Here is a 557,084-nt window from a genome sequence, read left to right on the forward strand (position 1 = left end):
TTTTTTTTCTGTTCAAGTGTTAGACAAGTAGCTTTTTAAAAAAATGATGTAAATCTAGAATCCAAGATATTTATTAAAAGAATAAATCCACAGCATTTCACAGTTTAAAACTTAAAAATTTTTGCTCTACAAGTATCAAACAAATCAAATACCAAATATTATCATAGATAACCTCCAAAATGCCAACATCCAGAATCAACATTAGTTAAACATGCCTTAACAAGAACATTGCGATTGATTATAAATTATATATTACAACATAAATGGCAGCTAAAATAGAAAGATCTCATAAATTGGCTTGGCAGTCCACACAGCATATAGGTCATCAGTCTCATTTACAAAGTTGTTCAAAACACAGAAACATAGAAAATAGTGCGGGAGTAGGTCATTCAGCCCGTCGATTACCATCATTCAATATGATTATGGTTGATCATACACTTTCAGTATCGCACTCCCACTTTCTCTCCATACCCCTGATCTCTTTAGTCTCAAGGGTCACATCCACCTCCCTCTTGAATGTATCTAATGAACTGTCTCCAACAGCTTTCTGTGGTAGAGAATTCCTTGCCTTCCTCATGAATAATTTCAACACCTTGAAGGAGCCAGCCTGATCCCCAGCTGACTGCAACATATAACCAATTGGTGTTCTCTGAGCATGGCCTTCACACCTGCAGAACCTTGGTCTGGATGCTGAAGAACAATCAATATTATTTACAAGTCACAGAAATAGTTGCAGCAACTTTTGAATCCGGCTTTCGATCTGGGCTCTGTCTTCTTCAACTTGTCTGTATTGTACCACTGGACTCCCCAACTGCTACGGCAGAACTTGGGTGGCTCTGCTTCCCTTTATATTCCCACAAACATGATTTAGTCTGTCCAGAAGTTTTGGTTTCCAAATCACAATTTCACTTTTTGTTCTCTTAGAAAATGCAGGGTCTGTTTCCTCCTTCAGTTTCTCTTTCCAGCTTGGGTCTGCCTCAAAGAAAATGTACAACATTTGAATGCACAAATTCCATCCCACATGGTATTACTTCAATTGTTCCAATTAAACTTTTCAGAACTAAAACTGATTCTCACAAAGAAAATGTGTCTGTACGGAAGCTAATTGAGAATTAAAAGTCGAGTCGCATAGCTAAACTAAATTGTCCAGCTAATCCTCGCTCTGGGGTTATTTTCAACCTGCATGCTTTCTGACATTTTCATATTAAGAAAGATGGAGCCTGGGCAAAATAAAACGTGATGCAAATTATGTTGGTGGGGGTTTGCAGTTGGCTCAGTGACTAGACAGCTAGCATGTGGATCAGGTTAAAGCTGACAGCACGGGGTTTGATCCCCATTCTGTTGGAGGTGGACTCGGGGCCTGCCTCCTCAACTCTACCTGAAGTAAAAAATCAGGGCACTTTGGTATGGTTCAGCAAGTAATTGCCAAGTACCTGCCTTCAGGCAAAGAACTCAAGACGATATCGGCTGGAGCTTTAAGCGTCCATCCGCTGAAGCAGAATATTCTTATTTAATATCATTCTGAATGTTTACTGCCTGCTGTGAATATTTTGTTTTTATTTGGTATTTAACTTTGCGGTTTTCTTGGAATTATACAAGTGCACTTCTACCAATTAAAAACACTTCAGGTAATCCTATTTTAAATTGTTGATTATCTCTGTTATACAAGTTGTATTTCTTGTAGGAATCACAGAACCCCTCAATGACTCCCTGCTAAAATTATCCACCAGCCATGATAAAATTAAAAAATAATGAAAGCAATTAAACTGTTTTATTTTCATTTATTAACAAGGTGTTTTTAATGGCTTGTACGTGTTATTGTATGATACTCGTTATTTGATGTGAATTAGTGTAAACATCCAAGGGTTAAAATTCTTTAATGTTCAAAAATGCAAGTTGCTTCATCCAAAGAGAAACATAATTTAAATTACTTTACCCTCACTTTTTCAGAGCTTAACTGTTTGCTGTCGTGTGAAGAATATTCCACGTTAATAAACTTGCACCTGAAGCCTAATTGAGATAATACTGAATAACTAATGAGCTGGGGACAGTTTCTGAAATCATTTCATCCATAGAGGTTAGCAAATCCCTAACCAATACATTTTTAATAGGATTAAGCATTACTTAACTGATCTGGACACTTTGTAAAACAAACGCAAGCATTGCTTTGTTCTGACTATTCACTGTCATCTTTGCTGAACACCACCAATATATATCAAATGTTGGATTCTGCACTTCTTCACCTACCTGTGAGGCAGATGGAATATCAATCACCAACATTCTTCAGTGTCAACCCTTTGAAAGTGCTCACTTCACTTTTGCATAATTTCAAAAAGGCCAACCTGAGAATTTTCAGTTTGGAATTTTAGCGAATGTGGCTGAGGAAACATCATTTGCATTTATTATTTTCCAATATTCAGTTGTAAAATGTTTACAGAATTTCTTACCTGTGAGAAATGATGAACAATGTATGGTGTTTGCGGCTAAAGGATATCCAATACTCAAAAGATTAAGTATTCCTTCTTCTTGGCCTACCTAAGGCTGTAATTCAAAACAGACAAAATCAAATATTCATATATCTTATTAAAATTGTGCCTGGGAAAAAGTGTGATGTAGATTGTGTTAAAATTCAATTTGAATGTCGTGTTGTAATTTTGAACAAGCTCAAGTCACAGAAATGGATTCCTGCAGAACCATAAAGAATCTTTTTAAAAATCCTGGCAGGATTACACAAGGTTTTAAAATTCAACCTGGGAAGAACAATCACAGGAATGACAATGTCAATCCTTTAAAGTACATTGTTAGAATGTATCATGTGGAATTGGATATAATAACAATGTATCAAGGTGTTAGAAGATTGACATACAAGATTAAATGTATTTTCTTTCAGCTGATAACAATTTAACATTCCTGATCACAAACCTTTGAATTGTAATGAAATTTTTCACGTGTTTCAGTGCCTTCATCAGCAATGTAGTCTAATTGATATGAGCTAGGATTGTTCTGTGAAAGCTGCAAAGAAAGATGTTATGCATGCAATAGAAGTAACTTTATAAGAATACAATGTTGCTGGAAAGATGATTTTTTGTTTCCATAATCAACTAATCCTGCAGGCTAAAGAGCATATAGGCATTTGTAAGTGTAAATTGCGATAGATAAATGCTCTTCTAAATTTTAACATAATTTTAAAAATTCTTTCACAGGATGTGGATGAAGCTAGTTAGGCCAGCATTTATTGCCCATCTCTAATTGCTCTTGAGAAGGTGATGGTGAGCTGTCTTCTTGAACTATTGAAGCCCATGTTATGTAGGTGCACCCACAGAGCTGTTAGGATGGGAATTCCAGGATTTTGATTCAGTGACAGCAAAGGAACAGTGATATATTTCCAAGTCAGGATGGTGTGTGGCTTGGAGGAAAAACTTGCAAGTGATGGTGTTCACATGCATCTATTGCCCTTGTGCTCCAAGTTGGTTAATGTTGTGTGTTTGGAAGGTGCTGTTGAAGGAGCCTTGGTGAGTTGCTTTGGTGCATCCTGTAAATGGTACACACCACTGCCACTGTGCATCGGTGCTGGAGGGAGTGAATTTGAATAGGTTGCCAATCAAAAGTTGCTTTCTTCTGGATGGCACCGAGCTTCTTGATTGTTGTTGAAGCGGCACTCATCCAGACAACTGGGGAGAGTATTCCATCACTCCTCTGGTTTATGCCTTGTAAGTGGTGGCCAACCTTTGGGGAGTAAGGAGGTGAATTAATGGCTGCAGAATTTCCAGCCTTTGACCTGCTTTTGTAGCCACAGTATTTATATGGCTAATCCAGTTCAGGCTTGGGTCAATGGCAATCTTCAGATGTTGATTGCAGAGGGCTTAGCAATGTGAATACCACTGAATCTCAAGTAGTAACGATTGGATTCCCTCTTGTTGGAATTGATCATTATATGACACTAAGAGTCATGAATGTAACTTGCCACATATCAGCTGTGTGCTTGAATATTGCTCAGATTTTGTTGAAATTGGACATGGACTGCTTCAGCCTGGGGGTTGAGGTGCTGGGGGTTGGGGGGGGGGGGGGGGGGGTGGGTCACAAATAAACTGTCAGTGAATATCCCCACTTCTGACTTTAAAATGAAGGGAAGGTCATTGATAAAGCAGCTGAAGATAGTTCCACCTAAGACACTAAGCTCAGGAACATCTTTAGTTCCAGGGAGTTAAATAATTGACATCCAATATCTGTAACCATGTTCCATTGTGCTAATATGACTCAAATCAGTAGAAGAATTTCCCCCTGAGTCCCACTGACTTCAGGTTTGCCGTGGCTCCTCATTGCTATGTTATGTTATCTTGCTGTCAAGGACCGTCACTCTTACCTCACCTCTTGAACTCAGCTCTTTTGTCTATGTTTTTCCAACACCCAATATTATCAATACACATTACGTCAAACGGAGAAATTAGGCAGAATATTAAGAGGTAAACCTGTATTTACTGCATATTCCACACAACTGTGTGAAGTTCACAATGGACAATTTGGACTAGTGGTAAGGGTATAAGATCAGTGATATTGGATCAGCCACACACTCTACATACCCATTGATTTGAAATGAGAAACTGTAGAGATGTGGTTGATCTAATATTGCTCATTTTACACTGCTACTTGAATTCAAAGTGATCCATATTATGTCTGTAACTCAATTATTGTTATAATATATAGCAAAGGAATCAAACTTGCCTCACTCAACTAATCCTGCTGCCTAAAGAGCACATGGGCATTCTTCTTCATCATCTCAGGTTCCCTGCCCAAATGTAGGTCTGACCCACAGCACCACAAGCTTTGTCATTGGAAGGACAAGGAGGCAGGTCCCGAATCCATCTCAGCTGGAATGGGGATCACACCCCATGTTGGCACCAATGAAACTATGGATAGGACGGTAGGGGATCCAATTTCTTTCTATTACAAACTGACCAGAAATCTCTCCCACTCAACGCTTGCCATTGGAAGGATTTACAAGTTAATACTTAACCTCTCTGGCTGCATTATGAATGCACCTTCTTCGGCCATCAAGTCACAGTAGGGATTGAACTCTGAGCTTCTAGCTCAAAGGAAGAGAAACTACCCACTTTGCCACAAGGCCTCCTATACGGGGATTAATACCAATTCACAATGAAACACAGAAAATTATGGTTAGAGATGGAAAGACCAGGTAACTTTGGATGCAGTAATTACTTTTTCTTTCAGGTGCTGACTAACCAGTTATGTATTGCCACCAATATCATTTCATATTTGGATAAATAAGTAACAGATAGATCAGAGAATCATAGTATCCTACAGTGCAGAATGAGGCTATTTGGCCCAGCAAGTCTGCACTGACCACAATCCCACAGAGGCCCTGTCCCCATAACCCCATGCATTTACCCTAGCTAGTTCCCCTAACACTAAGGGGCAATTTAGCATGGCCGATCCAACTAACCAGCACATCTTTGAACTGTGGGAAGAAACCAGAGCATCTGGAGGAAACCCATGCAGACATGGGGAGAACGTGCAAACGCCACATAGACAGTGACACAAACCGGGAATCAAACCCGGGTCCCTGGCACTGTGAGGCAGCAGTGCTAACCACTGTGCCACCATGCCACCATTCATGTTTATGAAAGTTTTACGGTGGCCTAATTGGGCTCAAATGAGAAAGATATTCATTGACACTTAACTTATTAAGCTGAATAGTACAGGGGAACAGGGCTTGCCCAGCCCCCAGAATCAAAGACGGCAGGGTACCAGCATGCTACATACTGACACAGCCTACTGCCATAAAACATTGTAGGTGGGCTAAATAAGGCTCAAGTAGGACTTCTATCATTCACCAGGAAGGAAGTCCCACCTTCTGAAGCTGCCAACCAATCAGATTAGGACAAAACTAGCAAAGAAAGAAAAATGCGCATGGATCCCTTGAACATGGAGGGGTTGGGCATGGCAGGGGATGGGCGGAGTAGGTTAAAGGGTGTGTGTGGGTGGGAAGAAAAGCTTGGGGGGGATGGTGTTCCACTTTAGGGAGCCCACCCCCTGATTGGCAAAGGGCAGTCCCCAAAACTGAGTCCCCTCTTCCTTCCCGCACGTTGAAGAATAATCAGGCTGCCCACTTCTGCCTGATGCCCACCCAAACATTTTATGGTATGGGCAGCATCTTATCAAGGTCAAAATAAAAGCAAATCACTGTGCATGCTGGAATCTGAAACAAAAACAGAAAGGGCTGGAAAATCCCAGCAGTTCCAATAACTCACGGTAAATCTCATCCTATTTTCTATTGTCTTCAGCTCTGACGGAGCATCAGAAATGTTAGCTCTGTCTTCTCTTCATAGATGCTGACAGACCTGCTGAGATTTTGCAACATTTTGTGTTTTTATTATTAGGGTCAATTACAAAGACCAAAGAAAAGTACAGCACAGGGACAGGCACTTCGGCCAATCATGATGCTATTGGCGTGGTAACAAGCCTAATTGATCCTAGATTACTTATTTAAATTGTGGGCTGTCGATTTCAATGCCCAATCATTGATTGGGGTGAGCTCGAGAATGGGTAGGAAGGTGGCAGGGCAGGTACCTGCTCACTCACCTTAATTTACATGGCCCCCAACCCACAACATGCCTGGGTATACACATAATATAGCTCATTAATTGTATTTGTAACACGTGGAGAATTCACTTTTCGCATGGTACAGAGCATGCAGGTGTTCAAAGCACAAATCAAACTATAATTTTAAATTGAGAATACTCAAAATATGATGAGTAATTAAGCACAATAAAATGTTCTCACTGATCTCATCCTGATCTGCATCCAAAAAATAGACAGATTGCCTTGTGAGAACAATAGTTTCTGAGAGTGATCTTACAAAAAAAGGAAAATTGTATGCACACTACAGTGTTTAATGAAATCTGATTGATAAATATGTGAATATGTTGAAATAAATTCTTGATACAGGCTAGTTAACTTGAAACAAAATTACTTGATATGAATTTTCAACACCTACACTGAGGAATAATTAATGAATGCCCAGAGCTCTGAGCAAAGAAACAACTGACATATTTACAATCCCAGAGGTTTCAAGTGCTGGTTTAGAGATAAGAGAAATCTCTGAAACTCTCTGCAAAGCAAACATCTGAAGGGTAGGAAATGCACTCTTCCACACCATATGATACTTTATTTGCAAAATAAAGTGCCTGATAACACACAAACCATTCACCTTTATTCAATGGTAATATGACATTAACACATTTGTTTCAATATTTCCAATACTCTGAATCGTAAAATTATTCAGTGAATGTGAAGGTGGAAGCACTCACACAGTTCCTACTTCTTGTGAAATATTCTCTACTTCTTCATTCCTTTTCCAATGGGAAAAAAACATCTACGGGTATAGATAAAAATCATTGGGAGGATACCAACACCTATCAAAATTATTCCTTCTGATATATAGATTGCAACATATTTTTGAACTAAAAAACGCAACCATTAAATTTGTTGCATAAGTTTACACTGAAATGCTAAACCGAGAAGACGTGAGACTCCTGGGGTGAGATCATCTCACACACCTTGGATTTGATGCCACCAGGGGTATAACTCCAGAATAATGTCAAGCCAGATTTTAACAGTGCACAGAGGATCCCTTCAAGCTCTTGGACATTTTTCAGTCCACCTACAGTGAATTAAAATGTTTGTAGAGCACCACCTGCACTTTCTAAACATTTAAGTTGTAATTCCTGGAAGACAAATTCTGTTCATGCATACGACCACACTACAAAGAACTCTCTTCTGGACCGGAGATTTGCAGATGTAGCCAGACATGCAAAAGGGTCATTACCTGGCTGGAGCTCACTACAACCATCTAATTTAGGCTGGCAGAGTAAATAAAGCATTATATAAACATTGAGTTACATTCAGAGATGGTTTTTATCATGATAAAGGCTCATATTAAATGTTGTATTTTTTTCCCCCGAAAGACTGGTTAAATTTATTATCAACACAACTTTAAATTCAAGATGACTCAGGGTAATATCACTGCATGCTGACTCATTTCAAGGTATTATTTTTCAGTGTCTAAATTCTTTTGACAATGGCTGATGAATGAGTTATTCCAAAGTATTTAAGAAAACAGGGTAACAACCAAGTAACTGATGTATTAATCCTCAATTCAGCATGAATTGAATTATACATTTGGGGGAGCTGTAGGATTAATTCTACTAAGTCTGGTTGAACTGAGACATAAAGGATATCAGAATATCTTGTTCTTTGTTTAGAAGCATATTTAATCTACACTGTTAATTAACCATTTTTCTGGAAGTTATTATGTGATTGTTGTTCTACCCACAGGATGTCCTCATCAGGGCCCAAACACACTCATTATTTTAAAAGTACCGATATAGAATACAATACAATATGCTGTAAATCTAAAATATTTTCAGTTAGAAATTATTGAACCAAATGAAAAATGTGAAAAATGAAAGAATTTTAAAAACAATATATTTGAAACTCAACCAGAGAACTAGCAGCCACGCTGTGTGGATACATCAATTGCTTCATCAGTTCTTGGATGTTGTGGATTCATAATGATTCTGACTTCATTTTTCCTAAATGGAACCAGATGTTTGTCAAGTGCTTTGCTCATTCCCACATTACATAAAACCAGAAGTGAGAATGTTGTCTTGAGGCCACCTGATTCAAACTCTTGGGTGGGAGTGCAGTACAAAATTTGCATGGGACTTTAAAGATCTTAAATCTTAAAGCAAGTAAGTTAAAATGAGGAAGAGCAAGATGTTTTCCTGAATTTCTTTAGTGATTTATGAAAGGGAGGTACAATTAATAGAGCAGTATTCAACAAAAAATGTAAAACTCCTTTAAACATTACTGGAATAGTAACCTTGGTACCAGCTCTTTCAACTGAATACATAACGAATATTTTCCTTAAATTAGAAAGGAAAAGTAACCAGATGTCCAAACATTCTACTGAATGCTTCTTTTATTTCCATTTGGCAAACTTTCTAAAAATCTGGTGGACACAATTTGCCAGGAGTCTTTTTCCACTAGATTTGCATAATTTCATACATATTTTATACCCCCAGCATTGCATATTTTAAGTAAACCAGTCAGAATCAATGTTGCTATTCTACGAAAAGAAAATTGCATTTGTATTATGAATTATTCTATTACTGCATTGCTAATGAGAAACATTAGAAAATTAAAAGTAAATCTCACAGCTTATAAATATATCAAAGGGTATGAGATATCAGAAGGATATGACTATTATGTGGAGCTGTTAAGTGTTCTAGGCAGACTAATACAATTCTGTCTTTGCCTCATAAGCATTTTACAATACAGGTGGTGAATACATTTTATCACCATTTTAATTTCAAGATAATCATACTTAAATTATGTCTGAACTTAAGAATTTCTATGACTTTTAAGTAACCTTATATACCTTGATATACTTGGAAGTGAAAAAAAAGCTCAAATTGCACTTGCAGCATTTTATTGTTCCTTAAAGAGCTAATGATCATACGGTTCAAAAAGATAATGTAGGACTTCATAAGCAATCGTTTTTGCAATTATCTGACAGTGCAGTTAATCATCACCTAGAGTTCAGAGCCTTTTGGTACTCAGGAATCAACATGCTAGGTTATAATTAAATTCACAGTATTCAGCACATAGCTAACTGTAAATGTGGGACAATGCTGTTAAGCTGGAAACTAAATGCAGACAAGTTTGGGCAAAGTTGTGATTATGTCTGCCCACAGCGCAACCAAATCAAAGCAATGATGACAAGACAGCACAAGTGCCTAACAGCTCAATTCTGCATAATTTGTCAGCAAATCATCCCTAAATTACAATCCTGTGCCTGGAATTGTTAAATAAAACTCAAGTTTTTTTGGGAAAGCTTTTAATCAAAACAAACAGTTTCACTCTTTAATATTTTGGGGTTTTTTTGAGAAATTAATGGATTTATTGACAATGATTGCCAGCTTATTAAATCTCTGACTAAACAAAACTCAGTAATTAAGTTGGTCTTCAATTTTATGCGGCACTGCTAGCCTAGAATTAATTTCATTGCAGTTAGGACCAACAGTGAAAGCTTTAAAGTGCCATGTCATTAACAAAGTAGCATATTATTTTCCATAAAGAACAGATGTAGTGATCTACATTTTCATACTGTCTCGCTGGATGGACTCATGGGATATTATCTTATTCAGAAAGAACCTTTCAAGGTTGAATAAAAGAAATGATGCAAGGTCCCAGAGTGAAGGAAGTGATCATCATTTTCACCTTCAACTCTTCTTTGATGTGGCAGAGTCAATTTTTAATCAGCAGCCATCAGACTGAGCTTCATTTTTACTTACAAAGTCCTATTACTCTGCCACTTTCTGGAAGGAGATGATAAGGACAATACTCTTCTTCTACTTCACACAGCCCTGCATATGATGAGTCCCTTTGGAGAGGCTTGATAAAAATGACTGAGCATACAGGGATAAAGGTCACCTCCCCGCTAGGCTTAAAGTTCAAAATGCTACCAGGTATGGGATGAAAGTCTTAGCAGCGTTCCCTAGTTCATTACAACATTGAAATTACCACTTTCATGAACTACTTACACATTTGTGCAATGAAACAGAAAATTAAAGGTCTTCGAATCAGACAAAGAAGAAAATGAACAAAAAAAAACCTACTGTCCATTTAGGCTATTTTTTTCTTTGACACTGAAACAGTGCAAAATAGTCAGGAAGAAAATTCCTGTGAACTTCAAACCATTTGTTGTATTCGGGATCTTAATTGTCTTGCTGAAATGGATTTAAATTCGGTGAATTACACCATGAAATTATGTTACCAGCTCTTGGTGTTCACATTTCTTGTCAGGGGTTATAATCTCAATTAGAACATCAATCCTTTGGGTAAGAGGATATAAACTGATGCTGAAATGCATTTTGAGCAGCAGAGTCCATGATGACAGCCTAGTTATTACAGGACAAAGCAATGTCATGTGAATTTCAATATAGACCAAAAAAAATCCCGTTTTTCTCATGTGAATCTGAATGGGGACAATAAAAAGCGCTTGCAGCTTGCAGTCTGACAATTAAATAGCAATGGCTATAGGGTTTACAGCTACTTTACTGTAATGTTAACCAATTACTGATCACGAAACCTGTGTTTTCTTGCATAATTGGTCAGTGTTCGTAAAGGTGGTGTTAATGTTACAATTACTCTGAAAATGCCATTGCAAAAAAAATGCTTGGGGTAAACAAAGGCTAACGCTTGAAACAAAAAAGGAAGAAAGTACATTTTAGCATCTTTGTGAACCAAGCCCAAATGTCTAAACTCATCAGAAGAAAATCTTATTTATGTGGTTGGATAAAGACATATTGGATATTGGCTTTGCTTCATAAGAACATAAGAAACAGGAGCAGGAGTAGGCCATCATTTAGTCAAAAACTCTAAAATTATGCAGATCTAATGAAAAGAAACTGTTTGCCTCTGCACCTACTCAGTAATCTAAATGATTGAGTGACAGAATGCAGTGAATATCAAAATGGACAATGTCCAAACATCTTCCCTGAACAGTTTCTTTCTGCTTGGCTGGCATCTATCCATCCATCTAATTAAAGACTTGTGTATTGTTCTGCAGGGACTGGAGAAACTAAGTCGAAGCACTTATATATGTCTGTAATATTATAAAATTATTATAGACTTGCAAAATTGATAGTTGACAGATCACAGAATTGTTACTGTGCAGAAGCAGACCATTTTGCCCATTGTGTTTGCACCAGCTCTCCAAATGAGCAATTTGCTTAATGCCATTCTCCTGCCTTCTCCTGTAACCTTGCAAATTCTTCCTCTTCAGATAATACTCTAATTCCTATTTGAATGCTTGAATCTGTGTCCACACTTTCAGGCTGTGCATTCCAAACTTTAATCACTTGATGCATGAAAAAGTTTTTTCTCATATTGCTTTTGCTTCTTTTGCCAATTATTTTAAATCTGTACCTGTTTGTTCTTAACCTTTTCATGAGTTAGAACAGTTTCTCCTGATATGCTCTATCCAGACTCCTCATGATATTGAATCAAATCTCCTCCCCGCCTTCCTTTCTTCCAAGGAAAACAATGCCAACTTTGCCACTTTTATCTTCATAGTTGAAGTTTCTCATCCCTGGAACCATTCTCATGAATCTCTTTTGCACTCTCTCCAATGCTTTCATTAAAGTGCAGCACACAGAAATGAACACAATACTCCCACTCAGGCCAAGACAATGGTTTCAAAAGGTTCTTATAACTTCCTTGTTTTTGTAGTTTTTGCCTCTATTTAGAAAGCTCAGGATCCCATATGTTTTGCAGCTGCTTTCTCAACCTGCCCTGCTATCTTCCATGATTTGTACCCCAGGATTCTCTGCTCCTGAATCCCCTTTAGAATTGCTTATTTAATCCTTTGTTTAATATTGTTTTTCCTCATTCTTCCTACCAAAGAATCAATTCTGTAAGACTCTGTCTTGCTATGAGTGATCCAGCTTCACTGCCTCCCTCCAGCAGCCTGTACTCCCGATTAAAATGCCTACATAACCAATATTTTTTTGAATTCATTCATGGGCTGTGGATGTTGTTGGCTGGGCCAGCATTTATTGCCCATCCCTGAGGGCATTTAAGAGTCAACCACATTGCTGTAGCTCTGGAGTCACATGTAGGCCACACCAGGTAAGGATGGTAGATTTCCTTCCCTAAACATCGGTCCCATCCCTTTATTCCTGGCCCTTAATCTCCATTCCATTTCCTTACCGTCTGGTCTCAGACCTCGCACCTTATCGCACTTTATTCTTATTCTATTTTCAAACCCAGGAACCTATGTCACTCCTTTTCCTGCTCCAATCTCAAGGCCCAAGGTGGTCCCACTTCCTGCAGCTTTTGATTCAATTCCCTCTTTCAGCAACTGGGCCTTTTTTTTTCTATCCCTTCTGTACATACTGCAACAATTTTCAGGTTTAGGAGAAATGATCAACATTGGTACCCCGAAGCTACTGCAACATCAACCAGATTCACCATTCCTTCCTTGACCACCCTACCATTGTCACTCTTACAGTCCAGGCACCATTTTCCCCTGGACTCATTCAGCCAGGAGGCTGCCTATTGGAAAAATTAGTCTGAAAATCAAACAGAGAAAGAGAGGGGATGAGAAACAAACAGAAGGACAGAGAAAGAGCAAGATAAAAAGAGGGAGGCAATCACAGGAACTGAAATGTTTTATTTATGTCTGAAAGCAGCAAATATACTTCAAGAGAGAAAACATTAGAATCGGAATTTAATTCCCTCTCCTGTGGAAAGTTTGAGGTGGTTTAATCAGATGGGAGTACGCTGGATAGGGACCTTGCCACCTCCCCACCGCTGCCCACTTAAATATGGGGTAGGAATGCTTGTGGACTAATGCCCATCAAAGGGCTTCATCCCACTATTGCTGGTGATTATCCTACGGTGGGGGTGGGGGGGGCACTTGCCATGTGCTGTGTTTGGTTGTGTGCTTTCAGTGAGGGCCTCATTCAAAGGCACTCAGTGCCTGATCAGGAGATGCAGTATTAGGAACGGGGAAAGCCCACTGAGAGCCACCATTATAACCCTGCAGCAACAACCCCCCCCCCCCCCACCCACCTCTTGCCATCACTTACCTGTGGCCTGGAGCCCTCAGTGATCCTGGGCCTCAGATGGGGGCGTTGCCAGTAGCACAACCCAAGCGGTGATGCTTTCCAGCTGCGGCAGTCAGCTCTTGTGGTTTTGGTGTCTCTTTGTTCACCATCCAATTTCGAGCAAGGGCTGCGAAGGTAAGAAGGCCAATCAGGAACCAAAACATGGGATTGGCAGCCTTCACTGTGGCTGCAGTAGGAGCACAATTAGAGTTACTGGAAGAGAAAGCACCACAGAGAGTGAGGGAACAGGAAGTCCTCAGTTCCTTCATCCTGGGGAAGGCCTTTGCTGCCCAATTAAGTATTGGCACTTATTGCGATGAATGTTTTTGAGAGCAGGCAATGTGGATCTATCGCCACTTCTCCAGCAGACAGGCAAGACCTCCTTCACCCACATTAAATAGTCCTCGAGAAATGAGTGATAACAACATGGACATATTTGATTATGTTTTGCACTCTTTGGAATTAGTACACTTCTTATTATTAATTTAATATTTTTCTACTACAATACAGTAATGTCGTTGACTCTCAACTGCGCTCTGAACAAGGGCAACTAGCGATGAGCAATAAATGCTGGCCAGCCAGTGACGCCCATGTCCCACAAATGAATAAAAAGAAACACACAAACTCAAAACGTTAATGATGAGTCTCCACAAATGATGCCAGACCTGCTGAGTGCATTTTCTGTTTTTATTTATTTCAGTTTCTAGCATCTGCAGCATTTGCTTTTATTTCCAAACCAAACTGTGAATAGTATTTATAGTCCACAGTAAACATATGTCTGAGTCTGGTCAAAATTGTACTTACTTACACTTGGGCTGGAGCTTTTTCAGCATCCTGGAGTTTGGAGGTGTATGTTCATGAAAGTGATGTGTTCTCACCTCTTTGTACTTTTCCCAGTTACTCCACTGCAGCGCTGTTGGCTAACCACTCAGTTGTGACAGGTAGTCAGTTTGGAAGGTTGATGAGGTAATTTGCCTGCCCCACAGGGATGACCAGGACATCTGCAATGTGCATGGCTTACCAACTTGCAAGAGGTGAGCGCACAGTAGGAGGAACCAACGGCTTCAACTTGACACAAGATCAGTGAATAATTGGAACAAATCAGGAAGCCTGTGGTTAAAGATAGAAAGATGACTGCCATTACAGTATTCTCTCTTGGAACTGAGTGCTGGGGTTTAAAAAAATCATTCTGCTTTTTCTGTCTTGGGGGGCACGGTGGCACAGTGGCTAGCACTACTGCCTCACAGCACCAGAGACCACGGTTCAATTCTGGCCTGAGGTGTCTGTCTGTGTGGCGTCTGCATGTTTTTCTCGTTTCTGCGTGGGTTTCCTCTCACAGTCCAAAGATATGCAGGTTAGATTGATTGGCTATGCTAAATTGTCCCTTAGTGTCAAGGGATTTAGCAGGGTAAATACGTGGAGTTCCAGGAATTGGGCCTGGTGGGATTGTTGTTGGTGCAGCCTTGATGGGCTGAATGGACTCCTTCTGCACTGTCGGGATTCTATAATTCTCAGTTCACTGTCTTTGTTGTGTCACCTTGCACCCCAGTTGCTGTAGCTCTACTCTCACTGCAATCCCTCTTGTGCTGGCTCCTGTTTGGCCTTGCCACCTCCCCCACCTAGACAGTGACCAGATCTTTCTTTCCACATCCCAAGAAAAGAAATATATCCTATATGTTTTTAGTCACTAATTGTAAAACTTTGTCAGTAACATTTCTCCAGATGAGAACTCATGAAACATGTTAGAAAAGCGTGTTTATTGTTTTCCCATCAGGACATTGAAGAATGCATGGTGCATGAGAATGACAAACTACCGTCTTTTTATCAATGTAAATTCACTTCAGTCAGATTTATTTTTCTGTATGCTTTCAATAAGATTTAAAAAGTAAACTTGCAGTTGTCTCACTGTCCTAACCCTTCTTTTGCCCCCAACAAATGCTTGTGCAGAGGCTGGGGAGGTGGGTAGGTAGTTGGCATGAGTTTCCAGCCCCCTTCCTTCCTGTTCACCTCACTAAGTGCTACTTTCCCAGATGGTCACTATGAAGGTAACTATTGCCAGAATGATTCTTTTAAACCCCAGTTCCAAGAGAGAATACTGTAATGGCAGTCATCTTTCTACCCTTGACCACAGGCTTTCCGATTTGTTCCGATTATTCACTGATCTCATGTCAAGTTGAAACCGCCAGGTCCTCCCACTTGTGCAATAGTGGGGTTCTTCCCCAGGATGAAGGACTCCCAAACTAGCAATAGTGGCCCAAAGATCAGGGCACGGTGGGAGAGGCCTAGTAGTGTCATTCCCTCCTTCCATACAGACCCCTTAAGAAAATTATCTCGGCTTCTCAACTTGCGCTAATATCTGCAAAGCTGTCGCCTTGATCTTAGGGGCTCACTTGTCTCTTTAAATGACCTCTTCTGGTGCAAATGACAAACCTTTTCTGGTTGCAGTACAGTCAGGAATTTGTTTTAATAAGATACTGCATGACTCCCACAGTAGCGACAATTCTGCTGTGTAGATTTAACGAGCCCTAGCTCAGGTCAAGTTGGTAGGATTTTGGGTCAGACAGAGAGAAGTTATGCCCTCTTTTCTCCATGCTCTGTCACTTTTCTTTCAGCTCAGGACCAAACCTTGTCGTCACTTGTGATGCCTTGCCTTTATATTGTGTCTTGTTGGCTTCTTGTCTCCTGGGCCTTTTCCTTTTTTAAATTATTACTCGTGTTAGTTTTTTTCTTGTGCGGGCGGTAGATGGGGGGTATATTTGTGTGTGGGGATAAAAAAGGTGGGGGAAGAAGGTGTTGGTTGGGACTCCTAGAGGAAGAGGATAGTGGGTGAATGTATTTTAGATGATTGAGGGGAGGTAGTTGTTGAGGTGGTGTGTGTGTTAGGGGGAGTTGTTAGGTTGGAGATTTATGTTGTGTTTGCGAGAGTTGAGGTGGACATCAAGGTGGTATGTGTGTCGGAGAGTTTTTTTGGGTTCACTGCTGGTGAGGTTGTGTTTACCAACTGCTGAGTAAGTGTCCGGATTGGGAGGCTTTTTCTGGGAGTAGCAGGTGGGCTACTGGGGGGACGTCAGGTAATAGGGGTATGATTTCTGGGGGTTTCCTGATAGGGATGTTAATGGGTATGTAGTGGGCTGAAGGGTGGTTTGTTGTCTTCCTGTGTCTTGGCTCTTTTGCCTCCCGTGTTTGTGTCTGTTGGGGTGGGAGGGGTGGCGGTAACTGGAGCTCATGGGACGAAGTGACATTTTGCTAGAGGGTGTTTTATGTTGTGTTGGGCAGGACGTTGTGGCGTGGATTGCAGTGGTAGATGTCAGGCTGGAGTGGGTGCATTGGTTGGCTGAGCAAGGGGGTGTAAGAACATCCTTGTTTATCAGGAAGGTTTATAGGTTCAGCATGAGGCAGTATATGAACCTTTGTTGGCAGTGCAAAATTACTTCTTTGACAAATTATTTATTAATTAGTGTCCCAAGTATGCTTACATTAACACTGAAATGAAGTTGCTGTGGAAGGGTACACTGAGGGAGAATTTAGCATGGCCAATCCACCTAACTAGCGCATCTTTCGAGCATGGGAGGAATCTGGAGCACCCGAAGGAAACCCATACAGAACACAAGAACGTGCAAACTCCACACAGGTAGAGATCCAAATCAGGACTCCAACCCAGTGCCGCAGATCTATTTCCATGGGTGGTTCAATGTGGTGGGCTGGTACCATACATGTTGTGTCCCATATATGTTGGTGTTTCATGTTGGTTATTGTCCATTGGTGGATAATTGGAGGATTTGGATTATTTTTGAGAGGGAGGTGTTTGGATTAAAGATTGGGTATTTTGAAGTCCATGTTGGGGGAAAATAAAGAAGAGAAGGGTAAGAGTTAGAGATACGGTTATAATTCCCATTTTGCTTTGACTTCTCAGGTGTTCAGGACTGTAAAGCTTAACGTGGGACTGAGGAGACAGTGCTGCCTACATTATGGTGTAGAGTCACATAGGAGTAGCAGAGGTATTAGCGATTCTGGCAGTCAAGGGCTTGGATATAACTCCTAGTCAGGACTTAATGCTGTATGTGTGTATATAGAAACATAGAAGCAGAAGCAGGACATTTAGCCCTTTGAGCATGCTCTGCCATTCATTTTGATTATGGCTGATCATCAAATTCAATATCCTGATCCCATCTTTCCCCCATATCCTTTGATCCTCAACAGCTATATCTAATATAGTTAAATGTCTTTAATAAACAGTTATTGTTCAATCAGACAGGCCTCTGGATCTCTGCATGAGACAACATACAACCTTACAACAAAAAGGAGCACCCAAACTGACTTCTCACCAGCTATACATGCACAATGCTTCCTGAATGAAAATATCTGTCGAGTAGATTGGAGACTCAGTCTGCGTTGTTTGAGGTTTTCTCCCCCAAGCTACAGATTTAAGTGTGTCAGTTGGTGACATTACTGTCATGGAGACGACAAATGCGACGCTTGGGCGATGCTGCAACGTAGTGACAGAATCCGAGTTGTTTGTCTCTTTGATTGTAATTTTCAAATGATATCTGTGATCTAAATAGCAGATGACCCTGATTTAATTAGCTGGAGACTTCCCTTAACAAAGAATTAGTTTATGCAATATTGAAGGCATTGAACCAATTAATTAACAATTCCATTTGTCTTGCACATGGAAACTGCTTTCGTCTCTCACTAGATAGACATGAATATTCTTCATTATTTTTGACAAGAACTGTAGACGCATATAATCATAAAATCCTTACAGTGCAGAAAGAGGCCATTCAGCCCATCAAGTCCACACCGACAACAATCACACCCAGGCCCTATCCCTCTAACCTCATTTATTTATCCTGCTAGTCCCCTTGACACTAAGGAGCAATTTAGCATGACCAATCCACCTAACCAGCACATCTTTGGAGCATGGGAGGAAACCGGAGAACCTGAAGGAAACCCACACAGACACAGGGAGAATGTGCAAATTCCACATACACAGTTACTCAAGGCCAGAATTGCTCTGACTGTAGCATTGACTATTTTAGTGACTATTTCTGCACATTTGGGGGCAATCTTTCACTTGGGAAAATCAGCATTGATGGGGCAGAAAGGGCGACATTATTGGGTGGAATTTTGCACTCTGAGCACCGGCTGTTGGCTGAGTGAGAAACAATGTGAATGGGAATAACCCTGAGAAGCACCAGACAACTCCCTGCCCTACAAATAAGGGGAACTCCTTGCCCCACAGATAAAGGGACCTCTCCCTCACACCACCACAAGGTACTAAGGCAGCCCCCTACTCCACAGATAAGGGAAAACCCCCCCTCAAGCATTGGGGCAATCCAATCATCACACAAAAGGGAAACAATCCCAACCATACCCACACCCCTTCACCGCCAATAGAGTTCCCCGAAGGGTCTGCCTCTGCACTGCCACCTTGGTACTGCCATCCCGGAACTACCAGGGTGTCAGTCAGGCATGTCCCCCTCCCCCCAAAGGGTTAATGTACCTATGTGCCCCTACAGGGTTCCCGGCGACTTGCTCATGTTTCTAAAAAGCAATTGTAAACTTCACTGGCATGACATCACCCTTTCTGGGTGTGAATCTTGTTACGGCACCGGAGAGGGACAGGGAAAATCAAAAAATAAGATCACACTAGCGAGAAACTCATTTTCTGACTCGTGTGAGATTTTGAGCCCACATCGCCGTTTGTGCTTACAACTAACATGGGCACAAAATCACCCCCATTATTAACAACATTACTTTCCTGTTAATGACTGTCTCACTATGACTTTCACAAGGTCCAAAGTTTGTGTCTGATACAAGCAGTTTATCTCTTATCCATGTGAACCATAGACTTAATAATCTATTTGGGGCTCCGCTTGCAAATTTAAGGAACACATTGGCAAAATTAACTTTCAAAACCAAAATTGGTAGCTATTTGTTATGAAAGAGTATTAAGGGTTCTGGAAGTAATGCAGGAAAATGGTTTTAAGATAATGGATCAGCCATTATCTGATTAACTGGTAGAATAGGCTCAAGGAGATGAAGGCCTGAACATGTTTTATGAGCAGAAATATATATTTTGAGGATCTGGAAGGACCAGGATTTCTATACCTGGCTCCAATAAAATGTTTTGGTCTTCTGTATACCCTACTGTAACTCTCTTGCTCATTCCCAATGTGGAGCTACCTACGGGTGGGTATCTGGTGGCGAACTTGGATGCTGAAGCTGAGGACCAGCAAGCTGCACTGGCATGCACAACGTAGCTGTCAACATTAGATGAGGTTAAGTTTTCCAATTCCTGGCTGCCTCTTCACTGTTCGAATGGCTGACTGGCAGGCAAACCCTGTCAACTGACTGTCTAAAATTGCTCCTGTGGACGATCTTCAGAATGATTAATGGTTAAAATAATGTTTGATTAATTAATTTTATCTTTTGTGAGATGTGGACATCACTGGCTAGGCCAGCCTTTATTGCCCATCCTTAATTGCCCTTGAGAAGGTTGTGGTGAGCCCCCTTCTTAAACCACTACCATCCATCTGGTATCAGTTCACCCATAATCCTGTTCAGAAAGGAGTTTCAGGATTTGCGACAATGAGGCAATATAGTTTGAAATCAGGATGATGTGTGGCTTGAAGGAAAACTTGGAAGTTTCAGTATTCCCATTCATTAATACCTTTGTCCTTCCATGTGGTAGAGGTGGCAGGTTTGAAAGACATTGGCTAAGGAGCTTTGGGTGAGTTGCTGCAATGCATCTTGTGGATGGCACATGTGGCTGGAATTGTGCATCACTGTAGGAGGGAGTGGAGCTGTTGGGTGGGGTTGTAATCAAGTGGGTTGCTCTGTCTTGGATGTTGTCGAGATTCTTGAATGTTGTTGGAGCTGCATTCATCCAAGTGGAGAGTGTCTCATCACACTCATGACTTGTGCCTTGTAGATGGTGGACAGGCTTTGGTAAGTCAAGAGATGAGTTACTTGCTGTAGAATTCCCAGCCTCAGATTGTTTCTTGTAGCCACAGTATTTATGTGGCTAATCCAGTTAATGGTAACACCCTGGATGTCGGTAGAGGGGAAATTCAGTGATAGTAAATCCACTGAATGTCAAGGGAAGGAAACAAGCTGCAGCAATCTTCTATATTGGGTGGGATTTTCCCCAGAAGTGGCTGTTATTGGCCAATGATGGGATCTTTTTGTGCTGTCTTTGTCAAAGGAGTTTCCCCTTGAATACACCCATTGACTTTGGGAAACCCACAGCAGGGGTGTGCAATTGATGGGACTGGAAGATCCTACCAATGTGAACAGTTGGAAAGTTCCAGCCATTAACTCAAGAACTACATGAAACTTTAATTTCTTTGTTCTGATAAAATCTATCTCTTTGGTCAAACTTTTTAAGTGGCATCTCAAAGGAGAAAAGGGCTATAGGCTGACTGGTCACATGACAACATGGCCGCTAAAAGGGTCGGGAGTGTAGGAGCTATCCCTGGAGCATGGACAGAGTGGAAGCACGGATTAGCTAGTCAACTAGTGAATGATGTATTGTTTGTTACAAGTCCTTAGTCGTCAATCTTTGGGAACACAGCACTGCTAGATGATGTCGGGAGTTGGCAGTATGGTACAAGGACTTCCCCATATCCACCGACTCATCTTTGATGAAAACATTGTAGACAGTTGGGAAAAGTTTGTGAAGAAGTGGCATATTTACTGTGATGCTACATTACCTGACAAATCAAAAATTGTTCCAAAAAATACTTTGCATACTTTCCTAAACTTAGTGGCCCCAGGGCCACTGAGAAATTTGGTCATTTGTTTCTGAACTGGAGGAGAAAGAGAATCCCAAAGTAATTCTAAATAAGTTTGAAGACATTTGCCTTCCAATAAAGAATATACCACTCAACAGGTAAACTTAGTGGCCCTGGGGCCACTAAGTTTAACTTAACAACCCAAAGATCAGTTGAATCAATACAATGCTACAGGGTAACGTCAAAAAACTTAGCAAGGAAATGAGTAGTTGGCGCCTTTACTGATAAGTTAGTTAACGGATCAAGTAGTTTGCAGAGTCCACAGTGATCTTGTTCCTAAGCAGCTGCTGCGAGAGAAAGACTTAACGCTACAAACAGGCTTTAGCAACAGCAATGAACAGTAAGCAAAAAGCAGCAAAGATTTTAGTTTTCACAATATGGGACACGTCCATCACCCTCAGAACACGACAGCATGCTTCCTGTATGGTAAACATTGCAAAAAATGTGGCAAGTCATTTTGCTACAAATGCTGCAGATTGAAACCTCATCAGCCTTTCTTTACCACTAGGCACATTGCAGCCAATCAGTCCTCCAGGACACGAGCACCAGCAATGTGAATGAACAGCAGCTCAGCCAAAGCAGTGAAACCATTGAGCCTCCAACAACACTCTACTGTGAAAGTGTCAACACCATCGCAGAAAAGGATTAGATCTTCATCAACCTCAACATGATTTGCAATAATGCAAGTCTGAAGGTAAAGATTGAACTGGAGAAAAGTGTAACATATTGTCCAGCTAAGTGGCACAGGAACTAAAACCATATGCAGCACTGGATTCCACTACCCAGGTGGACCCCGTGACCTGTGGTGGACAAACCATCTGCACTGAGGGTGTAGTCACTCTCCACTGCACACAAGGCAGTTTTGGATAGTGTAAAGCCACTGCTAGGTTTTTGGGACAGCATTATATTGGGTCTCATCTAACTTGGTCCAGAGATGCATGCTTTACAACACAAGGACCCAGAAATGAGAGTACAAAGATCGTTTCAACTCCGATGTAATTGATAAGCTAGCAGTAATATACCACATGAGACTACATGACTCAGTACCAATAACAATTGTGCTCCGAGAATTGTGCTACCTTAAAGCTGATGATCTGATTTCAGACGGCTTTGTTTTAAGGCAAAAATCCAATATTAAATAAAACTCAAATATTAAGATGATTTTTCTTGGCTATGATATTGCCCCTGCTTTGTTACAAATGTAGATTGTACTTCTTTGTATTATGGGGTTTATATTATTGGTGTAAAACATTTCACCACAGCATGGCTGCTGGTGTGTTTTAAAGATTTAAAGTTATTTCTGAAAGAAGAGTACCAATAGCCATGAAGCAGAAAGTAGTCAATCAGTTGCATCAAATGACAACACTGCATGTCCTAACTCCTCTAAAACAGTCCGCAGAATGCATTTCAGCAATGGCGCTGTAGTAAAGAAAGACAGCATGGCCAAGATATGTATTGACCAATGCATTTGAACAAGGTGCTGCTCAGGCCTCATTATCTATGCAGTCTGTGGTACAGGTGGTACAGTCATGCCCTGCAGCCAAACAGTTACATGGTAGCTTCAGATGATGGTCACTATGTATGCAACTGCCATCACCTATTGTAGGTATCGGAATCAGCACCAACAGCTGCCATAGCACCTTAGTCATCAAGCCTACACATAGGCTGTCTACATCTGTGAACAATAAGGCTCCGCCAGAGGTCTATACAATGAAACCTGCATCCATTGAGTATGCTGATAGAATGCATCAGGTCATCCACATTAAGAACCACCAACCTGAGAAAAACTGCAGCACAGAAAACCACCGTAATCATACACTCTGCACATGTGCCCAAACCAAACACAAAGTTCCTGGATTATCATAGAAACATAGAAACTAGAAGCAGGAGTAGGCCATTTGGCCCTTCAAGCCTGCTCCAACTTTCATTTTGATCATGGCTGATCGTCGAATTCAATATCCTGATACTCCCTCCTATCCATATCTCTTATGATCCCAGTAGCCCCAAGAGCTATATCTAATTTCTTCTTGAAATCAGATAACATTTTGGCCTCAACTACATTCGGTGGCAGTGAATTCCACGTATTGACTTCCCTCTGGGTCAATAAATTTCTCTTCACCTCAGTTTTAAAGGGTTTACCCTTTTTCCACAAACTATGACTCCTGGTTCTGAACTCCCCACCAGAGGGAATATTCTTTCTGAATCTACCCAATCTAACCCTGTTAGAATTTTATAATTTTCTATGAGATCCTTTCTCACTCTTCTAAACTCCAGTGAATATAATCCCTAAAGTGCAGAAAGTGGCCATTCGGCCCATTGAGTCTGCACCAACTCTCTGACAGAGCACCTTACCCAGTAGCAGCCCCCCACTTTATCTCTGTAACCTGTGCATTTACCCTACTAATCCACCTAACCTACACATCTTGGGATACTAAAGGGCAATTTTACACAGCTAAAACACCTAACCTGCGCATCTTTGGATTAATGTCACCAATTTGTCTACAATTGGTCTTTGTTTCTTGTCTTCACACAACGATAAAGGGAGGGAGGGGAAAAGTGAAGGAGATGCAATATGCTATGCACCAGCTGAAACAGTTCAATCTGTGCTTCACCATGTGTAAATGATTACATGTTGCTAACCTGTTCAATCGATACATCATAAAATGGTTCCTACACAATTACTGCTTGTGCAACACTGTTACACCTCAATACCATCCATTGTCCCAACTTAAACAGGGAAGATTTAGACTAAGTGGTCACATAATGATGTGATGACGTGACTGTTAAAACAGTCACGTGATGAGAGCATAAGAGTTATCCACAGAACGTGGGAAGAGTACAAAAATGCAGCAGCTAGTAAATAAAGTATTTTTGGTTACAAATCCTTAGTCAGTCTCTGAGAATCCAGAACACCCACACCAGAACATCTACCAGAATGACACAGAGGCAGAGGGGCTTGTTGAGGGAATTCCAAAGCTTAGATATGGACAGTTGACGGCACGGCCGCCAGTTAAAAATACAGAATGCTCATTAGGCCAGGATGGGTGAAGCGCAGAGATCTTGGTAGATTCTCGAATTGGCGGAGATTACAGAGATTTCAAGATGTTATCAGACCGAGAGCCAATATAGGTCAGGGTGCACAAGGGTGATGGGTGAATGGGAACAGGTACAAAGGGTACATATTCTGGATCTACAGAAGATAACCTACTAATGGAACAAATGCTAGATATTTGAAAGAAGATGGTGGGGAAAACATTAAACTGTAACACAAGTAATCAAAGATGAGGTGCCATAAAAAGAAGCTGCTTGCAAAGTGACAATAACTTTATAATGTCAGTTGAAAGTACAGACTTTGACATGTAAAATGAATTGTGAGCGCTTGTTCCAGCACCACAGAACTCAGGCATCAGCCAAGCAGATCGATAATATGTAGGAGGGAGTCAAACAGATCTGATTACACAATATACATGGAGTTAAGTACCTCCAGCTGTTGTTAGACAACTAATGTACTTGAGGAGGAGGTTTTTGAGAGCCAACATTTTAAAAATCGATATGAAGTCTCACAATCCTTAAGTTGTTACCTTTTATAAAACTTCCCCTCCCCCAAGTGTATTGTTCCAACTGGCAGTTTGTTACCAAGGTTACTGTATGCGTGCAGTGCATTTTAAAATGTAAATGCGCATATATACAGAGTACGTATTACAACTGAAGTAAAGGAATCCTATTGTTCCTCCATACCGGGTGAGCTGCAATAATCATTTCACATTGCTACCTTAAAGCTGATGATCTGATTTCAGACGGCTTTGTTTTAAGGCAAAAATCCAATATTAAATAAAACTCAAATATTAAGATGATTTTTCTTGGCTATGATATTGCCCCTGCTTTGTTACAAATGTAGATTGTACTTCTTTGTATTATGGGGTTTATATTATTGGTGTAAAACATTTCACCGCAGCATGGCTGCTGGTGTGTTTTAAAGATTTAAAGTTATTTCTGAAAGCTTTTCTCTGGTTTGTGCCTGGCGAAAAAATTGGACAGAATTTAATGCTGCAATGGAGGCTGCGGTGTGGGTAGCCTGCCATCTTCCTACCTCCGGCCAATTAAGTCAGGGTAGGAAGGTTCATGGATGACTTTCCTACTCAGATTCCAAATGGTGCCCTTTTGTGAGGAACTGATGCCCATTTTCCACTTAAAGACCTCATCCCACCACTGCAGGTATTCAGCCAGTACCAGGTGGCACGGAAAGCCACCTCACTAACCTGGTTCTGACTTTCCCCACATACCAACCACCCCTGCCCCCCTCCCCCCGACTCCCCCATATTACCCATTACCCACATTCTTCTCTCAAGCGCAGTGGAGGGGATGGACGCTGGCACAGTGGTAGGCACAGCTGCCTCACAGCACCAAGGACCCAGGTTTGATTCCAGACTTGGGACACACTGTGTGAAGTTTGTCCATTCTCCCCGTGTCTGCGTAGGCTTCCTCTGGATGCTCCAGTTTCCTCTCACAGTCTGAAAGACGCGCAGGCTAGGCACATTGGCCATACTAAATTCTCCCTCAGTGTACACAAACAGGTGCCAGAGTGTGGCAACTAGGGGATTTTCACAGTCACTTCATTGCAGTGTTAGTATAAGCCTACTTGTGACTAATAAACAAACTTTTTAAACTTTAAGTTTGCAGCTCTATTCCGCAAATTGCTATTGATCCTAATTCATTTGTTAATTTTAAATCTGAGTTTAATATATTTCTGTTAAACAAATTTATAAAGGGATATGGGGCAGAGATGGTTCTGCAGAGTTAGGCCATACCATCTCATTGAATAGCAGAGTAGGCTCAGGGCCTACTCCTGTCCCTATTGTTACATTACCTATAATTAATTTATATTTGCACTACGGCATGTGTGTATCACATCAAATGCTTTTTGAAAATCTAGGTAAGCCCCATTCACTATGTTTCCTTTATTGATCCTTTGTCATTTCTTGACGCACTTTAAGAGGCTGGACTGACATAAAATGAGCAGTTTAATCTAATTTTAATGTAGTGGTTGCATCTTTAAATTCTATTATTAGACTGGAGTTTAAAAAATGATCTAACTTCATATACCAATCTTAATTCAAACAATGTTGCAAGTTCTAACATTTACAAGCTGAATAGGAGAATATTTCAAACTTAATCAATATGATGTGATTAGTTTGTCTTGTATGTCGCTGGAGTTCATTTTTAAATCTTAGTGATGAAATATTCAATGTAATAATCCCTTGCTAACTCTTTCCTGGGTTATGAAAAGAGTTGTTCCCTTCGCATAAAAAAAGTTGAAGATCAAATAAAAAAAAATCCTGAAAAATGAAACAAACATAAGAACATAAGAAATAGGAGCAGGAGTAGGCCATCTAGCTCTTCGAGCCTGCCCCGCCATTCAATAAGATCATGGCTGATCTCAAGTGGATCAGTTCCACTTTCCCGCTTTCTCCCCATAACCCTTAATTCCCTTGTCTATCAAAAACCTATCTACCCATGACTTAAATATATTTAGCGAGGTAGCCTCCACCACTTCAACGGGCAGAGAATTCCAGAGATTTACCATTCTTTGAGTGAAGAAGTTCCTCCTCAACTCCGATCTAAACTGCTCCCCCCTTATCTTGAGGCTATGCCCTTGATTCCTGCTATCCTTTCTAAGCAGGAAGAATCTGTCTACCTCTACCCTATCCATCTCTTTCATTATCTTATACGTCTCTATAAGATTCCCCCTCATCCTTCTAAACTCCAACGAGTACAGGCCCAGTCTATTTAGTCTCTCTTCATAGTCCAACCCCCTCATCTCCGGTATCAGCCTAGTGAACCTCCTCTGCACTCCCTCCAAGGCCAATATATCCTTGCGCAAGTGCAGCGACCAAAACTGCACACAGTACTCCAGCTGTGGCCTCACCAGTACCCTGTACAGTTGCAGCAAGACTTCCCTACTTTTATATTCTATCCCCCTCGCTATAAAGGCTAGCATTCCATTCACCTTCTTGATCACCTGCTGCACTAGCAGACTGGGTTTTTGCGACTCATGCACAAGGACCCCCAGGTCCCTCTGCACCGTAGCACGCTGCAGCTTTTCGCCTTTTAAATAATAATGCCTCCTCCTATTATTTCTGCCAAAGTGGATAACCTCACACTTGCTAACATTATACTCCATCTGCCAGGTTCTCACCCACTCGCTGAGCCTATCCAGATCCCTCTGCAGACTTTCCACACCCTCCATGCAATTTGCTTTTCCACTCATCTTCATGTCATCAGCAAATTTTGTCACCCTACACTCAGCCCCCTCCTCCAGATCATCTATATAAATGGTAAATAGCTGAGGCCCCAGCACTGATCCCTGCGGCACTCCACTAGTCACCAACTGCCAATCAGAATAGCACCCATTGATACCAACTCTCTGCTTCCTATTAGACAACCAATCCTTTATCCACACTAACACCTTACCCCCAACTCCGTGCACCCTAACCTTCTGTAGCAGCCTTTTATGAGGCACCTTATCAAATGCCTTTTGGAAATCTAAAAACACCACATCCACCAGTTCCCCTCTTGTCTACCACACTAATCACATCCTCATAGAAATCCAATAAATTCGTCAAACACGACTTCCCCTTAACGAATCCATGCTGTGTCTGCTCTATCAAACCATTCTTTTCTAGGTGCCTCGCTATTTCTTCTTTGATGACGGATTCAAGCATTTTTCCAACTACAGACGTTAAACTAACTGGCCTATAATTCCCTGCTTTTTGTCTGCTACCTTTTTTGTACAACAGCGTAACATTAGCCGTTTTCCAAAAGTTGATCTGAATATCTGATGAATCATTTGGACTAATTAGGGTATATCTTAGTTTTCTGAAATCCCAGAAATGGAGATGTAGTACCAGGATTTAATGTAACCAGTGGGGGCTAGGAGGCAGGGTCAGAGGTGGGTGGCATTTATGGTCCCTTTACAATCCCTTATCTTATCTAAATCTTGCACTGGCCAGCCAAGTAACACTGGCAAGTGAAAATTAAACTTCCTACAGCCACTTAGAGAGCAGGAGACCAGTTTTCACTCAGTTTTGCATTTCCCACCATCAGTGTCAATAAGCATCTATTTATATTTTTTGAGCAAGTGATAGTCAGATTAACAAATTAATTAATAACCCCTTACAGCGGTATTGTAATTAAAACAAAAACTGCAATGTTCCTGGGGCTGTTACAAGCAATAGATGCTTTTTGTAGAAAAATTAATCCAGTCTTTAGATTGTTCAGATTTAATTTCAAGCCTGCTAAGCAGAGGGGCAAATTTTCCCCAGCGCATTCCCCAAAACACTAGCCCGCCAATGCTGGCTGACTCTTCCTTTGAATATAATTAACAAATCAACATCCAACACTGGTTCACTCCGTTACCTTCAAATACTGGATGCTTAACATTCATTAAATAGAACTTTAGATTCTAACATCAACCAGTAGTGGAAGGCCTCAAGCGGAGGCTCCCTCTCCAAGGGTGCAGGTGTAGCAATGGAACAGGGGCAGCCAGTTAGGTGAATGATGTTCTCCTGCTCTTCCCCACCACCTCCCTCTGACTAGATCCATTGACGGTCACCTTAGCTAGGCCCAAGAGAAGTAAACAAGGAGTACCTCTGATCTGCCTGCCCCGCTTTGCACCAGATGCCAAAGATCAGGAGCGTGGGGTTGAAGCACAAACAAAACTTGAGAAGCCGCACCTCTCCCCCAACATGTGGAAAAGGGATTTCTACCTCATGCATTCTATATACACATAGATCACAGACTCTTCTGGACTACAAAAATTACAGGGCCTGGGAGTCAGTGATCTGGAGAATCCCTATACTGTAGGAGGAGGCCATCAGGCCCATTGGGTCTGCACTGACTCTCTGAAACAGCATCCCACCCAGGCCCACTCTGCACATTTCCCATGGCTAATTCACTTAGTCAAAACATCTTTGGACACTGTGGGGCAATTTATCACAGCCAATCCACCAAAATTGCATATCTTTGGAGTGTGGGAAGAAAGTGGATCACCGGAGGGAACTCACGCAGACAAGGGGAGAACTTGCAAACACCACACAAATAGTTACCCAAGGCTGGAATTGAATGCAGATCCCTGGCACCATGAGGCAGCTGTGCTACTGTGCCACCATGCTGAACCCACTTAATCTGCGGTTACACGGGACTGTGAAGTGTAATAGCCCTGTGCCAGATCATAAGAAGAAAAGAGGAGGACTCGCACAGAAAGAGCACTCTCCACTGTAAGCCACCCCAACCTTTGGATGACATAAGAACATAAGAACATAAGAAATAGGAGCAGGAGTAGGCCATCTAGCCCCTCGAGCCTGCCCCGCCATTCAATAAGATCATGGCTGATCTGTCGTGGCTCAGTTCCACTTTCCCGCCCTCTCCCCATAACCCTTAATCCCCTCTCTTATCAAGAACCCATCAACCCGCTTCTTAAAAATATTTAGTGAGGCAGCCTCCACCACTTCAACGGGCAGAGAATTCCAGAGATTCACCACCCTTTGAGTGAAGAAGTTCCTCCTCAACTCCGTTCTAAACCGCCTCCCCTTTATCTTGAGGCTGTGCCCCCTAGTCCTACTGTCTTTTTTGAGCGGGAAGAGTCTCTCCACCTCTATCCTATCCATCCCATTCATCATCTTATACGTCTCAATGAGATCTCCCCTCATTCTTCTAAACTCTAACGAGTACAAGCCTAGTTTATTCAGCCTCTCCTCATAGCTCAATCCCCTCAACTCCGGTATCAGCCGAGTAAACCTCCTCTGCACTCCCTCCAGGGCCAAAATATCCTTGCGCAGGTGCGGCGCCCAAAACTGCACACAGTACTCCAGCTGCGGCCTCACCAATGCCCTATACAGCTGCAGCAAGACCTCCCTACTTTTATATTCAATCCCCCTCGCTATGAAGGCCAGCATCCCATTCGCCTTCCTGACCACCTGCTGCACCTGCAAGCTGGGTTTTTGCGACTCATGCACAAGGACCCCGAGGTCCCTCTGCACCGTCGCCTGCTGCAGTTTTTCGCCCCGTAAGTAATAATCCTTCCTACCATTCTTCCTACCAAAGTGGACCACCTCACACTTGCCAACATTAAATTCCATTTGCCATTTCCTGGCCCATTCGCCCAGCCTATCTAGATCCTTCTGCAGACTCTCCACACCCTCCGCACAATTTGCCTTTCCCCCAATCTTGGTGTCATCAGCAAATTTCGACACCCTGCACTCGGTTCCCTCCTCCAGATCATCTATATAAATGGTAAATAGCTGACAAGATGGAATGTCTCAGTGTGTAGTGTCTTTTTTACTCTTGGGTGAAACTAAACAAATAAATTAATCAACAGTCCCTTAAAGGGGAACAGTAACAAAATTCAAAAACATTAAAGGACACTCATTATTAAACACAGAAACTAGATTAAAATATCATTATCAGGGCTGATGATGACACTGCAGAGTCCACTGATCACAAAGGGCCTCAAGGTGCAGTATGCTCCCTGTCTAAGAAAACCTGGGTGCAGACATAACCACAAAAGGTAGTGAGGTTGAACTATCCCCTCAACTGTCCACTGCTTGGACCTATCTATGGCTACCTTGGGCAGGCCCAGAAACAGACAAACAAAGAAGTCTTCCAGCCTACTTGCACACACAGCCCCCTCTCTCTGCACCAGTACCTGGCAAAAGATCAGCAGTGTGGGGCTGAATTGTAACTGAAACAAGAGGAATAATCAAAATGGTGCTGTAGCCTTTCACATCCTATATAAAAGGAGCATGGACCGCTCAAGAGCACAGAATTTACAAGTGACGTGGGAATCGGTGAACCAATTCAGGCCAGAATTCTCCAACTTGCCCCAAAGCTTGGATTCTCCAGTCCCACTGCTGTGAATGGAGATTTGGCTGAGCACCAAATTCTCCGTTCTTGCTGGCAGTGGTACTGGGGTGTACGACAGCAGAGAATTACAGTCTTAATCTTCTACTACACAGGATGGCTGTGTGTAACACACTTCATCCCAGATAGAAAAGATGAGGACTCCCACGTAAAAGGCTCTCCAATGGGGGCTCCCGTCTCATCCAAGCAGGAATACCATAATCTGAGTTGCCTCTTTCTGGGCTTTCGAGAAATAACAATTAAAACAAATATACAAATTAAGCGGTTGTTAACAGGGTACTGTAACAGAAAACAAAAACTTTGAAGGAAATATCAAATTAAATTGAAATAAGATTTTGGGCACCAATGCACCTCTGACCAGTTTCAGAAAGCCTTGGACACCTTTTGTTCCCTTCCCAGGTTCATCCGGGTGTGGACAGAGGAGAGACAGGCAGTCAGGATGAATGACCACTTCAACTCCTGCTGCCTGGACTGTTAATGACCAGGCCCCAGGGAGAACACCCACAAGGAGCTCTTGCAATCCATCCAGTCCCTGCCTCCAAACCAAGTGAACAAAGATCAGGAGTGTGGGGTTAGGAGCAGTACGCTACACAAGATGAAAGCAGGGCTGCAACCTCATACCAACTATATATACATAACTCACAGAATCCCTACAGTATTGTAGGAGGCCATTTGGCCCATTGAGTCTGCACCAACCCTTACCCAAGATTGCAGAAATTACAGAGGGCTTGGGAGTCTGTGGACTGAATTTATCCCTTATTGCATTGGCATAGACACCGTGGGCTGAGCCATAACTTTATACCATATCTTTTCTATGGCTCTATGCATGGGACTGAGGCATGGAATATCCTCCACGCCAAATCCCCAGTGGAAAAACGGTGGACTCCCAAGCAGATGGCCTCCCGCCTGAGGCTGCCACGACTTCTCAAAGACAGGATGGAACACCACGGCCAAACGTTTCCTTATATCCTTTTGATTAAATCAATAATCCAGTGAAAATAAGACAATTAACACCCTCCCCCCATTTTAATGGGGCACTTTCACCTATTTTGCAACAAAAGAAGCTCCTAATTTAAAATAGCATTTTCCAGGGTGATGATGCACTCCAGAGTGTTTCTTTACATTATTGTGTGTCACATAAACACATACCTAATTAACTAACTGATAGCCCCCTAAAGGGAAACTATAAGAAAAAAACACATCTTTAAAGGAGGCTAATCAAATTTGGATTTAAATACCATTTTGGCAGTGATGACGCATGAGGTACCATTGGTTATGGAAGGCCTCGTGCACTGTTGGACACCGGAGTAGCATGAGCCCCTCAGCCATCCAGCCTGGACCTGCTTATGGCCAGCTTGGCCAGGTTCAGGAGCAGCTTAATGGGAAGATTTTCAGCTTTGCACACACCCTTCTGCATCAGATGGCCAAAGTTGAGGAGCATGGGGCCGAAGTATAATCAAAACATAGAATCATAGAATTCTATAGTGCAGAAGGAGGCCATCTGGCCCATCGAGGCTGCACCAACAACAATCCCACCCAAGCCCTATTCCCGTAACCCCACATATTTACCCTGCTAATCCCTTGCTATTCTCACAAATGATGAAAGATCCCTGCAAACTCTCGCAACCAACATAACCCATGGAACACAGACTCTCTAAGGCTACAGAAATTACAGGTGACCTGGGATTCTGTGAACTGAGCTGATCCTCTATTGCACCAGACTGCTTTTAATGCCAAACCCCTGAATAAAAAGGGGAGGCCTCCCTCATTGACAACCTCTTACCAGCGGGCCCCCGCCGCCTCTTGATGGCAGGACAGATCGTCACAGTGTGAAGTGTCTCTTTATACTCTTTGGAGTGAAATGAAACCAGATAAACACGTTAACTAATGAACCACCCTTTCAAGCAGCACTGTAACTAAAACAAAACTTAAAAGGAAAGTTCTCAAATTAAAATAACATATTAACAGGTTACTTATGGTGACCTGAGGCCATAGAAAGCCTTAAAGTATTTATTTGCTAACTGTAGGTCACTTTCTGAAATAACTAGGTCTGGAATGTCATGTCTGGCAAAAAAAAATTCTAATAATTTAGTGACTCTATCCTAGGTGCTATATGAAGACATTTGACCTCAATCCATCTAAAGTAACAGTCAACAACTTTGAATTTGTAAAAGTCTATCCCGAGGCATTTCCTTGGAGATGATAACACCATCAGTGGTTGCTTTTGCTCCTGGTGATGGATTGCACACATGATGCAGCTCAAAACCTTTTCCTCAAAGGATTTTGAGATCCATGGTCACCCAAAGGTATTTCATACTCTTGTACAACACTTTGTAATGCCCAGGTGTCCATGGTGTATCCTGAGAGATCTTGGCTGGAATTCTCTGGCCATTCATGCCCTGCTGCTGCTGAGAGGGAGGACAGAGAATTTGACATTCAGCCAAATCTCCATTCATTGCAGTGGGATGCTGGCATGAATGGCATGAAATCCTGCCCCTTGAGCCTGAGAGCTCTGGAGATGACTAATCTCTCATAAGTGAGCAAGTCATCTATGACACTGAGATGCCTTTATTGCTTGAAGTATTGTTTCAGGAACATATTCTGGCCGTCCATTGAAGCAGAATTTCCTGATTTAGCACACTCTTCGTCTGCTTTTTGTGCCTTTCAAATTTTATTTAGCCTCTGTATTGATGCTGGCAGAAATTTTGTAGTCAATGTGACGTCCTCATGTTCAGGCTTCCCAACAGGAACGCATGACAATGAGTCTGCTAATGTATGTTGTTTTCATTGGTCAAGTTTGTCCATTTTTTTGTTGTGTGATGCAGGCTATTCTTCCTGGTATGAACTTTTACTTCCTTCACCTGCAGTTCGTGGGAAATCTACCTAGTTTTTTCAAGGTTTTTAAGTGGTTATATTAGGTTCTGGTGCTTATTTCCATCTTCTTAAGACTTCTGAGTAATTCTGGAAATTCTGTCCCGAATTCTGTCAGTGCTTTTTGTTTGCTTCCCAATTCATCTATTTTATAAATAAGTTGTAGACCTGTCCAAGCTTTTTGACTTAACAGTTCTTGCTCTGGGTACCACCTTCTCTGCATTGGTGTCTGCTCAGGTTCCTTTCTGTGGCCTTCTGCTTCTTACCAATCCAGAGGCTGTCCTTGCACCTCTGGCCATTAACTTACTAATGCCCACATCCCAGTAATTTTACTCTCAATGTAAGATTCTCCTCCTCGCCTACGAATCTGGTTCTTGAGTAGGCAATGTGCATGGCAGTTGGGTGCTGCCAGTCTGAAGGGCTTCTCTCACAGATGCTTCTTCTAACCACCCCATCCATCTCATCAAATCCCCTTTTTAATGCAACCATGTGCCAGGGGCCAAACGGCACCATGGAAGCTCAACCCCAGAGCCTTGGCACCTGAACTCCCCTTTCTTGCGTTAACTTTTTTCTTTCATGGGATGTGGGCATCACTGGCAGGGCCAGCATTTGTTGCCCATCCCTAATTTCCCTTAGAGTTGCTCAGGCAGAGGGCAGTTACAAATTAACCACATTGCTGTGGGTCTGGAGTCACATGTAGGTCAGACCAGGTGAAGATGGCAGATTTCCTTTCCTAAAGGACATTAAATGAATCAGATGCGTTTTTACAACAATCAATGATAATTGTCATAGTCACTGAGACTAACTTTATATTCTAGATCCATTGATTGAATTTAAATTCCACCAACTGCCCAGAATAATAGCTTGGGCTTCTGGGGTACTAGAACAGTGACATTACCACTGTGCCGCTGTCTCTCCCTATACTCAGACTGTGCTGGTACAGTCTTCCAATAAAGGCAAATGTCTCAACCACTGACTGCCAAATAGAGCAATGTCCTGAGCTCTCAACTCAGTGCAGCCCTGATATACCTGCTTAGGTTCTGATGACCACCGGCACCCATGCACTTTCTGGAAATTTGGAACAGGCCCATTAAATATTGGTCAATTACCACTTTAATTATCTGAGCTATCTTCTAAATGCCTTTTTTTGAAACCACATGCTATTCACGCCTGACTTGTCATCAAAATATGGACCTGGCATGATGATGTCAGAACTCCTCATGTGATTCGTTACCACCACCCACCCCTGCCCCCAGAAGTGTGCAAAATGGCCAGAAAATATTACTGCAAAATAATTTACAAAGAATAAGGTGCAAATTATATGACATTGTACCTGAATGTTAATTATCTGCATGTTCTCCTTGGTAAAATTTGTACTTAAATCATAGAATTATAAAAGTAGTAATGCTTTACCTCTTTTGAAAATCTACGTTGCTGGACTATTTAAATAACACTCTAGTTATTAGCAAGACATGGTACCATAGTGATTATGTCACTATGCCAGGAATTTGAAAGTCTAGAATTGAAACACCCCACCTTGATAGTTTCAGAATTAGAATTCAGTTCAAACAAACACCTGGAAATAAAAAGGTGGCACCAATAAGCAATCATGAAAATGCTGGACAGTCCTGGTGAAAAATAAACTTTTCATTCGTTACAATGGCCTTTTAAGTGACCCTAGTCTCACACCAACATGATTAACTCATCACAGCAAATTTTGAGGGAGAACAGAACATTCCTTCAAAGGCTATTTCTCTATAAACATATGACCATGTACTAGAATTCTATAACTGTAACTGGCACGGTGGCACAATGATTAGCACTGATGCCTCACAGCACCAGGGACCTGGGTTTGATTCCCGGTTTGGGTCATTGTGCGGAGTCTGCACATTCTCCCCACTTCTGTGTGGGTTTCGTCCGGGTGTTCCAGTTTCCTCTCACACTCCAAAAGTATGTAGGTTAGGAGGATTAGTGGGGTAAATATGTGGGGTTATGGGGATAGGGCGATGGGTGCATCTGAGTAAGATGCTCTGTCAGAGGGTCAGTGCAGACATGATGGGCTGAATGGCCTCCATCTGTACTGTAGGGAATCCACAATTCTATAAATCTAGAACTAGAATTCTAAGTCCGAAAGGTATGCTGGTTATCTGCATTAGCCATGCTAAATTCTCCCTCACCTGAAGAGGCGCTGGAGTGTGGCGACTAATGTAAGCCTACTTGTGATACTAATAAATAAACTTTAAATATACATTCAAGATGGCAATGCTAAAATTCAATTACGCTAACACTACACCAGGATCTAGATTCATTCTGGCATTGCCACAATACTTCATTTCCTGTTGCTATATTATGTTATAATAAATTATATATTTTATTTAATCTTGTAAAGCTTTAAAAGCTCCCTCTTTGAAGCTGCAATGGCAATTACCAAAGTGATGGTGAGGAAATGCTGTGGTGTACAAAATAAAATTGTTTGTTTTTTGAGAATATCATGAAATCACAACAAAATTTGGTTGACATGATGACATCAATTCCCAGTATTTCATCTGTTTAGGTGGGACACTGTTGCAGTTTTCCATTTCCATTACTGATTTAGAGACATGGCTATACGTCCTCACAGTACATGATAAACATTGATAGGCAAGATCCAATGTGACTCACCTTGTTTTATTGTATGAAGAATCATTTTCTCTGGTGAGAGCTAATTTTCAGTAGTATTGTTTTCGTATGCCCAGAGGTATATATTAAAATATTTTATTTTTCATCAGAAACCAATTCAACCAATTAAGCAATATTAAGATTTACAGGCACTGATCATGAATCGTAATCAATGGGGCTGGGCCATGTGTATTTGCATTACTGATGGAGCACTTTTCTGAATGTTGGGCATGAGTCCTATCTTCTGTTATGCCTCAGTAAACATGCTGGTGATTCTCTGGAGATCTGTTTCTGACAGCACTTACTGAAGCATCATCAGTCTCTTGGAGCTCAGCGACTGAGGTTGTGGTGGTCTTAGTTTTTGATTGGAATCTCCTGAGATTAAATAGCCTATCATCCATTCAATAAATAGGCTGCCCCCCAGCAAGATACTTGTCTGTAGTCAGACTGAGAATGAAGCAAGGAGGATTGAGAAAAGATTCGGAGTGGTGACACAACTTTGTTTGACTCCCACCTTAACCTCAAAATGGTCTGTGATGGATCAGTTTTTGAGGATTTCCATTCCATTCACATTTCATCATGCAGAAGGTAAAGGATGGTAATGAATTTTGGAGGGTATCCATACTTCCATCCATGCTGCCTGCGAAAGAACTTACATATTAAGTGGGAGGACAGATGCATCAACAAATTAGAAGTAGAGTAGGCCATTCGGCCCCTTGGGCCTGTTCTGCCTTTCAATAAAATCATGGTTGATCTGATTGTAACCTCAACTCCACATTCCTGCCTGTCCTCCATTACCTTTTATCCACTTATTAATCAAGAACCTATATGTAATTCCACCTTAAAAATAGTTTAAAATAAAATATCTGCTTCCATTGCCCTTTGAGGAAGAGTGTTCCAAAGACTCACGATCCTCTGAGAGAAAAATATTTGCATGAAATTATTTCAACAAGAGTCAATTTTTAAAAAAATTTCTTCTTAGCAGATAATGGTGTTAGGAATATTAAAGGTGTATTACTAAGATGCAGATTGTTTATACCTTTCATTTTGGTGGTGTGGTGCTGTTTTGAATCATATAACTACAACGTATGTATTAATAACATTTTAAGTTTTGTTCTTTCAGAAAGAAAGGACATCAATAAAAATAAATTATTGCATCTTCCCACATATCATGTTTATTATTTTTCAAATTTTCCAAGTAGACATTTAAAAAATATTTTTATACCAAGAAATATAAGAACAATATACATTTAGAATACAAATTGTTGTGGTAGAAAATTGGTTATTGGCAAGCACTTGCATGTATTCTGCTGAGGTTGTAATCAAGCATCAGGCACTTCCAATCTTCCAAGTTATTGCTCCCCAGTGCCACAGTATCAGAATTCTGAAAATAATACTACTCCTACTATATCAAAGTTTTGTTTTTCCTTAACATAACTTTCATCTTATACAAGAATAAGCAAAATTACCAAGTCGCCCAAAATATACAAAAATCTACGTAACATTATTTGACATGTGTTTTAATAAGACAAAGAGAAATATTATACACAGATCTTGTCCAAATAAGATATTACACAACAAGAGGCAGTTATCAGCAAGTCATGACTCAGGAATTGGGACAGATGATTGGTATAAACTCACTGACATACACTTCATAATTTTAGATTTCAGGGCAATCAAGAAATCAAATGGAAATGGAACATCACCGTAGATTGTGTGGCAATTTTTCATCATATTTCAAGTACCGTGAATACCAGTGAAAGTGTTGCTCACTCGTTTAGTAGGCAAAAAATCTTGCCAGATTTTCAGATTAAATAATAGTCAGAACTAAAGATCTAGTGTATCTCCAATACAAAAAACATACCATTAGATCAAAGTTCCAGCTGGAGCTAATTCTACATAAAAATTCAAGAAGTGGCACGGTGGCACAGTGGTTCACATTGCTGCCTCACAGCACCAGGGACCACAGTTCCATTCCAGCCTTGGGTGACAGTCTGTGTGGAGTTTGCAGATTTTCCCCATGTGTGTGTGCGTTTCCTCCCACAATCCAGAGAAGTGCAAGTTAGGTGGATTGGCCAAGATAAACTGCCCCTTTGTGTCCCAAGGTGTGTAGGTTATGGGGGTTCGGCCAGGGGTTGGCCTAGGTAAAATGCTCTGATGGACAGTCGGTGAAGGTGTAATGGGTTGAATGGCCTCCTTCGGCATTATAGGAATTCTATGGTTCTATGAAGCCTTGGACATTTTTTTAAAGGATCACTCTAACTTATAAACTGAGGTGTAACAATATTTTCTTGTTTAAATAGTTGATTCAAATCGGCTCACAGAACTGAGGATTTCAATTCATTTACCAAGTAATTTATAGATTCATTTTCATGCACAGATAATCTTTCCAGAGTTGAACATATACACAACTGTGTATAGGTACAAATAATAAATCACAGAGCCTTCATCCTGTCATTTTCATCCCACAAAACTAGGCAGACTGATGCATGCATCCAGCGCTTCATTCCTGCGGAATGTGAGACTCGCTGTGCTATTTCTCTCTCGCAGTGAGGGTAGAGCAAAGAAGCCCTGCTGCAGACAACCCCACCTTCCCCAACCCCCGGCCACTCTTCCCAAGAGCCCCTTGTGGAAGTGCACCACTCCCCCACCTCACCCCCAACCCCCCCATCTATTAGTACTAGAGCAGTTCAATTTTGCATCTTTTCACCTAAGTGGGAGAGGCAAAGGGGCTGTCAAGTTGTTGATTGCCTGCCCTCCTCAGGTGTAAGATGAAAATGAGAACCTGATCACATACTTTAGAAGAGCCTGCAGTGTCTGAGGCTATTCCACCTTTGATGAATCCCATGATGAACCCATTCATTGGCATGGCACGTGTAGCTCCCTTTTTGGCACATGGCAGACATATTGCTGAGGATGAGAGAAGCATTACCTTTTCCTCGCAGCAAGACTTCATCATTTTCCTACAGAGTAAGACCAATAGCTTCAGTTCCCTGCCATTGAACACATGCAACCTAATGGTTAGATAATGCTGGCACAACATCATTGGTTTGACCTTACGCCCATTGTGGGAGACTTCACCACTTGCTACTTCTGTTCATCCTCGAAATGAGGTGATCAGGGTATCCCTTGCTCATCTCCCAATCCTGGTCCTGTCCACTGACCAGCGTTCTTCCTCCTCCTCCTTGGCATCGTCAGGCCGACAGCCATCCTCATCCAAGGAGATCCGGTACACACATCTGCATGATGTGCACTGTGTGGTCACAGACAAGTTGGACATTGAATGAGTGGAATCCCTTGCGGTTCCTGAATGGCACTGCCTGCCACTGCGGTGCCTTAAGAGCCATGTGGGTGCATTCTTATCAGACCTTGCATCTGGGGCAGCTCTGCTACGTGGGCAAAGCCTGTGGCCCTGATTTGCCTAGTCCAGGTCAAAGTTGATAAACATACCAGCCCTGGCATAAAGGGTAACTATCACCTTCTGGTGACATTTGTAACTGGCAGCCTGGGAGATGCCACAGATGTCCACTGTAGTGTCTTGTGTGTGTACTAACACCACACAGAGTGCAGTAGTTCAATGCATCAGGTTGCCATCATCTTCTCAAGGAGAATTAGGTTTGAGTAATAAGTGTTGGCCTCATTGACGTTGACTGACACTCACATCCCATGAATGAATTTATAAAAAGATCTTTAAATTTTAATAAATCTTCAAGAATAGTGTTTCCTTATGCTTTTTTTAAACTAATGCTCAAATATTTTAATTGAATTTAAGAACATTTTAGATGAGGTATAAGGATGGCTTTGAAAATTGTTCAGTCTGGATAACGCCTCACATTTTAAGAGATACTGGGCGGCATGGTAGCACAGTGGTTACCACTGCTGCCCCACAATGCCAGGGACCCATGTCCAGTTCCTGGCTTGGGTCACTGTCTGTGCGAAGTCTGCACATTCTCCCCGTGTCTGTGTGAGTTTCCTACGGGTGCTCCGTTTTCCTCCCTCAGTCCAAAAGACGTGCTGGTTAGGTGCTTTGGACATGCTTAATTTTCCCTCAGTGTAACTGAACAGGCACCAGAGTGTGGCGACTTGTGGATTTTCACAGTAACTTCATTGCAGTGTTAACGTAAGCCTACTTGTGGCACTAATACATAAACTTTAAACTGGTGACCATTTAGCTTGGCACAATGCCATTTCTACATATTCCATTTGAGAAAAAGATCATGCCAGCTGCAATCAAGAGACCAAACAAAGGTATGTTAGGTCTATTCTAGTCATCAAAATCTTAGCTATTTCTTGATCATAACTTTTAAGAACAGTTTTCAAGGAAAGGGATTTATATCATCTTACCCAATAAATAAATTGAGAGAGGGGAATGTGCAATGAGACTGGGTGCCCTCAAACACCAGTCACTGAAGGTAAGCATGTTGGTGTAGCAGACAGTAAAGGAGGAAAATGATATGTTGACCTTCATAATGAGAGGATTCGAGTACAGTATTGGTGCTCCAATTATACAGGGCCTTGATGAGGCCACACCTGGAATATTATGTGCAGTTTTGGTCTCCTTATCTGAGGAAAGATGTTCTTGCTATGGAGGGAGTGCAGCAAAGGTTTACCGAACTTCCCTGTAATGGTAGGGCTGACATATGAGAAGAGAGTTAAGCAGTTAGGATTATATTTGTGGGAGTTTAGAAGAATGAGGAGATATTTCATAGAAACCTACAAAATTCTAACAGAGCTAGACAGGGTAGATGCAGACAGGATATTCCCGACGGTGGTGGCCTCCAGAACCAGGGGTCATAGTCTAAGGATAAGGGGTAAACCTTTTAGGACTAAGACGTAGAAAAATTTCTTCGCCCGGTGAGTGGTAAGTCTGTGGAATTTACTACCACAGAAAGCAGTTCAGGTCAAAACTTTGAATCTTTTCAAGGAGTTAGATATAGCCCTTGGGGAGAAAGGGAACAAAGGATATTGGTGAAGCAGGAGCTTGGGACAGACTATTGAGATAGACCATCAGCCATGATCATAGTAAATGGCGGAACAGGCTCACAGGGTCATATGGCCTACTCCTGCTCCTATTTTCTATGTTTCTATATCTTTATTAATAGACTTGCGTAAAACTATCACTATTGTTAAAGAATATGGAGTTTTCTACTTAATAAAGACCTTTTATGCTCTATCTATTGGTTAATATTATTGTTGCTAAGATGATGAATCAATCACAATCAGTACATAATCAGGAACAATATTGACCATCCTATCAAACTCCTTCCTCCTTTCCATTACGTATAGACATTACAAAAATGGACACCTTTCTGAAAAAAGTAAATCAAAGACGTTGTTTATATACCAAGAATAAGCATTTTAATTATTCAGAATACAAAATATTTCTCTGGCTTCCTTTTGTAGTCTGATTTTTCAGTAGTCTGGGTTCATCCATTTTCATTATTTTTTTCCATTGGACTTACATTTCATTGTAACTCTGTAATCAGTACATATTTCATGCAAATCTTACATGACTAATACTTTTTATATGAGGTCACCAATATTATTTCATTCCTATCAACAACTTGTTATGAACATGAGAACCTCTCATTCAAGGAGACCTTTAGTTATCATTCTTAAGTGTCTCTGAACTGGATAATTCAGGAACCATTATTTTTTGGAAGAACATGAAGTAACATGCTCAATTTGTTTGGTTAGCTCATTCATTTTGTCTGTCCAGTATTCAGTGCTCTCTTGCAGCTGAGCAGATAGCTCTCCAACCCGCTGGATCCAGTAAGATTTGTTTGGGATCATAGGATCAGTCGCCTCTGATTTTTCCATATCTCCCCTGGCTAAATCTTCACCTCTCTCCTTTTGAGGCACTCTGTCGGGCTGAGGTTCAGGTCCAGAGGTTGCCTGATCAGAAGCCATTGCCCTTTCAGATAAAGATATTGGTTGATTTGGTGGCACTTCCAGACATGTTTGGTCTTTCAGTTGACACCTAAGGGATCGGATAGTCTCACCAAAGGTTTCTGACTGCAGTTCAAGTTGATGACGGCAGAGCTGTTCTTTTTCCAACTCTCTCTTCTGTTTCAGGTTTTCTATGTGGAGTGTATTTAGCTGTTACAATTCAACAGAGAAAGCATATATAGTAAATTGAGATTTTTTAGTTTGGTTTGTGCACAGCTTTATCCTATTGTATATATTTTCTCTATACAAAAAATGTAATATATTTATATTACATTACACCAAAGAAGAATCATATTGAACCCAAAATGCTAACTCTATTTCTCCACAGATGCCATTTGCCACAATGTTTGGCTTGCCTGCAAGCTCATCCATGATAATGTTCGCTAGTCCTGCGTTCCACAAAGCATTCATTTCAAGATCTTCAGCTTTGCTTAAAATCGCTGTATGGATTTGCTTCATCTCATATCCACTAGTCCTGCGTGCCAGCTCACACTGTACAGTTCTGACTTTATTAGTGATGGAACTTTTGAGTCTGAATATTTCCTAAACTCCTCCAATGTTACATCTCTTTGCAATAACCTTTCACAACCTACCTTTCCCATTCTTTTTTCAGTCAGCTTCAACTTTTCCCCAATTCTTTGTAAAGCACATTGGGATGTTCTGCGGCATTAAAGACAACTTGTTTTGAATGCTAGATTTTACATACAAGTATATTGTGTGTACTAATAGTGCAAATTCTATGACATAATGCCTGGAAAATACCAAAACAGAAAAAGAATTCCTACTTGTTGACAAAACAGTCAAGTGGATGGCTCTATGAAATACAGTGTGTGCGCGCTATGTAATAATTCATTTTGTACGCACAGTTAGCATTTCCGCCATTTTATTACTGAATGTTATGCATAGATTGCACAAATAACTGGAGTTCCTTAATCCACCACGTTTTATTCACCAATATTACATTTTATTTGATTCATTCCCACATGTGGTTAATACCTCAGAGAGCTAACATATAACAATAAGAAAATACTGAGATTGTTTGTTATTTAAATACTGTAATAAATTTTAAAATCCAGTAGATGGTGTCTAGGGACAGATATTTTCTGAGGCTTGGGAAATTTTCTATCATTTGCAAAAACCCAAAGCAACTGAGTACACTTGAACCAGCTATTCTTCTCCATTTCCCAAGGAAATAGTGAAGCCAGGATTATTTGATTTAAAATTAGCATTTTCATATTATTTCCTGGAATGTTATGAAGGTTATTTGTCAAAACTATAGGCATTCTAAAAACTGCAAAATTCATAGATTCAAAGCATACTTTAAACACAAAATCATGAATATAATTTTCATATAGTTAAATGGTTATCAAAGTGAAACCATACATATTCCTTTTGCACTTAGTAATGATTAAACAAATTAAGAGGAGTTGTTAAAATGTCGGCTTGTAGAATGGCTTATGAAATGTAGATATTGTAAATTTAGTTAGAGAATGAATCTGTCAATGCCTTTTTTATTTAATATTTTTAAATCAAGCAAAATGCAAGGCATGCCTGTAACTCTGGGTATGCAAGAAATTAATATCCAGAAAAATGTTATAATTCTTATACTGACACATGTTAATATTTACATTGGGATTGCAGCCTTAGAGATTAAACAAGAAACATTTTTTTGTTGCCTTCAGATCTGCTGTTAGCAAAGAAAATCTTAGATACTCAAATTTGCACCACTGTGCCTTGACAGCATTGTGACTTTTTAAACTTGACACTTCACTTTACTAAACAAGTTATTTGCATTCCATGCACACAGATGCTTTAAATCTTAAAACTATCAAATATGTTGTAAAATACATTGAAGCATTCGTGCATATATGTACTGCATAAGATTAAAGTAGTAAATGCAGTCAAGAAATTATTTTTATTGTGATTTTGAGTTGTGAATTACATACAGATGTAATTCATAATGACTGCTTTATGCAGAATTCATTAAAAATGGATAATTCTACCTGATAACCTTGGTCTAAAATAATGGAAAGACTCCAGTAGGCTTGAAGTGCCTCAAACACTGTTCAGTACATGGCTTTCTTTGAAATATTAAAGAAACTACAGAATAAAAGAATCATTTTTAATACTTACTTCAACCGATGAAGAATCTGAAGATAAATGCCACTTAGACATGTTCACCAATAAATTTGTCACAATTACATATGTAAATTAAACTTGCAATTTTTCAGATAAAACAATTTGTTTTGTCATTAATATGTAGTCATGATATAACAGATTTTAAACACAGCTGTCTTAAAAGGTACATTTCTGTTTTGGAAAACTTTACTATGGGTGGAATTTTGACCCCACATTAGCCGTCAGCACAAACAGCAATGTGGGCACAAAATCCTGCAAGAGTTGTGAAACAGGCATTTTTGCCAGCAAGATCTCGTTTCCCAATTTTCCCATGCCCCTCACCACGACACAACAAGATTCACAGCCTGAAAGGGCAGGAATCTCATCTAAATACATTAACATGTCCCGAGCTATCCTGCCAGGGCTTTCACCCTCACCGAATATTCATTAGGCTGAGCCCCCAAGCATTGAACTCCATGGCATACATACCTCTCCATCAGAGAGAGGTGACAAAGGTGTAGCTCCCAGTGTAAAGGGCAAAGGCCAGTGAACTCATCAGTCAGCCCTGACATGACCAGTTTGGTGGTAGCATTTCTTATCCCTAGGAAAAATGAACTCAAGTCAATGCACTCATGTTCCCTCAGTTCTCACCCTTGGGTGGGGTGGGGGAGTGGGGGGGTTAAACAGGCTAATTTGGCTATCCAGGATAGATGCCCAGGAGTAGCTGGGAGATGGTAGTGTGGGGACATGGTCACTGTATGAGAAGGGAGTGAAACTTAGATAGGGGGACGTGCATAGATGGATGCCCCATGCGTATCGGTCACAACATTGTCAGGACTCATCAAACGTGCGGCTGCACATGGACAGGGTCTGAGGGACTGCTGACCACCTGCACCAGGTGATGCAGGAGTTGGCATCACATGGACTGGGAGGTCACCCATCACCTCTGGCCCTGAAGTTTACAGCTGTGCTGAACATCTATGCCAGTGACTCATTTCAGGGTTGCATGGGTGACCTGTGCAGCATCTTCCAGCCAGCCACACACATGCATAAGGGAGGTGACAGGTGCATTATTTGCAAGGGCTCACCAGTACATCAACTTTGACAGAAACCAGGTGAGCCAGGATGCCAGGACCATAGAATTCGTCTGCAGAGCAAGCTTGCCCCAAGCGCAGGATGTCATTGACTACACACATGTGGCTCTGTGTTCCCCATGGCGACACAGGGTGCCTTTTACCAATTGCAAGAGATTCTACTCTCTCAATGTGCAGATTGTCTGCAATCATGCGAAGTGCATAATGTAGGTTTGTGCCTGTTTCCTGGGGAGTGTCCAGGGCAGGGCAGTCACAGATCCTGGCCATCTTCAAGGGAGACCAGGGGCTGGAGGGATGATTCCTCAGAGATGAAGGTCAGGAGGTGGCTGATGATACCAATGCAGAGGCCCCAAACACCCACTGAGATTCAATATAATGAGGCTCATTCTGTTACACATGCGCTAGTTGAGCAGCTGATTGAGTAGGCCTGTTAGAGACACAGTTCTGGCACTTGGACAGTCCCCAGAGGGTGTCCTGCCTTATTGTAGTTTGCTGTGCTCTGCACAATTTGACACCATAATGAGGCGAGGAACTGGATAAGGAGAACATGGAGGAGCACCACATCTCCTCAAATGAGGGAGGAGTTGAGGAGGGTGGAGAGGGGCAACTGCCTGAGGCGGAGGAAGGATCTCAGGTGATGGCCAGTACCTGAATGGTGTCCAGGGTGAGAAATGCCCTCATAATCTCTTGCTTTAGGGAGGTCCAGCACTAGTGGGGGAGGGGTCAAAATTGTCTTCCAATGAATGGGTTGGGAGAACATCTCACTCCTGCCGGTGGGATGCCATTGTGTTGACTGCTACTTACACCAGCAGGGCACGAAAGTGATTTGACAGGACACTGCAGGAAAGTGATGATGACACTTGCAGCGAGGACAGTGCAATGCTCCTTATCTTGTATCTGACTGTCTGAACCCTGCCTGACAGAGACCTGAGCACAACCTGTCACTGAACAGGGTGGTGGGGGCAATGAGATGCTGAATGACACATCTCAGCTGCTTCTGCCTCCTCTGAGGTTTAGGACCTGGGTGTCTGTCAGCACCTATTCAGTAGGTAGAGAGTCTCTCACCAGCTTTCAGCCAATAGCTCCCTCATACTGTAACAGATGAGAGGCCTGTGTGATGCCCTGGGCAGAGAGCATCACCACAGACACATCAGCATGCCTGTGTTTTCACAGTGGGGAAGGGGGAAGCTAAAATCACCCATACCCATGCTGTGACTAATTTTTCTTTGCCTTCCACCCCCTGCCGCCAAGTGTAGGTATATCCCCAGGATCCATGGCTGCAGCCTTCCATGCCCTGTTACCTGAGATGGCCTTGCGGGTGTCCCTTGGAGGCCAGGACCTTGAGGGTTCAAGCCTACTTTCAGACAGCATGGGTGTTGTAGTGCTGTCTTCCTTATTGTTGGGGACTGGAGGTATATGGTTACAGAGAAGGGGGAGTTGCATGACCTGGCCACCAGGATCTCCTGGAAAACCCCAGGCTATGCACCTACTGGTCCTCTACCGTGTAGGTGTCCGGAGGCTCCTGGGTCCCATAATGGGATGAAGGGGCAATTGGAGTAAGAGCCAGAAGCTCAATCGTCCTCTGCCTCTGATTCTCGTATATTTCCACAATTGCATGCACCATGCAGCTGAAGCCCAGCACTATGGAACTCACATGGATCGCATGAGCTGAACCATGGAGTGAACAGCCCCTGCCACGGAGTCCACATCCTGTGCCAAGATCTCCACTGCAGATGCCACACACTAAGTGCTGGCATCATTGCATCAGAGTGATGGCACCATCTCAGAAGGTGATTGGACTCCCCCAGTTGGCCTTGCAGTCCAAGAAGGGATGTTGACATCCCTTCCTGATATTCACGACTCTGCCTTTATAGCTCCAGCAGCTGTGGGATGGCCAAACCCACAGACAGGTCATCTGATCCAGGCTTGGCAGAGTCCTGAGCTCCAGCATCCCTCTGAGTGCCAGATCCCTGGGACATCCCTGCCTCAGCCTGCTATGGATCATCAGCTGTGAGGTACTGACCAGTGAGTGACCCAGAAGCCTGGCTGTGAGTTATTCTCAATAACGTGCAAGAGGCAGCGCTGGTGGAGGATGTGGACGACAGCTGTGGTACCTCATCAATGCTCGTCTCCGAGATATCTCCTTCGAAGCTGCTCAGGTCTCTGGTCTCCAGAGGCTGCTAAAATGGTCCAAGCTGGTCAACTGATTAACCTGCAGGGGAAGTACGGTGGCATTATTGCTGTTCAGGGGCATAAGGAAAGAAGAAATTGATCTGATGTGAAGCTTGCATTGTGGCTGGATGTGTTGAGGGTTCTCACTTTTGTCTCCTGCTCCAAACTTGCCCTCAGCACAGGTGTGGTCCTGTGCTTCCTCTGCTAACTCAAGGACTCTTTCCTCTAACTGGGTGAGGGACTTCAGCTTGGGCATCACACCAGCTGGCTGTGCATGTTCACCATGATTGTGTGCAACTTTGCCCTGCAGTGAGACCGATGTGGAGAATGTGGGCAGGATCCATGCCAGGTTAGATGGTAGTGAAGTCTGGCATGCATGGTAGGTGACTGGGAAAGTGGATGTGAGGAGAAAAGCCACTGCTGGGATAATAGAGGGTTGTGGGGGTGGGAGGGGTTAGCAATTGACAGGTCAAATATTGAGACCCTGTGAGGTGGCTGGGAATGAGATCACCGTGGATGTGTAATAGGTGTGTGAGTAGGTAGATGCATGAGAAGCGTGACTTACCCTGGTTGCACAAAGGAGGTCATTCATCTTCTCCCTGCACTGGATCCCTGTCTTCTTATGTAGTGAGCTGGTGCTCACAATTGCTGCTACTGCCTCCCAGGCGGGGTTGGTGACCTTGCTAGTTGGCTGTGTGCCCATATGAGGGTAGAGGGTATCACACCTCTGCTCCGTCTCATCTAACATCCTGGTCAGGGCTCCCCCTGAGAAATGTGGTGCTGTCTTCCTGGCTATCAGACCCTTGATTGGACTTGGAACTGGTGCTGGAGAGGCATTTAAAAGGAGTTCCCCCCGAATCCTGAGATGAAGGAATTCCGAGCAAGCAAATCAGGAGCAGGCTGCCACAAGCGCAGAGTGAAACTCATGAACACATTTTATTCCCCACAAAGTGGCTGAATATACAGTGATATTTCTTGTGATGACGCCAGCAAGATTCTCTCCGGTTTTCTTGCCTAAACCGACACTTTGGGTGGGATTTTCTGCACAACTCCACATGCTTCACAACGGTGGCGGCAGCAGGATCATCTGATCTTCCTATTGTCAACAGGGTTTCTTGTTGAATGCACCACTTGCGATGGGGATGCACTGTCAGCTGGACTGGAAAATTAAGTTGGTGTGAAGGACCAGAAAATTACAGTCTTTGAAAAAGAAAATCGGAAAATTTCGCCTATTGAGCCTTTTTTCAAATTCTAAGTATGGACAGGCAACATGGCACTTTTCCACGTTTGTTCAAACTTTGTCAGACTCAGTTATCTCTCATTATTATCTAGTTATTCTCTCTCCACACACTGTCAGATCTGATGAGATTTCCAGCAATTTCTGTTTTTGTTTCAGTTATCTCTAGAGCTGGCCTTGAAGACTGATTAAAATGCAAAGACATCACTAGAAATATCCACTGCATCTTCTAAAAGATGTGAAAACTCCTTGGCTTCTGCTAGAACAGGAAACAGGAAGTGACCTCAATGTAATTAGCTTGTTTGCCTGGTGGAACAATGGTTTATCCAGATTAGCAATCCTATCTGCTTGTGATGAAGATAGGCTGCAGAGGTCATGGGTAACGAATCTCCAGGAAGAACTCAGCCATCAAAGGTTTTCTCACTGCCAGACGTGTCAAAGAGGAAGCTATGAAGAAATCAACTGCTCTTCTAACCAACGTGTCCAGGCAACCTTTAACCACAGAACTAATGAAAAACAAGAAACCTTTCTCTCTAAAAACCTGCTTGACCTCCTGAGTCCACCTTAAAAAGGCAAACACTAACTAGTCAACTGCACATGCCATCACAGCTGTTAAACCAAACCTCAAATTTTAACCTCTTCACTTCAGAAAAAAGGAAGTCAAGCAACAGACCTGCAATGAGATCCCTCAGAGACTGATGTGAAAATCTCTTCCTTAAGCATATTTTTGCCTTTATTCTGCATTTTAATCTTTGTAACTCTAATTTAGACAATAACTTTAACACTTCTACTTATGTAATGTTTAGCAGTGGTTTTATAATAAAGTAACCTTCATTTTGTTTTGGACTGAAGCTTATCTGCTAGATTATTTTTCAATGACCCACTCACAAATTAAAAGGAGGCTACACACACATAGAAAAAAATGTTAGCTCACCAGCCACTTTGCGGAAATGCTTTTGGTGTGGTTGAGACAACTGGGGTTTCATGTCTGAAATTGCAAAATGACCCAAAGCCAAATTTGTGTTGAAAGATGGGATTTAATCCGCGATGAAAATAGCTAAATTTTGAACTGAACTCTCTGCAGTGCAATCACATCCTTCCTATAGTTAGTGACCAGACCTACACATCGTACTCCAGCAGCGGCCTAACAAAGTTTTGTACACCTGCAAACTAATCTCCTAATTGCCCTGCTTTTATATCTATACCATAATTAATGAAGGCCTACATGCTTCTTTAACCACTCTATTAATCTGCCCTGTCACCTTCAAGGATCTGTATTCAAGCACCCCAAGACCCCTATTCCTTTGAGTTTCCTAGTGTGCTGCCATTCATTGAGTAAGCCCTTGTATCGTCACTCCTCAAAGTGCATCACCTCTCACTTTTCAGGGTTAAATTCCATCTGCCACTTCTTGCAACCTAAGGCTTTCTTTCTCATCGTTAACCATCCTGCCAATCTTCATATCATCAGTAATTCTTCAGAAATTTCCTTAAAAAGCCCATGCAAGCATATCTGGAATTTGAAAGAGTCAACAAGATTGTGTTCAAGTGATGAGTGCACACTTTAAAAGCAGAGCCTATATATGATGGGATAAGAGAACTAGTTTCGTTAGAAGAGTTTAAAAATTGCCTCCCCTACAATATTAAAATGTACCTTTTAGAACAAAAAGTTACCTCTGCAATGGCAGTAGCCATGAAGGCTGAGGATCATGAATTGGGAACAAAGGAACAAGGGGCTTAGGAGTAGAAATAGGCCATTCAGCCCTTTGAGCCTGCTCCACGATTCCCCAACATCATAGCTGATCTGATCGTGTCTCAACTCTGCTTTATTATCTGTACCCCATAACACTTGACTCCCTTGTCTATCAAAAATCTATCTAATGCTGCATAAATTTAATGACCTCATCTCCATTGCTTTCTGGGAAGAGAATTCTACATACTAAGGGCCATTTCAGGGAAAACATTTCTCCTCATCTCCATCTTAAATGGTGGACCTCTTACTCTTAAACTATGTCCCCTGGTTCTATTCTGTCTCACAGGTAGAAACAGCTTCCTGGTATCTACCCTAATAAATCACCTCAGGATCTCACATCTTTCAATAAGGTCACCTCTCATTCTTTTAAACTCCATTGGGTATACCTGTCCAAATTTCTGCATAAGATTAGCCCCTCATCCCAGGAATCAGTCAAGATAATTTTCTCTGAACTGCTTATTTTTTTTTCAAATAGGAGCCAAAAACTGCATTCAGTATTCCAGATGAGGTCTCAAGGCTCTGTATAGCTGTAGTAAAGCTACTTTTATATTCCATTACAATAAATGCCAACAAGTTGATAAAGGAAAGGAAAGATAGACTATGAAGCTAAACTAGCACTAAATGTAAAAAAGGACAGTAAGAGTTTTTACAAATATATAAAGAAGAGGAGGCTGGCTAGAGTGAATATTGGACCCTTAGAGGATAAGAGGGGGGATTTAGCGGTGGGAGATGAGGAAATGGCTGAGGCCTTATATAAGTTTTTTGCCTCGGTCTTCATGGAGGAGGACACGAATAGTTTGCTGGATATTAAAGATAGAAGGATGGTAGGAGTTGAGAGCCTGAATGCGATTACTATCACTAGAGAGGTAGTGCTTGACAGACTCATGGGACTGAAGGTGGACAAGTCCCCAGGACCGGATGGAATGCATCCCAGGGTTCTGAAAGAAATGGCAGAGGTGATAGTGGATGCCTAAGTGATTATTTACCAAACTTCGATGGATTCCGGGGAAGTGCCGGAAGATTGGAAAATGGCTAATGTTACGCCGCTGTTTAAAAAAGGTAGCAGACAAAAGGCAGGGAATTATAGGCTAGTTAGTTTAACGTCTGTAGTTGGAAAAATGCTTGAATCCGTCATCAAAGAAGAAATAGCGAGGCACCTAGAAAAGAATGGTTTGATAGAGCAGACGCAGCACGGATTCGTTAAAGGGAAGTCGTGTTTGACAAATTTATTGGATTTCTATGAGGATGTGACTAGTGCGGTAGGCAGAGGGGAACCGGTGGATGTGGTGTTTTTAGATTTTCAAAAGGCATTTGATAAGGTGCCTCATAAAAGGCTGCTACAGAAGGTTAGGGTGCACGGAGTTGAGGGTAAGGTGTTAGTGTGGATAAAGGATTGGTTGTCTAATAGGAAGCAGAGAGTTGGTATCAATGGGTGCTATTCTGATTGGCGGTTGGTGACTAGTGGAGTGCCGCAGGGATTGGGGCTGGGGCCTCAGCTATTTACCATTTATATAGATGATCTGGAGGAGGGGACTGAGTGTAGGGTGACGAAGTTTGCTGATGACAAGAAGATGAGTGGTAAAGCAAACTGCGTGGAGGGTGTGGAAAGTCTGCAGAGGGATCTGGATAGGCTCAGCGAGTGGGCGAGGACCTGGCAGATGGAGTATAATGTTAGCAAGTGTGAGGTTATCCACTTTGGCAGAAATAATAGTAGGACGGATTACTATTTAAAGGGCGAAAAGCTGCAGCATGCTACGGTGCAGAGGGACCTGGGGGTCCTTGTGCATGAGTCACAAAAACCCAGTCTGCAGGTGCAGCAGGTGATCAAGAAGGTGAATGGAATGCTAGCCTTTATAGCGAGGGCGATAGAATATAAAAGTAGGGAGGTCTTGCTGCAACTGTACAGGGTACTGGTGAGGCTGCAGCTGGAGTACTGTGTGCAGTTTTGGTCGCCGCACTTGCACAAGGATATTTTGGCCTTGGAGGGAGTGCAGAGGAGGTTCACTAGGCTGATACCGGAGATGAGGGGGTTGGACTATGAAGAGAGACTAAATAGACTGGGTCTGTACTCGTTGGAGTTTAGAAGGATTGGGAGGGGATTTTATAGAGACGTATAAGATAATGAAAGGGATGGATAGGGTAGAAGTAGAGAGATTCTTCCCGCTTAAAAAGGATAGCAGGACTAGCGGGCACAGCCTCAAGATAAGGGGGGAGCAGTTTAGATCGGAGTTGAGGAGGAACTTCTTCACTCAAAGGGTGGTGAATCTCTGGAATTCTCTGCCCATTGAAGTGGTGGAGGCTACCTCGCTAAAAATATTTAAGTCACGGGTAGATAGGTTTTTGACAGACAAGGGAATTAAGGGTTATGGGGAGAAAGCGGGAAAGTGGCGGAGCAGGATCGAAGGGCTAGATGGCCTACTCCTGCTCCTATTTCTTATGTTCTTATGTTCTTAACATTCTATTTGCCTTCCTAGTCATTTGCTGTAGTGCATGCTAATTTTTTGGGATTCATTTAGCAGGTCATCCAGATCTCTCTGTACCACTGCATTCTGTAACCTCTCTCAATTTAAATAGTATACTGCTTTTTTATTCTGCCTGCCAAAGTGGGCCAGTCACATTTTCCCACATTAAACTCCATCTGCCACACACATTGACTCACAGACCTCAATCACAGCAGACATAGGTCAAATGGCTAGTGTCAGCTGGGAATAGATAACAGGGAGACTGATGGGGGAGGCAATGTCTACTAAAGAAAAAGGAATGAGGAAAAATGGAAACCAATCTTCGACTCTGAAAAGAAGAAATGTAAATGGCACCATGCCCTGTCTGTTTTGAAAGGGGCAAAGAGGGCCACATAAAAGAATACTGCTGGCATGTGAAGAATGTCACAGGCAGTATTCTAATGCAGCTCATACCTGTAGTCACCAAAATTGTAATCCTTTATGCAACAGAAAAGGAAGGCACAGAAACCTATCAGGATGCTATGTGTAAAGGGGAAATGACCAAAGAATCAGGAAAGGAGACGAACATTCTCCAGGATATAGGCTGTTTACAGACAGAGGAGAACTGAAGATTCTCCACCTTGTGGAAGGAGGACAAATAACAAAGTGATAGTCAAAGGATGAACTGGAGAAGGTATCAAGATACCATGACTGAAAATTCACTTGGAGAATTCGGAGAATCGGATCACCCTCATGTTTGTGTGGCGTGTGGTGGTGATGGGGGATGGGTAGGCGGACACCTGTTATTTTAGTGGTAGGGGCAGGATGCCCCTCTTTCCTGAAAGGATGGTGGTGCTCCCTTATCAGTGGGGTGGGTCACCATGTCCGAAGTCGGGGGAGGGGAGCCTCTCTTTCCACGTGGAAATCGAGGTATGCTTTAAAAATGGCACCCCGATCTTGGTGAAGGCAAGCTGGCTAGCGTGCCTCCTGTTATTTTTACATGCTAAAGGTGGGTGGATCCCACCTGTGAGATGCTGCTACTGCCAGCTGAAAGAGTCCAGTTTTTCCACTGGTGGCAGCACTTGGCTCTTTTTCTGGAGAATCGCAGCCATAAGGTTTTAGAGGAAAAAGCAAAAACACAAAGTACAGAAGTTGTCAACCCAGCTCAATAAGATTTAAATAAGAGCAGAATAAGGAAAAACTGAGAGATTTTAAGCTGCTCAAAGAACAAACTAGAGAAGAATATCGAGCATTCTTGCTAGAACATAAAAATATTTTTATGACATTCTTGTATCAGCAATAATAGACTTTGATTAAAGAAGGGGGTGAGTTGCTACATAGAAAGAGTTCATTGCAAACTTGCTCACTCATGGAGAGAATTTAAAAGATTTAAGTCTGGGTACTGAATAGGAAACACATCTAGATGAAGAATCAGCAACCGATTAGGGATTAGATTTGTCTGGCACATTCTTTGAAGACATCAATGATGAAAAGAATACAGATAGCAAATCTAGAGAAGCTCCATAGTTAAATTCATTGCAAATGGTTGTCAAAAACAGGAAAGAGATAAAGAACAGCATCCCCACATAAAACCTAACCAGAAAATATAAGAGAGTGTGGAAAAAAATGTGTATATTTCTTTATCCCTTGGTTCCACAATGTAATTCTGTAAAATACATTTTCCATTTGTTCCTGTAAGGTATGCCATTGACGTGTATTGTGAATAACAGATTTTAAGGATAACTATTTTGAAGGTATATTTCTGTTTTCAGGACTTTATTTTGAGTTTAAAAGCCTTTTTTCAAAACATAAGTATGACCAGACAACATGGCACCTTCCTACGTTTGTAGAAAACCTGCTTCGGCTCGATTATCTCGACAGCTGGTTACGAAGAGTCATTAAAATACAAGGACTCCTCCAGGGATCTCCAATGCATCTTCTGAAGGGTTCGGACAGAACAGGAGACAGGGAAGGATTTCAACATAATTAACTTGTTCGCCCAGCAGAGGAGAATTTAGAGTGAAACACACCATGCCAAGGCAAAGGACTCCACCAGCATGGGGGCCCTTGTCGTGGTTCCCCAAGACGACAACTTATTTAACCCGATTGAAACAGAGAGTCTGAGTTGTAATCTTCCAAGCAGTAGACTTTATTTTCCAGTACAAGAGAATAAAGCCGGGATGTCCGGAACACTCCACAGAGCCCTCGGCTTACAGTCTTTTTATGCACATTTCAGCTCCATATCTCAAGATTCTTATCTCGCTTTTACAATGCGACCTCGTTTAGCCACCATTGTTTCTGTACTGACCCCTTATTTACCTTGCTTGAGATTGGTCACCCATTGTTACATCTCTTTTCCTCTCGAAACCATGGTGGTTACATCCTTTGCCCTTATCTTTACGACTCTGCTTGTACAACAATAGTGGTTTAGCTGACTTAGGCCGAATGTGAAGAAAAACATGCTCACTTTATTCTTTCTTGCTTGTTACGATCATATATTAAGCTGGACAGCTGTATAGTACCCATTGTCTCCCCAAGTGACTGCTGTTTGCATGTGCTAATAAGTAACTGCTATACTACTTCTCTGGGTCTCCTGTTCTGATCACATTTGCTACACTTGATTATATTAGGTTACTTACTTATCAACTATACTTGATTACCCATCCCAATTCTACTTCAAGGAAGACACTCTAATACTATCCGTGATTCCATATTTCATACCCAGTTTAGGTACAATTATTCAGTACAAATTCTCTAAGTACTAACATGCTTACATATTGAGTACAAATTTCCTTACACCCTAAGCTGGCCGGTGGCTGTGGGGGCACTAATTAGAACCTAATAGTTCTGCATTGCCTGCTGATAGGCTCATTTGCTAAGGAAAATTGGACTCTAATTGGTCAAGTCCCCTTAGAATGCACGACTCAATTAGAATCACATTTTATTCAACTCCCAAATAAAATCCTGGGATTTGGATCACGGTGTGCGTTGGCAACAGATGGGAAGGTGTGGATGTTGCAATCTCCCAACGAGATTTCGGAAGGGCAATTCCAGCAACTCAGGCAGCAAAAAAGTGCTGACCATCCATTGCCAGTGCTGTCACTGATTTTCATTCCCCTGTGCAGCCTGCTCCAGGCAGCCGGAATGTGAGAGGGTACATTTGGTGGAGAGAAAGTGGTCATCCAGACAACAAAAACAGCACCTTCAAATTATATAGCACCTTAAGAGAATAAAATGTCCCAAAGCGCTTCACAGGGCCATTATAAAACAAAGTTCAGTCACATAAACAGATGTTAGGACTAATGAGCAAAGGCTTGGTCAAAGAAGTAGATTTTATACCAGAAATTAAATGAAGAAAGTGAGGGATGGAATTCCAGAGCCTGAGGCCAAGGCAGCTAAGGCATGGCCACCAATGTACGAGGCACATGAGAGACTAGAATTAGAGGAGTGCATATATGTTGCAAAATTGTGGAGCAAGAGAAGATTACAGAGAAAGGAAGGGACAAGGCCAAAGAGAGATCTGAAAACAACAGTCAGAATTTTAGAATGAAGATATTGACTGATTGGGTAGCCAATTGAAGTCAGTGAGCATGGGGATGATAGGGGAACGTGATTTGGTATAAGTTAAGACATGGGTAGCAGAGTTTTGAATGTCCTCAGTGTCCTGAAAGATAGGATGTGAGAGACCAGCCAGGAGTCTATTGGAATAGTCAAGGCTGGAGGTAACAAAGAAATAAGTGAGGGTTTCAGCAGCAGATGAGCTGAGGTAGGGATGAAGTCAGGTGATGTTACATAGGTGGAAATAGCCTTAGTGATAACACAGAGATGAGGTGGGAAGCTCATCTCAAATGTGACATCAACGTTAAGAACAGATTGGTTCGATCTCAGACAGGGAGAGAGATGGTGTCAGTAGTAAGGAAACAGAGTTTGGAGTGGGGCTGAAATTAACAACGACCTAAGTCTTTCCACTATTTAATTGGAGGAAATTTCTGGTCATCTTGCAGGAGAAGATAGTTCATAACATAAAGGAATGAACCAAGACTGGCCAAGTAGTTCTATTTTTTCCATCTTGACTCTCAGGTGATATGAGGAGGGCTTAGAGCTTGCAGAGCAGCATGGCAGCCTCTCGAATGCTGATGGGAGGCAAAAGGGTGAGTGGATAAATGCAGGAGCACCAGGATGTATCAATCATGCACAAGGCATAGTACCCATTTGCCTACAATTGGGTTTCAACATTTGGGATAGTTGGAATGACACACTAGAAAACCCACAACCCTTCACTCTTTCGATTTATCCTCTCATGCAGGTCCTGGTCAAAATGAAATAAAGATAGATGGAAAGACTGGGGGTCAGTCAGCTGGATTCTCAGAGGGTGAAAAGGTCACCACCTTGATGGATTGATATGCTGTTGACTGCGAGATCCTGCAGCTATCTCCAGTGGATTCCAGGAAAGATCCTGAGCTGTATAAGTTCAGTGCCACTGTAACCTTCAACTGATACAATGTTCAGATGGGCCAGCAACTGCCTGATTCAGACAAGGACTTGTTTTAATATGTAAATCAAGGTCCTATGTGGCTGTAGGATAAATGCTGCATGTAAAATGGGCAGAGAATATCATGACCTGACTCTCTGAGCCTTAGCAATTGATTTTTGAGATAAAGGGGTATTCTTACTGGGGGCAATTCTCCCATCCCACTTCATTACAAAAACAGCATGGCAGGCCGGGAAACTCTAGCAGAGGCTGTTTTCTGAGCTTCCCCACTGGATACCACAGCATCCGTGTTCCCTGGCAGCCAGATTTTTGGTATGGAGCTCTATAATTTATTTAAATGGCTATTAACATACAATTGTAATGTGGTGTGCAGGCCTGGGACTGAAGTTTCTGGGCCTGCTAGCCTCCTCCTCCATCATGCCAGGAGTAATTCACTCCAGCGGGGTTTAGTAAAACTCCCCATTTGCAGGGACCTGATGATCTCATCCTGCTGGAGTGAATGGGGGGCAATTGAGGCCCCACAGAGGATCAGGTGCTGGGGAGGTGGTGCCCCCTGGGTAATGCCACCTTGGCACTGCCCAAGGGGCAAAGTGCCAATGCCCAAGGGTCATCTTGGCTCTGCACCCTGGGCATAGGGCAGTGCCAAGAGGCAGGGCTGGGGTTCTGCTGCCACCCTGCATTGGACTCAGTTACAGAGGGACGGAGGTCAGTGATCAGGGCTGGCCATCAGGGTGGTGTGAGGTGGTCGTGGAAAACAGGAAATATGGGGCTGCAAGGGGAGGCGGGGAACATTGAGGCATGTTAGGGGCAGGGGGTCAAGGCTGGCCCAGGCATGTTTGAGGGCCAGCGATTGGGCTGTGGGGAGATGGGGGGATGTCGCACGGCCAGTGATGTAGGGGTCATGGGACTAGCCAGTGATTAGGCTGGTGAGCAATCAACAGACCGACAGACAGGGGCCACTGCGCAATGCGCTGATCTCCACAATTATTGGCGCATGTGCAGTGGCCTGATTAGCACTGTGCTGTCAGCCTCTCCAGTGGGGACAGGCCCTGCCCCCGGATTTTTAGAGTGATTCATGCTCATGCACTCTGCAGTGCAGAGTGTGGGAGATTCATTTGGAAACTCCCACTGAAAAAAACATTGGGATTTACTCCAGTTTTTACACAAATTTGACATTTGAATTTTTCTGGGAGAATTGTCCCCACTATGTGGAATTGTGCAACCATCATGTATGTATGCAATGTAAAGAAAACCAGTTGTTGATTTGGGACCTGGTTTGGTAAGTGTGGTTTTCCAGTCGACTAACAGTAAATAAAGGAGAAGTAACATGAGGTTGAGTAATACATGAAATAATTCCTGGGTCATGCTGTTATTTATCTAGAAATGGGGCAGAAAAAGTGTATTTTGAATTATAGGCTATGTCTGAATTGCTTGTGGCAATGACCAGCAACACTGAACCTGCGAAAATGTCTAACATGAACATTAAAAAAATGATAGCGGTCATGATATTACCCGGAATAGTCTTGACTTTGGTTTATAAATCTGTGCATTGGAGCCTAATAGCAGGACCTAAACTGATGTTCCTGTGTAATCCTGAGAAAATCCTGGTTTGTCAGAGATTCCATCATTTGGATAAGACGTTAAATTGGGGTTCTGTCCGCTTGTTCAGATTGATATCAAATCTATCATGGGATACTTGGAAAGATTAGAGCAAATTAACCTATCTTCATTTCAATTAACATCACCTCAGAAGGCTCATATATCTATTCAAGCGCAGAATGATTGGTTATTTTAAGGACTTTGAATCCTTTTCTGATGCGTTTTTTAAGTTGGCTATGATGATTAACTTGCTGAGTGGCAGTCTGGAGACTTATTCAACCAACACACCTCTTCCATACATTGTATTTGAGAACACCCGAAACTCAGTCAATGAACCCTTTATGGAATTGCTACTTGGTAATCTCCATTGGGTTTGCACACACCATGACAGAAAAAAAATTATTAAATGGGCATTTACATGTTGAAGCATGAAACAAGTTTTACAAACAAGTTTTCCTGGGTTAATGCTAATAGATTTGCAAATCATAGACACCACACAAATAAAATGGTAGTCACTAACTTGAAGTTGCCTTGTTAAATCCTACATTATATAGGATTATAAACTCAACAGCGAAAGAAAACCTCTGAGTTCTTTAAGAGTTAAAGGAATTTATCACAGGCGCTCAGAATAATAGCTGAATTCAATCCATTATCATGCTTACTCTGAAAATTTTAATGTATTGTACCTGTTGGTTCAGCAGCTGTATTGATTGAATACTGGACTTCAATCTGTTATGCATGTCTTCAATAGTTGCTAGTTTTTCCGCGATATGGCTCTTCTGTTCATGCCTAAATGCAAAAGGTAAAGAAACAATTCACTGTCCTTTGTGAATACAGCACATTGGGGATTTTGTTTCCTTCAAATTTGTCTGGAAAGAATGTTTTTGAAAATGTGATTTACTGCCAGCTCTACAGACAAGGACTGGCAGCAAAACTGCCTCCTGCAGGCTATCAGGTTTCTTACCGGTTACAGAAATCATCTCTTAGCTTGTTATTTATCATCACTTCATTTTCTACAGGGAGGGTGGAGCACAGAATTTTCTTTTCTCTGCAGATTTGACTAATGTAACTGTTGAGTGATTAAGACAAACAGAGGCTGCTGTTCTCAATTAGTTCTTACAGGAGTAAAACAGTGCCTTTGTATGTTGGGAAATTTGAAAACTGTTGAAAGATTTTTAGTTTCCGACATGGGCAATATTAAACAGAAGGAAAAACAGAATATGCTGAAAATACTCAGCAGGCCTGACAGCATCTGTTGAGAGAAGAGGAGGACAAATGAGCTGGATTTTGTTCCAGTGATGTGTCCCTCCCCCAGCACAAGTTGGAGAAGCAGCAGAAACAACTTGTCACTTCTGAGGGAGAGGCTGGATTCAAATCAATGCCCGCCAGGCACTTCACCGGTCAGTGTCAGGCTTCGATGAGATCAAGCCCCCAGTGGGTCAGCTCCTGAGAGCTTCTGGTCAATCAGAACATGTTCATTTTGTTTATCTCTGCACAAATGCTGCCATACCTGCTGAGCATTTCCAGCATTTGCTATTTTTAAATTAGATTTCCAGCATTTGCAGTATTTCGCTTTAGGAATACTAAACAGATGTCTTACCTAGATCACATAATGTTATCTTCTTGAACTTATGTGTTATGCTTAATTTAACCAAGTTAACAAAATGTTAGCAACAGCAATATAATGTCCCTAATGTATAGTAAGACATTTTCAGCATCAACAAAAGTGGAGAAATGAAAATTGTGACAGTTGGGACACAAGATAACAAGCACTGTTGAACAGGAAGGCTTTGGAAGCATTAAAGCAGGTAGCTACATAGTTTGAGCTATGCAGGAGGTTCCAGATAGGGGGATGGGTGGCTGAGTGTATGAAGTGGAAGGGAATAAGGTGAAAATGATGAAGTAATCTCTCTTCCTCATTACGTACTTGTTTTTGCACTTTTGTTGCCTTTTACTCATAGCGTTAGATAATTTTGTTGGATTGTCCTCCATTTTTACTGTTTCAGCATTTTATCCCTTTGCAAATATGTTGCTTCATTATTCACAGTGTTTTCTGGTTTTGAAATTCCACGACTCAAAGTAGAGAGGATAGGTTTTCCTTTGAGTTTCCAAATATACTTCAAAATTAAGTCAAGGAATAGGCTTATTGAAATTATGGGCAGGAATTATAATTCAAAAATTTGGACTGACCCATGATCTGGCACTGCAGATCACCTTTGCCAAAGATTGGCAGGTGGTGGATATTACTTAACCTGCAAGATCATAGCTTTAAAATGAATCTCTTCAGGGATGGATGAATCACCAGCTAACCTCACAAACTGGCTAAATTATCTTTCACTGAAGCATTACAGATAAACATTTTCATTTGTTCAATATGATATGGCATGATGTTGGGGATGGAATTTAATGTCCACCCCCTTGGTGATTTTGGTGGTGAGGGGTCATTTAAAAAGATGGTGGGTGGGAGCGCACTGCCTTCTTGCCTCTGGCCTGATTAAAATCTATGGGTGAAATTTCTCACAATGGTGTGTGCTGACAGTACAGGCTTGTGTAGTAACACAAGTACAATGTGCATCCATAAGCCAAAATAAGCCTTTGAGCCCCTCAAGGAAAGATTTGCATTTATACACTGCCTTTCACAATCTCAGGCATCGCAAAGCTCTTCACAGCCAATGACATATTTTGGAATTGTAGTCACTGCTCTAATATAGGAAACAGTCAATTTATGCACAGAAATTTGCCTAATTTCAGTCTCTCTAGCACCACTCAATAATCATGGCTGATTTGTATTTCAAATTTATTTAGCCACCTTTATTCCATATCCCTTGATACTAGCACTGAACAAGAATCTATTATAGATTCATAGAATTCCTACAATGCGCAAGGAGGCCATTTGGCTCATCAAGCCTGCACGGACAACAATCTTACCCAGGCCTTATCCCCGTAATCCCACAATTTTAACTTGCTAATCCTCTGACACTAAGGGTTAATTTAGCATGACCAATCAACCTAACCCGCACATCTTTGGATTGTGGAAGGAAATAGGAGCACCTGGAGGAAACCCATGCAGACAAAGGGAGAATGTGCAAACTCCACACAGTCACCCAAGACCGGAATTGAACCCAGGTCCCTGGTGCTGAGAGGCCACCGTGCTGCCCACAGTTCCAGTCATAAGAATATTAGTGGATCTCCTATTAACACTGGTTTGGGCAGTTGATTTCACCAGTCTTTTGTGAGTGTGCGCTTCATGATTTCACTCCTAAAAAGTCTAATTTTAAGGTTATGGCCTCTTCTGGGTTCCCCAGTTGGAGCAAGTAGTTTCTCTGTAGCTGCCTGATCAACTTCTTGTAAACACTGGTTAGATCATTCCTCAGCGTTCTAAATACAAGTGAACACAAGTCAAGTTACCCTTTCTTCACAACTTAAGTGCTTGATATCATTCTGGTGAATCTGTTGTACCCCTCCCAAAGCCAATATATCTTTTCTGGGATGCAGTGCCCAGAAAAATAAGTAGTACTCCAGATGAGATCTGCTCAAAACTCCACACAACTTAAGCGTAACTTCCTCCCATTTGGATTGTAGCCCCCTTGAGAATAAAGGCCCACATTCTATTAGCATTTTTGATTGCTTTTTGTAGCTACCCAAGCCATTGGGTATTGTTACTGACTCTGAGCTGAAAGTATCCAGTCCCCACTGATTAGTTCTGCGATAGGCTCACAGGAATGTGCTGAGGTTCTGAATGGAAAAAATGCATTCACTGAGCTGTTGCATGGTTCGTAGCAGTTTGCTGAATATCGTTATCAGCGGCCTTGGAAAAGACAACAGGCCTCTTCTCTCGGTGACAGATGCATGGATTCTGAAACAATTTACGAAATGGAGTAAAGAGGAGAAAAAATTGATTGCACATGGATTTATTGAAGCATGGCTATCTTAAAAAAGTACCATGATGACTCTTGCAGGCAAGAATTATGTATGATTCATTGGTAAATTTATATTTAGTATATTGTTCAAAATATTGGACATTCTCACAAAATTGACTTTGATGCATAAAACAGAGTTCAGAGGTGACTTGTTGCATGATACACAGGGTTTTATGCAGAATTGACATGTCCCTCTGCAAAAGGTAAATTGAGATTTGGCTTTCTAATGTGAAAGGTTGTACATAATACGATATAGCAGAATGCCTAACTTTAACTTGTCACAGAACTAGTAGAGAAAAGTAGAAAACCAGCAATCTTAAGTTAATTAGAAGTTTGGAGAAATTTTTCCCTTAAAGTGCATCAGAGCTGTTTAGTAACTCATTTCAAATTGGCTATAAGTATTTCTAAGCTTACATCGGGAAGTTATACGGATAAGAGTGGATAGATGAACAAATACAGTTGGTTAAGATGATTCCTGCACTGCCAGGGTCAAAATATATCATTGTGGAAAAGAGGATCAAATAACTAAGGTAATAATATACTATTTACATTCTAGAACTTAAAAAAAGAGTCACATAATGGGCAGGAAGAAGTTTAACAGACTGCTTAGGAATTGAATCTGTGTTTAGTCACTTCTCTCAGTAGATCGGAGGTCAGTCTATATAATTGGACAAATTGGTTTGGACAAGGAATGAACTTGATGGCCCAAGAGAAATTTTCTATTCTGTTTTGTCCTAAATACTTAAGTTTCAAAAAGATTTAATTACTATTAGTACATGCAATGTATAGCTACTGAAAAATGATATAGCTATTTGAAAAGTTACAAAACACATGTATAATTGTAATATATGCATTATAATTTTCAAAGAATCAGTGCTGCTTTATACCATCTAATATTTTAAAGTGAATTGTTTAACCGGCAGACAACATATTGATTGCCACTTACATAAACATTCAGTATTGCGACACTAAAAAGCCCAAAGTGCTGCAGGCAGTTAAAAAAATGTTAATGCAATAAAACACACAGAAACACTTCCTTTTGTAGCATGCTTTAGTTTGGCTGAGATACAGCAGATGGTAATATCTCTGCATTTTGGAAGTTGCTAAGGCCAGTGAACTAGTGTGTAAATAAAAACTGTACAGTGATTGTTAGCATACCAAAAAAACAGAGGCCCAGAACATTTTTTCTGGCTTCCTGCCAAAAATATCAAGACAAATGCTGTTTCACTTAGCCAGATTCAGCCCTGAGCTATCATTTTTAATAAGTACACTTGTATTAGAAACAGCTCCTTGAAAAAAATTCTGGTAATAGAGTATCAATGTCTGTATGGAAAAAATGTGCTTTATCAGTCAGCCATGTTTCCGAACATTGTAGAATTTTGTTTAGAAGTTTTTGTAACCCATACTGAGAAGCTGAGAACTTAATGACATTAAGTAATAACTATTCTAGGATAATAAGCACTGACAGCTCTCTTTCTAGCTCTCTCTCTCCATATATTTTATATATATAACACAGACACAAAGTTTAAAAAAGTGCTTACCAACTTGTATTGGTGGTTCAATTAGACAAAAAATTATTGAGCATGTTATTGTTGCTGTCTCTAAATGAGGTAGGGAAAGTGGCAACAATCTTCTTTCCTGAGCAGTTTATAAGGCATTATAGCTTATGTTGGTAGACCCATTGATTAGCAACTATCGATGCCTCAAATGACTAGAAAAGTCACAGATAACAGATACTTTGCATTTAGAAATATTCTCATGAAGTTTTTATTCATTTGTAGGCATTGTCTGCCCAAGTTACCTATTATGTTGTTCTCAACAAGACAACATAGTGATGATTTCCCTTAAAGCACAAGATGATCAAAACGGTTGGATTAGACAGGCATTCATATTGCTAATATTGGCCCAGATAGTCCTCTCCTAAGTCCTTAAATGTTCCCCAGTTTTCAGTGCAGAGATAAAATGAGAAGCCTGTATGATGGCTTTCTGCCTCCACTCTGCTGTCCCAAAATGTCCTGGTTCTGTTGAGCTACACTAATCCCCAAAGAGACATTGCACTTAAAATGACATCTTTAGTGTTAGTAACTAGCCTTCCTTGATGGGTCACATGTCAACTGTTATCTTTCTCCATTAAAAGTGGGCTCTGAGGTTTGAAAGACAATCTGAGTTGCACATTGTTGTTAAATAACAGATACACGGTCAGTTCAGCTGAAGATCCCTTTGCATTACTTGATTGATGAAGAGAAAGAAGAGGATGATGAATGGGACACTCATCTGAACGTTGGTGCCAGTGATCACAGTAAGTGGCTGGTCCCTACTTGATGTCCCCTATTGTCTAGATTTACTGTTCCTGTACAATGTATATGGATCTTACTGTAGGACATTACCTTTGGAAGCTGGGGTTCAAGCAGATAGATAGCATGGAAGTTATTCATCTTTTTCAAATAGATTTTGAGCTATACTCCAGGTCTCTTATGCTGCTATCAGCATCAGTCAAGTTGATAACAGCATTGAAATGTTTTGCCTTAGGAGGGGGCTTTCCAGGAGCCCAAAAGGCACAGTTAACATTAACTGCTCAATTATGGTCTAATGCTTTGTGATTCACCAATAAATTGTTTGCCAGATTTGGCTAGTACATTAGATTTTTCAAGGCTGAGAACTTGGGCTTTTCCAAATGAAGACCAATTTCAATTTGATCAATTATTCCTGCACTATTTTATAAAGGAGCACCCCATACATGAATCAGAAGGTTATCTGCTTGGTGAGTTCATGTGACCATTGACATGCTAAGGTTGCCTGGCAGCACACATAATGGGCGAGAGTTTTACTCAAAATGCATTCATTCAGGAAGTTACAATAGGGTCTGATTTATTCATTTTGAGGCAGTGTCATTATTAATGTAATGCAGACATGCAGTGAATGAATCATAGAATGATTAGAGCACAGTGGAGGCCATTTGGCCCATCATGTCCACGTTGGCTTTTTGCATTCACCTGCCCTTTCCGTGTAGCCCTCCAGACTTTAATAGATGATTATTCAAATCCCTTTTAAAAGCCCAAATCGTACTTGCCTCTATCACACTTAGGCTCTTAATTCAAAATTCTAACCTCACTGCTTGAAAAAGATTTTCCTCGTGTTGCTATTGGTTCTTTTGCCAATCACTTTAAATCGGTGTCTCTTGTTTCTCAGCTCTTCTGCCAAAGTTTCTCCTTATCTACTCTGTCTGGACCCCTCATGATTTTGAATACTTTTATCCAAACTCCTCTCAACCTTCTCTTTTTTAAGAAGAACAACCCAAGCTGCTCAATCTGCTTATCTGAAGTCTCTCATCCCTACAACCTTTCGCATAAATCTTAACTGCACCTTTCTTTACACGTCTTCACATTTTACCAAAAGTGTGCTTCCCAGAACTGGATGCAATACTCTATAACAGAATTATAGACATTCATCATAACTTTCGTCATTTTGCACTCTCTTGGTATGAAGTTCAGGATATGCTTTTTAAACCACTTTCTCAGCCATCTTGCAATCTTCGAAGATTTGTGTCCCTCCGGACCTGATCTTCTTTAGAATTGAATCCTTTGTTTTCTATGGGTCTTTCTTGGTTCTTCCTACCAAAATATGCTACTTCATACTTCTCATTAAATTTAATTTGCCATGTTCCTGCCCATCTTGTATGATTCAGGCTTATTGCTTGTTGAATTAGAAGGAGCTCTAAGTTGGGTCTTGGTTCTCATTAATATTAATTGAGTGGCATCACTCCAAATAATATTAAGAAATGACTGACGGCATTGAATATTGCAAAGGCTATGCGCCCTGACAGCATTCCAGCAATATTACTGAATATTTGTGCATCACAACTAGCTGCACCCATAGCCAAGCTGCTCCAGTCCAGCTACAACACTGGCATCTACCCAGCAATGTGGAAAATTGTCCAGCTATGTCATGTCCACAAAAGGAAGGACAAATCCAACCCAGCCAATTCCCACCCCATCAGTCTACTCTTAACCATCAGCAAAGTGATGGAAAGTATAATTGACAGTGCAATCAAATGTCACTTACTCAGCAATAATCTGCTCACTGAGGCAAGGTTTAGGTTGTGCCAGACCACTCAGCATCTGTTTTCATTATATTCTTGATCCAAACATGATAAAAGAGCTGAATTCAAGGAATGGGGTGAAAGTGACTGCCTTCCACATCAAGGCAGCATTCAACAGAGTGTTCGACAGGAGCCCGAGCAAAATTGGAGTACCTGGTACAAAGGAAGATGGTTATGGTTGTTGGATATCAATCATCTCAGGCCCAGGACATTGCTGCAGGAGTTAGAGTCATAGAGGTTTACCGGATGGGCCAGCTTGTTCGTGCCGCCCCTTTTTTTAACCTCTAAGCTAGTCCCAATTGCCTAAGTTTGGCCCATGTCCCTCTGTATCCACCTTACGCACGTAATTGTCAAAATGCTTTTTAAAAGACAAAATTGTACCTGCCTCTACTACCTCTGGCAGCTTGTTCCAGACACTCACCACCCTCTGTGTGAAAAAATTGCTCCTCTGGACACTTTTGTATCTCTGCCCTCTCACCTTAAACCTATGCCTTCTAGTTTTAGACTCCCCTGCCTTTGGGAAAAGATATTGACTATCTAGCTGATCTATGCCCCTTATTATTTTGTAGACCTCTGTAAGATCACCCCTAAGCCTCCTACACTCCAGAGAAAAAAGTCCCAGTCTGTTCAGCCTCTCCTTATAACTCAAACCCTCAAGTCCCCAGTAGCATCCTAGTAAATTTTTTCTGCACTCTTTCTAGTTTAATAATATCCTTTCTATAATAGTAATAGTAATAATACATCAGAACTGTATAATGTTTCAAGTGTGGCCTTACCAATGTCTTGTACAACTTCAACAAGATGTCCCAACTCCCGTATTCAATGTTCTGACCAATGAAGCCAAGCATGCTGAATGCCTTCTTCACCACTCTGTCCACTTGTGACTCCACTTTCAAGGAGCTATGACCTGTATACCCTTAGATCTCTTTGTTCTATAACTCTCCCCAACGCCCTACCATTAACTGAGTAAGCCCTGCTCTGATTCAATCTACCAAAATGCATCACTTCGCATTTATCTAAATTAAACGCCATTTGCCATTCGTCAGCCCATTAATTGATCAAGATCTCGTTGCAATCCAAGGCATGGTTTCTCAAGTTGGTGTCCTAGGCTCAACCATCTTCATTATCAATGACCTTCCATCGCTAGATCAGAGGAAGTGAGGTTTTTGCTGATGATTGCACAATGTTCAGTATCATCCGCAATTCTTCAAATACTGAAGAAGTCCACGTCCATACGCAGCCAGACCTGGATAATATTCAAGCTTGGGCTGATAAATGGCAAGCAACATTCATGCCAACCAAGTATCAGGCCATCACCAACAAGACAGAATCAAACCATCTCCTCTTCACATTCAATGTTATTATTATCACTGTATCATCTCCTATCAACACTTTGGGGGCTACCATTGGCTAAAAACGGAACTAAACTAAATATGATGGATCCAAGAGCAGGTCAGGGGCTGGGAGAGAGTATCTCATCTTCTGAGTCCCCAACCCCTATGCATTGTCTACACAGTACAAGTCAGGAGTGTGATGAAATATTTTCCATTTGCCTGGATGACTGCAGCTCCAACAAGTCTCAAGAAGCTCAACATCATCCTGGGCAAAGCAGCCCGCTTGATTGGCACCCCATCCATCATCTTAGACATTTATTCCCCCCAGCACAGATGCACGGTGGCAGCAGTGTGTACAACCTACAAGATGTACTGCAGCAACTCACCAAGGCTCTTTCAACAGCACTTTCCAAAAACCATGACCTCTACCACCTGGAAGGAAATGGGCAGTAGATGTATGGGAACACCACCACCTGCAAATCCGCCTCCAAGTCACACAACATTGATTGGGAAATATACTGCCGTTCCAATTTTCCAGAACTCCCTTCTTAACAGTGCTGTGAGTATACCATCTGCAACAGCTCATGAAGGCAGCTCACTGCACTGTCACAAGGACACTTAGGAATGGGCAACAAATGCTAGCCTAGCCAGTGGCACCCACATCATGTGAATGATTTTTTAAAACCTGTCGTGTCGACTTAACTCCTAAAGGCAGCTTTCCCATTTGAACGATACGATTTTTAAAAAAAATAATTTGACAAGGTGAACACATGTAAAAAGCAGTGAGGTTAAAGTCCAACAGGTTTATTTGGAATCACGAGCTTTTGGAGCACTGCTTCTTCATCAGGAAGACAATCAGGATGAGAGCAGGGACTTAGCTTCTGATTCCAGTCAAGCTAACACAACAGCTGAACCAAACCTTCGCAGTCTTGCTTAAAAATGCAGATCTGGGTCGGATGACGTGACTGTGACCTGACCTGCATTTAAGCTGCACGTCTGAGTGTTGAATGAAGCTCTATCAGGACAAACCTGTTGAAAGCTGAATTGATGACCAGAAGAGGGCTAGGCTTTACATGATGTAACACAATTGAAAGACCGCATATAATCTGATATGATAAAAGCATAGGAAATATCTGTCCTTTGGCTTTGTTGAAATATGCGTATATCCCAATCTAAGACCGCGATTCTCCCGAATTGAGATTAAGTGCCCTACACCAGTAGGAAACCTGGAGGGTTTCCCAGGTTAGCAGATGGTAATTTATGCATAGTGGACAGCCCGCCAATTAGATCTGCTGTTCCAAGACTGGACCCCATCTCCACACTTGGAGACGTCCACCCCAGCCCCCCCAACCAAAAACATAATGGTGGTCCCACATGATCAAAGAGCATCACCAACCTCTCGCCAAAGAGGGGCATTCTTCCTCTCCCCACCCATGAATAACAGATGACCAACCCCGTATTACGCAGGTATGAGGGTGACCTGGCCTGACCCCCATGACTCAATTCCCCTCTCCCCTCAGCCATCTTTCCCCCTCAGATCCCCCACAGAGGCTCCTTCAGGCCATGTAGCATGGCAGTTCCTACAGTGCACTATCCCTGTATCCTGGCACTGGCACACTGGCCTGGCACCTTGGGCCCCATGGGAGATCGAGGAAGTAGGACCAATGGCCATTTGCCCCTCAGCTGCTGCCAGGTTGCAAAAGAACATTCCTTCAAGGATCCTGGGGATTGGGTAGTCTTGGGCTGGGTGTTGACCCCACCACTCTCCTCTGGGATGGGGACGGCCCCTTCTAGCCCTGGCAGACCTGAAGATCACCTTTGGCATAATGATTTCAGGCAGTCCTATGGATCAATTTCTACATTTCTGCCTGTCAGCTGTGAAAATTCTGAATTGGCCAGGTCATATTAACCTCCTCTTTGAAATGGTTTACAAAACAGGGAGTGAAACCATAGACTGCCAATTAGGATTACAGCTCTGTCAACATTGCGGTCAGGGTCAATAGATGGGGTCCTTGAGCTGCAATCAACCAGAAATGGAAATAACAACAAACACAGGTGGCTGGAGAATGATAGAAATCCACTGAGCTGGCAGCTAAATCTTTTACGAGGCACTACACATTGAATTTGTTACTGATCACAGGGTCCACATGCAATGGAAAGGTTTTCAACAATTTCAGCCTTTTGGGAAGCCTCAGCAACTTCAAATCAAAGTTGCGGGCATACATTGAGTCCCCAGCTAGGCAGATTGACATCTCCCTTCTGTCAAAGGACTTCAAGGCGATCTGCTCTCACCTGTAGCTTCTGACAGGGAGAAAGGAAAATCTCTGATGCAGAATGAAGTGCTTAATAATTCAAAATCCTGCCAAATGACCGGGGGACATGGAGATAAGAGTGACCTGCTCATTTCAGAATTTGCACAGCTGACAGACAGGTAGGAATTTAGATATTGATCATAAGGCTGCCTGGGGTGATCTTCAGATCTGTCAGGGCTAGAAGAGGCAGTCCAGCCATGACACCCACATCCCAGTGGAGAGTAATGAGGTCAACACCTTGCCCCCAGCCCGAGCCCACCTAACCCTCTTGACCACTGAGGGACCCTTCTCTGTGTCCTGACAGCAGCAGAGGGACAAATGGCCACTGGATCCAGTGCCAGGCCAACATGTCAGTGCCAGCATGTCGGGGTGGTGCACTATTGGTTTTGCCAAGGCGTGTGTCCTGAAGGGAGGCTGAACTGAGGGTCTGGGGAGGGGGGAACAGGGCCTGCGTGAGGGGTCAGATAAATCTCGTGTCTGTGCGGTGTGGAGGCAAAGATGCCTCTTATTGTTGAGGGGTTGGTGGTGCTTTCTCAACTCTTGGGGTCCAACACATCAGGTCCATGCTTCTGAGGACATAAACAAAAGCCCACTCGGTCTAGATCCCGTTGGGGAGGCAGGTGAATAGTGAGGGCTATTTGAATCGAACTTCAAGCCTATTAATTGTATCAAAAGTACTGAATTTGAATACGTATTGGGCAACGTGGCCTGGGAGTCTCACAACAGGTTGGGAAACTGGCGCAGAACATGCTTTTCTGTTGGCTCCTGATTCTTTGGGCCATAATGACACTTGCCGGGAGCCAGCAAACCGCCCCGGCCCGGCCCCAAGTTTCTTTTGGCACTTAAGTACAGTGGGTACTGAATGTTATGGCAAAAATTAAAACAGGAAACAGTATTTTTTTGACCCAAAAACTAGGAGATTGTGTTTAAAAGGAGTCAAGTCCTTATTTGATTTAACTGGTTGGTTCAGGGCTGTTTGAGAAGGCATGCTCAGTGACCTCTGCAGCTGCATTTCATCTCTTGTAATAACAACCACCAAATAGAATGCAATATCCTTTGTGAAATAATGTTTTACTGAAAAAGTTTTTTTTTATTTAAGAGGGCATGATAAAATGAGATCTAAATGAATAACCTTTTGTTCAGAGATAAGAAAATGAGTAAACACATTTTCTCTTGTGGAGAGTGAAACAAGGATCAGCAAATTTCATTAGCATGGTGAAATCAACATATAAACAGTTGCATGGTCTTTCAAGAATATGCTTACTAAAATTAAATTAAACTTATTCTGGGAGGACTCAAAGACTACATTGCATTAAGACTTTGGGATTGTCTCCAGGAGAGAAGGCTCCCAGGGAATTTATTTGAAGGAGAAATTGTTGACAAGTCCTTGTAACTAACTAATATTTCTTACTATGTTGGAATCTCCCCCCACCAACAAACATCCCTTTCAAGCTAAAATCTTTGTCACATGTGGAAGCAAGTTCAAATAGAGAAGAAATTTACACAGATAATTTAAATCATAGGCTAGTAAGCTAGATTTGACTGTTCAATGCAACAGGAAAGCCCCTTTTCAGAAACAAGAGCCAGCTGGAGCCTAATTCAACTCCACGTAAAATGCAAAAACAGTAGACTGCAAATGATAATTCAGCTGGTCTGTAAGCAGCTGTCACACAGATGTTTGAGGGAAGAATATTTTTGACAAAAAGGAAGAAAATAACTTACATACAAGAAATGGAAACATTTTTATCCAGTACTATATGATGAGGCATTAAGGATGAGAAAATAAATCAAAACCACAGAAAAAGTTGGACAAGCCTACTTCATTTGATTGGCTTTTCAACAACATAGTTATCAGGACCAAGTTCAGAAGCAGCTCTCTATTTAATAAATCAAACTCTGTCCAGAGAACCTTGCTACTGAAAACAGCAGTTTTAAGGCCCATAACTACCAAATAATCTAGTTAACTCATTCCATCCACTCTGATCCAGATATATTCTGAAAGATCAGTAGCAAATGAAGGCCAATCAGTTAACTTCTGTTTAGAGTGTAAGGAGGCTGCTCTTCTGCAGACATCAAGGATTGATTTTTCAATTAAGAATATCTAATTTTCATGTGAAAAGAAAGTGTTTCTGACCATAAAAATGGGTTGATAACCATTGTATTGGGTATCTGTGTATTTTTTTAAATTTTCCGGTTGGATTTTAATTGTGATAAGAAGCACATCTGGTTTGTGTGTACGTGCTTGTAAATGCATAACAATACACTCATGTTATTTATGGAATTTTCTGTCATTTTCACCTACTGAATACTGTTTCCTTTATCTTTCCACACACATTAGATGTTGCACTTTTTTGGTTCATTTCTACTATTACTTATTCTAAATCAGGCTTGGCATGGGCTGGGGGTGGGGGGGGCGGGGGCGGGGATTTCCATTTTCTTCTCACTTAAGGGGCTGATGAGCAAATTTTGGCAAGAAAAGGTTTGGCACAACATTAAACTGAAGTTGAAAGAGAAGTTGTGATATTAAGTAAAAGCCCTGCTGAGCAAAATTAAAGCAGTGTCAAAAAAAAATGGTTAAGTTTAAAAATAACTAATTGATAAAAATGACCAGAGCATGAGGGGATCGGAGTGTGTGTGCCAGGCACACTCGCAGTCTCGGGGTGCGCACTCAATTACCCTCAGCCACCATGCGAGTGCATGAAATTATGTGTTGGTGTGTGGTGGGCCGGGTGAGTGAGAAACCTGCGACTGGGGGTAGAGGACACATGAGCGCATGCACTCTCACTTCTACACCCACACGTGCACAATCTCAGTCCTATACACGCACACACTCACAAGGTGACTCCCACACATGCACTCGCAATCTCTGACTCCCACACACATGCGCACAATCTCTCAGTCCTCCACACACGTGCATGCGCTCATACAATCTCTCAGTCCCACACACACATGCATGAGCGCGTATACAATCTCTCAGTCCCACACACACGCGCATGCGTGCACACAATCTCTCAGTCCCACACACACACACGAGCGCGCACACAATCCCTCAGTCCCACACACACGCGTGGGCGTGCACACAGTCCCTCAGTCCCAAACACACTCACAATTTCTCCCTCCCACACACACACACTTGCAATCTCTCACTCCCACACACATGCACATGCACTCACAATCTCTCACTTCCACACATATGCACGTACACTCGCAATCTCTCATTCCCACACACATGCGCAATCTCTCAGTCCCAGCGTGCACGCGCACACAATCTCTTAGTCCCACACAGTGGGCATGCACACACAATCTCTCACTCCCACACACATGCACACGTACACAATCTCTCATTCCCACACTCAACATGCGCATGCACTCAATTTTTCAATCCCTCATCCACATACGTGCAATTTCTCATTCCCACACGTGCAATCTAATTCCCGCACATGCACGCACACTCGCAATTTCTCACTCCCACACACACGTGCATAATCTCACTCCCACACACACACGTGCACTTGCAATCTCTCAATCCCACACATGTAGATACATTCTCACTCCCATACACACACATGCGCCGCTCAATCTTTCACTTCCACAGTCACACACAATCTCTCGCTCACATGCACACACGCACGCATGCACACAGACACCCTCTCACTCCCACACAAACACGTGCTTGCTCACAATCTCTCACTCCCACATACACACGCACATGCAATCTCTCACTCCCATGCACATGCGTGCAATAAGAACATAATAGCTAGGAGCAGGAATAGGCCATCTGGCCCCTTGAGGCTGCCCCGCCATTCAATAAGATCATAGCTGATCTTTACGTGGACTCAGCTCCACTTACCCACCCGCTCACCATAACCCTTAATTCCTTTATTGTTTAAAAATGTATCTATCCTTGCCTTAAAACCATTCAATGAGGTAGCCTCAACTGCTTCAGTGGGCAGGGAATTACACAAATTCATAACCCTTTGTGTGAAGAAGTTCCTCCTCAACTCAGTCCTAAATCTGCTCCCCCTTATTTTGAGGCCATGCCCCCTAGTTCTAGTTTCACCCACCAGTGGAAAAACTTACCTGCTTCTACCTTATCTATTGCTTTCATAATCTTAAATGTTTCTATAAGACCTTCCCTCATTCTTCTGAATTCCAATGAGTATAACCCCAGTCTACTCAGCTGTCCTCATAAGCCAACCCTCCCAACTCCAGAATCTAACTAGTGAATCTCCTCTCCAACCCTCCAGTGCCAGTATATCCTTTCTCAAGACCAAAACTGTACACAGTACTCCAGGTGTGGCCTCACCAGCACCCTATACAGCTGCAACATAACCTTGCTGTTTTTAAACTCCATCCCTCTAGCAATGAAGGACAAAATTCCACTTGCCTTCTTAGTTACCTGCTGCACCTGCAAACTGATTCCTTGTGACTTTTGCACAAGGACACCCTGGCCCCTTTGCACAGCAGCATGCCACAATTTTTTACCATTTAAATAATAGTCCATTTTGCTGTTACTCCTAACAAAATGGATGACCTCACATTTACCAACATTGTACTCCATCTGCCAGGCCCTTGCCCACTCACTTGGACTATCTATTGCGTTGGAATGAGATAGGATCAGGCAGGCTAGGAAGGTGTTTGTCTGGGGTAAGGGGAGATACGAAGAAGTCAGGAAGTTACTTGGACAAATAAACTGGAAGGAGGCGTTCTTAGGGAAAAGTACCGAAGGAAGGTGGCAGATATTCAAGGAATGTGTGTCTGGAGCTCTGAATGACAACGTTCCGATGAGACGAGGGGGTTTTGGTGGGTCGAGGGAACCGTGGTGCACAAAGGATATGTTGAACCTAGTCAGGAAGAAAAGGAAGGTGTACAAGAGGTTCAGGGAATTAGGAGATGTTAAAGATCTTGAGGAGTATAAGGACTGTAGGAGGGAACTTAAAAGGGAAATTAGGAGAGCCAGAAGGGGTCATGAGAAGACCTTGGCGGGTAAGATTAAGGAGAATCCCAAGGCCTTCTATAAATATGTGAAAGGTAAAAGGATAAGAAGAGAAGGGATAGGACCTATAAAAGGTGAGGGGGGAAAGGTTTGTGTGGAACCAGAAGAAATGGCGGAGGTGCTTAACGAGTACTTCGCCTCAGTATTCACGGTGGAAGCCGATCTGGGAGATTTTGTTATGGATTTGCAGCAGATGGAAAGGATTGAGTACGTGAATATTAAGGAGGAGGATGTGTTGGAACTTTTGAATTCTATCAAGGTAGATAAGTCACCGGGACCAGATGGGATGTACCCCAGGATACTGTGGGAGGCGAGGGAAGAGATTGCAGAGCCCCTGGCGATGATCTTTGCGTCGTCAATGGAGACGGGAGAGGTTCCAGAGGATTGGAGGATTGCGGATGTAGTTCCTATTTTTAAGAAAGGGAACAGAGATAGCCCGGGAAATTACCGACCGGTGAGTCTGACCTCAGTGGTTGGTAAGCTGATGGAGAGGCTTCTGAGGGACAAGATTTACGAACATTTGGAGAGGTTTGACATGATCAGGAATAGTCAGCATGGATTTGTCAAGGGCAGGTCGTGCCTTACAAGCCTAGTTGAGTTCTTCGATAATGTGACTGAACACATTGACGAAGGAAGTGCCGTGGACGTAGTGTACATGGACTTCAGCAAGGCGTTTGATAAGGTCCCCCATGCAAGACTTCTTGAGAAGGTGAGAGGGCATGGGATCCAAGGGCCTTTGGCCTTGTGGATCCAGAACTGGCTTGCCTGCAGAAGGCAGAGAGTGGTTGTGGATGGGGCTTTTTCTGAATGGAGGTCAGTCACCAGCAGAGTGCCTCAAGGATCTGTTCTGGGACCCTTGTTGTTTGTCATTTTCATAAATGACCTGGATGAGGAAGTGGAGGGATGGGTAAGTAAGTTCGCTGATGACACGAAGGTCGGTGGTGTTGTGGATGATCTGGAAGGATGGCAAAAGTTGCAGCAGGACATAGATAGGATGCAGGACTGGGCGGAGAAGTGGCAGATGGACTTCAACGCGGATAAATGTGTAGTCGTCCATTTTGGCAGAACCAACGGGATGAACGAGTACACTATCAAGGGCAGAAGTCTGAGTAGTGTTGAGGAGCAGAAGGATCTTGGGGTCCGGGTCCACAGGACTCTTAAATCGGCCTCGCAGGTGGAGGAGGTGGTCAAGAAGGCGTATGGTGTACTGGCCTTCATTAATCGAGGGATTGAGTTTAGGAGTCGGGAGGTAATGCTGGAACTTTATAAGACCCTTGTCAGGCCTCATTTGGAGTATTGTGCGCAGTTCTGGTCGCCTCACTATAGGAAGGATGTAGAAGCTATTGAAAGGGTGCAGAGGAGATTTACAAGGATGTTGCCTGGACTGGGAGGCATGCCTTATGAAGTTAGGTTGAGGGAGCTGGGACTCTTTTCCCTGGAGAGACGAAGGTTGAGAGGCGACCTGATAGAAGTTTACAAAATGTTGAGAGGAATAGATAGGGTGGACTCTCAGAGGCTATTTCCCCGGTTTGAAATGGTCGCTACGAGAGGACACAGATTTAAGGTGCGGGGAGGGAGGTTCAGAAGTGATGTTAGGGGTAAGTTTTTCACTCAGAGGGTGGTGAGTGAATGGAATCGGCTGCCGTCAGTGGTGGTGGAGGCGAACTCGCTGGGGTCTTTTAAAAGACTTCTGGATGAGTATATGGGGTTTAATGAGATTGAGGGTTATAGATAGGTCTGTAGGTTGGTAGGTGATGATGTGATCGGCGCAACTTGTGGGCCGAAGGGCCTGTTTGTGCTGTAGTGTTCTATGTTCTATGTTCTATCTATATCCCTTTGTAGGCTTTTAGCACACTTTGCTCGGCCACTCATCTTAGTGTCATCTGCAAATTTTGACATACTTGGTCCCCAACTCCAAATCATCTGTGTAAATCCTAAACAATTGCAGTCCTAACACTGATCCTTGAGGCACATCACTAATCACTGATCATTGATTTCTTTGTTTGTTTGTTTCTCACCCCATCATGATGGCATCATTTAGTGGCCTACAGACGATGCCAATCAGTGACTTTTTCTAATTTCCACCCAAGTGGATTCAATCTCTCACTCCCACACACGTGCGCGCACACGCAATCTCTCACTCCCACACAAACGCATGCACATTCACACACACACACGCATACACACACAGGCGTGCGTGCACTGTCACTCCCACACATGCGTGCATGTGCAATCTCTTACTCCCACACCAATCTCTCACTTCCACACATGTGCACACTTGCAATCTTTCACTCCCACACACACACACGCACATACTCAATCTCTCACTCCCACACACACACACGCACATACTCAATCTCTCACTCCCACACACACACACGCACATACTCAATCTCTCACTCCCACACACACACACGCACATACTCAATCTCTCACTCCCACACACACACACGCACATACTCAATCTCTCACTCCCACACACACACACGCACATACTCAATCTCTCACTCCCACACACACACACGCACATACTCAATCTCTCACTCCCACACACACACACGCACATACTCAATCTCTCACTCCCACACACACACACGCACATACTCAATCTCTCACTCCCACACACACACACGCACATACTCAATCTCTCACTCCCACACACACACACGCACATACTCAATCTCTCACTCCCACACACACACACGCACATACTCAATCTCTCACTCCCACACACACATACTCAATCTCTCACTCCCACACACACATACTCAATCTCTCACTCCCACACACACATACTCAATCTCTCACTCCCACACACACATACTCAATCTCTCACTCCCACACACTATACTCAATCTCTCACTCCCACACACACATACTCAATCTCTCACTCCCACACACACATACTCAATCTCTCACTCCCACACACACATACTCAATCTCTCACTCCTACACACACATACTCAATCTCTCACTCCCACACACACACACACACATACTCAATCTCTCACTCCCACACACACATACTCAATCTCTCACTCCCACACACACATACTCAATCTCTCACTCCCACACACACATACTCAATCTCTCACTCCCACACACACATACTCAATCTCTCACTCCCACACACACATACTCAATCTCTCACTCCCACACACACATACTCAATCTCTCACTCCCATGCACATACTCAATCTGTCACTCCCACACACACGCACATACTCAATCTCTCACTCCCACACACACACACGCACATACTCAATCCCTCACTCCCACACACACACACACACGCACATACTCAATCTCTCACTCCCCCACACACACACGCACATACTCAATCCCTCACTCCCACACACACACACACACACACACACACACACACACACACACGCACATACTCAATCTCTCACTCCCACACACACAAGCGCACTACTCAATCTCACTCCCACACGCACTACTCAATCTCAGTCCCACACGCACACACACAATCTCTCACTCCCACACACATTCAACTCTCTCACTCTTTCATGCACACATTCTTCTCTTTCATACACATGCACTTACTCTCACACCCCTATTTTAGGAATGACTTTTGGTGGCTTCAGAGGTAGATTTACATTTAATGATCTATGGTACCTTATGTTAATTTATCTTTCTCACTGCATTTTGGTTCTTCTTTATTTCTGGAATTTTTATTTTGCTGCCTATCACCAAGAAAGGTGGAAAGTATTTCTTTAATGCGTCTGCCATTTCCCATCGATGAATTTAAGGGACCCGTGTTTACTTTTGCTAATTTGTTCCTTTACATATCTATTAAAGCATTAACAATCTTTTACGTCTTTTGTTAGTTTAATATCATATTTTTTATTACTCCCTTTATCAAGTTCTTGGCCAACCTTCATGGTTTCCAAAATCCTTCCATTGCTGTGGTTTAATACTTTTATGGGAATATTATAAACCCCTTCCTCTAATTCATTATTACCCCCATATTTTTCATTTCTCCCATTCGCCACAATTGGACCATTTTTTCCAACGGTGTTATTTCCTTGAGGGAATGTACTTTAGTTGCATTATTTAATGCTTGCTACTGCTTATCTATCATCACATCTCTCAAGTGTAGTTTCCCAAGCTACCTCAGCTAACTTGCTCTTCATGCCATCAGCTTAGCTTTGCTGAGTGCCTTTGGTCTGTGTGCAATCAGGACCCTGACCTTCACGTTGCTTGCCATTCTAACACACGTCTGTCCTTCGCTTGCTGCAATGTTTCACTGAAGCTCAACACAAACTGGAGGAACAGCATCTTATCTTCTGGCTAGGCCTTCCAATCTCAACATTGAATTCAACAACTTTAGATGATTAGCTCTACCACACCTTAACCCCTTTGTTTTCATTTCATTTAATTTTTTAACTGTTGTCTGCCTTTTACTTCTTTATTTTCTTTCTTTATTTTTCTTCCCCCCATTCTTTTCCCCTATTTTGTTCCCCCTTTTCTCCCTCTTTGCTTCCCTTTTCCCTCTTTTTCTCAATTTTACTTCTCCCACCCATTCCCCCCTTCCCTCCACATCTTTATCTGTCACAGCTCACCCTCTGATTTCAGCTTCTCTGCCATTTGGCCATTCACACCTTCTGTTCTCTTTATGGACTCCCATTGACAGTCTTTTCACTTGGCTTTGTGGCAATGAGTCATCATTCATTCCCTCATCCTGCAGTATAAATACGTCCCACTTTCTACGCCTTTTAGCTTTAACAAAGAGTCATCTGGACTCGAAATGCCAGTTCTTTTCTGTTGCCAGACCTGCTGAGATTTTCTCTTTTGGCTACATATCTTCAGTTTGTTCAGAGTTAAGACACTAGTTTCATGCTTAGTAATTCACTCTCAAGATCAGTATGATATTCTATCGTAGTATAATCATTCTTTCCCAGAGGTCCTTTACTACAAGATTATTAATCCTATCTTGTTGCATAACACTATATCTGAAACTGCAGGTTCTCCAGTTGATTTCTTGTCATACTGATCCAGAAAACTGTCTTGAATACCTTCTGTGAACTTTTCCTCCATAGTATTACTGTTAATATGGCTTGCTCAACCTATACGGAAATTAAAATCCTTCATGATAGCTGTATTACCATTGTATATTTTTATTCTTTCATGGGATGCAGGCATTGCTGGCAAGTCCAGCATTTGTTTCCCACCTGCTAACTGCTCTTGAATTGAATGGCTTGCAAGGTCATTTTAGAAGGCAGTTAAGATCTTCTACTTGCAAGGACATTAGTGAACCAGATGTGTTTTAACAACAGTCAATGATATTTATCATTCTTACTGTTACTATCTTTTTATTCCAGATCTATCAATTGAATTCAAAATCCACCATCTACATTGGTGAGATTTGAACACACCTCTCCAGTGTATTACCTGGGTCCCTGAATTACTAGCCCAGTGGCATTACAACATTACACTACCATCTCTCCATTGATACATACACCTCTAATTTCCTGATTAATACACTGTCTGACACTACAACTAGTAGGGAACTTATAAACCACTTCCACTAATGCTTTCTGCTGCTTGTTGCTGCCAGTTTGCAGCATTGCTGACTCTTAGCAAATTGATCCAAGTCTATGAAATGCTGCTAGAAGTGAATTAATTTTCCACTGTGAGTTGACTTCCCACTCCAGGATATAAAGGATCCCATTTGAAGAAGGAGGAGGAATCCTCTGAGTTGCCAACATCTCTTGCTCATCAAAAGAAGCATTATTTGTCTCCATGCTGTTTACATGACCTTGTTATAAAATGGTTTCCACGCTTGTCCATTTACAGTAAATCTATTTCAGAAAATGGTCCCGTGGGTGCAAACTGCTTCGGGAGGTTTTGAGTAATGTGACATATTATTAATGTTAGTACAAATTCTTTTACTTATGGTGATGGACTTCTGCAAACAAAAGAGTAAATTAATTCAACCAGTTGGACTTTGGCTCATCCACTGGGGAGAGGGATGGAATACTCACTTTGAATGGTGGGCATCAGATTGGTAACAATACATACCAGCTACTGATTCACTGAGTACAGACCCTGGGTCATAAATTCCCATTAATGGGAAGTTGAAGGATGATCAATAATTTCTAAATTTTGAGGGGTTGAAGTGACATTAAGTATTCCCATTGTTTCTCAGAAATTTAAAAGTGTGCACAGGTCAATAAAAATCAATTCCAATAAAGTTGGTGAATTGCAGAGGGGAAGGAACTTTGACGCTTACACTGGACCCTGTTAATTTTTTGGTTGCCTTTCCTGACAAGTGCCTCAAGATAATACATCATGGGCTGACCATTATTCCATATTCAATGGGTGAAGGAATCAAATAAGTTTGGAAATCAAAATAAAAGGCCTTCAGAGCAAAATTGGCCCTCAACCTTTGTTGTTCCAGTGAGAATAAACTAAGTTTCTCCATTCTCTCCTCATTATTAATGTCCTCCATACCAGACAATATCCTGATAAATATTTTCAGGACCCTCTCCAAAGCCTCCACATCCTTCTGGTAGTGGGGCGACTAGAATTGAACACTATGGGGGCAATTCTTCCCTCCCGCCGCACTAAAAAAATTAATATGGTGGTCCGGGAGAAACGCACATTGGCCGATTTGCAGGATTCACTAATGTGTTTCTGGCGCGCATGCATCTCCCCATGCTGGAAACCGGCGTGAACACCAGGTATGTACTTTGCATCTTATTTTAATGTTATTTTAATATGATTAGCGGGCCCAGACTGAATTCTTCGGGCCTGCTAATATCTCCCACCCCGTCAGGAGTACTTCACTCCAGCAGTGTTCCGACTAGCTCCCCACTTTCGGGGAACTAGCAGGATGACCCCGCTGGAGTGAAGAAGGGGCAATAAGGGCCCCCAGGGATCGGGCGGCGCAGGTGGTGCCCCCTGGGCATGGATGACCTGGCAGTGCCAGCTTGTGCCCCCAGCCCTGCCCATGGGGCAAAGTGTCTATGCCCATGGGGAACTTTGGCATTGTGCATCGGTCATCGGGTGATGGGCAGTGCCAAGGGGTTCAGCCTGGGGAAGGGGGACAGCCTGGGGATGGGCGTGCCGGCATGCTGGTGGGGAGGTTTGCCTAGCAGGGAATAATGGATCGTCACTGCTGGGGTTTGGAGATTGGGGTGCTCTGGGATGGGGGAAGGGTTGAGGCTGGCCTGGGAATGCTTGTGAGATCTGCGATCGGGCAGTGGGGGTGTTGGGCTGGCCAGCGATTGGGAGGACAATGGATAGGGGCCACAGCGCATGCGCAGAAGCCCAGAATTGTTAGCACCCAGTGTGAATAGGCCACGCCCCAGAGCTTTTAATTATGTTCGTGATTGGGACCTCTGCATTGCACAGAGTGTGGGAGATTTGAGTGTGAAGTTGCACTGAACAAACTGACATGATTTGCACCAGTTTTCCCGCGAATTCAGTACTTCAAACTTTTTTGGGAGAAACACAGCCTATATTCCAAGTATGGCCTAATTAATGTTCTATAAAGCTGCCACATGACTTGCCAATTTTTAAACCTAATGCTACGGCCGATGAAGGCAATGTTGCAGTCACTTCACATTGATTGGTGTCTCTGCAATTGCTGTATTAGCTACAATGACAGCTGCTCCTCTCCAACTGAAGGCATCTCCATTGCGCTGTGCCACTGCTATTGTTAGAGCCTCAGCAGCACTCACACTTTGAAAGTGGCCACATCCACAGGATGCAATAGTTGCTGGAATCAAGTTACTGTCCAGAATTAGACAAAGCTCCCAGAGGCAGTTTCTTAATTTGCCACTTCCAGGAAGATCTACCCAACAGGCGTAACCGTGATACCGGTGAGGTCAGGACCTGGAATGACCCCAATCTGGATTATTTTCACAGTCTTGAAAATTCCAGCCCAAGGATGAGACAATGAAAGGCAGAACTTTAAAAAAATGCTACACTGAAAGATTTTTCCTTTACAAAAGATAACATAATAATTTACATAACATAGATATTGATGTTGCCTAGAATTTTAAAAAGTTTTCATGTCTTCTATGAAGTCAATAAATGCCACATGTAAAAGTTTTAGAATTTTTAAATTTAAATGCATCAATTTTCCATCTTCTAATGTTTCATTTCACAGCCTTGAACACATAAAAGTGTTATTTTCACAAAAGTCTTGGAAATCAAGCTTATTATTCAAAGTGTATGAGGGAAGCAGATTTTGAGTTGCAGTGGTAGCATCCTTGTCTCTAAGCCAGAAGCTCTGTGTTCAAATCCCACCCTAGGACCTGATCACCAAGGAAGGTGTGTTCATAATACTGCCAAAGAGGTTGAATATCAACTTGTAAATCCTTGCAACAAATGATTATGTTAACATCAGGAGAGATTTCTGGTCAGCAATGTTATGGAAAGAAACTGGAACCTCCACCACCACTATTCATAACTTCAGGCAAAAGTGTATGTTGCCACAACAACATGAACACTTCTCGACTGAACAACTTTTGTGGATCTGACTGGGGCTTGATCCCCATTTCTACTGGAGTGGATTTGAGGCCTGCTTCTTTGCCCTACCTATGGCGGAGATTGTGGTGCTGTAGTCTAAGAAAAGGATGTAATCACTTCCAAATATTCTGACTTTGATTGAATCTGTTGTAATAATATTTTAGAAATATTAAATACAATTTTCCTGCTTCATGTCAGCGGTTTCCTCAACACAGAAATTAAGCTAAAACTCATTGAATACAATGAAAAGGATCTCAAATGTAAACTGAAATGCAGTAGGAGATATTCAATTGCAGATATGATAGAGCTACTTACTCTTGATCTTCCAGAAGACCTCGGAGTTGATTGAGCAGTACCTGCTGATTGGCAGAATGACTCTGTAATGCCTATTCAATAGAAGGTAGTATGCATTGAATTTTCAGATGACCATAGTTTATCAAGTGCTATGCATATCAGGGGAAACAAAGACAATAGTTACAGAAGTTCAATTATATTTATTTCTCAAACAGGGGGTAGGTCATGTGCCTTTGTGATTGTTAGAAGTAGACATGATTGTTGGCAAAAATTGTATAAACTCATTGGAACTGTCAAACAACAAGTTTTGTTAAAGGTACTTGGAGAAAAATGGAATGTCCTGAACCATCTATGTCTTGCAACTGCAATAGGTTAAGTGATAGCTCTGTTTAGTCAGGTCAAAAATAACTGGAATTACAAATATCTCACACAGCTTTGGACAATGAATTGAACAGGACTGAACATATTACAAGAAACACATAGGTTAATGAAATACTGCAAAACAGTTGCAAGTATTACTGTATATAAGGAAATGACACAATGAAAATAGGATCTACTGTGCATACCTGTATTTGTTCTCTATCATTTTTCTTCTCTTCTAACTCAGCTCTCACTTTCTTCAATTCTTGACTCAGAATTTCAATAGTTTCTTGTAAATGGCTATGAAACAACATTCTGATTTTGAAACTGTAGTCGTTTTAAATGCATCATAACGATTTAATCAGGAGCATGTCTTCACTGAAGCTATCAATTACATCATCTCCAATCTTTTCCTTTTGATCTAATGAATGAACCTTTAGGCCTAAATGTCATTTCAGTTACCAAAATGTTCTTACTATTATTATTTTATAAGAATAGCATTAAATTACAAAAGTGAAAACAATCAATCTCACCAGTTCTGAGCACATACAGTACAAAAGGACAAATAATTTCAGGGAAATCCTGCAGGTAGCTGCAGCAGAGAACTTAATCACAGATAGGAACATTAATTCAGATGACCATGAACAGAGTGGGTATTTAGGATTTGTGAGAAAAGGAAGTTAGGGCAGAGTGAGGAGAAGTGCATTATTTTGCCTTTAATACGTAGTGTTTTGTGTAAGGTAGCAAGGATTCAACATTATGTTCAGTGTTTAAGCATATAGTTCAAGTTATCGTGTAAAAAAAACCCCACAAACAAATAAGATACTAGAATAGTCGAAAAGGCACTTACCTATAAATAAATACAGACCAAGGCCTGAAACCTGATCTGCATCTATGTAAAAATGCCAGAACAGGCCAGAATCCAGAAGTCCTAACGAGATCATTTTTGGGTGGGGAGGAAGTGGTGATGGGAATGGATAAGGTTTACAAATCACACATCTGTAGGTCATAGAGGCAGCTACCAATATAAATACATAGCGACTTCACTCATGCATTATTTTGGTAGGTGTGGGAAACCAAAATGTGCAGACTGACTAGGAGCAAGTCTGAACATTGTGAATTGTAGAGGTAAGGTACCCCTTTGGATATGATCCCGGGACACATTTCAGAGAGATAGGGTGTCCCTTGAGAGGGGCAAGGCACCCTTTGGGGTAGGTCATGTGCCTTCATGATTGTTAAAAGTAGACATGATTGTTGGCAAAAAGTGTATAAACTCATTGGAACTGTCAAAGCTCACTCGAAATGTCAAAGCTGTCAAGGGATTTAACTCTGCTGGACTTTCAATTAAAAAAAAATGGGAAATTAAAACAAATCAGCACCTGGTCAGTGTACTCTACATATCACCTATTAACAGAAAGGAAGTGGAGGAATAAATATGCCAATAAGCAGCACAGTGGCACAGTGCTTAGCACTGCTGTTTCACTGCACCAAGGACCCGGTTCAATTCCAGCCTTGGATGTCTGTGTGAAGTTTGCATGTTTTCCTTGTGTATGTGTAGGTTTCCTCTGGGTGCTCTGGTTTTTTTTCCCATATGCAAGATAAGTGGATTGGCTATAATAAATTGCCCCTTAGTGGCCCAAGAAATGTAGTTTAGAAGGATTAATAGGATAAATACATGGGGTTAGGGCCTGGGTAAGATGTTGGAGAGTTGGTGCAGACTTAAAGGGCCAAATGGCCTTCCTGTGCACTGGAGGGATTCTATGATTCTATGAACACAATAGGAAAAAGTCAAAATAGAGAATAATAATCATGGGGACTTTCACCGAGCACAAAATTAATTGATAAGAAGAGGTAGGCAAAAAATGGAATGGAGTTCCTATAATGTGTACAGGACTCCCTTCTAACACAACAGGTTTGAATCTAATAATGGAGAATGAACCACACCAGATAAGTAAAAGTTAGGGAACATTTAGGCAATTGCGATCGTAACATTAAATGCTTTTATATAATAATTGAGGAAGTATGAGCTTGACATAAGTCGAGGTAACGATTTGTAGAAAAGTGAATTTTGAGGAGTTAAGAATAGAACTTGGGAAAATAAAATGGATATCAATATCAGCAAACAATGTCAACCACCTGAATGTATGTTCAGAAGCAGGAAGGATCACCCATCAGAGCTAAAGAAAGGGCTCATCAACAACTTGTTGGTTACTTGTTGATTAATATCTGCTTCCTCTGTTTGAGTTTGTAGAATTGCTTGGTGGATCCCAAAGTTGATGAAGTTGATAGGCAGTGGTGCTGCATGTGCAGAAGGCTTGGATTATAATCTGGAGGGTTGTGGTCAGACATGTTGCACTTAGTCATGGGTGCTATAATAATAAAGGGAGTAGGGGGCGTGAGTAAGGTTGGTGGCGTTCCGGCAAATAGGGTACAGGTGAAGGCTGGGATGAAGGCACTTTATCTGAACGCACGAAGCATTTGGAATAAAGTGAATGAGCTGGTGGCGCAGATCAGCACAAATGGATATGATCTGGTGGCCATTACAGAGATGTGGCTGCAAGGTGACAGGGACTGGGAGCTGAATGTACAGGGGTATCAAGTGCTTAGGAAGGATAGGCGGGAGGAAAAAGGGCGGGGGGGGTGCGTAGCTCTACTGATTAAGGATAGCATCAGGGTGGTAGTAAGGGATGATATTTGAGCCAAGGAGCAGAAAGTGGAATCGTTGTGGGTGGAGATTAGGAACAGCAAAGGGAGGAAGACACTGGTGGGTGTCATCTATAGGCCCCCAAATAAAAATCTGGAGGTGGGGCGGGCTGTTAACGCGCAAATAAATGCGGCGTGCAGGAATGGAACGGCGATAATTATGGCGGATTTCAATTTACATATTGATTGGTCAACCCACGTTGGACGCGGTGGGCTTGAGGAGGAGTTCTTGGAATGCTGCCGGGATAGTTTCCTTGAACAGTGTGTGTTGGAGCTGACGAGGGAGCGAGCTATCTTGGATCTGGTGTTATGTAATGAGGCGGGTAGAATTAGGGACCTTGTGGTGAAGGATCCTCTTGGGAAGAGTGATCATTGTATGGTGGAGTTTCTGATGCAGATGGAGGAGGGGAAAGTAGGTTCCCGGACATGTGTCCTTTGTTTGAACAGAGGGAAGTATGATAGGTTGAGAGAGGAATTGGCGAATGTTGACTGGGGGAGCGCATTGGAAGGTAGGTCTGCTGAGGAACAGTGGAGGATCTTTAAGGAGATCTTTCTTGGTGCTCAGCAGAAATTTATTCCGATGGTTAAAAAGGCTCGTAGGAGGAGAGATAATCAGCCGTGAATAACGAAAGAGGTAAAGGAAAGTGTTAAATTAAAAGCGGATGTGTTTAGAGTAGCTAAGAGTAGTGGGCGAGGAGAGGATTGGGAGAGGTTTAAATATCAACAAAGAATGACAAAGAAGTTGATAAAGAAGGGTAGGATAAACTATGAAGCTGAGCTAGCGCTTAATATAAAAAAGGATAGTAAGAGTTTTTATAAATATATAAAAAGGAAGAGGCTGACTAGGGTGAACGTTGGACACTTGGAGGATGAGAGGGGGGACTTAGTGGTAGGGGATGGGGAAATGGCTGAGGCCTTGAATAACTTTTTTGTTTCGGTCTTCATGGAGGAGGACGTGAATAATTTGCCGGGTGTTAGCGAAGGAAAGATGGTAGGAGTGGAGGGCCTGAATGACATTATTGTTACTAGAGAGGTAGTGCTCGACAGACTGGAGGGACTGATTGTGGACAAGTCCCCAGGACCGGACGGAATGCATCCAAGGGTTCTGAAAGAAATGGCGGAGGTGATAGTGGATGCCTTGGTGATTATTTTCCAAATGTCACTGGATTCCGGGGAAGTGCCGGAAGATTGGAAAATGGCTAATGTTACGCCATTGTTTAAGAAGGGTGGCAGGCAAAAGGTAGGGAATTATAGGCCAGTTAGTTTAACGTCTGTTGTAGGTAAAATGTTAGAATCCGTGATCAAGGAGAAAATAGCGAGGCATCTTGAGGAGAATTGTTTGATAGAGCAGGCACAGCATGGTTTCGTTAAGGGGAAGTCGTGTCTGACGAATTTATTGGAGTTCTATGAGGATGTGTCTAGGGTGGTGGATAGAGGAGAGCCAGTGGATGTGGTGTTTCTTGATTTTCAGAAGGCGTTTGATAAGGTGCCGCACAAGAGGTTATTACAGAAGATCAGGGAGCATGGAGTTGCGGGTAGGGTGTTAGAACATAAGAACATAAGAAATAGGAGCAGGAGTAGGCCATCTAGCCCTTCGAGCCTGCCCCGCCATTCAATAAGATCATGGCTGATCTGTCGTGGCTCAGTTCCACTTTCCCGCCCTCTCCCCATAACCCTTAATCCCCTCTCTTATCAAAAACCCATCAACCCGCGTCTTAAAAATATTTAGCGAGGCAGCCTCCACCACTTCAACGGGCAGAGAATTCCAGAGATTCACCACCCTTTGAGTGAAGAAGTTCCTCCTCAACTCCGTTCTAAACCGCACCCCCCCCCCCCTTTATCTTGAGGCTGTGCCCCCTAGTCCTACTGTCTTTTTTGAGCGGGAAGAGTCTCTCCACCTCTATCCTATCCATCCCGTTCATCATCTTATACGTCTCAATGAGATCTCCTCTCATTCTTCTAAACTCTAACGAGTACAAGCCTAGTTTATTCAGCCTCTCCTCATAGCTCAACCCCCTCAACTCCGGTATCAGCCTAGTAAACTTCCTCTGCACTCCCTCCAAGGCCAAAATATCTTTGCGCAGGTGCGGCGCCCAAAACTGCACACAGTACTCCAGCTGCGGCCTCACCAATGCCCTATACAGCTGCAGCAAGACCTCCCTACTTTTATATTCAATCCCCCGCGCTATGAAGGCCAGCATCCCATTCGCCTTCCTGACCACCTGCTGCACCTGCAAGCTGGGTTTTTGCGACTCATGCACAAGGACCCCGAGGTCCCTCTGCACCGTCGCCTGCTGCAGTTTTTTGCCACGTAAGTAATAATCCTTCCTACCATTATTCCTACCAAAGTGGACCACCTCACACTTGCCAACATTAAATTCCATTTGCCATTTCCTGGCCCATTTGCCCAGCCTATCTAGATCCTTCTGCAGACTCTCCACACCCTCCGCACAATTTGCCGTTCCCCCAATCTTGGTGTCATCAGCAAATTTTGACACCCTACACTCGGTTCCCTCCTCCAGATCATCTATATAAATGGTAAAAAGCTGAGGCCCCAGCACCGACCCCTGGGGCACTCCACTAGTCACCATCCGCCAATCCGAATAGCACCCGTTGACCCCCACTCTCTGCCTCCTATTTGACAACCAATCCTCTATCCACGCTAACACCCTACCCCCAACTCCATGTCCCTCGACCTTCTGCAATAACCTCTTGTGAGGTACTTTGTCAAACGCCTTCTGAAAATCGAGAAAGACCACATCCACCGGCTCTCCTCTATCCACCGCCCTAGACACATCCTCATGGAACTCCAGTAAATTTGTCAGACACGATTTCCCTTTAATGAAACCGTGCTGCGTCTGCTCTATCAAGCAATTCCCTTCAAGATGCCTCGCAATTTCCTCCTTAATGACAGATTCTAACATTTTACCTACCACAGACGTTAAACTAACCGGCCTATAATTCCCTGCCTTTTGCCTGTGTGGATAGGGGATTGGCTGTCAAATAGGAGGCAGAGAGTGGGGGTCAAGGGGTGCTATTCGGATTGGCGGTTGGTGACTAGTGGAGTGCCCCAGGGGTCGGTGCTGGGGCCTCAGCTATTTACCATTTATATAGATGATCTGGAGGAGGGAACCAAGTGTATGGTGTCGAAATTTGCTGGTGACACCAAGATTGGTGGAACGGCAAATTGTGCGGAGGGTGTGGAAAGTCTGCAGAAGGATCTAGATAGGCTGGGCGAATGGGCCAGGAACTAGCAAATGGAATTTAATGTTGGCAAGTGTGAAGTTGTCCACTTTGGTAGGAATAATGGTAGGAAGGACTATTACATACATGGTGAAAAACTGCAGCAGGCGACAGTGCAGAGGGACCTCGGGGTCCTTGTGCATGAGTCACAAAAACCCAGCTTGCAGGTGCAGCAGGTGGTCAGGAAGGTGAATGGGATGCTGGCCTTCATAGCGAGGGGGATTGAATATAAAAGTAGGGAGGTCTTGCTGCAACTGTACAGGGCACTGGTGAGGCCGCAGCTGGAGTACTGTGTGCAGTTTTGGGCGCCGCACTTACGCAAGGATATTTTGGCCTTGGAGGGAGTGCAGAGGAGGTTTACTAGGCTGACACTGGAGTTGAGGGGGTTGAGCTATGAGGAGAGGCTGAATAAACTAGGCTTGTACTCGTTAGAGTTTAGAAGAATGAGGGGAGATCTCATTGAAACATATAAGATGATGAATGGGATGGATAGGATAGAGGTGGAGAGGCTCTTCCCACTCAGAACATAGGACTAGAGGGCACAGCCTCAAGATAAAGGGGGGGTGCGGTTTAGAACGGAGTTGAGGAGGAACTTCTTCACTCAAAGGGTGGTGAATGTCTGGAATTCTCTGCCCGTTGAAGTGGTGGAGGCTGCCTCGCTAAATATTTTTAAGACGCGGGTTGATAGGTTTTTGATAAGAGAGGGGATTAAGGGTTATGGGGAGAGGGCGGGAATGTGGAACTGAGCCACAACAGATCAGCCATGATCTTATTGAATGGCAGGGCAGGCTCGAAGGGCCAGATGGCCTACTCCTGCTCCTATTTCTTATGTTCTTATGCTATCATTACCATCTGGTCTGCACATTGGAGTGAGATTAAACAAAAACAAGGCAAAGCTGTTTGCAACGGGAAAAGGGAAAAGGGAAAAGGAGGGGAATGGATCTCTTATAAGGAGAAAGCTAAGATCTTGCAGGAGCATTTCTCTTACCTCAACCTAAGCCAGGAGAAATATGAGCACTATTTGCATTTTATGAAAGATGCAGAGCTTTGCCACATCTTTCAACGAGACTTCTAATCTCAGAAAAGACTAATGGTGCAGCTGCAGAGGCTGTAAACGTGACTATGGCCATGGAGTTCTTTGCATTGGGATCCTTCCAGGCTGAAGTAGGCTATACCTGTAACATCTTGCAATTTGTCATCCACTGCTGCATCAGAGTGGCAAGAAACACTATGCCAGGAAGGGGACTTCATTGTGGTTTTTCTGATCAGAGAGAAGTAGGTAAAGCACATGTTGTGGGCTTCCCATGGCCCGGGGACACTTTGCATGAACTGCACCTAAATGCTAACATGTTCATCTACTGTAAAGGATACCACTCTCTGAATTTGTAGTTGGAGTCGGACCATGCTTAGTTAAGAGCTCAAGGTTTGGGGATAATATATCAGCACATATAGAGGATCGGCTAACTAACAGGAAACACTGGAGACAGTTCAGTCATGTACATTGGGGAGACCATGCAGACCTATGACAACGGATGAATGAACATCACTTGACAGTCACCAGGCAAGACTGTTCCCTTCCTGTTGGCAAAGACTTCAGTGGTCACGGACATTCAGCCTCCGACCTTCGGGTAAGCATTCTCCAAGGCGGCCTTCACGACACACAACAGCGCAGAGTCACTGAGCAGAGACTGATAGCCAAATTCCGCACATATGAGGACGGTCTCAACAGGGATCTTGGGTTCACGTCGCACTATCTGTAATCCCCATGACTTGCCTGCGTTTGCAAAACCTCACTTACCGTACTGTCTGGAGACAATACGCATCTCTTTAACCTGTGCCCAATGTTCCTTCCGCTCACTTTGTTAGCCGCTTTAAGACTTGAACAGCAGGTTAGGTGTAAAGATTCACATTCTAATCAGTAATCTGTAAACTGTCTGTGCTGTTACATGCTCTGTCTGAGGCCAGTACTCTCCATTCACCTGACAAAGAGGCAAACCTCGAAAGCTTGTGAGTTTACTGTCAAATAAGTCGGTTGGACTTAAAACTGGTGTTGTCAGACTTCTTACTGTGTTTCCTGAGCAGAGCAGATACTGAGCCACCTTCCCTCAGTTCTCCAGTTCTAAATGGGGGCTAGGACTTGGCCATTAAGAAAAAACAGATTTAACTTTCTTTTAAGGATTCCTTTGGAGCCAGGGCTCCCACAGCACTCTTACCAGCCACAATTGTCTCCCATGCCACAATTCCCCCAGCCTAGCAATTACTTGAGGATTGCTGACGGCAAGGCAAAAAAAAAGCAAAGTTCAAAAGTTGTAATGGGCGAGCTGCCTGTGGTGGTGTGACAGGTGATGGACAGCTTGCCTAATTTGTTGAAAGAGGCCTTCTTTTTTACCTCGTAATGTCACATGGTACTGCTCATTTTGGGTGAGAAACTGTGGTGATAGAAAATGTCTGGATTGACTCTTAAAACATAGTGACATATCACATTCAGATGAACTTTCATTCTTACATGAATCAGAAATGGAGCCTTTAGATTATGACATTCCTCAGGGGACTGAATTCATACCAAATTTCCTTCTTTCCAGTGGAAATGTAAGTAGTAATTTTCAAGTACTTCAGTTAATCATGGTTAAATAAGTTTCCTAATTCTCCTTGCCAGTTTAATTGAGAAATAAACAACATACTTATCAGCAGAACAGCTGGTTCAGGAATTTAATCACTCCTGGATTAACATATTACAGGTCTTAAATATAACCTTCAATCTAACCAACTCAGTAGCCAGGCTACAAAATATTTTCAGTGCATTTCTTTGTATTTTAAGCATTGGATAATTTAAACATATGTAACAATATTTCTAAAACACCATTAAATAAGTTATTTTAACCACATGTTTGCATTTATCCTTTTTTACCTTCACTTGTAATATTTAACTTGTGCTAATTACTTTCCAACCAGGAAGGAATATATTATACGCTCTACAGGTTTTGTTATTTGCAGAAGTATATGGTTGCTTACATCTTTTCCGCAGTTAAGTGGGAGACAAGTTGGTTTTGTTTTTTGATTTTTGTTCCCAAATTTTCATTTGCAATCCTATAAAGAGTAAAATATATAATATTACTCTATAATTATCAAAGAATAGCAAAAAATCTATACTACTGATGAACGAAACAAACACAAATTTTTACATTTGTTTTGTTTTCAGATAAGAATAACCAGCGTGATTGTACAAAAAGCTAAAAGTATTACGTTATATAACTGACAATTTAAAGATTTTTTTTGTTTCAAATTCAAAAATGTTAATGCTTTTAAGGAGTACTTTTCTTATTGTGATCAGGTTTAGTCTGAACAATGGAAATCTTTCTTACTCTCACATTGGTGGACACTGAAGCATGGTTAATAAAAATGGCATCAATACATGAGCATGGTACAGAAGAGCAGAAACAGGTATCAGAGGCAGTGATAGCTGTGTCCAGTCCCCATTGGAGGATTGAGGACAGGCCCAACTATGCTTAGCTTTTGACTAATGGCTAACCTTGGGAGTCTACTAGAGCAACAGCATGTAAGGTTTGGATTTCTACTGAAGTTCCCAAAAGCAGTTAGCACCTGTGTGTGGATAATGGATTCCATCAGTGCCTTGAGTGGCATCATGTCTCTGACTTATGAGCGCATGACTTCTTTCATTGAGAGAAGGGAGACTCTCATGGAGACTACTGAATGGATGCAGGAATTTGGCACTGGCCTCCAAAGTATGGCCTCAGCCTTGAGCTGTTGAGCGCTGGGTTGGTGATATAGCTCAGATACGAATGCAACTTTTCTCTGGTATCCAAAGTTGTGCAGAGCTCTGCAAAGTGACCACTTAATTCCTACATTTCTTTAGCTAATTTTAAACTGTTCCTTATTTCTTTTTGCTCTTGATTATAATTAGGAGTTTGCATTTAAGAACATAAGAACATAAGAAATAGGAGCAGGAGTAGGCCATCTAGCCCTTCGAGCCTGCCCCGCCATTCAATAAGATCATGGCTGATCTGTCGTGGCTCAGCTCCACCCTCCCGCCCTCTCCCCATAACCCTTAATCCCTTCTCTTATCAAAAACCCATCAACCCGCTTCTTAAAAATATTTAGCGAGGCAGCCTCCACCACTTCAACGGGCAGAGAATTCCAGAGATTCACCACCCTTTGAGTGAAGAAGTTCCTCCTCAACTCCGTTCTAAACCGCCTCCCCTTTATCTTGAGGCTGTGCCCCCTAGTCCTACTGTCTTTTTTGAGCGGGAAGAGTCTCTCCACCTCTATCCTATCCATCCCATTCATCATCTTATACGTCTCAATGAGATCTCCCCTCATTCTTCTAAACTCTAATGAGTACAAGCCTAGTTTATTCAGCCTCTCCTCATAGCTCAATCCCTTCAACTCCGGTATCAGCCTAGTAAACCTCCTCTGCACTCCCTCCAGGGCCAAAATATCCTTGCGCAGGTGCGGCGCCCAAAACTGCACACAGTACTCCAGCTGCGGCCTCACCAATGCCCTATACAGCTGCAGCAAGACCTCCCTACTTTTATATTCAATCCCCCTCGCTATGAAGGCCAGCCTCCCATTCGCCTTCCTGACCACCTGCTGCACCTGCAAGCTGGGTTTTTGCGATTCATGCACAAGGACCCCGAGGTCCCTCTGCACCGTCGCCTGCTGCAGTTTTTCGCTACGTAAGTAATAGTCCTTCCTACCATTCTTCCTACCAAAGTGGACCACCTCACACTTGCCAACATTAAATTCCATTTGCCATTTCCTGGCCCATTCGCCCAGCCTATCTAGATCCTTCTGCAGACTCTCCACACCCTCCGCACAATTTGCCGTTCCCCCAATCTTGGTGTCATCAGCAAATTTCGACACCCTGCACTCGGTTCCCTCCTCCAGATCATCTATATAAATGGTAAATAGCTGAGGCCCCAGCACCGACCCCTGGGGCACCCCACTAGTCACCATCCGCCAATCCGAATAGCACCCATTGACCCCCACTCTCTGCCTCCTATTTGACAACCAATCCTCTATCCACGCTAACACCCTACCCCCAACTCCATGTCCCCTGACCTTCTTTACCTAGTATATTTTACATTAGGACGTCCCAAAATATTCTGCAGCCTGCTAATAACTTTTGAAAGGTGGCCATCTGAACACAAATATGACAGCTGATTTGCATGGAGCAAAACCCTGCAAATACTAATGAGAAGAATAATCTGTTTGAACTACGTTTTTTGGTCAGTTTCCAACTGACCAAAATCTCCCTTCTCTCAATGAAGGAGGTCATGCGTTCATAAATCAGAGACATGATGCCACTCAGTGCACTGATGGACTCCATTATCCACACACAGGGGCTAATTGCTTTTGGGGATGTCAACAGAAATCCAAATATTACATGCTGTTGCTCGAGTAGACTCCCAAGGTTAGCCATTAGTTAATGACATGAAAGATCAATGTTAGCCATTAGTCAATGAAGTGAAAGATCAAGGTTAGCCATTACTCAATGAAGTGAAAGGTCAATGTTGATCAGGAGATTGTGCACCTTTGAATATTGTCATCCTTTGTGACCACCTGAGCTGGCTGATTGGATCTGATGGGCAGATCGGATGGGGAGAGCTCAGTGAGGGGAAAAATATTACTATTTATGAGCCATGCCATAAGTATGCCAAGATATCAATTGATTTGTTAAGAACATAAGAACATAAGAAATAGGAGCAGGAGTAGGCCATCTAGCCCCTCGAGCCTGCCCCGCCATTCAATAAGATCATGGCTGATCTGTCGTGTCTCAGTTCCACATTCCCGCCCTCTCCCCATAACCCTTAATCCCCTTGCCTATCAAAAACCTATCAACCCGCATCTTAAAAATATTTAGCGAGGCAGCCTCCACCACTTCAACGGGCAGAGAATTCCAGAGATTCACCACCCTTTGAGTGAAGAAGTTCCTCCTCAACTCCATTCTAAACCGCACCCCCTTTATCTTGAGGCTGTGCCCTCTAGTCCTACTGTCCTTTCTGAGCGGGAAGAGCCTCTCCACCTCTATCCTATCCATCCCATTCTTCATCTTATATGTCTCAATGAGATCTCCCCTCATTCTTCTAAACTCTAACGAGTACAAGCCTAGTTTATTCAGCCTCTCCTCATAGTTCAACCCCCTCAACTCCGGTATCAGCCTAGTAAACCTCCTCTGCACTCCCTCCAAGGCCAAAATATCCTTGCGTAAGTGCGGCGCCCAAAACTGCACACAGTACTCCAGCTGTGGCCTCACCAGTGTCCTCTACAGCTGCAGCAAGACCTCCCTACTTTTATATTCAATCCCCCTCGCTATGAAGGCCAGCATCCCATTTGCCTTCCTGACCACCTGCTGCACCTACAGGTTGGGTTTTTGCGACTCATGCACAAGGACCCCGAGGTCCCTTTGCACCGTCGCCTGCTGCAGTTTTTCGCCATGTAAGTAATAGTCCTTCCTACCATTATTCCTACCAAAGTGGACAACCTCACATTTGCCAACGTTAAATTCCATTTGCCAGTTCCTGGCCCATTCGCCCAGCCTATCTAGATCCTTCTGCAGACTCTCCACACCCTCCGCACAATTTGCCGTTCCACCAATCTTGGTGTCATCAGCAAATTTCGACACCATACACTCGGTTCCCTCCTCCAGATCATCTATATAAATGGTGAATAGCTGAGGCGCCAGCATCGACCCCTGGGGCACTCCACTAGTCACCAACTGCCAATCCGAATAGCACCCATTGACCCCCACTCTCTGCCTCCTATTTGATAGCCAATCCTTTATCCACGCTAACACCCTACCCCCAACTCCATGCTCCCTGACCTTCTGTAATAACCTCTTGTGAGGCACCTTGTCAAACGCCTTCTGAAAATCAGGAAACACCACATCCACCGGCTCTCCTCTATCCACCACCCTAGACACATCCTCATAGAACTCCAATAAATTCGTCAGACACGACTTCCCCTCAACGAAACCGTGCTGCGCCTGCTCTATCAAACAATTCTCCTCGAGATGCCTCTCTATTTTCTCCTTGATCACGGATTCTAACATTTTACCTACAACAGACGTTAAACTAACTGGCCTATAATTCCCTGCCTTTTGCCTGCCACCCTTCTTAAACAACGGCGTAACATTAGCCGTTTTCCAATCTTCCGGCACTTCCCTGGAATCCAGCGATGTTTGGAAAATAATCACCAAGGCATCCACTATCACCTCCGCCATTTCTTTCAGAACCCTTGGATGCATTCCATCCGGTCCTGGGGACTTGTCCACAATCAGTCCCTCCAGTCTGTCAACAAGCACCGCCTCTCTAGTTCATGATGTGGTTGTGATGGCAAGGATCTTATTCTCAAGAACTGAAAATCATGGCCATTTTTACCAAGTACTCTGGAAAGCATGGTTCAAATCTCTAATGTGCAGGAATTCCGCTACATTTTTGAAGGTGGCAGAACAAGTTAAGACTTTTAAAATAACATGCAGGATCCTTGCGTTTATATATATATATATTTATATACATTATATAATATATTATATATATATATATATATATATATAGAGAGAGAGAGAGAGAGAATACAAAGTAAAGTGACTTATGACAAATCTTTATAAATCACTGACTAGATCTCAGCTAGAGTATTGTTTCCAATTCTGGGCCCCAGAATGTACAATGAAGGTCAAGACCTTGGAGAACGTGCAGAGGAGATTTACCAGAATAGTACCAGGAATAAGAGACTTCATTTATGTCAGGAGATTAATAAAGCTGGTATTGTTTTCCACAGCGCAGAGACAGTCCAAAAGAGACTTGATATAGGTGTTCAACGTTATGAGGAATTTTGATGAGAGGTAGAGTAAAACCATTTCCAGTGTCAGGAAGGTCAGTAAGGAAAGAACATGGATTTCAGATAATTAGCAAAAAAACTAGTGAATCTAGTGAAATGAGCAGAATTTGATTTACTCAGTCAGATATAATGATCTGGAATCCTTTCGATGAAAAGGTGGTGAAAGCAAATTCAGTAGTAACTTTCAGAAAGGTACTGGATATACTTGGTAAAGGAACATTTTGCGGGGTTATGGGGAGAAAAGTTAGAGCTGCACAGACATAATGGGCTGAGTCAGCTCATTCTAAGTTAAGTGCAATTCTATATCAATGATCCAATTAAAAATTTCAGCTAATAATCATAAACCTTTAGTAGATATAATCAGATTCCATTTAATGTGATTTCAAAAATATTTTTCAATGCCAAAATTGCCTTCATTTATTATTTTAACATAAAACAGACACTTTACTGGTTCTGTTACCTTTGTTAGAGAAAATAAACTATAGCTTACTTTGTGAACATTATGGATATGAACGCTCATTGTTCTATTTCTTATAATCCAAGAAATTTGAGGTATGGCCAAACTGAATCTTTAAGAATCAAAAAGCCACTGTGGCAAATAAAAAATAATGTGTCAAATAACACTGAGGGCTAATAATTTGACAAGCTGGGTTATTACACATGGGGTTCGGGATAAATGATTACCCCATTCCCGAAGGAATGGATGTAAATGACAGATAAACTTTGTTTTGTCTGCTGATTGTCCTGATTGCTGTGTACAACGCAGCACCAAATTCAGTGCTGGATGGTTGCAGTCACACTAGGAGCCCAAGTTTGTGAGAGGTTAGCACCAATTAAAATTAGCTTGTAGTTCTCAAAATCAGCTTGTATTTTTTTAAATGGGAGCTGCACTCTGGCTATAGCAGGTGCTGGACGTGGTTGGGAAAGACTTTCTGAGAATGAAGAGGCTGGAACAATGAGACAGCAGATTCACAGAAACAGTACTGGAGATTTTCATGATGGATTTGAAAAGGGGGAGATAAGGTACTGCACAAAAGATAAGAACCCATGGTGTTAGGGGTAGTATATTGGTATAGATAGATGATTGGCTAACTGATAGAGAATTGGAATAAGAGGACATTTTCAGGATGGCAACCTATAACTTGTGGAGTGCCACATGGATCAGTGCTGGTGCCACAAGTATTTACAATTAATAACTTGGACAAGGAAAGTGAATGTACTACTGCCAAGTTTGTGGATGGCACAAAAATAGGTGGAAGGCAAGTGTTGAGGATGACACAGGGGGCCCGACTTTACCATTTTCATTCTAAGTGCTCAATCTGGGTGTGATGCAGATCCAATTTAGAAATCTGCTTTTAGGCGCCCCCATATGCACTCAGCCTGAAAAAAACGTCGCCAGTCCCATTCACGCTATGGGTGGGGCTTAGCGCGGCCGTAACGATTGGAGCTCTGAACTGCGCATGCGCAGTTAGAAAAAAATTTGAAAAAGCACACCTGTGTCAGATTGCTCTCAAGCCACAGAAAGTGGAGAAAGCAGCCCGGGGCTGAAAAGCAAGAGCGATGGCCCCCACTACACATCACTGTCCCACTTATCACCGCCCCCCCCACTACCCACACATATCACTGCCCCACTTATCAACCCCCCCACTACCCACACACATCACTGTCCCCCTTATCCACCCACCCATTACCCAGACTGATCGCGACCCCTGCCCCTTCCCTCTACCAATTGCCCGCAGAGTGGCAGCAGACACCCCTGCCCTCCCACCAGAGATACATCTGCCTCCACTGCCAGGGATCCATCTGATCCCCCCACCAGAGATCCATCTGACGCTCCCCCCACCACAGATCCATATGCCTCCCCCCACCACAGATCCATCTGTCCCACCCCCGCCACAGATCCATTTTACCTGCCACCCTCCTCCCATCCCCAGACAATGATCTGGCCTCACTCACCCCGTCCCCTGCCCCCCCAACACAAAGTGTGGTCTGGCCTCACTCACCCCGCTCTCCCCTCCAGACAACGACCTGGCCTCACTCACTGCCAACCCTGCCCCCCCTCCCAAAAATGAACTGGCCTCCCCCACACCCCCTCCCCCTCCCCGCTCCAGAGGAACATCTGACCCGCCACCTCCCCCCCACCCCCACCAACCAGACAACAATCTGGCCTCACTTCCCTCCCCCCCAACCAGAGAATGATCTGACCCGCATACCTCCTCTCCCCCACCACTGATCTGAGCCACAGAGCCGTTGGAAACACTGAATGTGCTCTTCAGCAGCTGGAGGACCTGATTCAGACTTTTATTTAGCAAGTCCATTACGGTGCGGCTCTGGATTGGCAAACACGGTGGTAAAGGAGGAAATGCTGATAAAGTTGGGCGGGCGGTTCATTAATTCAATTTAAATGCATGAAAATGCATTTAAATCTTCGTTGCGCCCGTTTTGGGCATGAATCAAATTGCCACCATTCCTGGGTTTCGGTAAAATGGCAATCTGTATGGACACGGGTGTGTATCGCGTTAATGGCCTCACACCCAACTTTACCATGTTTTTGCGCCCGAAAATGGACACAAAGCAATGGTAAAATTGGACCCATAGAACCTACAAAGGGATGAAGATAGATAAGTTGAGTGGGGAAAAACTTGGCAGATAGAATATAATGTGGGAAAATGTGAAGTTATGCACTTTGGTAGGAAGAATAAAGGAGCATGATTTTGTGAAGGGGAGGTCATGTCTCATCTGCAATAACAGTGGGCAGCTTCCATCTGCCAGAGAGAATTATGGGGTGTATTTTGTGCCTGGTGGATGAATGACTCATTGTATACTGACAATACTCTGAGGAAAATGGCCAGAAGGGTTCTGCAGGAGGCCACCAAGGTCCACAAGATTGTGTTGGAGTCTCTGGGGATGCAAAGTAGGCCTGACTACCTGCTCAGCCACCAGACTAATACAATCCAGTTGGCAGATTGATCAATTGATGGGAGATTTTAAGGATGAGTGTGACTATAGCCACAGGATTAACGCTATATGGGCGATGTGTTAGATTGTTGTCGACGACAATCACCAGGAACCACAACTATAGTTAAGTTGGAAAATACATCACTAGTCCTACACAAACCAGGAAAGCTGGGAAAGGTAGGGGCTGATCTTTACAGCAGGGCAGTTTAGGATGATTGGTCATCTGAAGGAGTTGAAGAGGTATTTTCAACACCAAATTGGTCCTTTTGGATACAACCAAAGGCTAATAGGGAGGACTGGAAGGGATAAAAATCATTCAATGAAACAAAGATTGGGAAAACTGCTTGAGCTGCAAGGTACAGTGCAAAAACAATGAACAAAAGGGCATTGATAGACAAAAGAGGGCTGCAACTACATGAATCACTGCTTCAAATAACAGACCAAGAATGCTGTGTATTTTGATAAAAGTTACAAATTACTACCAGTCAGAAAGTCAAGGACCTTAAGACATGTGTTTTTTGATAATGTAGCTTTGTGTATGTACAATGTTAATAATTGGATATTGTAATTAGGTAAGTGTGGAGTTGTTGTAATTGGCTAGTCACTACTCTGGGAAACAAATGAAATAACCAGAACTATCAATTGGGATTGGATATTGGTTACTTTTGAATGAACGTATAATTTTGATTGTTGTATATTAATTACTTACAGATGAGCCAGAAGGTATAATTGTCGTTGTATTCCTTTGTTCGGGGAGTCTGTACACCGCATGCATGGTAATAGGTTTCCCTGATATAGCTTGAAATAAAGGCTGATTTAAACTCCAAAGCTTCATTTTGTCTTTCGAGGGGAGTGAAGGATGGAATAGCTTGCCAGTCCTTTTCCTTGTTGCAACAGCCAACATGAATCAAACTGGTGCCATCAGCAGAGCTTTCAATCTCTGTTCTGGCTGGGGAGGCTTTGGAACCTGCCTCTTTGTCCTATGGTGGAGATCGTGAAGTTGTGGGCTGGACCTTCCCTTGGGCTGGGAATTCAAGATAAAGAAGAATATCGTTGACACATCAGTGCAGGCTGAGGAGAGCTGTATTTTGGAGGTGAATCTTCTGGATACGATTTTAAATCATGTCCTTTAAGGTGGATTTAAAAGTTCCATAGCACATAGGAAGAGGAAGATAGTCTCCTGGTATCTTGGCCATCGTACCTTCCTCGACTTACATCATCGAAAGTAGATTAATTAGGTTAGGCGGATTGGCTGTGCTAAATTGGCCCTTGGGGTCAGGGGGACTAGCAGGGGGTTACGGGGATAGGGACTGTTGTCAGTGCAGGCTCGATGGGCCGAGTGGCCTTCTCCTGCACTATAGGTTCTAATTAACTATGATTCTAATTAACTGTTCTTTGTGGGACCTTGTGTGTGCATTTTGGCTTCCGTGTTTTTCTACATATCAGCACTGACTACACTTTATAAATTAATTATTTGGCAATATAATGCTGTGCTACTTGAAAGGTGCTATACATATATGCAAGTTCTTTCTGCATTAGCATTTTAAGACAATCAAAGAAAATGTAATAAATAGAAATTGGACTACCTGTGCTGAATATTTACAAATTGCAGAAGAATTAATCTATTTTCACAATCTTAATTAGTTTCCATGCGAAATAAAGAGAAACAATTCAAATGCATTAAATGATGCACGAAAACATACTGCAAATCCCACAAATAAATATACAATAATATTCTAATTAAATGATCAGTTAAAGAGTTACACCAACACAGCTGCCCATTTAAACAGTCACTTCCAAAGTAGCCTTTAGCACAAGCTTGGATGTTACACATCAAGATTTAAATAAACAACGCCTGCAGAATATAAGCACTGCAATAACTATGATGGTCAGGTAGCCCATGAGAGTGTGAGTACAAGTAGTAGATTTAAGTGTGAAGGTCTTTGAATTGAGTAGTTCAAGAGGAACTGTTTCCACTGGCAAACATATTGATAATCAATAACTCAAGTTTAATACAATTGGCAAAAGAAACAGGCAGAGAAGATGACGTTTATTTTATGCAGACAATCTAACGTGCACTGCCTGAAAAAGGGGTGGTCGAAGCAGATTCAGTTATAACTTTCAAAAGGGAACTGGATATATACTAGAAGAGAAAAATTGTGCAGGGCTATGGAGATGGGCAGGGAAAGTTTGAAGTTTATTTATTAGTGTCACAAGCAGGCTAACATTAACAGTCCAACAAAGTTAGTGTGAAAATTATCCAATTGCCTCTCCAGTGCCTGTTCGAGTATACTGAAAGAGAATTTAGCATGGCTAATATACCTAACTAGCACGTCTACTAGGACTATGGGAGGAAACTGGAGGAAACCCATGCTGACATGGGAAGAATGTACAAACTCTACACAGACAGTGACCCAAGCCAGGAATCGAATCCCGATCCCTGGTGCTGTGAGGCAGCATTGCTAACCATTGTGCCAACCCTTTAGGGCGTGGGACTATGTGAATAGCCCTTCAAAGAATACATGTGATGAGACAATTGCCATTTCATAGAATCCCTACAGTGCAGACGTCTATTGAGCTGACAGCAATCCCATCCAGGCCCTATCCCCAAAACCCCAAGTATTAACCTAGCTAATCTCCCCGACACTAAGAGGCAACTTAGCACGGCTAATCCACTTAACCCGCACATCTCTGGAGTAGAGAAAATCGGAGTACCTGGAGTGAATCCATACAGACGCAGGGAAAATGTGCAAACTACACATGGACGTTGACACGAGGCTGGAATTAAACCCTGGCACTGTGAGGTAACAGTGCTAACCACTGTGCCACTATGTAGCCCATCAATCTCCTCCTTTGAGCTGTAAGATTCCATCATCATATGATTAATCAACAATAAAATGTACTCACCCTTGTTCTGAGATCCACTTATTCACATTTAAGACCATTAACTCATTTTCCTCTTGGAATCGATTGTTATCTCTATGCACAGCTTCCACAGCCTCTTTCTGAGCTTGCAACTGTGGATGTAGACCAAAGACAGAGACAAATCTTAAAATGAAGCAGATCTCAAAGTTAAGCAATTTCTAGTATAGCATTTAAACTTTTCCCATTTATCTCCCCAATGGCAACTGCATTATCCCAATTTCCTAGTTGAGAACTTTACTTCAACTGCTAACAATTCCCTGTATTTCAACGTATTCTGGATCAGGACTATTGACACTAATATTTTTTCTACGTTAAATTAGCTATGCGCATAAAGTAACAGAGCATTCAACCTTTTCGGTATAGTCATTTTTATTCTTCCAACATATGTGGTTCCTACAAACTAAGTAAGAAAAGATTTTAACTACCTATCACTTTTCAAGATTGATCCTAAATGTGCCGATATATTTCACCTTGACGAGTCTTGTTTTGCTCTTGACTAAAGTTCACGATAAATGTAAGCCACAACACTCATTAAAGAATAATCCAGGGTACACTTCTTGTACGTTTTTGAAACTTTGGCAAGTCTAAGAAAACATCAAAACACATAAAATTGCACCAGTAACTAGAAGAAATAGTCCAGCAACAAACTTGTAAGTAGTTACTGGTCCCTTCAAGTGACACTGTTAGAGGATCCTTCATGCTATTTCTGCTATGCAAGACTACAAGAGTATAGCTTTGAGCCTGCTGCTTAAAAATGGCAGCACTGACACAAATTGTCTTCCAAATGAATTGATGTCAGTACTCTGCATGCAGCTGGCAATCACCGGGTGCATCCTTTTACCAGGATTACCTTTTCACTAGATTGATACCCGGAATGAATGGGTTGTCTTACAAGCAGGACTAGGCTTGTTTCCACTGGAGTTCCAAGAATGAAGAGTGAATTGATTGAAGTATGTATGATCCCAAATGGTCTTGACAAGGTGGACGTGGAAAGGATGTTTCCTCTTGTGGGTGAGTTCACAATTAGAGGGCACTGTATTCAAATTCTGTGTCGCCCTTTTAGGGTAGAGGTGAGGAGAAAACTTTTCTCTCAGAGGGTTGTGTGACTTTGCTCAAAAGGCAATGAAGGTGGGGTCATTGTATATTTTTAAAGCAGAGGTAGATAGATGGATTCTTTTTAAGCAAAGGAATCAAAGGTTATAGGGGGTAGATGGGACTGTGGAATTTGAAACAGAAACAGATCAGATATGACCTTATGGATGGCAGAGCAGGCTCAAGGGGACAAATGGCCTACTTCTGCTCCTGTTTTGTATGTTAATAAGATAGTATCTGGTGCACTTCCTAATTTTTGGAAATCTGTGCTGACATCTTAGACACCATTTTCAAGCATTAGGAGGTTGCATCACACCTTAAAAAAAGTGATACAGGTCTAATTTCTCCCTTCTCTGTATTCAATTCACATCTTTGCCACCCAACTTCCACTGTTTTACTACTGTCAAGCTTACTCTGTTAATGCTTGCTAATTTTAAGTCTTATGCCCACATTTATCATTTATAAAGATATATCCCTCTAACTGTGCAAGCTGGCCACTAGGCTTCCATTATTTCCTCAAAATGCTTTCTGAATTTCTTTACATCTACCAGGAATTTCCCACAGTTAGCTGAAATATCAAAGTTCAGAAAAGGATACAAACAAAATAGAAATAATTATTTTACAAAATGATTAAGTTTATCTATTAAATCATTTGATAGCTTTGCTAAAGTTTACTAAATTTGGATTGAGCAGTCCAAATATACAGTGTCCGTATTTCTCGGAATATATGAATTCTGTTCAATTATTTATATTGCAGAGTATTTTTTCATTAGCTTTTAGATGGTTTTCACTAGAAGCTTTTCAAAATAATACGAACAAATGCAAAAGCTTAACTGAGATATTAATGTGTTTTTAAATAAAAATAAAACAGCTTTGGGTGTTTGTGTGCATGAGGGAGAAATAATTCAAAGTGTTCTGATTATACACCAGTTTCAGCCTTAGTTTTCCTTCTATCTATTTTGTAAATGGGCTCAATATGCCAAATGTACATCACCTGTGGCATGAAGTTCTAATAATATTCTGGGCAGCATCAGACAGCTGGTATGAGTGGTTAACTCTTCTATATTCCAATATGATTTTGCTTCAATGTTCTGAAGAAGTGTCATATTGGATTTGAAATTTAATTCTGTTTCTCTCTCTGTAGATACTGCCAGAATTTCTGCATTTTTCCAGCACTTTGTTTTATTTGCTACAGGTGAGTAACCTGGTCCAGGAGAAACGAGCTACAGAAAAGACACAAGCATGTCCTCAGGCCCCTCTAGATGCAGGGAGTCTTCTAAATCTAAGAGGAGAAGGTACAGCTCTTCCTGATCAATTATAAGGTTAATGAAGGCAAAAATGTTGATGACAAAGGACAGGAGTTGTGGTGAAATGTGCCCATGAATTCCTGCATCCTGCCATGTGTTCTACTGGCACAGCATCGCTTGGTTTTTCGTTCCTACATGTCAGCTCAAATACTTTCCTCTTGGGGGAAATGATAGTTGAGTGAGGGCCCTAGGTAAAAGGCAGAGCATGATAGCAGGAGGAATGGAGAGTGGGGGGAGAATGGATCATCTTACCAGCAGTAGATAAGAAGATTGCCTGTGACTTTGGAATTGTGGAATTGTGTAAATAAATGCAGCGTGCAGGAATGGAACGGTGATAATTATGGGGGATTTCAATCTACATATTGATTGGTCGACCCATGTTGGACGCGGTGGGCTTGAGGGAGAGTTCTTGGAATGCTGCCGGGATAGTTTCCTTGAACAGTGTGTATTGGAGCCGACGAGGGTGCTAGCTATCTTGGATCTGGTGTTATGTAATGCTGCGGGTAGAATTAGAGACCTTGTGGTGAAGGATCCTCTTGGGAAGAGTGATCATTGTATGGTGGAGTTTCTGATGCAGATGGAGGAGGGGAAAGTGGGTTCCCGGACATGTGTCCTTTGTTTGAACAGAGGGGAATACGATAGGATGAGAGAGGAATTGGCGAATGTTGAATGGGGGAGTGTGTTGGATGGTAGGTCTGCTGAGGAACAGTGGAGGATCTTTAAGGAGATCTTTCTTGGTGCTCAGCAGAAATTTATTCCGATGGTTAAAAAGGATCGTAGGAGGAGAGATAATCAGCCGTGGATAACGAAGGAGGTAAAGGAAAGTGTTAAATTAAAAGCGGATGCGTTTAGAGTAGCTAAGAGTAGTGGGCGAGAAGAGGATTGGGAGAGGTTTAAATATCAACAAAGAATGACAAAGAAGTTGATAAAGAAGGGTAGGATAAACTATGAAGCTGGGCTAGAGCTTAATATAAAAAAGGATAGTAAGAGTTTTTATAAATATATAAAAAGGAAGAGGCTGACTAGGGTGAACGCTGGACACTTGGAGGATGAGAGGGGGGACTTAGTGGTAGGGGATGGGGAAATGGCTGAGGCCTTGAATAATTTTTTTGTTTCGGTCTTCACGGAGGAGGACGTGAATAATTTGCCGGGTGTTAGCAATGGAAAGATGGTAGGAGTGGAAGGCCTGAATGACATTTTTGTTACTAGAGAGGCAGTGCTCGAAAGACTGGAGGGACTGATTGTGGACAAGTCCCCAGGACCAGATGGAATGCATCCAAGGGTTCTGAAAGAAATGGCGGAGGTGATAGTGGATGCCTTGGTGATTATTTTCCAAACGTCGCTGGATTCCGGGGAAGTGCCGGAAGATTGGAAAACGGCTAATGTTACGCTGTTGTTTAAGAAGGGTGGCAGGCAAAAGGCAGGGAATTATAGGCCGGTTAGTTTAACGTCTGTTGTAGGTAAAATGTTAGAATCCGTGATCAAGGAGAAAATAGCGAGGCATCTTGAGGAGAATTGTTTGATAGAGCAGACGCAGCACGTTAAGGGGAAGTCGTGCCTGACGAATTTATTGGAGTTCTATGAGGATGTGTCTAGGGTGGTGGATAGAGGAGAGCCAGTGGATGTGGTGTTTCTTGATTTTCAGAAGGCGTTTGATAAGGTGCCGCACAAGAGGTTATTACAGAAGGTCAGGGAGCATGGAGTTGGGGGTAGGGTGTTAGTGTGGATAGGGGATTGGCTGTCAAATAGGAGGCAGAGAGTGGGGATTGGCGGTTGGTGACTAGTGGAGTGCCCCAGGGGTCGATGCTGGGGCCTCAGCTATTTACCATTTATATAGATGATCTGGAGGAGGGAACCAAGTGTATGGTGTCGAAATTTGCTGATGACACCAAGATTGGTGGAACGGCAAATTGTGCGGAGGGTGTGGAAAGTCTGCAGAAGGATCTAGATAGGCTGGGCGAATGGGCCAGGAACTAGCAAATGGAATTTAATGTTGGCAAGTGTGAAGTTGTCCACTTTGGTAGGAATAATGGTAGGAAGGACTATTACTTACGTGGTGAAAAACTGCAGCATGCGACAGTGCAGAGGGACCTCGGGGTCCTTGTGCATGAGTCGTAAAAACCCAGCCTGCAGGTGCAGCAGGTGGTCAGGAAGGCAAATGGGATGCTGGCCTTCATAGCGAGGGGGATTGAATATAAAAGTAGGGAGGTCTTGCTGCAACTGTACAGGGCACTGGTGAGGCCGCAGCTGGAGTACTGTGTGTAGTTTAGGTCGCCGCACTTACGCAAGGATATTTTGGCCTTGGAGGGAGTGCAGAGGAGGTTTACTAGGCTGATACCGGAGTTGAGGGGGTTGAACTATGAGGAGAGGCTGAATAAACTAGGCTTGTACTCGTTAGAGTTTAGAAGAATGAGGGGAGATCTCATTGAGACGTATAAGATGAAGAATGGGATGGATAGGATAGAGGTGGAGAGGCTCTTCCTGCTCAGAATCAGAAAGGACAGTAGGACTAGAGGGCACAGCCTCAAGATAAAGGGGGGGTGGTTTAGAACGGAGTTGAGGAGGAACTTCTTCGCTCAAAGGGCGGTGAATCTCTGGAATTCTCTGCCCATTGAAGTGGTGGAGGCTGCCTCGCTAAATATATTTAAGACGCAGGTTGATAGGTTTTTGATAGGCGAGGGGATTAAGGGTTATGGGAAGAGGGTGGGAAGGTGGAACTGAGCCACGACAGATCAGCCATGATCTTATTGAATGGCGGGGCAGGCTCGAAGGGCTAGATGGCCTACTCCTGCTCCTATTTCTTATGTTCTTATGGATGCTAGAAACCATGCGTGATTTCCTCAAGAGAAGGATGTTTGGGGAAGGCTGAGAGATCAGTCTCTGAAGATAAGCAGGAATTGGTTGCTGAATATGTGGCTTTCATTTACAGCCAACATCAAGAAAACGATATCCTTTTTGCACACAGCAATGGACACAGCAACCCATGTATTACCTTCTTGGAATGCAAGCTACCATCTTTCAGGGCTTTAAAGCATGCATTAACTGCCATTAACCAAGCTAAGTTGCAGAATAGTGGGGGTACAGGTTTATGTTTTGCTGGAATGGCAATGGTTGTTTGTTTGTTTGAGACTAACATTTTATAGGACAAGCTTTAACAGTCAGTTGTGCTCTGTTGCCCCTTGGAGCAGTTATGGAAGGGTTAGCTCAGTAAATGCAGCATTTATATACAAACTCAGGTCTTTTAGTGCAGTGAGGTTTTGCAGCCATGAGAGATTCATAAGCTGGAACATATTTGGAACCTCCTCTGACTTGTCATGGGAGAAAAAGCAGTTATTTAAGATCCCAATGGTTTTCTTGATGACTGCACTGGTAGCACTATATGTATTGCTGCAGCAGTTCTTTCCTATTGTGCAGGAAATTCTTTGTGGGGTCATTATCTGTGCAGCACAGTGTAGGCTTATTGTTGGTGTGATTATTTCCTCAGAAGAGGTCAAAGAGCATTGAATTTTAAGAACTAATGCATCATGGCTAATTTCAGCAAATTCTACCGAATACATTACAAATTGTTACATTTATACATTTAGGACTCCAAGCCCTCACTGTTAGGGAATTTTGAATAGGAGCTCATGAAACAACATATGTGTAATAATGCATAGGATTATAAAATTTGATTTTTGTCAAATTCCACTGAGTTTTTTTAAAGATTGTATGAATGAATTAAACTTAGGTTTTGCAACAAGTTTGAGAAAAAAATGGGCAATTTTCCAATGTTTTCTTATCAAAGATCCTTTCCAGAGATTGGTACACATCAAACCTATGATTTCAGCACACAGACTGCTGTTCTGATGATATGGATGTGATGTGAATGTATCTTTGGATCTTAATTTGGGCAGGCAACTAAACAAAGAACTGTGTAATTTGGATGACCTTTAGGCACTTTTATGAAGATAATAGGGGGGCAATTCATTGAAAATTAGCATATTAGTGTTCAAGCACAACTAACAACCAGAGAAACTGAAGATTGCACCCTTGACTTTAAGAAAGTCAGAAACCCCGTACAACTAGATGATCCCTTCTCATTACTGCCTTGCTTTGATACAAATCAACAATGTCACCACGTCTCCTATAAAGTGCATTCGCTACATGACAAATGCATGCCAGTGATGCATCCTAGCTTACATTATTGAAATCTCCTGTGGATGCCTGAAATTATCTGGTGACAGAAAGGCTGAGTAAGATTGTTACTTTCATAGTCATAGACAGAACTGTATCAGTGGCAACAGGACCACATCTCCTCACAAAGGTCCTTACAGGGTCAGTGTTGTCTGCAGGGGACAGTGGTATCTAGTGGGAAGTATCCTCAATAAATGTTGCTTTAACATTATCCATATCTATCCTGAGGAATTCTTTCTGTGGGTAGGGAGGTTAAAATATCACTCTTCTACAAGCAGTTATATTTTAGACAGAACGGCAAAAAAAACTCCTAAATATAGTAGACTGTCATTCTCCAAAGACTTGTCAACCTGAATCTATGTTTCACTAAGGAGCATCTTCAATTGTCTCATCTTACTTAGGGCAGAGACTAATTTGAGAATATTTCATTTCTGGAAGGCTCAAGAGAATTCCAAATCTAGAGGGCAAATCATTATCCTAATAGGGAGGTCCTTTCACCAAGATTTGTTCTCTATATAAAATTCACAAAAGTTATTTGGCTCCTCCTTCAATTGTGCTGTATTTTGACAGCATGCCTTAGGGACATGCACTGATTCTTCCCCACTTGCTTACATGATTCATTAATTATGTATCAGGAAATGAGGTTTCCTTAATGTTAGCTAAATACTTTTTAATTCCAATTCAGAACAAGTGTAATTTACAAACCTGTGCTCCTAATGTGAAGCCTCCCATATTGGAAGCAATTTGTTCCTATCAAGGGCTGAGTACACAACTTCTGTTCCTATTTCTTTTGTTGCTACATAACGAGAATCCTGAGAACTGATATCCAGATAAATGTCAAATTCCTTGTGCAGACTGAGTCTGAGGAAAAACTTGCATCATTTGAAGCACCAATTTCATAAGACACTTCGCAAAAGTCAGTTCCAATAATTATGTTATTGCTTAGGGTGTAGTTTGTAGCTATTATTTGGACAAGTGTTTGGGAAGGTAGAAATTCTCACAGCACTCCTTTATGATTATGTGAAAATGGGCATTTTATGAATCCAATGGTGTCAAAACAGTTCACAAGTACGCTGCCTGATAAAGCTCCCACATAAACGTTTGTCCTCACAATTTCCTCAAATTAAAAGCTCTTACAAAGCTGCAAAACAATAGGCATAGTATAAATTGCTTCTCCTAACACCAGGCCTCAGTGACAGAGGAGTACAATAGTTTGACCTCATATCGTCTCACAGATGACATGAAAATGTTTGTGCAATACTCCCTGAGCATTAAGTGATACTGGTATGCAGTTAACTACCATTTCCAATAGCTTTCCACACATAGACAACTGAGATTTGATTCAAAATTTCAGTGATGATAAAAAAAAGGTAATTTGCATCCTACTCAATTTTCCACTCCACCATTTCTTTATGGATATAAAATTTACTACCACCCATTTTAAATAATCAGTAAAAATTAACTTCAAATAGAAAAGAAAATTAAATAGGTACGTAACAGGCATCAGATTTAATAGTGCCATTTTTTGCTAATGCAAGTTGGTAAAATCATCTCTCACGTGTCTTAGAAAATTCATAGTTAATCAAAATTGCATTATTAGGTTTGGTTATCTCTAGGTTTGATAAAGTTAATGGCCAGCATCACTGTGATGTGTTCTAATAAATAGTGGTGGAGTTAGCAATTTGGAAACACTGATCAAGAAATTGGATTTAATTTTTTACAGGTTAGTTGTTTTAAGAAATTACAGTTGAAAATCAAGATAAGGTGACTCATGCTTGCATGTGCAAATAGTAAAATAAATGGCTTCTGCTTGACTTTGGTGAAAACTTTTTTCACCTGGAGTTAAGTGGCAGACACACAAAATGTGGCAATAATATAGAAACAAAAGTCAGTTACTCTTTGTTAACAAGTCAGTGCATGATTATTGATACCACAAGAAAAGACCAATATATTAGAATTACTGTTAAACATACGTAGCTGTGAGAGCAAAATAAAAACAACATTGCATGTCATGAGATGGCACAGTAGCACAGTGGTTAGCACTGCTGCTTCACAGCGCTAGGGACCTGGGTTTGATTCCCGGCTTGGGTCACTGTCTGTGTGGAGTTTTCACGTTCTCCCCGTGTCTGCTTGTGTTTCCTCTGGGTGCTCCAGTTTTCTCCCACAGTCTGAAAGATGTGGTTAGGTACATTGACCTGAACAGGCGCTGGACTGTGGCAAATTTCACAGCAATTTCATTGCAATGTTAATGTAAGCCTTATTTGTGAATAATAAATAAACTTTAACTTTTAAACAGAGCAGACTTTGTACTCGAGTGCTTATGAAGTAATGGAACAATAAAATGTGCCATTCTGCTAATTTGATCAGTTGCTATTTGCTTTATGATTTTTAAGGAGGGATTAATTTCAACCCCAGTGTTGGACATCCATTCTAAAATTTCCTAATTGCAGTGAACATTTCCCAAGTGGAAACTTTTGTCCAATTGTTATGAGTTTAACCTGCCGACATATCCTGCATTATTAATTTGAACTATATAGGACTAGCTTCAGTTATATATGTAAAAGATAATAGGGATTGATTGCCTGGACACAGGAATGATTAAAGGGCTCAGATTTTGTGGTTAATTGCCTATACAAAGGTTGGTCAATTTTTATCCATCATCTACACCTCTAGATTAAGTATAATTCTATAATATATTGATAATAATGCACAGGATTATAAAATTAGATTTTTGTCAATTTCCACTGATTTTTTTTAAAGATTGTACAGATCAACTAAACAAAGGTTTCTCCACAAGTTTGAGAAAAAAATTGGCAATTTTCCAATGGTTTTCTTATCAAAGATCATTTCCAGAGATTGGTACAAATCAAATCTGTGATTTCAGCACACACAGACTGCTGTTCTGATGATATGGATGTGATGTGAATATACCTTTGGATCTGAATTTGGGCAGGTAACTAAACAAAGAACTGTGTAATTTGGACGACCTTTAGGCACTTTCGTGAAGATAATAAGGGTGCAATTCATTGAAAATTAGCATATTAGTGTTCAAGCACAACTAACAACCAGAGAAACTGAAGATTGAAGTCATCAATCAAAGACACATGCCACACACCAAAACACTATTTAAGATAAAAGATTGATTGCAATTGTCGCCCTGCATACAATCTCCAACAATGTTTATTATTCGACCAGCATATTGGTGGGACCACAGGAACATAGGAGCAGGAATAGGGCATTTGACCCATTGAGCTTGCTCTGTCATTCACTGGATGATCATCTACCTCAACATCACTTTCCTGCACTACCCCCACATTCCTTGATGTCATTAACATCCAGAAATCTGTTGATTTCTGTCTTGATCATGCCTCATGATTGAGCTTCCACAGCCCTCTGGGTAAAGAAGTCCAAAGATTCACCACCCTCTGAGTAAAGAAATTCATTCTCATCTCAGTTTTAAATGGCCTAAACTTTATTCTGAGACTGTGTTTCCTGGTTATAGACTTACCACAGTAAGAAGTCTCACAACACCAGGTTAAAGTCCAACAGGTTTATTTGGTAGTAAAAGCTAGCTAGCTTCAGAGCGCTGCTTCTTTGTCAGGTAAGTGGGAGTTCTGATCACAAACAGGGCATATAAAGACACACACAGTTTACAGAATACTGATTAGAATGCGAGTCTTTACACCTAATCAAGTCTTAAAGGTGCAGACAATATGAGTGGAGATAGCATTGAGCATAGGTTAAAGAGATGTGTATTGTCTCCAGACAGGAGAGTAAGTGAGATGTTGCAAGTTCAGGCAAGTCATGGGGGTTGCAGATAGTGTGACATGAACCCAAGATCCCGGTTGAGGCTGTCCTCATGTGTGTGGGACTTGGCTATCAGTTTCTGCTCAGTGACTCTGCGCTGTTATATGTCATGAAGGCCGCCTTGGAGAACGTTTACCCGAAGACCAAAAGCCGAATGCCCGTGGCCGCTGAAGTGTTCACCAACAGGAAGTGAACAGTCTTGCCTGGTAATTGTTGAGCGGTGTTCATTTATCTGTTGTCGTAGTGTCTGCATGGTCTGCCCAAGTACCATGCCTCGGGACATCCTTTCCTGCAGCATATAGACTTACCAGGCAGGAAAAGCATACCATCTATCTGAACCCTATCATGCCCTGTAAGAATGTTGTAAATTTCAATGAGTTTCATTAAACTGTAGAGAATACAGGCCTAGTTTCCTCAATCTCAGTTTATAAAGTAATCTTACCATCACAGGGATTAGTCTGATGAACATCCATTGCACTTTTTCTGCAGTAAATATATCCTTCCCGAGATAAAGAAATCAAATCTATAAACAATACACCAGATGCAGTCTCACCAAACCTCTATACGATTGCAGCAAGATATCCTGCACTCACATCCCTTTGTGATGAAGACCATAGTACCATTTGCTTTCCTAATTGCTTGCTGCACATGCATCCTAGTTTTTAGTGACTCACAAACAAGGACATCCAGGTCCCATTAGACATCAACACTTCCTAACCTCTCAAGATTTAAGTATATTCTACCTTTCTGTTTTTACCACCGAATGTTCACATTACATTCCATATGCCCTGTTCTTGCCAATTCACTTAGTCTGTCCAAGTCTCCTTCAAACCTCCTTGCAATCCCCTCACAGCTTACATTCTCACCTTGTTTTTATGTCATCAACAAATTTGGAAATATTACATTTGGTTCCCACACCCAAATCCAAAATTTAGATTGTGAATAGCTCTGGCTCCAGCACTGATCCTTACCCCACTAGTCACAGTCTGTAATCCTGAGAATGACCCATTTATTCCAACTCTCTATTTTTTGTCTGTTAACCAGATCTGAATCCATGTCAGTATATTATTCCAAACTTGCGTGCTTTAATCTTGATTACTAAACAGTCTGGAACATTATCAAAAACCTTCTGAAAATTCCAATACACCACATCTACGGATTCTTGTTTATCTATGCTACAAGTGACATCCTCAAAAAACTTCAACAGGTTTGTCAAACATAATTTCCCTTTTATAAATCCCATGAGTCTGCCCAATTAAATTATGTTTCAAGTGTCTAGTTATCACATCCTTTATAATAGATTCCAATATTTTCCTTCAGACTGACAGCAAATTAACATGTCTGTAGCTCTCAGTTCTCTCACTCCCTCCCTTCTTAAATAGCAGGTTTTCATTTGCTGGTTTCCAGTTTGCAGGAACCTTTCCAGAATTTAGGAGATTTCAGTCCCGGGCCTGCTAATTGGATTTAAATTATATTAAAATTAGCTGCTGCATACATTAGGCAGCATAATGCCAATTTCCGGTGTGGAACTGATGGCACCGGAAATCTGGTGCTGGGAAACGCGAGGAGACCAGGATGTTCAGCTTGGATCGGCTACGAGAGTTTCCTAGTCCACTGCATGAAAGAAACAGCGCAGCGGACAGGAGAATCAACCCCCCCATCTTTGATTTAATGCAATCTTTAATTGCTCTTGATAGCTATAGTTAATTCATGTTTCCTGTTGGGCTTTTGTGTTTTAGAAGAACGTATATTTGTTGTAGGCCATGTAATATTTCTTTAAATACTAGCCGTTGCCTGTCAATCATCAATTGTGTTTAGTGTATTTTCCTAATCCAACATAGCAAACTTGCCCCTCATAGTTTCATAGTTTGCTTGTTCAGATTTAAGACCCTAGATTCAGAATGAATTTCATCACTTTTCAACTTAATGTAAAATTCTATCATATTATGATCACTATTTCTTAAAGGCTCCTTTACAGCAAGATTACTAATTAGTTCATTCAAATTGCATAAATATTATATCTAAAATAGCCCGATCTCCAATTAGTTTTTTAACATACTGCTCCAGAAACCCATCTTGTACACACTCCAGGAATTCAATCTTCAGTAAAAGTGCTAATTAGGTTTACCCAATCTATGGGTGAAATCTTGAGCCCGCACTCTTGATGCGCTGGAATGGTGGCAGGGGCTCAAGATCCAGCAAAACTGGGAAACACAAATCTTGCCATCGAGATTCTGATTTCTGATTTTCACTCCCCTTGCCAGCGACATGATAAGTTCATTCCCAAAATGGCTGAGAACCTGATTTACATTAATTTTAATGAATTTAAATATAATTAACTACTCCCTTTGCCAGAACTTCTCCCCTCATTAGATTTTCACATCTCACCAACTTGACATAACGTCAGTGGGATTTGCAACAGTTCAATCCAGATGTGAACCTGACGTGGGGATCCGCCCAGGCGTTCAAAGATCAGATCACCACTTGCACTACCTGCCTGGTTCTATTATACTGTCTGGCGGTCACCCATTCATTATCCGCCTGCACACTCCTAACCTGCAGTGTGACCACCTACCTAAATGTGCTATCCATGTAGTTCTCTGCCATAAAAGCAATTACTGCAGATGTTGTAATCTGAACCCAAAACAGAAAATGCTGGAAAATCTCAGCAGGTCTGGCAGCATCTGTAAGGAGAGAAAAGAGCTGATGTTTCGAGTTCAGCTGACCCTTTGTTAAAGCTGTGAGCTTTGGCAAAGGATCATCTGGACTCGAAATGTCAGCTCTTTTCTCTCCTTACAGATGCTGCTAGACCTGCTGAGATTTTCCAGCATTTTCTCTTTTAGTTCTCTGCCATGTGGAAGCACTATAGTGACTCCAGCTACTGCTCGAATACAAGTTTCTCCAAGTGTAATTTCTTGCAGATGTGTTTGTCTAAGATACAAGGTGCCTCCAAGACTTCCCACATGGGAATTCATGTGGGAATTCCCCACACAGGATTCATATCTCACTCGGCCAAGCTGCCTTGCCATACTTTAACTTTACAAAATTTTTATTATAAGTGGAATAACTTCCTAAGAGAGAGACTCCTCTCTTACACCATGCAGCCCATCCTTCAGCATCCCAGGATTGGATTTCTGTGCTGTTTTTTTCCCATGCAGGAACACTGGGTACTCGTTTCACCATGGCTAATCCACCTAAAGTACACACTTTTGGGCTGTGGGAGGAAACCAGAGTGCCCGGAGAAAACCGACACAGACACAGCGAGGATGTGCAAACTCCACACAGAGTCACCAAGGCCGTGGCGCTTTGAGGCAGAAGTAGTAACTAGTGTGCCACCATGCCACACTCAACATTCAAAATTTCAGGGATTATAACCCTTATTTATATAATCTCTCTTTGCAATTGAACCCTGATCTGATCAGGTCTTTGTGTAGCTGAAGCATGACTTTTACCATCTTGTATTCTAGTCTTCTCGGTGTAAAGGCCAGCATTCCATTAGCCTTTTCATTCCATTCCCTATCCCAATATTTCACTCACTTCTCCAAAGAATTAAATCAAATTCGTCAGGCATGACCTGCCCTTTACGATTCCATACTGACTCAGATCAGTTGAAAATTTAATACATGTTCATCTAACCCATAACAAAACTTCAAATGTTTGATTGATGTTGACCTTGTGATTAGCAGAAATGCAGGTCTGCAGTCTTTGCCTATAACATCACAAAATACATATTCTTAAAATGAGTAAGCAATTTTGGTACTGGATAGAAATGGAAGTTTGAAATTAAGCTCTGGATCAAATAGAACACTGAAGTTTCACATATTCTAATTCAGCTTGAATAAGTGATACAGAATAGAGAGGGAGTCAGCGGTAAGTAGGTGGAGATTTTGGAAGTAGCTGAATAAGGTGACTTTAGTTTTTCTGAGGAATATCAGCTCATCCATTGCTTCATGTTAGGTAGGCTGCCTGACAGCACAAAGGATTGAAAAGTAGTAAATGATGAGAGATAGCGCTGGCAGCATAACTATGAAAGTTGACCCTCTGCTTATTGGTGATGTTACCCAGGGACAGATGAGGAAAAATAGTAAACGATATAGGAGTCATTAACTGTGGGCAACAGTTAAAAGAATAATTCTGCAAGCCTTGGCTCACAGTAGGGAGTTATTCCAGCAGAGAGTGACGATCATGAATTGCATCTACATTTAGCTCTAACCTATGTTTCCCTTGAGAGTACAGAATTATCCCCTACACTTAGATGGAAATAAATAGCGATGCTACGTCGCTTTAACAAGTGATTCTCTGTGCAATCCATAGTAATTATTAGGGTATAGTAAGAGCATGTAGACTATTGAGTTACTCAGAGGAATAATATTGATTTATCAGCTTCAAAGGATACATAGCATTATTCACTGAATTACAAACACTATAATATACTGTTAGATTGGTAAATAGTGTTATCACAACCATACCTCCCTCATGTTATCTTGGAGCTTCTCGTTTAGGACAGCCAGCTCCCTTTCATGCATAATCAATTGCTCATCTTTAGCAGTCAAATCTTTGACATTTTCCTTGTTCTTTTTCAATGCTTGATTCAATTGAGTACTGAGTTCTGTTAGTCTCTCTTCATTTTCTTGTACCTGAAGAGCGAATAATTAACAGACTAATCAAAGTTCTCTTTCTGATTGAATACTATTGTTATGGCAGTATGATATGGTAATGTTATACAATATATATAATATATATATTATGAGTTCAAATAGTAAGCTGTCAAATTGAATTCAATAAATAGAGTCATTTGTAATTTGGCACCTGAAACTTGCTGCATTTTTATGCTAAAAAATAACTAGTTCAGTGATGTCCTGCGGGAAGGGAGCCTGTCAGATTTGACACCTACATGCAACTACTTTTGAAGGCACTTAACAAGCTGTCAGCATTGTGGTTCCTCTTGGTGCTAAAGATCTTTCACTTAGGTCTTTCCAGGCAGGCAAAAGCTTTTTTAGGGCAAATTAAAGGGGCCTTTCCCAAAGGGGCTGCATAGTGGCACAGTAGTTAGCACCGCTGTCTCACAGCTCCAGGGACACAGGTTCAACTCTAGCTTCAGGTAACTGTGTGGAGTTTGCACATTCTCCCCTTGTTCGTGTGGGCTTCCTCCAGGTGTTCCAGTTTCTTCCCACAGTCCAAAGATGTGTGGGTTGAGGGAGGGGGGATTAGGCATGGTAAATGTGTGGGGTTACGGGGATAGGGTGGTGGTGGGCCTATGCAAGATATTCTGTCAAAGACTCGGTGCAGACTCGATGGGCCGAATAGCCTCTTCTGCACTGTAGGCATTTGATGAAATGAATGTTCTTCACACAATTTGCAATGGGATGAGCATTGTTCAGTTGGAAGGCAATGGGATTTGCTCTGCCTCACATGCTATTGTCTGGGCCTGCTGGAGTTTTGACTCTATTGTTATTTTTTTCTTTGGCATTCTAGCCAAAGAATCATTATGAGGCAAAAAGTTTCATTTGCCATATTCTTAAAGAATTGCAAATCACGCTCATGTAACTAATACAAAACTGACATTAATACCTACTTCTAGGCAGACTTGAGAATGAATACGTACATATACAACGTAAGGTCATTTGGGAACATAAGAACTTGCAACTTAAGACTAAAAAGTGAATTTTGCATAAGATTGTCTCATTTGACCTCACATTTGAAACTCATGCAAATTTAAAAAAAGATAATCCAATTAATATCAAAATGTGCAGAGATGAAACTTCCCTATTATTTGTAATGCATGGGGCTAATACTACCCATTGCATTCAGAAATCTTTGCATGAACAAACATGATTGCTATTGCCAACTGTTATTTTATCTTGGATAAAATATCATAGATTGCAGAGTGTGGTTGATTCGGCATGTTAGGCAGTCCCATTTTTTGGGCACCAAAAATCATGTTTTTTCATATATTCAGCACACAAGTCAAACTGCACCTCTCCCTTTCAGTCACAAAATGATAGATTCGCATTAGTAGTCAGCCACAATTTTTTGCACCAGAAATGCACGTTTCTGGAGTGAAAGCCCTGCAAGTTGGCACACAGGATCAAACAGATGAAATGGGCTATGTTGCAAAGGAGATGCATGGGAGTTTAAGACATACCCATGCAGACTGTGCATGATGGATCATGACCAGAAATGGGTCCCACCAAAAGGGATAAAGTACAAAGCTGCTTTCATGCAAAAAGTTATAACATTTGCTAACTTTTCAATTAACTGTGCTGTAGTGAGGAAATTCAGTATTCATGAAAAAACTGGTGAGAATGGAAGAGGAATCTGCCCTGAAAAAGATGCCCAAGCCCAAATCTGCCATCAGAACAGAAACCAGACACCTGCCTGATCTTTGATTTGATTTATTATCACCACATGTATTAGTATGCAGTGAAAGGTATTGTTTCTTGCACACTATACAGACAAAGCACACCATTTATCGAGAAGGAAAGGAGAGGATGCAAAATCTTGTGTTACAGTCATAGCTAAGGTGTAGAGAAAGATTAGCTTGAGATCTTGGGATGCACGTGTTGGAATAGACCCTTGAAAATTGAAGACTGTCACCAGAAATGTAATGCATATATATGCATTAAAGTGGGTTAACTGAATCCACCAAAGATTTTATATCAAAAGCTAGTGTATGGAATGCAACAAGGCCAAGATTTCTTAAGACTATCAAGACACCTTAATGCTACAACAACCATTTGCAGTTCATCATCAGACAATGGAAAAAACAAGAATACCCATTAAGTCACATAGACAACATGAATGAAACATCCAAGAATTTTAATATGACCGGCAGCCGAAAAATGAAGTGGAAAGGTTTGAAAACATATCTAAGTGAAAATCACAGGACATGAGGAGACAAGATTCACAGTGGTACACATAATTGAGGGAACAAAATCAAAGTCTGTGGTGAGTTTCATATATAAAATTTTGTCGATCAATAAGTTTTCTACAGGAGTTTTTGCGCATGTCCATGGCAACAGTTGGATGGATGAGGATGAGATGAAGTTATGGCTTGATAATTTGTGGAATAGATGTCCTAGTGACCTATACAAAAAGTGTAGCTTATTAGTGAGGAACATGTGCAGATGCCATGTAACAATGAGACTAAGAGGTGGCAGTGAAGAAATAACACCCACATTAGGAGTTCAACCTTTCAATGCATGCCTCTATCAGCCATTGAAGGATCATGTTCATGTCAAATGGAGTCAGTAGACAGTTGACTGAAAATGCTTTCTCAAAGACTAGAAGTATGTGCACTGCTCCTCTTGGTGTTTTGTGTCTTTCATTATCAATTTCTGGCAAAGTGTCAGCAGATTGTTCAGAAAAATGTGGAATATTCAATTCAATGCATTGAGGGGAAGATGATTTGTTGTGGAGGGATGATTCAGAAAGCAATAGTGTCTAATTGGATCCAGAGTGGGATCGTCATGATGATGCCATAGCAGGAATGACTCCGAATCAATTTGCTGAACTCTTTGTGTTGGTGCCAAAGACAATAAATTTGATGTTTTAAAGCGCTTTGATTATGGTTAAGAGTAGCTTTATTCATTCAACAATATACATAAATTAAGATGAATATATGAATATGTATTTTCATATTTTTAAATGGCAACCACCCACACACACTGGGCATTTACATTTTATATTTGTGTATAGGTCAACCTCTGTTTTTGGAGACTTCAAAGTTCAATATATATGCTGCAATCCACAGTATTGTCTTTATTCATCTTCTTAAGTGTTAAAATATATATATTATGTTGTATTTTATTATGTCATTTATACATAGCATGTAATTGCAAATAAATCTTTTGAAATAATGTATTTATGCAGTTAATAAGATTATTTGTTGCAGTTACATTTAAAGACTCATGTAGCTGCTTTGTGTACCTTTTCCATTCTTGTTAAAGACATTTCTGGATTTTTAATTTTTTTTGCTTCTAAATGAATATATATACTTGGTTCAGGTTTTTGAAACATTGTATGTTAGTCAGCATCACCATTCAGAGCTCATGCTTTCAACTGTGGCTCTAGCTGCAAGGAAAATAATTTTATCTAGCACATAATGTAGCATGTTAATTCAGCATTAATTATGGAATGTGTCAAGCTAAATTTCAGTCAAAGCTCCATGTTAGTCTCCAGAGCTTTCTTAATGACAGTAATTACAGGTCATAAAATAAATCTTCTAAAATTAACATTTTTTTTCTATGTCTTGATAGGGAACTGTAAATGGCCAAGCAATACTGATATTTTGATTACTTAAATGTAGCTTCTTTTGTTTCAAACAGCTGCCAGAGCTGTGAATAGAATGAAGGTTGACAGAGGTGCCTCATTGTAGATCCCTGAAAGGGTATATTATAAAACCCAATCTAATTGTGACGCACTTTCATAAACTGTCTAAAACTAACAAGGTGCTACATTATGCACATACTTTTGTTGAAGAAAAAGTATTAAACTATAATGCATTGATATTAGGAGTTTTGAAACAAAAATAAATTAGTGTTGTCCAAAATATACCAATGAATGAATAATATTAGTAATAAGAATTTGCTTTTAAAATTTGTAAAATAGATACTGAAGCTATTTTTCCACAACAATATTGTGAATACTGAAGACTGCTGATCACAGACTGCTTGCAGACTGCAACATTTAATAAATATAACATACTGATATACATGCATGGATATACAGCCCCAATCCTAAACTCCACCAAGTGGTAATGAAGTGATAGTAGCCCAAATATTATGGTGACACACAAACTGCCCTGATCCTGCCTGCTGCCATTTTGTTTGGGCTTTCACTCGAGCACTCCTGGTGCCTGCCAAAAGTAGGCTGGAATGTCACAGAAGTATTCAACTCTGAATTCTACAATGTTTTGATGTCATTTTCTATAGAAATCACAGAGGTAGTCCATGTACTGGATCTGCCCAGCAGCATTGATTGGAAATGGCATTTGGAAGAACAATTTAACGGGGTACTCATACGAGCTTAGGAGTTGTTAGATGATAAAAAGACCAAAGTGCATCTGGTTCACCTATTATTCTGGGTATTTGGTTGCATGACAAATTAAAATTATGTTCTTGATTGGTCTTAACAATCAATCTTTACCAAATAGTCTAAAACAAACCCAGATATAAAGTGAGGAAAACCATTGTAAGAGTGTGTTTGGGGAACCATAGATCCAAATTCAGCTATTTTTCCCAAGTTACATTCAGCACAGGTTATATCTCAAATTACTGACACAGTTTATCCCAAAATGTTATTATCTGAAGTAAACCTAATTTGCATTTCAATTGGTCAATATTTATTTCTTCCACATTGTCCCTAGTGAGTTTGTTTCACAGATGAACCATTTGCTCACTGAAACATTGTTTGTGCAGATTAGTTTTGAATTTAACCCTTTTGAATCTCAGCTGGGTCCTCTTGTTCTGAAGTGCTGAACAAGTTGAAATAGATATACATTTTTGTGGCGGCTTTCAAATCCTAATATGGTCATATCCCTTCTGACCATCTCTCAGAAGATGCATTCTCATATTATTTAATTGATTTCAACAATGAAAATCAAGGCACTATTGTCAAGGACATTCAGAACAGTCTATTTTCCTATAGAAAACATCTTATTTGGTCCTATCCATAGCAAAAATACCTAGGCATAATAAAGCTGCTACTGATAATCCTCACTGATCTGCTTTAACCTTCAAGCTATAGTGTTTATTATGCTGCTGACAGATCATAGAAAGACATTACATTTGACAACTTATTGTTACATCAAGACAGTACAAAATAACGATTTCCAAACCCTTTTCTAGTCAATAACAAAATGCAATAATGGTATTCAACTTCTTAAGACAGGAACAGAATAAAGCAAGAGATTTAAAAAATGATTATTTGATTTATTATTGTCACACATATTAGCATACAGTGAAAAGTATTGTTTCTTGCAAGGTATACAGACAGAGCATACCATTCTAGAGAAGGAAACAAGAGAGTGCAGAATGTTGTGTTACAGTTATAGCATAGAGAAAGATCAACTTAATGCAAGGTAAGTCCATTCGAAAGCCTGAGCAACAAGGAAGAAGTTGTTATTGAGTTGGTTGGTTCGTGACCTCAGACTTTTGTAACTTTTTCCTGAAGGAAGAAGTTGGTAGAGTCTGGGGTGTGTGGGGTCCTTAATTATGCTGGCTGCTTTGCTGAGGCAGTGGGAAATGTAGAGTGTCAATGGATGGGAGGCTGGTTTGCAAGATGGATTGGGCTACATTCATGACCTACAGTAGCTTTTTGCAGTCTTGGGCAGAGCAGGAGCCATACCAAACTGTGATATAGCCAGAAAGAATGCTGACTATGGTGCATCTGTAAAGGTTGGTGAGAGTCGTAGCTGACATGCCAAATTCCCTTAGTCTTCTGAGAAAGTAGAGGCACTGGTGGGCGTTCTTAACTTTCGTGTCAGCATGGGGGGCACCAGGACAGGTAGTTGGTGATCTGGACACCTAAAAACCTGAAGCTCTTGACCCTTTCCACTTCATCTCCATTGATGTAGACAGGCCCATGTTCTCCACTACGATTCCTGGAGTCAGTGACAATCTCCTTCATTTTGTTGACATTGAGGGAGAGATTACCGTTGCTACACTAATTCACCAGATTCTCTATCTCATTCCTGTACACTGACTTTGTTTGAGGTCTGACCCATTAGAACATAGAACGTTACAGCGCAGAACAGGCCCTTTGGCCCTCGATGTTGCGCCGACCAATTAAGAAAAAAGCAATGACCCTCTAACCTAAACCATTCCCTTTCCATCCATAAACCTATCCACGGACCTCTTAAACGCCCCCAAACTTGGCACATCTACAACTGCAGCAGGCAGGGCATTCCATACCCTTACCACCCTCTGGCTAAAGAACCTACCTCTGACATCCGTCCTATAACTACCACCCCTTAATTTAAAGCTATGTCCCCTCGTGCTAGCTTTCTCCATCCGAGGAAAAAGGCTATCACTGTCCACCCTATCTAAACCTCTAATCATCTTGTACGTTTCAATAAGGTCTCCTCTTAGCCTCCTTCTTTCTAACGAAAACAACCTCAAATCCCTCAGCCTCTCCTCATAGGACCTTCCCTCCATACCAGGCAACATCCTGGTAAACCTCCTCTGCACCCTCTCCAATGCCTCCACATCTTTCTTATAATGTGGGGACCAGAACTGTACACAATACTCCAAGTGCGGCCGCACCAGAGTTTTGTACAGTTGCAACATGATGTTGCGGCTCCGAAATTCAATCCCCCTACCAATAAACACCAAGACACCGTATGCCTTCCTAACAACCTTATCGACTTGATTTCCAACTTTCAGGGACCTAGATCCCTCTGTTCGTCAACACTATTCAGAGTCCTACCGTTAGCCCTATACTCTACACATTTGTTATTCCTGCCAAAGTGAATTACCTCACACTTTCCCGCATTAAACTCCATTTGCCACCTCTCGGCCCAGCTCTGCAACTTGTCCAAGTCTCTCTGTAAACGATGACACCCCTCTTCACTATCTACCACTCCTCCGACTTTGGTGTCATCAGCAAATTTACTAATCCATCCTTCTATACCCTCATCCAGATCATTTATAAAAATTACAAACAGCAGTGGCCCCAAAACAGATCCCTGAGGCACACCACTTGTAACCGAACTCCATGACGAATACTTTCCATCAACCACCACCTTCTATCTTCTATCAGCTAGCCAATTCCTGATCCAATTAACCATTACGGTGGTGTCGTCAGCAAACTTGAAAATCGAGTTGGAGGGGAATTTGGCCACACAGTCATAGGTATATTATGGAGACATTATTAAAAATTCAGTTTTGTAGATAAGTATAATGTTTCTACTACAATGTCATGGATAGAGCACAAATATTCTATTAATCCCTTCTTGGAAAACTTTGAAGAAAAAGCCACATGTTCATGCACTAGATAGAGGGCTGAACTTATAGACTTGGCTGAAGTCAGGTGGTGGACAGAGCATGAAAATGACAATTTTGGACATTCTGCCTATTTCCTGACCCACTTTCTGGCATCAGTCATATTTGCTGAGGTGGGAGCATGGACAGCAGAGCTACCATGAGGTGGGCAGCCAATCATTAAGAGCCTCGTTAAGCCCACTTAAAGGAACCAATTAGAATTTTCAAGTTGGTGTCCAGTTTCCTAACTTGATGGCTTAGTTGATTGGAGGGTGCCGGGGTGCTGTGTGTGTGTTGGAAAGTGGAGGCTGATATTGTTCATACTGTTTAACTGCCTGGAGATAGGCACACAGCCACAGATTAGGAGGTCAGTACTCCAGGCAGGCTTAGAGACCCCATCTGTCTGCCACTGTGTAGGTGTCACCCTGTTGAAGAACCTTCACAGTTAATTCTTGCATGCTATAGATCCTCTCAAGTTGGAATTTTTAAGGCCTCTGATCTGCCCTCCAACTTGAAGAGTCTGTCTGACGCCCATAACTGGAAAGACAAGCTGTCTCCATGGAAATTCCAATGTATAACCTCCCCACCCTCCCCCCAGGTGGGTGACTTTTGAATTCAGAATCAGTCTCTGACTCCTGTTTCCCACCCTTGAATGAAAATTCAGTCAATATTCTCAGGCAAAAGGACTCAGCATTCCAGCCACTCTTTTTTTGTGTTTGATACACAACTGATTTCTCAAAACATCAACTTTGATAACCCATAATTTAATGCAGTTATCTGTACCAAATATAAATGAGAAGCATTATGACAAACTAAACCCAAAATATGCAATGCCCACCCGAATAGCTGCTATATGAAAACAACATCATGAATAATCTAATATCTTGCTAAAACAAATCAAATCTACCTAAGTAGTTTTTTTACTATATATAAATGTATTGATTTTACACCCACTGGTGCTACTTATGCTGAATGAAAATGGCAGCAGGACCATGGCTGTTTGGCTGTTCAGCCCTGGAAGCCATTGGCCTCAGTGACTCTCAATTAACTGAGTATATTCCTTTGTTGATAGTTTTAAAACTATTTGCACCTTTGCTACCACTCTCTCCACTATGGCTCTCCCTAGTCTCCCCCTCCCTAGCCTACCCCCCTCCCCTTGCTCGCCTGTCCGCCCGCCCCCCCCAACTGCAGCCTCTCCTATTCCCCACCATGGCCTCTTCCACTCATAACCTCTTCTCCCAGCTGCCTCTCTACTGTAGCCTCTCCCACCACTGCCGCTCCAATGCGCAGGCTGATGCACTGCTACTCACATTTCCACTGCTCACAGCTCCTCCAATCACAAGCTGTTTCTCTTTCATGTTTCAGCAGCAAGCACAGGAGTGAAACAGTTTGTGATTGAATGAGCAGCTCCTCAAGTTCTGGCACTTCTACATACAGGGGCTTTCATTGGTCACCCCCATGATTGAAATTTGAGGCTTTTGAGGACCAGAGGAGTTTCACAAGAATCATCCCAGGAAGGAAGGGTTTGTCATTTAAGAAACGGTTGAGGAGTTTGGGCCTATACTCGATGGAGTTTAGAAGGATAAGGGGGGATCAAAAAGTTACAGAATGCTGAGATGTCTAGATAGAATGGACGTGGAGAAGAGGTTCCAATAGTTTTCACTAGAGACTAGAACTTGAGGGCACAACCTCAGAGTGAAGGGACACTCCTTTAAAACAGAGATGAGGAGGAATTTCTTCATAAGAGCATAAGAAATAGGAGCAGGAGTAGGCCATCTAGCCCCTCGAGCCTGCCCTGCCATTCAACAAGATCATGGCTGATCTGTCATGGCTCAGCTCCACATTCCCACCCTCTCCCCATAACCCTCAATCCCCTTGCCTATCAAAAACCTATCAACCCGCGTCTTAAAAATATTGAGTGAGGCAGCCTCCACCACTTCAACGGGCAGAGAATTCCAGAGATTCACCACCCTTTGATTGAAGAAGTTCCTCCTCAACTCCGTTCTAAACCGCCCCCCCTTTATCCTGAGGCTGTGCCCTCTAGTCCTACTGTCCTTTCTGAGCGGGAAGAGCCTCTCCACCTCTATCCTATCCATCCCATTCAACGTCTTATACGTCTCAATGAGATCTCCCCTCATTCTTTTAAACTCTAACGAGTACAAACCTAGTTTATTCAGCCTCTCCTCATAGTTCAACCCCCTCAACTCCGGAATCAGCCTAGTAAACCAAAATATCCTTGCATAAGTGCGGCGACCAAAACTGCACACAGTACTCCAGCTGCAGCCTCACCAGTGCCCTATACAGCTGCAGCAAGACCTCCCTACTTTTATATTCAATCCCCCTCGCTATGAAGGCCAGCATCCCATTTGCCTTCCTGACCACCTGCTGCACCTGCAGGCTGGGTTTTTGCGACTCATGCACAAGGACCCCGAGGTCCCTCTGCACCGTCGCATGCTGCAGTTCTTCGCCACGTAAGTAATAGTCCTTCCTACCATTATTCCTACCAAAGTGGACAACCTCACATTTGCCAACATTAAATTCCATTTGCCAGTTCCTGGCCCATTCGCCCAGCCTACCTAGATCCTTCTGCAGACTCTCCACACCCTCTGCACAATTTGCCGTTCCATCAATCTTGGTGTCATCAGCAAATTTCGACACCATACACTCGGTTCCCTCCTCCAGATCATCTATATAAATGGTGAATAGCTGAGGCCCCAGCACCGACCCCTGGAGCACTCCACTAGTCACCAACCGCCAATCCGAATAGCATCCATTAACCCCCACTCTCTGCCTCCTATTTGACAGCCAATCCTTTATCCACGCTAACACCCTACCCCCAACTCCATGCCCCCTGACCTTCTGCAATAACCTCTTGTGAGGCACCTTGTCAAACGCCTTCTGAAAATCAAGAAAGACCACATCCACCGGCTCTCCTCTATCCACCGCGCTAGACACATCCTCATAGAACTCTAATAAATTCATCAGACACGACTTCCCTTTAACGAAACCGTGCTGCGTCTGCTCTATCAAACAATTCTCCTCAAGATGCCTCGCTATTTTCTCCTTGATCATGGATTCTAACATTTTACCTACAACAGACGTTAAACTAACCGGCCTATAATTCCCCACCTTTTGCCTGCCACCCTTCTTAAACAATGGTGTAACATTAGCCGTTTTCCAATCTTCCGGCACTTCCCCGAAATCCAGCGACGTTTGGAAAATAATCACCAAGGCTTATCCACTATCACCTCCGCCATTTCCTTCAGAACCCTTGGATGCATTCCATCCGGTTCTGGGGACTTGTCCACAATCAGTCCCTCCAGTCTGTCGAGCAGTCCCTCCAGTCAGCCAGAGGGTAGTGAATTTGTGGAACTCGTTGCCACAGAGGGCTGTGGAGGCCAGGTCATTGAGTGTTTTTAAGACAGAGATAGATAGTTTCTTGATCAATAAGGGGATCAAGGGTTATGGGGATAGGGGGGAGAATGGGAGTGATTAGTCATGATTGAATGGCGGAGCAGACTCAATGGCCAAATGGCCTAATTCTGCTTCTATATCTTATAGTCTTGTGGAAAATTTGCCCTCATATATTTTAACACTGCAGCCCATTATCTTTGAGAATTTGAGAGAAGCATTCCTTTTTCTCCTGATCACACAAAATAATTTTAAACTGAACTTCTCTTCAGCTGTACCACCGTTAAAGCTGGCCTGGTGTGCAATGCAAATTCTCCACTTAGTTGGGATCTAAAATTGCACTTGAGGTCCTATGCATATCTTAGATCAAATTGTCATCATCATCACCCTTCTATTTATGTAGATGATGGATATGGCAGCAAATAAAATTCATTGGGGATGGGGTAGCTTCAAATGGTACAATCTTGCTGATGGCTGAAGAGGCTAATCTGTGACAGGGAGATTCTTCCACAAGTTCCACATATGAAGTAGTTCTGATGCAGTTGTTGTGGGCTGTTGTTGCTATTGTCAAGTTGTTGTAGCCATTGATTGGTCCCTACTTCTGTTCAAGAAGCTCTGCATTCAAATCCAATGCCAGCACTTGCTGGCCACAGAAGGAGCATTCATAACATAGTTCAACAGGCTGATAAACAGCCTTCCTCACTATTCTCCAGAAGGAGAAAATTGTGGGTGTGGAGTTATGCTAAAAAAAGATGGCTTATGCTGGCCGGAGGGGAAGTCGTCATTTTCCTCTCTTGCTGGCTAGTGTCTCCCAAGTGCAAGAATCAACATTTAGGGCCTTCATGTTACACTATTAAGTATTCTTGACGCGGAGCTTTGGGCATTCTATTGATGATCTGGCTTCAGTTACCACCCATACAGGAAATCTTTAGGTATGCTACTTTCTTCCACCCTCCAAGACTGGGAAACTGCTCTCCTTAACGAGTGCCAATGTATTTGGGAACTTTGAGAACACAGGAGCATTTGTGATATTGTCCTTCCATGAGATGTCAGAATATGCTGAAACAGTAAAGATGAAAGTTGTTGAGCTTATTTCTTGATAGCTGTAAGTCATTCTTGTTTCATAGCCATATAGTCGGTGCTCAGAATACAGGCCTCATAAATATATATCTTCTCCAAAGAGTCAGCTTGAAGTTATTCCATGCACATTTTGTGAGTCAGCTAAAGCAGCTTTCCCAATGCATGTATCGAGTTCTGCATCAAGAGACAGATCGTCTGTCGTCGTGGACATGATGTAAGATGCCAGCATTGGACTGGAGTAAACACAGTAAGAAGTCTCACAACACCAGGTTAAAGTCCAACAGGTTTATTTGGTAGCAAAAGCCACAAGCTTTCAGAGTGCTCGCTGCTCCTCACCTGACGAAGGGTGATGAAGGAGCAGTGGGCGCTCCAAAAGCTAGTGGCTTTTGCTACCAAATAAATCTGTTGGACTTTAACCTGGTGTTGTGAGACTTCTTACTGTGTCACTGTGGACCCAGGGTAGTAGAATTTGCTAACTACTTCCTGAAAGGTGTTATTTGAGTGCAACCATGTGCAGAGATGTGGCACCCTGTTGCATAACCATGGTTTTCTTGATGTCAGGGAGGATACTTTACAAGAATGGGAGAGGTAGTTCATGAGTCTTTGTAGCTTAGTTTCATTTGGGAGCTATGTAGCAGCATCAGCATAGAGGTGTTCTTTGATTATAGTGTGCTTTTTTTTCTTTGCTTTCAGATTGTACAGAGCCTACCATCTTATACAGGTTAACTCCTTCCATGCCTTTAAGGAAAAGTAAAAATCAGGCCTGTTGAGAACAAAGTACCAAACAATGTGTGGACTAAGACACAGCCCTGTTTTATTTCATTCTTCACCCTGAAACTGTGAAAAGTTGTGCCTTACATTTGCCTAGGACCTAGATATTAAAAGGACTTAAGCATCTGAAAACAGGCAGATGCGTTACTATCATAAATAAAATCAGAAAATGCTGGATAAACTCAGCAGATCTGACAGGATCTGTGGAGACAGAAAGAACTAATGTTTAAAGTCCATATGATCCTTGTGCAGACTGAAGATGGGTAGCATGGCAGTGAATTATACAGTTGGAGAGGCGGATGGGGAGAGGTGGGGCAGAATACAATGTCAGGGATAGGTTGGATGAGGGGTAAAGATAGGACAAACAAAGCCAGAGTTCCATGGATGATAGAAGAGAGAGTAAGATGAAGCAGAAAAAGACTGCATATGACAAATATCAGGTTGATAATACTATTGAGAACTAGACTGGCAGCAGAAGATATGGAGGGAAAGTGAAAGAAGAAATGTGAAACAAAGACAGAGTATTAGAAGAGACTGGTGACTAAGATAAAAGGGAATCCAAAAATCTTCTAAAGGCAGAAACAAAGGACTTAAAGAGAAGAGTAGGAACAATTAGGAACCAAAATGGGGATTTATGCATGGAGGTAACAGATGCAGCTGAGGTACTAAATGGAACCTTTGCATCTATTTTTATCAAGGAAAAAGAAAATATATAAAAAATGAGTTGGTAATTTAGACACACTGAATAGCTAAAAGTTGGTAAAGGGTGGCATTTTCCTCTTTGCCAATAGAACATAGAAACATAGAACATTACAGCACAGTACAGGCCCTTCAGCCCTCAATGTTGTGCCAAGCTATGTCCAATCCCAAGATCAAGCTATCCCCTCCCCATAATTCTGGAATGCTCCATGTGCCTACCCAATAACCGCTTGAAAGTTCCTAAAGTGTCCGACATCACTATCACAGCAGGCAAGCTATTCCACATCCCAACCACTCTCTGAGTAAAGAATCTACCTCGGACATCCCTCCTATGTCTCCCACCATGAACCTTATAGTTGTGCCCCCTAGTAACAGCTACATCCACCCGAGGAAATAGTCTCTGCACATCCACTCTATCAATCCCTCTCATCATCTTATAAACCTCTATTAAGTTGCCTCTCATCCTCCTCCGCTCCAATGAGAAAAGCCCCAGCTCCCTCAACCTTTCCTCATAAGACCTACCCTCCAAACCAGGCAGCATCCTGGTAAATTTCCTCCACACTCTCTCCAATGCTTCCACATCCTTCTTATAATGAGGTGACCAGAACTGAACACAATATTCCAAATGTGGTCTCTGGCACGATTCAATGGGCAGGGACATACAATTTGGAATGATGTCAGAGTTCAGTTTCCCACTGGTTGGTAATCAGTTTGGAATTTTGTTCTCTCAACTTTCATAGGTGAGTCAAGTTTTCCACTGATCCATGATGGGAGCTGCACTTGCATCTCATGAATGCTCATTAAAATTGCAATGTGCCGGTAAAGATGTTCTCACTCCAAATTTAAATGCCGCTTCAGCAGATGATTAGAACGGTCTGTTTCACTATTGTATGAAAATGGTGTGCACCTGGCAACTTTCACTTTATTAGCAATTTTGAGGTGGGTAGATGCTTCTTTCGCTTACCTCTCACAATGCTGCTCAGAGTTCGCAGCAGTTTATGAAGGTGTGCCAGGACTGCTGTGGGGAGGCAATAGCAGTGGGGAGGAGGAAGACAGAGGCATGGCTCAGGGGCAATCAATAAGCAGCACTAATCGATTATCTTATATTGACCCCTTGGTGACAGCTTCAAAATTCTCCACAGCAAGAACGGGGTTAGGAGCTATTGTGAGACTTGACCTGCCTCATATGCTGATTATAATCATTCTGCTCACAGTAAGAAGTAGCAATCCCCGCTCCTACTTCCTCCACTAAAATCTCATATTTTGACAAAACACTTAATGGCCAAGAGTCTAGTGCCTTCATCAAAGAGTAGGAGAAGGATAATGTTGAAAGCACACAGCAGCACAGTGGCACAATGGTTACATAAGAACATAAGAAATAGGAGCAGGAGTAGGCCATCTGGCCCTTCAAGCCTGCCCCGCCATTCAATAAGATCATGGCTGATCTGTCGTGGCTCAGTTCCACTTTCCCGCCCTCTCCCCATAACCCTTAATCCCCTCTCTTATCAAAAACCCATCAACCTGCTTCTTAAAAATATTTAGCGAGGCAGCCTCCACCACTTCAACGGGTAGAGAATTCCAGAGATTCACCACCCTTTGATTGAAGAAGTTCCTCCTCAACTCCGTTCTAAACCGCCCCCCCCTTTATCTTGAGGCTGTGCCCCCTAGTCCTACTGTCTTTTTTGAGCGGGAAGAGTCTCTCCACCTCTATCCATCCCATTCATCATCTTATACGTCTCAATGAGATCTCCCCTCATTCTTCTAAACTCTAACGAGTACAAGCCTAGTTTATTCAGCCTCTCCTCATAGCTCAACCCCCTCAACTCCGGTATCAGCCTAGTAAACCTCCTCTGCACTCCCTCCAAGGCCAAAATATCTTTGCGCAGGTGCGGCGCCCAAAACTGCACACAGTACTCCAGCTGCGGCCTCACCAATGCCCTATACAGCTGCAGCAAGACCTCCCTACTTTTATATTCAATCCCCCTCGCTATGAAGGCCAGCATCCCATTCGCCTTCCTGACCACCTGCTGCACCTGCAAGCTGGGTTTTTGCGACTCATGCACAAGGACCCCGAGGTCCCTCTGCACCGTTGCCTGCTGCAGTTTTTCGCCACGTAAGTAATAGTCCTTCCTACCATTCTTCCTACCAAAGTGGACCATCTCACACTTGCCAACATTAAATTCCATTTGCCATTTCCTGGCCCATTCGCCCAGCCTATCTAGATCCTTCTGCAGACTCTCCACACCCTCCGCACAATTTGCCGTTCCCCCAATCTTGGTGTCATCAGCAAATTTTGACACCCTACACTCGGTTCCCTCCTCCAGATCATCTATATAAATGGTAAAAAGCTGAGGCCCCAGCACCGACCCCTGGGGCACTCCACTAGTCACCATCCGCCAATCCGAATAGCACCCGTTGACCCCCACTCTCTGCCTCCTATTTGACAACCAATCCTCTATCCACGCTAACACCCTACCCCCAACTCCATGTCCCCTTACCTTCTGCAATAATCTCTTATGAGGTACCTTGTCAAACGCCTTCTGAAAATCCAGAAAGACCACATCCACTGGCTCTCCTTTATCCACCGCCCTAGACACATCCTCATAGAACTCCAGTAAATTTGTCAGACACGACTTCCCTTTAATGAAACCGTGCTGCGTCTGCTCTATCAAGCAATTCCCTTCAAGATGCCTCGCAATTTCCTCCTTAATGACGGATTCTAACATTTTACCTACCACAGACGTTAAACTAACCGGCCTATAATTCCCCGCCTTTTGCCTGGCACCCTTCTTAAACAACAGTGTAACATTAGCCGTTTTCCAATCTTCCGGCACTTCCCCGGAATCCAGCGACGTCTGGAAAATAACCACCAAGGCATCCACTATCACCTCTGCCATTTCTTTCATAACCCTTGGATGCATTCCATCCGGTCCTGGGGACTTGTCCACAATCAGCCCCCTCCAGTCTGTCGAGCACCGCCTCTCTAGTAACAGTAATGTCATTAAGACCCTCCAGTCCTACCACCTTTCCATCGCTAACACCCGGCAAATTATTCACATCCTCCTCCGTGAAGACAGAAACAAAAAAGTTATTCAATACCTTAGCCATATCCCCATCCCCTACCACTAGGTCCCCTTTCTCATCCTCTAAAGGACCAACGTTCACCCTAGCCAGCCTCTTCCTTTTTATATATTTATAAAAACTCTTGCTATCCTTTTTTATATTAAGTGCTAGCCCAGCTTCATGGTTTCTCCTACCCTTCTTTATCAACTTCTTTGTCAATCTTTGTTGACATTTAAACCTCTCCCAATCCTCTTCTCGTCCACTACTCTTAGCTACTCTAAATTCCTCCGCTTTTAATTTAACACTTTCCTTCACCTCCTTCGTTATCCACGGCTTATTACCTCTCCTCCTACGGTCCTTTTTGACCATTGGAATAAATTTCTGCTGAGCACCAAGAAAGATCTCCTTAAAGATCCTCCACTGCTCCTCAGCAGACCCTCCCTCCAACGCGCTCCCCCAGTCAACATTCGCCAATTCTTCTCTCATCCTACCGTACTCCCCTCTATTCAAACAAAGGACGCGTGTCCGGGAACCCACTTTCTCCTCCTCCATCTGCACCAGAAACTCCACCATACAATGATCACTCTCTCCAAGAGGATCCTTCACCGCAAGTTCCCTAATTCTACCTGCCTCATTACATAGCACCAGATCCAAGATAGCTCTCTCCCTCGTCGGCTCCAACACACACTGTTCAAGGAAATTATCCCGGCAGCATTCCAAGAACTCCTCCTCCAGCCCACCGCGTCCAACATGGGTCGACCAATCAATATGCAGATTGAAATCCCCCATAACTACGGCCGTCCCATTCCTGCACGCTGCACTTATTTGCGCGTTAACAGCCTGCCCCACCTCCAGATCATTACTGGGGGCCTATAGACGACACCCACCAGCATCTTCCTCCCTTTGCTGTTCCTAATCTCCACCCACAACGATTCCACTTTCTGCTCTTTGGCTCCAATATCATCCCTTGCTACCACCTTAATGCTATCCTTAATCAGCAGAGCTACGCCACCCCCTCTTTCCTCCTGCCTATCCTTCCTAAACACTTGATATCCCTGGACATTCAGCTCCCAGTCCCTGTCACCTTGCAGCCACGTCTCTGTAATGGCCACCAGATCGTATCCATTTAGAACATAGAACATAGAACATGGAACATTACAGCGCAGAACAGGCCCTTTGGCCCACGATGTTGCGCCGACCAGTTAAAAAAAAATGACCCTCTAACCTAAACCAATCCCTTTTCGTCCATAAACCTATCCACGGATCTCTTAAACGCCCCCAAACTAGGCGCATTTACAACCGCAGCAGGCAGGGCATTCCAATCCCTCACCACCCTCTGGGTAAAGAACCTACCCCTGACATCCGTCCTATAACTACCCCCCCTTAATTTAAAGCCATGCCCCCTCGTGCTAGCTTTCTCCATCCGAGGAAAAAGGCTATCACTGTCCACCCTATCTAAACCTCTAATCATCTTATATGTTTCAATAAGATCCCCTCTTAGCCGCCTTCTTTCCAGCGAAAACAACCCCAAATCCCTCAGTCTCTCCTTGTGTTGATCTGCGCCACCAGCTCATCCACTTTATTCCGAATGCTTCGTGCATTCAGATAAAGCAGCACTGCTGCCTCACAGAGCCAGGGACTCGAGTTCAATTCTGGCCTTGGATGACTGTGTGGAGTTTGAGGGCCTTTGTCTGGGTGCTCCAGTTTCCTCCCACAGTCTAAAGATGTGCAGGTTAAGTGGATTGGCCATGTTAAATTGCCCCTTTATGTCAAGGGAATTAGCAGGGTAAGTACGTGGGGATAAGGCTTGGGTAGGATGGTTTTCAGTGCAGGCCTCTTTCTACACTGCAGGGATTCTATGATTCACCCTCTGCATGCAACCTGATTTCAGGATCATTATTTGCATGCACCATTACCAAGCCCTTTACTCACCAATGACCTGATAGTCATCATCGGAAGAAATAGGACCTTGGGAGCCTCATATTGACTCAGGTCTTTCTCTCATTCATCAGATTGTAATGGCTATTATTGCATGCAATCAGGAGAGGAGTGAGGGGAAGATGACAACTACAGCTGCAGGATGGTCAAAGAATGGAGATTCAGCTTTAGAAGCAAGGGGCAGCAGGGTCCATCCACACAGCAAGGTTGTGGCTCCTGGAAATATTGTTCGCAGATGCTTTGCAAGACTCAGGGTACACAGGATACACATCTTTTCTGCAGATGAGTGAGAGACAGTGTCACCAAAGCCTCTGCGTGTCTAGGGATCTAGTGCTTCATATCTGCCAATTCTTCATATGTTAGCACCGTGGGATTGAGTAGATATTCACTGACTGTGGCTGTGAAAGTAACTTGTATGCCAGTTGTTCTTTCCAGAGCTCAACTAAAGACCTCTGTGGTATTTCTCAGGCTTCCACGCATAAGTGCATACAGGAGGCAAAAGACACTCTTTTTGCTAAGGTGCCTTCACAGGGCCGGCATAGTTGCACAGTGGTTATCACTGCTGCTGCACAGCACCAGTGACATGGGTTTGATTCCTGGTTTGGGTCACTGTCTGTGTGGAGTTTGCATGTTCTCCCTGTATCTGCATGGGTTTCCTCCGGGTGCGCCGGTTTCCTCCCACCGTCTGAAAGATGTGCTGAGTTGGTGCACTGACCCGAACAGGCGCCAGACTATGGCAACTGGAGGAATTTCACAGTAACTTAATTGCAGTGTTAATGTAAGGCTTACTTGTGACTAATAAATAAACTTTCTTAAAACCCACAATTATGTGCACTTTGCAAAAGATCAAGTAAGCCAAAACACCAGGCCTCACACCTATTACACACAGGTGCAGAGTGTCATCGACTGTGGCCCTAACATAGCCCTGCATCTCCCTGACAGCAAGCATTTGAATATATCAATAGAAAGAGCTTCCACTTACTAAATGTGCAGCTGGTATGCAACCATAGCAAGAAAATCTTTCAGGCTCTCCTAGAAATGTTCATGATACTTCCACCTTAAGCAGATTATTGTCCCTTGAAGATGTTTGGGATCTCCACAGTATCCAGTGTTGGCTCCTTGGGGACAAGGGTTACCTGCAAGGGACGTGGCTGTTAACGCCCATCCAGAGGCCACCAACCCCATCCGAGGGAAGGTACAATGATGCTATTGCCTCTATCTGAATAATGGTGGAGCACAGCAGAGGCATTTTAAAAATATGAGCCTATTGCCTGGACAGAGCTGGCTGGTTGCTAATGTATACTCTCCAGAGGGTCTCATTGATTCTTGTGGCTTGCTGTGTACTTGCAACTTACTGATGCAAAGCGGGGAGGAGCCGCCAGGTACCAGGATGGAACAGCTGCTGTTCTCCTCCAATGAGGAGAACATTGAAGGGGCTGAGGGTGGTGAGGTTGAGGAAGCTGAGGCTGCAAAGAGGCCTCAGCATGTGCAGACAAGGCAGGCCAACACATGAGACAGGTGACGGGCAATGGTGATTACCCTCTTGGACTAATGCCCTCTAACATGGACTCACATGAACACCACTGTAGTTATCCTCACTTTTCAAACATCCACACTACTCTGATTAATTGTGCATACACATGACATATTGGTCTGATTCTTTGAAGAATGATAAGATCTTGGGAGAAGATGTCTTTCCTGAAATGGTGTGCTGACTGGAGTAGGTTACCGCAAAGACAGAAATCTGAAGGTGTTGCCTTTTCCAGTGTCTCTCAAGCACCCAATCACAATGGCAATGTACAGCTGTTCTAATATCCTTGCTGGGCTCATCACTTTATGCCCAGATATTACCAAACTCCTTCATGAGATCTGACTGAGAGGCACTAACACAGTAAAAAGTCTGACAACACCAGGTTTTAGTCCAACCTATTTATTTGATAATATTCTCACTAGCTTTCGAGGGGACAGCCTCTTCGTCAGGTGTCCCTCGAAAGCTATTGAGAATATTATCAAATAAATAGGTTGGACTAAAACCTGGTGTTGTCAGACTTTTTACTGTGTTTACGCCAGTCCAACGCCGGCATACCCACATCATGAGAGGCACTACTCAGGCCAAGAGTGCCAAAGATGGAGTGCAGGTTTCTTGAGATCCATTTAGACACGTCTATATCTGTGTCTCCTTGTTCTCAATTACACTGACATCTGGTATTCACAGTTAGAGACGTTGGCCTGAATTCATCCTCATCTTTCACACAGATGTGAATCACCTGAGGATGTCATATTTGTAAAGGTTGCCTGCTACACATTACAATACCTCCTCTTGAGCAAAGACAGTCTGCCATCATGGATATCTGCAGATGGTTCAGGCATCAAGAAGCCCTCATGGTTGCCTTCACTTGATAATAAAGAATGCAAATCAGGCTCACTACATCCTCACTTCTATCCAATGGCTTCCCTCCACGTTCGGTCAATCCATCATATGCTTGCTCTAACACTCCACTAAGAACAACATCTCACCATTTGCAGTCACCATCACTGACCTCAGTGAATGTTGATTTCAGGTTACACACGGTGCTGCATTCGTATTGTGAAAAGCACCTTGTGGCCATCGGATGGACAAATGAAAGGAAAGTCACTTTCAAAGAATGTAGGCTTTAGCGGTATGATCATATGAGAAATGCATAGCCTAGGAGGTAGGAAGCCCTCACAATTACTGGTGAGCCTGCCATATTTGCATTCAGAAACTTGAAAATGCAACTGGCACAGACAACCAACATGTTATATAAATTTCAATCCTGGTGCCATGTCAGGTATGCCAGCTGTATGTTCCAATGATTGGCTGATCAAATCAAACAGCCTGTTCCTTTAGTTGTTCATATACACAGAGTACAGACTGTACTCAATCAGCCCATGCTTGCAGAACACAAACTAAACATTAACTATTAGGTGTGATTCGATGAACAGATAGCACTTGCTGAAATATCCTGAGGGTGCCAAAAGTTATACTAATAACGAATGTAATGTAATTAGCCGAGCTCCAAGCATGACTCATTTACACGTGCCAGAAGTGGTATATGTTTGGGACTTTTTCTCTGTAAATAAAAGAAATACGTTCAAGCCCTGCACTTTTTTAAATTACCTGGGAGCTTGGGGAGGCTATAGTGCTCCATTGCTTTCTCATAGCAATGCCTTGGATAATCACGGCCAGCATCCTTTCCTCCTTCAGTATAAATCGTGACTGTTTGAAATTCAACATTCTTGCATTTGTTCTGATGAGTGCAAGACGTTAAGCACTGGCAACATGTCTCCCTTTTCAGCAATATTAACATTCCTATTAATAATGCTAAACAATTGAACTCCTCATGCCACAATCAGGATTATGTTTGAAAGATAACTTGCACATAACGGGAAAGGCTGTGAACAGAATATTTGATTTCTGTCACTGGATGATCTTTGATAAGCCCAGAATTGACAGAAGTGAAGAGTGTGGCATTTGAAATTATTTTTTGCGAATAGAAAAGAAAATGGGGAAAATGCTTGTTTTCACTATAAGGGTAGTAAAATGATAAAGCAGATTGCCTGCCCATTATCCAATATGCTTGATTTATATTTTATTGATCCACTCTGCAGATCACCATTTGTAAAATTATCCCAATGTTCCTTCCCATTGTAAGGGAGAATAATGAATTTGTCCACATTTAATATTTTCAATTATACACTGCCTACAGATATCCCATGCTTGTATTGTTTTATTTTCTCATTAAATTTTCTTCAATCACTGTAGTACAAATGCACTGTCTGCCTAAAGCTTCTAGTATTCAGATGTGAGCTTGACAATGCATTGTGGTAGGCTATTCAAGCACTCGGTACAGCATAGCCAAGCACAATCCTCATGTTCAACATTCTCATGCAACAGCTTCTAGCAGGGCAGCAATCGGGAATGGGTCTTCATTGATTATCATCTGTCAGAGGTGTAGAGGCCATTCACAACATGATGGTGGAAACTTTTTTGCTGTGCTAGATGAGGTCAGCCCATTTCTCAGACTTGGACTGAATCTGGGATCTTCTGCACTTATGGTTTGACTACAGATTGAATGAACTTGCTGAGCTACTGAGCAAGCAGATGATTGGAGATGCTTTATTTTATGAGGAATGTGTAGAAATCTCGGTTGTGTCTTATTAGTTTCCTTCTTTGAATATTGCCCACCAGCATTACCTTCATTAAATGGAATTCAACATTTGGCACTCAGCAAACTGAATACTGATGTTATAACAACAAATTAACCCAATGTCAGTTTATAATGGAACCAGCATTGCAAATAAGATGTAATTTACAGCTGCCAGGCTGATGTCATACACCATAGGCCATTTGTGGTGCCAATTAAATATCATTAGCTTAGCAAAATGAAATGACTGATTATAATATTACAAAAAGCATCTTTAAACACGTTTCAACATATTAATGGCTTCATAATAGATTATATGATAATTCAAATGAGATAAGTTTTTAAAAAATCCTTTCCTAAAGAGCAAGCTTTCTAAAATTAAAATTGCACTTATTTACACCCAGCTAAAATTCTATGGTATTTCATCTGCGTGCATGAGCAATTACAGCTGGTATCATTACCAATTACAGATACAATGACACATAGACAGATAGTGACACCAGGCCATCAAATTCTTCCAGGCCTCGCTAAAAATAATGACTTTTAAATGCAAATACGGCACTTAAAACACATGCCTTAAGGCTATTTAGCATTCCCAAGAGAATAGGGTAACTAAATTTACATATATTACAAGTAAACAAGGAAACAGTTCATGCTCTAGGCCTGTTTGATATGGCAAAGGTTACAGTGGGATAATGTTAAATCACCTATTGCAGGTGTGGTCTCATTATTTGAAAGAATTTCTAACTTTTCAGATCATCATCGGAGATCACTCACAAGGAAACAATGCTGGTTTCAAAAAGAATGAGCTGCAACTTCAGTTGATTATACACATTAACATATTCAAAGCCTCACTCTTAGTTTTCTACTTGGAGGAAGCATGTTTCTGACCTTAAGTAACAACTTCATTCCTTAAACAACAGGAAACAAAAGAAACATCTGAATTTGAAAGAAGAGTTTGGAAGGGAGATATGTAATACCAGCCATCGTGTGGAGAGACTTAGATTTCCCTATTCATCCAGACTTCAGATACCATCAGTGGTTGACTAAAGCATTGAAAAAGGCAACAGCAATCTTCTTCATTCCCACAGATATTGAACAGAAAAATATACATAAATTGACCTGTCCCATGACTGCGTGCACTGCAGCAGGAAATTAGAGGTGGGCCAAGATCTTCCAGTTAGTGGCATGGGTTTCAAATTGTCCCCCTAATCCTCATAGCATTTTTCATGGACCCTTAAGACCTTTGTTTTTTCTATTTTTGTTTTAACTTTATTCTAACTCAATCAAGTCAAATTAAAGCCAATTCAGAGTCCCAACAAGTTGGGACATTCCCGATCGAAGCTGACAAGACAGGGCGCTCACCTCCTGTCTTGGGCTTGACCTACATGATCCAAGCTGTTTGGAGTAGGTGTAGCTCCACCTCCAAGACTTGATCTAATTTGCATCTTAGCCCAAAGGCCCAGATGCCGCTTTAAAAAATTGCTTCAAATGAAACTGAAATGTAACCTAATGACTTCAGCCAAGCGCAGCATGTCATTACTACACTTGATCTTAGCCAAAAGGCGGAGAAGGACCCTTAAGACCTTTGTGTGCCTGCTCCAGCTTGGGTCCAGAAAACAAGCAGAGTGAAGAAGCCGAGTGGCGAAATCTAATTCCACCAAAGGCATACCTTTCTTTTTCATCATGAACAAAAGACACCTATTAAAATCTGTTGTCATTTCATTAACTTGAAGTGTTTTTAAATGGTCTGTCTTTGTTAGATTCCCTCCCTTCGCTCCATCCTCCCGACAATACTTACTGCTCCGTGCTGTTACGAATTACTCCCTGACACTGCCCAACATGGTCCCTGTCAATGCTCAGCCTTTTGTACCACTCCAACATTGCTCAACCCGATGCAACTCAAAGCCTTCCTGACAATGCTTTACACCCCACCTCCCCAGCACTGGTCACCTTTTTGATATAGCTCAAAGCCCTCACCACCAACACAGCTTAACCCAAGACCAGCAATGCCCACCTCAACACAGCTCACTCTTTGACACATACCAACCCCTTACTGACAATGTTCACACTCCGCATACCCCAACACAGCTCACTCTTCTGACACAGCTCAATACCCTCCCAAAACTGCTCACCCTGACACAGCTCACCCTATTAAACAGTTCAACATCCTCCTGACAATGCTCAGCCCCTGCACCCCTAACATTGCCCAATTCCAACCCAATCCACAACACAGCTCACCCTGCACCCAACACAGCTCAACCCCTTTCCAACAAACACTGGCCCAGATTTTCTGATAGTGATGATGGTGAAATTGTCCATGTTCACAATGAAACTGACAGCAGCATGGGGAATCCTTGCATGTGCAGAAAATCCCACATATCTAGTATTTATTGGAAGGTGTTCTGTGCTCCAGAATTTGAACTGTCGTAAGTCCCCAAATTAAAATCCCTACACAAACAGTGATTTGAAGAGTATGGGCATGATTTTATGGCCTTGCTTGAACGAGAACGGAAAATCCCGCCTGAGGTCAATGGACACTTCCATTGTCAGCTCCTTGGCCACTCCGATTCCATGGTGGGCGGGGCAGTAGAACTCGGGCATATTAGTTTTATTGCAAAAACCCTTGAAAAGGTTACAACTTGTTGAATGAGATGAACTAGGTGTACAAACTTCATGATCACTGCTGAAAACTCTCACTGGCCTGAAAAATTAACTTTATTTATGGAGTGCCAAGTTTCTCCATTATGATTGAAAACACATTTAAAAATCTATGGAATATTAAATTATCTTTACGTTAGCCTTTATTTTAATCCAAGCTTGGTAATTTATATCATTATCAGAAAACTTAAATCCAAAGTTTGGTATTGCTTCTAACTGCCTGGTTTGCTGCCTATGAGAATAGATTGCCGTTAGAAGAGAAGGCCATGCCACCAAGATTGCCAGATCTTTGTGGACAGCAATCTTCAATGTCAGCAGTGAAAACTATTGCTGCAAAATCCAGTCTTCAATTTTCCCAAATCAAGTAGTATGAAGTCCTGATCATGTTAAACCTGTCTAGAAGAAGCAATAACTTGCTCTGAAAATGAGTTGAGTGGAATTAAGCACTTTGGGGCCTTTCATGATTGATTACAAATCCCCGATATTTGAGCAATATTTAAAAGTGCTCCACAGCCAATTTTGTCACTTGTGGCCCCACTGCTATGTTGTCCATACATTGATAAAACTGCAGATTTTTTTCTTTATTTATTCGGTCATGGGATTTGGCTGTCGCTGGCCAAGCCAGCATCTTTTCCCCACTCCTAATCGTCCTTGCAAAGATGGCAGTCAGCTGTCTTGTTGAACCACTGCAGTCCACATTGTGGAAATAAACCCATTGCTGTTAGGAATGAAGTTCCAGGACATTGATCCAACTATAGTGAAGGACAGCAATGAGGCAAGGGTCAAGGAGAGTGAGGGCTGGATTGCAAAGACCATGGGGTGAGAGAGGACATCAGGTAAGGGTTGGAATGGGATGGGTGTGTGTGTGTGCAGAGGAAGACCTTGCTGAGGGGGCCATAAGCCAGAAAGAATGAGGGTAGCAGCCTGCACACTCTGCCTGAGGCCTGAGAAGATGAAGCTGCTGGGCTTTCTCCTCATCTCTGATCTCCTCCAACTGGCCTAGAAATTGCAGCCCAGCTGGAAGCAGCCCTTAAGTGACCATTAATCGAACACTTGTGAGGCTCAACAAGGTCGAGGGTGTGATGGTGGTAGGGGCGGCGCTGCTCTAGGCCTTTCCTGTGACCTATAAATTGCTGCCTACTTGAAAATGGGTGGATAGGTGATGGGAAGGATACTGGAAGAATTTAATAAGCTCTTGCCTGCAAACCCACTAGAGGAGGATCATGAAATTCTGTACCATATGTATGAGTAACAGTGCAAGAAAACTCTGCTCTCTTTTGCTCAATGTCACTTCTTCTATGAGTCCAGGGATCAACAGTCTTTGTATATTTATGTTCATAAGGATCCTGTGTCAGCCCATTCTTGCATTTTCTTGAGAAAATAACATCCTCATGTTTACAAATACAGCTACTTCAGGTACACACGATGGGCTCCTCTTCCATCTATACCAAGGATATTATGATAATTTGACCTTCATCAGTGAAGAACAATGAACAACAAATCAGACTCCATTGGAACACTGGTGAAAGGAAATCAGTTCTACTTGTCCATACTTATTTACTTGTTTGTCTTATTTCAGCTTTTTGTGCCTGGAAATTTACTTTTGTCTGCTTTTTGCATGTTACCATATTATGGATAAATGCTATAACATAATACAAAAGCCTTTAGCATCTGAAAGTTTAAATAAATTAAGCTCTCTATGTGTGGTTCTTATGCCTACCATCTAGGATTGAACTGTGGCTGAACACGATGCTGTGAAGCAATCTTGTTATTATACTCATCAAATGGGATGTGTGCAAGCTGACAACTTTGTTGAGGTCTTGATTGAGGCCTTCTATAATATGTGGTCTACACCTTCTCTCTAATTTTACTCCTTTGACAAGGTGGACAATTAAACCAAAAGATAAACAAATTGCTGCTACCTGTCATGTAGAATTACTTAATCAGTTTGGCTAATTGTAACAGATGTTTGCAGAGGGAGTGTAGGTTAAGGCGTGCCTTTTCTTTGGCCATTTAAATCAATATTGAACATAGTTCATTTTTAAGAAAATCATCTTGCAAAACCTTCCACTGTCCATCTAATCTTTGAAGACATTGTTACAGATGTTTAATATTGTGCTTCATATGTTTTCAGGGTATAAATTTTAGTTTTGAAATTGAAATTTTAAAATGCAAGACAAATGAAAATACCTGGTTTGAAAGGTAGTAAACGAATGTAAAGTAATTGCAAATTAAAGGGCAGCCTCTGTTTATTTAATAAGGCCAGGGTTAGAAGTGGGGAAACACCAAACACTAGGCTAGCTCCAAGAGTTTCTTGATGGAAACAGGGTCTTCAGCTTTTTCAATAAGGGGTCTGAATTATTAATATTGTTTCTCGGAACAAAGGGAAGATTTGGGAATTGGGGATAATTAGTTTAAATTTCCATCTGGGACATGCTAGGTGGGCCACATTGCCGTTGGACTGATTGCAGAGAGGTTTGTTTTGCTTTGGGGTTTTTATCTGGTGATTTCTCATAGAAACAGGCAGTTGAACTCACCTTGGGAGCAGCTTTGAGATGGAGAAGGAATCTGCCATCAGCTAAGTCCAGGAGCAAAAGCCCATCAAAAACCAGGGGTATTTCTGATTTGAAGTCAAGTAATATGGACTCAAAAGCTTGAAATGATGTCACGACTGATTAAATTTCTGTTGTGTTATGAGGATGTCTGCACTTGAGTGCTGCTTTGGGCTGCATTGGAGTGCACAAGTTGGAGTTTGGTGACTGACGGAGTTTGGTGAAGAGGGAACAAGATGCTTCTTTCTTTTTCCTCAGAAAGGTGACCCTAGTTAGTAGAACATGGTGAATATTTCTACTGTTCTTAATATTATCTAAGTTAGAGGAAATAAAGAGAAAGGGAATAATTGAAGGATATGCTATGGTAGGGCAGTGCGGCCGTATGGAATGCTCCTCCTGTGCAATATGGGAAGTCGGGGAAACATCCAGTGTTCAGGATGATAACCTGAGGACAATGTGTCTTCAGCTGCAACTACTCAAAATCCATGATTCAGATTTGGAATTATGCCTGGAGTCACTGTGGAGCATCTGAAAGGATGTGATCTGTTCTAGCACGTACATGAGGTGGTCACACAAAGTGTACATGTAAAAAATAGCTAAGCAGGTAATGCAGGAGTCCTCTGGATCCATCTCCTTCCCCAACAGACTTTCAGTTTTGGATACGGTTAGGGGAGATGGTTTCTCGGGAACTCAGTAAGAGTCAGGAGCGTGGCACCACAAGTGACTCAGAGCAAGTTGGTTTAGAGGGGGAAAAGAAGTAAGGGACAGCAATAGTGATAAAGGATTCTATCATAATGCAACAGATACACATTTCTACAGCTGCAGATGTGACACCAGAATGGTATGTTGCCTCCCTGATGCCAGGGTCAAGGAGGCATGGCTGGAGGGTGACTGACATGGGAAATTAATATTCAAGGGTATTTGATATTTAGGAAGGACATGTGAAAAAAGATGGTATAGCTTGATTAGTTGAAGATGAAATCACTGCAACAGTGAAAGAGGATTTTGGTTTAGAAAATCTAGATGTAGAAGATGGTGGAGCTTTAAAATCAACAGGGGGTGGAAAACATTAGTGGGAATTGTCCATAAGCCTCCAAACAGTAGTGGCAAGGAAGGGGATGGCATTAAATAGGAAATTAGAGATGCATGTAACAAGGTTGCTATAGTAATCATGGATGACTTGAATCTACATAAAGACTGGGCAAACTAAATTAACAATAATATTGTGTTGGATAAATTTCTGGAGTGTATACGAGATAAGTGTTTTAGGCCAATATGTTGAGGAACCAACTAGCAAATATGCATGGTATTGTGCGATAAGAAGGAGTTAACTAATAATCTTGTTGTGTGGTGTCCTTTAGGAAACAGTGATCATAATATGATAGAATGCTTCATGAAGAATGAAGACATTCCTGCAGTCTGAAACTAGAAAATTTATAAGAGAACAAGGAAATCACAGGAATTAAGTAACTACTTTAAGTAACTACTACATGGAAGAAGACACAAATGACCTCCCAGAAATGCTAGGGAACCAAGTGGCTCCTGACAAGAAGGAATTAAAGGAAATCAGTACTTTTTTTAAAGAAGTGCTGGAGAAATTAATCGGACTAAAATGCGATAAATCCCAGGTCCTGATAATCTAGATGCCAGGATACTAAAGATACTGGCTGTATAAATAGTGGATTGTTTGGTAGATATTTTCCAAGATTCTGAAACAATCCCAGTAGATTGGAGGATGGCAAATGTAACCTCATTATTTAACAAGGAGGAAGAAATCAGAAAATTACAGAACAGTTAGCCAAACATCTGTAGTATGGAAAATGCAAATGTCTATTATAAGGATGTGATAACATGACACTTAGAAAACATCAACAGGATTAGACAAAGTCAACATGGATTGATGAAAGTGAAATCACGTTTGACAAATCTACCGGAGTTTTTTGAAGACATAACTAGCAGAATAGATAAGGGAGAAGCAGTGAATGTGGTGTGGATTTTCAGAAAGCTTTTGATAAAACCGTGCATAAAAGATTAGTGCGCAAAATTAAAGCGCATGTGACTGACAGTAATATACCAGCATGGACTGGAAACACAGTAGGAATAAATGGGATTTCTTTCCAGAGTGGCAGATGCTGATTAGTGAGGTCCTGCAGGGATTCGGGCTTGAGTCTGAATTATTCACAACGTATATCAATGATTTGAATGAGGGAACCAAAAGTAAGCTTTTCAAATTTGTTAATGACATTAAAATTGGTGGGAATGTGAGTGGTAAGGAGGATGTTAAGAAGCTTCAAGGCAATTTAGACAAATTCAGTAAATGGGCAAATACGTAGCAGTTGCAGCATATTGTGGATAAGTGTAAAGTTATCCACTTCAGTGGGAAAAACCGAATGTCAGAGTATTCTTTAAAAGGTGATGGATTGGAAATTGTTGATGTTCAAAGGGACCTGTATGTCCTTGCACACCAATTAATGGAAACAAGCATGCAGGTGCAGCAAATAGTTAAGAGAGCAAATGGCACTTGGGTTAAGCATTGCAAGAGGACTTGAGTAGAGGAGTAAGGATGTCTAACTGCAGCTGTGCAGGACTTGCTGAGATCATATCTGGAGTATTGTGTGCAGTTTTAGTTTGTTTATCTAAAAGGATATGCTTGCCATAGGGGGAGTGCAGCAGACATTCAATAGACTGATTCCTGGGCAAGCAGGACTGTCATACAAGGAGAGATTGGGTTGACTGGGTCTGTATTCACTGCGGTTTAGACAACTGAAGGGATATCTCACAAACGTTTAAAATTCTGACAGAGCTAGACAGACTGGATGCATGGCTGTTGTTTTCTTTGGCTGGGGTGGGTTAGGACAAGGGATCACAGTCTCAGGATTTGGGTAGGCCATTTCAGACTGTGATGAGAGAAACCTCTTTACTTGGAGGGTGGTGAATCTGTGGAATTCTCTACAATGCAGCACATGGCACTGCTGTTCTCTTTCAAGGTCAAACCAAATAGACAAACTCAAACTAAATTAGGACAAAGTAAAAAGGGCAGCTCCCCAAAAGGAAGGGAAACAGCCTGAACAAAAACAAAAGTAGAAAGGAAACTTAAGACACATCAAATCAAAATGTGATTGTCGGGATGGCACTGCTGTCTCACAACATGAGACCTGGGTTCAGTTCCCGGCTTGGGTCACTGTCTGTGTGGAGTCAGCACGTTCTCCCCATGTCTGCGTAGGTTTCCTCCAGATGATCCAGTTTCCTCCCACAGTAAAATGCTGGTTAGGTGCATTGGCCATGCTAAATTCTCCCTCAGTGTACCCAAACAGGCACCGGCGTGTGGCGACTGGGTGATTTTCATAGTCACTTCATTGTAATGTTAATGTAAGCCTAGTTGTGACACTAATAAATAAACTTTAAGAAAGCTATGGAGGCCAAGTCACTGAATATATTTAAGGAGGAAATAGATTTCTAGACTCTAAAGACATTCAGGGGTATGGGGCGACAGAGGATCAGTCATGATCTTATTGAATGGCGGAGCAGGATGTAAGGGCCAAATGACCTACTCCTGTTCCTTTTTTCTATGTTCCCAAAAGGTATATATTATGTCAAATTGGCCACTTTTCTAGTTAAATCTTTGTGAAACACAAAGATTAAAGGGAACAAAAGTAAAGTAAAAACCTGGTCAATTTACCTCAGTATGAAGTGTCCTAATACAGAATATAGACAATAAATGACTCAAAGCTTGTAATTTCAAGAGGTCAGGTATGGAGTCGCCATTTATTACAGATATTCCAATGGTTTGTTTTCCATTCCTTTGACATCACTTTTGACGACTCAAAGTGTTGGCCATGTAAGGAGTAACTAATCTCTGATCACCACAGGTTTTGAAGACAAGTAGAGAGGGGTTTAAGAAAGGCATACCTTTCCTTTGTTCACTAAGGTTACTTCAGTTCTTTGACCACTTGCCCTTTCTTCTTGCAGATGTTATATTTTTATAGACCTTATAAGCTGGTATATTTAGTTATCAGTCCTGACAATTTTGTAGCCACGTCTCTATAATGGTTACTATGTCTTGTCTTCCAACTTCATGTGCCTGAAATTCATTCTGCTTGTTCTTGATACTTTGTGCTTTTATGTAAAGAATGCTTATTTGGGCCACACACCTTAACTTGTCCTTCTGTCCTTTCTACTCATACATATTTCTATTTCTCACCACTGGTTTATTTACTTATTTTAGTTTTTGTTTCACCTGTGATGCCTAAAGAACAATTTCTGACTGTTACACTCTTCTCTTTTTTCTTAACTATGATTTATTCTACCTTTTCCACCTAAACATCATCCCTTGGCTTACAAGTTTAAAATCCTTGTGACCACCTCATTTCTCCTTGCTGCTTGGACCCTGGGCTCAGCCTGGTTCAGGCTGAGCCTGTCCTAATGGTTTCTTCCTGTTCAAATTCTGGTGCCAGTGCCCCATTTACCACAAAACTATAGTGTACCTCTTCAGCATGAAAACTTGTCTTTTTCTCCACTGTAGTCATCTTTAATTGAAGATCTTTGGCTTGAGACTTCCCTTTCATTAGCTCATCACAGACACCTTGATGTTTATTTTGTAGCTGTTTAATCTCTTCTTCCAATGTGGAAATGTGATGTTCTTGATCCTTAATCTGTGAAAGTACCAAGGCACTCTACTTATTGCAATGAGAATATATTAGGGAATTAACACTTTTGGTAGCCTTTTATGCTTACATGGAGTTGTTTTTTTTAATTACTTGTGGAAGTTTTATAGGTAAAATGACAGTTGCAATTCAAATAAACTGCTGGTTCCATTGGTCCAAATGAATCTAAGCAATCTTGTTCCTAGTAGGCATGGGTCCATAGCACCAAACTCTATCATGACATTTTAATATTTTCTACACCTATGTGCCAAGGTCTAAGATTGCTTCAGTGCTCTAACTTATGAAGGGAAATGTAAAAATGTCACATGGGTACAATAGATACTGTCATTCTATAGCCAAGGCTAACATATATAGTTAAAGATAAGCAGTGGGAAATTTAATCTGAATCTAATCACAGTATACCCGACTTGAAAAAGATCAATTCTAATGCAGGATGCTAGATAGGAAAAAGTGTCATTCTAAAATACATGGTCTGAGCATGGGAAGTCAGCAATTCTGAGACTGTGACTGGCTTGGGTAGGCAGATGAATATGTGTCACCTTTTTAACTGGGCTTTTCATATTATAGCAAGGTGACAATTAGGTTAAATCAATCTCCATATACTTTGCTATGTAGCAATAATACAGAAAGGGTGCTCTGTCCCCAGAGTTTGTAATATGTCACATTGATGTAACTAGGGCATGATGAGGGTTTATTCACATGGAGATTGTGTTTATACCCTGAGCATTACCTTAACACTGTTACGATTTTAAAATACTGCTCACGTGTTACTTATACTGAATAAAAATATAACCATTGCCATGAATAAGGATATCACTTTGAATCTTTTATAAAACTTGAGATTGAAGGGGATAAAGGATTAATTTACCCTTGTCAAGGGTCACTTGTGAGCAATGTCACCACAGAACCACTTATAATGATAGGAAGTTTATTTACCATCTGCATTTCACTTTTCTGTTTCATTTTGAGATTATCCACTTCTGCCTCCAATTCAGATGAATGGAACTTTAATTTAACCAGGTGCTTTTGTTGTTTCTGATATTGGCTCTGTTCCTGATTAAGCTCATTCTGTAAGTACCTTACTAGATCCTCTTGTTGAAACTACAAAACAGTTTATTAGAACATTACAGAAATTGTTGTGCATTGAAAACATAAGGAAATCCATAAATAATTTAAATTTCAGAGATCGATTTTGAGGTGAACTCCTAAATTTTCTTCAATGGGACAAACCCGTTAATCCAGGCTAACAAGTGACCTTGCTAATATGAAATCATAAAACTGCTACTGAAAGCTTTGATGCAATAGAAGAGAATATTGAAGCAATATGGTAAAAAGATTGCCTTTTATCTAGATTATTGTCATGTTGAAAATTCTCAAAGCACTTCACATCAAATGTCTCATTTTAGAATTCCAGTATCGTATTAAGTGAGCAAACACTGGAGGTTAAGAAGTGATCTGGGACAGGCCTGGAAGGCATTGGAGCCATCTGAAAGTTCAGAAATACAAGAGGAGGACCACAAATAATTGTGGTATGCAGAATGTATGTTACATAGGAATCTGCATAGAATGCATATAAAGGATACATATAGAAAATTAATTAACAACTGGAAGTGGTAGGGCAGCAGAGCAAAGATCTGATCCATTGTTGTGGGATTGCTTGGCAAGTAGTTTCTGCTGCTTGGCCCACAGGTTGTAGCTTCACCAGGTTGACAACTCATTTTCAGGTATGTCTGGTGCTGCTCTGGGATCCTTTCCTGCACTTCGCAACACTGGTTTCAATCTGGAAATGTGGAAAGTTGCTCAGGTACGTCCTGTACACAAAAAACAAGACAAATCCAACTCGACCAAAAGTCTACTCTCTGTTTAACAGTGACATAAAGGAAGGAATCATCAACAGTATTAACAAGTGGCACTTGCTCAGTAATAGACAGCTCACTCAGTTTGGGGGTCCACCGAGGTCACTCAGCTCCCGACCTCATTAGTCTTTGTTCAATCATGGATAAAAGAGCTACGTCCAGGGGAGATCTGCAACTGCCCTTGACATCAAGACAGCATTTGACTGAGTGTGGCATCAAGGAGTCTCAACAGAACCGGAGTCAATGGAAATCAGAAGGAAAAACTCTAGTACAAAGGGAAATGGCTGAGCTTGTTGGAGGTCACTCATCTCATTTCCAGGACATTAGTGCACAAGTTCCTCAGGTTTAATATTCAGGCCCAGGCTCACAAATGGCAAGAAACATTCATGCCATACTGGTGCCAGGCAATGACCATCTCCAACAAAAGAAAATCTAGCCATTGCCCCATAACATTCAATGACATTACCAAAGCTGAATCCCCCACTATCAATATCCTGGGTGTTATCATTGATTTGAAATGGAACTGGATTAGTTATATAGATAATTTGGCTACAAGAACAGATCAGAATCTAAGATTCAAGTAATTCTCTTCCCGACTCCCCAAAGCCTGTCCACCAGCTACAAGGCACATCAGGAGCGTGATGGAATACTTTCCACTTGCCTGGATGGGTGCAGCTCCAACAATACTCAAGAAGCTCCACACCACCAGGACAAAGCAACCCCTTTGATTGGCATCCCATTTGCAAACTTTAATTTCTGCACCACCAACACAGAGTGGCAGTTGTGTGTACCATCTACAAGGGTGGTACAACGGTTGGCACTGCTCCCTCACAGCACCAGGGACCCAGGTTCAATTTCAACTTCTGGTGACTGTGTGGAGTTTGCACATTCTCCTCGTGTCTGCATTCCTCCGGTTTCCTCCCACAGTCCAAAAGTGTCCGGGTTAGATTAATTGGCCATGCTAAATTACCCCTTAGTGTCAGGGGATTAATGGGGTGAATACATGGTCTTATGGGTATACAGCCTGGGTGGGATTGTTGTTGGTGCAGGCTCAATGGGCTGAATGGCTCTTTCTATGCTATAGGAATTCTATGAAGAGGCTGCAGGAACTCACCAAGGTTTCTTAGAGAGCAGCTTCCAAAGCCACAACTGTTATCACGTAGAAGGACAAGGGCAGCAAACACACATGGGAATACATTACCTGGAGGTTCTCCTCTAAGCCACTCACTGTTCTGACTTGAAAATATATTGCTGTTTCTTCACTGTCACTGGGTTAAAATCCTGGAATACCCTCCATATCAGCAATATGGGTGTACCTACACCACATGGACTGCAGTGGTTCGACAGGCAGTACACCACCGCCCTCTCAATGACAGTTAAAGATGGGCAACAGAGTTGCCCACATTCCATGGATGAATTTTAAAAATTGTTAATTGAACTAGGGTTGATGCCCTGGCATGATGGTAATGGTAGAATGGGGGATATGTGGGTCATGATTGTGGGTCTATATAACTCTGCTGCTGCATCTCATTAATACCCAGTTTTGAGTAACTAGATTTATTCCAATTAGCATGGTGGTAGTATTACACAACACAACGGAGGTTAACCTTAATGTGAGGACGGGTCTTAATCTCCACAAGGACTGTGTAGTGGTCGGTCCTACTAATACTGTCATACACAGGTACGGCTCTGACAGGTAGATTGGTGAAGATGGGGGTCAAGTAGATTTTTCTTTTTGCTGATTTGCCCACCTGCAGACCCAGTCTAGCAGCTATGCCCTTCACGGTTCGGTCGGAAGTGTTGATTTTGAGCCGCTCTTACTTAAGTGCTCCATCCAAAGAACTCCATGCTGAGCACATTTCTTATCCTTGCACTCAATGTTTTCTGCAAATAATGTTCAACAATAGTTGAGGGAAGTAGAGAGTGTGGGTTGGTGGTAATCAGTAGGAGGTTTCCTTAAATAAAAGGAGGATCTTGAAATGTGATTAAGTCTTGAGCGATGCTCAGATGTTTGACATAAAAACACGTGGAGATGCTGGAGTTCTACAGGGGTGGTCATAGTAAGAGGTCTCACAACATCAAATTAAAGTCCAATGGGTTTATTTGGAAACACGAACTTTCAGAGTGCTGCTCCTTCATCTGAGACATCTTACTGTGGATGGGGTGTCAGGGAGGGGTAGTACATTTGGTGGAGGAACATGTCGCGTCTTTTCAGGGCAGTTTTCCATCTTTTGTCCCTACCTGGCACTCAGTTCTCACCTGTGGCTCCCCGTAGCTGTTTGCATGCGACAGCGGCCACACCCCAGGCAACGGCCTCGACAAGCCGGCTAAACCAGGGAGGGTAGCCAATGGGTCTCAACCCTTGGTGAGATAGGGAGATGTCTATCCCAGCATGAGAAGACAGAGTCTGGCAGATTGAGCGGGCGAGACCAATGGAAGGTCCAACGGTCAAGAAGGCGATTTCTGCAAGCGTCGTGGAATGCGAAGAGCAGGACAAGACAGAAGATGGCCTGGTCATCCCACTGCGCCAAGTCCCGCCTCCAGCCATCTTGACTCTTGTCTTGCCACTGGATCTGGTTGGGAATTGGGAACAGAGAGTGAGGCTGACGCTGCGCAACTCTCTCTCACTTTAATCCAAATCAAGCGCTAGTTTCGACACCATCATCATCATCAATGTCCTGTTCAACCCTTGAAGTCCTGTGGCGATGGGCAAGCGACAAAGCAGCAGGTGTGGATACACTGAGAGCTGTAGTCATGGACCTGCACGCAGGCAGCTCAGGTCTAATGGTTGTTTTTCGCTGACCGAAGCAGCAGTGGAACTCGGCATCTACCTGGGTGACTGAGCAGTCCTCTTCAGGAATGCACTGCTCACGTCCGTAGAATGAGGAAGGGGCTAGAAAAGGTGCCCTGAACATTGCCTGCTTCATTACACCCTGGCCAGTTTACCGCGGCTGGTGGGGATCCCACCTTGCAGTCGAACAAACAAAATAAAACACAAGGTGACACCACTCACCATTGGCACTTGGAACATGCGCACACTTTTGGACAACCCTACAGCAGACAGACCAGAGAGAAGAACAGCATTAGTTGCCAGAGAGCTTGCAAGATACAACATTGACATTGCAGCCCTGAGTGAAACTGTTCTTGCCAACATAGGTCAGTTGACTGAAACTGGAGGTAGACACACTTTTTTTCTCTGGAGCGATCACGGCAGTGATGAGCGTCGTGATGCTGGAGTTGGATTCGCTGTCAGGAGTCACAATGTTCGGAAATTTGATAGTCTACCCAAGGGTGTGAACGACCGGCTCATGACATTACAGCTTCCACTGCAGAACAGAAGTCAAGCCACCCTGATCAGTGCCTATGCCCCCATAATGAACAACCCGGATGAGATGAAAGACAAGTTCTACGAAGAACTAGATGCCCTACTATCAGCAGTGAGCAGTACCGACAAGCTGATCTTGCTTGGCGATTTCAATGCAAGAGTAGGGTGTGACTCTGCAATCTGGCAGGGAGTCATTGGGATGCATGGAGTGGGCAAGTGTAACAGTAACGTCCTACTCTTACTGAAGACCAGAATATCAGAGTTACCAAGGTCATGCATAGTGCTGACTGCTGGACAGATCACAGGTTCGTTGTCTCCTAAATGAGGCTCCGCATCAGACCCAAGAGACGACCACAAGTAAGCAAAGTTATGAAAAGAATCAATGCGGCCAATATAAAGAACTCCAGCACTGGCTGAAGACTTAGAAATCAAGTTTGCTGGCCTACACCTTGCAGGCAGCGCTGAGAATGACTGGGAACACTTCAGGGATGCTATCCATACATCTGCGCTGAAGATGCTCGGGCCCTCTACCCACAAGCAGCATGATTGATTCGATGAGAATGATGAGGAAATACAGGCTATACTTGTTGTTGAAAAGCACCGTCTTCATCGGGCCTGTCAGAACAACCCATCTTTAGCTGCCAAGAAAAATGCTTTTACCAGTACTCGCAGGACAGTCCAGAATAAACTGCGTAAAATGCAGGATGCCTAGCTGAGTGCCAAGGCAGGTGAAATACAGGGATACGCTGACAGAAATGACTTGAAACAGTTCTGTGAAACCCTCAATACTCTCTATGGGCCTCAATCTTGGGAGTTCCCCCTTCCTGAGTACAGATGGTACAACTCTCAATACAGAGAAAGATAAGATCCTGCAGAGATGGGCTGAACACTTTGAAGCTGTCCTCAACTGATCGTCATCTATTAACGATGAGGCAATAGACAGGATTCCCTAGGTTGATATCAACAGCGCCATGGATGATCCACCAGTAGTAGCTGAAGTCACAAAAGCTGTCAGCCAGCTACCAAGTGGCAAAGCCCCAGGGGCAGATGCCATACCCGCAGAGATCTATAAAGCTGCTGGTCCTGCGCTTATTGAGAAGCTCACCGAGTTGTTCCAGTCCTTTTGGAAGCAAGGATCCATTCCTCAGGAACTTAAAGATGCTTCCATCATACACCTCTACAAGAGGAAGGGCAATCGGCAAGTATGCCACAACCATCGAGGAATCTTGCTGCTGTCATTCACAGGAAAAACCCTTGTAAGAGTCCTGCTAAATCATCTGGTCACTCATCTGGAGCTGGGCCTGCTTCCAGAGTCACAGTGTGGCTTCCGCAAAGGTCGTGGGACTACTGACATGATTTTTGCTGTGCGCCAACTTCAGAAGTGTCAGGAGCAGAATCGTGAGCTCTATGCAACCTTTGTTGACCTCGCGAAAGCCTTCGACACTGTAAGCCAACAAGGCCTGTGGAGGATCATGTCAAAATTTGGCTGCCCTCCCAAATTCATTCAGATGGTACGCCAGTTCCATGATGGCTGGAGTACTGGATGGCAGAGAATCCTCCTGAGGCATTCCAATTCACCAATGGCATCAAACAAGGCCGTGTGCTCGCACCCACACTGCTCATGATGTTTACTGCCATGCTGAATGATGCCTTCCAGGACAGTGTTGCTGGAATCAGCCTTAAGTACAGTGTGGATGGGAAGCTCTTCAACCCGAGGAGACTTCAAGCTATTACCAAAGTAAAAGAGACTGTTCTGAGAGATTTCCCCTTTGCCGATGACTGTGCCCTGTATGCTGGCTCAGAGCCAGAGATGCAAGTCAGTATGGACAAATTTTCCACGGCTTGTGACAACTTTGGACTCACCATCAACATTAAGAAGGCCGAAGTCATGCACCAGCCTGCTCCTCATGCACCGTACACAGAACCCATAATCACAGTCACAGGGCAGAAACTACAGGCAGTGGACCAGTTCACTTACCTTGGCAGCACCCTCTCCCAAGCAGTGACTATTGACACAGAAATTAACTGCAGAATAGCAAAGGCGATTTCTGCTTTCGGTAGACTGTGCTCCACTGTATGGGAATGTCAAGGAATCAGCCCAGCAACAAAACTGAAGGTCTACAGTGTTGCGGTACTCACTACCCTCCTGTATGCCTGTGAAACGTGGACTGTGTATCGAAGCCATGTAAGACAGCTCAATCATTTCCACATGACTTGTCATCACAGAATATTACGCGTCTGTTGGCAAGACAAAGAACCAGATACTGAAATTCTCTCTAGAGCAAGCCTACCATCAGTCCACACACTGATGAGAGCGCAGACCCAGTGGGCAGGCCATGTCATCAATATGTCAGATGAGCACATACCCAAGCAGCTGCTTTTTGGGGAACTCTCTGCTGGAAGTCACTTGCATGGAAGGCAGAAGAAACGTTTCAAAGACACACTCAAAGACTCCCTGAAGTCGCTTGACATTGACACGATCACCTGGGAAATGCTGGCACAAAACCGCCCGACCTGGCGCTGCCTCATCCACAAAGGCTGTCAAGCTCACGAAGCAAGGTGTATTGCTGAAGCACAACTTAAGCGCGAGTTGCACAAGTCCAGAGCCACCAGCACAACAACCACAGTGTTAACACAAGTCTGTCCAGTATGTGCCAGGACATTCCGTGCCCGAATTGGACTGATCAGTCATCTTTGGGGACACCGCAACCAACCTCAAAATGACTAATGGTGTCGAGGTCCTCATCGATGACGATGTATGAACAACTGTGACATAAAAACAGTGGAATAAGGGAGGCCTCTTAATTTCATTGAGATCCTGTTGTTAAAGATATACTGTTCTATTTTGGAGCAACTGACAATTTTAATAACTTAATTAGAGAACTTTCTTGTAGCCTCTCATCAGCTAATTAAAACTATATTGTATTTCTTTTCTGTAACATTATTCACAGCTAACACTGCTAATAGATATCTCGATGGGTACACGTATTCCTTTGCAGATTGTGGAGGATGAAGATCAAACAGATATGCCAGATAGATGTATCCACACCTTAAAGGGACCCCATTTTAAATTTAGTCTTCTGTTGGCACTCCTGCGTATATGGGCTACACTCTTGTACCTGCATTCCTGCAGATACCTAAACGTTTCCAAACTTGGCACACACCTGTAGTAATTTGCAAAACACTTCCAGCACAAGGAATGGCAATATTGTTTAAAAAGTGGAATAGATGGGGAAGGGCAAAGGGTCGAGAAAGCTAGGCAGCCTACAACAACTGGAACAAGGTCCCAGGGAACCGAGACAAGTCTTTTAACCACTTCAGCATTAGGCCAACCCAATCTCTTCCAGGGGTGGCAGCCTAACTCTATCCCACATTCACCCATCACCATCCCCAACATTCCTGAGTGAAAATTGGATATCACAGAGCAAAAGTCCCACTGTAGTGCAACAGACCAATTGGTCTATCGAGTTCATGCCAATGTCTATACAGGAATCCGCATAGTCCCTTTTTTCTCTGCTCTATTCCCATATGTCAGCAAGTTTATTACACTCAAGTGCCCATCCAATTACATTTTGAAATCATTTCTTGCCTCCACTTTGACAACCATTGTTGGTAGCGTCCCAGGTCATTACCATTTATTGCATAAAACATCCTCCTTGCATTTTCCTCTTGCATCTCTTGCCCATAACCTCATCAAATATTTCCCCCCAGTTATGGATGTCTCAACCAAAGGAATAGGACTTTCCTCTGCATTCTCTATCTACACCCATTTGATTGTTAGAAAAAGGGAGTGAAAAGAGAGTTGAATTCCTAAAATGTGTAGAGGACTCCTTCCTCAAATAGCACATTAGTAGTCTTGTACAGATGGTATTATTTAATCTGGAGGTTGAGCTAAATATGGGTAAACAACTTGGGAATAATGATCTAAAGCTTATTTATTAGTCACAAGTAAGGCTTACATTGACACAGCAATAATGATCTTAATAAAAGGTTTAACATCCAAACAGAAAAACAGTTAGTACAAAAACGATAAGATCAAATTGGGTCAAGCCAGGTCTTAGAAATAGCTAGCTGAGGGGATATGGAAGGAAGAAGTAGCACTATTCAAATAGTAGAATTTTCTTTTATTTTTAAAAGGAATTACAAATGATACAGAATAAATGCATTCCATTAAGAATTCAGGAGACTACTAGTAGGGTGTCATGGATGAATAAAGAGGTTAGAGGCCAATTAGAATTGGAGAAAAGGGCCTATGAAGACGAGAAGAATAATAATGAAAAACTAAAGAATGTGAGATTACAAGAAAATAGGCTAAGGGCAGGATATGGAAAGCTAACATATGAGGCAAAAAATTCAAAAGACATCAAAAGGAATAGAAAAGTGAATTACAAGTATATCATTAAAACGAGAATTGTTAAAAGTGAAGTGGGGCCACTGAGAGGAAGGGATTGTCAATTTGCGAATGACCAAAGAAATGGTTGAAGTATTTAATGTGTACTTTGCATCAGTCTTTCCTGAAGAGAAGGATGTTTCAAGAGATGCTGAATCTCAAAGTGACTGACAGCAATTCAAATGTCATAATGATGAATAAATGGATAAGTTAGCTAATTTAAAGGAAGAGAAAGGTCTAGGGTATAGATTCTAGGATGTTACAGTACTAGAGCAGAAACCCAAAAGAATCTTATGAGGCCTGACTAGACCCCAACAGTTTTTTTCGATTTTGGCATTAGGGCGATGATAAGGTGTTTCACTCCACATGTGATTCCATTGACAACCTAGGGAGCTTTTATCAAAAGAAATCTTATTTTAACAACACAGTTTAACTATAATGAATGAATTAGCTTAATATCTAACATTTGAACAATACTTAATCATGACAAGATACAATTCTTAACTGCTAATCTATCTCTATTAGTTCTAATTCAAGCATTTTTCTTCTTAGACTTAAAACTACTCTTCCAAATCAGCAAGCAAACTCCCAGGCTGACATGCTTGTATTTTTTAACAGTGCTAGAGTATTCAAACACCTCTGGAGAGAAAGAGTCAGAGAGAGACACCTGTCTTCTGACAGTCCCAAACAGTAGCCTCCAGGGAGAGACTTACAGATAATCTTGCTCATTTCAGAACTAGGCAACAGCTGACTGCTCTAAAATCAAAGAGAACTGTGTTTCCCCTGCAAGCTTAGCTCCATCTATTCACATGACTCTACCTCTGTCAATCAATCTAATTGAAACTCCAGAGGAAAAACAAAAACAAACAAAAATGCATTAACTCACCTTAAAACAAATACATCCCTAGATGAAATCAATTATTAGCTTGCAATTTCACTTTGAGAGTTGTGTGGAGCAGACAAACTGGCACCATGTAAAACAGAGCTGAATATTAAACATGTCCCTTACAAGACATGATAAAAATACATTTCTTAAAAGCACATATCATCACACTTGAAGAAGCTGAGTGAGGAAGTTGCTAAGGCTTCAGATATATTTCAAGCTCTATTGAAAGTGAATAGGTGGAATTTAATTCAGAACCTGGAAATTGGCAGGATTCTGTGTGGGTTGGAACACAGTAAGAAGTCTCACAACACCAGCTTAAAGTCCAACAGGTTTATTTGGTAGCAAACGCCACTAGCTTTTGCTAGTCTGCCCCTTTGTCAGGTGGAACAAACCAGCTGCTATGTGATCATGATTTACTGACCAATTAGGGAAGAGAATTGCAGGGCCCGTCAACTTCGCAGGGGGACGGGATTCAGAGCAGGCATTTCAGCATCAGGAGAAACATAAATAAAGGAACTGGCATCAGAGTTTTACAGTTCAAACCTATGCTCCCTTCACTAAGTGGAACAGTTCCTTCCGATCTACCCAATCTATGTTCCTCCTTTATTTTTAAATGGTAATCAGACCTGCATTCAAACCTCCGATGTTCTAATGGTAATTAATAATTGTCTGTGACTGACCATTGAGAGACAAGTGGTTGTATGGCTCATGGGGCACAACTCCAGATCAAGCATGGTACAAAGTAAGGAGTAGCCTTAAAAGAATGATCATAGCTGTTACAGAGATCGAGCTCATACCATTGCCACATTCTAACAATCTAGCCCACTGAGATAACCACTCTCGCTGTTTCAACAGTGCTTGATCGAAAGCAAGAGACTCAGTGACAGTAGCCTCTCAGAGCAGCAGCCTACAAATCTGAACTGAAGTGAATGCTCAGTGATGGACTGGGCACTCCAGATCCATTCTGCACCAAGAGAGGGGAAAAGAGACATTTCAAAAGAAGCTCCAAAATGGCAAAGTGATGAGATAGCGTAGATGAACAGAGAATAGCTCCACAGTTCACCAATGCCTCCCTGCACAACCTCCTCGAAGCAGTCTGGAGACTTTAGAATGTTTTGTTCCCAGCTGATGGAAGGAAGAGACCCTCCCATTTCACTAAGAAGGCTTGGAGTAGGGTTGTAGCAGAAGTAAGCAACTGAGGAGTATATCAACAAGGTTGAGTTTAGTGCAGGAAGAGGATACATGACCTCTCAAGTGCAAAGGTCAGTCTGTGGGCAAAATTTTCTTAGTTGTTTGCAAAGGTCAATGTGGATGGGAAAAGTGGTGCTGAACAAGCTAACGGCAATGGTGGCTTTCTGTGCAATATAGTGCAGCACTTTGAAAAGAAAATTTCAAGGATCAGGTCCCCCCAGTGTATTGCCAGTGGGGAGGTCTTTAATTCAGCTTTTCTGCCATCATCTTAGAAACACGAGGTATAATTTTAAAGGCTGCCCCAGCACTAAGGGACCAAATTAATTCTGGAACCAGCCACAGCAACCTTGGGCACACTGCCCAGGCACCCTTTGGTACTGCCCAGATGCTGCACTCATCCAAGCTACCCTGGAGGTCTGCTCAATAGGCCCAGCCCCAAACCGCCAGACTGCCGGTGTAGACCACGCCCATTGATTTTCTTTTGTCAGAGTGGCTGAAGATCTGGACTGAAAACTGGAGAGATCCAGGCTGGTTTTCAGTCAGAGCCTGACACTCTGACAAATTATGAGAAAATAAATACGCACTATGTATGTCAACGTAAGTGTGTATCAATGTAATTATGTATATGTACTCACTATGTAAAGGTCAGTGGCAGGCTGAAAGATTGAAAAACTTTTAAGGACTAACAAAAGGTTATAAAAAGTGTAATTAAAACAGCAAGGTAAATTATGACAGAAATCTAGCACAAAATATAAAAATAGATGGCAAAAGATTCTATAAGTAACAGAGTGGCCAAAGTCAATGTTGGTCCCTTAGAGGATGAGACCAGAGAGTTAATAATGGGGAACACAGAAATGGCACAGACACTAAGTCGATATTTCGTCTAGGTTTTCATGGTGAGGACACAAAAACTTGCCTAATAGCAACAGGTAATTCAAATTGTGAAAAAGGAGGAATGTACACAACCGCCATCACTAAGGAAAAAATAACGAGCATGCTATTAGGATTAAAGACAGGCATGTTCCCTGGGCCTGATGGCCTAACCTTCTAGAGTCTTAACAGCAGAGATAGTGCTTTTGGTGATTATACTATTCGAAAATTTCCTGGATTTTGGAAAGGTTCCAGTGAATTACAAAAAGGCTAATGTCACATCCCAAAAAGGAAAAAAGGTAGAAAGTGGGAAATTATAGACCAGGTAAATTTAACATCTTTGTTGGGAAATTGTTGGAATCCATTTTAAGGAAGAAGTAACGGGACATTTGGACAGTCAAAATGCAATCCATCAGAATCAGCATAGTTTTATGAAGGGTAAATAGTGTTAGATTAATTTGCTGGAATTCTTCAAAGGAGTAAGCAAAGTGGAGAATGTAAGTCTGTGGATGTTGTGCATCTGGACTTCCAGAAGATATTTGATAAGGTACTTTAATGCATAAAGTGTAGTCCCATGGGATTAGGCTAATATATTAGTTTGGATAGAGGATTAGTTTACCAACACAAACCAGAGAGTGGGATAAATGGGTCTTTTACTAGTTGGCAACCTGTAATCAGTGGTGTACCACAGAGTTCGGTCCTTGGGCCCCAACAATTTACAATTTCTCCAGAGTCTTCAACATGTCATTGATGAAGATGAACATCCGCCAAGGCCATCCCTACACCCCCACTTCTTGCCTTCAAACAACCGCACAATCTCAAACAGATTTGGATGCACAGAGTGTACTATAGGCAAATTTGAAAACTACTATAAAGTAGGTGGGAAACCATAGAATAGGATTCCTGCAGTGCTTGAGGGGGCTATTCAGCCCATTGAGTCTACACTCAATGGGTTGAAATGGACGCCGCAAGAAGACACAGGTTTTAGGTGCTGGGAATAGCTACAGAGGAGATGTCAGGGGTAAGTTTATCACTCAGAGTGGTGGGTGCTTGGAATGGGCTGCCAGCAACGGTGGTGGAGGCGGATTCGATGGGGTCTTTTAAGAGACTTTTAGATAAGTATATGGAACTTAGTAAGATAGAAGGTTATAGGTAAGTCTAGTAATCTCTAAGGAAGGGACATGTTCAGCACAACTTTGTGGGCTGAAGGGCCTGTATTGTGCTATAGTTTTTCTATGTTTCAATGACTCTCTAAAAGAGCTTCTTATCCAGGTCAACCAAGTAAAGGGTCATGAATCTGTGGAATTCTCTACTCCAGAGTGCAGGAGATACCAGAACACTAAACAAATTTGAGGAGAAGAAAGATAGGTTTTAATTAGTAATTGGATGACAGGTTATTGAGGAGTGGGCAGGAAGGTGGAGATGAGGCTGAGTTGAGATCAGGCATGATTGTACTGAATGGCAAAGTAGGTTCGAGGGGCTGAATTCCATACTTTTTCCTCCTCATTCTTGTGCATAACAATGATGAGGATGTAGCCAAAGGAGGAGTGGTGTTAAAATTTGCAATTATACTAAAATAACTAGTAAATTCTTTAAATGAAACAGATCATTGCAGAAGATAGTAATGGGAGAACAAATTTAATGTCAACAGGTGTGAGGTGATGAGATTTTGGTTGAAAAAGTAACAGCCTGTAATTATACTCTGAATGGATGTAGCCTTGGCACTGTGGAAGAGAAGAGACTGGGGAGTACAGAGTCACAAGGCATTAAATGCTGCATCTGGCTTGCTGAGTAATTGCAGCATTTTCATTTCATTTTGTTTTATTTCATTAAGATAATGTCTAGTATAGGGAAGTACAAGTACAAAGAGAGACTGTGATCATGTAAGAAGTGAAAATATGAAAGGATGGGACAAATATGTAAAGGATGAAAGGATAGAAGCAGACTTCTCGCTATAGTTGTAGGCTCAATACCAAGGATCACTGATAAAAGTACAAAGCTTCAATTTGGATTCTGGTAGGAATTGTGGAGGTGCGTGACAAACACCTCAGCTTTGCTGATGTGACATGCAAGCCATTTTAATTCTTGGGCCTCATTAATGTTTGAAAGATAGTGCCTTTAGCCAACTCACCCACGCATCTTGTTCAACTTCTATAGGTAGCATCCCCTATATTGCATCTTCTGGTGAAGAATTCCCTGGAGAGTTGAAATGGGTGGAAGGAAGGTCCTCTGCTTTCCTTGGAGGTCCCAGTGGAAGAAGTGACGACATGAAACAAGATGAAAATACACCAGAACAACCCAAACTGCTATCTGATTTGCCAGAACAGATATGGCAGATTTGGTCGATGCAAGTAAAATCACCACCAAGACCCAAGTTTAATGTAGAAAGAATATTAATGACTTCACATGAGTGGCAAAACTGAGTATATTTATTCATTTTTCTGATTAACACCTCACAAAACTTATCTCCCACCATCTCAAAGCCATTTCAATTATGACCACTCTTCAATATAGATTCACAAATACTAAAATATACCTCTGGCTTATTCTAAACACATTTGCTTCTTCCCACTGCACATTCATATACTTAAGTCCCATACATTTTAACTAGTAAGCCATAATACTTGCACTCTCTTTCCACAGGGCAAGACCACACTTAATACCAGAGAAAGGAAAAGGACAGCCGGAGAACTTAATATCATCACTCTCACACAGGGAAAACAGAAAGCCCTGGATATTACAAGCCCAGGCACATTCATGAGAATCAGGAAAGAAATTGGTGGATATCCCAAGAAGGTTGCATGCTTTTTCTTTATATTCCTTCATTCAACTCAGCTCGGATAAAACAAACTTAGCAACTACAACTTGCATCGTCAACACAGTTGATCACATACAGTTTCTGTCTCCCCTTCTCACTTTCTGTGTTTCTTGAAAGGCCTATCAACTTCAAGAGGCTCCTGCATCAGAACTGACTTTGGGGGAAGACAGTGTTATATAGTTCACACTGTCACAATTTCCTGTGTCAAGATGATCAATTTGAACACCAAGCCAGCTGCCAAACCTTGGATTCTGAAATTAAAGTGAATTTTTAAAATATTCATTCGTGGGACATGGGTGTCCCTGACTGGCCATTATTTATTGCCCAATAAATGAATCTCCTGTAATTGCCCGAGACAACATTCTTGTACGCATCGTAAGGCCTGCTATTGAGATGATCATGTTTGCAGAAAGGTCTTCAAACAGGGAAAAGGTGAAGTGCTACCATGTCCTAAATCTGGTCATAAAACACAGGGGATAAAAGATTTACGCATGTCTATTCAGTCATTAAAATTTGGTAGACAAACTGCTGTTGGCTATGATGGGTCATCTGGTTATAATTACTACTGGAAAAGTCTGGCATCTGGAGGAGGTGGAACATATACTGGCGACGAAGATGATGAGTATGGCGAATATGATGATATGAAGAAGAGCAGGGTAATAAAACAGAAGAGAAAACTGACAGAGGCTGATGATGCCATTAAGAGTTACAGTGATATATTTGACGTGATTAGGCAAGTGAAGCTGGTTGTTGTTGCGTTAGCATGGAGAAGATGGGTAAATGGCCCCCTTCCATGCTGTAACATTTAGAAGAAATTAAAAAGTCCATGGCAACTATTAAAATTTTTGTGAGATGGCTGGAATTTCCCAACCCGCCTGCTGCACCTGCCTCCCCATCCCCAAGCTACCCAGTGGCGGGGCCAGTGAGCCATTGAAATCTCCATTTACTTCAGCAGCACTGAAAGATCTTGCTGGTGTGAAGGGCTGGAAAATTCCATCCAATATGTGTTTGCAGCAAGCTCTACTTTTATTTTGAAAAGGATAACATTTCTGACTGTATGAATGTGCAAGTAGTTACAGCACTTCTTTTGTTTGAAAGCCTGTCTTTAAAAAGTATATGAGATTGTCTTTGATGTTGGCAGTACTCATTATTCCGTGTACCCAGCGCTAAAAGCCTCTGGAGTCTGTTCTTGGATGCACAAAGTATACAGGCGTATCCTCTTTTAAGTTGGTTAATTGTTTGCTCCATCGATTTATAACATGCAAATTATTTTTCAAGGTGTGAGTCATGTTTTAGGCTTTTGTACTGATTTAAACCATATGAATATTCCTTGAGTTTCTAACTTGGGAATATCACAAATTTTGACACTTTGCATTCAATAACCCATTTCTTGGATCATTTTCTAAATGGTGTCAATTGTGAATGTAATTAAATATGTTCATTCCAATTAAGATTTAGAATGGGAAAAAATAACTTTAAATTACAGTTAAAAATGCTGGTATGGATTTATTTTGACTAAAGCTCATTGAACCAATAAACTGTGTTTCACAATCTGAATTTTTCAAAGCACTTTTTGGATTATGGCAAAAAGTGCTATTTCTTTATGCAGTTTAAATTAAAAATGTATAATCTTGTTTTAAATTTACAAAGCACTGTCTTCTTAATTCATTCCAGCAAATCTAAGACCTGCGATTGCAGTTTACCCATCTCACACATCCTCAGGTTTTTATAAAGAACAAAGAAAATTACAGCACAGGAACAGGCCCTTTGGCCCTCCAAACCTGCACCGACCATGCTATCTGACTGAACTAAAACCCCTTACCCTTCCGGGGACTATATCCTTCTATTCCCATCCTATTCATGTATTTGTCAAGACGCCCCTTGAAAGTCACTATTGTATCTACTTCCACTACCTCCCCTGGCAGAGAGTTCCAGGCACCCACTGCCCTCTGTTTTGAAAGAAAACTTGCCTTGTACATCTCCTTTAAACCTTGCCTCTCACACCTTAAATCTATGGCCCCCCAGCAATTGACTCTTCCACCCTGGGGGAAAAGTTTCTGACTATCCACTCTGTCCATGCCCCTCATAATCTTGTAGACTTCTATCAGGTCGCACCTCAACCTCCATCATTCCAGTGAGAACAAACCTCCTGAGATCTAATGCCCTCCATCTTGGGCAACATCCTGGTAAATCTTTTCTGTACCCTCTCCAAAGCCTCCACGTCATTCTGGGAGTGTGGAGAACAGAATTGAGCACTATGGGCCAGATTTTACCAATTGGAGGCTTAGTGCCAGATCTGGACGTAAAATGGATCCGAGCCTGGATTCCCCGTTCATAAGAACATAAGAACATAAGAAATAGGAGCAGGAGTAGGCCATCTGGCCCCTCGAGCCTGCCCCGCCATTCAATAAGATCATGGCTGATCTGTCGTGGCTCAGTTCCACTTTCCCGCCCTCTCCCCATAACCCTTAATCCCCTCTCTTATCAAAAACCCATCAACCCGCTTCTTAAAAATATTTAGCGAGGTAGCCTCCACCACTTCAACGGGCAGAGAATTCCAGAGATTCACCACCCTTTGAGTGAAGAAGTTCCTCCTCAACTCCGTTCTAAACCGCCCCCCCTTTATCTTGAGGCTGTGCCCCCTAGTCCTACTGTCTTTTTTGAGCGGGAAGAGTCTCTCCACCTCTATCCTATCCATCCCATTCATCATCTTATACGTCTCAATGAGATCTCCCCTCATTCTTCTAAACTCTAACGAGTACAAGCCTAGTTTATTCAGCCTCTCCTCATAGCTCAACCCCCTCAACTCCGGTATCAGCCTAGTAAACCTCCTCTGCACTCCCTCCAAGGCCAAAATATCCTTGCGCAGGTGCGGCGCCCAAAACTGCACACAATACTCCAGCTGCGGCCTCACCAATGCCCTATACAGCTGCAGCAAGACCTCCCTACTTTTATATTCAATCCCCCTCGCTATGAAGGCCAGCATCCCATTCGCCTTCCTGACCACCTGCTGCACCTGCAGGCTGGGTTTTTGCGACTCATGCACAAGGACCCCGAGGTCCCTCTGCACCGTCGCCTGCTGCAGTTTTTCGCCACGTAAGTAAGCGCACCCATATGCTTTTTGCTGGCTCCGGTTCAGTCCGCACTGTGGGGCGGGGCTTAGCACTGCCAGAATGATCGGAGCTCTGAACTGCGCATGCACAGTTCGAAAAAAATCTGAAACAGTGCACCTGGGCGTGAAAAATGAAACCAGAGAGAGCTGGAGTGGTGTAGGGGGTGAAATGAGCTGTGATCGGACCCCCCGGGAGGCAGCCCCCTCTGATCAGACCCCCTCCCCGGAGGCAGCCCCACCCCCCCCACCCCCCAGCCCCCTCCCCCCCGCCAATGGTCAGACTCCCCCCCCCCAGGAGGCAGGCCCCCCCCTCGGCAGAGCACACCCAACCTACCTGGATTGTTCCTGTCCCTCCACCATCCTTCTGACCTGCACTCGTTGATGTGGAGAAGCCAGCGTAGGACTGGGGTAAACACAGTAAGAAGCCTCACAACACCAGGTTAAAGTCCTGTTGGAAAGCCCTGTTGGACTTTAAACTGATGTTGTGAGACTTCTTACTGCGCTTATTGGACAGCCTGCAGCACCTTCCTGGCCTTCCGCTGGCTTCTGCTGGAAGTGGCGGGGCGGGGGGAGGTGGGCTCAGATGGATCTCTGGTTGGGGGGCGCAGAGGGGAGGATGGACTTGGGAGAATTTCCACCAACAACCTGCACCCCCCGCCCCCCCACCCCTGCCACCGCCACCGCCAAACAATCAGAGATCCATCTGAGTCCGCCCCCTCCTCCAGTCCAACGCTGGCATCTCCACATCAATGAACGCAGGTCAGAAGGATGGTGGAGGGACAGCAGCAATCCAGGTAGGTTGGAAGTGTGCTCTGCCGAGGGTGGGGGGGGGGGGGGGGTGGGGGGGGGGGGGGGGGGGTGTCTGACCGGGGGACAGGGGAGCGTGGGGGGAGGGGGTGATCGCATGGTGGGGAGTGGGGGCTGCTTCCCAGGGAGGTGGATTGTGGTGGGGGGGGGGGGGGGGGGGGGGGGCGGGGGGCGATGTGCTCTGCCAAGGGGGTCTGCCTCCCAGGGGCGTTCGGATCGTGGGGTGGGGGGGGGTCTGCTGGGGTCGTTAGCGGGGGGTCTGCAAAGGGTATTTGAGGAGGATGGGCTTCAGAGGTTCCCCTGCACAATAGGAATCCGCTTCGGATTTTTATTCTGCAGGTGGATAGCAGCGTGGATCCGCAATGGATCCGAAGACAGTAAAATGGGATTTGGCGATAGAGTTAGGCGTGCGGTTCATTAAGTCAATTTAAATGCATACTAATGTATTTAAATCATCGGGCCACCTGATTGGAGCACGGACCGGATCCGTGCCCAAACCGGGTGTCGGTAAAGGCGCAATCTGCTCAGTTTCAGGTGCAGATCAAATTACAGGCCCGACACCCAAATTTACCGCTATTTGATGCCTAAAAACGGGCATGGATGTTTGGTAAAATCAGGCCCTATATTAGAAGTGCAGCCTAACTAAGGTTCTACAAAGCTGCAACATGACTTGTCAATTTTTAAACTCAATGCCCCAGCCTATGATGACAAGAATGCCGTATGCCTTTTTGACTACCTTCTCCACCTATGTTGCCATGTTCTTGTACTTGTACTTGTACACACAGATCTTTCTGCCTATTAATACTCTTAAGAGTTCTGCCATTTACCTATGCTCAGCTTATTAGACTTCCCGAAATGCACTACCTCACAATTGTCCGGGTTAAACTCCATTTGCCATCTCTGCCCAAATCTCCAATCAATCTGTATCCTCTGATGATCATTATCGCTATTTGCAATTCCACCAACCTTTGTGTCATCCGCAAACTTATTAATCAATCCAGTTACATTTTCCTCCAAATCATTTATATATATTACAAACAGCAAAGGTCCCAGCACTGAGCCCTAAGGAACGACACTTGTCACAGCCCTCCATTCAGAAACACACCCTTCCACTGCTACCCTCTGTCTTCTATGACTGATGTGGGTATGCCGGCGTTGGACTGGCGTAAACACAGTAAAAAGTCTGACAACACCAGGTTTTAGTCCAACCTATTTATTTGATAATATACTCGCAAGCTTTCGAGGGGTTACCCTCTTCGTCAGGTGAATGGAGAGTTCTGGCCTCAGACAGAGCATATAAAGCACAGAGTAACCCCTCGAAAGCTTGCGAGTATATTATCAAATAAATAGGTTGGACTAAAACCTGGTGTTGTCAGACTTTTTTCTATGACTGAGCCAGTTCTGTATCCATCATGCCAACTCACTTCTGATCCCATGCAACTTTACCTTCTGTACCAGTCTGCCATGAGGGAGCTTGTCAGAGACCTTTTTGAAATTTATGTAGACAACATCCACTGTTCTATTGTCATCAATCATCTTCATCACTTCCTCGAAAAACTCGACCAAGTTAGTGAGACACACCTCCCATTCACAAAACCATATTGCCTCTTGCTAATACACCTACTTATTTCCAAGTCGGAGTAAATCCTACTTGAAATATCCTCGCCAATAATTCCCCTACCACTGACGTAAGGCTCACCGGCCTGTAATTACCTGGATTTTCCTTGCTACCCTTCTTAAACAAAGGAACAATGTTGGCTATTCTCCGATCCTCTGGGATTATAGTAAAAAATAATTTTGCATGCAGTATATACCTCCCTGGAAGGCAAGATGCTGCCTTTGTCAGGCTGATCTTGTCGAATCTGGCAAAGATTGAGAGGAGGCAGCAACAGTTAGGGGTGATCAAAGATTGAGCCCATTCTAAAATCACTCCAGTGCCAGTAAGAATGTTAGGCAGATCAATTAGCTATTTTAAATTGCCTTTTGGTTTAATGTTATAATTTTCATTTGTGATTTGTTTTTCTTTCGGACAGTTCCCCTTTATGACCCATTTTACTTTGTCCCTCAGATTGATAAATTTAGTTTAATTAGTTAACCAAAACTAGGCTTGTACTCGTTAGAGTTTAGAAGAATGAGGGGAGATCTCATTGAGACGTATGAGATGATGAATGGGATGGATAGGATAGAGGTGGAGAGACTCTTCCCGCTCAAAAAAGACAGTAGGACTAAGGGGCACAGCCTCAAGATAAAGGGGGGGCGGTTTAGAACGGAGTTGAGGAGGAACTTCTTCACTCAAAGGGTGGTGAGTATCTGGAATTCTCTGCCCGTTGAAGTGGTGGAGGCTGCCTCGCTAAATATTTTTAAGAAGCGGGTTGATGGGTTTTTGATAAGAGAGGGGATTAAGGGTTATGGGGAGAGGGCGGGAAAGTGGAACTGAGCCACGACAGATCAGCCATGATCTTATTGAATGGCGGGGCAGGCTCGAAGGGCCAGATGGCCTACTCCTGCTCCTATTTCTTATGTTCTTATGTTCTTATGTTCTTAATGCCAATTTGCTGTCATCACGTACACAAATGGGAATAGCTGCACAATAGTAAACTTGAAGCATTTCCCCAGGTCAGTTCTTATTTACGTCTTCCATTGCCGAAAAGCTCAAAGTGAGATGTAGAAGCTGGAAAGGGAAGAGTCGAAGAAATCTTCAGAGGAGGTTTTACGTGCTGAGAAATTATTGTTACACAAAACATTTTCACCGTCTACGAGCTCGGAGCTAGGTGTTTCTGATGAAGAACACTGGAAAGATGGAGGCTGAGGAAAGACCTGATAGAGCTCTACAAAATTTATGAGAGGCATAAACAGAGTGGATACTAAGAGGTTTTTTTTCTAAGGGTGGAAGTGTCAATTACAAGGGGGCACAGATTCAGGGTGAGAGGGGGAAAGTTGAAGGGAGATGTGCAGGGGAAGTCTTTCACGTAGAGCGGTGGGTGCCTGGAACGTGCTGCCAAAGGAAGCAAGCATATTCGCAACATTTAAGAGGCATCTGGATGGGCACACGAATAGGGTGGGAAGAGAAGGATACAGACTAAGGGCAGAAGGATTTTTGTTTAGATTAGTTAGGGCATTATGATCGGCACAGGCTTGGATGGCTGAAGGCTGTTCCTGCGCTGTATTTTTCTTTTTTCTTTCTTCTAAGTCAGCAGGAGTGGATGTCAGAGTAGAGAGAACAGTAGAAGTTCCCATTGAAGGAAGCAGGACACGCCTAGCTCTGGTCAGCTGCACGCAGAAGCTAAGCCTAGGGGCTCTTTCACAGGGGTCTATTCTGGAGCAGCAATAAAAAAAGTGAAGTTTTATCAGCATTTCTAGAGGCATTGCACATTTTAGGAGAGAGATTGGAGGAGTATATCTCAAATGCAAGTGCCATGACAGCTCAGGACTTTATGCTGACCTTTATGCTGAAGGGAAACACATTTTAGTTGCACAAACGAGTTCACTTGGGTGATAATATTGCCAGTGTGTTAACATATTATAAAATGTGAATGAATTATGCACATTTTTTCTCATATTTCCATTCTACAGTCATCTCCAATGTTGTCTCCAGTCTTCCAAAAAGGCATTAGCCTTAAGGGAAGTAGTATGGAAAACAAGGGATTTCTGGGAATGATTTACTTTGGGTGCAGTAGGAAGAGGATTCCACAAACTTGTAGAACATATTCCACACAAATTATCTGACAATGCCTGAATAATTCCACCGCCACTTTTCCAGCTAGCTAGGTGAGTGCCTGCAAGTACCTGGACACATCAAACTCCTTCTAATCTTGCCTCTTCTCCTCTGAGGATACAAAATGGTCCTGACCTTCCTCCACCTGGAGGTACATTCTTCTCCACAACACCGTGTTGCGCAAGGTACCACAAGTCACCATCATTCTGGAGACTCTTGATGGTACATACCAAAAGGCACCTCAGATTTGTCTGGACAGTTAAATTGCATCTTCAGCAAACTCAAGTGCCCTTGGCTATGATGGTATTTTTCCTATGGTAATAGTAAGGGCTGCTCACAGCTGTTACCAGCCATTCCTTTATATGGTAGCCTTTACATTCACTCTATTTCAATGTACAAAGATGTGACTGCATGGTGTCAAATTAAGGCACCATGGCACCTTCCTTAACATCATGCATAGATTTCCAGTGGTCCAGATGAATATTGATAGATTTTTTTTTATTTGTTGGATGTTGGCATCGCTGGTTGGGCCAGTATTTATTGCCCATCCTAACTGCCCTGATAAGCCATTGTTGTGGATCTGGAGTCACTAGTAGGCCAGATCTCCTCCCTGAAGGGCATGAGTAAACCAGATGGATTTATATGATAATTTGAGATGGTTTTATTATCATTAGACTTTTAGACCCCAGAGTTTTATTAATTTCAAATTTCACTATCTGCCGTGGTAGCATTTGAACCCATGTCCCCAAAACATTACCCTGGATCTCTGGATTACTAGTCAAATGACAATAGCACTTAGTTCAGGGTAGTTGATAGCTAAGGGGAAATGACACTTAGCAAAAATTATCCACAGGGTTGTTACCAGTAAATGGACAGCTGGAGAATCTTTTAAATATATATGCTAGTTTTTTGTATAATACATTATTGTTTTCTTTGTGATATGATGGTGTGTTATCTTTGGACTATACTCGAAACACAATTCCCTAGCTACCAACTCTATCCCTTATCTTGGCAACTATTTGAGACTAAACGAGACTGTTTCCAACCTCAATATCATATTTGACCACATATCCACACCACCACTAAGGCCATCTATTTCCACTTCCATAATAATCCATATTTAATCGTCACTATTCCAAAGGGTCATAAATAATTTTAGAACTATAATTTTCATTCCTGCAGTGAATTTTCATTGCATATGTTCTATACAAGTAATATCCTTTCTATAGTAAGTGGTGTTCAGAGCAACACGTGTGGCAACCAAATTTCAACCAATGTTTCGTGAAAATCAAATATCACCTTTGATGATTATGTTCAATGTCACATGCATAAAACCGAGAATTCTATTTGCCTTTTTACTGTCTGTTCAATCTGCACTTTAAAGATTCATGTATCTACAGACACACTTCTCTCTTTTACCTTAAGGACAATTTATGGCAAAATCCCCTTCTCTTCAAATTTTCCAAATGTGATAATACACCTCACGTATCTACCACCTATCTTCCGATATGCTAACCTACCTCAATGTGAAATCTATCTTTCTTCCTCAATTTATTATTCTTCAAATTCAGTATCATCAGCAAACTTTTATATAATTTATTTATACCTAATTTCAAATATTTCCTTACTGGAAAAAAGGAAATGTATTTGCCATAGCACCAATCATGACACTTCACTGCCAAATCCTGGAGAAGCAAAATATTCAGTTAATCTATATTCTTTGCCATTGTGATTCAATTTTCTTTCCACCAATACCAAGAAAAAAAATTGGATAGAAGAAAATGAGCAACTACAATTTAGCATCCCTTTTTTACATAACACCCAATTTTCTTATTATTTAACATAAGAACATAAGAAAAAGGAGCAGGAGTAGGCCACCTAGCCCTTCGAGCCTGCCCCGCCATTCAATAAGATCATGGCTGATCTGTCGTGGCTCAGTTCCACATTCCCGCCCTCTCCCCATAACCCTTAATCCCCTCTCTATCAAAAACCCATCAACCCACGTCTTAAAAATATTTAGCGAGGTAGCCTCCACCACTTCAACGGGCAGAGAATTCCAGAGATTCACCACCCTTTGAGTGAAGAAGTTCCTCCTCAACTCTGTTCTAAACCGCCCCCCCTTTATCTTGAGGCTGTGCCCCCTAGTCCTACTATCCTTTCTGAGCGGGAAGAGTCTCTCCACCTCTATCCTATCCATCCCATTCATCATCTTATACGTCTCAATGAGATCTCCCCTCATTCTTCTAAACTCTAACGAGTACAAGCCTAATTTATTCAGCCTCTCCTCATAGCTCAACCCCCTCAACTCCGGCATCAGCCTAGTAAACCTCTTCTGCACTCCCTCCAAGGCCAAAATATCCTTGCGTAAGTACGGCGCCCAAAACTGCACACAGTACTCCAGCTGCGGCCTCACCAATGCCCTATACAGCCGCAGCAAGACCTCCCTACTTTTATATTCAATCCCCCTCGCTATGAAGGCCAGCATCCCATTTGCCTTCCTGACCACCTGCAAGCTTTTCAGCAAAATACAACCTGTGTGGAATCAAATATGACTGCAATATTAAAAATGTCTTCAAATTTATAACAAATAATTGATAAATTAGTCCTACAGAGAACTTTCAAGTATAATAAAGCAACAGTAAATCATAGTTGAAACCGGTTCAATTTATGCTTAAAGTGCATTCATTTGCCTGGATATTGAATCAATAGATCAAAAAATAGGATGGAGATGAAGATGGTGTTCTGACATGATAACTCCCATTTTGTGCTGCTGCCCAAGACAAAACCATCCTCCATCTGCCTCAAACACTGACATCCTTAAAAGGATGATACAGATCCATTATGTTGCAAGTTCCTGAACTTTAGGGTCTCAAACTGACACAATGCATGCTCAAGCTAGATGTGTCTCCTCAAGAGGATACCACTTAGGAATCTTGGTCAATACCTAGGCCTCTCAAAACTGCATTTTTTTTTAAATTAGAAAGGTTATTGGAGTGCTGGGGCAGTACTCTTATTTCGGGAGATAGGAGTTGGGGTTGCCAGAGGACAGTGTAGATCCTCCTTTTGGACTACTTCGTCATACTTCCCAATGTTTTTACAATGCGAAATGTCACTAAAGTAGCCCTGGAAACCTTGGCAGGTTCCATTTACGGTAATAGTAAAGGAGATCTCCCTTCTGGTGAACCATTGTGGGATGGGTGGTGAAAGTGTCAAATGCATTGATCAGGGTACTTTAGCAACGATCACAACGCTCCTATTAGTTAAGCACAACCTGTCCTTCACAGTACCATGCTGGCTGACTTGCTTAGTTCATGCTGTTCTCAGAGTTTACTAATTTCAGTCCCTATTATGGAATTCAGAAAGTAACCCACAATCAAAGCAAACCTGACTGGCCTATAAATTTTATGACTCATCATTTAGCTTGCATATTATGGGATTGGTACATTTTTAATAACCTCTCCTCTAATTGGCTGAATCAATGTATTGATTTGAATTTTTAGTTTCTAAATAGCAACAGAGAAAAAAATAATGACTTATTTACCAAACCAGCATTACTATAAAAAGTTCAGAAGTCATATTGAACTAAAAATGTTAACTCTGTTACTCTTCTCACAGGTGTGATTGCAGGTTAACTCTGAAGAAATAAACATGTCTTTACTTGTATGGATTTGTTTTCTTTGGAAGGCAAACATTTGAGAATTTTGTACCTGATGTTGCAGAGTTTGGATCTGATTTTTAGCAATGGTCAGTTCTAACTCTGTCTTCTGATTATCATGTTGATGTTTCAGGATTTCCTGGAAATTCTGTTGCTGCTGCTGTTTCTTCAAATTCAGTTCATTTCTCAGCTCCTCTTCAATTTGTCTGCGTAAATAACAAAAATAAACATTTCCTACATAAGCAAAAATACTGAAGTGTAATTAGATTTTATGATGACAACTGCAGGGTTCTAAGAAAGCATAAGCACAATTTGAAGGATAGTACTGATTAACACATAGATGTTTATAGCACATAAGACAACTATTCATCCCAACAAATCCATGCACATAGTTTACTACAGAAATTCAAATCTAATTTCATTAAATCCATCTCCACTCAATTTACTCTATTTGTAATGGCATTGGTACCATTTCTATTCAGATGAAGGCTGCTTTTTGGCATATTTATTTGATTGAGCTACCTTTTGCCTCAATGCTCCATATCTTGAATCCTTTTCTCCCATACAGACCTAGAAAGGAAAATTAAGCAGAATGCAGAACACATGGCTGATCTGATACCACCAAATTGTCCCTTTAGCCTCTGAAGCCAAATGTCCCGTCCAGACAGTCAATACAGTCCAGAAAGATTCTGTAACAATGTTCTCAACCAGAGCTAATAAACCCTAAATTTGTGTAGAACAGATTCTGACAGTGTAACATAATGAATTATAAGGTGCAGAAGTTAAGTTACAACAGAAAAAGCAGTCCGTCTCTCTCCCTTTCCCATTATTTCCACAGGTTAAATCCTACTCACACTATTATTTCTATACTTTTCTCCTCACCACTTCTCTTTTCTTTCACCCATACCCTCATAGTTACAAAGTTTCACTTCCCTATTCTTCTTTTCCCAACTTAATCCAGTGCTCTTTCCTCACCCATTGCTTCTTGTCCACCCTTCCTCTTAGCCACCAAGCTTTCAATGTTAAGACGCTGCTAGAGTTGTTTTATAGTTTTTAAAAAATTTCAAAATTAATAATGTATTGAGTCACTGATATTATATATATGCTCCACCAAGGGCCATCACATTTAAAACATTCCCCTTTGCTATCTGTGATCTGTACCTCCAAATATCTCAGTGATAACATTTTTATTGTATTTGGGCAGAAGGTAGAAAATTACATTTTTGAAAGAGAGGTTAGAGGGGTGGAATAAGATGCTCAAAGGAAGAGAAGGTGCCAGAGGAATAGGGGGCTGTGATCAGATGGCAACAGCTGGGGTGAGTGGTATAAGATGTAACAAAGAAGCAGGGTCTCATTCAAGGAGAAGATGTCAATGCCCCTCAGCCAGGTCTCCCTTAAGGTCAATGTCAATGCAATCATCCACAATAAGTTAATGGATGGTAAGGGCCTTGTTCAAAAGCAAAATATGTAGAGTGGTGATGACAGCTGATTTACTGGTAAAACCAGAATGGCAGCAGTGAGAGGGTTAAGTAGGTTGGGAAGGAAATCAGTGACATTAGCCCTCAGTGGACACGTTGGATGGGAAGCTGAGCAAGAGAATAGGATGAGGCAATTGGAGTTACTGCTTGCAATGAGCCAATACTAAATGCCTTGATATAAATTTTGGAGGATGCTAAAAGGGGCATAGAGGAAAGTTTTGGCTTACCTATGAGGAAGTTAAATCTGGGAGAGTGGCAGGGGTCAAGGAATATTAAGGAGTTGGGGTAGGGAATTGGCGTGGTAGAGTACCTGAGAGGGAAGAAGTAAAAGGAGACAGGACAATTATGTCAGACTTCTTATTTTACAATGTTAAAGCTCTTTTTCTTCCTTTTTAGGGGAAAATAATTTTCTTTACGATATTGTTAATTTATTGCGCCTTATTACAAAAAGTAAGGAAACCTGCTTACAGTATTAACCTTAGATCAAGAAAGGAGGAATCAGGATTGATTAATTCCAGTTCTGAAGAAAAGACATCAATCTGAAATGTTAACTCTTGCTCCACAGGTACTGCCAGGCCTGCTGAATATTTCCAACACATGCTGGACCCTATTTTACTATTTTGATTCTAAGTGCTGGGCAGACTTGAAACTGGGAGTTTTTCAGATCCAACTTTTAGACCCATACGCACTCTGCCTGCAAAAATATCTGCAAGTCTGAATCGTGCTGCAGAAGCCTGTGGGCAGGGCTTAACACACCCAAAACCCTGCAGCTCCAATCAGTGCCTCCAACAGCACATGCGCTAATAAAAATCGTAGAATGCTACTCCTTTGCCACATCCCTCCTGGGCCAGATAATGCCTCCCATAGACCTCCACAGACATTGCCCCACCCCCATAAAATTACTGACCCCCTCATTCCCCCACACCCCTGCCACCCAGTCCAACTGTGGATCCCTCCTTCCAATCTCCAATCTGAACCTTGAACTCCCAACTCAAATGAATTTCAATAAAATGACTGCTTGGTTCTATCTATTTAAACTCTCAGGCAGAGTGGCAAGTGACCCCCTTCCCCCCCACTGATCGCACTCAGAGTGACAGTGGACCCCCCTTCTCCGGCATTGATCACAAGCAGAGTGGAAGCAAGCCGCCTCACCGCACCCCCACCCCCCCAACTTATCTCAGGCAGAGTGGCAGCAGACCCTCTCCTCCCCGCCAATCTCAAGCAGAGAGCCGTCAGATGCTAGGCACTTACCTCCTCACTAATGGAGCACCCGAAATGAACTTTTATGCATCTTATCTGTTCCAATGGGCAAACACGGTTGTAAAGGGGGAAATGCCGGTAACGTTGGGCATGCAGCCCATTCAGTCAATTTAAATGCATGCAAATACATTTAAATTGCCATCACATTCATTTCAGGCGCGATCCTGATTTTTGGGCCTTACTAAAGGGGGAACTGGCCTCATGCCCAATTTTACCAAGTTTTCACGCCTGAAAATGCAACGTGATGGCAAAATCATACCCACTGTCTTTATTTCTGAGTTCCAGCACCTGCAGTATTTTATTCTTACATCAGAAAGGATTAGTCTATTTAAAGCCCAGCCCCGCATACTATAATTTATGGATGGAATTTTGGGCATATAGGAGTTAATTCCTACAATTTAAAAGTTTAAACCTGCCTGTTGTAATAAATTTCATCCAGATCAAAAACAGACACATTGGGGAGGATTGTCTCTCTCAAGGTGAGTGCAGTGAATCAAGAAATTCTCTGGCTCATCAGACTTGGCGCAATTTTCTATCCAATGGGTGGGCATGGGATGGAGTTGGGTCCACTGCCCATGAACACAGATTACAAACAGCCTCTGGGGCTGCTGAGTGTCAAAGTGGGCTTTTCAAAAGATCTGTCTTGTTTCTCTGGGATCTTCTTCAGTGGATTTGTTGAATTTTAAGCTCTCGATCCTTCATCCAATTATCCACTTCCCATGTGATCTCCATGCCAATTAATGCCAACCAATGTCACCAACCCCATGGTCTTCACAGCCTCACTGGCAACTTAATACCAACTCATGCTAATCCCTGATCCCCACACATCTCCATGGTCCCTTAGTTACCAGTCCAACTTAATGCCAACTCATGCCCCTCAACACTTTGCCATTATACCTCCATGCCATTTTATCCAGTATCCACCATAGACCAGCCTCAAGAGCCACACCCAGCTAAAACAAATGTTTAAATATCAATATAAATATCAGTTATATTGAAAAAGCCTCCATTTTATGAAAGCCCATTTAAAATGTTTAAATCCCTTCTGTATTTGATTTGCTGTAATTGTCCAAAATTCCCTAGATTCTGGAAGGGTCCCAACTGGTTGGAAAACTGCAAATGTAGCTCCATTATTCAAGAAAGGAAGGAGACACAAAACAGGAAACAATAGGCCAGTTGGTTAAACATTTGTCATTGTAAAAATGCTAGAATGCTCAATCTATTATTAAGGAGGTAATAGCAGGATGTATAGAAAAATAATAATACCATCAGATAGAATCAACATGAAAGGGCAACTGTATCTGACAAAATTATTAGAATGCAGTGTGGCTAAAGAGATGTCGTGATTTGGATGTCAAAGGCATTCATTAATTGACACATAAAAAGTTGCTTCACAAATAAGAGTTCATGGCATTTAGGGGTGATAACATGGATAGGGGATTGACTAACCAACAGGAAACAAAGTCAAAATAAATGGGGCATTGTCAGGTTGGTAAACTGTAACTAATACAGTGCTGGAGCAAATCATATTTTCCTATCACAACAAATGTAAAAGCTTTAGTAGGACCTTTCCTGTCAAAAACAAAGCATGAACACATTACACATTCTAAGTTTAAATACTGTAAATTTCTAAATTACTATATTTGTAAATGAAATAACTTAAAATAAAATAAACTAAAAAAAGATAGAATAAATATGCTAACTCTCTCTGCTCACTACCTCTCCTGCTTGTTACCTCTTCTGCTCCTTGCTTCCTCCATTCCCTGACTACAACCGCCCCATCACCTCCTCGGCTCGCTGCTGATCATTCTCCCTGACCCTTCCACTGGCTGACCCCAGTCACCTGGTCGGCTTTCTCACTGCTCAGTCTGACTGTGAATATACGTTCCATTAACTGACTGACGTTAAACCGAAGGTGCACTCAATTATAGTATATTCTGGGATTCTCAAAAGGCAAGAATTACACTAATGCAAATATCAGGGATTGGGAGGGGTGTGGCCATGGAGGTATTTGAGAACAAGGGTGAAGATCTTAAATCCAAGGCAAAGTTTAGCAATTTTTGCAGTATTGTTTACCTTTGGGATATACTTCAGTTCTTCCTTTGCTGAAATCTTTTCAATGCTTTGGTCATCAATTGATGAAAAACTATGATCCTTCAGTTTCTTCCTTCCCTCCCTGCTCTCTTGGGTTTTTTTTTATCTCTTCTTTCAGAAAACAATTGAAAAATCTCTTTCTGACCTAGCTTTTGGTCATCTCTTTGGTCTTTTTCTCCGTAACTCTTTTCAACATTCATTATTCATTTATAAAGTGAACTGAAACATTATTTTTATATCGTTTATACCTAATTGCAACCTGTTTTGCTATATTACAGTTTTCCTTTTAAAGGGGTCTTGTCTAACGACTCTAACAAGACACTAAGACATGGGAGCAGAATTAGGCCACTTGGCCCATCAAGTTTGCTCCGCCGTTCAATCATGGCTGATATTTTTCTCATTCCCATTCTTCTGCCCTTTTCCCCATAACTCCTGATCTCCTTATTAATCAAGAACCTATCTTTCTCTGTCTTAAAGACACTCAATGACCTGGCCTCCATAGCCTTCTGCGGCAAAGAGTTCCACAAATTCACCACTCTCTGGCTGAAGAAATTCCTCCTCAGTTCTGTGTTAAAGGATCGTCCCTTTAGTCTGAGATTGTGTCCACTGTTCTAGTTTTTCCTACTAGTGGAAACATCCTCTCCACAACTACTGTATCCAGGCCTCGCAGTATTCTGAAAGATTCAATAAGACTCCCCCCATCCTTCTAAATTCCAGCAAGTACAGATCCAGAGTCCTCAATCATTCCTCGTACGACAAGCTCTTCATTTCCGGGGTCATTCTTGTGAACCTCCTCTGGACCTTTTCCAAAGCCACCACATCCTTCCTTAGATATGGGGCCCAAAATTCCTCAAATATGGTCTGACCAGAGCCTTACACAGCCTCAGAAGTACATTCCTGCTCTTGTATTCTAGCCCTCTCAACATGAATGCTAACATTGCATTTATCTTCCTAACTGCCGACTGAACCTGCACATCAACCTTAGGAGAATCTTGAACAATGACTCCCAAGTCTCTTTGTTCTTCTGATTTCCTAAGCATTTTCCAATTTAGAAAATAGTCTATGCCTCCATTCCTCCTTCTAAAGTGCAAAACCTCACACATTTTCATATTGTATTTCCTCTACGATTTCTTTGCCCACTTTCCTAGCCTGTCCAAGTCCTTCTGCAGCCCCCCACTTCCTCAATACTACCTGTTCCTCTACATACCTTTGTATCATCTGCAAACTTAGCAACAGTGCCTTCAGTTCCTTTTTCCAAATCATTAATCTATGTTGTGACTACCAGTCACTGGCTGCCATTCTGAAAAAGATTCCTTTATCTCCACTCTCCGTCTTCTGCTAGTCAGCCAAACCTTTATCCATGCCAGGATCTTGTCCTTAACACCATGCATTGTTAACTTATTTAGTGGTTACCTATGAGGCACCTTGTCAAAGGCCTTCTGGAAATCTAAATAAATCATGTCCACAGGTTCTCCTTTATCTAACTTCCTTGTCACCTCCTCAAAGAACTCTAATAAACATGACCTCCTCTTGACGAAGCCGCAGAGATTGGGAGGGGTATGGCCATGGAGGTATTTGAGAATAAGGATGAAAATCTTAAATAGAGATCCCCAACTTCGCGGGTAGATATAAACATAGGTTGTAAAATTAGTATTTTAAGACAGCTCCAGAATGGTTTGAAAGGCTTATCCCAATTATCTATAATACTTTTATCCAATAGCTCATCTAATTCTGGCCTCTTAATAAGAATATAAGCATTAGGAGCAGGAGTAGGCCATCTGGCCTCTTCAGCCTGCTGCGCCATTAATAAGGTCATGGTTGACCTTTTTGTGGACTCAGCTCCACTTACTTGCCTGCTCACCATAACCCTTAATTCTTTACTGTTCAAAAATTTATCTATCCTTACCTTAAAAACATTCAATGAGGTAGCCTCAACTGAAGGGAATTCTACAGATTCACAACCTTTTGTGTGAAGAAGTTCTCCTCAACTCAGTTCTAATCCTATTTTGAGGCTATGTCTCCTAGTTCTAGTTTTACCTGCCAGTGGAAACAACTTCCCTGCTTCTATCTTATCTATTCCCTTCATAATCTTATACGTTTCTGTAAGATCTCCCCTTATTCTTCTGAATTCCAATGAGCATAGTCCCAGTCTACTCAGTCTCTCCTCATAAGCCAAACCTCTCAACTCCAGAATCAACCTAGTGAATCTCCTCTGCACCCCCTCCTGTGTCAATATATCCTTTCTCAAGTAAGGAGACTAGAACTGTACACAGTACTCCAGGTATGGCCTCACCAGCACCTTATACAGCTGCAACATAATCTCACTGTTTTTAAACTCCATCCATCTAGCAACAAAGGACAAAATTCCATTTGCCTTCTCAATTACCTGCTGCACCTGCAAACCAACTCCTTGAGATTCTTGCACAAGGACACCCAGGTCCCTCTGCACAGCAGCATGCTACAATTTTTTACCATTTAAATAATAGTCCATTTTGTTATTATTCCTACCAAAATGGATGATCTCACATTAAGCATCCTGGATTTTAACTGCTCCACCATAGATCTCAAGCTCTGGAATTCCTTGTTTAAATCTGTTCACCTCTCTTTCCTTCTTTAAGGTGCTTCTTAAATGTACTTCATTGATTAAACTTTTGGCCATCCACCCCAATGGAGCTCAGCATCAAAGTTTGTTTTATAATGCTCCTGTGAAACACTTTGGAGCATTTTATTGCATTAAAGGTGCTATATAAATATATACTGTTGTTGTTGTATTATCAAACCAAACTTCAAATAGTTTACCCAAAGAAGGCCACAACTTTGAATTAACTTGGGATTGATAGGGCTTATGAAGGCAAGGAGAAAAATAAACAATTTTCACTGGGTGAAAACATTAAAGTCTTGTAGCATTAAAATCTACACACCAGAAATATAGTTGTAAAGGAGCAGGAACTCACTTGTACTTGTGCACCTCTTCCTCTGTAGTTTCAAGGTGCTTTTTCAGTGTCTCTAGTTCTGTCTGTAATTTTTGTTGCTTTTGCTCCTGATGAACTATCTCAGCTATTTGGTTATTTAGCTGCTTCTCAGTAGCTTGTAAGGTTGACTCCATTAAAATGAGTTTCTGCTCTCGACTTGCAAGCTCTTGAACTACAATTAGATATTAATAATTTTTAATATTAAAATCACTTAACTTGTACACATGCCTATTAATTATACAAATAATATTTCAAGATTTTAAGATTGGATGCAAATACAAAAATAGAAGCCAAGTTTGCTTTTAATTTCTTCACTTGTTTTCTCCCTTTTATCCTGAAAGCATTAGGTGCCTGGTTGGCACAGTTCCCACGGGTACTCTTACCAAAGTAATTGTTACTTATGTGCAAGATTTGACCACTGGTAGGTAACTGGTCAGGGGGTGATGGGCTTCTCCAAGATGCCCCCCCAATTTCTCAAATTGTTGTTGTCTGCTGCAGGCTGGACAGGGGTCTCCTGGGAGATGTGGACCCTGATGAAGGGGGAGTGGCACACTATCTTGGAGGACGAGGAAGTAGTAAAACAAGGTGAATCAGCCTTGTAACATCCCCCACATGTCCAGTTGATACCTCAAAGTAGCAGGATGGAAGCGATGTTTGGACAGCAATAATTTAGGTACATTTTTCCTGAGGGCCTCCTCATACTGTAAGCAAAGGAGCTCAGAAAACACTTCTCTCAGAAGATGGGAGCGATTTCAAGATTTACATGAAGTGTCGCGTTTCCTCTCTTCCTCAATTTGTGAACACAAGTCTCTAACTGCCATTCTATTTCAAGTAACACAGTTAGATGCATCTGTTCCATCATCTCATCATTCGCGTGACTTAAAGCCAGTTGTTCAAGTCACACAAGCTTAGCTCCAATCATTTCACACTGCATTGAATCATTTGAACTAATCACACCCATAACAAAGGCATTTCAAGTGAGTCACAAAGCGAAACCACTGACCCGTCTCCCCCTACTCTTGGCCACCTTTATGTGTTGCTCATCTTGTTGCTGAGGATGAGAGCAAGGCAGGCTACTTGTGGGTGTGCGTGTGTGTATGGGTCCAGCTGAGATGCCCCGATGGTCAACCTTGTCACCTTGGTGCCAGCATGACAATAGGCTGCCCCACCTATCTTGATAGAGGGGTAGTCATGACCACAGGACTGGCATGTATTGATGGTGCCTCAGTCAGAGGGCCAAGGAGTCATGGGGTTGCAGCTGATAATGCTGCACTGTGAGGAGGGCATCACCACTTTCCCCCCCCTATTTCATTATAGCCTGCCTCAGCCCTTTCATGCAGCTTGAATGTCAGAGTGAACCACCAGCTGGGACATTCCAGTCATCTCTCCATGCATCTTAGCATGCTTATGCAGGTCATCAGCATTGACCAACTTACATCTTGGATCTCAGGCAAGCTAGGCTGAACAGTTTTTCATCAGTTCTTATAGAGATGTAGACATCTTTTGTAAATAATTTGAAGGCATATGACAGCAGCAAAGAAAGGAATATGCCAGTGAGTTGGTTCCAGAACAAAACCCACTAACTCCACTATAATCTCAAAGGGTTGTGATGTTGCCCACTTATAGCTGACTTACCTATCAAATTGTCATGAAAAGGGGGGAGCAGCTTCAGCGCGCAGCCAATATTGTCTGGCAGTTTAAATGAACCTCCTCTGCTCATATGATCAAATACCTTGGTGCTATTGATAAAGGGAATGTCTGGTGGTTTCCTTTGTTCATAACATTTCTCTTGCAGTTGCTAGACTGTGAAAATCATGTCATTTGTTGATCTTCCAGTTCTGAAGCCACAACAGAATTGGGGTAGATGTGTTCAGTCAGGATTTGCAATCTGACAAGGGTAATACGGGCAAATATTTTTCCAACAATACTGAGTAGGGAGATGTCTCAATAGTAGCTGTAATCACCGTGCTTGCTCTTGTTCTTGTATGGGGTCACAACCTTTGCATGATGCATACTCTTCAGCACAGCCCCTCCCTCCAGCAGAGTCAGAGAAGTTTGTGCATATGATGCAGGAAAGCCAGCTTCCCATGGTTAATGACTTCAGGAGGTACAGCATCAGCATCTGGAGCTTTGCCCAAGGCAAAAGAGTCAATTACTTTGCTAAATTCTTCCACTGTGGATTCGATATCCAGTTGTGCCAAGATAAATAGGTTTTCTATGATGTATAGAGCTTCGTCACTGATAGGGTTCACCCAAGAAGAAAATATTGCATATAACTAGCACCAGAAATAAACCAATAGATGGCGCTATGTTTCTGGATCACGGTAAAACCAACAATATATTACTCACATGCAGAAACATTGAAGTACAACAAAGAAGCTCCATATTACATTTGTTAAATACTGAAAATAAAACAGTCTGCATTAAATGTTTACCCAAATGCAGCATACATATCATCTAAAAGGGTCAGTTTTTAATTTGCTGCAACCTTCATTTCAGCTCTTAGATTCAACCGAAATTTATGTCCCAACAAGACACAAGAACTTTGCAGCTTGGAGTATTGGTTAGTTACCAGAAATTAATACGTAAATCAAGAAATGTGAAATTGAATGAAAACCAAATCAAATACCTTGCACTGTTTTGTTGTGGGAAAAACACAGAACTAATGAGTACCCAGCCATCATGATCTATATGAGACAGCAATAACAGGAATGTTTATATTTCTACCTTATGTTATCACACAGATGACTTGGATTGCCAAATATTTAACTGAGTGTAAATATTTTTGGCTCATCCTTATTAATCACTGTACAACTATAGCAAGAGTATGCAGAGAACAGATTAATAGTTTAAACATGCAGCATATTAAAATTTGCCATAGAACAATTGCATAGAGCACATGCCTGAAACATTAGGCTATTTGCATATGGGCATGGTAGCAAATGATTATTTTACTGGATTAGTAAACCAAAGGCCTGTACTATCACAGCATAGAATCCCTGCAGTGCAGAAAGAGGCCATCTGGTCCATCGAGTGCACCAACTCTCCATAAGAGCATTCCACCCAAGCCCCCCATCCTCGGCCCTATCCTTGTAACCCCACACAGTTATCATGGCTAATCCACCTAACCTATACATTTTTGGACACTGAGGGGCAATTTAACATGGCCAATCTACCTAACCTGCAAATCTTTAGATTGTGGGAGGAAAGCAGAGCACCCATTGGAAATCCACGTAAACACGGGGAGAACGTACAAACTCCACAGTCACCCAAGGCCAAAATCAAGCCCAGGTCCCTGGCGCTGTGGGGCAGCAGTGCTAACCATTGTGCCACGACTACTAATACAAATTGTTCAGTTTTCAATTTACAGTAAAAATACTTAGCTGGAGTATAGCCAATTTCAGCAGGATTATAAAGCAGCTGGCCTACGTAAATTGGGATGCAAGACTAGCAGGCAAAATTGTAACTGAGCAATTGGGGTGCCTTTAAAGAGGAAATGGCTGGGGTACTGGTGAGGTACATTCCTATGATGGGGAAAAGATAGAACAAAACCAGAGACTCCCTGATGCAAAAGATGGAGAGTAAGAGAAGCAGAAAAAGGGTGTGTGTGACAGGTGTTAGCTTGATAATACAAGTCAGAACCAGGCTGAAAAGTTCACCGAGGTAGTGAAAAGGAAATATGAATGGCAAAGAGAGAGATAATGAGATGAGAATGGCAGTTAACATTACAGAGAACCCAAAAGTATTTTATAGGTCCAATGCTAAAGTGGGAATAAGGAGGGTGGGGAGGTGCAATAAGAGTTTAAAAAGAGGGTTTATCTTTGGAGGCAGAAGGCATAACTGAGGTTCTAAATGACCACTTTGCATCTGTTTTTACTAAGAAGCAGCTGCATGTGCCATAGTGGATCAGAAGGGGTTGAGATACCGAGTGGCCTAAATATTGATAAAGAGATGATAAAAAAAATGTTGGCTGTAATTAAGGTTGATAAATCACCAGGGTTGGATAGGATACATTCCAGGATGCTGAGAGAAGTAAGGGTGAAAATTGTCAAGAACAATTGGCCATTATCTTCTGAACCCCCTTAATTACTGGGATGGTGTCAGAGAACTGGAGAATTACGAAGCTTACATACTTGTTCAAAAAACATGCGAGAAAAACCCAGCAGATATAAGCCACTTAAATCTCATTGGCGGGAAAGCTTTTAGAAATGATAATCTGTAACAAAACTGGCAATCAGGCGTACAAGTGTAAGTCAATTAAGGAAAGCTAGTACAGATTGGTAAGACAAATTTGTAGTTAAATAACTAGATTTATTTTTGATGAGGTATCAGAGAGGACTCAGGAGGGTAATGCAGTTGGTGTGGCCTTTACGGACTCTCAATGTCCTGCATAATAGGCTTGCCGGCAAAGTTGAAGCCCATGGAATAAAAAGGGATAGTTAGGGAAGCATAGGTGACTGAGTGACAGGTAACGAAGTGTAGTGGTGAATGGTTGTTTCTCAGAATGTATATAGTGGTGTGTTTCAGGAGTTGGTATTAGGAACCACTACTATACATTAAAGACTTTGAGTTCATAGAATCATAGAACCCTACAGTGCAGAAAGAGGCCCTTCAGCCCAAGGAGTCTGCACTGACCACAATCCCACCCAGGCCCTGGCCCCATATACCTACATATTTTACCCACTAATCCCTCTAACCTAAGCATCCTAGTATACTAAGGGGCAATTTTTTTTTTAGCATGGCCAATCAACCTAACCCGCACAACTTTGGACTGTGGGAGGAAACCGAAGCACCCGGACAAAACATACGCAGACACAGGGAGAATGTGCAACTCCACACAGACAGTGACCCGAGTCAGGAATCGAACCCAGGTCCCTGGAGCTGTGAAGCAGCAGTGCTAACCACTGTGCTACTGCGCCGCCCTATTGGGTGTACCTGGTACATTTTTAAAATTTGCAGATGGCATAGAACTTGGAAGTAAAATAAACTGTGTCGAGGATAGTGATAGATTTGAAGAGAAGATCAAAAGGCTGGTGAAATGGGCAGAAAACTGTTAGATGAAATTTAAATGTGGAGAAGTGTGAGACGATACACTCTCTTAGGTGCAGACATAATGGGGGCGACGGTGCAGAGGGACCTCGGGGTCCTTGTGCATGAGTCGCAAAAACCCAGCTTGCAGGTGCAGCAGGTGGTCAGGAAGGCGAATGGGATGCTGGCCTTCATCGCGAGGGGGATTGAATATAAAAGTAGGGAGGTCTTGCTGCGGCTTTATAGGGCATTGGTGAGGCCGCAGCTGGAGTACTGTGTGCAGTTTTGGGCGCCGTACTTACGCAAGGATATTTTGGCCTTGGAGGGAGTGCAGAGGAGGTTTACTAGGCTGATGCCGGAGTTGAGGGGGTTAAGCTATGAGGAGAGGCTGAATAAATTAGGCTTGTACTCGTTAGAGTTTAGAAGAATGAAGGGAGATCTCATTGAGACGTATAAGATGATGAATGGGATGGATAGGATAGAGGTGGAGAGACTCTTCCCGCTCAGAAAGGATAGTAGGACTAGGGGGCACAGCCTCAAGATAAAGGGGGGGGCGGTTTAGAACAGAGTTGAGGAGGAACTTCTTCACTCAAAGGGTGGTGAATCTCTGGAATTCTCTGCCCGTTGAAGTGGTGGAGGCTACCTCGCTAAATATTTTTAAGACGCGGGTTGATGGGTTTTTGATAAGAGAGGGGATTAAGGGGTATGGGGAGAGGGCGGGAATGTGGAACTGAGCCACAACAGATCAGCCATGATCTTATTGAATGGCGGGGCAGGCTCGAAGGGCTAGTTGGCCTACTCCTGCTCCTATTTCTTATGTTCTTATATTATAACTTCCTTCTGTGCTGTAAAATTCTATGATTCTATGACAAGCCCTGTGACAAGTACTTCACATTAAGCTTCAAACTCTTTCCTGCCATATTGCCTCTAAGTTTGTCCTCACGTTTACTGGCAGTCACCAAAGTTTCACGATCACGAGGATTTCTTCTTACGGTTCTGTTCCGAGATGGCTCTGTGGTCTTTGTTTTTCACTGTTGAACCTATTAAAGCTATGACCTCTTGTTTGCAAAGAAATAAATCTAAATCAAAATCAAAGACACTGTGAAACATTTCTTGAAGCATGGTGGTATTGATGTTAGTGACTGGGATGAGCTTGCTACCAACCATTCAAAATGACGACAACTTGTCCATCAAACTTCATCATGCTTTGAGTCCAAGTGTCTTAATGATGAGGCAAAGTGGTAGCAGAAAAGGAAAGAAAGGAAGCATTCTGGTTCATACCTTGTAGGACATCCTGCCTCAGGTTCTCAAGATATGTAGGTCAAATCACCAAACCCATCTCCCCACCCCCTCAAGGACGTCCCTCTGGCACACAGGAGAGGGTGAGAAAGAAAAAGCTACACACTGCTCAAAAGTGTATACTTCAGATTCACCTGCCACCTTTCACAGCCAGTGCCAGAAGACTCCCTCACTCACCCTGTGAAGCTTGTCGCGGCCATTGTGCAGTCATGAGGTGACCAATTCGCACAAAGGAAGATCCCACCTTTGGAAATGTCAGCTGAGGGGTATATATTGGGCTTGGGATAACTCTTCTGCCTTATTAATGTCTATTAGCTGCTCAAAGTCTGAGATTTTGTAAGTAATTTCAATTTATTCTTGGAATGAACCTTAACAGTTTGATTGCCATGGTCAATAAATGCTGTTTTACCAGTATAACCTATTACCTTACCAAGTCCCTTCCATTCCCTATCACCCTCTCTTTTACAATGCACGAAATCTCCTGAAATAAACTCCATTTCGGGCGATCTGGTGTGGTGCCTCTGTGTTCTTTATCATTTTTCTGATATCCTAGCCTTGATGAAAGTCTGACCCTGTGCATGTAAAGAGCTCAAAATTACAGAAAAAACTTAATTGCTCCAACTTCTAGGACAGACAATTGTGTAGAAGTCAATTGCAACAGAAGTCAATGGACCATAGATTAATTAATAGGGATTATATCCTTCCATCGTATTTTATTTTTATTGTCCTACAATAAAAATGTATTTTTTTTTTAAACGAAGTGCAAAGTTATCATTGAATGACTGCTGTGTTAAGACCTACTGCTATTATAGAGTTGATTGGTTTTATAAATATTCTATGAAGTGTACAGTGGGTGAATGGTCATGGAAATGCCAAAGTTCAATATGGGAAGCATGCAGTGGCATGGGAGTTCATGGGATTGACAGGGTGTGAGCGGTAGAGGGTCTTTCTGTTTTTATTATAACTGCGAGCAAGTCCCACTGCACTGAAATGGGCCTTTTAAGCAGGCCGCCTCCACACCCAGTAGCCCATGTGTTTTTTTTATTCATTCATGGGACATGGGCATCACAGGCTGGCCAGCATTTATTACCCATCCCTAGTTGCCCTTGGAGGATGGTTGAAAGTCAACCAAGTGGCTGTAGTTCTGGAGTCACATGTAGCCCAAACCAGATAAGGACGGTAGATTTTCTTCCCAAAAAGACATTAGTGAATCAGATGGGTTTTTCCAACAATCGACAATGGTTTCATGGTCATTAGTAGATTCGTAATTTCAGATTTTTTTAAATTGAATTCAAATTCCACCACCTGCCATGGTGGCATTTGAACCTGGGTCCCTAGAACATTTTTCCCCTGGACATGTGGTTCAGACTACAGGATCATCAGAGGGGAATCATAACTTGATCATTTACAGTTGCAGTTGCTTTCCACCATTTTCCACAATGTCCACTAGGATTTTAGTTTTCTGTAAAAGAATTCCAGCCTTCACCTGTAAGCAGCCATATTCAGTTGAGTATGAGTTTCTGGATCAATAGTCCAATGACAAAAGTACTAGGCCATCGGCTCCACTATTGCCTCTGAACTTTCTCTCAGGTCAGATGGCCTGACTAAAGCTCACACCCACCTTCCTCCTCTGCTCCCACCCCAATGAAAATCCAATCTGTTTTGGCACTTAGGCGATTGGGTCATGCCTGGGATTTTCCTGACTTCCACGACCAGCATTGCAGATAAAAAGCTAGCCAATACTTTACCCATCTATATACACTACTGTTGAAGAAAAAGAATATGTAATACTGTACAACTGAAGGAGTCCATGACTAATATTTTCATCACAGCACTAAAATTCCTTGTGACCTGTCTAATTAATTCATATTCATCTTTACCTCTATCCTCTGCCTCAGAGTTCTCTTTGAGGAGTGTCATTTCAGGTATGTTGGCTCCACACTTTGGACAGTCCATCACATAATGATACTTAAAGTCACATGTGAAGTACCTAGTAACTGTTCCTTGGGTAGACTTGGGATTTGTTTGCTTATTAGTGCTGTTTTAACTCTTTCCTCTACTGCAGTGGCTAGATCTGTTAAATATGCTTTCATCCCCATTCTGCCTATCTTTAATCGTTCCAGTGGATTGTTGTCTGAGCCCAATATTTGGACTATTTTGCAATCGGGCAATAATTGAGTATGCTATTATTTGTTTCATGCTGAATATTCCATTTGCTCAATGAAGGCTGAAGACAATAACTCTTCCCCAGGAAACTATTTCAAGGCAGAAAACACCTGATCCAATGGGGTATTCCTCTCCAAGAACTGAACACCAACTAGAACCAGTAACCTGTCCATTTGAGACACCTTAGCACAAATCAATAATTGAAATGCTATTACTGATACAGGGATCTCCAAATTGAATTTTGTCAACCTTTTATATAAGTCCATGATATATCCTTCCCTGGGTAGGATCTGTTTTCTGAAATCAACCAAACTCTGACCAAGCCTCATAGATCACCTTTCATGTAAATTTCATCCACAAACTGTTATAAAAGATCCAAATCTTCATCACTATCTGACATATAATCAGCTTGTAAAATAGCTCTGATTTGTATTTTTTGTAGGAGATGACAATAGTAGGGACATAAACCCTGTCCACATACCCATTTCATTTTTCCCCTGGACATGTGGTTCAGACTCCAGGATTATCAGAGGGTAATCATAACTTGATAATTTACAGTTGCAGTTGCTTTCTGCCATTTTCCACAATGTCCACTAGGATTTTAGTTTTCTGTAAAAGAATTCCAGCCTTCACCTGTAAGCCATACTCAGCTACTATGTTCCAACTCAGAAAGCCAGTCGGTGTAGGATAGGACTCAGTCAACACACTTTTATAAGCATCTATTTGCAAGAGTTACAAATTACAAGCAAGCCCCTGCCAACCCAACAATGGCAGTTTTAGTCTGTATTCATTTAAAAGGGCATAAGCAATCCCCAGTTAATGCACACCATCTGCCTGCAAGCAACACTTTTACTGTACGACCAATACAATGCACTCAGTTGTATTGAAGAGGGCAGCTCACCACCATACCACATAATTAGGAATGTTGCCCTCTTTAGTAACGCCCACGTCCCATGAACTCATTCAACCTCTGATCTGCTCAATTTCCAAAATAACTCTTTGGATGCAATAATCCATCTGATCAAAAGAGAAAATTAAAATATTTAAGTAAATCCTGATCATTTAGAACAAAACAAATTACAAAACTAATTCATCAACAGTTCAAGTTCTTCATATTAACTAAGTTTCTTTAAATTTTTTGTTCTTTCTTTATTGGTTGGGGCGCAGGCAACAGCAGCATGCTTTATTTACAATCCCTTTGGCAGACGTACAACTGCCCGGGGCTACAGCACAATGTACCTAATGTTGAAACTGGCAGGTAATCTTATGTCAAACATATTATTTTGATTTAGGATGATCAATAGATTCTTGTTAAGAGGTAATTTCTTAGATGCTTTCACCTTGCCTTTCTCACAGGTAACATTCACAGAGCTGCGTTTATAAATTAGGAGAAAGAAAGAAAAACAAATACCATTCAAACAAAAGTTTCCTGTGCAAAACAATTTTGAGATCAATACCCCATGTAATACCCCATGCTATCTGCAAAGATATGTTAGTGCTGGAAAAATATTTCCACCAACCTTTAGTTCTTTCTAAAAATTTAAGCTACAAAGAGAGAACTGTAGTTTAAGCAGCACACAGTAAAAGCAGTTAAGATCATGAGAAATTTCTTTTTTTTCACTTTTGTGTAAATAGAACATAAATTCAATGTTTCAAGATATGCGTATGCATAAAATTCTGTCATTAAACTAAGAGTTGCACACGTGAGAAATAACACTAGCCCCATCCTGTAGAGCGGTGGGTGGCACAGTGGTTATCACTGCTGCCTCACAGGTCTAGGGACCCAGGTTCAATTCTGGCCTCGGGTCACTGTCTATGTGGAGTTTGCATGTTCTACCATGTCTGCATGGGTTTCCTTCAAGTGCTCTGGATTCCTCCCACAACCAAAGATGTGCAGATTAATTTGATTGGTAACCAACTTGATCCTAGTGTCAGATGGATTAGCAGGATAAATATGTGGGGTTACGGGAATAGGACCTCAGTGGAATTGTAGTTGGTGCAGATTTGATGGGCCAAATGGCCTTCTTCTGTACTGTAGGGATTCTTTGATTCTGAAATGTCATGTTCCATGAGTGCTGAATATAAAACATATTACATGTATGGCATCGGTGATTCTTGTTAAACACAGGGGTTAATCTTTCTCATGCCTCTCCCACCAGGATAAACGGACTAGATAAGACGGCCCTGTGATGGGAACTAGGTCCAAACAAGGCTTTCAAAACATTTGTCTCAACTGTATTTTAGTCTATCTGCAAAAAGAGGCTATAGCTAAATGAACTTTAGTCTTGCAGTGCACTGTTGCTACATTAAAGACAAGAAAAATGTGCTCCAAAAGAAACTGCTGCTTTACAGACTTTCAATCAAGACATCTTGGAATATTTTGCTATGTTAAAGGCATTATGTAAACGCTACTATCGTTGCTTCAACAAACTCCATTCCCTAGCCACTGACTTCAATCTTCTACTGGGCAACGGTTGGAAGCCAAACCAGACTATTCACAACTTTGACATCCTATTGGCATCCTTTCTGACACCATCCTGCATCAAGGCCACCTACTTCTACCTCTGTAACATCACCTCTAGTCTCCTTCAGTTTATCTGCTGAAAACCTCAATTATGGATCGGTTGCCAACTATTCCAATGTATTCCTGGGCAGTCTCCCATCTTGCATGCTCATAAATTTGAGTTCTTCCAAAACTCTGCTGTCCACATCCTATTCACGTCATGTCCAATTCACACATCAATTGTGCTTGTGGCCTACATTGGTTCTTAGTCCAGCAATGCCTCAATTTTAAATCTCTGACTCCTGTCTTCAACGTCCTCCTCATCTCTGTAACCTACTCAGCCTTATAATTGCTCCAAGATCTCCGAGCTCCTCCAATTCTGGCCTCTTGTACATTTTCGCTTTTCATTGCTTCATCATTGGTGACCATGAATTCAGCTGTCTAAATTCTGGAGTTCCCACCCTCAACCTCTCAGCCCCTCTCTCCTCTTTTAAAATGCTCCTTAAAACCCATCTCTTTGACCAAGTGTTTGGTTACCTATTCTAATGTCTCCTTATGTCACTTGGTCTCAAAATTTGTTTGATAAAGCATCTGCAAGTTGCTTTGGAAGGTTTTACTACATTATCAACACTATATAATTTCAAGTTGTTGTTGTTAAAACCTATTGTATTAACGGTCATTATTTTTAATATCTCCTCATGTGGCTTGGTGTAGAATTTTATCTGATAGCACTTATATGGAGCGCCTTGGAAATTTTATTATACTAAAGGCACAATAGATATGAGTGTTGCTATTGTTGTTGATAGGGCAAATGGGAACCACTGCTGTTCAGTTTTCATGGACGACCTGTATTCCAGGGCATCTGAGAATGGCATGGGGGAAGTAACTGTTTGATAAGAACATCCTGGGGGCAAGCAGTTAAGGATGGGTAACATTGGGCCAACTTTGACTCGTTAGAGTCTGGCTGGCGTCTTGCTAGATTTGCCTTCCCTAGTTTTTTTTTGCAAGCTCATCATTGGCCAGAGAGAGTTCCATTGTGCAGCCGGGTTGTCAAGCTTGCTGCTCCATATGTTATGTTTATCACACTTTTGTTACCAAAACAATTGCAGTGATTGCAATGTGACATTAAAGTGTTCCCATCTGGCAACAGTAATCCACCGGACAAAAGTTCCAGGGCATCTTTGGGAATGTTGATGTGGCTTTGGAAATACAGCATTGTCACTCTGCGCAAAACGGCACCCAGGTGCCCAGTGCTGTTGAAAGTCAAATTTCTCTGTCCTTGTGTGTCTCCCTCTCCCTCTGTGCCTTTTAGGTTTCAGTGATTAAAATGTTTACATTTGTTATTGCTGTAAACGGGTGGAAAATAAAAGTTTTGTTTTAAGTCAAAATTCAACTAATTTATGCTTTTTAAAAACAGTTTGACAAGGTACCTCACAAGAGGTTATTGCAGAAGGTCAGGGGACATGGAGTTGGGGGTAGGGTGTTAGCGTGGATAGAGGATTGGTTGTCAAATAGGAGGCAGAGAGTGGGGGTCAATGGGTGCTATTCGGATTGGCGGTTGGTGACTAGTGGAGTGCCCCGGGGTTGGTGCTGGGGCCTCAGCTATTTACCATTTATATAGATGATCTGGAGGAGGGAACCGAGTGTATGGTGTCGAAATTTGCTGATGACACCAAGACTGGTGGAACGGCAAATTGTGCGGAGGGTGTGGAGAGTCTACAGAAGGATCTAGATAGGCTGGGCGAATGGGCCAGAAAATGGCAAATGGAATTTAATGTTGGCAAGTGCGAGGTGGTCCACTTTGGTAGGAATAATGGTAGGAAGGACTATTACTTACAGGGCAAAAAACTGCAGCAGGCGACGGTGCAGAGGGACCTCAGGGTCCTTGCGCATGAGTCGCAAAAACCCAGCTTGCAGGTGCAGCAGATGGTCAGGAAGGCGAATGGGATGCTGGCCTTCATCGCGAGGGGGATTGAATATAAAAGTAGGGAGGTCTTGCTGCGGCTTTATAGGGCATTGGTGAGGCTGCAGCTGGAGTACTGTGTGCAGTTTTGGGCGCCGTACTTACGCAAGGATATTTTGGCCTTGGAGGGAGTGCAGAGGAGGTTTACTAGGCTGATGCCGGAGTTGAGGGGGTTGAGCTATGAGGAGAGGCTGAATAAACTAGGCTTGTACTCGTTAGAGTTTAGAAGAATGAGGGGAGGTCTCATTGAGACATATAAGATGATGAATGGGATGGATAGGATAGAGGTGGAGAGACTCTTCCCGCTCAGAAAGGATAGTAGGACTAGGGGGCACAGCCTCAAGATAAAGGGGGGGCGGTTTAGAACGGAGTTGAGGAGGAACTTCTTCACTCAAAGGGTGGTGAATCTCTGGAATTCTCTGCCCGTTGAAGTGGTGGAGGCTACCTCGCTAAATATTTTTAAGAAGTGGGTTGATGGGTTTTTGATAAGAGAGGGGATTAAGGGTTATGGGGAGAGGGCGGGAATGTGGAACTGTGCCACGACAGATCTGCCATGATCTTATTGAATGGCGGGGCAGGCTCGAACGGCTAGATGGCCTACTCCTGCTCCTAATTCTTATGTTCTTATGTTCTAAAAGTTGTTTTACCTCACATTTACAGTGTGTCAATAATAGTTTAAATATTGCTAACCATCAACAGAACATAAGTGATCGTTTGAGGCTGTGTTTGCCAACTAAATTCACTTTCATTTACTTAAAAAAATAAAATTGTGGCAACTGCATGCATTAATCTTGTACCTTTAATATAGACAAATGTCTCAAAGCAATTCACAGAAGAGTAATAAATATAATGGATGTTGTTCCCAAGGTAGAAGTATGATCATAAGAAAAAGCAATAGGAAAGGCCATTCAGCCCATTGAACCTGCTCTGCCATTCAATAAGATAATGGTTGATCTAACTGTGATCTTAACTCCACTTTTTTGCCTGTCCCCCATTACTCTTGATTGCCTTGTAGATCCAAAATCTGTCTAACTCAGTATTGAATACATTCAATGACTTAGCATTCATTATTCTCCATGAAAGAGAATTCCAAAGATTAGTAACTCTCCGAAAAATGAAATTTCTCTTCATCTCCATCATAATTGGAGCCCCCTTATTTTTAAACTGTGCCACCCATTTCTGGATTTCCCCATGAGAGAAAACATCTGCTCAGCATCAACCATGTCAAGCCCCCTCAGGATCTTTTATTTTTCAATAAGGTCACCTCTCATTCTTCTAAAGTTTAATGAGTATAGGCCCAATATACTCAACCTGTCCTCATAAGACAACTCCTTTATCCTAGGAATCAGTCTATTGGTCCCTCTGTGAACTGCTTCTAATGCAAGTTTATCCCTTTTTAAGTAAGGAGATCAAAGCACACAGTACTCCAGATGTGGTCTCACCAGTGCCCTGTACAATTTTAGCAAAACTTCCTTACTTTTATATGCCACCCCCTCGCCATGAAGGCAAATATACCATTTGGCTTTCTAGTCATAGTCATACAGCACAGAAAAAGCCCTTCAGCCCATCGAATTACTTGCTATACTGCATGTTAACATTTTGAAATTCAAGTGCAAGGACACCAAAATCCCTTTGTACCACAGCATTTTGTAACTTTTCTCCATTTAAAGAATGTTCAGTTTCTCTATTCTTCCTACTGAAGTGGACAACTAAACATTTTCTTAGATTATACTCTACCTGTTGAATTTTGCCTGCTCACTTAATCTACATGTAATTTTTATTATAATCTTTGCAGCTTCTTTGTATCCTCTTCACAACTTTCTTTCCTACCTAGCTTTGCATCACTAGCAAATTTGGCTGCAATGCAGCTGGTCCTTTCACCTAAATCATTAAAGTAGGTTGTAAACAATTGAGGCTCCAGAATTAATCCCTATGGCAGCCCCATGGTGTTTGCCAATCTGAAGACGACCCATTTATTCTGAATCACTGCTTCCTGTTAGCCAATCCTATCCATGCTAGTATCTAAGCCCCATCATGAACTATCTTGTGTAGAAATCTTTTATCCGGCACCTTATTAAATGACATATTTACTAGTTCTCCTTTATCCATCCTGCTTGTTACATCCTTGAAGAAATCTTATAAATTTGTCAAACACAATTTTCCTATTTCAAATCATGTTTCCTCCAATATATTCTAGCATTTTCCCAATAACAGATGTTATACTAACTGGCCTACTCCTGTTTCCTGTATCCATTTTTTCTTGCATGATGGTGATTTGTGCCGTTTAATTCACTGGGATCTTTCCAGAATCTAGGGAATTTTAGAAGATTACAACCACTACCTCTACCATAGAAAAGGGGAAAAAGAGCAGGAGAAACTTAGAGCAATAACCATCACTGGAGAAAAATATATTACAAAAATCAATGGAGTCCACAGGACCTGATAATCCACATCCGAGACATGGAGTAACCAGATCTTAAAAGCACCATCAGCTTACTCATGATCATCAATACAGCAATAATCTGCACAATGATACTTGGTTTATGTTCCACCTGGGTCACTCAACTCCTGATCTTATTACATCCTTAATTCAAAAATAGACAAGAGAGCTGAATTCAAGAGGTGAGCTGAGACTGACTGCCCTTGACATCAACACAGCATTTGACCAAGTGATAGCATCAACAAGCCCTAGCAAAATTGAAATTAATGGGCACTGGGATGAAAACACTCTAGTTGGACTCATACCTAGCATAAAGGAAAATGGTTATGGTCACCAGATGCCGAAGATCTAAGTGCCAAGACATGCAGGAGTTTCTTAGAACAGCATTCTAGGCCCTACCATCTTCAATAGTTTCATCAATAACCTCCCCGCCATCATAAGGTCAAAGGGTTGGATATTTGCTGATGATTGCACATTGTTCAGTACCACTTGCAATTCCTCAGAAACTGAAGTAGTCTTCGTCCAAATCTAAGACATGGACAATATTCAGGTTTGGGCTGGAAAGTAGCAAGTAACATTCATGCCACACAAATGCCAGACAATGACCATCTCCAACAAGAGAAAGCCTAACCATCACCGCTTGATATTGGATGGTGTTTCCATTGCTAGTTCCCCCACCACCAACATCCACAGGGTAACCATTGACCAGAAATTTAACTGGACCAGCCCGTATAAATACTGAAGCTACAAGAGCATGTCAGATGTTAGAAACTCATCCTCTGAATCCTGTCCACCATCTACAAGGCACAAATCAGGAGTATGATAGCACACTCTCCACTTCTCTGGATGGGGGCATCTCCAATAGCACTCAAGTTATTCGACACTTACCATGGCAAAACAATTTGCTCGATTGGCACTTCACCCACCATATTGAACATTGACTCTTTCAACAATGACGCACAATGACACTATCATTTGAACCTGCAACTTCTACCATCTAAAAAGACAAGGGAAGCAAACACATGGGAACACTACCACCAGAAAGTTCCCCAATCATTAGGCTGACTTGGAATTAAATTGCTGTTCCTTCATGTTACAGGATCGAAAACCTGGGACACTCTTCCTAGCAGAATTGTGAATAGATCTAAACACTGTAGAGCACAGTGGTCCAAGAAAGGGACATACCACCTTCTCAAAGGCCACCATTGATGGACAACAAATGCTGGCCTTGCAAGAAACCCTCATTTCTGATGCAAGATTTTTTTAAAAAGTAGTTTCCGTCAAAGGTCTGGCTGCTACAGTGGAAGCTCAGATTGATGCCATGAGAGGTGAACTTTCTGTGTAATAATTGTTGATACCACTGTGTAAAGAGCCTTACAGGTGTTAAACTTTACTAGGAGCACTGAGGCATGCTCCACAGAGTGAAGTGATTAAGGGGAACATAAACCTCTTTTAGAATTACAGGATTCATAACTAGGAAAGTGGGGAGGGGGGGTATTTTTGTTTATAAATAATGAAGAAAGGACTCACCTGGTGGCTCGCAGGAACAGCCCCCTCCCTTCCAACAAAAAAAAGTCCAAATGGATTTTTAAAAATAAAACTTGTTAAAGAGAGGAAAATAAGTTTGAACTGTCCATTCACTCCCAAGTTCTGAGGTTCTACTCTGAAGAAAGTTGTTTCTTTCTCTTTCTATTGGGAATTTTTTTTTTGTTGACAATTCTCCTGCCTCTTCTTTGCTACTGGTCCAGATCTCCAATCACAGGCTCCTTCCCTCCTGCCCTCGCTGCTTCTCTAATTGTCGATTCTGCATCTGGAGGAACAACAGGGGTGTCAGAGAGGAAACCTGTGATTGGAGGAACAGGAGCAGCCAACACTTGAGACACAAAATCTGTAACTGGAAGAGCAGTTACTCAGATGTTGGCCAGAATTTTCCAATCTCACACCTAGCTGCTAAAGAGAACGGAGAATTTGGCGCTCAGCCAAATCTCGGAGAATTCTGGCCTCATCACTGCTCCTGCAATCATAGTTCTACATTCAGTTCCTGCTCTCATTGACTGACAGCAAAGTTGTAACTATTTTTGAATCCTCATAACTTGGACTAGCTGTGAAGTTCATCATCAGATTGACAAGACCCAGAAGACCACTCCAGAGAGATGACCTGAGAACCAGAACCAGCCCTAGACAAGAAGGGAAGTCTCCATCTCTATACATCTGTTGAAACCATGGATGAAATAAATAGGATGCTATTTGTATAAAAGGGGAGTTTACAGGATATTAGTCATGAGCCAAAGGTCAGGATGATGTGTTTAGAAATGGCAGGCAACAGAGAATAAGCAAGGTAAGAGTCAGATTGCGAAGCTAATACGTACAGAATTGTTCATTCCCAAATAGTATTATTATTATATATACATTCTGATAAATAGACACTCTTCACTCTTGAAGAAGTTAACTTATTTGAAATAAACTGGAGTATACCGTCAAAAACAGAATACTTCAGTTAATAGATTATCACCACTCTTTGAGAGTGCATGCAGCCGGCTTGTTGGGCAGCAAAACTACTTTGCTCCTGGCTCTGGCAGTGAGTTTCACTCTTGATTCCTGACAGTTTAAAACCTTAAACCAACGTTCAAAAGTTTACACGTTTGTTTTATTAATATTGCTACATTTTGTAGCGAATATGGTGATCTGATCATCACAAGTTTGGTGAGAATAGAAATCCTACTGGAAAACACAGCTGCAAATTCTATATGTTGCTGCTTATGATTCACTTGAGATACATCAGTCTAGAATTTGCTACACAAATAACAGTGATTCTATCAGCACTTGCCATTATTATTGTGTTAAAACTAACAACAATTTCTGTCGTTCATAGATGAGTAGTTAAGTGCAGAAATACAGAAGCTGCTGTCAGTCATACCTCACCTTTCCATAGGCTTCCTATTGCTGTCTCTGCCATTGGGATTTACTATGATGGTGTGAACACAAGCTATTTATCCATTATTCTTGCTCTAAAGTGAGCTGGTAAGAAAAATAATGTTATTTGTGCTTAAGGAGTAAATAGAAAAACATCCAGAAACAAAAATAATGAATAGTCAGCATGAATTTGAAAGTTAAAATCTTGATTGACGAATCTCATGAAAAAGTTTAATTAGGTTAACAGACAGAGTTGCGTTGGCAAGGACAATGCAGTAGATGTCCTTTATCTAGATTTGCAAAAGGCACCACACAATAGACAAATGAATAAGGTTACAGCCTGTTCAGTCGGGGACAGATAGACAAATGGATAGCCAGCTGGTTGTAAGGCAGTAAGCAAAGACTATGGGCCACTATTGTTTAAAAATTATACTAACAATTTAGACTTTGGAATTTAAAAGGCAATTTCTAACTTTACGAATAACACCAAATTCGAGGCTGGGTAGTTGACACTGAGGAAGATTATAAGAAATTACAAGAAGACATTAACAAAATTGCAGAACGAGCAAACAATTGAGAGTTTTCACCTATGCCTCTATTTTTTCAAAAGACTAAGGAAATTTGGCATATCAGCTACGACTCTCACCAACTTTTACAGGTGTACCATAGAAAGCATTCTTTCTGGTTGTATCACAGCTTGGTATGGCTCCTGCTCTGCCCAAGACCGCAAGAAACTACAAAAGGTCATGAATGTAGCCCAATCAACTTGGCCCAATCCATCATACAAACCAATTTTTCATCCATTGACTCTGTCTACATTTCCCACCACCTCAGCAAGGCAGCCAGAATAATTTAGGACTCCACACAGCCTAGACATTCTCTCTTGCACCTTCTTCTGTCAGGAAAAAGATACAAAAGTCTGAGGTCACGTATCAACTGACACAAGAACAGTTTCTTTCCTGCTGCCATCAGGCTTTTGAATGGACCTACTTTGCATTAAGTTGATCTTTCTCTACACCCTAGCTATAATTGTAACACTACATTCTGCACTGTCTCCTTTCCTTCTCTATGAACAGTATGCCATTTCTGTATAGCGTGCAAGAAACTATACTTTTCACAGTATGCTAATGCATGTGACAGTAATAAATCAAATCAAATCAGATGAATTTCAACACAGATAAGTTAGTTATTTCATCTTGCTAAGAAAAACAAAAAGTCACATATTGCTTGGAAAATAGAAATGTATATGGGTTAAAGGAGAAAGGAAACAGAGTACAAATACATAAATCATTAAAAGTAATGAGTCAGGTTAGTAAGGCTATAAAAACTCAACTAGGTCTTCTTTCTAAAGGATAGAACAGAAAAAGAGGGTTTAGCTAAACTTGTATTGAATATTGGTTCGATCACAATAGGGGTACTATGTTCAGTTCTGGTTGTCAAATTATATAAAGGATGTAGAAATACTGGAGAGTGTCCAAAAAGGATGATACCAAAAATGCATCCATTAGAAGATAAACAGGCTTGGTTCCTTTCTTCTTGAATTTAAGTGACTGAAGGATGATAGAACTGAGTCTTGAAAATCATGAGAAATTTTGAAAGAGTAGATATGTGTAAAGTATTTTCATGTATGGCACAAGCAGAAATGAAGACCATCAGTATAAGGTCGACATTATAAGTTCCAATAGGGAATTTGAAATAACTCTTTCACTCAGAGAATGGTTAAGAATGGGGAATCACTACCAAGGGGAGAGGTTGAGGCTGATAGAATTAAACAAAGAAGGAAGGTAGAAGGCTTGAGCGGAGAATGAGAACACCAGCATGCAGTAGTTGGGCCAAAATTTCTGTGCTACATATATTTTGTATAATTCTACGTAAAGACAGGAGAAATAGCTGGGTTTGTACAATCAGAATTAATTGAACTTTTCGTTCTGTGGTAAGTAATCATTGCTGAAAAAGTTTTCTGGCCCCAAGAAAAAAATTAACAAAAAGAGAGTCTCATTTGCTTAGAAGTAAATTGATGTTAACATATTGTTATGTTTTGTAAATAGTTTTGCTGTTGTTCTCTTTGATATTTTTCCCCAAATCCATGTGTATGTCCCAATCCTTTGCTACTCCCTGTATAATGATTTAAAAGCAATATGCACTTTTTGTTATTTTCTGCCTTGCAGCTCCGACAAGCAGAATTTTACAGGTCCACCCAGGCGAGTTTACAGGTGGGGGTTGGGTTTGGGAGTATAAAATTGCTCGGATTGCTTTCCCCGTGGGCTCCCACCCACCCCAACTTCTCTGCAATTTCACATTGTGACAGGTGAGACCTAGGACACCTTGCTCCAATTGAGGCCCTTAAGTAGCCACTTACAAGCTGTTGCCCATCCAGCCTACCGGCAAAAATGGGATTTGTTGGAAATAGGGATGGGAATTTCAGATCTGGATCCTGCCCTCTATTTTTATAGGCCCATGGAGTCACCACATCTCCATGAAAATCCAAGCCTACACCTTACATTTCATTAATTCAGAGAGAGTGGTAATAAAATTAAACATCTCAATGAAAAAGACCAGAAGGTGCATATTTGTAGATTCAAAGCATCTTTACAATAGCAACCTATCAATTCAATTTTAAAGTAACCTGTTAATTGGTAGGGGACGGTCAACGAGCAGACAGGTTGACCCTGGCCTTTTGGCTAAGTAAAAAGTCTGACAACACCAGGCTTCAGTCCAACCCATTTATTTGATAGTAAACTCACTAGCTTTCGGGTTAGCCCCTTCGTTAGGTGAATGACTAAGATCAAGGGTTGAATAAAGCCCAAGATGGGGTGCAATGCCTTATCTTGTTTGCTTGGATCTTGTTTGTCTATCTTGAGGGGATCATGAATTGGTTTCAATTTGAATTTGGTTTTTGAAGCAAGTAGATGATTCAGGTTTGCCTGGTTCATTCTATGCATTGACTTTGTAACTTTAAGAAACGGAGAATTTTTTTAAATTTAGAAAAGAACTTTAATAGTGTCAGACAAATAAATCATTAAAATTTGTGTTACAATTATTTTTTTCTCTGAATCTGTCAGCACATTTTAAGAGGGAATGGAAGACACAAATTAATACAATTGTCCCTCAGCAACAGTATAAAATACAACTATGTGAGTGCAGACAGCAACTGTTTTTACCTGTAAAATGCCTGTTTGCAATATCACCCCACCATCTACCTGATAAATTCCCTACCCAGTTTAATGAATTTTTCAGTACTTACATTCCAGAAATGGCTGTTTGATACTACTGACAGTTTTTCATAGTCCTGTAACTCATGAATTTTTGTCACATTCCTATCATTTTCCCAGTCTATACAAAACAAATGAGTATCATTAAACAGATGAAACAACAACAGCAAATGAATTGAGTCTGGAATTAAGGGGCAAAATTTAACTTTTGCAATTGGGTGGAAAACTAGCAGTAATGGTTGGGTGGCACATTCTACAATTTGCCAATTTTCCTTTCCACTAAAGATAGTCAGTAGCTACCATCAGTTGGCATTGATTATTTTCAGATAATAATTCAATTCTCTTTTGAATACCTAAATCTAACCTGCCTTCACTACCCTCTCAGGAAGTTTGCTCCAGATTCCAACCACCTTTTCGATGAAACATTTTTTCTCACATCACTAGAAAGAGTGCAGAAAGATTTACTAGATCTCATTGAGACGTATAAGATGATGAATGGGATGGATAGGATAGAGGTGGAGAGACTCTTCCCGCTCAGAAAGGATAGTAGTACTAGGGGGCACAGCCTCAAGATAAAGGGGGAGCGGTTTAGAAAGGAGTTGAGGAGGAACTTCTTCACTCAAAGGGTGGTGAATCTCTGGAATTCTCTGCCCGTTGAAGTGGTGGAGGCTACCTCGCTAAATATTTTTAAGACACGGGTTGATGGGTTTTTGATAAGAGAGGGGATTAAGGGTTATGGGGAGAGGGCGGGAATGTGGAACTGAGCCACGACAGATCAGCCATGATCTTATTGAATGGCGGGGCAGGCTCGAAGGGCTAGATGGCCTACTCCTGCTCCTATTTCTTATGTTCTTACGTTCTTATGTTCTAGTGGGATTTGACGGTTTGAGTTACAAGGAGAGGCTGGAGAGACTGGGACTTTTTTTTCTGGAGCATAGGAGGCTTTGAGTTGATCTTATAGAAGTCTATAAAATAATGAGGGGCACAGATCAGCCAGATAGTCAATATCTTTTCCAAAAGGGAGGTCTAAAACTAGAGGGCAGAGGTTTAATGTGACAGTGGAGATATACAAAAAGGGTCCAGAGGTGCAATGTTTTCACACAAAGGGTGGTGAGTGTCTGGAACAAGCTGCCAGGGGCAGGAGTAGAAGTGGGTACAACTTTGGCTTTTATGAAGTTTTTAGAGTTACATGGGTAAGATGAGTATAGAGGGATATGGGCCAAACGCAGGCAATTGGGACTAGGTTAGAGGTTAAAAAAAGGACTGCATGGACAAGTTGGGCTGAATGGCCTGTTTCCATCCTGTAAACCTCTATGACTTTTACTTCTTTTGACCATTATTTTGAATCTGTGCGCTCCAGTTCTTGACGTACTCTTAAGTGGGAACAGTTTCTCAATATTTACCCAGCCCATTCCCTCAGGATCTTGAACAGCTCTATCAAGCTTCCTCTCAGCCTTTTTTTGTCCAAGAAAAACAGCCCCAATCTCTCATAACTGTAGTTCTTTATCCCTGAAATCATTCTTGTGAATCTCCTTTGTACTCATTCATATCCTATGTTTCTATTAAAGAGGTTAATGGATATGGGAGGAAGGGGGGAAATCAGGATATTGAATTCGATGATCAGCTATGATCAAGATGAATAGTGGAAGGGCCGAATGAGTATCATTAAATAGATGAAACAGCAACAGCATGCTTGAAGAGCTGAATGGCTACTACTGCTTCTCGTATCTATGTTTCTATCCTTCCTTAAGTATGGCACCCAGAACTGGATGCAGTACCCTAGATGAGATCTTTGTGCTCTGATTTTGTTTACTAACCTGTTGTGTGGGATCTTATTGAAAATCTTTTGAAAAGCCAACTCACCACATCCATTGGTTCACCCTATCTATTTTGCTATTAGCATCCTCAAAAATCTCCAAGATGTTTATCAAACATGAGTTCCTTTTATACATCCATGTTGACTCTGCCCAATCCTTCCATTATTTTCTAAGTGCCCAGTTTATAACAAACTCTAGCATTTTCTCCAAGACTGATGTCCGACTAACAGGCCAGTAGTTCCCTGTTTCCTCTCTCTCTACTTTCTTAAATAGTAGGGTTACAATTGCTACCTTCCAATACACAGGCACCATTCCAGATTCTATAGAATTTTGATAGATAATCACCAATGTATCCTCTATCTGTATAACTACCTCGTTCAACATTGGGATGTAGATCATAAGGTCCATGGGATTTATCAATTTAACAATCCCATTAATTTCTCCGTCACTAATTTATAAATACTAATTTATTTCAGTTCCACAATCTAATTGGTACATTGGCTCCCCAACACTTGAGGAAGTTTTTTTTTGTTTCTCTGTGAAGAACAGACACATTGGAGGCGATCCTCCCATCGTGATGCACTAATTGTTAGCGTGGGATTTGTGCGTGCATTCCAACCGCGCGCGCATCTCCGAGTGCCGGATGTCCGGTGTGGTCAAAACCAAGCTGGAAATCGACGGGAACAGCAGGTAAGTGATTTAAATCTTATGTTAATGTTAGTTAAATGTGATTAGCAGACCCTCTACTTCCCAGAGTGCCCCAATCTCCAGTCCCCCACCCTCTAGCAGTGACCATTTCCACACCCCCAATCCTGGAACACCCCCCACCCCTTACAAGTACACCTTAAGTCTGGCGGGGTTCAGATGAGCTCTTCACTTTCAGGGAAGTAGCAGGAGACCCCACTGGAGTGAAGAGGGAGCAATTGGGGCTCCCCAATGGGTTAGGTGGCAGGGAAGTACTGCGTACTGGGCATGGCCACCCTGGCACTGCCTAAGGGGCAGTGTGCCCACTTAGCACTGCTCACTGGGCATAGGGCCTGGGCAATTGGTGGGGCCGGAGGGAGGTAAGCGATGGGCGGGCTGGGGTGGGGAGGGGGGTAGGTGGTTGGCCAGAGGAGTCTACCTCTTGTAAGGGGTGGGGGGTGTTCCAGGATTGGGGGTGTGGAAATGGTCACTGCTAGAGGGTGGGGGACTGGAGATTGGGGCACTCTGGGAAGTAGAGGGTGGGGGATGGTGAGGTTTGGGCCAGTCCATGAATGCCGGGGGGGGGGGGGGGGGGGGGGGGGGTGGAGGGAGGGGCCATGATCGGACAATGGGGGGTGTTGGGGTGGAGGAGCAACACTGGGGGTGAAGGTTGGGGGGTGTCCCCGGGCTGGACCACAATGGAGCTGGCCAGCAAACCGCAGGCTGACAGATAGGGGAATTTCCTTGAGGAATTTAATGGTAACTTCATTGCAATGATCATGTAAGCTTTACTTGTGACTAATAAATAAACCTCAACTTAAACACTGCGCATGGGCAGAAGGCCCGAACTGTCAGATTCTGGCATGAATAGCACCCCCCCTCCACTGAGCTTTTAATGAGATTCACAATTATGACCTCTGCATTGCATAGAGTGTGGGAGATTCGAGTCTGAACTTCCATTGAAAAATAATAATTATTTCTACCAGTTTTCCCAGGAATTCAGCACTTCGAACTTTTTTAGAAGAATCCCCCCACTGTGTTTGTTTATGAAGACAGACACAATGAATGGAACTTTCCCACAATTTGTTAGAGTGTCAGGGTCAGACTGAAAAAAAGCATGTATCTCAATAGATGCACAGCTGAGCTTTTGCTCCAGATTATCTGGCACTTAGTGCAGAGAATCTGAAAGCATAATTTGCACAATCACTTTAGCCTCTACAGAGTTCAGGGTACCATCTTTAAAGAGAGCTGTAATCTGAAATCCTCCCTACCCCAAAGCACCATGACATTTCTGAACACCAATAGTGATTCACGCTGGCATGATGTCACGCCAGTTGGGTGGAACATTGTGTTGTGGGTGGAAGTAGTAGTGTTAAACACTATGATGATATTCATTTTATTACAAAATATGTTAATCACGTCCTTCCTGGGTGTGAACCTGATCACATCATTGGAGAGATGCTGCTAGCACAAATTCGGTTTTTGGTTTCTAAATCTCATGTGGGCCCATGAAGGATGTGTGTCCGTGGCTAATGCAGCTGCTAAATTGTAGCCAATGTATTTGTTTAGTTTCTTTGCCATTTCTGCATCGCCCATTATAAATTGTCCATTCTCATATTTGTCTTTACTTATTTTTTACTTCATTTATAGAAGATTTGACAATCTGTTTTCTATTCCTTGCCAGTTTACTTTCATATTCTTTTTCATTTTTAATCAATTTCTTGGTTCTCCTTTGCTGAATTTTAAAATGCTCCCAGTCCTCAGGGTTAATACTTTTGTTTCACAACTTTATATGCCTCTTGAATTGAATTTCTCCCATATCAATCATTGAACATAGAACATAGAAAAACTACAGCACGTGCAGGCCCTTTAGCCTACAAGTTGTGCCGAACAAATCCCTACCTACTAGGCTTACCTATAACCCTCAATCCTACTAAGTCGCATGTTAGGATGCAGAGGAGATTTACAAGGATGTTGCCTGGATTGGGAGGCATGCCTTATGAGGATAGGTTGAGGGAGCTAGGTCTCTTCTCCCTGGAGAGATGAAGATTGAGAGGTGACCTGATAGAGGTTTATAAATTGTTGAGAGGTATAGATAGGGTGGATTCTCGGAGGCTATTTCCCAGGGCTGAAATGGTCACTACGAGAGGACACAGGTTTAAGGTGCTGGAGAGCAGGTACAGAGGAGATGTCAGGGGTAAGTTTTTCACTCAGAGGGTGGTGAATGAGTGGAATTGGCTGCCGTCGGTGGTGGTAGAGGCGAACTCGCTGGGATCTTTTAAGAGACTTTTGGATGAGTACATGGGATTTAATGGGATTGAGAGTTATAGATAGGCCTGGTAGGTATGGATATGATCGGCGCAACTTGTGGGCCGAAGAGCCTGTTTGTGCTGTAGTGTTCTATGTTCTGTGTACTCATCCAGAAGTCTCTTAAAAGACCCTATCGTATCTGCCTCCACCACCAACGCCGGCAGCCAATTTCACGCACCCGCCACCCTCTGAGTGAAAAACTTACCCCTGACATCTCCTCTACCTATTCCCCAGCACCCTAAACCTGTGTCCTCTTGTGGCAGCCATTTCAGCCCTGGGAAAAAGCCTCTGAGAATCCACCCGATTAATACCTCTCGACATCTTATTCACCTCTATCAAGTCACCTCTCATCCTTTGTCTCTGCAAGGAGAAAAGACTGAGCTCTCTCAACCTATCCTCATAAGGCATGCCACCCAATCTAAGCAACATCATTGTAACCTCGAACCACGCACTTAACTCTATGCTCTTATTTATCCAACATCAATTTGCCCATGGCTCAGGTTCTGCTTTTTAAATTAGTTCCTAGCTTTCATACTCTCAGAGCAGAACCTTCTTCCTGGTCCTATCTATACCGATGGAATGTATGTGGACTATGACCACTGGATCCTGCCACAACCCCCAGTTTTCTCCCCAGCCCCGAGCAGATGTCCCAAACCCTGGCACTGAGCAGGCAACACAGCCTTGTGGACATTTGCTCTTGGCTGCAGAGAACTGTGCCTATATCCCAGACAAAGTTCTCTCATGTTATTTGGGCTTCACTAGCAAGGCCAACATTTGTTGCCCATCCCCAATTGCCCTTAAATTGAATGGATTGGCAGGCCATTTCAAATGACAGTTAAAAATCAACACCATATACTACAGTCACATGCAGACCAGTAAGGATGGCAGATCACTTTCCTAAAGGACATTAGTGAACCAGGCGGATTTCACAACCATCAAAGATAGTTGTCATGGTTACCATTACTGAGATTAGTTTCATTTTTCAGATTTTATCAATTGCCATGGTGTCATGATTTGAATCCACATCCCCACAGCATTAGTCTGGGTCCCTGTATTGCTAGTCCAGTTCAATTACCACTGCACCGCCATTGCCCCAGTATTTTGTTTAAAAGAAAATGCTTACCCTTCTCCCTGTATTGATGATGGATATCCTGTAGTTCCTGGTTTAGTTGCTGAATCTCTGTTTTCAATGCTGAATTTTCTTTATCTATCTGTTTCATACGATTCTGTAATTCCTGCATTCCCACTCTCAGGCCCTTGGCTATGGTGTCTAAATCTTCCACCTTTGCTATTTTCTCCTTGAGATTTTCTCGGGACTGCAGGAGATCAGCCTCTGTCTTCTGAAAGAGAGCATCTCTTTTCCATATTTCCTATAACAACAACAGCAAGTTTAAACTATTTTTCCACCTAAATCTTCTTAAAACATTAAGTTATGGCTTTTCAAGCTATGGAAGGCTGAAGCCTTTCAACAACAAATAACCAATTACGAAATGGTGCACAGGAACAGAAACAGGTCATTTAACCCCTTCTTCCTGTTCCATCATTCATATAGAAAATAGAACATAGAACAGTACAGCACAGTCCAGGCCCTTCGGCCCTCAACATTGTGCCGAGCTCTGTCCAAACCCAAGATCAAGCTATCCCACTCCCTATAATTCTGGTGCGCTCCATGTGCCTATCCAATAACTGCTTGTAAGTTCCTAAAGTGTCTGACTCCACTGTCATAGCTGGCAGCGTATTCCACACCCCAGTGTATTTCAGCGTATAATCTAAATTATATTTGATCTGCACCTGAACTCCACATATCTATCTTTGTTACATATCCCTTGACTCATTATCCAACCAAAATCTGAGTCTTGAAAATTTCAATTTACCATCATCTATAGCTTTGGGGAGCCAGTTACAGATCTCCACTAACTTCTGCGTGAGAAAAGCCTCCATCTCAATCTTAAATAGTCCATTCCTAGGCTTGAGGGGCAGATCTCGGCATAGACAACACAAGGAGATCCAGAGGTGGGTGGGAAAGCATAAGGGGTGGATGCCTGGTATAAGGTGGGCTGAGGGGATTGGTGCAAGGCATGAGATCGCATCAATGGGGCATGGGGAGTGTTCAGAGAGTGAAGGGGGTGCAAGGGATGAGGGCTGGAGAGCTTATGTGGTTTTTTTTGGACAGAATCCCACAGCACCAAGGTGGGCCTTTTAAATAGCCCACCTTGGCACCTGGCAGCCCCTGTGGCTGCCTCCATGCATCTTGCTGGGTTGGTTGGTGTAGCTCCAGCTTGCACCCTCCCACCAGCAATGAAGATCTCCTGAGGCAGGCGAGTCAAGCCCAGAATTTTCCCAACTCCCCCACCACCCCTCCCCTTTCTTCACAATTTGTCTCTTCTCAGGTGATTAAACAGGTCAATCATGGAGCCACAGGTCTTGAACAAAGAGGACGAGAGTTGCTTGACACAGGAGTTCTCGAGCCAGGCTTCTAGTCTCTGCTTTTGTCCATAGCACAGTAATCATTGACATTAGGAAAGGAAGACAGAAACTGGAAAATAAATATCCATGGTAATAAAACATTCAAACAATCTTGAATTCTGTTACGTGCAACCAAATTCCAACAGAACCAAATCAAAAGGTTGCAACCTTTTCCAGTGTAAGCACATATTAATTCCTAAGCTATATTTTCACCGGAATTTCAAATTGGTCACAACTTTCATGTGATATAAGCAAAGGTTTATGTTTCTAAAAACTTGTAACTTAAAAAATATGATTAAGGAGCACGAGTTTGAGCAGCTAATAAAATGATGTCTTGAAGAACAGGTGAAAAATTAAATTCCAGAACACTTTGACCAAGTACACTCAACTAAATTTACTTGATTATCCATGTGCAAATCAACTTAATTAGCCATAACTTTTAAAAGCAGGTAAGTTATATTGTTACCAATTATAATGCTCTACTTCATTTGTGAGAGTCTTGAATCATAGCAACTGGGGATTTCTTTGGAGACTCTCCAGAACAGCCACTGTAACTTCAGTAGATCAGTGGAAGGAAGACATAGTTTCACCATGCACTGAACATTTACTTTTAATACGTTGAAGATCCATTAGGAAATCTGCACCAAGCATCTTAACGATGGTCATTATCAAATGTGCAACAAACCTGATCCTTTTGGTTACTAGCTCTCTGGGAATCAGTAAAATCATTTTCAAGTTGGGTAATCTGCTGTTGCAGTTGTACAACTTCTAGATTGTGTTTATGTTCGGAAGCCGCTGCATTCAACTGAAGGGTTTGCAAAGTTTTTTCAAGTTTTTCCACTTCAAGTACATAATTCTTCCGTTGATCAGAAGATTTTGCTATCTCTGCTCTGAGATCAAATATGGTTTGCTCATATTCTCCAACTTTACTGATGTTTTCATTGCAAACATTTTTAACTGCCTCAAGTTCCTGGTATGCAAAAAAAAGAAAAAAAAATCCTCTGATCAAAATCTATTTGATGTATTTAATTTCTGGATAAAGTACTGTAAGTTGTGAATATAGTACATGCTAGTTCAATATAAAATTATAGCTGACTTCACATTTTGTAGCAAGTATTTCAAATGTTTAATGAGTAGAAACATGGAACAATTGGACAGAACTTTCCACTCAGTGCATAGAGTGCTGAATGATGCAAGAAAACCAGAGTGTAGTTCTCCAGCAACATAGCCAGGTTTTCTCTCTAGCTAATCTGACACTGTGCACAAAAAAATCTGGAGATGTGATTCATGCTGTCATGGTGGCAGGGTGAGGCCTGACAGAGTGGCAACGTCAATTCCACAGAGATTAGGACAGCCTTTTTAGGTGGTTCCCGATCTACACTGAATAAAATAATAAGATACATACCACATATGCACCAAGGCATTCCCCCCACCCCCTCACCGCTTCCACAAGCACCAGGGCAGAGGGCCTCAAGGGACAGCTTTAAGAATGGCACGGTGCAGTGCCAAGGGCAGTCCATGCATGTCCCTGACCCTCCAAATGCCTTACGTACCTGTGCATCTCTGGCAGGTTCCCTTTAACTGCTTCATGTTTTAGAAAACCAACTGTAAACCTTGCTGGCATGGGTACTCTAAATATGGGAGGAACCATATAGTGGAGAAGCCTGCCAATCATTAAAATGTACGTTTACGTCACTGGTGAGGGGTGGGGGAAAATCAGAAATTTATATCTCACTGGAGAGAATCTCGTTTTCCACGCCTTGCTAGATTTTGTGCTAAGGTTGCCATTTCCACTCATGGTGAACACAGATGCAAAATTACACCTATTGAAAATGATTGTTTAAAACCTGTTACAGATACAAGCCTATATTACTCATGTCATCAATGCCTGATCTTCTTGAAACTTAAAAAGATAAACTAAACTTATTTAAAGATAAACTAGACTCAAGTAAGATCCAAATTATTGTCACAAGTGTTCTAGAAAGCATTATTAAATACAAGAGGTTATAATTAGTCTTGGGTGATAATGCAAACAGGCAATAATTAACTGATAGTTGGTTTTATGTTCTGTCAGATTTTAAGAGATTGAACTCTGAGAAAGGAAATGAGGTGACATGTAAAATGGCTGACAATTTGCTCTCTTTAGTATTTTGCTACTGCCCAATATGAATTTCACACCTATAAACATCTAATATGCCATCAACTTTCAAAATTAATTACTTTGCAAAGGTCAGACTTTCGGAGCAAGAATAACCTGTGCATTGAGTCATTCTGCTTAAGCTGATATCACCGCAGTATGAGGCCAGGTAATTTAAATATACTTCTGCTGTGCCTAAGGTACAGAATATCAGGACTGCCAGTGACTAGAAATGTGGGCATCAAGCAGTTCAGAATAGTTGGGTGCTCTTCAAGTGCCAGCCCTTTTTAATGATGCTGAGATTATAACAGACGTAGGTGAGTCGAGAAGAGTGCAAGGACCAGCTAGATATAAAAAAAAAGTTTGTGCTAAATTATTACTAAATTGCACAACATTACAAATATACTTGTATTACGAGTCCATTCCCATTTAGGACCAGGTATACACTACTAAAATCTATTTCATTTAGGGCTTTCCCAGAGACAAGGAAGAAACACTTCCATCACAACGTTGCACTGGATTCAGATTCAGATGTTAGCAGTGAAATTCAATATGCCAACAACCAGGTTCTTCAAGAGATAAATCAAATAAGTAGAGAAAAGTTCCAAAGTGAAATATGCTTTTATGCTTGGCTGAAAATTGGCCATACATTTCGATGGAAGTAGCAACTTCCTGGAGGGCAAGTAACATCAGTTAAAAGGATGTACACATCATTTTAAATGTAACATCCTTTATTCTTCTTTAAATAATTTTATATTATACAAAAATGGGGAAGTTAGAAAAGCAAGAAATTCAAATATATATATGTGGTTTAAAAAGTACTTTTTAGTTGGAAGCCAAAAATGTTTCTTATTCATTACATTTGGAGTGCCAGTTATATGAAATTGTCAGCAGTTCAAAAAAAGCATAGTAGGAAAAGAGCATATACAAACAATCACTTTGTTTACTGTGTTCTTTAAAGAGATCTGATTATTATCCAGCTGGTTAGTCCAAACCTGACCTTCTGTAAGTATTCAGAGTGTGTAGTCTGCGCACCATACTCTTCATTGGAATGATGATGGTTGATTTGATATTGTGTCAAGTCTGACTGGAGTTGTAGTATTTCCTCCTCTTGTTCTGCAATCTAAATAATAACATGTTAAAAGATAGCATAATATGTCATTCAGTTAGCACAAGGGAAATGTGGGGGGCAGGGAAGAGAAATCCTAAGTTCCATTTTGTGTATGGTTACCTGCGAGTGCCACACGTATTTCCTGTCAAACTTTTTTACCATGCTTAAACTTACAACCATTCATCTTTCTATTCCAGAGAATTACTGAAAAGAAATTCTAACTGCATCATGGTGCCAAGTGTGGTTAATGCTTTCTTTAACAGCACACTACAATTCTCCTGCTCTATTACTGTTCCAAGATCCTCAGCCCAGAACTGATTGCATGACTCCTGTTGATATTTTATCAATTCAATTTAGGAACACTATGTTACATTTGTCCCATCTATTTCATTAATACATTTTAACTCAATCTTGTTTGGTTCAAGTTGCATGCCTTTTAAATTATTTACATTATACACCAGTCATTTTAAAACATCCTTCCGTTGCAGGGATACAACTGAATTAAATGGCTACTATTTTATTTAATTAATTCAGCAACAAAGCTTGGATAAAAATGTCTTGCTATGTTATCATAAAATGATCACTGATTTTACTTCTCTGAGCCATTCCATTAAATAAGTGACATAAGAGCCACCTCCAGCGAGGCCCAGTTAATTTGGCTGGGAGCACCCTTTCCTGCCACATTTTGGGAACAAGTAAACTGCCTCTAACGTCACCTCAGAAGCTGCATTAATCAACCAATGTGTGCCAATCCTCTTCATCTCTCGCTAAATTTTCCCCTCCATGCAAGGAAAATGCAAGAAAGGCTGTCACTAAAATGGCTGTTCTCATGCTTTTAACTCAGGCCTACACTTTTGGGATACAGGCTCCATCTGATACCTTCTGCTGCATTGGCTGAGAAGTCCACCCTCCCACCAATTATCTGCTGATTCTCGGTAATGTCATAGGCTGTGACTGCTTCACCCGAGAAGTGGGGTTAGGATAGAAAAATTGTTCCAATGTTACAGTCAAGAACCCTCAGCAGATAATCTTGCTCATGTCTCTATTGAAAAGCTAAGGATCCCTTGTGCATTTTTAACAGGCTTCTCAACCCCTCCTGTGCATTCAGGGGGGTGTAGAGGGGGCATTGGTGTACTGATATTGTCTCTAGCGATCCAGAGACCCAGCATCATGCTCTGGGGACCCAAGTTCAAATCTCACCGTGGTAGAAGATGAAATTTAAATTCAATACAAATCTAGAATTAAGTCTAATGAGCCCATGAAACCACTGTAGACGGTCAATAAAAAAATCTGATTCACTCATGTCCTTTAGGGAAGGAAATCTGTCGTTCTTACCTGATCTCTTCTACATGTGACTCCAGACCCACAGTAATGTGGTTGACTCTAAAATGCCATCATGAACAAATAAAAAGATCAAAGTTTTTTTTGTTTATTTGTTCATGGAATTATAAGCATTGCAGGCTAGACCAACAGTTATTGCATATCTGTAATTGCTCTCAAGAAGGTGATGTTGCGTTGCCTTCTTGAACTGCTATAGTCCATGTCACGTAGGTACACCCACAGCATTGTTAAGGAGAGAGTTCCAAGATTTTGACCCAGTGACAGCGGAGGAATGGTGATACAGGCAGGATGATGAGTGAGTTGGAGGAAAGCCTGTCAGTGATGGTGTTCCCACGCAGCTGCTATCCTTGTCCTTCCATGTGGTAGAAGTCACAGGTTTGGAAGCTGCTGTTGAGAGACATTTGGCGAGTTCCTGCAGTGCATCATTGCAGATGGTATACACTGCTGCCACTATGCAACAGTAATATAAGTAATGGATGCTAAGTTGGTGGATCAGTACCAAACACTGTCAAGCTTCTTGAGTGCTATACTCATCCAGGTAAGGGGAAGTGTTCCATCACACCATGTGATGATTTGTGTCTTGTAAATGGCTGACAAGCTGTGGGGAGTCAGGAGTTGAGTTACTCTCCACAGAATTCCCAGTTTCTTACCTGCTCTTGTAGCCACAGTATGTTTATAGCTAGTCCAGTTCAGTTGCTTGTCACTGGTAATCTCTAGGATGTTGATGGTGGAGATTCAATGAAAATACCATTGAATGTCAAAGGGTGTTGGATGGATTCTTCTTATTGAAGGTGATCATTGCCTGGCATTTGTGTAACTTAAAATGCTATTTGCCACGTCTGCTCAAGCCTAAATGTTCTTCAGCTGTTGATGTCTTAGTGATAACCCTCACGAGCTACATGAGGAATCTTTGATTGATCTCCCTGTGGGGTTCACCAAGTTCCCCAGTAACAGGCAATGGCCTGCCCAGCTGAAACTCATTATCTTGTCTTTCATAAGGAAGGCCCAGAACAGGGACTGTTAAACTGGTGTGTGCACGTGTGTATACATCATGGTAGTGGTTTTACTTTGCATTCTGTAATAAACTATGTTCCTTTTCAGTCAGGCTTCCCAAGTCATTACATTAGCGACGAGGAACAAGAAAAGTTTCGGACAGCCTTGCTTTTCAACCAACCCGATAAGTTAGTGACAGGGAGATATTGAAAATTCTGCTGTTTGGGATACTGGAAAATTATGATGCAGGTGTGGAGGATTGGCCCCATTACTCCAAAAGATTTCTTCCAGGCAAACAAGATAGAAAGAGATGACCAATAAAAAGTCATCCTCCTGACCGCTTGTGGGGCTGTGATTTTCAGCATCATAAAAAGTTTGGTAGATATAGTATCAGACTATTATGCTGCTTAATCCCTATTAAATTGCAATGCCACAAGTTTAACATAGCAACTAGACGCCCTGGGGAACCAGTCACTGAAATCTTGATGAGAATGCAGAAATTGATGGAATTCTAAGTATTGGCCAGCATTTCCAGAAATGTTAAGGGATCGATCATTTAGCATGTGGAATTAATACTACTGCGACCCAAAGGAATCTACTGGCCGAAGCAACTCTGGACCTCAAGAAAGCCATAGAACTAGTTATTGCCTGTGAAAACACAGGAAAAGGGGCTCAGGAGCTTCAGGGGTCCATAGACGGTACTATCCTCAGCCTTAGGTGACCCCCATGCCACAGAATCAAAACTTCCATTTGTTGCCAAGAGAGGGCGATTGGAATCGGAGGCTGTGAAGTTCCAGGCCTGGGGGGGTGCACATATTTTTCAAATTAGACATGGACCACATCTATCTCCAACTGGAACTTGGTGTGATCCATAAGAACATAAGAACATAAGAAATAGGAGCAGGAGTAGGCCATCTAGCCCTTCGAGCCTGCCCCGCCATTCAATAAGATCATGGCTGATCTGTTGTGGCTCAGTTCCACTTTCCCGCCCTCTCCCCATAACCCTTAATCCCCTCTCTTATCAAGAACCCATCAACCCGCTTCTTAAAAATATTTAGCGAGGCAGCCTCCACCACTTCAACGGGCAGAGAATTCCAGAGATTCACCACCCTTTGAGTGAAGAAGTTCCTCCTCAACTCCGTTCTAAACCGCCTCCCCTTTATCTTGAGGCTGTGCCCCCTAGTCCTACTGTCTTTTTTGAGCGGGAAGAGTCTCTCCACCTCTATCCTATCCATCCCATTCATCATCTTATACGTCTCAATGAGATCTCCCCTCATTCTTCCAGGAAGTATGTCAGCATAAGTACTCACAAAAGATTTTATGAGTATACTTGTTTGACGTTTGGGGTGTCTTTGGCTTGCTAACTTTTCAAATGGTGATCATCCTTCAAGGGGTGCCAGAGTGGTAGTCTATCTGAATTACATTTTAACTTCAAGAGTTACTGCAAAGGAACACTGAAAGTTTGGAGGAGGTCTTGCAGTTTTTTTTTAAAGCTGGTATCTGATTAAAAAGGGAAAAATGTATTTCAGGTTAACAAGATAACATAGAACATAGAACATAGAACATTACAGCGCAGAACAGGCCCTTCGGCCCACGATGTTGCGCCGACCAGTTAAAAAAAAACAATGACCCACTAACCTAAACCAATCCCTTTTCGTCCATAAACCTGTCCACAGACCTCTTAAACGCCCCCAAACTAGGCGCATTTACAATTGCAGCAGGCAGGGCATTCCAATCCCTCACCACCCTCTGGGTAAAGAACCTACCCCTGACATCTGTCCTATAACTACCCCCCCTTAGTTTAAAGCCATGCCCCCTCGTGCTAGATTTTTCCATCAGAGGAAAAAGGCTATCACTATCCACCCTATCTAAACCTCTAATCATCTTATATGTTTCAATAAGATCCCCTCTTAGCTGCCTTCTTTCCAGCGAAAACAACCCCAAATCCCTCAGCCTCTCCTCATAGGATCTCCCCTCCATACCAGGCAACATCCTGGTAAACCTCCTCTGCACCCTCTCCAAAGCCTCCACATCCTTCCTGTAATGTGGGGACCAGAACTGCACACAATACTCCAAGTGCGGCCGCACCAGAGTTGTGTACAGTTGCAACATAACGCTACGACTCTTAAAGATAATGAATACCAAGTACAGAGTTGGCAAGGATAGATTACAACCTGTTGAAGAGGAGGTGAAGGCTATAAAAGGGACTCCAAAGAACACAACAGAGTTGAAGCCTTTCCACGCTCTCAAATTATCATGGAAAATTCATACTGAACTTGGCAACCCTCTGGCACCCCTCCATATGCTGTTGAAAATCAGAAGTGGTTAAACATTTGCATTTAAGCGTGTATCTGCCTCTTCCTTGAATTTGCGGTAATGTTTACACATGAATAATAGAATGCCATGAGCTTCACATGATTTTGGCAGCATAATCTGACAGCACACACTCGGGTATCAGGGAAGTGATGCAAATCTGATATGTGCTGTATGAACGACAATGACCTGGATGCACCTATATGTCCCGGTTCAAGACAACTTCATGGGCAGGTTCTACCCCATTGTAGACACACCTCAAAACAAAATCAGCTGTGACCAGACTCAAAAGTTAATGAATAAGGTTGTCTCATTCTGTTTCCCTGAAAACAAATCACCTATCTCAAAATGGACAGACAATGAATTCAGTTGGTTGGAAACACACCTTTCCACTACATTTGGGTGGAATGTTCCATTCTTGGTGGGTGTCTCACAAGCTACCTGAAAAAGCAATGAGACCCCTGTGCTAACTCTGAGGAGGAAAGCCCACTGTATCTTCTGCCAATCAGGCAGGTACGTTGGCAGCAGGAGCTTTCCTTTCAAGGGCCCCAGAAGACAATATACTGCCTGCCAACAACTAGTGGCCAGAGGTCAGCAGATCTCACGCTTGGCTATACCATGGAGGATACTGGTGCTAATACCAGACCAACACCCTTCCAGAGTACCAGGTTAATTGTATGGATGTGGGAAAAAGGTAAGTTTTGTTGGTGGTGGAGTCATGTGGAGTGGAGAGTTATGGAAAGAGGTAATGCAGAACGGTCAGCAGCATGGGTAGGGCCTTACTCTTATCCATGCCCTTCATTATACACAAATTAGTGCACCCTCCCCACCCTGTCCAGCCCACAGTTTTACTACTTATGCATATTCCTGCCTGAAGATTACACCAGAGTCAGGAAGAGGCCCTTAAGTAGTTGTTAATTGGCAACGTAAAGGATTCATGTGAAGACGGGAAGACATCAGGTAATGGTCCTAATGTCAACTCACCACATTTTCAGGCACCTCCCCTTGACCTTCCTGGCCCCCTGCAGGGACAGAAGATTCTTTACTTTGGCTTTTAGCCTGCACCAATTACAGTTGTAGGTACCCTGACCCCTTTAAAGAAATCCTGGAGCAAACACATGAACATGCAACCCAAAATCACATTTCCCTTGTGCTTCTCCTCCAGAGAATAAACATTCCTCAGAAACAAAGAGAGGGAAACAGTAGCTGAGCTTTTCCATGCCCTTCATATGTCCTTGTTTTCTCCATTTGTCTTCATGCAAGAAAAGTTGGCTTACGACAACAGGGTGGATCTCAGACAAGTGCAGGGATGCCAGAGCTGAAGGTTCTCATGGACCTATCTCCTGTTTCATAGACTCTTGCTATGCACTAATGATGTCTTCCTTATTTCACAGGCACATCTGGGAAGCAGCCGCGAGTCCACCAGCCAAATCTTTTGACTCCAGCCCCGAGAGGAGTACAGAAGAGGAATTCACACTGCATGAAGTGGAGGAACTATCCTAGCACTCACCCACACCCTCTACTAGCGCAGAGAGAGACACACCTCAGTTGCATCTAATTCTACAGTTATTCGGGGTCACAATCTGGTGAACATATCACTGCCTTAGCTGCAGATAACTGAGATGTTTTAAAATTAATATTCTCCTTGTCAACATCCTCCTGAAGCCCTCTACTCCAGCCCCTCTCTCCTAACCCTACGTAGAACGGAATCATCAGTTTGTGCTGTCTGTCGCCCCCACATTTTACTGCCCCAGGCTCCCTATCACTGAGAAAGACCCTTCTAAGAAACCTGTGCCCCAGGCTTCACTTCCATCTGCAGGGTCTGGTGTGCCTTGAGTCAACCTGCATACACCCCTCTCCTGAAGATGCAGAGCCATTTCACAGATGCTGCATTTACCTCTGAACTTCTCTCGGTGATTCGCTCACCAGGTGTACACCTTTTGAAGTCAATTATGCTTTGCACCATTCTGATATCATGACACTGCCGTAGATGGAGTTTTTTTTTTACAGAGGAGTAAGATTCAGGCATATGAGCCTGATAATGATATGTGAATGTATTCCAATGTGGTTTTCCAGATTTTGATAGCGGGAAATACAACTCACCTCTGATCTGGGGAGGATACAATTGTACCATGCATTTACATCAACATTGACATACTATTTTCTACTCCTGTTCACCTTAGGCAAATTTAGGTACATTATTCTCAGTCTCTTCATCTGAGTTGTTAACATTAGATTATAGATAGCCAAGACCCCATCACTGACTTTTGTGACATTTCACTAGTTACAGTCTGTCAACTTAAAAATGCGTTGATTATCCCTACTTTTTGTTTCCTGTCCATTAATCAATCCTCTACGCTAATATATTACCCCAACTCCATGAATCCTTTATCTTGTGCATTCACCTCATGCATGGTACATTATTATTGCCGTTTGACAATCCAAGTGTACTACATCTTCCATTTTATCTACTCTGTTAATGTCCTCAGAAAACTCTCATAAATATGCCAAACAATTTCCCTTTCAAAAAACCATGTTGATTTTGTCTAATCTTACCATGAACTTCTAAATGCATCACTTTGACTTCTTCAATAATAGATTCCAGCATTTTCCCAACAACTGAGCTCTGGCTAACTGGATTGTATTTCCTGATACCTCTCTCCCTCCTTCCCTGAATGGCACAGTTGCATTTGTTGACTTTCAATTTGTAGAAATTCGAGAATTTTGGAAAATCATAACCAGCTTTCTGCTATTTTTCAGATTATTAGGACCTAGACCTGGTGATCTGACAGATTAAGTTTCTCCAATGCTTCTCCTCTGCAGTTATTGAATAACAAAGTTTCTTACTGTTATAGCCCTTGGATACCCTCAATTTCTGAAATATTATTTGTGTCCTCTACTGTGAAGACATACATAAAACGTTTGTTTAATGAAAATGGAAAATATGATAAGGACTAAAATAAAAATGATATAGAAAAAGCGAAATGAGACTAACAGGACCCAAGCCAGTAAAATACTGAAAGGTGTGGATGTAAGTAGACGATATCCAATTTAGCCCGTCAATAATGTGTAAAACTTCAAGAAACGATCGGGCACTAGATGTAAAACTCACGTTGCAGATTGGCCGACCACCACCTGATTTTCTTTTCATCAATATCAACTGAAATGAAAATCAGGTACTTTCTATTAAAAAGTAAAACAGTGTGACAAATGGACCATGCACAGCGAAGGGGCATTAAAGGGAATGTTTCATTGGACTGGACAGTTCTATGCACAGGGCCTGCTTCTAACTTGATGTTTTTTTAAAACTAATGCAAAAGACTCCAGAAACCTGAGACGCACTGAGTGTAATTTGCATTTACAATTTTGTGATCCTTTGCACTAGTTATGCCAAATTCTGGGGAACTGTGTCACACTAACAAGTGCAATTGACTGGCATATCCAGGCCTCTTTGTCATCCTCAGTATTCCTGCAAATCTCAAAACTTTAATCTACATCTTCTCTCCCGTCACCCTCTAGTTCCTGGGTTTAAATAAAGGCAAGAAAGAAAATTCATTACATAGTTATGCAGATGTGTAAGAACAACCATGGATGCCACTGATGTACAAATTCTAAAAAAATGTGGATGTAATCACATAATGTGGCTGGAAAACATGAACAGTCTATCATACTTTTTGTAATAAGCACAATTTCAATCAATCATCAAAGGGGCAGGATTAATGCTGCCTGGCTGGTGGAAATTGGATGTTGGGTATTAAAAGTCACAAAGTAATCTTGCCCACTCTGATGCTCCCATCCCACAGTCTTTCATTTTAAATTGATTTTCTGCTCTGTGGCAAAGATCCTTGTAGGAAACTGATGGGATCTTTCTTTAAATATGAAAATTGAGATCCCAAGTGGTCAGAGAGCCTTACTCCTAAACTAACCACTGTCAGTTGTGTCTTCCCCCTCATAGTCAAGTTACAGATAAAAGAAGGGCAGAGGGCAGAGGACGTTATTCTGAAAACAGTTCTCTATAACCTCTGCATGTAATTTTCTGTCACCCAACTTTAGTTCTGAATGAATGGCTGGCTGCATTGGTTTCATGGAGCTAACTGTCTGGGGGATTGCTGATCAGGACCTGGGTTTTTTAAATTGTCCAAGATGTATACTGCCAAGCTCAGAATAGTTCCGCTACATTCTCATGTGCCAATTCAAAATATGCACTCATAAATCAGTGGTGTGACTAATATTTTGTACATTACACAGCAAATAGTTCTCCATGGGCCATATCACCAGAAACCCATTTACATACATATTGATAAAGCATTTCACCCTCAACTACATCTTGTTCAATAGTTATGGCAAGTTTCACCTCAAGTCACAGCACAAATACAGTAATTTAAATATATTAACCTCTCTTTGCATCTTCAGTGCCTCGTCTTTTAATATCTGGATTAATTGTTCACACTGAGTCGTGTGATCTTTGTTATTCTGTAAGTCCTCTTGTCTTGCATTCAACTCTTCTGACAGTTGATCAATCATTTCTTCACAGGCTTCCATTTGGTTACACTTTTCTTCATATCGATGTTGCAAGGTAACTATTTCATCTTTTAAATTATGGACTGTCTCATTCAGCTCAAATATCTGTCAAAATCAAAGTATGAGAATAAACAATGTAATTTCAAAAACATTTATTATTTATGAAGTTAAATTTAAAAATCTAGTTATATTATCTTCATTTTATAATTATTTTTGGATAAAAGCAGCAACATATTGTAAATATCTTTCATCTCCAAGATCCCCTCCAAATCACATACTATCCCAAGTTGAAGAGAAAATGGCATAGAAATTTATTCAAGAGGGTTCAAAATGGTAGTTATAACTCAGAGCTATCACTTAACAGCTTGCCAGATTGGTATAGGAATTAAATTAGGTATCCAAGCCCAGACCAGATACAGGCAATAGCCTATTTGATTCACAAATGAAGGCTTACCTCCAGCTGAATGCTTCTTTTGTCAAATACATTCAGTGAAACTAAATTTACATATGGCCTAATCAGCAATTCTTTAAGGGTCTGTTGCAGGATGTTATCAAAAAGGTGAATTTTTCAATAATACCTGAAGATGGAGGTTGGAGGTTCAGGAGAGTTCCTTCTAAGAACACATTAATCTCATTGGGAGCAGCTGGTCACATCATCCCCATCACCCATCCCACCCCATTGCCAACTCTTCCAACTTCTTCGCCAATTACAGTCTTCTTTTCTTTCCAATACATCTTCTGTTCTCCCAAGACTGATTTAATGAACAGGCAATGCAACAATGAGAAAATGCTGCTAAATAATCTGTTGTAAAAGAGCTTTTAGAGCAGAATGTACATAATATTTGGAGTATTGTGTGCAGTTCTGGTCAGCACACTACCAGAAGGACTTGGAAGCTTTGGAGTGAGTGCAAAGAAGGTTCACCAAGATGTTGCCTGGTCTCAAGGTGTTGACTATGAGGAGAGGTTGAATAAACTTGAATTGTTTTCACTGGAAAAATGGAGGTCTACAAACATATGAGACGCTTAGACAGGGTGGATGGTCAGAGGCTTTATCCAAGGGTGGAAGTGTCAATTACACGGGGAGAAAGGTTCAAGGTGAGAGGAGGAAAATTTAAGGGAAATGTGCGAGGGAACCTTTTTATGCAGAGAGTGGTGGGTGCTTGGAATGTGCTGCCGGGGGAGGTGATAGAAGCAGGCACATTAGCAACATTTAAGAGGCATCTGGATGGGTATATGAAAAGGGAGGGAACATACTGAGTAAGGGCATCATGATTGGCATAGTCTTAGAGGGCCGAAAGGCCTGTTCCTGTGCTGTACTTTTATTTGTTCTTTGTTCATCTTTTGTTCTGATATGATAAAATTTTATATTAAGTTTGAAAATGAAATCCAAAACTAGAGTCTTAAATCTAAACTAAGCATATTATGAAGGAATGAGGAGCAAATTAGACATGGTAATATTGAGAAACTATCATAAAAACATGACGTTGAACAAGCAATTGAAAGATTAACATGTGGTTTATAGTCCTTTAAGACACAAAAACCCAGCAGGAAGAATGATCCAACCATGGCTAACAAGTTAGACTTTATTGGATCAAAGGAAGAAGCTTATAGATTTGCCAAAAAAGTCATAAGCCTGTGGATTGAGAGCATTTTAGAAAACAACAAAGGAGGACCAAGAAACCAATAGAGAAAGAGAAAATAGAATATGGAAGTAAATTAGCGAGTAACATAAAAACTTCTATTTCAATTCCCTTCCCATACTTCGTGCTGCACTTTCATCTATTTCCACTGCTAGTAATCCCTGGAACAGATTGCTGGTCTGTCACCAGGGGTTTATAGCTTGAGGGGCCCCACTCTGTATCAAGCATGGCTGACCAGGAATCTCTCCCCTCTCGCCAACTATTGGTACTTTGGAAGAATTTTGCAGGTTGACACACTCAAAGTTTTTGGCCACACTATGAACACATTTTCCTTGGCCTTCAGGTCTCAGTTTCTGGTTCAGAGGCAGGGACACTACCTGGTGGGCCTTTAAAGGTATGTATACCTTCTAAAGGCTTGTAAAAAACAAAGATTAGCCAAGACAAATGCGGGCTTCCAAAGGCAAAGGCAGGAGAATTTAGAATGGGGAATAAGGAAATGGAAACTAAACAATTACTTTGAATTTTCATCATCAGGGCAGGCAGTGTGAGATAGGATAATTCTCAATTTGGCCCATCCTGCTTCAAGTGAAAGTGTTCGCAATGGCAGGAACTTCATTGCTGGGGACTGCTATGGGCTGGAATTGGATGAGTTAACACTGGAAAGAATTTGAAGAGAGCTACTTGGGCTGCAGGATGTCGTGGCAGGTCATTTAAAAGGCCTACCTTAGTGCAGTGAAATCTCCTCCTAGTTAAAATAAAAACACACAGGCTCTCCAGCCCTCTGACCCTCCAAACATGTGCAAATCCCCATCCATGCCTCCCATCAAACTCTATGACACCCTCATGTCCCAAATGCCAATCTGTCCTTCTACCCATCCCCCATTTTCCTCATTGATCCATGCCAGGTTATGCCCTTTCACCAATCCCAAAACTCATGCCCCTATGTCAATCTCTGCCCTTACATGCTCCTCCTATGACCCAGCATACTCCCAATGCCAAACTTTACACTTCCAACCATCATCCCATCAGCCACCACCCCCCCCCGCCCTTCACCACTTTGGCCCCTCGAGCATCCATGACAAGCTATAGCACTTCAACGTCTGTTGGCCTACTATACACTATAATCAAAACAATAGATCTGAGAGTTACAGCTGGATGTTTAAAAAGACACTTTTAAAAAGTGATTGATTCATAACCTTCTACAATGTTAAAAAGGTAATTTTACTTAAAGCTCTTTAAATTATCAATACAAAAACCACAAACACTCAATCACTTAACCTTGTGTAAAGAAACACAGTGACATTGACAGCAGAGATCAGAGAGCCTGATCTGTCAAACAAACAAGGTTTTCTCAAGTTTGCTCATGACATAGAACCTGGTAGAAATATAAATTTTGAGGAGGATGCAAAGAGGTTTTAAGGAGATTTAAACAGACTGACAGGGCAGGGAACTGGCAGATGGAACATGATGTGGAAACATTTGGTAGGAAAAGCTGATATGCAGCTTATTTTTTGAATGGTGAGAAAGTGGCAAGTTTTGATATCCAGAGGAGCTTGGATGTCAACAAAGAATAAAGAAAATTACAGCATAGGAACAGGTCCTTCAGCCTTCCAAGCCTACACCAATCATACTACCCGACTGAACTAAAACCCCACTACCCTTCCAGGGATCGTATCCCTCTATTCCCATCTTATTCATGTATTTGTCAAGACATCCCTTAAAAGTCAATACCGTATCCACTTCCACTATCTCCCCCAGCAACGAGTTCCGGGCACCCATTTCTATTTGTGTAAACAATCTGCCTCATACAGCTCTTATAAACCTTGCCCCTCGCACTTTAAACCTGTGACCCTAGTAATTGACTCTTTCACCGTGGGAATAAACTCCAGAGTCACTGAATGCACGTGTAGGAAGTAATTACGAAGATAAATGGTATGTGCACCTTTATTTCAAGAAGATTTGAGTACAGGGGTAAGGAAATATTGCTGCAATTGCATGCAGCTTTGGTGAGACTACACCTGGAGTATTGTTTCCCATTTCGGTCTCCTTTTCAAAGGAAGGATATATTTGCCATAGGAGGACTGCAACAAAGGTTCACCAGACTACTCCCTAGGATGCCAGTTTTATCCTATGTAAGGAAAACAAATGTAATTTTAAGGGATTTATATTTGTATTGGTAAACATTAGAAATAAGTCAAGTCGGCTTAATTTCATGTTACTGTGGAAGGAAGGATAAAACCTATAGTTAGATTCATACTGGACAAAAGTGTCTGTGTGAGGATTGGTTCAATTTAAATTGAGCTTCTATTGTGCTTAGAGGGGGTTACAGCGTGAAGAGTAAATAAAGGCAGAAACATATGATTGTTGCTTAGCAACTGGAGGTTATTTAAGATAGAGAGACTTTTGAGCTTAGTTTTTAGTTGTACTTACTGGCAGTTGAAGGACACCAGGGAGTGAACATCTCTCAACTCTGCCAAGAGAGACTGGAAGAGGGTATTAAAGCATGTTTTCTGGGAGTGTAGTTTGGAAACTCTCTGTGATAATCATCTGGGGGGATTCTGAGGAGCAATCCTGACATGAACTTGGGTCCAGGGTGGAGTGTGTGTTTTGACGCAGCCAGTCTGTGTGTTTAAAGGGATAGTGTGTTACTGAGACCATTGTAGTTTAAGATATGCTTTGTAATCTGTGTTAAACTTAAAATCTGTGTACATTTGTGAAACTAAGGGGGGAGTAAAGGAGTACTGTAGCATAATCCAATATTTTCATGCTTAATAAGTATTTTTTCTTGTTTTTAAAACTAATTAGCACTTCTGAAACTGTTTCTCTACATTTGATTTAAGAAAGTAAAAAATCCAGTCTTTTGAGCCAGGGTTCCATTCTGAGATCTTCCCGTCCATTTATAAGATCAACTGGGATTATACCAAAAGTAGGGGTTCTAGCGGGATTTCAAAATGTGGAGAAAGGGTTAGTAGATGCTCACTAGTATTAATACTTTGGATATTTTGAAGCATGGAGAGTCAGTTATTAGATGCTGAATACTCAAACTTGGTCTGGTGTTCATGGTTAAATGGTGGGATCTGTGAATCCATAAAAAAGAATAAGTGCAGTACTGTAAAACTGGACAAAAGAATTGGAGTTACTGTGAGGTATATGTTATATAGAAACATAGAACAGTATAGCACAGTACAGGCCCTTTGATTAGAATCCAAAATGACACTGGAAATTGCTAAGACTTCCCCAAGATGGACGATATAATTCTGACTGGTTTACAGAAAGTAACGAAGAGTCAGTTAACTGAATTGGCAGTTAAATTGGAATTTGAATTACGTGGATAGGTGAGGAAAGCTGAGATTACTGAAAGTATAGTGAAACATTTCAAATTGCAAGGGTTGGCCTTAGACCAAGTAGGATTCAATTCCTTTGGTTATTAGATCAAGGAGGCAATTGAATTGACAAAATTTCAGTTACAAAGACGTCCTGGTACAAAGAAAAGCCAGGTAGCGTGCCTCAATAACTATCATTGGTAGATCTGACATCCATCATTAAGTGCTTCAAAAGGTTAGTCATGGCATGAGTCAATTCCAGCCTCTCAGGTTGTATGGATCCACTACAGTTCGCCTATTGTCCAAATAGGTCCACAACAGATGTCATCTCCCTGGCCCTGCGCTCAACTCTGGAACACCCAGAAAACAAAGACACCTATATCAGACTCCTATTAATTGACTACAGCTCAACCTTCAACACCATTATTCCTATAAAACTCATCTCCAAGCTCCAAGGCCTGGACCTCAGCTCCTTTCTCTGTGACTAGAACCCAGACTTCCTAATCCACACACCGTAATCAATAAGGATATGCAACAATACCTTCTTCATGATCATTCTCAACACTGCTGCCCCACAAGGTTGTGTCCTCAGCCCTTTAGTATAATCCTTATACACCTATGACTGTGTGACCAAACTCTCCTCCAACTCGATTTTCAAGCTGATGACACCACTATGATGGGTCGGATCTCAAATAATGAAGAGATGGAGTGTAGGAAAGAGGTAGAGAATCTGGTGAATCGGTGCGGCAACAATAACCTCTCCCTCAATTGACTTCAGGAAGTGTGTTGGAAGACATGCCCCTGTCTACATCAACAGGGGCGAAGTGGAAATGGTCGAGAGCTTCAAGTTTTTAGGTGTCCAGATCACCAACAACCTATCCTGGACTCCCATGCCAACACTATAGTTAAGAAAGCCCACCAACTCCTCTAGTTTCTCAGGTGGCTAAGGAAATTTGGCATGTCCACTCGGCTCTCACCAACTTTTACAGATCACCATAGAAAGAGTTTGGTCTGGTTGTATCACAGCTTGATATGACTACTGCTCTGTCCAAGACTTCAAAAAAATTACAGAGGAACATAAACAAAGGTCAGGGGCGACACGGTAGCATAGTGGTTAACACTGCTGCTTCACAGCTCCAGGGACCTGGGTTCGATTCTCAGCATGGATCATTGTCTGCGTAGAGTTTGCACATTCTCCTTGTGTCTGCGTGGATTTCCTCCCACAGTCCAAAGATGCACAGGTTAGGTTGATTGGCCATGCTAAAATCGTCCCTTAGATGTGTCCTGACATGTGCAGGTTAGAGGGATGAGTGGGTAAATGTGTATGGGGTTAGGACCTGGGTGGGCCACCAAGGCTCAATGGGCCAAAAGGCCTCTTTCTGCATTGTAGAGTATGTATGATCTATGGAATGAGCCTCCTATCCATTGACTTTCTATATTTCCCTCTGCCTCAGAAAAGCAGACAGCATAATCAAGGACTCCACACACTGGATATACCCTCTTCCACCTTTTTCCATTGGGAAAAAAATACAAAAGTCTGAGAACAAATAGCAACCGATTCAAGAAAAGCTTCTTCCCTGCTGCCATCAAACGTTTGAATGAATCTCCCTCATATTAAGTTGATTTTTCTCTACATCCTAGCTATGACTGCAACAATACATTCTGCACTCTCTCTTTCCCCTCTTGTCTGTGTAGCTTTGTCTGTGTAGCATGCAAGAAACAATAGTTTTCATTGTATACTAATATATGTGACAATTATAAATCAAATCAAGATAGAAATGAAGTAGTTTAAAATTCAGGGAAAGGGAAAGAAAGGAAAGAGACAAAGAGAGAACTTTTAAAAGGGAATGGAGATGTTAGCAATGGCAGGAAGAGAAAAGGTGAAAGATAGAGACTTGACATTCAGTTGGAATGGAAACGGAGAATTTGGTGTCAGGGTCAGGCCCTCATCTGTATCCCATTAACAGGGTGAAAATGAGGTTCATGCTCTAAACTCTGAATACTTGTTTCTGACTTTTGACCCACCATGGTGAGCACCAGCACAAAGTCCCGCTGTCAATTCACGCAGACGTGAAACTGCTTTCTAGGCTTCCAGCCATATTCTCCCCAATGCTCAAACTTGGCGGCGGAGGGGTTGGGAGAATTCCACATTGATTTGATTCTCTGCACATCACAAAATGTATGTTCCACAAACTGAACGATTAGAATGTAAAATAACTAAAATGGCTGCAATATGTACTACAGCAGGATAAGAATTCAAGCATTATCGAAGAAAATATCTGATACTACAAAGTAAAGACACTTCATAAAGTCAAAGCTCCTATTGATGTCTATTCTTACGATAGATGAACACCATTTCGCATTGCATAGTGTGTTAATGAAAGATTTATCAGAAGGCACACATCCTTAGCTACCAATTATTTCTTTGTGACAGCCAGCCTGCCACAGAAAAACTGCTAACCTAGATGAAAGACTTGATTCTGAAAATGAGACAGCATTTGCTGAATATTGGAAAGCAATAATAGATTGCTTAGAATCATAGTCTTGTTCGGTGTAGTGGTGGGCTACTCCAGCAGTTTCTGCTCTCCTCATCAGAATAGCAGGAATCTGCCAGAATCAGAGATTGGAAACTCATTAATTGTGCACAATTAATTACCCACCATTGAAGAAAGAAGGGCCGCCTGAAAATGAAGATCAATCTCTGATAGATATTTTCTCTCCAAATTTTGGCGGGCCTTCAGCTAATGGCTTCGAAGATCCCAGTGTCTGTCCAGCACAATCCTAGCACTCTCTCCAGCCCACCTAACTACACTAGCCCTTGCACGATGTCTGGAACCCAGAGGCAAAAGGCTAGCAGAGTCGAGAAGATGACAGTATCAGCTTTCAGCGCAAGAGTCACCAACATGCCCTCTGCTCCAGGGACAGCTCAAAGTAGTACATGATATCATCACACTTGAGCAAATTCACTAGGGTGGAAATGGTGACATGACTGACACGACTGACACGTTGGTTGGCAGTGCCCACCTGCTTCTCCATTTGTTCCTATCACAGCCTAAAACTCCTACCCACAAACTTTTGGACACAATTCAACTCCTCGTTCACTAGGTTCACAGCTTTATTTGAGAGAATAACAGTTATAAAACATTTACAAATCAAATACGTTATGAAACGCTGCCAAGGAATAGTTAGTGGGGTGGGTGGACTACATTGTTTACTTCTTTGATAAAAACATCGTCACATGATAATGACACCTTCTTCTGATGATTTTGAATGCTTTGGAACGTAGACAGGATTTGACTGCATTGGAAGGTACTTCTTAATCTTTGTGATTGCTTTAAGTATACCTTGGATGTGCATCACAGATGGTTGTGGTGAATGCAAGCGTCACATTTTATCCGTATTCTGTTGCCTGTCCACAGCGCTCTACATGGATGTCCCACACTGTTCATAAACCAAGGTTATGGTGGGTATTTCTTGTTGGTAGCAAACAATGGGGGTATAAGCAGACATTTGCAAAATCAAGGCAGCCAATATATTCAGAATTGAGCACACTGATTCGGTAGAAGCCCTTGCTTACAAAACAGGGGCATACCAAAACGTAGAGCTATGCATCTGCCATCAATTCCACACAACATTTTGAGAAATTCTAGTATTTGAAAAGATCCAATAGCTCATCCCTGTTGTTCCCCTTCACACAGATAAGCTATTTGACTGTTTTTGCACTCAAACATGTTATCAATCACTTATTTTATTAGTGAACTATGATATAATTGCTTTCTACCTGAGAACAATCCAAAGCAGAAAGTTAAAGACTAATGTATAATAACTGCAGCTTGGAGTCCAATGCCTGCCCGAGAGTTTCCCTCGAGGCCTTCTTGGATCACATTGTCAGAATTTTATGTTGCTCGGGTGGGACATGTTCAACCCTGAAGCGTGAGAAAAAATTTCAGGCTGCGACCTGATGCTATTGCACAATCGCACAATATTTTGTGTACAAGAGTCGGAAGCCTGCCTGAAGACAATCAAGCAGATAATTTAGCCCATTATGGGACTAATTGAATGCAATTTTAAATGGCTGTCTGACTTTATAGCAGGTGGGCCAACTGGCCAGACTGTCTTTACATTTTAGCTACAACTTGAACCAGGGTGGGATGAAATCCCAAGGCTGGAATAAAATTTTAAGAGGTGTATGGAGACTGAAATTTGTGTTTGAATGTGCTGCCTGGACACTTAAATAGGTTTTTCATTACAATTTATTTATTTTTCATAGGTCTGCTGCTCCCTTCTGCAGCAGCTGTCCCCCTGAAGTTGCATATTGTAAGTGCCAGCCTGCACCATCCCTTTTCCCAGCAACCATCCTCTTCCTGCCCTTCTGGCAGTGCTGAGCCTTTTCCAGCACTTGTTTCACACTGGCTGCCCATTGACTATCCAGAATGAAATCATGTTCCGGTGTCGACTGCAACCAGGGGTGCGTTTTGTACTGCTTCCATGGCCACATGTGCACATGCCTGATTCACGAAAAATTTGAGCCATTGTCATTTGAGCTTCTGCATGCATTATTTTACAGTTAGGTCAAGGTAATTATTCAATGGCTAATTATAGGAGTCCACCTCCTTTAGCACTGTCTCTTTTTAGCTATCCAAATGTTCCTCTTTAATCTAATTGATTCCAAATAGCACAGGGTAGTCTTTTCACTTTGGGTTCAAACAATGATCCAAGCACATATTGCAATCAAAACTGCGCTAATTTTCAAAGTTGAATTTTTTGCTTACGTTTCTGCTCAAACTCATTTGCCTCTAACTTCCTATAAACCAGCAAAATCAGGCAATGTTTTAGAAACCAATTTCAAAAAAAACTGTCATTAACACTTATTCCTTGATATGTTTCTGAGTGGTTGCCTAGTACAGTGATATTATTTCAAGTGAATATAGGTTTATTAAAAAAATAAACATTTTTGACCAGATGCTGAGTCCACCATCAATGAGTACCTCGATTTAAAAAAATTCAAAATGACTTCAAAATTTATATAGAACAACTTATTAGTTTCACTGGTGCACACTAATGAGTTTGAGTGAATTAGATATATTTTAATATTTAAATGCTTTTAAATGTTATTTATTATTGCCGTGGGCCTCCTTGAAGGGCCACATATAGGAGCAATTAGCGGAAGCTCGGCAAGCTGATTACTTCAATCTGTAGGCATAGCCAGATTTATTGGCGGCAGCAGGAGTGTGGGGGCAGTGAGGCTGATGGCTAATGGTCAACTTCTTGTGTAATATTTTTAAACCAGTACAAACAAGTGCAGAAACTCAATTTGTACTTGAAATTTCTCATTGTTTTTCACCATTTGGCAATTTTGGTGAAAAGAAACTAGAAATGAGGAAAGGTTCTAGGCCCACAATGAGAATGGTAATCGGAAAGGAGCACCAATAGTGGCATCGTGCCTAGCGCTGCTGCCTCACAGCTCCAGGGACCTGGATTCGATTACCGGCTTAGGTCATTGTCTGTGTGGAGTTTGCACGTTCTCCTGTGTCTGCCTGGGTTTCCTCTGGGTGCCCCTGTTTCCTCCAACACGCCAAAGATGTGTGGGTTAGGTTGATTGCCCCTTAGTGTTCCAGGATGTGTAGGTTAGAGGAATTAGCAGGATAACTGTTTATGGTTGTAGGGATAAGGCCTGGAGTGGGATTGTTGTCAGTGCAGATTCAATGGGCTGAATGGCCTCCTTCTGCATTGTAGGGTTTCTATGATACAAAGAATGTAAGATGAGAAATAGGATAGGGTCAAGGATAGAAGCTTGTAGAATGCCAGATGGAGCGTTGCAGGATTAGGAATAGAAGCAATTGCGGGTAATTCTCCTGGGTACAATCAGTTAAGAAAGGAACCAAGCTGATCAATCCTGCTCAGTTGGACAACAATGGACAGGTATTGCAGGAGGATGCTGTGGTTTTCATTAGCCTTTTAACTAGCCTTTTCTTGTCAGCTTGGATCTTGTTTGTCTCTTTTGGAGATTAGGAATTGGATTTTGAATTTGGTCTTTGAAGCAAGCAAGGAATAGATTTGGGTTTGCCCAGTCCATTCTGAGCGTTGGCTCTGTAACTTTAAGAACGGAGTCAAAAGTTAGAATTAAACAAACGGCTTCAGATAGGGTTAGAAGGATGAGGGGGGAAGTTTAGCTTGGTCACATACACTTAGAATAACGGGCCCGACTCTCCCATCCCGACACACATGTATTTTGGGACGTCGGGATGGGAGGATCATGTGTCCCATGCGTGTCTCTCACAGCCAGAAAACAGGCACAGTCAGGGCTGCACTGGAAACTGGAAGGGAGATGGGTAAGTAATTTAAAATGTATTTTAAACGTAATTATCAGGCCTTGCATAGAATTCTCTGGGCCCGACAGCATCTCCCACTCTGCCAGGCGTATTTCACTCCAGCGTTTAGAGTAGCTGCCCTATTGTGAGGAACTAGTGGGAGACCCTAGGGGGTCAGGCGGGAGAACTGGTGCCCTCTGGGCTTTGGCACCCTGGCAATGCCAGCCTGTGTCCCCTGACGCTTTCCAAGGGACAAAGTGCCCATGCCTGGAGGCACCTTGGTACTGCCAACCATGGTGGGGGTGGAGGGGGGATTACCGCTGCTGTGGGGGTGGGGGCACGGAGATCTGGGCACTCGGGGGAGTGCGGAGGGGGGGGGGGGGGTTGGCATCAGGACAGGCCCAAGTCATTTGAGATTCCAATTTTACTGTCTGTGATCACTTAAAAAAATCACAAATATGAAATTGTTCCAGAAGAATGTTGCTACAGTAGCGAAACAAATGTCAAAATAGTAACACCTTAATGAGAGTTTGTGTCCAAATTCTTTGCAACTTGTGTGTTACATTATGTACGTTGGAGATGTGTGTGTTTGGGGGTGGGGGGGGGGGGGGGGGGGCGCAGGTGGTGTGAGGGCAGCACTGCTGGGGTCCCGGGTTAGCCAGTGATTGAGCTGGCCAGCAAACAGGGAGACTGACGGATCGGGGCCCCGGTGCATGCACAGAGGCCCAGAACTGTCAGACTCTGGTGTGAATAGGCCCCGCCCCCAAGGGCGTTTAATGATATTCACGAATGTAACCTCTACAGCGCAGAGTGTGGGAGATTCAGGTCTAAAGTTGAACTGGAAACAAAGTCGTAATTTACACCAGTTTTCTTACCAATTCAGCACTTTTGGGAGAATTGCCCCCAATATTTGACTTGAATAGGAGCTGCTTCAGTACAGTGGCAGGGAAGGAAACCCAACTGGAGGGATTCAAAAAATGGGCACAAATTTGGGAGGTGACAACATTTTCAAGAACTTTGGACAGGATTGGGAAGTTATGGGGTGATAAGGTGCAAGACAGAGGGACCAAGGAGATGTCTTTTTGAGGAGGGGTGCAGCAGGTTTGAGATAGCCATTAATAATGTCAGATGAAAGTCGAGAAGTAGGGTTGGCAGGTGTAAGGGGAGTGCAACTGGAGCATGATACAAGGAAATGATCAGAAATGTGACTGATAATGGTGTGAATAGCGAGGAGGTCCAAGAGTTCACATGCAGGAAGAGATTAAGGGAGAATAAGAGGGCAGTGAGTTCAGAAGAGTGAGAACATGATGAATTTAAATTGAGGCAGAAACCATTGAGAATAACTTGGTGCTCCGTGTGGAGGCCAAAGAGGGAAAACACAGTAAAGATGCTTCAGTGCGAAAATATGAACAAATACTTCATACTGGGACAGTTTTACACCCCATAAATTAGAAAATCTATCTGATCCACTCTTGAGAATGGAAATGAGAAAGGGTTCTATAACTGACAGGTAATTTGGTGTGTAGGCTACTGTTCAGAAAAAAGGTCCCTCATTTTGCAATGGTGTTGGTTGTAAAGTAATACAAGTGCATGGATTTTAGTCTGAGATATTGTACATCTAAACATATAATTAATTTGATTATTATTGCAATCAAGCAACAAAAAAAAAACTACTGATAAAAGATAACATACCTGATTACTCAAATATGTTGATTCTTCTTCAGAACTCTGCACAAGTTTCTCTAGTTCTTGAATTCTATCTGTGTTTGTTTGATATTTCTGCTTGTAAAGATCTGCAGTAGATTCAGAAGCTTTTGCCTGAATGAGGCTTTCTGTAATTTCATCCTTTAGAAGATCAATCTGCTCTCTTAAATGCAAATTCTCACTGTTCTGTTTTTTGATGGTACTTTCATGTTGTTCAACCTATGGAAACAATTTTCTCCATTAGAAGGCAATCGCATTTCTCATTGGCTTTTGATGGAGTTGCTTAGCTTTCTAGAAAAAAAAATCAGATTAATGGATATATTTGAAAAGTTTAATTTTATCTAGAAATCATTTGTATAAAGCTCTCTGTTGAATAAAACATTCAGACTGGTCCAGGCAAATGTCAGAGGTAAAACATTGATAGATTTCCCACCAAGATTTGTTGCTGGATTTAGAAACTGACATTACTGTTGCTTAACAAGAACAATCACAGCCAATTTTACAGATATCATTTTGGAGGCAATTTACTTGAACAAACATATAGTTATGCAACATATTTCTACTATATAGTTATTGTCTGTTGTGCAGAAATTGTGTGGGGGTTGGGGGGGGGGGGGGGGGGGGAGTTACTCCAGGCCTGCTAGTTCCCAGTAGGAATCATGTTGGCACCAGGTTTTATACATTCTCTCCATGTCTGTGCGGGTTTTCTCCGGGTGCTCCGATTTACTTCCATAAACGTGCAGATTTAGGTGGATTGACCATGGTAAACGAGTAAGGTCATGAGGATGGGACAGGGTTGGGCCTAGATATTCTTTCGGAGTGTTGGTGGAGTCTCAAAGGGGCAAATGGCCTCCTTCTGCATAGGGATTCTAGAGATTCTATGGAACTTACAACCTCTCCCATTTTGAGATCTGAGGTGATGCATGACAGCCCATTCATCCTAAACAATGGATTCACATTTCCATCACACAAGGTCCTGACAGATCTCATAAGGGTGGTACCAGAGACCTTCCATAATGCCCCCATGGATGTGAACGTAATTGATGTCTGAGGAGTCAAGCTCAAGGAGTGGCTGCCAGATCACCATGAGGGGACAGGGTGTCAAGTGAATTGGAAGTTCTGGAAGGACACAAGTTTGGTGGGAAGGGGTGCACCTATGGGTCAGGTATGAGTGGGAAAGCTGTCTTGTGTGGCCACATTGCAGTTTGGAATGTGATAATGAGCCATTAAAAAGGTGGCCTTGTCCTCATAAAGCCTGTTCATAACAGCCATAAATCAATGCCTATCTGTCTTAACAGCAGTCAATACCATAAAGGTTAGCTGGCCTGGCTGCAGGCCAAAATCCATTTTCTCTCTGTGGGGATGAAGAGGGGAGATAGGGACAGAGAGAGAGAGAATCAGCATGGTCAGTGATTCCATTGTCTTCAAGTCCTCCCTTATTCCTTAGACATGTTGCATTTGAAGAACGACCAATCCTCTCCATTGTAGTTGACTCACAGTCCATGCAGGAGCTACTTCTTCCAAGAATGAGATGGCAGGGTCACAGACATTGGCCCCTGATCCTTCACATCTGCCCAAGGCCCCCGGGTCAGGTAATCCTGAACCTCACTGCATAATGTTTGTTGTGCTTCCTATTGCGCTAAGAGTGTCCATCCTTCTGTGGCCTCATGTCTGACTGGCTCACTGACTATAATCACTTCATCCCCCGGGCCTTAGTTGGATGTTAAGCCTGGAGTTTTTTGAGTTTTCTTTCTTTTACAAGACTGTGGGCTAACAGGTATGTGAAAGGAGTCTGTGACTCAGTCAATGAGGGTGGGGCCGTTGGAAAGATTAGAGGTCCATCAGTCGACATAGCCCCTGTTTCCAATCCTCCTAAAGGGAAAGAAGTAACATTGATAGAACATTTGGCATTGAAGTAACATATGTTTATCTATGACAAAGTACTATTGGTGTCCACCTTGCCCCCAACTAACACTGAAACTTTACCTGTGTCCATTATTTTCCTCTTCTTTCATTTCCTCCTACTCCTTGTTAAGTGTGTCCTTAGATTGCAAATCAGAGGTGGAGGAAGACTGCTGATGACTGCACCCTTTGGCCTATGATACTCTAGGCAGATATCTTCTGGAGGTCCTGGACCTGGAGGGGCCCGTTGGACTTTCGGATGTCACAAGTGAAATGTGTCATCCTGTTCTGCCTGTTGCTCAGGAGAAATGCCAGTGTCAGGAAGGGGAGATTCAGAAGGGCTCACACAATAGAGAGAAAATGAGGTGATGCATGACAGCCCACTCCTCCTAAACAATGGATTCACATTTCCAATCTATGTAAAGTTAAAATGCATGGGATTGCAGGTAATGTCTTAAGATGGTTAGAAAGCTGGTTAGCAGATGGGAGTCAAACTGTTGGCATAAATGAGTCTTTTTCCAATTGGTAGTCAGTGACTAGTGGGGTTCCACAGGGATCTGTGTTAGTATCTCAACTTTTAACATTACATATTAAAGGTTTGAAAGAGGGAACGGAATGTATTATCTGCAAATCTGCAGATGATACAACATTGGGTGAGCTGTAAGGAGAATGCAGAGATGCTTCAGCGTGACTTAGACAGCCGAGAGTGTGGGCATCTGCATGGCAGATGCAATATAACGCAGATAAATGTGAGGTTATCTACTTTGGTAGCAATAACAGGAAGTCAGATTATTATTTGAATAGGTGTAGATTGAGAGAGGCAGATACTCAACAACAGCTGGTAATGACCTGAATCTCCATGGTTGATATCCTGGCTAGGCTCCAGCACATCCTGCTCCCTTGGGATACTTGCTGGCCACCGTGTCACTCCTTGGGATGGAGGGCAGCTAGAATGAGTTTCAGAAGCTTCACCGTTATCTGATGCTGCCAATCCACATTGTCTGCACCATGTCCTCATCCATGGCCCTCTACAATTGGACTGTGCTATCAATGCCCTCAGCCAATACACATCAGCAAAGTCCATCAACCAGCGACATTTCCATGTGTGACTGGGCCCTGGTGCCTAGGACAATAGCCTTGGACATCACTGAGTCGGCCACACCTTGGAAGTCATCAGTCATGGTATGGACATTTTGGCCCAGGCTTTCCACTGCAGATGCCACCTTTGCAGTTTTTGCCTGGATATCACGTAATGCTGGCACCACCTTCCGTGAGATGAGGCTCCCAGACACCTTTACTGGAAAGTCGCTGATACCCTTTCCCATAAAGCTTGGCTCTGCTTTTGCATCCCTACAATTGCTGGGATGATCATTTGCAAAGGCATGACATCTGACAATTTTCTGGGATAAACACAGTAAGAAGTCTCACAACACCAGGTTAAAGTCCAACAGGTTTATTTGGTAGTAAACGCCGCCAGCATTCGGAACACTGTTCCTTCGTCAGGTGAGTGGAGAGTTCTGATCACAAACAGGGCATATAAAGGCACACACAGTTTATAGAACACTAATTAGAATGCGAGTCTTTACAGCTAATCAAGTCTTAAAGGTGCAGACAATGTGAGTGGAGATAGCATTACGCATAGGTTAAAGAGATGTGTATTGTCTCCAGACAGGACAGTGAGTGAGATGTTGCAAGTTCAGGCAAGTCATGGGGGTTACAGGTAATGTGACATGAACCCAAGATCCCAGTTGAGGCCATCCTCATGTGTGCATAACTTGGCTATCAGTTTCTGCTCAGCGACTTTGCGCTGTCATATGTCATGAACGCCGATAACTGCCAGTTTCCAGATACAATTTTACAACTCATTCACTTCATCCTGGACCACAATGTCTTCAACTGCAACAACCAGTTCATCATCCAGACACACGGAACAGCCATGGGGACCAAATTCGCACCTCAATATGCCAACATCTTTATGCACAGGCTCGAACAAGACTTCTTCCCGCACAGGACCTTCAACCGATGCTATACACTAGATACATTGATAACGTTTTCTTTCTTTGGACTCATGGTAAACAATCATTGAAACAAGTATATGATGACATTAATAAGTTCCATCCCACCATCAGACTCACCATGGACTATTCTCTGGAATCGGTTGCATTCTTGAACACACATCTCCATTAAGAATGGTCACCTCAGCACCTCACTGTACTGCAAGCCCACAGATAACCTCACGATGCTCCACTCCTCTAGCTTCCATCCTAACCATGTTAAAGAAGCCATCCGCTACAGACAAGCCCTCTGTATACACAGGATCTGCTCAGATGACGAGGATCACAACAGACACCTCCAGACGCTGAAAGATGCCCTCTTAAGAACAGGATATGGCGCTTGACTCATCGATCGACAGTTCCAACACGCCACAGCGAAAAACCGCACCGACCCCTCAGAAGACAAACACTGGACACGATGGACAGAGTACCCTTCGTCGTCCAGTACTTCCCCGGAGCGGAGGAGCTACGACTTCTTCTCCGGAGTCTTCAATGTGTCATTGATGAAGACAAACATCTCGCCAAGGCCATCCCCACAACCCCACTTCTTGCCTTCAAACAACCGCACAACCTCAAACAGACCATTGTCCGCAGCAAACTACCCAGCCTTCAGGAGAACAATGACCACAACATCACACAACCCTGCCACAGCAACCTCTGCAAGATGTGCCGGATCATCGACACGGATGCCATCATCTCATGTGAGAACACCATCCACCTATATTCTTGCAACTCGGCCAATGTTGTCTACCTGATATGCTGCAGGAAAGGATGTCCCGAGGCATGGCTACGACAACGGATGAATGAACATCGGTCGACAATCACCAGACAAGACTGTTCCCTTCCTGTTGGCCAATACTTCAGCGGTCATGGGCATTCGGCCTCTGATCTTCAGTTCTCCAAAGGTAGCCTTCATGGCATACGACAGTGCAGAGTCGCTGAGCAGAAACTGATAGCCACGTTCCGCACACGAGGACGGCCTCAACCAGGATCTTGGGTTCATGTCACACTATCTATAACCCCCATGACTTGCCTGAATTGCAACATCTCACTTACTGTCCTGTCTGGAGACAATATACATCTCTTTAGCCTATGCTTACATTGTCACTCACATTGTCTGCATCTTTAAGACTTGATTAGCTGATCAGCTGTAAAGACTCATATTCTAATCAGTATTCTATAAACTGTATGTGCCTTTATATGCTGTGATCAGAACTCTCCACTCACCTAACGAAGGAACAGCATTCCGAAAGTTAGTGGCGTTTACTACCAAATAAACCTTTCGTAGTTTAACCTGGTGTTGAGACTTTTTACTGTGTTTACCCCAGTCCAACACCTCCACAGCCGGCATCTCCACATCATAATTTTCTGAGAGCCATCAACACTCTGACTGGCTGCTCCCTTCGATGTTCCAGACTCCACCTGATGCACAATTGCAGCAGAGAATGGTAGTTCTCACCTGAGAATGCCCCAGAAGCTTGTCGACTAATGTTTCCCACTGAGGTGAGCATCTCTGCAATGGTGCTTGCAAATGCAGTGACAAAATTTCAGTGTCTCCCCTGGAGCTGAGGCCCAGGGTACTCTGAGACTTGGACAGCAGGATACAACCCCAGATGGCCCAGCCTCATCTGATGAAATTCTGTTCAACAAAGTACAAGGGTACGTTGGTGGGAATATCAAGGGAGTGTGGGGTGATAAGACTAATGAGATAGGTCATCTGGATCACGGAGCTTTAGACTCTTACTTGCCTCACTCGCTATTTCCAGGGACCTCTGCTAAGCCCTCACCCATCTTCACCTACTCTCTTGTGCTGAAGGCAATCTTATCCTGTAGGAACACAAAGATGACAGAGTGAGAGGATGGCCTGACTAGGATTGGGGGTTGAAACCAGGTGGCAAGTGTGGGTCTGGCCAAACAAGGGGTGTGATGTTGACTGACTGTGGGAGAGTCCTCATGGGGATGCAGTGTCACAATGTTAGAAGGTATTGCGGTGAGATAGAAGGGATTGAAGGTGAGATGCAAGGGTTGCGGCACAAGTGACGCCAGGATCAGGGATGTGGGCAGACAGCCATGCAGATTGGAGGAGGTCCTTCATCTTCTTGCGGCATTAGATGCCCACCCTGGTGATGTTCCTGAAATTTACTGAATCTGCCATCACTTTGCATGCTTCAGAGACTTTGGATGATAGCAGCTTCCTGCCAACTGGGTAGAGAGTGGCCCTCTTCTCCTCCACAGCTTCCCGCATTCTCTCCACCTTGGCATCCAGCAACTCGTGCCCGACCTTCATTCTGCCCTGTTGCTATCTGAACTGAGAGCGGCTGCTGCAGACAGCATTGAAATATTGCTCCTAATTGGAAAGAGCTAACTGGTGATTCCCCACTGCAGCCAAGAGGTGTTGGGCAAGTCCAGAAGTTAGCCTGAAATATGTGACAGGAACAGTTGGCCCGTGAAGCATGTGCTGAATGGGCGTTCAGATCGCTGCTAGCGTCTGTGGGAAACACTCTGATTTTCCTGCTGACCTGGACATGAGGAGCTCGATCGGGAGAATGATGGCCTGTGTAGCAATAAGTGGAAAAATATCAACAAGCTATTCTTTCATTTGGAGTAATTTCAATGAAGTTCTAACTTTCTCTGAAATAGCCACAAAACACCAAAGATGTCTTTTTTAGTTTCCAGTTATAGGATGTTCCAAAAGATGATGTTAAGATCATAGAATAGGATAAAGATTAAAGAGGTTTTGTATAAAATTAAGTAAAAAAAATGGATAAAAGGATAACTGATAGACATGTAGTTGCCCGGAGGGTTTTGATATGCAAATTAGCTCCATAGCAAGGAAGTGTTTCCTTAATTGATGTGGGGAACAATGAAGTACAGGATTTTAGGTGTTAAAACTGTAGATCAGTAAGTTTAAAGTGGAGATATAAGAATGCAATTCCCACTAATATGCAAAAAGCCTGGTCCAGGGCAAGTCATTTAGAAAGAAGGTAGTGAAAAGGGAAAAGTAGCCAGTTAGTTTCTCAGAGGTCCGGAAAGGGCAATATATAGATCAGTGAGTCTCATGTCGGTACTGGAGAAGTTGCTAGAGTCTACTATCAAGGATTTCATAACTCAGCATTTGGAAAGTATAATCAAACAAGTCAGCATGGATTTACAAAAAGGAAATCCTGCTTGGAGAATCAATTGGAATTTTTTGAGAACGTAAATAATTGAGTTGATAGAGGAGAACCAGTGGATGTGATCTATTGAGATTTTCAGAAGGCTGTAAACAAAGTCTCACATAACAGACTACTCTGTAAAGCTAAAACACATGGGATTGCAGGTAATGTCTTGAGATGGTTAGAAAGCTAGTTAGCAGATAGAAAGCAAAGAGTTGGCATAAACGGGTCTTTTTCTGATTAGCAGTCAGAGACTAGTGGGATTTGTGCTAGGACCCCAACTGTTCACATTGTATATTAATGGTTTGTAAGAGGGAACTGAATGTATTATCTTCAAATTTGCACATGATACAAAGTTGTGTGGGAGGGTGAGCTGTCAGGAGGATGCAGAGATACTTCAGTGTGATTTGAACAGACTGAGTGTGTGGGCATCTATGTGGCAGATGCAGTGTAATGTGGATATATGTGAGGTTATCCACTTTGGTAGCAATAATAGGAAGACAAATAATTACTTAAATGGGTATAAATTGAGAGAGGTGGATACTCAACGAGACTTTGGGGTCCTCATGCATCAGTCACGGAAAGTAAGTGCGCAGATACAGCAGGGAGTAAGAAGGCAAATGGTATGTTGGCCTTCATAGTGAGAGTATTTGAGTATAGGGATGGGGATGCTTTGCTGCAATTGTATAGGGTGTTGGTGAGGCCACACCCAGGGTATTGTTTGCAGTTTGGATGTCCTTATCTGAGGAAGGATGTCCTTGCTACAGAGGGAGTGCAGCAAAGGTTTACCAGGCTCATTCCTGGGAGAGCAGGTCTGTCAACTTTAAGGGCGTTCAAATGGTCAGTGGATAGGCATATGGATAACATGGGAATAGTTTAGGTTAGAGGGTCATTAGATTGGTCCCACTGGTCGGCGCAACATCGAGGGCCGAAGGGCCTGTACTGCGCTGTTATGTTCTATGTCATATGAGGACAGACTAAGTCAATTAGGATTATATTCACTTAAGTCTAGAAAAGTGAGAGGGGATCTCATAGAAACTTAAAATTCTAACAGAGTTAGACAGGGTCAATTCAGAAAGAATGTTCCAAATGGTGGGAAGTCCAGAACTCAGGTTCATAGGTTGAGGCGAGGAGAAATTTCTTCAACCAGAGCACGATGAATGTGTAGAATTCACTACCACATAATGTAGTTGAGGCCAAAACATTGTCTGATTTCAAGAAGAAATTAGATATAGGTCTTGGGGCAAAAGGGATGAAGGGATATGGGAAGGACGAGGATAAGGATATTGAATTCGATGATCAGCCATGATCAAGATGAATAGTGGAGCAGGAGCAAAAGGCCTACTCCTGCTCTTTGTTTCTGAGAACAGCTGGGAAGTAAAACTCTGATGTGGGTATGCCGGCGTTGGACTGGCGTAAACACAGTAAAAAGTCTGACAACACCAGGTTTTAGTCCAACCGATTTATTTGATAATAGACCCGAAAGCTTGTGAGTCTATTATCAAATAAGTAAAACTCTCCCAGGGCATAGAATTCTAGGCTCCAAGTGGCTGTCTGAAAACATCAGAAATACAATGCTGAACTGAAGGAAGACTTAAAGGTAACTTGTGGGTGGTAACTATTTTACTTATTTGTCACAAGTATGCTTAAACTAAGACTGCAATGAAGTTTACTGTGAAAATCCCCTAGTCGCCACATTCCAGTGCCTTTTCGGGTATATTGAGGGAGAATTTAGCACAGCCAATGCACTTAACCAGCATGTCTTTCGGACCGTGGGAAGAAACTGGAGGAAACCCACGCAGACACGTGGAGAATGTGCAGACTCCACACACTCCGAATATTTACTAGATTTAGCTCAAAGGGTTATATTGTGTGAGATGTTGATACGGCTGAAGTGACTTTTCAGAGTTCAGGAATGCAGATAGGTGGAAACGAGGTTAATTTGTGTGTGTGTGTGTGTCCATTATTTTAGTTAAATTTGTTCTGCATTGAGGTTTTTTTGTTGTCTATGTTAAATCAGTAAACATTCTTTCATTTGAATGCTTACAGTGTTCAAATGATTTTGCCTTTCCTCACTCGTTTGCGTATCTTTCCTCACATTATATCAAATTGTGAAATAAACATTTAAGGGACAGTGTTTCACATTATCGTTTTGGGTTTTGGGATACCCTCACACCTAGCATCAACAGGATTCATCACAATACCAACTTTAAAATCCTCCAACTCTTACTCCCCTTTGTAAATCTGAAATTTTAAAAAATGGCATAAAATTTTAAAAATGCTTTTCAACATAATGACAATAATATAAACAATAAATATAAGTGAATGTTTAGCAGGTTGAGCTCAATCATTGTAGTTTTAAAAAAGAGAAAGATTTAATCAAAAGTTAATGGTTGAAGTTTAGTGTAATATATTCAGGGTTTTCTTAACACTTACTAGGCTTGCGGTCTTGCGATGAAGATGCTTTGTTTTTTCCAAGTCTTCTTTGAGTTGTTTTGCTATTGTCTTGTATTCTTGCACTCTACCAAGGGTATCCTGCAATTCAGTTGTGCTTGAATCCAACTCCTTTTGCAACAAAATATTCTTCTGTGACCATCGTTCCAAATCGACATCGTAAGATTGCTTGGCAATATCCAAATCATTGTGCAATTGTGCTGTATTTTTTCCACTGGCTTGTAGCTATAATTTACAAAGAATGTATTTTATCAAATAGCTACGCCTCTGCGACATGAAATTCTATAATCTAAAATTTAAAAAAAGACATATTTCAAAGTTTTTTATCTCATACTTATCAGGACATTCGCAAGAATCTCAAATGCAAAAGGAACAACTGTTCAAACTCAAATGAAGAGTGTGCTGAATGATTGGCAAGCAGATACTGATCATTGGAGGTGTTTCCATGGAGAATGTGCCAGTTAATTGATGACTGACAGTAAAGTGCCAAGCTTTGTTTAAATTCAAATCAGGCATGTAGTCTCTGATCAGTCAAGACATTGCCCTGGGGAATGAACTGGAGGATGGTCGTTACCTATTTTGCTCGGTTGCAACAAGTGCAAGGTGTGTACTTGCTCTGTCTGCAAAGAACAGCTTGTATTATAGCTTCTAGCATGTGTAATGGACTAGAATCTCACACTTACTTTTCTTTAATATAAACAACATATATATGTATCCATTACTATTTCTAAATTTTCAAAAATTCAACCATACTATGATCACTCGTCCCAAGAGGATCCCTCACAAGAAGATCCCTAATTCTACCTGCCTCATTACACAACACCAGATCTAAGATAGCTCGCTCCCCTGTAGGTTCCGTCACATACTGTTCAAGGAAACTATCCTGACAGCATTCCAAGAACTCTTCCTCAAGCCCATCGCGTCCGACTTGGGTCATCCAATCAATATGAAGATTAAAATCCCCCATAATTATCGTTGTTCCGTTTCTGCATACGTCAATTATTAGCTGGTTTATAGCCCGCCCCACCTCAAAGTTATTATTTGGGGACCTATACACCACACCCACCAGTGTCTTCCTCCCCTTACTATTCCTTATCTCCATCCACAACGATTCCACATTTTGCTCTTTGGAGCCTATATCTTCCCTTACTACCGCTCTGATATTATCCTTAATTAATAGAGCTACCCCACGTCCTTTTTCCTCCCGTCTATCCTTCCTAAACACTTGAAACCCCTGGACATTCAGCTCCCAGTCCCTGTCACCTTGCAACCACGTTTCCATAATGGCCACTAGATCATATCCATTTGTGCTGATCTGTGCCATTAGCTCATTCACTTTACCTGAATGCACAAAGCATTCAGAACAAAGTGTCTTTATACCAGCCTTTATCTGGACCTTATTTGTAGAAACGCAACTAACCTCTCTCATGCCCCCTACTCCTTTTATTATTGGGACATCCTCAACATTTTCCTGCACCTGTACCCTCTCCTTTACTTTAGATTTTGTAATTTCTCCCACCCCTGCACCCTCCCCCCCCAATTAGTTTAAAGCTCTATCTACAGTCCTAGTTATACAATTCGCCAGGACTCTGGTCCCGGCATGATTCAGACTAAGACCATCCCATCTGAACAGGTCCCATCTGCCCCAATACTTGTGCCAATGCCCCATAAATTCAAACCCATTCCTCCCACACCAATCCCTGTGGGATGAATGGGTTTGAACTTATGGAGCATTGGTACCAGTATGCCAATGGCTGGACTATGAAGAGAGACTAAATAGACTAGGTCTGTACTCATTGGAGTTTAGAAGGATGAGGGGGGGATCTTGTAGAGACATACAAGATAATGAAGGGGATGGATAGGGTAGAGGTAAAGAGATTCTTCCCGCTTAGAAAGGATAGCAGTACTAGACGACACAGCCTCAAGATAAGGGGGGGCGGGGGGGGAACAGTTTAGATCGGAGTTGAGGAGGAACTTCTTCACTCAAAGGGTGGCGAATCTCTAGAATTTTCTGCCCGTTGAAGTGGTGGAGGCTACGTCGCTGAATATATTTAAGTCACGGGTAGTTAGGTTTTTGATAGACAGGGAAATTAAGGGTTATGCGGAGAAAGTGGGAAAGTGGAACTGATCCACTTCAGATCGGCCATGGTCTTATTGAATGGTGGGGCAGGCTCGAAGGGCTAGATGGCCTACTCCTGCTCTTATTTCTTAAGTTCTTATGTTCTTAAATTTTAAAATTGGACCTTGGTTCAATGCAATCTTTAAAATGAACTTATGTCTGTCTGTGGTCCTCAAACAAAAGAAGCCACTTGGCAATTTTGGGAAAACTCACATCTTGTTATCATGAGGAGCCATAAATGCTCACCTGGGGAAGGCAAATTCCAACTTCTAAGGGAGCTATACAAAGGCCATTTGCATTTGGTAACCCATGCTTGTCAACAGAAGACAGAGGATCTACTAAGGCAAAAGGCCCTTTGAGTATTCCTTTAATCTCATAATAACTGGGACAGTTAGCAGTCTTTGAATTGCAGATATTGGATACACACCCTTTGTTGAAGACCTGGTGGAGAGATAGGGCCAAGTGGCCTAACATTTTGACTTGTGGAACAAGTATTATTGCCTTTCTGAAATGTATGGCTCAGAGTGCTGCATTAGCATCTGTTTGGCAGCCCACACAGAAGGAGTTCTGCCTAGGCTGGACACCTGGGTCCATCTACCCTGCTTCTGCTGGAAGTGCTGTATCATTGTGTATAAAACCAGCGGCACGGTAGCACAGTGGTTAGCACTGCTGCTTCACAGCTCCAGGGATCTGGGTTTGAATCCTGGCTCAGGTCACTGTCTGTGTGGAGTTTGCACATTCTCCCTGTGTCTGCATGGGTTTCCTTCAGGTGCTCTGGTTTCCTTCCACAGTCCAAAGATGCGCAGGCTAGGTTGATTGGCCATTCTAAATTGCCCCTTAGTGTCCCAGGATGCATAGGTTAGAAGGATTAGTGGGTAAATATGTAGGGATATAGGGATAGGGCCGGGGCCTGGATGGGGTTGAGTGGTGCAGACTCGATGGGCTGAATGGCCCTTTCTGCGCTGTAGGATTCTATGATCTGTGTGTGCCTGTTGCAGTGAATGGAACACCTACGGAAAAATTAGTTTTACAGCACTGGTTTTTAGTTCACCCTGACTTCTGTGAAAGAATTTCTCATTGGACTTTGATTCTAGACGCTGGAACTCACATGAACCAATATTTATTTTCTCTGTGGTCTCCGTACTGTAAACACATCCTTACTCTATGCCTCTCTTTATTGTCTGAGTGTGGAGCACACATTATAAATCTTCCTCTTATTTTGAGTAGGTGCAAATAAGCTAACCTTTTGAGTTCCCCTCATCTCAAGTTTGCTGTGGGGTTATTAACAGAAACTTGGATCGCACAAAAACCAAGGGGTTGGGGAATGTGCAACCACTTATAAAAGGAGGAAACAAATCAAAACACTTATGTTCACAGGTGTGTGGTGAGGAGAAGAAATTAGTGCTGTTTAAATGAAACCCCTCCCCTCCTATCTGTGACACATGTGCAACTGCGCAACACTAAACCACTGACAATCCAAGCTTGGTAATTTTTTTTAACCACTCAGGATTGTTAAGCAAATGTTGTCCAATCACAGAATTCTTACCTGTCAGGCTACTCGCAATTGACAAGGTGCTGACTGCACTCAACCTACTCATACTTGCAAAACTCAAAACATTTTCCAACATTAAATGTGATTCTGTGATTGGACAAGGTTCGATCAGCAATCCTGAGTCTACTAAGAATTATGCTGACAACCAGTTTAGGATTATCATCAGGGCTCAGTGTGGCACACCTCCATATGCTAGAAGCTGCATATATTAATACACAAAGCCTTGTTCTTTACAGACAGAAAGAACGTTGCACCCGTTTCAACTGAACAAAATAGGTGACAGCCATTCTCCGATTCATTCCCCAGGCAATGCTTTGACCAGAGTCAACCTGCCTGGTTTGAATTTAAACAATATTTGGCAGTTAACTGTTAGTCATTAGCTAACTGATGCATTCTCCATTGCAACAACTCTACCAGAGTCCACTTGTCAACCAATCAGCACTCTTTTCTCTTGAAGTACAAATTATTGATCCCTTTATATTTGGTATTCTTGTGAATGTCCTGTTGAGTGCAAGACAAAAGCTTTGTCATGTGTCTTCTTCAATGATACTCAAGTCCCACATTAACAAATAACAATTTAGATTTTGTTTCACTCAAAATGATTTCAAAGTTTATTTTTGCATCTTGGTTAGAAAGGGAAATATCACCACTCCACACCAGCCCACCGCCCCCCAAGATACCAGGGTCACTGCTAATGATGCATGTGCATAGATACCAATTGAAGACAGAATCAAATTTGGCTACATGAGCTGAATTTTCCATGAAGGTTCGGACCTTGTCGAGATCATATGCAAGCTTCAAGGCTACACCGCAGCAACTTTACATGAGCCTCCTAAAGGGTTATCTTCACGTTTACCATTCAATTAAGGATGGTCAGCATATAGGGAAGTGGGAGATCCAATTAAAAGGAATGCAGGAAGATCAGGAAGGCAGCCTGACTGGGAGAGGTTCAAATAAAGGTGCTCATGAAGGCAATGGTGAAAACAAAAATGACAAGTACTGGCAGAGGCCCCAGGGTGAAGGTTTGGATACCCATGTGGCTGTGTTTAATCTCTGGGAACACTGCAATCTCCTGATATGGACAAGTAATTGATTTGCCATGGTCTACTCACCTTCCAGTGAAAAGTCAGCTACGCAGTACTGGCAGGCTTCTGGCAGAGCATGAAGCCAGTACAATGCCACTAAGTTATCAGGACTGGGAGAAAATTATCTTTCATTTGGACATTTATTAGCTTAATTGTCTGCTTGACTCCATGGATCATCATTAATTACAATGGCAGCCTGCTCTGGGAAAATCGCCAGGAGCTGGAACAGGGTTGGGAAATTGTTTGACAGGGTTTCCAGATATTTTACGAGCATATAGTAGTTCTAAAACAGTCAGCAGGAAGCCTTGAAAGACAAGTCCCATGTCCCTGTGTTTGAGGGGCACAGCGGTTAACATTGCTGTCTCACAGTGCCAGGGGAGCTGGATTTGATTCTGACCTTTGTGGAGTTTATATGTTTTCTCTGTGTCTGCATGGTTTACTCCAGGTGCTCCAGTTTCCTCCCAAGATGTGCAGATTAGGTAGATTGGCCATGCTAACTTGTCCCAAGGTTGTAGCTTAGGTGGATTAGCCATGGTAAACATGTGGGGTTACATGGATAGGGTAACATACTAGGTACTGACCACACTCAACCTGCTCATGCAGAGGGTAACATACTCGATCAGAGAGTCGGTGCAGGCTCAAAGGGCTGGATGGCTTCATTCTGCATTGTAGGGGTTCTGAGGAATAGCCAGCCAATATCAATTATCGAGGATCGCAACTGCATAATGGTCATCTAACAGGACGTTACTGCAGGGTGAATAGTTCTCCATGGAACATGACAGCAGCAATCAGTAGTCCAGTCAAGGGGACTAAGTAGTAGTTACGTTAGTAGAGAAAGTAGAAAGACAGAACCTTTTTATGTCATTTTCAAATTATTTTTCAAGCAGTTTTCAATATTATGGAATATTTTTTGAACTACTATCTAAAGTCCTGCTCACACTTAGTAATTTGAAATGTGCAGCATCTAGTTTGCCTTTTACGAACCTCTTCCATGAGCATTTCACGTTCATGTGCTAATTCTTGAACGGACTTTTCAGCTTCACTCAGCCGATCTTCTTGTGCACTGCCAATTATCCTTTGTTTGCAAAGTTCATTCTGCAGATCTTTCAATTTTGCATCAAGTCTGTTGATCTCAGCTTCCTTAACACCAAGCTGTTTATTAAAAATAAATCACTTAAGTAATGCACATTGCACATTATTGTTTTTTGTCAGCTAGGTGTTAGGCACATATAAAAACCTATCGATATACTTAAATCTCCAAATAAGACTAATGATAAATCCACAAAAATGTAAAATTATCCATCTGACTTCTATTAAGCACACATGGGAAACATCCACTTTCCTAGGGTCAGCGAATTTAGGTCTTCACAACATGCTCAGAAAGGTACTGGTGGAACTTAACTTAAAACCTTAACACAATCCAGTACAAGCCATAGTTAGCAGCTGGTGGTTAGCCAACCAGGACTATTCCAGCAAGCTGCAGAGCTATTTAAAATTGAGTGGGAAGAGTTGCAACCCCAGAACATGTCTGTTTCGCCACTCCTGATCAATGAGTCAATCACTTTCAGAGGCCCTGCTGAGTTCCATCTCATGAGATCTGTTATTGGCCTGAGCCATTATCATTTACCACATTCCCATAAAAATTGGGAATACCACCCCACATCCGCCCTTTCAACAATAAGCCTAGCAATTATCAATGTACAGATACAATTGGTAGGATTTTCTGGCTGTGCTTGCCACAACACTGTAAAATCCCACCCGAGGTCAATGACCTTTGAATGGTCCTGTCCTGCCTGCTATGATTCCTGTGGTGGGCGGGATGGGAAGATTCTAACTACTGAAATTAAAATAAAATATCATTCTCAAATTGTGACTGCCCTTCCTTATTTATAATGTTACTATTTTACTGGAAATTGAAATACTACTTAAGCCTCAACTGAACCTTGCTACATATTTCTTAAATAGGTATTTCATTTGAAAGAGTTTTCCAACGGAAATGCAAACAAAAGCCAGGCAATTTCCGAAATGGGCAGCCAATTCACAAATCATCTTACACCTGGATAGCAGATTGAACCTCTCCTCATTTTCTGTATACAAAGTATTCTGCCAGTCTATCCTTTCTAATCTAAAAATATGTTATTCACTAACTTCACACTTAAGTATGTTTTCAGTTGCTTGACATTTCCACTGAATTGTTTATTAACTATACCTTGCTTTATACAGAACCTCTGCTTTCTGGTGTTTCTTTCTGTATCAAATATTATCAAATATATTGATTATTTGAAGAATAGAACTTATATAGTGAATAGTGGTATTGTTTTATACCCACAGAGTTGTTTATATTTTCTTTATTTGTATCTTTGTTGGACTGCACTGGTTCAGAAAAATATGTTTGATAATACTTATTAAAAATTTACTGCAGGGAGAATTTTCACCATCTTCTGGGGTGTAAAACATACAGCTTAACTGCATTTCCAAATAATGAAATGTTAACAAATGCAACTGCATGATATAGCTCAACTACAGTTATGTAGATTTTACATCTGATCAAAATTTCAGCAAAGAATGCTAGATATTGTATTATGCTGGCAAACACTCATTCTTCCCTGAAATATTAAATACTACTGTGAGAAAATGCTGGTTTATTTAAATTACCTGGTGTTATATTTGTATTAACGTTTCTCATGAAACTCATGGTTGTCACATTAGCTCAGGTCTGTTAGGTTTGGAAGATAAGTGTCACTGGTACGAAATTGTACAAGTCACTGGCAGTGACATTTTACTGTAGTACAATATTCTTCCACTTGACTGCAGCAAAATATATACATAACCTGAATAATACTATTCATTATCCTCCATTTGTTATGTAAGTCAGTGTTATAACCAGATGACCACAACAAGCTTCAAATGGAGTTGTATTTTAAAATGTCTCCTCTAACATGAGGAGAAATTAGAAATTCCGGAAGCATCCCAGTTCAGAGACATGATTATGAGGTGTGATTGCCAGGATTTGAAACTCAAACGGAAATATATTAAAATCAAATGAGCGTTAGCACACCTGTACAAACTAACTCACAATAATGGGGCAGCTGCTTTATGAGACAGAGAGAGAGAGAATAAATCACTGTGCGGAAAAAGAAGCTACTGTTGTCGAGGAGGAGGATGCTTGTGATAGTTGATCTCCTGTTCAAAAGAGAGAGAACAAAACTGAAGGGACTTTTGGAGATTTAAGGAACAAGGAGTCACCGAGGTGGGACCAACTGCTGAAAATTGGATCTGAAAGACACAGGCTGAGCAGAATTACTTTCAAAGGACATGGAGCAGTATTTTGAACTAATGAGGCAGGGAAAAGTGAGCCTGCTCAAAATTGGGAGGAACTTTGGAGTTGACACATCTGCCAGATGTGTGGTGCACTGACAAGGGTGTAGCAACATGTATCTCAATTGTATTGGTTACCTAATACAAAAAAATTCTTTAATGCTTTTGTTGCCTATTGATGTTTGATCTATGTTGATTTTAGTTTCTTTGTTGCAGTAAAAGTCTTAAATCATGAAATAGGGCGGCACAGTGGCACAGCAGTTAGCACTGCTGCCTCACAACGCCAGGGATTCTGGTTTGATTCCCACCTTAGGTCACAGTCTGTGCAGAGTTTGCATGTTCCCCCTGTGTCTGCATGGGTTTCTTCCAGGTGCTCTGGTTTCCTCCCACAGTCTGAAAGATGTGCTGGTTAGGAGCACTGGCCATGCTAAGTTGTCCCTCAGTGTACCCAAACAGGCATCAGAGTGTGGCGACTGGGAGATTTTCACAGTAACTTCATTGCAGTGTTAATGTAAGCTTACTTGCAAGTAAAAAAAATCTTGTCCTTCATCTATTTCTGTTGGTCAATTGGAAAATTAATTTCTTTCTAGAAGTCAGTCTCTATTGGGATCATAACACTTCTATCAAGAAACGAAATATTTTTGTGGTACTTTTTTACCACAGTTCTGTAATTCCCACTGTCACAGTCATTAAATCAGGTGGCAGGTCGAAATAACAGCACTGTGGCCCTCAAAAGATTTTAGAGTCCCAAATTTAGCAATAATTAGAAGTACCATCCAGTTAGTGTTGTATGACACTCCAAAATGATGATCGTAAAAACACTTCGAGGAGCCAACAGCCAGAGCTTTTTAATTAAGACAATTATACATAATTTTCTTATGTGCTGACAACAGTGGAAATTCAGCTGACAAAAGATTTGCAGTATACTTCTAGGATGATGGCGTATACAGATACACAGTCGAGACTAAGGAGTGTCACAGAATATTTTGTTAATAGGGCAGGACTCTAGTCAAGGTGATATGGAACCTTCCTTCTGACTAGGTAACAGCCTAATGAGAGTAAGTTAAATGATTGAAGAATAATTAATGTTTGTAAAAATAAATTAAAGCATAAAGATGATACTTTGTTTCAACAAGGATAACTTGAAATATGTTAAAACTATGTCATTTAGCTGAAATCTTACCCTGATAGCCAAAGACAAAAGGATACATACCTCTTCCTGTGAGCCTATGTATTTCTCCTGTGCCATCTTCAAGTCAGTCTTCAATTTTAAAATAATCTGATCTCTGTTTATGACCTAAGTATCCAAACAAAACAATGTGAATATGAATAACACAAACAGCATAAATTGAATTATTCCATCTAATATTATAAAATGTAGATTAATGTATCAATTACTATATTGCCAGGTAGGAGAATTCAGTGTAGAGGTTCAGTCATGTTGAAAAGAAAAATGTATGCATTTACCATTGTTAAGTTAATAAAAATATGCAAATACAAATGTAAATTCATAAAATGTGCCATATTTTAGCACCAATATTTAGAAAAAATTAGAAAAGGATTCTATCAGGAATATGGATTATACAATGTGAAATTAATTCCAATTCTTGACTATCTTTCAAGCTTGCAGTGGCCCGGACCATATTATCCTATATTGTGTAGCTTTCCAAAGTACGAATGTTACTGATTCTTAATAATTATTTGAAGAAATATTAATACAGTATAAAACAGAGTACAATACTTAGTGGTACAACTACTATAATATTAAGTTTGAAAAATGATAAATTAAAATGCAAGAAAAAAGGTAGAAAGTGTTTGTAACACTGATCAGCATATTTGGTTTGTAGTACTCACGCACTGAGTTGTATGGAGGACAGCATAAATTCAATGGCCCAGCTCTCCCGGTCAGAAGCAATGCTAGGAGCATTGCAGCTGCCCACAAAGTTTTCTGCACCATGACTATATTGTGCATTTTCAGCCGGGCTTCCACCCCAGCTGCAGTAGAAATGGGCAAGCACCTCTCCAGGCAAGTCCAGCAAATGCAGATGGAAAAAGATAGCAGACATGCCCCCTTTTTTACAACAGTAGCTGCCATATTCAGGAAGGCTTTAAAAGGTGCAAAGTCTTTCAATAAATGAGTGAATTTATGGGTAGGAAAGTGGGTAGGTGAATATGAGTGGATGAAAAATGCGAATGCAGGATTGGATGAGTGCATGAGAAGGTGGGCAAGATGGTGGATGGGTGAGACAGTAAGTGCAGGGATGGGTGAGTGAGTGGATAAATGGGTAGATGAGAGTGCGAGTTAAGAAATGGGTGGGTGAGCAGATGTGTGGGTGGTGGTGGGGGAGACTGAGAGAGAATGAGAATGGGTGAGCAGGTGCAAGAGGGTGAGCGGGCGAGTGGTGAATTGACTGATTCAGTGTGTAGTTGGATCAGAGGGTTAATTGAGTCTTGGGATGTTGTTTGGTCGTGGGTAGTCAGGTTAGGGGCGCAGTTGGGTAATCGGGGTGGGGGGGATTAGTCTGATAGGGTTGAGAGGGGTAGTCAAGACAGATAAGTAGGCCTGACAACTTGGCTCGGGGCGGGTAGTTGGGTCAGCTCCACAGAGATAGTCAGCTCAGGGAAGTTGTCAGGTAGGCTTCGGAAGGAGGTTGTTGGGTCAGGTCTGGGGGATGTAGCTAGTTGTGGCGCTTATGTTGGTTAATCTCAGTTACGCCAGAGATTAAACTGCAACATTTCAAATGTGAGTTTGCAAGTAAGTTTTTGTATCTGGCATAAGTCTCCGACACTGAGCTCAGGGTCAAAATTTTTGCGGAGGGTCCTAGGCAACAGAAATTGGACCATCGGAAGTTTAAACTTCCCAACAATTACACTGTATAGGTTTAAGCATGGATTTGAGCAGGGTTCTGACACAGACTTCAGTCCAGGTTTCACTGCTCTGCGCACTGGAAGATTTGGGCCAATACTTACAATGCATATGAACTGAATATTTGTTGAGTTTGATAAATTACTCTGGATATTAAGTGTCAAGTAAAATTTAATACAAGTCAACAGATTTTTCCTAGATATCAAACTGCATGCAACAGTAAAAGCTTAATATTTATTTTAACTTTTCTGACTGTAATCGTGAGGCTCTGACCTTGTACCTCTCCCTGTCCCTAACACTAGTGATACTCTGTGAGCATGTAAAATTCTGACAGGGCTAGGCAAACTGGATGTAGAGGTGATGTTCCACCTGGCTGGAGGGTGTCTACAACAAGAAGCCATTGTCACAGGATACAGGGAAGGCCATTTAGGACTGAGATGAGAAGAAATCTCTTCACACATAGGATGCGGAATTCTCTACTACAGAAGGCTGTGGAGATCAAGTTACTGAATATAGTTAAGGAGGAAATAGATCTCTAGACTTCAAAGGTGTGAGAGGGTATTGGGGGAGAGCAGGAATATGGCATTGAGATAGAGGATCAGCCATGATCACATTGAATGGCAGAGCAGGTCCAATGAGCCAAATGGCCTACTCGTGCTCTTGTTGTGTATTTTTAGGAACAAGTCAATGAGAGATACAGCAGTATCTTATGGGGATAGAATGACCTGCCAGTTAAGGAAACAATAGACACACTATAATACTGGCAATACAAATTACAATCGATACAAATCATCTTAACTTTATTTGGTTATCAGTGTTTTAAAATCCTTTACATTTTACTAATAGTAAGCCAATTTTAACTTTGCATTAATTTTAAGATAGGTAAATCACTATCCAAATAGTAGCAAAAATATGCAACGGATGACTGCAACAATTTATGCTTGTATTGACATCTCCAAAATACCTCTTGTTGAGCAGTTCTATGTTTCTCAGTAATTACTGCCATCTCTAGCTCTATTTCCTGCTTCTCCGTGCTGAGTTTGCTGACATCCTGGGAATGCTGTGTTATTTGGTCTGTCAACTTCATAGCTTCTTCTTTTAGCTTCTGTATGAGCTTTTCTCTGTGGAGCAACTGAGATCAGATCTGAAAGCTGCAGCCATTATTTCAAATCATATTTATCATGTCGTCAAATTCTAACACCTAATAAAATTTCCTCTGTGAATATATTTGTGTGAATGACTCAGAGTTACAGTCATTTATAATACATTATTCACAGATGTAGTTGTTGTCTTTCAAATAAAGTTTTCCACATTTCAATATTCCTAGTTCACAGTCAGGATATAAAGCTTTAGTAGCTCTCTGCAAGATTCTGATGACACGTTAAAACTACATAGAATCGCCCCGTCATGTGAACATTCATTCTGATGGTTCAATATATAGCAACATTGCATCATCTCTTTTCAATTATTCTTAACATTTAATACACAATAGGGCCAATTTGCGTCTCCAAGTCTAAGTCAGTTCTGAATGGCTTAGAAATTCTTTCAGAAAGGTCAACCTCAAAGACCATTCAATTCTCCAGTGGCATATTAACAGCACCAGGTACAGTTTCAGATGGTTGCAGGGAGTACACTAATTCTGTGAAGGTAAAACTAAATGGGAATCAAACTTACATTAATTGAAGATTTTTAAAAGGAAGATTTCACAAAAGGATGAAAAAGAATTCTGAAAGCTTTAGTAGGCCATCAAAACCTAACAACAACTTATATTTATATGGCACTTCTAACATAAATGAAACATCCAGAGGTATATCACAGAGCCATTATAAAACAAAGCATGACATAAAGAAATATTGGGGGGGACCTTTCTGGCTGCACTTGCCCCAAAACTGGAAAATCCCAACAAGGTCAACTTCATGGTCTGCCACTTGCCCATTCCAATTATTGTAGCTGGCAGGGTGATAAAACTTGCTCCGTTAAGTCAGAAGACCAAACGCTTGGTCAAGGTATTAGCTTTTAAGAAGTGTCTTAAATGGCAGAAAGTCAGGTAATGAAATGGAGAGGGATCAGAAAGCAACTTCAGAGCTTGGACCAACAGTGCAGCAATTATGATTGGGAATGCAAGAGGCCAGAATTAGAGGGGTGCAGATATCTCAGGGATTATAGGAGATTACAGAGATAGGGGAGGATGAGATCATGAAGGAATTTGAAAAATAAGGATGAGGATTTTAAAAATCAAGGCATTGCTTGACTGGATGCCAATATATGCCAGTGAACACAGGGGTGATTGGGAATGGGACTTGCTGTGAATTAAGACACAGGCAGCAGAAATTTGAATGATTTCAAGTTTATGAAGGTAGAATATGGGAGAGCAGCCAAGTGTGTATTGGAATAGTTGAGTACTAAAGACATGGAAGAGGGTTTCAGAGCAGATGACCTAAGAGAGGGCTAAGTCAAGTGATGATACAGATGTAGAGGTAGGTGGCCTTAGAGGTGGCTCAAAAATCAGGTCAGAAGCTCAACTCAGGATCAAATGTGATATTAAACCAGCCTCCCATCCAGTGACTCTGTCTACACTTCCTGCTATCTCACAAAGCAGCAGCTAGCATAATCAAGGACCCCATGCACCCCTGACGTACTCTCTTCCACCTTCTTCCTTCGGGAAAAAGATATACAAGTCTGAGATCACGTACCAAACGACTCAAGAACAGCTTCTTCCCTGCTGCTGTCAGACTTTTGAATGGACTTCCCTTCACTAAGTTGATCCTTCTCTATATCTTAGCTATTACTGCAATACTACATACTACTCTCTCGTTTCCTTCTCTATGAATGATATGTTTTGTCCGTATAGTGCGCAAGAAACAATACTTTTCACTATGTTAATACATGTGACAATATCAAATCAAATCAAAACAAAATATTGCAGACAGACTGGCTTAATTTCAAATTGTTTCCAGTGACAGTGATGCAGTCATTAGTTCAAAATGGACTTCAGACCAGGGGCTGAAAATCATGGTTTTAGACTTCCCAATATTTGACTGGAGGCAATTTCTGCTCATTCAGGATTTCGGATAAGCAGTCTGACAATTTAGCGACAGTGGAGGAATTGAGAGGGGTGCAGGTAAGATAGAGCCCATAGAATCATGGGCTCCCCACAGTGCAAAAAAGGCCATTAGGCCTTCGAGTCTGGACTGATTCTATTATCCAGGCCATCTCCTCCACCCTATCACTGTAAACCCGCACATTTACCATAGCAAATCCACCTAATCTGTACATCTTTGGACTGTGGAAGGAAACCAGAGTACCAAGAGGAAACCCATACAAACATGGAGAGAACATGAAAACTCCACAGAGGCAGTTACCTAAGATTAGAAGTGAATCTGGCGCTGTGAGGCAGTAGTGCTAACCACTGTACCACCATGCCACTCACTAGTCGTTAGCGTATACTAATGGCATGCTCTCAGATGATGTCATGCAAATAAGAAATAGGATGGGATCAACGATAAATCCTTGAGAGAGACCAAAAGGATGGTGTGGGAACATAAAGAGAAACCATTGCAAGTGATTCTTGAGCTACCATTAGATGGATGAGAATTGAACCATATGAGAGCAGTTCCCCTCAGGAGGATAAAGAGGGCAAGTTTCACTTTAACTGAGTCACACAAATTTTTTTGTCTTTAATAAGAGCTGTGTCACTACTGTGGCAGAGGCACAAATCTGATTGGGGAGATTCAAATGTGGAGTTCCAGGAAAGATGGGAATGGATTCGAGACACAACAATGCATTCAAGGACTTTGGAGAGAAAAAAAGAAGTTGGAGATAGGATGGCAGCTTGCAAGGACAGTGTCAAGGGTTTTTTTTGAGAAGAGGAATGAAGACAGCAGGTTTAAAGGTGAGGGACAACACCTATAGTTTACAATATTGGCTAACACTGGGGGCAAGAGAGAAAGTTCAATAATCAGCAATTAGTGAGACTAGGAAGTGGGTCTCCTGGGTAAGATGAGAATGTTATTTATTTCCTCAGCAAAAGTCTGAAAGAAGCCTGTCCCACAATTTACGAGCCAAAAACATTCATGGGGAATATGGTCTGCTTTGCTGCTTTGTTGTTGCAGTTCCAGCTACAGCGGTGGGCTGATTTCAGTCACTACCTCCATTGTGCTCAGCAAACACTCATCCATGATCCTTGCTAATGTTTAGGTAAGATAATGGCCAGGGTCTTGTGGATGATGCTGTTTCCCATCCTACCAAACATCCTCTCACTTGGAAGTCCCATTCCAGCACAGAGTTGTCAGCCAATCAGATTGACTGGCATCTCTCTAATCCCTGTAGTAACAGAAGCTACAGTGGACTGAACGGGATCAATAATTGCCATTTCAGAGAGCCTCAACCAGGACAAGGTACAACAAGATTTTGTCTGCCCGAGCATAAAATCACTCAGAAGTCGGGACTGGTGGCTACCCTGCAGGAAGTCCATTCATCCTATTTCACATTCAGAGGGTAGAGATGGAAATGTAGAAAATGTTCACATATGGCTTTGGATTGTGTAAAATGGAGACTGGATATAGATGAGGAAGAGGAAGTGGCCTGTACAGATCTCTGGTGCAAGAGTATGAAAATAAATCATTGTGGAGATGTAATGGATATAGCAAGTGTGAAAAAAATCCTGATTGGAGAGATTCAATTACTGAATTTTGGGAAAATTGGGCACTGATTTGAGAAGAAAGGAAGGTTTGAAATGGAACAATAGGGGATGTAAGTTTGTCTGAGGTGAAGGTGGTGATGATAACCGATTTCAAAGTGAGACCACAGTGCTTGAGGAGAGGGAACCATTTACAATGTCAGAGAGAATGCGGACCAGAAGTTGGGTGGCAAGATCAAGGAACAAGGTTCTTATAGGCAGACTAATGATTTATTTGCCACAAAATGCTGTTTAAGCAGAGTTTACAATTTGTTCCAAGAGTGAACTGATGCTTGCTTGCTAGTATATAGAACAAAAAAAGAGTGGGATTAGGCTCAGCTCACATGCAGCATTATATCAGCATATACTTGATGAACTAAGGCTCTGTTCAATACTTCTACAAATACACAGCTTGATATCCCCACATTATTCTAACTTTGTTTAGTTTCATAAATTTTAAATTCTCATTTATTGAATCATTGCAAAGAACAAGTGGAAAATCACAAAAAAGAAGAATTTGTTTCTTTATACAATGAGCTTTCTAGACTCTTACAATGCTGCAATCTTTGACAGTCAGCTATGACTTCAGGAGCAGAATCATGTTATGTAATGAATCAAGTAGAGTTGTCAAAGTTCAGACTCTATGATGAAGTGTGTATACCTTGTCAACTGTTTTACATCTCAATTAATAAGCAATCATATTTGTTTGACAAGGTAGAGGGACCTTCCATGGCTTCAGATAGTAATATGCCAGTATGTGAAAATAAAACCTTGTAATGTGTCAGTGGAAGTGTTCCTGTTTCTGTGACATTGGCATGAATATTAAAATGAGCTGAACTCCCGCTCAAGGCATGTCTATTTATGATTAGACATTTTCAGACAAGCTGCTGTTCTTGTGAAGCCACAAGGGATAAAAGCTACAGCTACCAGTAAAGGTAGATTATGCACCATTACATATGGTGTTCTTCAAACTTCAAATCGAGTTATCATCTAAATACCACTGTAAAGTCAGAATACAATTGGAGCATCTCTTTAAGGTGGCTATCTTCTGTGCGCACACTTTTGCCTAAAATCATACGAGGAGCGGGCAGAATACTTTATTGTTTAATGCAAAAATAGAGGACTACAAGCGAGAGAAAAAAAAAATCTTCATTCATGACATTCCTGACAATATGGGTAATTCTTGTAAAACAGCAGAATTGAAATTATTTGCTTGTATATTAACCCGAAAACATTCCTTCTGTCTATTAAAAATCACCAGGGCAAATTACTTCAGTACTTGAACTACAAACAACAAAGCAGGCATCAAAGAGATGCAAGTATTAAAAAATGTAACGGACCGAATGCTGATCTTAAGATATTCAGAAGGAAGAATGAACAAAAGACCCCTCCCTAAAAGACATCAGCAAAACCTGATTCAAGACTTTGATAAGTTGAAAGTTCCAACAAGCTGAAATGTCTCAAAATAAATAAATCCCTTAGGTAAATAAAAACTAATATGCAAGATGAAGGTGCATAGAGTTGAAGGTAATATACAGCATGGATAGAGGTTAGAAGCAAATGGATGGGATACATGGAACATTTTAAGTTGGCAGCTTTGAACTACTGATGTTCAGCCAGGATCAGTGCTGGGACTTTAGCTACTTAATCACTATTAATGACTGCAACAAAGAGAACAAGGATAATGCAGTTAAGTTTGCTGATGATACAAAGATGGGTGGAAATGTAAACTATAAGGAGGCCTCAAAAAAGCAGGAAGAGATATGGACAGATTAAGTTTTTATTTTATTATTTCATGGGATGAGAGCATTGTTGGCAAGGCTTGCATTTGTTGCTCAGCCCTAATAAGCCTTATAAAGGTGGTGGAATTGCTGCTGCTCATCTGGTGATGAGGTATAGCTACAGTGCTGTTAAGAATTGAGTTTCAGGAATTTGATCCAGTGATAGAGAAGAAACAACAATATAGTTCCAAGTTAGAATGGTGTGTGACTTGTAGGGGAACCAGCAGTTGGTGTTGTCGTGTGTGTGCTTCCCTTGTCCATCTACATGGTAGACAAAATGGGCTTGGAAGATGATGAAGGAGTTTTGGTGAGTTGCTGCAGTGCATCTTGCAATGTGAAGGTCTAAGGTTGTGGATGGGGTATTGTCAAGCAGACTGGTGGTGTAAAATCTCTTGGTGTAAAATCTCTTGAGTATTCTTGGAGCTGCAGTCATCCAGGCCAACATCATAATCCTGACTTGCACCTTGTTGATGGTGGAAAGGCTTTGAGAAGTCAGTAATTGAGTTATTTGTTACAGAATTCCAATCTCTGATCTGCTCTTGTAGGCACAGTATTTAGATGGCTAATTCAGTTAAGATTTTGTTCACTGGTAACACCCAGTGACAGGGTTTCAGTAACAGTAATGCCGTTGGATGTCAAGGGATGATCGTTATCTTTTGGAGATGGTTATTGCCTGATGTGTGTGTGGGGTGAGAATGTTATTTGTCATTATCAGTCCAAGTCTGAATGTTGTCCAGGTCTTGCTGCATATGGACGTGGACTGCTGAAGTGTGTGAGCAGTTGCAAATTTTGTGCTGTGCCTTGCAGACAGGACATACCTGGACAGTTTTTCATGTTGTTGGGTGAAAACCAATATTGTTACTCTAGTGCAAGAGCATAACTCATAGTTAGTATATATTATTATATATTCATTAGTACATAGAAATCTATCAATCCTTGCTTCTACAGACCTCTATGATAGACAATTCCAGTGATACACTATCCCCTTAGTGAAGAAATTCCTCCTCATCAGATAATACTTGTTTAGCCTGTGTCCCCGGTTCTGGATCCCAGCTAAAGGAAACATCCTTTCTGCATTTATCCAGTTTATCCCCTTAAGAATTTTGCATATTTCAGTAAGATCATCTATTCTTCTAAACTCTAGGGAACACAAGCACAATCTCCTCAATCTCTTCTCATGGGACAGTCCAACCAACACAGGAGGGGATGAACATCCACTGCACTCCATCTATGGCAAATATATCCATTCTTACATAAACAGGCCAAAACTGTCCACAATACTCCAGATGGGGTCTAAGCAAGGCTCTGTACAATTGCAGCAAAACATCTTTATTCTTGTACTCAAATCGTCTTGCGATAAAGGCTAACACAGATGCATTTTGGAAGGAATAATGCAGAGAGGAGCTATGTGATAAAAGGTAGACAGATTAGGAGTATAGAAATACAGAGGGACCTGGGAGTGCAGGTTCACAAATCCATGAAGGTTGCATCACAAGTGGAGAAGGTTGTTAGGAAGGCTTATGGAATGTTAGCCTTTATAGGAAGGGGTATAGAGTATAAAAGCTGCCGTCTAATGCTTCAGTTGTACAGAACGTTGGTTAGACCGCATTTGGAGTACTGCATCCAGTTCTGGTCACCTTACTACCGGAAGGACGTGGAGTCTCTGGAAAGGGTGCAGAGGAGGTTTACCAGGATGTTGCCTGGCATGGAGGGGCTGGAAAGGTTGGAGAAACTGGGACTATTCTCCTTGGAAAGACGGAGATTGAGGGGGGACATGATAGAGGTATTGGTTTTGGTAGGTCGCGGGAACCATGGTGCACAAAGGCTGTGTTGAACCTAGTCAGGAGGAAGAGGAAGGTGTACAAGAGGTTCAGGGAATTAGGAGAGGTTAAAGATCTTGAGGAGTATAAGGACTGTAGGAAGGAACTTAAAAGGGAAATTAGGAGAGCCAGAAGGGGTCATGAGAAGACCTTGGTGGGTAAGATTAAGGAGAATCCCAAGGCCTTCTATAAATATGTGAAAGGTAAAAGGATAAGAAGAGAAGGGATAGGACCTATAAAAGGTGAGGGGGGAAAGGATTGTGTGGAACCAGAAGAAATGGCAGAGGTGCTTAACGAGTACTTCGCCTCAGTATTCACAGTGGAAGCTGATCTGGGAGATTTTGTTATGGATTTGCAGCAGATGGAAAAGATTGAGTACGTGAATATTAAGGAGGAGTGTGTTGGAACTTTTGAATTCTATCAAGGTAGATAAGTCGCCTGGACCAGATGGGATGTACCCCAGGATACTGTGGGAGGCGAGGGAAGAGATTGCAGAGCCCCTGGCGATGATCTTTGCGTCGTCAATGGAGACGGGAGAGGTTCCGGAGGATTGGAGGATTGCGGATGTAGTTCCTATTTTCAAGAAAGGGAACAGAGATAGCCCAGGAAATTACCGACCGGTGAGTCTGACCTCTGTGGTTGGTAAGCTGATGGAGAGGCTTCTGAGGGACAAGATTTACGAACATTTGGAGAGGTTTGACATGATCAGGAATAGTCAGCATGGATTTGTCAAGGGCAGGTCGTGCCTTACAAGCCTAGTTGAATTCTTCGATAATGTGACTGAACACATTGACGAAGGAAGTGCCGTGGACGTAGTGTACATGGACTTCAGCAAGGCGTTTGATAAGGTCCCCCATGCAAGACTTCTTGACAAGGTGAGAGGGCATGGGATCCAAGGGCCTTTGGCCTTGTGGATTCAGAACTGGCTTGCCTGCAGAAGGCAGAGAGTGGTTGTGGATGGGGCTTTTTCTGAATGGAGGTCAGTCACCAGCGGAGTGCCTCAAGGATCTGTTCTGGGACCCTTGTTGTTTGTCATTTTCATAAATGACCTGGATGAGGAAGTGGAGGGATGGGTAAGTAAGTTCGCTGATGACACTAAGGTCGGTGGTGTTGTGGATGGTCTGGAAGGATGGCAAAAGTTGCAGCAGGACATAGATAGGATGCAGGACTGGGCGGAGAAGTGGCAGATGGACTTCAACGCGGATAAATGTGTAGTCGTCCATTTTGGCAGAACCAACGGGATGAACGAGTACACTATCAAGGGCAGAAGTCTGAGTAGTGTTGAAGAGCAGAAGGATCTTGGGGTCTGGGTCCACAGGACTCTTAAATCGGCCTCGCAGGTGGAGGAGGTGGTCAAGAAGGCGTATGGTGTACTGGCCTTCATTAATCGAGGGATTGAGTTTAGGAGTCGGCAGGTAATGCTGCAACTTTATAAGACCCTTGTCAGGCCTCATTTAGAGTATTGTGCGCAGTTCTGGTCGCCTCACTATAGGAAAGATGTAGAAGCTATTGAGAGGGTACAGAGGAGATTTACAAGGATGTTGCCTGGACTGGAAGGCATGCCTTATGAAGTTAGGTTGAGGGAGCTGGGACTCTTTTCCCTGGAGAGACGAAGGATGAGAGGCGACCTGATAGAAGTTTACAAAATGTTGAGAGGAATAGATAGGGTGGACTCTCAGAGGCTATTTCCCCGGGTTGAAATGGTTGCTACGAGAGGACACAGATTTAAGGTGCAGGGAGGGAAGTTCAGAAGTGATGTTAGGGGTAAGTTTTTCACTCAGAGGGTGGTGAGTGAATGGAATCGGCTGCCGTCAGTGGTGGTGGAGGCGAACTCGCTGGGGTCTTTTAAAAGACTTCTGGATGAGTATATGGGGTTTAATGAGATTGAGGGTTATAGATAGGTCTGTAGGTTGGTAGGTGTTGATGTGATCGGCGCAACTCGTGGGCCGAAGGGCCTGTTTGTGCTGTAGTGTTCTATGTTCTATAAGATACTGAAGGGAATAGATAGAGCTAATAGTGAGAGACTGCTCCCTAGACTGGGTACAAACACGAGAGGTCATGATTTAAGGGTGAGGGGGGAGAGGTATAATTTGGAAGTAAGGGGAAGGTTCTTTACGCAGAGAGTTGTGGGGGTATGGAACGCGCTACCGAGTAGGGTGGTGGAGGCAGGAACGTTGGACTCGTTTAAGATTCAGTTAGATAGACACGAGTGAAACGAGGATGGAGGGTTATGGTAGGGGCTATTAAATAAGGTTAGAACCTCGGGAGACACCGGAAAAGCAGGCTTGTAAGATTAACGTTTTTGTCTTTTTATTCCGCAGGTGGAGGTCCACCTCGTGTCAAACGAGGGGCATGCACACGGTGGGTCGTGCATGGGCTGCTCTTGGAAGTTCCGGGAGTGGCCTAGTACTTCGTGTCGGTGTGTGTGCTTGATCCTGGACCGGTAGACGGGCGCCGCAACAGCTCGGTGACTAGCACTGCTAGCTGTGCAGATACATGGATTTGGGCCTGTGTCTGTGGGAGTTTGTGCATTCTCCCTGTGGTTGCGTGGGTTTCCTCCGGGCGCTCCGGTTTCCTCCCACACCCCAAAGTTGTGCTCTTAGGCTGATTGGTTTTACCAAATTGACACTATTCTCCCCTGAATCTGGCTAAGTTAGGGGTTCCATTCGTAGACATGCAGGGTAGAATAGATGTAGGGTGATGCGGCGGCGCAGGCTCATTGGGCCGAAGGGCCTGTTTCCCGTGCTGGGTTGTTCTTTGTTCTTTGTAACATACCATTGTCTCTCCAATTGCTTGTTGCATCTTCATGTCAGCTTACGGTGACTCACAAACAAGGGCATCCAGGTCCATTTAAGAAAGACTCTGCACTTTTATTCCCCCTTTGAGTGTGGATAACCTCACATTTATCCATACTTTATTGCATCAGCCACGTTTTGTCCATTCAGTAAGCCTTTTTAAATCCCCTTGAAGCCTCTTTGCATCATTGCCACAACACACATTTCCACATAGTTTTGTGTCATCTGCAAACTTCAAAGTATTACATTTTTGTTCCACATCCAAATCATTGATATAGATTGTAAAGTACTGATCCATGTGGTACTCCACTAGTCACAGCCTGCCAATCTGAAAATGACCCATTTATTATCACTCTCTGGTTTCTGTCCATTAACCAATCCTTAATCCATGCCAGTATCCATGGCTGGAACACCTGGATAACAAAAACCCTAATGTCAGACTCCTATTTATTGCCTTTAACACCATTATTCCCACAAAACTCATTTCCAAACATCATGGCCTGGGACTTGGCTCCTCCCTCTGACTGGATCCTATATTTCCTAACCCACAGACCACAAATCAGTAAGGATAGGCAACGACACCTCCTCCACGATTATCCACAATACCTGGTATTGTGTCCTCAGCTCCTTACGATAATCCTTATACATTATGACTGTGTGGCCAAATTACAGCTCAATTTTCAAGTTTGCTGATGACACTACCATAGTGGGTCAGATCTCAAAAGGAGATGAGATGGAATACAGGCAAGAGATAGAGAATCTAGTGAAATTGTGCAATGACAATAATCACTCCCTCAAAAGTTTGTAAAATGAAGAAGATAGTGGAAGACATTCCGCATAAGGGATGAAGTGGTTGAGAGTTTCCAGTTTCTAGGTGTCTAAATCATCAAGAACTTGTGTTGGTCCCTTCACCCCGATGCTATAGTTAAGAAAACCCACCAACACCTCTACTTTCTCAGGACGCTAAAGAAATTTGGCATGTCAGCTATGACTCTCAACAATTTATACAGATGCACCATAGAAAGCATCCTTTCTGGATGTATCAGAGCTTGGCATGGCTCCTGCTCTGACCAAGGCAACGAGAAACTACAAAGGGTTGTGAACGTTGTTCGCGCAAACCAGCCTCCCAACCGTTGACTCTGTCTATACTTCCCACTAGCTCGGAAAACCAGCCAGTATAATCAAGGACCCCACACATCTCGGACATTCTCTCTTCCCACACTTCCGTCGGCAAAAAGATACAAAAGTCTGAGATCACATACCAACCGACTCAAGAACAGCTTCTTCATTGTTGCCATCAGACTTTTGAATGGACCAACCATATATTAAAGCTGATCTTTCTCTACATGCTAGTTATGTCTGTAACACTGCATTCTGCAGCCTCTCCTTTCCTTCTCCCCTATGTACACTATAAACAATATGCTTTGCGTGGCTGCAAAAATAATACTTTTCAGTGTACACTAACGTGTGACAATATTAAATCAAATCAAAGTATAGTATTTCCATTATCATGTGTTTTAATTCTGGTTGCTAACCTTCTGAGTGGGACCTTTTTGAAAGCCTTCTGAAAATCCAAATACTAGTACATTCACTAGTTCCCTCTCATCTCATTCCACATTCACAGAAAACTCCAACAAGTTGCTCAAACATAATTTACCTTTCATATATCCATGTTGATACCACGTGATCAGATCATTACTTTCTCAGTGTCCAGTTATCACTTTGATAATAGATTCTAGCATTTTCCCGACTACTGACTTCAGGCTAACAGGTCTGTAGTTCCCAGTTTTCCTTCTCTCTCCTTGCTTAAACTGTAGGGTTATATGTACAACCTTCCAATCTGAAGGCAGCGTTCCAGGATCAGTATAATTTTGGAAGATGACCAGCAGTGCATCCACTATTTCTATAGCCACCCTTCTCAACAGTCTGGGATGTAGGTCACTGGGTTCTATGGATTTATCAACCATCAGCCCCACTAATTTCTCTAGTACTTTTTTTTACCAACTCTAATTTCTTTTAGCTTCTTAGTTTCATTATTCCCATGGTTCTCTATTACTTCTGGAAGATTTTCTGTAAAATCCTACATGAACACAGGCACAAAGCAATTATTAAGCTGCTCCCTGTTATAAATTCTCCTGTCTCAGCCTCTAATGGACCCACATTTGTCTGGACCGATCGTTCCTTTTTACACACATAGAGAAGATTTTACAGTCCGTTTTTATGTTTCATGCCAGTTTACATTCATTTTATTTTCCCCGTTCTTTATCGGTTTCTTGGTCCTTCTTTACTGAATTCTAAAATGATCCCAATTCTCAGTTTTACTACTATTTTGGCAACTTTATAAGCCTCTTCCTTGATCTAACACAATCTTTAACTTCCTTGGTTATTTAGCCACGATTGATTCACATTTCCTGTAAATGGCAGAGCAAGTTCGATGGGCCACCATGTCTCTCCTGCTCCTTTTTCTTACTTTCTCATGTTGGTGTTATCCATCTGTCACCCTCCCACCCAGCTTTGTGCTATCTTCAAATTTTGAGATATTACATTTAGTTCCCTTACCTAAATCATTTATATATATTGTGAACAGCTGAGGTCCTAGCACCAATCCTTGCGGTACCCCACTAGTCACTGTCTGCCATTCGGAAAATGACCCCTTTATTCCTACTCTTCGTTTCCTGAATGCCAACCAATTTTCTATCAGTTTAAATACACTACCCACAATCACATACACTTTAATTATTCATGCTAATCTTTTATGTGGAACTTTGGCAAAACCTTCTGTGTCCAAAAAACCTACTGGTTCTCCCATCATTAAGCTGACTAGTTACATCCTCAAAGAATTCCAACAGATAAGTCAAGTATGACTTTCCTTTCATAAATCCATGTTAACTCTGTCCGATTCTAGCACTGCTTGCCAACTACCCTGCAATAAAATCTTTGATAATAGACTCTAGAATTTTCTCACTACCAAGATAAGCCTGACTGGTCTACATTTCACTGTTTTCTGTGTACCTCACTTTTTAAATAGTGGGGTTATATTAGCTACTCGCCAACCTGTAGCAGCTATGCCAGAATCTATAGAATCTAGGATGACGACCACCAATGCATCCACTACTTCTAGGGCCACTTCCTTAAGTACTAAAGTTGCCTGAATTGTCAAATCAATGGCTACTCGCGAGATGGATAGTTCTTTGGTGGAATCAGATAAGAGGAATTAGTGGATGTACTGTACTTAGACTTATAGAAGCCATTTAACAAGATGTCATAAAGGTAATTGTAGAAAATGTCATGCTCATGCTGCAGGGGGTAACATTTTGGCATGGACAGAAGGTTGACTAGCTAGCAGGAAACAGAAGACAGCTATAAGTGTGTCTTTTTCTGGTTGGCAGGATGTAATGATTGGTATGTCACAGGGATTAATGCTAGGGCCTCACTTTTTTACAACTCATACATATGACTACGACGTAGTGTTGATAAATCGCTTACGATACAAAGAAAGCTGGGAAAGTATATTGTGGAGAGGACATATAGAGGCTATAAATCAAGAGGACACAAGTTAAATGAGTGGGCAAAGATCTGGCAAATGGAGTATAATGTGGGAAAATGTGGAATTGTCTACTGTTGGCAGTAATAATAAAAAAAGATTTAAATGGTGAGAGATTGCACAGCTCTGACATTCAGAGGGATCTGGGCATACTAGTGCAGGAATCACAAAAGGTTGCAGATACAGCAAGTAATTAGGAAAGCTCATAGAATACTATTGTTTATTGCCAGGGAATTGAATATAAAAGCAGAGAGGTTATCTTTCAGTTGTATAGAGTTCACCTCAGACAGGCAAAAAGCACATGGAGTCCAAGCCAATAGACTCCCCAAGGCTCAATACTGGCTCCAACCCTGTTCAACTTGTATACAAGTTATTTTCAGAAAACTACCTTCCACTCTGACAAAGAGTCATCCAGGCTTGAAACATTAGCTCTATTCTCTCTCCATTGTTCTGTCAGAGTTGCTGAGATTTTCCAGCACTCTGTTTTTATCTGGAGATTAAGATATGCTGACGATACGTGCCTCACAACCTCTTGGACCAGACCATAACCGACAGCTTGTCAAAACTTGAGCAATGCTGCAACACATGGCAACTTAAGCCAAGCCCTGCAAAAACAGTATCCAGCTTATTCCATCTTCACAGTGCAAAGGCCAATAAAGAGTTCAACATTCAATGAACAGATACAAGTTAAAACACCACTCGATTCCAACATACCTCAGAGCGACTCTAGAATGGATACTGACCTTCTGGGAACACCTGAAAACAATTGTGGCCAAGGTCAAGTCCAGAAACAACTTGATTGCCAAATTAGCCAGCTCAATGTGGGGATGCTGCTCTCAGCACCCTACTGTGCCCCTGCCCACACACCCAGACACACCAAAATCATCAGGGACCTGGGCAGTGTAGAAAGGAAAAAAATGTTCCCATTGGTGGAAGGATTGACGGCACATTTAAGCAAATTGGCAAAAGAAGTAATCGTGATATGACATGCAGTGAGTGGTTAGGATCTGCAATGAATTATCTGAGAGCGATGGAGGCAGATTCAACTGATGTTTGCAAAAAGGAATTGGATCATTATTTGAAAATGAAAAAAAAACCTGCAGGATTACGAGGAAAAAGCACAAGATGAATTGCCCCTTCAGAGGCTCAGCACAGATACAACAGGCCAAATGGCCTCCTTCTGAAACCATTCTATGATTCTATTCTATGATTTTATAGGCCTCATTGCAGAGGAAAGGAAGGATTGATGGAGGGTGCAATTGGTCCTGACTGGTTGCATAAAACAGGCACAAGCATGTATTACACCACGTCCACTGACTTGGTCATTATAAAAGAAAATCAAGCATAGTGCATCTCACCCAAGACTAACTTCATCTTTCTAGTTTGGGAAAGAATAAATTGGAGTGGGAGACAGTGCAATTAGAATCCAATTCAATATTCAATTCAATAAAGTTACATGCACAAGAAAGTAAAAACATTTGTGATGATACATTTCAGTTTCAGAAGACCAAAAGAAGAAAGTTCAGCACAGTTATTAAAATAGGAATGAAACAATAATTATTAAATTTTAGAATTTTAGTATCTCATCAGTTTGAAATGTCTCAGAATGCTTCACACTGAGTAACTTTTGAAATGCTGTGATTGTTTGTTTATAAACACAGTAAGCAGCAAGAAAAGCTGCAAGAGAAAAAGCAGATTGGAGGCTAGAAAAGAATGACATACTTTTCTTTGAAATAAAGCAAACTTGGGGACAATTTTGTGCCTGCACTCTACATCTGTGGAAATGGCAGCACGTGCTCAAAATCTGGGGATTTGTGTATTGATGGACTTCAAATAGATATATCCAAAGAAACTGAAAATCACTTTCTCAGTAATCTATTTTAATTAGCCTAGAAACATGTTAATGCAATAAGCATAATATATAGTGATCTAATTATACATTATAAAATGAAGTAACACTTTACCTGTTCCCACCACTCAAGGATCATGAACAATCATTTGAGCTTCCTATATTTCAAACATGGTTCACTGTACATTGACTATTAGATGGATGCTAGACATAATGAGATAAATGGCCCAGGTGTTGCTACAAGAATAATTGAACACAGTCAGTAATACACAACTAGGCTAGCAACTTGTGATGAGGAAGAATTGCAAATCACCACAAGTTGCAGGCTAGTTTGCACTGCTTCAGTATAAGGTTTGCAAAACCAGCATCTCACTCTCGAATTCCCCATTATCGTATTACTTCCCCATTAATCTCTCCAAAGAACAGTAAATCTAGCAATTAACAGTATGAGTATCCTATAAATGATGTGGTCATTGTTAATGACTTCCAAGCAGCCTCTCTTGCCCAGAAAATTATTTTCAATCTAGAGTCTCATATATTCATATTAAGTTAGAAGTTTATTTATTGTTATCACAAGTAGGCTTACATTAACACTGCAGTGAAAATCCCCTAGTCACACACTCCAGTACCTGTTCAGGTACACTGAGGGAGAATTTAGCACGGCCAATGCACCTAACTATTATGAATTGTTTTAGAAGCTTCTAAGTTTTAAATTTCTATTTTCTTTCTTTTAACTTCTCTCTGTCTCATAACACAGTCTTTCCTTCTATGTGCCTGATCTGACATTGAATTTAGCCATGCTAATTCATTTTCCTTCTCAGTCCTTCCTCTTGTTTAATTCTCTTTAGTTAAGGAGACATATTGTTTGCCCCACTGTCCTTCAAATTCCCAGATGCTCTGTTGTGTTTGTTGGACCACTATCAACTCATGGTTTGAGTACTGTTTTGAGCAAAAACATTTAAAACCTAAATCATGCACAGCCTAACTAGTAGTGTATACAGTTGAGATGAGCTGCTCCAGCAAAATCTGGACTAGTTTTGTGTTGATGGATAATAGCCCTTATTCTAAGGATAGATGTTTTCATTAGTACCAAAGCTGTCCAACTGTGCAAACTGTTATATCTGATTATACCAGATGATGCATGAGAAACAAAAGTTCCAAAGTTTATTTATTTAGAAAATTATTACCTCCTCATAACAGGCAGAGTATTGTGTTTGGGCTGCCACTAGCTCTTTTTGCAAGGCACACAATTTGTTTTCTTTTTGATGAATCTGTAAAACAAAAAAGAAGATAAGAGCATAATCTTTCTTTTGCAATCTTTACTATGCTGATCAAACAACTCCTGGCTCAGTTTTACCTACTATAATGCTATACTTTACAAATAATGAAAATAATTAACTGTTGGACAATGGGCTGCATTTTTATTTTACAATGTTTCAATTTAAGATAGACATAAAAAACGCACAAATTGCCTGTTCCTATTCAGAATGATAAGATATCTGATGCAGTGACTAATAACCCACTCTATATGCTGAAAGTTTACTTATGGTTTCACTAACAAATGTAGAAATGCAATTTTTCAGATTGTGACTCAGTCGGTGTAAATTAGATATTAGTTTCTATCAGCGCACAGGATGAATGCACCATTTGGAAGATCCTACAATAACTGCACCTTTAGTGGCATGAAAAGCTTTTATTTCTCCATTTTCTAAACACAGAAAAATGTATCCCTACAATTCAGAATATTGAATGCCTTATGGAAAGTGAAAGGTCATTTGTAACTGTCCATAGGATTGATGGAGTTTAGATAGCTCCTTGACCTTCACCCTGCACTCATGAAGTATAGTCGCAGATGACAGAGCGTCATGTAAGTTTTTGGAGACTGTCCTTTTAATTCCATATCACATTTTAGCTATGTTCTGAAATGTACTCATAATCGTGCGTCAAAATTTAATTACTTCAAGTCTTCCCTCATTAATCTGCAAACAATTAATACTGCCCAGAGTCTATAATTTTCATAAATTCAAATGAATGTCCTTTTATTTATTATTTTTCAGCTGATCCAGTTGAATAATTTCTTTAGAGGCCTATATAAACATCAAGGTCACCTCATAAATATATGCAATTTTTAAAAATCTACATTAGAAACTAATTCTACAATCTTTGTATTTCAAAAATAGCTTTCTTGTAAACACCTGAATAATTTTACATAATACATGGGAAATCTTAATATATTGGAAACAGCAAATCGTGACAAAAATGGTTAAATTTTGTTTTTTTGAGATCAGTGAATTAAAATACACATTTATAAATTATTTCCTCAACAGAATTTATGTTCCCTGCGTGAAATATGATAGTATAAAAGTAATATGCTGAAGAAACACTATCTTTCCTCTTTTTGATAAATTGTCTAAAAAGACAAAACACAAACATATTTCATCTTCAATAATCTGTGATACAACTGAGGGGTGACTTGCTCCCTTCCCCCTCTCTATTTTATAGAATCCAAACATTTTCTTGAAAGGAAAATTAAAAATGTTCATTGTGTTGTAAAGCAGATAATATTTTGGAAATACTGTAATCAGATGTATTTTAAAGTCTGCACACAAAATCAATTTGCATAAAAATATGTGATCGCATATAGATAACAGCACAACATTTAAAAGTTACAGTTTTAAACCAAAATAAGGTTAACCAAAAAAAGGTAAAACTGATCACAATAAACAAGCACTGAATTACATACAATTTTAGTTATGCATGAATAAATTACCTATTTCGAGAAAGTGATTGCTCTATGTGTGTTTGAACTGTTTAGTTTTTAATGAGACAATTGCATTTCAAAAAGACTAAGGTTAGGATGGCGACAACCTTTCCAGTGGCAGACAATTAAGAGTTTGCCACAAGGCTTTCCATCCAATTAATCACAATGAGCTGGTTCTCAACACTACGAGTCCAGAACACTAGCAGCTAGACATTCTTGGCACTGCCACCAAGAATGGCCGCTGCTGAGGTTGGAAGCAGAATGAGCTGGTGCCATCAAGTTGAGGTGAAGGGGGTGTGCTGAACTACGTGGTCAAGCCCAATTGATCAGAGAGGAAATCCGTCCAGCAGCAACTCAGGGTTACCTGAGCTTTTGCCACCAGGAGCCCTTTCATTGGGTTATGGAACTTCTAGTTTTGATAGCACCCATATTTGGGAAGCTGCTCGTCAACCGATTCATATAGCTGGGGGCGGGGCGGGCACTGGGCGCCACCAGCTAAATCCTGACAACCTGGGAAAATGGTCATCAATTAGCTATTACATTAAGCAAACTTTAGAAAAACGGGCCAGCAACTGGATTATATTGAGAGTACTCAGGGTAGCTCCTGGGACATTTTACCAGCTCCCCACACGACAGTTATAAAATCCTGGCCTAAGTGACCAATGTAAGAAGTCTCACAACACCAGTTTATTTGTTAGTAAACCCACAAGCTTTCAGAAATGCTGTTCCTTTGTCAGGTGTATGGAAGGTGACTAAATGACCAATGAACAGACAATCCTATGCATAGTATGGTGCTTCCCTTTTATATGGGAACCTTCAGGGTCAATTCAGTGAACAAGATATATAAACAATAATGTCTAAAATCAGTATGCATTGCCTTCTAAAAAATCTGTTCTTTTCCATTTTGTTTTTTGTAAGAGAAAATCTAAAGGAAAATTTTGGATCACTAAAAGCCTAAGGGATTTGGAGAAAATCAACAAAAATGTCTTGTGTATTAGCTATACACAAGAACACAATTATGGTTTTTTTGTATTAAAAAGTGTATACAGTTCACAGACAACATCATTTTCTCACTTAAATCCTATAAAGTTTCAAAGTAAAACTAACCACTTTCTTTACCCTATGATGCTGGGATAATACACAGCTGGCGATTATGCAGAGGGAAACAGCTTTGACATTGCCTTTAGTAAACAATGCCTTGATGTGTGACCCGAGTCAACTTTTGATTGATGATCTTATTACCTAGGGGACAATTAGTGTGGTAATTTTGGCAGTGCATGGCTGTCCTGTGTCGTACTGAACTAGAAATGAAGACTGACATTTAAAGCAGCCTAAAGAATATGAACCTCAGCAACACCTGATGATGATCTGGGTCCCTCCTATAAAAAATAGCTAAACTACACACATTTCTTTTTCTGAAGAAAATCCCATCTACAACTGCCTGCTCATCGCAACCATGGCAGCAGCAAAGCACATAAACACATGCATAAGCAGCCATGCACCTGAGTATTCATAAAATAATGATTCAAATTTTCAAATTTATTTTCTCAAATTTGGGAGTAAATCATTACTTACTTATTCACAACCAAAAGAAAAAATGCTGGAAAATCTCAGCAGGACTGGCAGCATCTGTTAGGAGAAAAGAACTGACATTGAGTCCAGGTGACCCTTTGTCAAAGCTAGCTGGACTTGAAACATCAGCTCTTTTCTCTCTTTACAGATGTCGTCAGATCTGCTGAAATTTTCCACACTTTCTTTTTTGGTTTCCAATTCTAGCATCCACAGTAATTTGTTTTTATCCTTACTTATTCACACCTTTAATAAAAGTCAACAACCAGTGAAAATTGGTTGAATTTTTTTTAACACTGACTTGTCAATCCAGTACATTAATTTTCTCCTCCCCCTTCCTTATCAATGTTTACGATACAGTTCCAAGACAGGAGCCATTCTACAATGCAAACCATTGAGCAACAGCAGTGACGTGAGACTAAAAGATAAATTCGATTCTGTCCTCATGAAAAAGACATTTCTAGCAGGAGTCAGAAAATGAGCAGGAAAAATAATTCTGGCCAATTATTCTCTCTCAAGGCAGCCTGCAGTCAATCCAGCCAAATGCATTAGACCAAATGTCACCACAGTGGAGAACAATTAACTCAGCACAGACCAGAGGTTAAATCCAGAGATTAATTTTGTTTGTGGCTAAGAAACTATGTACTGCAATTATGCCTATGTTGTTAAATAGATTATCTGATTATCATTATTCTTGAGATGAAACTTTTTCAAATTATTGCACCCTCTTTCTAATTGAAATTCATTTACTAATTTGACATTGACCCCTATTTGCTTATGTTTCCCTGAGTTTGATTCCCTGGCATTCTGCTCTGGTCTTCTGGCATGAGAATTGAGCATTGTGAAGTGAGCTAACATTTCCATTATTGCACGATCAGGTGCTGCACCTTCCTGGTTTGCATGGTTCAACTATTCACTAGATAAACTTGTTGCTCACTAGATAAATAATTTCAGATATCCAAATGTCCCAGTGATAAGTTGACAGATATTTGATAATGATATTTTACCTTTTTTTTTTACTCACAGATATTGGGCAATGTTTGGTAATTGAAGATTACTAGAGACCACTTTTATGGGCTTGGCATGAGAGATTCCCTCCAAATTCATCCTCTCCCAGATGGACTACCCACTCCCTCTGCTGCATTTCTCCTGGGAGTTGAAACCAAGCTCAAAATGGCACAAACAGCAGCAGGCAAAGTTTGTTTCATCATCTGAGGCAAACAGAAAAACAGAGAGCTGGGGAAGAAAGGAACTCTGCTGAAGGAACCTCTGGCCTCACAACATCTGCCCTCAGGAAAGCAGGTGAAAACAGAATGGATGGGAAGATAAAGAGCAGATCAATGACATCAGGGCAAGGAGGCACAAAGAATAGAGGGCATGAAGAGGCAATTCAAAGAAGAGATAGGTTAAAAACTAGATCAAAGTGAGCAGGTGAAGCAGTGGCTTCAGCAAATGATGTGGTTGTGTGAAGGTAAATTAGTAGTGGACATAACAGCAACAGTGAATGGAGGAAATAGGAGTGATTGCAGTCAGGAATAGAAAGAGATTCACGGAGGTTATATTACCCCTGAAATCGATGGAAAGCAAAATCAGATGGCACATATAAAAGCTAGCTCCATCTGCTATCATGTTTTGCACCAAAATTAAATTTTATTCCCTCTCCTACCTATGTTATTTTGAGGCATTGACTAGTAAAGGACCATGTACTAATTAGCTAAGTGTAGTTTTAGAACTTCTGGCTGCTATGAAACTACTGCCAATAGTTACAGAAAAACAATTAAAGGTTACTCCCAGATGAAGGCCTAAGCATGGAATAAATGAAGAAAACACATTTCACCAAAGCCAAAAACAGATAGTTTATTTGTTGTTGTACAATACATTTATAAATATTAAATTTAAACGCAAGCATTTTACAAATGTTTGATAATGTTTGACTTGAAGAGGAATTTGGGTGATATCCTTATGTGCCTGCTGCCCTGTTCTTCAAGGTGCAAATTGGGAAGCTGCTGTCAAAGAAGTTTTATTGAATTGCTGCAATGCACCTTGCCACTCAGTGCGACGTGGAGGGATAGAGTTTTTAAGGTAGTGGGTCAAGTGTCAATCAAAAGGGCTCCTGTGTCGTGGATGGTGTTGAGCTTCTCAGGTTAAGCACATTCCTCTTAGAGTGAAAGGCAAGGCTGTCAGAAGTAGGGAACCTTGGATGACTCTGGGTATTGAGGCCCTGGTCAAGAAGGAGGATGCACATGACATGCATAGGCAGCTGGGATCACGTGAATCGCTTGAAGGGTATAGGATGTGTAGGAGTAGAGTTAAGAGAGAAATCAGGAGGGCAAAAAGGGGACACAAGATTGGATTTTCCTTTGCCTTATCTGCAAAAACAAAGACCAAAAGAGTAACAAAGGAGAGTAGGGCGTCTTAAGGATTAACAAGGACATCTATGTACAGACCCACAAGAGACAGGTGAGATCCTAAATGAATATTTCTCATCGGTATTTACTGTTGAGAAAAACATGGGCATTAGGGAACTTGGGGAAATAAATAGTGATGTTTTGAGGGGTGTACATTTTACGGAGAAAGAAGTGCTGGAAGTCTTAAAGCGCATCAAGGTAATTAAATCCCCAGGACTTGATGAAGTGTACCTCAGGACGTTGTAGAGGCAAGGAAGGAAATAGCGGGTCCCCTAGCAGAGATATTTGAATCATCGATAGTCATGGGTGTGATGCCTGAAGATTGGAGGATGGCAAATGTTGTGCCTTTGTTTAAAAAGGGCTGCAGGAAAAAGCCTGGGAACTACAGGCCAGTGAGTCTCACATCTGTGATGAGTAAGTTGTTGGAAGGTATTTTGAGAGACAGGGTCTACAGGCATTTATAGACACAAGAGACGGTCAGCATGTTTTTGTGAGTGAAAAATCATGTCTCACAAATCTAATTCGAGTTTTTTTGAAGGGGTAACCAAGAAGGTAGATGAGGGCAGCGCAGTTGAGGTTGTCTACATGGACTTTAGCAAGGCCTTTGACAAGGCACTGCATGATAGGTTGTTGCATAAAGTTAAATCTCACGGATCCAGGGTGAGGTATTTAAATGGATACAAAATTAGCTTCTTTACAGAAGCCAGAAGGTGGTTGTGACCAGCAATATACCTTAGGGATCAGTGTTGGGTTCACTGTTATTTGTCATTTATATTAATGATTTGGATGAGAATATAGGGGGCATGGTTAGTAAGTTTGCAGATGACACCAAGATCGGTGGCGCAGTGGATAGTAAAGGAAGTTATCTCTGATTGCAACGGGATCTTGATCAATTGGGCCAGTGGGCTGACGAATAGCAGATGGAGTTTAATTTAGATAAATGTGAGGTGATATATTTTGGTAGATTGAACCAGGGTATGAACCAGGCTAGTTAATGGTAGGGCTTTGAGGAGAGTTACAGAATAAAGAGATCTAGGGGTACATCTTCAAAGCTCCTTGAAAGTGGAGTCACAGGTGGGCAGTGGTGAAGAAGGCATTCAGCATGATTTGTTTCATTGGTCAGAACAATGAATACAGGAGTTGGGACACCTTGTTGAAGCTGTACAAGACATTGGTAAAGCCATACTTTGAGTACTGTGTACCGTTCTGGTCACCCTATTATAGAAAGGATATTATTAAGAACATAAGAAATAGGAGCAGGAGTAGGCCATCTAGCCCTTCGAGCCTGTCCCACCATTCAATAAGATCATGGCTGATCTGTCGTGGCTCAGTTCCACATTCCCGCCCTCTCTCCATAACCCTTAATCCCCTCGCTTATCAAAAACCCATCAACCCGCATCTTAAAAATATTTAGCGAGGCAGCCTCCACCACTTCAATGCGCAGAGAATTCCAGAGATTCACCACCCTTTGAGTGAAGAAGTTCCTCCTCAACTCCATTCTAAACCGCCCCCCCCCCCCCCCCCCTTTATCTTGAGGCTGTGCCCCCTAGTCCTACTGTCCTTTCTGAGCGGGAAGAGTCTCTCCACCTCTATCCTATCCATCCCATTCATCATCTTATACGTCTCAATGAGATCTCCCCTCATTCTTCTAAACTCTAACGAGTACAAGCCTAGTTTATTCAGCCTCTCCTCATAGCTCAACCCCCTCAACTCCGGCATCAGCCTAGTAAACCTCCTCTGCACTCCCTCCAAGGCCAAAATATCCTTGCGTAAGTGCGGCGACCAAAACTGTACACAGTACTCCAGCTGCGGCCTCACCAATGCCCTATACAGCTGCAGCAAGACCTCCCTACTTTTATATTCAATCCCCCTCGCTATGAAGGCCAACATCCCATTAGCCTTCCTGACCATCTGCTGCACCTGCAGGTTGGGTTTTTGCGACTCATGCGCAAGGACCCTGAGGTCCCTCTGCACCGTCGCCTGCTGCAGTTTTTCACCACGTAAGTAATAGTCCTTCCTACCATTATTCCTACCAAAGTGGACCACCTCGCACTTGTCAACATTAAATTCCATTTGCCAGTTCCTGGCCCATTCGCCCAGCCTATCTAGAGCCTTCTGCAGACTCTCCACACCCTCCGCGCAATTTGCCGTTCCACCAATCTTGGTGTCATCAGCAAATTTCGACACCGTACACTCGGTTCCCTCCTCCAGATCATCTATATAAATGGTGAATAGCTGAGACCCCAGCACCGACCCCTGGGGCACTCCACTAGTCACCAACCGCCAATCCGAATAGCACCCATTAACCCCCACTCTCTGTCTCCTATTTGACAACCAATCCTCTATCCACGCTAACACCCTACCCCCAACTCCATGCCCCCTTACCTTCTGCAATAACCTCTTGTGAGGTACCTTGTCAAACGCCTTCTGAAAATCAAGAAAGACCACATCCACCGGCTCTCCTCTATCCACCGCCCTAGACACATCCTCATAGAACTCCAATAAATTTGTCAGACACGACTTCCCCTTAATGAAACCGTGCTGCGTCTGCTCTATCAAGCAATTCCCCTCAAGTTGCCTCGCTATTTCCTCCTTGATGACGGATTCTGACATTTTACCTACAAAAGACATTAAACTAACCGGCCTATAATTCCCTGCCTTTTGCCTGCCACCCTTCTTAAACAACGGCGTAACATTAGAACTGGAAAAAGTGCAGAAAAGATTTACTAGGATGCTACTGGGACTTGATGGTTTGAGTAATAAAGAGAGGCTGGATAGACTGGGACTTTTTTCTTTGGAGCGTAGAAAGCTGAGGGGTGATCTTATAGAGGTCTGTAAAATAATGAGGGGCACAGATCAGCTAGATTGTCAATATCTTTTCCCAAAGGTAGGGGAGTTTAAAACTAGAGGGCATAGGTTTAAGGTGAGAGGGGAGAGCTACAAAAGTGTCCAGAGGGGCAATTTTTTCACCCAAAGGGTGGTGAGCGTCTGGAACAAGGTGCCAGAAGTAGTAATAGAGGCGGGTACAATTTTGTTTTTTAAAAAGCATTTAGTCATTTACATGGGTAAGATGGGTAGAGAGGGAATTGGGCTAAATGAGGGCAGTTGGGATTAGCTTGGGGTTTAAAATACAAAGGGCAGCATGGACAAGGTGGGCCAAAAGGCCTGTTTCCATGGTGTAAACCTCTATGACTTGATAAATGCTACTGGAACCACATTCATTCAGGTGATCAAGGAATATTCTCCATCATATTTGGGAATATCTTTTGAAAATCAGTATCCCTGCATTCAAAATTTAATGAATGTGCCAGCCACCAGCATTTCAAAAGGTGCACAGATGAGGATTCCATAACAAGGTCAGAGGCCACCAGCATTTCAAAATATATTTCACAGGATGTAAATTCCAACAATGACATTAGCATGTGTACTCAGACCAAACATCCTGCTAATAGGAAACAGGAGAAACAATTGTACCATCGAGGAAGACGTATATGCTAATGTCAGAACTAACAGAAGTTGAGAGGGCAGACAGTCAAAAAAAAGGACATCTTCAATGGGAAAAAATGATATAATTCACAACCACATTGTGGAAACAGAAGGCAGTATCCAAGAGCCTTGAGGTGTAGAGTCCAGCTAGCAGCCTGTAAGCTGATGCTGGTTAGCAGACCAGAAGCAAGCATATAGAGGACATTCGTGGAGGCAGTTAAAATCATATCTTCACTGAACCAAGAAGAGATGTTCCCTAGAATAACTACTCAATCATACGCAGCATGGTAACTATAAACTGGCCTTTACTTGTAGAACTATTGAATTGGATATTGGTTTGGCAAAGAAAACAGTTCAGATCTTGTAAACAAATTTGGATCAGAAGGGTAATTTCTATTTAAACTATATGGGTGTGTTTGCTAGCCTTATACATAACTGATTTAGATTATTATTGTCCTGTTTGTGTTTACAGTCTTTTCGTAACTGTAGTAAATAGTCTTCAATAAGTGTTACGCTGCTACTGGGCTGGGTATTTTTCTCGCTGGATATCAAATATGGCCCCTTACACCATTCCTGCAGACAAACTATACTTCACCACAAATCAGTGTTTCCAAGTCGGGGGCACACTTACTGTTAACATCAGCTGGGTTTGTGACAAAATGGAGTTGCATTCTTTTTGCACTATGATAGTTGTTACCTTATTACCAGCTGCCTTCTTTATAGCTCTGAGATTTTCATTTGCTCTGTTTAAGGACTCGTGCTGTTTCAGAATTTGTTCTTCCAGGTTTTGAGCCAGATCAGACTTTTCCACCAATCTCATCTTTAACATATTCACCTCCAAGTCCAAAGTGCTAACTTGTTCTTCAGTATCATTTACCTGAAAGTAATTACATTGTTTTCATAATGTAGAAGTTATTATTTCCCCTAGTTCTAATTAATATATCAAGAAATACTCCATTCAACAATAATAAGAATTGTAATTTGAAATATGAGTTCTTCCAAGAAATACTGACTTGGTATAGATTTCCATTCATTAAATCGCTACCTTTTTTTAAGCATAGTAAACATCTCAGCAACAGTTTCCATCCTGAGATCCAAATATTTATTCCCTATGCAGGTAAAACACCTTTATATATTTATAGTAATATTACAATACAACTATAATAATGCATCTTCTTCCAATACAAATGTCAAACAAGTGGCATGTTAATACTTGACATAGTTAATTAAAAATGAAAATTATAATGCAAGTAAGCTGTGGCAGTTAGTATCCTTACAAACAAATAGGTTACTTTAAAAGTTGAAAATCCAAGGCAAAGTTTCATCACTATTTCAATCTAATCTAATACCAGCATCTTTATTAGGTACATGGTAACAGGATGCCTTTAAAAAAAAAATCATAAAATGATTAGGTAAAATCAATATGGATTTTTGAAAGGAAAATCGTATTCGAGAAAACTATTGGAATTATTTTGAAGTTGTAACTAGAAAGGAAGATGTGGCAGTACCAGTGAATGTGGTATATTTAGATTTCCAAAAAGCATTTGATAAAGTGCACACAAAGGGTCTAACGTTCCAGATACTAAATCTAACTCTATAACCTTCAATTTGCTTCCTGACATAATTAACCAATGTCTTTTTAAAGCAGCTAACTCCATGAATCAATCCTAATTAACTGTGATGAATGTTAAAACAGTTTGCTACATAATTTATGGATGATAAATGCTCTAACGGATTACTTACCAGTTAAGGAGTATTCCGTGGAGTTACTTTGTAAAAATCTAATCACACATCACGGACTTTTTTTGCTTGTTCAAATATATATTCTTTATACCTGTCTTTCTCTGCCTATCTCTCTGTAGCTGACTATTGCTAATTGTAAGAATGGCAACTTTTTTAAAACACAAGCAGCAATCTGTGATCATTAGAAGCTTTCTGCCCGAGTTGAAAGTTCACTTGTTTTTATTAATTGATCAGTTTCTGTTCTCTGTCCATCACAAACGATAATAGTGATAAGTTACAGATGATAAAGAGACATGTGGGTGTTGATTTTAAACCTGAGGTGGTTGTTCACGCCAGCTATCATGATTTTGAAGCTCTAGCCTTATTTGAATTTGATATGCAAACTATGGACTTTAAACAGGTGTTGTTAATATGTTGGTCTTTAGCATCAGAAATTTGGAGAACTGGGATTTCAACAGGTAAATGTTCAGCAGTTAGGGCAGGGTGGGCGTTGGCAGCAGAGGCCTACTGCCAGTCCCACAAAAATAAAAGATTTCAAAAATCAGCAGCATCATGGTAGTGGTTAGTACTGCTGCTCCCTCTTAGTGCTGGTATTGAATCCAGGTGCAATACCAGCCTTAGGTGACCGACTGTGTGGAGTTTGCATTCTCCATGTCTGTGTGGGTTTCCTCCAGGTGCTCCGATTCCTCCTACATTCCAAAGATGTACAGGTTAGGTGGATTGGCCATGCTAAATTGCTCCTTAGTGTCCCAGGATGTGTAGGTTAGCTGGATTAGCCATGGGAAATGTGTGGAGTTATGGGGATAGGGCAGGGTAGAGGGCCTGACTAAGGTACTCTTACCCAAACATTTTACACCCCCTAAGCAAAAACCACCTTTGTATATTTGCTTTAAACAGAACTGGCTTTTTAAAAAACATGTAAATAATTCTGTGGAAATCTACAACTCACCAGACTAGTTCCTTACAGTATGACAAAGAATATCCTTCACTTGTGTTCAAAATAATGGGGTAGCAGTCAGGGATACAAATCGCCTGTATTAACGGTTTTTCCTTCTCTTGTTCAGTTATGACATATTATTGGAAGTTATATGCCAAGTATATAGCTGTTGGAAACAGTGGCACATTAGTATTCCACAGACCCTAGCTTATGTTCAAGGGACATGGGTTCAAATCCCACCATGGCAGCATGGAAGCTAGTAATGGTGACCGTGAAATAATCACCAACTGTCATTAAAAAAAAAATCTGGTTCACCAATGTCCTTCAGGGAAGGGAATTTGCAGTCCTTACCTGGTCTAGCCTACATAAGGTTCCAGGCCCACACAACAACATGCTTGACTCTTAACTGCTCACTGAAATGGCCCAGCAACCCATTCAGTTCAAGGGCAATTAGGGATGAACAACAAATACTGGGCTTGCCAGCAATGCTCAAATCCCATGAAAGAATATATTAAAAAAAGTTGGATGAAGCAGACTGAAGTTGGCACAAAAGGCAAGGTATATAATCTTACATAACAATCTGGACCACGAAGCAAAGATTTTCAGGTCTCTCAGTTTAATACACTTTATGTACTTTTACAAGAACAAAATAATATCCATGAACAGTCAAACAGCCTATTAAAAATAAATCTTTATGTGAATACTTATTATGAAGTTGGTCCTCTAGATTTTCTTCATATCATTCTGTGAAACATTTTTTAAATCTTTCATGGACGTGGGAATCATTGGCTAAATCAGCATTTTACTACCCATCCCCAATTGCCCCGGAGAAGGTAATGATGAACCACTATGTTGAACTGCCGCAGTCCATGTGGTGCAGGCACATCCACAGTGCTGTTCATGAGGGAGTTCCAGGAGATTGATCCAGCAACAATGAAGGAACAATGATATATTTCCAAGTCAGGATAATGTGTGGTTTGGAGGGGAAGTCACAGGTGGTGGTATTCCCATGTGCCCGCCGCCCTTGTCTTTCCAGGTGATAGAAGTTGTTGGTTTGGAAAGTGCTCTCAAAGGATTCTTTCTCAGCTACTTCAGTGCATCTTGTAAATGGTGCACATTGTTACTACTTTGCTTTGATGATGGAGGAAGTGAATGTTTAAGGTGGTGGATGGGTGCCAATCAAGCAAGCTGCTTTTTCCATGATGGTGTCAAGCTTCTGATGTGTTGTTGAAGCTGCACTCATCCAGACAAATGAACAGTAATTCCATCACATTCTTGACTTGTGTTCTGCACATGGTGGTCAGGTTTTAGGGAGTCAGGAGGTGAATTATTTCTGACAGAATTCCCAGGCTCTGAACTGCTCTTGTTGCCACAAAATTTATATGGTTGGTCTTGTTCAGTTTCTGGGCAATGATAATCCCGAGGACATTGATGGTTGAACAGAATGGAATGGAAGCTAATAAAAAGTATTCCAGCTGGTCAGCTGATTAAATGGTATTGATGCATGCTGACAAATTGGGAACACTGCATTTGCCCAGGTAGAAAATTTACAGTCAGCTAACAGAATCAGAGCTCTGGGGAAAATACATCAATTTCACTCTCAGAATTTTTGGAGACTGTGGCCTCAGTAAGTACTTTAATGAGAAAATTAAAAGACAAAAAGACAATTCAATAACAATAACATAATTTACAAAAAGAGTCTGAATTCTAATTTTAGGCATTAGAAATTCTAATAAGTGTGAAAGGGAAAGACAGAGTTTTGTTCACAGAGTGACTTAGGTGATGTGATAAGTGCCACTTAATCTCCAAATTACACAGGTCTGAAATTATCTGACTTTTGGTCCAATTCTACCACCATGTGTTATGGCAGAAATAGCAAAATTGGATAGGAAATGTGGACTCAAAAATTATCAACGACAAAAGTTGGCATAGAAGAATGCTGGAAATTTTTGATAATATAAATTAAGCCTTGTGTATGGCAAGTACATATTGTATTTTAGATCTTTAACAGAATAGATCAATACTTCATGTGACACAAACTTATCAAGTTTCACCACACCTTGCATAATGTTTCTTTCAGTTTATGATTCAGTGAATCATTTTCTTGTTGTAGCTCACTAATAACCTGCTTTTTATGTGTAATGTTCCTATTGTTCAATTCTTGTGCTGAACGTAATGAAGATAATTCGACTTGCAAATGTTTAATTGTTTCTTCAGACTGAGCAACCTGCAAAATAAAAATGATACCAAACTATAACTGAAGTAATTTAAAAGCCAACATTTGTCTCAACAGGATAAAACTGACAAGAGAGAGACGATACAGTCACTTGCAACAAATCATGAATTGTACGGCTCGGATTTTGTGGTCAGCAGGAAAGTGATCTTTCTCACTACTAACCCTGAAGAAAGCTGCTCCCAGAAATCTAATGACCTCCATGGCCTAGGTTTCCCCTTTTCGAATGTCACATTGAATCTGGTGCCAAGTCAAAAGGATCTCCAGAATCCCACAACAGCAAGGTCATCAAATAGGGAGAGGAGCCAATGGCAACAAACAGAAGCCAGAAGCACTGATTATCTTTAATTTTTAAGTTACAGAGAGCAAATTCTATATTTGGCACATTGTTACAAATGGAGGGTTCTACAACGTTGTTATGTTTGAGACTGTGGTGCACAGTAAAAGAGATAAACTTCATTCAATTAGGTTTAACATTTCCAATGTATAGCAGGACTACTACTGTAAAATGGCAAGTTATCATCAGTCCAGAGATTTCGGGGGCACATGGCTGTCATATTAGGAGTGGTGGGAGGTGCGTCCAATGAGTGCAGCCCTCCCCCACCTCCTCGCCAACCCCCCCCACCCTCAGTCCACCCCCAAGAAGGTGCACCCTTCCTTCCCATACTTTTATACCTAGATCTTAAATACTGGCCTGCCCACTTCCACCCATGTCAGTCATATATTGGTGTGGGCAGAATATTATATTCAGAACAATAAGCTTGCTAACAAGCCTAATTTACCTTCAATTATTTAGTTACATAGGACTGACAGGCTGCAGATTTCCACACCATCTAGTGTATTATGGGGTCTAGCTCAGGGGCAGACAGTTCAGAAGCTGCTGTCAGTTTGGGAGCAGCAACAACAGTGAATGCTGGCATCACTACTATCGCAAAATCTGTCGATAATCCGAACATACCAACAAAAAGCAGCAGTAGGCAATTGAGCCCCTCAAGCCTCCTCTGCCATTTGAAAAGATCATGGCTGATCCGGCAGGAAACTCAAATCTGCATTTCTTCTACTATTGATAACCTATCACCCGTTTGCTTACCAAGATTATATCAACTCTGCTTTGAAAATATTCAAAGACCCTGCTTCCACAATGTTTTCAGGAAAAGAGTGCCAAAGACTTGTGATTTTCAGTGAAAAGATTTCACGTCATCTCCATTTTAAATGGTCAACTCCATTCTTTAACAATAAATTCTTTAACAATATTCTTTATTCTTTAACAATAAATCCTAGTTCGAGATTCTTCCACAACCTCCTCTCAACATCCACCCTTCAAAGCACCTCAAGACATTAGGGCCTGATTCTCCCATCGCAACGAGCTAAACTTTTGGCGTGTCGGGTTGGGAGATGCACGTATTGGACGTTTTGCTGGATTCTCACATGCATTCCCGACGCTTGCACGTTTTCCACAGCCGGAGAGCAGATGTGGATGTGGAAACCGGTAGGAAGACCAGGTAAGTGATTTTAATCTATTTGTAATATAATTTCAATGTCATTATCGGGCCTGGGACTGAATTCTCCAGGCCCGATAGCACCTCCCACCCTGCCAGGAGTATTTCATCCAGCGGGGTTTAGATAGTACCCCACATTCTGGGAACTAGCAGGAGACTCTGCTGGAGTGAGGAAGGAGCAATTGGAGCCCGCCAGCGTGCCAGGCTGCGAGAGTGCTGCCCCTGGACATGGGCACCTTCGTAGTGCCAGTCTGTGCCCCCAGCATTGCCCAAGGGGCAAAGTGCCTATGCCCAGGGGGTATCTTGGCACTGCCCTTTGGACATCCACCAGTGCCAAGAGGGTGGGACCTAAGGATGATAGGTTGGGGGCTGGAGGGAGGCTAGCGATCGGGGCAGGCAGTAGTCTGCCTCCCACATGGGGCGGGGGAGGCGAAGGCGAAATCTTGCTTCCATGGGGAGTGATGGGAAGCTGGAGATTGCAATGCTCCAGGATGAGGGGAGGGGGGTTTGGACTTGCCCAGGAGTGGTTGTGCGGACTGCAATCGGTCCATGGGGGGGGGTGCTGGAGGTGCACCAGTGCTAAAGTCCCGGGCTGGCCAGCGATGGAACTGTTAGACTCTGGTAGGAATAGGACCTGCCCCCAACCTTTTAATGATATTCACAATTGTGGGTCCTGCACTGCACAGAGTATGGGAGATTTGAGTCTGAACTCTCACTAAATAAACAATTGTGATTTATACCATTTTACCTGCCAATTCAGCACTTAGAATTTTTTTGGGAGAATTGGACCCTACATATTTCAATTAAGTCACTCCTACTCTTCTAAACCCACCAGATACAAGCCTAGGCTGTCCAACCTTTCCTCACAAGACAATTCACCCATTTCAGGTATTAGTCTGGTAAACCTTCTCTGAACTACTTCCAATGCATTTACTTCTTTCCTTAAATAAGGCAACCAATGCTGCATATAGTACTCCAAGTGTGGCTTCATAGGCAGCCTGTACAACTAAAAATAACTTTCCTACTTTGTATTCAATTACCTGCGCAATAAATGATAACATACTTACACTGTACCTACATACTAGCATTTTGTGATTAATGCACTCGGACACTGTGACGTTATTGTATCTTTAAGAAAGTTTCTTTTAAAAAAAAAACATGATTTCTGCAGCTCTCAGCTTCAGTGGTTTCTTAGCTCACAGCTTCAGTGATGTCATTGTTGTCCGGCTCATTATGATGAGTCCTTATATTGCTACTTAAGTGGATTAAATGGGAGTTAAAATAAAAATAAGCTTTCCCTCTCTCCCTGTTGTTTTGAAAATTCTGTTGGTTAGCTGAAAACAAGGTCTTGTTTCCCTGAAAGGTGAAAATCTGCTGTTGTTGGGAGCTGGGCCAAAGTCTCTCTGGTGTTTTGGGAGGCAGTCTTGTCTTCAAACTGTTTGGATGAATCCAGAGAACTGCAGACTTCAACCAAAAGGCACAACTTCCTGTATCACGAGCATTAGTCTATGCTGGGTTAAACCTATGAAAAGGGATTGGTTTGATTGGAACATTGTAGATGTCTTTGTTAATGGTTATACATTATTATGATTGTTTGTTTCTTGTTGGTAATTGGTAAAAAAAATCTTCCTAATTTTCTTATTATACATGTTAACTATATCCTCAAATAAACTTTGTTTGATAAAAACTCCCTAGTGAGTCACTTGAATCATACTTAAGTGAAACATCTCAGGCACGTCCTAGCCAAATTCAAGATGCAAAACTCATGATCCAGGCGGGCTCCGTAGGACACTTTGGAGTTTTGGACCTGAAATATATCAACATCCAGATTCCTCTAAACCTCAGAAAACGCTGGAAAATCTTAGTAGTTCTAACAGCATCTGGGGAGAGAGAATAAAGCTCTAACGAAGGGGCATTCTGACTTGCCACATTGGCTCTATTCTCCCTCCACATATGCTGTCAGACCTGCTGAGATTTTCCAGTGTTTGGTTTTGTTTCTGATTCGAGCATTTGCTTTTATTCCTCTACACCTTAGAATGCTGCAATCTCTCACCATTTAGAGAGCAAGCTTCCTTTATATCCTTCATGCCAAAACGGTCAATTTCACATTTTCTCACATTGCACTCCATTTGCCAAATCTTTGCCCACTCATTTAACTTAGATCTTTTCGTAACCTCCTTATATCCTCTTCATAACTTACATTCTTATCTATCTTTGTATCATCAGCAAATTTGCCTTCAATCCCTTCATCCAAGTCATTTAAATAAACTGTAAGTAGTCAAAGCACTGACTGCTTGTTACATCTTTCCAGTTTCAAACAGACCCATTTATATATACTCTCGGCGCCCTGGTAGCTAGCTAATCATTTTTCCATACCAATATGTTACCCACTATAACATGAACTTCTTTTTTCCCACATTAACTTTTGATGTGGCACTTTATCAAATGTCTTCTGGAAATCTAAGGTTGCTCCCTCAAAGAACTCCAATAGGTTGGTTAAACAGGATTGCCCTTTAGCAAAATCATGTTGATTCCTTTGAGCTCATCCATGCGTCCTGCTACAACTTCTTTAATAATAGCTTCTAACATTTTCCCCATGAAAGATGTTAAACTAACTGGCCTGTAATTTTCCACTTTCTGTTTCCCTCGTCCTCTGAATAATGGAGTTACATTTTTACATTTGCTATCTTCCAATCTAATGAGACCTTCCCCAAATCTAGGGAGTTTTGGAAAATTACAACCACCGCATTAACAATCTCACTAGGTACTTCTTTTAAGACCCCAGCGTGAAGCGTATCAGGATCCAGGCTCTTATCAGCCCACCACACCAATAATTTACTCAGTACCACTTTTCTGGTGACTATAATTATTCGGAGTTCACCCCTCCCTTGTTTCCTGGTTTATAGTTGCTTTTGGGATGTTACCTGTGTCATCTATGGTGAAGGCCATGATTACTTAAATCATCATAATGTAGAAAATAAATTGCACTGTTCAAACCATTCGACTCATAAATACCTTATTTACAGCCTTATTTATTCAGACACTTTTAAAAACTTTAGAGCATAAGTCAGCAGATTGCTCACAAGAGCAAGGCATGAATAGAATAGTTGCAGATATAGTGAGGGGAGAATTCAGTACAGAATAGGAAGGATGTATTGGGCTGCATTTTTCCATTGGCAAGACAGATAATGCAGTCAGTGATGGGGAGAGGAAGGATTTGCGTCACATGATCACATAAATGTGAAATGTGATTTAGCCGTTCTTGCAATATTTTCCACTCCTGTCGCCAAACCTGCTCACCGTGAGTGGGAAAAGAAAATCCTGGCCATTGTTTTTGATTGCATTACTTCATATAAGCTTGAGGCAACAGAGGTTTAAAACTTCTGTCCAGCGTTTACTATCAAGTGCAGTTAATGTGTAGATATGATTTAAAAAAATCATAAACAAGATATAAATGGTATAGATAATCTAGCCAAAGATACAACAGAGTATATCCTGTGCTTGGGCTATACAGGGGATAAATATGATTGTTGGAAAGCTTCCAACAATGCTGTCTTCTATCCATTATGATCATCAGATGGCAGGACCACATCACAAATTATGAAGTCCTCAAAAGAACCAATCTGGTCAGCATTGCATGCATTCAGTTCCAACACTAATTGCCCTGGAAAATGTCTTATGATCCGGGAAGACAGGAGTACATCTCACAAACACTTCAAAGACCAGCTGAACAAAAAATCTCTCTCTGGCTGACATTAACCAACAGGTGTGGGAGCAAAAGGCTGTTAACAGGGACAGCTGGTGCACAACAACCAAAAAAGCAACCTAGAAATGTGAAATGAACAGACGTAAAGATGCGTGCAAACAAAATCTGCTTATACCAGAGTCCCAGGCTCTTGAGCCCCAAATACTCAAGAGCCTGCAGATCAAGGTTTGGCCTTTTCAATTGCCAACAACCATATCACAACTCTTCTCATATTTTTGCCTGCAAAGAATCCACTATCAGTTGATGGGATAGAAAATCACGCGTATACATTTGCAGATAATACAAACATAGATGGCATTGTAAGCACTGCAGAGGGAAGCATAGAATTACAAAGATATATTGATAATTAAGGGAACGGACTAAACTGTGGAAAGTGGACTTCAAGATAGCAAATGGGAAGTCATCCACCTGGGATCTAAAAATAGTACAATAGAGTATTTTGAACACAGAGAAAAGCTAAGGGATTTGGGAGTTCAGGTACATTGATCATTACAATGTCATGGTCAGATACAGAAAATAATCAAAAAGGATAATGGAATGCTGATCCCCATATCAAGAAGGTGAGCATACAAGAGGGTAGAAGTCATGTTTCAGTGACACAAAACTCTAGTTAGGTGATAACTTGAGTATTTTTAGTAGTTCTGGGAACCACACCACGATATACTACATTTGGGGAGAGTGTAACACATTTATCAGAATAATAAAGGACTTATAGGGTTAAGTTAGAGAGGTTTCATAAACTAGGAGTGGAATTCCCTAGAATTCAAAAGATCAAGGCGAGATCTGATTCATTTTCAAGATATAAACGCCAACAGTTAGGGTAGATAGAAACATTATTTCTGCTAGGTGGGAAGTCAAGGATTAAGTAGAATAGACTAAAAATAAACGCCAGATCTTTCCAGAATGAATTAATGAAACACTTGTACAAAGTGGTAGAAATTTGGAACTCCTTCATCAAATGGCAATAGATGTTAGATAAATTGCTCGTTCTAAAACTGAAATTGAGAAATTTTTGGCAACCAAGGCATGAAGGGATATGTGGCAACAGTGGGAATGGAGAAGACATTCCTCAGCCATGGGTTTGAAGGTGGGGGTCACATAGCTGGCGTCATGCTATTCATCTACCTGCCCACCCTTGAACCCACCTTAATTAAGCTGGGTCTGGAGAACCCTGAAGTGGCCAATTAATGGCTTCACACTTCAGCAGCAAAAGTTATGTTTGTGGCAGAGGGTGAGGCGCATATAGCCGGAAGCTTTTGCTGCGCAGGCCAGTGACTGGCATGTGGGGATTTCCTCCTTCGTGGGTGCACTGGACCCATGCAAACTAAACATGAATAAAGACAGAAATTGCCGTAAACATTAATTATTTTTCTCTCAAACATATTTCCCTCTTAACAGATGCTGCCAGACCAGTTGAGTGTTTGCAGCACTTTGTACTTAATTCCACCTTCTGCAGTATTTTGCTCTCCTACATGCAAATTAGTTGCCTACTGTGTCAAAATAGAAACCAAAGTGACTGAAGGAAATTTGATTCACCATTTGATTCAAATTTGGGTGGCATAGTAGCACAGTGGTTAGCTGTTTCACAGCTCCAGGGTCCTGGGTTCGATTCCTGGCTCGGGTCACTGTCTGTGTGGAGTTTGCACATTCTCCTTGTGTCTGCGTGGGTTTCTGCCGGGTACTCCGGTTTCCTCCCACAGTCCAAAGATGTGCAGTGTTAGGTTGATTGGCCAAGCTAAGAAATTTCCCCTTAGTGTCCAGGGATGCATTGGTTAGAGGGATTAGTGGGTATAATATGTAGGGATATGGGGGTAGGGCCTGGGTGGGATTGTGTTCGGTGCAGACTCGATGGGCCAAAGGGCCTCTTTCTGCACTGTAGGGTTCTATGATTCTATGCTCACCATTCAGCATGCAAAACATCATAAGCATGGTTATGGGGAAAAAGGGATTGGGATTGGTGAATTGCTCTTGCAGACAGCCGGCAGGGGGATGACATGCCAGATGACCTCCTCCTATGCTGTAACCATGCCATTCTATGATTCAGACAATAAACACTAAAAATGATAAACAAATACTTTACAGCAGGCCCACTAGATGTGGAAGGAAAATAGGTAGCAATCTATATGTGACCTCAATGAAATCAACAAGCCATCTGTAGATGTCTATACTTCAATACCGAGTTAACATGCCAAATCTAAACGCTACCTCACTTCTGACAATATTCTTTATTTTTATCATAATGTCAAAGTAAATTTATGAACAACAGATGAAATAGGAGAAATAGGCCATTCAGCCCCTTGAGTTCACCCCATCGTTCAATAAGATTACAGTCGATCTGTTTGTGTTTCAATTCTACATTCCCATCTACATTTGGCAGCCTTTGATTCCCTTGCCTAACAAGAATCTATTTACTTCCACCTTAAAAATATTCAATGACCCAGCTTCCAACACCTTCTGAGGCAGAGAGTTTCAAAGATTTGCAAAAAAATCCTCATCTCTGTCCTAAAGACTCATCCACAAGAGGAAATATCCTTTCCATATCCACCTTGTCAAGACCGTTCACTTGCCTTTCTTCTTCAAGCAGGTCCGCTTTTAACTTTCTAAATTCCAACTGATACCAGCCCAGTCTGTTCGGAGGACAACCCACTCATTCCAGGTATCAATCTAGTAAACCTCTTCTAAACCATCTCCATGCATTTTGCTTCCTTCCTTAAATAAGGAGATCAAAACTGTGCGCAGTATCCCTGTATTCCTTTATACAGGGCACACCAATGCTATCAATTCACTTACTTTGTAATGAATGCTACACACATTCAGATAAGGAGCCTTTGGTTTTGTAATTTTGTTATCTTTGAAATATAGTCTTGACTGTTAGTGTATTTTTAGATAATTTTCTCCTTGCTTCCTCCTGCTTTTCTCTGATGCTCATTTCCCATGTTACTATTTTGTTCTCTTGCTTTAATTCTATCCCTTGACTTGCTACATTTACCCAAGCTTATCCCCCACCTACCATTTTTATTTTAAAAATCTACTTCCCTAGTTACATAGCTAAAACACTGGTCCCAGCACAGTTCAAGTGTAGACCGTCCAAATGATACAACACCTACTTTTCCCAGTACTGGTGTCAGTGACCCATGAACTGGAACCCACTTTTCCCACACTAGTATTTGAGCTACATACTCATTTATCCTGTGCCAATTTGCACACAACTCAAGTAACGATCCAGAGATTATTTCCTTTGAGGTTCTGCTTCTTAGTTTGGTGTTTTGATTTTCATACTGGCTGTGCAGAACCTCTTTTTTTGCGTTGCCTATGTCATTACCACCTGCATAGAGATTCTTTATCTCCCCGGCTCCATTCTCAGTCTTGTTCTTTGTGCGCTCTTTATTTCCCCAGCTGCGTCTTAATCTTGCTCATTCCTGCAATTCTTTACCTCCCCCGCTCCATTCTCAATTCCGCTCTTCCTCACACTCTTCTATCTCCCTACTCTACTCTCATCTTACCCTACCTCATATACTTATTTCCCAGGCTGCGCTCTTGATCTCACTCTTTTATCTCCCAGCTCCACTCTTCAAATGTGTGGTATGCCATAGGACTGAATAGAGAATCTTCCTTGCTTTGTTTTGACTTACTTTTATTACGTATCTGCACATGATATTCTTTACCTCGGAAAGGTGGCAATATAATCCTCATTAAATTGTGATGTAGGCCTTAACTGACAACACATTTATTAAACAAAAGTGGGGGGGGGGGGGGGGGGGGGGGGAGGAAGAGTTAGAATGGCAAAATGTATTTTACAATTGATTTTAAACTTAACTCTCCTAAGTAGGTCACGTCCCAACTGTTGCATTCTTATGGGGCAGGTTTTTTTTTAAAAAACTTTTCTTCCTGGTCACAAATTTAATACCTTGTGGCAGTCTCCTACCTCCTAAAATTAGGGTTTGCTAATGGTGGTCAACTCTGTGTTAAACATTGTTGGATGTGATTCAGGAGCCCCACTCTAGCCCGGTAGTCTCTGCCACATTTGTTGCAGAGGAAGACAGTGGACCAAGAAGGTGAGAAGATAAATGTAATATGGCCTTCTAAAGATTTCAGCCAGATTGTTAACTTTGAATCAGCTGGGCTGAAAAATATTGTCCAGTAAAAATTCAAACAACTGTCTATTAAATTTAAAAATGCAATCTATTAAACATATATCTGAATTAAGTGCTGTCACCACTCCTACCCCATACTACCTGACTGAGACATTGTTGCATACAGAGGAAATGAGATGCACATGAGAGGTTAGGAACCAGAGAAAGGTGAATAAGAGACCAGGGGCCCAAGAGGGAACATCACATCAAAAGTTAGAGAGAGGAGAATTGAAGTAAAAGCTTCAGCAAAATTTGGATCTGAAATATGGATGTGCTGCTCTTTGAAGAATTATTTGAGTAAAAGAGGAAAATCATCTTTTTAACGTGTGCTTTTACAAGCAAATGTACATGATAAATTGAAATGAACTAAAACACTTTCACTTGCATCTCCCAAGTACACTGATATTTGCTACCATCACACCACTTCACATGTAAAGCAAGACCGCTTATCTCTTAACTAAGAACATCCATAGCAAAACAAGGCAAACATTATTTAGAGTTCATGTATGGTACAGCTATATTTAAGATCCATGCTTGTAATCTCAAAAAAAATGTGTATTGAGGAGATGGATTTTTGAAGTAGTTTTCCTGAAAACAAATAATTTTAAGATAATTTACCATAGCCAGCCCAACATAAAAGCAACCCCATTTTCTACACATCAAAGATCGTGTTTAGGTCTATGCTCAGTGTACTATAAGTCAGCGGATAGGATCAAACAGGCAATGAGGCCATGTTACCAAGGAGATGTATGGGAATTTAAGATATGCGTACGCCAGGCACGGTCTGCTCTGTGAACAACAAGTAGAAATGGGTCCTCCAGCAGAACAGTGAAATATGAAGCTAGTTTCAAGCTAAAAGTTGTCACATTTGTTAACTCAAAAATTACCAATTTTCAGCAAATCATCAGTGGCACAAGCACCAAATATGTCACATCGGGAACATGTATGAAATAAATATGAAGTTTGCCATGTCCAGCAGCCAAACAATGGATTGGAAAGGTTGGAAACAGTTTATAGTGAAAACCACAGGACATGGGAGGACGGATTCAGAGTGGTATTGGCCAGCATGGCCAACGGAACAAAATTAATTTTCAAATGTAAAACCATGCTGAAAATTAAGTTCTCCACAGGACTTTTCATGCATGTCCATTACAACAGTTGGCTGGACGAGGATGGAGTGAAGTTGTGGATGGATGTGTGGAAATGTGTGGAATAGACTTCCCAGTGTTCTATGCAAAAAACGCAGTTCAGTATGTGGAACATTGTTCAAATCCCAGATAACCAAGGAGATCAAGAGTTGGCAGCCAGTGATAACACACAAATGGCAGTTAGAGCACAGGGTCTAACATCTGCAATTCAATTTTTGGATGTATGTCTCAATAGGTCATTCAGGGACCATGTTCACAACTCATAATCTTAATACAATTCAATGAAATGTGTCACATTAATTTAATTTGAAGTACAAATGTTATGTTCATTTCACATTTCAAAATGGTGACCACGACACCAACACTGGCAGTTCACATTTTATACTGAGGTATAAATCAACCTGATTTGGGGAGGATTTTTCAAGAGTTCAAAGATCGACTTGTATGCTGTGAACCATAGTAGTTACACAAAGTGGAAAAGCATTGAAATTATCTACTTTACAATATTAACACCCTAATAGTATCAAAAAATATTTTCACAATGCAGTTATAATATCTGTAATTAAAAACAATATCCTGGTTTTACCTGAGTAGCCATTTCCCTTTCTGCAATCATGGCTGTTTGAAGATCCTGTTCTAAAGAATGAATCATCTGCTGATGCTTTTCAACTACATTAACTGAAGCCATATATTTCAGATGCTGTTGTTCCAACAGCTTTTCTTGATGCTGAATCTAAAGCAAATTTCAAAAAGTTAGTTCTCAAGTACAAGTTTTATATTTATCAGATATCAGCTCTTAAACATGAAACAGAATCATCTAATATAGCTTGGATTGGTGAACCTATCGTGATAATTCAAGAAAATTGGCTGAAGTGGAGCACAAACACCAGCTGGGATTGGTGGGGCTGAATGGCCTACTTCTGTGCTGTGTATTCAAGATGTGGAGATGCTGGCATTGCACTGGGGTAAACATAGTAAGAAGTCTCACAGAACCAGGTTAAAGTCCAACAGGCATATCTGATTGTATACACCACTAGCTTTCAGAAAGCTGTTAAGGTAACACTAGCCTTAAGATTATTTCAGATGCCTGGCTTCTCACGAGACAACTTCAGCAAATCTGGAAACCTTTCTGTGCCCCTTTCTTTAACTTCAATGAACAATACTTTGTTCAGATTCCAGTTCTTTGTCCCTTTGACTTCAGTCTCCCTGGCACTTCTCTTTTATTCCTTGGTTTATAGGAGAATCTGTTCTTTAGGTTCTGGGAATTGCTTTCTACCCCTAACTCCATTGTCCTGACTGCCTGCTGGCAACTTCTATGAGAGCTATTTTTTTCTCGGCTTCCACAAGTGCTTACACTTTTCAATGAGGTTGCCAAACAACCATCTAGTCTCTCTTTAAACCATGTTTGTTTTCTCCGTCATAAACCTTTACTCATAATGCAGACACAGTTTAAAAGGAAACCAAAACCCACAGGCTTGCCGACACCTTTGTTTAACATGAGCTAACTGAAGTTTTAACACTTCTCCAGAAGCACAAAACTGCTTTCCCCATAGTTTCAACTTCCCAAACTCTTGGGGAAATCATGCACTCCTGCCAATTATTCTTTCATTTTTCATCTCCCTCTAAAAGCTGTTTTTATTTCCTTCTCTAATATCAAAATTTTGATAAGTTCATTCTTAGTCCTTCTACTTTTCACTCCTGCTCCCCAACCACGCACTCTCACATTCCTTATGATTATTTACACTCATTTAATCATATGTCTATCTTTAAGGTTTCCATCTCTCTATTCAGTCAAATAATACCTTTCTCTAATATACCTCCTCCTTTTGCCTTCGCATTTTATCCATTTCAAATTTCAGAAGTCTCCACCTCTACTCTGGATATACTTATTAACCGTTTCGTGCAGATAATTGAACCCGATTCCTTCCTATCTTACTGGAATAGGTTTATATCCAATTCAGAATCTATATAGTGGAAAGCGGAGAAAAGAACGGATGCATCCATTCATAGGAGACACCTTACAGATTGAGAGAAGGGAAAATAAAGGGGTAACATCTCAGAGTCAATGTCTAAAAATAGTAAATGTATTCTGCCATTATGTTCTCTCCATTGATATCTTGAATAAACAAAATGCTGGATGAGGCAAAATACATAAACATCATGTTAATAAAATATAAATTGGGAATGTAATGAAAGTCCATTGAATGCTACATATTTTAAGAATTAAAATAACTTCAATTATTAAAATTGCTTACATAACATACTTTATTGACATCAGACAAAACTTTAATAAGTACCTGTTCTTCTGCTATATTACACTTCTCCTCTTGAGCTAGTTGTTTCATTCTTAGTTTATGGATTATGTCTTCTTTACAAAAGACCTGTAGATTTATCAATTTTAAAAAATAAGAATTATGATAGAGCAACTTAAGAGGCCATTTAGTCCATTGAGTTCATGCTAGCTCTTCACAGAGCAATCCAGTCAAACCCATTCCATTCTAGCCCTGAAGCCTTGCAAGTTTATTTTCCATCAACGTGTATCAAATTTTCTTTTGAAATCACTGATCATGTCTGCTTCTACCACCGTTATAGGCAGAGTGTTTTAGGTCATCACCACTGGCTGCATACAGGTTTTTCATCGTTCTCCTCCTATCTCTTTTCCAAAATCTAAATCTCAATTCTGTGTCATCAGCTATTGGAAACAACTTTTTTTTGTCTACCTTATCTAAACCTGCCATAATCTTGCATGCCTCTATCAGGTGTCCTTTGATCCAACAAGAGCGACCCCAGCTTCTCCAAGCTGACTATGTAATTGAATTCCCTCATTCCTTGAATTACTCTGGTAAATCTCCACTGCACCCTCTCGAGGATCTTCATATCCTTGCTAAAATCTGGTGACCAGAATCATGCACAATACTTTAGCTGTGGCCTAACCAGAACTTTACATAGGCTCAGCCTAATGTCTTGCTTTTGTACTTAATACTTGTATGTTGCCAAGATCCCAGATGCTCTGCTAAATGCTCTCTCAATATGTCCTGCAACCTTCATATATTTATGCCTTTCAAAAAGGTTTGTCTGAATATTTATTAAAAATTTTGGAAATTGCCTCATTTGAAAGAATATCTTGTTCAGTTTGCGCAGTGATCATCCAAGCTTCAAGTCGGGCTTGTAAGCGTCCATTGTCCTCCACCGTTTTATTGTATTGCTGCTGAAGTTGTTTTATTTGATCTTTCAGGTCAATAATGGTGATCTTCTTCTTTTGAACCTTTAATTAGGAAATCAATGTCTTAATATATAACAATCTTATGAAAAAGACGCACACATTTAGAGATTATAAGCTTTACATTTATTTCGCGAAATAAACTGTTTTAAAAATTCCTTTCAAATATTTTCAAATGCAGATAAGCTACCACCTTATTTACAGCAATTGATTGGATTAAAGCACTATATAGCTAAATTAAGACTGGAATTCAGATTTAAGCTAATTATGAAGCAGAAACAGGTAAAAATTGGTATTGGGGAATAGTACTGACAACACCCTGGCTGTGGTGTTGAAGACTGTTGTCCCTGAACTAGCGGTGCCATTAGCCAACCGTTGCAGTATAGCTACAACACACTAGCATCTTATTTATTTAAAGTTTATTTATTAGTGTCACAAGTAGGCTTACATTAAATTTGCAATGAAGTCACTGTGAAAATCCTCTAGTCACCGCACTATTTGGGTACACGAAGGAGAATTTAGCATGGCCAATGCACCTAACCAGCACATCTTTCGGACTATGGGGGGAAACCGGAGCACCCGGAGGAAACCCATGTAGATCCAGGAGTGGTACAGACTCCGCCCAGACAGTGACCCAAGCCAGGAATCGAACCTGGGTCTCCGGCAGCAGTGCTAACCACTGTGCCACCCATAAAATGGAAAACTGTCCAGGTATAACCTGTCCACAAGAAGCAGGACAAATCCAATCTGGCTAAATCGATTACTGCCCATCAGTCTATTCTCAGTCACCTGTAAAGCTGTCACTAATAGTGAGATCAAGTAGCATTTATTCAGTACTAACGTGCTCACATGTCGAGTTTGGATTCCATCAGGGCACTCAGCTCCAGACCTCATTACAGCTTTGGTCCAAAATTGGAGGTGAGGAGATAGTGATTGCTTGAAGCAACATTTGATAGAGTGTGGCCTAGATGCTTTAATAAAATTGAAGTCAATGATGATCAGGGGAAAAGATATCTATGGTTAGTGTCATACCTAGCACGAAGAAAGAAGGATATGTTCACTGGAGAGTAATCATCTCAGCTCCAGGACACCACTGAAGGGAGTTGCTACGGTGCAGAGGGACTGTGGGTCCTTGCGCACAAGTCGCAAAAACCCAGTCTGCTGGTGCAGCAGATGATGAAGAAGGTGAATGGAATGATGGCCTTTATAGCGAGGGGGATAGAATATAAAAGTAGGGAGGTCTTGCTGCAACTGTACAGGGTACTGGTGAGGCCACAGCTGGAGTACTGTGTGCAGTTTTGGTCACCGCACTTGCGCAAGGATATAGTGGCCTTGGAGGGAGTGCAGAGGAGGTTCACTAGGCTGATACCGGAGATGAGGGGGTTGGACTATGAAGAGAGATTAAATAGACTGGGTCTGTACTCGTTGGAGTTTAGAAGGATGAGGGAGGATCTTGTAGAGACGTATAAGATAATGAAAGGGATGGATAGGGTAGAGGTAGAGAGATTCTTCCCGTTAGAAAGGATAGCAGGACTAGAGGGCACAGCCTCAACATAAGTGGGGGGGGGGGGGGGGGGGGTGGTGCAGATTAGATCAGAGTTGAGGAGGAACTTCTTCACTCAAAGGGTGGTGAATCTCTGGAATTCTCTGCTCGTTGAAGTGGTGGAGGCTACCTCACTAAATATATTTAAGTCACGGGTAGATAGGTTTCAGATAGACAAGGGAATTAAGGGTTATGGGGAGAAAGCGGGAAAGTGGAACTGATCTACTTCAGATCAGCCATGATCTTATTGAATGGCGGAGCAGGCTCGAACGGCTAGATGGCCTACTCCTGCTCCTACTTCTTATGTTCTTATGAGTTCTCAGAATAGTGCCTTGGGTCCAAATATCTTCAGTTGCTTACTCAATAACTTTGTTTTCATATGGTCAGAAGTGGGTATATTCATTAATAATTACAGGATTCAGTTCCAGTTGCATCTCATCAGCCAATGAAATAATTTGTCCATTGCCACCTTATGCAGAAAAATTTGGACAATATTCAAAGATGGGCTGAAAAGTTCCAAATAACATTCACGCCATGAGACAATGGCCATCTCCAAGGGGAAGAAAACTAACCAGCTCTGCTTCACATTCAAAGGCATTACCATTGCTGAATCCCCCATCATAAACATACTGCAGTTCATGATTAACAAGAAACTGGAACAGCCAATTGTATACTATTGCTCTAAGAGCAGGTCAGAGGCTGGGTATTTTGTGGCAAATATTGTACCTCTCAATTTCCCAAAGCTGTTCCATTAACTACAAGACTCCACACTTGCCTGATGGCTGCAGCGCCAACAACATTCAACAAGTTCAAAAATATGCAGGACAAAGCAATCTACTTAACTGGCACACCATCCACCACCTTAAATATTCATTCCCTCCATTACTGATGCATCATGGCTACAAGATGCACTTCAGGAACTCACCAAATCTTCTGCAACACACCTTCTGAAGCCACACTCTCTATCACCTTAGAAGAACAAAGACAGTAGGTGCAAGGGGACACTATCACCTACAGTTTCCCCTCCAAAGGCACACACCTTTTTGACTGGAAAATATATCATCATTCCTTCATCATCGTTGGGTCAAAATCTTGATACATTCTACCTAATAGCATTGTGAGTATATCCTGTACAACACACAGCCATGGTTCAAGATGATGATTTACCAACTTCTTTGCAAAGGCAATCAGAGATGGGAAATAAAGACTGGCCATTCCAGCCACATCTATATCCCATGCAATTTTATTTTAAGTTGTCATCATTTGTAAACTAATTCTATGTCATTAGAGACAGTCATGTTCATCCAGTAACCTCCATTAATTATAGCAACATTGCTCTCACTAAATAAAATCTTAATATGCTCTGTAACATTTTAATCTGATAATCCTGCTTGATCGTTGCTTATGTTGAGTTTTAAATGCTAAAATGTTTCCTTCTTGGTCTTTAAAAAGAGATGGGAGCCTTAGCACATGTGAAAATAATTTATTTAAATTTTTTCTTAATAATACTCTACTTCTTAATAGAATTATTTTGCTTTCGCTTACTGGTAAGGGGAAGAAAAGGAGACAGAAAAATAGAGGCAGATTCCATTATCAGCAACAAAAGTGCTGCTGCTGACTTCTAAGAAAGCTGCCCACAAAGATCTAGCAATTTCTGTAATGCGGATTTCCCCTTTCCCAATCTGATGCTAATTCGAGGAAATCACCAGGCAGCTCACAGCAATGTTGTCATCAAACAGGCTAAGCAGCTAATCACATTACAGCATCCTCAATAAACAAAACACCATAGAATACATTCACTTTGAATTTTAAATTTTACAGTTGGCAAAATAAATGATTAGGACATACTCAAAGGATTAAGGTACAACCCAAATATCATAAACAAGCATTTCTTGAAAAAAATGTATTGTTTTAAAAATGTAGACTCCCCACCACAGGCCTCACCTCACACTCGACCCCATCCAAACTTTGCACCTTGGTTGCAATGTACCACAGCACAGTGCCAGGTAGTGCAAGAGGAATACAGTCTCATGGCAAAAAGGCTTTGTCCACTTACCTCAAAGTCTCTTGCAAACCAAGACCACCTTGTGCACACCATTCTTTAGCAATCGGATTTTAGACTGACATAATTTCACACTGGTGTGATGCAGAATTGGAAGGCCTGACAGGGCACTCGTGGGCAGCTGTTTGAATGAACATTCACAAGATGCAAAGGAATGCAAATGGTGTTTATGCCATCAGCCCACATGAAGACTTGCCGCTCATCCACCATTGGGAGAGTTGCAATATGATTTTACACTGGTGGGTTTCTAACTTGTTGGCTCCAACCAGATTCTTTGCTCCCGTCCGTCACCAAACCCACGTGGGCAGGGTGGCAGAATCCCTCCCTTATTGGTGACAGTCATGTCAAGGATTATAGAGAAGTCAAAAAGAGAAAATGTATTGTGGAGCATCATCACAGGAAATGTCATTTGTGATTTTTCATTGCTGCAGCAGTGGAAACCTGATTGAACATTAAGATTAAAAAGAGCAGAGATATGAAAAGCAAAAACATTTAAAATGTAAGTTTCTTCCTTAAGAATACTTAATTCAAGAGTCCTTCCGTTTTAATTTACTGAGACCAAAAGAGCAAATTTGAAGTGTGGCTCTTTGTTCCACCACTATATTTTTCAGCAGAGGTGAAGTAAAAGCTCCAGTTAGCACCAATTCTTTTAGTTTACTAAAACAAAAGATTCAGAATAGGAAATTTGTTAATAATTATAGATCAGCATTGCATAGAATTGGTTTCAGTTTAGCGCATTAAATCAGGTTCATTAAAACCTATCAACATCGAGTGATATAGAGAAGGAAATGGAAATATTTCACCAACTATATTTTCCAAGAACAGTAGCACAGCTTCTCCCCATCCCCAATCTTAAGCACATGTGAGTACATTCTCTTACATCAGTCAAGTAACCATATTTTAACATGACAAATCCTATACACAAAATTTACAACACTAATTCAAATCAAACTGAATAAGGATACAAAAATGAAAATAATAAAATAAGTTTTTAAAAACATTGAAAATGCCATGAAATATCCTATCTAATGCATTTCATTGCCACAAAAGGTTGATTAGTTGATAGTCATATTAATGCACAGCTGCACTGACAGTGATCTGGTATCACGTGCTGCTATCATGAATGCCACAGATTTATAAATGTAGAAAATGAAGGTAATATTCTTCACTATACCTGAACAAAACCAAAGTCTGCAGTTTTAGAATATCCATTATTTTTGCTGGATAGTCATTTCTTCCCCATTGCAAAACATTTATGATTCACATCATGTATATCCATCCTGCAGTGCATTTATAGGTTTACAATATTTTAAAAAGTTAAAGCTGTCTGGAAAATTCAAACATTCCACCTCACCCCTTCATCTTTCTTGTCTTTATGCATATATGAAAACATATAGGGACCTCGGGGTCCTTGTGCATGAGTCGCAAAAACCCAGCCTGCAGGTGCAGCAGGTGGTCAGGAAGGCGAATGGGATGCTGGCCTTCATAGCGAGGGGGATTGAATATAAAAGTAGGGAGGTCTTGCTGCAGCTGTATAGGGCATTGGTGAGGCCGCAGCTGGAGTACTGTGTGCAGTTTTGGGCGCCGCACCTGCGCAAGGATATTTTGGCCTTGGAGGGAGTGCAGAGGAGGTTTACTAGGCTGATACCGGAGTTGAGGGGGTTGAGCTATGAGGAGAGGCTGAATAAACTAGGCTTGTACTCGTTAGAGTTTAGAAGAATGAGGGGAGATCTCATTGAGACGTATAAGATGATGAATGGGATGGATAGGATAGAGGTGGAAAGACTCTTCCCGCTCAAAAAAGACAGTAGGACTAGGGGGCACAGCCTCAAGATAAAGGGGGGGCAGTTCAGAACGGAGTTGAGGAGGAACTTCTTCACTCAAAGGGTGGTGAATCTCTGGAATTCTCTGCCCGTTGAAGTGGTGGAGGCTGCCTCGCTAAATATTTTTAAGAAGCGGGTTGATGGGTTTTTGATAAGAGAGGGGATTAAGGGTTATGGGGAGAGGGCGGGAAAGTGGAACTGAGCCACGACAGATCAGCCATGATCTTATTGAATGGCGGGGCAGGCTCGAAGGGCCAGATGGCCTACTCCTGCTCCTATTTCTTATGTTCTTATGTTCTTATGTTCTTATATATGTAAATCAAAGATCCAGACACTAATAGGTTAAAATGCATTATCGTGATGTCCTTAGATGCAGGATAAAGGCACAGCACATCAAATATAAAGAAAATTATTAAACTGGCTACTGACCTAATTATGCTATAAGACTAAAACCAAAGTATGATGAGGCCAGCTTTTAAGTCTGTGTATAATACAAACCATATGTAGGATCTGTTTTATCAGAAGTCAGAAGGGCATTACTTTCCTGAAAATTACATATTCTCATGCAAAAACCGGATGGTCTTTATTGATGGACAATGTCGTAAAGCCATCACCGTGTTTATAGACATTTAATTGAAGACAGCATAAAACGATAAACTAAGAAACATGCATGGTTGACTCCTCCAATTCAAACCATAAATCATACTGATGTTCAGACAAGTCTCCCAGACACAAATTCTGATGATAGATGAACCATTTAACTTTGATTTTTGAAAGCAATGAGCTTGCTAGCAATACCTCACACTGACTAATACCACATATGGTCATGCAAGAATTCATCAGAAATCCATTTTTTTTTTGTTCTGCAGATGCCAAAACAGCTAGCTATAAATGTGAATACGGTTGGGCGAGTCCAATTTTTATAAATTTAAAATATTTTTTAATCATAGAATAGCAAATATCATTTGATACCAAACAAATCCCAGCTGAAGACTTTTATTGCGATTCACATTCTTGAGACATGTTTTGTTTTTCTTTTTAAATCAGTCAAACTAAAGCTATCACACCAATCTAAATGAATATACGTGAGCTGTGGAGCACCATATAGAAATGCGTGCTTCATCAGTAACACAGCATGGTTAATCAGACATTTCCTTTAAATATCACGTATTGTGTAGTATTTTAAATGACTTAGAATTCTACCTAGTACACAAGAGATTCCAGGTGGTGGCTCCCTCCGACTACCTCACACCTAAAACCAATAGGGGATTCAGTAATAAAGCATTATAATACAGGCCAAAAAGCAGCTGCATGCCCTCTCAGGGGACTTAGTTAGCTATGCAATGTAATGCCTGACTTTGGGTCTTGTTAGTAAGCATTTTGTGTGGCTGCACTTGCAAAGCAAACAAACTGAGTGCTGAAATCATTAATTCAACCTGATTTAATAGGTTTTTTTTAAGAAATCCCTTTTGACTCCATCTCTATAGACTGTTTCATCCCTCTTCGACTCTGACAGCTGAAAACATCAAGTTTTTTTTATCATACAAGTTTCAAAGCTTCTTGGTGCCTTAATTATTTCTGAACTTCTGAGCTTCCAGGGACTACAAAGATCAGATCTAATTTCAAATATAGTGAACATGAAATGAGCAACTGTGAAAGAATAAGAACATAGAGGCAAAAAAGCTGGGCAGCTCTAAAAAAATTATGTGGATAATGAAAAGAAAATAAACAGACAGGAGAAAATAATGCATTGAGCATTTCCTAAAAGAACCGGTGATTCAGACGAACTCAATCACATAGTGTAATATCACAGAATGTGATATATCAAGCGTATGCTTAGCAATGAACAAACAGCCTGAATCCCCTACAGTTCACATTTGGTATCATCTAACTGTAATAAATGAAAGAACAGCGATATTTAGATGGATGAGCTATGCACCTGGAAGAGAAAACTACCAAACAAGGACCTTAAGCGATCCCCTGTCTTCACATGCTTGATTTCATTCCTTAATTAGAGCCATTAATCAATGAGTATGAGATATAAGACTTTAGAAGGGCCTGGTGACATGACACCTTGCCACCTGTCAAAATTACAGCTTTCAGTTCATGCACCATCCCTCAAATAGTTATTTTCTACAAGCCTGGCTGCATTCGACAATTTATTATTTACAGTAAAAGCCTCTACCAGCCTAAACCTTTCCTGATGAGTCTTTATGCAACAAGCATTTCACTTATTATGCATTAAATATTTGTACCATGCACTAATTTCCAAAATCTGAAAACGCTGGCTTTGAATTTCTTCATGGAACATGATTTTGTGATGGTGCCAAACATAACTCGAAATGCCAGTGATATTGCCAAACGCAATTTGCAATGCCAATAATATTTATATGAAGTTCTGCTCCCGATGCACAATGCTAACAATGAATCGAATCAACATTTGTTAAATATAAAATATTCTTTTCTCCAGAGAAAACTTGAGTATTTGCTGCACTATTAATTTAACAATTTTAGTGACTTGAGAATGATTGTTTTCACACAGCAAAAATAAAATGTTTTAAGATGGAGATCTTTATAGAAATCCAGTGAAATAACAATCTCGCAGGATATTTCCAAATGCCATTTAGAATGTTACTCTACTTTTTATTTACATGCATAGGTTGGAATTTCTCCTGTCAATAACATTAATAAAAATGCAGCAAAGGAAACTTGAAATTTCCAAAATTGTACATTCCCATCAATGTTCCAGCAAAAATACTTACAGGAGTATTGCACTCTTACCTAATCAAATGTCATAAATTAATTTTAACAATTTCAATGTGTACATTATTTTTGACTACTAGGTCACTTAGGCAACTAAGAGATAAATTTGAAAAGTGAAGGGAGATCTCCCTAGTGTCCAAGCCAGTATTTATCCCTCAACTATTATCATTAAATCAGATTACCTGGTCACTGTTGTTTGTGGAACATTGTTCTTTGTGTTGTAAGATGTTGAATATTGTTTAGTAGATTTTAATTAATTCATTGTTGTCTAACATAAGTTAACTGTATGTCTTTATTAACTTCAAGAACTACATTCATGTACACAATAAAGAGTTCAAGCTGGGTGCTATTTCCATGCCTGCTTGTGCACATAGCTCTGTTCAACAGTAGACAGACACCTAGGATTAGGTCACATGTTTGCTTACATCACTCTCTGCGCGGTACTATGCTCAGCACCACACAGTATCCAATTCTGAAATTGCAGAACATCAATCTCACCTGTGAGTACGCCTTGCTCCACAACTTTGGCGCGGTCGCTCAACTGATCAGCTTCTCTTGGCCTGGAGTGTTCCTAGCTTTCTCAAGGGTTAGATTTTCCTTTGTGTGCAGCACGTCTGAGAATTTGTCATCCACTACTTCTACAACTATTCTCTCCCTTATGAGTTCATATTTTAGGTCTCTGTATTCACAGCCTTCACCGATCCTGAACAGGTCATTAACAAATGAGTAGACTGGTTCTTTTGGCTGCTGGACCTGATTAAAGTTAACCGTTTCAAGGTTAAAATTAACATCCAAAATTTTAGTACTTCTCCAAATTTAGCAGATGATTTGTTGCCACGTGTCTATAATGTTGCTTCCTATTGCTACCAAGTAAAGCAGTGTGTGTTAATTTGTTCAGCTTCTATTTTCCATCCAGACCTGAAGCACTCATGTGTTGGATAAGTCCAAATTGATCTGGAGGGTTGCGATCTACGTTTAAAACATTAAGTGTAGATTCAGCTTTAGGAAGTTGCTAAAATTTAAGGTGGCACCACTGTTCATTTTGAACACAAAAGGTTTACCCTTACTATCCAGTTTTGACGGGTTTCTGTTATAATGGCTCTCTTGCTCAGCCTTGAAAAAATTTTAAATAATGGCTGGTAGGACTGATTAACTGTAGACTTCTCTATTTCAGTACCAGGGTTTTGGGTAATGAAAGCATCAAATTGTGACCTCTGTTAGTCTTAAATACTGATTCTTTACTTGCAATGATTCCAAATTAATTAGTTTGTTTTTTGTTCTCGGTGCAAGCTCGGGCTTTATGCACCAGCTCAGGAATCTGATTTTTCCAAAGGAACTTTTAAACAGCAAATTCTGACCACTAAACAATTTACAAGTTTCTCAGGTTTTACTGTATCGTAGAATGTAAAAATTCTATCTTTTCCCCGCTTGGTCTGCTGACTCTGGGAATTGAGCTAGACTTCCAAGAGGCCCTAAAGTCTTTGCTCCAATGAGGAATTTTACATTTCTGCCTACAGCTTCCAAGCCTTTCTTTGGAGCTTTTCCCCAGCAATTTTCTTCTGCATATCTGCTTCTCAAGCTGTTCCTCAGGACAGAATGCTCCTTCAAAGTTTTCTTTAGTCTTGCAGGATTTTAGTTTTTCTCTGCATTTAATGTGAGATTTTGAGTTTTTCCAGTTGCTGCTTCACATTGTAATGTGTTAGATACCATTCAATAGGTCATAATGACATGTTTTTAGTGTCAAGGTTAATTGCATGTATTTATTAACTGTAAGAACTATATATAATCACAATAACGTGTTAAAGCTAGGACCTGCCTCCATATTTGCTTGACTGACCCCTAGCTGTGGATCATGTGTTCTTTGTGTGGATGATACTGTATTCAGTTCTACACAAATATAGACAGGCTATATGTGCCAGAGCTATATACTACAGTTTACAAATTGGCTATTCTGTTTTATTAAAAGTACTTAAATAGCTTGTAAAGCACTTTGGGATGTTTTGTTGTCATGAAAGGTGCTGTACAAATGCAAGCCTGTTTTAAGAAAGAATCTTTGAGGAAAAAATCTAAGGAATGCTTACATTTCAAATTTAACTGCAAAAGGGTCATTTTGACTTTGGGTGATAGCAAATCAGCAAACTGTTTCACATCTCTCAGATTTCATTTATACTGACAGCATAAACAGCTGTTGATTCATTATCATCCAAAGTCAAAATTATTCCCTTAAAATAAGATTCTTCTTCACATCTTCTGACTAAGTCTCATGTAGATATTCTGTCTGTAGTTCAGATAGTTAGCTTTTTGGACTTGGGATACTAAAGCGTGCCATCCTAATTTAAATTCACTAAATCACTAATACAGGCTAAAACCACCAAACTGCCTATCTATATTACCTTTGATGGGGCATAATCATTCCACAGCGCTGTCTGAAAATAAAATCTCACCACCACATGAGTAAACTGTCTACCATGTGTTGCAGCATTACGCTGTGTTACATGAGGTAGATGAACAGCAAATCTGGGCATTAGCAGAATTACAGAGCATCATAAGCCTACGTCTTAACACATCCCTCCCACCTCACCATCAGATCAGAAGAGTAACTTGGCTCTGAGTAGAGTGTAGAACGGTATGCCAGGAGCAGCATTAGGCATAACATTTGTTGTGAGAAATTCACCACTTTGGAGTCAGACTTGCAGATTCAACAAAACAGTTTTATGCGGACAAAGCTTTGGGGGGAACATAAGAACATAAGAAATAGGAGCAGGAGTAGGCCATCCAGCCCTTCGAGCCTGCCCCGCCATTCAATAAGATCATGGCTGATCTGTCGCTGCTCAGTTCCACTTTCCCGCCCTCTCCCCATAACCCTTAATCCCCTCTCCTATCAAAAACCCATCAGCCCGCGTCTTAAAAATATTTAGCGAGGCAGCCTCCACCACTTCAACGGGCAGAGAATTCCAGAGATTCACCACCCTTTGAGTGAAGAAGTTCCTCCTCAACTCTGTTCTAAACCGCCCCCCTTTTATCTTGAGGCTGTGCCCCCTAGTCCTATTGTCTTTTCTGAGCGGGAAGAGTCTTTCCACCTCTATCCTATCCATCCCATTCATCATCTTATACGTCTCAATGAGATCTCCTCTCATTCTTCTAAACTCTAACGAGTACAAGCCCAGTTTATTCAGCCTCTCCTCATAGCTCAACCCCCTCAACTCCGGTATCAGCCTAGTAAACCTCCTCTGCACTCCCTCCAAGGCCAAAATATCTTTGCGCAGGTGCGGTGCCCAAAACTGCACACAGTACTCCAGTTGTGGCCTCACCAATGCCCTATACAGCTGCAGCAAGACCTCCCTACTTTTATATTCAATCCCCTTCGCTATGAAGGCCAGCATAGAACATAGAACATTATAGTGCAGTACAAGCCCTTCGGCCCTCGATGTTGCGCCGACCAGTGGAACCAATCTAATGACCCTCTACCCTAAACTATTCCAATGTTATCCATATGCCTATCCACTGACCATTTGAATGCCCTTAATGTTGGCGAGTCCACAACTGCTGCAGGCAGGGCATTCCACGACCTTACTACCCTCTGAGTAAAGAACCTACCTCTGACATCCATCCTATAATTACCACCCCTTAATTTAAAGCTATGTCCCCTTGTGTTAGCCATCACCATCCGAGGTAAAAGACTTTCACTGTCCACCCTATCCAATCCTTTGATCATCCTGTATGCCTCAATCAGGTCACCTCGTAACCTTCTTCTCTCCAATGAAAATAACGTCAAGTCCCTCAGCCTTTCCTCATAAGACCTTCCCACCATACCTGGCAACATCCTGGTAAACCTCCTCTGCACCCTTTCCAATGCCTCCACATCTTTCTTATAACGCGGCGACCAGAACTGTACGCAATACTCCAAGTGCGGCCGCACCAGAGTTTTGTACAGTTGTAACATGACCTCACGGCTCCGAAATTCAATCCCTCTACCAATAAAAGCTAACACACCGTACGCCTTCTTAACAACCTTATCAACCTGGGTGCCAACTTTCAGGGAGCTATGCACATGTACCCCGAGATCTCTCTGCTCTCAACACTACGAAGAGTCCTTCCATTAGCCCTATATTCTGTACTCCTGTTATTCTTTCCAAAGTGAATCACCTCACACTTTTCCGTATTAAACTCCATCTGCCACCTCTCAGCCCAGCTCTGCAGCTTATCTATGTCCCTCTGCAAACTGTAACATCCATCCTCACTGACTACAACTCCTCCAACTTTGGTGTCGTCAGCAAATTTACTAATCCATCCTTCTACAGCCTCATCTAGGTCATTTATAAAAATGACAAACAGTAGTGGCCCCAAAACAGATCCTTGAGGTACACCACTTGTAACTGCACTCCAGGTTGAATACTTCCCATCAACCACCACCCTCTGTCTTCTATCAGCTAGCCAATTCCTGATCCAAACTGCTAAATCACCCTCAATACCATGCATCTGCATTTTCTGCAATAGCCTACCATGGGGAACCTTATCAAATGCTCTGCTAAAATCCATATACACCACGTCAACTGCCTTACCCTTATCCACTTCTTTGGTCACCTTTTCAAAAAACTCGATAAGGTTTGTGAGGCACAACCTACTCTTCACAAAACCGTGTTGACTATCCCTAATCAATTTACTTCCCTCTAGATGACTATAAATTCTATCCCTTATAATTCTTTCCAAAGCTTTGCCCACAACAGAAGCAAGGCTCACAGGTCTATAATTCCCAGGATGGTCTCTACTCCCCTTCTTGAACAAGGGGACAACATTTGCTATCCTCCAGTTTTCCGGCACTGTACCTGAAGCCAATGACGACATGAAGATCAAAGCCAAAGGCTCTGCAATCTCCTCCCTAGCCTCCCAGAGAATCCTAGGGTAAATCCCATCCAGCCCAGGAGACTTGTCTATTTTCACACTCTTAAGAATTGCCAACACCTCCTCCTTATGTACCTCAATCCTGTCTTGTCTACTACCTGTTATCGCAGTATTCTCCTCGACTACACTGACATTTTCCTGCGTGAATACTGACAAAAATACTCATTCAGTGCCTCTCCTATCTCTTCAGGCTCCACGCACAACTTCCCACTGCTGTTTCTGACTGGTCCTAATCTTGCCCTAACCAATCTTTTATTCTTGACATGCCTGTAGAAAGCTTTAGGATTTTCCATGATCCTATCCGCCAAAGTCTTCTCATGTCCTCTTCTTAACTCTCTCTTTAGCTCCTTCCTGGCTAATTTATAACTCTCCAGTGCCCTAACTGAGCTTTCACGTCTCATCTTTACATAAGCCTCCTTCTTCTTCTTCACCAGAGATTCTAGTACTCCACAGTACTGGCAGCCATCTTCTCAACTACACAATGGCAGCTGAGTATCTTTTATACTTTTTAGATAATAGACAGTATGGACATTAGCACATTGTTACAAGTTGAGTAGACAGATACGGACATCGACAGTTAACTCATCATTATAAGCAGAAAGGTATGGACATCGATAGTTAACACACCATTGTACATACAGTAGATACATTTATGCAGTTATGTCCTCTATCAATGACTGGTTTTGTTATACAAATTTATGCGTTTACGTCCCCATCAGTGGCTGATCGCGTTATCAAACTCATTGTTCTGGGTCTGTGCTCTTATCTCAAGTTTTAAGGTGTCTCAAGATCTAACCAGTTTCCTGCAGCGATTTAAACATTACAGGTTTAACGCTGTGTAAATGTCTGTGCCTAAAGTCAGTGTCTCTTAATATCCCTTCCCAGAGTCCACTGTGTGTGCCAGATAACCATTTTGTGTCCTTTACTTCGATTTCACCCTAACAACTTCCCCTTTTGGTCAGGATTATTATTTAATAATCCACAGACCAACAACACCAGCATTGTTCAGAGGTAGATGTTCATCTTCTCCCTTCCTTCCTCACAGCTCTTGATATTTCCAGGGGTTCCCATCATGTATTCTTCCTCGATGGTTACACTGGCTTCTGGCAGAATTTGTGTTACCATTACTTTGCAACAGACAGTAAGGCATCCAACAATTAGGCAACAGACAATTACTACTGCAATGAGAGTGATCAGTCCATGCATTAAATAGGATCCCCCCACTAGCCATTCCAGCCAGCTACTCCCTTTCTTGGGTCCTTGTCTGAAGTTATCAAGCTGTTCTCTAATGTTATTGATGACTTGGGTGATGTTATAAGATTCATCTGTGACATGTGTTATGCATTTGTCTCCTATGACTATACATACTCCCCCCTGTTGGGCTAACTGCTGGTCTACTGCATATCAGGTCTACTCTGCGTATAGTCTTAATCCAGCCATTTCCTGGCTGACGGCCTCCAGTGCTTTTAATGAACTATTTCCCAGGGCTGTTAGTGCACAGATTACATGGTTCCTATTTTTGGCACTAATTACGCCTGCTGCCCTCCCCCACCTCCAAAGATAGGGCTCCAAGGAACCCATATCCCAATGATGATCCCATTGTGATGTGGGTATGCCGGCGTTGGACTGGCGTAAACACAGTAAAAAGTCTGACAACACCAGGTTTTAGTCCAACCGATTTACTTGATAATAGACTCACAAGCTTTCGGGGTTAGTCTCTTCGTCAGGTGAATGGAGAGTTCTGGCCTCAGACAGAGCATATAAAGCATAGACAGTTTAGAGATTACTGATTTAGAGATTACAGTAATCTCTAAACTGTCTGTGCTTTATATGCTCTGTCTGAGGCCAGAACTCTCCATTCACCTGACGAAGGGACTAACCCCGAAAGCTTGAGAGTCTATTATCAAATAAATCAGTTGGACTAAAACCTGGTGTTGTCAGACTTTTTACTGTGATCCCATTGTGCCCAGGGTTTCCCAATCAGCACAGAATTCTTTGCTGATGGCCCGGGTTACTCTTCTGGATATGCCCCTTCTGAGGGCATGGAACAGTGAGTGATCCTATTGTTCCTACTGCAAAAAGGATCGGGAGGGTTGGTGTTGCTGTCATGTAGGTGCTGTTGGAGAGGAATACAAATCCCTTCTTAGCCCAGTAGCATTTAGCATCCGATTATTGGTTTGTGTACATCATCAATTGCTTAGTTTACTTGACTTCCCGTTTGATCCCACCACCTGGTAAGTATCAAACGGATATGTCCATTCAGCTGAGCTGATATGAGTCTCATTACACTGTCCACAAACGAGCTGCCTCCCCGCAGTTACATTCAGGCATTTCTGCTCATCACAGGTGCATGTAAACTGACCCCTATTTACCCGAATGTGCTGACGGACACACTGCGTTTGTACGCAGGAATCATTCTTGGGGACCAAGGCATATGCACATCCCCATCCCTGCTCCAAAAAACAAAGCAGGTAGCTTGCATTATCCGAGCACAATCTTCTTCCCACCCCCTGGAGCCCCCTGCACACAGCATCTGTGGGCTTTATAAGTTCCACACATCTTTCCTGTATACCCCTTTTGTATTTGCCAATTTGTCTCTTACAAGGTGCATCTGAGGTGTCTACTCTATATAAATCATGGGGGGTCCACCCAGGGGTGGCCGCAAATAGGGCTTCTACAGATTGGGCTAAGGCGTAACATACAGTTTGATTCCCGTGTAAATGTATATGAGTCTTGTAAAACAGGTTATTCTCTAGCCCAGTCAAGTTTACAGTCACGACAACACAAAGTAATACGGTTACGTATGTGATCTTATACATGTCCGCAACAAGCAAGTATCAATCTTATTACTTTAAATTATACAATTTTCCAAAAGCTATATTGTTAACCCGAACGCGTCAGTTACTCTTGCTTGGATGGATGGATAGGATAGAGGTGGAAAGACTCTTCCCGCTCAAAAAAGACAGTAGGACTAGGGGGCACAGCCTCAAGATAAAGGGGGGGCGGTTCAGAACGGAGTTGAGGAGGAACTTCTTCACTCAAAGGGTGGTGAATCTCTGGAATTCTCTGCCCGTTGAAGTGGTGGAGGCTGCCTCGCTAAATATTTTTAAGAAGCGGGTTGATGGGTTTTTGATAAGAGAGGGGATTAAGGGTTATGGGGAGAGGGCGGGAAAGTGGAACTGAGCCACGACAGATCAGCCATGATCTTATTGAATGGCGGGGCAGGCTCGAAGGGCCAGATGGCCTACTCCTGCTCCTATTTCTTATGTTCTTATGTTCTTATGTTCTTATGTTCCCTGTTCACTTTGGTCACTTCAATTCATTCATTCATTTCTTTGTGTAATTTCAGCTGGGTCCAATGTTTCCATACACCTTTCCCTCTTATGTCTAGACAGGCACAGGCGTCTCCACTAATTATGACTTCATATGGCCCATTCCATTTTGGTGCAAACCCTGGTTTTTCGTTTAATGTTTTTACTAGGACACAACTTCCCACTGCTGAGATGTCAGGGAGCATTTTAAACTCTCTGCGCATCTCCTTCTTCCTTATTATCTTTTACTAATTTATGCATCCCTTGTAGTTGGGCGCTTAGTTCCAAAACATATCTATTGATTTTACCTTTTAGTGGACCTACATCGGTCCCACCTGTTACGATGCTTTCTAGTAATTGCATCGGCCTTCCTGTCATCAGTTTATAAGGGATTAATCCGGTAGTGCGGTAGATAGCACTTAGCCTCATTAATATAGTGGGCAATACTTCTGTCCACATCTATCCTGACATTTGTATGGCTTTAGCCAGGACATTCTTAAAGATTCTGTTCATATGTTCCATCATTCCAGAACTCTGTGGGTAGTAAAGGATGTGGAATTTTTGTTTTATTCCCATCAAATGGCACACTGTTTTTACCATCTTTCTGGTGAAGTGCGTCCCTTGATCTGAATCAGGATCACCTCTAGGAATTACCTCTCTGCCAATATTGTAGCTACCATGGTAGCAGTACAATTATTAGTAGGAAACGCTTCTACCCACCTGGTGAACTGGTCTATAATAACCAGACAATAGGTTTTGCCATAGGATTGTGGTAGTGCTGTGAAATCCATTTGCAAATGTTCCCAGGGCCCCTTTGATCGGGGCTGGTGTCCCATCTTAACTTTTATGGGTCAACCAGGGTTGTGTTGTGCGCACGTCACGCATCAGTGACGGTGCCAGGCTATGTCCCTTCTCATTCCGTTCCACCACCATTCCTTTCCTATACTGGTTATCATGGCCTCTCTACCCACATGTGAAAGTCCATGGTGTAGTTCCAATAGGGTGTTTTGTATGCACTCTGGTGCCATTACCTTATCATCAGGTCTCCAAACACTATCAGTCCCTTTGCTCGCTCCCTATGCTTCCCACTTCCCCTTTTATTCTTTCAACGTATCCTCATACAAGTCCCGAATATCTATTTCATCTCATGTCTGTCCCATTACTGTTATTGGCAGCTTGCCAACTGCCTCCTGCTCTAAGGCTAATTGTGCTGCTCTGTGGCTTGGTTCCCTTTGAAATTTAACCAGTCTGGGTTATCTCTTCCTGGTTCTTTCTGGTGCGCTTTAACTTTTATTACTGTGGTTTTCTCACTGCTTTTAGCAATGCCTCGATCCTTTGTTGGTGTTCAATAGGAGTTCCTCCCGTGATTATGAACCCCTTTCTACCCAATGCTGTCATATAGTTGTGTATTACCCTGAATGCGTACCTACTGCCTGCCCATATATTTTGCGTCTTGACTTCAGATAACTCTAGTGCCTTTGTGAGTGCCACTAGTTCTGCCACTTGCGGAGGATAGACCTCCATCAATTCTTTGTGACCTTACTGTTTCTAATTTGTCACTTACTGCTGCTCACCCTGTCCGGGGTGATTCTTCCACATATTTGTGTGAACCATCTACAAAAAAGGTCTCCTCAGCTGTTGTTAAGGTACATCCTTTATTCTACCTACCTGTTACATCCATATCTATATCCCCACAATTGTGTAGCTCTCCTGTGTCTAAAACCAGCAGAAGGAATTTATTTCCTGTGTGCCTTATTATTATAACTGATTTGCTTGGAGGGACAGTTTCCCATTTAGCCCTTCTCATATTTGAGGCGGACCTTAGCTTTCCCATGTTCAGCATTTCCACCAAGGTATGTTTGGTGTGGAGGATTATATTCTTTGTCATTATTATTGGCTCACTAACTTTTACAGCCCAAACGGCGCAACCTAAGGCAGCTATGCACCTTGGCAGTCCGGTGACTTCTGGCTCTTCTGCTGTTGAATAATAACCTATGGATCTCCTTTTATTGCCATGATCCTGTGTTACCACTGCAGAATAGAGCCCGATTTAATTACTACAATGTATGTGGAAGTCTTTATTGGAATCTGGTAGTCCTAGTCCAGGGGCTGATATCAGTTCTGTTTTTAATTTATTATAAGCCTCTTCCTGCTTGGGTCCCCATTCTACGGCGTTTAAAGCTGGTTTTCCCCCTTTGACCAGTCTTTGTTTAGGTTCTGCCAATTTTGCAAATCCCAGGATAAAACTTCGGCTATGGTTAAACAGTCCCAGCACCTTCCTGACTCCTCTTATGGTGACGGGAAGCGACATTTGTTGTACTGCCTTCTTTCGGTCTGTTGGCATTTCTTTAAGCCCTTGGGACATTAGATGTCCTAGGTACAGGATTTGTGTTTTCCTGATTTGTGCCTTTTTCGGACTCACCTTTAATCCTGTGGTTTTTAGTTAGTTTAATACTAGGTATAGTACTTCCTGATGTCCTGACTTAGGTTCTGAAGCTATTAAGATATTAGCTACATATTTTAGGATCGCGCTACCCTCTGGCAGTTCTACCCTGTTCAGGATGTCACTCATTAATCAATGGAAGATAGCAGGGCTATTGTGGAATCCCTACGGTAGGCGAGTCCAAGTGTACTGTTTGTCTCCCACTGTCAAGGCGGGTTTGTCTTGGGATTTGGGATCCAAGGGTGAGGAACAGAATCCATTGGCAATATCCAAATACTGTAAATATTTTATGCTCCAGTGACTGTCCATTCAGGATTGATGAGGGGCTTGCTACAATGGGGTGCAACTTGGACGTGACTTTACTGAGTCTGATGTAACCTATCGTGAGTCTATAGCTTCCATCAGGTTTGCACACCAGCCAGGCTGGGGAGTTAGTGGTATTCGTGGTTTCCCTCAGAATTCCTTTTTTCACAAACCCTTTAACTATCTCCCCTACAGCTGCCTCTGCTTCTGGTTTTATTGGGTATTGTCAGTCACCCCGCAACCCCTTGCAAAGTGCTTTTGTCGGCCACAATTGTGACAAGTCAGTTTGGATTTAATCCTGTTCCCATTACTGTAAGCGGCTACTCTTTCTTGCCTTACTCTTGTCTGGGATTTCTCCTCTCCGCCTCCCAATACGCCACTAGCCCATTCCACTAGTTCATTATAATCCTGGGACATAATCACTCCCATTTTTGGGATGATTTGGTGAGCACTAGAGAGCCCATCCTTGAAAGCCTGGATGAACACTCATTCCCCACAGCCTGGGTTCCCTTGCCCTGAGCATTCCTGGTATACTTGGAACAAGTGTTCCCAGTACTCAGAAGCTCCTTCCCCCTTTAGCTGCTTGGTCATTGTAATTCTGCTCCAGTTAGTAGAAGCATTTTCTAAAACTCTCTGGACTTCTGTCTTAAACTGGGTGAAGGGTGCCTGTTGGGCATCTACATATGTCCAACGTCCCCCACTATAATCTTGTGCTGATGGAGTAGCGGGTCCTCCATCTACCTGCCTCTACTTATCTGCTGGACAGGCTGCCCTGACCTGTTGGTATATGTCTCTCAGGTGTAGTTGGTGTCCTACCCATACTGTATTTAATTCTTCCCAGAATTTAGTGTTTGCGCTTCTAGGTTGTAGTTTACCCAGGGAAGCCATTATCTGCAGTCTTTTGCCTGGGGTGAAAGGTTTAATAATTTGCTGTTGGCTGTGCATCTGTTGCCCCTCAGATTACTGGCGCTAAGTTGTGTTCTAGCGCTTCCCATTTCTCTGGAGGAGCGGTTGGTCCCTGTCGTGTGGACTCATAAGGGGACAGAGGAGCAGTTTCCCCTTCCCATTGATTCTCTAACACTTGGATTTGTCTCTCCAGTTCCCTTACTCTGGATTCTAACTTTCTAATCTTCTCTCTTTCTTCGCTCCACTTTTTGGTGGAAGCGACTACTTGTTCAATTAGTCCCGCTCATTGATGTACTAATAATACCTCTGCCTTCTATATCTTCTCTCTCTTTTCACCATCTATCCACTTTCTCTGCTGTTCTAAGGTCTGAGAAACATCCCAGCCCTCCCTTTGCATTCCTCTTTATTAACACTTGTCTGTCTGTCATGTATATTTCAATAAGAGATCCTGCAGGTCCTCTCTTAACTTCTTTACCTGCCATCTCACAGACTTCACCATCCCCAGTCACTATTGACTCCTTGGCAATGTGTTTCATACACTGTACAGCCACGATTACTTCCTAGCAATGTGTTTCTCTACCATAGGGATTTCACTATCCCCGGCCAAAATTACTACTCTAGCATCGTGTTTCTCTACCGTTTCAGGGTTTCTATTTATACTCAAGGCCACTACTACCACCTCGTCAACATGTTTCTCTACCAGAGTCTGGCTCTAGGTCAAAGTTGATCAGCTCCTTTTCCGCACTGCTTTACAACATTGACAGTCCAGTACCCAACTATACAAACTTTCATGCAAACAGGTGGCAAATTCTACGTTTGTTCGCCATCACAGAGTTTGATGTTAACCGACGTTTGCCACTTGTACTTCACGATCCCAAGTGCCCTTAGTGCCTCAATGCCCATTTCAGCGTCCTAACCTTCACATGGGGGATTTCCCCTCTTAACAACCGGTCTAAGGCTGCGCGTTTGAGACAGGCACTTCCTTGTCCTCTAGTCGGTCATCACAAGTAATAGTCAATCAATACTTATTACTATACCATCAACAATCAGTACTTATCTCTATAATACCCCTTAATTTTTACTCCTTTTAAACTGTATTGTTGACTCCGTTTGACTCCCACAGATTCAATGATCTCTACCCTGGTTTGCCGATCCTGGCCAATCGGTTGAACTTACCACCAGTAGTGAGACTCTGCAGACTATGCCAATTTGTTTTGGGAAATTCACCACTTCAGAATCAAACTTGAAGATTCAACAAAAGTTTTATTCGGACAAAGCTTTTGGAGAAGTGCTGACACCCATCTTCTCAACTACACAATGGCAGCTGAGTATCTTTTATACTTTTTAGGTAATAGACAGTCCAGACATCAGCCGTTAACACATCATTACAAGTTCAGTTGACAGACATGGATATCAACAGTTAATGCATCATTATAAGCAGACAGGTACGGACATTGATAGTTAACATATCGTTGTACATAGAGTAGATACGTTTATGCAGTTACGTCCTCTATCAATGACTATTTTTGTTATATACGTTTATGTCCCCATCAGTGGCTGATCTCGTTATCAAACTCATTGTTCTGAGTCTGTTCTTATCTCAAGTTTTAAGCTGCCTCAGGGTCTGACCAGTTTCCTGCAGTGACGTAAACACTACAGGTTTAACTCTGTGTAAATGTCTGTGCCCAAAGTCAGTGCATCTTAATGTCCCTTCCCAGAGTCCATTTTGTGTGCCAGGTAACCATTTTGTGTCCTTTACTTCGATTTCACCCTAACAATTGAAGTGAGGTACTACATAGAGTATCGCATGTTCAATACCAAACTCAGCAAGTCATACAGTTCTACCATCAACAGATCATAGCAAGCTCTGTAGCCCATTCAAATGCAGTCTAGAATGGTGATGGGAAATATGACAACTAATGGAAACAGAACACACTTGAAATGCCCACCTTTAGCCATAGAGAAACTAGGCAGATGAAAAAAAAATACAAAGCCGAAGTGTCTGCAAAAAACGTGGAATGGATTATTATACGTGGCCTCTTAAGATTGCGAGCAATAGTTATAATGTGCATTCAATTTGGTTCACTCCATGAGACATTAAAAAGCAATGCAACAGATACAGTAAGGATTTGATAACTTTCCGTTTGTGTCAGTGGAGCTCAGACACCAGCATGAGCCAAAATATGAATGATTAGTAAATATCAACAATTAGCATGTTCTATCCACAACAAAACAAATCAAATTCAACAAATTACAGGTCTATCAGCCAGCCTTTCAGCCCTGATCGTAAAGGTGGTTGAAGGAGTCATCATCAATAGTAGCATTTAATTAAACCTACTCACCACTAACCTGATCACTAGCAACTCAATTCAGTCTCCCCCAGAGCTTCTCTGCTCCAAATCATCAGAACCTTATTACAGACATGGACATAACAGCAAAATGTCTGAGGAGAAGGGTAGCTGACCTTGACATCAAAGCAGCATTCGACCAATATGACCTTGAGCATCATTAACAAAACTGAACTACATGGAGGTCAGTAGCAAACCATTCACTGGCTGGATTTTTCTGACATGAGGAAAGATGATTGTGGCTGCCAGCAAACAATCATCGCACATGCAAGTCATCATTACAGGGGTTTCTCGGTGAACCATCTCAACTTAGCCATCTACAGTGTCATCGATGCAAGTCTTGCTGTCAAAGTTAGGAGTGGGATTGTTCCTGACAACAGCATTCAGCTTCACTCAAAACTACCCCAATAAAAGAAGCAGACAGTACAAACCTACAGCAGATCCTGAAATATATCCAGGCTTAGACTGACAACTGGAAGGTGACATTCACCTAAATGCCAAGTAATAAGCATTCAAACAATAGAAGGCCATCTCTTGACGAGTCTCAATCAATATCTTGGGGATCACTATTGGCGAGACGTTGAACCGGATCAGCTATATCAACAGCATGGCTGCAAGAACAAGACAGAGGCTAAGTACTTCACATCCCCTGTTTCCTCAGTCTTTTCACAATTCACATAGTTTGTCAGAGTGATGGGAGTATTCACCGCTCACCTGTTGTTGCTGCAATTTTCAAGAAGCTCAATGAATTGGCAACCCTTCCACTGGACTCAATATTCACCTTATCCTACTGCTCTGCACAAAAATAGAATTCAAGACTGCTGTATCATTTTGGAGATCCCCGTCCCAAAGTCAAGGGAAGAGTTGATTCTCCAAAAAAAAGCTAAGTGTCAAATTTGCATAAAACTGGAGTAAATCCTGCTAGATTTTTCAGTCAAAGTTTCAAAATTAATCTCCCACACAGAGTGTGTGGGAGTGCACTGCAGAATGCACTAGTGTGGAGAGGCCAGCAGCACAGTGCTGAGCAGGCCATTGCACATGCGCTGATCTGTCAGCACCAAGATTGGTGCGTGCGCAGTGGTCACGCTGTTGGCCTCCCAAAGACCAGCCTGCCTGTGACTCTGCATCTCTGCCCCTACAATCCCCACCCCCACCCAGCCCAATCACTGGCCCTCTGGACTTTCCAAGCCAGCCTTGACTGCCCCCACTCTGGTCCACCTCGATCTTCCTCTTCCTCCCTGCCCCCCCGCGGTCCTGATCTCCTGACTACCCCCCCAAACAGGCTGAACCCCCCCATCCCACCCACCGTGATGGCCAGCCCTGATTGCTGGCCTCCCTCTCTCTGTCATTGATCCCAGTGCAAAGTGGCACTGGGACTGTCCACCCCAACCAATCTCCTCCCCAGAGGCTCCACCCCATTAGGCCCCACCCCCTTGGCATGGCCCAATGCCCCCTCAGCACTGCCACTTTCCCCTTTGGGCAGTGCCAGGGGCCAAGATGGTAACACCCAGGGGTCAGCCCTGACCTCCTGGGGGCCTCAATGGCCCCTGCTTCACTTCAGCAGGTTTGGGCCACCAGCTACCTGCAAGTGGGGAGCTATTGTAAATCCTGCTGGAGTGAAACACTCCTAGCGGCTAGCGGGCCTGGAGACTTCAGTCCAGGGCCCACTAATGATATTTAAATTGTATTAAAATGATCAATTGGAAAAATTTATACAGTTCTATGCCAATTTCTGGCATGGAGCTGACAGTGCTGGAAATCTGGCACCTGGGGATTCACGGAGGCTGTGGCGCCCAGCTGGCAGCCAGCTAAACAGCCACGGCTTGAGTGTCTTGGCCCGCTGTGCTGAAAATGCAGCACAGCAGTCTGGGAGAATCGCCCCCAAGACGTCAGCCAGTTCAGCTTCCATGGCAACAGTGAGAGTTGCCATAAGTTGGCCTCATCTTCCACTTCTGGAAGGGGAATCTGTATAATTTTGGGACTTGATGTAGAAGACACAGTGGCACAGTGGTTAGCACTGCTGCATCACTGCTCCAGCAACGTAGGTTTGATTCTCGGCTTGGGTTACTATATGTGCGGAGTTTGCACATCCCCCCATATCTGTGTGGGTTTTCCCTATGTGCTCTGGTTTCCTCCCTTGGTCCAAAGATGTGTGGATTAGGTGCATGCTAAATTGCTCCTTGGCATCCTGGGATGCGTAGGTTAGAGAGATTAGTGGGGTAAATGTGTGGGGTTGCAGGGATAGGGCCTAGGTGCGATTGTTGTCGGTGCAGACTCAATGGGCTGAATGGCCTCCTTCTGAACTATAGGGGATTCTACTCTAAGACAGAGGGTGGAATCTTGTGCACTCCTGGTAGTGGGAAACAAGGTGGGCAGGCATACTCAATTATGCAGAAATGTAGGTATGAAACTAAGGCTGCAAAGGATTGAAGGCAGATTAAGCTTCCCAACATCAAACAGCAGAAAGCTGCATTAGCATGTCATGCATACTCATTAAACCACAATTTTACCAGATTAAATGGTGTCTTAATTAATACCTCTGCAATGAGCAAGAAACTCATGCATTCAGATTCATGGCTGGTTACAGGTGACATGCATCAGGTCAGATCGGCTTCCTATGATACTCATTGAGAAGAAGTTGCTTTTCTTTCATGTGGAGTTTTGTTGGACACTTGCGTTGATGCACTGAAGTTAGGTGATAGCAGTGCAACAAAATTGGGACAATGCTGACTCAGGGAGAATAGATCAAGCAGGACATACAAAGACTTGAGGGACAAAGCATGGAAGCTGGACTTGCACAGGGATGATCAATATCGACAGACAGTACAGAAGAAGAGACATATTGAACAGTATATTGAACAATATTGAACAGTACAGAAGAGGCGGCATATTGAACTCAAGCCATTAACTGTGTTTCTCTTTCCACAAATGCTGACAGACTTGCTGAACTGTTCTAGCACTTTTTGTCTTTATTTCAGATTTCCAGCACCTGCAATATTTTGCTTTTATTTGAGCAGAAATTTTGCAATCTTGGCATACTTTGTGACCCCAAATTAAGCTTCCAATTTCATATTCTCTCCTCATGAAGACTATTTCACCTCCATAACACTGCCCTCTTCCACTCCAACCTCAACATTAGAATAATCAAGTTTTGAGGTGAATTGCTGAAAGTTTTAGTGACGGATGGCAGCCTGGGTCATCTGTCATCTGTTAGCTTAAATTTTGTTTCAATAAAACAACAAACAATTGTTCTAAGTGCAGCATGAGAAAATTCACAAAATAAGTACCAGGAATGAAGGGCTTCAGTGATGTAGAGAGACTTGAGAAGGTGGGAGTTCTCTCCTTAGAGAAGAGTTTACAGAGAATAGGGGAGCGGGGAATGAAATGGGATGGCACAGAATTTGGGAGAGGTGCTCAAAATTATGGGAGTTTTCATCCAACCTGAGCAAACTATGATCTGTGAGCCAGCCAGTGGAAGCTTCTAATCTGGCATCGAGTGTGCACATGCCACTGCTACTGGCATCTAGCCAATTGGCATCAGGAGCTGTAAAAATTAAATGCAAATCCTGGAAACCTTCAAGGGAAGTACTCCAAGGTCAAAAGAAATATTTCCAGGTATATTGGAGTTGACCAGTGATCGACAATCAGAGGCAAACTTTTCTTCAGGATTGTGGCAACCATATTAAAGGAACAAAGCTCATGTGGAAGAGCAGTTAAAGCAGCTGAAAATGTACAATCAAGATTACTTTTCAGATTACTGCTGTGTTAATTTGTTTCTGACTTTGTAAGTTAAAACACTAATTTTAAATACACTACTTTAAAACTTATTTTACACTTAGGTTTTGACATTCTTTAAGACAAGATATCTCTTATCTACTTTTGCTTCCCCATTTTTCCATTCCCTCACCAAGGAGCTGATGATTGCTGAGGATTTGCGATATGGGTGTTAACAGTCCAGAATTTGAACCTTGGACTTTCAGGTCTGCATTAGCACAGTAATATAGTGAAGTGTATGTTTACTGACTAGAATGGTTATGTATCAGTAATCTATTTATTAAAATTTGTAAATAATATACGAGTTGCCAACTTTTTGAACTTTATATATGGCAATAGCCACATTTATAATGGTGCCATGTATATGGAACATCAGTTAAGTGGGAGTGGAGAGAAGCTGGAGTTGTTCTCTTTACAGCAGAGTAAGTTAAGAAAATATTTAACACAAGAGTTCAAAATCATGAAGAGTACTGATTAGTTAAATATAGATAAACCATTTTTGGTGGCACAAGTCTCAGTAACTGGTGGATTTACGACAATTGGCAAAAGAGCCAGAGGGGAGCAGACTCTGCAAAAACTTGATCTACAGTTCGACTGGTGGATGAGAGATTGAACTATTGAAGCATGATTTCCACTATCTGCAACAAAGATATGCATAAATAAAGATGTCCACAACTAATATCCGTTTAACAATTTCAGATGGGTGTTTCAGAGATTAGTTCTTACACACTTCCTGAAATTTGAATTGAAAAAGCATCTTCTGTTCCTGTCAAGAGGTACAGCTAAAGTTTAATTTTTTTTGTATGAAGGATGATGAATGCAATGGAAAGTGAAGTTTCATTGGTATTAGGTAGAGTTTTGGGTTTTCAGAAAATTGAAATTTAGGAACATTGCCCCCAACAAGTGTAGAACAGATTATATTTATTCCAGCTCTAGGAATGAAAAGCAGAAGCGGGAATACAGATCAATGTACTCCCCACAAGATGTGGTGACTGCTTCTGAAATACCTTTTGCTACAGAAGGTTAGGGTGCACGGAGTTGGGGGTAAGGTGTTAGCATGGATAGAGGATTGGCTGTCTAATAGGAAGCAGAGAGTTGGTATCAATGGGTGCTATTCTGATTGGCGGTTGGTGACTAGTGGAGTGCCGCAGGGATTGGTGCTGGGGCCTCAGCTATTTACCATTTATATAGATGATCTGAAGGAGGGGGCTGAGTGTAGGGTGACGAAATTTGCTGATGACACGAAGATGAGTGGAAAAGCAAATTGTGTGGAGGGTGTGGAAAGTCTGCAGAGGGATCTGGATAGGCTCAGCAAGTGGGTGAGGACCTGGCAGATGGGGTATAATGTTAGCAAGTCTGAGGTTATCCACTTTGGCAGAAATAATAGGAGGAGGGATTATTATTTAAAAGGCGAAAAGCTGCAACATGCTATGGTGCAGAGGGACCTGGGGGTCCTTGTGCATGAGTCGCAAAAACCCAGTCTGCTGGTGCAGCAGGTGATCAAGAAGGCGAATGGAATGTTGGCCTTTATAGCAAAGGGGATAGAATATAAAAGTAGGGAGGTCTTGCTGCAACTGTACAGGGTACTGGTGAGGCCGCAGCTGGAGTACTGTGTGCAGTTTTGGTCGCCACACTTGCGCAAGGTTATATTGGCCTTGGAAGGAGTGCAGAGGAGGTTCACTAGGCTGATACCGGAGATGAGGGGGTTGGACTACAAAGAGAGACTAAATAGACTGGGTCTGTACTCGTTGGAGTTTAGAAGGATGAGGGGGATCTTATAGAGACGTACAAGATAATGAAGGGGATGGATAGGGTAGAGGTAGAGAGATTCTTCCCGCTTAGAAAGGATAGCAGGACTAGAGGGCACAGCCTCAAAATGGGAGGGGGGGGGTGCAGTTTAGATCAGAGTTGAGGAGGAACTTCTTCACTCAAAGGGTGGTGAATCTCTGGAATTCTCTGCCCGTTGAAGTGGTGGAGGCTACCTCACTAAATATATTTAAGTCACGGGTAGATAGGTTTTTGATAGACAAGGGAATTAAGGGTTATGGGGAGAAAGTGGAACTGATCCACTTCAGATCAGCCATGATCTTATTGAATGGCAGGGCAGGCTCGAAGGGCTAGATGGCCTACTCGTGCTCCTATTCCTTATGTTAATTTTTGCTGGCATGTGAGAATGGTGCGGATAATGAACCCACACCCTGAACTCCCAATATGGTCAGATTCTTTGTTGGGGTAGGCATCGCCTAGCCATCGACTATATTCATGGAATTAGTGATGTAATAGTATTATCACAGGACTAGTAATCCAGAGCCCAGGATAATGCTCTGGGGGCCTGGGTTCAAATCCCACCATGGCAGATGGCAAAATTTGAATTCAATAAAAAAAGAAATCTGGAATTAAAAGTCTAATGACAACCATGAAACCATTGTTGATAAAAACCCATCTGGTTCACTAATGTCCCTTTCTACCATCCTTACACAGTCTGGCCTACATGTTACATCAGACCCAGTAATGTATTTGACTCTTATCTGCCCCCTCTGAAATGCCGTCTAAGTGCAATTAGGGATGGGCACTTCATGTGAGCCAGCCAGTGACATTCACATCCCACTTAAGAATTTTTAAAAAGAATAATAGGAAAGAATAATTTAAAGGTTCAGAAAAGACTAATTTCGGAGGTACCAAAGCAACACCCGTGATATCTTGCATTTTCTCTTTTTTTTGGCCTGCACCTTGCAGCAACATTAGCAGTTAATCAAAATCTCAATTCTGTCCACTTTTCTCCAAATGAACTGCAGCCAATTTTTTCTCTTTTCAGTCATTCCTCTCCAGTTTATTGGTTATACTTTCATTCTGGTTCCCAATTGACAGGAGTTGCATGTTGCTATACTTGATCAACCCCTGCATCACCCCTTCTGCTGACTTAGCTCCTTTGAATAATGTCTTGGAACTGGTTTGATTTGTTTTATTAGTGTCACATGTATTAGTATATGGTGAAAAGTATTGTTTCTTGCACACTACACAGACAAAGCATTCCGTACATTATAGTGAAGGAAAGGAGAATGTGCAGAATGTAGTTTTACAGTCATAACTAAGGTGTAGAGAAAGATCAACTTAATGCGATGTTGGTCCATTCAAAAGTCTGATGGCAGCAGGGAGGAAGCTGCTTTTGAGTTGGTTGGTACGTGATCTCAGACTTTTGTATCTTTTTTCTCATGGAAGATGATAGAAGAGAGCATGTCTGCAGTGCGTGGGGTCCTTGATTACGCTGGCTGCTTTTCTGAGGCTGTGGGAAGTGTAAACAGAGTCAATGAATGGGAGGCTGGTTTGTGTGATAGACTGGGCTTCTTTCACAACCCTTTGTAGTTTCTTGCAGTCCTGGTCAGAGCAGGAGTCATACCAAGCTGTGATCCAACCAGAAAGAATGCTTTCCATGGTGCATCTGTAAAAGTCAGTGAAAGTCGTAGTGAACATGCCAAATTTCCTTAGCCTCCTGAAAAAGTAGGGCTTTTTTAATTATAGTGTCCGCATAGAGGGACTAGGACAGGTTGTTGGTAAATCTCTTCCTTGTTAAATTCACAGTTAATTTGCTCTGCTTGTTGCCCTACAGATCTTGATTATTCTCTGGAACATTTTAACATTTCAAAATGTCCAGCAAAATAAAAACCTTCAATGCAAACCTCTTCCCCTTGCCCCTGCTGAAGTCATCCTTAGTGGTAACTCACTTGTTCTCCACCACATCAGCACCAAAAAGAAAGGATATTAAGTTGACGAGGGCCTATAAGAACACAACATAAGAATTGGGGCAGGATTAGCCAATTTAGCCCCTTGAGCCTGCTCCACCATTCAATACAATTACAGCTGAGGTAAAGGGCCATGGGCGCAGCAGGAGTGGGAATTAAGTCAATACAGGTACTCTAAAGGGCCATGGGATTGAGTGAGGGCACAGTGGGCATAGAGGCAAACATGGTGAGACCTTTTGTAACTATCTTTCAAAAGGTTCCTAAATCCAGACAATACTTCACTACTAAGAGGCCTTGAGAAGCTGGCACGATTCCACGAAAATTGCTGAGGGTAGGAGATACCTCATGTACAGCACAATGCACCATAACTATCACCTAGCTGCCAACATTCTCTATTAATTGTGATTCATGATTCACACATAGAGCTTTACCCTACCCTCATACATAGATCTACTCCAAGTCTCATACATTGCATACACTGACCTCTAATCAATTAATCATGACAGACTTTTTTTTTATTCTTTCACGGGATGTGGGCATGACTGGCAAGGCCAGCGTTTGCTGCCAATTCCTAACTGCCCTTGAACTGAGTGTCTTGCTCAGCCATTTCAGAGAGGCTGTTGAGAATCAACCACAGTACTGTGGAGCTGGAATCACTTGTAGGCTAAGAATGGCAGATATCCTTTCCCTAAAAAGACATTAGTGAACCGGATGAGTTTTTGCAACAATTGACAGCAGTTTCATAGTTACCGTTGCTGAAACTAACTTTTAATTCCAGATTTTATTAATTGAATTGAAATTCCAACAGCTCTTGTAGGATTTGAATCCATGTCCCTAGAGCATTAGCCTGGGCCTCTGGATTATTAGTCAAATGACATTATCACTGCCCCACCATCTTCCCAGAATATCACCCAAAAAGAACCACACTCAATGACACATACCGTATGAGACCACATACAAATTCTGCAGTAGAGAATTCAGATGAGGACTTTGATGAGGCTGGCTACAAAAGGACACTGAACAATGAAATACTTGATGCATTGGCAGACCTGTTAGACCTGTCTGCAATATCAAGCAGCAGGTGAAAGCTGACATTGATTAGAAGAGTTTGGAGCCCAGCCTTTCCAGAACAGAATTGATGGTCAATTCCATTAACATACTTGTGAATTCCACCACAATGCAATGTCTGATGGCCAGTGACTCAGATACGATTGTAGCACAAATAGAAGCCTCACAAGGTCTGAGCACTGCAATGGAAGCTCAGGCTGAATTCGTGCAAGCTGAGACTGCTGTTGCCATGACTGAGGATACCAGCATTCAAAGGGTTTACAAGCTGTCACAGCAGTCCAGATAACTAGGATTTCTGATGTGCCACTCCAGGGAAACACAGGTGACTCAGTGAAGCACAAACCTGCTACTTTCTCTCAGTATGACTGAATTCATGCTCCTGCTACTCTACCAATGTTCTTGCTGTTGCCTACCAGTAAACCAGCCCAGACTCTTGCCAGCCAGGCCAAGGTGGTACATCTGAAGCCAGTCCTTATCTAAAGATAGAGCTAATCAAAGTTATCAATCATGCAAGGCCATCCATAAAAGTGAGCAATCTTCCATCAGCCATGGGGGCAGGACTGCGACAGTTTAGACACATACATTTGGCTTAAATATTTATTTTTTGTTGCCATTTTATTTTGTGCACTGTTGCCCAGCAAACTCTCTAATGCTCTATCCTTATCAGTCTTTGATGGTGGCAAGAGTTGAGAGGATTTTGGTACAGACTTATTGGTATATGTCTTAAATGAATCTCTGCAGTTTTCTGCATGTTAATTGTAAGCATTTTTTAACTACCAGAACATGTACAGTGAATGGTGTAAGCTAGGAGCTGTCTCCATGTTCAAGTCTGTACATGTCTCTACTCAACAACATACTTGATCGAGGTCATGTGGGGAAGGTGGTGGCATTGTGGTATTATCACTGGACCAGTATTCTAAAGACACAGCAGCGTGTTCTGGGGATCCGGGTTCAAATCCCACCATGGCAGATGGTGAAATTAGAATGTGATAAAAATCTGAAAGTGTCCAATGATAACCATGAAACCACTGCCAATTACTGTAAAAAAAAAACCCATCTGGTTCACTAATGTCCTTTAGGGAGGGAAATCTGCTGTCTTTATCTGGTCCATGTGTGACTCCAGACTCACAACATTGTAGTTGATTCTTAAATGTCCTCTAAACAAGGGCAATGAGACATGGTTAATAAATGCTGGCTTAGCCAGCGATGCCCACATCCCATGAATAAAAAAAAGTCTCCTTAAATCACTGTGTAGATAATACTGAACTCAGTTCCATATTAACCCTTTATGTGCGCAGCCCTTATACTACACCTGTCCTCAAGTTTTCATCCAGTGCAAGGAGATACACCAGTTTACTTCTGGTCTTACATTGTTCTTACAAATACTTGGAAACATGGATTTGTAAACAACAATGGTTGCCTTAACATTATCTGCCATCTTGAAGAGATCCAAGATTATGCAGTTATCTCTGCTCACAGGAGAGAAATGCTGGTTGAGTTGATGCACGTCATCCACAAAGATCAGTTTGCTGCCATACCTGTGCCTTCAGGATCATATCAATGACTGAAAGTTGGATTCGGCCTGGCACATAAAGTGTGAGGTCTGTTTTTCAAAGTTGGAGGTCTTTTAGTCATGGTTCTTTGTAAGAAAGGATTATCACTTATGTATCTAATTTTTTAAAAAAAATAGATGGCCATTGACACAAAACGTCCACAGTCCAAAATAAGAAACCAGGATCTCTGACCTCACCCAGGAAACATGGCTCTCTCTCCTCTGGGTTTGTAATCTCAATCTCATGGATCGTATTTGGGCCTTCTGTGCATTTCAAAGCTTTTACCTTGCATAGTTGCCATGGTGTCCAATCCTGTTGCATTTAAAGCATTGGGCAACAATTACAGGACATTGGTATCACCTGTAAAAGCACTTCACTCCAAAGTGCTAGCATGGTCACGCTGCTGGCCTATCCTGGTGTTGCCTTTCCTGACTAAAAGTGTTCCCATCTTTGTAGCTTACCTAGCTGAACTGGGGGTCAGCACTGCACCATGTTTTACAATCGTCACTTCAGACAGTCCTGTGCTGCTCACAGAGTTCTGACTGCTTAACTATCTGATTTGCCTTTTCCATGTTTAGATCTTCCTTTGCTTGTAGGTCTTATTACTTTTTATTTAAGCCCGAAGTGACATTGTATCCTAAGAATCTTTGACTCCCAAGTCTCCAATTTTGTGATTGGTTTGGGCTTTGGATTAGTCCAAAATGTCTTGAAATTGTGGAATTCTGATTCATGCTAAAATACTTTAAGAGTATATGTGCAGCTTTAAGAACTGTTTGGCTTTTGAGGTGGCATTGGGAGACAAAGGGATTTCCGACACATGCCAGTTCTGGTGGGTTCTGCAAAATGGTGACAATGCTCTTCTTGAAAAGATTGACTGGCTGAACGGACTGCCTGCCCAGTTCTTTTAACTGTTCACTTTGTAAACTGCCAAAATGGTTGAATTGGAGTTTTTGGTTTTTTTAAACTGAGCTGGGCAGTTGAAATACTCCCAAAATATTATTAATTTTTGGCTTTTGGACATGCTCAGGCTCCAGGTGCTCAGACACAGACTCAGGGACCAGGTTTCAGTGACAGGTTTCTTTTAAATGACCCTTCTGACTCTGAATTACTGAAAGGAATTTGCAGGACTTGCTGCAGGCTGGAATTTTAAAAGCTCATCCGTACAGATTCTGCAACTTGCACGCTGAAGCTGGACGTCAAAAGTGCTTTCTCAGTCTTTCTGCATTTTCATTTGTCTCTGAATTTTAGCGAGATTCTGGGTTTTTATCCCACTGCTGTCATCGTGTTGGGAGGGTGTTAGTTACAGATCGGTATGTCTTCAAGAAGTCTCTGTATTCTTCTGTAGGTTAACTGCAAGTCTTTCTTAGCTACTAGAACTATTTACATATGAACAGTAAAGGGTACAAGGTAAGTGCTGTCTCCATGCTTAGGTCTATATACATCTCTGTGCAATACCACACTGATCCTGGGACATGTGTCTTCTTACGTCACTGTCTGCCGATACTATACTCAGTCTTCCATCCCTTTGTGCGAGACCCTTATACGACAGCAGACTGTGACAGCATGATGCTGAAGTTATTTAATTTGCTGCATTGTATCACAACCTTGTTGGCCATTTAGCTGAGTACTGCAGGGTTCCACCAGAGCACTTGAAATAATGGAGGCATTGTCTAAACACATCAATAGCCTCCATTATCACATTATGTGTGGCAACATTATTTTCGTTGCATATATGTTGCCCACAAGTGGGTGCTTACAGACCACAATCAACTGCCATGCCGTCAAAATATAGCGATTGTCACCCAGTAGCCAACATTCAGTTTGTCATTGTGGGTCAAATGCAGGTTGTTGCCTGCCGCACAGTCTGTTTTAACCCTTATATGGTGGACAAATAACTACGAGTAGATGTCTTGTTAGTACAACCAATATTTATTTAAACCCACACAGTCAATAATCACTCACCCAACCAACAATAAGTTATCTTACAGGAAAATACTAAAGTTCAAGTCCAATACGAGACCTTGACTTAACTTTGCATGACTGGCAAGTACCCAAGCAGATATTGGCCTTTATCTGTGCACTAGTCTTGGTAGTTGTCTGCGTAGTCTGGTCCTTTGGTTGGTCTGGTACTCTGGCTCTGGTCTTCCTTCCTTCCTTCTCGGGTGTGATGGCTCTCCTCATGCTGGCGATGGTCACCATTGTTGTAGCTCATTCGTGGGGTCAGAGAGAGAGAGATTCCTGGTTGCGCAGCACCCTTTATACTCCGTTTGGTTTCATGCCCCTTTTGGCCATTGCCAATCAATTGATCAGGACTTGATCCCCCTGATCGATAAGAGTCCAATCACACTGATCTTTGGGTGTGTCCCCAACGGCCATGTCTGCACGTGCCTCCAGCACCTAGGTCACATACCTCCCTCCTAAATAAGGGGTCACGGTGCCCTTAAGTCTGGTACACAACCCAGTGTGACCAGAAAGTCTCTTTCATCCTGGAGGTGAAACAAGCCAGTGTGACTATAAAGTCCCTTCCATCCTGGAGATGGCCCATATCCAACTCATCAGGGTTGCAGCCTGTTTGTCTCTGTCTTGAAACTGCAGCCTGTCAGTTTAGTTTCTTGCCCAATTGTCCCAGAGTGCTTTACAAAACACCATTTTAGATGGCCCGTGTGGCCACAAGATGGAACAGAGGGAGTGAAAAGCCACAGAATCAAGGCATTGTGACTGCTGTCAGGCATTGACTTGCATAATTCCTCATGTACACTAGTGGCATGTTGATGGAGTGGAGTCCCTTTCATTTGCAGTACACCTCAGTGTTAATATGTAATGCTTGAAAGTAATGTGCATGCAGTCAATGACACCATGCACTATAGGTAATTCTCTTAAAAGCTTTATGCATGCTCTGCTTGTACCTATCTAGCAAGAGAGAGTGAAACGTATTCAGCTCCTTCTTTGTACAGAGCCTGATGACCTCCTATATGCAGCATCAGATCACAAACTGGGAGATGTTCAAAATATCACCGCTTCTATCCTAGAAGGAGTCCACTACATTTAAGTTCATGATCAAAATCATGTTACCATTGCTAATTCAATCTTGACCTGCCCTGAGGTTGCAGTAGTGATGTTCTTACTGAAGCGCAGGCATTTGACACATTTTTCCTCACTCAGATTCAGGTAGGAGAATTGCCCTTTGAATGCCATTGGCAATTATGACCTCCTGTTAGAACGTAATAAGAACATAAGAAATAGGAGCAGGAGTAGGCCATCTAGCCCCTCGAGACTGCCCCGCCATTCAATAAGATCATGGCTGATCTGTCGTGGCTCAGTTCCACATTCCCGCCCTCTCCCCATAACCCTGTTCAGAGCCCTTCTCATCCTAATCTTTCTGGCCGCTTGAGCTGCTCTGTGTAATCATTGCTCCTTTTTAAAAATCCATTCTTTGGATGTAAGCATTGCTGGTAAGGCCATAATGTATTGTCCATCCATAATTGCCCTCAAGAAGATGGTGATGAACTGCTTTCTTGAACCACTGCAGATTATGTGGAACCGGTACATTCACAGCACTGTTAGAAACGGAATTCCAAAATTTTGATCCAATGATAGTGAAAGAACAGTAATATTGTTCCAAGTCAGGACATTGTGTGAAACTTGCACATTGTGGCATTCATATGCATCTGCTGCCTTTGTTCTTCTAGGTATTAGACGTCACAGGTTAGGAAGAGTTTCTGCAGTGCATCTTGTAGATGGTACACACTGCTGCCATTGTGCACCGGTAGTGGGAGGGAGTGCAAAGTTAAGGCAGTGGATGGGGTGGTGGTTAGCAGGTTGCTTTGTCCTGAATGGTGTTGAGCTTCTTGAGGTTTTTGGAGCTATAATCATTCAAACAAGTGAAGATTATTCCATTGTCGCCTGACTTCTGTCTGGTAGATAGTGGATAGGCTTTTGGGAATCAGGAGGTGAACTGCTCACTACAGGATTCCTAGACTCTGAATTGATTTTAAGAACATAAGAACATTAGAAATAGGAGGAGTAGGCCATCCAGCCCTTCGAGCCTGCCCCGCCATTCAATAAGATCATGGCTGATCTGTCGTGTCTCAGTTCCACATTCCTGCCCTCTCCCCATAACCCTTAATCCCCTCGCTTATCAAAAACCCATCAACCCGCGTCTTAAAAATATTTAGCGAGGCAGCCTCCACCACCTCAACGGGCAGAGAATTCCAGAGATTCACCACCCTTTGAGTGAAGAAGTTCCTCCTCAACTCCGTTCTAAACCGCCCCCCCTTTATCTTGAGGCTGTGCCCCCTAGTCCTATTGTCCTTTCTGAGCGGGAAGAGCCTCTCCACCTCTATCCTATCCATCCCATTCATCATCTTATCCGTCTCAATGAGATCTCCCCTCATTCTTCTAAACTCTAACGAGTACAAGCCTAGTTTATTCAGTAGCTACAGTATTAATATGACTCATTTAGTTAAGTTTCTGGTCAATGATAACCCGCAAGATATTGATGATGGGCCTTCATTTATGATAATACTGTTGAACATCATGGGGAGGTGATTAGATTCTCTCATTAGAGATGATCATTGTTTGCCATTTGTGGTGTGAATGTTACTTGTCACTTGTCAAAACAAAGGCCAATGTTATCTTGCTGCATGCAGGCACAGACTGTTTTAGTAACTGAGGGGTTGCAATTGGTACCGCATACTTTGCAATTTTCAACATTCTCTTTTATGTTGAAGGGAACTTGTTCCATGAAGGACACTACCTCGAGAACTCTTACCAGGCAATAATCCTGGGACTCCCTTCCTAACAGTGCTATGGGTTTCCTACAACCATCCACCACCACGTCAGAGCAAATGGAGACAAAGTGTTGGTCTAATCACTTCCAACGAACAAACTTTTAAAAACTCCCTGTCATGCTATAATCTAAGGGGAACACATAGTCGTGGGAACAGCTGCTTTGCATAGAATCTTTAAAGTTAGAATAAAGTCCTTCAGCATATTCCACACCACTCACTGTAAGAAACTCTAGAAATCACCAACACTTTGATTTTACTGGATGTTTGATGCAATTAATCAGGAACTAACCTATAAGTAGTTGGTGGTCCCTTTAAAAAGGCAGCCTTCCTGCTGTTCAGCACACGTTCAGTTGTGTGTATAAGAGATGCCAATAGCTGGAGCACCGAGTTCCAAAACTGCAACGCTGGTTCAGGATTACATGTGTCCTTTTCAGAATTGCCAAGTTGGGGAATAAAGCTCTTGTTTTCCCAACATCAAAATAATTCTCAATACTCCAAGTGGAAGCAAAAGTTTGTAAACAATCTTGCACAGAATGCATCTGCCCAAAGAAACTTTCCATTTGAACCTCGGTGGACAGTTAAGAGTGGAAGATGTAAACCTCCCTCCTGATTCTGCAACTTATCGGCTCAATTTTTAATTGTCCTGAAGATTAGTTCCGCTATGTCCTCATTCACTGTTTGGAAACTATAAGATATCCACGTGGAGTGATCATGTCCTCTCCAGGACAGCTTTTTTCAACACTATAAAGTCTTCCTTAATAGTACTGCCACTTCATCTCCCTTTTTTCCCTTGTCTATCTTTTCTGAACATTATGCATCCTTAAACATTAAATGCCCAGTCCTCACCATTTTCAAATCACATTTCTGGTATTGCCAATGTATCACAGAAACATAGAAAATAGGAGCAGGAGTAGGCCATTTGGCCCTTCCAGCCTGCTCTGCCATTCAACATGATCGTGGCTTATCATCCAAATCAATAGCCTGATGCTACCTTTCCTCCACATCCTTTGATCCCTTTCAACCCAAAATATATCTCTAATTCCTTCTTGAAAACATGTTTTGACTTTAACTGCTTTCTGTGGTAGCAAATTCTACTGCTTACCACACTTTGGATAAAATAAATTTCTCCTCATTTCAATCCTAAAAGATTTACTCCTTATACTAAGCTATAATCCCGGGTTCTGGACTCCATCGGGAACATTCATCAAATCCTGCCTACTGTCAAGTCCTGTTGGAATTTCATAGGTTTCTATGAGATCACCTTTCATTCTTCTGAACTCCAGTGAATATAATGCTAACCAATTTAATCTCTCCTTATACATCAGTCCCATCATCCCAGGAACCAGTCTGGTAAAGCTTTGCTGCACGAGCATGTTTACCTTCAAAAAGGTATAGGTCACACAGGTATCATTGCACATTCTTCTCTCTCAATTTATAGCTATTCAGATAATAATCTGCCTTGTTGTTTTTGCTACCAAAGTAAATAACCTCATGTTTGTCCACATTATACTGCATCTGTCATACATTTGCCAACTCATTCAGCTTGTCCAAATCACACAAATGTCTCTGCATCCTCTTCACAGCTCATCTTCCCACCCAGCTTTGTCTCTTCTGAAAATTTGGAGATATTACATTTAATTCTCTCACCTAAATCATGAATATATGGAGAATAGTTGGGGTCCTAGCACTGATCCCTATGGTACCCTACACTGATTCCTGTGGTACCCACGAGATACTGCCTGCCATTCAGAAAAAGACCTGTTTATTCCATCATATTCCAAAGGGAGTTATTTGTACACGTAGCCAATGATTTTTATAAACTCCATTTATGCATTTATAAAAATAGGGTTGGATTCTATGGGGCATCATGGACCATGACTGCCTGGCTAAAAAGTTGGTGACAAATCAGCCCACCATACAGACAACTGCTCCTCAGCAATTTGATGATAAAAACATATCTCCTCCACTCCCCACTCTACCGAACATTAGTCTGTGCAGCTAAAGATGTTAGCATAGCCATTTTGCATGGGCCTCCTCTTGCCATAGATAAAATGGCACTAATGCAAATTATCATCAATCTGGCCAATTTCATATCAGTCTGCTGCTACTTGTTTACTGATGCAAAGCTCCAGAAATTGAGATAACCCAAAATCTTCTCACATAGAATTCGTACAACCAGAGCGTGAATAGAGTTTCATACCATCAGTCAGGTTTCAGTAAGTGAACAGTCACTCCATCACTCAGGGTATACTCCAATTTTCTGATTGATTTAGTCTAAGTTTAAACAACACTAACAAATCTGGCATTCATTCAGGTTTGCTCCGGATGAGCATGTGTTAAAGTAGTTTCAAATATAGTATAGGCATTGTCACTGTCCCTTTCTCTTCCATTGCTTGTGTGTTTATGTCAATATGAAAATCAATCTTAAATTAAATAATGATTGTATATAGATTCTAATTGAAGGAGGATTTATCAGATTATGTATCCATTAAAACATTCACAATGCAGCAATTAGAAATAACATGAACACAACTAACAAAAGTTTTAATATAAATCAGCTCAAAAGGATGGATATTTCATAGCTGTTTGTTCTATTACCTTCAATGGTGTAGATTCTAATAGTCTAGTAGAAATGAAGCATCATTATGTCAGGAATACTACCCCAGAATTTGAGGCTGATGAAAAAGTGGTTATGACTCAGCCCTCTAAAAAGCACACAACCAAAACTTTAATTGCAATTTACAGCATGCACACAAGTACATGGATAGCTTTGGCTGCTGTTACGCTAAACGGGGAAAGAGGAGGAAGAATGCAGCAGAATGCCACTACTCCACTTCAATGTATTCTTGCTTCCAGCCTAAGGCTTAAAAATCTTGGCTTCTTTCTGGCCTCTATGTACAGAAACTATATAAATCAATTACCAACACATTGAATTGTATGAGACTTAGTGAAGTTTGAACTAATAGGGAAAGAATGACTGTCCAACAGCTGAGCACCCTGCTCCAAAAGTGAGAACACATTGTGTATTACACACATCCATTTTCTCAGTTCTGTGTCAAAACAATGTTTTGTATACAGTATAGTTCTATGTCACTTTATGGATTTTGTAATTTGGAAGATTACATGAAAAGACCACTAACTGAAAATTAATAAATTTAGAACGAAGTAACATGATTCTGGTATCCGACTACATGCCAATAAGTCCCTTTCACTTAATTAACCCATGAGTAATTAGATAATTTATGCAGTACAAAACAATTAATGATAGCTATGCAAAATACCTTGTGTTGTGCCTGTTGAAGTGACTTGCAATCAATGTCCAGTTCATTCTGTTCTTGATGAGCTGTCCTATCATGAGCTTCAGTCTTCTTGTTATGCTGTTCTTTTTTAAGATACTGAATTATATGTTCCTTTGATTCAAGCTGAAAAGAATCCAGCAAATAAATTAAAGATAGCAACCTAAGAAAGTATGATTATAAATGTACTTTCAGTAAGAGATGACTGAGTATTAATTCTTGACTCCCCTTCTCCCGAATCAGAAAATACTATCCACTGATGACAAACAGAAAACTCAATTAACGTTCTTTCATTTCTCTTGTACTAACACGTATGTGCCCTCCATGCAACTGTTGCAGACAGTTATTCCATGTAGTTTACACAAAAGAGCTTACACATATACTACAACAAGAAGCCCACCTTTTTTTCTGTTGCAGGAAAAGAATTTCATTTGTCATCTCTGTATCATGTATTTCCTTTTCTGAGGCTGCAAGTTTACCCGCAAAGCTGAACGACAATGTCAACCAATTGAATATCAGTAAAACAGCCTAGGTGATCAATACCTGAAGCAAAGGATGAACAGGACTCCATTTCTGTAGTAGGTGTTCAGACTGCTCTTTCATTAAAAGAAGCTCTTTGGTATTGATTTTGGCTTAAGTAATGAGAAAGCTTATCCAAAAATCTTTAGCATTTCAGCTGAAGTTAAGGAAATCAATACAACCATTTCCCATTTCAACAGCACATGTGAATCTTATGTACCAGAGACAAGACAAAGTCCAAAATCAGATTAATCAATAAAGTTTGTCAATAAAACATAAAACTGACAAATGCTATTTTAAGCAATTAAAGCAAGTTGTAATCCCTACCAAGATAATCAATTTCCACATATTGTTATTAATTGTTTAAATTCCACTATATATTTTAAGGTAAAGTCCATGCTAGCCAAAAGCTGACCCTTTACAAGTTAGAACACACTGATCTTAATCATATTTATACACTGGCATGTTAATTAAATGCAGTTCAATTCTGTAATTAATGTGTTAACATTTTTAGATTTTTCTTTTAATTTTTTTTTTAAACTTGCAGGTTTGTGATGTAACTAATTGCATGTTTTAGGGCTCTGGGGTCCTTATCACACAGTAGCCCAGTTCAATATGCTGAACTGATGCTATGTTACAGTTCAGTGAGGTTTAGTTTTGAGTTTTCATTATTAATGTGTTTTTTTATCTTATTTATTTGATAACAGTTTGTGGTAATACTGCATTGATTTATTTAATAAAACAAACTTGAAAGGTGCAGTAAATGCATTCATAAGATATGAGTAAACAAAGAAAAACAAACTAATTGGAAATCTAATTAAAGATTAATTTTTAAATTCTTGGCAGCATTAGTAATTTGACCGTATTTGACCCAATTATATGATAAATGCTGCAATGAGCAGTAGCAATTATCCTCTGGGACAAGTGCCCTCCTCCATCATGGGCCCACATGAACACTCGCATGATTATCCTCCCATTTCAACCATCTACTTCACTCTGAATGTGAATACTTGCATATAAGGCTCACATTATCCTAACCCTTTAAGTCATGGTGAGACCTAGGGGGGAAGATTGCTTGCATAAATGGGGTGCTGACTGCAGTAAGTTGTCCCGGAATCACACATCTGAAGGTGCTGCCTCTTCCAGCATGTCACACATCCCAGTAACTCTGGCAGCCAACAAGAGGCAGCAGCTGCTTTACTATCTTCACTAAGCTTGCCACTGCAAACCTTCAATATGACAAAGCTCCTCCTCCAACATGACCAATTAATACAACAGTCTCTGTGTCATCTCAAGGATCATGCTGAGAGGCAGCACTCAGGCCAAATCTGTAATACAGGTTTCCAGAGATCCAGCTTAACGTGACCAGCATCTCTTCTCAATGACACTGACATCTGGTACTAGCAGTTAGGGATGCTGGCCTGTATTCACCATCACATTTCTGTGGATGTGGACCATCTGAGGATGATGTGATTCTAAAAGTTGCGTCCCATGCATTACAATGTCTCTTCCTGACCAAAGATAGTCCACCATCATGGCTGTCCCTGGTGAACAGCGACAGGCTCAGACCTCATGTCTCCTCAGGTTTACAGTCACTTGATGATAAAAGGACAAAGGTTAGCTTCACAACACGCATGTTCCTATCCAGTTGTTTCTGTCACAGTATCATCAAGCTACCACATATACTTCCAGAATTTGTTCTGAGGCTTCGAGCACAACGTGCCACCATTTGCAATTAGCACTGACCTCGGGCAAGTGTTTAGGTGAGGAGACACACAACACTGCATCTCTACATTGTGAATACAGCTGGCAGCCACTAAACAGACAACGGAATAGACATTCCCAAGGATGTAGGCATGAGCGCCATAAAAGTGTCTCAGAGGGGCACAGGCAAGGCACATTGAAGTGGCAAGATCCTCACAATTATTGGTGAATTTACCACATATATATTTGGAAAAGGCACAGAGGAGTGCACATGGGCTCAGAGAGAGGACTCAGCATGAAAACCGTGCTACATAAAGTTCCAGGATGCATGATCCTTCTGTAGCTCTTTAAACATCTCTCCTTCTACACTGGATCTTGACCATTTAGCAAACAGGCTGGGAATACACCTCAACATCAATCTTACACAGCCAAGAAATAGCATGATCTGCAAATCACGTGAATCAGGCTTGTCCACAAGAACATCTTACATTAAAGATCACTAATGTTGGGAATGATCTGTGAATGGGCATACACTGCACAGAAACAGATTTCACTGACAAGTGTGTGGTGATTGAAACCATGGACAGGGTGAGAGCATGAGCTTTAGAGGATGTGAGCCTGATGGAAATGTGAAGGTGTGTGTGCGCGAGTGAGTGGTGATGTCCCTTGAGCTGGCAGTGCACGAGATCAATGTGAATGTGTGATGGGCTGGTGGGCTCAAGTTAAGAGTTATGAAATGATGGCAAGGCTGAGATGGTGGTTCAGGGAGGTGTCATTATATATGGGCACAGAGGCCTTCTTCATTTTCAGGGCCATATCTTCAATAGAGCAGACCTGATTGAAGACGGCTGTACTCTGCTGCATTTTAAATATGGTGTCCAGGGCAATGTTGCAGTAAGGTCACGGTGCGGCAGGCAAATTAGAGGCTGCTGGCATATTTCCTGTGCAAGTATAATTAATTCTGAAGTGTATGATAGGGCATGAAAAGCCACCCTTGCCACCAGTGGGACAAATACTGTTTTCCACACCAGCTGCGACAATTAGTACACACAACGGAAAATTCCACCCCAAGTCAATGGCTGCTAATAGGCAAATTCTCTAGTGGCTATAGACATACCTCGCACCAAACAAAGATCCCTGAGCCATTCATCATAGTTCTAATAACATCAACGCAGAGGCAGGTAAGTAAACCATCTTCAGTCAAACGACTTTCATATGCTTCATTGAAGACATTCAATAATATCAGCAAACAGCACTACTGCTGAAAACTCCACAGTTTATAGCTCCTCCAATACTAAAGTAACCCATGTCAGCCTACAACAGAGGCTGGAACATAAGGACATAAGAAATAGGAGCAGGAGTAGGCCATCTAGCCCTTCGAGCCTGCCCCACCATTCAATAAGATCATGGCAGATCTGAAGTGGATCAGTTCCACTTGCCCGCTTTCTTCCCATAACCCTTAATTCCCTCGTCTATCAGAAACCTATCTACCCATGACTTAAATATATTCAGTGAGGTAGCCTCCACCACTTCAATGGGCAGAGAATTCCAGAGATTCACCACCCTTTGAGTGAAGAAGTTCCTCCTCAACTCCGATCTAAACTGCCCCCCGTCCCCAACCCCCCCTTATTTTGAGGCTGTGCCCTCTAGTCCTGCTATCCTTTTGAAGCAGGGAGAATCTCTCTTCCTCTACCCTACCTATCCCCTTCATTATCTTATATGTCTCTATAAGATCCCCCCTCAGCCTTCTAAACTCCAACGAGTACAGACCCAGTCTATTCAATCTCTCTTCATAGGCTAACACCCTCATCTCCAGTATCAGCCTAGTGAACCTTCTCTGCACTTCCTCCAAGGCCAATATATCCTTCCGCAAGTACGGTGACCAGAACTGCACACAGTACTCCAGCTGCGGCCTCACCAGTGCCCCATACAGTTGCAGCAAGACCTCCCTGCTTTTATATTCTATCCCCCTCGCTATAAAGGCCAACATTCCATTCGCCTTCTTGATCACCTGCTGCACCTGCAGACTGGGTTTTTGCGATTCGTGCACAAGGACCCCCAGGTCCCTCTGCATCGTAGCATGCTGCAGCTTTTTGCAGTCCAATCCTGGAAGTAATCCAGGATTAGACTGACAAGTGATAGGTAAAATTCACACTGCAAGTGCAAGCTGATACCATAACGAACGACGCAAAGTGCAACTATTTCCCACTGATATTCCATCCACTAAAAAAAGACTTCCATTTATATCATTTTTCTTAGGAAGTTCACTGGCGATGACTTGCTTCCACTGCAGTTTGATGGATTTTTGAGATGGCTGGCACATCCATTGTGCAATCTGCAGAACCTACCATGTGACACGAGTTGGTGCTTGGAGGATCAGGCAAATGAGGTGTTTGGAGGTATGCAGGCTCTCTCTGATGCCTCAATTTTGCCTCTACATGTTCCCAATGAAACTTTTCAACATGTTCAGTGTCTTCACAAATTACGCTTCTCCATTTTCTTCAAACCTGGTTGTATTTTTTTTTGAGAGTGACTGAATTCTATTATTATATATTTTGGTTAATGTATGACTATTATATTTATTTGAACAGCATTTCAGTAGAATCGTATTTTATTCAGTGTGTTACTTGTCTAGTTAAAGTTCCCTGTTAGTTAAATAAATAAATTGTTAAGTGTTCATTTTAAAGCAAGTGTCAAATATTTCTGTTAATTAATGACTAAATGTTACTAAAGAACAGTTCACACCTTCCCACAGACTTAACAGGCCAGATATTTCTCTTTGGGGGATTCAGTGCTATTTTTCAAAAGGGTGTCAACCTCCACATTGTAACAAAATCATATGTAAAAGTGCAGCAGCTCAGTTTGAATTCATACAGAACAATCTCTAATGACTGTCTCCCATGCCATGATTCTCTCTTACATTGATGGACATGAATGGCCTCCAGATCCAAGCCCCAGGAGCTGCTTCTGCATCCCTGGCCAGTTTTTTGGCAAGTATAAGGGGGAGTCCAAGTCCAGGTTCCGGAGGAAACAGAAGCACAAACTCAAACGGATCTCGAGATGTCCCCAGCGTATTCTTCTTCTATTTCTAGGCCTTCCACCCGGACTGATCCTTGATGGCTTGACCAAGGTAGAACTCCAGGTTGAGCACCTCCTGTTCCAACGTCTTGATCCTATCTTCCCATCTCCTCTTTGACTATCTTGTGTACTCCCTTTGGAAGACATGGATATGAACCTTCCCCACATCCCACCATAACCCCAAGGAGAGGAATCTTCCCTGCTCCCTTCTATAGTTTGATCCATTGCGGACATTTCCTTCTTTTTGTAAACTTGTGATCACCCACAGCTCCTGCACATCTGAGCCACTGTCGGGTTTCCATTCTTTCTCAACAGCAACCCTGCTGGATTGAACTGAAGGTTAGCCATTTGGGTAGTTGGTGTTGTCATCTTCCTGCTCATGGCTTCCTGTACTTGGCAATGGCCACAGCCTATGATATTGAGAGAATTTGTCCTTTCCAATTAAGTATTTCTACATTGTGCTGAAAGCCAAGTGAGTTAATCTAGAAGTCTTTCATCTATTTTTTGGAATTTACATTTTCCGCCTGCATTTTTTCAATCTTGTTAAAAAGTTGTCAAAAAAGGTTCACCTGGTTCCTGCCTCAGGCTTTGAAATTCATTTCAATGTGTTTGGTGATTTTCCTTTGACTGGAGATGTGCTCTGAATTTTTCAAAACTTTTGACTGACTTTTTACATCTTCACTGATCTCCCAGTTACCAAACAAATTTGATCCTTTCTCATCTGCCCACAAAAGAGTGTAGCTAAGATTTTCCGCTTCACCAATGCCTTTTAGAAAACTATTGAATGCCAGTCTGCACTTTTCTTTTTACTTATCAAATACCTCTACTACATCATCAGCTTCTCAATTCACCCTGATTTGTAGCTGTTCATTCATTGCTGCAAAGGGGCCCATTCCTTCAAAACAAAAATTGGACTTTAGATGTACAACCAAAATTTCAAAATGCATCAAATCAAAGACCTCAATATTCTGTATAGAGTATTATACCATGAGGCACCCTCTTCCAAGGCCTAACAATTTCTTTGTTCCTGCATTTCTTTCTGTAAAACAGTAACTAATAACAGCAAATAAAATGACTCCTAATTAAATCTTATTAATAACACATTTCTCAAATGCTGTAGCACCACCCCAAAAGAAATCAACATGCATGTAGATAGCTGAATATCCTCCTTTACAGTATGAATAAAACATTGTGCGATTGTTTTTATTTGACAACAACCTATTTTCAGCAAAACAGATCTCAACTAAAAATGCTATGGAAGACTCACTAAACCCATAGATGTGGTTATTTGTTTCCATTGTTTGCCGATCAGAAACGTCACTGGTGTCCCAAGTTGGGTCCTTTTCCATGATCCATGATCCTGTCTGTTTGGTCCAGGTAGCTAAAAACAGATGGAGCACTGGAGGAAGACAGAGAAAGTAGGAAAGAACTCAAACGGGGAGTTAGAAGGGCAAAAAGGGGTCATGAAATGTCCTTGGCAGGCAGGATTAAGGAGAATCCTAAGGCATTTTATTCATATGTTAGGAACAAGAGAGTTGTCATGGAAAAAAAATTGTTCCTCTCAGGGACAAAGGAGGGGAATTCTGCTTAGAGTCCAAGGAAGTAGGAGAGATCCCTAAATGAATACTTTGCATCAGCATTCACAAAGGAGAGGGATGTGTTGACTGGGAGTCTCTCAAAGGGATGTGTTGACCTGTCAGAGAAAATCTCAATTACAAGGGAGGAAGCGTTAGCTTTTCTAGGGAACATTAAGATAGACAAATCGCCAGGGCCTAATGCATTTATCCTAGACTGCTCAGGGAGACAAGAGATGAAATTGCTGGGCCTCTAACAGAAATCTTTGTCTCTTCACTGGGCACAGGTGAGGTCCCAGAGGATTGGAGAATAGAAAATGTGGTCCCATTATTTAAGAAGGGTAGCAAGGATAACCCGGGTAATTATAGGTCGAAGAGTTTGACGTCCGTGGTAGGGAAATTGTTGGAGAGGATTCTTAGAGATAAGATGTACGCACATTTAAAACGGAATAATCTCATTAGCGATAGACAGCATGGTTTTGCAAGAGGGAGGTCATGCCTCACAAATTTGGTTGAGTTTTTTGAGGAGATGACAAAAAAGATCGACAAGGGAAGGGCCGCGGATGTCATCTATATGGATTTTAATAAAGCGTTTGACAAAGTCCCTCATGGCAGGTTGGTGCAAAAGGTTAAATCTCACGGGATAAAAGGAGAGCTAGCTAGATGGGTGGAGAACTGGCTTGGCCATAGAAGACAGAGGGTAGCAGTGGAAGGATCTTTTTCTGGCTGGAGGCCTGTGACTAGTGGTGTTCCACAGGGCTCTGTATTGGGACCTCTGCTGTTTGTGATATACATAAATGATTTGGAAGAAGGTATAACTGTTGTGATCAGTAAGTTTGCGGACAACACAAAGATGGCTGGGCTTGCAGATAGCGATGAACATTGTCAGAGAATACAGCAGGATATAGATAGGCTGGAAAATTGGGCGAAGAAATGGCAGATAGAATTTAATCCAGATAAATGAGAAGTGATGCATTTCGGTAGATCTAACGTAGGGGGGAGCTATACAATAAATGGCAGAGCCATCAGGAGTATAAATGCACAGAGGGATCTGGGTGTGCAGACCACAGATCCTTGAAGGTGGCAACACAGGTGGAAAAGGTGGTGAAGGCAGCATATGGCATGCTTGCCTTTATAGGACAGGCCACAGAGTATAAAAATTGGTGTATGATGTTGCACTATATAGAATGTTGGTTAGGCCACATTTGGAATACTGCGTCCAGTTCTGGTCGCCTCACTACCAGAAGGACATGGAGGCTTTGGAGAGAGTGCACAGAAGGTTTATCAGGATGTTGCCTGGTATGGAGGGTCTTAGCTATGAGGAGAGATTGGGTAGACTTGGGTTGTTCTCCCTGGAAAGACGGAGGATGAGGGGCATAATCGAGGTGTATAAAATTATGAAGGGCATAGATAGGGTGAACAGTGGGAAACTTTTTTCCAGGTTGGAGGTGATGAACACAAGGGGTCACAGGTTCAAGGTGGGGAGGGGGCAAGGTTGAACACAGATGTCAGAGGGATGTATTTTACACAGAGGGTGGTGGGGGCCTGGAATGCACTGCCAAGCAAGGTGGTAGAGGCAGACATGCTGGGATCGTTTAAGACTTACCTGGATAGCCACATGAACAGACTGGGAATGGAGGGATACAAACGAATAGTCTAGTTGGAAGCATGAGTGGCGCAGGCTTGGAGGGCCGAAGGGCCTGTTTCCTGTGCTGTATTGTTCTTTGTTCTCTAATAATCCTATTTTACTTACTATGTATTATTGTAGGAAAAACAAATCTGGTTGACAGACCCAGAAAACAAGGAAAATATCTGTCTTGTTCCGTGAAGTTAATCCATAGCAGCTACCTATTTAAAAATCACAAGCCAATAGAAGATTTACAATAAAACGTATTGCCCTCCACTATGTTTATGTGCATCATAATTCACAATTCTTACTAATCTCTTTTAGAGCCCCACATACACTTCAAAAACACCTGCGAACCTCACATACACTACAACATCATCTGCATATTTGAACAGGATTTTTAACCTTTCATAAGTAGATTTAGCAAATTGTCTATATAATCAAACTGTTCCATGTGCTGTAGAAGTACAAGCACTACCTAGCATTGCAGAGTTAAATGAGTCCAAGACTAACATTGATCACATGATTAAAATTTCTTGTGACAAGTATAATTTGCTTGGATTCATCATTACCTTTCATCCACATCCTCAGCAACATCTTTGTCATGTCTCATTGAGGACCCCACCTCTCCTCTTTGGACAAATCACCACATAATGATATTTCAAATCATACCCAAATCACCTATTAACTGTTCCTTGAAAATTCTAGAGTTTGTTCAATAATTACTTCTGTTTCAATTTTTTTATGTTGTGTTGGCTATATCTGATAAATGTGCTTTCATCTTCATTCTGCCTCTCTTTAATACTTCCATTGTACTGATGCCTGCATTCAATTTTTGTAATATTTCAAAATCTGGCAATCATTAATATACTTTCACAGTGACACATTTATTCTATGAAGCTTGAAATAAATGATGGTTGGTTTCCCAGATTTTTCAAAGCAGCAGAGAAATGATCCAATAAGGTCTGCTTCTGTTGCAATTCCAGTTGATGTTACCACTGGACACAGTCAGGTCCCAGAGCAGATCCTAGCTCAATAGAGCGTCACTTTTAGTTTTTGTTTGGAGATGTGGATTAACAGAGTTACAGAACTGCCAACTAACTTTTAACAAAAGAATAAAACATCTGTTATACAAGAAAAGATTAACTATAACATGGTAATCCTTCATCCCAGCTATGTCTTTACATACGTGTACAAATTTATAAGGAAAACACAACTTGCAGACTTTATCTTGCACGCAATGTTCTCAGTAAGTTCACAGTCCATATAAACCAACAGACAAACTGTGGTCTAAAACCAAGTGACAGATACCACACAAAGCAATTTCTGTGGATTTCCCATCCAATTCCTCCCCCCAGACAATTGTCATACTATGAGCCATCAGGTCTCACTGGAACTCTTGCTTCCACACAAATGTTTTTAAACACTACCCTCATTAGACTCACCTTGAAGTCTTCTCCCAAACAATGCTTTCTCTTGACATCTTCATCAAGAATCTACCTCCAAGACTTCAATCTCTCCTTTTGGTATTTCTCTGCCTTGGATTGCCATGTGCATTCAAGTTTCCACACAATCGCTCAGGTCACACTGACATAACACTACTGCTTCACAGGATGCATCAAGGTGTCATCAAACTTTTGATTTACCTCAGATGTCTGGCTTCTCTGAAGTTTCTCTTATCTAAATGAAGAGAATTTTCAGAGTGCAGAAGGATTTGGTGTCCTTGTGCATGAATCCCAGAAAACAAGTATGCAGGTACAGCAGGTAATGGGCAAGGCAAATGGAATTTTGACATTTACAGCTCAAAGAATAGAGTATAAAAGTAGGGAACTGTTGCTGAAATTGTGCAAGAGATTAGAGAGACCGCACCTGGAGTATTATGCAGTTTTGGTCCCCTTACTTGAGGCGGGATGTAGTTGCATTGGAAGCAATTCAGAGGAAGTTCACTAGCTGGAATGAGAGGTTGTCTAATTGAGGTATATAAGATAGTAAAGGGGATTGACATAGGGAGGATGTTTCCTCTTGTGGGCAATGTAGTTTTAGGATGAGGAGTAACAGATTGAAGAAAAAAGAAATTACTTCTTTCAAACAGTCGTGAATCTGTGGAATTCACAACCCAGCATGTGGCAGATGCCGGGACATTGAGTAAACTTGAAAAAGGCAGATTTTTAATTAGGAATGGGTTGAAGGGTTATGGAGAATGGCCATAAAAGTGGAGTTGAGGCCAAGATGCGATCAGCCATTATCCTGTTGAGTGGCGAAACAGGCTTGAGGACTGAATTGCCTACTCCTGCTCCTAATTCTTACATTCTCACTGAGCTGATTTTAAATGAAGTTCTTGCAGCTGTCTCAATCAGAGCACTCTCTCTGCTTTTCCAGAACAGGACCCTGTTCAATTTCTTCTTGTTTTTCCCTTTTTTTTAAACTCAACTGTCTTTCTGAGACATTGTTTTTGTTTCCACTCCTTATTTATTTTTGGGACTTACTTTTGTTCTTCTGTGGAATTTACTCTCTGCAATTGTGTCCAGCTTCTTCTGGCACCAACTTACAAATAACTCCAAAAGCTGTGTGTCCAGTGTGGCCTAGCACCAGCCTAGGTTTCCTTTACATCATGTTTGCTTTCACAAGGTAAAGCATCTAAACCAAACTGATGTAATTAACCCTTTCAAATACAGAAACACAAAATTAAATTTACAGCTGTGCCCGATTTCTACTTACCACAAAAACAAATATTATTTTACTTAAAACTCCCTCTTTTTCCTGACATTTCCCCAAGAACTGAATGTCAGTTACAATCAATTGTCTGTCCCTATGAGGCACCATAGCATATTTCAGTAATTTAAATGCTAGCATCCATCCACAGATCCCTACATTGAATTTTATCAATCTTTTATACAACCTGTTAAAGTCTATGATATATTGTTCCATTGAAACCCAACAAATTCTGGCCATGCCTCATACTTTTTTCTTAGATTTCATCCAGGCATTCTAATAAAAGGTCCAAACCTTCATCACTATCTAACGGACTGGTATCCACCTGGCAAAATGCTTTCCTTCTGTAGGAAACACAGTCAAGGCCATATCTTGTTTTCTATCTGGTAGGGGATAGCAAAACCACATAACCAATTCATCATTCCAATGATCACATAGTTCAGACTATGAGAACTATAGTGGGTAATCATTCCCCCACTAATGTTCACTTGCTTTCTGCCATTTTCCACAATGACTACTTGGATTTTAGTTTTATAGCTGTAAAACTATTTTCTTAGTTTCCAACTTTCAACTGTAGGCAACAACTCTCTGCCACTCCTGTTCCATTGCAGAAAGTCAGGTGATGAAGGATAGAATGGACATCATTCTTTACACACCTTCATAAGTGTTTATTCAAAAGACACATAGTCAAGCATGCACCCTCTAACCCAACAATCAAAGTTTCATTGTGCTCCTATTTGTGATGGCACAAGTAAATCCCCAGTTAATATCCACCATCTGTATACAGTGAAATACAATTAATATACAATTATCATTATGTGCACGTATTTATTTACAAGTTGATGTTCCATTACATTGCTCATCTGCCAGTCTGTTTAAAACAACTACTCAATTACTCCCTATGCATAAGCAGACCGAAGTCAATTGTTGCAGCAGATTGTAGTAGATTGACAGTTATTCATAATACTGGCCTTAGGAAAGATCAAGGCTAGGACTTTCTGAATGGCAAGGTTTCCCCACTGTGTCACCTTAAGAACCAGTAGGAAATGCATATGCCAATCACAACAGCCATTTAACAAATCAGGTTAACTAGCAATTCTGTAGCACTCGTAGTGCCAGTGGCAGAAGGACCAATACTTGTCACAACCAATCTCCAGATTCCAAGTCCAGAGCCCCGGAGCAGGTAAGTCCAGAGGGTCTGAGTGAGGATGATAGATGTGGTTCAGGATGGTAGTGGGGAGAAGAGGGAGGGAATCTTGACAAAAGGCCAGGGGGCAGACCTGGGGAGAGGAGGCACATCCAATGTAAAAAGCAGGCCTCTGAGGGAAGTTCACTTCCCTTCCCATTTGATGACCAAGCAGGGTCACCTATTAGCCTCCACCCTGCCTCGAAATTTAAACCATGCAGGAGACAGTGCTTAAAAAAGGCATCAAGTGGAGCAAGGGCTGGTGGGCATCTCTAGGCCTCACCCACTCCACATAAAAAACTATGGACAGATTTGAGGGAAGGCAGAAATGGGACAGCTGAGCAAAGTTTGCCAGTAATGGGTCTTAAGATTCTGCCTGAGGAAAAAATAGCATTTATTAGGTTTTCCTTGTATTTCCTATATACATTTGACAACTTTGACGTGTGAAGTGCACACATTGGTGCCTGTTTTGATATCTAATTGAAAATAAAACCTCAATAAGAATTTTTCAACTTAAAGAGCTTTTTCTGAATAGCTAAAATATTTCTTTCAATTTTGAAACATTCATGGAAATATCAGACTACAATGCAGTAATATTTCATTTATGTCATTAGGTGCCCCTGCCAGATTTATACAAATGTCAAATGCAACTAGAGATCAATATATTATCAAGCCGTTTATTTACAGGGGCCCATTACATACAAGTTACAACACAAAAATAGAGTAATTCAGTCCAGCTGGTCTGTGCTGGTGTTTATGTTAACACTTTAGTGTGTCCTTTACACTAATCTAATCTCGTGAAATCTATTCAAAGAACTATAAAGAAAAGTGGAGTTGAGACCACAATCAAATCAACCACGACCATATTGAATGTCCTCCTCCTGTTCCTAAATCCTATGTACTTCCCATCATACGCATGATATTTTTGTTAAGCAGATGTTTAATTGGTTATCTCTAACCAAAATACAGCTGAAGGCAAAATCAAGCATGTTCCACAGCTGACACCAATAAGCCAGCCAAGCAATTCCATTACTTTTGACCTTTATGGACTGACCACAGACTTTAGGAAAGTTACATCAATACTGACAAAGTTGCAAATATGACATCACAATAACGACATGTTTGATTTAAACACATGCAGCAGCAGTTTGGAGCAACTATAAATGTATAAAACCATAGTTACCCCATTGTTGTCAAATCTGTCCTTCAACAGAACTAAAATGACACAGCTTCAATAAAAAACTCAAATCTAGAGTCCTTCAGTAATATAGAAGTAATCTCAGAAATTAATCCAACATATGCATAGCCTGATTTATTTTTCATTAGAAAATGAAGATAGATATCTTCAAATTAGTTTTGAAAAAAAATGTTATTGCCTTTTTTTTAGATTGAAACAACAATTTGTCAGTGTTTGTGCCTTTTCAAATGTTTGATAATTGTGATATCACGCGTGCCTTTGCTATAACTTAAATAGAAAGGCAGAGGAAACATCTTTCTCAGCTGTGAATCATGGATTCTTTCCACTCTTTTAATGGGCTCTCACTTCTTTACTGCTTCTCTTCCCCTATCTTTATTGTCACCTGCTGCTTCAATCCAGCTTTTGTTCTGATTTGTCCTTTGTGTGTTCAGGTTGTCTGCTTCATTTATGTGCCGGTCCCTTGCCTCATTCATGTCCTTGCAGTAGGAGGTGGTATGATAACATGCTTTGTTTTGTAGTGGTGGCCATTGGGTACTGCACAAGGAAAGCAGCACAGCAAGGTTGGGTGAAGGAAGATGGATAAGGAGGCCAGGAAAGGAGCAAGCTGGGAGGGACAAGCTGAAAGTGCAGAAAGGGAGTACAGGTAGAGAAGGAAATCAACCTGCTCTTTAAGTCAACAGATTAAAAGGTGTATTTGGAGAATTTTGAGAAATCTGATAAAGGTTTTTTACAAGAGTAATTACTATTAGTACAACATGAGATGATGTTTTGTTTGCAGCAATCTGAAATTTAAGATCAACTTTATAGAAAATTGAAAAAGCTTTTCAGGCGCCTTACATTCATCATCAGATCAGACAGGGTGTAACATATTTTCCAACTATTCTCCTAAAAGAAGGAAGTGTTGTCCCATAAAAGACAGTTTGATTGCCAATAGTCATTATGAGTTTTTGTTAATTTCTTCCAAATTATATTTTTAGAAAATTAGAAAAAAAGTCAAGGCATCCTTTACTTCTCTAGCTACAATATAGTGAAGATCTAATATATTCATGCAGAATATTCTATCATCCTATCAAAATATTGGCAACCACAATGTGAAAGAAAGCAACCAGGAAAATATGCTTGCTGTAGAATTTTACAAAGAAAAACTGAACCTTATTTTGACCAGCAGCATTAGAGTTTCATCCATTCTCATACATTATAGAGGTAGTTTAATCACCCGCAAGAAATTACTAGCTTTTCTGTTCGTGAAGCGTGACATTTCAATTGCAGAGCCAATAAAAGTATTACATAGAAAGGGTTCAAATGATTTACTGTCTTGAATGTCTGAAGACCAGGGTTACCATGGTGAGGTACCCACTTCATGCATATTAGGTCAAGTGAGAGCACTCTATCAATGGGTAACATTCAGTTATGTGATATAAAAATATTTATTTCAAGTCACAAACTGGTTGTTTCTGTCTCAAACTCCATTTAAATTGCAACCTTATTTTTGGCTAAAGTATAATGCATTGTAAAAATGCAATTATGAAAATAATCTATGTGAATGCAACCATACAGGAGAAAAATATTCATGGTCACAGACTATCATTCCAACGATGTATGGCCCTAAAATATAATTTAAATTAAATTCATGCTACCAGTTCATATGGTGTTGCAGCAATCTTTGTTCAATTTTTGTGACAGTGTTTGGTTTAATCTTTTAGTAAACATCCTAGTTTTTATCCTGTTATTCATTTTATTCATTCTCAGCTACCACAGCCAGCATTTATTGTCAAGTGCAACTAGCGATGGACAATGTGGTAAAGGAGGATACAAGTTGTGAGGAGAATATAGAGTCTGCAAAGGGATAAAGATATGTCAAGTGAGCGGACAAAGAACTGGCATACGTATCATAATGTGGGAAAATGTGAGGTTGGCAGGAAGAATAAAAAAGCAGATTAGTTAAACAGAATGCTGCAGTACAGAGAGACCTGGATGCCCTTGCACATGAATTATGAAAAATCAGCAGGCAGGTACAAGTAATTAGGAAGGCAAATGGAGTGTTGGCCTTCATTGCAAGGGGTGGCGTATAAAAGTAGGGGAGTCTTGCAATAACTATAACGAGTATTTGTTGGTAAGACCAGACCCACTATGTAGGTTCCTTAAACTACTCGAGGAGTCACAAACCTCATTAAAAATACATGTATACAAACAGCTCAAAACCTGCTGTCTCCACTTTAAAACAAAATTAGACCCAGGTTTCATCTTTTTAACCCACAAATAAAGAATATAAACTTAAAGCTAAAATTTATTCCCAATACCCACAAGTAAAAATGCAACTTAATTGTCTCTGTTTTCTAACACCTATAAATAGAAACTCACTGAAACAAGGGTATGGGCTTAGAAGATACTTGTCTGTAGGAACAGGATTAGGCCATTTGGCCTTCGAGCCTGTTCCATTATTCAATGAGATCTTGGCTAACCTAGTTGTGGTCTCAACTACATTTCCCTGTCTGCCCCCTATAATCCTTGACTCCCTTGTCCAACAAAAGTCTCTCTAATGCTGCCTTGAATAAATTCAATTGCCCCAACCTCCATTGCTTTCTGGGGAACAGAATTCCACATACTAACAACCCTCTTAGAGAAATAAGTTCTCTTCATCTGTTTAAAAAGGGAGACCTCTTACCTTAAGCTGTGTCCACTGGTTCTCATCTCCCCACAAGTGGAAACATCCTCCAGATATCTACCCTGCCAAATCCCCTCAGGATCTTGTATGATTCAATAAGATCATTTTTCATTCTTATAAACTCCAATGGGTATTATAGGCCCAAACTGATCAACTTTTCTGCATATAAGTCTTCATCCCAGAAATGAGTTGAGAAAACCTTCTCTGAACTGCTTCAAATGCAGTCATTTCTTCGTTCAAATAAGGAGACCAAACTCATACACAGTATTCAAGGCCCCGTACAACTGCAAGAGAACTCCCCTACTTCTGTATTCCATTCCCCTAGCGTTTGCCTTCCTACTCACTTGATGTAACTGCAGATTAACTTTGCGATTTATATCATGGGTCCCTGTAAGCAAATGCTTATAGAAGTGCAAAAAGCTTAGCTTCAGTCCCATTCTTCATCACTTGCCATCCTGGACTATGGAACATCAAAGCAGAAAATGCTCACCTAAAGGTGAAAGTAGAAACCAAAATCCTTTGAGAAATAAAATAAAAATCATAGTGTCCATCATGGAAAATGGCAGAAATGCAAGTGAGATTTGTTTATATATGATTACCTTCTCTGAAGCGCTCAACATTTTGAAAACAAATGGTGGTCATTTTATGGAAGATTATTACATCATGACCTTTAACAGATTGGTAAACTGATGAACTTTAATTTGGGTTGTACTAAGGTGTTTCATACGCGGTTTTCAAAATACACCGGACTTGATTTTCCCCAGAGTCAGGGACTCTGAAATCAATTAAAACTAGTAGGCCAGCTTGTTCATGACTTAGTTCGAGGCCTCTCAGAAGTCATGAACCATAGTCTGGATTCTGGAATCTATTGACAGGTAAGTTGAAAAGGTCTTACCAGTGCCTCCCAGCCACTCCCTTTGGCCTGTCATGCCATCCATGCCAACTCATGCTCCTTCCATGACTATTTATGGAAGATTATTACATCATGACCTTTAACAGATTGTATGGTAAATTGATGAACTTTAATTTGGGTTGGGCTAAGGTGTTTCATATGCGGTTTTTAAAATACACCGGACTTGATTTTCCCCAGAGTACCAGTGGGCACTATTTTTATAAACAATAAGCCGTATAATAACAATGGCAAGTGAGGAACAGCTGAGAGAAAAAAAGCCACACATACAGAAATTATCTTTGAAAAGAAAACTGATTTCTATAATCCTATACAAGTACCAACTAGACGGGCCATTACAGAGCACCTTCAAACACTGCACACCTCTTAATCTTGTGAAAAATAGACAATAAAATTGACAAGAGTTGGAAAGAACAATTTATTATATCCACTTAAAGGTGTCAATCAAGCAAAGTCATAATAGAATTCCTACTGAGCTCATTCTTTTATTGGCCGGGGCTCTCAGCCAATCATACATAATGAGGACAGGTGGAAACCTGGGTTGCTTCCCGATAAATGTTCTAGTGCATCTGAATTTGTAATGTTTCTGATGGGTGAGAATACGAAATTAAGAAAACAAAAAGGGTTGTTAGATGCACTCTGGCTGTTAAACGCTGACTCTTAGAGGCAGTTGGTGCTACTGTCAAACGGTTTGAGAAATTCAGTGCAATGGATGTACTGAAAATAGCTGAAAGTTTAAGTTTATTTATTAGTCACACGTAGGCTTAAATTAACAATGCAACAAAGTTACTGTGAAAATCCCCTAGTCACCACACTCTGGTGCCTGTTGAGGTACACTGAGGGAGAATTTAGCAGAGCCAATACACCTAATGAGCACGTCTTTCAAACTGTGGGAGGAAACTGGAGCATCTGGAGGAAACCCACACAGACACAGGGAGAATGAGCAGACTCCAAACAGACAGTGACCAAAACTGGGAATTGAACCCGGGTCCCTGGATCTATGAGGCAGCAGCATTAACCACTGTGCCACCCATCGAATGTTATGTTCCTTGTGGAATAATATACACTCTACAAAAGTGCAAGTACAACAAGATTATGAATTGACCTTGTTGGCTTGAAACAAATGCTAGTTTGGAAAGAAATCTCCAAAATTAAATAAGTGGATGCAAGTCCTCAATTATTGGATTGTTTTACAAAAAGAAATGCACCTACAAAGCAATTGTTCCAGATCCTAGAGAAAAGGTACCTTGCAATGCTGTGAACAGAATGTGATTTTCTTTTAAAATGTTGGTTGTACATAGTTTTGTGAAGTGATTTCTTTTAAATTTGTATTTTAATGCTACTAACATGTTTGGGAATTTCTTTCATGTCATCCTGTTGAACAGAACATTTAAAACTTTTTATAACAATTTTGCCCCTTCTCCGCCTTCACCACACTGAAAACAAAGCTAGGGGATAAAGCCATTGAAACATGGCAAAGTGGTGCACATCATTGGATATATTAGAGATGTCACTACTTAGCCTCCAGAAAGCCTTGTTGGAGTAGGTTAGATGTTATGGAATCTGTACATTTGAAATAGGGGCTCCATACTTCTTGGAATGCATCCGATTTGAATCGGAGCAGACAGATTAGGAAGTCCATTGGGATACATTCCATAATAATTTTATGCCAATTCTGAGCAGAAAAGTTATCGCTAATCCAGGAGCAAAGGATATTCTTCTATCTAATTAATTGGAAAATAAGTTGACTTTTAATAAACTCTATTTTTCTGTTTAGACGAGACAATAGAATCTGTTCATTGTATATTAATTGTTTGTAGGTAGTAGAAATTAACTGGGCATTAGGTTGTAGTGACAGATGGGCTGAATCTTGTAATAACTGAATGCAGATGGGTTAGAGTTTGTGGGATGGAATACTCAATTCTATCATAACACTTCTATATCTGTCACATAGCAAGCTCAAGTTCAAGAAAGTACCAAAAATTACAGAACTGTAGGCTAAATGAGATGGAATATAGAGTGTTTTTTCCATTTTTTATTTCAAGAGTTGAACAAATAACGTCCTCAAAACTGATAGCTTTTTTTAAGGTTTATTTATTAGTCACAAGTAGGCTTACATTCACACTGCATTGAAATTATTGGGAAAAGCCCCGGGTCACCACAGTCTAGTGCCTGTTTTGGGTACACTGAGGGAGAATTCAGCGTGGCCAATTCACCTAACCTGCACATATTTGAACTGTGGGAGGAAACCAGAGCACACAGAGGAAACCCATACAGACATGGGGAGAATGTAGAAACTCCACACACAGTGACCCAGGCCAGGAATTGAACTTGGGTCCCTGGCGCTGTGAGATAACAGTGCTAACCATTGTGCCACTATGATAATTCCTCCACATAAATATAGAAAAAGACAGGAGAAAACCAGTGCAGTTGATTCACTATGTCTGGCACTTCCAAATATACAAAATAAAGAGGACAAATAACAAGATGGGGAAAAAATAGAGGATAATGCCATGGAAACATAGCAAAGCGGTGAACATCGTCGGATATATTAGAGATATAACTACTTAGCCTCCAGAAAGCCTTGTAGGAGTAGGTTAGATGTTACAGAATCTGCAAGTTTGAAATAGGGGCCCCATACTTTCTGGAATGTATCCAATTTGAATCGGAGCAGACAGATTAGGAGTTCCACTGGGATACCTTCCATAATAATTTTATGCCAATTCTGAGCAGGAGAGTTATCACTAATCTAGGGACTAAGGATATTCTTCTGCACAGCAAACTTTAGGATATTGTACAGACTCTCGCACTGGCATTAAATGTCTTTTTGTCTAGGAATCCCAGAATAAAAATACGAAGGATCAAATTCTAGGGCCACATCAATTATCTTTATGTATGCCCAACCAGTAGGATTTAGTTTTGACACAGGAGCAGACACAATGTGTGTAGTCATCTCTCACCAATTTATGTTTTGGCACAGTGAAATATAATGGAGTGTATCCTGGGTCATAAATTTGGTGTAACATGCAAATGATGTAATATTTTAAGTTGGGTCTGGGTCTTCTTTGTTCTGTTACAGACTGAGATTTTACTGACATTTTCCCAGATACTTCCCTAGGTTTTCTCATCAATATTCACTGTTCTGTTACAGACTGAGATTTTACTGACATTTTCCCAGATACTTCCCTAGGTTTTCTCATCAATATTCACTGCAAGGTCTCTCTTGTCCCCCCCAAGATTGCATTATCTCTAGAACATAATGTGTCTAAAACTTGTTGATCAATTGCTTTGGTTCTGTAGATATTTAGATTTCTTCCACTGGAGAGAGACTAACATCAACTAGCAGAGATGTTTTACTAAGGATAAAGTCTCAGAGTTGTAAACATCTGAAGGAGTTCTCGGAATATTATGTTGTTGACACATTTTTCTCAAAATATGACAAGATAGCACTACTAAACACATCACCCAGCTTAATGAGGTCCTGACCTTCCAAATATCAAAACCATGGTCCATAAGACCTGGTGGGAAATCTGGGTTATCCTAAATGGAAGGCAACGCAGAAATCAAATTAAATCTTCCTTCCAATTCCCAGAACGTCGTCCACGCTCGTCAGGCAGTCTTGAAACCCTTAAGAAACAAATCAGAATTAGACAGGCCAGCTTCATTATCATGCCAAATGGGGGTGGGGTCCCTCTTACCCACTCTCGTACAAATCCAAAATGCCATTCAGATTGCATTAATTTCTTTCAGCCCTGAGTATGTCATTGTTTAGGGGCTTACAATACCCCCTCTCTATTTCAGCCAATTTTAATTCAAACTATCGCTCCAGCAAATTACATTTTTTGTAGGCCATATGCAAAATGGCCAAACACCTTGCAAAAGCCTTGCAGGTTTCTCACAGGATATGTGTGGCTTACTTCAAGAAAGAACTGACTGAGGAGAAGAGATTAAATTTGGAGGAGGCCATTAGAGTATAAGACAAAATTAAATCTTCAAGATCTAGACCAAGGATGAATACCTTTGAATTAAAATTCCAGGAAGACAAGAATGCGATGAGGGATCATAATATTAACTGTGGAGCAGGAGATCGCCAAGTGTAATTGTTTTTGGTATATAAAAAAATCAATTATATTATTACATTGGTAGGGTACAGAGAAGAAGGAGAACACTTTATCTTTCGGATACAATGTTCTCCAAACATCCAAGTAACCCACTTCCTCATATACTGATGCTAATGCCTTTGTCTGTTGAGTGGGAGGTTTCCAAGTTATGGGAAGTTTATCCATCATGAAGCCTTTCAACTGCTATCCTGAGATTTAACTATAAAGTAAAACAAGAAAGACAGGAACTGACTGCAGCTGTGTCAGCATTTTTAACCAACTAATGAAACAACATCCCACAGCATCCCTAATGTGTTCAAGTCTATAACGATCACAAAGCAATAATGCAAAGACATACAGAGCAATTCTCCTAATACATTGTACAGTGACGGGGCAAGGTAGTAAGAAAAACTAACAAAATGCTGAATAACTGAAAGGGTGGGGGCAAAGATAAATAAAATTGCAAAATCTCTCACAATTGATAACTCCACAATTATCCAAATCTTGTTGTCGTGTCACATAATATCTCAAGCACAATTTGGGATGCAGAAAAGGAGGAAGCCCTCACATTCAATAACTCCCATCTATCTCAGCATGTTAAAATACTGCACAACTGATATAATTGTGCATGAAGAAAGAAACCAGGATAAATGCTCTGTGTAAGCAAAGCAAAACCAAGAGCAATGAGTAAATGCTGTCTAGAGAACCAATTTATGGCAATTTTTCATCCTGACATTCATATGTCTTATAAGCTAAGTCATACCAGAAAAAGCTAAATAATTTAGTGTTCATATATTTTCTTTGCCGCTCTCAATTTCATAAACTATCTGTTGCAAAATTCTAACAGCCTTTAGGTACATGCAGAGTTTTGCCCAAATATAGTTAACATTCATTAAACACAACTCCACAATGATATACTAATCTGAAATATGCAGGCTGTTAAAAGTGTAAAAACAACTCAACATTTGATAAACAATACAGCTACAATACTGTGTAATACGTTCAGAAACTGCTTGTCCAATTGATTAGACAATTTAGAAATAACTCACGTAGCTTTTTTTCATCATGGTGGTGAAGGGCAAAATTGTTAGTGTTCAAGAAATCCTCTATTCAACAAGATGACAGAGAAATTCCCTGACATGTTGATAGCTTTCTAAATACAAACAAAAAAATTTCACAAGACATGATTCCTTGATCCAACATACCAACTATATTGGAGCTAAGCCATCATAGGGAGCTACATTATTGCTAAAATCTGGTAAAAAGGACTTTAAGTTCACTAAGATACAAAATTATTTGTAATTTGTGCAAATGAGTTGCGATGTAACCATTTTTCATTTTTCAGCATGAGCCTCAGTTCAATCTTACCAACAAGCTACATGACTCAAATTTTTCTGTCATGTGCAACTCTGGCCAGTGTGCCTCCAATGCCTCACAGATCCACAGATAAGTCCTGGGAGGATGGAAAGAGCTAAATACTTTAAGGCTATTACTGCCTTTTAAACAAAGGTTTTGGGTGGATGAAAATCAGTTCCAATGAATCACCTCCAATAAAAAGAGATTTGAAAAAGCACTTCATTTTTATTTGAAAAATTTATAAATAGAACGAGGCTACCTTTCAGACTTGGCGAATCACAATGCTGTTCGCAACTAAAAATTTGCTATTGATGACTTTCAATTCAATCACAATAATCCCAGTTGAGAAATTATACTTGTATACCCAATTCAGTATTCTGTAAGGAGTTTCATTTCAACCATCATTACCATTTTTCTTCCAACTTCAGTTTTTCACTTGTGTTAATGCATTTATAATGCATGACAAACAGTACGTATGCCATCCATTCCATTTTTAAAAAAGATAAATAAGTTTTCCTTTGTTAGTGTCCATAGTTATACCACACCATTTCACCTCATGCCTGTAAACATGCCTTAAATACAATTTTCCAATATTAAGTGAGCATCTTTTGGCCATCATAATTGCAGTCACACCAGCGTTTCCATTTCAAAAGCGTCAGATTTTTACTGCTAAGTCACTACAGCCTCATAACCTTCATAGCCCAGGATGCAGTGAGGATTCTAATCACTCCATCACTCTATCAAATTATCTATAAAGTTGGCACAATTACTTTATTATTGTTACCTTTCCAGTTTTTCTCATTTATGATTCTTAAATGATTTACCATTCTCATTAAAATAATGTATCAAACTTTTCTGAGTTGAACCCTCCCTTCTGTATGTTTGGCATCATTTTTTTTTTACATGATTTCTATTCTGTATTTCACCTTGTATAAGTCATCCAACTTGCATAAGTTAAGAATGTAAGAATTAGGAGCGAACCATATGATCTCTCAAACATATACTGCCATTCAATACAATCATGGCTGATCATCTGTTTCAACACCATCACCACCCATATCCCCCCACCTCCATTCCCCACATCAGTGGGAGAGCAAAAATGTATCTGGACGAGCTCAATAAGGGAGTATTCATAAACTCTAGGGTCTGAAACTTTACTGAAACATGCATCCCCTGATGTTGGGATTTCAGGTCATTCCCATTACCACTGTATCTACTGCCACTTGTTATGGGATTCCAGTTCCAACGTCCACGGCACTCAATAGCACTATCCCATGGATGCAACATTCCGGCCCCGTGCGCTCAAGTGCAAATTGTGCGAGGCTTGGGAAACTGAGAGATGGGGGGACCATAGGGTGGTCAGCACTGGCCAGAATCCTTTTTTGGATTCTCCCACCCCAGCACCCCAACATATTCATTTAAATATGCAGGGTCAATATGGAGCATAATTTTGCCATACTGTAGTCTCACTCACTTGTGGTGGTGGTGGGGAAGGGGGTGAAAATTTCTCCAAGCTCCAAAAATGTGTGGGTGAATTATGAACTGACTTGCATCAATCCATCCAATGGTAATCTCAATGATTTTCCCACTGGGACAACACTTAGAAATTTTTTGGGAGTTCCGCCCATGGGCTTTTTTCCGAGAAGTATTCATTCATTTAATCATTAAGGTTTTATTTACCAAAAACAATCATCCAACTCAATCAACTTCAATCTTTCCATTTTTTTTCTACATTCATCCATCGCAGGATTAGACCTCAAGATCATTTCCTGTGCATCCAGCTCTGACTACTCAGGGGATTCCAACTTTAACATTCAGAATGCACTATTTTACGCAGTTAGTAATTCACCAAATCTTCTCAATAAATATTTATTTATTCAATTTTTAAACGCTGTCTCACTTTTAATTTCAGAAATATTTATTAACCATCTTTGGTAAATACATTTTAAATGTTTAATGCATAAATATTAAATACGTATAAATGTACATTTATATATTTAATTCTTAAATATAAATTCATTTTAATTACATACTGAAATACTCACTTGCAATGAATTCTTAAAATCATTTCAACATCTTATACATTAACATTAGATGACTGAAATTTTAGATTTTGCAATGTTACATTATCATTTCCAATATTAATAGCATAAACTATCTTAATATTTCACAGAACTACATTTGAATAAAGAATTACATTTTTAATATTTGTTCTAAAAAAAGGTATTTCTTACTATTACCATTTTAAAGATGCTTATTAATACAGTTTGCTGTTTGAGATTGCAAGGAAACATGGGAGTACCATGGTCAAACTGTGTCACATTAGCATCAGACAGGACACAATGCAATAGACAGAAACAGCCTCAATGGGACCATAGGTGTACAAATAACTAATTGCATTCACTAATTCATCATGAAAAATTCCAAAGGAGATTGACTTGTATGGAGGAATTAGAGACCATCTAATATTATTTTCTTCAAAATTACCTTCAGCCATCCTAACATCAACAGATACTGCAAGGTATCGCCCATAAAGTAACATAGTTAAAAATAGATCTACGCTAACATATAGCATGGCTCATGGTATTGCAGCATAACATAAGGAAACGTGCAGCTTCTGATCGATGGTCTTAATTTTCCTTTTAATTACTATTCTGCCCTGATCTGGCTTTTCCAAGAATGGCTCAGGGGTCAGATACTGCTACCAAATAGGCATACTGACCAGCACTGTGAAATTACCAATCTGTCAACCTCAAACCCTCATAGAGGGACCAGGCTTGCTTGCTCCCAGTTTCTTTATTTAGAACAAATCCCCAAGTATTATAGTATTTCATAAAAACGGAGTAAGGTGAAACAAGTGAAAATTATTTTTTAAAGCATATTTCAACAGTAAACAACTGCCCAGTTTGGAAAATCTGCGACTGGTCATTCAATAAAATTTTTGCATCAAATATATAGCACAGAAACAGAATCAGTCCAAAAGCTTTATGCCAATGTTTACGGGTCCCCTTTACCTGACTGTGTGCATCCGTATTAAAGATGGATGGTGTGCTGTCTGCCCTAGAAAACTGAGGCAAGTCTGCATTTATACCACTTGAATTAGTGCTTTAGGAATGAAATTCTCACTCACTATCTGTAATATGTGAATAGGCAATTATGTCTCTCAAGTTTGACTGAGTTTTTTGAAGGGATAACCAAGGTAGATTGAGGGCAGTGCAATCAACATTGTCAAAAACCTTGCTAAAGTCCATGTAGACAAAGTACAGCATGGTAAGTTGTTGCGCAAGGTTAAATCTCACAGGGTCCAGGGTGAGGTAGCCAATTGGATACAAAATTGGCTTCATGACAGAAGACAGGGTAGCTGTAGAGGGTTGTTTTTCAAACTGGAGGCCTGTGACCACTGTCATTTATATTAATGATTTGGATGAGAATTTAGGAGGCATGGTTAGAAAGTTTGCAGATGACACCAAGATTGACAGCACAGTGGACAGTGAAGAAGGTAATCTAGGATTGCAATGGGATCTTGGTCAATTAGGCTAGTGGACTAACGAACGGCTGATGGAGTTTTAAGTTAGATAAATTGAGAGATGATGCATTTTTGTAGATCGATCTAGGGCAGGACTTACTCAGTTAATGATAGAGTATTGGGGAGAGTTACAGAACTAAGAAATCTAGGGTTGCAGGTTTGTAGCTCCTTGAAAATGGAGTCACAGGTGGACAGGGTGGTGATGCTTGGTTTCATTGATCAGAACATTGAATACAGGAGTTGGAATGTCTTGTTGAAGTTGTACATGGCATTGATAAGGTCAAACTTAGAATACCGTGTACAGTTTTGGTCACCCTATTATAAGAAGGATATTAAACTCGAAAATGTGCAGAAAAGATTTACTTGGATGCTACTGGGACTTGGTGGTGAGATATATGGAGAGGCTGGAACTTTTTTCCCTGGAGCGTAGGCTCAGAGGTGATCTTGCAGAGGTATATAAAATAATGAGAGGCTTAGATAAGGTAGATAATCAACATATTATCCCCAAAGGTAGAAGAGTCTAAAACTAGAGGGCACAGATTTAAGGTGAAAGGGGAGATACTCAAAAGGGTCCAGAGGGGCAATTTTTTCACACAGAGGATGGTAAGTGTCTGTAATGAGTTGCTAGACATAGTAGAAGCAGGTACAATTTTATTTTTTAAAAAGCATTTAGATAGTTGCATGGGTAAGATTGATATAGAGGGATACAGGCCAAACGCAGGAAATTGGGATTAACTTAATGGTAAAAACTGGGCAGCATGGACAAGTGGGGCCAAAGGGCCAATTTCCATGCTGGAAACCTCTATGGCTCTATAATACGGGCAGTACACAGCAAGAGATTCATACAAAGATTATTAAAATAGCACTAGTGGCAACAATACCATGACAATAGCATATTTATATTAATCTGGCATTAATGTTTTAATATATGTTGTATTATTGAGCCAAGTTGAAAATCTAACATTTATATTACAAAATTTAAAAAAAAGAAATCTAAGCTTTTTACTGAACAATAAACTTTCACTATTATTGTTATAATTTGATTATCTAGATGCTGAACTGTGGTGATCAGTGTCAACAATTTAACGTAAGTATGATTTTAGTCGACAGAACATAGCTCAAAAGGGAATCTGGAATTGATTGCAGATAAATTGCACAAAACTTAGTACAGTGTGGATCAGTTGCAAACAAAACCATCTTGATCTTAGGTTTTAATATCTAAATGCCAGGAAGTAATAAAGGGTTTGTTCAAAACAATGTCTGGCCCAGTCTGGAATGCTGCGTACAATTTCGTCACTATATTGCAATGGGCCACCTGGTATTACAGGGCACTAAATGATAACTTAAGTGAAGCACAGGAGTTATAAGGAGGGGCTGCAGTCTGAATATTTACATTGTTAAAAAAAACTCAAATGACAAAACATACCTTAATGTTTAGTATAATTACTAATTCAACAAGGAGGTACAATTTTTTGCTTCAAAGGAAAGCAGAGATTTTTGAATTACCTTTTGCAGAGAGTGGTGAATATATATATATTAAATTACGAGTGGTGAATACAGTAAGGGAATGGTAGCATAATTGTAATTATACTGGGTTAATGCTCTGAAGACAAGAGTTCAAATCCATCTTGACAGTTGGATATATAATACACTAACACCAGATTAATAAATGAATAATTCTAGAACAAAATGCTAGTCTCAATAATAATGATCATGAAGAATCCACCTACTTCACTAACATTCTTCAGAAGAGGAAATCTGCCATTCTAACATTGTCTAGTCTAACTGCGATTCCATGTGGTTGAATTGTAACCGCCCTCTAAAATGACCTAGCAAGTCACTCAGTTGGTGTCTCATGCCAACTACTCAATGGAAATAGGGATGGACATAAATGCTGGCATTCCCAGTGTTACTCACAATCCAAGAATGAATAAAAAAAATTAATGAAAACGTTGAGCAGACAGTACAGGATAGAATCATAGAATGCCTTTAGTGCACAGGGAGGCCATCTGGCCCATCGAGCTTGCACTGACATCAATCCTACCTAGGCCCTGTCATGTATTTACCCTGCTAGTTCCTTGACACCAAGCGGCAATGTAGCATGGCCGATCAACCTAACCAGCACATCTTTGGACTGGAAACTGGAGGATACCCATGCAGACATGAGGAGAATGTGCAATCTCCACACAGACAGAAGCCAGAATTGAATCCAGGTCCCTAGCACTGCGAGGCAGCAGTGCTAACCACTGTGCCACCGCGCCACCTAAATGCCAGATATTGCTAACAAATTCAACAGGGACTGCATAAACATTAAGCACAGAAAGAGATTCATGATAAAAGAGGAACATTAAACTCAATCTTTATTCCCAATGCAAGAACACAGATATATTTTTCAGATTCTATTGTTAGTTAAGTCTATCAGGATATTCAGGAGGAAAAAACAAAACATGAAAAAGTTCAGAGAAAATGAAAACGATGAAGAATTAAACCAAAGAAAATCACATGCCAACATTGAAAGAGTGCGAGAGGGATGATATACAACTTTTGCGAGTTCCTTATCTGCAATATGGGGATACAACTTTAAGAATTATATCATAATATTCAAAGCAAGGCAGTATAGCTTTATAACAATTGAGGTCAAGCAAGAACAAAAAGCAGCAAGGAAGGATAAAAGGCAGAGAAATAGATCTGGTTTGAGGGAAAAGACCCAAGAATTAGAAGGTGCATGCTGCAAAGTAACCCGTTATTGTTTTCTTCACTGTTTTGTTTATTGGTGCACTTAAATTTTGATACATGCGCCAGGATATAATATGGGCAAATCTTTCCCACCAGGTGGGAACCCTACATCTGTGGGGAAGATCCAATGAAATTAAGGGCCTATCAGACACGCAGCTACCAAGTCAGGATAGTGTGTGGCTTGGAAGGAAACTTGCAAGTGGTAGCAGTGTTCCCTTGCGCCCATTACCCTTGTCCTTCCAGAGGGAGTTGGTTTAGAAGGTGCTGTTGAAAGTGGCTTGACAATTTGCCACAGTGCACCTTCTGGATAATACATACTGCTAGCATTTTACACCAGTGGTGGAGAGAGTGAATATTTAATATGGCAGACAGGGTGCTGACAAGCAAGCTGCTTTGTCTTAGACGGTATCAAGCATTCTGAGTATTACTTGAGCTTCGCTTAAACTCATCAAGTGGGGGGTATTACATCACACTTCTGACCTATGCCTGATAAATGGTGGACAGACTTTGGGGAATCAGAAGGTGAGTTACTTGTTCAAGAATTCCCAGCCTCTGGCCTGCTCTTGCTGCCAGCATATGTATACAGCTGGTCCAATTATGTTTCTGGTCAATGGTAACACCCAAGATGTTGATTCCTCTCTTGAAAATTATCATTGCTTGGAATCACGTGAGGTGAATATTACTTCAATTTTTCAGCCCAAGTCTAAATGTTGTCCAATCTTGCTGCAGAACCTGAGGAGTGGTAAATGGTATTGAACATCTGTGTAATTATCAGTAAATATCCAGACTTCTGACTTAACGTTGGAAGAAAGATCATAGGTGCAGCAGATAATGATGATGATTGGGCCTTGGACATCACTCTGAGGAACACATGTAGCAATGTCCTGTGGCTGAGATGATTAGAGTCCAACAGTCAATCACAGAACCATAGAAAAGTTACAGCACAGAAGGAGTTTATTTGGCCCAACTTGTCCACCAGCCCGAGAACACCCAGGTGCCCTTTCTAATGCCACCTTCCTGCAACCAACCCTTGCAACTCACAGCACTTAAGGTGACTGAGTGAGTTGCTAGGTCATTTGAGAGGGCAGCTACTTTTTAGAAGAGTTTAGTATCCATGCCTCCACTGCCAATTTGGACAGTGAATTCCAAACACTCATCACCTCTGCATTAAAAAAATTTCTTCCTCATGTCCCCTTTACACATTCTGCCACTTATTTTGAATTTACATCCCTGGTTTTAGAATTCTCTACCAAGGGAAACAATTTTATCTTGTCCACTCTGTTTCTTCCCCTCATCTTTGTTCGTGTTGTATACGACTCCAACCAATGGAGATATTTTCCCAATTCCCACTGACTTCAGTTTTGCTCAGCCTCCATGACGCTGCACTGGAGCAAAAGCAGCCTTGATGTCAAGGACAGTTACTTTCACTCATCCTGTCACTTCAGCTCTTCTGGATTACAGCTCTATTGTTCATGTTTGGTCCAAGACTGTAATGAAGTCTGGAGCAGAGTACTCCTGGAATAACCTAATCTGAGTGTGGTTGAGCAGGTTATTGTTGAATATGGGCCACTTGACATTATTGTGAACTGCATCTTCCAATACTTTGCTGTTGATTGAGAGGAGACACGGGGTGGCAACTGACTGGGATTTCTCCTGTCTTTTGTGGACAGGACATAATTACCCAATTTTCCACACTGTTGGGTAGCTGTAGTGGAACAGCTTGGCTAATTCTGGACCACAGGTCTTCAGTGCCACCTACTGGGATGATGTTAGGGCACGTAACATTCACTATATCTAGTAATTTCTGTTGTTTCTTGATATCATACAGTGAAAATTGGTATCTCTGATGCTTTGAGCCTCTGAAGATAGGCAAATTGGTGATTGAAGGGTTAGGTATGCTCTTCCCTCTTGTTGTCTCTCATCACATGCCACAAGCCCGGTTGAACAAATATGTCTTTCAGGACTTGGTCAGCTCTGTTATTGATACCAAATCACTACTGCTGATGGATACTTAAGTCCCCCAGCAGAGTACATCCTGTGGCCCTTGGTTTCGTCAATTAGTGATCAACTTGAAGGACATGAAGACTCGTCAGCTGAGGAAGGTCTTTAGGTGGTAATTGGCAAATGCTTCGCTTGCTGATATTTGACCTAATGTCATCAGGCAACATGGATCCAGAGTCAATTTTGAAGACCTCCAGGGCCACTATCGCCTGAAGGTATATCTCTGTGCCACCACCTGTGGGGAATCTGTTTTATCGAGAGAGAGGATTTACCCAAGGATCATGACGGAGGAGTCTTTGACATTGGCTGTAAGGCATGATTTTGTGACTATGATTATGTTAGGCTGTTGCTTGACAAGTCTGTGAGATAACTCTCCCAATTTTGCTCCAGGTGTTCAGTGATGACCGCATAATATTCAGCACCATTCATTACTGCTCAGATATCAAAGCAATTCATGCCTAAGTGCAGCAAGACCTAGACAACATTCTGGCTTGGACTAACAAGTGACAAGTAACATTTGCACCACAGATTGCCCATCTCCAAGACTGAATCTAACCATCATCCCTTGACCATCAATGCCATTACCATCGAAGAATCTCCCACTATCAATATCCCAGAGTTCATCATTGACCAGAAACTGAACTGGACTAGCCATATAAATACTGCGGCTACAAGAGAAGGTAAGAGGCTAAGAATCCTGTGGCAAACAACTCACTTCCTGACTCTCTAAAGCCTATTCACCACTTACAAGGCACAAGTTCTGAGTGTGATGAAATGCTGTCCTTCACTTGCTTGGACGAGTGCAGCTCCAACAACACAAGAAGCTAGGCACCATCCAGGACAAAGCCACCTGCTTAATCAGTACCCTTTCCACAAATACTCACCGTCTCCACCACTAACAAATAGTGGCACCATCTACAAGATGCATTGCAGGAACTCACCAGGCATTCCTTAGGCAGCATCTTCCAAACCCATGACCTTCCTAGCTATTAGCTAGGAAGATACCTGCTAATACCACCACCCAAGTCTCCTTCCTCTGCACTCCCCACCAAGTTACTTATCATCCTGACTTGGAAATATATTGCCATTTGTTCATTTGTCATTAGGTCAAAATCCTAAAACTCCCTTCCTAGAAGCATCATGGGTGTTACTACACCTCAGGTACTGCAGTGGTTCAAGGCAGCAGCTCACTAATGCCTGCTCAAGGGCAACTAGTGATGGTCAATAAATGCTGCCCTACATTCTATAAGTTAGTTTTCAAAATGTTAGCAAGGACAACTGCTGTCACTCGGTAGGTCAACGTCAGATGGTCAGTCTGGCTTTATTCTTATTTGACACTTCTAAAGCAGTTTGATACAATATAGGTCACTTCAGAGGGCAGTTACAATCAACCAGATTGCAATGGGGCATGTAGTCAGGCTAGGTAAGGACAGCAAATTTCCTTCCCTAAAGAACATTACTGAACCAGATTTTTTTTTAAAATTACAATTTGGTGGTTCCCTGATCTTTATTGAGATTGGCTTTTTCTCCCCCCAGGTTTTATTAATTCATTGAATTTAAATTCCACAAACTACCATGGTGGGATTTGAACCCTTGTCTCCAGACCATTAGTCTTTGTCTCTGACATGACAGATAGGATAGAAACTGATATGTCCATCTAACATTTGTCCAAATAAAGCCAGAAAAAGATTTCAAATACAAATACAATGTAGACTTAATTCTCATAACAAGTCAATGCTAAGAAAGGTTTCTGTTAGTTATGTTTGCCATCAGAGACTCCCAATTAAAATACCAGTTGGCAGCTTTCTTGCAGGAACAGCACGATAAGTCAGTTTTCGCTATTTTAATGATCTACCCAACCCATTCCCAATAGGTGAATTGGATTAAAAAAAACTCCTTATTTTTTTAAAAATCCTAAGTTATAAAATTTGTTCTCCTTTTCCTCAAATAATTTTGAAAATCAGCCAAATTTTGTTAGAGATTAAAAGAAAGGCAATCTATTATTTGGGTAGACTAATTACTAGTGATGCATCTTAATAAATAGGCATACTTCAAACACAGAATGTAGAATTTCTCCAATTTCTTTTAGGATGTTTTGGCTGTGGTTTATAATAGAATCATGCTGAAACATTTTACAACAGCAGTCATTATGATGAATATTTATTAACCAAATAATTTGACAAGAAGAATGGAGCAGTTGTACTTTGTTTTTTAGTCAAGTTTTTTTTGCCATTACTGTATGAACTGAGCCTGCCAAATGCTATAGATTACTCAAAACAAATAGAACCAAATTTCTCGAGTACCCAATTTGTATAGACTTTTTTAAAAATAAGGAAGTCAATTGACATGAGAATATTGATAGAAAAGCTTTTTTTTCCATTTTTCTCTGTACTATCTCTAATTATCACATCTGTAATGAGAAGGTTTTCTCTAATCATGACCTTTGCGGCATCTCCAGATCAGTCGCACACAAATGCATCAGGAAGGTGGCAGGTTCCCATCATGCAAGGGCTCACATGTATATTCATAGGACCAGGCAAGCCAGGACACCAGGGCCATGGGCTTTGCTCACTTAACGTGTGCTCCAGGTGCAGGGTGTGATCGACTCAGCCAGGGCACCCACATAGTCCTGCAACCTCTCTGGCTGCATGCAGCATCACTCATGAGCCACAAGGCATACTACTCCCTCAACACTCAACTCGATTGCAATCACATGGTGCACAGGTGTGTGCCTGATTCCAAGGGACCGCACATGACAGATACATATTCGGCCATTTGGAGATCCCAGCCATTTTGAGGAAGCGCATTGGCTGGTGACACCAGTGCAGAGTCCAAACACCAGCAGAGACTGATTATAACAAGGCCCATGCTTTTATGCACATGGCGGTGGAGCAGACAATACGACTGCTCTGATGTCTGGACCAGTATGAGGGGAGGGACGCTCTGAAGTACAACCGATAAGAGGTGTCCCGTCTCACTATAGTCTGTTGTGCTCTCCACAACTTGGCGCTGCACAGGGGAGACCAACTGGACCAGGAAATTATTATTAATCAGTAAGGCTGCCACAGCCTCCAAGAAGGGGGTGGTCACCTTGCTGGAAGGACATCTATGTGACCATAGATAGAGGACATCCCACCTCTGCCGTACACCATCCAAGGGTTGGTCAAGGCTCCTCCGAGAAATTGTGACGCAGGGTTCCTGACAGCCATCCCCTCTGATGGATCTGGAACAAGTCCTGGCAAGGTATTTACGTGGAACTCCTCACTGACTGCAGAGGCCAAATTGACCCAAGGCAAAAAAATCAGAAGAGAGCTGCTACAAGCACAGCCGGCATGATTCACATTGTTATTTTTCACTGGAACAATATTTTGCCAAATTCTGGTAAGATTCCACGTCCAAGTCATTCCCAAATAATGACTTAAGTGCATCTTCTTTTCAGGAATAACTAATCCATCATGCTTCAGTGATTTCTCTTTTCAAATTCTGCACTCTCTTTTTAGTTAATAGGGGTTAAAAAAGGAAATGTTAAACTGTCATCTAAAAGCTGTTAAATACTTGAAACATCTTGTCTGCTAAGGTTGATGCATGCAATACTTCTGTTTACACTTGAATGTGAAATAAACTGCCAACATACGTATGTACAAATGTGCATAATAACTTAATTAGAAAGAGACAAGCTACTTAAGTGCCTCGTGACGTTAGGTGTGTTATATAAATATGCGGATGCCAAAAACACATACACAATAAGAATAACTGTTAATCAGATTATTGCCTCTTGTGTTGACTATTTCCTCCCAAAATTCCTTCTTTTTCATGGCTACTATTATTTCTATCAGTTGTGCAGCTGTTGATCATTTCACGTTGGGCGAACAACGTGCCTACTTTAAAGAAACATAAATAATATGAAAGGAATACCTGATTATTTTAAATTCGTGGGACATGGGCAATGCTGGCTGGCCAGCCAGCATTTATTGCCCATCCCTAGTTGCCCTGCAGAAGGTGGTGATGAGTTGCCTTCCTGAATCGCTACAGTCCACATACTGTGGGTTGAGCCACAATGTCATTAGGGAGAGAATCCCAGAATTTTTACCCAGTGACTGCAAAGAAACAGTGAAATATTTCTTACTCAGGATGATGAGTGGCTTGGACGGGAGCTTGATAGAACTAGATAGAAGTGATTGCGGATTTAGGCGGTGCTGTCTAAGGAACTTTGGTAATTGCTGCACCGCATCTTATAGGTAGTACACATTGGCGCTACTGAGCATCGATGGTGGAGAAAGTGAATGTTTGTGGATATGGTGCCAATCAAGTCGGCTGCTTTGTCCTGTATGGTGTCAAGCTTGTTAAGTGATAAAATGTGAAAGATTGCTATGTTCTAGTTTACTCACCCACCCAGTAATTAAATGGTTCATCTGAAGTGCCCTGCCTTCAGCAGAACTAATGTTAAGGAGTCATATGACATTGATGTGTTCTTCAAGTTTGAATGGCCTGGACTCCAAGATCAGTTTCCCAATTACATGCAAATCCTCCCGTGTTTGTATGTGAATAGAAAGGTAACCTCGCAAAGAATTTTAAGGCCCAAAACACTGTACTCTGAACCAAAGTTCTTTTCTCCCCAACTTGGGGCCAATGGTGTTTACCCTTGTCCTTCTAGATGGTAGATATCACAGGTTTGGGAGGTGCTGCTAAAGTACTGCTACCATTGGCAAAGTTGGTCAGGGAATCTGTCAGGACAAATAAGAAATATGACAGTAGGAAACATTTAAAATATATCAATAATTTCTCTACATACACACGTGCAGGAAAAAGGTAATGCTGGGACCATTAAAAGGTCCCAAAGGTGACATGGTACATGAAATACACCTAATTTTCTTCTCCTTTCATTGAGAATAGTTTCTCGAGCATACGGGTTTAACTCCGTACTGGGCCAAAGATGGACTCAAACTAATATCTAATCCAGGAAGCACTATTAGAACTTTAGATTTTAGAAAGAAAATTTATGAGATATGGACATTCCTGGCAAAGGCAGCATTTCATGCCCATCCGTAAGTGTCCTTTATTGAATGATTTGCTAGGCCATTTCAGTGGGCAGTTAAGAGTGAAGTATCTTGCTGGTTAACAATAAAAAGTAAAACAAGGCATCAGTCCTAGATCATGAGGATATTTACAGAATTAGCTAGCAAAATTAGTCATATTTCCAATGCTATTAGTCTGAGAATCATTAGAAACTGGAGTAATGCCCAAGAATGGTAAAATAACGAACAGAACATCAATCTTAAAAAAGAGATAACCTACTGTGCCAATCATCTATTGTCAACAAGGCTTCCAAAACCATGCAGCACAAACAATTTACCTGCAAAGTAGGAAGATGTGAGATAGGAAGTAAAATTATAGATTGAAAGTTGGCCAAACCCAAAAATAAAAGGGCAATTGCAAAATCAAATTACATCGAAGTGGTGAGAAGTCACGAGTAAAGTGCCAATAGGATCATGCTGTGATTATTGTTGTTTAGCGTACATACATGTTTTGGAACAGAGGATAGAAACAAGCTGGTGTGCAGCTTACACAATTTTAATTTGTGGTGGATTGATAAGTTTTTTTTTAAACAGATGGACTGCAGATCATTATCCACTCCTGCACTTTTCTACATTCTTAGGAATGCAGGAGAAAATATGTAGGTAGAAAATAGGTAGAAGGTATGCAGGTAGATGGTAGTTGCATTCAGCACAAAGAATATATAACTCAGAAATATAGATTTTAAGAATCAAAAGCAGTGAAATGAGTTCAATTTGAATTCAAGGAATCAACCAACAACTACACCTCAAAGAAGCTGCTTTGAAATTTCATCTTTAAGTATCTTTATTGCATTTTAACCTTTGCTTTGGTTAAAATCTCTAGAAGGAATTTCTATAGAAATTAGGTTATTGTTCATGGCTTCAAACATGTATTGATGCACAATAGCATGTGTTATTCTCTAAGTCTTCTTTTTTTTAAATAAAAGAATCCAGCAACAATAAATATGAGGTTATTCACTTTGGAAGCAAAAACAGGAAGGCAGATTACCACCTGAATGACTGTAACTTGGGAGAGGGGAGTGTGCAGAGGGACCTGGGTGTCTTTGTACACCAGTCACTGAAGATAAGCAGGTAGGTGTAGCAGGCAGTAAAGAAAGCAAATGGTATGTTGGCTTTCATTGCAAGAGATTGAGTGCAGGAACAGGGATATGTTGTTGCAATTATACAGGGCCTTGGTGAGGCCACATCTAAAATATTGCGTGCAGGAAGAATGTTCTTGCTCTCGAGGGAGTGCAGTAAAGGTTTACCAGGCTGATTCCGATGGTAGGACTGATGTATGAAGAGAGATTGACTAGGTTAGGATTGTTTTCACTGGAGTTCGGACTGAGGGCGGGGATTTCATAGAGATTTATAAAATTCTAACAGCACTAGACAGGGTAGATGCAGGGAGGATGTTCCTGATGGTGGGGGAGTCCAAAACTAGGCGTCACAGTCTGAGGATTTAGGATGGAGGTGAGGAGACATTTCTTCACCCAAAGATTGTTGAGCCTATGGAATTCATTACCACAGGAAGAGAAGGAATTGAAGTGAAAACACTGAATGTATTCAACAAGTAGCTAGACGTAGTACTTGGAGTGAATGGGATCAAAGCTTATAGTGAGAAAGCAGGGCTGCTATTGAGTTAGATGATCAGCCATGATCGCGATGAACAGTAGAGCATGCTTGAAGGGCTAAATGACCTCCTCCCATCTTCTATGCTACTGTAATAACAAGAAGCTTAAAACACTTCTAACCAATTGGAACCACAGAACATTACTTTATTTAAAGTAAACTGAATATAGATCAACTGGTGATTTTTCTTAAACATTTTACACATTAAAGCTACATTGCTAATAGATCTCAAAAATAATTTGGTACAGCTTGATCTGCAAGTTGCTTGATAGGCTGAAGGTTTAAATGATCAGCTTTAGTGTGGGATGAACCATACATCAAACTATTACAGAAGAAGTAGTTGTTTTTTTGGTGAGCTAATAGAGAACTCTCTACTGCTATTTGGAGTTGAAGAGGAAACTTAAAAAAGAGGTACCTCAAGGAGATTGTGTCTCTGTTAGAAAGGAGCGCCAGAATTTGTGGTTGGGTTGTTGTTGGGGCAAACATTCCTAGCGCTTACCAGGTTTCTGTCCTCTGGAAGGGGATGGTGAGGTGATGAATAAAAGTTTGCTGTGACAGATGAGAATGAACTCCCACTTACCTGATGAAGAAGCAGCACTCCGAAAGTTAGTGACTTTTGCTACCAAATAAACCCGGTGTTGTGAGACTTTCTACAGATGAGAACGTCAGGTAATCCAGCCTTTCAGGGAACGAGAGAAGAAAGGAGTAGCAGCAAATAAATTAGGAAAATGAATTATTCAGTTTAGAGAAAGAATTCTATCGGACTAGTGCCTGAAAAATGAATGATATATTGTCTCCTAGATTTATGGGTGCAGGATCTGAAATCCAAAATTGACAGAATGCTAGAGGATGGATGTGAGGAACCACATGGGAACAAATAGCATAGGTAGAAATTGACCAGAGGTCCTTCATATTAGACTAAGAAATGAAGCTTAAAGGAAGGAACTGGTGTCATATTTTCTAAAACATGACCTAAGCTATATTCTGGTGAAAAGGTTGGGGGTAATTCGACAAAGCAAAAAAATTCATGGTCTTGGCATAGGGCATCGGGATTTTGATCTTTTGTTTTAAATTGGAGGAAGTCACCTAAGCAAAAGGAGATGTAGAGGTGCTGACAGATGGGACAGATAGAATGATGCGGTAACATTTACATTAGATGCAAGAGTTGGACCTTGAGCAAGGTCTGGTTTGGTGGCAGATGGGAAAGGAAAGAATTTGCCAAGACTGCTGAAACGTTCATCTCAACTTTAGTCACAAACAAGTCCATGACCATCTCACACACTGAAGGCCAGGGTGGAGCGGCAAGGGAAGGGGTGTTGAAGGAGACAATTGTTACCTAAGAAAGTAAGTCACAGGGCTATTTTTGGGTTCCAAGTTGATCCTGGAATAGTGAACAGTTTTGGACGAGAAGAAAAAGATCTAATGGTGCCTATTTTGCTCCAAACAATTCCTGTGATGAATAGTTAAATCAATCAGATATCATATATTTATAAAATCTCAGACTTGAGGAAGGAAAACGAGGACCATAACAAGGTGAGAGAAAATAAGGGTTGTATTGGACAACGAGGTATCAAAATCACATGTGGAGGAGCTTGTTGTGGAGAACAAAGAACCAAAGGCTAGGGTGACAGATTGGAGGTCGAAAATATAGACTTCTTATGTGCAACAGTTAGTCCTTTAACAATGAACAGTGTTGATGTGTCTATATTTTTAAGGTTTATAAATTTCCATAACCCTTTCTACCTCTTTGTGGATAATGTATAGATTCTCAAACACTTGCTTGAAATCACTGAATACATATGACTTAAAATTACTCAGTGACATATATCATCAATAAAACTGAATATTACAACATACATTGTGCAAGCTCCATTTATGACATTGCCATCTTTCATTGTACTATCCACAGAAGACACAAGTAAAATTTAGTACATTGCAATGTTATCCAGTGATTTGTTTTGTCAAATTTTACTAACACAAACTGTCAGAAGTTGCAGTGTGACACAGATAGGATGCAAGACTGGGCGGAGAAATGGTAGATGGACTTCAACCCAGATAAGTGTGTGGCAGCTCATTTTGGCAGGTCAAATGGGATGAAGGAATATAATTTTAAGGGTAAGACTCTCAGCAGTGTGGAAGATCAGAAGGATCTTGGGGTCCGGGTTCATAGGGCTCTCAAATCGGCTTCGCAGGTAGAGGATGTAGTTAAGACGGCATATGGTGTACTAGCCTTCATCAATCAAGGGATTGAGTTTAGGAGTCAGGAGATAATGCTGCAGCTGTTTAAGACCCTGGTCAGACCCCACTTGGAGTACTGTGTGCAGTTCTGGTCACCTCATTTCAGGAAAGATGTGGAAGCCATTGAAAGGGTGCAGAGAAGATTTACAAGGGTGCTGCCTGAATTGGGTGGCATGCCTTATGAGGATAGGTTGAGAGAGCTTGGTCTTTTCTCCTTGGAGAGACAAAGGATGAGAGGTGTCCTGATAGAGATGTATAAGATGTTGAGAGATATTGATTGGGTGGATTCTCAGAGGCTTTTTTTTTCCCCAGGGCTGAAATGGCTGCCACAAAAGGACACAGGTTTAGGATGCTGGGGAGTAGGTACAGAGGAGATGTCAGGGGTAAGTTTTTCACTCAGAGGGTGGTGGGGGCATGGCATCAGCTGCCGGCAGTGGTGGAGGAGGCGGATTCGATAGGGTCTTTTAAGAGACTTCCGGATGAGTACACGGGACTTAGTAGGATTGAGGGTTTATAGGTAAGCCTAATAGGTAGAGATATGATCAGCATGTGGGCCGAAGGGCCTGTTGGTGCTGCAGTTTTTCTATGTTCTAAACAGGAATTTTAATGGATTCGGGTCATGCAATTGTGTCAACTTTGTACTGCTATGTTGTAGGTAAATACCTTTACTAGAATTTGTTTTATATATTTAATGTTTTTAAACTTTTTAAGTTTAGTAATTTTATTTCAAAGCATCAAGTGATAAAAATACTACTTATTATCAACCGCTACATTTATAACAAAACATTGGGCAAGATCTAGTGCCCCATTCACCACGGATGTAAATCCTGTTATGGCCCTTAAAACACATGAGAAGGCCTAAACAGGGGTCATGCTGGTGAGATCTCAGTTTGAGGTGTTCCCAGCCCCCTTGCAGACTGGTGATGTGATCAGTTCACACTCTAAAAGGACATTTATGTGATTACAATAAATTGGCTTTCCTCATGTGCAAAATTATATCAAGAACTTTATCTTACTTCATGATAATATTCTCAAAGTTTTGATACATCATAGAAATAGCAAAAGGATGTGAAACCTTACTAGCATAAATGGTATACTGACATTTTTAGAAATATGTTGGCTGGAATTTTCTGGCCACTCACGCCCTGTCATTGTTGCAAGCAAGGGTGGACACTTTGGTGCTCAGCCAAACCTCTGTTCATTGCAGAGGGACCAAAGAATCCCACCAGCACGAATGGCTGGAAAGTTCTGGTCGTTGAATTGATGGGTGAGTTCTAAAGGAATTTAATAGACGCAGAATAGTTTATGATACAATGCATAAACACATTCACATGAATATATGAATTAAATATTTATTTCAAGTTTGTTGATCAAAGGGTAATGTATAAGTTATCTGAAGAACATTTCTGGAGATGGCTGAAACCTAAAACAAAAATAGAAAATGCTACAATTGCATAGCAGGCCTCTTAGCCTTAGCAGAGAGAGCAGATAAGTTAACATTGAGTATAAATTCTATTTGAAAAAAGGGAACACAAGTAAAACATTGTCCCAGAATTCACAGTAGAAACATAAAAACACAAACTCGAAGCAAGCATAGGCAATTTGGCCCTTCAAGCCTGCTCCGCCATTCATTTTGATCATGGCTGATCACTGAATTCAATATCCTGATCCCCCTTTCCTCCCAGATCTCCAGATGTTTTTAACCCTACCAGTTACATCTAAAATCTTCTTGAAATTTTGGCCTCAATTACATTCTATGGTAGTGAGTTCCAAACATTCATCACCCTCTGGTGAAGAAATTTCTCCTTACCTCAGGTCTAAAAGGATTATCCCTTATCCTCAAACTATGACCCATAGTTCTGGATTCCCCTACAATCCAGAACATTCTTTCTGAATCTACTCTGTCTAACTCTGTTAGAATTTTGTAAGTTTCTCTGAGATCCCCTCTCGCTCTTCTAAACTCCAGTGAATATAATCTTAAGTGACTCAGTGTCTCCTTATATGACAGACCTGCCATCCCAGGAATCAACCTAGTAAACCTTTACTGTACTCACTTTATAGCAAGGACATCCTTCCTCAGATGAGGACACCAAAACTGCACAGAATATTCCAGATGTGGCCTCACCAATGCCCATTAATATTGCAAGTAAAACATTCCTAAGCCTATACTCAAATCCTCTCGCTATGAAGGCCAACATATCATTTGCCTTCCTTATTGCCTTCTGTACCTGTGTGCATATTTTCAGCAACTGATACACAAGGACTCCAAGGTCTCGCTGAGTATCCACTTTTCACAATTTACAACCCTTCAAATGATAATCTGTCTTCCTATTATTGCTACCAAAGTGGATAACCTCACATTTATCCACATTATATTGCATCTGCCATGCAAATGCCCACACGCTCAGCATGTCCAAATCAGGCTGAAGTATCTCTGCATCCTCCTCACAGTGCATCGTTCCACCCAACTTTGTATCATCTGCAAATTTGGAGATAATACATTCAGGTCCCTCTTCCAAATCATAATTACGTAATGTGAACAGTTGGGATTCGAGCACTGATCCCTGCAGAACCCCAGTAGTCACTGACTGTCAATCAGAAAAAGATCCATTTATGCCAACTCTTTGCTTCCTATCTGCTAACCAGCTTTCTATCCATCTCAAGTTATTACCTGCAACCCCATGTGTTTTAACTTTACACAGTTGTCTGTTTTGTGAGACCTTGTCGAAAGCCTTGTGAAAGTCTAGATAAACCACATCCACTTGTTCGCCTCAGTCAACTCTATTAGTTACATCCTCAAAAAAATTCCAATAGATTCATCAAGCATGATTTCCCTTTTGTAGATCCATGCTAGCTTTGGTTCCAAATGCCGAGTTATGAAATCCTTGATAATAGACTAGCAACTCCCTCATACCTTCGTTAGGCTCACTGGCCTATAGCTCTCTGTTTTCTCTCTACCTCTCTTTTTGAATAGCAGACTTACATTAACATAAGAACATCAGAACTAGGAGCAAGACAAGGCCATCTGGCCCCTCAAGCCTGCTCCGCCATTCAATAACATCATGGCTGATCTTTTTGTGGACTCAGCTCCACTTACCCACCCACTCACCAGAACCCTTAATTCCTCTACTGTTCAAAAATTTACCTATCCTTGTCTTAAAAACATTCAATGAGGTAGCCCCAACTGCTTCACTAGGCAGGGAATTCCACAGATTCACAACCCTTTGTGTGAAGAAGTTTCTCAACTCAGTCCTAAATCTGCTTCCCCTTATTTTGAGGCTGTGCCCCCTAGTTCTTGTTTCACCCACCAGTGGAAACAACTTTCCTGCTTCTATCTTATCTAGTCCCTTCATAATCTTGTATGTTTCAATAAGATCTCCCTTCATTCTTCTGAATTCCAATCAGTATAGCCCTGGTTTATTCAGTCTCTCCTCAAATGCCAACCCTCTCAACTCTGGAATCAACTTAGTGAATCTCCTCTGCACCCCCCCCAGTGCCAGTTATGTCCTTTCTCAAGTAAGGAGACCAAAACTGTACACAGTACTCCAGGTGTGGTCTCGCCAGCACCCTATACAGCTGCAACATAACTTCACTGTTTTTAAACTCTGTCTCTCTAGCAATGAAGGACAAAATTCTATTTGTCATCTTAATTACCTGCTGCAGCTGCAAACCAACTCAAGATTCCTGCACAAAGACACCCAGGTCCCTCTGCTCAGCAGCATGCTGCAATTTTTTCCATTTAAATAATAGTCCATTTTGTTGTTAATCCTACCAAAATGAATGACCTCACATTCACCAACATTTACTCCATCTGCCAGACCCTCGCCCACTCACTTAGACTATCTATATCCCTTTGATGACTTTCTCTGCACACTTCGCTCTTCTCCCATCTTCGTGTCATCTGCAAATTTTGACACACTACTTGGTCCCCAACTCCAAATCATCTATGTAAGTCGTAAACAATTGTGGTCCCAACACTGATCCCTGAGGCACACCATTAGTCACTGATTGCCAACCAGAAAAACACCCATTTACTCCCAATCTTTGCTCTCTGTTAGTTAACCAATCCTCTATCCATGCAGTCTTCGGTGCAGCACCTTGTCAAATGCCTTCTGGAAATCCAGTTACACCACATCCACAGGTTCCCCATTGCCCACTGCACATGTAATGTTCTCAAAGAATTCCACCAAATTAGTCAAACATGACCTTCCCTTCATGAACCCATACTGCGTCTTCCCAATGGGACAATTTATATCCCGATGTCTCACTATTTCTTCCTTGATAATAGAGTCAAGCATTTTCCCTACTACAGAAGTTAAGCTAACCAGCCTATAGTTACCTGCCTCTTGTCTACCTTCTTTTTGCTGTTTTCCAATCTGTGGGAACCACTCCAAAGTTCAGCGAATTTTGGTAAATTACCACTCGAGCATTTGCTATTTCTCCCACCATTTCTTTTAGTACCCTGGGATGCATTCCATCAGGACCAGGAGACTTGTCTACCTTTAGCTTCATTAACTTGGCCAACACTACCTCTTTCGTGATAATTATAGTTTCTAGGTTCTCACCTGCCATAGCCTTCCTGTCATCAATTTTTGGCATGTTATCTGTATCTTCCACTGTGAAGACCGACACAAAATACCTGTTCATTGCTTCAGCCATTTTCTCATTTCCAGTTATTACATCCCCCTTCTCATCCTTTAAAGGACCAATGTTTACTTTAGCCGCTCTTCTTTGTTTTATATATTTGTAGAAACTTTTGCTATCTGTTTTTATATTGAGCTAGTTTACTCTCATAATCCATCTTACTTTTCTTTATAGCTTTTTTTGTGGCTTTCTGCTGACCTCTAAAGATTTCCCAATCTAAGTTCCCACTAATCTTTGCCACTTGGTATGCATTTTATTTCAATTTGGTACCCTCTGTTTCCTTAGATATCCATGGCTGATTATCTCTTTTTCTACAGTCCTTCCTTGTCACTGGTATATACTTTTGCTGAGCACTATGAAAGTCCTCCACTGTTCCTCAATTGTCCCACCATAAAGATTTTGCTCCCTCATCCCTTTGTAGTCTCCTTTGTTTAAGCACAACACACTGGTATTGGATTTTACCTTCTCACGCTCCATTTGTAATTTAAATTCAATCATACTATGAACACTTCTTCCAAAAAGATCCCTTAATGCAAGGTCATTAATTATTGCTGTCTCATTACACAGGACCAGATCTAGAATAGCTTGCTCCCTTGTCGGTTCCATTACATACTGTTCAAGGAAGCTACCGTGGATACATTGTACGAACTCCTCCTCAAGGCTGCCTTGACCGACCTGGTTTGACCAATTGATATGTAGAGTAAAACTCCCCTTGATAATCGCTGTACCATTTGTTCATGGATCAGTTATTTCTTTGTTATTTCTTGCCCCACGATGATGTCATTATTTGGTGGCCTATAGAGTACACATATCAGTGACTTTCTCTACTTACTATTTCTAATTTCCACCCAAATGGATACAACCATTTTTTCCATAGAACCTGCATCATCTCTCATTACCACCCTGATATCATCCTTAAATATCAGAGCTACACCACTTCCCTTACCTTCCTGTCTGTCCCTCCGAACATTCTAATACCCCTGGATATTTAACCCCCAGTCATGGCCATCCTGCAACCATGTCTCTATAATGGCAACCAAATCATATCGTTCACAATGATTTGTGCTGTCAACTCATTTACCTTGTTTCGAATGCTATGGGCATTCAGATAAAGTGCCCTTATGCTAGTTTTGTACTTTCTTTTTGAATTCTAACACTTCCATTAATAACAGCTCCTGAATTCTCCTTCCTTTTAACTTTTTTCTTGATTTTTGATGTAGTTGGAACCTTCTCCCCACATTTTGTCCATGCTCCCTCCTTTCGGACTCCTCACATATGCCAGAGGGACGGGAACCTATTAGTTTAAACCCTCCCCAACTGCTCTAGCAAACACTCCCCCTAGGACATCAGTCCCAGTCCTGCCCAGGTATAACCCGTTCAATTTGTACAAGTCCCACCTCCCCAGAACCGGTCCCAATACCCCAGGAATCTGAAACCCTCCCCTTGACATCATTTCTTCAGCCACGTATTTATCCAATATATCCTCTCATTACATTAGCTATCCTCCAATCAGTAGGAACTATTCCAGAGTCCAAAGAATTTTGGAAAATAACCACCACTGGATCTAATATTTCCAGGATCACTTTCTTAAATACTCTGGGAGGGAGATTATCAAGACTTGGAGATTTATCCACCTTCAATCCCATCAATTTTCCCAAAAGCATTCTTTCACTAATGCTGATTTCCTTCAGCTTTTCAATGAAACATGTTACATAAGAACATAAGAAATAGGAGCAGGAGTAGGCCATCTAGCCCCTCGAGCCTGCCCCGCCATTCAATAAGATCATGGCTGATCTGTCGTGGCTCAGTTCCACATTCCCGCCCTCTCCCCATAACCCTTAATCCCCTTGCCTATGTTTCTCTTCGCACTTCTGGTACATTGCTTCTGTCTTCACAAAGGAAGACGTGAATAAAGTACAAATTTAATTCCTCAGCCATTTCTTTATTCCCAGTTATGAATTCTCCCGTTCCTGAAAGGCTAGGTCAGGTCAGTGATGAGAGTGGGTCCGTGGGTTTGGAGAGGAATCTCCTGTGGGCAAGGGAATCCCATGGGAGAGCAGGAAGAATCCCATGTAGGGATTGGCCTGAATATTTAAAATATTTACCACAGAAGTGAGAAGAAGTTTTATTTCTTCTGACCTTTTATAAGTAATTATTAGTGTAACCATGGCAGTGTGACATCTGACATTGTACATATAGTGAAGCATGGAAATTCAGAGTTACCATCAGCAATACTCAAGGCAGTCTTACATGCACTGTTGCAGTCTTCACTGATTTGTTGTGAACTACAGTTATTTATACTGAACACAATTCTCAACGTAAAACCAATGAAAAATTAAACTTTCTTCAATCAGGAGTAACTGCATTTTTAAGTGACGTACTAAGTGATAACTAATGAATAGAATTCTACAGTGCAGAAGGAGACCATTTGGCCCATTGTGTCTGCACCGAGTCTCTGACAGAGTCTTAGCCAGGTCCTCTTCCGACACATTTACCAGGGCTAATCCACCTAACCAAGGGCTAAGGCAGCAGCCTACCTATTGGACTGTGGGAAGAAACCAGAGGAGACACATGCAGGCACAGAGAGAAAGTGCAAACTCCACAGAGGCAGTTACCTAAGACTGGAAACAAATTCTGGTCCTTGGCGCTTCGAGGCAGCAGTGCTAACATATGTACCACTGTACTATCCCTTTGGTCCTGTAAACACTAAATTCTTCAATTCATTCCTCAAGAACATTTAAAAATTACAGATTTTTAATAAAATGAAAATTATTTTAAAAGTTTAGTTCTGGTATTTACATTTTTCCTTTAACGCCATGCGTATACCCTAATCTTTATTTTGCAGTCCATACATTGACTTGAATGGGCTAAAATTTCCCGAGTGGCAATCAGCATTGAATTCCCTGTGCCAAATTTCTTCCCTGTCTGTCACACCCAACCTTCCTGACTCAGTCCAGGCAAGATCCAAGCAGCACAGCAATCATCGAGACCCAGCATCAAAGTCTGAAGTAGTTGGAGTGAAGGACATGGCACTACCCTCCATAAAGCAGGGAAGTTTTAAGATCCAATTGAAACTGACAGCCAGGGAGATGTCCAAGCTAAGTCAAGAGGATTTGTGGGGTGTGAGGGGAGAGGGGTGAGGAGTTCAGAGCTTGGGGGTGGGTCCAGCCGGGTCAGGTCAGTGACAAGAGTCAGATTCATGGGTTGGGTGAGGAATCTCCTGTTGGTAGAGGAAATCCCACGGGAGAGGAGGTATCATCCAATGTGGGGATCAGTCTGAATCTTTAAAATAGTTACCACATAAATTAGAAGAGGTTTTATTTCTTTCGATCTTTTACGAGTAACTATTAGCAAAACCATCCAAAGTTAGTGATTTAAATCACTTTTTCAGATGGTTCACAGTGCAGCACTTCTGGACAATTGCCAAACAAATGCTAATCTGGGAAGTTCTGAGAGGTGTCCCCCTCCAAATCCAACACCAGGAAGCCCAAAAGTTATATTCTCTGCTTTTTACTTCTGCTGTCTATGAGAATTCTTCAATCTGATTGGCTGATCAGCTTGTCTACTGCCTGCAATGTTGCTAGATGCTACAGATCCCCGGTAGGTGGTGGCAAATAGGAACAGACATCAAAAGTAAGGAAATCTATGTTCTAGAGCCCACAAAATCTTTGGGGGCATAGCTTTTTTAGGTAAAGTAAGAACATAAGAAATAGGAGCAAGAGTAGGCCATCTAGCCCCTCGAGCCTGCCCCGCCATTCAATAAGATCATGGCTGATCTGAAGTGGATCAGTTCCACTTTCCCGCTTTCTCCCCATAACCCTTAATTCCCTTGCCTACCAAAAACCTATCTATTCGTGTCTTAAATACACTTAGCGAGGTAGCCTCCACCACATCAACGGGCAGAGAATTCCAGAGATTCACCACCCTTTGAGTGAAGAAGTTCCTCCTCAACTCCGTTCTAAACTGCCCCCCCACCCCCCCCTTTATCTTGAGGCTGTGCCCTCTAGTCCTGTTGTCCTTTCTGAGCGCGAAGAATCTCTCTACCTCCACCTATCCACCACTTCATTATCTTATACGTCTCTGTAAGATCCCCCCCTCATCCTTCTAAACTCCAACAAGTACAGACCCAGTCTATTTAGTCTCTCTTCATAGTCCAACCCCCTCATCTCCGGTATCAGCCTAGTGAACCTCCTCTGCACTCCCTCCAAGGCCAAAATATCCTTGCACAAGTGCGGCGACCAAAACTACACACAGTTCTCCAGCTGTGGCCTCACCAATGCCCTGTACAGTTGCAGCAGGACCTCCCTACTTTTATATTCTATCCCCCTCGCTATAAAGGCCAGCATCCCATTCGCCTTCTTGATCACCTGCTGCACCTGCAGACTGGGTTTTTGCGACTCATGCACAAGGACCCCCAGGTCCCTCTGCACCGTAGCATGCTGCAGCTTTTCGCCCTCTAAATAGTAATCCCTCCTATTATTATTCCTGCCAAAGTGGATAACCTCACACTTGCTAACATTGTACTCCATCTGCCAGGTCCTTGCCCACTCGCTCAGCCTATCTAGATCCCTCTGCAGACTTTCCACACCCTCCGCACAATTTGCTTTTCCACTCATCTTTGTGTCATCAGCAAATTTCATCACCCTACACTCAGCCCCCTCCTCCAGATCATCTATATAAATGGTGAATAGCTGAGGCCCCAGCACCGACCCCTGCAGCACTCCACTAGTTACCAACCGCCAATCAGAATAGCACCCGTTGATACCTACTCTCTGCCTCCTATTAGACAACCAATCCTCTATCCACGCTAACACCTTACCCCCAACTCCATGCCCCCTAACCTTCTGAAGCAACCTTTTGTGCGGCACCTTATCAAACGCCTTTTGAAAATCGAGAAACACCACATCCACTGGTTCCCCTCTATCTACTACACTAGTCACATCCTCATAGAATTCCAATAAATTCGTCAAACATGACTTCCCCTTAACGAATCCGTGTTGCGTCTGCTCTATCAAACAATTCTTTTCTAGGTGCCTCGCTATTTCTTCTTTGATGACGGATTCAAACATATTACCAAGAACAGACGTTAAACTAACCGGCCTATAATTCCCTGCCTTTTGCCTGCTACCTTTTTTAAACAGCGGCGTAACATTAGCATGGTGAGTATGGTGAGCATTATTCATTATCTTCTCTATTCCTCCACAGAGACTAACTTTGACAGAGTATTCAAGCACTTCCGGTCACATACAATGTCCCTTGAATAACATAATTAAGCATACCTCAGCTTTACTTTGTCCATTGTTACACAACACTTCTTTTAGTTCCTCAGGAAACCTCTGAGCCATTTGATCTCCAGATACAAACTGAGATTTTAGGTTTTCCAAGTGGGGCTTCAAAATCTTCTCCGATTTCTTTCTGTTGGGTATAAACAGATAGCTCACAGCCAAAATAAAATTTCATTTACTGCAAATAGCTTGTGATATTTATTAACAGCTCGGAAAAAATTACAGAAGCAAAATGATGGCAAATTCAAGTTACTTTATTATAATTACATCTTATTTATTGCATAATTTTGCTTTGTTATTAGGCATATCAAGGTTTCTGGGCAAAATTTTAACCAAAGATCAAAAAACAGATAAAACTCTGAGGAAAGCAAATGAAATAAGTTTTAATGGTGAGCTCAACATAATAAGATCTATGTCATATGATATTATTAATAACCAAATTAAATCATAACTAAAATAGAAAGCATGAAGATCTAAATAGTGTGCGTGTGTGTGTTGTCAATTTCATTAATGCGCAAGCAAGGCTATAGGTCCATGTTCAGAAAATTCACAATGGGCCAAATGGCCTGTTTCTGTCCCTATTCCTTAAATGGTGGGATTAAAGATAAAATTTTGAAAACAAGAACGTTTTGTGAGGAAATAAGCTGAAATATTTGTCGTGTGGACCAAATGTCTAACAGGTTCCATTCAACAATTAATATGATTACTTTCTTTTGCACAATTATATTAACAATTTTAATCCTACAAATGTACCATACATATACCTAAACTCAAAATATTTATACAATTGACTACTTTTTTTTTGCAATGAATTTACTTGAATTTATTATACTTAATTCTAGTTTAATTAGATTTACAAATTTCCCATGTGATTTCTATTAATCATATTTTACATCCTCAGTGTCACTCTCAAAATCCTCAGGATCAAAATATAAATCTATACCCATTTCCTCAATTTGTTAATACTCTGAATGTTTCATCATTGGTGCCAAAGGCAACATCTGCAGTACCACCCTCTACATTTCATAGAATCATAGAGAAATCATAGAAATCCTACAGTACAGAAAGAGGCCATTTGGCCCATCGAGTCTGTACCAACCACAATCTCATCCGGGCCCTACCCCCGTATCCCTACATATTTACCCACTAAATCGCTCTAACCAACACATCTCAGGACACTAAGGGCAATTTTTAGCACGGCCAATTAACCTAACCTGAAAGTTTTGGACTGTGGGAGGAAACCGGAGCACCCAGAGGAAACCCACGCAGACACGAGGAGAATGTGCAAACTCCACACAGACAATGACCCAAGCCAGGAATCAAACCCAGGTCCCTGGAGCTATGAAAGGGCACGTTAACCACCGTGCTACCGAGCCGACATTTTAACGCTGCTGTCTGTGTTTTTAATGTTTGTTAAAATTCTAAATCTCTAATGATAGACCACATTAGAATTTCCTCCTAGAGTCAAAATAAAGAAATATATAGACAATCTGATTCAGCTGTTAAATTTACTGATTGTTTTTCCAAGAAGTGTTTTGACTTTGTTATTGTTCCCATAAGAACATTATTCCATAGGTCAGGTGGTTCATTTAAGGATGGCAATCATACTTTAGCATTTCTGGAATATATGAGAAGTGACACTTTTTTCCACAATATTATCTAATCACACTCAGATCGAATGGAAATATCATATTCTGGGTCTGCCTCAATGAGAGTCATAGATGAAAGTTTCCTGAAAGAGTAATGGATCCAGATTTTCATCGTATGAAGGGTAATGGAAGCCAAGAAAATTCCTGGCTTTGCGCAATCATCTTGAGAGAAAACAACACAAATGTGGGACCAATGTCAGATTGGGTGCGGAATGCAGTCGAGGTAGCCAACCCAACAAAGAGCTCAGAGTCAACCAAAGGGGTTGCTTGGTACCGAGGTGGGCTGTTTTAAAGGCCAGCCTCTTTGCCCCAGTTATACTCAGAAAATATGGCCCTCTAGCCCACTCTTCGCACCACGCACATTTTCCATCTCTGTATTCATGCCATCTTATGCCATTGTCTCTCATGCAAAGCTGTGCTACTCCACACACCTCATGGTTCCTCATGCTAAGTTAAGCCCTTCCATCCACCCCCCCATGGTCCCTCATGTCCCCTTTGTCAAGCTATGGCATTTCCATGCCTCTTAACCCACTATGCACTGTATAGCCTGGCAAAGAAGGACCTCTTAAATTTACCTTTCAAAAGGTTTCATGACGCAGTGGTTCACGACACCACTAAGGTACTGTGAATCACGACTCTTTTAAAAGCTGTCTCAACTCCATGAAAATTGCAGAGGAGTAGGACATACTTATCTTTATAACAGAGTCAGCTAGATCTGGAGCAGGGTGCAGATTTTTCACCTGGACAGGCCCACAACCTTAAAAGACCCTGGTGAAAATCAGAGAGCCCAGGAATAGGACTAGGAAAGGGAATCTTGAAATTGGGGCCCACCCATCATTTTTGAAGCCTGAAACGGAAAAAATTCAGACTTCAATCTACTATTTGCAGTACTGATTTTTCTTCCATTCTGTCAATCTCCTGCAACTCCTTGCTCTAGTTTCTTCATTTTCCAGGGCTCTATGTGCTGCCTGTCACTTTCCTTCATTGAAGCAATAAGGTGCAGTTTCTCAGAATATGTTACAAGAAAAAAATCAAGTATGAGGAAACAAAACGAAGGAGATTGTCACAAACTTCAGGAAGCAGAGTGGAGAACATGCCCCCGTCTACATCAACGGGGATAAAATGGAAACAGTCAAAAGCTTCAAGTTTTCAGGTGTCCAGATCACCAACAACCTGTTCTGCTCCCCCTATGTCAACTCTATAGTTAAGAAAGCCCACCAACACCTGTCCTTTCTCAGAAGACTAGGGAAATTTGGCACTTCAGCTACGACTCTCATCAACTTCTAAAGATGCACCATAGAGAGGATTCTTTCTGGTTGTATCACAGCTTGGGATGACTTCTGCTCTGCCCAAGACCACAAGAAACTACAGAAGGTTGTGAATGTAGCCCAATCCATCACGCAAAATAGCCTCCCATCCATTGACTCTGTCTACACTTCCTGCTGCCTCAGCAAAGCAGCCAGCATAATTAAGGACCCCATGCACCCTGGACATTCTCTCTTCCATCTTCCATCAGGAAAAAAATACAAAAGTCTGAGGTCACGTACCAACTGACTCAAGAAGAGCTTCTTCATCGCTGCCATCAGATTTTTGAATGGACCTACATTGCATTAAGCTGATCTTTCTCTACACCCGAGCTATGACATTAACAATACATTCTGCACACTCATTTCCTTCTCTATGAACGGTATGCTTTGTCTATATAGCGCACAAGAAACAATACTTTTCACTACATACATGTGACAATAGTAAATCAAATCAAATGAGCGGCATGGTAGCACAGTGGTTAGCACTGCTGTTTCACAGCTCCAGCTTGGGTTCGATTCCCGGCTTGGGTCACTGTCTGTGTGGAGTTTGCACATTCTCTTCGCGTCTGCGTGGGTTTCCTCCGGGTGCTCCAGTTTCTTTCCACAGTCCAAAGATGTGCAGGTTAGGTTGACTGGCCATGCTAAAATTGCCCCTTAGTGTTCTGAGATGTGTAGTAAGAGGGAGTAGCAGGTAAATATGTAGGGATATGGGGGTAGGGCCTGGGTGGGATTGTGGTCGGTGCAGACTCGACAGGCCAGATGGCCTCAGAGAACCACATCATGACTACTTTGAAAATCCGGGGAGTTCCCACAAATATCCTGAACAATGTTTATCTTTAAGCATCACTAATACAAATTAAACAGGCCAATACATTATTGTTATTTTTGGGATCTTGCTGTGTGAAAATTGGCTGCTATATTTCCCCACACTATCAATGGCTAAAACAAATATTTAATTGACTGTAAAGTGTTTTGGGACAGTAAGGGATCATAAAACATGAATATAAACACAGGTCTTTCTATTCAGCTTCTGAAGAAATACATAGGTTTGGTTATTTTTGATCTGAATAGCAATATGGTTACTATAATAATATTGTGTGTCTGGGTGACCCAGTTAAAAACTATTCCAAATAGAAGTTCCGCTTCCTTTTTGCAGAAGGCAGAACAGGAAGGCACTCCCAGATTCCACAATTCCAGCTTTGCTCACTATGAAGGGGCAGCACGGTAGCACAGTGGTTAGCACTGCTGCTTCACAGCTCCAGGGACCTGGGTTCGATTCCCACCTCAGGTCACTGTCTGTGTGGAGTTTGCACATTCTCCTCGTGTCTGCATGGGTTTCCTCCAGGTGCTCCGGTTTCCTCCCACAGTCCAAAGATGTGCGGGTTAGGTTGATTGGCCATGCTAAAATTGCCCCTTAGTGTTCTGAGATGTGTAGTAAGAGGGAGTAGCAGGTAAATATGTAGGGATATCGGGGTAGGGCCTGGGTGGGATTGTGGTCGGTGCAGACTCGACAGGCCAGATGGCCTCTTTCTGCACTGTCGGCTTCTATGATTCTACGAAATAAGATGCCAAAGAAATTTTGGGATTTATGATATAAAGTCATCAAATTTTTGCTTTGAATGTACAGTTAAGGTTAGTTAAAGTACGTCTGAGTTACAGTGTCACTAGAGGTGCCACAACCTCCACCACTGAGATGAACAAGGGCAGCAGACATGTAGAACCCTACCACCTGCAAGTTTCCTTCTAAGTCACATACCACCCTGACATGGAGTGGTATCAATATTCCTTCACTGGCCGGGATTTTACGATCGGGCAGGATTTGTAAAATCACACCCAAAATCAGAGAATTCTGTTCTGCAAGCCTCGCCCACCCCGATTCTGGGGCGGGCGAATTCCATTCTGCAAACCACGCCGACCCCAATTCTGAGGCAGGCGTGGCAGTAAAATTCTGGCCATTATCTCTGAGTCAAAGTCCTGGAATCTCCTTTCCAACGAATTGTGAACCTACATCACACAGACTGCAAGAGCAGTAGAATGTGACTCACCATCAACTTTTACTTATTCATTTTGAGATGTCAGCGTTGCTGGCTGGTCCAGCATTCACGGTCCATCCCTAATTGCCCTTCATTTCAGGCAACATTGGAGAGTCAACCATGTTGATGTACATCTGGAGTCACGTGTCGGCCAGACTAGTTAAGGACAGCAGATTTTCTTCCCTAACAATGGTTTCATGGTCGCCATTAGGCTTTTAATTTCAATTTTTTATTGAATTCAAATCTCACCATCTGCTGTGATGGGATTCGAATCCGGGTCCCCAAAGCATTACCCTGGGTCTCTGGATTACTAGTCCAGTGACCCCCCCCTCAGTGGCAATGAGAGTGGGCAATAAATGCTGGCCTTATCAAAGAAGCTCACATCCCATGAACCAATAAAAAACATAAGCTAATAAAATACAATGGTTTATGCCATTTCAGTTACTAATCATCAATGCAAAATATATTTAGTGTTTAAAAAGTTAAAATTAAAAAATCTTTCTATGATCCAAAATCCAAAAGTCCAATCCTTTACTAAAAGTTATAGTAGTTAGGTTCAACATGAAAGAAGATTAACATACATTCACAATTAAATTCCCCAAGTTACATTGGAAAGTATTGTAATGAAAAATGTAAAGATAATGTAAAAATTTTGTAGATCTCAAATTATCAGTAAAAGAGGTATCTATTTTTGGTATTTGCTGCAACTTCATTATGGAAATGTTTCACATTCAGAACAGCTGTGAACATTACACTATTAGAGTCACCAGTAGAAATATATAAAACGAACGGCATAAACAAGTCTCACGGAATGCAATTTATAAATTATGTTGTAAGACTAAACAATGGTGCTACAGTCAATTTCTGGATCTTTATCCAAATAATCAGTGATCAGTATTAAAACAAGGAAGGAAACCCAAAATCTGTATTGGCAATAGACTCGATGTTAGGCTTTCCATACTGTCATTTTATTCTATTAGCACAGCCTAACAAAATTAGGTATGAATATGCAGTAATAGCATGCAAATTGGTCTCCCACACTTGCCTCAGGGCAGTGGTCTTTGCATTGCTAAATTCAATTCCTTCTACATCATTACCGCAGCCTGGCATAATTCATCAGAAAAATTGTTCAACCTTATTGCAAGCGCCTAGCCAGTAAAACCATCAGTTGCTGTTAACCATTGTTTGACAATAGAATGTTAGCTCCACCATCCACAGTTCCCTGCCACTCCTGCACTTGTATGAATCTCCCATGGGTAATGTTAGACACTACACTTGAGCCTGCCAAAACAATTAACCCCTCTGTTAATTAGAAGGAAATGTCAGGTTCACAGATGGTACAAGCTGGCATGCAGCCATCCAGCCAACTGCTACTGAAAGCAGCTACCCTGCTGCTGACAACTGTTCCAAACCAGCAGATGTCAAAACCTTACCCAGTTGAGAAAAGCTAAACAACAGGGAAGGCGCCATGGTTTCAGAGCCACAACAAATACTTCAATAATTTAATATTAATCTGCCTGTTGTTATATTAACTGATCTTACATAAATACGGTGCATTGCAAAGTAGGCAGCATAATTGGACTAGCAAACTTTACATTCTGCAATTCACCATTTATGGATGTATCCCCTTTCAGTGTTTCACCGAAAGAAAAGAAATTTAAAAACTGCAAGACAATGCTGAAGCACACTTGTCTGCCTGGAAACTGATCAACAGTTATCTGGGAAAAAAATTCAACTGGTATCCATAGAATACCTACAGTTCAGAAGGAGGCCAATCGGCCCATCAAGTCAGCATCAACTCTGCTAAAGGGCATTTTACCCAGGCCCACTCCTCCCGCCCTATCCCTGTAATCCTGCACATTTCTCATGGCTGATCCACCTAACCTACACATCTTTGGAACTAAGGGGCAATTTAGCATGGCCAAACCGCCTAATCTGCACATCTTTGGACTTGGGAGGAAATCACAGCACCTGGAAAAACCCCACAGGCCACGAGAACATGCAAACTCCATACAGAAACTTCACAGTCACCCCAGGCTGGAACCGAACCCAGGTCACTGGCTGTGAGGCAGCAGCGCAACCACTACACCATAGTGCTACCCAAAACTTGAGGATCAAGTGAAATTCGGCATTGGGCCTTATTAAAATGGATGGCAACAAACAATTGGACCAAACAGGTATTCTGCTGAAGTAGGCTGGTCAGAGATATCAACTGGCTCTTGTGCTGGCTAAAAGACAGGTCAGGACGAGGGGTGGGAGGAAGGAGATCACAGGCAAGATTAAAAAAAAAGCCAGGAGTGTCCCAAGGCATGCCTGCCTCTTCTGGAAGAGCAACAAAAACAAATGAAAAATTATTTGACCTTTCAATGTGCAGTCTCCAGCAGTCCTTATAAGGATCATTTGTTAGACTAATAAACATTTGGTACAGCTACACACAGCATGTGTGGCACAGGTTCCATCATTTCTTTCCATTCAAACACTTAGGGAGGCAATCAGATTACACCACTCCATTTAAGCCAGACAAAATCGTTTGAACTCAACACTTACATGCTTGAACTCGGAGATGTTGAATTTGCAACTTGCTCCAATGGAATACTCCTCAAGTTAAGGGAAGAAAACTAGAGTGCATAAAAAGAACAGTAGTACGATTAGAAGAAACTCAAGTTACTTTACTTTTAAACATTTCAAATACTTTTATTTACAGATCTGGTCCATGGAATTCTACGGGCCACATTTGGTTTGGTACCGAATAGAATGGCACAGAGCAATTGTTATCAATAGGTATTTTGACATGTTCTTATGAAATGCTTTGCAAAAAAGACTAAAGGCCACCTGGCTCACTTTTTGCATGATAATGGCTTGAAGCTCTTTGTCCACCTATAAATATCAGGACTACTCATTACTCAGATCTTACATACTTCTAGTGCTGATAATCCCTGACCTATCTACCGTGCTAAAGTTGTGCCATCCATGATGGAATACATTTAACACTGTTATTGCATAGAAATACTGAAAGATACCGATGTCAGATCAGGTGTTTAAACATGTTACCATGATAGCAATACACAGAGTTACTTGGCCCCATCAACATGGAGCACCAGGTAGTGATTCAATAGCCTGGTTAGATGAGTGCTTAGAGTAAAGTAATAGAATCCTTAAGATGGAAAGTATTAAAAGGCAGATGAGTTAATCCTTAAATTACCCAATGGCACCCCTCAAACTACAAGCTATGACATAGCTATAGCAAAATTCAGTAGAAGAGGAATGGACAATGCAAAGCACAGCAATAGTTATGGAAACTTCACCAATATTTGACCAACGCTAATTAGTGAAATGGGAAAAACAATGAAAGATCCTGAGTTTAATGCTCATGCAATTTTTATTACATGGATAACAAAACATTTTTTATTATTTACGTAATGTAATCAATGGACAAACAAGAAAGGACCAGGAAAGAAAGATTGGATGGCACAGTGATTAGCACTGCTGCCTCACAGCACCAGGGACCCAGGTTCAATTCCAGCTTTGGGTCACTGTCTGTGTGAAGGTTGCATATTCTTCCCGTGTCTGCGTGGGTTTCCTCCGAGTGCTCCAGTCTCTTCCCACAGTCCAAAGATGTGCAGGTTAGGTGGACTGGTCATTCTAAAGTACTCCTTAGTGTCAAGAGGACTAGCTAGGCGAAATGCATTGCATTATGGGGATAGGACCTGGGTGGGATTGTGGTCAGTGCAGACTCAATGGGCCAAATGGCCTCCTTCTGCACTGTTGGATTCTATATGATGTTACCTACAGAAGAAATGACGTTTCCTCTCCTCGAATGCAAAAGTGCATCTGAACAAGATTGCAATATTTCTGATGGCACCAGTGTAAATTGTCCCCATTCTGTACACCAAGCATTCGCTCATTTCTGCTGCGAAATTTGGGGCCAATTTGCATGTGACCAGAAGGAGCTTTGTAAGACTGACAAAATTCAATTTGGAGTAGACATTACTGCTTATCAGAATTCTAATCCTTTGTAATCAAAGTAATCTATTACAGAAACTTTAGAGTGCAGAAGGAGGCCATTTGGCCCATTGAGTCTGCAGTCGTTCACTGGAAAAGCGTTCTATCTAATCCCACTCTCCCAAGTTATACCTGTTAGCTCGTGTATTCATTATTTTCAGATTGCAATCTAACTCTATTGAATACCTCGATCAAACCCACCACCCACTTGGGAAGTTTGATCCAGACTCCAACCACACTCTGGGTGAAAAATGTTGTCCTTACATCACTTTTATTCCTTATGCCCATTATTTTGAATCTGTGCCCTCTAGTCTTAGAGATGTTCTTTTGAGAGAGAACTGTTTCACTGTTAACCCTGTCCATACTCCTTAGGATCTTGAATAGCTCCATCAAGTCTCCTCTCAGCCTTCCTTTCTCCAAAAAAAAACAGGCCCAACCTCTCCAATCTATCTTCCCAGCTTGTTGTTTATTCTTGTGAATCTCCTCTGTATTCACTCCAAAGTCTTCACATCCTTCGTCAAGTATTGACACCCAGGGCTGGACGCATTATTCCAGATGAGACCTAATTAGTTTTTTTTATATAAATTCAACATAACTTCCTTACTCTTGTACTTAATGCCTATCTTAATAAAACCTAGGATACCTAGGTATTGTTAATTGCTTTATTAACTGCTTTCTCTACCACCTTCAATAGCTCACGTACCCAGGTAGTTCCTTTGTTCCTGCGTCCCCTTTTAAGAGCATCTCCCTTTACTCTATACTGTCTCTCCACATTCTTTCTGACAAAACAAATCACCTCACATTTCTCTGCAAAAGAGTAGTAAGAGTAGTAACAGTAGTTAGAGTGCAACAGACCCAATTAAGGACAAAGAAGATGCTTAGAGGCACAGCACAGGATAGAACACTTGATGAGTACATTTGTATCAATGTTTACAGAGAAGTGAATCTGACAAAATATCAGTAGAAGCAGAGATAGTGAATAGGGTGAAAATTGAAAGAGAGGTGGTACTAGAAAGTCTGACTCTACTTAGGATAGATACGTCACTTGGTCAGGATGGCTTGTATTTCAGTTGTTGAATGAAGTGGATGGCATGGTGAAAGGGCTTGGAAATTTTGCAATCTTCCCTAGGTATGGGTGCCAGAGGATTGAAATGACACACATAAAAGCCTTGTTCAATAAATGATTTAAGGACAGTCCTAGCAATTACAGGCCAACTAGTTTATCAACAGTGGTTAAAGTTTTAAAAACTATTATCGGGGAAGTAAATCAAGAAGAATTAGAGGAATTTTAATTTCATTAAGGAGAGCCAGCACAGATCTGCAAAAGGCAGATCATGCTTGACTAACCTAATTGATTTTTTTGTTGAAATGACAAACAAGGTTGAAGAAGATATTGCAATGGATGCTGTCTATATGGGTTTTATGTGGGTTGCTATTTTTCAAACAATGGCATTCCTCAAGGCTCAGTGCAAGGACCACTGTTTTTTTACTAAACATAAATGGCTTAAATGCAGACTTAAAATCTCCCATTCCCAAGAATCATTCTGGTAAATTTCCTCTGCACCCTCCCAAGGACCTTCACATCATTCCAAATGCATGGTAACTAGAACCAGTACTTCAGTTGCAGCTTTTGGACCCACTAACAGTGACAGAATGATTCCCACCCCTAACCCAAGAACATGTGTCAAAAAAAAAGCTAACTATTGGGAACTGCTCATAAGTACTTATGAGCAGTTCCCAATAGTTAGCTTCTTAAATTTTTCTTAATAATTTCACATTTCTTCCCTTAAAAGGTGCACAGATTCAGTTGACTACAATTCGCTGAATTAAAGAGGTAACAAACATGCTGTGATTTTGCAAGTGCAATTAAAAAGTAGTTAAAAATAACAGCTTATATTTATATACTGTCTTTAATGTAGTAAAATATCACAAGGGACTTCACTTGAGCATTATAAAACAAAATATGACACCATGGGTGGAATTCTCCTACCAAAGAAAAGGTGTCATAGCTGTGAGAATAATGGAGTGATCCACACTGGTCTCTCAGAGATCCTCCACACTGCAATCCTCCCACACAAATCGTTTTTGGAGACTGTTTTGCAAGGGCACCCTGATCTTTCCATGAGGGGACTGAGGGGGTCTCCCACTGCACTGACATCAAGGACACCACCTCCCCCAAACCAAATCGGTGGCATGTTCCCCCACCCCCTCCTGACACAGGTCACCGGCATCAAGGCTCTCCCAATGGGCCCCCTGCCCAACCCCCAATATACCCTCCTCCATCATGACCCCTGATATGATCCATCCATATATGAGCCCTCTGCATAGCAACTCCCCCCATCACCACTGTCATAGCATTATAGCCCCTTGCATAGCCCACCTAGTCATAGCCCTCACTGATTGGACACCTTGGCAGTGCCAGTTGGGCACAATGAACACCAGTGTACCAGGTGGGCCCAGCTAGAACCGAACCGCCTGGTCATGCCACTGACCACCCAGGGGCTTGAATGGACTCCGAGCCCCCCTGCATGACCATCACGCTGGGTCTCCACGTGGAGGCCAGTGGTGATTCTCACTGTTCCCATACCACACCCAAAGGCCAGAGAATGCCATGCGCTGGAAGTTGAATGGACTATGCATATTTAAATACTACTTTAAATATCCTAATCAGCCTTGCAGTCTTTCTGGGTGCAATCCAGTTTGCGTCATTAGAAAGGAGCCGGGAGAAACTCAAATTGTTCAATGCTGGACGCAAAACCGATTTTTAGCCCTGCAAGCTATTCTCTGGAATTGGCGTGATCTGCAACACAGTGAGGTCAGAGAATTGTGCCCCAAGTCTCATCAGGAGTTATTAGGTCAGGTGAGGAAAGTTAAGTAGAGAGGTAGGGAAGTGTTCCAAAATTTAGGTCCTAAATAATTGAAGGCAGGACCATTAATACGAGTTTGGGATCTCAAGAGGCCAAAATTAGAAAGGCACAGACATCTAGAAGGGATGCGGGCTGGAGGAGATTAGAGAAAAGGCAGCGACCAGCCCAGTGCCGATTTAAAATGAGGAGAATTTTAAAACTAAGATCTTTCTTGAGTGAGGCCCAATGTAGGTTAGCAAGACCAGGGTGATGGGGGAAAAGAACTTGACATGAATTAGGACATAGGCAGTGTTTTGGATGACCTCAAGTTTGTAGAAAGTAAAATATGCAAGAGCAGCCAGGAGTGTGTTTAAATGGTATTATGAACTTGGTAGACACCAGTAACTTTTGGATTTCAAATGTATTTTTTAAACAGTCACTTATATAAAAACATGAAACCACAAAATTCCATGGTTTTAAGGAGTTTAATTTTTACTGTACAAGTAAAGCAAACACTAATACAATTTTAAATAACCTCATACACTCTAACATTCAGAATCAACATACCTCAAACATGAATCAACAAGCAAAATGCAGTTAATTACAAGCTTACAAATTAAGTGTAAACCACATATTAATTGGCAAATACAACTAAGATAGACCTTACAAATTGCTCTTCAGTCCACATTTCAAATTCACTCAACAAATCCTTCAAAATTTACACACTTACCTTCCTCCGACTGGAAGCTCCTCTTCTTCTTGGATGCACTCTGATCCCAGCCAAAGGCAGCATTCAAGCAACTCAAGTTCCACAGACAGCCTTTAGCAATAATGACACACGTCTGCAGAACCGCCAAAATTCTTCTTCTGATTGCGTGGATGAGGTAGATCCACTAATGTTACCTTCAAGTACCAGAACCAGTCCCAAGCCACACATCAATCTTAGAACAATAATTGCCACTCCTTCATTGTCACTGGGTCAAAATCCTGGAACTCTTTCCTCAACAGCATTGGGATAGGTATATCCATATCATATGAACTGCAGGAGTTAAAAAAGCATCTCACCACTGCTTTTCCAAGGGCAATTAGGGATTGGCAATAAAAACGCTGACCTAACCAATCATTCCCACGTCCCGTGAAAGAATAAAAAAAACATTTTCAGCTTCCAGAGCTGGACCCCGTCTTCTTCAACATGCTTGTACTGCACCACTGGATTCATCAATTGCTACCTGTTATGATCCAGTTAGTGACCGTAAACATTTAAAAAGATACCTGAATAGCTTGCTTTAGCCAATAGAGCTACACAATAGAACCACACTATTATAAACAAAAACTTCATTGTATATAAAAGGATTTAAAAGAGTAAATATGATTAGCTTGTAACCACATGTTACACATTCATGTTTACTTCTTACTTCTCCCAATAATTCTCTTTTAAGGCATCAATTTTAAGAGTTATTTACTTCTGTGGGGACCATCCATGAGTATGCCGCAGCCCTGTGAAAAATTCTCTTCATCCACAACTATTCGCCGAGGTAAAACTTTTATTTACACCGCTTGACTATGGCTGCCTCAAGTCCCTTCTAATTTTTTAAATATTTCCAAACTAATTCAATTGATTACTTTCTTTTGTAGTTAGACACCGCAAGGCCCACTGTAGATTCCCCCATTAGATTCAAATTAGGGAATCTTCAAACTGAGATTAAGCCTCATCTGCATCCCACACAGTCAATGATGACATTAATTCTTGCCTCTGCTTATAGTGCAGATCCATCTGAATGGTCACTAACTTTGTTTAACATTGCTCATTGAGAAGCAAACTGTATCAGGTCCAAAAGTGCATTTAAAATCTCTCTCAGTAAAAACCTAGACAAATTGAAATCACAGAACCTCCCTAACATCCAACCATCTCCAAGATGGTGTGATCTGCTCTGGGCTACCAACCTTTAAGTCAGTTCTCCCTCACTTGATTAACAAACAGTGAAAAAAAAAGACATGTCAAAGCTATTTGTCTTGAATCATCAGGACATTCACTAGAATGCCAAATATAGAGGGAATAATTCATTCTTCATGAGAAGAGTGTGCTGCTTGGTTGGCAAGTGGCCTCTAATTGACAGAAGTGTTGTAAAAGGAAAAAATTCAAACCAGGTAGTCTGTCTCTGATTGGTCAAAATCAGAGATTGGCTGTCACCTATTTTGGTCAGTTGAAACGGGAGCAACTGAACAAAATAGGCAAATATGCTCTGCAAATCCTCCATCAGATGGTTGTCCTGAAAAACCAGGGAAAAGCAAGTATGTATGCTTGTATCTGATCAGGGTTCAAAACAGACATTCTTACACTGAACAGAAAATACAGGCCAAAGTATTATTTTCTAAATGATGAACCATTCCGAGATCTTTCACAATTAGAAAACACAGCCAATGTTGATTCAACATATATTGTTCAGACTTCTGCAAAAATTACGGTTGCTGACTTAAGTTGTGACTTCTTGTTTTCTGCAAAGAGCACAGACTTTAACATTACAGAGCTAGTGCTACATCTATATCACAGTTCAGCCACAAATTGACAAAATTCCTATTAAAGCAAAGTGTAACTGAATGTGTCATGTGGCTCTGCCATTCAATACGATCATGGCTGATCCTCTAACTCAATGCCACACTCCTGCCTCTCTGCATATTTCTTGATGCCTTTAGGGTCTAGAAATCTATTTCCCAGTGACTTGGCCTCCATAGCCTTGTGTGATAGAGAATTCCACATGTTCACTCTCCTCATCTCAGTCCTAAATGCCTACCCCATATCCTGTGGCTGTAACCTCTTGTCCTAGACAGATCCCTCCCCCTTCCCTGCCAACGAAAAGAATATTCTTGCATCCAGTCTGTCCAGCCCTGTCAGAATTTTGGCACAGTGGTACAGTGGTTAGCACTGCTGCCTCACAGTGCTCAGGTTTGATTGAGTTGGGTCACTGTCTGTGTGGAGTCTACACACTCTCCCCACGTCTGCATGAGTTTCCTCCGGGTGCTCCGGTTTCCTCCTACAATCCAAAGACATGCTGGTTAAGTGCATTGACCATGCCAAATTCTCCCTCAGTGTATCCGAACAAGCGGAGTGTGGTGACTAGGGAATTTTCACAGTAACTTCATTGCATTGTTAACGTAAGCCTACTTGTGACATTAATAAATAAACTTAAACTTTAAATTTTGTATGTTTTTATTAGATCTTTTCTTGTTCTCTAAATGCCTATGAATATAGACCTAGTCGACCCTGTCTCTCTCAATGTGATAATCCTCTCATCCCAGGAATCAGTCTGGTGAATGCTCACTACATTTGCTCCACAGCAAGGAAACAAAAACTGCACACAATGCTCCAGGTGTGGTGTCACCAAGGCACTGTACAGCTGCACGAAAACATCTTTGTTTCTGTACTCACGTCCAATAATATCACTTGCCTTCGTAGCTGCTTGTCCTACCTGCATACTTGTTTTCAATGACTGGTACACAAGGACACACAGGTTCCTTTGTATATCAACATTTCCTGATCGATCACCATTTAAACAGCAGTCTACCATTCTGTTTCTTCATCCCAAAGTGGTTAACTTCATATTTATCGATGTTATGCTGTACACTTGTCCAAATCACCCTGAAGCCTTTTAACACCCTCCTCACCACTCACGTTCCCTCAACTTTCATGCTGTCATCAAACTTGGAAATATTACATTTGGTTCCCTTATCCAAATCATTGATGATATTGTGAATAGCTGGGGCCCAAGCACTGATCTCAGCTGGACCCCACTAGTCACACCCTGCCACTTTGAAAAATACCCATTTATTCCTATTCTCTTTCCTGTCTGTTAACCAATTCTCAATTCATGCACTTTAATTTTGCACCTTAGCATCTGATACAGGACTATATCAAATGCTTTCTGAAAATCCAAACACATCACATCCACTGAGTCACCTTTATCTAGTCTATTAAATATGTCCTTAAAAAACTCAAGTAGATTTCTCTTTCATTAATCCAGCTTTACTTGTCTATCCCCATTGTCTGTTCTCATTGATATTTTCCAAATGTCCTGTTATCAATCCTTTATAATACTCTAGCACTTTCTCTGCTCCTGGTGTTAGAATGCTTGTAAAAAGTATTTTAATTAGAAAGTGCTACATTTTAAAATTTAATTTCTTGTTTAAATTTTGCCATCATAGTGAATTCCATCACGCTAAGCACTTTATACATTTAGTAACAGTTCCAGCAATAAAGTAACTTTTCACATCAGCATTCTGATATACGAACAAAGGTTTAAGGTGACAATCTACAACATATGCAAGCTTGCCCTTTTTAGTGACCTAACACGCACTTAGCATCATCTACTTGAATAATGCTGTTTCTACGACTACAAGCAATTTATTCCAACTAATGATCATCATGCCCTCATAAATCAGCATTAGATCTCAGTCAGAGTTGGTGGCTTCCACAGATAAAAGTCGCATTCCAGTTCCTGGTTAGATATTGGCACACATATTGATTTTAATTAGCCCAATTAGTTCATTATGTTCTAGCATCAAACAGCTCATTTACTGCATTCCACGACCCTAATGGCATATGATAATGAAGCAAATCAATTAGCAATCATAAAAGAAGCTATTAAGAAGTGTAAACATTGCTCTGTCAGTTTGTAAAAGACATAAAAACACAGCAATGATTAACAATTTTGTCAGTTACAAAAAAATTCAAATCACATTGGACTGGATTGCTAAATCTGCATGTTGGAGAGAAGCTTTTAAGTGAGAAATAGCTCACAAGGTATAAAAAGTAACCCCTTATATTGCTAAGTACAAAAATGTTCTCATTTATAATGGGAACGTAATCTATTTATCTAAAGATGCTTATACAAATAAATGTTGCTCTTCCAATTGTCTGAACCCATTTATCTATTCCTTCCTACAATTTCAGCTCACTATCTAACAAACCATTCAAAATCCAGAGTGATCCAAACAATAACAATGGTAAATTCATATCTCGTATATATCTTCTTACATACACCTTTCCAACATTCATACACCATAGGACATTTGATAAGTTTAAATGTTTCATAGATGATCAGCAATTAGGCATGCCCATATTCATGATGATGATCACATACCTGGCAAATCAAACTTAACCTTCCTCTGCCATGTTATATAAAACCCCAGGATCACATAATATTAGTTCATGTTGACATCTTAACCAAAAGCAAATCCAATGGCCTGATGGTTAGGAGGCATTTCAGGACATGAAAAATCTAATATCTGAAAAATGGAGAAGATTCTTGTATTGTAGTTTTGTGGTTAGTCATTTGATGTCCTACAAGTGCTACAGAAAAGGTGCAGCTACACTCTCCTGGTGTGCTCCAAGCTCTGTTGTCAGAAACATTTGCCAAATTTAAACCACTGACTTTAATAAAATGTGTCAAGCAGGTCCTTTATAAATATTGCCGATTCAGACCCAAAGAAACCACAATAGAATTAATGGAATTGGCTTTGCTTTTCAACCAACACACAATATCAGTGTTAGAATTGTCCAACACTGTGGATGTTAAATTCCCAAATTTAATAAATTAGCAATGAAAAGTTGCACAGACTAATTCGTAGAGAAGTTTTAATTATGAGTTTATTTAATTCTATACTTCAGTTCTTACTTGACTTACCATGATGGTAAAAAAAATGCTTAGGATTTTCTTAAACTTCCCCAGCTACCTATATCACTAAAGCAACTTAGCCATCTCAGAGACTTTACCTTAGGAAAATGAACTTGAAATGTTGACATATTTTCTTTTTAACATTCGAGGCCAAGTACACATCCTGGAGTTATCATTGACAACATACTTAACTGGTTCAGACATATAAATGCTGTGGTGACAGATCAGAGGCTGGAAGCTCTGCATCAAAAAACTCACCTCCTGACTCCGCAAAGCCTTTCTACTTCTACAAGGCACAAGTTCAAAGAGTGATAGAAAACTCTCCACTTATCTAGATGAGGTAACAACACTCATGAAAAACTCAACATCGTCCTAACAAAGCACATCCCATTCACCACTATAAATATTTCCTCCAACACTCGCAGAGAGAAGCAGCAATGTGTACCATCTACAACATGCACTGTAACAACATATCAGCACCCCAACATGTGGTCTCTAGTCCCTAGAAGGTTAAAGGTAGCCGATACATGGGAACACCAACACCTTCAAGTTTCCCTCCAAGTCACACACGTTCTTGACTTGTGAAACTATAATTACTATCCATTGCCAAAATTCTGAAACGCCTTCTTTAAAAGCACTGTGGATGTACTTACACCGCATCAGTAAACCACTACAGTACTTTGCCAAGCATAACCATGGATCAATCTAAATGGAAGTCCATGATTGCCAGCTTAGGACAAGTACCTGGAGGAGAGGCACCACAAAGTCACCTACATGAATAGAAAGTACGACAGGTATTTATAATTACTTGTCAGTAAAACACAGATCGCATGTACAAACTTGATATAAAATAAAAATAATTGACAGATAAATTGCAAATAATTGACATGCTTTACAGTTTTGCATTAGAATGTGTGGTGCCTATGAATCTCAAAGATAGAAAATACATTCAAGTATTTGTAATATAGTTACAAAATATATCTATCTACAAGTTCAACAATCACACATTCCGATGGCTACAATAACTTTCACCCATATATTACTCTGCTTTTTGGGTGGAGATTTAGATTGCCTTTTACTTTATTGTCAGATTTTCAATCCTTTGTCAGCAACTTTCATCACCTGAAGCTTATGAAAGATTGAAGAAATACACCTGCCATAATTTCTCAGTTCATAACTCTGCTGTTCCTAATTTCCTTGCCTATCATTCAACGGTGAACTACACGTTTCAAAGTTTATTTGGCAATTTTGGTTAAGAAAAGAACGCTATCCTTTGCTCTTCTTCAAATAGTACCAATCATTAAACTATTGATGAACCACTGAAACGAGAAGATGGGACTTCCAACCTTTCCAGCGATATAGTACTATCTATACTATCTAGCTCATTCTTCTGGGTGCTCAAGTGAGGGATACATGTATTTGTCTGGAATATTTTACACTGTACACACATGGTAAAATGCAACCATTATAAGACAGCATCTCCTCAGACTCATGAAAGATAGATAAAAATACCAACATTTTTGGCAAAGCACTCGAGACATTAGCAGATCGCAAATTTCTGAAGCATGTTTAAAAAAGCCTCCCTCTACAAAGAAGAATTAATATTTTAAGCTCTAAAGATCTGAAAAGCTGTCTTTGCTGAAGTAGCATCACTAGCTTACACTACATGCTACATGACAAAGACTATTGCTTGTCCAAGCCACTAGATGGAGCTGACTGTAGTAACAAAGCTTTTTAACTGGTCTAACCAAATTCATGCTACAGAAATACATCTGCTACTGATCACGGTGCTACTGAAAGCAGCTGTGGAGAAAGCAAAACTCAGATCTCTATCCCTTCCCAAAAAAAGAGGAAAAACAGGAAAGAAACAATGGAAGAAATTTTCCACATGGAAAACTTCTTGGCATTAGTTGGCACCTTCTCACAGCACTGCAGTAAACAAAGTTTGTATTAATCTGCATCCCACCACTCAGTTGTATTAACTACGTCACCAATCAGCATTAGTATTGATTTTGTTTGAACTATAAAGTTAAGATAAACAAAATCACTCGTTCCCAAAATAAAGTTAATTTGGAAGTAATCAATCTTTGTGAATTTTACATCTTGCAGCCCTGATCACCATATTATAAGAAAAAAGACATGGCACTGGAGAGCATGAAGGGAAAATTTACAAAAATATTAGCATAAAAATGTGTCATTATATACATCAGGAAGGAACTCACAGGCTTCAAAACAAGGCCTGAGAATGGCCTAATAGAGATCTTTAAATTATGAAATGTTTTGACAGAGGAAATACAGAGAGAATATTTCCTCTTGTGGAGATGAGAACAACCAGACGCCAACTATATAACATCGTCGCCAAGAAGTTCAACAGGGAACTCAGGAAAAACTTCTTCAGGCAAAAAGTGGTGAAAATGTGGAACTTACTACCATAGGGAGCAGCTGAAACAAATAGTAGAGAAGCACTTAAGGCAAAACCATGCATGCACGAGGAAAAGAGGAATAGATGGAAGATTTAGATGAGAAAAAACGGTGGAGTATACATATTGACATCAACTGGTTGGACTGAACAGTTTCTGTGTACTATCCTACGCAAGGAAAAAATAAATCAAATGGGATGTAACAATAAAGACCATTTTGTTTTTTGTGTTGTCCTGAAATAAACAGGGGAAGAGATTGGGAGAGGCGGAACAGGGCAAGAGCCATAAGATTATTTTTATTCAATGGGATGGAGGTCCTCCATCAGCCATGGTGATACGGAGCTGGGGGTAGGATTAATAAATTTGCAGATGACTCAAAGATTGGCTGGGTGGTTTCCCAGTGAGACTGAATGTCTTGGACCAGAGGAAAAAAAAGATGGGATAGTCAAATGGGTAGATAAGTGGCAGGTGGAATTTAATCCTGAAAAGTATGGAGGTGATATACTTTGGAAGGAGTAACTTGACAAGGGAGTATTCAATGAATGGCATGACACTAGGAAATTCTGGGGAACAAAGGGACCTTAGCGTGCTTGTGCATAGAATGCAAACTGGCATGTTAGTGGGGTGATGAAAAAGGCATATAGGACACTTGTTCTTATCAACTGAGGCATAGGTTACAAATGCAGGGAAGTCATGTTGGAATTGTATAGAACTTCGGTGAGGCCACAGTTCTGGCTGCCGCATTACAGGATGATGTGATTGTACTGGAGGAGTTGTAGAGGAGATTCACCAGAATGTTGCCTGGGATGGAAGAGAGGTTGGATAAACTTGGGTTGTTTTCGTTGGAACAGAGAAGACTGAGGGCAACCTGATCGACGTACAAGATTAATGAGGGACATGGACCAGGGTGGATAGCAAGCAGCTGTTCCTCTTAGTTGTAGGGTTAGTCATGATGGGACACAATTTCAAGGCAAGAGATAGGAAATTTGTGTGTGATGTGAGGAAAAGATTTTTACCCAGATGGCGGTGACAGTCTGGAATGCATTGCCGGGGAGGGTAGAGGTGGGTTGCCTTATGTCCTTAAATAAGTAGCTAGATGAACACTTGGCATATCATAACATTTAAGATAATAGGCCAATTGCTGGTAAATAGGATCAGGTAAGTAGGTCAGGTATTCCTCTCATGTTGGTGTAGACTCAATGGGCTGAAGGATCTCTTTTGCACTGAGATTCTGCAAATGAGAAGGTATGTCAATAATAAAGCATCTGATCAATGGTTGAAACCAGAATGCCGCCCTAAAAAAGTTCAATAAAATCCTTGTGCTATGATGATCAACAATGGACATCTTTCATTGGCTTAAATAGGACTCCAGTAATTGAAAGTTTCCTCTTTGACCCCACTGACTTTAGTGCTACTAAGTTTCTTTAACGTCACATTCAAATACTACCTTGATGAGTAGTTACTCTTGGCAATTAGCACATGCTTCAATGATTAGATTACCTTGGTTCATTTAAAAGACAGAGCCTCCAGCAAATTTCAGCCAGCATACACCCTTACATTTGGGAGTGGGCTTGAAGCCAAAACTTCTGACTCAGAGGCAAAAGAGCCACAAAAGGTTGGCATTTGGAACAGAATTTCAGCTGAAGTGGCCTGTGTGTAGCAGGGAGATCAGCAGCAAGTCAAGAACCTGCTATTACTCAAGGTAGCCTTTGCCTTGACTGTAAGTTACAGTCACAGTATCAGAATTCCATTTCCAAGCTTTCCAAATAGTATACAATGTGGGCTGGATGATTACCAATCTGACAAAGGAATGATTTCTAGTTAGAAGGGACACCAATGATGATTAAAGTGTCTGAACTGTATATTGATTTTTGAGGCTTCAGCAACCACAAAAATGGAGAGAAGACGAGCGAAGGCTTCCCAACACCCCTACCCCCACTTCCCCATCAGGTCCAAGACTTCTACCTGTAGGGGTCTGAAGGGCTGAATTGAGGTGAATTTTGCCAAGGACAGGAGGAAAATGGTAGTATCTCCAACCAAGCAGGCATGAATAGAAATGGTCAAAGAAGTGAGCAGTAAGACAGTGTGGTCCCTCAAACCCAAAGACAGTACCCCAAGAGATTTAAGGACCTCTCTGAGAGGGTGGGGAGGAGAATAGGGAGAGAACAAGAAAGGCGAGTGGTCTATCACTTAGAGGTATCAAACCCAACATTCTGACTTTCTCAACAATTCTCCTGCACACCATTCCTCAGTCCAATGCACATTGCAGATCCACTCATCCCTCGCTTTATTCTGACTGTGCCCTTTATAAATGGTTACATCTTTTCTCTATTGCTTAAATTTGGAGAGACATATAGATGGTCACATAAGCACATGATACGCAGAAGCAAAAGTCCAATGGAATGTTCCTACAGAAGGAAAGTTGGCTGTCTATAGGGTGATCTGTCTTTCCAGAAGCAAGACTTCCAGGATGGAAGAAGGCACAAGGAGTGGGTTAAACTTGGAGGTGTGAGCTCAAATGTTCCAGTAAGTCGCAGTTTTGATGAGGGCCAGACTTCTTTCTGCTGTCACCTACTTGATAATGTACAGTACAGGCTGTTTGCCTGAAGTCCTGTTCTTGTTAGGAGTCAAATAGTAAGGTTCAAAGACTATAATTAAAGGAATTCAGACAGCTCAAGTCTCAGTCATGCAACACTGGTTTCAGGTTGTTAAATGAAATCCTTGAATAATGAATCCACCATGTTAGAACAGTTAATGCTTAAACCATTAGCACCATTATTGGAGATTAGGACTTGCAAACGGCTGTCCTTGCCTGTAGCTGACTGGAGCAAACAGACCATCTGCTGAGCCACTGTATCAGCTTAGCTGGGAAATTCATGCAATGCAAAGACTGTTACATTCCAGCCATTTGGGATGTTAGCCTTTGTCTGAAACAGCTCTGAAACTTCCAGAAACCAGCATATGACTAGATGGAGCCATCTTGTCAGCTGAATTTTGAAATGCACCAAAAAAAAATTGACTTTATAACATAATCCAGCCAACATATACATATATATATATAGTCTTTTCCTTCATGTTTCGACAATGATGTATACATGTTGTTTTATAACATTAAAATCTACTGCTTGAATTTACTTCTTGCTCACAAAATCATATTTTTTCAAATCACATTTATTGCTCATACCCTTTGGTAACCTTTTCCATTATTAGTTGCTGTATTAACATTTCCTACTTAATTTTACTGTAAACTGCCACATTACAAACTTTGATCCTTCGGTGGCATGTGGGGCAGATATTGACATTTCTAATGAAGTTGTACAGTCTGGCCACTAGCTATTATCTAGACAATTTTTGAAAATATTTTAACAATCATTTCCACCCACACCCACACCCCCACCAATATTTAGGATGTTTTTCCCTCCCATCATCATTTGTCATTTCTTTCAAATCAAATATTTGGATCAGTGGTTCATCACACATTGTTCTCAAGTGAACTAAAATCCCTCCTCTCTCAAATCAGCCCACAATATTATTATGTGATTAGTCAGTACAATAGTGTTCTTTTCCCCTTTATGTTATAAACATATTCACTGATGAACTTAAGATTATAACCTGGTGCATACTGAAAGCAGGTTTGTCACAATATACAATCATTGTTAATAAGTGTGATGGCCCATGCTATCTTGGAGGGAGGGAAGAATACTATAGTTTATCTTGGAGTGATGGCCTCTTTGAGAACTATGTTTCTCTGAAAGGGAATTTTTTGGTAAAGTATCTCATCTCCAATAAATGATAAGTATGCCCACGTTGCCTAGGAAGTAAACAATATAAAAGGAGGATCAACAAGTTAATTATAGGGCAAGTAGATTGTGGGTATGGTTCTGAGTTCAATTGGGGTTTAAGGTTTTTTTCTGGCACAGCTCCAAAGAATCGATTTTTCAAGATTCAGTTGAAATTTGGCGTGCCAATGCATCTGTTATAGCCAAGCTGAGCTAGGAGAGAGGCCTGAATTGTTGCCATAATGAAGAGGCTCTCTGCTGTGATGAAAAAGGTGGATCAGCATGGACATCCTAAGGACTGTCCAAAAGGACTGTCTTTTTATTAACAGAGGGAAAAGACTAAAGATGCATTTAAATAAGATCACATGGTCATATTATATAGGAGCAGGAATGGCTGATTTGACTATGATCTTTACTCCATTTCTCTACTACTCCTCCATAACGTTTAAACATAAAATTACGTTTTACATTTATACATTGATTTGGCCATGGAGTGTTGACTGCATTTCTAGAAACTATACTACCAAAAGGATATTAAAATTACAGACACGATATTGCAAACATCCACCATGAGTATGCAAAGGGTAAGATTCTGGTTATATGGTAGCACTTGGCGCTTCAGGATTAAATAGACTAGGACAAAGAAGAAATTTAATGGAGCTTTTAAAATATGAAGAAAATGAAAAAGGGATTCAATAAGACACTTCACATTAGGGGATGGTGAGAGGGTGGCGAGGTTAAAAAGAGAAATAAAATTGGAGACCTCCTGTGATGCGAGGAAAACTAGTTTTGGGAGGGATGGGGGGTGGGGGGGTGAAATCCAGGCTTCAGGAAGTGAGGACGGTGTGGAATTCAGGGGCCTTATGGTGGGATTAGCAGAGGAGGAAGGTCATGGGGGGGAGGGGGAAGGCGCTCGATCATGGAGGCTTCTTAGACACGCATCTGGATCCAGGAGGTAGGTGTAAAGGCTAAGGTGTAAACCCAATCCACTAAGTCCTGGATATTCTGGAAGCCCAACTGATTAGAGTTAAATTTTAAAATCTGAAAGTTAATGAACTTGAGCATTTCATTGTCATATTTACAGCTCCTTGGTGCCGACTGGCTACCCATCCAAACTCAAAACAGAAGGAGTTAGGTTAAAAGCAGGTGAAAATTTTTCAGGCTTTAGTGCCCTTCACCCCCATCTGATCCAAATGTATCTGATTTTTAGGTTAAAATTGAGCTCAATTAGCGAAATTACATGCTTTGGTGAGATAGCCCTCCATGGTTCAAAATCATGCAAAATTTAGATGCCAAGACTAATATCAATAATCACCTACATCAAATTTCTGCATTATTTCAGTTTGTTGGATGGCATCAACCAGGGTTCTGAGATCAATTTTTATGTCCAGGTTTTCTCTGCATAGATGATCAGTTTCTTTCTTAGAAGCTCCCCATTTCAACTGTTGTTCCTGTCAAATACAAGATATTGGAGTCATTTTCTATTCTCCTTTGCTGAAAGACATGCACTGAAATTGTTGACAATAATAGGTGCAAAATTGAGAGTAGATTAGCCATAGTTAAAACAGGACCACAAACACCTCACTATTGGAGAAACAAGAGGTTATACAGCTTGAAGGGTACCACCCTGAAACAACCATGGGGCAAGGCTAGGAGACAGGCCTCCATTAATGAATACAGCTGATACAATGATTGATCTGCACTATTGGCATCATTCTACACCACACTCTAGCCAAATGAACTAACCAATCTCCACAGAATTGAGATTATAGGCTAAAAACGTATTTACTTTGGGGGAGAAGGTTTATCACTAGTATATACATTTTTAGATCCAGCAAGTTGGAATTATGCAGAATAAAAGAAAGCAATTCAGCCCATCATAATTTTGTCAGTTTTCAAATAGTTGTCCACTTATCCATTAGAACATAGGGTTGAATTTTCATGCTTCCGATCCAGTGGAAATATGCGTCATGGCCCAAAACTATACACAAGGATCTCCCTCTCCATTGCTGCCATCACTAAGGCAATTACTCTGACTGAAGTAATACATGCTAATGGCATAGCTCAATGGCAACCCTCTTGCTTCCAAATCAGGAGATTGTAATTTAAGTCCCACCCCAACGGCTAAGAAAAAACAACAGTTTGTTTATTTATTAGTATCACAAGTAGGCTTTACATTAAAACTGCAATGACATTACTGTGAAAATCTCCTAGTCGCCATTCTCTGGCACCTGTTCAGGTACATGGCCAATGCACCTAACGAGAATGTCTTTGGAGTGTGAGAGGAAACTAGTGCACCTGGAGAAAATCCATGTAGACATGGGAAGAATGTGCAGACTCCACACTGACAGTGACTCAAGCCAGGAATTGAATCCGGGTCCCTGACGTTGTGAGGCAGCAGTGCTAACCATTGCGCCACCATGATAACAATGTACTACAATACTAGGAAGTGCTAGTGTCAGAGATGCCACCTTTCAGATTAGCCCTTAAACTGAGCCCCCACCTGTTCTCTCATTTGATTGCAAATGATCCCATGGCATTATTTTGAAAGTAGGTTACAGTAAGAAGTCTCACAACACCAGGTTAAAGTCCAACCAGTTTATTTGATAGTAAACCCACAAGCTTTCGGAAAGGCTGTTCCTTCGTGGTGTGTGCAAGATTCTGATCAGAGAACCACATCATGACTATTTTGAAAATCCGGGGAGTTCCCACAAATATCCTGAACAATGTTCATCTTTAAGCATCACTAATACAAATTAAACAGGCCAATACATTATTTTTATTTTTGGGATCTTGCTGTGTGAAAATTGGCTGCTATATTTCCCCACACTATCAATGGCTAAAACAAATATTTAATTGACTGTAAAGTGTTTTGGGACAGTAAGGGATCATAAAACATGAATATAAACACAGGTCTTTCTATTCAGCTTCTGAAGAAATACATAGGTTTGGTTATTTTTGATCTGAATAGCAATATGGTTACTATAATAATATTATGTGTCTGGGTGACCCAGTTAAAAACGATTCCAAATAGAAGTTCCCCTTCCTTTTTGCAGAAGGCAGAACAGGAAGGCACTCCCAGATTCCACAATTCCAGCTTTGCTCACTATGAAGGGGCAGCACGGTAGCACAGTGGTTAGCACTGCTGCTTCACAGCTCCAGGAACCTGGGTTCGATTCCCACCTCAGGTCACTGTCTGTGTGGAGTTTGCACATTCTCCTCGTGTCTGCATGGGTTTCCTCCAGGTGCTCCGGTTTCCTCCCACAGTCCAAAGATGTGCGGGTTGGGTTGATTGGCCATGCTAAAATTGCCCCCCCCTTAGTGTCCTAAGATGCTTAGGTTAGAGGAATTAGCGGGTAATAATATGTAGGGATGTGGGAGTAGGGCCTGGGTGGGATTGTGGTCAGTGCAGACTTGATGAACTGAAGGGCCTCTTTCTGCACTGTAGGGTTCTATGGTTCTATCACTCCAACACTCGTCCCTGACCAGAGATTGGGATCATGCTAATATTTCATCTTATCTACCTTCTTGCAGCTGGGACTTCGCTGGATGTTTGATCACCAGGCCAGTGCTCGTGTGGTCCAGCCTTAAAATGTTCCAACCACATGCCAGGACTACTGGACACATTCCGTTAGGCATCTGTCTGAAGTCACTCGACAAGGGAGGATGATGGAGGGAGGTAAGTAGCCCCTTGAGCCTCAGCATTAACAAAGCGTTCAGATTTGTCTTCCTTTGGTCCAATAATAAGATTTTTTTCATCTTTTACAAACGTTTATTCACTTTCCCTTGTAAAGCTTCTGTAAATTCCATGTCCATCACTACTTCTGCCAAGGTATTCCACGTACAAATAACCCAGCTCAAGAAAACAAATCTTCCAATGTCTTGTTTTAGTAATTATTACAAATGTAAGATCTTTATTTACTAACTTGTGGAAATAATATTTCCCTTATCTAGCTGACCTAAGCATTTGGAATTTTAAATACTTCCAATCAAGTATTTTCTCATCTTTTACTGGTCTAATAAAAGAAGCCTGTTTCCCTCACCTCTCCTCATAATCAAAATTACTCAAACTTCTGAGCTCCAGGGAAGTGTATCTGGGGCAGAGGGAGAGAATATCCCAAAGATGTGCAGGTGGAGGGTTCCCAGCACAAATTCCCAAATAACGTTTGCACGGCAAAGGGAGGACAGGACTGGCAACTCAATGTTCCAGAGTACAGATGCTGTAGGAAAGATAAAATAGGAGGTAAGAGAGAGGGGGAGTTGCACTTTTGATTGGGGAAAAACAGCACGGCAATATTGAGAAGGGATAGATCCGAGGGTTCAGCCACTAAGTCTATCTGGATTGAACTGAGAAATAAGAAGGGTAAAATCACTTTGATAGGGTTGTATTATAGGCCTCCAAATAGTCAGCAGGAAATTGAGGAGCAAATACGCAAGGAGGTTATAGATAGCCCCAAGAAAAATAGGATGGTAATAGTAGGAGATTTTAACTTTCCCACCATTGACTGGGTCAGCCATGGTATTAGAGGGTTGAATGGAGAGAAATTTGTTGAGTGTATTCAAGAGGAATTTTCATTCAGTATGTTGATGGCCTGACTAGATGGGGGCAAAACTTGACTTCCTCTTGGGAAATAAGGAAGAACAGGTGACAAAAGTGTTAGTAAAGGATCACTTTGGGACCAGTGACCATAATTCTATTAGTTTTAAAACAGCTATGGAGAATGGTCTGGCCCAAAAGTTAAAATTCTAAATTGGGGCAAGGCCAATTTTGATGGTATCAGGCAGGAATTTTCAGAAGTTAATTGGGGGAGTCTGAGGGAAGGCAAAAGGATATGGTAAGTGGGAGGCTTTCAAAAGTTTGTTACTCAGGGTTCAGGGTAAGCACATTCCTCTTATCTTGAAGGACAAGGCTGGCAGAAGTAGGGAACCCTGGATGACTCAGGATATCGAGGCCCTGGTCAAGAAGAAGGAGGCTCATGACACGCATAGGCAGCTGAGATCAAGTGAATCCCTTGAAGATAATGGGGGTGTTGGAGTAGAGTTAGGAGAGAAATCAGGAGGGCGAAAAGGGGACATGAAATTGTTTTGGCAGATAAGGCAAAGGAGAATTGAAAGAGCTTCACAAATATATAAAGGGCAAAAGAGTTACAAGGGAGACAGTAGGGCCTCTTAAGGATCCAGAAGAAATAATTGAGATCCTAAATGAATATTTCTCATCAGTATCTACTGTTGAGAAAAGCATGAATGCTAGGGAACTTGGGGAAATAAATAGTAATGCCTTGAGGAATGTACATATTATAGAGAAAGAGGTGCTGGAAGATAGATAAATCCCCAGGACGTGATGAAACGTATTCCAGGACATTGTGGGAGACCAGGGAGGAAATGGAAGTTCTCCTAGCAGAGATATCAGAGTCATCGATAGTCACGGGTGAGGTGCCTGAAGATTAGAGGGTAGCAAATATTGTGCCTTTTTAAACAAAGGACTGCAGGGAAAAGCCTGAGAACTATAGGCCAGTAAGCCTCACATCTGTGGTGGGTAAGTTGTTGGAAAGTATCTTGAGAGACAGGATCTACAGGCATTTAGAGACCAAAGAACTGATTAGGGACTGCATGGCTTTGTGAGTGGAAAATCATGTCTCACAAATTTGATTGAGATTTTTGAAGGAGTAACCAAGAAGGTAGATAAGGGCAGTGCTGTTGATGTTGTCTAAATGGACTTCAACAAGGCGTTCGACAAGGTACTGCACAGTAGGTTGTTGCACAAGATTAAATCTCACAGGATCCAGAGTGAGGTATCTAAATGGATACAAAATTGGCTTCTTGACAGAAGCCAGAGGATGGTTGTAGAGGGTTGTTTTTCAAACTGGAGACCTGTGAGTGGCTGTGTACCTCAGCAATCAGTACTGGGTCCACTGTTATTTGTCATTTATATCAATGATTTGGATGAGAATATAGGAGGCATGGTTAATATGTTTGCAGATGACATCAAGATTGGTGGCATAACGGACAGTGAGGAAAGTTATCTCCGATTGCAACAGGATCTTGATCAACTGGGCCAGTGGGCTGACGGAGATGGCAGATGGAGTTTAATTTAGATAAACGCGAGATGATGCATTTTGGTAGACTGAATCAGGGCAGGACTTACTCAGTTAATGGTAGGGCATTGGGGAGAGTTATAGAACAAAGAGAGCTTAGAGAACATGTTCATAGCTCCTTGAAAGTGGAGTCACAGGTGAACAGAGTGGTGAAAAAGGCATTCAAGCATGCTTAGTTTCATGGGCCAGAACATTGAAAACAGGAGTTAGGATGTCTTGTTGAAGTTGTACAAGACATTGGGTAAAACCACATTTGGAAAACTGTGTACAGTTCTGGTCACCCTATTATAGAAAGGATATTATTAAAATAGAAAGAGTGCAGAAAAGGTCTATTAGGATGCTACTGGGACTTGATTTATAAGGACAGGTTGGGATCAGTTTCTCTGGACCGTAGAAGACTGAGGGGTGATCTTACAGAGGTCTATAAAATTATCAGGGGCACAGATCAGCTAGATAGTCAATAACTTTCTCCAAAGGTAGGAGATCTAAAACTAGTGGGTGTAGGTTTAAGGTGATAGGGGAGAAATACAAAAGTGTCCAGAGAGGCAATTGTTTCACACAGAGGACATTGAATGTCTGGAACAAGCTGCCAGATTTAGTAGTAGAGGCGGGTACAATTTTGTCTTTTAAAAAGCATTTAGACAATTACATGGGTAAGATGGGTATAGAGGAATATGAGCCAAATGCAGGCAATTGGGATTATCTTCAGGGTTTTTAAAAAAAAAGGGCAGCATGGACAAGTTTGTTTCCATGCTGTAAACCTCAATGACTCTATGGCAATTGCCCTAGAGATACAAACTTCTGATGAGCAATTTGCCTGCACTAGGAACCACCTAAAAACGGGATTTAATTTGCAAACTTCAGATGGTTCCAATTGGATTAGACCAATAGTTACCTAGAAAAAGTTAGAAGAATTAAAACCCACTTCTAGGCAACTATTGTACAGACCCACATAGGCCCGCCATGGGACTCCTCCTAATCCGCACCATGGGATTACCCATCCACACCCCATTGGAACCTCCTTCCCTGCAACCTCTGACTGCTCCCTCTCCACTCAACTGCTGGCATCCCTCACACACCCCCCCCACCCCCACCCACCAACTCAACTGCTGGCATCCCTTGCAGCCACCCCCCCCACCCCACCTACTCCCATACAGACCCAAAAGTAATCCTACCCAGTTATCTTCTCCTTGGCTTTAAATCTGGCTGGAATTTTAAAATTAACAGATTTATAGCAGCTAATGTCACAACAGGGAGGATATTTCTCACATCTGAGACTGAGCTGCCTGCAACCATGGACCCAAGTAGCAAAATGCACAGATCTCACTAGCCCTGAGTTGGAAAGTTGGGCAAGATAGGATAACCTGGTTTTCTAGGCAAGTACCTATGAGTGGAGTGGCAATACAGCTTAATCAGATGTTGTAGCCCATGTTCCAGGCTTTGATGTCCTCCCTTAGTAGAGCACAGTAGTTTATCTATAACCTAACTAATGATTTATAGATTTAGCATTGCCTTTATCTGTTATTTGACCCAAGTTATAAACACAGGATCCCACAATTTCATCAACATATTTTACAAGACCTTTTCAGTGAAGTTTTTTTTATAAATATTTCAACTAATCTCTTAAGTTTCAGGATACAAATGACCAACAAATTTTTCAGCAAATTCATACCTGCTGCATGTTTTTGTAACCGTTTCCAGAGAGCAATAACACTCCAGGAGAGGAAACACTTCCCAAACTCTGCCTATATATTTTCTAAGAATGCCCCTAGTTTACTCATTCCTATCCACCTCAAATAACTTAATTTGACAGTTTCTGGGCTTCACAATTATATGTTGGCGAAATAAAAAATCTGTTTCGTTAATCGCCACTGAAGTCTGTAACTGTGCTAAAAAATGAAAACAAAGAACAAAGGATATATGGCATCTTACATATAATATTTGCTCAGCTCTCCAGAGCTTAGTATCCAGATTTGTATTTTTTTCATTTGCTTCTCTCTCAAAGTCTTCAACAGCTTGAACCAAAACTTCATTCTGATCACTAAGATCATTCACACAGGACTGAAGAATTCTAAACTTCATCTAAAACCAAATAACATAGAACGAATGTTTAACAAAAACATGAATTTGCCCTTAACCCTCTCCACTGACTATATATACACATTTCCTTCAGTTTGAAGGCTAGAATAGCTCAATGTCAATTTGAAATCAAATTGGAACTGCAAATAATCAAAATACATAATAGAACACTTGCCTCATTTGTGTGTTAAACCACTACCAACACAAATATGACGCATCTCAGGGAATATTTTCATTTCACTGCTGTTTCAGAAACTATTCAATGCAGTCATTTGATAAATTCTAGTGTTGTATTCCTTTCTTCCATCCCATTCTGCCTCGTTTGAAGATGACGGCCACTTGCTTCACCAACCGGAAAACAAATAATTATTGCCTGACGTGCAAAATTATGTATCAATTATATAGAAATTTAACACAACAACTCTAGTTGCTCAGACAGATTGAAAACTTCATCCTGGATATAGCACCAGGCCTCAGCACAGCCACAACACCACCATCTGGCAGCTGAGTGCAGAAACTATAAAATCTGACCATGTGCTTAAACAACAATTGAACAATACCCACTTACTAGTTTAGTTTAGTATGCCTTTGCAAAACAATTCAAGAAATAAAATACATCACTATTGTGTTTATAACTCAATCAATTTCACAATCAACTGCTTTGTGGCAGACAGCCAACTTCCAAATCATACAATTTGCATATCAATTTCACTAACTGGGTAATACAATATTGTAGTACAATAAAGCTCCAGCATACAATGGCACGGGGAATCCAACTTGAATTTGCACCTGCAAGGACAGGAAGCTAACCAATACAAAAAGATGCCAATACACAGTCAGGTATATTTTTCACTGAAGGAAAAACTAAAGGGATAATCACTCTGAGTCTCTTGTGTATTCCTTCCAGCAGACAATTTTAAAATAGCATCCATACAAGCCCACAAGTTAGTTTTTTTGTCTAATCTGATTCTTTAGTCTGTTCAAGATATGAAAAGAAAGAAAAGGGAATGCTTTGTAAAAGAAAATCCTCAACACAAATGCAGCTAAATTCCACTTTTCCCCTATATGTGACAGTTCTAAGTTTATTAAGCAGAGTAACACTAGTACACTATAGGCAAATAATCAGACTTAAGCCAATTATCTAGTTATGTGAAAATTTCATTTAATTAAAATTGTTCACATGGTATCCAAATTCCTAAAAGCTGCTTTAAGCAAGAGAATAAAGAGAGAAAGTACAATGCTTTTGGAAAATCATGCCAGGAATTACTGACTCACTGTGAAACTATTCTTCTACAGCTGATCAATAGAACTTTATTTGAGACACAGTACCTTTATGTTCCAAAAGAACAGATCCTTGTGAGTTGAGTCAGAAAAAATCCCAAGAATTTCACTTACATCAATGAGTTGTTAAACTGTTACTTTGGATTGTCATAACAAGAACAGGTTGTCATTTTACATAAGACTGTAGAAGGAGCAGGAGCAGGAGTTCCACTGAATTGCATTCATTGATAGTTAAGGTTTTCAATCTATTAGCTTGTGGTCCTCAAACTAGTAGTAGTTATGGAACTGTAAGGTCAAATCTTCTAGTCTTTCTACAATGCGTACTCAAGCTCCAACATCAATGCCAGGGCAGATGAGAGGATTCTTGAACCATTCTCTCTCAAAATAGCAATAAGCCAAGGATTCCTACTATTACCCACACTATTTAATGGCTTCCTCAATATTATGGTGGAGGGATGGTCTACAGAGCTATCTATCCAAACAAGGGTTTCTTCCAGAAAACATGAGAATCTAGATGAAATAAAAAGGTGGATACGTGGCAAGTAAATAACTGTATACTGGAAGGAAGACTTGAGTCTATAATAAGCCTTCAGTAAATATAACTGAAGAGAGTCTGTCTCCGAGCAGACACACTCCTTTAACAAAGGCAATATTAGAAAATTGTTAATGATAAAGTTTCGAGCATAGCGTCGGATTTTGATTTGATTATTGTCACATGTATTAAGATAGTGAAAAGTATTGTTTCTCATGCGCTATACAGACAAAACATACTGTTCACAAAGAAGGAAATGAGAGAATGCAGAATATAGTGTTACAGTCATAGCATTGTGAGAGTTTAAAAGGGTTAGAATGAAGTTTTACAAGGATAGAATGAGAGTATAAAAGATATAATTAGAAGATATGCTGGGCACAGCTTGCAAGAAGACGCCTTGATCTGACACCATCTTGGACGTTCTTCAACTTGGACTTGGACATCTTAAATATCAAGGAGGCTAGCAGGACTAAAGATCTTCCAAATAGCTTCTTCCATCAAATTGAAAGCAGATACTGTGAAGTCCTTGGGATAGAAACAGTCAAATGTTCAGCTAGCTACATTTAAAATTAGAACAGCATGAGCTGTGAAATATGGATTCTTTATTATCTCTTCCAAGTGGATTCTCTCTATTGGTACATTTGCGAATGGTAGCCTCAAGGAGACAAAATTCACATTGCAATTTTCAATACACTATACCCCTTTGCTTCTCAATTGATAAGAGGCAGAGCATATTTCAATGGTTTGTCTTCAAAGGTGTAAATAACTTGAGCATAACTTGAAACGTTCAAGTTCACCAGGAACACCAAACCAAATCTTCCAAATTCAGAAAATATATTGTGGGACCCTTAGGAAGCCCCAACGCAATGACTTACAGGAATTGCTCAGGAAGTTTGAACTTCCAATGGGTGATTCCTAAGCTCTGAGGTAGAGTCAGAGATTTCAGAGGATTTGAACTCAGTCACCTGGATAATTATTCAAGAAGTATTAGATAAAAGAATAAAAAACAAACTCCTGGGTAACTATACAACTGACCCGTGCTGACTTTCACTAACCTTCCATCACACTCCCCACCCCCAACCCTCAAACTCTTCCTAACCTTCCAACTCCTGACTCACCACCTTGAACCTGCCTGGTCCTGGTGATTGTTCAGACACCTTGAGGGGATCTTGAGGATTTGATATTGACAAACACTGATTGATTTTGCACTCTATTATGAAGTCAATTCTTGGAACCATATATTTTCTAAGGAATTGCTTAGTTTTGACAATTTCCTTGTGGCTTTCAAGTGTTATATCTACGAAATATTCTCTCAGTGATTGTAGAATGATAATACAGTTGCTGTGTAACATTACAGCAGGCATGGCTGAGCTCAGCTCAAGTGGGCCCATTTGAGACATTGCAAATACCTTGTATTGTGCGACTGAATTTGTTTGCAATACTTCCTGATTGAAAATGGAATGATACATGGTTCCATAATGGTTATACATAGATCTAATGCTTGTGTTATTGCCACTTGGATGTCTGACTGTTTTAGCAACTTTGGAACTGCATTTAGACTAATATAGTTAAGATGTCATTCTGCAACCTTTTCCTCACAGCTAGCAGCACTGACTGTTGACAACAGATGTTGCAAAGGATTGTCCACTAGATTGTGGTTGTATGGCTGATATAAGTACGGAACTCATACTGTTGCAGAGTGAGTATCCACATTCTATTGGGTGGTTTGCTATGTGAATTGTTTAACAACATATTAGTGGTCTATTATCCATTTCAAACTTGCTTCCATACAAGGAAAAATGAAAGTGAAGATAATATGTGATTGAGAACACTTCTCTTTGAATAATGCTGCACTACAAGTGTTAGCAATCTGCTTGCCATTGCAATGATTGGAGGGTTGCCTGCCTCCTCTTCCTGCATGAGCCAGGCTTACAGTCACAACTAATTAAGTGGCTTTCTGAAGGCTAAAATTTGGATTTGGGCAAACTGCTGACAACTATTGTTCAATCTACACCCTGTTTGATTGTGTGGTGTAGTCTACTGTCACTTAGTGGTCTCTTTTAGCATAACATGTTGAGGGTGGGGACAGGCGGGTTGGGATTGAACAAATAACATGCCGAGATCAGGAATGAAGTGACTGCAGTACATGATGAGTCCTTGCAGACTTCACACTTCCCTCTACAGAACTTGCCACACCTTCAACTTTCCATACATCAGGTGAAACTCTTTTACTGTTAAACACATGACCAACAGATTCAATTTTGCTTTCATTAAGAGCTTGTCTTTGTTCAAGATCCAGTTACATTCTCCAAGATGTTGCACGCATGTCTCGAGTTTGCTTTCAGTATAACCATAGATGAGAATGTCATCAATGACATTCAGCATGCCCTCAAATTCTTGACGCACAGACTAAATCAAGTGCTGAACTAACTTCAAAGCTCAACGTCTTGTATCAAAAACGGCAAAAGCTAGTGGAGAGTACTCTAAGAAGCTCAATTTTCCTCGGTAGTCTCACAACACCAGGTTTATTTGATAGCACGAGCTTTTGGAGTGCCACTCCTTCATCAGGTGAGTGCCTTTTTCCTGTTCTTGGTGTGCATGCAGATGGCATAGTTCTGTTGTCTCGTCTGCTTGGCAGTGTTTCACAGCTGGTTTGCGTCCTGAGCACAAGTTGAGAATATGGACTCTATCTTGGTTTCCAGGCTGTGGCGTCTGCAGTAGAGCTGGTGTATGAGATGGTTGAGGAGCACGAGAGATGGTGAAGTCTCTCAGCATAGTCTGTGTTACATGTTGACCTGAATGGGTTTGTGATCTGTAGTCTTACGGTATCTTGTCTGCTTTCTTGCATCTTTGCAGAAACTTAATGTCTGTGTCAATAAGCACGAGCTGCCTGGAGATCCTTTCCACTTTTGAGTCGGCAGTTTGCGGTGTCGCTGGTAGCCATGATGCGGAGTTGCCAGCATTGGACTGTCAACTCTGCATCATGGCACAGTAAGTCGTCTCACAACACTAGGTTAAAATGCAACAGGTTAATCTGGTAGCAAGAGCTTTCAGAGCACCGCTCCTTAGAACATAGAACATTACAGCGCAGAACAGGCCCTTCGGCCCACGATGTTGCACCGACCAATTAAAAAGCAATGACCCTCTAACCTAAACCAATTCCTTTCCATCCATAAACCTATCCACGGATCTCTTAAACGCCCCCAAATTAGGCACATTTACAACTGCAGCAGGCAGGGCATTCCAATCCCTCACCACCCTCTGGGTAAAGAACCTACCTCTGACATCCATCCTATAACTAACACCCTTAATTTAAAGCTATGCCCCCTCGTGCTAGCTTTCTCCATCTGAGGTGATGCCAATTTTCCTGATTAAATGATAGCCTGCATTGAGGTCAAGTTTGGCAAAGTGTTTAGCACCATACACTTTTGCTATGGATTGTGTAGAAACAGTGGCATAGTGGTAATGTCACTGAGCTAACAATTCAGAGACTCAGGGTAATGATCTGGGAGACCTGGGTTCAAATCCACCACGGCAAATGTTGAAATTCAAACTCAATAAAAACCTGGAATTAATCTAATGATGATAACCATGAAACCATTGTTATAAAAACCCATTTGGTTCAGTAATGTCCTTTAAAGAAGGAAATCTGGCATCCTTACCCGCTCTGGCCTTCATGTGACTCCAGATCCACAGCTCTCTAAATAGACACTTGGTTAGGGATAGGCAATAATTACAGGCCCAGCTACTGAGGCTCACATCCCATGAACAATCTTTTTTTAAAAATTGTCACTGTCAACTTACGCAGTTTCTAATCTAGTCTCATTCTTGGGTTTCTTGACTGCTTGTCTGTGTGAGACCCAAAGTGTAGGCTCATCTCTCAATAATATCCAGGTGCTACAGTTCTTTCTCTGTCTGCTTCCTTGCATGAAATGGTATTCATCACTATTGATGCATAGGGGTCTACATGCAGCTTGCATTTAACACCTCTTAGTTTTCAGATGCCAGTGAAATAACCTGCATGCATTTCAGGGTTGTTGTTAGAATGTGTAGAAATCAAGTCTGTAACTGCAATCATGTGCGGATCTATTACTACGTAGAAACTGATAATTATGTCACATTGTCGAGATGTAATATAGAATACATCATTCATTCTGGTGTATTAATGAAAATGGTGGTTTCAAAGGTGCCAGGAACTCTGCGCTTTGTCACTATTGTAGAACATTTGCAGAGAATGGGGCAATACTGAAGTTTGTTGAGTGTTTCCCAAGTCGTTGACAGATACTCTTTCATCTAAAAGATCATCTATTTTCAAGCAGCCAATGATCACCATTACACAGGACTGTTGCTGTGTCTGAAACAAAGCGGAGCTGTAAACATGGATCTTTTATTATCTTTAGCTAGCAGACTTCCTCTGCTGGTACAAGTTTGCTGATGACACCAGCATAGTGGGTCAGGTCTCAAGTCTCAAACAACGATGAGCTGGAGTATAGGAAAGAGATAGAGAATCTGGTGAATTGGTGCAACAACAATAATCTCTCACTCGGAGTCAGTAAAATGAAGGAAATAGTCATTGATTTTAGGAAGCATAGTGAAGACATGCCCCTGTCTACACAATGGGGATAAGTCGAAGTTTCTAGGTGTCCAAATCAACAATCTGTCCTGGTCCTTCCATGACAACATTATCGTTTAAAAAAGCCCACCAATGCCTCTACTTTCTCAGGAGGCTAAGGAAATTTGGCATGTCCACTACAACTCTAACTTTTGCAGATGCACCATAGAAAGCATCCTTTCTGGATGGAAAACAGCTTGTTATGGCTCCTGTTCTGTCCAAGAACTCAAAAAACCACAGAGGATTGTGAACAAAGGCCAGATCATCACGCAAACCAATCTCCCATCCATTGACTCTGGCTACACTTCCCGTTGCTTTGGAATAGCAGCCAGACTCCACACACCCTGGACAGATTCTCTTCCATCTTCTTCCATCAGGAAAAAGACACATGAGGTCATGAACCAACCAGTTCAAGAACAGCTTCTTCCCTGCTGCTATCAGACTTTTAAATGGAACCTCTCTTATATTAAATTGATTTTTCTCCACCTTCCATCTATGACAGGAAAATACTTTCTGCACTTTCTCCTTTCCTTCTCTCTGAACAGTATGCTTTGTCTGTATAGCATGCCAGAAACAATATTTTTTACTATATACTAATGCATGTGACAATGATAAATCAAATCAAAATGTATATATGGTGGCCTCAAATAGAGCCAGAGTGTTAGTACTGCTACCTCAGTGCCAGGGGTCTGGGTTTGATTCCTGACTTGGGTCACCGTGCAGTGTCTGCACATTCTCCCAATGTCTGTGGGTTTCCTCAAGGTGCTCCGGTTTCCTCCTGAAAGATGTGCTGATTAGGTGCACTGGACATGCTAAATTCTCCCTTAGTGTACCCAAAGAGGCACCCAAGTGGGATGACTTGGAGATTTTGACAGTAACTTCATTGCAGTGATAAGGTGACACTAATAAATAAGCTTTTAAAAAATGCAATTATCAATACACTGCAGATACTTGTCACATTGCTGTCAAGGAAAGAGACTCAAGACACAAAGTTCTCAAAGTGCTACATGAAGGCTAGGAATAAGGATGCATCTTGTATTACTGAAATATAAAATTAATCTATTGAAATAAAGGATTAACATACCAATTATAATGTAGAACTAACGTGCACCAAAAAGGAAGGATTGCAGGATTAAAGTCAGACCTGGAGTCACATGATTTCCCTAGACTGAGCATTAACCAGCTGCAGAAAGAATGTGTTGTATAATAAGATAATTTGTGCTCATAAGTTCAAAGAGGAGTTTTCATCTCATGAGTACAACTGTAGATGTCTGCTCATTAGTTTTGCCTTATATGGACTTGTTTTTAACTTTTCTGATATAATTATCTTAATAGGTAAGCGTCTCAGTGATTACACACACCTTGGACCTTAGAATTTAAATGAGGAAGTTCCAAGAAATTCCATGTTAAGAGAAATTATCCAAGTTAGGAACTATTTGTTGTCCCAGATTGTAATACAGGATTATTTAACAGGAATATGTCAATTTTACATCAATAAGCATCTCATTATAGAGTCTCAAGCTTGAATTACAAACTAAACTTCAAAAAGAATTGTAATCCTCAAACAATCCGACATCTGTATCTCAGCAGGTGTCAGTGATGAAGAGTCATCCAGACTCGAAATGTTAGCTCTGTTCTCTCTCCACAGATGCCAAGAGACCTGAGATTTTTCAATTTTTGTTTCAGATTCCTGCATCTGCAGTAATTTGCTTTTAATATCTATGTCTCAGTACCTACCATGCCCAGGCTGTTGAGAGACAAGCAGCAGCTGTTGAAATTTTACACTTTAAACCAGTGCGCAATATGCAGCCACATTGTGATAAGCAAGACTGTGGCATTCACACTTCACATTTAGTTGTGTTGCTTACCATGCAGCATTCTTTGTCTCTGCTTTCCAATTATGGTAGAGTAATAGCTATGCTACTAGATTAGAAATCCAGGAGTTCAAATCCCAGCGCAGAATGGTGCAAAATTGAATTTAATAAATCGTGTGTCAGCTAACAACAATAAACAAATTGGCCACTAAGTGTTCTCCAGAGAGAAAAATTGTCACCCTTACTTGGTCTAGCCTGCACACGAGTTCAGACCTAAACTGTCTTGCCAACTTAGACCTGTCACAAGGAGTTCTGATACTTCCTACTTGTAAGACAACTGATGGGGTGGTCCCGAGCTAAACAAACACCAACAGCATCAGTGAGCTGCAGAGTTTTAACTGTTAAACTGTCAATGTCCTCGTGCACACTTTATGGAAGCCAAATCCAAACTCTGCTACCCTGCACCCAAGATTTCCAGACTTAGGTAATGGGCACAAAGAAATCAAACAAGGTAGAGTTTCAATACCTTGGCTTTGGGCCCTTTTAACCATGGCAATAAATATCTGTAAGAAGTCTCACAACACCAGATTAAAGTCCAACAGGTTTATTTGGTAGCACAAGCCACTTGCTTTCAGAGTGCTGCCCCTTCATCAGGTGAGTGAGTTCTGTTTACAAACAGGGCATGTAAAGACACAAACTCAAATTAAAAATAATGGTTGGAATGCCAGTCTTTACAGGTAATCAAGTCTTAAAAAGGTACAGACAATGTGAGTGGAGGGAGAGTTAAGCACAGGTTAAGAGATGTGTATTGTCTCCAGCCAGGACAGTTAGTGAGATTTTGCAAGCCCAGGCAAGGCTACAGGTTACAGATAGTGTGACATGAACCCAAGATGCCGGTTGAAGCCGTCCTCGTGTGCGGAACTTGGCTTTCGGTTTCTACTCAGCGACTCTGCATTGTCGTGTGTCATGAAGGCTGCCTTGGAGAATGCTTCTAATCAATAATCTGCTTACTAAAGTTCAGTTTGAGTACAGTCAGGACTGTGCATCTCCAAGACATTACAGTCTTGATCCAAACATGACAAAAGATCAGAGGTGAGCTGAGAGTGACTGTCCTTGCTGAGAAGGCAGCATTCAACCACCGTGGCACCGAGGAATCTTTGTAAATCTGGCCAATGATGATTAGGGGGAAGATGTGTATTACGTACAGAGCACAAACGGTAAGGGTTGTTAGAGGTCAATCAAAGCTCCAAGTATACTGCTGTAGCAGTTATTCAGGCTGCATTATAGGTCCAACTATCTTCGACTGTTTAATTAAGTACCTCCCCTCCATCATAAGCTTTGAAGGCTGTTCACTGATGATTGCAGAGTTCAGCTCCATTCACACGCAACAAGACCTGAACAACATCCAGGCTCGAGTTAATTAAGTTGCATTATTCATACCATTGCCAAAAAGAGAGCCCAAGCATTCCCCCATGACATTCAGTGTTGCCTTCACCAAATTCTCCACCATCCTATGTGTTTGCCATTGACCAGAACTGAACTTGAAGAGCTGCATAAATGCATGGTTGCAAGAATAGGTCAGAGGTTGAGCATTCTGCAGAGAATGGCTGATCTTCAGTTTCAATGCCACTTTCCTCTCCATTCCCCATATCCCTGGATTCCCATAGAGGCCAAAACTCCATCCATCTCAGTCTTAAATATATTCAATGATGGAGCATCTACAACCCTCTAGAGCAGAGGATTCCAAAAATTCACAATCCTTTAAATTATTACATTTCACTTCATCTCTTACTCTGAGCCTGTCCTATGTTCTAAATTACTTAAACAGGGGACATAACTCATCAATGTCTGCCCTGTCAAGCCCCTTTAGAATCTCATACATTTCAATAAGATCACCTCTCATTCTTCTACATTACAGAGAATATAGACCCAATATATAAGGGTGTATATATAAGGTACGATATATATATATATATAAGGTGGATAAGGGTAAGGCAGTTGACGTGGTATATATGGATTTTAGCAAAGCATTTGATAAGGTTCCCCATGGTAGGCTATTGCAGAAAATGCAGATGCATGGGATTGAGGATGACTTAGCAGTTTGGATCAGGAATTGGCTAGCTGATAGAAGACAGAGGGTGGTGGGAAATATTCAAGCTGGAGTTCAGTTACAAGTGGTGTACCTCAAGTATCTGTTTTGGGGCCACTGCTGTTTGTCATTTTTATAAATTACCTAGATGAGGGTGTAGAAGGATGGATTAGTAAATTTGCTGATGACACCAAAGTCAGAGGAGTTGTAGACAGTGAGGATGGATGTTACAGTTTGCAGAGGGACATAGATAAGCTGCAGAGCTGGGCCGAGAGGTGGCAGATGGAGTTTAATACGGAAAAGTGTGAGGTGATTCACTTTGGTAAGAATAACAGGAGTACAGAATATAGGGCTAATGGAAGGACTCTTAGTAGTGTTGACGAACAGAGAGATCTCGGGGTACATGTGCATAGCTCCCTGAAAGTTGGCACCCAGGTTGATAAGGTCGTTGAGAAGGCGTACGGTGCGTTAGCTTTTATTGGTAGAGGGATTGAATTTCGGAGCTGTGAGGTCATGTTACAACTGTACAAAACTCTGGTGCGGCCGCACTTGGAGTATTGCGTACAGTTCTGGTTGCCGCATTATAAGATGTGGAGGCATTGGGAAGGGTGCAGAGGAGGTTTACCAGGATGTTGCCTGGTACGGTGGGAAGGTCTTATGAGGAAAGGCTGAGGGACTTGAGGTTTTTTCATTGGAGAGAAGGAGGTTACGAGGTGACCTGATTGAGGCATACAAGATGATCAAAGGATTGGATAGGGTGGACAGTGAGAGCCTTTTACCTCGGATGGTGATGGCCAACACAAGGGGACATAGCTTTAAATTAAGGGGTGGTAATTATAGGACGGATGTCAGAGGTAGGTTCTTTACTCAGAGGGTAGTAAGGTCGTGGAATGCCCTGCCTGCAGCAGTTGTGGACTCACCAACTTTAAGGGCGTTCAAATGGTCAGTGGATAGGCATATGGATAACATGGGAATAGTTTAGGTTAGAGGCTCATTAGATTGTTGCGCCGACCAGTGGAACCATCGAGGGCCAAAGGGCCTGTACTGCGCTGTATTGTTCTATGTTCTAATATAGCTGGCTGCTCATCATCCCAAGAACAAATACGGTGAACTGCCTCAGATGCAAGTACTCTAGGTATAGTCTCACCAAAATCTGGTACAAACTGGAGGAAGACTTGCTACTACTTCTACTCCAAACCATTTGCAATAAAGGCAATCATTTAAGATGGTGCCAGAGCATGGTGACTTCTTGTAAGCTGTGCCCAGCATACCCTCTAAATATAAGCATTTAAAACTCTAACTCTTATAAACTCTCTAAGAATGCTTTAATTCAATTTCTTACAGGTTTGGTGATCCTTAGGACCCAGAAGCCATCAGACTTTTCAATGGACCGACCTTATGCAAGCGGATCTTTCTCTACACCTTAGCTATGACAGTAACACTACATTCTGCACCCTCTCCTTTCCTTCCATGTACGGTATGCTTTGTCTGTATAGTGCAGAAGAATCAATACTTTTCACTGTACACTAATACATGTGACAATAATAAATCAGACAAAAAACATGTAATTTGCCTACCTAATTGCTGGAGCTACCGGCACACTAGGCTGCTGCGTTCCCTCGGTAGAAGTAGACCCAAGTCCCTCTGAACATCAACGTTAACAACTTGTATGCCTTTTAAAAAATTTTGCTTTTCTATTCTTAAGAATAAAGTGATTAACTCACACTTCCATAGGTTATACTCCAGCTGTCTCCTTGGTGCCTACTTACTTAACCTGTCCATATCTATTTGCAGCCTGTGTCTTATTTGCAGTTTTCATTGTCACCTTCGTATCAACAGTAAACATAGATACATTACACTTTGTCTCATCACTGAAGTCATATGATTGTAAATAGATTAGGCCACAGTGCTGATCTTGCAACAGTTTACCAATTACAACCTGCCAACTTGAATCTCTATTCTTTGCTAACCAATCTTTTATCTATCATACATTACCCCCAACTTCATGAGCCCTCATCTTGTCTATTTATCTTTTGTATGGCACATTATCAAATGTTTTGAGGATCCAAGTATATTATTTCTTCTGAAAACTCTAAAATTTGTTAAACACAATTTCCCTTTTGTAAAATCATGTTGACTTTGTATGATCATACCTGGATATTCTAGGTTGGACTTTTTGATAATAGATTCCAACACCTAGCAAACTTGTGCCATGCTAACTAGTTTGTAGTCTCCTGAATTCTCAAATAGTGATCCACACATTAGAAAGAACAAAGAATGTGAATAGGCTAAGTTCACTCTGCAGTTTAGTAAGCTTTGAGCTGTGTTACAATTGAGACTAAAGATTATTATATCTTGGGACTGTAGCTTTAAATGATGGGGTCATGTGACCTGCAGTCTGCTTGACAGTAAACTTGAGTAGTTTAATTGTGAGAGATCAAAGGTAAACTTAGATTGTTTTAGTAAGCAGGTGTAAGGTATTTATGCTGGGAGATAATGCTGCCATCCCCAAATTTACAATCAGTAGACTGGGTGTCAGAAAGATGTTGTAGATAACCAGTTATAAACTTTACTTGTGCTGTAAACTGTCCATTTAATTGTATGACAAAAGAAAATCCAGGTAAAGAATAGCTAATCAACACTTCTACTTGGATACAGGGTTGTGTTACATGTTGCCATAGACATTGTTCGACTGGAGCAGGACATAGAGGGAGAGATTCTTAGCAGGAGTGCTGAGGGTAAGCAAAGTACTGGTGATTTATTTATTTATTCCGTTTTTTCGCAGTTTTTCTTTTCAAGGTTTAAACTAAGGGAAGCGGAAGTCAGCCACGGGGATTCTGGGAGGTTGAAGCTTTTTTTGTTTTTTTTCCTCGAGGCTGTGCAGGCACCTGACGTCAGCCAGTGGTGAGCAGGAGGTATAAAGAGCAGGCCATTCTATACAGCAGGCAGCGTTGAGAACGAGCAGCAGAGTGAGAGGGAGCAGAGTGAAGGCTGAAGGGCTTTGGCTCAAAACAGGCTTCGGTGGGAGTAGGTTTTTTTCTTTTCGGAAAGTTTATTCTTGGGTTTTCCCCAGAGTAAAAAAAAACAAAAAAAAAGCCAGGCAAGATGTTAGAATGCTCCTCTTGCAGGTTTTGGGAGATCAGGGAGACCTCCAGTATCCCTGACAACACCACCTGCAAGAGATGCATCCAGCTACAGCTGCTAGCAAATCGTGTTAGGGAACTGGAGAAGGAGCTTGATGACCTCCGTCTAATTCGGGAAAATGACAAGTATATAGACAGTAGCTTTAGGGAGGTAGTTACACCTAAGCAGCAGAGCACAGGAAATTGGGTTACTATAAGGAGAGGAAATGGAAATGTGAAAGGACAGGCAGAGCAGGGTTCCCCTGTGGCCATTCCCTTCCACAACAGGTATACTGAATTGGATACTGTTGTGGGGGATGCTTTACCTGGAACAAGCTGCGACAGCCAGAACTCTGATACTGAGTCTGGTTTTGCAGCGCAAAAGGGTGGGAGGAAGAAGAGGAGAGCGGTAGTGATAGGGGACTCAATGGTCAGAGGTACAGACAGGAGGTTTTGTGGACGGGACAGAGACTCCCGCATGGTTTGTTGCCTCCCAGGTACCAAGGTCAGGGATGTCTCCGATCACGTTCTAAAGTGGGAAGGTGATCAGCCAGATGCCATGGTACATATCGGTACCAATAACGTAGGTAGAAAGAGTGAGGAGGTCCTAAAGAGAGAGTATAGAGAGCTTGGAAGGAAGTTAAAAAGCAGGACCCTGAGGGTATTAATCTCAGGATTGCTAGCTGTACTACGTGCCAGTGAGGATAAGAGTAGGATGCTTGGGTAGATGAACATGTGGCTGAGAAACTGGTATAGGGGGCAGGGTTTCTGATTCTTGGATCACTGGGTCCTCTACAATAGAGACAGGTTATACCTAAACTACAAGGGAACGAATATACTTGCAGGGAGGTTTGCTAGTGTTATTGAGGAGCATTTAAAACTAGATTTGCAGGGGGATGGGAACCCCCAAAGTTCCAGCGCAGAGAGTGGAGTGGGGATAAAAAGACAGGTTAGTTCAAGCAAAATCACAAATGGAAGGATTGAGTGTGGTGGAAATAATCTTTTGAGATGTGTCTATTTCAATGCCAGGACTATTGTGGGGAAGGCAGATGAGCTGAAGGCGTGGATTGACATGCGGAAATATGACATTATAGCCAGTAGTGAAACTTGGCTACAGGAGGGGCAGGACTGATAGCTCAATGTTCCAGGCATGATAGAGGCAGAGGATTAAAACGTGGGGGGGGTGGCATTGTTGGTCTGGGAAAATGTTACAGCGGTACTCAGGCAGGATAGATTAGGGAGCTTGTCTACAGAGGCCTTATGGGTGGAGCTGAGAAACAGGAAAGGCATGACCACATTAATGGGGTTGGATTATAGACCACCCGATAGTCAGCAAAAATTGGAGGAGCAAATCAGCAGAGAGATAGCTGACAACTGCAAGAAACACAAAGTTGTGACAGCAGGGGATTTTAATTTTCTACATACAGATTGGGACTCACATACTGTTAAAGGTTTAGACATGGTAGAGTTTGTAAAATGTGTTCAGGAGAATTTCCTACATCAGTATATAGAGGTGCCAACTAGAGAGGATGCAATATTGGATCTCCTATTGGGATAGGAGTTAGGGTAGGTGATGGATGTGAGTGTGAGGGAACACTTTGGATCCAGTGATCATAATGCCATTAGTTTCAACCTGATCATGGATAAGGATAGATCTGGTCCTCGGGTTGAAGTTCTGAACTGGAAAAAGGCCAAATTTGATGAAGTAAGAAGGGATCTGGGAAGTGTGGATTGGCATAGGCTGTTCTCTGGTAAGGATGTAAATGGAAAGTGGGAGGCTTTCAAAAGGAGAAATTTTGAGAGTGCAGTGTTTGTATGTTCCTGTCAGGATTAAAGGCAAATAGGAATAAGGAACCTTGGTTCACGAGGGAGATTGTAACACTGATAAAGAGGGAGAGAGAAGTACAGGCAACAAGGAACAAATCAGATGCTCGAGGAGTATAAAAAGCGCAAGAAGCTACTTAAGAGGGAAATCAGGAGGGCTAAAAGAGGACATGAGGTTCCTTTGGCAGACAGACAGAGTGAAGGAAAATCCAAAAAGCTTCTATAGATATGTAAGGAGCAAAAGGATAGTGAGGGATAAAATTGGTCCTCTTGAAGCCCAGAGTGGTAGACTGTGTATGGAACCAAAAGAGATGGGGGAAGATACTAAATGGGTTTTTTGCATCTGTATTTACTGAGGAAACGGGCATGGAGTCTACGGAAGTAGGGCAAACAGGTAGGGAGTTCATGGAACCTTTACAGATTAAAGGGGAGGAGATGCTGGCTGTCTTGAGGCAAATCAGAGTGGATAAATTCCCAGGACTGGACAGGGTATTGCCACGGACCTTGAGGGAGGCTAGTGTTGAACTTGCAGGGGCTGTGGCAGACATATTTAAAATGTCAGTATTCACGGGGGAGGTGCTGGATGATTGGAGGATGGCTCATGTTGCTCCGTTGTTTAAAAAAGGTTCCAAAAGAAATCCGGGAAATTATAGGCCAGTAAGTTTGACGTCGGTAGTGGGCAAGTTATTGGAAGGTGTGATAACGGATAGGGTCTACAAATATTTGGATAGACAGGGACCTATTAGGGAGCGTCAACATGGCTTTGTGCATGGTAGGTCATGTTTGACCTATTAGAGTTTTTCAAGAAGGTTACCAGGAAAGTGAATGAAGAGAAGGCAGGTGGATGTTGTCTACCTGGATTTCAGCAAGGTCTTTGACAAGGTGCCTCAGGGGAGGTTAGTTAGGAAGGTTCAGTCGCTAGGTATACATGGGGAGATAGTAAACTGGATTAGACACTGGCTCAAAGGAAGAAGCCAGAGAATGGTTGTGGAGGATTGCTTCTTTGAATGGAGGCCTGTGACTAGTTGTGTGCCACAGGGATCAGTGTTGGGTCCATTGTTGTTTATCATCCAGATCATTTTTTATAGATGATAATGTGGTAAATTGGATCAGCAAATTTGCTGATGATACAAAGATTGGAGGTGTAGTGGATAGTGAAGAAGGTTTTCATAGCTTGCAGAGGGATTTGGACCAACTAGAAAAATGGGCTGAAAATGGCAAATGGAATTTTACGCAGACAAGTGTGTGTACAGGGTAAATGGTAGGACTCTGAAGAGTGCAGTTGAACAGAGGGATCTGGGAGTACAGGTACAGAATTCCCTAAAAGTGACGTCACAGGTGGACAGGATCGTAAAGAGTGCTTTTGATACGTTGACCTTAATAAATCGGAGTATCGAGTATAGAAGTTGGAGTGTTATGGTAAGGTTGTATAAGGCATTGGTGAGGCCGAATTTAGAGTATTGTGTACAGTTTTGGTCACCTAGTTATAGGAAGGATGTAAATAAGGCTGAAAGAGTGCAGAGAAGGTTCACAAGGATGTTGCTGCGACTTGAGAAGCTGAGTTACAAAGAGAGATTAATAAGAACATAAGAACATAAGAACATAAGAAATAGGAGCAGGAGTAGGCCATCTGGCCCTTCGAGCCTGCCCCGCCATTCAATAAGATCATGGCTGATCTGTCGTGGCTCAGTTCCACTTTCCGGCCCTCTCCCCATAACCCTTAATCCCCTCTCTTATCAAAAACCCATCAACCCGCTTCTTGAAAATATTCAGCGAGGCAGCCTCCACCACTTCAACGGGTAGAGAATTCCAGAGATACACCACCCTTTGAGTGAAGAAGTTCCTCCTCAACTCCGTTCTAAAACACCCCCCCTTTATCTTGAGGCTGTGCCCCCTAGTCCTAGTGTCTTTTTTGAGTGGGAAGAGTCTCTCCACCACTATCCTATCCATCCCATTCATCATCTTATACGTCTCAGTGAGATCTCCCCTCATTCTTCTAAACTCCAACGAGTACAAGCCTAGTTTATTCAGCCTCTCCTCATAGCTCAACCCCCTCAACTCCGGTATCAGCCTAGTAAACCTCCTCTGCACTCCCTCCAAGGCCAAAATATCTTTGCGCAGGTGCGGCACCCAAAACTGCACACAGTACTCCAGCTGCGGCCTCACCAATGCCCTATACAGCCGCAGCAAGACCTCCCTACTTTTATATTCAATCCCCTTCGCTATGAAGGCCAGCATCCCATTCGCCTTCCTGACCACCTGCTGCACCTGCAAGCTGGGTTTTTGCGACTCATGCACAAGGACCCCGAGGTCCCTCTGCACCGTCGCCTGCTGCAGTTTTTCGCCACGCAAGTAATAGTTCTTCCTACCAAAGTGGAACACCTCACACTTGCCAACATTAAATTCCATTTGCCATTTCCTGGCCCATTCGCCCAGCCTATCTAGGTCCTTCTGCAGACTCTCCACACCCTCCGCACAATTTGCCGTTCCCCCAATCTTGGTGTCATCCGCAAATTTCGACACCCTACACTCGGTTCCCTCCTCCAGATCATCTATATAAATGGTAAAAAGCTGAGGCCCCAGCACCGACCCCTGGGGCACTCCACTAGTCACCATCCGCCAATCCGAATAGCACCCGTTGACCCCCACTCTCTGCCTCCTATTTGACAACCAATCCTCTATCCACGCTAACACCCTACCCCCAACTCCATGTCCCTCGACCTTCTGCAATAACCTCTTGTGAGGTACTTTGTCAAACGCCTTCTGAAAATCTAGAAAGACCACATCCACCGGCTCTCCTCTATCCACCGCCCTAGACACATCCTCATAGAACTCCAGTAAATTTGTCAGACACGACTTCCCTTTAATGAAACCGTGCTGCGTCTGCTCTATCAAGCAATTCCCTTCAAGATGCCTCGCAATTTCCTCCTTAATGACAGATTCTAACATTTTACCTACCACAGACGTTAAACTAACCGGCCTATAATTCCCCGCCTTTTGCCTGGCACCCTTCTTAAACAACGGCGTAACATTAGCCGTTTTCCAATCATCCGGCACTTCCCCGGAATCCAGCGACGTTTGGAAAATAACCACCAAGGCATCCACTATCACCTCCGCCATTTCTTTCAGAACCCTCGGATGCATTCCATCCGGTCCTGGGGACTTGTCCACAATCAGCCCCTCCAGTCTGTCGAGCACCGCCTCTCTAGTAACAGTAATGTCATTAAGACCCTCCAGTCCTACCACCTTTCCATCGCTAACACCCGGCAAATTATTCACGTCCTCCTCCGTGAAGACAGAAGCAAAAAAGTTATTCAATACCTTAGCCATATCCCCATCTCCTACCACTAGGTCCCCTTTCTCATCCTCTAAAGGACCAACGTTCACCCTAGCCAGCCTCTTCCTTTTTATATATTTATAAAAACTCTTGCTATCCTTTTTTATATTATGAATAGGTTAGGACTTTATTCCCTGGAGCGTAGAAGAATGAGGGGAAATTTGATAGAGGTAAGATTTTGATGGGTATCGATAGAGTGAATGCAAGCAGGCTTTTTCCACTGAGGCTAGGGCGAGAAAAAAAACCAGAAGACACAGGTTAAGGGTGAAAGGAGAAAAGTTTAAAGGGAATATTAGCGGGGGGGCTTCTTCACACAGAGTGGTGGGAGTGTGGAATGAGCTGCCGGATAAAGTGGTAAATGCGGGGTCACTTTTAACATTTAAGAAAAACGTGGACGGGTTCATGGATGAGAGGGGTGTGGACGGATATGGTCCAAATGCAGGTCAGTGGGACTAGGCAAAAAATGGTTCGGCACAGACAAGAATGGCCAGAAGGCCTGTTTCTGAGCTGTAATTTTCTATGGTTCTAAGAGGGCAGTGAAAGCCATTCTCGAGATCAGATTACAAGCTTCCATACAAATCAAAGAATAGTGCAGCACAGGAACAGGCCCTTCAGCCTACCAAGTCTGTGCCAACACAGATGCTTCTCTAATCTAATATTTTCTTGCCTTTACGTGGTCCATATCCCTCTATTTCCTGCCTATTCGTATATCTATCCCGCTGACTATTGAACGTTGCTATAGAATTTGCTTCCACTACTCCTCCAGCAGCATATCATACACCTTCTTGACCACCTTGTCCATCCGAGTTGCCACCTTCAGGGAACTGTGGATCAGCACACCTAGATCCTTCTGTATGTTAATATTTCTAAGGGCGCTACTATTTACTGTATACTTCCTTTCTGCAGTAGATCTTCCAAATCGCATCACCTCACATTTGTCCGGATTAAATTCCATCTGCCATTTTATGGCCGAGATCTCCAACTGATTTAGATCCTGCGACAATCCTCCTCACTATCCACTACACCCCCAATTTTTGTATCATCTGCAAATTTACTGATCACACTACCTAAATTTTCTTCCAAATCATTTATGTATATTACAAACAACAGAGGCCCCCATACTGATTCTTGTGGAACACTTCATGTCACAGACTTCCAGTTAGGAAAGTATTCTTCCACAGCTACTCTCTGCCTTCTATGCCAAGCCAGTTTTATATCCATCTTACTGGCTCACCTCAGATCCCATATGACTTCACTTTTTGTATCAGCCTGCCATGAGAAACCTTATTGAAGGCTTTACTAAAGTCCATGTATACACCATCCACTGCCCTGCCCTGGTCAATTTTTCTTATCATTTCCTCAAACAATTCAATCAAGTTTGCGAAACACAGCCTTTCCTTTACAAAACCATGCTGCCTATCGCTAATAAGCCTATTCTCATCCTGTCCCTAAGTATCTTTTCCAATAATTTCCCCACCATTAATGTAAGGCTCACAATCCTGTATTTTCTCCAATTGTCTCTTTTACCCTTCTTAAACAGAGGAACAAAATTATCTACCCTCCAATCCTCTGGTACCTCACCCATAATGAAAGAGAAAACAAAGATAGCAGGAGCATACTTTAACAAGGACTTAGGAGGGCAAAACGGGGTCATGAAATGTCCTTGGCAAGCCGGATTAAGGAAAATCCCAAGGCTTTTTATGCCTGTATAAGGAGGAAGAGGGTAGCTAAGGAAAGGGTAGGCCCATTCAAGAACAGTGGAGGGAATTTGCGTGGGGCAGGCGAGATGGGTGAGGTCCATAATGAGTACTTTGCATCAGTATGCACAAAGGAGAAGGATGTGGTGTATGGTGAGTGTTGAAAGGAGGATGTTGACATTCTAGAACATAAAAAGGGAGGAGGTATTGAAGGTTTTGAAAAACATCAAGGTGGACAAGTCCCCAGAGCCAGATAGGGTCTATCCCAGCATACTAAGAGAGGTGAGGGAAGAAATTGCTGAGCCCTTGACCAAAATCTTTGTACCCTAATGAATATCACAGACAACAGTTCTTCATGGGCAGTGAAGAGAAAGGCTGTTTGGCTTTGTGAGTGATCACGCTGGAAGCTGGCATGTTATGCAGCTGAAGCATTCTGTCCTGGCATGTCCTGGGGGAAGAAGAAACAGGCTTTACTGCTGGTGGTCAATTTAAGAAACTCCTAAAACTGGAGACAGTCTTTCAAAGTTACTACTGTTATGATTCAGATCAGAAACTCAAAAGAGTCCACCCGGATAAGTTTTGCATCTAGACTTTGGCTAGGGTAAGCATGATATTTTTCACTTCAGGTATGATTCCACTAATGCATAAGGGAACTTTTTAAATCAAACAAAGTTTATTTAAGAATATACTTAACACTTATAGTAAGAAAATTAGCAAGAGCTTTTATCAATTACAGACACCAAAACAACCAAAATAATTTATAACGCTGTAAAAATATAGAAGCTGTCCCACTCAAACCAATCCTATAACCTGGAGCCTTTAAACAGGTTTAATACAGCATAAACTAATACTCATGTGATACTGGAATTGAGTCCTGTGGATGCATTCTGCAGTTCTCTGGATGGACTCAGAACAGCTTCCCAAAACACCAGGGACTCTAAGAAAGCCACCAATAGCAGATTTCCCCCTCAGAAAGATAAGACCTTGCTTTCAGATGACCAGCAGAATTTCCAGAACCAAAAGAGAGAGATACTTCTTTCCATCTTAATGTCCCTTCTAAAACCCAACCAAACAGCAGTTCAAACGGAAAATGAAAAAGCTGTCACCTGACCTGCCAACCAGATTTTCTCCTAACAATGCAATCATAAACATCCCAGTAAAAAAAAACAACCCCCCCCTTTAAGTAGTAATAAAAAGACTCCTCCAGACTAACCAATGCCATAATGAGAAAACAACTGAAGCCAAAAAGGCTTGCTTACAACTGTAGAAAACATGATCTAGAAAAAAAATCTCTTAAACGTACACAAACATTACACTACTCAGCTAAAAAGGGGATACAGGAACCCATGGGGAAGCTGCGAGCAACAGAGGACTGTTTTCTCTAAAGTCTGCAATTCCATGGAGAATGTGATGTGTGATCTGTACAAAAGGGGAATGATCCTCTCTGTAGTTCAAAGGATAAGATGCCTACAAATTGAAAGTGCTTACCAAGTTCTAAAACATGAAATCTTGCCCTGTTGTTCTTTCAATTATCAACTGAAAGTTAAAATCTTTTTTCCAAAAGTTAAAATCCTTTTAAAAGATTTCTACAGAGATCCCAGAAAGTTGGCACCCAGGTTAATAGGGTTGTTAAGAAGGCGTACAGTGTGTTAGCTTTTATTGGTAGAGGGATTGAGTTTGGGAACCATGAGATCATGTTGCAGCTGTACAAAACTCTGGTGTGGCCACACTTGGAGTATTGCGTATAGTTCTGGTCGCCGCACTATAGAAAAGACGTGCAAGTATTGGAAAGGGTGCAGAGGAGATTTACCAGGATGTTGCCTGGTATGGTAGGAAGGTCTTATGAGGAAAGGCTGAGGGACTTGAAGTTGTTTTCATTACCAAGAAGAAGGTTAAGAGGTGACTTAATTGAGGCACACAAGATGATCAGAGGATTAGATAGGGTGGACAGTGAGAGCCTTTTTCCTTGGATGGTGATGGCTAACACGAGGGGACATAACTTTAAATTGAGGGGTGATAAGTACAGGACAGACGTCAGAGGTAGGTTCTTTACTCAGACGGTAGTAAGGGCGTGGAATGCCTTGCCTGCAGCTGTAGTGGACTCAACAACTTTAAGGGCATTCAAATGGTCATTGGATAGACATATGGATAATATTGGAATAGTTTAGTTTAGAGGGTCATTAGATTGGTTCCACTGGTCGGTGCAACAGAGGGCCGAAGGGCCTGTACTGCGCTGTAATGTTCTATCACAACAACTGGCAATAAATGTTCACATTCATGTTCATGCATAACTCTAAAGTATCTAGATGCTCTTTTAGCTGGATGGAAGGAGAGACCTTATTAGTCATAAGAACATAAGAAATAGGAGCAGGAGTAGGCCATCTGGCCCTTCGAGCCTGCCCCGCCATTCAATAAGATCACTTTTTTTCCCAAAGAGAGGGAAGGATCTCTGATCCTTTCTTCAGCTTTTTGGCAAATATTAGCTCACCAACTTGTTAATCAAGCCAAACAGCTATTATTAAAAACATCTCTCCTCTATCCAACAGTGTGAACCATAGCATTTTTTTTCTGGAAGGGCAATCTAAAAGGAAAGGCAACTTCACGTAACTTTCTTCACCATCAAGAGTAAGCCTTATGTCTCAATGACTCCCCCTGTTGGATACACAAGCACCTCCTGACTTTTTGGCTCATCCTAATGAGGAATCAGACTGCCATTGTCAAGAGTGCATATACTCTCATATTAGGCAAGGCCAGAGAATAATTTTACCTATCTACAATAATTCCTAACCTGAGTCCCAGTGAGGGACAAACCAATTCTCCTTGGCAACTTCAGTGATAAGAACATAAGAAATAGGAGCAAGGAGTAGGCCATCTAGCCCTTCGAGCCTGCCCCGCCATTCAATAAGATCATGGCTGATCTGTCATGGCTCAGTTCCACTTTCCCGCCCTCTCCCCATAACCCTTAATCCCCTCTCTTATCAAAAACCCATCAACCCGCGTCTTAAAAATATTTCGCGAGGCAGCCTCCACCACTTCAACGGGCAGAGAATTCCAGAGATTCACCACCCTTTGAGTGAAGAAGTTCCTCCTCAACTCCGTTCTAAACTGCCCCCCTTTTATCTTGAGGCTGTGCCCCCTAGTCCTAGTGTCTTTTTTGAGCGGGAAGAGTCTCTCCACCTCTATCCTATCCATCCCATTCATCATCTTATACGTCTCAGTGAGATCTCCCCTCATTCTTCTAAACTCTAACGAGTACAAGCCCAGTTTATTCAGCCTCTCCTCATAGCTCAACCCCCTCAACTCCGGTATCAGCCTAGTAAACCTCCTCTGCACTCCCTCCAAGGCCAAAATATCTTTGCGCAGGTGCGGCGCCCAAAACTGCACACAGTACTCCAGCTGCGGCCTCACCAATGCCCTATACAGCCGCAGCAAGACCTCCCTACTTTTATATTCAATCCCCCTTGCTATGAAGGCCAGCAAACCATTCGCCTTCCTGACCACCTGCTGCACCTGCAAGCTGGGTTTTTGCGACTCGTGCACAAGGGCCCCGAGGTCCCTCTGCACCGTCGCCTGCTGCAGTTTTTCGCCCCGTAAGTAATAGTCCTTCCTACCATTCTTCCTACCAAAGTGGACCACCTCACACTTGCCAACATTAAATTCCATTTGCCATTTCCTGGCCCATTCGCCCAGCCTATCTAGATCCTTCTGCAGACTCTCCACACCCTCCGCACAATTTGCCGTTCCCCCAATCTTGCTGTCATCAGCAAATTTCGACACCCTACACTCGGTTCCCTCCTCCAGATCATCTATATAAATGGTAAAAAGCTGAGGCCCCAGCACCGACCCCTGGGGCACTCCACTAGTCACCATCCGCCAATCCGAATAGCACCCGTTGACCCCCACTCTCTGCCTCCTATTTGACAACCAATCCTCTATCCACGCTAACACCCTACCCCCAACTCCATGTCCCTCGACCTTCTGCAATAACCTCTTGTGAGGTACTTTGTCAAACGCCTTCTGAAAATCTAGAAAGACCACATCCACCGGCTCTCCTCTATCCACCGCCCTAGACACATCCTCATAGAACTCCAGTAAATTTGTCAGACACGACTTCCCTTTAATGAAACCGTGCTGCGTCTGCTCTATCAAGCAATTCCCTTCAAGATGCCTCGCAATTTCCTCCTTAATGACAGATTCTAACATTTTACCTACCACAGACGTTAAACTAACCGGCCTATAATTCCCCGCCTTTTGCCTGGCACCCTTCTTAAACAACGGCGTAACATTAGCCGTTTTCCAATCATCCGGCACTTCCCCGGAATCCAGCGACGTCTGGAAAATAACCACCAAGGCATCCACTATCACCTCCGCCATTTCTTTCAGAACCCTCGGATGCATTCCATCCGGTCCTGGGGATTTTGAACCTCTGGAAGTGTGTGATTGGCAAGGAAAGAATGGGGAAAAGTAACTCCAAAAGACATTCTTCTCCTGATGAAATGCTTAGAAAATGATCTTGTCATAACTAACACCATTTCAGAGATGAGCATAAAACCTTGTAGTTTGATCCAAGCACTGGCACCTGATTAACATCATCCAAGCAAAAGATCACAAGGATGCCCATGACATTCATGCCAAGGCCGGTGTCGAAGACATTTAGACAATTATTGTCTAATTTGACCCATCATTTTCATCAACTTGGCCCCTAAATAGTGATGGCAACAGAAATATTGCTCTAAGAAAAATTAATATTGAAGGTCTCATGGATCTTGCAAAAACTGCTCTTCTTAAACAAGAATTGTAATGTGTCCACAGTAATTGGTTCGCTTCAAATTTCACCATAAAGAAGATATTCTTGACTTCTCTACTGGGAAACAGAAACTGGTTGGACAAGAATAACCAAGAGATACAGGAACCAATCAAGTGCTAAGCACTCAGACTGGAAACATCATCAAAAAAAACAGGAGATCTACATGCATCTGAGGCAGCTGTATATTAAAAATCCAGAGAGAAAAAAAAAATAGTGGGTGCAAAGAGCACAAGAAATCCAACAACTTGCAGGCAACCACAATATTAGTGTTGTTTGATTAGCACTATCAAGACTGCCCAGCAAAGCTGATCTTGGGTGAATAATGCCTTAATGCTAGGCCAACTCAAGTGAAGGCAAGGACAGAGAAGGGCTTATTAGGGCTAGAGAGGCAATAGGCACCTGCTGGTGGGAACATTTCAAAGAACTCAATGACTCTGTCTTTGACCAGAGTGTCCTCTACTCCATCCCTCAATACAGAACTCAACTAAGGCTCAACACTACCCCAGCCTGAATCAAAAAAGCCATTTATCAGTTGAAAAGCAACAAGGCCTCAGGGGCAGACAAATCCTTGTGAAAATCTGAGAACATGTCAGATGCACACACTACACGCTTGGTACAATTGTGCAATCTCACATTCCTTATCCAGAAAGAAAAGCACATGCTAGGGAATCTCAAGGACAATGCAAGAGAGGCCAGCATAGAGAAGGGGGATAAGTCCAATAGTGGTATCACAGGGGAGTATCCCTGATGTCAGTCACCTCCTCACCATAGCAGAAGAACTCCTCCCAAAGTCACACTATGGATTTCGCATATTGAGTGCATTTCAGATATAAATCTTTACTATGGAGGAAATCCAGGAAAATGTAGGCAATAGCACCAATTGCTGTACAGGACCTTTAATCGACCTCAAATTATTTACTTGACTCCACCAAACATGAGGATCATCTATGTGACATGCAAGCCATGTTGTTTACCAATGGGTCCACAACAGACCTTATCTCAGTGAAGACTAGGGTTAAACAAGGCTTTGTTCTCACAACCCTCTTCTCCAATTAGCTTTGCCACAAGTCTGCAACTCACCACCAGAAAGCTCCCCATAATTGTGGAAATAACCTACAGGACAGATAGGAACTTTTTCAATCTTTGTTCCCATAACTCCCAAACCTAGGTCACTCAAACATCAGTACACAGATGATGTTCATACACATGCTCATTCACAGAATGAGGCACCACATCATTTTTGATCCCCGAACAAAGCACGAGAGAACAGTCCTTAGTTTAAACACTAGGAAAACTAAGGTCCTCTTCCAACCCACTCCAGCAGCACATCCCTCCCCCCGCCCCACAACTGATGGAGGTACAAGATGACACCCTGGAAAAAAAGGACCATTTTTCACGTTTCAGGAATCTCTCGACCTTTTGGCTAAGATCAAGTGTAGTATCGACATGCTGCGGTTGGTTGAAGTCATTAGGTTATATGTTAGCTTCATTTGAAGCAATTCTTAAAAGCAGCATCTCGGCCTTTTGGCTAAGATGCAAATAAGATTGGAGGAGGAGCAATGCCTACTCCAATCAGCTTGGATCACATAGATCAAGCCTAAGACAGGAGGTGAGAGCCCTGTCTTGTCAGCTTGGATTGGGAATGTCTCAACTTCACTCTGAATTGGATTTGATTGGATTGAATTGGAATAAAAACAAAGAAAGACATCCACAATGAGGGTCACCACTGTTAATAATGTGCCTGCTCAGCCTTCAACATACTGAGAAAAAGTGTATTCGTTACTCAGATTTCAAATCTAGAATTTTATTAAGCCCGAATGCAAAGTCTCTAAGCCAAACATTTTCTTCTAGTCCTGTTGTTTTATGTGCAAATAGACCTCTGCTGAGTCTGTAGATTGGACACTCTTCAATAATGTGGTGCATACTTTGCTTTTTCCCCACAGGCACATGGAGGCTAGCACTAATGTCCCATTTGTGGTTGTCCGAGCAGGCATCATGGCAGGTTCTGAACCTGTTGACAGTGGACCAACCAATCTATCTTTGGACGGCTGAAACCAGACAGTTGTTGGGTTGGGATGAAGTACTTGTTTGTCTTGCCCAATTATTCACATTCATTTGTCCAGGTGGAATTTGCATTGGGAGGGTTTCTCCAGATCAGCTTTCTTGATGTGAGCCATACCTTGGGTGAACTGAATAGTTCCACAGGAAGGGAGCATTGTGAACTTCTTCTATCATTTTGTGGGTTGTTGTAACTCGCAGATATGTGGAGGAGTGACGTTTGCCAGAACAGGAAGCAGTGTTGGGAATAGTGTTCCAGTACTGATGCATTGTATTACTTAGGGTCCTGGACCAAAACCCAAGTTCCATTAGGAAGCCAGACCCCAATAATTTTCCCTTTTTGGCATAAATGTGAAGATAGGATATTTCTTTCCAGGAATTATACCACTAACAAAATAATATTTTATAGCGAAAAATCTTATCTTGAACAATGCAAGTTTAAATGTAATTCTAACAAATGAATTAGCTTAACCATTAACAGTTGAATAATATTTAAAAAAGGAAGGAAACCATTTTACTTTCTATCTTATGACTGTTCCAAGTCCAATTAATCCCTTTCATGCATAGATCAAACCCATTTTTAATTCGCTAGTTAGCAAATCCAGGCATACTTGTTTTAACATTTGTTAACAGCTTTTAGAGATAGAGTTCCAAAACAGCAACCAGATTTTAGCTATAACTAACTACTTTCTGCAAAAGCTTTTTTCTCTGTGACAGATTCAAATCTGCACATAAACCACACAACCACGTCGTTCACTCTAATTAGAAATCCTAGGGGAGGTTAAGTAAACAAAAGTCCATAATTAGCTCTATTTAAAATACTTGCAAGGCTAAAATGATTAATTAACCCACTCTCCCAAAAGTTGCATTTCTACCAGCTATACTATTGAATGAAATTGAATGTTTAAACACTCTCCTCAAGATATATGTATATTACTATCATCATGGTATTAATTGTGTGTGAGAGAGAATGATCATGACCAAACAAGGGCACAGTATTCTGCTACTGAGTAGGAGAGTCCGAGTGGTGAGTTCAAAGGGCAATGGTAGCAGCATTCTATGTTGAGCCAGCTAGTTTGGCAGAGTTGTTTTGGAACTGACGTTGGTTGCAATTGTTTTTAGGTGTTACCACATGATCAGTATCCAATGTCAGGTGTCAGTTTCAGCAGGAGGCCAGTGTGCCAAACCTAGATTTAAGGTAATGGATTGCCAGGAGGATCACCTGATCTTATACACTTCAGAGACTTGAAGAATCTACAGCTGGCATCTCAAGACATTGGAGAAATACCAGCAACACTTTCTCCAGAAAATACTACAAATTCACGAGAAGGACAAGTGATCTAATGTCAGCATCCTCCCCCTAGTCAACATGTTCATGGTCAAGGCTTTATTCACTCAAAGCCAGCTTTGTTCACATTCTTGATGCCATGTTCCCAAAATAACTATTGAATGTAACAAATTTAATTTTATAGAATAGCTGCAATAAGGTGGTTACTTGGCCCATCGATTCTCTGCACCAGCAACTCGCTTTACCCTATTTACCAATATTTTTCTACAGCCTGGCAAATATCCTGTCTAGTTAATCATTCAATTCTCTCTTGCTTTCTTCAACTGAATTTTCCTCCACCAGATTCTCAGTGCGTCCCACATCTTAACCATTAGCTATATAAAACATTTTTTTCATATCACTGCTGCTTTTTTTGCCAATCCCACATACTTCAACAGTATTCTCAATTTTTCCACCTTTAAAGATTTGAATAAGTACCTGCTTGATGTGTGTCTGTTCCTGCAGCCTATTTAAAGTTGCACTTATATTGTTTATATTACATCCATAGAAACCCTATAGCACAGGAGTCTGCACCAACAACAATCACAGCCAGGCTCTATCTCCATAACCCCATATATTTATCCTGCTGATCCCCTAACACTAATGGGCAATTTAGCACGGCCAATCAACCTAATCCGCACATTAGCAGGGTAAATATGTGAGGTTATGCGAATAGGGCCTGGGTGGGATTGTGGTCAGTGTAGACTCAATGGGCTGAATGGCATCCTCCTGCACTTTAGGAATTCTATGATCTTTAGAGTTTGGAAGGGAACAGGAGCACCTAGAGGAATCCCACACAGACATGCAGAGAACCTGCAAACTCCACAAAGACAGCTGAAATTGAATGCGGGTCCCTGGCACTGAGACAGCAGTGCTAATCACTGTGCCACCATCATCATTCTAATAGGCTGCATGATTTTATACTTCTTAAACTTCATCTCCCATGCGTCTGCCCATTTTACATCCTCCTGATGTTGAGTTCTGACAAAGAGTCATCCAGACTCTAAATCAGTTCTGACCTGTTAAGATTTTCCAGCATTTTCTGTTTTTGTTTCAGATTCCAGCATTGACAGTAATCTGTTTTTATTTCCATCCTCTTGAAGTCTAGAACTAACCTCTTCACTGTTGAGTTTCCTGTTATTTACAAATATATTAAGTAGTCTCACAACACCAGGTTAAAGTCCAACAGGTTTATTTGGTAGCAAAAGCGACTAGCTTTTGGAGCGCTGCTCCTTTGTCGGGAAGGTGGGAGTTCTGTTCACAAACAGGGCATATAAAGACACAAGCTCAATTTACAAACTAATGGTTGGAATGTGAGTCTTTACAGGTAAACAAGTTTTAAAAAGGTACAGACAACGTGAGTGGAGAGAGAGTTAAGCACAGGTTAAAAAGATGTATATTGTCTCCAGCTGGGACAGTTAGTGAGATTTTGCAAGCCCAGATAAGTCATGGGAATTACAGATGGTGTGACATGAACCCAAGATCCCGGTTGAGACCGTCCTCATGTGTGCGGAACTTGGCTATTAGTCTCTGCTTAGCGCACACACATCAAGTTTCTACAAAGATGCAAGAAAGCAGACAAGATACCGAAAGGACTAACAGATCACAAACCCACTCCTATAATACAGACTACCTGGAAACCAAGATAGAGTCCATATTCTCAACTAGCGCTCAGGATGCAGACCAGCTGCAAAACTCTGCCAAGCAGACGAGGCAAAAGAACTACGCCACCTACATGCACACCAAGAACAGGAAACTTGGCATAACCACCACCAGCAGCAATCAAGCCTCCCCTGGTACCACTGCAGGGAAGTCCATTGTCAACTTGTCAGACTACACACTTCAACCAGATGAAATCGAAGTTCTCAGCACAAGGCTCAATTTCTGCCCCACCACCAAAAACAGACCCCATCAATCTCACAGCAGACACAAAGGAATTCATCAGACGAATGAGGCTGCGGGAGTTCTTCCACAAACCCCAAGAGGCCAATGGCAAACACATGCGACAGTCAATGAACTGGAGCAGCCGTCAGAGAGATCCACAGTGCAGGAAAGAGTCGAATTAGACTCCTCCAAAGGCCGCTACCCTCGACTTGACACGTATGCCCAAGCTGTCAGGAGGTGTGTCAACACCAGATTCATCAGCCACACTCACAAGACAGCTCCGAACATCACCCAAGCACAACGCAACGCCATCCGCGCTCTCAAGACCAACCGCAACATTGTCATCAAACCAGCAGACAAAGGAGGGGCCAGTCATACTCAACAGAACAGATTACTACAAAGTGTACCGACAACTCAACAACAAGGAACATACCCACAGACCCAACCAAAGAACACTGCCCCGTTTACTTTGTCCTAATTTAATCTGAGTTTGTTTATTTGATTTGACCTTAAAAGAGGCCAACCAAAGAATACACCTGTCAACTCAGACTGATCAAGACCTTTGATCAGGACCTTCAGAGCACCGCTGTGCTCTCATCCCACACACTCCCCACGTTGGGAGATCTCTACTGCCTCTGGAAGATACAAAAGGCAAGCACACCTGACCGTCCCATTGTATCGGACCTTGTGCGAGAACTTCTCCGGCTACGTCGAGGGCATCCTGAAACCCACTGTACAAAAACAATCCCCAGCTTTTGTCACAACACTATGGATTTCCTACAGAAACTCAACACACATGGAGCAGTTGAACCAGGAGCACTCCTTGTCACAATGGATGTCTTGGCACTCTACACCAGCATCCCCCACGACAATGGCATTGCTGCAACTGCCTCAGTACTCAACGCTGACAATTGCCAATCTCCAGATGCAATTTTACAACTCATCCATTTCATCCTGGACCACAATGACTTCACATTTAACAACCAGTTCCTCATCCAGACACACTGAACAGCTATGGGAACCAAATTCACACCTCAATATGCCAACATCTTCGTGCACAGGTTCGAACAAGATCTCTTCATCACACAGGACCTTCAACTGATGCTATATTCTAGATATATCAATGACATTTTCTTCCTTTTGGACTCATTGTGAACAATCACTGAAACAAGTATATGATGACATCAACAAGTTCCATCCCACCATCAGAGTCACCATGGATTACTCTCCAGAATCGGGTGCATTCTTGGACACACACATCTCCATCAAGGACAGTCACCTCAGCACTTCACTGTGCCACAAGCCCACGAATAACCTCACGATGCTCCACTTCTCCAGCTTCCACGTTAAAGAAACCATCTCCTGCTGACAAGCTCTCCACATACACAGGATCTGCTCAGATGAGGAGGATCGCAAAAGACACCTCCAGACGCTGAAAGATGCCCTCATAAGAACAGGAAATGGCACACGACTGTTCCGAGGTGCCACAGTGAAAAACTGCACCGTCTGCAGAAGACAAACACGGGACACGGCAAACAGAGTACCCTTCGTCGTCCAGTACTTCCCCAGAGCAGAGAAGCTACAACATCTTCTCCGGAGCCCTCAACATGTTATTGATGAAGACGAACATCTCGCCAAGGCCATCCCCACAACCCCACTTCTTGCTTCAAACAACTGCACAACCTCAAACAGAGCACTGTCCGCAGCAAACTATGATGTGGATGTGCCGGCGTTGGACTGGGGTAAAGACAGTAAAAAGTCTGACAACACCAGGTTTTAGTCCAACCGATTTATTTTACTATCAAATAAATCAGTTGGACTAAAACCTGGTGTTGTCAGACTTTTTAACCGCAGCAAACTACCCAGCCTTCAGGAGAACAGTGACCAAGACACCACACAACCCTGCTATAGCAACCTCTGCAAGACGTGCCAGATCGACATGGGTGGCATCATCTCACGTGAGAACACCATCCACCAGGTATGCGATACATACTCTTGCAACTCGACCAATGTTGCCAATCTGATACACTACAGGAAAGGGTATCCCGAGGCATGGTACATTGGGGAGACCATGTACGACAATGGATGAATGAACACCGCTCGACAATCACCAGGCAAGACTGTTCTCTTCCTACAGGGGAACACTTCAGCGATCATGGGCATTCAGCCTCTGATCTTCAGTTAAGCGTTCTCCAAGGCAGCCTTCATGACACACGACAACGCAGAGTCGCTGAGCAGAGACCGATAGCCAAGTTCCACATAAATGAGGACAGCTTCAACCGGGATCTTGGGTTGATGTCACACTATTTGTAACCCCCATGACTTGCCTGGGTTTGCAAAATCTCACTAACTGTCCTGGCTGGAGACAATACACATCTCTTTAACCTGTGCTTAACCCTCTCTCCACTATACCACACTTTAAGACTTGATTACTTGTAAAGACTGGCATTCCAACCATTATTTTATAAATTGAGTTTATGTCTTTATATGCCCTGTTTGGTCAATGGAACTCCCACTTACTTGAGGAAGGAGTAGCGCTCCAAAAGCTAGTGGCTTTTGCTACCAAATAAACTTGTTGGGCTTTAACCTGGTGTTATGAAACTTCTTATTGTGTTTACCCTAGTCCAACGCCGGCATCGCCACATCATTTACAAATATATCAGGCATAGTTCTGAAAACTTTCATTTTGAAAAGGAACTACAGCTTCACATGTTCCTAAATGCATTAAGAGATTGTGATCTCGCAATAATTTCTGAAGTCTTAATAAGTATTTAATTTCATGAGGTGCAAATTGCTGAGAAATAGTTAATTCAGTAGAGATAACACTTGTTGCAATTTTCTCTGTAATAAAATTAAAGTGCCATACAAATAACCTATTGGATATATTTTCTCCTCTAAATGTATTTCTGTTCCAGTGTATGTGATCAAGAAAGGTACACTTTGTTGATTACAGATTTATTCCTATTTTCTGCACACTACTTACCTTCAGAGCGCTTTTAGTTTCATCGTTATTTTCTAGCTGTCTCAGTTTTTCCGCGTACAAGCCTTGGAATTCGTTCGATAAGTGTTTCATGTTTTGCCTGACTAATGTTGGTGCTGGAAACGCCGGTTCCTTTCCTCCCGCTTCCAGCAGCTCCAAGTCCCGCCGCAAGCCGCCACTACCGTCTTCCCCAACGGCACGACGGCTCGAGGTGGCAACCGGCAATCTTACTCGTTCCCAGTCAGGATAACAGGTCCGCGAGTCCTGTTTCCTAATATCCATGGATTCAGTTCTATCACGCACCAAGCTGTAGACCTTTGCGGCTCGGCATCCTGACAGTAAGTCGGTCATCTAGCCGCCCCCTTCCAGCTGTTCACCACAAACTTTGAATGTAACGGAAAGTGCAACCAGAACTCCCGCCTCCTCTGCTCCGATTGGTACAGAGAACGGTGTGAGCGCCCACTTCCTCCATATTGATTGGTGGAGGAGATGGCTGGAGCGCCGCTGATTGATGAAGAGGGTGGCTGGAGCGCCGCTGATTGGTGGAAGACGAGGCCACTGATTGGTGGAGGGGGCGGCTCGAGCGGGCAGTTTGACTCGTTCCCATGCCAATGGGTTGCGTCACTGAACCCGAGTCCTCGCACCGCGCTGGTGGAGAGCGCGCAGCAAAATCAGCGGCGCCGAGGGAAGCAGTTGAGCTGTTAATCCCTAGATGGTGGAGGAGAGGAATGACATCCCCCAGCCCAGAGCCCCTCTATTTCCCTCTCAGCTGTGTGTTTACCCCTCCTCTCCCGCCCCCCCCGGCCAGTAACCTTTGACAGGTGATGTCGGGAAGCTGCTCTCTGATTGGTCGCCCTGCCGTCCGGAAGGGCAGCCGGTCGCTTGGTTACGGAGGTTTTGCTGAGGCTGGAAGGTGGCAGCTTCTGGTAGGTGTTGTCCTTCTCATGGTGAAACTTGAGTCATGTTCTTTAACTGTGTCTTTTTTAAAACAAGAATATTTCCTCGTCTTCGCGTTTAAACTTCAGTTTCGGCTTATTTCCTTAATTTAGAAAGGAAATATTAAATCATGGCCTACCTGTGGCTGGTCCTTGGAGCCGGCCCTCTTGTCACAAGTTTGCCTTCAACGTTTTCATGCAATTTCCGTAGCAGTTTAGAGAGAAACCGTGCCTTGATGTATATTAAATATTTTGGGTCATTGGTGTTAACCTGCTGCGAGATTAAATTTAGTTGCTTCAACTTGTAATGTGGAAGACCACTGAAATATTTCACTCCCACAACAGACACCTTTCTGGTGAAGTCTCAAAATCACCTACTTTACCACTTGTCCTCAGAAGTCTTTAATGATGTAATGTTTTTGTCGATTTTCCAATCTTCCTCTAATTTGCTGCATGTTTCTTATCCTGTATCGCTGAAGGGATCTAGTGTTTCGCAGGTTACTGTACATTATAAATATTTTTCTACGTTTCACAAGTGTTTCGAAAAAATAATGCACTACATTATAGTACAGACCATATATTAGGGAGTTTAAACTCTGCGTGTTTAAACACTGATTTTCTGTATGGAATAGTAATGGGAAAATACCAAGAAGTACGAAAATAACTGTCTTAATATTCATTATTACAAATTAATAGCCTCACAATTCCTTAAATTCTAATGTGAAATCTGTTAACTGTCCAAGTTCTCCATTGTATTAAATGCACATTGTTGAAGTATTTTGAACAGTTATAACATCTTTTGTTATTTTGCTTTCTAAAATGTTTTTTAAATACAATGGGCGGTTTGCTGACTGAAAACTTAAGTGTGATTTGTTGCTTCTGCTTAATGGCATCATTGTTGAAAGATGCCAATTGATCCCCTCAACTTACTGCCAGATTCAAATTGTCATTGGGAAGAAGGAAATCCATGCCACAAAGATCACTAGATTCTTCAGGGCAGTTTTGCTTCAAGGTAATTGGGAGCATCATTGATCACGAAATGTAAACCAAGATGTGATGGATCATGTAGTTTGTGAGTGTCATATGGAATATCTTGTGCATCACTCTGTGCAGAGTCTGCATGTTCTCCCTGTGTCTGCATGGGTTTATTCAATTCTGGGCATCATACTCGAGGAAGGATGAGACAGCCTCAGAGAGAGTACAGAAAACACTTACCCAGTGTAAATGGGGAACTTCAGTTATGTGGAGAAGCTGGACTAGAAGAATTATCAATGTTATACCAAAAAAAGTTAGCATGGGATATATTCAAAATTATGAAGAGTAATTAGATAGCTCTACCAAGGAACCAGCATAGGCATGATGGAATAAATGGTCTCTCTCTGCAGTATATCATACAGGACCATGAAGATAATGCCCATGATTGTCAACAATGAGAGACCTTTCTTGTACACGAGAAAAAAAAATGAATGACTATTGAAGCCAGTGATGAATATATCACCATAATACTCAGAACAGAAATCAGGATAGATGGCAGATGTAAGGCGAGGAAACTATGTTAACAAAATGGCATTTTGGTTTTGACTGGAATATTTTACCTCTGCTACTGAAGGTGTGGGGAGATAATGCTTTTTCACCCACTCGATGGGCTGTTTCAGTGAAACTTGGTAAACAGATGGGGTATGGCCCCAGGAAAAACTAATTAGTTTTGTTTTACAAAGATGCAGGTCTGCATCCGGATCTAGGATCTTGAATTTACTTTTTAAAGTCTGTGTTGTTTTATTTAAATGGTGTTAGTTATTTTGTAATGTTATTGATTTGTGTCAGCTGCTGTGGTGGAATTTGTCATAGCTGTCAAAATGCAAACGGGTATTCAGAGCAGGTTGTTGGATGAAGATTGACCAAAAGCCTCCTCCGTAAGATGGAAACTCTTAATAAAATGATTTATATTTTCTGCTTTGCAGTTACAAAGCAACAACCACACAGTAAAGTGTTGTGTAATTTTAATAACTGAGTTATCAAAGTATGGTGAAGGTTTTACTCAATTCCTTCTTCAATTGTTAAAATATGTTGCTGAATAAAGGAAATTGGCATTATATGACACCTTTCACAGCCACTGGACATGTGAAAACATTTTACAGCCAATGAACCACTTTAATCTTAGGCAGCCCCTGAGGATTGGGCTGTTGAGTTGGATGATCAGCGATGATTGCGATGAATGGCAGAGCAGGCTCAAATGGCCTCTTTCTATTCCTATCTTCTATGTTTCCCAAATGTACCTTCTCCATTTTGATCAGTCACAAATCAATGGGGATATTTGGCTTCTTCAAGGATGCTTTGAAACACCACTGTCCTCCTGGAAGTTTCTTGTTGTGTCCAAGTTCCCAAGAAGAGCAATTGCTTCAGGCAAGAGGCATGTCCTGCCAGTTGAACTGGGTTTGAATGACTAGCATCGTGTGGCTGGACATGTTGGTTTGGCAGAGGACACTGCTGTTGGATGGTTTTTCTTTCCACCAGATTTAAGAGGATTTTGAAAAGCCAATGCTCTAAGGTTCTTGTTATAGGTTGTCTAAGTCTCCAAAACACACAGGAGCCTAGGGATCACTACTGGCTGGTAAACCATGATTTTGGTCTCGGGTTTGAGATCCTGGTGCTCCAAAGCATTTTTTTCCCTCAGGCTGAACTGATACGTTGGAGGCAATGATGAATTTGATCATCTACATCAGGTTTTGTTGAGAGAATCTCCCCATTGATCTTAATCAAAGAAAGAAAGTGTTGTGCTTTGGGATCTGGCTAGTGAAGGACCCCATCTCAGTGAAGGACCCCATCTCAACAAGACTTTGTCATCATGCCAACCCTCTTCCCCAAATTCCTTGCTGCAATTCACTTCCAAGTGTGGAAATAATTTGCAGAACAGATGAGAAATTGTCCAATGTTTGGTACCAATCTAAAACCAAAACCACTCCCGCATCAAGCATTGAGCTCCATTATGCAGAAGGTACTTACTTGTGTGTGCTCAAGTACATCAAGCTACTGGTCACTGTTGACTCCTCCTCTGAAGCTTATGAGAAAATGGGCCTTTTAAAGTATTTCACTGTTGTAATTAATGTAGGAAATGTGGCAACCAAACAGTTATGAAATAATGGCAGAAACTCTGTTTTAACAATGTTGATTAAGGGATGAGTAATACCCAGAACTCACCATCATCTTCTCAAGCCCAGTTAGGGATGGGGATTAGGGAATTAGCTCGCGATAACTGCATCCCATGAAAGAATTTAAAAAACACTCCCCTTCTGATCTTTGAAATAGAGCTATTGGGTCTTTTACATCCTCAGAAGGCAGACAGAGTCTTGGTTTAACAATTTATCCCAAAAGCTAGCCTGTGCAGCACCAAGAATGTCTGTCTAGATTATGGTGCACCAGCCTCTGGAGTGAGACTTGAATCCAAGATCTTCTGATCAGAGACGAGAGTATTGCCAGCCCATGGCTGATGCACTGATACATTAGTTAAGCCTGAGTGGATTGTAAACACTTGTATGAAAATGTAACTTTGTTAAATGAATGCTGCAGATTACTCACCTAAGTCCCTTTGTGAATACTCAAGGAGCTGTCTGTTTACAAAAAAAAAGCAGACTTTTTTCACTTTTTTTAATAAAGTTAACATAAGTAGACTGGTTCTGTAATTGGGCTTCCATTTTTTCTGTGTTTCTCAGGTATAGATGCACAAATATAATATTGTCTTGCTAAACCCAGTAGCAGTGGCAGTCCTACGAACTGAGTTGATACCAGAATGGGCAAACTCCATTCCAAGAGCTTGAAACTACAGGAAAGATTGTGCCCTGATTGGAAAAGCAGATCCCTGGAGAGAAGTTTAAGTTATTTATTATGAGGGATGTTTTCCAGATACTATAGTCCTTTCTAAAATATCAATTCAGAATTTATCTTTCGGTTTCATTTAATCTTTTCCAGGATACTATTTTTGATTATGTATTGCTGGGCACTAGAGAAATTTATTCTCCTGAAATATTGCATAACTCTAAATGTTGCAAGATATAAGTTGTCATTTCAGAAGATAGACTTTTCAAAATGTGATAATATTTTAAAAATCCACTTGACACAAGGAACTAAAAGCTCAGATTTCAAAGAAAGTCTATACTGAGGAGTTCTGCCATGTTGAGCTGAAAAACAGCTTAAAGTGGAGAAGTTATTTTTAATATGCTGGAGGTTGCAATGCTGAGGCATCTGCCCCACTTGTAATGAAGACCGATTCCAATGCATTAGCAGCAACAAATGATTGTCACACGTTTCCCTGTGTTGACTTACTGGGGACTACTACACATACTACACTACACTTTACTGATTGTGCAGCACTTTTGAAATGTCCTGAGGTTTGTGAAAGGCACAGTAGAAGTGCAGTATGTTTGTTCTTAATTAATGTTACTGTTTAAAAACTGCAATTTGCAACCTATGAAGCCCGAGTTCATATAAGGCAGCATTTGGGAAACCACTTGGTCAGCTTGAGCAGAGGGTTGAGCCCCTCTGAAATCAGAAAAAAATGTGGCCACCTGCATTACTTCTGATGTATTGCATTAACAGCACCAAAGGAAACCACTTCTGCTTGATCGCAGCAACTCTGGGTAGCAGTAGTGCTTTGTCATTTAGGTTAGAAAGTAGCTGTTTAAATTGGGGCTGATGCCAATGATAGAACAGTAAGGTAAATGATTTAACAATTCTTTGTAGGAGCTGGTCTTTGGTTTAAATCCAGTGCAGACAGTGCGATGGAAGTCTGCTGGCTTTAGAGATCATCTAGTCAAAAAAGTTTTTGAAAATCTTAACAATTCTTTTAAGCTGCAACTTAAGGCTACAGGGCGGATTTTCACATGATTCAGCATTACTAGAGATTAAGAAAATTGCATAAAAGCTTGAAGGAAAAATATTTCCAGGGCTATGAGGAAAGAGCAGATGAGTGACAGTAATTGTTTAGCTCTACCAAAGAGCCAGTGCAAGTGTGACTGGCTGAATTGCTGTCTCCTGTGCTGTATCATTCCATGATTCGTCTTAGTATTTATCAGTTTCTTTTTGAAAGATACTTCATCTGCTTCCATCACCCTTTCAGGCAGTCCTTCAAATCATAGCTACTTGCTGTGTTTAAAAAAAAAAGCCTTCAGTTCCTCTGCCATTCACTTTAAATCATTGAACTCTGTTTTTTGACATTTCTGTCACTGGAAACTGCAGGAAGAATTGGGAGGTCTTAGAAAGACTAGTGGAGTTGGTAACAAAAACAGACACTATCTCTCAAGATAATGAGGAACAAACAATAACTAAAAACGTAAAGCACCCAACAAATCTATTAACATGAACAAAGCAAAAATCTGAAAGTAAATGATGATTGTAACCACCTCCCCCCCCCCCCCCCCCCCCGCCTTCAATGGACCTGATAAAATGTTTGCAACTCCTAGATTCCTTGGTCAATATGTTACAGCAATATTTGCAATGGTTCAAGCTAACCACTGTGCCAGCATGCTTTGAGTATCAAGGAAGCATCTCAATGTCTCACTGTTTCTAAGCATTTCCCGCCCCAAAAAAATCAATAATGAAGATTCTTTAATGAGCAGTACAATTCCTCAATAGGATAGTTCCTTCAACACATTTTTGAATGAATCTAATTCCTGGCTTCCTACTGTCAACATAATATAGTACATACATTTCCAACTTGAAGTTCCTGATAGTGTTTGTGAAGGGGCCTAAAAATTGCTTAAAAGGAAACAGGCTTTTCCATAAAATTGAAGCTTAGAAAATTTAGACACCAATTCTTTTAAAGGAAAAAGCTATTGACAGAAGACTGTGATGGTAATGCATCTCCTTGTACGTCTTGGGAGCTTGTCAATAGAAATGTAGCTATTGATAGAAGCCTGTGGGAGACGTCTTTCTGCCTGCCTTACATCTGTGTGATCTCTAAATCATAACTACATTAATATTGACAAGTTCCTGACAATAGCCACATTACTATTGATAGGTTTCTGTCAATAATGTGTTCCCAAATAAAATGTATTAATTCATAATTTGTAAACTGTTCAATAACTGTATTGAAGAAAAAGAAATTCAAGGGAAGTTCCTACTGCCACATTGATATGCTATTATAATTTATATTGTTTGTGAAATATATTTTAAAAATACGTGTTACTGCCAGATTTTATGGTTAGTTTGGCTAAGAAACATTATAAACACAAATAGTATAAAGTCCCATGGTTATAAAGCTTTTCACGTGGAAATGCTTGGCATTTTAGATTTTGGAACTTTGAATTATAGAATAACAGTAGAATGCCTAACCGTAAGTGTTCAATATGCATATGGACCGGAGATACAGAACAGTGACAAAACATTGTAAAGTGCCAACAAAAATTGTTTAATTTATCCAAATATTATATCTGCCATGTTTCCAAATTTATCATACTAAAATGATGCCAATGATATCTAGAGAACAGGTGATTCCAGGTAACCCAGAATTTGCACAGGCTGGGGAAAGTAGGGTAGTGATTATTTACTAAACATTTGATATTAGAAAAAGGAACACCTTTCTCTCCCAGAAAGATTGGCAATATATTTCCAGTGTAAAAGGCTTTGGTTTTAATTTTAATTCCTATGTGATTAGCTAACTTTTCTTTCCCTGTCCTCTGTCCTGTCTCTCCTGCATCTTCCCACTAAAACAGCCAATGTTGTTACTCTTCTAGAAGCAGGACAATCACAATAACTATAAAGGCCATCACAATCACTAATTCATGATTTGTCACAGCACCAGGAATGGCAAGTCTGTGAATTGTTTGACCTACTCAGAAAAATTCAGGAAAGCTGGATCTGGATTTTTAATCTCAAAATGGGAATTGCAAGCCAGATCATTTCCTGTCATGTATGAATTCTGGAATCTGGTCCCATCTTCTGTTTTTAAATCCCCTTGCATTCATTCCACCCCCTGGACGAAAGCACAAAACAGCCCTAGTGTTTCTGGATTTTGGACTTCAGGACTGGAGAGATCACTGTTTATTATATGACAAATTAACCTTCTGTTTTGTGCAGGCAAGCCTGAAAATCTGTTTCAACATTGGATACATACATTCCTTTCAAGAACTGAAATTTGGACCTTAACTGCCTGTGTCCCAACATCAGCTTTAAAGGGTATCCAAAGATGCACTGGGGAATCATGTAATGGTTTACATGTCAAAAACATTAACATTCCCTAAACAATAGTGCTGTGCTGGGAACCATCTGATAAAGTAATTAAACTTGCTAACTTTGGATCTGCCATTGTTATCCGAATGATTATTCTGAGATAAAACCACTTCTTACTTCAGCTGTAACTATTTTAAACACCCAGACTGAGTCCTGCATGGGAGGTCCCACACACACATACACAACACGCATGCCCCTTTCTTGCCCTGACTTCTGACCCCCACCCTACCCAACCTTTAAACTCTTGTAATTCCAGCAGGCCATCATTTTCCCATTCTAGTTGGAAGTTATGGCCCAAAGTGTTGAAAGAAAATAAAACAGGTATTTCATGACTAGAATTATTCAGTGAGAGATTAGCTCCAAAACAATAATGTGACTACATTTCTGCAGAGTGAATGAGACCCACTGGGGGCATAGTGCAGACTTGTGGAAGAACATGGCTTTAATAATTAGTGCCACTTTCTGCAATCTCTGAATGGATTCTCAATAAGATGTCTCATGACACCAGGTTAAAGTCCAACAGATTTATTTGGTAGCACAAGCTTTCGGAGTGTTGCTCCTTCTTCAGGTGAGTGAGTAGTTGTGTTCACAAACAGGGCACATGTAGACACAAATTCACTTTACAAGAAAATGGTTGGAGTGCGAGTCTTTACAGGTAATCAAGTCTTAAAAACACAGTGTAAGTAGAGAGAGGGTTAACACAGATTAAAGAGGTGTGTATTGTCTCCAGCCAGACAGTGAGATTTTGCAAGCCCAGGCAAGTGGTGGGGGGGTTCACAAATAGTGTGACATGAAGCCAAGCTCCCAGTTGAGGCCAACCTCATGTGAGGAACTTGGCTGTCAGTTTCTGCCCAGTGATTCTGCATTGTCGTGTGTCATAAAGGCTGCCTTGGAGAACACCTTACCCGAAGATCAGAGGCTAAATGCCCGAGACTGCTGAAGTGTTCCCCAACAGGAAGAGAACACTCCTGTCCGGTGATTGTCAAGAGGTGCTCATTCATCCGTTGTCCTAGTGTCTGCATGGTCTTCCCAATGTACCATGCCTCCTTTCCTGCAGCGTATTAGGTAGACAACGTTGGCTGAGTCGCAAGAGTATGTACCGTGTACCTGGTGGATGGTGTTCTCGTGTGAGATGACATCCATGTCGATGATCCAGTTTTGCAGATGTTGCTATGGCAGGGTTGTGTGGTGTTGTGGTCAGTGTTTTCCTGAAGGCTGGGTAGTTTGCTGCACACAATGGTCTGTTTGAGATTGTGTGGTTGTTTGAAGGCAAGAAGTGGGGTTGTGGGGGTGGCCTTGGCGAGATGTTCACCTTCATCAATGACATGTTGAAGGCTCTAGAGAAGACGTCGTAGCTTCTGTGCTCTGAGGAAGTACTGGACGATGAAGGGTACTCTGTCTGCCGTGTCCTGTGTTTGCCTTCTGAGGAGGTCAGTGCAGTTTTTCGCTGTGGTGCATTGGAACTGTGAATCGATGAGACGGGTGCCATATCCTGTTCTTATGAGGGTGTCTTTCAGCATCTGGAGGTGTCTGTTGCAATCCTTCTTATCTGAGCAGATCCTATGTACACGGAGGGCTTGTCCGTAGAGGATGGCTTCTTTAACGTTAAAGAACAGGAGAACAGTGACCACGACACCACTCGACCCTGCCACAGCAAGCTGTACAAGACCTGCAGGATCATTGACATGAATGTCATCATCTCACGTGAGAATACCATCCACCAGAATCGTGGTACATACTCTTGCGACTTGGCCAGCGTTGTCTACCTGATATGCTGCAGGAAAGGATGTCCCGAGGCATGGTACATCGGAGACCATTCAGACACCACGACAATGGATGAAATGAGCACCATTCGACAATTACCAGACAGGAGTGTTCTCTTCCTGTCAGGGAACACTTCAGCAGTCTCAGGCATTCAGTCTCTGACCTTTGGGTAAGCGTTCTCCTCCAAGGCAGCCTTCACAACACACGACAATGCAGAATCGCTGAGCAGAAACAAGTTCTGCACACATGAGGACTGCCTCAACTCAGATCTTGGGTTCATGTCACATTATCTGTAACCCCTACGACTTGCCTGGTCTTGCAAAATCTCACTAACTGGTTGGAGACACCACACATCTCTTTAACCTGTGCTTAATCCTCTCTCCACTTACTTTGTCTGTATCTTTAAGACTTGATTACCTGTAAAGAGTCGCATTCCAACCATTATCTTAGAAATTGAGTTTGTGTCTATATGTACCCTGTTTGTGAACATAGCTCCTTAATCACCTGAAGAAGGAGCGACACTATGAACGTTTGTGCTGTTGACTTTAACCTGGTGTTATGAGACTTCTTACTATGCTTACCCCAGTCCAATGCTGGCATCTCCACATCATGGATTTTCAATGTCCTCCCCAAAGCACTTAGAGTAGAGGAGACAGTTGTACCTCAATAAGGATGCTTTCCTATTGCAGCTACCTTGTTCTCACCCTATCTGCAGTTGTACATCTGTGTACAGGAATATCACTGTTCCCTTCACACCTTTGCTTTCTCCCACAAGTGTTTACATATAGTTGGACAAGTTGGGAAGCAATAAAAATCTTACATAATGATTATTTCTTTGGTACCTATTTTCATATTTTCTGAAACCTGAATTGTATTCCATATGGCATCATGCAAATACCTTTACTTTTCTTTGTTTCTTAAAGGGTAAGTGGCCCACAACCAAAAGAATTGGAAATGATAGCTCAGTTAGTCACCACAATATCTGAGAGAATAGGAGAAATGTGTATCTAGAATTAAGCGTCCACATTACTACGCACCTAATAGAGATATAGTAATCTTGAATAGTAAGATAGTAGGCACATTGTTGAAGGACAGTGTTCATTGCTGATGGAATTGGTGCAGAATGTTTAGTGCAAGTAAGACGATTGTTTGCCCCAATGAGTAACAGTGATGTCACAGTGGAGTTTTGATGGGCAGTTTGGAAACAATGCACATGTCAGCAAGTAATTGAGGTGAGCTTGGTGTCAAAAGAAGGCCCTGGCAGAACATACTTGATAATGGATTTGGATCTCAGATAGCATATTGTTTCTAATAACGCTCTTAACCGTTAAAGTCATATGTTATGGGTTTATTAAATATGCAGGACGTGCAATAGTACTTAAACGTGCAGTTAAAAGGTGGTACTGGGATTACAGGGATAGGGCGGGAGAATAGTGTGGGCGGTGGAGGGGGAGGCAGTGGGATGCTCCTGGGTATGATGCTCCTTCAGAGAGTTGGTGCAGACTTAATGAACCAAATGGCATTCTGCAATGTAGGGGTTCTATGATTCTACTGACTACCACACCTAATGATGGTTGATTGGTGTTTCAAAAATGCTACAGTTCTGAGCTTAGTGTCTTAGGCCTTTACAAAATCAAATATTATTTTTTAATTAATATACATATCTTCCACACCCATTATGTGCAGCGTTTGCATTCCCCCAATTTTGACCTTCAGGCACCTTAGATCTCCATTGTCTTACCATTAACTAGGGTATCATAAACTGTCTAGACACTTAATCCTGAATTTTTTCCCCAACCCATTCCACCCCTCCATTTGACCAAGCTTTTGATCATCTGCCCTAATCTCTCTTTGGAAACACCTTTTGCTGTGTTAAAAGTGCTATAAAAATGTAAGTTGTTGGTGTATATGCCAAATTACAGATCTGTATTGCACAGTTATACAAATGTTAAATATAAATCCATGTAAGAAGAATTTAATTGACATAATCTTATCAATAACTTTAGGTTTTCTTGCTTAACTTTCTTTTTTCTTCATTAAGCTAACAAGTGTGACTCTTTTAGTTAATTACCTTATTGATAGTTTCTCTCTTGTTCCATTTAATTTCCACCAAGTGAAACCTTTAATTATGAGTCTATCTTTGTTTCAGCATCATTCGTACCAATTAAATTGATGTATGCTGAGAAATGTTCTTTTGTTTGATAATAAAAGAAAAAATAGTTAAACAATGAAAATTCTCTGAAATATAAGAAATTGATGTAAATCGGTACATCTATTCTTTCATTCTGAAACTGACCGTTCTGCAGGGTAGGTCCTGATCCAACAGCCTCGATCATCATTCCAAAGTGATTCAACTTCCTTGCTTAACAAGCAAAGCCTAAAGGTTAATATTATTACAAATAAATCAACGCAATATAGCATTAGAATACCTCAGGACTGCCTCAATAGCCCTTGTTTTACAAACTGGTCGTCTTACTTAGGAGCTGGTCCTGATTAGTTATCTCCTTCTTACCTGTACTGGATCCCAGAACCACAGTGCCACAGATTTTAATTGTCATCCTTATTTTTAAATCCCTTTTGTGATCTTGGTCTTACCATTACTATTTCCTCACTGTCCCTCCCTTTGACCATGGACTCCCGTGCACCACCTCTCTTCTTGCTCCATTTAAGGGCAGTGTGCCGATGAACTTAAAAAAAAAGCTGCTCATAAACATCTATTAATTTCTGTGGTATGGTTTTTCTCTTTCCTGATAGTAGCTTAAATCTAGCTAATTCAAGGGGAAATCTAGGCATGTAGCAGCAATGATGTCAGCAAATAGGTAAGCAGCTAATTAAATTGAAGTATTGTCATGTACATCAAAGCAAGCAGGTAAAAATACCTAATATCCTTTACATTTGATTTAAATTTTCAAATACAGAAATAAATTATGGTCAGATTAAATATAAACTTAACAAAATAATTCCATTTTTATTATGGAGAAATTTGGCATTCCATGAACATAAAATTAGTTACTCATGACCTGTGGGAATACTTAACAATAATTATGAAGTTAACACGTAAACCCAGTTTAAAAAACATAATTCAATAAGGTGTTTTGAAAAAGTTAGAACTTTTATTAGAGTTTTTACTGTGAGGCTAACAGTTTAAGAGTGAGATTTCACATCAATTCACTTAATTTCTAATTGTCTTCTGGAGGTACCTTAACATAACTACTAGAAAAGCATAGAATCACTGACAGCAATATCTGGACTTCTTTGTACTTCTGTACATGTCTGATAAGTTGCTGCCTGTTTAAGTGGAGTAATGATGTAGAGATGCTGGCGTTGGACTGGGGTAAACACAGTAAGAAGTCCCACAACACCAAGTGCAAGTCCAACCAGTTTATTTGATAGTAATCCCACAAGCTTTCGGAAATGGTGTTCCTTCGTCAGGTGTGTGGAAGGTTCTGATCAGAGAACGGCATATAAAGACACACACAGTTTACAGAATACTGATTAGACTTGTATTCTAATCAGAACCTTCCACACACTTGATGAAGGAACACCATTTCCAAAAGCTTGTGGGATTACTATCAAATAATCTGGTTGGACTTGCACCTGGTATTGTGAGACTTCTTACTAAGTGGAGTAATGATGATGAACACTGACCATTTCATTATGTGAGCACTGCAAATTCCAGACTACTAGCATCTGGTTTCTGCTCACATAAATATGTTTGCAACATATAAATACGAGGCATTTATGTGCAATAACTTTCAATAAAACTATCTGCACTTTCTTCATTTTCTATAAAATATTGCCATAAATCTAAATATGTATCAAATATTGTAATTAGGCTATGACTAATCTTTAGATTGTCAGTTGTTTTAAATGGGTTCAAATAGAACTTTTCAATCTATACCATATAGTTTTTGCATTTTTCTCAGCACCAATCGTAACCACGTATCCACAGATATTCATGTGCAACTTTAGTACATTGTAGCCTATTTGAGTGATTTTAAATTTCAGTGATATTTTGTTCTCTTTTAGATAGTGTATTATTAGTTTGAGCATTTTGCAGTTTGCAATGTATTTGCAGTGGACTTTATATGGCATAGTAGCATCATCAATGTGCAGAATTCACAGATATAATTATTTCTAAATTACTTTTGCATAATGAGATGTAATCATTTTTAATGCAATTGGAGCTCTAATTCATATTTTGTGTGCACGGCATAAAGTGAATTAGCAGTTTTGCTGTGGCTCAAATCCTCAGCTAGTTGCTTTATCAAAAATGTATATTTAAGTAAAATAAGTTGCACATAATCATTTTTATACCAATTCATCTCATTTAAGTGATGATTTAACATGCTCATGACAATATTGATCATCCCCAGATGGTTGAGTGGCCTTTTATTTAGTGTCTACTCTTGTAGAATTTTTTTTGTACCAGAGTCACACTAACACTTTTACTGTAATATCGTAATTAAACATGGTTTTAGAAGCTTTGTATATTTTGAGTAGAATTTAAAAATTACAATAAAAGCAGAGATCGTTAGAATGTTATTTTGTGTAAAAAGGACACAATAGATTGCTATCCTTTTGAGAAGATCATTCAGTGTTTTTTCTCTGAATGGTACGCTGCAATTGAACTCCACATTCTGGCCGAGACAAGAAGGGAAAGAAGTCTTGTGATCTATTAACTTCAGCTAGAAAGTAAATAGATATCTGTGAAGGCGGAGTCTGTTTTGGGTGATCTGCCTTTTCCTTCCCATCCTCTTAGCTCCTTATGTTTGAATATAAACAAAAAATGTTGGAAATACTCAACAAGTAAGGCAGCATCTGAGGGGTGAAATACGAGTTAATGTTTCAGATCAATGACCTTTCATCAGAACTGGAAAATGACAGAGAAATAGCAGCTTATATTTATATGCACCTTTTAATGTAATAAAACATCTCAAGGTACTTCACTGTGGTATAATGAACAGAATGATACCAAGCCGCCTCAAGCAGACAGTAGTTCAGATGACAAAAAGCTTGGTTAAAAAAAATGTTTAAGGTGTATCTTAAAGGAGGAAACTGAAAGAGCAAGGCAGAATAAAACAGACTTTGTGCAGATAGGTGTGTGTGTGTGGGACAGGGGGTAGAGTGCTGTTGGGTGAGATAAAGAACAAAATATATGCCATGTGATAGGGTGGAAGATGAGAGATTAAATGATAAAAGAGCTGATGGTGCAAAACTAAAAGGAGTTGTTATAGGATTAATAAAGATGCAAAGGTTAGATGTAATAGAAAATGCAGTGCAGTCTTTCCTGGAAGCTGGGTTGAGTAAGTGTGGTCAAGACAGCTTTGGGAATCACGGGATTTATAGTAAATTTCTGTTCCGACAACACCGCCTTCTATATTAGTGCTTCTGATCTATCTTTAGTTTTCCTCAACCGCGGATTTCTCTTTATAGTGGTTGACTGGATGCTTGACCATGTCCATTTGATTTTGTGCATTCCTGCTCTCACTCCTTTCTTCCAGTTTCTACCAATCACCTCCTCTAGCCACATTTTCTGTTTCTTCAATCAGTTCTATTTCACCTTGTACCATCAATTCCTTTGTCATTTAATCTCTTGCCTTCCCAGCCTTTTGTTCATCTTCCCACCTTTCCCACTTTCACTTGTTTAAAACATACTAATCTTTAATCTCCCCCACTATTGACTGGTGTGGGATAAGGTGGCCAAACTTCACTCCTGTCCTTCCAGCTCCATGGCTGGGAAGGGTATTTCTGACTCCTGCAATGCCCCAACCGCCTCAATTTTGATGGAGTCAGGCCCAAAGGTAGATAACACCTCGGGGGAGTGGGGAGTGTGAACTATGGAAGATCACTAGTTCTGAGTTGGAAACCAAGAGGAAAAAAACCATTGTTAACTTCTCATAAAGCAGTCAAACACTCACAATCATTTGTAACTTAATTTCAAAGTTTTTTTATTGAATCCACACTTCAATATTCTGTAACTTTATTCTATGTAAACGCACACTGGTATTGACAAACACATCAAATAAAAAAATTATTACAAGTTGCTAGAGATGAGTCAAACAGATTTTGCACTCCCTCTGCAGCTATGTTAACATTTCCTGCTGAACTAAGTGCTCACTTCCCATCTCATTCACAAAAATTCAGCCTGTTAACTCTGCTGCGAAACCTACTAAGTATTTTCAATATTTTCAGCATTTTCTATCTTTATTCCAGATTTGCTGCACCCACAGTACTTGGCTTTTGCTTAATTTTGAATAACCTGTGTGCACATGAGAGAAGTTAACTGATGAACATACAGGAGAACTAGTTGAGATAATTTGCTGAGAATTAATTTTCACAAATAGTAACCCCTGACAAGGAAAATTTGATTTTGAATCCCTACAGTGCAGAAAGAGAATACCTGCCCCTTCGAGTCTGCACTGACTCTCTGAAAGAACATCCCACCATGGCCCTTCACTCTACTGTATCCCCATAATTCCATGCATTTGCCATGGTTAATCCACCTAATCTGCACACTTTTGGATTGTGGGAGGAAACTGAAGTTTCCAAAAGAAACCCACACAAACTAGGGGAGAACATGCAAGCATCACCCAAGGCCAGAATCTAACCTGGATCCCTGGATCTGTGAGGCAGCAGTGGATTGTATAGTTTTTTAATGTACCTAAATGACTATGGCTGATGTGGTTAAAGTCTGAATTCTCTGGTATGTTTGTTTCTCTCTAGGTACCATTGGCAGCAACATGGGTTCCAAAGAGGACAGCTTAAATTCTCTGACTCCAGTACTAAGGATAAGCCAGCTGGATGCTTTTGAATTGGATGGAGCCTTAGAACAACTTGTGTGGTCCCAGTTTGCCCAGTGTTTTCAGTGTTTCAAGCCTGGTTTGTTAACACACTTTGAACCAGAACTGAAAGCCTTTCTACAACTTCTGTTGTGGAGATTTACCATCTATTCCAAAAATGCAACAGTTGGTCAGACACTTCTGAACATCAGATATAAAAATGACTTATCTCAGGGACCAAAGTACCAGCCAATGAGTAAGCATCAGAAGTTATGGTATGCATTATGTACAATTGGGGGGAAATGGTTGCAAGAGAGAGCCCACGATTTATTCAGTAATCGCTCTCCAGAGTCAACTATTCATAAGATGAAACATTTCATCACTTTTACAGTTGGACTTTCAAAGGTGGCTGGACTACTGAATTTTCTCATTTTCCTTCGCAAGGGTAGGTTTGCCACATTTCCAGAACGACTGTTGGGAATCAGAGCAGTTTTCTCCAGACCTCAGGGTTTTCGTCAAATTGGCTTTGAATACATCAATCGTGAGCTGTTATGGCACGGCTTTGCTGAATTCCTAATATTTCTTCTGCCACTGATCAATGCAAGAAAACTTAAAGCTGTTGTCTCATCATGGTTTCTTCCAGTAGGTCATCACCATGATAATGATGGCACACTAGCTATCCACTATAAAGAATGTGCTCTTTGTGGTGATTGGCCAACCATGCCTCACACAATTGGTTGTAAGCATATTTTTTGTTATTACTGCATTAAAAGCAACTACCTATCTGATGCTAACTTTACTTGTCCAAAATGCAACAGTGAAGTCCAAAATTTAGCACCTTTAATACCTGAAGTTCACAAGTCAGTCTGATTTGAATATGCCTAAACCTTACTTCAGGATTTGAACACATAATCTGGCCTGATGTTTCAATGCAATATTTCAAGAACAACTGAATTGTTGAAGATGTCATCTTTGGAATAAGAGGTTAAAATAAGGCCAAATTTGCCTATTTAAATGCATGTGAAAGGTTACATAGTACCATCTGCAGTGCAGAGCAGGTAGTACTCCTAGTATCTTAGGCAAAATTGTTCCATCATCCAATCCTATCATTAGAAACAGATTAGGCTACTTTTTTTAATTTGCCAGTTTGCAGAAACTTTCAGACATCCTGAGGACATCATAAATACAATTATTTTCCAAATAAGATATTCAGAACATCTATTTATACATTTTTGGCTGCAGAAATAGAAAGACCTTTTCTAAATAGTTCACTACAGAAATAATTTGCCTGTCATCTCTGTATTTTGTTATCTCTTAAGATCAATTTCTGTTGTTGATGTTGCTTTACTTGTGATTACAGTGTGTGTCTTCTGTTTTAGAAATCTAACCGACTCGCATGAATGAAATTTAAAATAATTTCATTGCCAGATGACTAGCGTGTTAACACTTTGTGCATTACTGAAGCGCAGTCATTTGTTTTGATTAACTTGATGTCCCTTGCCCCAAGTATCATAAGTTCATCTGTAACACATGGAAATTCTTGAAAAATATTAAATACTCCTGTATTTGCCTACCCACCCCACTTCATTTGCTTTTGAAATTCATTCTTCATTGAGTCCTGTATCTCAACTATATTTGAGTATCCAGTTTGTTCTAACCTTAAACTTACAGTATGGAAAAATAACTCTTTCTGTAGTGAAATGATGCCAGAAAAGCAGTGAAAGTTGTTGGAGGAGCTTTTAGTACTATTAATCCACCCGCTTCATGTGGGAGAGGGCAGGCTACAAATGCCTATTAATTTTCATAAAATTTTACAACACATTACAAGATCCATTGTGCCTGACCTGAGAGTGAAGATGTTTCCCATATTCTGTAAGACATTTTATTTTTCAAATATTTATCCTTCTCTCAAAATTATTATGGACTCTGCATCTAACATGATTTCTCGTAATCCTGACAACATTCAAAAATTCTATCCTTCCCTTTGTTTTGTGATTTTAACCTCCTGCCAAAATTTCGAATGAACCTTGTAACTAAAGCCTCAACCTTGGTGTACATGTCTTATTACATCTCCTGTACCCTCTTCAAAATCTCAACATTGTCATTTTGGGTACCATAAAACAACATTAGAGGGAAGTGAGACCAACCATTTCCATACATCTTGTATTCAATGCCCCTTTTTACAAAACCTAAACTATCAAATGACCCCTTTTATGTTCTTAATCATTATCAATTTTTTAACAATCAATTTTAGGAATGGGATAAAGATTTAATTGAACTCCTGAGTCTATCTGCTCTTAAGAGTTCTGCCATTGTGTATGCACTTTTATCTCTTTATTTTTCATCCCAAAATAACACCACATTTTTCTATATTAAATTTAATCCAACATTTATAACCTCATCTACTAATCTATATCCTCGATCATTTTGGGTACTTAAACAATGGACACCATATTTTTATCACCTGCAAATCCTGGTGCTGTTCCCTGTACCCATGTTCAAATCACTTAAATATGCAAAATGTTTTCCACAAAAATCTCAATACAAAATTATTGACTCAATTTACTAATTTTTACATTTTTGATGTTAAAATTATTTCCATAATGGTATAGTATCAACTTGGGCCTTTGAGGCATGATGAGTTGGATTCACACTGGATGTTTAGAGGCAGGTACGAGGCAGGCTGACTAATTTTATTAAGGTGAAAGAGTTTTGCACCAGACACTTTTATCAATGCCTGTTTTAAACTTTGGGATGGAGGGTTTCAGAAAATAATAAATTGATTTTTGTTTAAAAATCTGAGGGAGGAAGGAGGAGTATTCATTTTAGAAGTGCATTCATTGGTGGCTCCTTTTTTTTTGCATTAATAAAATGGTGATTCACATATGTCTATTATATTAAGTTTATTGTATTAGCTCATTGCTTACGTGAGAAAATATGTAAACATTACTTATAAAGCCCTGCAGGAGAAAGAAAATGGATTCTCGAACCATTTGTACTTCCTGTTACCAGTAGTATGAATCAGTCCCTTCATTTATTTTCACCCAAAAACATCATTGTGACTGTTTTTGCTTTGAGTTATATTTTACCATGAAGTATATCATCTAAAAATTCATTATATAAGGGCGTATACAGCAGCTTTTCCTTCCAGTCACGGGCAGTAAGTGATTCATCAGTTTCCCTGAGAAAACCAATTTCATTGCAAATATGCAGTAATTTCCAATCTTACTGAATTGAGTTGGGGGAGGGGGAAGCTAACAAACAGTCCCAATATGAGGAATGTGAAAGAAGAAAAACGCTGTGCTCAGTCTTTTAATGCAAAGGAATACCATCTGCTGTCTCATCAGTTTTGCAAAATAATCAAAAGGTAATCAGCCTGTCATTTCCTTATTCCTTCACTCATCAATTTACCTTTCTGTGCTGATCGTGCTACATGTAGATGATGTCCAGCAGATAAACTTCTATGTGTCTACTTCTTTAATAATTCATTATTTTAATCCATTTATTATGCATCACTTTTTTTCCTTTTTACTGTGAAAATTAGTTTTCTTTCTAAATTGATCAGGAAAAATATATTTTAGATTGATAGTTGTAAATCATCCATACTGCCAAAAAGAAGTGGCAGGATATTTTATTAGAATACGAAGCTTTCCAATGCATTTCTCATGGGTACATTTAAGATGTGAAACATGAAGTTCCATATATGTTACCTGTACTGACCTTTGCTTCTCATCAACATCTTATCGTTTTCTTTTGCAAGCTTTGCTTAACTAGGTGGTGGGTGAGGGTATGGAACACTTTGACAGGCTGCAATGCTGCGTTGAGACTGGTGTGCTTTGTGTTGTCTCTACTTGCCGGTATTTGGATGATTGTGAGACTAGGCCACCACTGCTGCTGTTTGTATGCCAATGTTTGCATTCTCTAGTAAACTGAACCAGAGGCTTGAATACCCTCTCCCCTCCCTTTAATAGAGGTTGGTCTTCGTGCCTTTGATACAGAAGGAGCATGAGGAAATTAGGTATTATCTTTTCCATCTTTATTCAGTGGCTAATATTCTCTGTTTCCTGTGCTTTCTCTGTTCCTTCAGTGATCTCTGACACTGAAACATTTTACTTGAGTAACCCTGAACTGCTTTGAGTTCACCCAGCAACTTTTCATACTGAAGACTATTCATAGAGAGAGCAAAGTGATACACACATTTACCTTTGGTCTGTTCCACATGTGCAGATATCCTTCACATTAAACGTTTAAACAATGTGCTGAAATTTGATTGAAAGTGTGTCTTTGGCTATATATATATATATATATACACAAACATATAAATTTGGAGTAGGTCATTTGGACCTTTGAGTCTGCTCCACGATTTGATACAATCATGGCTAATCTAATTGTGGCCTCAACTTTAATTTTCCCAAAGGCCTTTGATTTCCTTGCTAATCAAGAATGTTGTTACAATTCCAGTCAGAAACTCCAAAGTGTTTTATGAAGTCTGCCTGGGTCATAAGTTTTGCAATTTGAATTTGGCTAGGATGATCATAAAATAGGTATTAAGTATTCAATGAGCTTAACAAGAAAAGGACTGTGAATGTTGTCTACGTGGACTTTAGTAAAGCATTTGACAAGGTCCCTCATGGCAGGCTGGTGCAAAAGATTAGGTGTCACAGGATCAGGGATGAACTGGATTCAGAACTGGCTTGGCCATAGAAGACAGGGTAGCAGTGGAAGCATGTTTTTCTGAATGGAGATCTGTAACTAGTGGTGTTTTGCAGGGATCAGAGCTGGGACCTCTGCTGTTTGTAATATATATAAATATGTACTCTGCCTGCAAAAGTATCAACGATTCTGAATTGTGCTGCACAAGCCGATGGGCAGGGCTTAACGTGCCCGAAATCCTGCAGCTACAATCGGTGCCTCCAACTGCATATGCGCAGAAGAAAAGATAGACTGCTGCTCCCCTGCCACTTCCCTCCCAGGCTGGATAATGCCTCCCCTAGCCCCCACAGACATTGCCCCACCCCCACACCATTTCTGATCCCTTTTTTCCCCCCCACACCCCTGCCACCTAGACCAATCGTGAGCCGCTCCCCCCCCCCCCCCCCCAATCTCAAGCAGAGTGATTTCCCCTCCTTCCACGCCCCCCACCACCACCACCAATCTTGGGCAGAGCAGCAGTGAACCCCCCCCCCCGCCTTCCCCTGCATTGATCTCATGCAGAGTTGCAGTGGACCCCCTTTCCTCTTCCCCCCTCCACCCCCCACCTTCCCACCAATCTTAAGCAGAGTGGCCGTGGACCTACCTCCTCCCTTCCCCCCCACCCCCACCCCACCAATCTTAAGCAGAGAGCCATCGGAGGCTAGGCACTTCCCTCCTCTAACTGGAGCACTTGAACCAGACTTCTGTGGAGCATATCTGTTTTGTGCTGATTCTGGATGGGCGAACGTGGTAAAAAGGGGAATGCTGGTAAAGCTGGTCGTACAGCCCACTAAATCAGTTTATATGTACGCAAATGCCATTAAATGACTTTACCAAATTTTTGTGCATGCGAAGGTAAAATTGGGCCCACTGTGTCCAATTCTGGTCACCACACTACCAGAAGGCTATGGAGGCTTTAGAGAGTGTAGAAAAGGTTTACCAGGATGTTGCCTAGTATGGAGGAGAGATTGAATAAACTGGGATTGTTCTCCGTGGAAAGACAGAGGATGAGGGGGAATGTGATAAAAAGTTTATATAATTATGAGAGGTATAGATAGGATGAGCAGTTGGAAGCTTTTTCCCAGGGCAGAAATCTCAATTACTAGAGAGTACAAGTTCAAGACTGGGGGTGGGATGTAGGGTTCAATGGAGATGTGCGGGGGATGCTTTTTACATAGAAGGTGGTGGGGGCTGGAATGCACTGCCAAATGAGGTGGTTGAAGCAGTTACATTAGCCACATTTAAGACTGATCTTGATAAGCATATGAATAAACAGGGAATAGAGGGATGTAAGAGGTTGATTTAGAAAGTTAAACATGATCAGTGCAGGCTTGGAAGGCTGAAGGGCCTATTCCTGTGCTGTACTGTTCTTCGTTCTTCTTTAACTGACCCACTACGGAGCTTTTATTAAACAAAGATCATTTAAGAATACAGTTAACATGTAGAAAGAAAATTAACAACTTTTACCAATTACAAACAACAGAAAAAAATATTGTCTAGATCTTAACAGCTAACCAAACAAATCCCATAAAAAACCCTTGCCACAGGTTTAGCTCAGAAAATACAAATGCTCTTATGATGCTGGAACTTAGTCGTTTTGTTGGATGCTGTTGTTCTTTTGACACACACAGACAAGCTTGAAGTCAGAGAGACTGTAGTTACTAGCTAGCAACCTGCCAACATCAGAATTTTGACTCCACAAAGGCCAGGAGACCTACTTCCAGCTAGTTAGCAGAATTTACAAGAACAGGGAGAGAGAGAGAGAACCTGCCCGCCACTTGACAACCAGGACAGATTCTAACTCTAAACCAAAACAAAAAATGGATCCTTGTATTCTTCTGGTGAGAAACCACCTGACTTTGACTTTTCATTCAATCTTTCCCCCCTCAATACAGGGTCATAAAAATCCCAGTAAGTACCTGAGGCCTGGAGTTAAAATAAACAAAACCCAACTGAAACTGCAGTAAAAGGACTTCTAGCAGACAGCTTGGCAACAATGAAAAAAACAAAAGGCTTGCTTGATCTCAGAGAACATGATTTAATAAAAAAAAATTTCTTCAAGGTACACTAGCGTCACAATTTATATAACTCAGCTTTAAATATATTCAATGACCCTGCCTCCATGGCTGTCTTGACAAGAGAGGACCACAGACTAAAAACCTTCCAAAAGAAAATAATTCTCATTTCTGTCTTAAATAGGGGGCCCCTTATTTTTAAACTGTCTGCCTGGTTTTAGTCTCTCCCACGAGGGAAAACATCCTCTCAACGTCCACTCTGTTAAGTCTCCTCACGATCTTATGTTTTAGTAAGATTGCATTCTTTTAAAATCCCATTGGACATGTGTCAAACCTTTCCCCATGAGATATCCCCATCATCTCAGAATTTGGCTGAGTGAATCTTCTTTAGAATTAATACAATATATACTTTCATAAGAAGACCAAAACATTACTCTAGATGTGGTCTCATCAACTGTACAAAATTTCCCTATTGTATTTCATTCACATTGCAATAATGGCAATATTCTATTTGCCTCCCCAACTACTTGTTGCAATTGCACAGTCACCTTTTTGTGATTCTTAAATGACGACAGTCAATTCCCTCCACACATCAAGAGTTCTGCAAACTTTCTCCACTTAAGTAATATTCTGCTTTTTTTTATTTCTCGTGACAAAGTGGACAAGTTCACATTTTCCCACATTATACTTTGCCCATTCACTATACTGAGTCTTTATGTCCTCTTTACAACTAACTACTCTTCTAGCTGGCTTTGTGCCATCAGCAAATTTACCAACTGCACATCTGGTCCCTTCATCCAAGTCATTGACATAGATTGTAAATAGTTGAGGCCACTGCATTTCTTGTTACAGCTTGCCAACTGGGAAATGACCCATTGATCCCTACTCTCTACTTACTGTTTAACAAATGCTCTATCCATGCTAATACATTATCCCCTATGCCATGAGCTCTTACTTTGTGTAATAATCTTTGATGTGGCATCTTGTCAAGTGTCTTTTAAAAATCCAAATACACCACATCAACGGGTCCCCCTTCATTCACATCACATTACTTACTCGAAAAACTCTAATATTAATCGGTACGATTTCCATTTTGGAATACCCTGTTTACTCTGCCCAATTGCTTTCAAATTTTCTAAGTGCCCTGATATAATTTCCATAATCATAGATTTTAGCATTTTGTGTATGACAGATGTTAGGTTAACTGGCCTATAGTTTCTTGCTTTCTGCCTGTCTCATTTCTTCAATAAAGCAGTTACATTTGCTATATTCCAATCTCATGGGTTCTTTCCAGAAGTTTGGAAAGTTACAACTTGCCGTGGCAAACCTCTGAGACTATATGACTTTCTCGTCTTGAAGTTTCGGCAAACCTTGCAGGCCCTGTGACTCCCTGTCCAAGAGAATGGAGGTGCGCATGATCAAATCCACAGTCAAGGCCTGAACTGGGAGTTTGTAGGAGTTATAATTTGCTGTTACTGTGTCTGGTAAATAGTTATCTACAAAAAAATTTCCTGCTTGTAAATAAATACTTGTTGATTTCATCCACTGGTGGTTGCCTGGAGTTTCTATTACTACACAACTAATACATATACTATGTCAATCGCCATTTCTTTTAAGGCCCTAGGATGCAGACCATCAGTTTCTGGGGACCTCTCAGCATTTAGTTCTTATAACTCTCACAGTACTTTTTCCCTGGGATTGTAATTGTTTTGAGTTCCTCCTTCCCTTACACTCCTTGATTTACAAGTATTCTGGGATGTTATATAGGTTCTCTACAGTGAAGACAACTGTTCAAAGTTTCTGCCATTTCCTTCTTTCCCATTATTAATTCTCCATACTCTCTCTAGAGGACCAGCACTCACATTAGTTACACTTTTTTTTAAATACCTGTAGAAATTTTTAATATCTGTTTTCTTTATTCCTAGCTAGTTTTCTCTCATTCTCTAATATAGTACTACCAAAAAGCATGGGAGGGTGTATCTCGAGTCAAGTCTGTTCATGGGGGAGTAGGCAGAAGTGCCTAAGCGAACAGCAAATGATATGGAGAATTTTGGTACTTTTGCAATACATTTTCTTTTCAATTGGTTAGGCAGAACATGGGACAAGGTGAAATATTTTGTGCAATACAATTGGTAACTGATAATAGTACAAAATGATCAACTGGACAAATTAACACTTAACAAATTAGGAAAAATAAAAAGACCACTGAAGAAACTGGAAATTGAAAGGCACTTGAGAAAAAAAATCTATATTCACATAGCACAATACATCACTGTATATAGATATGTTCCCAAAATACTATGCTGCAATGTTAGTATATAGCTATGTGTTCTCAAAAGGCTATGCTTCCCTATTAATAATGTGCTTAGTATATTTCCATCCTTTCGTATTTCAAGGAGTATGCAATAAAACTGATTTTTAACTGCATTAAAAATTCTAATGTAGATTGGTTCATGATAATTGATTGATTCGTTCATGGAAAAATTGGAAAAAAGCTCCTTTTGAAAATGCCCATACTATAAATAACACAATATTTTTAAGCAAGACCCTTATACGAATTAATTAGAAACACTTAGCAGGAATTTTACAAAACATAAGTTTGTGTGTGTGTCGGAATGTCATTACTGATGTGATTTTGTGGCATTTAATAGTGTTTCATTACGACACTATAGAAAAATAACATGGAACATTGGTGATAGCGTGCTAAGGTGGATTAAAATATATCTAAGAATTAAATGCATAGAAGCTATATAAGAGAGTGTCAGCAGCTCCATTTGTGAAAAGGTGTAGTTAATATCCTGGAAGATTGAAGCAAAATACAGACAAACATATACTGGGAAGGCCAGTCAATAATTGACAGAGAACACTTTAATGTAAAGAAGCATAAAATTCAGGGAAGGAAATATATTGATAAATTCCTCAAAGCATCAAACCGATTTGTAGCTTCTATCGAGAAAGAAAATTAGAATTTGGTTGAATAAAAAGAGAAAAACAGTCTCTAGCGACGGAAGATATTCTGTCCTTCCATAGAGCATTAGTGATGCTACACCTGGAGTATTTGGTGTAGTACTTGAGACTTTAGGAGTGAATCACAGGAGTGATTTAGGTGACCTGGAGGAAGTGCTCCAAAAATTATTAGAAGATTAGACCATTACATTCTGGGATTCTTAAAACTGAGACTATTCTTGTGGAAGGAATAAGGGTATAAGATAGGGGTTTTCAGATGATTATCATTTGAGAATACATCAGAGGATCCATCAGAGATATTTGATTTGCGATAGAATATTTGGACATGAGTATATGAGTTTCTGCAGAATGGGGGAAAGCTCTGTGTGTATCATCGGTTTTCAGTTATCTTGTCAAAGGAACATATAGCTTTGACATCCTTGGAGTCAAATTAAACATGAATAGTACATTTTAATCTTTTCTAACCTCGAGCTGTTCTGTGTTTCTAAACATTACGGACCTCCAACATTTGACTTTCGAAACAAACACTATTTTGGTCTAGAGATTTTCGGGTGTGAAATAGATACTATGCTAGCAAATTTAGGAGTGGCACCACTTATGCCCAATCCACTATGCGTTCAACTCATGACTAAGTTCTAGTAAATGTGCTTGTTACACATGTTAATAGGGAATCTTGGGCTTGCCGTTGGGATGTGCACAATCCGCATACCACTGCTTATGCACCCAGAAGTGGTTCATAATTTGTTCTTGTTCTTTCAGAAGTATATACTTGTATCCTCAAGTTTCCTCTACTGCCAGCGATCTCAATTGCAGGGAAGTCCCAGTGGTGGCCAAGTAACTATCTAAAGGACAGTTGAGGACACTTGTCTGCTTTGGACTACCCCTATGAAACATGCCAGTCCTCCTGCCAATGTACAATATTCCTTTCGGCTTGACAGAGTCCTGGCCTTGGTTTGCATCATTCAAGGAGGCCATCTACCACATTTAGTCTGTGCCATTCTTCGCTCAAGTTATCTAAAAAATTCTCACTGTCTGCTGTCACCTTATAATCCTATATTTTCCTCTGACACAAATGTATATCCATTTTTGCTTTAAAAGGTGTGATGATCTCCACGTCAATAATTCTGCAATGAAGCATTGCATGTCCTAATAACTCTTTATGCAGACAATTCTCCTAACTCATTTGTTGACCATCTTAAACTGATGACCCACTTGTCAATGATTCCCCTACCGGGGGAAGAAGTCTTTAGATATTCACCCCATCTATGCTTTTCATAAAATCTATTTGCTTTCTCTGCTGCAGTGGAAATTTATCTGACCTCTTTCATAAAACTCCAGTTTCTCATCCCTGATATCATTTTGGTACATCTACACTATATTTTGCCTGTGAATTTAATGTCTATTATAATACTGCACCCAAAACTACACACACTGCTCGGTGTGTGGCCTACTTAATGTCTTCTGAAAATTCATCACTATTTCCAGTGCTTATACTTGTTTCCCAGGGTTTCTACAACTCTTCAATTAAAGCTATGACGGACAATTGGGAGAACACCCATTAAAATTTACCTGCTCTATCTCTAATAAAGAAAAAGACTTTTATGGAATTATATAATTTCATCCTAATGTCTCTCTGCCAGCGGTTGTACTAAATAGTGAGAAAATAGCAGACATAACATTCTAAAATCCATAATTATAGAACCTTTACAGAGGAAAATTATTGCCTCAAGAATAACTAGACAGAAAGCTGTTTGGGTTCCCATTTATTAAAGAAAGGGCAGTGAGTTTAATGTGCTTGGTATTTAACATGCAAGTAATCTAATTTGTGGCAAAGAAGTGATACATCATGTGTTACCAATTGCCAAAAATTGTTGGACAATTTGCACTGCTCCACAGTTACAAATAGGACCTTGCTCCCATGCTCCAACTTGTGGCACAAAATATTCTGGAGTTAGAGTGAAAGAAAGAAAACATAAGAAACATAAGAACATAAGAAATAGGAGCAGGAGTAGGCCATCTAGCCCTTCGAGCCTGCCCCGCCATTCAATAAGATCATGGCTGATCTGTCGTGGCTCAGTTCCACTTTCCCGCCCTCTCCCCATAACCCTCAATCCCTTCTCTTATCAAAAACCCATCAACCCGCTTCTTAAAAATATTTAGCGAGGCAGCCTCCACCACTCCAACGGGCAGAGAATTCCAGAGATTCACCACCCTTTGAGTGAAGAAGTTCCTCCTCAACTCCGTTCTAAACCGCCCCCCCTTTATCTTGAGGCTGTGCCCCCTAGTCCTACTGTCCTTTCTGAGCGGGAAGAGTCTCTCCACCTCTATCCTATCCATCCCATTCATCATCTTATACGTCTCAATGAGATCTCCCCTCATTCTTCTAAACTCTAACGAGTACAAAACACATGAACACCATGAACTGTCCTGCCCTAGCAATTTTGTGGTCAATACTGGACATTTGTGCATGCTGTAACATGTAATAGCTGGTAATCTATCAATATCTATCAGAACGTTGTTATCAGTGTGCCTAGGCCAAACTCGAGTGAATCTCCTAGGGCTTATTTGCATCACCAGTGAAGAATTAAGAGCATCCATTCTCAGCAGAAACAAGACTTAATTACATTTTAGTACATTCTCAATTAATCCACTTTTTGTAAGATGAACATTACAGATCCCAAAGGTGAACTTCACAGCTTCCCCCTAATTTTTTTGCAGTCAGGCAAATTACTTCCAATAGTGCATTTCAAAGCAAATTTTTATAGCCTCCTGTCCTCAATTGCTGAGTTCACATAGTCTCCAGTCTGTCTCACCGGAGATTCCAACGTGGCAATCATAGCATCTCCTCTCTCTGAAGTGTTCAATCTGGTTCCAGAAATTATAGCACCTGTTGGTTGCCTTCTGGGTCAACTATAGCTCAATGGGAAGCACATGCTTGGCAAAAAGCTACTTCCTGCACTGCAGTTGCCTGAATTGACAGACCCTTAGGAATGCACAGTCTCAATGTTAAATAGTGTATCTTTTCACTGTCCTCCACAAAATTAACACCAGTTGATCTATTGTGGAATTAAAATTACTATAGATCCTCCATTTAGAAAAGAGGACAAAATAGTTATTTGGCGTAACTCTAATCAGAACATTTGATTGCAAGGCTGAGTATAAATTGCATACATTTTTCTGCAGTCTTTTCCAATTACAAAAAGTTTGATTTTTACAGTTAATATTTCTATTTGTAAAATTTTCCTATCTGGCCAGAAGTTCAATGAAAACTTAGGAAAAAGTAGAAAAGTAAATAATTTAACATGGAAAAATCTACCTCTATGTCTGTAATATATCACACTATAGTAGCTCAATGTGTGACAGGATTCAAGTATAACCCAACAAAATAAAAGCCTTGATTTTGCAGCAGCAATGGCTGCAAAACTATTAATTTTCACTATCATTTTTCTTCTGAAACTGACAACAATGTCTGGAGTGCACATATGTGCTATTAAATGCAGAAATCCAGATATTTCTGCCAGTATTCTTTTGTTTTCTTATAAGGCTGAATAACAGAAAATAATTCAACCATGACAAAAAAGTGGTTCTATACCAGTGACTATCCAGGAGGTCCTTCTGTTTGGTTACAGGGGTTTTAATGCAAAAATTGTCACATGCAATGATCCCAACCCTGTATGCTGGCAGGATCAGCCTCATGCCCTTTGATTTGCATAGTATTGTGTCCTGCACAGCTGTTTCTGGCTTCACAGATGCTTTCCCCATTTCTGGCATGACCTCACACTGGCGAGAGTTAATACTGGTCTCCACCAGTGATCACCGGAAGTCATTGAAGCCCCCAAGTGGTTTGGGACATGGCTGGGCAGTGCCCATTGTGCAGTGTTAGCGTGGCACTTCCCACTCGACACCCTGGCTCTGTCTACCTGGCATTCAGGCAGTACCTGGTTGGGTATCATAGTGTAAACACAGTTAAAAAGTCTGACAACACCAGGTTTTAGTCCAACCGATTTATTTGATTGTAAACGCACAAGCTTTCGAGAAGGGGGAAACCTCGAAAGCTTGTGCGTTTACTATCAAATAAATCGGTTGGACTAAAACCTGGTGTTGTCAGACTTTTTACTGTGTTTACCCCAGTCCAACGCCGGCACATCCACATCATGACTACTATCATAGTGTGCCAGGGAAAATGGCCTAAATGGGTTGGGGCAATGATGTCATGGGGATAAGGGGTTTGCATAATGATGGAGGGCTTATGCAGGGAGGTACTGTGCAGGGGGAGCTGGGCAAGCGGACATGTTTTACAAGGGAAGATGCAGGGAGGCTATGCAAGTGAGGGGCTCAGGGGGGTTGTGCAAAGGGGGTTATGCAAGGAAAGATGCAAAGCGTGCTATGCAGGGGTGCTATGAAAGAGAAGATGCAGGAGGGGCTATGCAAGGAAGGGTTGCGGGGGATTATACAAGGGTTGTGCAGAAGGGGCAATGCAAGGGGAGTATGGGGTCTATGCAAGGGGGAGTATGGGGGAGTATGGGGGAGGGCTGTGCAATTAAGTTAGCACATGACTTCTAACATTTTACAGACACTGTTGAAGAGATGACCAAAAATGGTGTTAAAATGGGCAAAGAGCACAACCTAGACATTGCAGCATGGATATTGATGAGTTGCTAGCATCACATTCCAAATAATTAACTAATGAGGGCCTTATTGAATTGGAACAACAAAAAGTGGCTGAGAAAAAAAAATGCACCGACTGTTGAAGGAACTCCTCCTCATAATATCTTAACATCACAAATGTTGGCTGAGGGATTTCAACATTTGGAAGCTCTTATGTCCCTATTTGAGGAACATGACCCCAACATAGAAAGCAATGTATCGTGAATAGGGGCATATGCAACATGTACAGATTCTACACAGAAACATATAAGGAAAAAATAAGAACATCTATCCAAACTTCATTGAACGTTTTCTTTAAAAAAGCAGACACAATTCCAGTAAAACCTTCCATCAAGAATCTTAAGAAGGCTCCAACAAGGAACTCTTCAAAATGTCTAACCAAGAGCACCAAAATCCAAAGTCACTTTAAAGAAGTCCTTCCAATCACCTGAAAACCTCATCTAGTCAGATCCACTCACGAGCCCAGTAATGAAGAAGAAGAATTAGGCTTTAAAATTTGCCTTTGCTCATTAAATAATCTGTAGATAATGTGCAGTTGATATCACAGTATTATGAAGTACATGCATTTCTATGTTTTTATGTCATTAAATACATTAATGTTGATATATTACTCTCTTTAATTGATAGAGTACAAAATTCTGGGTTATTTTGGTGAAAATAGTATTTTGGGCCTTGGCTCAGGAACCAATTCCCCATCTATAACATTGTTCCTATCGAAAAAAAAACAGTTTTGAGTTTCAAAGTTTCGACTTAACATGCGGTTTTCTGGAACAATTGTAAAACAAGTCTAAGGACTGCCTGCATCTCAGAAAACTTCATTCCTCTTTGGGGCTCATAAAACTGTTAAACTAAACAAATAGCCATTCAACAACTTCAGAAATATAAACATCTTAGCAGCTCATAAAACTGTCAATATAGACAAAGGTCACAGTCTCCTTGATAGCTGTATCACATGCCTCTGCTGAATTGAGTGCATTAGTGGGTTTTGGAGCACAGTTAAGTGTTCATGAGATTCCATTGTACAACTGTGTCAAGAAAACCTCCTCCAAAACTGAATATATTGAAATCTTTAAAGTAGGGGATCTGTTTCACTGTGTCAAAAGTGAAACAGGTTGCTGGCCTATCAATCGGTATAAAGTTCAGATCACAAGGTGCAATCGACATAGTAAATCTGAATCTCAATGTGGATTGAGATCAAACTATTCCTCAGAAGAGGGTTATCCCTGGGTAAATTAATCTAATGCATCCGAAGACTTCTCCACTTTTACAATGCTGGTCAATTTAATGGTCGCTAACATTTTCTAAACGAAACCCTATCACCAAGCATAACATTAAAACAGACTTATCATACAGCATTATATTTTAGCATGTGACGTTAACAACACCTTTCAAAATTACTTGTCTAAATGTTCCCAAGTCAAGAGCAGACACCACCTCCTGAGCTGGCTTGGAGCACAACTCCTTCCGACGTCAGCCTGACTTCATGAAGGTTGCAGAGTGTGTGCAATCACAACACTGGCAATGGCCAGTGTTGGAATTGCTGTGTGCAAGCTTCTGACCCACACCCTTATCCCATGCCCTTAAAATAACACGAGATGGGGATAGGAATCTAGAAATTTTGTGTCCCACCTGCTTCTAACCACAACTCATACACCACACCAGCCCACTCCCCACCCCCTCCCCCGACCAGTGCCTGTCAAGAGTTTCCCCCACATATGAATGCGAGAATCTGGCCCAATGAACGCTGTGCTTTGTGATTTTTTTCCCTGAGTATAACTAAATTCTGTTTTCCTTCAATGAAATAAAGACCACAGCTGAAATAAATATATCTTGGCACTTCTGATTCTGTGAAATGCATAGCCGTTTTAAAATTTAATTTTAAATTTAACAAAGCAAGATTCAGTCAGCAACTGCTAAATCTCTTGGAAATGAAGTGAGTTAACAACTTCTGCAAATGACCATTCTTGCTATTAATTAAGACATTCAGCAAATATTCTCAAAACATGAGCAAATATTCTCAAATATCTCAAAGAGCAATAGTAATGCATTCTGCTTTTGAAATCCAGATGTAAAGTGGTCAGTAAGAATTGTTCAGGTCACTTAACTGCGCTGGTGTCACTGGGAGCTGAGCTGACACTATCTTTTGGTAAGAACACCCAACCAAAGGCAGTGAGGTCCTCTATAATATTAGCACATTGGATCTGCATGAAATCATTGAGACCTAACTGCAATATTTACTAGGAGGCCTCAACCTTCTGTAGGGTGACCAACCTGCTTTCTTTTTAGTGGGATCATCCCATAACCTTGCTAACCGTCCTGCACCCCTGTATTTTTTCTTTCTAGGATGGCATTTGTCCTGTATTCTTAAAGCTTTGATTGGCCAGTGATCTGAGTGACTGCCTGGACTCTCATCTTGTAGCTACCTGTGTTTCTGTTCTTTGTGCAGCCGACCTGTGCACCTCCTGTCGACCACAAGGTGGTGTTGGAGCCCCCAGAGAGCAGCTGAACTAGAAGATGGCAGGTCTGAACTCCAACAATAGCATATGCAATTTTAAAACCTTAGCTGTTCAAAGTTCATTTTTCACTGTTCATCTTTAAGTATGATATTGTAATAGCTTACAGAAATTGCAAACAGTTTTTCAAAATTCTGAAGCATGTTAAGTTCTACCCTGGTTCTAAGGTCACCAGTACCCTGTTTTCATGGTTATCACCATCCCCCACGCACCCCCACTCTCATGGTTGAAATGTCCCTTATTTTATTGCTGACCCATCCCAGTAAGTAAAGGACTGGGGTCAAAAAAGCATCCAAACTTCAAAAGCTAAGTTGCCATTTTGCTTTGTTACTTCCCTTGTGGGGCCAGGAGATTTCATCCATCCTCCAATCATTGGGACTTCACAGGACAGACTGCAGCTCATCAAGGTGGGTGGCACCAGGGCTATGTGAACTTAAACCACTTTCCACTGACATCCTGCCTCTGGAACCAGTGAAAATTGGGACAGCAGCATTTAAATAAGCCCAGTGAGCTAAAATACCTGTAGCTCTTTTTCCTGCATGGAAGATTTTGGAATTGACCTAAAAGCTTTACTAAGGTAAATGTTCAGAGCTGAGGATGAGGGGTGGGTGGATGGTATAGCAGTTATTATGAAGAAGAAATGCAGAAGTACCTGTCTTTCATAAATTCGCTGCTAGTTTAACATAATATTTTTCTCCAGGTTTTCTACCAAGTTCCTTATTGACAGGCTGCTCTGACGGTTAAACCAGAAAGCCTATGGCATTAGGCCACAGTTCTAGAATAGATAGGTTTAGTGGTGGTGGCGCAGAAATGCTGGAGCCTCTGAGGCCTTTAAAAAGATGCAGGACCTAGATTTGGAGCCGGATATCCCACCCCATTTCCTTCAGATCCTGTTTTCACCGGGACGTAATAGGGAAAGGATGTAATTCACACATGAGGGAACCCCAATGTCTGGCATCTATCACTAAATTCAAACAGACTTTATTTTGTCTGCAGCATGAGTGCAACAAATCTTTAGAGAAGTCTTAAATGCTCCTGAAAAGTGGATAAGGTTTGTAGAATATTCAAGATATCAGGTTATTCAAATGGCCAGCAATTTAAAAAGTGAAAAAAAACTGCCTGCCTATGTCTGTGAGAGTCAAAAAAAAATCCATCCTAGCAGTTTCAATAGCTGTTAGCCTAACCCTAAGTGCTATCATTATAGGACTATTAATATTTGGCTCCTTCCAAAATTTTGCGTAATCATAGTATTATAAGTTCAAAATTTGATTGACAGCTCAAAGAGGATTAGTTGTCTTTGCTGTGGGATTATGTACAAATGTTTAGTTTATAAGGATTTAGATATTTGGCCCCTCAAGGACATGTATCAGATGGACTTCCGTTAATGGGATTATTTTCATATAATGAATTCAAAAATAGTATTTAGAAATTCATTTCATCCCAGCATGGCTTCTGAGGTCTGCTTCAGGTGCATACTGAATGAATTGACATGGACGATGTTAGGGCAAAGGGTGATGAATTGAGGTTGACAGTAAGTTGGGCACAATGTTTTTAAGGGGCCATGGAAAAAGATGGGAATCATTATTCTAAGTTGGCATAAGGACTATAAGGGGTGATTTGGTTGGCTGGGGCATGGGTTGACATGCATGGGCATGGGTCGACATGCATGGGCATGGGGAATGTGCAAGGCATCAGGAGTGAGGGATAGAAAAGCTAATGTTTAACAAAATAACTTGGATGAAGTTCCAGAAAACCAACTTTTAAGGAGCCCAACTTGACAATCAGCAGACAGCCCCTTTGGCCACCTCTTAACCGGGGGAGGGGGCTGCTGACTCTGGCTCACACCTGTTCCTCACCTCCACTCCCTGAGTGGAAGTTGTGCCATTTGGAGCACTGTACCCTTACATTGGTGTCTTCAGATAGGAAATTTACTTACTTGAACTACTCAACTTGGGACTGAAACTTTAGGAGGGGATCAGAGAACTGAGCTGACCAAAGAGATTAGGAGGCACTTCATGGCTGGGATGGGGCGGAGAGAACAGGGTCAGGCAGCAGACAGATCGGGAGGGGAGAGATCATGATGGGGTAGTATGTTGAACAATGGAATAAATACTTTGCAAAGGTACATACCTCAGGTATCCAGCCCTTCTTGCCTCTTTTTAGCTGCCAGGTTTCTGGAGATCAGGAAAACCCAGTTAGAAATCATGTTAAAATGGAGGCATACAGCTTCCTTACAAGGTTTTGCCAACTATCTCCTGAGGGCAGCTTGCTTGTCACTCCCTTAACTTCCCTCAGTTAAAACCAAATGCTAGTAGATAGGAGTCAAGTTGGACATTATTAACATTTTAACTTCCCCCTGATTCAAATTCACTTATTTGGATTTACCTCATCCCCTTCAACTGATCATTTGTTAAAGATGCATGTTCTTACTTCTAATTTAAAACAAACTGTTAACAAAATGGTTAACTTTATTATCAGGATAAAATCCAAAAAAAACTTGCATGGCTTCTGGAATTTTCCACTCAACTGCAAATGATTTGTGGTTCTCTCTCCCATCACCCCTGCAGCTGTATAAACAGGTCATATGTAAACAGGAAGTTTCTTTATAGGACTACAAGTTTCCTTCTATCTCTCTCTCTGTCACATATTGTCTCATGAAAATAAACAAATAACTCTTTATTTAAAAGTTCACTTGAAAATCTACTTTATTATCCAGTTTCTATACTACAAAGCATTTCCAAAAACACAAATTGAAACACAGGTACTATTACGCACACTGGAGTAATTTTAACCTAATCCACCCAGTGGTATCAAGTCAAGTACCTGTTTCACAATGATAGCCAACCCAATCATGCCAGCTTTCTATTGGGTAAGTTAAATTTACCCCCAAAGTTTGAATTTCCATTGCAAGGAGTCAGTCTCTATTTAGAATTCATTAATAAAGGAAGGTTAGAAAAGCTGTGTAGATCGTTTGATGGGGTGGCACAGTGGTTAGCATTGCTGCCTCATAGCACAAGGGGCCATCTGGCCCTAGGTGGACTGTCTGTGTGGAATTTGCACGTTCTCCCGGTGACTGCGTGGGTTTCCTCCAGGTGCCCCAGTTTCTTCCCACACTCCAAAGATGTGCGGGTTAGGTTGATTGGCCATGCTAAATTGTCCCTTAGTGCCAGGAAGATGGGCAGGGTAAGTATGTGGGAATACAGGGTGGGAATGTTGTTGGTGCAGGCTTGATGGGCCAAATGGTCTCCTTCTGCATTGTAGGGATTCTGTGATATTTCTGCCAGTTTGTTTTCTTTCTTGTTTTATACAGAGAGCCTCTTTCATTATAAAAAACTCAAAAGAATCTTTATCTGAAAAAAATCTTTTGAAATGTTATCAAAGCTTATGCAATCTGTAATTTGATTCATTAAACCTGGTATCATTCTGGTGTAACTGTATTGTACCCCAACTAGGACTAATACCTTTCCTGAGATGCATTGCCGCGAACAAAACATATTAAAGTAAATTAACTAAATTACATAAGTAACAATGGTAGGCTGAATAAACTAGGCTTGTACTCGTTAGAGTTTAGAAGAATGAGGGGCGATCTCATTGAGACGTATAAGATGATGAATGGGATGGATAGGATAGAGGTGGAGAGACTCTTCCCGCTCAGAAAGGACAGTAGGACTAGGGGGCACAGCCTCAAGATAAAGGGGGGGCGGTTTAGAACGGAGTTGAGGAAGAACTTCTTCACTCAAAGGGTGGTGAATCTCTGGAATTCTCTGCCCATTGAAGGGGTGGAGGCTACCTCGCTAAATATTTTTAAGACGCGGGTTGATGGGTTTTTGATAAGAGAGGGGATTAAGGGTTATGGGGAGAGGGCGGGAATGTGGAACTGAGCCACGACAGATCAGCCATGATCTTATTGAATGGCGGGGCAGGCTCGAAGGGCTAGATGGCCTACTCCTGCTCCTATTTCTTATGTTCTTATGTTCTTATGTAAGACAGGTGTTGTGTTGCGGCTGTGGAATGTGGGTTTTAGGACACGAATACAATCCTGGACAAACACATCCACAGAAAGAGTAAGTGGATAGAGGAATCCCAGATTATGATTATTGATCTGGAAGTGAATTGCAGACACTGCACAACATCAGGGAGGGGGAGAAATACCTGGACACTTTGTAGCAGAAGATCGTCCCACTTCTTAGAATAGGGTCATCTGTTTAGGCCAACAGTATGGGCTGGTGGGTGTGACCATGAGTGAGGACGGGAAAGGGACAAAGCAGACAGTAGGGTTGGAGCCTCAGAATTTGCAATTGTTGAACTGGTTTAAGTTGCAGATGAAAGTGAGGTCTACAGGGTACATATCATACTTGCCATGGCACCATGGTATAGAAAGCCATTCAGGGAGTGAGAGTGAAAAGGATTATTGTGGTCATTGGGGACAACATGGTTGACAGATAAATACCATTTCTTGCCAAGAGTGAGAACCCAAAAGGCTGTGTTGTCTGTCTGGTACCAGGTTTCAAGGTATCTGCTCAGGGCTGGTGAGAAACTTGAAGTGGGAGGGAAGAATTCAGTAGTTGTGGTCCAAGCAAGAATCAACAACATAGGTTGAACTAAGAAAGAGGTTCTGAATAGAAAGTGTGAGAAGCTAGGCACTAAATTAAAAATCAGATCTTTGAATTAGCTGTGTTCTAGTTTGGGGGAACTGGAAACAATAATGGAGAAAGTCAGGGCTATACTGTTCAGATGGCTGACACCTAAACCATGCTGGGCCCAATCTTCTAGGGACCTGACTAACTAGGGAAATAGAGAGGGTTTAAACTAAATAGTAGAGGCAAGGATCAAATTTGAGAGGATGTGGTAAACTAAACAGTAGAGACAAGTCAAGGGAGAAAGGTAGTAATATGGGAAATGATAATCAAGAAAAGGGACAAGGAGTACAGATCTCAAGGTAAGTTAACAGGTAAGGCTGGATGTTACAAAGTACTAAAAGGACAAAACTAAAGGTTCTGGACAGAACTTTCTCTTTGTTGATAATGGCTGGAATTCTTTGGTTTCGTAGAAACATAGAAACTAGAAGCAGGAGTAGGCCATTCAGCCCTTTGAGCCTGCTCCACCATTCATTATGATTATGGCTTATCATCAAATACAATACCCTAATCCCACCTTCCCCCTCACCATGTCCCTTGATCTCTTTAGCCCCAAAAATTATATCTAATTTCTTCTTGAAATCAGACAACGTTTTGGCCTCAACTACTTTCTGTGGTAGTGAACTCCACACATTCACCACTCTCTTGGTGAAGAAATTTCTCCTCATCTTAGTTCTGAAAGGTGATCCTTATCCTCAGACTATGACCCATAGTTCTGGACTCCTCAACAATTGGGAACATTCTTTCTGAATCTACCCTGTCTAACCCTGTTAGAATTTTATAAGTTTCTGCGAGATCCCCTCTCGGTCTTCTAAATCCAGTGACTATAATCCCAACTGACTTAGTTTCTCTTCATATGACAGACCTACCATCCCAGGAATTAGGATGGTAGGTCTGTCACCGTCAATAGCAAAGACGTTTTTCCTCAGATAAGGACACCAAAACTCCAGGTGTGGCCTCACCAGCCAGCATCCTATACAAGATATCCCTATTCCTATCCTCAAATCATCTCGCTATGAAGGTCAACGTTCCTTTTGACTTCCTTACTGCCTGTTGCACCTGCGCGATTAATTTCAGTGACTTATGCATCAAGACACCATGCACAAGGTCACGTATGCCCTGTTGCTGCTGCCAGCATGAACAAAGAATTTGGCATTCAGTCAAATCTCTGTTCACTGCAGTGGGACCAGAGAATCCAAGCTTCAGGCATGGTCAGAGAATTCCGGCCAATGTGTCAAGTCAGGTGAGAAAAGCAGTGTGTAGCCCACCGATTGTACTGCCAATTTTTCCTGCCATATCTTTTGACACATTGCTAAAACAAGTCATGGAGGCAAGTCCCACAGCGTTGGACAGGGTAGATTCAGAAAGAATGTTCCCAAATTCTCCATTCTCACTGGCATTGATGGCATAGGTTCTGAATGTGCTCGCCCTGCCAGCAATCTTGACCCCTGACAGATTGGAGTGCCCGTTCTAAAGAGTGTCCTCATCTGTAATCCCCCCCCACCCCCCCCGCAAACATAGGATCCCATCCCCAATGAACATGAGACCCCTCTACCTGGGAACACCCCCCCCCAACCAGGAAACCTGACCCACCCCAATACCCCCTAATGGAAGCACCCTCAAAGTGCCAGCTGTCAGTGGCCCTATGTTGCTATGGAGCATTGCCAGGGGCAATGCCAGGTGGAAGTGCCGGGGGCAGTGTCGAGTACTACCCGAGCAGACCCCCTTCCCCCTGGGGGCTGCACCTATCTTTGCACCCCTGGCAGGCACCGTTTGCCAGGTTGCCAATGGTAAGTACCTGATGTAAACCCTGCCAATGTGATGTCATGTTGGTGGGGAAGGGGACAGATTCCATCATGTAGGGATAATATAATGCTAAATACATTTAAATGTATGTTAATAGGGTTCCCAACTTTTCTTGGCATAAATCTCATTATGTTAAGGGGTGGGGACAAGATCAATGGGAAATCCTGCCAGCATAAAAGTCATTTGGAGACACCAGTTGCCCCCTCCAGTTATCTCACCCACCAAAAACAAGCAAGGAAAATCCCCCACTCTGTATCAGAATGCAAATAACATCCAAAACCAACAACTGAACTGGTAGCTCAAATAGAAATAAATAAGTTCAAGCTTAGAACCATTGGCTGCAGGATGATATAGAGTAGTACCTGAACATTGAAAGATACATGAAATGTCGGAAGGCCAGGAAGCTTGGAAAAGGTGGAGAGGTGGCTCTGTTCAATAAGGATGATATGAGCAAAATAGAGAGATATGACCCAAGCTCAGGAGACTAAGACATTGAAGTGGTTTGGGTAGTGATGAGAAATTATAAAGGCAAGAAGTAACTTGGGGGAGAGTAGTGTACAGACCCCCTAAAAATAACCACATGATAGGAGAGGATATAAAGGAAGAAATAATGCGAGCTTGTCACAAAGGTAGTAGCAAACACATGAAGGGATGTTTCGGAATGCATGGATTAGAGAAAGAAGGGGAGAACCCACCATCTGTGCTTAACTTAAACAGTTAAAGATAGTGGCTGGCATTCACTAACCTTGTCCATGGCTGAGATTCTCTGGTCCCGTTGATGTGAATGAAGATAGAAACATAGAAGATAGAAGTAAGAGGAGGCTATATGGCCCTTTGAGCCTGCTCCACCATTCATTATGATCATGGCTGATCATCCAGCTCAATAGCCTAATCCTGCTTTTTCCCCAGAAACTTTAATCCCATTCGCATCCCATTCACCCAAAGTGCTAAATCCAGATGCCTCTTGAATACATTCAATGTTTTGGTATCAACTATTTCCTGTGGTAATGAATTCCACAGGTTCACCACACTTTGGGGGAAGAAATGTCTCCTCACCTCCGTCTAAATGGTCTACCCTGAATCCTCAGCCTGTGACCCCGGTTCCCGACACCCCTATGGGGAAATACTCTCCCTGCACCTACCCTGTCCAGTCCTGTTAGAATTTTGTAAGTCTCTATGAGATCCCCACTCATTTGTCTGAACTCCAATGAAAACAACCCTAACCTAGTCAACCTCTCCTCATACATCAGTACTGCCACCAGAATCAACCTGGTAAACCTTTGCTGCACTCCCTCAATAGCAAGAATATCCTTCCTCAGAAAAGGAGACCAAAACGGCACACAATACTCTAGGTGTGCCCTCACCAAAGCCCTCTGTAATTGCAACAACACATCCCTACTCCTGTACTCGAAACCTCTTGCAATGCAGGCCAACATGCCAATTGCCTTCTTTATCACCTGCTACACCTGCATGCAATGCACCAGGGCACCCAAGTCCCGCTGCACACTCCCCTCTCCCAATTTACAGCCAGAGTTGGCTAAGCAGCAAATTCTCCATTCTCACTGGCAGTGGTGGAGGGGCGCATGACATCAGAGAATTCCAGCCAGTATCAAATTTAAGGGAAAAGCATATAACTGCGCAAAGATGGGCAGTAGGTCAGAAGATTTGACAGAATATTTTAAAAGGCAAAGAATGATTTGAAGATTAATAAGGAGGGAAAATTAGAGTATGGGAGAAAGTTAACTAGAAACATAAAGACAAATAAAATTGTTCATATGGATACTGTATTTAAAAACCTATGGAGTATAAGTGAGTTTCTGCAGTGCATCTTGTGGATGATACACATCGTTGTGCTGGTGTTGGGGAAGTGACTGTGTGTAGATAGAGTGCCAATCTAGCAGGCTGATGGCGTCCACCTTCATGTGTATTGTTGGAGCTGCGCTCAGTCAGACAAGTGGAGTCTATCCATCACACCCCTGACCTCTGTCTTGTAAATGATGGACAAGCTCCGGGGAGTCAGGAGATGAGTTACTCATTGTAGGATTCCTAGCCTCTGATCTGTTCCTATAACCACGGTATTTATGTGGCTAGTCAATGCCCTATGCAATTGCAGTAAAACAACACTATTCCTATGCTCAGATGTTCTCGCTATGAAGGCCAACATGCCATTTGCCTTCTTTACTGCCTGTTGTATCTGCGTGCTTACTTCCACTGACTGATGCATGAGGACAGCAAGGCCTCGTTGGGTATCCACCTCGTTCAATTTGTACCCATTCAAGTAGTAATCTGTCATCCTATTATTGCTACCAAAGTGATAATTTCCCATTTATCCACATTATACTGTATCTGCCATGCATATGCCCATACACTCAGCTTGTCCAAATAACACTGCATCCTCCTCACAACTCATCCTCCCAATCAACTTTGTATCATCTGCAAATTTTCAGATAATACATTTTAGTTCCCTCTTCCAAATCATTAATATATAATATGAGTAGTTGGGGTCCGAGCACTGATCCCTGTGGTCTTCCACAGGTCACTGCCTGACAATCAAAAAAAGACCTATTTATACCAACTCTTTCCTCCCTATCTGTTAACTAGTTTTCTATCCATCTTAAGACATCACCTGCAATCCCATGTGCTTTAACTTTAATAATAGTTTGTTATGTGAGGCAAGTTGCCTTAATTCTATGCTTTTTAAAAAAAATTCAAAATATCCATTGTCTCCATAAGTTCAGAAATATATGATGTGAACTTCACAGCACGGGGACTCAAGACCAGAGGATGAGTCAGTGGTAAGGATGGGGTGTGGAGTGGGGTTGGTGGGATGAAGGAATGGAAGAGATAGATGGAGGATTGGAGGAGGGGTCGAAGGGAGAACAAAGAGTAGGAACTTGGAGAAGTGAAAGAGAAAAGGACCTAGCATCCTGGTTATGGTTGGGAGTGGTGGGAGCAGTCAGTCATGGTAAGAAAATGAGGGACCTTTATGGGCAATGTCAGTACTATCCACATGTGGATCTGTCTTAGGGTGCTGGCTGGCAGAGTCCATATGGGGCTTTGAGTTCATCTGCAATCTTTCAGTTATCCCCATTATCTCCGTCAATATCCTTTACAAGGACTAGCAAGTTCAGCCATGTTCCACAGAGTGCTGAGTACAGCGCTGGACACTAACATAAACATTCAATAAAGACAAATTATTGCTTTTTCTATAATAAACAAATTTCTGTAACTTCCTTGTAACCATTAATGCATGCCAACCACAAGATGTGCCGTGCATTTAGCTCTCTGACTAAACTAGTCTCAACAAATAATGATGCTGCATTAATGAATAAAATGACACCAATGTGATGTGAAATGGAATCCTACAGTGCAGAAGGAGGCCATTTGGTCCATCGAGTCTGCACTGACGACCCTGGCCCTATCCCCATAACCCATGCATTTACCCAACTAGTCCCCCTGACACTAAGGGGTAATTTAGCATGGCCAATCCACCTAACCCACACACGTTTGCTTGTGAAATTTAAACTTGAAAAATACTCTTGCCACCTTTCTGCTTAAGTCTTATGTGAATGGAAATGGAGTGGGCTAGAAAGTTATGGTCAAGGTGAAGAACTTCCCAGCTTCTTAGCTCAAACCGCATTGCCGGTTGACAGCAGATTTCATCAATGAAAACCTCCCTCTCTCACCTGATCACACGTGTCTGCCATGCGCAACATCAGCACTTTAAATTTTAATTCTAATTGAATGAAAACCAGCAAAAAGCATAGTTTAAGTAGTGCCACTTCCTGTTCTGCCATTTAGAATGGTACACCACAGTTAAAAATCTGCCCGAAGTTAACTTTACATTATGGAATGGGTAAACAATTTCCATCAATGCTGCGCATCGAAGCACTTTCACTGAACAAATTTTCTGAAGAGAAGTTCATGTCACTTGCTAACATCACTGACTGAGATGGCTCTGGATGTCTAAGAATAACAACCAACTGGCCCACTTTGCCTGATAAAAGTGGTGATTTCACCTTAAACAGAAAACTTTCAGAATAAGATGTTAAGACCATAGGAAATAGGAACAGGAATAGATCATTCTGTCCCTCGAGCCTGTTCTGCCATTCAATAGGATTATGTTGGTTCGACATTCCTCAAATCCATTTTCCTGCCTTTTCCCTGTAACCCTTAATTCTTTACTGCTAAAAAATGTATTTATCTCAACCTAAGATATAAACAAGGACTCCATTCTCACAACTGTTCGTGGCAAGAAGTTCCAAAGACTCATAACCCTCTGAGAACTGTACGTACTCAGATCTACTCCAACAGTAAATACATTTAAAACTATTGATTTGCCTCAGCTTCATCCACAGGTACAGCATTTTCTGAAGAAACAGTATGCAATCTTATAACTCCACAGATCTACCTTTTAATTTCAAACGTGTTCTCTCTTATGACCAAAACAATATGTTATTCCCCTTGAATCATATGTCTCCGCCATACTCCCTTTATTTACTACTGAGGAGTATCTGTCTATTCATTTTCTCACTGGAGCCAGTGATCAGTTCATAATTATCTCTCTTATCTCTCTTACCACTCCAGTTTCTCTGTGGGTATGCAGACACAGATTGTCAATCATATGCCTGTGAGACCATGCATAGTCACCTGCCAATACTACAGCCATTCTTATCTTGGAAATTCTGTGGTCTTCCGCTGGGACCTTACACCTAAAGGGACAATATTTTAATTTCTTTCCACCAGCATTTTCTCACACCGGTTTTGCAAATCTTATTAAACCTTGGTGGACCTATACCATCTACCAAATATCATTCTGTTTTCTCTTGCAAATTTCACAATGTCTCACTCTGTTTATGCCCTAAGTTTTTAAATTTCTGGCAGCAAGCCTTCGACATTAAATCATGGCTATTGAGAACAGTAGGTTTCACTGATGATAATCAGATTGTATGTCTGAAAGAGGCAATACACTTCTAGTCTTCCCCATGAACATGATTAAATCATCCAATTTTATTTTACCCATTGTTGTTCTATAAGAATTTTCTCAAATGGCCCAAATTTTAACTCTTTCCTCGTGGAATTTGGACATTAAACCAGCAGTTAATTCTAAGCCATCAAGTTTTTCTGTCAACCATTGTTCAAGTAATCAAAGCCCTTTTCTGTTGAGTTCAAATTTTCTTTCTAATTTTCTCATTCCTTTTTCTCTCTAGTCTAATGGCCAATTGGTAATGCATTCCAGATTACAACAACTCACTGCATAAAAGAAAATGTCTCTTCATCTCCCCCTTAGCTCTTTCACCAACTGTTTTAAATCTATGTGCTCCAATTATCAGCCCTCCTGATACCAAGCAATTTCACCCTGTTTGCTCTGTCAAGCCCTTCTGCAAATTTAAACACATATATGTCAGATAGAAAAGAATAAATGGGTCCTTTTCAGAGTGGAAAGATGTAACTGGTGGAGTACTGCAGGGATCAGTTCTTAGCCCACACTTGTTCACGATTTATATTACTGACCTGGAGGAAGGAGCAGAATGTAAGGTTTCCAAATTTGTTGATGATACCAAGATAGGTGGAAAGACATGTTGTGGTGAGGATATTGTGATTGATCGGAAGACTGAGTGAAAACCTGCCAAATGGAATCTAATGTGGGTAGTGTGAGGTCATGCACTTTGGTAGGAGGAATCAAAAGGCAAATCATTATCTAAATTGAGAGAGACTGCAGGGTGAGTGAAATACAGAGGGATCTAGGTGTTTTAGTGCATGAGTCATAGAAAGCTAGCAAGCAGGACCGACAAGTAGTTAAGAAGACAAACAGCATTTTGGCTTTTGTTGCAAAGGGTTGGAGTTAAGAGTAGGGAGTTTTTGTTGCAAGGGTGTTGGTGAAGCCTCACCTGGAATACTGCGTATGGTTTTGGTCCCCTTAATTTAGAATGGTTATAGTAACATTGAAGTCAGTCCAAACAAGATTCACCAGGCTAATTCCTGGGATTTGAGGGTTGTTCCATCAAGAGAGACTAAACAATCTGGGTTTTCCCTTAGAATTTAGAAGAGTGAGGGGTGACCTTATTCAAACATATAAGATCCTGAGGTGGCTTGACAGGGTAGATGGTGAGATTTTTCACTTATGGGAGAATTTTGAAAAAGGGAATATAGCTACAAGATAAAGGACCAGTCATTTAAAACTGGGGTGTGTAGAAATTTTTCCTCAAAGAGGTTGGTGAATCTCTGGAATTCTCTGTACCAAAACACATTGGAGATTGAATCAGTAGAAGTATTTAAAGTGGAGGTGGATAAATATTTGATAGATTGTGGAATAGAGGGCAATGGGAAAATGGCACAGAAAAGGAGCTGAGGCTGGCATTGGTAGTCATGATCGTATTGAATGGCGGGGCAGGTTTGAAGGGTCTAGTGGCCTAGTTCTGCTTCTAAGTCTTGTGTTCTTCTGTGTTGTATATTCTTGTGTATTAAATCCTCCTCTGCCCAAACAAGAACAGACACAGCTAAAAAACATAAGAAACAGGAGCAGGAGTTTGCTATACACCCTATCCAGCATTCAAGCTGATTGTGGCTTAAACTTCTGGTTCAAGTCCACTTTTCTGCCCTCTTAGATTCCACAATTCCCTGAGAGACCAAAATGCTGTCTGTCTCAACCTTAAACATTCATGATAATGAAGCATCCATGACCATCTCGGGTATAGAGTTCCAAAGATTCACAACAATCTGAGTGAAGACTTTTTTTTAAGAATCCCTACAGTGCAGAAGGAGACCATTTGGCCCATCGAGTCTGCATTGACAACAATCACACCCAGGCCCTACTCCCATAATCCCACATATTTATCCTGTTCATCCCCTGACACAAGGGTCAATTTAACATGGCCAATCAACCTAACCCGTACATCTTTGGACTATCAGAGGAAGCTGGGGCACCTGGAGGAAACCCACACAGACATTGGGAGAATGTGCAAACAGATAGTGATCCAAGGTGAGAACTGAACCTAGGTCCCTGGCACTGTGAGGCAGGGACCGCTACCGTGCTACCCAGAATAATCTATCCAATTTCTTATATAATTAATTAATAATTTAGTAATGTAACATTCTGGAAATCAGTTTCCTAGCAGCAGGGGAAAAAAATGCTCAGAAGCCTTTGGAACTAAAACAATAAGAAATAAAAGCAACATTTACTCCCTCTTCTTCTCTAAATTCCCACTTGCATTAAATTCCTGACTTCAGCACCCTGTTTATGAAGCACGCACTTCCCCAAACATTCGACTCTTCACGTTCCACAGTGTCCCCACATAATTGAATATCTTCCTATACTGAGAAGATACTCTTCTCGTAACTTTCCACTTCAATGTATTCACATTCTTCAAATGGTGGTGTCCAACTGAGGCCTGACTGATCGTTTATAAGTATTTAGCATAACTTCCATGTTTTTGTACATTGTGGGGGGAATTTTAATGCTCAGAATCGATGGGTTGGGAGCGATGGGAGAAAAAAATGCAAACATTGATTTTGTAGAGCAGAAGCCCCCCTGGCAGCAGCTTACCCGCTCCTGAGTTTAACAGGGATATGTTTGGTTCCTGGCAAGAAACCACCTGGCTGATTTTCTAATCTGATGTTCATTGTTGGTCCAATTAATGTCCTTAGATGTTAATGAGGTTTTTAAAATTGTTTTTAACTTGGTTGCAAATTTTCCTTGAGAAGGACAGATCTTTTGGGGCTCTGGAAACTGACAAAGGGAACAAAGATGACTTTGAGCACCTCTTTGGGGTATTTAAACATCACTGTTCCATCTGAATAAAACTTCAATCCAGCTGCTGTCTCAGATTCTTCTGGCAAATGCCTCCAAAGTGTGCTCAGACACAGCTTTTGTCCACTTTGGAAAATTTCAAATCAATAAGAGCAAGTGGGAAACACCTTAGATATCTCTAATAATCCATTGGAAGAAAAGGACCATCACCAGCAATGACAACTTGCTATTTTGGGATCAGCATGTGTACAGCAGAGAGGTCCACAGGAGGGAGATTTACTGATCAGGGAGGACAAATGGACTTATCACTCATTTTCAGCTAAGGAGAATATAGAGGAGGTGAAGGACAAAAAAGAGTTTCAAGGTAGGACAATTATCTTTAGACCAACCTCCTGCCCCCATGAATTCCAGTCTATGTTAATAGTAATTGGGTTGCACCCAGTGTGAAAGATTAAGAAATGAATTATCATAATTTGTTCCCATAACCACCAGCAACCTATCCAGCAATCTTGCCTTAAACAGTGCTTCAATGATTTATCTACTCATTGCACATCTGTTTAAGGAGTCCCAGCATGTGACAACCATTTGATTAATGAACGAAAAGACAAATTGACCATTGGGATGCAATAATGGAGAAGATGTGGCATTGGTGCAAATCACTGAATGTTCTGTGGCATTATTAGAAAAAGTAAATGTAACTGCATAGCATTGTCAAACACAAACATGCCCTTGGAGAATAACTATTTCTTCAACTTGCAATATCTATTGTTTCTACATGTTGCAATCCTTAAGGTTTTTGATAGAGGTAGAGCCAAGCTATTGATTGCTGAATTACCTTTGGCCTATGACCTCTGGGTTTTGGAGACCTTGACGGTCTGACCAAAGGCCACTACACCTGCACCTGTGCAGGGACAGACTTGGGTGATGAGGCAAGAAATGAGGAACTGGCTGAGGGAAGTGCAGCAAGGAGGGATTGGAAGCACTTAGAGCAGAGTGCGACTTCCATGTCACTTTTCATCATCATCTCTATCTCTCTGCTGCACATCAGCTGGTGAAGATCAATTAAATTGCAGATATACACTATCATTTCTGAGGCAACAGACATTTTGGCATCCAAAGTCTGCTCATGGCCTGCATGGACTCATTTGAGAGCTTTGTTTGAAGCTCCATTGATGTGGGCTTTCTCTCCATAGCAGAAATTCTAACAATTACCTGCACCACTGCACTAATGCTAACTACTGTGCCACCGTGCCATCCATTGTTCAAGAAAGAGGTCAGGATTAGAGGAGTGTTGATATCTCAGATGGCTGTGGGGCGGGAGAATATTGTAGAGATAGGAAGGGACAAGACCTTGGAAGGATTGGAAAACAAGGATGAGAATTTTAAAATCAAGTCACTGCTTGACTTGGAGCCAAAGTAAGTAAGCAAATATAGAGGTAATAGGTGAATGGGATTTGACGCATTATATGCATAAGTATTTGGTTGAGTGTCAGCATTGGCTGGATTAAGGAGGAGATGGTGAAGTACATAGAAAGTGAAGGTTGGAAGATTCAGAAAGTTGAATGGATGTGAGGAACGATGGAGAACAAAAAGACAAAGGGAGCCTGTTTAAATCACAGGATAGAGTTGAATCTCAGATGTACTCACTTTTTCTTATCTAAGTAGGTTATTAAATCACTTCCTACACTGTATCCATGAACTAGGCACAACACTTCCACTACTTACCTCCTCAGCTGCCTCCAACTGCCATAGTTTTTTTCCTATCATTGCTAGGAAAACGTATGCTCTTTCTTCTCCATTTGACTGCACTCAGAAGTAATTCCAGCAAAACATCATTAACTATAGATACTCTGCTTGCTTTATGTTCATCATTCACCCTTAACAGTTTATATTTGTGAGATGCCCCTTTAAATGTAACAAGATTGTATCATGCTGATGTGCATCAGCTTGCACACAACTTGGAAATGCAAAATTCAGAGGTTAAAATGAATTAGTTCAATTCAGTTCAGTTCACAAATTCTGATTCACTCTGTTAATTTCTAGGTTCCTGCCTCACAATTCCCTCCTCCTCCCTGACCCCACGTGGAAGCCATCTTTGGATTAATATTAATGTTTATGTCTCCACTTATAAACACAAAATCCCTAATATTTTTTAAGCAGCTCTTAGCTCGACTGGCAGGGACAGCAAAGATTATTGTAGAAAAATGTTGGAAAGTCTCAACAGCTCTGACAGCATCTGTGGAGAGAGAGTAGAGCCAATGTTTTGAGTCTAGATGACCCTTCGACAGACCCTTTGTCCTTTCCAGACTCGAAATGTTGGCTCTATTCTCTCTCCACAGATGCTGTCAGACCTGCTGAAATTTTCCAGCATTTTCTGTTTCTGTTTCAGATTCCAGCATCTGCAGTATTTGGCATTTATATTAAAGATTGTTTTATGTTAAACCCCAGATTTCTTTATGAATGTGCATTAAAATTGTGCCAATATTGCCATTCTTCATTGTTCCACAATGCTTCACTTTGCACTTCTCTACATTAAACTTCATTTACCATGTGTCTACCCATTTCAACTGTTTGTCTATGTCCTCCTGAAGTCTGTTACTATCATCCTCACTAGTAATTCTGGCCACAATTCTCCCATCACAACTCACAACTTTTCTGGTGGGCCGCGGTGGGAGATGCGCGTTGCTGGCCTTGTACCAGGATTTGCACATGTGCTGGGAATGCATGCGCATCTCCCAGAGCCGGCAAACAGCTGCTGGTCAGACCATGCTGGAAATCAGTGGAAAGGCAGGTAAGTAATTTGAATCTTTTTAAAATGTATTTTCAATATGTTTTAAATCTAATTATTGGGGACTTTCGGGTCCCGATTGAATCTAACAGAGGAGGTGTCAGGGGTAAGTTTTTCACTCAGAGGGTGGTGAGTGAGTGGAATCGGCTGCCGTCGGTGGTGGTGGAGGCAAACTCGTTGGGGTCTTTTAAGAGACTTCTGGATGAGTACATGGGATTTAATGGGATTGAGGGTTATAGATAGGCCGGGTAGGTAGGGATATGATCGGCACAACTTGTGGGCTGAAGGGTCTGTTTGTGCTGTAGTGTTCTATGTTCTATGTTCTATGTTCTCCCACCCTGCCAGGAGTACTTCATTCTGGCAGGGTCTGGACTAGCTTCCCACATTTGGGGAACCAGTGGGAGACACTGCTGGAATGAATGGAGGACAATCAGAGTCCCCTAGAGGATTGGGTGGCAGGCGTGGTGCCTCCTGGACATGGGCACCCTGGCAGTACCAGCCTGTGTCCCCTGGGCACTGTCCAAGGAGCAAAGTGCCCTGTCCAGGGGGCACCTTGTCCCTGCCCACCGGGCATTGGGCAGTGCCAAGGGGCGGGGCCTATTGTGGGCCAGGCCTAGGGGTGATCGTGGGGGTGAGGATCCCCCTGCCACCCTGCATGGTGATTGGTCTGAAATGGAGGGAGGGCAGTGATTGGGTCAGGCTGGGGGGGCCTGCCTCCAGTGGGGTCTGACCCCAAGGGGGATCAGCTGGGGGATCTGCTGGGGTGAAAGTGGTGGGGGATTGCCACTGCTGGGGAGGGAAGTGGGCTGTACATTGGGACACTCTGGGACAGTGGGCATCAGGACTGGCCCAGGAATTGCTGTGGGGGCCGTGTTCAGGCCGTGGGGTTACTAGAGGGGTAATTTTGGAGGGTCCTGGGCTGGCCAGTAATTGAGCTGGCTAGCAAATGGGGGGACTGACAGATTGGGGCCACTGCGCATGTGCAGAGTTCCAGAACTGCCAGACTCCGGCACGGATAGATCCCGCCGCCCCTGGCTTTTTTAGGATATTGATGATTTGGATCTCTGCAGTGCACAGAGTGCAGAGATTCAAGTGTAAAACTGAACTGAGAAAACAGTTGGGATCGAGAACAGTTTTCTTGCCAATTCAGCACTCTTGGGAGAATCACGGCCTCTATTTTCAAGTTTTGTGTCATTTGCATTTTTCTTATTACATGGAAGTTATTCATACATGTCAAAAGTGCAGTGGGTCTGAAACCAATCCTTGGGGAACACCACTATATATTTCCATCCAGCTGGACAAACAATTGTTCGCTTCTAGAGTGGGATGTTCCAGCCTGACTATCCCTAAGGACAGAAGTTCCCCTTTTTTGAATGAGGTGTAACATTCGTGATTCTCCACTCCTCTAGCATATTCAAGAAGAATTGGAAGAATGTGGCCAAAGCCTCTGCAATTTCCACACTTACTTCCCTCAGCATCCCAGATGTATCCCACCTCGACTGGTGATGTTACTACTTCAGTGCTTTCATTATTTTTAGAACATCCTCTTTATATTTTACAATAACAAATTTCCATACCATTTATTTCAACACTTCTATGAAGACAGATGCAAAGTATTTATTTAGTATCTTAGCCATGCCCCCTCTCCAGGTTTTCTTTTTAGCACAAAGTACATTTAAATATCATTTTACTCTTTATCACTTTATAAAATACTTCAGTATTTCCTTTTATCCCAACTGCCAATCTAGCCTCATAAACTCTTAAACCCTCTTATTTCCATTTTCAATTTCCCTCTGCATTTTCTGCATTCAGCTTGATATCTCTACTGTATTATGAACTTGACAATTGGCATAAGCCCTTTTCATTTCATTTGAATCACAGTTAAGAGTGGACATTAGAGTTCTTCATATAACCCCACGGCCAAAATGAACAGAAATAGCACAATTCATTTATTCTAATCTCAGAATGATTCCAGTGTCTTGACTGATTCAGAAAAGTTTTACAGTACAATCCCATCAGGATATCTCAGATTATAATGAAATGTTGTGTCTGATACAATTTTGCAGTAGGTTAGGACCTTCACCTGAGGGAGGAGGAAAAAGGTCTCAGACGAAGAAATTGAAGAACTTGTAGGATAGCAGCAAACCTGAGGAGGGTGGTAATGCTTCGAATCCTGGTCCCCATGGTAACATTTCAGGTCTTTGCAAACACCATCACCCAAATACTAAAATGGCTGTGTTGACATCAAACAAATAAGCTGGAGAATGATAACTGAATTTTTACAGTCAGTGAGACCAGGGATTGAGCCTGAGGGAAAGCAGGGAGAGAATCTATCAGGTGAAAGAAGGAGCAGAGATTCAGGAGAGAGTGCAGAGAGAGTGTCTGAGGGGAACCATCTTCAAGAGACCAACAGTATTACAGATTGTCAAGAGTGAGTTTCTAAGAAAGAATTGCAGATCTCAGAGATAAGGAACTGGAAAACTGAGAGATTTCAGGAATGAAACAGCATATCAGTGCAAGAGTTATAAGTAGTGAATCCCCTCAACCAGAAAGTTCAGAGGTAAGGAACCCCACATGTCAGGGAAAGGAGTAAAAAAAATCGGGGGTGGAATTTTACGAGATTTTTTTCTAAGTGTTCAGCTAGTATGAAAACAGGAGAGTTGTGATCCATTTTTTGGGCAAGTTTTCACTCCCAAACTTATGCATTCAATCTTTGAAAATGTGGACTAGACTGTTTGTAGCCACTAGAGTCAATGGGTGGGGCCTAATTCCCAGACAACCAGCAGCTCAGATCGGAACCACAAACTGCACACGTGCAGGAATCCGGAAAAAAAACTCTGCTGACAGAACACCCCTAGGCCAGATACAGCCTCTTCCTCCCCCTTTCACAAACATTGGAGACCCCCCCCAACATTATTGATCCCTTTCCTGCCCCACCCAGAACCCAACCCCACCCTTTCACATGGCCCCCTCATCATTGCTCCCACCCTTAGCCTGATGGTTGACTGACATGACTCTCTGTCTCCTTTGGCACCCAATCATTACAGAGGCACAAAGCTTCCCCACACCCTTCATCAGCACACTTATTAGTGCTGATTTGGCTTACCCTTTCCCTCCATGGTAACAAGGCAAACTGCTTTAAACTCACTGGAATGTTTAACGGGCATGTGACTTGCCCAAACTGCCTGCTGCTGATCAGCCCTAACAAGGAATAACTCCATAAAAGCCCCAAGGATGGACAGACAGGCAGGCAGTGCAGAAAGAAATGGCCTCCAAGAAGACAGCTTCCCATTTTCAGATGCTGATCTTGCCAGGTTGCTGCAGGCGGTGGGAAGAAGATGGGACACCCTCATACCCCCAGCAGAACACCATCCTAAGGGAAGGAATGGAAATGCAGCCTGGGAGGCAGTCGTGGCATGCGTTAGTGCCAGGGCATTGGCCAGGAGAACTGGAAAGCAGTGCCACAAGAATCTGCAGGCAGCAAGAGTGAGTGTTTTACCTTATCTAGCATCTTCCCCCTAAATAGCCACCAGATTCCCCCCATCCCCAGCACTCTGCATGCTTTTAGCCCCTGACCCCCAAAGACCTCCCTTCTCCTGCCTAAGAGCATCACAACCCTTCCCCTCTCAGGGCCACCCCCTGATACCCTCCGGGACTCGTCCCATCAGATTTTACATGGCTCCTTCTGTCCCCACAGAAGAAGGATACCCATAATTGCCGAGGGAGGACAAAGGCAATGGGTAGTGTGGCTGAGATCCAGGTCCTCATCCCCTTTGAGGAGTGGGTGTTGTAGCTTGCTGGAGAGGAGGGCATGCAGGTATTAGCAACAGCATGATCAGGCTGGAGCATAGAAATGAGCACCTGCCTATCCTCCACTTGTTGGAGAAATCTTAAGTAAGTTGTGTGCAGCCCAGATTCCTCTCCTTCCCTTGCACTTAATCTTGTGTCCTGTGTTGCAGGAAAGGACCCTAACGTGCCTGGACCGTCTGGCATCATGGCCCCCACTGCTGCTCCCACCCATTCCACCCCTGACAGCTCAGAAGACTCCTCGGAGGAAACAGATGAATGGACTTCAAGGCCGCCACCAGTTTTGCACCAGCTTCCACCTCGCAACTCATCATTCCAGAGACTTTCATATGGATAGATCAAGTTAGTGGTGAGGCATCTGAATCACTGTCTGGTGTGCGTGACACATCTGCTGATGTACATCGGGTGGAGGAGGGAACGTTTGAGGCCTCTGACACGCTGGGTCCTGCCAGGTTACATGCTGAGCCTCTGAGATCACTTCTCCCTCAGCTGCTGGAGATGCAGCAACAGAGCCAGGGAATGCAGGAGAGGCTGACGGCCACACTGGATCAACTACAAGGCTGTTGGGGCGAGTCTCAAAGCTTTCAGGCGGACCAGCTATTGCCTGTCTTGCGTGGTTCCCAGGCTAACACTGCAAGGGTGGCATCCACAGTGGAAAGCATGGGGCAGGGAATCATCACCATGAGTAGCACGTTCCAAGCGATGGCTGAGTCACAGCAACCCATGGCAGAGTCCCAGAGGGCCAGAGCTCAAAAGGCTCAAAGGGCTTCTCGAGATTCTGTGGCCCATGACTGAGGCTTGATAGCTTGCAGAAGACCCAGTGGATCAGTGCTGAGACACAGCGGGCTATGGCTGCAGCCTTTGTGATGTGGCCCAGTCACAGCAGGTCATGACTGAGGGGCAGAGCATGTCCCAGTCTCAGAAGGAACGTTGCTGCCACTGACAGGTGGCCCCAGACTCAGAGGGCCGTCGCAGATGGCTAGCCACCATGGCAAGAATGTAAGTGGTCCACCAGGACTGGCAGGGCCAGGTGACACTTGAGCTTCTGGAGCTCATTGCAGAAGCACCACCATCCCATGGAGTTACCCAGGCGCCCTTAGGAACCCTAAGAGAGGAGAAAGGGCTCAAGTCCATGCTGGGCCTTTCACCCAGGAGACTGTAGATATGGTTGCAACTTCTGAGTCCCCCTTTCCTGACACCAGGGAGTCTCAAGGGCAGTGGGATGAAGAGGGCTTCATGGATATATCCCTGATACCTGGAAGCCAGCCAGGGCCCTTAAGATCCAGGCCCTCCAGAGAATGATAGTCAAGGGCATCACAGACCATGAGGCGCAGTGGGCAGCTGGTCATGGCCACCTCTACCTCTAATGTACATGCTGGGGATACACCCAAATGTAATGGTAGGCACTATAAGCTTAAGAAGTTGTGGTGGCATGGGTGAAGGGCAATACTAGGTAGATAAAATATTTCAGCACTTTAAAGTCTCACGTTCACATGTTTTTAAACTATCACTTATTTTGAAAGCACTGTTATTGGCAAGAACAAATGTTATTTCACCCCCACCTGTGACTAATTTGTCTCTAATTCCCCTCTAACAGGGATGTACTTACACTGACGGTTGCCGGAGGGAACCTGCACGCTGATGTCAGTGGGGGAGGTACCTTAATGCACTGGTACTGAGAAAATTAAGGCTCCCAAATATTCACTGGCTTACAGCATCTGCCGTAGCATCCCCAGAATGCACGAGAGATTCTCTCCCCTCCCCACCCAACTCACTGACCTGGAGCCCTACGTGGGGGTTTATTGATCCCCAATACCCAGATGTGGACCCAGGTGCCAGCGTGCATGCAAAGCACAGGTGGGAGTCAGACTAGTTTGCACCAGGGCATCACAATGGCACATAATGAGTCATCATCACTCTACTGTCTGCCACAGAAACTCACTAACACAGCGTACCGAGGCCCACCACTCTAGTGTTACAATGTTACAGGAGATTTTAGGACTCCAGGGTACAGGGGGGGATTGTGGAGGGGGGCAGGAGAAGGAGTGGAACCCATGTGCGTCAACACAGGCCTCCAGTGATCAAAGCACATAGTGATCAGGGCCTCCCTCACCTCCCTCGCATGCTTGATCCTCGCTTGATCCTTCTGGAGAACTCTCAGCTCTCCAGAACTGGATGATATTGCTCATCATCATCGCCTTTCTCCTCCTCTTCCTCCTCCATCTGCTGGGTGGCCTCCTCCCCAGTGATGCCCGACTGGTTGGACTCCATGTCCCTACCCCTCCTCAAAAAAGGTGCCCTCGCTGCTGTGCCAGATTATGTAGGGCACAACACACCATCGCAATGTGGGACACTATCGGGGTAATATTGGAGGACCGCACCAGAGTGGTCTAGGCACCTGAACCACATTTTGAGGAGCCCTGTGCACCACTCCACTATTGAATGTTGTCATTCTATCTGGTCTTCGCATCAGTCTCAGATCTCCGCAAAGACATCATCAGCCAAGTCCAAAGCGTGTACCCCATGTCCCCCATGAGCCATCCCTGCACCCCTGGCTCCTCCTCAAAGACCTCCAGGACATCAGAACTCCTCAATATGAAGCTGTTATGCATGCTGCTGAGGTGTCTGGCACAGGCGTGCATGATATTCAGCTAATGGTCACACACCAACTGCATATTTATTGAGTGGAAGCTCTTTCTGTTCATGAATCTCCTGGATTCTACACCGAACCTTGATGGTGATGTGAGTGCAGTCCACAGCACCCTGCACATTTGGCATCACCGTGATGGCTGCAAATCCTGCGGCCCGGGCTTCCCGCTGGGCCTGGTCCAGCTCAAATTTAATATACTGACCAACCTGGTCATACAGGACATCCGTGACCTCCTTGACACACTTGTGGATGGATGGTTGGGAAAGTGGCCATCTCCTTCACAGCCATCGAGAGTGGGTGTCCCCCCATCCTAGCCCCGAGGTGCCAGATCCGGCAACAAATGGCACAGGTGTTGCACTGTCTCTTTTCAGAATCAAAGCTATTGGCAGCACACGATGCCCAACAGTTGCTCGAAGGACACTCATGTGCAGAACTGCCGGGGTCTTCGCTCCCTCCTTCTCCTGCCTGTGTTCCATTGCGAATGGCAGCCACGTCCTATCTCCAGCGGCTGTCTCCCTCTATTGCGAGTGGTAAGGTCTGGCCTCCTCTGCCCACAGTTCATCCTTCTGCTCCTCCTCCTCAGCTCCAGCAGCAACCAAATGATCTTGCTGTTCTATGGGTTGTATTGCAAAAACCATCGCGTCGATTGAAGTGGGGGGTGGGCATTTGGGAAAGGGGAGAGGCAGATGGACATGTTAAAGAACTCTGCTCGCCCACAGCCCAGCAATACACTCTCCCCACACTCCCCCCAAAGATCCGCAGCACCACACACTCCCCATACCCCCCCAGCAACGCACACTCCCCATACGCCCTCCCCCCACAGACCCCAGCAACACACACTTTCCATACCACCACTGCCCCCCCCCAATAGATTCCAGATTGGCAACATAGCCCCCCTCCCAACTCCATTCCCCACACACTCACAAACATGCACCTAGTGGCCACAGATAGTGCTGCTTGACAAGTCCTGAGGTTGCAGCATTGCCACTTCAGAGAGTTTCCAGCTCATCCCCCACCAGCAACAGTGCTTGATGCTGTCTGCACAATGTCCCAGAGTCATCCTTAAGACCCAAAATCAGCACTTTGGTCCATGCTGACAGTCTGAGATTAGGCCCCATGAGCAACAACAGCGCCCCCATCCCTCACACACTCACACCTAAGATGCAAAATGGCTGCCACAAAATGACCTCCTCTGAGCAGCATGGAGCAGTTTGAATGCAGAGCCTTACCTCCTCACTCACCCTCAATGCTCAAGCACCTGAATCCAACTTTTATAGAGGATGTGTTTTCCTGACTGATCTGCCTGCAGCGAATGAGGTGGTTCAAGCAGGTGAGCTGGGACGATTGGGAATGAAGATCATTAATGACATTGTGATGAATACAAAAAAACATAAATTGTCTTTTCGTCCCGAATGTGCCAATTTTCTTTTCGTAAAATGGGAATGGGCATGAAAACAGGTGCCATTCCCACTAGTCGCATCACACCCGATTCTACAACATTTTTCCACCGCAAAACAGGTGCAACGAGGTCGTAAAATTCAGCCCCTAAATTTTGTCAGATCAGGGACAAGTTTTAAGTTTATTTCCGGTAAGTTTTGATCACAGTGAAATAAATAGAAGCATGGGTGGGCACATCAGTCTGAGCACATCATGTATCAAGTGGTAACCTGAGGAAATTGCTCGTGTTCTGGACAATGGCACTTGCAGGAACTGGCATCAGCTGGAGGAACTTGAACTCCATGTTTTGGAGCTTTAGTGGCACTGACAGCACTGAACTGCAGTGCATCTGTGAGGTTGGCAGCTATGTAAATGGATTGTTTCTGGAAGTGGTCAAACTGCAGCTTGTGCATGCGCAGGCAGAGAGATAATAGGTGACGGTCAGAAAGCAGGATCAGTCAGGTAGTGCAGGAATCCCTAAGTTCATCTTGTTCTCTAACTGCTATGTAGTTCTGAATACTGCTGAAGGAGTTGAAAATGTTTAATTCTCTCTCTGGGGGGAAACAAGCAAAGTGATCATGAAACTTTGCTACGATAGCAGACTTCACCAATGTGCAGAATGTCATTGGCTGCATATACATTGCCTGGGGTCTCCATATCCTCGCTTTCCCTCTTTTTTTATTAGAAATACGTCTATCTCCTTCTTGAAACCATTCAACAATTTAGACTCCATCATGCTATTAGGCAGTGAGTTCTACAAATTCACTACTCTCTGCCAGAAGTAGTTTCTTCTCATCCCAGTTTTAAATCTACCACCTTTCAACCTATACCTGTGACCTCTTGTTCTAGATTACCCCATAAGAGAAAACATTCGGTCTACATTTACTTTATCGATCCCTTTTAAAATTTTATAAACCTTGATCAGTTCCCCTCTCTAAGTTTGAAACTCCAGTGAGTATTTAATCTCTCCTCATCTGCCTTTCATACCTGGAATCAATCTGGTGAATCTCCTCTGAACTGCCTCCAATGCCACACATTCTTCCTCAAATAAGGAGACTATTGGACACAATACTCCAAATGTAACACCCTATATAATTACCACAACACTTTCCTATTTTTATACTCCAGTCATTTTGCAATAAATGCCAACATCCCATTTGCTTTTTTAATTACTTGCTGCACCTGCGTATCAACTTTCTGCGATTCATGAATTTTGACACCCAGATCCGTCTGCCCGGACACATTTTGAATCTGCCTTCCATTTAGTTAATAATTTGCCTTTCTACTTTTTCTGTCAAAACGGATAGCCTTACATTTATCCATTCGCAAAACTTTGGTTCATTCTCCTAGCCTATCTATATTCATCTGCAAAATCTTTATATCCTCTTCACTGTCTACTTTCCCATTTATTTTAGTATCATCTGCAAATTTTGCTCATACACTTTGTCCCTACTTGCAGATTATTTATATAGATTGTAAACAGTTGAGTTCCGAGGACTGAACCCTGCAGCACCCCACTAGTTACATTTTGCCAATCAGAGAAGGATCCATTTATTCTGACCCTTCTGTCAGTTCTCAATCCAAACTAGTACTCTACTCCAATCCCCTGTGATCTTGCCTTCTGGATTTGTCTTTTATGTGGCACCTTGACAAATGCCTTCTGGAAGTCCAAATATACCATATCCACAGGTTCCCCGCTATCCATCTTGCTGGTTATGTCCTCAAAGAACTCATGCGAGTTTGTCAAGCATGACTTGCCCTTTATAAAACCATGCTAACAAAGGTGAACTGGGCTTTGTTTTTCCAAATGCTCATTCATCTCCTCCTTAATGGTTAATTTCAGTGACTTCCCCACCACAGAGGTCAAGCTAACCAGCCTATAGTTTCCTACTTGTCACATGCACAGTTACTATATGACTAAGACAAGTATTATCTGTGTCACTTGCATACCCAGCAATGGTCTTCCGCAAAATAAAAAGTTCAATTCTAAACTTTAACCACATCACTGTGAGGCTTTGTAGTGATAGTGCAGTAAATATGGAACAGGTTGACAAAGCAATATTTTGTATGCAATCTTGGGCCATGCAATTAGTATTGTTGGGTTGTCTTACCTTGCTGTTTTCTAGATCCAAACATAATATAGTCAGTTATAAGTCTAGTTGCCACATCCTGCCAGTAATTGTATATTGTTGTCTTATTGGAGAGTGACCTGGAGTGAGCAAACAGATGTCAAACTACAGGTATTGTAACATGTTCTCTTTATCAGCTATCAAACATGGGGATACAGCTCTGTGCCATGGCCTTGCAATATACTTAATTCAATACTTTACCACTGAGTTCATTTCACTTGCTTTTAGCTTGCCATGTTTTGGTATCTTCAAAGACAACCTTTAAAAAGGCTACTTTTTTTTAAACTGTTTTCCTACCTTTTAAAATGTTCAAAGACCCTTTCCCCCCAATGCAGTCATACACCTTCACATTTTTTCAACAGCTTTAATGAATCAGACATTCTGCTCCTACCCCCATTCCCTAAACCTAAGTCAGTAGGTTGATTATTGACCTAGAATGCACACTAACTAATTTCAGGCAATTTATTTAACCTCAAATATACCCACTTCAAGATACAGGTAGCCAGTAGGGTATACGGACAACTTGACTGCTGGTGTAATCCAATTTAATTTCACCATCAAAAGACTCAGAAACTGCTGAACATTAAAGAACGAATAAAATCCATGGGAGCTGATGACTTCCATGCCTAAATTACTGTTGTGCATTTGATGAATTAGTAAAGTCTTTCCTACATAAAATGATGTAGTCTCTTTGTCTGCCAGTGACTTGAGAGCCTGTACAATCTGATGGGAGTTAATGAGATAATTATCCTGTCATATCTCTTTGACACTCAGTGAGATGGTGCAGAATTAACGTCAATTAATTAATTAACGGTACCAAATTTAAGAAAGTTCCGATATTCTGGTTTCTGCTTGTTATTTCAAGATGGTGTTAACTAGTGATCATGGGGGCAATTCTCCTATTGCGACCCACACATTTTAAGGTGGGTCGGGTTGGGAGATGCACGTGTCGGCCATTTCGTGAGTTCCCCGCAAGCGTTTACGACTTGCGCGCATCTCCCAACCAGAAAAAAATGGCGCCGCCGAGACTGTGCAGAAAACCGGCATGCCACTGATTTGCATTACTTTCCATACCTTAGCATGCCATTATCAGGAACAACATGGCAATCTCCACCCATGTTTGCATCTCCTACCTCTTTAGTGTGATGTCACTTTGGCGCGAATCAGAATAGGTATATAGAAGTCTCAACCTGGCATGGCAGCCTTGAACTGGCTTAAGGAGGTAAATGCTACTTGTGGAGCATATGGGATTTGCAGGCAGACCCCGCAGATGCCTGGTGGGCTTCTTCCTGCTGTCTTCAGATGCTGGCCCATGGACCAGTGATAACTGGGGTGGGGGCTTCTTTTTCTCAGAGCTCTCTGGGTGAGGTTCTACGAAGGAGTCCTTCTCAGCTCTCTCCTCCAGGACAGTGCTGTAGCTCAGTATGGGAGGGTCCCAGAAGGACTCCTGCTCAGCCTTTCCCTCCAGGGCAGTTTGCACTGGCATTGTCTTCGCTGGATGTGGTCAGGGATTTGCCTGAGTGCTAGTGTTCCAGGGTGGCTGAGGCCTAACCACATGAAGCAGCTACTGCTCCAGGCCGGGGTGCAGAAGTTCAGACATAGACTGCCTGGAATCTGCTGTCACTGGACTCACATCTGGTGCTGATTTGCAGTCTGTCCCTGCCCTCTGACATGGACCAGCAACACATGCCTGTAACGGATGCTGCATTTGCACAATAGCAATGGCCAATGAGGGAGGGGGACATTTGGACCAAGGGGCTGGTGGATGTTGGGGAAAGCACGCTGTAACATATAGCTGAATCTCCAAGGCTCAACAGACAGCACCTCTATGCTTGGGAATCAGGACCACTAGCTCTGTGGGGTGTGGAGAATCAGAGACACATTAGTCACAGCTGTAAGGCGCAATTAACAATTTATTGTGTTCTCAATGTCATTGATTAATAAATCCTGACTACTGGTGATCTTCATCCATGCCCTCTTAGTGAACTACAACTTTCTTACTTTGTGGGTCTATTGTTTCTTCAAGGTGTTATCCCAGGATACACATCGAAGGTGGAGGTGTGCAACTGTGATGCACGCCCCTTTGCCTGTGATGCCCTTGGTGGACGTCCCCTGCGTGGCCAGGACTTGGAAAGTCCCAGCTGACTTGCGGATGGCACTGTTTCTGTGCCACCCTGTTCATCTCGCTGGCCAGGAGATGCCCCAGTGTGGGGAAGGGGGGAATCAGAAGGTCTTTGAATGTCTGGGATGTCCTGGGTGAAAGGCCCTGGCATGGGCTCAAACTCTTCCTCCTCTCTTGGGGTGCCCAGAAGGGCTCCAGAGAGGATGTCAGGTAGCTGGACTGAGCTCCAGAAGCTCCAGCATCACTTGGCTCTGCCAGTCCTGGGGGCTTGGATGCAACCACCCCATGACCTGTGATCCCTCAGCCCTGACCCTTTGAACATAAGAACATAAGAAATAGGAGCAGGAGTAGGCCATCCAGCCCTTTGAGCCTGCCCCGCCATTCAATAAGATCATGGCTGATCTGTCGCTGCTCAGTTCCACTTTCCCGCCCTCTCCCCATAACCCTTAATCCCCTCTCCTATCAAAAACCCATCAACCCGCGTCTTAAAAATATTTAGCGAGGCAGCCTCCACCACTTCAACGGCAGAGAATTCCAGAGACTGGGCCAAGCTCTAGAGCCCCTCCGCTACAGCATTCTGTGAGCAAGCCACGCTCTGGAGCCTTTTAGCAGTAGCCCTCTGAGCCTGGGCTAAGTGGTCAAGGCTCACAGCCACTGCCTGCTATGTCTCCAGAATGCCAGCGAAAATCCCAGCCATGGCCAGCAGTGTCTCCCATATGCCCCTGACACTCATGGCCACCGAACGCTATGCCTCCTGGATGCCCCTGGCCTATTGTGTCTCCAAGATGGCCTGGACCTTGGCATCCATGAAGACAGACGCTTGAGCCAGACTTCACACTGTGGTTGCCACATTACAGTGTTGGCCTAGTTCACACACTGTGTCAGCACCACCTTTTGCAACAGCACTCTGTTGGACTCCTCTAAACAGCCTTGTAGCCGCAGCATGGTTGCTGATAGCCATTCCACAACTCCCCAGGTTTCTTGATGCATCTCCATCAGTCTTGGGAGGAACACACTCAGAGGCCCAGCAGCTGGCTTGGGGACAGCTGAATCCTGGCTTCTGGTAGACCCGTGTGTGCCTGAGCCCTCCACCCAAAGTGCATCAATATCTATGATGTGCTCACCAGGTTGTGACCCTTGAAGCCTCAACATTGTGGAGATTGTGTCTGTGTTGTGCTGGTGCCGCTTCAGCGGTGCTGCCCTCAGAGGATTCTTCAGTGCCTCCCTCCAAAGTGTCATCCAGTGGGTTGTGGCCAGTTTGCTCCGGAGCAACAGGGCCGGCAGCAACACCTGAAGGGCTGGGTTCCCCTGGGTCCAGAGCTGCAATAAAGAACACACATTAGGGGGAGGGAGGCAAAACATTCCATGCAGCATCGCACTTACTTCGAGGAGGACCTGGGCTGAGGGTGTGCTTCTGCTCATTTGCATGCTGGACACTGACCTGGCTGTCAGTGACCATTCAGGAAGGCCCATCAACCCCGGCCAGCTCCATGGCACGCTCCTTGATGCTGGTCAGGCACACCACCATCAGTCTGTGTCGTCTTATGTATGTTGTGAATGTTCTTTTCCTGTGGGAACATAAGATGGAAAACAAGCATTAATATATTGCAATGCATGGTGTGCAATGGTGCCTGTGTCTCAGGCAGTGTACTGGCAGTTTTAGGAAAGCGGTCATCACTGAAGGGTGTTCATTGAGGGGTGAGGGGAAGGGGTTAGATTCTGTTCCTGGGAGAAGGGTCACTTGTTGTATGCTCTTCAGGTGTCGAAGCAGGGTTGGAGATCCGTGCCAAGCATGTGTGGAGTTCCAAGTGGGATGCTTACTCACTCTTGCTGTTTGAAGAAGGGTGTATATGGTTTTTTTGACACTGCTGGCCAGAGCGCGGTGCCAGGCTACTGGCATTCACCACTTCTGCCACCTCCTCCTGCAATGTCATGGTAGATGCAACCCTTGGGTGAGAGCCCTGGCCAGGGAAGATCCGCTCACACCTCTCCTCCTCGGCATCGAGCAGCCGCTCCTGGTCGGCCTCTGTAAATCTGGGTGCTGGTTTCCGCTCAGACATCCTTATGGTATGACTGGCTGTGTGTCTGTTCCTGCAGCTTATTTACAGCTTTGGCTTATTAGGAGAGTGCAGGTGCAGTGAGTGTGGCCAGTCAAGGGCCCATTGGCAACAAATACTTGTGAGAAATTTTGAAGGCTGTGTTTAGTTGAGTGTCATGGATCCCTTGGGGTGCTGATTGGCTGCCATTCAATAGACTGCTGTGTCCAGGGCGGGGTTGCAATACTCAAGGCTCCCATTCAAGAGAGGGAATGATCACAAGCTGGGGTTGTGCATGTCAGCACAACGCAAGTTCTCTGCAGAGCAGCAGTGAGGACAGTATATTCAAAGATGGAGGGATGAGGTACCCACATTATCTGGATCCATGGGGGCATAGAGTGAGTGGGCAGCCATGTCTGTGCGTAGAGGGAGACGGGGGGGGGGAAGGGGCTGCAATGTCTGTATGGAGAAGGGAAGGCCAGTGATATCTGTACGGGGGCATTGGGGTGGCGGGGCAGCGATGTCTGTATGGGGGAGGGGGATCAGTGATGTTTGTGGGATTGTTGTGGAGGTCAGCGATGAGACTAGTGATGTCTGTGGGGGGATTGCGGGGCCAGCAGTGAGGCCAATGATATCTGTGGGGGTTGGATGGCAGTGATCTGGATGCTGGCAAGTCATTTCAGCATTCTCCCAGTGATGTGTACATGCACGGATTCCCACTCATTCTGCTGATTTTAGGCTCTTCGGTGTGAATCAGCCCCTCCCCCTGAGCTTTTAATGAGATTCACAATTGTGATCTCTGCGGTGCACAGAGTGGGGAGATTCAGGTCTGAAGTGGCACTGAAAAAACAGTTGTGATCTAAACCAGTTTTCCCACCAATCCAGCACTTTTGGGAGAATTGCCCTCCCCCCCAAATTTCCCTTTTATCTCCAATAAAACCAAAGTTATTGCTAAAAAAAGAGACATGCTACTAAAGCTTTTCATCTTGCACTCATCAGGATGCTCAAAGAAATTACACACAGTAAATGGTAACAACAATTTATACTCCATGAGAAGAGAGTGTTGATTAATTAACACATGGGTTCTGATTGCTGGAGGCATGGCCATGGGGAATTTGGCATGGTACAGCTAAATGCCGAGCTTTGTTCACCTTCAAACAAGGCAAGTTGACTGATTGGTCAAGGCATTGCCCTAGGGAATGAGCCAGTGAATGACTGATCTCCAAATTTTGTTTAGTTGAAAAAGATACAATGAATGGGCATAATCCTTCTGTCTTTAAAGGATGGGACCCTGTGTAGGAATATATATGGCTTCTAGTATATGTAAGTGAGCCATACTGCAAACTTGACTATTAATCTTAACTTGGTTTTTAGTGTAATTCTTAGCACAATTAGGATTGTTTAGCAAATGTTGTCAAATCACCCAATCATATCTAATGTGGGCCCCTCTGTTTTGAGTTTTGCAAGCATAGGCTGGGTATGGTCTGTACTTTGTCTGTTATAAACAGCCAAAGGGATGTACTGTTTGATATGATAGGTCAGCTGTTGAGATGTACATCCTTTATGCCAAAGCGCATTGGGGTCACAAAACATTCACATTTAAGGATTATGTTTTATTGTGCTTGCACTTTTTTCAATTCTTCCTGCTTTCAGAATTATTCTTTCTTTTCCTTCCACCTATCTGGGACTTCCAATGACAACAAAGGAATTCTCTGTTGACAGTAAATATGATAGCGAATGATTGCAGAAGTTTTGGATCAGTGTGACTTGATCTATACTATAACTCAAATCATGAATGAAATCATGGACAAAATCAGGGCAATAGGACAATTGGTATTTTAATCCACTACATGAACTGAATTAAAACCAAGAAGGTGTCCTTCCATGACCAATGTCACAGATTAACATGCAAAATGTGTTGCATTGTTAAAAGCAATGCAATTCCTATTTAAGGTATACAGTGGCTATCCCCTTAACTTGGCATTCCAACTTTAGTGATTAATTATTCTCTGCAAACTTCCCTCTATAATCTATCTCAAATTGTCCTCTTGATATTTTGGGCTCCATCTACGCTTCTATTCAATCATGAAATAATTCTACAATCATTTTACACAACAGTCCAGATATTATAAATAAAGATTTAAACTGTTATTTCAAACTGCCCACCCCATTGCTTATGGTGTATTTAAAACTTGGCTTGATGCTTGTGACCTTACTATTTGGTATGACAAGATGGTCATATAATTGCATTGATACAGAGCAACGCCAACAACGCAGTTTCAATCCTGTACTGGCTGAGGTTATTTATGAAGGCCCACTTTCTCAACCTTGCCACTCACCTGAAGTGTGGTGATCCTCACCTTAAATCACCACCAGTCAGCAAACCCACTCAAAGGGGAGAGGAGCCTATGGTCAAGTGGGATGAAGGCAACAGTTTACCTTTTTTACAATTGCACTGGAAGATATCAATTAATGCTTCAAGAAGATTTGCATCCTAATTTAGCAATATGAAAATCAACACATTTTCTTGATATAGTTTGCAAAACTGCTTATATATCAGCTAGTTATTTATCCACAACAGTTAGAACATGACTGGGCCATATTTTTATGTATTTTGTCAATGCAATGTTGCAGTTGCAACTTAAGAAGATTAATATATATTTATTTATGCTTTGCAGTTTTATTGCAATACAACATGGTTTGACTCAGTTTAGTGTGTTTGTCGCTATATGCATGCCCCATAGCATGGTGGAGCACTTAGCACTTGTGTAAATGATGTAGACCATCACATTTCAAGCCACATGTGCTATTTTATATGGCAATTTGTAGGCACTAAGTGGTAATTGCCTGTGGCACTGTTAAAACCACTTTTCATGAGGTTAAATGGAGAACCTGCATATAAAATACAGCTGCATCTGTCATCGCCAAGACAATTCCAAAATATCTGAAGGCTTTCTATTTGCAAGGCACAGAAGCCTATGTAAAATAAGTTGTAGAAGTAGTTACATAGATGGATCTGAGGTTCACTTTTCACATCTGTTGATATTTAACAAATCAATGCTATATGATCTCAGTGTATATGAAGGATTTACAATGATCTTTCACTGAAGAATAGTGTCTTGCCAATTTATTAACAAGTGCTGGAACACCCCTATTGTCACCTGTACATTTCAGATTCTCAGCTAATTTTACAGCACAGAGCTGCTCCATGCATCTGTGTTCTTTCTTCAAATCTGTATCATCAACTGAGAAATAAGGATTTCTAAACAAACTGGGCGCCACTATTAGTCCTCACTTGTTACTCAGAAAAGCTTTACTCAATTTAGTTAGTATATGCCTGCCGATTATCATAACTGTCTTTCATTTGATGTCAGAAGCCCTTCATAATCTCTGTGTGTTTGAATGCCTTTTAACCACTTTGTATGTATTACTCTTTTTTTCTCTCATATTGTCTTTGATCATCTAATTCTAAATATTTACATTGATGGAATTTTACCGGTATGTCTTGATGTCTTCCAGTTTTGGCATTCCTTCTTCATACTAACAGTTTAATGGTGGTTGATTGTGTCCTGTTTCACTGCCAGCATGTTTTGTGATTTGAATCTAATCTCCATTGTCATTTATTTCACAGTCAGTGTTAATTTTCCTGGAATGGAGAGCTGGGTTTCAATGAAGGGTGCCTTCTACCTGCATTTTGATTGTCGTATTTTTTTGCTTTACTTAGCATTGGTTAACAGTTTCTTGCAATGTTTTAAAGTCTATGAAGCAGGAATAATTTATGCCTACATTCTAGAGAACATTGCCTCCTTGGCTGGGAATTCCAAACAGTTTTATGACACAACATTAAGGCATTCTTAACAAGAATGCCAATTTCTTTGTCTCAAAATTTGTTCTTTCTAAGGTCCTTTTTCACTGTCCTAGTTTCAGCTGTGTTTTTATGTCACAATTATTTGCTTTCTGCATTTCTGGTATTATCAGTTCAAGCCTTGTGTTCCATTTGCATGTATTTTATTCTACTTTACATGCTTCACATCTGGTTGGCATACTTAAGTTAAACATCTGGCAGGCATACTGCAATTTAAAATAAAATTTTAATGCAGTGCTAAAAAAGTAGACTGCTACTTTGTGTTGACAGTATAAACTGCAGATACAAAGTAACATTAAAGAGCAATTTTAACATTAGCTTGATGGCCTATGGACCCCAATTTGATGAATGTGCATAATAATGAATAGCACTGAACTGTTTTAGGCCTTTGTTGAGCTTGCTGGAATGTTTCACAGATGCAAAACCTTAATTGACCATTCTTTTGTCTTAGACTTCCTTACTTTCACAACGTAAAGTTTCATAAATGTTCCTTTGCTGTTTAACATTTTAAAAATGTGGCTTGATCCAAAGAATTTGCATTTGTATCACATCATAACTTGTCTTTAGGATGATCCAAAGTGTTTCACAACTGAAGAATTACTTTTGAAGTGTAGTCATTTATGTAGGTGAATGTGAATCTAATTTGCAAAAGCCAATAAGCAGAAAATGTATGAATGATGGATGGTCTACATAAGTAAACATAGAAAAACAAAGGACAGGAACAAACCAGCTGGCCCATTAGCCTGCTGTAGACTGTCATGGTGTAACTCATGCACAAGGTAGTTTTCATTGAATTGAACATAAAAGTAAGGATGTTATGCTTCAGTTATACAGGACATTAATGAGACCAGGAGGCAAATTCTCTAGCCTCCCAGCCGCGTGTTTCTCGGTGGCAGAATGTGACGCACTGTTCGCTGGTGGTGGGATTTTCTGGTCCCACCGCTGTTAATGATATCTACCATTGATGTCACCCCACATCACTGTGAAACCTGCGGGAGGGGGTGCCCTGCACAGCAGGACCAGAGACACCCGCTAGCATGAACAGCTGGAGAATTCCCCACAATCTCAAATACTGCGTGCAGTTTTGGCCTCCCTATTTAAAGAAAGATGTGAATGCCTTGGAGGCAGCTTGGGAGAGGTCTATTATATTGATACCTGGAATGAACAGATTGTCTTGTGAGTGAAGGTTGGACAGACTGGAGTTTAGAAGAGTGAGAAATGACTTGATTGAAAGATCCTGAATGGTCTCGACAAGGTGAATGTGAAAATGATATTTCCTTTTGCTGGTGAGTCCAGAACTATGGGACATTGTTTTAAAACTAGGGGTCACCCTTTAGGACAGAGATTAGGAGCATTTTTTTTTCTGAGGGTTATGCGTTGTTGAAACCCTCTGCCTCAGAAGATAGAGGCAAGTTCACTGGATAGTGTTAAGGTGAAGATAAATAGATTCCTGTTAGGTAAGGGAATAGAAGATTATTGGGGACTGATGCAAATGTGGAATTCAAAACACAAACAGATCAGCCATGATCTTATTAAATGGCAGAGCAGGCTTGAAGGACTGAATGCTTCCTTCTGCTCTTATTTCATATGTACTCCCCTTCCCTCAGAAAGCAGCATCAAAAACCCAGGAAAGTCAAGAAAGCCTAAGGAAAAAAAACCCTAGGACAATTTAAAATAGTGTACTTCTGGGTTATTTCTTTTTGACACACAAAACCAACCATATCACCTAGAGTAATCAAGTAGTCTCCAGGGGATCATACATAGTTTTAGGATAAGGGGTAGCAGATTTAAAACAGAGATGAGGAGATATTACTTCTCTCAAAGGATCACGGGTCTGGAATTCACCAACTTAGAGCATGGTTGTTGCTGGGACTCTGGTTAAATGTAAGGAAAAGATGGACAGATTTTTAATTAGTAAGGGTTTGAAGGGCTATGGTGAATGGGCAGGAGACTGGAGTAGAGGCTGAGATGAGATCAGCCATGATTGCATTAAATGGTGGAGCAGGCTCAAGGGGCCGAATTGTCTATTCTACTCCTGCTCCAATTTCTTATGATTCTCATGATTTTATTTTTTCAATCTAATCAAGTCCAATTCAGAGTCTCAACAAGTTGAGATATTCCTGATCCAAGCTGACAACACAGTAAAAAGTCTGACAACACCAGGTTTTACGCCAGTCCAATGCCGGCATACCCACACCAAGCTGACAAGACAGGGCTCTCATCTCCTGTCTTGGGCTTGATCTACATGATCCAAGCTGATTGGAGTAGGCATAGCTCCTCCTCCAAGGCTTGATCTCACTTGCATCTTAGCCAAAAGGCCAAAATGCCGCTTTTAAAAATTGCTTCAAATGAAGCTGAAATGTAACCTAATGACTTCAACCAAGCACAGCATGTCGATACTACATGAGTTTTTGTAGCATTTTCTGTTTTTATTTCAGATTTCCAGTGCCTGCAATATTTTCCTTTTATGTTTTATTAACTACTTTGTTAACTTGTCTTGGCACATCCAAATATTTCTTCATAAGCACTCCCAGAACACTCTCGTCTTGCACCCCCTTTAAAATTGCACTATTTAGCTTGTATTGTTCATCTTCCATCTTCCCAGAATGCACTACTCCGCACTTCCATGTTGATTTTCATCTAGCATGTATCTGCTCATTCCAGCCTGTTTTCCTCACTGTTTACTACACTTGTAAGTTTTATGATATCTGCAAATATTGAAATCGTGCCCTTGTATCCCAAGTCCAAGATGTATATCAAAAACAGCAGCACTGATTCCTGATGAACACCACTGCATATCTCCCTCCTGTCTGATAATCAGCCATTCACCAAAACTGCTTTCTATCAAGATATTCTCTATGCTGCTACTGTCTCTTTTACTCCATGATTCAATTTTACTAACAAACCTATTTAGATGATACTTTATCAAACACATTTAGGAAGTCCATATAAATACATCAACAGTATTGCCCTCAGCCAGCCTTTTGTTTCCTCAGCAAAAAACTCAATTAAGTTAGTCAAACATGATTTATCCTTAACAAATCCAAACTGATTCTTATTTGTTAGTCCATTCTTCTCCACATGACTATTATTTTTTGCCCAGATTATTGTTTCTAAAAATGTTCCTACTGCCAACATTAACTGTATCCCATCTAGACCTGGTGATGTATCAACATGACCTTGGAATGCCTGGAAAAACAGCCAGCATAATCAAGGACTCCATGCACCCCAGACATACTCTCTTCCACCTTCTTCTGTTGGGAAAAAGATACAAACATCTGAGATCACATACTAACTGATTCAAGAACAACTTCTTCCCTGTTGCCATCAGATTTTTGAATGGACATACCTTATATTAACTTGATATTTCTCTAGACCCTAGCAATGACTGTAATACTATATTCTTCTCCCCTATGTACTCTATAAACAGTATGCTTTGTCTGTATAGCATGCAAGAAACCGTACTTTTCACTTATCCCAAGACATATGACAATAATAAATCAAATCAAATCAATATTAAGTACTGTCAGCCTTTCGAGTAGCTCCTATCTATTTATACATCATCCAGTATCTGACAACTACCTCATATATCATAGCCTTGGAAAAGTCTTCTTTCCTGGGAAATGCCAATGCAAAGTATTTATCTAGTGCTTTAGCCGTGCCTTCTGACTCCACCAGTAGGTCTTCATTTTCATCCTTAATTGGCTCCATCACTCATCTGACAATCATTCTTTTGTTAATTTGCATAGACAAGAACTTTTGGGTCACCTATTCCCTTTTATGTTATGTCACACTATATTGTAAATAGGAAGTACATGGGTGTTCCTGGCATGTGCTAGATTCAATAAATCCCTAAAAACTATTCAAAACCATTCACCTAGGTCAGCAAAGTGGCACAGTGGTTAGAACCGTTGTCTCACAGGGACCTGGGTTCAATTCCGACCTCGGGTCACTGCCTGTGGGGAGTTTGTTTGCATGCTCTCCCCGTGTCTGCGTGGGTTTCCTCCCATGGTCCGAAGGTGTGCCATTAGGTTGATTGGCCATGCTAAATTGACCCTAATGTCGGGGGATTAGCAAGGTAAATGTGTGGGGTATGGGAATAGGGCCTGGAAGGGATTCTGGTCAGTACATACTCGATGGGTTGAATGGCCTCCTTCTGTGCTGTTGGGATTCTGTGATTCTATGGTTCTATGAAATCAGGTGATGGGTCTGATCACTTGCTCAAGCTGCCTGAATGACACTTTAGTTACTTGGTTCACCTAAAAAATTCAACATTGGTTGACAGCCCCATAGAGCCACTATTCAACACATACTTTCTGCTTCCTTAGCCAAGTTATGGCAGTTCATTTTATACTTTCTATTTTCTTAATAAATCAAATATGTGTCAGTGACATATGTGTCAGTTCAGTTGCTTAGTTCTAGACATTTGTTAGCTTCTTAAGTATGTTTTCAGCTCTGAACATCCAGATGATTGTTGAGTATGCCATTATATTCATGACTTGAGCTTTGTAGATGATTTGACCAGTTGGAAGATGACCCACTAATTTAAAATCAACCAGCCTCTACCCTGTACCTGTAACCAATGTTGACTGACAGAATGATGGGAAGTTAAACGTTTTAAAGTTTATTTATTTGTGTCACAAGTAGACTTACATTAACACTACAATGAAGTTATTGTGAAAATCCCACAGTTGCCACACTCCGGCTCCTGTTGAGGTACAATGAGGGAAAATTTAGTATGGCCAATGCACCTGATTGGCAAGTCTTTCGGACCGTGGGAGGAAACCAGAGCAGATTCATGGAGAACATGCAGACTCTGCACGGACAGTGACTCAAACTGGGAATCAAACACAGGTCCCTGGCGCTGTGAGGCAGCAATGCTAGCCACTATGCCACCATGCCATCCATAAGTGATGGGAGCTGTCAAACTAAAAGAGATATGACTGTTTTTTTTCTCTCTTGTTCAATATAATGATTACCTGACACGTGGATGTCATGAACTGTACCTGCACTGGTAAATCTGAGTCATGCTATATGCTAATATGAACTGGTTTGTTATGAGAAGATTTGTGAATGGACAGAACACTGTGGAAATTTCAGTGAAAACCCACTCCTAATCTGATGGAGGGAGATTCATGAACTGTCAGAGGCACCATCAAAGGCGGCATGGTGGCACAGTGGTTAGCACTGCTGCCTCACAGCGCCAGGGAGCTGGGTTCAATTCCCAGTAATTGTGTGTGTGAAGTCTGCATGTTCTCCCTGTCTCTGCATGTGTTTCCTCCGGGTGCACAGGTTTCTTCCCACAGTCCAATGATATGCAGGTTAGGTTGATTGGCCATGCTAAATTGACCCTTAGTGTCAGGAAGATTAGCAGGGTAAACATGTGGGGTTACGGGGATGGGGCCTGGGTAGAATCATTATTAGTGCAGGTTTGATGGGCTGACTAGCCTCTTTCTGCATTTCTGGGGTTTCTATGATCTGCATGAGATGTTAAATGGACCTGTCTACTCTCATAGGAATACATAAAAGATCCAATGGCACTTTTTGGAAGAAGGAGAGGAACAGTGAAGTTTTTTCAGCCAATATTTATCCCCCTGTCAACATCACTGAAGGAGATTATCTGGCCATTACCATGTTGTTATTTGTGGGATACTGCTGTGTGTTAATTGTTTGCTGCAAATGACGAAGCTTCAGAAGTAAATTGGAACATTCAGAGAATGAATCTAGACCTATTAGCAACACAGATTAAGAATAAGAGTTCTCTCCCAGAGAGTTGTTTGTGGAGTCTCTTCCCCAAAAAGAGTTGAAGGCCTTATCATTGAATTTATCCAAGGCAGATTTTTTGATAGTCAAGGGAGTTGACTGAAAAGTGGAGTTGAGACTTCCATCAGATCAGTGATGATCTTATTCAATGGCGGACCAGGCCCAAAGGGCTGAATGGCTTGTGCCTGCTCTTATGTTCTATGTTCCTGTTGTAGATATGACAAACTGCTGCTACTGTACACCTGTGACAGAGGAAGTGAATGCTGAAATTTAATGATTCTTTGGCGATCAAGGCTGATTCGGCTAGGTTAGTGTTGAGTTTCTTGAGCATTATTGGAGCTGCAGTCATCCAGGCAAATGTATACCATCACATTCCTGACTTGTGTTTTGTAGATAGTGGACAGAATTTGGGAGTCAGGGGGTGAGGTTGATCACTGCAGAATTCCCAACCTCTGGCATTTGTGCGGTGTGACTATTGCCATTTAAAAATTAATTTCTTACTGCATGTTGTCAGACTTATTGAGTATTGTTGAAGCTGCACTTTGATGGACCTTGATGGAATGGGCAAGAAAGACCTATTTTCCTTACAGTGACCCAGAATATAGATTTTACATAATGGCTTGGAAGAGAGGGGAGTTGCAGAGAAACTTTATTGCCTGGAAGGATTAGGTCAGAAAGCTTTTCTTGCACACAGATACATCATGGGCTAAATGGCCTCTGTGCTGTAAATGTTTTCAGTTTCTGTGTATAAAATAATAAATAAGAAAAGATAAGGTGGACCCAGTATGTACAAACAAGGAGCAGAAGTAGGCCATTCAACCCCTTGAGCCTGCTCCGTTATTTAATAAGATCATGGCTGATCTGATAGTAGAAACATAAATTTAGAAATACTCAGGTCAGACAGCATTTGTGAAGAATGAATTGCTCTTAAATTCCTCAGTTCTATTTAATGATGCTTGCCATTTTCTGATTGCAATATTTAAGCTGTTGCAAATACTCCAATGACTCCTGTAAAAATGAATTAGAATGGAAATGAAAGAATGCCATAGTATACGGACCAAGTGCTGGAAAATGAGATTAGAATCCCATTAGGTACTGATGGCTGGCACTAACACAATGGACCAAAGGGTCGCTTTCTGTACTGTAAAAAAATTCTGACCTGTTCTAGTAGTCACAGTATTTATATGGTTGGTTGAGAAACATTTCTGGTCAATGGCGACCCCCCAGTTTGTTGATAGTGATTGGTTCATTAATGATGGTGCCATTGAATGTCAAGTTGAAATGGTTAGGTGATTTAGCATCCTGGGGTAGGCTGCTTGTAATAAAATGGTTCGTGGGGTAGTTTACTCTGTGAGAGAATACTCCTATCCTTCCTGTATACCCAAGCTTGTAGCTCTCTCATATTCTGCTGCACAATAAATTAGTTCCAGTAAATGAATATAAGAAAGTGTAACTTCCCCTATTATTGTGCTGCTACTTTGAAATCTAGTCCTTTCTCTAAATGACTATGTGGGGGGTGGTGAGTGTCTGGAACAAACTGCCAGAGATAGTAGTAGAGGCAGGTACAATTTTGTTTTTTCAAAAAGCATTTAGATATTTACATGGGTAAGATTGGTTGAGAGGGACATGGCCAAACATGGGCAATTGGGACTAGCTTAATGGTAAAAACTGGATGGACTGATACTTATCTGAGAAAGAATTCCTGACTCAGTAGTTATACATGTTGCACCCTTGTTCAGTTCAGCTTGAATTTCTCAGATCGACAAAATAAAGAACTGAAAACTGATTCTTCTCTTCAGTTTTCCATTAGGAAACCAACCGACACATGACACCAGTGAGCGCAATTTTAAAATAGCCTTCACAGTTTTAAACAAACTTACAAAAGACAAGAAGGTATATTTTGTTCAACATTCTGCCTGGCTAATGCTTAGTTTCCAGTCATAGCAAAGAGGAAATGTGGACAGTGATCCACTGGGCTGTAATTTGCTCTGCTATTCCACCCTAAATTGATGGAATAATAGAGCAACATGGACCTGCTGCCTCACCATCCTGATGTGGATTATCAATTTCAATCCAAACGGAACTACTCAGCTCCTTTCCATGGTAACTATATAAAGATTAGAATCATAGAATCCCTACAGTGCAGAAGGAGGCCATTTGGCCTATCAAGCCTGCATCAACAACAATCCAACAACACTCCCTATCCCCATAACCCCATGTATTTACCCCGTTAGTCACCCTGACAGGAAGGGGCAATTTAGCATGGCTGATCAACCTAACCCGCACATTTTTGGACTGGGGAGGAAACTGGAGCACTCGGAGGAAACCCATGCAGACACAAGAAGAACATGCAAAACTCCTCATAGGCAGTGACCCAAGCCAGAACTTAACCCAGATCCCTGGTGCTATGAGGCAGCAGTGCTAACTACTGTGCCACCATGCTGCCCAGGGTCTTCCAAATCTGGAGGCCATCCAGGAGGGTAAATGTCAGCAACCATTGATTCTTGGATCTTCAGGATTACTCCATGAAACCCCTAGGTCAATTAATCTACATAAATTCTGGTGCAAACCTCATCATCTTGTTTGTTGGACCTTTTTGTGGTTACCACATCAGTGTAGAGAGAAAAACCTTTAAGCAGTAAATAGGAAACACCCTTTCCCATCTTACTGTAAAGTCCACATTTGCCCTATGTCTAGTTCAGTGCAGGTGAATGTGATACTGGTCCAGTTTTGGGTGTGACACACACATTGCATCTGCCAAAGGAGGCTGAAGTACTGACCACCCAAAATTGGACTTTGGGCCTCAGCTTAATATTTTGGGTGACATAGTAGCACAGTGGTTAGCACTGCTGCTTCACAGCTCCAGGGACCTGGGTTTGATTCCCGACTTGGGACACTGTCTGTGTGGAGTTTGAACATTCTCCTGGTGTCTGCATGGATTTCCTCCCATTGTCCAAAGATGTGTGGGTTAGGTTAATTGGCTAAAAAATTGCCCCTTAGTGTCCTGAGATGCATAGGTTAGACAGGTTAGCGGGTAAATGTGTAGGGATATGAGGGTAGGGCCTGGATGGGATTGTCTGCACTGTAGGGTTTCTATGATTTCTATGATCTAGTATCTGACCCATCTCCAGAAATAGTCCGCTCATGGTGAACTATGGTTAAATACTTAGAAATGGATCAGGGGAGGCATAATGGAAGGTTAGGTGTTGGGGGAGGCTGGGGAATGGCAATCATAGGATCCCTACAGTGTAAAAGGAAGCCATTCAGCCCATCGTGCCTGCACTGACAACAATCCCACCCACGCCCTAACCCCTTAATCCCATGTATTTACCCTGATAGTTCCCCTGACTCCAAGGGGCAATTTATTATGGCCAATCTACCTAACCTGCACATCTTTAGATTGTGGGAAGAAACTGGAGCATCCGGAGGAAATCCATGCAGACATGGGAAGACCATGCAAACTCCACACGGACAATGACCTAAGCCAGGAATTGAACCTGGGTCCCTGGTGCTGTGAAGCAGCAATGCTAACCACTGTGCCACCATGCCGCTCTCATCTGTCAGTGGTTCTTGAATGTGCTGTGGAGCAACAAAAGCACTAATACTCCTCCTGTCTTCAAATCATTTTTTTCAAACTTATATTTTTCGTAGTTTGTGAGTGGCCAGAAGGTGCTAGCGGTCCAGTAGGCTGCATGGGTGCCATGAATTGGGCATAGCTCTTCCTGAAATGAACAGCACAGCTCTGTAACAACCTCCTAGTTAAACTTCAAAGCATTGATTATAATAATATAATCCCATAAGCTATAAACCAGAAGAAAGCAAAAACATTAACCATACAAGGTTATAGCAAGTCACCTCCCAACATATATATATATTAAATCATTCATGGGTGTGGCCATCACTGGCTATTTATTGTCCATCTTTAATTGCCCTTGGGAAGGTGGTGGTGTCCAGCCTTCTTGAACTATTGAAGTCCTTACATTGTAGGAACACTTACATTGTTGTTAGGAAGGGAATTCCAGGATTTTGACCCAGTGACAGTGATGAAATGGCAATATATTTCCAAGTCAGCATGATATGTGATTTCGAGGGATCTTGCAGGTGGTGGAGTTTCCATGAATCCTGCTGCCCTTGTCCTTCTAGGTGATAGAATCATAGAATCTCTGCAGAAGGAGGCCATTTAGTCCATCGAGCCTGCACCAACAACAATCCCACCTAGGCTCTATCTCTGTTCCCCTAAGCATTTAGCCTGCTACTGCCCCTGACAGTAAGAGGCAATTTAGTATGGCTAATCCACCTAGCCCACATATCTTTGCGCTGTCTTAGAGGTCTGAAATTTGGAAGATGCCATTGAAGGTGTCCTAGTGAGATGCTGTAGTTTCTTTTTATAGATAGTACACTACTTCCACTGTGTGTGTTAGGAGGAGTGGACGTTGAAAGTGGTGGACTGAGTGCCAATCAAGCAGGCTGCTATGTTCTGTATGGCATTGAGCTTATTGAGTGTTGTTGGAGCTGGACTCAACAAGGGAGTGGAGAGTATTCCATCTCACTCCAGACCTGTGCCTTGTAGCTGGACAGTCTTCAGGGAGTTAGGAAGCGAGTTAGAATAGAGCTAACATTTCAAGCCTGGATGACCTTTTATCATAAGGGGTCAAGCACACCAGCATCACCTGAGCTTCTGCAGGTATTATAGGATCAGAGGTTCCAAAGAAGACTAATATCAGACTCAAAATGTTAACCCTGTTTCTCTCTCTCTCCACAGATGCTGCTAAACCTGCCGAGGTTTTCCGCCACTTACTGTTTTTATTCCCAATCTACAGCATCTGCAATATTTTGCTTTTGCTGTCTGCAAGTTAGGTGAGTGGCCCTTTAAATAATGCCAGTGTGGACACCCTTATGTTGCATCTTCAGCTGGGAGAGGGTGTTAAGAAGACTTGTATAGTCCAATTTGTCAGAACATATCCCAACTTAGTGTTAAAAGCTGATAGAAGCCACAATCTAAACACTCTGCACACTTCCAGACATGCATGGTGTGGCAAGCCCATACCAGTGCCCTGTCCATCAAACTGGTAATGTTCCAGTATTTCATTTCAGAAATATCATAGCCCCAACACCAGTGGTGTAACAGAGCTGAATTTCATGGGCAAAATATTGAGGGTGATGACAAACTTTATTGCCAGCCCCAGTATTGGCACTATTGCAAATTGACAGACTGGAGAATTGTGGGATCCCACACCTAAGCTGCATCAATATTGCAATGCAATTTTAAAATTAAAATAGTCTAGTTGAACAGGAAGTGATCTTGATTCCAAATTAGAAACACCAAGAACTTGCAGGAGGTAGGAGCTGTCTGCCTGACACCCACAGCAAAGGCAGGAAGCAGCCACACTAGGTGGAGAGTTGCAACTCCTTTACCAATTAGAGCAGGCAGCTTCTTGGAAGGTGAGGCTAAAACAGCCATGTTCAGCAAGGTTTGGTGCAGCACTCTTACAGGTGCTGGTTGGTCACTCAGATTTCAATGCAAAGCAACGGCAGAGAAAATGGCCATGGCGAATTTAACAGTTGTATACATGCATAAGACCGCTGGCGCTCGCCGGGAAAAGAATTAAAAATTCCAAATGAGAATGGACAGGCTCTTTAATGAGCTCCTTAATGTGCTTAAGGGGGAATTAATTAGAAGTGAATGTGTTTCCCATTGCCTCCCCCACTAGCCCTTTGAAAATTCAAACTGTCCTGGAGGCATTGGGATTCCAATATGACCTCTGGGGACCATCATTTTCAAAGCCAGCTAGCCCACACCAGTACTCGATCTCATGGCCCTTTAAAAATCCCAGCCCACTTCTTTGAATTGGATGCTACAGCTCTGCAAATGAATGCTGAACTATGGCCAATATCAGAGAAGTTGTGCCAGTGCCTGGCCTGGTCTAATGACCAAAGAAGACAGCATGGCTCTGATATCCACTGATCCCCTTGTATGTTTTTTTTAATCTTGTGGCACTTCAAATATGAAATACAATATCTGGGGCTCTTTAAAAATTTCTACTTTTAATTTCATCTTAACGTAGTCTTACATTACAGCATGCATTTTGAGTCAGTTCCACTTCCCGAGCTGTTCTGGAAGTTAGTACTGTTTGAATCCCTTGATTTGATTCCTCCAAATTTAAGCACTCACTGCTATGGTACAATCTTGTAAATGCTTCTGTTTCAATTATCTTTCTCATGATTTGCTGATAATATTTGGCACGTTTCAACATAAACATGTGCCACGTCATAAAAAAGTCTAAAAATATATTTGAAAGTGTTTTCTTTTTAATTGGAAGCTATGCAAAAAATGAGATCTTGCAATAAAAAGGTATTGGAAAATGAAAATAAATTCATAAAAGCAAAAGCACCTTCCTCTTACAGCTTCATTTTAAGCAATACAGTTAAAGGCAGAAAATGTGAATTGGACTAGAGTTTTGTGGAAGTGATTCCTTGCCTGATCTAGAACTAGGGGGTCACTGTTTAAAAATAAAGGGTCACCCATTTAAAACAGATGAGGAGAATTTCTTTTCCATCAGAGGGCAGTGAGTTTTTGGAACTCTCTTCCTCAAAAGGCAATGGAAGCAGAGATGATGAGTTTCCCAACTCATCATCGAATTTGCAGAAAAACATGAAGTAAATCGCATTGATTTTTTCAGTAGGAGTTTCAAAATGAATCTCCCACGTTCTGTGCACTGCAGGGTGCACTAACATGAATCACGCTAAAAATCAGTAGGTGGAGTCTATTCCTTCTGGCAGCATAATGCTGAGCAGACCACTACACATGTGCTGATCTGTCAGCGCCGAGATCGGCGCATGCACAGTCGTTCAGCATTTCTGACCTCTCAATTGCCCAGAGGGTACTTCCCCTCACCCCTCCCTGACCTCTTGAGGGAGGCCTTGATAGCTTCCCTTCACACCAGCAGGTTCGGGCCGTTAGCTCCCTGTAAACCTGGCTGGAATGAAACACTCTTGGCAGGAACAGAGACTCACAGGCCAGGAGACATAAGAACATAAGAACATAAGAAATAGGAGCAGGAGTAGGCCATCTAGCCCTTCGAGCCTGTCCCGCCACTCAATAAGATCATGGCTGATCTGAAGTGGCTCAGTTCCACTTTCCCGCTTTCTCCCCATAACCCTTAATCCCCTTGCCTACCAAAAACCTATCTACCCGCGTCTTAAATATATTTAGCAAGAGAGCCTCCACCACTTCATAAGGCAGAGAATTCCAGAGATTCACCACCCTTTGAGTGAAGAAGTTCCTCCTCAACTCTGTTCTAAACTGCCCCCCCCTCCTTATCTTGAGGCTGTGCCCTCTAGTCCTGTTGTCCTTTCTGAGCAGGAAGAACCTCTCCACCTCTACCCTATCCATCCCTTTCATCATCTTACACGTCTCAAAAAGATCCCCCCTCATCCTTCTAAACTCTAATGAGTACAAGCCCAGTCTATTCAGCCTCTCTTCATAGCTCAACCCCCTCAACTCCGGTATCAGCCTAGTGAACCTCCTCTGCACTCCCGCCAAGGCCAAAATATCCTTGCGCAAGTGCGGTGACCAAAACTGCACACAGTACTCCAGCTGTGGCCTCACCAGCACCCTGTACAGTTGCAGCAAGACCTCCCTACTTTTATATTCAATCCCCCTCGCTATGAAGGCCAGCATCCCATTTGCCTTCCTGACCAACTGCTGCACCTGTAGGCTGGGTTTTTGCAACTCATGCACAAGGACCCCCAGGTCCCTCTGCACCGTAGCATGCTGCAGCTTTTCGCCCTGTAAGTAGTAGTCCTTCCTACTATTATTCCTACCAAAGTGGATAACCTCACACTTGCCAACTGGGACTTCAGTCCCAGGCCCACTAATTACATTTAAATTGTATTTAAATGATTATAATAATTTATTCAGCTCTGGGCTGATTTCTGGCACTGGAAATCTGGTGCACGGAGATTCGTAGAGGCCGTGGCGCCCAGTGGGAAGCCCACTAAACTTTTGCAGCACATTGGGCTGTGAGAATTGCCCCCAGAGTCTTTGAATGTTTTCAAGACAGAGGAAGAAAGGTTCTTGATAAGTAAGAGAGTGAGAAAGGTTAGGTGAAAATGTGAAGTTGAGGTTACAATCAGATCAGCCAGCGTCTTATTAAGTGGCAGAGCAGACTTGAGGGGCTGAGTGGCCTACTCCTGCTCCTAATTTGTATGTTTATATCTTCGTGTCTTTTTGCTTCCACTTGTATGGGCAATGCCAAGCAGAATAAATCTGCGGGCTGAAAAATAATACCCTTGTAAAAATTGACACAAGACCTTAAACTGTAAGGCTCTTATCCAAAACAAAGATTTGGACTCATTGAGAAATTCTTTAACCAAAGATAAAATTCAGTGTACATTTCTTATTAAAGAACTGCAATAGCTTCATCACTCAAAGTACCATATGTAGAGGACTATTACAAGGACCCATGAGATATGACACAACTACTCTGGAGCAGTAATGATCAGGACAATGAGTAGGATGCAAGTCATATCCCATGGGTAGTCATTATACATTCTGTTTACACCATATATTAAAAATAAATTAGGCAACCTTAATTAGGTAAACTGGGGAAAAGCATTTGATAGTACATTATATTCCTTAGTGGCTTAATTCCAGTGTAACTGGAGGCAGTGCAAGTTCTAATTAGTCTATTGTGTATATACATTTAGAATGCTTGCATTCTGAATTTTTTTTGTAGAATGATGCTTAAAAAATAAACCTGATTCTGGAGATCAATCTGTAAATAAAATTTACTCAAATACAATCAAAAATATTCAAATTCATTCACCTTGGTTAGAAATCTTTCGAAATGTACATGGATTATCGCAGAAAGCAGCTCATTTATATTAGAACCTTTCAATTCAGCAGATTATACTTGTAAACGAAAAAAATTGAATAAGAAATATTTTCTGTATAATTTGCAATAGAACCAATTTTCTATGCGTTACATATATCTGAGCAATGAGTTCAGTGCATGTGATTCACAGTGGTTCATACTTTACTAGTGCTGCTATGTTTGAGGCTTCACCATTAGCCTGCTGAAGCATAGGAATAACCATTTTGCATCTTGGCCGCAACTTTCCACCCAAAAAACTAAGGGTGCAATCTTACCAGCTGTTCATGCCCCACTGCTGCTGCAAGGGAGGTTGGAGAATTTGGTGCTCAGCTCTCACCAATGAGCTCAGTTGAAATCAGGCACCAATTTGGAAGACTGCTCCAATTGCACAGTGCACCACGACTCCTCCCCATCGCCCCGCTCATCGGCGGCATGTTTCCCCAACCCCGTCCCAACATGGAGAGCATTGGGGCCATCCCACTAGTGTCTTCTTCTCCTTGTTATTTCTTACCTCTATCCATATGGATTGTACATCTTCCGATCGAAGATCAATTCTTGCTATCACACTTATTCCATCTCACACTAACAAAGCCACTCCTCACCCTTTCCGTCCTGCCTGTCCTTACAAAAAGTCACATACTGCTGAAAATTGAGATCCCAGTTTTGATTTCCTTGTAACCATGTCTCAGCATGATCAAACCCATTAACCTCAATGTATGTTGTTAATTAATTTATTTTGTGCTGATTACTACATGTATTTAAGAGCCATTAATTTTGCCTTGTTACCATTTTTTCAATTTTTGCCTTAATTGTTGCTTTTTTTAACATTTGTACACTCTGTCCCTTCCTGTCACACTCTGGGTATCATTACCTAAATAATTTCATTGTAATGCTGCCATATCTTTTTGCGATGTAAGCCTGCATATTGCCTCTCCAGAACTATACCTCTTCTACTTAGTTTAAAGCTCTCTCTATTTCCCTGGCTATGTGGTTTGCAACAACACTGCTCTCAGCTTGTTTCCGATGTAACTCATCCCAATGGTTCAGCACCCCCCCCCACCAACTTTCTCCAGTTCTGACGCCAGTGTCCCACAAACTGAAAGCCACTTCTCCCACACCAGTTTTTGAGCCATATATTCATCTCTCTAATTTTATGTACACTATGCCAATTTGCACACGACTCAGATAATAATCCAAAGATTATAACTTTTCATATTCCATTGTTTAATTTCATACCTAGCTCCTCAAACTCTATGCAGAACTTCTTTCCCCATTCTACCTATGTCGTCGGTACCTACATGGACTAAGGTAATGGGAGCCTCCCCCTCCCACTGCAAGTTCCCCTCCAACCTGCACCAGATGTCTCAAACCCTGGCATCAGGGGGGGCAACATAACCGTCAGCATTCATGCTCCTTGCTACAAAAAAGTATCAATCCCACTCACTGCACTGCTCACTAGTACAACTACTTTCTTATGTGCTCCCTCCACTTGAATGGCTTCCTGTACCACAGTACCATGGCCAGTCAGCTCATCCATCCTGCACTACCACTCTCATCCATACAAGTTAGACAATTGCAGTGGGTGACATTCCTGCACCTCTGCCCTCTAAGTCCCCTTACCTACCTCAGCTGCAATCACACCCTCCGATCCCTGATCATTTTCTGAACTGGAAGATTCCATCCTAAGGGGTGTTGCTGCCTCCTGAAACAAAGCTTCCAGAGAACTCATGCCTTTCTTGACATCTCACAGTGTCTGCAGTTCAGCCTCCATCTTAATGACTCTAAGCCAAAGCTCCTAAAGCCACAGGACACAGAGTCTCTGTGGCACCCTCTCAAAAAAGCCCAAACATGGTGTTGGGATGCACACCAATAGCAAGCATCTATCAGATCAAAGATATGCTGCTCTCAACTGGTATCCTGGTTTACTACAACACATCTCTGCCAACGCCAATCACAGCAGATGCCTTGTTGATGGGAATAGGGATAGTTCTGATCCTAGAGCAACTGAATGGATGAGGCCAATCAGTATGTTACATATCTAAGGGGTTGTCAGACATAGAGACGTGGATGCAGTCATTAAAAAAGAAGCTTGCTATGTAAGTGAGTGTGGTATTTTCCATAATACAACAAACACATGGGTTTGGCATCAATATTATGCTGTGTGCTGTCTTCAGTCATCCCCAGGCTAGTGAGATGTTTTGGAAAATCCTGTTTAAAATCAGAACCGATCCTTACTGGTCAATCTTGTTAAGTTTTTTGATGAGGTCGGGATCAACTCAAGCTTTTCTGATCAGGAGTGAAAATTCTTAGTTATGGATCACATACAACATTTCCCATCATTGTTGGTTCTGATATTGGAGTGTTTCTTGCAACATACCTTTGACCTGGAGAATAATTCCTCCTGGCCCATATAACTGTGTTGGAGGTGGCTTGAGGCATTGTTTCACCAGCCAGGTTTCCTTATCCAATATGACTGTCAGACTCCTGTATCTAACTTGATATTCTGGAGGTGAACATTTACAGATATGCCAGCATTTCAAAAGATGAATCTGGGATCCTTAATTTCTCCAAAGAAGCATTGTTGTACTTCTTTGTGTGGTTATCTAGCTCATTGACTTATTCCAAAAATATGCAAGATAGGTGGATTGGCCATGTGAATTTGCCCCTTACTGTCCAAAGATGTGTAGGTTTGGTGGGATTAGCCATGGTAAATGCATGGGGCGGGGGAAGGTTAGGCCCAGGTCAGATCGTCTTTCAGGGAGCCGGTGCAAACCTGATGGGCCAAATGGCCTCCTTCTGCACTGCAGAGATTCTATTTGGGATCCTCTGCATTTCTCTAGGTTTCAGGATATCTTTGCAAAGTGTCCCAAGCAGTTGCAGTGAAGGCACTGCTCAGTGATTGCTGGACTGCTCATGCCTATGAGCTCTCTAGCTGCTATAGCACTAACACAGTCTGCAACCATCTTGTGTTTTGCTTGATTATTGCTTTCCTTGCCCTGGAATCTCCTTGCTGTTTTGCTGCTCTATAAGATGGGATTGTTGGGGTTGCTCTGTGATACAGTTTAACTTCACCACACAAAATAGATCGAATTTTCTGGTGGACTTTGATTGTCTCAAGATTTGGATGGCTTTTTCCAAAGTCAGATCTTTTTTAGATTGGGGTACTTCTAAAAAGCTATTATTCAGTCTCTTATGAGCTTCAACATCATGTTACCATAGTTACAGACCTCGATCAAACTGTACAAGTTATTTATGAAATAGTCAATGGGTTCCCCAGGATTTTGGACTATCTTGCTAAATTTTGCTCTTTTTTATTGCTTCTTAGAGTAAAGTAGGTTTCATGATCCCTTCAAAGTTGTCAGGAAATTAATTTATTCCTTGTGTGACAATTATGTTATTGGCTATAGGGCTTCCTGAATAGTCTATTTGTTCAGCCTGTCTTTCCTTATTCAAGCCTGATGCTATCATACTTCTTCAAAACCTTCTTTTCCATAATGCCCAATATTGCATTGGTCTGACCCTTACATCTGCCTTAACTGGTTGATTTGGTGTTAATTTCTGCAGAAAATCTTTTCAACATTCCATTTGGGTCGGTTGGTGGTCTCTCAGAGCTTAGCGAATTGAATTGTATCTGAATTTTTGCATTGACTTCGCCTTAATTTTTTTCATTCATTGCAGTTGCCACTTGTTAAGGCGCTGTCTCTGCCACTGTCTTTAAGCCATGGTCATTAAACCATAAGTATGCCAGTACTACCTGATTATTGCACTGAATTTTAAATCTTATTTCAACCTTTTGTTGGAATTTGCTCACTTTTTTGAGATCTGGCCTTTGATTCAGCTTTGGATGGGGTCCCACAATGCATCTCGACATGTTCTGCTGGCGCTGTCTTACACTGCACAGTGGATCTTTCTTCTCCCTTCAGCCTCCACACCTATAATGGAGCTCTTTAGGCAATATCCAGTTTCCAATTAAACACACTTCTGTCAGGTTAGATTATTATCTTTATCTTTAGGGATTTGAGGATACTTCACCTGCTGCCACCATGTTGCATAATGCTTCCTGTCTTATGGAAAGAAATAGAGGCTTGTATGGTTGAACAATAATTGCATATTAATAACACATAACCATATACATATGTACAGGCTACAACCCTGATTAGGTGCTATCTTCATGCTGACTTCATAGAACCCCTACAGTGTAGAAAGAGGCCATTTGGCCCATCAAGTCTGTACCAACCACAATCCCACCCATCCCTGTAGACCCATGTATTTACCCTGCTAGTCCCCTGACACCAAGGGCAATTTAGCATGGCTAGTCAACCTAACCCTCACATCATTGGACTGTGGAAGGAAACTGGGGCACTCAGAGGAAATCCATGCAGACACATAGACTTCTTCCAGGGTCTACTACATTCTACTGCTCTCATGTCACTCGCTACATCGTGACAATGGTGGTACATTTCCCTGTCCATTAACCCTCCCAAACACTCTCATACCACACCAACCTCAGTAAAGTCCACCTCCCTCAGTGTGGCAATCATTCATCCAGTGTTGTATGCAGGCCCCCTATTGGTCTTTCCTCTTGCCATCCTTAATTGGGTGGTAGGTGCATAGGAAGCCTGATATTTGGCTCTCATGAACTTTCCCCATCAACACAATTCTGATCCATGTAGGGATGGCACTTTGAAATATTCGTGACACCTGAAGTTTTTGAAAGTATGGAAGATTCCTGAGATTGACAGTGTTTAAATTAATATTTCACAGCGTGCTCATGCCTGGCTTTTGGACCCGACAAAATCTGTCCGCAAAGCATTAATCATTTCTAATTCATGCTGTCACAATTTTTCCTTAACAATATGAAGTGAATGTTATTTTACTGCATGGACACTTAAAGCACTAAAATCACATCCCGCTGTCTCCTGCAAGTTATTATCAATGTATTGAAAGAACATTAACATCTTTGTTAAAATACTTGACAGTGGATTATTACACAAATGCATTAAATGTCCGTTCATTAAAATCACAAACAGTAACTGTTAAGTTAGAGTTTTTACTGTTTGCTTAATTGCAAATAAACACTTGAAATAGTGACATTTTAAATTTGGAACTAACAGAATTGATTTTGAATTTCAAACATTATTACTCATCTAAAGTACAGGTGGGATTTCCCACTCCCCAGGTGTGTTTTCCAGCGGCAGAGATGGCTGGCATCTTCCAGTCACGCCTACATCGTTCTGCATGGCTCTCCCATCCTGCTGCTGGGAACCCACAACCAGAGGATCCGACTGGCAGGAAGGGTTGGAAAATTCAGCCCACATGTATTTTAATTCTACACAACTCCATATTTACCAATAACAAATATGTAATTGTACCTGAATAAATTACTGAAAGATAAAGAAATATACTTCAAAAGATCACTATCATTCGAATACCAACCTTGCAAGGGGGGAAACAAATTCTCCTTTAGAAGATGGGGTTGGGAGGAACACAGAAAGGGGAAGAGAGAGGAGGCGGAGGCCTGGCATAGTGATTGTGTCACCACACTAGTAATCCAGAGCTCAGGTTAATGCTCTGGGAACATGGCAGCCGGTGGGATTTAAATTCAATTAATAAATCTGGAATTAAAAACTGGGCTTGGTAATAGTCACCTTGAAACCATTGCCAACATTTTAAAAAGATATCTGGTTTACTAATGCCCTTTAGGGAAAGAAATCTGCTATCCTTACCTTGTCTGGCTATAGGTGATCCCAGATCCAGACTCTTAAATGCCCTCTGAAATAGCATCAAACCATTAGAGAAAAGTCAAAACCAGACAGACCACCTGCCATTAGATTAGGGACCAGAAATGATAACAGCAAACCCATACCCTGCAAAGTTCTTCTTAGTAACATCTGGGAAATTGTGCCCAAAGTCAACTCACAGAAAACTCAGATCCTGCGCAGACCAGCTGGTGCACTTATTCGCAGACATCTTTGACCTCACTTTACACGAATCTGAGGTACCTACCTGCTTCAAGAAGATGACCATCATTCCAGTACCAAAGGAAAGCCAGGTAGTGTGCTTTAATGACTATCGTCTGGTGGCTCTGATGTCCATCATAATGAAACGCTTCGAAAGGTTAGTCATGGCATGAATCAATTTTGGCTTCCAGATGGCCTGAAATTCACCATAGTTCACCTTTCATCACAACAGGGCCACAGCAGATACCATGTCCTTGGCCCTACACTCAACCCTGGAACACCTGGATAACAAAGACACCTATGTCAGTATCCTATTTATTGACTACAACTCAGCCTACAATACCATTATTCCTAAAAAAACTCATCTCCAAACTCCATGGCTTGGGGCTCAGCTCCTCCCTTTGCAAATGGATCCTAGACTTCTTAACCCACAGACTGCAATCACTAAGGATCAACAAGACCTCCTCCGCAATCATCCTCAACACTGGTGCTCCACAAGTTGTGTCCTTGGCCAAGCTATTCTAATACAGTACATCACTAACATTTACCTGGGCAGGGTATGTCCTGTATACAGAAAAGTGATTCATCTAACTTGATCAATTATTGCCCCAACAGGCTACTTCCCATCATCAGCAAAGTGATGGAAGGAGTCATCAACAGTGCTCTCAAACGGCAATTACTCAGCAATTACCTGCTCACTGATGCACAGTTTGGGTTCTGTCACAGCTACTCAGCTCCTGATCTTTTTACAGCCTTTCAGCAAAGGTGGATAAAAGAGCTGAGGTGAAGTGAGAGTGGAATCCCTTGTCACTAAGGTGGCATTTGACTGAGTGTCGCATCATGGAGACCCAACAAAACTGGAATCAATGGGAATCAGGTGGAAAACTCCCCGCTGCTGGTGTCATACTTGGCACAAAGAAAGCAAGATAGTTGTAGTGATTGGAGGTCACTCATCTCAGTTCCAGAATATCACTGCAGAAGTTCCTCTGGGTAGTGGTCTTAGACTCAACCACCTTCATCAATGACCTTCTCTCCATTATAAGATCAGAAGTGGGAATGTTCTCACAATGTTCAGGATCATTCCTGACTCCTCAGATACTTAAGCAGGTACTTAAGATTCCCATTGATTCCAGTTTTATTGAGTCTCCATGATGAAACACTCAGTCAATGATGAAGGTGGTTGAGTCTAAGACCACTACCCAGAGGAACTCCTATAGTGACGTTTTGGGCTAATAAGTGGCAAGGAACAATCATGCTTCACAAGTGCTAAGCAATGCCTGTCTCCAAGAGAGGATGTATCCATTGCCCCTTGACAATCAAAGGCATTACCATCACTGAATTCACCACTATCAACATCTTGGAGGTTATCATTGACCAGAAAGTGAACTGGACAAGCCATATAAATACTGTGGCTAGCAATGCAGAGAAGAGGTTTGGAATTCTGCATCGAGTAACTCACCTACTAATTTGCCATAGCCTGTCTTGTGCGTTCTGCAACGCACAAGTCAAGAGTGTGATGGAATAGTCTCTCCTTGCCTGGAGGGAATCTTCACAGTAACTTCATTGCAGTATTAATGTAAGTCTATTTGTCTAATAAATAAACATTACTTTATGAGTGCAGCTCCAACAACAATTGAGAAGCTTGGCACCATCCAGGACAAAGCAGCCTGCTTGATTAGCACCCCATCCACATTCATTCCCTCCACCAAAAATGCACAGCAGCAGCGATATGTACCATCTACAACTGAACTGCAAGAACTCACCAAGGTTTCTTAGACAGAACCTTCCAAACCTACAACCACTACCATCTAGAAGGACAAGAACAGTAATCACATGGGAACATCACCACCTGGAAGTTTCTCTCCAAGCCACACACCATTCTGACTTGGAAATATATCACCATTCCTTCACTGTTGCTGGATCAAAATCAGCACACCTCCCTATTGGCACTGTGGGTTTACCGACACCACATGGATTTTAGTGGTTTAAGAAGGCAGCTTACACCATCTTTTCAAGGACAATTAGGAATAGGCAATAAATGCTGGCCAGCTCAGCAATACTCACATCCTGTGAAATTATTTAATATCCAATATACAAAGGTTCCATATAATTTCTTAAAATTTGACAGTAAACTGTAAACATTATGGCAGGTACACATTCTCCTCTAATGTAAGGAACAGGTTCTCACGAACAGATGTCACAATTGCTCATCTTCCCCAACATGAAGATACCTCAACTGAAGTACGAAGGAGTTATTGATTATGGCCATTCAGTATAATGCCTATATTATTGGACTAGCAATCCAGGGAGTATGAATTCAAATCACACCATGTGAAAATGAATTAGAGTTTTTTTAAAAAATCTGCAGATAGCTGGTATTGGCAAAGATAACAATGAAGCAGTCAGATTAATGTAAAAACCTAAATTTAGGGATGGAAGCCTGCTGTCCATATCCTGTCTAGCCTATATGCAATTCTTGCCCCCATTACTGTAGTTGACCTGCCAGTCTATTGTATCAAACCATGCAAAAATTAACAGCTCAGAAACAATTCTCAGGAAAATTTGGAATGGACAATAAATGCCATCTTTGCTAGCAATCCAACAACCGAGAAGGGAGTTTTAAAAAACTGTGAATATCTGAGTAAGGATTTCTGGTGCTGTAAAATGTTGCGCTTTGTAGTTACCTTGGGACTTCACAAAGAATTTGTTGTTTTAGTAGATACTAAAGCATTGAAAGGAAAAGAACAGATTTGGTTGAATAGAAATCATCAACATCATATCTGTACTACACAGTAAAATTGTCTGCAGACTGAAAGATTAATAATCTTGATCTTCACTCCCTTGACTTTCACCCTTCAATCATTCATCCAAGTCAGAATGTAACAAGGAAGCATTGGGAGAATTTGCAATAAAAAAGAAAGGCACAAAACAAGTTAAAAAAGAAACTTCCTCAGAATTTAAGTCTTGGGGTAATCACAACAAACAAAAACTGGCCTACAAATCTACAGATTTTCCAGTAGTAAGTTTTGCCAGTGATAGCTTTTGATTTGATTATACACGTTGTCACTTACCTGCTGCTTCAGTGAAGGTTTCATTTATTCTATCAAGTGTAAATGTCAGAAGTTCAGAAATATTGACAGTCTGAAATATTTAATGTATAAGAAACAGTCTGCTTTTTCCAGATAGCCAGTGTTTGTTTCCCTAATTGAATAGTACACAAAGAGAATAGAACTACTGCCTGCAAGAAGTTGCCGGTTTTGGTAACTATGAAAAAGCTTAGCCACACATCTGTGGCAATTGTGTACAGTGTCTTCATTGGTGGTTTTTATAAAATGTTATATATTTCAGGGAGGGAGATCTATTTACCAACATGCTCACTATGTTGATAAATGTGGTGAATAAGTGTATATGATGGTAGAAACTTCAAGACATTGAGCTGATTTTTTTCCCAACTTACAGGAACAGGGTGAGCCAGGAATTCATGAAGAACTTGGATATTGGATTTCCACACATGTTGTGGAGTTTGAGCTCCACAACAGATCCTTGACATTACTGGTTGATTCCCTGCCTGATTGACAAACTTGGCTTCCAGTTGTTCAGGGAACTGATTAGGGAAGACTGCAGGAACAAGCAGGTCCTTGTTTGAGATGGAGTGTGGGGAAAGGGTGTTGAAATGGAAGCTAATTATGAAGGAGATGATAAGACTGCATTAGGTAGAGAAGGGGGACTGATGCAAGAAGGAGGGTGTGAGTGATTGGGTGGGTTTCAGTTGTGGGGAGGGAATCGGATCTTTTGTGTCGGGGGAAGTTGGGATCCAGGATTTGTTGGGGTGGATGGTGGGGTGGAAGTCTTGTGGTGGAGAATATTAAGGATCAATGGTTGGGGGAAGGGGTATTGAAGGCCTCTTTGTAAGGGATATCACATGTCAAAACTGGGATGATGGTTTTTGAGGGGATGCCCAATTGTGGACATAAAGACACTCACCTCCTGAAGTGATCAAATCCTTACTCGGATGAAACTGCTGAATTTCTCACTCAGGAAACCTGAATGACAATGAGACTCAAAGCTTCGTTATGGTGGAAGTATCTACCCGCCTCCTTGGAAGAGTCAGCAGCCTCACTAACCCTTCAGCCTCAGTTAAAGCCAGAAGTGGCTGCATTGAAGATGCTTTTGAGTGTGAAACAGATTTCATAGCTCAATCCTAACCTGACCCAAAATCACCTGCTTTTCAGGTTAAAAGGCTCTCCATTAAATCACCAAGCAAAATATTTATACTTTGGTGCACAGAGCATTCAGAGATCTTGCAGACCACAAGTCTTTGATCTGTAAAAAATTCAATAAAATACATGATGATGCCATTTAGATCATATAAGGTGAGGTATTTCTAAATGTTTTGGTGTGATGTGTCTTTTAATGATACATGTACTTAATTAGCTACATGTTGCAAAAATTATCTAAGTAAAAATGATTTATAAAGCTCTGACAAGGGGTCCAGATCATATAATATATCCTGAAACAGAATGATTGGTATTTTCCAAATACTGAAAACTATTTTATGTGGCAATCTGCATTTATTGGTTGAACGTTGAAGTTTCCAGTAACGTGAACAATTTTATGTATTATTTCATAGATTTCATCGAATCCCTATACTGTAGAAGGAGGCCATTCGGCCCATCAATATCGACAACAATCCCACCCAGGCCCTATCTCATTAACACCACAAATTTACCCTGCAATTCCCCCGAAAACCATGGGGCAATTTAACATGGCCAATTCACCTAACTCAGACATCTTCGGAAACGAAGCACCCGGAGAAAATGCACACAGACACGAGGAGAATGTGCAAACTCCACACAGTCACCTGAGGCTGGAATTGAACCCGGGTCCCTGGCACTGTGAGGCAGCAGCGCTAACCACTGTGCCACCCATCATTGAAGGGAGTGATATCGAAAGATGATGTAATTAAGTGACTGTTTCTCAATTGTGTGACTTGTAGAATTCTAATAGCTTTATTATTTTGTATGCATATTCCCATAAACTAACCTGTAATGTTTGTATGCAGAGCACAGGACACTTGACAAGATTTGCAGATACAGTTTTTAATGTATCACAATGAGCAACAAACA

General features: G+C 41.6%; 3 protein-coding genes across 3 annotated transcripts; 1 reads left to right on the forward strand and 2 right to left on the reverse strand.

Annotated features, from left to right (window-relative positions):
* Nucleotides 1–42,417: 42,417 nt before the first annotated feature.
* Nucleotides 42,418–229,038, reverse strand: LOC145346371 (uncharacterized). The gene is made up of 15 exons (XM_080193530.1): nt 228,979–229,038; nt 228,758–228,838; nt 228,178–228,408; nt 219,025–219,147; nt 216,573–216,857; nt 214,545–214,791; nt 187,069–187,258; nt 179,335–179,488; nt 120,141–120,308; nt 105,275–105,384; nt 94,565–94,639; nt 85,813–85,906; nt 85,268–85,338; nt 60,476–60,578; nt 42,418–43,036 (listed from the first exon to the last, which is right to left on the reverse strand). Exons 1-15 carry the CDS (start codon nt 229,036–229,038, stop codon nt 42,587–42,589), a joined length of 2,442 nt encoding a protein of 813 aa, XP_080049656.1. The 3' UTR covers nt 42,418–42,586.
* A 3,922-nt stretch (nt 229,039–232,960) lies between these two features.
* LOC145346372 (uncharacterized) lies at nt 232,961–463,123 on the reverse strand. Its single transcript, XM_080193531.1, has 18 exons — nt 462,776–463,123; nt 405,063–405,133; nt 397,521–397,656; nt 347,767–347,907; nt 307,043–307,201; nt 306,234–306,317; nt 304,523–304,669; nt 293,217–293,384; nt 289,175–289,354; nt 279,441–279,524; nt 274,852–274,940; nt 262,751–262,907; nt 260,134–260,217; nt 256,587–256,754; nt 250,829–251,071; nt 244,272–244,583; nt 241,270–241,500; nt 232,961–233,020 (listed from the first exon to the last, which is right to left on the reverse strand). The coding sequence occupies exons 1-18, from the start codon at nt 463,121–463,123 to the stop codon at nt 232,961–232,963; spliced, it is 2,862 nt and encodes a 953-aa protein (XP_080049657.1).
* Nucleotides 463,124–463,426: 303 nt separating this feature from the next.
* On the forward strand, nt 463,427–484,483 carry pex2 (peroxisomal biogenesis factor 2). The gene is made up of 2 exons (XM_080194058.1): nt 463,427–463,698; nt 479,422–484,483. Exon 2 carries the CDS (start codon nt 479,439–479,441, stop codon nt 480,345–480,347), a length of 909 nt encoding a protein of 302 aa, XP_080050184.1. The 5' UTR covers nt 463,427–463,698; nt 479,422–479,438; the 3' UTR covers nt 480,348–484,483.
* Nucleotides 484,484–557,084: the final 72,601 nt, after the last annotated feature.

The sequence above is a fragment of the Carcharhinus amblyrhynchos genome, chromosome 8, assembly GCF_965287045.1.
Source record: "Carcharhinus amblyrhynchos chromosome 8, sCarAmb.v2.hapA, whole genome shotgun sequence".
In the NCBI taxonomy this organism is placed as follows: Eukaryota; Metazoa; Chordata; class Chondrichthyes; order Carcharhiniformes; family Carcharhinidae; genus Carcharhinus; species Carcharhinus amblyrhynchos.

Bases quoted from the DNA above. Each gene is read 5' to 3' on its own strand.
- LOC145346371 (XM_080193530.1), bottom strand. From the start codon at position 229,038: ATGTATTGGAAAGAAAAGAAGACTGTAATTGGCGAAGAAGTTGGAAGA. The intron at 105,385-120,140 runs GTATGGTTGTGA...CTACATCCACAG, and splicing joins TCCAAGATAACATGAGGGAG to TTGCAAGCTCAGAAAGAGGC. The intron at 60,579-85,267 runs GTAAGTAGCTCT...TTTTGCATTTAG, and splicing joins GGTCTTCTGGAAGATCAAGA to GCATGAACAGAAGAGCCATA.
- LOC145346372 (XM_080193531.1), bottom strand. From the start codon at position 463,123: ATGACCGACTTACTGTCAGGATGCCGAGCCGCAAAGGTCTACAGCTTG. The intron at 293,385-304,522 runs GTAAAACCAGGA...TTTATTTTGCAG, and splicing joins AAAGGGAAATGGCTACTCAG to GTTGCTCAGTCTGAAGAAAC. The intron at 251,072-256,586 runs GTTCGTAAAAGG...TGTAAATTATAG, and splicing joins GTGAAATGCTCATGGAAGAG to CTACAAGCCAGTGGAAAAAA.
- pex2 (XM_080194058.1), top strand. From the start codon at position 479,439: ATGGGTTCCAAAGAGGACAGCTTAAATTCTCTGACTCCAGTACTAAGG.